Source organism: Pipistrellus kuhlii, unplaced genomic scaffold (genome assembly GCF_014108245.1).
Source record: "Pipistrellus kuhlii isolate mPipKuh1 unplaced genomic scaffold, mPipKuh1.p scaffold_m20_p_5, whole genome shotgun sequence".
Classification (NCBI taxonomy): Eukaryota; Metazoa; Chordata; class Mammalia; order Chiroptera; family Vespertilionidae; genus Pipistrellus; species Pipistrellus kuhlii.
The window spans coordinates 13,459,044-14,035,759 of record NW_023425551.1 but is presented as its reverse complement, the minus strand read 5'-3'; the positions used below and the strand labels follow the sequence as shown (position 1 = coordinate 14,035,759).

At 37.0% G+C, this 576,716-nt stretch overlaps 1 protein-coding gene, 1 long non-coding RNA gene, 1 other non-coding gene and 1 pseudogene across 9 annotated transcripts; 3 read left to right on the top strand and 1 right to left on the bottom strand.

The window, feature by feature from the left end:
• The first annotated feature begins 38,289 nt into the window (after positions 1 to 38,289).
• Positions 38,290 to 38,392, top strand: LOC118706200. Its single transcript, XR_004983935.1, has one exon. It is a non-coding gene; the product is annotated as a U6 spliceosomal RNA (small nuclear RNA).
• A 64,962-nt stretch (positions 38,393 to 103,354) lies between these two features.
• Positions 103,355 to 555,941, top strand: PTPRK (protein tyrosine phosphatase receptor type K). Of its 7 annotated transcripts, none has more exons than XM_045572992.1 (33): positions 103,365 to 103,729; positions 219,852 to 219,974; positions 278,976 to 279,247; positions 336,092 to 336,173; positions 336,896 to 337,011; positions 350,037 to 350,211; positions 383,151 to 383,444; positions 455,024 to 455,326; positions 461,635 to 461,744; positions 462,635 to 462,836; positions 466,954 to 467,059; positions 473,250 to 473,523; positions 477,276 to 477,312; positions 513,757 to 513,892; positions 521,913 to 522,073; positions 524,956 to 524,991; positions 526,778 to 526,789; positions 529,055 to 529,239; positions 530,995 to 531,082; positions 532,309 to 532,385; positions 532,583 to 532,600; positions 535,483 to 535,519; positions 536,688 to 536,785; positions 537,238 to 537,354; positions 540,989 to 541,143; positions 543,246 to 543,381; positions 543,634 to 543,783; positions 544,589 to 544,762; positions 547,678 to 547,809; positions 547,936 to 548,061; positions 550,731 to 550,894; positions 551,390 to 551,525; positions 554,438 to 555,941. In XM_045572992.1, exons 1-33 carry the CDS (start codon positions 103,627 to 103,629, stop codon positions 554,489 to 554,491), a joined length of 4,389 nt encoding a protein of 1,462 aa, XP_045428948.1. In that variant the 5' UTR covers positions 103,365 to 103,626; the 3' UTR covers positions 554,492 to 555,941. The 7 variants fall into 7 exon arrangements, with proteins under 7 accessions (XP_036270865.1, XP_045428948.1, XP_045428947.1 ...); XM_045572991.1 differs by having other exon boundaries at positions 103,366 to 103,729; positions 513,754 to 513,892; XM_045572993.1 differs by lacking the exon at positions 526,778 to 526,789 and having other exon boundaries at positions 103,366 to 103,729; positions 513,754 to 513,892.
• On the top strand, positions 280,230 to 281,000 carry LOC123651373. The gene is made up of 2 exons (XR_006740038.1): positions 280,230 to 280,582; positions 280,618 to 281,000. It is a non-coding gene; the product is annotated as an uncharacterized LOC123651373 (long non-coding RNA).
• Positions 364,705 to 365,639, bottom strand: LOC118705852 (annotated as a pseudogene).
• Positions 555,942 to 576,716: the final 20,775 nt, after the last annotated feature.

Genomic DNA, 576,716 nt, shown 5'->3' with positions numbered 1-576,716 from the left:
TATAGAACACACGGTGGCCAGCACTCCTGGACTATCTGAACTGATGTGCCCAATTTTGGTCCCTTGAAAGGAAGGTAGAGATCACCAAGAGAGATTCATACTCCTTAAATTGAAACCATGAGAGATTAAGCAGGGTTTAAGAATGAATAAAGAACCATAAATTGAAACCCTTTAAATGGCATTTTTGGTTTCTTCCTTTTTCTTTTATTTAAAGAGTAAATCATGGTCATTATGGAGCATGGAAAGAGTGGGGAGGAGAGGACAGGGCTGCCTCCACCGTAGCCCTTTTTTCCAAGCACTATTACAGGAGCTTCCTTGACCTGGACACGCCCATGGTAACCTCATTCAATGTTATATAGCTCTTTATGAAAAAGCCTTTTATATCAAGATTTAAAATTTACTATTGAAAAATACTCCAGAGGACATGTGGAGTTGACATGGGTGGCTTATTGTGGGGGTTGAAAGAAAACAGGTACTGTTGATATTCATATAGTTTTAGGTTTAATCCTCTCAGAGAAACTTCTTTCACATTTCTGGAGGATGGTGTGCCAAATATGTCAATAATTCATCTATGGTATTGGAAGTTAGGAAGGCAAGTGCCTTCAGAGAGAAGAGAGTAGACAATGACTGAACTGAGGATTCTGAGATGCTGGTCATGTTGTTTCTTGATTTGGGTGTTCATTATGCTGACATGTTCGCTTTGTGAGAATTCATCAAGTTTCCAACTTAAAATGTGCGCAATTTTCCAAGTTGTGTGCTATATATATATTTTTTTAAGTTTTCTAAAAATAATAAAATAAAATCTGCTGCCAACTTAAAAACCCAACACTTTCCCAACTGTCAAATGCCTTGGAGCCTTCTCAACTTGACATTTCATCTGCCAGTACAGAAATGGACTGTATAAGTCCTGAGAAGAAAGAAGCGATGTAAATTAATAAAGAAAATAAGACTCTTTTCTATCCTAGTATTACAAATGGTGCATGTCATCTAATATAATTAATATCTAGTGCTATGGGTCTTTAGCCACCGGAATAGCATTATAAAATTCCAGTATCTCATAATAACACTCTCCTCCAGGGCAAGAACTCAGCTGTTGATATTATAGGCCATTTCTGTGCTGTTTCTTTCTCTATCCCACTTCTTTGAAGGTTAGCAAGAACGGGTGATTAATGTCCGTGATCCTCTGCAACTCGAGCCTTGCTGGATAGGATGAAAAGGGTTTCAGGGCAACAATTTCAACATTAGGATTCTAGTTGGGCATCCTAAGGATCTCTCTGTAAAATATCAGCTTTTCACTGCTACGTGCTACAAAAGAAACTCTAGATGAAGATAAATCCATTTTGTTCCTAACAAAGGAAGGAAGTATTTATTATTTTGCTATCTACTTAAGAGATGTCACCCATGGCAGCCATTTATGTAATGTGCTTGGCTGGCTGGCCACTCACGCCTGCCTTCATGGTCCTCTCCTCAGATGATAAAACAAGACAGAAAGGAAGTGGGTTCCATGTAGCATTCTCAGCATGGGAAATATAGAAGCCCCAAACCCTTCTAGGGGTGTGGACACAAAATACATTTTATTACTAGGACTGTTCTAATATGAGTTACTAAAAAAATGTACCTCTTAGTTTGTAAAGAATAAAGGGGGGATAGGGTGATTTATATGCTCAAGAAGCTGAATATTTATATAGAAGGCACTAGATCTAGTGGCTCAAATTACATCAATAAGGATTTGGTGTATCTTCTCCCGAGTCTGCTTTTCTCTGTATGGGCTTCATTCAGACAGACTTATCACAGGGAGTAGCAAGATAGCGGAGACAGCTCTAGCCTGCATCTTCTACCATCAGCAATCATAGTGGAAAGAGCTCATCCTTTGAAATAGTTCAAACCTTAGGAGTGCTCTGAAAAGTATGATTCACCCCCAACCCAGGCCTCATCAACTCTACTCTATAATCAAAGAAATTGAATAAAGCCCATTGTCTAGTCATGTATCAGAGCCTTATCTGAATCCAGGTTGGTGGTCATCTATTTTAAAATAGAAGCCCTAAATGTGGGAGCAAGATAGTTTTCCAAAAGAGAGAGGATTATGTAAAAGAGGCTTTTATAGGCAAAGGTAGCAGAGTTCCAGCAACAGACATATTCAGATGAGTATTTTCAAACATAATGTTATCTTCCTAAGGATAGTGGAAAACACACACACACACACACACACACACACACACACACAGATATTTCAATTTGCAAATTCAGATAATCACAGCTATGTTCAAAGTCCTGTTCCAGTCTGAATGGATGTTCCAGAATGTTCTCTACAATGCCTCTCCAAGAAATCTCCTCTGAAGACAAGTCCCATCTTTCCTCTTGTTCAGCAACTGCCTGCTCAGGCCCTTCTACACTCAGCCCAAATCTCTCGTTCAGCTTGAATTTTACTACCTTTTTAAACATTCTTCATTATTTTCTTCTAATCTTCCCTAACAGGAAAGAGAGTGCTATGTATAATATAAAAAAAGATATAAATTTGCATGCTTGATAAAATTAAGAAATATAGGTATCATTTCTAAAAAATTAATAAACTCATTGTACTCCCCCCTAAGGGCTTATTGATTAAAGGACTAGCATGGCATGATAATAGCATGGGCTGTAGGCATGTGTGCTAGTACTGTATTAAGAAGATACTTGGAAAAAAGCATAATCTTTGCAAATGTATAGAAAAATAGCCTAATAATTAGATGCTTCCTACAGGGCTTATAAAGGGAAGGTTGTGGCCTCTCTTTCAAGAAAGATTTTGAGAACCAAAAGACTGATGTTTTTTAGGTTATATTTAATGCTATTGGGCCGAGAGTCAGGAAAATAGACTCCCTGTAAGCATTCCCGGCCTATGATTCAGGGACACACTACTCAACAATAGGATAATCTACAAACCAATTGTTATATGAGACACTCAGGAACAGGCTAAGCAAAAAACTTAAAGACAAATTACAGGGTAAAGTCCTGGACTGCTAGAAGCTGGAGTCTTTTATCCAATTTTACCTGTTTTACTTGCTATTTCACAAGTTGTTATATGGTAGATTCTCTTTTTTTGGGGGGGTGGGGGGGTAGGAATAATCTTCAGTATCCAACTATTGTGAAAACAAAATGCTCCATAAAATCTCTATGATGGAAACTACATATTCTTTTTTAAAAATATATATTTTATTGATTTTTTACAGAGAGGAAGGGAGAGAGATAGAGAGCCAGAAACATCAATGAGAGAAAAACATTGACCAGCTGCCTCCTGCACCGCCCCCCCACCGGGGATGTGCCCGCAACCAATGTACATGCCTTTGACTGGAATCGAACCTGGGACCCCTCAGTCCGTAGACTGACACTCTACCTCTGAGCCAAACCGGCTTCAGTGGAAACTATATATTCTTTAGGGATCTGAACATTCTAAGCTTTTAGGCTTTTCTGTGATTTTATAACATTAACTTTTCCCCTTTAAGGCTTTGTTTCATGAATATCTAGACTTCATTTTTCTGTTATAGGTTATAATTTTTATATTTGTCTTTCTGCCAAACTACTGTTGATTTCCACATTTCCAACATGACTTAGGAATGTAATAATTTTTAGCCTTTTTACTGTAAAAATGTGGAGTCTAATTTTTGAAGCTGGTAATGAAAGTGGTACTGTTACTATGCCAAATATTTATTGAACATTGACTCTACAATCAACTTTCTTAATATTCTCTTTCAGTCATCTCCGATTCTTCTTTCCTTTACCTCGAAAGTATCAATGGTCTGCCTAAAATACAGAAACTGTTGACTGAGGCAAATGTAGTCTTGAGGAACTGGTGGTTAGGCATCTTATTGTTTTGTTTCTATTCTTGCATTAGTTTCTCCTCCCATTAAAATTTTCACTCAGTGCTGGCTGCACATGGCACCATGCTTGCATTTAGGAGGCACTGAAAAAAAATTATATATATATATATATATAATTATATATATAAAACAATGCCTCTACTCCATTTATTATTTCTAACACAAAAGGTTGACATTAGGAATGCAGTAAAAGAGCCAAGATTTACCTCACTGAAAAGCAAAAGAATACATTGGAAAAAGGAGTAAATTCAACTGTTAGACCTATATACTTTACCAATCTGGACTTGGTGACCTGGGAATAACCTAATGTGAAGTACAATTAGGATCAGGAGTATTTTCTGCCATTGTAGGAGATATTTCTTAAATGTTGGTTGGGTGATATAGCCTTAAAGGTCCAGTTGATAAATGAGCTAGGGTACAAATGGGAATTTTCTTCATTGTTTTTTCTCACCTTGGAAAATGGAAGCTAAAAACATACTAAATTGCAGTGTTCACAGAGTAACTGTGCTTTGGTTCTAAGATAGGAAAATTCAAACATAACTTTGGTAAATAGAACTCAACAGAACGTTCTGATTTTTTAATCCTGTTTCCCAAAAAAAGATCAACCAGATAAACAAATAATAGTTAGAATAATGCCATCATAATACTCCTTTGACTACATTATGAGGAAATAAGCCAATAAGCATTATGCATGCCTTGCACATGCACACAAAATTAACCACAATGCCTCTCTACTCTTCTTTGATGTAATAGTTTATGGCAGAATGTCAGTCATTAGGAAAGGCCATATTGGGAAGCAATATTAGATAAAATTCCTTTTTTTAAATATAATTTTATTGATTTGTTAAAGAGAGAGGAAGGAAGAGAAAGAGATAGAAACATCAATGAGAGTTAAACATCCACTGGCTGCTTCCTGCATGGTCCCCCTACTGCGAATCAAGCCTGCAGCTTGGGCATGTGCCCTCATCTGAAATTGAGGCAGCAACCTCTCAGTGTATGGGTTGACACTCAACCATTGAGCCTCACCATCTAGGTGAGAAAATTCCTTTTAAAAGACCTGACCCCTGATCACATAACTGGACTATCACAAACGGTGGTGCATCCACCTTCTCTTCCAAGACAATTGAAAGCTTTGTCTTTATGCTCCCCAGTCAGAAAATATGGTGACCTCAAGGAATGATGTATGGTCCAGAAAAGCCCATAACACTGTATCTAGATAAGGCAACTTAAAAAAACAAACAAACAAAAAAACACATATCTTCATTGATTTCAGAGAGGATGGGAGAGGAAAAGAGAGATAAAAACATCAATGATGAAAGAAAAATCATTGATTGGCTGCCTCCTGCATGCCCCCTACTGGGGATCAAGCCCACAACCTAGGCATGACTGGAATCTAACCCAGGACCCTTCAGTTCACAGGCTGATGCTCTTATCCACTGAGCCAAACAAGCTAGGACCATAAAGTAACTTCTTAAGAGATATTGTTTGTCCCAACCAGAAAGATATTCCTGGGAAAGCATGAATGAGAAAGAGAAATTAGGCATTCAATAGAGACTCCTTTTCTTTTCTTTTCTTTTCTTTTCTTTTCTTTTCTTTTCTTTTTAGTAATTGTATAAGGAATGTTTAATTTAGTTGAAGCTTGGAGTTGCATTAGCGAAATTTTAATTTTTTACTATTTAGTTAATGGTTCAGGAAGTCATTCCCCAAGAAAAAGTCATTCTGTCAATTCTATTTCAGAAACCCACTCAACCCAACTCAGTTCCAATTTAACCAGGTCAAAGGAAAAAAACAACAACAAACCATCAAAGGTTATTTTCTGCACTTGAAATATGTGTAAGAACTTTTTTATGGGGAAAGAAAAGAAACAAGATCAATATAAAATACTCAATAACTAAGCTTCTTGCTTTAGACTCTTGAGTTCTTTTAAAATTCCAATATAATAAAGAAGTAATACACCCTAATACCCTCAAGATGGCTGCCTACAATGAGTTCGGCAGGGGGGTTAGTGAGACATAACCAAATGACTGAACAAGCAGGCTGCATGGGGCAACCAGCCAGCAGGGAGTTAATGAGAGTCAACCAAATGACTGAACAAGTAGGCTGCTTGGGGTGACCATGTTGGCAGGCGGGGGGGGGGGGGGGGGGGGGGACAGTAAGAGGCAACCAGGGTGGTGGGGGGTAATTAGGGAAGACCAGGCTGGCAGTGGGGGGCTGTTGAGGGTGGCCAGGTCTGCAGTGGGGACAGCTGGAAGTGACCAGGCTCACAGGAGGGGGTAAGGGGGTAATTGGAGGCTTCCAGGCCAGCAGGGGGGCAGTCATGAGCAATCAGGCAGGCAGGTAGGTGAGCAGTTAGGAACCAGAGGTCCTGGATTGAGGAAGGATGTCCTGGATTAGAGAGGATGCAGGCTGGCTGAGAGGACACCCCACCCCATGCATGAATTTCATGCACCAGGCCTCTAGTAACAAAATAATGTTTCAAATAATTAACTAATAAAAGTTAACTAGAACATTCTTATTTGTACAAACAGTAAAAAAGAAGGCATAAAGCTAAGACATAACAGGCAGCATAGTTATTTTCTCAAAAAATATACCTTTGTTTATTCCCTTGCTCTAATGTGTTCATTAGATGAATATTGTCCAAATGGTCTTCATGCAATATAGCCTGTTATGTAAACCTTTTCAGAAATGTGAAAAAATATTTCTTATATTTATAACTTAGCTATGTTTCTAAAAATACTACCTGAAAGTGGAATATAATATTCAAACTATAGAATATTACCTTTTTTATTTGACACAAAAGAATCCTCAATTTCAGTTTTAGTTCAATGCAATTATTCACAACCCTGAAACATGGATTATAATATAAAGAAACCTCGCTATAATTTCTAAATTTAAAATCATTTTTACAACACACAAGCTTTAAAAAATCCCATCTCTGCCATCAATCTCCTTAGTTTCTGCTCTACAAAGGGATATAGAGATTTAATCAGCATTGTAAACTTCAGTTAAAACTTTTTAAATAATTGGGGAAAAAATTAAAACACATGTGCTTTTGCTTATTTATTTCAATCAATTTTATTTATGGCTAGTCTCTTCTATTAAATTGACTATTTTTCACTTTAATCAGCTTTTGATGTAAATATGGATATTGGTTATTTCTATTATTTCCTAAATATGTACTACAAAGCACTTTATTAGTTTCTTTACTAGTAGAAAACCCATTAAGTAACTCTATGAGTTAATATTTCTCATCTTTATTTTACAGATGACATAAATGAGACTAATAAAAGTGTTAAATATTTTGCCCAGTATCTGTTTCCAAGTCTCTCAGATTTCAAAGTAATACTACTGTTTGAAATTCTAAAACAATAAAAATTTGATATTTTTTTATTTTAATATATTTTATTGATTTTTTTTGCCCCCCTCCCTCCCTCCCATACATACCCACCCTCCCCAGAGTTTTATGTCCATTGGTTGTGCTTATATGAATGTATACAAGTCCTTCGGTTGATCTATTATCTCCCCCAGATCTCTCTCCCCTCCCTACTGTAAATTGACAGTCTGCTTGTTGCTTTACTGTCTCTATATCTATCTTTTGGTTCATCAGTTTATACTCTTCTTTATTATCCATAAATGAGTGAGGTCATGTGGTGTTCCTCTTTCATTGATTGGCTTATTTCACTCAGCATAATGCTCTCCAATTCCATCCAGGTTGCTGCAAATGATGAGAATTCCTTCTTTTTTATGGCAGCATAGTATTTCATTGTGTAGATGTACCACAGTTTTTTGATCCAATCATCTGCTGATGGGCACCTAGCCTGTTTCCAAATTCTCGCTATTGTAGATTGTGCTGCTATGAACATAGGGGTGCATATATCCTTTCTGATTGGTGTTTCTAGTTTCTTGGGATATATTCCTAGGAGTGGGATTACTGGGTCAAATGGGAGTTCCATTTTCAGTTTTTTGAGGAAACTCCACACTGTCCTCCACAGTGGTTGCACCAGTCTGCATTCCCACCAGCAGTGCATGAGGGATCCTTTTTCTCCGCAACCTCGCCAACACTTGTTGTTTGTTGATTTGTTGATGTTGGCCATTCTGACAGGTGTGAGATGGTACCGCATTGTTGTTTTGATTTGCATCTCTCGGATAAAAAAACTTTGATATTTTTTTTAATGTGAGAGGCATTATTAATAATATTAAGTTTTTTTAAAAAAAAACTATTAAAATTTCATTTGTCTCACCCTAGCTGGTTTGGCTCAGTGAATAGAGAGTCAGACTGCAGACTGAAGGGTCCCAGGTTCGATTCCAGGCAAGGGCACATGCGTGGGTTGCTGGCTTGATCCCCAGTAGAGGGTGTGCAGGAGGCAGTCAATCAGTGAATTTTTCTCATCATTGATGTTTCTATCTCTCACTCTCCCTTCCTCTCTGAAATCAATAAATATGTTAAAAAAAATTAATTTTTCTTAAAAACTACCTTCTTTTAGATGTCATCTCAATGTGCTGTGTATTTCTTCCTTACCACTCCTTATCACTTTTCTCAGCTTTTAGTTCCTTGCTTTTCATAATTTATACTTGCCTTTACTCTCTGTAATGCTATCTATATTTTTAAAAATAATTTTTACCCATTTCAATCTGTCCTTTCTACTTGAACATCCTTCATCCCCAGGTGCCAAATTTCTTCCCAGGGTAATTTATATATATTATCACTTGATTAGACTTGACCCTTCTTGTGACAACTGCCTGTAAACACATTTTGTAAAAGAAGCCATGGATAATATTCATGATGTAGTGCTTTCTCACCAAGATAAAACAAGAACAGTTCAGAACTTCTTTAAGTCTGGTGTTTGCAGTTTGTGATTGTGCAGTACTGTGTACATTACACATAACTGAAAATCAATAGGAAGTTAATGAAAAGCAACTATCATAGGGAGAACCCGGACTACACACAGAGCAAAAGAGAAAAACATTTCAAGCAAATGGATAAAAGCAAGTTTGGAAAGCTGAAGAAGAAAAAATGGATGGTTTTATATGATGTTTACCTTTAGGGTATCTATCACTTAGCTTAAGGTTCAATATGCTTTTACTTTCTCAAACTATAAAAGATGTCTGTTTGGAACACCTTGAGGGAAACAGATTAAGAAGATTCACCAAGATGTGCTATGAAGTTCAGATAATCTTATTCTCAGAGGTATAAGAAGTAAATTCTCAAATGTTTGAGTGTCTCTCAACTGGTGTATGTAATGAATGGCTAAAATAGAAATAGTGAAGTTCAAACTTGCTCCAGCCACTATCCAGGGAAGCAGAATAATTTCAACCTCTGAATGTTCCTGTTTACCAAAATGCTGCTCTTTAAAATTAAAAACTGGATTCTAATAAAGAAATTCAATTTATAATTATACTATGAATTATTCATAAGAATGTTCTGAACACTTCATATGAGCTTAGTATGCACTCGACTTAGTGTCACATACCTCAATTGTTCATTCAATGACTGATAGTGAGGAGGTTGCATTGTACAATGGTTCGATCATAGGCTACAGAGTCAGACAGCTTGATACAAAATTTCCCTCTGTCTTCTGCTGTAAAATTCGACTCGTAAGGTTGTATGAGAACTTTAAAAAAGATTGTGAATTATTTAATCATTTGCTCTGTGCACAGTTATGTGGGCAATTCCTACCTGGCAATGTGTACAAAGTTATCTATTGTACTATAACAAACTATCACAAATTAAGTGCCTTAAAATCATACAAATTTATTGTCTGACAGTTCTGGATATTAGAACTTCAAAATGGGTCCCGCTAGGCTAAAATCAAGGTGTTAGCAGGGCTGCATTCCATCTGGAGGCTCCAGGGGAGAATCTGTCTTCTTGCCTTGGCCAGCACAGAGGCCTCCCGCATTTCTTGGCTCTGGCCTCCTTGCATAGCTGGCGATAGACTGGGAGTTTTCCACATCAACTGATTTCCCCCCTTTTCTATTCCACTTTCAAGAGGCTTTGTGATCACATTGTGCCCACCCTAAAATTCAGGATACTTTTCTTATTCTAAAGTCTGTTGTTTCTTTTAGTTTAAATAAATTGAAAAAAAAAATTTTAAATAACAAAGTCAATTAATTAGCAGCCTAATTCTATCTGAAAACTCTCTCCTCTTTGTCATGAAATCATGCCAAAATGATTTTTTTTTCACAGATTTGAGGATTAGCAGGTGGGTATAATTGGAAAGGGGGGATGTTATTATTCAGCTTACCATATACAGAAGTGGATAACCCGTATTATTTACTTTGCTAACTATAACATGTTTTAAGTTAGGCATAATAAAAAAGAAAGATTGATATTTACAAAACCCCATTTCAAAATAACCCAATGATACTAGTTAACAACAAAGTCAACTAACTACTAACTACATTACACACTAAATATTTTTATTGTTATTTTATAAGTAAAATATACTTTCTGTGACCAATAATCAAACCAATTATAAATTATAAAAATATGTGACATTAAATGAATTTTCAACAGAAATTCAATGTTTTCATAATTTTAATAATGAGTTATGTTGTCAATAAGAATTTTTAATTACTCTTTAAGATTAGACCCCTGTACTAGAAACTAAGTGGAGATGCAGAAGGCATAATAGAATTATATCCCTGGATCTTTCTATCTAATCTGTAAGAGAAGACATTTATTTCTCAAGCCAGTAAGTAGCATGTGAAGCAGTTTAGGTTTAAGTACATTACGTCTTTCAGAACTATTTCCTGATTGAGATCACTGTAGACTAGAATTTTCAAGTGACAAGGCAGGATTTTTGAGATCTACCTAATCAATTTGATTTACTATTTTCCTTTAAAACTGGTAAATATGATGAATTTATTTAACTTCCCTACCCCCACACCCGAAATACACATCGAATTATGGATGTCATTTGTAAGTTTCACCCCCTCCCCACCACTCTGAAACCTAGGAACAAATTCCAATGGTTCATCACCGCCTTGCTGAAAAAGTGCAGTTCTCTGGGAGAGTTAGATATGACTAGATTGTTGAGGAAAAGAATGGATTTCTAAGGATAAGGAAGCAGCCAAAAATGGTCGCGTACCACCTATACAACCTGGCACATAATTCATACTTAAAAGCTTATTAGTCCTCCTATCTTTTTTTCTCTTCCTAGTGTCTGAAAGTTTGGAGAAGAGTCTGAGCAATGTGAGCTGAGTAGCAAAAAGAAAACAAGTCTGATTGAAACAGGGTAAGAACATATGCACGTTTGTTTGATACTTCTTATGCAGGATAATTCTTTGCCTTCACTGCTTCTTTCTGGCAAAGCTAGACAATGTACATTATTCTATGCATGTTAAATCACAAGACTAACATTTATTTTAAGAATAAAATTAATGTCAAAGGCATAAAAAACAAACTAAAGAAGTTCCAACCCGTACACTTTTTACATTTCTGCCACTTTTTGGTTACAAGTAATTATGAAGTGTTCTTTTTTTCCAATTCTTTAAAAATGGAACAAGTCTGCCATTTTAACATTTGGCTTAGAAAATATACACAAAAATACCTTCTTTAGCTTCCCTAAAGAGTCATTCCTTAAAATTCAGAACTGGTGAAGTCCCTTCTCTTACTGGCTCACCTGAATAGTACTCATGACAAAAATAAAAGAGTGAATAAATGTGTAATTATTGGTTAATAAGATTATATAGATTTCAGGTGTACAATTCTGTGATACATCATCTGTATATTAACCAAGATTACATCTTATTCATTCAAGTGGCTTTCTTTATTTTAAATTTAAATTTTAGAGCCCCGATTTAAAGTCCCAGGAAAATAATGCTAACTAGATCATCTTGGTTCAGATGTCCACTGTGTTACAATAAATTATATCAAAGAAGAAGAATCACCTTGTTCCAACATGGCTGTCAGGGACCCACCCCCATGGTGCTATGGATCAGCAGATGAAAGGGGTAGGGAAAATCAGGAAGGCAGAGAAAATGTGCCATGGCACAGCACTCCAAAATGTCTGCAAATATAAAATAGTCAAAAACCTAGCAGAAAGTAGAAATTAATGATTCTCAGGTCTCCATATTAGAGATTAATTTATTTATGTGCATTGATGTGAGAGAAGGAATAATAAATATATAGACTAATGGCTTTCACTATATAAGAATTATAACTAAAATAAAAAGAGCAAGTGTAAATTAGAAAATATTAACAGGTAAATGATATGCCTTAAAATTTTTGATCATAAAAGAGCTCAGATAAATAAGATAAAGCGTAAACGTGCCAGTAAACATGTTTTTAAATTGGTCATATGTTCAAATAGTCTTAATTTATAATAACTGTATTCACAATTTTTACAACAGAATTTATCTCTGAAAGTAAAACTGGTGAAAATCAACACAAAAGCACGGAATTACTGATTGATGGGAATGACTCAAGTGACTATCAATAATGTGAACAAAGAGTTTTGGAAACCCCAAACCAGATGCCTAATTAGCAAGACTGCAATGTGACGAGGTCCAAGAGAGCTACAAAATTATCACTAAAGAAAAAGGGTTTATCAGGCAGAGAGATGTCAGCATGCAGCCCAGGAACAGGAGAGTAGGCGGGCCAGATTCACAGAGACGCTCCAGCATGGTCCAGGGAAGAGGGCCTCTTGTCAGCTAGCATGAACTCGGTTGCCTCATGAGAGGTATTTCTGAATTCTAAACTTGTCCTGGATAGCCACAACAGCACTGTACTTCCCCAGCAGTTAATGCCATCTCAGGGACAGTGTGCTCTAATCCTGACACACTGCTCTGGCCTCTTTGGAGAAGGCTACTTTATTTATTTGTTTTTTAAATATTTTTTTAAATTGATTTTTTACAGAGGAAGGGAAAGGGATAGAGTTAGAAACGTCAATGAGAGAGAAACATCGATCAGCTGCCTTCTGCACACCCTCTACTGGGAATGTGCCCTTGAACGGAATCGAACCTGGGACCTTTCAGTCCACAGGCCGACGCTCTATTAACTGAGCCAAACCGGTTAGGGCGAGAGGGCTACTTTAGCTGGTCAGAGAACAAGAGGAGAGAGTTGTGCACAGAAATATTCTGAAACCTTCAGAGGATCTCCCTTTCCTTGCATCTTTGGCTGAATCCTAACCTGTGCAAATCTGTGAGCAAACTCTTTGGAAGCAGAAGAGGAACTACCCAAAAGAATTGGAGGGGAAATTTTGCAAAGTTTTCACAGTGCCAAGAATAATTCTTTTGCTTACAAGTCAGAATGGAAAATAGGACATTGGGTGGAATATGCACAATGATTTTTCCTGAGTTAGAGTGGCAAAATTAGCTGTCTGAGCCACCAAAGATTAATCTTAAGACCTGAAAGAACCAATCTGTTTCCAAGTAACTTAGCTACGTCCCAGAACCAAGCTAAAAAACATTTATAGCAATACAAAAATATCCAACGTCTAACAAGGTAAAATTCACAAAATCTGTCCTCCACACATTAAAAAGGCGGTAAATGAAATAAAATCAGAAGAAAAATAAATCAATTGTAACTGACCCAAAATTATGAAGATAATAGAATTTATAAGTGAGGACATTAAAACAATTACAATGATATTCATGTGTTCAAGAAGCTAGAGGAAAAACTGAACATTTCCTCTAGTTTTATAGAGACATAGATGTCATGGAAAAGATCTAAATCAAAATAGAGATGAAAACTACAATATACAAATAAGCCTCAACCTTACCTTAAGTCACACAAAAAATTAACTTGAAATATGTCATAGCCCTAAGTGTAAATGTTAAAATTATAAAATTTTTAGAATAAAAGATATGAGAAAACCTTTGTAACTTTGATACTATTATTGTCTTGTATACTATTTTTAGGTAGTGCCTAAAAAGCATAAAATTAAACAAACAAACAAACAAAAAACACTTCTTTAACAAGATTAAAAATGACTGCCCTAGCCAGTTTGGCTCAGTGGATAGGGTGTCGGCCTGCAGACTGAAGGGTCCAGAATATGATTCCAGTCAAGGGCACATGCTCAAGATGCTGGCTCAAGTCCCAGTAGGGTTCATGCAGGAGGCAGCCGATCAATGATTCTCTCTCATCACTGATGTTTCTATTTCTCTCTCTCCCTCTCTCTTCCTCTATGAAATCAATAAAAAACGTAAAAAAAGATTTAAAATGACTGATTTTTATGAGACCTTTTCAAAGATAAAAAGGCAAGCCATAAACTAGAAGAAAACATTCAGAACACATGTATCTAATGAAGGACCTGCATCCAGAATATGTGAAGACATCTTACAACTTAATAATCTATAATAATAAAAGTGCAATATGCTAATTAGACCAGACAGCCAAACAACCTTCCAGACATCATTCCAGATGTTCTTTTGGACTAAGTCACCACAGCAGTGGCTGAGATAGAGGCAGTTAAGGGTGATCAAGCAGGCAGGCGGAGGGGTTGGGATGATCAGGAAGGCAAGTGAGTGGGGATCAGGCAGACAAGTGTTTAGGGATAATTAGGCAGGCAGGCAGGCTGATTAGTTAGAGGTGATCAGGCAGGCAGGTGAGCGGTTACAAGCCAGTGGTCCTAGATTTCGAGAAGGTGCAGGCTGGGCTGAGGGACACCCCCAACTCCATGCATGAATTTTGTGCACCAGGCCTCTAGTAAGAAAAATTTTAAATATTATAAATAGGCAAAAAGTTGAAATTAATATGTCACAAAAATATACATAAATTGCCAATAAGCATTTGAAAATTAATTAATCAACAGGAAAAAATGCAAAATAAAACCAGTAAATACCTACTAGAAATTGCCAAAATTAAATATTCGACAATACAAACTTACTAACAATAATGCAAATCAATGAGAACTCACATATATTGTTGGCAGAAATAGAAAATTTTACCACCATTTGGAAAACATTTAGAGAGTTCCTTATAAGGTAAAATATACACTTAACATTTGAATCATGTATCCCATTCCTAAGTATTTACCCATGAAAATTAATAACATATGTTTATAGAAAGACTTGTACATGAATAACAAAAATAGTGATGGGTAAACAATTTATAGTATATCCACACAATGAAACATTACTTAGTAGTGAAACAGAACCATATATCATACTGATTGATACATGAGCAACATGGATGGATTTCAGAAATATTATACTGTAAAATGAAGCCAGACAGTAAAGACTGAATGATTCTACTCATGTAAAATTTTAGAATGAATCTATAGTTATATAAATCAAATCAGTGTTTGTTTGGGAAGAGGAGTTAGTCAATGAATCAGGTATAAAGGTTATGAATGGATTTAAAAAGCAAACAAAAAAACATGGTCTTCCCTTCAACAATATATTCTGGCCCTAATTATTGCTAAATACCTAACATGCCATCAGCTGATGCTGATCCTCTCTTGGTGCACCATATCCAAGGAGATCAGCTAGCCAGGATGACCACTCCATCATGGAGAAAGAAGCAACCTGTTTCATAAGAATAAACACAACAGACAAGGATATACCTTCCCTGCCTGCACTGATTTGTAAGCCCCATTGCCCCATAGGCTAATGGAATTTCTGATTCTCTATCATGATACCCAACAAAACTTTGCTTCTGGTCAAAAAGGACATTTACCAGCAAAGAATAAGGAAAAGATTCCAGCCATGGAATTTATTGGTTTGATTAATAAAACCGAGTTGCCTTGCCTGATACAGCAGTGGGATACTTTATTAATCATCCAATTAGGGAACTGGGAGTAATAACATCTTCTTCAGCAATGTGATATCCTACAAGATTCTGTATCTGTTCTGAGTTAGCAACCAATATGATACTACTAGAGGTGCTGTGCACAACATTCATGCACTGAGGGGCAGTCCCTCAGCCCAGCCTGTGCCTTCTCCCAGTCTGGGACCCCTTGGGGGATGTCTGCCTGCTGGCTTAGGCCCGCTCCTTAGCACTGCCTCAGAAGTGGGAGAGCCTCCCACCAATGCACTCACCAGCCATGAACCCGGCTTCGGGCAGAGTGATGCTCCTCCTGTGGGAGTGCACTGACCACCAGCGGGCAGCTCCTGCATTGAGCATCTGCCCCCTGGTGGTCAGGGTGCTTCATAGCAACCAGTCGTTCAGCCATTCAGTTGATTTGCCTATTAAGGTTGTATTATTTAGAATTTTTCTGATTGCCAGAAGACATAACCAATTTAAAAACCAAGGGACCAAGACATAGGGATGCGAGTCATTTCTCTCCCTATTATGCTTAGAACAGAATTACAGAAGTCTTTTTTTCCCCATTTTCCATCTTTGGTGCTATAGGTTTAATGTGCTTAATTTCTTAAGAATGAATGCTTCCACTAGTAGACCTGATAATGATTCCAGTAAAGTTGAACTTAAAACTATCCCCTGTGGCCTTGAACTCTTTATTCCACTAAGCTGGCAGGTTAAAAAAAAAAAAAAGTTTGTTGTATTAACTAAAGTGATTGATCCTGAGTATCAAAGATAAATAGAGTTGCTACTACATAACGAAGGCAGAGAGGATTCAAGGAATTCTCTGGGTTGCCTCTTAGTACTCACATGTCCAGTAGAAAAAGTTAATAAAGTGGAACAAACCACTAAAAGCAGGGTCACTAAAAATTTCAGCCCTTCAAAAATAAAGCTTTGCATCACCTGATCAGGCAAAGTACCATGACCAGCTAAGGTGATTACTTAGGAAAACTGGAATGGGCAGTGAGAAAACAAAATTGTAAGTATCATCTGACCTCTTATTCACTTGCAGAAATGAGATGTGTAGAAGCTAAGCTTATTTCATTTTCTGCTTTATAATAGACATTTTGTATATATCAGCCAGTTTGTTTTCCAGCCTTTCTCTTGTTCTATAAAATATAAATGTATTAGAAGAAATTAACCTTATAGGTCAGTCTATAAGTTATAAGATATCAAAAAAGAATTGAAACCGAGTTGTTGTTGTTTTTTTAAAAAAAGAAAAATATATCATCTAGGCATAGATACAGTGATTCATGGAACTTTCTGTCTCCACACTTGCGGAAGGGGTGAGCCGCGTATGGTCATATGTGATATATAGCAATATAAGATATCATTACATCATATTATGTGGAAGCATAACTTTATAGTTGGGTAGTTGTTTTTAACGTTAAAATATGGGTAGAAGGGAGCATATAGATGCTGAGTTGACAAAGGGTGAAAGAGTACAGATGAGTGTTCAACTTCATAGTTATGTATCTCCCCAAAATGTATATGTTTAAGTCGTAATACTCAATGTGGCAGTATTTAGAGCTGGGGCCTTTGAGAAATAATTGGGATTAGATTGGGTTATGAGGGTTGAAACACTCATGAAAGGACTAATGTCCTAATAAAAAGCGTAAGAAGCGTGAGATCTCTCACTGCTGTGTGCAGACACGGTGTAATGATGGTCATCTCTAAACCAGGAAGTGTTCCTCACCAGACACCCTATCTGTCCGCACATTAATCTTGAATGCCCCAGCCTCCAAAAGTGTGAGATATAAACGTTTATTGTTTAAGTCATCAAGTGTACGGTATTTTTGTTACAGCATTCCCATCTGACTGAAACAGCATTTTATGTGTGTCTGCTTTGACAGAGAAGAACCTGAAACTCCATTCCCCAGACCCCCTTCAACTGGATGTTCCAGATTAGCCTGCAAAGGGAAAGCAAGCATTAAAACACAGGAAGTGGCAAAGAATAAAGAAGCTTTTTTTCTTTTCTTTCTGGCAGCAAGAAAGAAATACTCACAAGTAAACGAGATTCTGTGTCAGAAATCTTCCAAATCATCCACTTTGGGTGCCGTGGGCAATAGAAAGGTTAGTATGGAGATTCTTAGGATTCACAGCAGCTTCCGGTTGAACTCGTGAGAGCCTTCTCTATGTCTACTGGGTCACTGAGGGTGGCTTCCTGACCTTCAGTCCCCTAACCTAGCAATAGTTATTTTTGTAATTCCTGGGCCAAACCCTTTTCTGTTTGAATATCCAAAGTGGCTTATGATTTTCTGACTAAAACCTACCAATACAGGAAAATATCATAAGTTTGAAATGGCCAAAAAGTGATTGAAAAGTAATCCTTTTGAAAATTTAAAAATTAGAAAACAAACAACAAAGAATCACCCTCAATACCAGTTCCAGTTTTTGTTATGTAATCTTTTTACCTGAGGGCTACTTGCTTGGAAAAGAGAAAGGCTATTGTTGTCTTTACATACTATATAGGAAACTATTTGAAAATTTTTGGCTGGCTATACAATTTTTATAAAAAATGGAGGAAAAGTGGTTCACTACATGAGTGGAACTCAAAACCTTAGTCAAATAAATGAACCATCTTTGTGATTCTTACTATCAAAACAAGAAAACCCTCCATAGGCATATATCTCACCCAGATTTCAGTTATTTTCAGCAAATTCATTATCAGTGGGTATATATTACTACATGTAGTCCAACACACTTAATGTTATAACAATAGAATTGAAATGTGTATTTGTAATTTCTGTATTTCAGATCATTGAAAATAAATATGGCACTTTACGCCAGAGGGCAAATGATGAGTGACTTGGTGTGAGAGGAAAATAAACTACAGTTTCCTGCCCCCAAGAAACATTTCATGCCCGTGACTAAATTTAGGTTTTAATTTCACAATTAGTTATAAAACTAATTCTGATTTAGAAGAGATCTTTATGCATGCAACAGTTAAGGAAAACACCTCTTCACGCAATCTGAATAAAGGCTTACTTCCAAGTCTTAAAGGTTCAAAATGAAAGCTCTCCAAGTTTGTGATTTTTATGTTCAGCTTAAGAAAGATTACTCTCACTTAATAGAAAATGCTTGTGGTTGTCAAAGGGAACGTTATGGTCGATTAATGCTCCTGGCAAAAGCATTTGAATATTTCACTGTTACAGAGAACCCATCATTCAAATCACTGAATATTTATTCCCTTGTCATGTGTTAAAAACAAGGCTAAATTAAAGAAGTTATTCATTAAAGATCTATTTAGTCTATAAGAAGTAAATGAAGCTTTTCCAACTTAAAATAATCCTGGCCTCTCGCTACCTTTTTAGCATGCTAGCAAATGACATACTGATATGCCAAGAGCTAGACAGCTCTAGTGAACCAAATGTGCTTTTGGCACAAAATCAAACAATGTTCTATCAAGCAACACCACTGTCTGCTATATAATGTGACACCTAAAATCTATCAGTAATATCATATGCAGCTTTCCGATAAGTTTCACTGTTGACATGTCCCTTCTTAGCATCAGGTGACGAGAGAAAGTGTCCAGTAAAAAGTTCCGAACATCAGGCGCTCCAGAGGCATGACAACCTAATCTACGTTCAAGGAAGCCTTTTGGTCAACTGATAAAAATGTAACAAGTGACAACCGTTTGCAGGAGAAGTTGATTGTAAGGCAATTGCACAAGAAGGCAGAATACCTGAAATGGCTCCAGAACACGTCCTAATTCCATCTGAAACAACGCATGAGCAAGAAGTGCCCGAGAGTGATCAGGGCAGAGCAGCCATCACTGTCAGAGCTGGTGCTGAGGAGGAAATGTAAGTTTGAGACAGTCTGAATAAAGCCATTACCTGCAAATAATCTCCAATGAAACAGCATTTTCTAAAGGACAGAAATTGATACAGGAAGGCCAATAGTTTTAGGGAATACTGTTTAGTCCCTTACAAATGTAATGTTATTTATGAGGAAATAATGATACCCGCCACTTTGAAGCTTACTGAGTGCCAGGCTTGGCATCAGGCCCTGTATTTCTTTATCTTATATAAGCCCAGTGACAATACTTCAAGACAGTCCTTACAATTTTCATTTTATAAGTGAGGAAAGTAAGGTTCAGAAGCCAAGCAACTTGCCCCAAATCTATGTGCCAGCAAGAAGAGCCAACATTCAATCCCAAATGTATATGGCTGAAGTTCAAACTCCTTTCCTATTCAAAAAAAATGTGTGAACCCTGTGTTTATCAATGCTTTTATACATATATAAACATACATGTGTACAGAATATGAATACAAATATTCTTAGTGTATCAGTCACATGCATACCTTAGGGCACTGTGATAACTGTACCATGTTTTATGTGGAGAAAAAGCCTAGGGATATGTAAAATAATTTTAATCCATTTTTCTGGGATTTTCACACGACTGAAAACAATCTCGTTAGAAAAAATGTAAATATTCAATATGGTTTTTTATAAGATATAGACAAACACTTTTAGAGAAAAAAAGCATTAGCATTCAGTGAAATTTTACATATCTCAGAGAAAATTCAAAAAGTCTCATATTTACCACAAAATAAGCAGCTTTGAGAAGTTCTACAGAGGATAGATTAGGAGGATGTAGAAACTGGCCAACAGGATTTAGAATGGAGGTTCATTTCTCAGGGAAAGCGCTAAAAATATACCCCTACATTATAAAAAGTGTTGGAGATTGGTAAATATTGTTATCATATTTTTCCCCAAGTGTGAAAATAAGAATGGAGGCTTCCTCAATTTAATGCAATGATTAAATCATAGTCTACCTCTTCATATGATTAATTTAGGTAACTTAAGCTATATTCAGCAACTTTTAAAAATTTCCTTCTTTGAGTCACCTTGTAGGAGGTTTAGCGTATCTTAGATGTATGCCACTGGTAGCTCAAGAGAAATATCAGGTATAAAAATCAGGTAAAAATAAAAGCATCTGAATCTGTAGATAATATGAGCGCAAACCAAGATCTTTTCCTAGTTAGCTGCAGCAATGTCAACAACTGAATAGCTTTATTGGGCCTCTTGTCCTCCACTATAAAATATGTAAATAGGACTGGATAAAATGTACAAATATATTAGTTCTAACATTTGTAATTTTGTGCACCAACCTGCTAACTGTGACTGACTCCAAGGAATGAATATCCCTGGGTATGTCATCCTCCGTGTATGTACTTAACATTATCTCTCTCATTTGTTTTTTTGTTTTAAATAATGATATGCATCACTTTTACTTTAAAATATCCATTTTTAATCCATTATTTTGTGGTAATTGGCATAACAGAATTAGATTTCTTCTGGTGCAGAGCATGGCAGATATCTACTAAGTATTCTCTAGAAATCCTGTCCACACATCTTAAATACCTCCCTTCCTCATTTTACACTCAGAGGGGATTGATTTCATTGGTCCTTTTAGTAAATAAATACCCTGCTCTTTTCAATCTCTTCCTTTCTTTCCCAACTTTATTTCACATACTCTAACAAGTGACTTGCCTGAGCCCCTCACACTATCTGACCAAACTCAGTGTGACTTGAACCTCTGAAAAGAAAACTCTTGCATTTCCCTTTTGATCGTTTTAAGAGTATGTCAATCTCTGACTATCACTTTCTTGTTCCAGCAAGAATAAGTCTAGTCACCACCGCCAGTTTGTTATCAAATTTCTCCTGCTTTTGTGATAAGCGTTTGGGATTTCAACTAACTGAGGGAGGGCTCCCTGAGACCGTAGCTACAGCTGGATTCCCTGAACTATCTCCATCTGTCCCACATCTCCGTGCATCAGGGGAGCTGAAGCTTGACAGTGAGATTATAATGTTGCCTTTGTGTAACATGAAAACGTTCCCATTTGTCTGTCAAATGCAAATTTACCAGCTCTGGCATCTGCAAGGTAGTTTTGAGGAAAGAATGCTTTGGAGTGGATCTAGTTTGAGTTTTGAAGCAGCAGTTGTTTTTGTTTGTGTTTTGTTTTTAACCAGTAATTTAAACTTTTTATTAAAAATTTATAAAAGAACTATTCTTCAGGTCCAGGAAAATGAAGCAGGCAACTTTCCTTCCACTGTTTGTTTTTTTTTTTTTTTCCTGTTGTTAAACTATAGCATAGAAACTATAGCATAGATCCCAATTTTAAGGAATAACTCAGGATTTGGGTAAATAGCCCCACAAAGTATGTCCTCACCCCGTATTGTAACTAGAATGACTTCATCTCACCTAGATGGTTAAATTTAATTTCAACTAAAAGAGAGACTTGTGCTCAGGAAGAAGCTCTTGCCCTCTTACTATTCTCCACCCCTTCACTCTCTGATTCTCTGACAGTAGCTGAAGTTTTGTTGCCACTAGACTCCTAGATGCCTTCCACTACCGGCTCTTCAAAATTGATTTTCCCTTTCACTACATTATAAGCACAATATTTAGAATCACATTTTTCCCCAATCAATTGTAATGAGAGTGTTCTCCAATGCAAGTTATTTTATGCGTGTGTTTCCTAGGTCTGCAGAAACAACTTACCACAAGTGCAATAGCCTAAAACAACAGGATTTGGTTCACTCACTGTTTGAAGGCCAGGAGTCTGAAATCAAGTTGCCCTCAGAACTGCATTCCCTCCAAAAACTCTAGGGGGACACCCTTCCTTGCCTCTTCCACACCCTGGTGGCTCCAACCATTTTCTTGGATTGTGTGGGCATTGCTTCAGTCATTGCTTACATGATCACATGGTGTGCTCCTCTTCTGTACATCTTCTCTGTGCCTCTGTGTGGAGTCTCCATCTGCATATGTGTTATAAGGAACTTGTGATGGTACTTAGGGACCACTGGATAAGCCAAGGTAATCTCTGCACCTCAAAATCCTTAATTTAGTCACATGCAAACACCCATTTAAAAAAAAAGTAAATTTACAAGTTCTAGAGATTAGAATTTTATATCTTTGGTGGCCATAATTCAATCTACTACAGTCAGCCTTAGAATGTTTGGGCCATAAGTAATTTTACCTCCTTGGATACTTAAAAGAAACAATTCACAATTTCTTTTTTTTTTTTTTTTGAGAGATGATAATTTGATATCAAGTATCTTGATGTTCATTTATATGATATCATCCTCTCAATTTTCCTTACTAACCTTGAAGATTTGTTTCAAGATGGGACACTTGTTCCAAACCACATCACTGAGGGCCATCCTGGTTTAGATTTTCTGACAATAGGGGATAAGGCAGAAGGACCTGACATCCAGAAATGAACATATGGCATATATATTCAGCTCCTAATGAGAAGTGTTTTTTAAGTGCTTTGGTGTCCTGCAAGGAATACCTTGCTATTTTGTCCATTGAGAAATCTTTGAGGTTAATTTTTCATTTCATAAAGCACTCATTATATTGTCACTGTGAAAATTTGCTTCTCTCTACCCTATTTTGAAAGGCACTTTTGTTTTAATACATGGAGTATGTTGTAGTTGTCTTGCACTTGAACATAGGGATGATTTATACAGATTTCTAACAAGTGTATGCTGTTCCACTCAAAAGGAGACCTTTTATCACTCTTAAAATTGGGAAGGAATTAGCTCATTAAAAGACAATGTTATATCCCTTATTCAGCTGTCACGAAGTTCAACTTGAAATGCAATATATTTTAAGCCTAAGTATGTATTCTATCCAAGAATGAGTTTGAAATTGCACTTCATACTATTGCAATAGTAGTTCAATATGTTTTGTAGCATTCTATAAAATTTCACTCTAATGTTTCTTATAATAGCAAGGATCATCTGTACTGCAAGGAAAATCATGTGCTCTCACATTTTTTTGTTTTATCACTACCTACATGTATTTAAATCTCATTACCATTATCTAAGTGCCACCATTGCAAGTGAATTTTGTATAACAGCATAAGCAAGAACTCCATAGCGCAAGCTGTGTGTTCAGCATCAGTTCATATTTTAGTCTGTGAACAACTGAAACACTGCAAATGAGTATTCAAAATATATTAGGTAAAAACATATTAACTTATGATCTCAACACACATATTCTGAAAACTCTGTTTAAGCAAGAACTAAATCTTTCATCATTATAATAAGTGCTTATTATGGTGCACATGGTAGATATTGTTTTTGTAAAAGGAAGGAGGGGAAGGGAAGGAAAGGAAAGAGAGAAAGGAAGACTAGGAGAAATGAAAGAAGGAAGAGATAAATGCATTTAACTTAACTGAAACCCACTCATCTATTTCTAGTCAACCTATTCTTAAACTTTGGTATTAAGATTATATTTGCTGATTCATGACCATCATCATACTTGACCTTGATTTAGTCACTTGGCTTTGTTTTCTTTTATTGCTGATGTTGACTTTGTAATATAACCTTAGTCAGCTCTTCAGATGGCTTTCTTTCTTTGTTCCAGGATTCTCTCTATGCATTATTGGTTTGGTTTGAAATTTTCTAACCCAGACCTTGTTAAAGTTGCCATTTAAATGGGAAGAAATGAATCTCCTTTTACTGAATATTAACCTCACAAAAATTCTAGCTAGTTCAGCTATTCCAAGAGAATCTGTAGCAAGATTTGCCTAGAACTCTGAATTTAATTGCTCTGAAGGTAACTATCAATATTTTTAAGACTTTGCAGTAGCAGCTAATAGAAGTCAAAAAGTATCCTTATGTGAAGTTTTGGAAAGACTTAAATCTGCAAAAAGAATAATTACAGGAAGGACAACCAAACTCAAACTCAAGCTTTCTGGTATCCCTATCTCTATATCTCTCCCCAGCACCTTCCCCTGCCCCCCCCCCCACACACACACAGAAACACACCAAAACGCGTTTCTGAGTGTTCTTCTTTAGGCTTGGGTGGTCAATCTTTGACCATAGTGAAAATAGAATAACCTTATATTTAAAATCTGAGCTCTAATATTTACAATTGTGTGATATCAAGATTTTTCACAACAAAAGATCAAGAATAAAGTAATTTATAGCATAGAATTAATTTTATAATTTGCTTTAGAAATTATAAAAGTGGAATAATTTCACATTTTAAAAATGTATTTGTTTATACAAATAAAATTAATTAATGTTAAAGATATCATCATTTTAACCATGCATATTTAAGTTTTTTAACATATCTAATCTACAGTTTTATTTTAAAGGTTTTTTATTCATACTTTTTATTTCCAAAAAGCTATGATACAGATCATCTCAGACTATCCCAGGTTTTCCCACATCTTTATGAACATATAAAATCAGGGGATTAGAGAATCCAAATACTGCCTTTTTGACATTTTTTTCTCCTTTGATCTTAGAATTCCATGAAAATAAATTCTCATTTCTTTTAAATTTAAATTAATTGATTACTTTTTACTTGATGTGATTTTTTACTTGTGAATATTATAAATTCAATTTGTATTCAGAAAATAAAAACTCAAGTTTGAATGTTCTGGATTGCATTTGACCTCTTTGGGGACCATTACTAGAGCAGGGGATCCCTAAGATGTCTGACTTCAGGACTATTTGGCATAGCAACAACCATCGGACAAATATAAGGACAAAGACAGCAACATGAGCCATGTGATAATAATTGCATACATTTAGCTAACCCTTCAAAGGATGTTAAATTTATTTTCTTTTGTGTCATTTTCCTACCCATCTCTCCCCTTAATTCAATAAAAATGCCCAAATTAATCTCACAAGCTATGCCAGGGTTATGATTAACTGAGAGGTAGGACTATGAAGCCAAGAGGCACCTGGGACTTAAACCACACAGTACTGAAGGTTCTAAAATGGGGCCCAAAATGAAAAGTAAAATTATTCTCAGGAGTCAGAAATATACAAAGGACAAAGACCAAGGACAAACCAAAATAGTTGATTAAAGGTTCAGAGATAAGGTGACCTTAAAGTTGTAACAACTTTGGCCTCTACAAGTGAACTCCTAAACATTTCCTGCTCTGCCAGTTTGGGACGTGATCATTCTAGAATCCAGCAGTAGGAGGCAAGTGAGTCAAGATAAAAATACAATAAACAAGCTATTTTAACATGAAAAAACTATGAGGTGGAAAATAATAGCTAGTTCCCACATGGATGAGATAATGCTTCCAAATGTAGGCCATCAGTATACTGATGATGACGATCTTTTGACCAGTGTCCTCTCTATCTTAAAAAAAAAAAATTATGACTGCTGCTTTTTCCCTTTTCATTTTAATTAAAAATAAATTATTTGAACATCAACTATTCCTCCCCCCCACCTCTTTCATATCTGGCTAAAGATATAAAGAATACAAAGCTGATGAAGGAAGTCTGGGCCTTCAAATTTACAAAATAGTGTAGCAAATGAACAAAGTGAACAAATAAATGTCACAAAGTGAAGAGTGGAGCACTTGGTGAAATCATGGGAAAGAGAGCTTACATTCGGTGTAAAGATTCAGAAAAGGCTTCATAAAGATTTCAGAAAGAATCAGATAAGACTTTTGTCAAGTGGAGCTGGGGGAAAGGTGATTTGCTAGGAAATATTCAGTCACTGAGTGTTTTGAACAACAGTAGTGCCTGTCAGAAAGATGTTATCCTCTAGCCAGGGTTTGACAAGCAGGAGCTCATCATTTTTAGCAGCAATTTTAATTGTTCCAAACCGAAGAGTTTTTATTTTATTGCTCAGATTATATGACTATTTTTAAAAAATAATTAACTGAATTAATAAAGATGTGACTGCAGCAAATATAATGCCCCCCTCCATTTTTTAACCAAATAATGAAAGCCTCTTGTACCATTTAAAAAAAATTAAGTAACAAAAAGACTCTTACAGTATGACAGTGTTTTTTATTTGGTTTGGTTTGATCCTTCCAAGAGAAATCCTTTGCTTAACAAACATTCTTGAAAAGATGCCTGAATTTTCACAAGTGAGGCGATTTGGCCACTAATTTTAACTCTCAAATTGAATGGATGCTTGTAGGTCCTTATCTTACTTGACTTCTGAGTCGCTTTTGACACCATGACTCTTTCTTCTTCCTTGAAATTATTTCCCCCACCATCTCCCAAGATTCTGCTAAGTTTTATTCCTAAATTTCATCTTCTACCTCTTCTCTGTAAATATGGGTTTTTCCCAATTTCTTCATTTGCACTCTTCTGATTCCAGTTAACATTTTGTCCTGAAGCATCTTAGCCAAACTATAATTTCCACTACCATCTGTTCAGCAATGAATTTCAAATCTATATTTGCCTCTCAAATCTCTCATCTGAGCTACAAGGCACATGTATCCATATGCCTATTACACATCATTCATCTTTACATCAATAGATCCCCAAATGAACTCATTTTTTCTGCCTATGTTTATACTCAGCCCTTCAAAACACTCTTTTCAAAAATATATATTTTTTTATTAATTTCAGGTTGGAAGAGAGAGGGAGTGAGAGATAGAACTATCAATGATGAAAGAGAATCATTGATTGGCTGCCCCCTGCTTGTCTCCTATTGTGGATTGAGCCTGCAATCTGGGCATGTACCCTTCACCAGAATGGACCAGGATCTCTTGGCACCTAGGTCAACGCTCAACCACTGAGCAATACTGGCTGGGCAAAACACTCTTATGTAAGTCGCCATCTAACTACTTGATTGAGCCAGTAACTGAACAGTCAACTTCAACAGTTCTGTATTTTCTGTCTGCCATTTCCTCTCTCCTGCAGAACTTTTGATCTAACCTCCTTATCTCTTAAACCAACCATATCCCCTCAGCTTCTACCATGGCCACTTCAGGTCAGGCATTCATCGCTTCTTACCTATAATACTGAACAGCTTCCTAACATATCTCCCCAGTTTATTTTAAAATTTATCTACATTCCACACTGACCTAAGGCTATAATCCTTAGCTGAGTGACTAAAAAGGAAAATATATCATTCCATCTAAGTGTAGGGAAAGGAGTAGGATGAAAGAAGAAAGACTTCTTGAGTTAAAAATACTGCATTTATAATAGAGTGATTTGAAATCTTACTGGAAATCCTGATTTCTTTGTTTTTGATAATAATTTTTATTTTGAACCTCAAAATCTTTTAAAGGAGGCTCTATTGTTTTTATGTACATTGAAAGATAGCGATTTAAGAAAAAAAATTATACTGTTTAAAATTCTTCAGAGCTATTTGTTTAGAACATTTTATAAGGTTCTCAATGACCTGGCTCCTGTTTATCCCTCTAGATTTTCATCAATGATTACTGATAAAACACTGATACTATACAGGACTACAAGTGGTAAAGCACTATTTAATGCCTTAATGCCTTTGTATAATACATGCTGTTTTCTGTAATTTCAATTCCCAAACTATAGTCTCTCTCTCTCTCTCTCTCTCTCTCTCTCTCTCTCTCTCTCTCTCTCTCTCTCTCTCTCTCACACACACACACACACACACACACACACACACAAATACACATGTATTTCCTTCTGGCTGGTATCTTATCTTCTTTTCCTTTAAGAAACCCACAAGTGTAAAGGCCTTTAGAAAATCTTTGACAACACAACAAATTATTTCTAGAGTTAAAAAATAATCTTCTAAGTCTTTGCTCTCATCTTTAAATATTCTGTGAATTACATTACTCATCACACTGGAATGAAGTGCTTGTTTGTGTGTGTATGTGTGTGTGTTTAATCTATATTTCCTCCTAGAAAGTGGGCTTCTTGAGGACAAAGATTACATTTTTCATCTCTATAACCCCAATATTGAGACTGGTATTTGAATAAACATTTTTAAAGCATTGATACTTTTTAAAAAATGTTTTATTAAATCAGATGTTGTAAACAAATTCCTCAACACATAGAACTGTTTTGAACATTTCATGTTTGCTATTCTTTAGAGAAATGTCTAGCTTATACTGTAATAACTCTGTAATAATAAAAGAATAACCATTAAATGACTAACCTCATTCTATGATTACATAACAGGGGCACTGAAGTCTCAAGTTCTACAATGAAAATCATTGAAGACAAAATAAGATATAAAATTTCCTATTATTCATTCTATAAAAGCAAAAGCTGGTTAGTTAAGTAAATTAGGCTTAGTGCATTTGGTGATTTTTCTCTTTAATTGGCTCTAAAACTTCAAGTTATAAGGCAGTTAAGAAAAGCACACAAATTTTTTCTAGTAGACAGTACAAAAAAATTTGGTGAAGGCAAACTAGCCCAGATAAATGATATTGCAAATCGCTTTGGAAAAAAAGTTAGCCCAGTATGGAAGATAAACTTGCTATTATTAGCTAGGATTCTCATTTAATGTCCATGTGATTCATTATTATACAACCAACTAGTTAGACAGGTCAGCTTGGATTTGTTCCTATTGAACATACAATTAAGTGTAACCAGGAAATTTGAAGAATTACAATAATGATGTATTCATGACCACCCTGGAAATATGTTTAAGACATTTGACTGTCTGCCAAAATTGTTTATTATCTCGTATGCTATAGACTTGTACAGGGAGTTTAAGATATGAAAACAGCTTTTGTTTACTCCTCACCTGGCCTGTTACACAAGTACTATATACACAGTGTGTAATCAGAATCCAGGGTAAGATAACAGCGTCGCTGCCACCAATCCAATAAGAGAAAAGAGTCATCTCCAGGTCCCACAGTGCTTCTGGCTATGATCAGCACCTGGGCACTCTGGCCACTGGTATTGATACATAGCAGGCTATAAACTAGAGTATAGAATACAGAACTACTAGTCTATTATTCAAGGTCAACTCTGCTGATTCTGTGGTATCCTTGGACTTCCTTCACTGTTTGCACCTCTAAGATTCATTTATTCTTCCACTCATTCATTCATCCATTCACACACAAAAATGAATCTTGAACAGGCTCTGTGTATTATGCATAATACACAGAAGATTCAAGATGAGGAAAACCACCATTCTTCTTACCCTTATATGTAATGTTTAAACACTTAAGCCTGACTGGTTTTGCATACAGAACATAATCTATCTATCTATCTATCTATCTATCTATCTATCTATCTATACACAAACTTACCAAGTGTCATAAAGGAAAATATATGTATAGGCTAATGAAAATGTTTGATGGGGAAGTGACAGATTTCCTTTCTCATTTTATTATATTCTCTTTCTTAACTTCTCTAAGTCTTACTTATTTCCCTGCTCAGAAATTGTCTAGTAGCTATCCATTGGCCAAAGCCTTGTTTTTTAAACATCTTCAAGGCTCCAGGTATAGAGATTGGCTCTGTCAATTCAACTGCCATTAAGAACTGTTATGAGAATAATTGTTTTCCATAACATTTTCAACTGATATGTCCTTAGCCATGCCTTAATGTTATATATATATATATATATATACACACACACACACATATATATATGACTTTTAATTCTGCATATATTTTTAGCTTGAGCAATTTCTTGGAGTAATGATATCCTAAGTTATAGTCCATTTTTATAAATGTAGAGAAGAGATATTTTAGTCAGTGAATGGTCTTAAAGGACAATGTGGGGCTTGATCCAAATGCTGAAGCTTTGAGAGAGTTCTACAGAGGTCATGAAGAAAATGAAGACTTAGCTAAGACTTCATTCTAACTAATCTTAGGAAAGAAAGAATTTTGAAAGTCTCATGGTTATCTTGAAGGATAATAATAAAGTTATCTTGTGGAAGACACTTAATTACCATGCATGAAAAGTGGACCATACCACAATTCCATGACAAGGCAAGACCCAGTCATGGAGGGAGGGTGTTTAAAGCTTTGGGAGCTGTAAGCCCAGTGTCCATTGTTTAAACACTTGAGCCTGACTGGTTTTGCATACAGAACAATTTCTGTATAAATATTAATTTGACAACTGTCAGTTGCAAATATTCAGAGTCAGTGTTACATAAACTGTCAACCCACAGTCAGGCTGAAGAGACACAGGGGAACCTATCCTTTCAGTCTGCCCCACATTGTTTTTTAAATAAGGGAACTGACAGAGTCAAGGGCAAAGTAAGGAGAACTGCAGATTCTACCACTACTCTCACTATAGGATTTTACTGCTCAAGCACAGATACATCTTTGGCTTCAACATTCTCCCTGTTCTGAGCACAAACTCCTTTTTTCCTAGTACCACTGAGTGATTTTTACCACCAAGGGCCAAGATCAATATCAAGTTCTAATTCAGGACACAAAGACTTTACTTGGGGGGCTAAGGATATAATACTTTGAATCTACAAGGTTTTCCCAACATTTTGGACCTTTTAAACACAAGGATTCAACCTGGGGGAGCAGAAAAGGTCAAGAACAATGGAGCAGCCCTTAGCTAAAAGACCTTAAGAGGCCAGTTGTCCCCTCTGAATGCTACACATTCACGGAACTCTTGTTATGCCCGTCCTGCCCCGCCTGTCTGACCTACTTGACTTTGTGCCAGTTCAAGTCTTTCAGATCAAACCACCTGCTTAGTTCCTCCCCAGGACCTTGATCTAAGCCAACTGCAGCTTCTCAGTCCAGGCTACAGGCTGGCCAGTTCTTCAGATGGAACTGGAGCGCCTGCTGGCTGGTCCAATGCTCCCTCCTGACGCCTGCTGCTTCCCATCCACCTGAAGCTGTCAAAGCCGTGGGCACAGGAGCTGGGTCTTGCTTTGAAAACCATAAACACACACACACACACACACACACACACACACACACACACACACACACGGTCAATGCTCTCTGAAGAGCCTGGCCTTGGGCATGCAACACTACTTTATTCTCAGTTGGATTAGCTCAAATCTTTTCTTGAAAAGAGCTCCAAGTTTATATTTCGTGCCTCTTTTTCTTTCTGCTGAGGTTATTATTTAGCTGCACCTTATTACACTGCATTTTATTTTATTTTATTTTACTTATTTATTTGCAAATTCCTGGTATTATAATTTACTTTCTCAACTCCATAGAAGAGCTATTTATATACCCTAAAATTATTAATTACCCACATGCACCTGCCTAACAAAGTGGTGCTACAGAGCATTCTTTCTTTGCCCCAAAAGTTTTGAGACTTACCTTGATTAATCACCACTTGTCTGCTCATATTAATGTGGTTTGGACTTGGCAATAAAAAAAAAGTGTGGTATAGTGACCAGATATAGGTTACTAAACCACATACAAGATTGGAAATTGCTGTGCTATCCAGCCTCAAGTGCTCCTTCTTACACGAGTTGCTATTTGCAAAGCTGATTTACAGTATGGCAAATAGGAAAGTGGAATGATATACAGCGGTGGAGATGCTGCAAGAATTACTGTGCGGGCACTATTCTCAAGTATCACCTACCATAAATTCTCACAAGATAAAGTGTAGACCAGAGGAAACAATGGGCCATTTTCTTTATATTTCTTCCATTCTGCCAGAACTCTAAAATTAAAATAGGAAAGAGTATTAAAAAAGCCTGTACTTTGAAATCAGAGTGAATAGCACCAGAAAAGGAGGGGACCCGTGACAGGCTCCAAATCCATATGAGTTTATGTGACCTTGGGAAAGACTTAATCTCAATATTCCTAGCTGCTTTCTGTTGTTTGCTTGTTTTTAAACGGATGACAAATATCCCCTCTGTTAATGTGAGGATATCATAAGATAATACAAAATTGTGATGTGTCACTAAAAATGATATATACATGTATGATAAAACTATATAATATGATGGTTTGTATATGAAGAATACATATCATAACAGAAATATAGTGATTTGTATATATCTAGCCACTAGACATATAGTTTGCACAGGGCAAGTTTAACACAACTACAGTTTCTTATTATGTGCTCCCAATTCCTTGAGAATTCTAATAATTGTGAGCAGGTAAAAGAATTTACCTTCTCTATTTACTTTTTAAAAGGGAAATAAGCTTTAATTTATATTTTCAACTGGCAATATAAAAGGGGATTGAAAGCCAATGATTTTAAAATAGCTCTGAAGCCGGTAAAAGCATAAGCAATAGAAATGCATAGCGGCTTGATATTATTAAGTCGGTTGTCCCACAGATGTCCATGCTATATCCTTGAAATTATCTTGATAGAAGGAACAAACAAAGGATATTTTCCTAATCTAAACTGGTGGATCTGTGGCACACAGAAGCTCTTTGTACCAAAGGTGTTGATGAACTTTGATGCTTATTTACATTTTACATTTTTTATCATAAAGATAAAAGTAATCACACATACTGTATGGAAATTTTTTAAGCAATAAAATTCGTTTTCTCCGGAGTGGTAGTGTTGATAATTTTTTAAATTCCTAGGCAATAATAAGAAATCATCATTTTCATAGGAACATTTTAAACAAAAATGTTTCAGAATTTTTGCATCTAAAATAAAGTCAATAGAACAATATGGTAAAAAACAAACAAACAAAAAAACAGTGAAATTAAAAATTACTTCAGACTTTCTCCAAGCTCAGTGAAACATGGCGAGTAAAGATTATATTTTAGGAATACATTACTTGGGAAAGTCATACGCTGTAATCATTCAACAAATACTAAAGTCCTAACCTGTACCAGCAAAATGTTCAGAGTGGAGAATACGTTGGTTTAAAAGATAGCTAATACCAGCAGGAACAATACACATTAAAAAGATAATTACAAGAGTTGAATAAATAATTGCAAAGGTGCAAAGTTCTGCAAACAAAGTGGTGGTAATAGATATATGATCACTACACAGAAAATGAAGTCTTAATTGGATGAAGGGAGTTAATAATGGGGACTATGAGCCACTTGAGATTATTGACTCATGAAAATTACACCATTAGAAGAAAAATAAAATTTAGCATCAGTGAGTAAGTGAGACTGGCCAGTAGGTGCCGAGACCTTCAATTCAAGCAGCATTTCAGCATCTCTTTTCAGCGAGGCCTGTCAGAGACCCAGAGGCACAGTGAAAGAGTGTTGCTATTAATGTCCCCAGACTTGGGTTAGTATGAATTCCTCAAGTTCAATGATTACAAGGCAAAGCAGAGGGATTTTCTGGACATTGAAACATATGTAGAGTCAATTGCATGAGCATGTTTCTGAAACTGTTAAACTCAAGGTAATTATATCCTTTAAAGCAGAAGCATACGATTATTTTTTTCTACAATAATAGTAAGTTAAATACAACTTTTATATTTTAATTAACTTATGGAGGATGAAATTAAAATTCAAAAAGATTTTCAGATACAAGGAGAAACTTCAAAGAAACTACCTTCCCAAGTACATGTTTCAACACATAATTTGCAGCGGGGACATAACTTGACCCTTTTCTGGTTTTAGGGAAACTGTAACTGAAAGTTTTTGGGAAAGAAGTGTGCAGTTTAGAAAATTCCTAGCTTTGCAACTAAGTGGCTTTTTGGCCTTAAACGAGTTACTTGGACTTTTTGAATCTCTGTATCCTCATTTATAAAAAGGAGTTAACAATGCCTCCTTAGCAGACCTGTGAGATTCCAACTGTGCAAGGCCAACCCTTGCTAAACATAGAGTAGGAACTCAGTAAAAGTTCCTATTCTCTTTCTTCTCCAATCTCTACTCCACCCCCACCTTCCCACTTTGCTGAATCCAAACAAATGAAAAGACAAAAAAAGAAGAGGAGGGGGAGGAGGAGGAGGAGGAGCAAGATGGGAATGGAAAAGTTATCTCTCTTCCAAACAGAGCCAAAGCCAGCATCAGAGATGCAGAAGGCCAAGACACAGCAGAAATTGGTGAACAAATTTGCATTTTAGTTATCAAGTGATGATTAAGAGGAGCATCTCTGCCATGTAATTCAGTGACAATTACAAAGAAGGTGCTTAATTAATATTGAGCTAATTGAATGCAATGAAAAGAATGACTAAACTGAATGCCTGAGCTACCGAAGTAATAAATGAATGGAATGACATCTGTCTCAAAGATCTTTGTGCCTCTATGCAAAAATAAATAAATAAATAAATAAATAAATAAATAAATAAATAAATAAAAAAAAAAAATCCGGGGATGTGTTTCAGTAGTTTGCAACCCTAGATACATTAACAGAATCTCTGAGGCAACTTTTATATCCCTGTGCATAGATGCGTTGCATCAGAATTTAGGGGGAAGGGAACACCAGGTAATTGCAATGTATTGTGAAAGTTGACCACAGTTAGAGGCTCATCTTTACTATACTACTCTGTGTCCCTCCTCTTAAATAATTTACTACGACAAACATCACCGTTTCCTTTTAACTATCTCAGTGACTTGGAGGTAACAGTTACTAGTGAATTACTCTATTGGGTCCTAGTTCAGTAACAGATGAGGATTAAATGATGTAGCCCTTGCTGGACCTTGGTTCTTCTTGTAACAAAGCAGGATATGAAATGGTTTATATGAACAGAACTTTCAGATCACTTTGTAAGGGACTATAGCTGTACAATCCTAGTTGAGCAACCACTTTGGAAAAAAAGAAGAGACAGATAATGAAAGAATTGTATGCATCAAACTTCGCTTTTAAAGGCCAAGTGACTACTGTATTTATTATTCAATAAGCGTGCACTTTCTAACAATGACTGCAAATTTTATAATGGTCAGGCCATTTGTTTTTCTCCAGAAAGCTTGCCATAATGGAATTACCGTTCAAATTGCACACTGTTATCATTCAATAGCACTGAAACATTCATACTGTGAGCGTTAATTTGCACAAACTACCATGGCACTTGCCACTGATGAAAATACAATAACAAATCACATGTTTAAAACTACATTTGAATTTGCAAATATGTGCAGTATCACTTATCCTGAATAGATGAAATTGCCCATGGTAACTGGGGAAAAAATATGACTACTTATATCTCATAATGTTTTCCAGTCAGAGAATTCCATGTGGAGAAAAAAAAACCTCTAGTTACTTCTAATTGTAAAAGCTTTTTTATGTGAACCACCCTCCTCAAAATTTAGAATTTCTGTTTGTAAAACCACACCTATTTTGTGTCAGATTCTAGGAACATTGATAGAGGTTAAGTTTCCAGAGCAGGCATGGTTTAATGGAGTGGTAGACATATCTATAAATTATTACAAACTATTGAGTTATAATGGGCTACAAGATATGATGAGAGCTGTATTATTTAAGACTAAAGGCCCGGTACATAAAATTCATGCATGGAGGGTGTCATCTCAGTCCAGCCACACCTCTCCATTCTGGGACTCCTTAGGGGTTGTCCAACTGCCCATTTAGGCCTAATCCTGGGGATTGGGCCTAAACTGGCAATTGGACATCCTTCTCATAATCTGGGACTGCTGGCTCCTAACTGCTCACCTGCCTCTCTGCCTGATTGCCCCTAAATGTCCCCCTACTGGTCTGGTTTCCCCAACTGCCCCCCTTGCCAGCTTGGTCACCCCACCTAGCCCGCTGTTCAGTTGTTTGGTCATCCCTCATTAACCCCCCTGCCCACCTTGTCGCCCTACACAGCCTGCTGTTCAGTCATCAGTCCACTTTTATTTCAGTCCTGACGGCCCCTGGCTTTTTATATATTAGGATTATACTAGTGGCTACAATGGATAAAATCCAAAATTTGAGTCAAGATTTAGCATTTTGAAAGTTTGTTCTCACGCTTATCAAGGCCCCATGCTCGTCATGTGCTAGATGCCATGTCCTTTCAGTCAAGGACAATCCAATATACAATGGTGGTCCCATATGACTATAATGGAGCTGGAAATTTCATATTGCCCATGAAGTCATAGCTGTGTAATGTCATGTATACATCACTGCTTTCTGCCATCTCAGTCATCCATAGCAATGCTATCATCTGGAAATGCCTGGGGGCACTCTCCTCCACTGGCGCTTCCCCTTAGATACCACCCCTTCCTAAGCCAATGTTACTATTGGACTGACTGGTGTGGTTCTTACTATGATTGCAAGATGCCCTTCTGTGGGATAACCATTAGGAAACTTTGAAGAGAAAAAAAGCATTTCTTACTTACAGGCCCTGGATAGTGCAGGCTACAGCTACAGGCACATGAGAACAAGAGAGCAAGAGCGAGAGAGAATCCCATGACACAGACATGTGTGGACCTAAGGCTCTGGGTTTACTGAGGTTGAGAGTAGGGACAAAGGCTTTCATGGGCTCATTTTTTTTTTCTTTTTAAAAAAATATATTTTTATTGATTTCAAAGAGCAAGGAAGAGGGAGAGAGAGAAACATTAATGATGAGAGAGAATCATTGATCGGCTGCCAACTGCATGCCCCTTATTGGGATTAGAGACCACAACCCGGGCATGTGCCCTTGACCAAAATGGAATCCAGAACCCTTCAATCTGCAGGCCGATGCTCTATCCACTGAGCTAAATCTTCTAGACCATGGCTCACTCATTATTGGTGAATTTAAAATAAAAGAGTGGGAATTTAAAGCACAGGAAGAAAAACACACCAAGTAGTCCAAATTGTATCTAAATCAACCAAGATCTCTCTTAAAAAAAAAAAAAAAAAAAAAAAAAAAAAAAAAAAAAAAAAAAAAAAAGGAGCATCACGGAGGGAGGCAGCCTGGCCCTTTATCTAGTCATGGCTGGCAACACACATATTGGTGGTAGCTTTCCTGAAAGCAGATGCCTCTGCGAAATGGGTGCCAGCCTAGAAATGGATGCCTGGGCAATTGCAGCTCCAGTCAGGCACTCAACAACAAAAAGGAAAGCCAACTGTCACTACACTACACTTAGGTGTTTGTGGTGATGCCAGTGTAAACAAGTCTATTGCACTAGCCAGTTACAAAAGAGCATAGCACATACAGTGACAGTCGAAGGCTTGTGTAAGGGTCTCCATGATGTTCACACAACAACCAGTTCACCTAATGACACATTTCTCAGTACGTGTTCCCCAGGTTAAGAAACACATGGCTGCAGTGCCATCTTCAACACAGAGCTTGTGAGATCTCCTTTGAGGGGCTCTTTAAACAGCCATCTAAAAGTGAATAATAATATGAACAATGACAACTGGGAAGAATTTATGGTCAGACAGAAGAGTACATACAGTTTCCACTCACATTCTACAGCCATGACAGACAACAAGTGAGGCTGAGAACTGTTTCGTTGTGTACCAGAAGAGAAAAGAGGTTAGGTATTCTAAAGCAAGGTCTGCACACTGGTAGAGAAATAAGGGAACATTTTACAGGGGCATTAATTCTTCTCCTAACTTTTCCAAGTCATCTTCCACTTTCCAGGTGGATAATGCATTGTAAAGAGCATTCCGGGGCAAAGTAATAGCTGTGTAAATACAAAGAAACATGGAATTACCCAGATGACTGGAGTATAGGGTGAGGGGTAACATGGTGTGAAACTGGAAAATCAGGGACGGGATCATTCAGTTCAATTGCCACAAAATTTACTGAATATGTTGCATATACCTTTAGGAGTTGAAGTTAAGAAAATCATAAAGACCAAGCCTCACCCTGAAAGAGCTTCCAGTTCACTGGGGGAGGGTCACAAAAAAAGAAAAAAAGAAAAAAAGAGAAACTTGTGTAAGAAATAAGATAGACTCCAGACATACTTAAGGAAAGAATTCTTAGGGATTTGTATCTGATTGGATGGAAGGTAACAGGAAAGATCAGAGGAATAGAAGGTGGTTAAAAGAAGAAATATAAAATGATTTTGAGACTTCTCATTTAAAGACTGGATCACCAAGAGAGAGAATATCAGAATAGATATATGTTAGAGGAAGGATATAATCAATTAATAAAATTAATTTTAAAATTTTTGAGCTCTAAGAAATTACGGGCATTCATGTCAAGACTAGCAAGTCTTAAAATTCACATATATAAAATTGTGACTAAAACTGTGGTCTGTTTGCTTCATGAGCACATATGCTAAAATTGGAATGACACATAGAAGATTAGCATGGGCCTGGTGTAAAGATAGCATGCAAATTCATAAAGTGTTCCATATTTTAAAAAATAATGTGCTCTGTCTTGGCTGACTAGAATTGGGCTCCATCAGTTGTTTCTGCCTCTTTGCTCTATTTGCAGCATTTCTTACTTGAACTTCAGTTGTTCCATAAATATTTTTCTAATGTATAAAAAAAATGCAACCATCCCATAAAACCTCATGTAGCTTTCACTCCATTAAACAATAATTTAAAAAGAAAAAGAAAAGAAAGGACTTCCTTGCTTCTATTATAGATTTCTGCCTAATCACAAGAATGAAACTACTTTTGTTACTGTATGCCACAAATGATTTTTAAAATATATTTTATTGATTTTTTTATAGAGAAGAAGAGAGACAGAGAGCTAGAAACATCAATAAGAGAGAAACATCAATCAGCTGCTTCCTGCACAACCCCCAATGGGGATGTGCCCGCAACCAAAGAACATGCCCTTGACCGGAATCCAACCTGGGACCTTTCAGTCTACAGGCTGATGCTCTATCCACTGAGCCAAACCGGTTTTGGCATGAATGATTTTTTTAATTATCAAAATGAATAGATTGTTTTCACTCAGCCTAACAGGTGTTTTGGGGACTGTGACATCCTTTGACCATGCCCCTCTAGTTAACACGCTGCCATTTTGGGTGTGATGAAAATGCTCTCTTCTAGCTTTCTGACTAATCCTTCTCATTTTCCTTGAATGACTCCTCTTCCTCTTCCCACTTTCATAATTGGCCCCTAGTTTTCTACTTTTTCCAGAGAGCAACCTTACCTATATCTCTGTCCTTAACAATCACCTTCATCAAGATCTCACTTGAATACCTCCAGAGAGCAGCAAGGTGGCCCAAATGAATGGGAACTATTTTCATGTGTAAGTTCTAAGTGAAGAGTTGGATTTATGACCAAAAGCAGCAGCTACCTCTCAGTTCCCTTTGATATTTGCCATGTGAAAATGCGAAGACTAGGCCCAGATCACCTGATTTATTTTAAAAAGCTTAGTTTTATGTATGATAATAATTATAATAAATGGTAGTCCACTTATTATTCACACTCTGTGCAGGAGGGCAAAGAAAAATCCATTCTTCCAACTTGCTAATTTGTAGTCTGTGATATAAACAAATGATTCTTCAATTAATATCTACTGTCCTGGCCTCTGTCCTTAGGTACAGTATCAGAATTCTAGCTATAAACTGGATTCTTCATTTTGTTATCACACAGGTTTCTCAAATTCAATATATTTACCATTGAGATGTGTAGGATGTTGGCAAGTCCAGTTTCTATTCTCTTCCTGAAATATGACATATTTTAAATTTTTATATCATTTTATTTGGACATTAGTAGTTGCTAAAGATAATACTTAAGCAAAAATTCAAAGCTCAGAATAACTTACATGTTAAATTGGTCATCTGAATGTGTAGGACAATCTATGCATATCAAGAATAATAACAATAATAGTAGGTATAATAAGAACAATAGTAGGCAATTCTATAACTGTATTAGACCATATGTTAAGAATTTTACATGAATTAACTTAAAGAATCCTCAAAACAACTATAGGAGAACAGTACCTTTACTATCCTTATTTTATAAATGAAGAAACATAAATACCAATAACATCCCAAGATAATCTTAGGAGTAAATGGACAGATTTAGGATCCAACTCCAGACCTGAATGACCCAAGAAACTTGGAAACATTGTGCCCTGCTGTCGGTCCCACTTGTACCAAATTATAATGGTTGAAGCTGAAATTCAAAATGTTTTGAATAGCCCTAACTGGTTTGACTCAATGGACAGAGTGTCGGCCTGTGGACTGAAAGGTCTCAGGTTTGATTCTGGTCAAGGATATATACCTTGGCTGCGAGCACATCCCCAGTAGGAGATGTGAAGGAGGTGGATGATCAATGTTTCTCTCTCAATGATGTTTCTGACTCTCTGTCTCCCTCTCTTTCTGTCTGTAAAAATCAATAAAATATATATATATTTTAAAAATGTTTTGAACAACTTTGATGAGAAATCTATCATAAATAATAAATTCTCCTTTCAAAATGGTACTATGAAATCATGATCTTTGACCAAGGCAAATCGATTACTCTCCATCTGTGGCGAAATGAGCATATGGTGCACCAAGTATCACGCCCTCCTTCTTCAAGTTAAGAATTTCCTTTCTTACCAAAGACTTCCTTCCCCCACTCCTTCTGGAGCTTGTGGTTGGATGGAGCTTGTGAGTCAAAGAGTCACTCCTATCTCTCCATGCTGTAGGAGTAGGGATCTTAGTTTGCTAGGGCTATCATGACAAAGTACCAAAGACTAGGTGGCTTAAACAATAGAAATTTATTTTCTCAGTTCTGGAGAAAACTGAAATTTATTTTCTCAGTTCTGAAGAAAACTTTGATCCTAACGTTTAAGATCAAAGTGTTGGCAATGTTTGTTTCTTCTGAGGCCTCACTCTTTGATGTGTAGATGGCCATCTTCTCCCTGTGTCTTCACCTGTCCCCTCTGTACATGTCTGTGTCTACATTTCCAGCTCTCCTAAGGACATCAGTCATTTGGGATTAGGGCCTCTCTAATGACCTACCTCACTTTAACTTAATTACCTCTTTTTTAAATTTTATTTTACTTTATTGATTATGGTCTCACATAATTGTCCTTATTCCCCCATTCCCATCCCAAACCCCTCCCTAGATATGCCCCCCCCCAAAACCCCGTTTCCATGGCCACTGGCTAGGCCCATATGTAGAGCATGAGACTCTTAATTGCCTCTTTAAACGACATATCTCAAGATATACAGTCACGTTTTGATGTACCAGAAGTTAAAATTTCAATAAATAAAATTTGGAAGAACATAACTTGACCCATAAAGGGCTGAAGTCAAAGACAGCCAATTTCTGATTGCTATAATTTTGCTAATAGAGATGTTGGTCCCACTTGGGGATATTTTTCAAGCAAGATCAAATGGTGTCTTCTTGAGGATTCATAAGAATGTGGAAAATCGAAGGTCATACCCTGTTCTCTGAGATTCCTAGTTCCAAGGTTAATAATCGGCCTAGAGATTAGCTATAAACTGCAGAGGTTCTCTTCACAGGCATGTGGAGAAAGCCTTCCAAGGATCAACATGAAGAAAACAACATGAAAAAGAGAGAGGAAGAAAGAGTTTTCTGATATTATATGACTACATATAGCTAGCATGCTTAAACCTAAGAAGCCCCTGTCAATTTTATTTGAGGCCATATATTTTGTTTTATTAAACTGATTTGAATTGAAATTCTGTCTCTTCCAATCAAAAGAGACCTCATGAATGTACCTTGGGAAAACTGGTTTATTTGGTAGAATAAGTTGGCTAACTAACTGAAAAGATTCAATAACAGAGTTAAAAAAGAGAGAGAAAGAACCACCAAATGTCCATAAAATGGGAGCACTTTAACATAAGAGATTAAATTCACTATATGAGTTTAAGATTCCCATTCTTGCCAAGAAAAAAATATGTGATAGAGAAGTCCTGGTTTGTGTGGATAGGTGTTGTCCCATGAACTGAAAAATCACCAGTTTGATTCCCAGTCAGGGCACAGCCCAGGTTTCGGCTCAAACCCTATTTGGGGTGCATGAGGGAGGCAGCCAATCTATGTTTCTCTCTCTCTCTTTCCTTACCCCTTCCTCTCTCTCTAAAATCAATAAAAACTTTTTTAATTTAAAACATATATATTTTAATTGATTTCAGAGAGGAAGGGAGAGGAAGAGAGAGATAGACACATCAATGATGAGAGAGAATCATTGATTGGCTGCCTCCTGTACCCTGATTACTGGGGATTGAGCTCTAGGCATGTGCCCTGAACAGGAATCAACGATGACCTCCTGGTTCATAGGTTGCCACTCAACCACTGAGCACACAAGCCAGGCATATATATAAATTTATTTATTTTTAAATTGATAGGAAAAAGAGTACAAGAGAACTGGAAGCTTATGGGAATGAAAGAAGATGGGAGGGGAACTAAACATGGTTGATGGGAAGTGGGGATATGGAGACAAAGGCTAGCTTTTCTTTTCTTTGGAGGTAGAAGTTAGTTTTAGGGAAACCAAATACTCTTGTCCTAGAACCAGCTGGTGTACCCAAGTGGGGTCCATCAGCTGTCTACTTCCAGTGATAGAGATGGAAGGAGAGAGAAGAAAGGAGGAGTAGGAGTGGGTGCTCAGGGACAGATGGGAGGCAATGGGGGATTTAGTGGAAGAGAGGTGAGGAAATAAAAAGACCAATCAAAGGGAGGGGGTGTAGAGAGTGAGAGAGAGCAGAGGGGAAAGGGAAGATGGAGAGAGAGAGAAAAGAGAGGGGGAAACAGGAAGAGGGAGAATAAATAAATATGACTGCATATCTGGGGCAAATATTTGGCTTACTATTTAAGCAAATGAACTTCAGAGGATGACTGTCCCAATTTATGTCCCAACTCAGTCACCTATGTGCTGTTTGAACATGGGGAAATCACTAACCTGCTCCCTGCCTCCCATTCATAACCTGTCAATAAAGAATACTACCTACCACACAGGGTAATGTGTTCAATCAAATGAGGTCATGCATGCACAACGTGGCATATGTTTCAGCACGCACTGTATCATTATCCCTTTAAAGACTGCATCTGGGATCCAAAGGGTAAACAAGACATGAGGACCCACCTGCCTCAGAAGAGCCAGTGAACACGTACAGCTGGAGAAATAACCGTTCCCTTGTTCACTCCCATGCCTGCTTCTCCTGCTGGGCCTGGGTTTGTATAATTGCTGCCAGCTCCCAGCCAAACAAGCCTGGACAGATTACTCTGTGGAGCTGGTGCTGAGGTGGCGGGGAGGTACACTGTAGTTCTCAGGTGATTTTATTTAAGCCTGATCTCTCTCAGCATAGGCCTAATTTCTCACGGAGGAAATGCAGATATTCTGCCCTCCCATGATAAGGCTACGTGATTAATCTGCAGTCCTCCAATGTAATTTTTCTACATGGTTTATCTTGCTTGCTGTTTATACCGAAAGAGACTAAAAAAAAAAAAAAAAAAAAAAAAAATCCACCAAAGGCCATTTTATTCCCCTCCATCTCAGTGTGGTACAGGTTGATAGATCACACTAACCCCCGAGGAGGCTCCGTCCTGAAATGTGAGCGTGCAGGTGTTTTGCACTATTTTTTTGTTGTTGCCTGTGTGCATCTCCAGAGACCACAAGCCCACGTGATACCTGGGAGCCGAGAAAGCACAGGTAATGTTTATGCTGCGTGTTTATGAAAAGGTGTTAACAACTAGCTGCGTAGCATCACCCACTTAAAACGTATCTCCAATGGCCTTATTACCAAGAGTCTCAGGAACATTCTCTTGGCATAGATTTTTAATAGCTTCTAAACAGAAAACGGGCCAATGCGAGATGCCAAATATGTGGCTTCATCCAATGCAATTCGGATGGCAGACAGGATGTGGTTCAGCAGTGATGGGGGTTGCAGTGAGTCGGCTATGGAGACAAATGTTTCCATGGTGACCTTCCCCATTCATTCGGTGTGAGGCCTTCGTACACCCGTGAGGATTAATGACACGGCATTAACACCGATAATCATAATGAAGAGAGCTGTCTGAGAGTCGGGCAACTCTGCCTGACATTTGTGAGTAAATAGGATGGAGGAATTTAGCCGATATGTAGAGGAAGAAAATACTGAACCACAGGGAAAGAAAATCTTTTTTTTTTTTTTTATAGAATAGTTTTCTTGCCAGAATAAGCCCTGCTGCTGACAGACTTCTGTAGTCACCCCTCCGGGAATTCTCAGTATTACAACAAAATGGGGAGGGAAATAAATAACCCCAAGAAGTGATTCACTAAAGGTCAAAAAGAACCGGGATGAGAGAATATGGAAGAGGCACAGGCTTCCCGTCGATTTGGTTCGGTTATCATGGTTTGTTTGTTTGTTTGTTTACATGGTTTAAAATAGTCTTCAGGCCATCCTTTGAAGGAAAGCCTTTTTATGGAGAGACTTGCCTTTTTCTATAGCTTCGTGGCACCACTTTTGTTCCTTTCAGGGAAGAAAATTCTTTTCACAGTGTGCTAATAGCAGCACTTGATTTCGGTGTATGGAGAGGCGGGCATTGCACAGACTGATAAAGTGAAACATTAGGAGCCTCCACTGTAACTCCGAGGCCGGCCTGGGTGAAGCTACAGCCACAAAGAGAGATTGTGCTTTCCCAGAGCAGGATGTAGATCTTCACAGGCTCCCGGAGGACTGAGCTTGGTGATTGAGCTAGTGGTGTGCATGGTTATCTCCTTTATTAAGTTTCAAGATTCCACAGAGCAGACACGTCGCTTTATTCCTTTTGATCATTGCCAACTCCACTCTCAACACACACACACACACACACACACACACACACACACACACACATACACACCTTAACCTAGCCTCCGCTTTTCCTCACCACACACCACACTGCTACATACCTGTTAAGTGAGTGGATTTCAGCAATGTACAACCTCATAGGAGGCAATGAAGCATTCTGTATAGGAAGTTTTGGAAACCCACAGAGCCAAACAATAATGATTTGTAAAACTATGCAACACTGTTTTTGCTTTTTTAAATGTTTAGACAAGTCGATCTGACACAAATACAATAAATCCTGAGAGGCAGTAAATGAAAACCATGTGTGGAAAAAAAAAAAAAGCAAGAGGCTCTCACAGCAGCTGGACTGCTTAGATTGATTAAATGATGTCTGCAGAATGCTGATGGCCAGACCTCCCATGGCATTTATTAATCCATCAAATATTTATTGAGCACCTACATTCACAGCTATTTGCTCTGTGCCAAGCACTAAGTACTTTATGCAAATTAACTTATTTAATCTTCCATAAGAGATAAACACTCTTATTAAAATACCTATTTTTTTGGGTAAGTAAGCTGAAGTACAAAATTATATAATCTACACAGCTGTCTCCAGATGGCAAACTTTTAACTACTTGGTAACACAACTGAACCCTGGGTTGAGAACTAGGAATAAAGCGATAACCAGGAGGTACATATGGACATTTTCTTTGTTTTAGTAAGATTAGAGTTGGGAAGAGGCGGCGAGCTATAATTAAAACCAATTTCAACCACAAGTGGCAAAATGCTGTGGGAGCCATGGAAGAACCCTAGGGACAGAGCCCTGAATGTCATCCTAACCCAAGGGTTGTGATGCTCATTAAAATGAGGAAAAGATAGAGGTAATAAAAGAGGCGAATGCCATTTTCCTCTGGCCTTGTTTCCTGGCGGCTTTTGGTGAGGAGTTATGAACTACTCAGCCAGCGGTGTTGTCATATTCAGGAGGGAACCTTTCCAAGCGGTTCATCAGGTCAGCTGAAGCATTCTGAGAGACAGACTCTAGTGGGTGAGTGGTTGGAAAGATAGCATCTCATTAGACAGGGACTCTCACACCAGGTGGAGCCTGTTAGCAGAGTCAGTGGGGAATGCCAGGAGGGGAGATGCAGACAGTCTAGGGAGCCGTCACTAAAGGATACTGATCTGTTTTGCCAGGGTTCAAGAGAATGTTATAGAGCCAGGCGTCTGCTAAACAAAGTCTCTTTAAAATTTAATCTAAACCTTGACAATTCATTACATATTTTTAGTCATCACCATCATAGTTAATATATATTGACCAAACTCTACAATAAGACTAATGAAAACAGCATGATTATTGTTATCCTGATCAAAGTTATGACATCAGTTTAAAGGCACATTATGCATGCTCTGAATTATGCTTTTACATTTTACTACAATTATTTTACAACCTATCTATCAGTGTATTTTGCAGCAGAGCTGAGATGCTAAATATTGGAGAAAGATATTCGAACATTTTTTATAAAGTTTGGCCATAAATATATTTTTATTATCTAGGCATATTACTTAACTATATTATTCCTTTTTAGAAGGTATGTTCAACATAAGATTCTTTCACTCAAATAATGTACTTACCTCTTTAAGAAACTAAACCTTGCCCTAATTGGTTTGCCTCAGTGGATAAAGTGTCGGCCTGTGGACTGAAGGGTCCCAGATTTGATTATGGTTAAGGGCGTGTACCTTGGATGCCAGCACATCCCCAGTAGGAGGTGTGCAGGAGGCAGCTAATTGATGTTTCTAATTCTCTATCTCTCTACCTTCCTCTCCATAAAAAAAAAAAAAAAAAAATCAATAAAATATATACTTTAAAAGATAAAATAAAAATATATACCTGAATTTTAAGAAGAGCACTCAAAAACTAATCAACTCAGTAATATTGTAGGCCAGAAGATTACTTTGTTATTTTAACAACTAGAGGCCCAGTGCATGAATTTGTACATGGGTGGGGTCCCTTTGGGTGGCCTGCAGGGATTGGGTGAAACCTGCAGTCTGATGCCACCTGCAGCTCCTACCTGCCACTCCCGTTCATCCTGGCCACACTGTGCCTGCAGCGGGCTCCCACCCAATCAATCCCAATCAGAAGAGGCTCGTGTTGCCACAGCAGCACTCACCAACCATGAGCCCTAAGTCTGGCATCCTTCCAAGGGGAGTGGTCTGCATGATTGGGCTGAAACTGGCTCTCCGATATCCCCCGAGGGGTCCCGGATTGTGAGAGGGCACAGGCCAGGCTGAGGCACTCCTCTGGGGGTCAGTGCACGACACAGCAGGCAGTTGAGCAACTTTAGCATATCATTAGCATATTACACTTTGATTGGTTGTTCAATTGTTCTGCCATTCAGTCTATTTGCATATTACCCTTTTATTATATAGGCTAGGAAGTATTTATAGGACCTGTAGGACCTTGGGTGATACTTTGGGAGTTATACAAGTAAGAATTTCCTCTCCTGTTGGCAGACCTCTAACTACAGATCACCCTCGGTCTTGGTGCTTTTGGCTAGATTATTAAGGATTTAGTGTACTGTCTTTTGTCCTTTAGCTTCTGCCACTGTCTTCACTTTCCTGTCCTTTTCATGGTACCTACCAGGTTCTGGAATCTCTTTCTGGTTGCTTTTTGTTCTTTGTACAAAATGTTGTCTTGTCTTGCCAGCATTTCAAAAGGCCTCCCCAGTGACTTGAATGTGAAGAAAGCTGCTGCGTTGTAGCTCAATGGTAAGCTTAGAATGACAGTGAAATCCCTAAACAGGGACTACTCTTTCTGAATAGGAAACCTAAAAATAAAAGCTGTCTGCAACAGGGACTGCATGGTCAGACAACTATCACTGGAATGCAGAGGAAACAAACAAACAAAAAAAACAAATTTTAAAAATATCTTGCTAGAAAGGACTAAAAAGTTAATGTAGTGCCAGAGCAGAAACTCAGAAAAGACCAGCATCATAGTAGATGGTTTATCACCTACAGGTAGTTTGATGTGGTTAAAATTGGATTCATCCAAAAAATGTCATCCCCAAGTATGTAAGGGTTCAGCAAAGAGGCTCCAAGTCAGTCTAACTTCTCCAAAACAACTGGAGAGCTCCCTGTTCCTATGCAGTTCTCTGCTTTTCTTCTACACAGGAGCCCTGATTATTTATTGGTGGTCTTTTCTACACTTATTTTTATGGCAATTCTTTTGAATAATCTGTCCTAATTCCAAGGCTCCCCTCACCCACCCCATTCTTTCTTGGATTACAACACCACATCATCCCAGTTTGGGGCTCCTTTTATCCTATTTTAACTGTTATTTCAGTGCATTTTTACTTCCAGTTGTTCAACCCTTCCCTCTTAATCCGTTCTGTCATCCTTTCATAGTTTCACTTCATTTTCTCTTCAATTTAGACCATCCCCAGAGATAGCACTTGTGTGTACCATGGGAACAAATCCCAAATCTGATACCACTCAGCTTCTGATTACATTTGAGGGGGGGGGGGGAAGAATCAGACAAATGTGGAGCTACTGCTACTAAAAATCTGTATTCACTTCTCCAGCTGGACCTTCCATGCTGCTTGGCAACCCTGTGTGTGCCTCCTTCATCTCAACAATGAGCCACAAATATGACTTCAAATCTTCACCAAGCTTTGCAATTCTCTTTATTCTGTATGTCCTATTTTTTTTTTCTTAACATATGCTCTGTGTGAAGAAAACTGGTGCTCTCTAGAGCATCCAAGACTATTCCTATCTACATGGGATATCATGTATGTGGGGGCTAAAAAAAATAATACTTCTCCTCCCCCCTTCTAAATTGTTCTAGCTGGGCCAATCTCCCAATTAACAGAGACAGATTAACAAGAGAAAAATTCAAGTTGTAATATAGGCCCAACGGGAATCCACATAGGTATGAAAATTCCAAAGGCAGTGAGTCATAGTGGTCTAGAAGACATTTTGGACAAAGGAGAAAATGGGATGGGGTGGGAATGGGGTATTTGATTTCAGAAGAGAAAATGGGAGATTTGCAGGTAGTTGAGGAAGAGAGCAGCATTCATGGGAGAAAAATTATTGCAGCCAACTCAAAACCAATGGGACACAAACAGTACCTGCTACCAGGGCCCTGCTTATTTACCATGCTTAATTCAAATTAGTCTGAGGCAAACATCCTAAGATCTCCTTCCTGAAGCAGGTTTCTTCATCTGAATCTCTGGGGCAGGAAAGGGGGAGGGTCAAAGATTCTTTGGGAGTCTTGTTTCTCAATAAAAAGCTTAAAATCAATGCCATGAATAGGCAGCTTGAGGGTGGCACAACTGGCAAAACATTGGTTCCCTTCGTGTAGTTTCTACCAAGAGTGTTGAAAATGCACTCCTAGGGATGTTTATTTGAGCATCCACTCTTCTGGTTTGCCCTCACATGATAGCACCATGCTTTTTTCTCATAATTTAGCAGGGAAAATATATCTTTAAACGTGGGTTCCTCTCTCCTGCTTTTTCCTTCCTTTTATTGTTAAGAAGAATAGCCGTCACTTATGACACAGTGATTCCACTTCTGGGAATATATCCAAAAGACAAAACAAAACAAAACTCTAATTTGAAAGAATATATGCACCTTCATGTTCACTGCAGCCAAGATATGGAAGCAACATCAAAGCCAATCAACAGGTGAGAGGACAAAAAAAAAAAAAGAAGAAAAAAAAGTTGTGGTATATTTACACAATGTAATACTACTTAGCCATATAAAATAAAAATCTTGCCGAAACCAGTTTGGCTCAGTGGATAGAGAGTCTGCCTGCGGACTGAAAGGGGGCATGTGCCTTGATTGCAGGCATATCCCCAGTAGAGAGTGTGCAAGAGGCAGCTGATGGGTGATGTTTCTAACTATCTCTCTCCCTTCCTCTCTGGAAAAAAAAAATCAATAAAATATATTTTTAAAAAAAAGAATAAAATCTTACCTTTGCAACAGCATGGATAGACCTAGAGAGCATGATGCTAAGTGAAATAAGTCAGACAAAGACAAATGCCATATGATTTCACTTATATGTGGGATCTAAATGATGTAATAAACCAAAAAGAACATAGAAACAGACTCAGATACAGAGAACAGACTGACAACAGAGGGGAGGAGGGTTCTAGGGCTGGTTGAAAAAATAAAGGAATTAAGAAGAAAATTGGAAGTTACAGAATAGTCACAAAGATGTAAATTGCAGCGTAAAGAATATGTACAGGACCAGGTGGGTAGTTGAATTATAGGAGGGACTACTCTATAAAATACACAACTGTCTAACCACTACATCTGAAACTCATACAGAATAACATTAAATGTAAATTAATTGAAAAATTAATTGAAAAAGAATAAAACCTTAAAAAAACACTTTAAAACAAAAGAACAGCCTTCACTTGCTATCTTTATTTACTTCCTCATATTTTTATTTATTTTAAGTATAATTTCTTAACATCATTAGTAAAGTAATGCATTTACCTAATGGGGGATAAGGACACATATGTAATACCTTAATCAATAAATAATTGTTTTAAAAAATGAAGAATAATTTCCAGACATACCATTGCCTACCTCCCAATTTGGCTACTCTTAGGCCCCTCTTTTAACTCTTTAGGAGACCTGAGCGCTACCATTTTGGTATTTCTCTTCACCAAGAGGTGTCTTGTTTTTCTTCCCTCATTTTGATAGAATATATTCTCCAGTGTGTGATAGAGAAAATAAGCTTTGTGAGTTCTTAAAATGCTTGATTGCTAGGTGACCTGGATATTGAATTCTGTGTGTTTTTGTTTTACGTGCATGAGTGTGTGTGTGTGTGTGTGTGTGTGTGTGTGTGTGTTTTGTTGTTGTTTTTAAAAAATATATTTTATTGATTTTTTTTTTTTTAGAGAGAGGAAGGAAGAGAGATAGAGAGCTAAAAACATTGATGAGAGAGCAACATCAATCAGCTGCCTCCTGAACACCCCCTACTGGGATGTTCTTGTAACCAAGGTACATGCCCTTGACCAGAATCGAAACTGGCACCCTTCAGTCTGCAGGCCCATGCTCTATCCACTGAGCCAAACTGGTCAGGGCTGAATTCTGTGTTGAATAACAGTGCTGCTCAGAATTTTGAAGGTCACCTCCACTGTCTCTAGTATCTAATGTTACTTTCAAGAAGTTCAATATTATTCTATTTACTGATCATTTTTATGGACAATTTTATATTTACCCACATATTTACAAAGCATAGGTAAAAGGTTGTGCTTGGGTTACCATATCCCCAGAGTTCTATAGTTTACTCTTATCATCCCATGACGGAAAGCCCCCCTTTTCTCCCTCTTTTCCTTACTTCTGTTTTTATGCCATCTTGTTAGTGAGACTTTGTTAGTGAGAAGCAGAAGCTAGATTTTGAAATATTTTATTCCTATTTCTTCTAGTATCAGGTGTGTTCTCTCCAATACATTTAATATTATATTATTTGTCTTGCTTAACTTTGCTCATTCTTTCCCCGACCCATATTTTGCTGTTTGAAATCCATGCACTCCGTGTTGGTATGACCCATTAGTGATGCCTCACTCTTGTTTCTTATTTTGCTTTAGCCACCCTGAGCTTTTGTTGTTCCCTGAATTCATCCTGCAGTTTCCTGGCCTGTGCTTTTCCTTTAGTTCTCCTTTTGTAGGGAAATAAATTTCATTCATTAACCATCTGGAACAAACACCTTTGAATAGTCAGGTCAGTAATCACCCTCAAGCCTTCTTTTTCGCCCTCCTCCCACCCGCAGATGGTATGAACCATATCTTCCTTTGGGACCTCAGCATGCCCTGCACATTCTACCACCTTTGTTCTCTTGACATTTAAATATTCTTGTTTGTTTCCCTGGCCTGTATAATCACTTTTAAATTGTAGAACATGTCCTGACCAGTTAGGCTCCGTGAATAGAGCATCAGCCTGTGGACTGAAGGGTCCCAGGTTCTATTCCAGTAAAGGTCATATACCTTGGTTGCAGGCACATCCCAAGTGCGGGATGTGCAGGAGGCAGCTGATCGATGTTTCTAGCTCTCTATCCCTCTCTCTTCCACTCTGTAAAAAATCAATAAAATGTATTTTTAAAATAAATTGTAGAACATATCTCTTCCTTCTTATTCCATATTTCTAGCACTGGAAACTGTTGAATTATTGTTTTAAAAGGCTAATTGAACACATGAAGGAAAAAATATAAAAGTTTGCCTGTATTAAGTCATAATGGTTAATCTTAAGGTGGTACATATTTTAAAAAGAAGCAATATCTTAAGCTAAAGAAGTTAAATTGAGATGAAAATGTTAAAATTGTATGATGATAAACAGTTATGATTGAGAAAGCATCCTATCTGAGATTTCTAAATATAAATTAGATCCCTGTATACACTTTTTTCCATTTTTTCTTGGGAAATATAGATTGGCATATAATCTTCAGCTAATTGACACAGAATGCTCACAGACACCAAATAATAGTAGTCAACATGAGAGAGTTCAAGAAAGGAACCATAGCGAAAGGGAATGTCTGGACAGATGAAATGCAAAATACAAACATGCTTCATCATTTCAGGAAGTGGTAGAGGAATGGATTTGAAATTCCAAAAAAGTTAAGTCCGAGACAGAAAAAAAAATAGTTTTTTAAAATCAGTGTTTTAATGATGAACAATTTTAGCCAATTAAAATTTAGACTAAATGCTATGGTGATTTTGGAAAAGAATGAAGCTAATGAGTTTCTGAATGTCAACTGCAATTTTTGAGTACTTTTAATTTTCAATCTCTTTATTTTAATGGAGAAAGCATTAAAGACTCATTCTGAATGTATTCAAATGGCATTTTTGTTTCTACAGCTGTACTTCAGCATAGAGATTATATTTTACTAGTATATCCACTCAGTTTTTAGAATTCTCAAAGTCCCCTTTCGGAGTGTCAAATTGTATACTCTGTCAGATTCCAAAAATAACTTTGCAATATACTGGATAAGAATCTAGACTGATATACTAACTCTATGATCTAGAAGAAAACAGTTGACAGATTGCTTGACCTAGCAAATCATTCAGATAACTCTGCCAGGAGCAATAGCCCTGTCATTTGTTTTTATTTTTTTGTTTGTGTTTTATGCACAATTCTGAATGTATTATTTCACAGTATATTTTTTTAATTGATCTTTATTGTTGAAAGTATTACAGAAGTCCCCTTTGTCTGTTTCCCATTGACCCCCTTCTCGATATACATGCCCCTTTTGATTCATATCAGTTTTCACTGAGGGGACTTTTAGGAAAATGCCTGAGGATTTTTTAACTCACTATAATTTAAATGTTTATTTCAAGTAGATAGAAAGCTATCCTCTCTCTTTCCTACTTTTGCAGAGGCAAATGGGGAAAAATAACAAGAATGAGAACTTATCTTTTTCTTCCTGCTTTAAATGTTAATTACAATAAATGTAAAAACACAGCACATCCGCCTAGACATTTACCTGAAGATCAATAGCTAGAAATCCTAGCAAACTATGTGCATACATAAGTAATTGGTGCTTTTCCTCACTTTTTAGACGTTTGCTTTTCATTTGCTAGTATTGATGTCTATGGAGAAGGGAGTGAAATGACACTACAAAGTCTAATGCACCAATCACATGAGCCCAATCGTCCAGAGGAGAGAAGTAATGAGCTGATTTTTCTGCCTGCATTTCTTCCTCTTGATTTTTTAGCACCAAGGTAATATTTGATATCAGAAAAAAAGGCACCAAAATAAAAACATGAAAAGCCAAAAATAAATAAATAAATAAATAAATAAATAAACAAACAAACAAACAAACAGATAAAGGCATCAAACCAAGGATGACTTTCTGTGTCTGTATTTCAGATTCACGCTGCCAATTATTTCAGGCCCAAGAAATCTCAGGGATACAAAGATTATCAACTCCTGCAAATGCATTATTTTCCTCTTGTCAGGGTGCCAGACAACACAAAAAACAATCATGAAAAATAAATATTTGCAATGTTTTTCTATTCAGTTAATGGTTTACTAGTCCGACATTCAATAAATCGAACAACTGAGAAAAAATACCTGCCTTGTGGTTTCTCTCCCTCATCCCTTCCTCCTTCAAGCCACCACCCGCCTCTTTACCTTGCAATTAAATGCTCTAATGAGAAGCAACCACTAGTTTTGAGGCTTTTAGTTGACATACATTGGACTGACTTAAGAGCTTTGACCTTTTCAGACTAACTCAGGGGCACTGAGCTTTTAAATAAACTTTACTCGTGATAAACACACATACACAAATGAGGGGCTAAGTACAATTATTTGAACACTAGAGAGCATTAAAAAAAAATTAAAAGTAACATTATAGGTAATGGTCCTTGTCATCTACAGATCTATGATAATCAATTAAATCTAATTGTCTGTGCTTTTACAAGGGATATTGATCTATTTGAAATAAATAAACAAGTTTTTAGAGACACACTCCACCCCTCTAACACGGTACACTTACATGATACCACTGAGATTTTTTTTAGACTCTTGCAACATAGGAGCTCAATAGGCAATGTGCATGCAAAATATTTTTCTGTAAACACTTAAATACTTTTTTTAAGTGTACTATGGTATCTGAATGATTATTTAATAATATTTTTAAAATATAAGAATTCTAAAGATTTTACAAATCTCTTTGTTGGACATAAGAGAAACAAGGCTCTGAGAGAAGAAATGATCTGCCCAAGGTCAAACCTTGAGTTAGTGAACAAGTCAGAACTAGGAAAAAAGAAAAACCTGTCAAATATTTGATCTATTCATCAACACTAAACCATGTTGAAATCAGAAATATTTATTGTCTTTTAATTTTATTTTTCTCCCAGTTTATATTTATAAAACAGTCTTGAATGGGTTGTTTCCTCACTAATTCTCTAAAATATAAGTGTAAAAACAAAATGAAAGAAAAAGAAGTCCTGCTAGTGTGGTTCAGTGGTTGAGTGTCGATTTATGAACCGATAGACCACGGATTCCCAGTCAGGGCACATGCCTGGGTTGCCTGCCAATCCGCCAGTAGGAGGTGTGCAGGAGGAAGCTGATGGATGATCATCATCATTGATGTTTCTCTCTTCCTTCCATTCTCTGAAATCAATTTTTCAAAAGCATATTAAAAAATAAAATATAAGGTGTTTTTTAAGGGGGCTTAAGTTACTTTTCAAAATATGTGGTTTTTTTGTATGTTTTTTAAAATTTTTATTGGTTTTAAGAAGAAGGAGAGGGAGAGAGAAACAGCAATGAGAGAGAAACATTGATGATGGAGCACACAACACAGTTATGTGCCCTGACCAGGAATCCAACCAAATGTCCTATTACATGTGTCGACACTCACCCACTGAGGCACATAGGCCAGGCTAAATTTTTATTTTCAAACTTCATTGTGCTCTTGTTTTTATTTAAAAAAGTACTTTTTGTTAGAGCCTTAAAGGTTTTGTACATTATGAAAGAATAAAATTTGGAAATGGGTTTTAGAATTTCAGGAATGTTTGTCAGTGTATATGTCCCCTGAAGATCCATTTGACATTCAAGATGTTTATTCATCAAGGATTTAAGAGTACTTCATATTCCATGGCAAAAGTTTACATGCATGATTGACATTTATTTCTCTCTGTGTGTTTTTTTTTTCCTTCATTCTCTTAGGTTCAGTTGGTATTTATTAATAAGTAGAAGATTACAAATTTAGTGAAGAAAAAAAACTCTCAGAAATAAAGAAGTTAAGGACTATTCATATTTCTTTGGGGGCTTTTATAGACTGTTTAAAAAGCAGTCACAAATTAGTATTTCCAGAAACTGACTCTGAGCCATTGTGTGATTGTGCTCAACTTATTTTTTAATGTGAGCATCTTTGCAAATGCTGTTAGTTTAATTTTGGAAAAATGCATTTTGATGGTTATGTCTAATGATTTATCAGATGCTGAGCAAATATAAATGGAAGTTATTGGAGATCATTACCTGAGATCTTTTCACTGTACAAAGTATAAAATATGTTAACTTAAAACATATTTATACATTAAATGCCTCACCACTTACTGTGAGTCACTAGTGAAAATAGCAAAGGCTGCTGATTTATGAGATCAAACTACAGGAGATCAACAAAACCATCAAATACTCCCCAATGAACAAATGTATTCATTTATCTTCCTATAAACCCAATCTAATGGTATTCCCTTTTATATAGATTAAGAAGTTATTTAAACACACACACACACACACACACACACACACACTTGGCCTGGTGTTCTATATGGAGAGAAATACATACATGCTATTTAAACTGAAAATTGTTAGTCCCGCTCGTATCCAGAGTGCACCCAGCCGTTGCTCAGTGACAGGAGCTGCTCTCCATGGGATATGGCATAGTAGGTAGACCTCTAGTCTAACAGTTATAATGATGTGTGGTTTTCATCGTAATCACTAAGCATTTAATTGCACAGGGCAATTTAGAAAACAAAGTCTAGGTCAAGACAGATTGTGATCTAAAACAGATAACACTGATGTGGAAAACATAGAGAGTATGCAAACAACAAAATAATAAGCAGTGAGTAATTACAGAGATAAAACAGCATTTTCACCATATTTACGTTCAAGGTAAATGAGTTTTGGACAACTCAAGTTTAACTGCTAAATGCTTTAAAGGGCTATGAGGTGCTATTACTTCCTCACTGAGCTTTCATTACTCCAGAAATCAGGCTTTCCTAGCACTGTGTCACTGGGTAAGAGGCAAGGGGATGGGGGAAAACCATGAAAAATAAATAAGTCGAAAGTGTCATTTCTGTACAACATGTAAGCCAATTATTTTAAGAACACATAACATATACATAGCTAATTACCATAGTGTTTTCCTCCTTCATTCAATAAAAGATGACTATACTTGACAATAATTTTTTAATTCCTTAGAGAATTTATTTAAAATACACAGGAATAAAAATATTTTGTAAAGGGTAAATAAAACAAAAATACATATATTCAGGAAAATAATAATAGCAACCATTATAATAATAAATGTCCTTCACTATTAAATCTTTCTAATGCGATGCCAAACTCCTATTGTTCTCTTAGAGTATTTTACCATCTATTAATGATCTTTATTCCAAGAAGAGAAGGATAATTTGGATATTTCATGTATTTGTATGTTATAATGATAATTTGTTATCAAAAAGAGAAGAAACTAAGAAGAAGTTAAATTATTTTACTTTGAATATTTTTTACTATAGACTAACATATTTTGGTATCTAAAGCCTGCAAGATCATATTCAAGTAAAATGTATCAGTATGAAAACTGTGATGGTGAAAATTTTAAATTCAGTATTTTGTGCTTAGTAACAAGGAAGCAAAATAATCACAATTCTAAAACAAAAAAAATTGTTTGAAATAAGAATTACAACAATTTTAAGTTACTAGGCTTTGCTCAATTACTTTCAGTTCTAATTCAGTGCAACATGTGTGTTTCTAAAAATCTCTACACTGTGCAAACGAACACAATGAAAACCATAGAGAATGGGGCACTCAAATAATTTGTCAGTGGAGATTTTAAAAAGCAAAAATATAATCTAATAATAATGATAGTGAAGTTTTACACTTGATAATAAACACTACAGCATATGTGGCCCATGGGCTTGAAAACCATCTCTTTTTTTTTTTTTTTTTTTTTTTTTTTTTTTTTTTTTGCAGAAGAGTTGCAGCTTGAGTTATCGTGAAATGGTGGAAGGAAGTTTGCTTTGAATTGACAAGCAATTGTAACACCAGACCTGGGTGTGTGTGGGCATGATTGTCCTTGGGAGGAGTGTGTGTTTTTATCATACGTTTTGTATTCCTACGAGGCTCAGCTCAGCTGCGTGCAGTTTCCTGCATTCACCTAACGTTTCTAGCAGATGAAACACAGTCATGTTCCACATAACAAAGTTTGGGTTAATGATGGAGCACATATACAGCATTGGTCCCAAAAGGCTATAATGGAGCTGAAAAAGCCCCATCGCCTAGTGACATCAGGAGCAGTCCTAAGGTTGTAGCTGTTGTCCTAAGGTCTGAGTACAAAGCGTTGCTAATGTGTTTGTGGTGATGCTGATGTAACAAACCTGCTGCCCTTCCAGTCATATAAAAGTATAGCATATACAGTTATGTACAATACATAATACCTGGTAATAATAATAAATGACTATATTACTGGTTTGTGTGTTTACTATACTTTTATCATTAGGGTATATTCTTTCCACTTATAAAAAGTTTGCTGCAAAACTGTATGCCTTGCCTTGGCCAGGTAGCTCAGTTGGTTAGCACATCTTCCTGACATGCCAGGGTTTTGGGTTCAGTCTCCTGTCAGGTCACATACAAGAAGCAATTAGTGAACACATGAATGGGTGGAACAAGAAACCAATGTTTCTCTCTCTCTCTCTCTCTCTCTCTCATTCTCTCTCTCTCTCTCTCAAAAATCAATAAATAAAAAACCAAGCAGTATGCCATTTTTATTGTGTTGCTTGATTGCATCATTATCTTATGCTTTTTAATTTAATTCTGTGTTGTTTTGTACAGTAACATGCTGTGCAGTCTTGTAGTCTAGGAGCAATAAGCTATGCCATATAGCCAGGTGTGTACTAGGCTATACCAGCTAGATTTGTGTAAGTGCATTCTATGATGTTCTCATGAGGAGATGGCTTAATGACACATTTCTCAGAAAATATTCCCCTCATTAAGTGGCACAGGACTGTAACATAGAAGTAAATGCAAAATTTTTGTTTTATACTAAACTTGTTTTTTTATATATTGGTTCCATGGGAACAAATTCAATCATTGTAGCAGAATTGACTATACAAGTTTTGTGGAATTCAAAATTGTATTGGTATGGACCAGAGTATAACAAGAAAATCATTTGTCTGGGGCTCAGTTATCAAATAACAATTAAATGAAATTAAATGTCTATCAAGTACACATGGAAACCAAGTGGCAGTTGAAGTAATTGTTTTACTAATGGTTCTCAAACTTGAATGTGATCAGAATCAACTGCAGAATTTGTTAAAACTCAGATTTGCCCTAACCCCAGAATTTCTATTTCAATATTTGCATCTTCAAACTTCCCAGAAGATGCTAATGCCATTTAGGGTTAGAGTTATGATTCAGATTAGAGTTAGGATTAGGGTACCATATTTTGGGAACCACTTGGTTAGACCATATCACCTACTGCTGAAAGCAGTTGACAGCACTGTGTCTCAGTACTTACATAAAGGAGAGAAAATCTGTTTTCATCAGTTACCATTAAGAATGTGACTTTCTCATCACAAAGATCCTAATAGCTTTTCACTTTCTTTGTTCCAATCAAACAACAAAGGGAATAAAAATAAGTTTAATGTCAGATTCACACAGTATGTTAGGCATTTAGATTATCTCCTAACAAGTTGCCTTTCTCTTATTTATAGAAAGGATGCATTTTAGGTGCAATTTGACCTCTAGGGGTGAGCCTTAATTAGAATAAATCAGTTAGGGGCTTAATCACAAGGAACAACAACAGCTTATAATTATTGGAATCCAGAGTCTAGGACAGTGGTTGACAAACTCATTAGTCAACAGAGCGCAAACTGCAGCTTGTAAGCCACAGTTTGCAGACCACTGAGTTAGCTAAACTCACTCCCCCTGGGCATCTATGACTGGTTCACTCAGAGAAAAATTTCAGTGGTTTGAAAAGTAATAATTTCTTTTCTACAAATCTGAGTGGAGAAACAAGTCACTCCAGAAGGTACTGACAGCCGTCTTACAACCATAGGACAAGCCAGACTAGGGGCAAAGTTAAAAAGTACAGAAGATCAGATCCAAGAGAATAATGAAAAAATAGAGATGGACTCCTTGATGAGCAAACCCTGAAGCAACACTGCCATTGAAACTTTCAGTTACATTAGTGGATTAATCTCTTTCAATTTTTAAAACAGTTTGAGTTAGGTTTTTTATTATTTTAATCAAGACTAAAACTAGCAGATGAATAAGAAAAAAAGAGAAAGAAACTCTTGTCTAAATAGGTTGAGACAAAGGCAAGAAAGGACAGGAGCTAACAAATAAACAGCAAGAATATTGAAGGTATGCAAAGAATTTATAGAAATCTGATAAATATTCTAATTAAAGTGAACTTTGGCTAATTGTAGATGCAAGGACTAAGCTCTTGTTAGTAAGGATTCTGAAACAAAATATCAGCAATTCCAGATAGCAGAGGATCTATAAATCCCAAAAGCATCTAAAGACACAAAGCATGTAGAACAATAAAATGTACAAACTATTTTCATGGCCATCCTAGTTAGACCTAAGTTATTTATACAGAAAATGAAAGTAGTTGGTCATTCTTAATTCTCTTGGCCAACTTCATAAAGTCTTAAGTAAAAGAATCTTTCTAACCTATTGTCACATACAGATATCTTTACTGAGTAGACCCAATCTATAGACACAAAGAGTGGGCAAATCAGTTAGACATTCTTGTTCCCACCCAACTTACATACTTCACTTAAACCAATCTTACTTTTGCCTAGATATGGTCAAGTTGTTTACTAGTCTGTTCCTGGAGAGAGGCAATCTGAGTTCTCTTGACCTAGGGGACTCAAGAGCATTGCTGTATTGGAAAGGTTGTCAGTTTGAGAGTACTCCAAACAGTACTAGGCAAGGGGCTCTCTGCTGCGGTATCTATTTGTAAAGGAAACCATAACAGTAACCAGGACAACACTTAGGTATACACAAGAAGGATATCAATTAGTTCCATAGAAACCAGATTACATAGAAAGTGTTTGCTATTAACAACAACAAAAAAAGCAGAAGTTCTTTATGTCCCACCTGACAAGCAACTTTCACACTTGGCAGTGGAACATGAAATCTAAGAACTGAGTGTGTCCATGGAAAGTAAGTCATCAAACAATGAAGCGGTTGGCAAATTATGTGGCATTTTGAGACTCATTTATGAACACCATCTGTCTCTTGGAATACTTCTACAAAGTTGGTGAAATTGTAGTCCAATTTACTTCAATAACAATCTCAAAGAGTAATAATCTCAAACTGCTGAGTTTAAGGAGAAAAGGATACCTTAACAGCTTTTGCAAATATCATAACTGCTGTCTTTTCTGTAATAAAACCTGCATTATTAGAAATTTCATCCATCACAAATCATGTGCATTTTTAGCTCCGTATTTACAAGGTATACACTAGTGGATGGGTGGTTAGAATTTTGTCTTGTTTTTCTTGGTTGTTGCAAACCTTACTTTGGCACCTGCAGTTATGTTTTTTAAAAGCTTTGTCTGAATGATAGGTTTACCAAAGAAAATTGTAGAATATGCACTGAAAAGCAGAATGTGTCATGTAACAGTTTTGTGATTTTGCTGCCTGCTACTGTCACCTCATTATTCAAACTGTATACCTGGGTTATTCAGAATATATAATGTTAAAGGAAAATTTGATTTCATGGGATATTAATTCATAAAGCATTCAAAAGTTTCTATCATATTTATGATGAATTTTTACAATTCTGTTTGCCTAAAAGAATATAGAGAGTTAAAAAAAACATTGCTCTGGTGGTTAGCATGCAGAGATGATATTTCAATGAATATAGCTTCCTATCATTACCAAATACATAACCATGGACAGACAAGCGAACAATTCCACAATATCAGGTGCCAACATCAGAGAGAGATCAGTAAGTATCACATAGATCATTGTGAAGAACAAATTAAATATTAAATATACACATATTTTCTAAATTAAAAACTACTGAGGCAGTTCTGGAATATTTAAGTGTTCTAAATTCAAGCAGCTGACCTTGAAAAGTAATTTACTTTGTCTCAGCCCAAATTCACTGTTGGTACATTGCAAAAAACAGTAATTCCAACTATGTGTCTACCTACCTTACCTGTAAAATGCTAATGAAACTGTATTCTCTAAAAGAGTTATAAGTTGTAAAATACACTAACTTGAGTTCTTAAAACAGTGAGGGAGACACTTCACTTATACATTTTAGATTTTAAAGTTCATGAGGTCAGGAATTCTGACTGTTTTGTTCCTCAAAGTACCTTGAACTTCTAGAATAACTGCTGATACACAGGAGGTACTCAATAAATACCTGATATAATATCGAGAATGTATAGTTATGTTTGTATTTTAATAGTGACAGGTTGGTAAAAGAGATAATGGTCTGTGTACTACTGGGAAAATCAACTGGCAATGAGAATAAAAAAATTTCTGGAGGGTGAGGAAATCATTTAAAAGAAGACTGTGGATTTTTATTCTATGATTTACATTGGGGAAAAAAACAGTTCAATACATGGTTTTCTTCTGCATATGTGAGAGGAAAAAACAAATCAATGAAAATAAACTAGAAGCAAGCATTCAGTAATCGAGGGATCTTTCCAAGAAAGAAAATGTGATATACTTCTTCATATTCACACATTTATCCCTGCATCCTATATCTCTCTCTGCATGGATACCTAAATGCCAATTAAATAATCATTGGTCATAAAAGTGAGTCTAAACTCTTAAAGAAATTATGGAATAGTTATAGTCCTTATTAAGATTTGTAATGTCTTATAAATATATTCTGCAAAAAAAATAATTGTATTTTTAAGTTGTAATATTTACTTCTTTCCTCCAGTTTGACTAAGCATCTATTATGTGTCATGGAATGCAGAAAATTCAAATAAAAAATAAGAAATCTCCCAACTTTGTGCCAAGATGTGATCCTGCCCGGATGCCACGTCAGAGATCCCGAAGCCATGGGGTGGCGGGAAGGGGAGACTCTGAGTGACGTTTTTCTGTGCTTATTTGCTTATTTATTTATTCATTAACTTATCAACAAATATATCAAATTCTTCCTGTAAAAAATAAGAAATAAATGTTTCCCATACTGTACTGGAACTAATAATTCAACAAGAAATAAAGCAAGATTAAGCCTCTTTAAAAATGTTTAATCTAGTCTATATTTTCCTATACCACCAATGATTGTATATCAGTTTCATTTCCTATAAAACTAAAAAGAACTAAGTTATATTAATATGCAACAAGGTTGATAATCTGGATGGATTTCTTCCTGGGTAGTTTTGCTACTTACAATTAGTGTTTGCTTATTGTTAGTTTGTTTGTTTGTTTATTTAGTTGATTGGTAGGTTGGTTGGCTAGTGTATTTCTTGAATGTATAAATGTATAAATGTATAATCAGGGTACTCTAATGTTATCATGCGATATTTTCTAGCAGCTGCCAATGTATATTTCTATCAAAATATTCATCCACATTATATTGTAATTATTTCTAATTATCTTTCTAACCTATTGTCACATACAGATATCTTTGAGCTTCTTAGGGCATGGATTATTGTTTGACTTGGTTTCTCTCATATATAACAAGAGAATCTGGAATATTATAGATACCAAATAAGTGTGGAAGGAAAGATAGAAGAATGAAAAAAAGGAAAGGGGTCAAAATCCATATAAATATGTGTCACAGTCTAAACAAAATAATCACATGATCCAAAGACCTGGAGAACTTTTAATAGAACTAAATATATTGATGCCATATTATGCTGAAGATTTAAGAGCATACAAAAAGCATGAGAAACCACCAGGAATTAGATCATGTTTATCCACATGTCTAGTTAACCTCGTGATCTTTATGCCACATGTAGAGAAGTCACAACCTATAAAGCTAGACAGAGTCTCTTGCAATACAAGCCACCTCCAGTCACCAGAAGCTCAGGTTTCCATAGCCAGAAGAAAGCAGGATGGTGTGGCTGTTACCTCAATGGCACAAGCATAAGGTGACCCCTTAATCATCTTCCTTTTTACCCTTTTGCCTAACATGTGGAGCTCTGGCAGAGCTATAAAATAAACTGTGTCCTATCTTGACCTGAGGTACCAGTCTCTTCATTGCTACCCACCCCCACACTCCAAACAATAAAACAATAAGAAACTCGCTGAGAAAGATTCTGCCAAAATTACACATCTGCTGTTTCCAGACTTGAGAAACAGACACTCCAAAGTGATTTACAGGAAAACAAAAGCACAAATAAAAGGCTAGCCTGGTGCAGCCCCACAGAGCAGGTTTTACTGGTATCGCTGCAATCTCACCACTGCACTCAGTGCGCTGGGATCCTGTCCCCAGCGCATGGCCTAAGGGATCAGGGGTGGCTTGCCACCACCATCCTGTCCCCATAGGGCCTTTCTCACTGGTGTCTATTAGGACAGCTGTAAAGATATTATTTTGTCAAAATAAAATTTGTTTTTAATTAAAAGTTATGACCGAGCTTTCAATACAGCCCAGCGTGTAGTGTGTCAGCTTTGTTGTACATTACTTTCCTATTACTATTCTAGGAAAGATCTTTATCAGTGACTGCCTGCAGAGTAGGGGGGAAAATCTGAAATGGAGCTTTATAACTTAGAGGTTAGAAAAGGAAAAGAAAAAACATAAACAACAGCCTGGAATCCCATATCTTTTTTACCAATAAGAAAGGGAAAAATTGGCCTGAGATGATGAGTACCTTAGTTCACATGCACAATAATTATGTTTAAGCCTGTCGTTTGTCTCGAGAAAATGGGCAGGGGGAAGCAAGAACACAACTCCAACTCTTCTCTTTCTACTTTATCCTCTAACTGACCTGTTGGGCTGCATCTTCTTTCATGCTTAAGTCATCTACACACATGCACGCATCTGCAGGCACGCACACACACATGCACATAATTGCAAGGAGGGCAACAGAGAGGTGATATCCAAGGGCTCTCTCAAGGGTTCATTTTTCTATTCTGGTTCCTAAAGGTTGAAAATAGAAGATTCTAGCAGTTGGGCTAGTTTCATATCTTGGTCAAAATTAGCATCAAAATCAGTGTATTTTAGCAATCCCCACAAAAAATTAAATAATATAAATGCTTTGTACATAATGAAAAACAAAGGTAGGCTCTGGCTTCAGATGAACTTTTGAACACCTGAGGGTGTTCTCATGTCATTCAAGACTCTTAGTTATGTAGTTTCTTGTTATATGGAACTGCCTTGCACATTACAGGACATCAGTCATATCTGGCTCCTGCCATTCTTCCTAAATAATAATATATTGCGCCAAAATGTGAAGGGTCTTAAATTCTCTGATAAATTTGAACCTTATCCTAAAGATAACGGATATTTTATTTTTTTAAGGAAGGGAAATACAAGGTTCAATTGTACAATCGTGATCTAGGCTGCCAATTTCTTAATGAAGGCACCATCTTTGTTGTTTCACCATAATATCACCAGAGATTAGTTAGGAAGAAGGCAAACAGCAAACAATAAATGGGGGTTAAACATATGGTGGGATTGAAAGAAGAAAAAGACAGGGACATAAACAGAGAGAGGAAAACATAGGAGGTAGGAAGACCAGTAATGTGGCTAATATAATTAATTAATTATTAAATAAGGCCCAAACCAAAGTTATCATAGGGGAATAATGAGAACTGGACAAACGATACATATTTAGAAGAAATAATCAATAGGTCCTGTGAAATAGTATACGGTAGTAAAGTAACCAGAACATAGATTCTGTAGCCCAGGTAATCATAATTGAGGAAACAATAGCTTTTAGGCACAAAGAAAGCACAATAATACAAGAAACACAAACCTAAAGCTACTAAATTGTTTCTGCAAGGTCTGACTATTTTCTAAAGCATTGCTATATTTTTATATCTTTCATAAACACAGCAGTTTATGAAAGAATAAAATAGGAGCAAACTCAGGCATACAATAAACTTCAGTAAATGCCTACTGATTTTATATAAATAAACAAGGCTCTATCTCATTCTTGAATCAAGCTGCCCCAACAATGGGTCATTCTGACATTAGCTGTGATTGAATGAGCAGGATTTGTTGTACACTTGTAACCATTTCTTAATTGTTTTCTCAATGTTACATGGTTATGGTTGTAATTTTTGCTAATTGTCTTTGGATTAATCACATGTATTTTTAATTTAACTTATTTGTTGTTTAAAATATTACATGAGTCTCCTTTTTCCCCATTGACCTCTCCCCAGCCCCTCCCACCCCCTATCACATCCCCTCATCCCATACTGTCTGTGTCCATTGGTTTTGCTCACATGCATATATACACTTTCTTTGGTTGATCTCTTACCCTCTCATTCCCTGCCTTCCCTCATAGGTTGGGCAGTCTATTTGATGCTTCTATGTCTCTGGTTCTATTTTTGTTCATCAGTTTATGTTGTTCACTATATTCCACCAATGAGTGAGATCAACACACTCACATCATTAATTACCAAAACCAGTAATAGGCACTTTTGAAAGAATATTTAGGATGTGGCAATGTTTAAAGTGTCATAGGTATAAAGGACGTACCTTCCTAATGCAGAGGTAAATTGAACAAACACAGCAGTTTATGAAAGAATAAAATCATTTTGGAGAGTGGGAGATTAAATGCATTAGAAAAAAAATAAAAGGGCAAGAAAATGAAGGACAGGAAGCTCATATATATCAGTGCAGTATGGCAAGAAAAGCATAGCAGATTATAGGGAGCTTGAAAAAGAGACATAAACAAAGATGAACAAAGGTTCATTAATTGGGGTGACTTTGTACATCTTAATGAAGGATATAAATAATAGGTTTAATGAGGAAAAGAAAAATAACAAGCTCAGCATTATTCACAATAGCAAAGATATGGAAACAACATATATATTTGTCAATAGATGAATGGACAAAGAAGATGTGGTACAAATATATACAATGGAATATTATTCAGCCATGAGAAAGAAGGAAATCCTGCTATTTGAAACAACATGGATGAATCTGAGGCGGGGGGCAGGCATTATGGTAAGGGAGATATTTATCTTTCTTTGTCACACAGAGAAAGATAAATAATATATGGTGTCATTTATATGTGGAATCTAAAAAAAAACCACACACACACCAAAAAAACCTCTTAGAAAATGATGGTAGCCAGGGCTTGGAGATGAGGGAATTAATCAAAGGTAAACAAGCAAACATTGTAAGAAGAGAACAAACAAACAAGGCACATTAGTGGATTAAAGTCACTGTGTGACATTATTAAACACAATAACAGAATTTAGGGTCATGCTATGGAGATGATAAAATTCAGAAAGAGAAAAAACAAATCTTTAGAAAAGTGAAGTCAAACTATGATAAAACCTAATAGAAAGACACAAGTACTTATGACAACTTTTTCATATTATGTTTCCAACTAGCAATTTTTTTTAATGCAATTGAGCACAAGGCAAACAAATACAGGCTTTCCATGGTGTCAGAGGAAAGGGAGGTTATTGAACAAGAGAACCTTCCTGTGCTTTCAAATCTAAGGTACAGAAACTTTAAATTACAGTAACCGATGAGAATGAAATTTTAAATATTAAAGAAATTGTGGCAAAGGTTTGAACAATGGAGTCATAGTACGATACTTTTGGTTGGTAAGGCCATCAAAATGAAGAAGGCCTTTGTTCTTAGCTCCTCCCACTCCACCTTCCTTCCCTTTGACTTATTGAAATCTCCCAGGTTCTCCTACTTGGGGCCCTATCTCCTCTTCTAGAGCCTGCCATTGAAGAATCAGGATAATCTCCATTAAAATGTTAGTTAATAATAGATTAATGTGTTTAGCATTTAAACAGAAAGCACTTATCCAAAACCTTCAACACAACTAGACAAAGGCATTAGCAGTGGGCCTTCAAAGAAGTGACTGGGAGTAGTGAGAAAAGCCAGAAATGCTGATGTCCCCTAGGCCCTTGGATTCACACCTTTAAAGTATAGAGTGTGTGTGTATGTGTGTGTGTATGTTCTGAAAAGAAATATACATATGCCCTCCCCTCCCAAATAAATATTTTATATCTCCATAGTCTAAGGAAATATAGGAGATTTAAATTAAACCTTAAAATCATTATTCGTCCCCATCCTTTTCCTGAATGAATTATGAGTAGTGCAGAGAATTTTGATGTGATGGACAGTTTTCTAGGCAATAGAAAGGACACAAAATGACTGAAGGAGAGAGATGAGGTAGTGTAAATTAACGTGGGTGATGAGAATGTACATTTTCCAGGCTAATAACATTTGGCAAGCTGATTTTGAAGGCTAAGCTAACAGTCAAAACATAGAAAACAGAATGTAATTGGAACAAAGGGGGAAATAATATAGATAGTAGAAAAGCAAACAGAATGGAATGACCTTATAATAATAATGTTTGTGTGTTTTAATAACTTACTGACAGCAGATTTTGACAAATTATAAAATGTTTCTTCCACTCCATTCTCTTCGTACATTGCACCTCTTATCTGTTCACAGCAGCAGATGCGTTTGCTCTCATCATATGAGTAATTGAGTGTGAACATTATTGGAGCAGATAAGGTTTTCTGTAAAAAGGTGTTGTATTGTTTACTGGTGGATGCCGTCACACACACACACACACACACACACACACACACACACACAAGTGTACCGTGCATATGCAAAACTCTGATAATTTTTTATATCACATTTCGTGAAAATTATTTAAGTATTTTATAAAAACTATTTAAATATCCTAGAAGCTCTGTGAACAAAATCTAAAGGAAAAGAACACAGTAAATTTATATTTCTAAGACTGTAGACAGTGTATAGAACATTAACTTAAGAAGTGTGAGTTCTAAACCTATACTCTTCCTCTATAGTTCAGACAAATCTCCCATAAACCTTTCCAATATTTTATTTGATTAAAATAAATTGCATTTACATAATTACTTAATACATTTTTCAATCAAATTATTTCATATATTATTTATAGAATAATCTTATATATTATTCTAAAATATTGCTCTCGAATACAATTTAGATTATTATTTTTCTGCCTCTACTATTACTTCAATTTTCCCTGTTTTTCCAGGGCAATATCTTCTTCTGATTCTTCCTTTCTGCTGCTTCTTTTTCAATGTTTACTTCCCCTCCTTGATATAATGTGCCATCTTTTAATGATTTTGTGTCCACTCCATCTGTGAAAGTTCTGTTTCTGTTTTTTCTTCTATTCTCTTGATCTAATACATTCTCCTCTCTGGTTCATCTATGTTTTGCTTTCTCAGTATTACTGATTCCTATTATTTGCAAATAATATTGCAAGTCAGTGCTTGGTGATAATCAGTCAGAGCCAAAATACAGAAGAGCAAGGGCCCTGAAAAGCGGCCAGAATAATAAGTTAATAAAGTTGGTGCTAAGACTTCCAGCCCTAAAATTTCTTGAATCTTTTATTCATTAGTCTGTTTTATATTTGATCATTCTCCACTTTATAATTGTTCAAAATATTTTAAAAGGGAATATCAGTTGTGTCAACTAGTTGGTAAAGTGATGATGCACCTGCTACATACACATTCCCTCTTCAGAATCTCAGCATGTGAAGAGCATCAGATCCTGTTGTATTATTGTAGCATAGCTTATTGACTGTAACAGTTAGGTGTAGGTAATTGTCCTTGTGCAATTGTGTACAAAAGCTGTTTATGATATGTGTTCCTCTCCTACAAGTGTTCTCTAAGCACTGCCTGCAGTCCCAGCCTAAATGTGTAGTGTGTAGGAAGTTGAGGGCCTTACTGTATAACAGATTTTCTTGGTTAGGAGTAATCTTCCTTGGGCTGTGTTCATTTCCTAGGACTGTTGTAAGAAAGTGCCAAAGATAGTGTGGCTTAAAACAACAGAAATCTATTCTCTCATAGTTCTGAAGACTAAAAGTCTGAAAACAAATTTTGGCAAGATCATACTCTCTCTGAAGACTTGAAGAGAGGATCCTTCCTTTCCTCTTTTTAGATTCTGGTGATAGTTGGCAATCCTTGGCCATCCTCAGATTGTGGCCAAATACTCCAACTCCACCTGTTTTCACATTTCTTCTTTCTCTGTGTATGTGTGTATGTGTGTGTTATCTCTTTTTTAAAAATATATTTTTATTGATTTCAAAGAGGAAGGGAGAGGGAGAGATAAATACAAACATCAATGATGACAGGGAATCATTGACTGGCTGACTCTTGTATTAACTGTATTGGCAATCAAGCCTGCAAACCAAGCACGTGCCCTTGACTGGAATTGAACCCGGGACTCTTCAGTCTGCGGGCCAATGTTCGATCCACTGAGCTAAACCAGCAAGGGCTCTGTTTCCTCTTATAAGAACTCCCATTTAACAAGGTCCACGATAGTCCAGTATGACCTCATCTTAACTTGATTACATTTATAAAGATCCCATTTCTAAGTAAGGTCACACTCATAGGCACCAGGGTTAGGATTTCAGTATATATATTTTTGGTGATGCAATTCAATTCATAACAGATACCTTTCCATTTTCCCATTTGAAATTATAGTGATGAATTCTCAAATATGATTTTATATATATAATTTGTTATTTGATTATGTCTTATAATACTTTCCACTATTAATTATTTTTATGGTGATGATAATAAGAGAACTGTCAACAAGAAAAGATTTCTGTCCTGGCTGATGTGGCTTAATTGCTTGAGCATTGTCCCATGCACCAAGAGGCCACCAGTTTGATTCCCCATCAGGGCACAGCCTGGGTTTTAGACTGGATCCCTGGTGGGGGGCATGCCGGAAGCAGCCAATCAATGATTTCCTCTCATTGATGTTTCTATCTCTCTCCCTTCTTCTTTCTAAAAAATAAATAAAAAGATATTTAAGAGATCAACCAAAGGACTTGTATGCATGCATATTATCATAACCAATAGACATAAACACTGGGGCGGTGAGGGCTTGTCCTGGGGGAGCAGGAGTGGCCCAAGCGGAGTTTAATTAGAGAAAAGGAGATGATATCATACTTTAAACAAGAAAAAAAATAAAAGATTTCTGCTTTCTTCTATCAAACATGTGTTAAAATATAAATTTTAGTAATATGTTATTCAATATCTTAAGGTACCCAAATAATAGTTTTGCTTTTGTTTTTCATATATTTTTATTTTTAAATTTTATTTTTATTGTTGAAAGTATTACAGATATCCCAATTTTCCCTTAGGGACCCCTTCTAGCCATCCCTGGTCCCTACCCCATTAGAAACACAAAAATCCATATAAAAGTAGCACTGAGCTATGCTAAAATGTGTAGGACTAAGTTGAGATATCATCTTCATTTATACCAGTGGTCAGCAAACTCATTAGTCAAGAGAGCCAAATATTAACAGTAAAATGATTGAAATTTCTTTTGAGAGCCAAATTTTTTAAACTTAAACTTCTACTAATGCCACTTCTTCAAAGTAGATTTGCTCAAGCCATGGTATTTTGTGGAAGAAGCACACTCAAGGGGCCAAATAGCTGCATGTGGCTCATGATCTATACTAGGAGTGTCGAACTCAATCAGAGAAGGGGCCAAAATCTAAAATCCAGCCTAAATCGCGGGCCGAATGGTTTACTGAACAGTCATAAACTGTCATTGTGATGGAAACGCAGCAGAGTGCAGTGATGACAGCGCGGTGCGGGCCACATTGCAAGGCCTGGCGGGACGGATTTGGCCCGCGGGCCTTGTGTTTGACACATGAGATCTATACTAATAAAAGCCTAGGTGACCCTCATACAATGCCCTCACGTCATCACAAGATGGCCGCTCCCATGTTGTCACAAGATGGCTGCCACAAGATGTTCACCCCCGCATTATCACAAGATGGACAGCAGGGGAGGGCAGTTGGGGGCAACCAGGCTGGCAGGGGAGCAGTTAGGCATCAATCAGGCTAGCAGGGAGCAGTTAGGGGGCAATCAGGTAGGTAGGTAGGCAAATGGTTAGGAGCCAGCAGTCACGGATCATGTGAGGGATGTCCAACTGCTGGTTTAGGGATCAGGCCTAAACTGACAATTGGAATCCTCCTAAATTGGAAAGGGTACAGGCTGGGCTGAGGGACAGACACCTCTCCCCTCCCCCCCAATGCACAAATGTTGTGCACCAGCCTCATGAAATAAAATGAAGACTGCTTTGAAACAAAGTAATGCCACTCAGGCTTGGCTTGAATGGAGAGTAAATGTAAGATGTGAATATTCAATAAATACTAAGCAAAAAAAGTAAACCTCTGCTTTTTTGTTGTTTCAGTTAATTATACTAATTAAAATGGGGACATTCACCATTATAATTACCTGCAGCTTTATGGGTTTTGTCACAATCTGTTGAGTACACTGAAAATACTCAACAGAAAGCCCCAAGAACTGCTGGATCTATGCACCCCCTTAGTCTTATCACTATGGAAAGATTGCAGACAGCATAACCAAGTTATGTGGTCTTGTGAAAGAATAATAACCTGTTTAAAGAGTGTATTAACCCTGTTGTAAAATATTGATTGCACTCTATAGTAAAGAAAATAAACAAAGAAAAAAGTGTTTTTAATTCTTACCCTGTTTACATTATAATTTACATCTATATTGAAAAACACTAAAAATGTATCATTTAGTCTCAAAGGCAGTTTTATTTTTTTCTACACTCTTTTATAATGATGTGATGCTTTAAGGAACAGATGTGTAATCTAACTTAGTAAGTGATGAATAAGAAATATTGTCCAATCTCAAATAGCCATGAACTTCTATGTTTACAATTTATAAAGGAGGAGGAGGAGGAGGAGAGTGAGGAGGATGAAGGAAAGGGAAGAAAATACAGGGTGGGGTGGGATGGGATCAGAGAGTATTGTTATTTTGTTTTATAATTTTATTGTTACCTTCTGAAATTTTTACTTACTGGGTCATAACAGTAACAAATTATAAACCTGACTATAAACTCCTAAAGAATATAGCAATAAGCAAACAATATTTCTGAAATCCTGTTAAAATGAGAAAATTCTAATGTTACAATGATCCTTATTAAAGGGTGTTAATACAAATAATATGTTCCCAAAATAAGTATTCATCCCAATTAGCACCTCCTACTTATAAGCAGCAAGCTCTTTGGAAGATGGATGGTGTGAGAAGCAAGAGTAATGGAAATTATTTGGAGACATATTGTTTTCTTTTTTCAGTGAAAATAGGAAAGAGAATTCTTAAAACTTTTGTTTCAGACTATAGAGTTCATATCTACAACACTAATGCTAGTCCTTTGTTACATTATTTATATAAAAACAAAATATACATGAAAATAAGTAATGTTACATATCGATTGCCTCTATATTTATTGTGGTATAACAAGTCTTAAGATATAGCTCATGAGTATTGATGTATAAAAATAAATTGGATTCTGGATAAATAAAAGAAATATTCAAACATTTGAAAGATTTTCTTAAATGAAAAAATCATGAAAGGATGAAGCGCCACAGTTTTGCCTAGCACCATCATCAGCAAACTGAGGCTTGTGAGTCACATGCGGCTCTTTGGCCCCTTGAGTGTGGCTCTTCCACAAAATACCACAGCCTGGGAGAGTCTATTTTGAAGAAGTGGCGTTAGAAGTTTAAGTTTAAAAAATGTGGCTCTCAAAAGAGATTTTAATCATTGTACTGTTGATATTTGGCTCTGTTGACTAATGAGTTTGCTGACTACTGGCCTAGCAGTTGATGAACATTTCTTACATTTTTAGATAGAAAGCAATATTTAAAAATCAGGTAACATTATCTTTTAGTGATCATGAACATCCCTTGAAATCTCCTTGTGTAATGACCCAGTAAATATAATACCACTCACCTTTCTAAAATACCTCAAGAGCAGAGTTCCTGTAATTGTACTCTGATTCTCCTTTTTTTTCTTTCTTTCTTTCTTTCTTTCTTTCTTTCTTTCTTTCTTTCTTTCTTTCTTTCTTTCGAGTTGTATCTGTAAAGACATTTGGCACCTCATTAACAAAACAGCAGCTGAAAAAAGGCCTTCCTACATGTTCTGTCAAAGGAATTACAAGTTCAGGTGGAGTTTTAATAGATATCAAGGGCTTATTGACATAAAGTAGATTGCATGCTTTCATTCCATTTATTATTTGTACCTTTCTCTTTTAATGGAAATGAAAACAATTATAGAGCTGAAAAAAATACAACATCTCTTTGAAAGTACTGTATTATAAGCCTTTGAATAGGTATAAATTGACAAACATGTACTAGGTAGATATTTATACATTAGATGACACTGGTTAAACTTAATTTCTATTTTCAAATTTTGTAGGAAACATTTTGAAAGTCAACCCAAGCCAACAAATTAACAATATTCTACACAGGATAAGAAAGGGTCTTTATTATTATTATTATTATTATTATTATTATGCCATTTAATATTTTCTTGGAACCACTAGTGATTATGTGGCATTTTTTACATTTCTAATGCTGTTAATAAACTGTTTCTTTCACAAATTCACCACAATTGGGACTTAAAAAACAATTAGACAAATATTCCCTCAATCTAACCCTGGAGATTTCCTTCATAGTGTGCCAACAGTTCTTCACTTTGCAAAACTCCATACTGCATGCAGTTAGCAATCCTACATCAGATCAAAGGTTCAACAAATTAAGAATCAAATCTCAATCTACAAGTGGAAAGGGAATATTGTAATGCTGATCCTGGCCAGGCACCTCAGTTGGTTCGTGTTCTCCAATATATACTATGCTAAGGTTGCAGGTGCGATCCCTGGAAACATACAAAAATCAACCAATGAATGCATAAATGCATAAATAAATGGAACAACAAATCAACCAATCCCTCCCCCCTGCTCTCCTTCCCCCTAAAATAAATAAATACATTTTTTTTAAAAAAGAAAAGGAAGATAAATGGTAAAAATACACTTGACAGAGCTCTGGTGAATATATGAGATGTGAATATTATAAAACAGTCCACTTTCTGTGCATTTGATTCATGCTTATTTAAAGAATCATAGAGATGGAGGTGCTTCATCTGTCAATTCAACATTACTTATCTAAAGTACCTTTTTATTTTTTTAATTAAATCATATTTCTTATGGTGATTTTAGGAAACAGTTTTCATTTAAGCACCATAGATTGAACTCATACTTACTTCCACTCCCTTTAGAAATGGAAGCAATAGAAGGTAATGCTGATAAAAAGAATAAGCCTGCAAGAACAAAAAAAAGAATTAGAAGACAACAGTGTGTGAGAGATGTGAATATATTTTTAGAAAATGAAAAGCAGATGGAGAGTACTCAAATAAGCAGAGGAAAATGAAGATGAACTCACAGACCTGACAGTGAGAATATTAACAATTAGCTAGCCAATTCAGACCTCAAAATTCCAGAAAGGCTTGGGACACAGAGGCCCACAGTAATGGGAGAGGCAGAGGTCTGCCTTGGAACTCATTCTTGATTTGCAACCTCTGGAATTCCCCAGGTGAAATACTAATCTAGCCCCCTATTATCCCTCCACCCGCAACACACACACACACACACACACACACACACACACACACACACACACAGCAAGGAAAAACTGAAGAAAGGAGCAGGCCACTCCAGCTTGGCAGGTGGCAGTTTCAATAAGCAAGGGGACTGATGATAGATGAGTCTTTTGGGGGGGGGGGTGGCCAAAAGACCAGTAGATCCCCACACCTGCCCCCCAGAATCTTAAGACTTTAAATTGAGGCCTTCAATTAAAGGCCTCAAACATTCAATTCAGAGTTCAGATAGTCTCAACAAGACATTACTCTCTCAAGGTTGAAGTGGCTCCTAGAATGGGGACAGTGGGCAGAACAAGCATCCCAAGGACAAGGGAGGGTAGACAGAGCCTCCAATTGTCCCTGCCCAGTTCACAGGCCAACCAGTAGTCATGTCCCCTCAATGACCCCCTCCACCATGAGTGAATGTGTGTGTTCACACACACTATGTGCACACAAATGAAGTCATACATTTTGTGACCTCTGAGTTTGGCTTTTAAAATTCAGCATAATGCTTCTGAGATCCATCCATGTTGTCTCATATATCAATAGTTCATTCCTTTTTATTGCTGAGTAGCATTCTGTGGAATAGAAATACTTTTGAAAACCGTTCAACTATTGTTAGACATTTCAGTTGTTTCCAGTTTGAGGATATTACAAATAAAACTGCTATACACAATCAAGCACAAGTTTTTATACGCACATAAATTTTCATTTCTCTGGGATAAATGCCCAGGAGTGCCATTGCTGGATTGTATGTTAAATGTATGTGATTTTTTTAAAAAGAAGCTGACAAACTATTTTCCAGAATGGCCGTAACATTTTGCATTTCCAACAGCAAATATGAGAGGCTAAATTTCTCTACATTCTCAGGAACAGTAGGTATTATAACTATTTTAAATTTAACTGTTTTAATATATGTAAAGTAACATCATCATAATGCTAATTTGTATTTCCCTAAAGCCTAGGGATGTTAATAATAATTTCCATCCTAATTAATCTGTTATTTCCCTTCAGTCTTCTCTTTTGACCCATGGATTATTTAGAAGTGTGCGGTATACTTTCCAAGTGTTTGGAGTTTTCCCGGTTATCTTTCTTGTTTGATTTCTAATTTGATTCCATTATCATCAGAGATCTTACTCTGAATGATTTAAATCCTTTTTATTTTGTTGAGGTTTGTTTTATGACCCAGGATATGGTCCATCTTGGTATATGTCCTCTAAGCACTTGTAAGTAGTATTCTGTTGTTGGGTAGACTGCTCTATAAATCTTAATTAGACCTTACTGTTTGATGACACTGTTGAGTTCTTCTAAATCCTGCCTCATTTTTATATCAGCTTTTGATAAAGGGAGATTGAAGTCCAAATATAATTTGTATAATAGATATGTCTATTTATTCTTTTATTCATCAGTTTTTTATCCACACACTTTGGGGCTCATTGTACAGTGAATTCACATTTAAGGTTGTTAGGTCTTCTTTATGGATTAACCCTTTTTAGCATTATGCAACATCCTTCTCTATCTTGGTACTTCGTTCTGAAGCCTACTTGATTAGTTATTAAAACTGCTACTCTGTTTTCTTTCGATTAATATTTCTTTGGTACACCTTTTATTAACCTTTTTCTTTTAACCTTCCTATATCATTACACTTGATGTATATCTCTTGCAGATAACATATGGTTAGACAATGTATTTTTTTATTTTTTTAATATATTTTATTCATTTTTCTTTTTACAGAGAGGAAGAGAGAAGGATAGAGAGTTAGAAACATCCACGAGGGAGAAACATGGATCAGCTGCCTCCTGCACACCTCCTACTGGGGATGTGCCGGCAACCAACGTACATGCCCTTGACCAGAATGGAACCTGGGATCCTTTAGTCTGCAGGTCGATGCTCTATCCACTGAGACAAAACAGGGCAGACAATGTATTTTTGTCTATTTTGCCAATATCTGTATTTTTTTTGCATTTATACATTCATTTTTGTTTTAAAATCTTTATTATTAAAAGTTTTACACATGTTTTGCACCCATTAACCCCCTTTTGCACCCATTGACCGCCTCCAACCTGCCCTGACCCTACCTCAGGCCTTCACCACCCTATTGTCTGTGTCCATGTGTTATCCAAATATCCATACAAGTTCTTTAGCTCATCTCTTCCCATCCATCCACCCTGCCTTCCCTAATTGTGTATCTATTTAGTACATATAAAAATTTCCATTTAGTGCCTTTATTAATAACTTAAAATGTGCCATTTTATATTTTGTTTTATTTGTCCTCTCTCTTTTTTCATTTGTTTTCTTTTTCTCATTTTTCTGAAGGTTACTTGAAAATTTTTTAGAATTTCATTTGGACTTAGCTACAATATTTTTAAGTATAACTCTTTGAAAATCTTTTTTTAGTGACCATGCTAGTTATCTCATTATGTATACATACCTTGTCATAGTATACTGAGCTTAATATTTGACAAGATTAAGTGAAGTGAAGAACCTTAGCTCCCTTATAGTTCTTTCACCATTTATAATAAGTTGTCTCAAATATTTCCTCTCTGGATACTTAGAAGTGCATCTGACAGTATGATAATTTTTGCTTCAATTGTCAAACATAATTGAAAAACTCAAGAAGAGGAGAAAAATTATTGTGATTGAACATATTTTTACCTTTCCATTTTTCTTCCTTCCTACTGTTTCAGAATATACTCTATTATCATTTCTTTCCTGTTGAAAAATTTCATTTCACCGTTACTTGCAAATAAATCTACTGGCAACAAATTATCTGTTTTTCTTCATCTGATTTCTTGATTTCCACTTTATTCTTGAAGAATATTTTTTCTGGGTAAAGAATCCTGGATTGACAACTCTTTTCTTTAGTCGTTTGGAAAATGTTGTCCCATTTCTTTGTGGTCTACATGTTTTCTGTTGAGAAATCCACTGTCATTTGAAAAGTGGTTCCCCCCCCCCCCCCCGCCCCTTATAGGGAAAGTATTATTTCTTTCTCTGCTTTCCAAAGGTTTTGTCATTAGTTCTCAGATGTTTGATATTAATGTGCCTATGTATAATTTTTTTTTATTTTCCTCATTCAGATTTTATTCATTTTCTTGAATCACTATTTACCTTAACAATTGAATTCAAAGTTAAAAACTTTCCCACAAGACAAAGTCTCATCATAGATGAATTCATTGATGAATTACAGCATAATGAAAGAAATTATATTACTGGTTGTCTGAGAACAAGGTGGGGAAGAGGGCCAGGAGAAGTTGGGAGGAAGTAGTGACAAAGAATCTTGAAGAAACTTTTAAGGGCATGTTCATTATCTTGATTGTGTTGATGTTCTCACAGATATATGAATATGTCAAAACTTATCAAATTGCATACATGGGGGGGGGTTTGGGTAGGAATGGGGGGATGAGGACAATTATGTGATACCATAATTAATAAAAAATAAATAATTAATTTAAAAAAAACTTATCAAATTGTATTCTTTATTTTTATTTTTTATTTATCTTTATTCTTAAAAGTATTGCAGTCATTTCCTTTATCCTTCTATTTGCTCTCTACCTCACAAGTTTCCCCGACCAGGCCTTCCCTTGTTTGTGTCCATGGATTATGCATATATGTATAAAAGGCCTCTGGTTCTAAATTATATACTGTAAATATATGCAGTTTATTGTATAATATTTTTATCCTTCTGAGTTACTTTGAAAATTTTGCCAAGTTAGAGAATTTTACTTTCAAATTCTTATTTTTCTATCCAGACCAAAAGTCATTAACATATCATCTATGTTTACTTGATGTAATCATATTATCATTTGATCAAGTTCTGTGTAATAGCATTTTCATAATAAAGATAAGTGTTCATTATAATTCTTGTAATAAGGTGATATTTATGTGTTAAACCTCTATATGGGGGGGGGGGGAGCATTGTATTTCAAATGAAGGGCTCTACATGCATGCATCAAAGATCCTTAAAGATAACATTCATTTGAAGACTAAATGAGAAATAGGGAATTAAGGGAGAGGAGAAAGGAAGGAGGGAAGGTGAGGAGAAGGAAGGAAGGAAGAAAGGAAGGAAGGAAGGAAGGAAGGGAGGGAGGGAGGGAGGGAGAGAGGGAAGGAGGAAGGGAGGGAGAGGGGGAGGGAGGAAAGACTTAACATAGACAAAGGAAAAAATTGTATTTTGCATTATAACTTGACTTCTGAAATCTCATAGATGGCATAAAATGTTCAATTTTATCATTAGAGAAAAGGAATATACGTACTCTGGGTATGTATGAGATATGAAACTGAATGAGAGTTAAATGGACCAGCACAGTAAACAATTACATGATTCACAGAACAGGGTGGTAGAGCACTAAGGGCCATCTATCAAAAACTTTGAAAACAGCTGGATTATGGTAAGAAAAAAAATCCCAGGACTCTTAGCAGTTGATATACAGTGCCAGACATATGCTTTTTGAAATGTGTTGATAAAATCAAGCTGCAATATTCAAAGAAGATTACCTAGGATTTAGTATTCCCTTCCCCTCCATGATGAGGAATCATATCTTTTTGTTTGTTTTCTAATGCATACTCCTGTTTGACATCTAGCGTTCTATCCTGATCTCTAATAGAAATAATTTTAATTTCACTTTTAATAGCTCACAAAAGACGCTCTGCATATTAACCCTTGATCAATTTCTAAACACAGCTGACCTTTAATGTAATCCAAGTTATTGAATTTTTAAAAATAGAAATAAAGAGGAAAAGTTAAGGGTCATACAATAAGAGCAGTTCCAGAAAGTAATCCAGGTCTACAGTCCTTTCCTGAAATCTATGGGGCAAGATGTGTATCAAAGTGAAGAACTTTAAGATGTTAGAACCAGAATGTGGTATAGTGGGGTCTGTGGAAGCACTATAATCAAAGACTCAGCCATTATTGCAGGGAACTGTAAAACAGAGATCATAAATAACTTCACGTTCAGCTGGCTATCAGAGCAGTTTCAAAACACCTTTTGATATTCACATTATTTTGGATTTCAGATTCATAAGTAAGGCATTTATTGTGGCATAAAACAGAAGAAGATGAGTTTAAGTTTGAAAAAATATATATACACACATTTTAATGAATTCACATTAAGTTTGCAAGTGTTGAAAATATAGATGTATGGATGGTAGATTTCAACTATTGTGTTTCAATTTTGGTTTTTCAGATTTTTAATAGAATGGTCATGTAGTGTCTGAAAAGTATGACTATGACTCTCATGAACCCAATGATATTTTTAGAGAAAAAAAATCTCAAGAATTATAAATGGTGGTGTGGTATGCAAAACTGTAAAAATTATAACATATCATATTTAAGATAGTACATATTCAATATATATGTGCTTTATATGTTCTTGTATTTTATTTAAGGGAGTAAATTATGTTCCAATAACATTAGAACCTCGTTATGACACTATCATCAGAATCTATGTAGAACAACCTTATAAATAAGGTCTAAAATCTAGTACATTGAAACTGAGGGCCAACTGATTTCTGTTTTATCTGAAATTTTTAATGAATGAAAGGAAAGAAGGGAGAAAGAAAGGCAGGGAGGGAAGGAGGGGAGGACAGAGGGAGAAAGAAATTAATTCAAGTGTACTTAATTTGTTGAATAATATATTAGAGGCCATGGCCAGTGTTGCTCAGGGGTTATAGCATTGGCTCAGGTTCCATTCCGGGTCAAGAGCACATACCCAGATGGAAGATTAGACCCCATGCCCCAGTCAAGGTCATGTGTGAGGCAACTAATCCATGTATCTCTCTCATATGGATGTTCTCTCTTTCCCTCCCACCCTCCATACTCACCAACCTCCTGCTCCTTCTCTGTCTTTCACTCTCTCTAAAAAGCAACGGAAAAGCTCTAGTCGGCTTGGCTCAGTGGATAGAGCATCGGCCTGTGGACTGAAAAGTCCCAGGTTCGATTCCAGTCAAGGGCACATGCCTGGGTAGCAGCAAGATCCCCAGTAGGGGGCGGGCAGGAGGCAGCTGATCAATGATTCTCATCATTGATGTTTCTCCCTCTCCCTTCTTTTCTGAAATCAATAAAAATATATTTTTTATATAAGCAATGGAAAAAATATCCTCAGCAGAGGATTAAAAATAAACAATAATAATAATAATATAGTAGCCATCTATATATATAGTAAAAATTGTTACCTCAGCCTTCCTGCTTAAATTTTTTTGGCAGTTATTATGTTTTTTTATTAAATTATTATATGTGTACATACCTTACTATTGGCCCCACACACACTCCCATACATGCCCTCCCTCCCCAGAGTTTTGTGTCCATTGGTTATACTTATATGCCTGCATACAAGTCCTTTGGTTGATCTCTTATCTCCCCAGATCTCCCTCCCCTCTCTGCTGTAATTTGACAGTCTGTTTGTTGCTTTACTGTCTCTATATCTATCTTTTGGTTCATTAGTTTTTAATGTTCTTGATTATCCATAAATGAGTGAGGTCATGTGGTGTTTCTCTTTCACTGACTGGCTTATTTCACTCAACATGATGTTCTCCAATTTCATCCAGGTTGCTGCAAATGATAAGAATTCCTTCTTTTTTATGGCAGCATAGTATTCCATTGTGTAGATCAGCGTTTTTTCAACCGCTGTTGCCTAGTGTGCCGTAGGTGCAGACAAGACAAGAATTTTATAATTTTTCACTATTTTGTTTACTTAATATTTCATAATAAAGTAATTATAAAATACTTTCTTTGTGTTTATTTGATTCCTATTCAAGAGAATTACTTTATATATAGTCAATATAGGCACAGAGTTAAATTTTTTAACATTTTCTAATGGTGGTGTGCCTCGTGATTTTTTTCATGAAACAAGTGTGCCTTTGCCCAAAAAAGGTTCAAAAACACTGGTGTAGATGTACCACAGTTTTTTGATCCAATCATCTGCTGGCGGGCACCTAGGCTGTTTCCAAATCCTAGCTATTGTAAATTGTGCTGCCATGAACATAGGGGTCCATATATCCTTTCTGATTGGAGTTTCTAGTTTCTTAGGATATATTCTTAGGAGTGGGATTACTGGGTCAAATGGGAGTTCCATTTTCAGTTTTTTGAGGAAGCTCTATACTGTTCTCCAAAGTGGTTGCATTCCCACCAGCAGTGCATGAGGGTTCCTTTTTCTCCGCAACCTCGCCAACACTTATTTGTTGATTTGATGATGTTGGCCATTCTGAGAGGTGTGAGATGGTACTGCATTGTTGTTTTGATTTGCATCTCTCAGATAATTAGTGACCTTCAGCATGTTATCATTTGCCTCTTGGCCTTCCTTCTGTCTTCTTTTGAAAAGATTCTATTTAGGTCTGTTGCCCATTTTTTATTGGATCATTTATCTTCCTTTTATTAAGTTCTATAAACTGTCTGTAGATGTTGGAGATTAAACCTTTATCAGTGATAACATTTGCAAATATGTTCTCCCATACAGTGGGTTTTCTTGTTTTTTTGTTGATGGTTTCTTTTGCTGTAAAAAAGCTTTTTATTTTAATGTAGTCCCATTTGTTTATTTTCTCTTTAGCTTCCATTTCCCTAGGGGCAGTATCAGTGAAGAATTTCTTTTAGCATATGTCTGAAATTTTGCTGCCTGTGGATGCCTCTAGTATTTTTATGGTTTCCCGTCTTATGTTTAAGTCCTGTACCCATTTTGAGTTTATTTTTGTGTATGGTATAAGTTGGTGATCTAGTTTCATTCTTTATATATATATATATATATATATATATATATATATATATATGTATATATGTATATATATATATATATATATATATATATATATATATATTAATATGTTGTTATTGATTTCAAAGAGAGGAAGGGGGAGAAAGAGAAAGACACATGGATCACATGCGTGGGCATGTGCCCTGACCGGGAATTGAACCAGTGACTTCTTAGTGCAGTGGTCGGCAAACTGCGACTCACAAGCCACATGTGGCTCTTTGGCCCCTTGAGTGTGGCTCTTCCACAAAATACCATGGCCTGGGCGAGTCTATTTTGAAGAAGTGGCATTAGAAGTAGTTTAAGTTTAAAAAATTTGGCTCTCAAAAGAAATTTCAATGGGCGTACTGTTGATATTTGGCTCTGTTGACTAATGAGTTTGCTGACCACTGTCCTAGTGCATGAGATGATGCTCAACCAACTGAGCCACACTGACTAGACTTCCTGCTTAAATTTAAATATGCCCTTAACTTCAGCATGGTTTTCATATTTAATATTGTTTCTTATTTTTATTTTATTTTTTTACAAATTCAGATGAGGTTGGACTTCTTTGATAAATTGAAAAGAATTTCTGAGTATAAAAAAAAGATTGAATAGATTTCTAGTAAAACTCATGACCCCCTTCCCACTACTCAGCAGATATGAATTCTAATGTTATCCTGTGAATCATCTCATGAGTCTTTTATTCATTTCATTAAGACTTTCTTCCTCAAATAGCAAAATATTTACTCATATAAGGAAATAAAATGATTATGATTAATTTCAAAATAACAAAACCACTTCATTCTGGGCCCCACATGAAGTTTTTCCACATATGATACTATTATTTAACCTTCATCACAACCCCCTCGGATGTGTACTGTTATATATTTAACAGATAAGATGAAGAGGTTTACCCAGGCCACAGGTGGACACAATTTCTCTGTAATCAACAATTTAGTATATGAGACTGCTTCCATTTTTCTGATTATATAAAAGAGTAAGTCTGTAAAGCCAAATAGATATTTTCCTTAATGTCAAAAGCTTGATAGAATTTTCCACTAAATTCTCCCACCAAAACATCAAAATATATAGATTCTCTTCCAAAGTTTCTGGCAACAAGCCTGGTTACTCTCCAGAGATCCACAAAGCAGAAGATAGGAAGTTGAATAAGGAGCTCAAATGCTTAACCTGTGCTCTTATTCCCACACATCCAGCCTACTACGTGTTTTTAGCTTCACATATTCCCTAACCTGCAACCTAAGGCTCCTGATGACCGTCATCTTTGTGTCTCCCTATTAGACTAGGACATTTTAAAACTCAATGAAGTTAGAAAAGCTTCAATAGCAGCCTCTCTGAAATATTAGTATGCCCTATTGCAATCTACATTTCTGTCTCTTTTGCCAAAATGTTCAGGCAACTTCGGGTAGTGCCCAGATGTTTTGAGACATTTGATTAGCAGGAGTTATTCCTCTGAACGTGTGAGGGCTTTATTATGAGATGTGTGCTGTTACCCGGATGGTTACTATAAAACTGTGGATTCTTCTTTCTGTTTTGCCATAGAGGTACTTTATATTTTCAGTAGGATTCTCTCTGCATGAAATAATAATGTATTTACATGTAGATTTCCTACAGCAACCCACAAGTACTTCTCTGCGAAATCTTGTTTCAACCAATGTACTCAGATCACTTTTAAATGCATTTTTACTTACATTTGTATAATTCACCCTGGCTAGTAATTTTAGCCTTACCAAAGATATTTTTTTTGTCATATTCTCTAAATCTTAAAGTCCTGGAACTCTGAACCATATGACAAAAAGCTCTCTTTTTCTTGGACCTTCATTCTAATATGAAATGACAAGTCTTACATCATAAAATATTAAATAAAAATAAAATTTTCCCTCAATGCTAACATGATGAACTTGGATTAAAAAAATAAAACAGACTGGCTTTTGCTAACTCTCATTACAGCCCTGCCAAAGGTAGGGTAACATTCTTATTTGGGTAAAGCCTACATATATTTTTTCCCCTGGCCCCCTAACTGGTACTTTGGTTAAGCTTTTTAATCCTATTCCAATTTCAATAGACTTGATTGGCATGGAAGGAATGCAAGCATGGCTAAATTAAGTTTGTGACTTTAGGGCAGCAGGATTCACAGAGGAAGTGTGTGTGTGTGTGTGTGTGTGTGTGTGTGTGTGTTTCACCTTCATTTTCCATTAAGTAAGGGAAATGGAAGTGGATATTTTAGTCCTGGAAAGGCAGAGAAAAAATAGACTTAACAGTGGGACTACTTTCTGAAATGAGCCATGAGCAGGAAGTAAATATTGTCTTTAACGAAATAAAAGAAATACCAATTCAGTAGGTTATATCAAAATAAAATGTGTATTACGAAAATATATGTGTTTTGTAGGCCTAAAGTTTAACAAAATTTTGTGGACCCTTTTAAAGAAATGAAATAATTTATAATGTTAAAAGTAAACATTTAAATGATTTAAAATCACAATAAATTATTTTGAAAACTGACAAATAAACATCACAAAATTTCAAGACAACCATAATATTTTAATAATTAATTTTATCTATCTGTGTAATACTCTTTTCTCCAGCACCTCTTTATATGACAGCTCTATCTATATATTCTATAAATGGAATGGAAAGATAATGCAGTTTGTCTTATAGTACAGTAGTTCAGATGTGTTTCAAATGAATTATAGCTTAGAAAGCTTTATTTCAGCCTCACAATTTGTGGTGGGTAATGTCATGCCCCTATGTTGCAGTGCATAACATAGGTGACTTTAAAACAGACATATCTAGTATTTGCAGTATTGCTTTAGTTGTGTGCTCTATAGTCAGAGGTGCTCTAGAAACTCCATTATGCATAATTTTTGTCAAAAATTGATAAATTTAGGGAGCATTTATAACTGTGCATGTTAAATTATTGGGTATGCTCCTAAAAGAAGATGACTTCTGTTTGAATGGGCATCTTCCCCTTACTTTTATTTTACTTTTCCTTCATTGCCATGTATCCAAAAGTTATTTTTTTGAGTGTTTGATTTTTTAAACAATGATCCCAATATTGGTTCTGGCTCCATACATTATAAATCTGCTTACTTCGCCACCACCTATATAATTCTAATGTTAGTTGCTGTAGAACCCTTTCATATGCTGCTACAATCTCTGTCTTCTATATTCGTATCATGACCCTGGGTGAGTCAGCACAGAACTTTCACGGGAGAAGCCATTTCTATACTAGGACAAACAGGAATAACTGAACTACAGATGAAAGTGATTGCAAACCACAATATTTTATTCCACTGAACCAGGATTTCTCAACCTTGGCACTATTGACTTTTGGGGCCCACTAAATATTTGTTGGCAAGAGGGAGGGGCATTCTGTGAATTCCAGGTTGTTTGGCAGCATCTCTGGACTCTATCTGCCAATAACATTCCCACTCCCCACCCCAGTTGTGACATCCAAAAACTTCCATAGAAATTGCTAATTGTCTCCTGGGGGTCAGAATCACACCAGGTTGAGAATCACTGAATTAGGCAAATCTAACCGCATTCCTAACTCAAGTTAACTGAATGCTAATGTCACTGCTCAGTGCCACAAAACATGACACAGGACAAGCTGAAGAGGAAGGAAACAAAGAACCAACTGCAGGTTACATATCTTTTTTTTTTTCTTCTTCTTCCTCAAATCTTACAAAAAGCTTATGACTTTATGAACACATTGTTAGGGACCTTCCAGGGTTTTGGAAGGATCCATGCATGTGGCTTTTCATTAACTTCATTTTGAATCAGGTTGCTTATATGTGAGACTCTAAAGACTTCTGGTATTTTTATGTTTTATTATTCAACTCGAGGCCCAGTGTATGAAATTTGTGCCCGGGGGGAGTGTCCCCTCAGCCCAGCCTGCACCCTCTCCAATCCAGGACCCCTCAGGGGATGTCTGACTGCGGGTTTAGACCTGATCCTCAGTCAAACATCAGGCTCACAATCTGGGACAGCTGGCTCCTAAATGCTCACCTGCCTGCCTTCCTGATTGCCTCTAACTGCCCCCCTGCCAGCCTGATCACTCCTAACCTCCTATGCCTGCCAGCCTGATCGCCCCTAACTGCTTCCCCTGCCAGCCTGATCATCTCCAACTCTTCCCTCCCCCAACCCCCGCTGCCCTGGTCACCCCTCACTGCCCTCCCTGCCGCCCTGGTTGCCCCCAACTGTCCCTCTGCTGACCTGGTCCCCCTAAACTGCCACCCATTGGCTTGGTTGCCCCTCACTGCATCCCTGCTGGCCTGGTCGCCCCATGCAGCCTGCTGTTCAGTCATTTGATCGTCCCTCTCACTAACGTCCCTGCCAGCCTTGTTGCCCCACACAGCCTGCTGTTTGGTCATTCCTGTGAGGGTGTCCTGACCAATTTGCCTGTTACCCTTTTATTAGTATAGATGGTTCCCTGAACTTGAGTGAATTGTTCCTAGTGGGCAGTGATTGTTTAAATTGTACTGAATAGGAAAAAAGCTGGATCAGTGAATGACTCCTGGGTTTCCTCTTTCATTGTTTCTCCTTTGTCTTTGGGAACTATAACTATAGGTCTGTCAGGGAAAAACATATGTGTACTGCCCAAATAAGATTAGAGAGCTAAGCATTAAGTTAAATTTAATCTGTTTCTTTCTGCACTATGTTTTTCAAGCATGGTTGACAATGAAGCCTTCTTTCATGGGACACTCTCATTATCTCACTGGACACTAGTATTATTTGGAAAACAGTTTAGTGAATGCTGCTGCTGTGGTAAGAAGATGGCATTTGGCGCCAGGCACTTTGGGGTCCAAATCTTGGCTCAGCTCTTTGATAGCAATGTGGTTGTAATAATATCATTGAACCTTTCCAGGACGGTGAAATATTATCTGTAAACCTGAGATCAAAACACCTGCCATCAAGTATTCCTGTGAGGTTTAAAGATAACAGAGAAAATATCCTGTACAGTGCTTAATACATGGCACATATACCATAAGTCACAGCTTCTAGTAATATTTAAGTGTGTTTTTTTGAAAAGACGTTAAGGAAGCATTAATCTGAAATTGCTGAGAAAACATTTTATTGAGATTTTATTCTATTAGCTTCTACTTAATGTATGCTGATTGACTTATAGGTAGAATGAAATATTCCTGGATTTGCTAAACCCTATGAATGCTCAATAGTTATCAATATCTATGTAACTATCTCTTGGGTCTAGAAAAAGAATACAAGCAGCTTTTTCTATTAGGGAATAATTCACTATTAACTGAATATGGTCTTACATGAAGTAATAGTAATCTCAGTAAGGTTATATACTATAATAAATATTAGCTGTAGTTGTATCTGAATGGGTAGATGTTGTGGTGGGTTACAATTTTATTCTTTCCAATTTTTTTCATCATAAATATTCATTATTTTTGTAATGAGGATAATTTTTTTTTTTAATAATAAAACCCTGAGATTTTTTTTAGGCCAATGTTCTGGTAACATTTATGCTCCTAGTAGGAGGAGACTGTGTCTATTTAGATAGTGCAATACAATTCTTGCAAGACCTAAAAATAACCATAGCCTTTAGAGCTGAACAAGATCTTAAGGATCATCTTTTCCCGGGCTTTCCAGAGAAAATATGAAGAAACAGATCCCTAGGAGGGCAGGTTGCTGGCAAGCAGTTAACCACTGAACCAGGACACCTGTGTTTGTCATCATGTTTATGTGTAACAGACAACAAAGATCCCAGGTGACTGGGAGAAAGGTTGATTAAACGTAATGATGATTCCTGTGCTGTCGGTTCTGTTAATCATATTCTAATTCCATCCAAATTACCCCAAGTCCCAATGTTCTTATTTTTTTTGCCTCCTACAACAAGCCCTCTGTGGCAAAAATCTAAAATAGTCACAGGCTGTCTTGTAATCTTCCCCTGTTCCTTTTGGCATTTTCTCCCAAACTCTGAATCTTGACTCTCTTCTACCCACAATGTCTCATGGTATTTCTGGCTGCCTAAAATATCTGGCCTTCAATCAAACTCTCCCACTTCAAAATACTCATGATTCCAATGATTTACCCCTCTTTTCCTAGTGATGGCCTGCTCCAACTTAAACTTGAAGATTTACCTCAAATCTGTGGTCTTCTCCGTGAAGGCGGTATCCAACTCCCAAGACAGAGGCTGGTGCTTTCTCCATACAATTATTACTTATTAAACTATTGTGAGTGTGTGTTTTTCCCAACTGGCATATGGGTCAGATAAGTTGTACTCATTTTTGTAATAAGTTAACCTCAGAAGCTAAATAAATGAGAGAATTTGTGTCCTTAAGGTAGCCCATCTCTACTGGCTTTTTAGAGAAAACGTATAGGATAAAAGAACTCAAACTGAGGTACAAGTGATGGATATGCCGTTGGCTCTCCCCTCGCAGGAACGCTTCAGTGTTTGATAAGACACATAAAATAATGGCATACCACACTCTGGGAGATGTCAGGTCGTGCTGGTCCACAGACTGGTCTGTACTTGAAGTGTGTGGTGGCTGGAAGCCTCTGGCACAGGAACTAGTAAGGCAAATCACTGGGAAACCGGGGAAGGCACCAGGAAGTTGGAGACAGAGGGGGAAATGAGAAAACATGACTGCAGCAACTGTTATTGCAGGTCCTAAAGCAGGAACTCATTCCCGATAAAGATCTGGTCACCAAACAGCTCCATGACTATATCCATTAAGTTAAATACAGCCTCTCCTATGGTTGACATCAGAATACATTTCATTCTCCAATTTCACATTTTAGTAGCACAAACTGACAACCCAGATCCCAAATTGTCCCCATTAGAAGTGAGAGAAACAGATGGAAGGAGAATAGGCAGAGGGAAGATATTTGTCACCCATCCTCACTAGAAAATGACAGAAATTAATTGCTTCTTCATCTGTGTTTGCACAGCAGGTTATTTGCACCTCAGTAGTGCTGATCATGTTTGCCTTTCTTTCTTTTTTTTTTTCTCCCCATCCGTCATTCTCCTTGTACCCACACTCACTATTAGTGGTAACTTATTCTTTTGGAGTTACAGGACCCTTTGCTCTACCTCTGTACCCTTCAATGCCCAGCAGAGAGTATCCTATATAATAAAAGCCTAATATGCTAAGTGTCCAGTCATCTGGTCATCTGTTCAACCAATCAAAGCGTAATATGCTAAGGCCACTCAACTGCTCACTATGATATGCACTGACCACCAGGGGGCAGAAGTTCAACCAGTTGCTATGATATGCATTGACCACCAGGAGACAGACACTTCGACCAGTAGGTTAGCTTGTTGCTGGGGTCCAGCCAATTGGGACTGAGTGAGACAGGCCGAACAGGCCCTGGAGCACTCCTGTGATCCCTCCCTCGCTGGTCAAACTCCCACATCCCTTCCCAGCCCCAATCATGCACCAGTGGAGTTGGTCGGCCTGGCCTGCACCCTCTCACAATCCAGGACCCCTCAGGGAGTGTCAGAGAGGCAGTTTCGGCCTGATCCGCAGTCCAGGCCAAGGGATCTCACTGGTGCACAAATTCATGCTCTAGGCCTCTAATCTATATATATAAAAGCCCAGCAACTGGAACAGCAGAACAACCAGAATGACTGGTGACTATGACACACATTGCGGCAGCCAACCAGCCTGATCCAGGCCCTGATCACCCACTCAACCCCCTTCCGGCCCCACCCCTAATCAGCCCCCAAAATCCCGTTCAAGGGAGGGGTTGGCTGGCCAACCACCTGCAGCCCCTGCTCCTCTCTAGCCTGGCCTGATGGGCCCCCTTGGGGTAGGCCAGCCAAACCCCACCCATGCACGAATTCTAGTTAAGTATAAGAAGGGAGAGAAAAAGAGGGAGAGAGTTGCAGAGAGGAATTGCCCTAATAGGAAGGTATTGCTTAGTATGAAGTGGGCATATGAGGATGGGGGAGGGGTGGTAAGTGTGTGGGTTGGGGTTGGGGGGAATGGAGGTTGAGGGTTAAGAGGAATAAAAAGAAGCTGGAGATGACAGACCAATTGCAAAACCTAGTTTCAAATTCAATTGCATTCTCTGTGATTATTGCTGAGAGTTTTGCCAAGTGGTGTTTCAATTTGTACTGAAGTAGTTAGGACCAACTTCTCAATGTATTCCACTGCTAAATAATTAATCTGCCCTTGGGCTCTTTAGTAAACTGATCAGCAGTTGTATTACTACTGGACAAAATAGCTCTGTGAGGGATCATGTCACTTATCCAACCCAGGTGTCATTTTTCTTCATTGAGACATCAGACCTTTGGATCTGAATCGCATAATTTCTTCTTAATGCAAGAAGAGGCTGCAGTGATTTAAAGGCATTTCTAAGGTCTTACTCAGTCTCCTCAAACATGTCATTTTGTAAGGATTTATAGATGCTGTACTAAGATTTATTTTTCTTGACAGTTTTGTGAAGAACCTGGAGGACCTGGTGGGTCATCCTAATCTCTTTCTCTCACCACAGTCCAAGGATAGCTGGCAGAATGTCACAGAGGAGAGAGGAATTTCAAATTTCTGCGGCTTAGAGTGAATAACCTTAGATTACATTTTCACCAGTAGCCTTTTAATAGAATGTAGGAACCATTCCCATTCCCTATTTCACCCTGACCAGTGGTTAATTAGCACTTACTTGAGCGTGCTCTTGGGTAAGACACCCTCATGTTCTGTGACTTGGCATTTTTCACATAAAAAGATTTAAGAGGCAGAAAGGTTGAACCTCTTCAGTTATCTTATGAATCTGCAAAAATTTAGGTACTTGTTCTCCTAGGGTAGTTTTGTTCATTTTACTTATTTCTTGGTAGGATTAAACCATGGTTTAGAAAACAAAAGCCAATCTATATATAGAAAAGCCTAATATGCACTGTCCCCTCAGGAGTTCGACCAGAAGACCAAGAGTTCAGTCACTCGTTATGATGTGTGCTGACCACCAGAGGGCAGCACGGAATGAAGGAAGGCCCTGGCCAGCAGCCAGCATCCAGGGAAGGGAAGCCCCAACCAACAGCCAGAAGGAAGGCCCCAGCTGGCAGCTGGAAGGCCCTGATCAGCCTGGATCTCTGGCCAGGCCTAGGGACTCTACCCATACACGAATTTCATACACTGGGCCTCTAGTTAAAATATAAACAAGTGAAGAAAGCAAGATGAAAGGAAAACCAGGGTAGAACAGTAACATAAGACCACTAGAAATTTATTATAGTCAATGTAGACCAATAAGCCATGCATGGTTACTAAATGTGACTACAAACTTAGCTCTGACTTTCCCAACAAAGTAAAAATGGAAACCCTGATAGTAATGTATTCTTTTCATGAAATACAAATACAGATGGTTTTAAATTTTAAAAAATCTATTAATTATATATTCTTTTCTTATACTGAGTCAAAATTTTACTTTGGTAACATTACTATGTTGAACCTACCCCTAATTTCAAGTGTGAAATACAATGAAAGTCCCTCTTTTATGACATTTTTCAGATATTACAGTATTGATTGTAATGATGGCTGCTGTTCTTTCTAGGCCATCTATCTGTCTTACTTATCTGTTTATCGTCCTTCTCCCTCTGCCAGAATATCAACACAGGGCAGAGATTTTTGCCTACTTTGTGCCCTGCTGTGTAAGCAATGCCTAGAACATACCCAGTACACCGAGGCAAACAGTGAATATTAAGTAAAATCAGGTTGTGTGGGAAAGGCTGGCAGGAGGGGTATCTTAATCAAACCACCCTGAATTAAGGCTAGAAAGAGCCAGTAATTGGATCCTGGACTATCCACCTGATCATGATTTGTTTACTGAAGTAATTTACTGACAACATTCTGAATCAGCTTTCCCTTCTTGAAGCTATCTAATAAGGGGGCAGGGACCACACCCACAGATCTAAGATGACTTAAAGCGCCACAAACTATCAAATCTCACTTGATCCCAGATGCCTTGAATTTTGACTCACAGTTCTCATGGCTGCGATAGGAACTGAATCCTGAGTGTAACACAATGCATTGAGGATAAAAACCTTCAATATTTCTGGCTGTAAATAAGGGATGTTGACATATGTTTGTTATGCACAAAAGAGAATACTTCATCAACAGGAAGAACAAATATACACAAACAAACCTAATAAGTCTGCATTCTCAAACAACACTGTAGCTATAAACCAAAATAATTAGAAATGGAGTGAAGGAAAAAAATGGGCTTCAATATCTTGCATCAAAAAGATACTTTTGAATTTCAAATAACCACAGGAGTGAAGATTCCTTACTCTGTTGTAGTATTTGTAAACCCTCTGTCCAGGGGTTGTTCTGCCATTAGTTCAGAATCCTACACCTTTTTCTGGCAGATTAAAAAGCCACTTGACCTTGAGAAGTCTTTTCATTCATTTGTTCATTTGTGTATTCATTCCTCAAGTATCATTCAGTGAAACACTCTGCCAAGGAAACTATTCTGTGGGTGAAGATGCAATGATAAGCAGTATACAGTCCTTGACTTCCAGGATATTAAAGTGACAGCCTATGCACCAACCAATTACACCAAAGTTTGATTTCTGAGCAGTCAGTGATCCCCAGAATTATTGACCAACTGATTCGTACATAAAAGATTTAGGCAAGTGGATGGGAAGGAACATAATCTCAGCCCCTCCTATAGCTTATGATGTATAGAAGATGGCAAGATGATAGTTATGACAAAAAGTAAACCAATTGCAAATGATGATCATTTATAAGATGACTACTGATAAAGGCCTTCTTCTGGTTCTTGTGTTCCTCCAACTAAAAAAATACGTCAGACTAGACTGTTGATTGCTAGCATTTATAACAAAGGAATTGTAACAGAATGTTAAGAACTATATTCATTGCAAATACAAATATTGCAAAAAGAATTTTAAAATGTTTATACATTTTCTGTCACAAAGTGCAATTATGTGGAAATTAAATATACTGTTGCCATTCAACATTCGTGTTTGAAAACAGCATATTACACTGCAAACTCTGAAGTCAGAGCGCCTAGGTTTGCACGTTAGCTCCATCACCTGCGTAAGCAATTTGCTTAATCTATTATACTTGAGCATCGGTTTTCTCGTTTTTTAGTTGAGCGTATAAAATGGATCAAATTGATGCCCAAAGAATTAAAGGGCCAAAAATCCCAGATGGGAATGAGGCTCTTGAGACAGCTTCAGAAAATGAATTTTCTAAGACTCCGCAGGGCGGTGGAATGTGAAAGAAGGCTTTATTTGGGTCAAGTTACATTTCTTGGGCTCCAAAGTCCCCTCCCCTTCAGCCAGTCCTGGAAGAGGGGCCGCTGGAAGTTCAGCAAAGCCAGAAGCAGGGCCAATGTTCAGAGTTTCCCTTTCATGTTGCAATGGGGTGTGGTTCAGCATTCAGGCCAGATTAAAGTCCATTAGTCTCCGTGTGGAGCCCAACAAGGCCCCAGAGGGCTGGCAGGTGAGAGAGAACCAAGAGAGAGGAAGGGAAAACTTCCTTCGTTTGGAAGTTTATATATTTAAATTTTGCAGGCTTGCCATGGCCACGCCCATTTTGGCCAATGACCTGTTTCCAGGTGTGACTGACAGGCAATTAGCCTCCCGTGTTACTCAGACCTTACTGGGCATGTGCTTAAACTGCCTTTGTCCAGTGACCCACATGTGTCAAACACAAGGCCCGCGGGCCAAATCCGTCCCGCGGGCCAAATCCGTCCCGCCAGGCCTTGCAATGTGGTCCACACCGCACTCTCATCACTGCACTCCACTGCATTTCCATCACAATGACAGTTTATGACTGTTCAGTAAACCATTCGGCCCGCGATTTAGGCTGGATTTTAGAATTTGGCCCCTTCTCTGATTGAGTTCGACACCCCTAGCTCCAGTCCATCGCCCCATCAATCAGCGGGGAACAGACTTGGAGTGTTAAATGTAGCTTTTTGGCAAAGCTGTATTAATGGCATGTTTATAGTATTTGGTCTCCCCTTTCACTCCTTTTCTGTTAGATAATAACCAGGTTATTATAAGGTTATAAAAATGAAATAACCTATGTGTATTAGCTTCCAATTGCTGTTGTAAAAAAAATATTACAAACAGTGGCTTAAAGGTACACAAATCTATTATCTTCTGATACCGGAGGTCAGAAGTCTGAAATCAATTTCAAAGCTGGAAGTGTAGCATTTTTCTCTGCACTATCCATTCACCTTTTATCCATTCTCTATCGCCTTCCTCTTTATTCTAAACAAATGTACTTTTAAATTATAGTTAATATACAATATTATATTAGTTTCAGGACAACATAGTGATTTGATATTTATATACTTATGGAGTGGTCACCATAAGTCTAGTAACCATCTGTCATCATACATAGATCATAGATACTATGACATTATTTATTGTATCCCTATGCTGTATATTAAATTCTCATGACTTATTTTATAACTTTACTTGTGGCTCAATGCAGGGGTTGAGGGGGATTTCTCTTAGCCCAGCCTGAAACCTCTCCAATTGGACATCTCTCTCACAATCTGGGATGGCTGGCTCCTAAGTGCTCACCTGCCTGCCTGCCTGATCACCCTTAATTGCCCTCCCCTGCAGACCTGATCTTACCAACTGCCCTCCTCTCTAGATTTGTGTGTATTTCTAGGCTCTCTATTCCAGTCCATTGATCTATGATTGTTTTTGTGATAGTACTATACTGTTTTATTTACTTTAGTTTTGTAGTATAGTTTGAAATCAGGAAGTGTGATCCCTCTAACTTCAGTCTTCTTTCTCAAGATTGCTTTGGATATTCAGGGTCTTTCCTGATTTCAGATATATTTTAGGATTTTTTGTTCCAGTTCTGTGAAAAATGCTTTGGCATTTTGATAGGGATTGAATTGAGTCTATAGATTGCTTTGAGTGGTGTGAAATTTTAATGATATGAATTCTCCCAATCTGTGAGCACATTATATCCTTCCATTTATTTGTATCTTCAATTATTTGCATCAATAGCTTATAGATGTTTGGAGTATAGATGTTTTACATCCTTGGTTAAATTTATTTCTAGGTACTTTATTCTTTTTGATGCAATTGCTAATGGGATTGTTTTATTAATTTTTATTTATAGTTCATTATTAGTGTATAGAAATACAACAGATTTCTGAATAATGATTTTGTATTCTGTAATTTTACTGAATTCATTTAAAAATTCTCATAGATTTTTGGTGGACTGAGCTTTCTCTATATATATAACATCGTGTCATTTGCAAATAGTGACAATTTTACTCCTTTCTTTCCAGTTTGGAAAACTGCTTCTCTCTTATAAGGACCTTGTGGGTTACAATGAGCCTACAACAGACCCAGATATTCCTGGACAATACTGCTGCATCAGTTCCTTAACTTAAGCACATCTTCACATGAGTGTGTGTGTGGGGGTGTGGGGGGGGGGGGGGGGGTGCATAGTTAAGTTGTCATTATTCTGACTTCATCTCATATAAAGTGCTCTTTTTTAAATATATTAATATTTTTATTGATTTCAGAGGGAAGGAGAGAGGGAGGGAGGAGGGAGAGTTACAACCACTGTTTTCTTTAAGATCCAGCTCAGGCGGTGCCAGGGGCTGTCCTGGACCTGTCTCTTGCTTCCACAGTGTTTGGATGAAACATACCCAGGGACACCCCTCCTCGCAGCCTCCGGCCACTCTCCTGCATCTCATCCAGAACTACCTCTGGGACCAGCCAACACATCGTTCTGGGTTTTGTTTTGTTTTTTTCTACCTTAATGCCTTATTGCCGGACAACCACGAGCTCCCAAATTTGTCAGAATTATTCCACCGAGGGGGAGGCTGCCTCTATGGCCTCCCACACCTACTGCTGTCTGGGCTTCTATTTCCAGCAATGATGATGTGGCTCTCGAGGGCATGGGCTGCTTCTTCCACCAGTTGCAGAGACGAAGGGTGAGGGCGCTGAGCATCTTAAAGTTGCAAAACCAGCACGGAGGCCGGAGGCCGCATTCTCTTCCAGAATGTGCCAAAGCCTCCCCAAGAGGAGTGGGCAAAACTCAGGGCACCAGGGGAGCCGCCCTGGCCTTGGGGAGGACCCTGAATCAGGCCCTGGTGGAGCTGCAGCCCAGGGTTCTGCCGCGCTGACCCTCAGCTCTGGGACTTCCTGCAGAACCACTTCCGGGGTGAGGAGGTGAAACTCATCAAGAAGATGGGCGACACCTGACCCACCTCCGCAGGCTGCGGCCCCCAGGCTGGGCCGGGAGAGGATCTCTTCGAAAGCACTAGGGGCCTGTGGAGCCCAGAGGCCTTCGAGGGGCCCCTTGGCATCCTCCTTGTGTCTGAGCTTTACCTGAGCCTCTTCCTGAAAGACTAGCCATTTCTTTCACCACCCTGAAGCTCTCTTCCACACATCGGACCAAATGGAAACAATAAAGATTTTTGCAGGAAAAAAAAATCTAGCTCAAAACTGGTCAACAAACCTTTTCCTCCAATGTCACTTCACCATGACCTAATAGTTCTGCTTTCACATTTAGGATATCTCCCTCTCTCTCTCTCTCTCTCTCTCTCTCTCTCTCACACACACACACACACACACACACACACACACACACACACTCCCTCCCTCTCCCATCCCTTGGTTTTGTTAGCTCTTGGTTTCTTTTGTCTGTTAAATGTAAACTACTAATCCTCATGTCCCCCATAGGATAACTAGCACTGTGTTGCACACTTAATAAATGCTTGCAAATGACAAAATGAATTCTTTGCTTTGGTTAAAGAGGACTTGGGGACTGAAATGAGCCCCTATGTTTTTGTATAGGCTTTAATGGTTCATTTTCTTGTCAGACATCCCCTGGTTATGAACGCTGTGGCAGCCCCAACAGTGTAAAGGGAGGATTTTATTGGAGAACATTTGAAGGATTAGAAAAAAAATCTCCAGAGCTTGGGAAGCACCACATTTTGAATCCAACATTCTATTTCATTCTAGCTCAAGACTAGAACAAGCAGAAAAGAATGATGGCAAGATCCACAGGGTTCCACATGTGAAGCCAGTCCCCACCCCCCATCCAGGAGTGAGTGGGAGGAAAGAAGGAGCATGATCATTAGATAATTTGATTCTGCATTTCTCAGTCCGCTGTGTTAGTTCTCCTCAGGCTTCATCTTTGCATGTGAGCTCTTAACCCTACAAAATGTACTATTGAAAACATGATGTATTTAATTAGTCTTAGGAGTTATTCCCTTTCTTGTATTTTTTTCTTTACTAAAATAATAAACAAACAAATGGATAATCTGTCCATTCAGACCAAAAAAATTCAAACAGGATTCAATGGGATGCTGTGTACCTGGTGCTCTTATATCATTTTTTTTTTTCTATAGTGAACCAGGGACAGAGGTGAGGGGCAGCTTTTCTATTGACTTGGAAATTACTCACTAGCATAAAGGATGACTAAGGTGCCACATAGGGTCCCAGAGAAGTTAATTTATCAAACACTTACAAGGATACCATGAAGGCCAAACGTTTATTTTCCATTAGAGTTCAGTCTTTGATTAACATCATTAGAATAGGCTTTTTATTTTTATTTCATTTTCTAAAATATATTTTTATTGTTGATAGTATTATAGATATCTCTCATTTTTATTGATTTTAGAAAGAGAGAGAGGTAGAAACATCAAAGATGAGAGAGACTCATTGATCAGCTGCCTCCTGCCTGCCTCACACTGAGGATCAAGCCTACAACCTGGGCATATATGCCCTGACCAGGAATCAACCTTGACCACCTGATTCATAGGTTGACGCTCAACCAACTGACCCATGCTGGCCGTGCTAGAGTAGGCTTTTTGAAAATCAGGAGAGACTCTGAAATCAGAATATACCAGTTCTGGAAGTGGCTGTCACTGTCCCATCCCTCCACCTCAATCCAATTTACACTTTTATGATTGACTTCCTTTTTGACCCAGGCTTGTTAATTATATCCAGCTGTAGGCAAATTGCTCTTCCAAATTGGCAGCACTGTGCTTTCAAGCTGCTCGAATATTTTATATTTTTCTTCCTTGGATAAAACCTTCCGAGCATACACTTTCTTGACTAGTGTTTCTGAACTAATCCCCAGTTATGGGTATTTTAAAGGGTTCAGAGGATTTACAAAATAACTCTGGTTTTAAGTACAATGCAATTCTTAACATTTGATCCAAAATTACCTAGGAACTTAGAGGGAGGATAATTTTTCAGAGTCTTAGGCAGAGTGCCATCACGATCCCACTTGTTCCTAGATGCGCTGGTGTGGAGATCTAAGGAATAACTGGACAGGTCCTGGCACCAGTCCAGAGCAGTTGGACTTTGCCCTTCATTGGAAGATTCAAATACTCCAGAACAGTGGTCGGCAAACTGTGGCTCGAGAGCCATATGCAGCTCTTTGGCCCCCTGAGTTTTTAGCAAACACCAGCTTGGGAGCACCCTAATTAAGTTAATAACATTGTACCTACCTATATAGTTTAAGTTAAAAAATTTTGGCTCTCAAAAGAAATTTCAGTCGTTGTTCTGATGATATTTGGCTCTGTTGACTAAACAGTTTTCTGACCACTGCTCCAGAACAACAGCCTTTCAAAGGCATTAGAAGTTCTTTGTTGTTTTTGTTTTCTTTTCTGAAAGTACCTGTTCTGCCCAAGGGCTATGTTGTCAGAAATTCCCATCCTCCTCACTTCCCAGAGGACCCTACTGAAAGCATATATAACCACGCAATACGATTATTATAAGGAGTGCTTTTATTTTCATTCTTTTCACCTTTCAAAGAGAAAATAAAAGCTCGTTTCCACCCACCTACCCAAGAGGTTTTGTCTGATTGATTGACACTGAGGATTTTGACACTGAAATGAAATATTTTAAGAGACGAGAATCAGGTACATAGGTGTTGGGGGAATGGGGGAAAATGAGATTCAGAATCAGAATATTCAGGTCAGAGTGACATCTCTGCTATTGATCGGTGTTATAACCTTGGCCAAGTATTTTAATCTCACTAAGCTTTTGTTTTTTTCATCATTTAAGTGAAATTAATACCACCTGCCAAATGTAGATCTAAAAATCATGATTAGAGTTAGTATGTGATAAATCTGCAATCAGAATACAAGTCCTCTTAAAAAGATATATTATAGCCCTAGCCGGTTTGGCTCAGTGGATAAAGCATCATCCTTCAGACTGAAGGTTCCTGGGTTTGATTCAGGTCAAGGGCACATGCCCAGGTTGTAGGCTCTATTCCAAGTAGGGGGCATGCAGAAGGCAGCCAATCAATGATACTTTTTCATCATTGATGATTCTGTCCCTCTCTTCTTCTCCCTTCCTCTCTAAAATTAATAAAAATGTATTTAAAAAATATATACTATAACCACATACCCAAAACAGTAGGAAAGTAATTCTACATCTATTAATAACTATATCAATATTATGGCTGTGGGGGTTGCTTTTCAAGTCTTTTCTTAGTTCTGATCATGGTACATGTTGACTTTGACTTCTGATAATTTTTTTCTAGTAAAATATGTGTAACAAAAATTACCATTTTAATTATACAGTTCAATGCTGTAATACATTCTCATTGTTGTGCAACCATCACTACCATCCATCTCTAGATCTTCTCATCTTTCCAAACTGAAATTCTGTACTGTTTTCTGATTTGTAAAATTATTTATTTTGCTTTTTTTGTTGTTGAATTTATTGGTGTGACACTGGTTTAAAAAAATTAGATATTTTTATCCAACATTTTCTCATTTTCCCACATTGCAACTTACTGTTTTTTTTTTTTAACAAACTTCATTTCTAGTAGCTATGAGATATTCTATCCAGATAATGATCATGAATTTGCCTGTGGTTGGACATTTATATCATTTCTATTTTTCTCTTTTGTAAATGATAAATGTTGTTGTGTACATAGCACTTCCCAAATTGTAGATTATTTACCTGGAGTAGCTAGTAAATGAAGAAAAATGAACATGTTAGTGATTTTTATTTATTTATTTATATATTTACGTATTTTAAAAAATATTTTTATTGCTTTTTTACAGAGAGGAAGGGAGAGAGATAGAGAGTTAGACACAACCATGAGAGAGAAACAATGATAAGCTGCCTCCTGTACATACTGGGAATGTGCCTGCAACTAAGATACATGCCCTTGACTGGAATAGAACCTGGGACCCTTCAGTCTGTAGGCCTATGCTCTATCCTCTGATCCAAACCGGTTAGGGCCATTTTAGTGATTTTTAAATGTATGTTGATCATTTTTTTTCTGTTCTACCCAATTTCTACTGATTGATTGATCCATTCATTGTTTCAAATAAACAAAGACCTAGTCAGTTCTTAATATTTACCAAGTAATATGTGAAGAAAAAACATTTAGTCTCTGCTCAAATGATTTTAATCCACTCTGGCTGTCATTAGTGACAACCAAGGACAACAGGCTTGTTTTACTTGTTTAAAAGTTTTACTGCATTTCTTTGATTTTTAGTCAGAAGATACCCTTGCTAGTGTGCTGATTCCTTTTGAGAATTTCCTCTCCCTCTCTGTTTCCTCCCCCTTACTTCTGACCCATATAAATGCTGCGGGGCAAATTACTCAATCCGTAACTTTGCTTCCGCATTGTCCAATGGGAGTAATAGCAGTAAGAATGTCATGGGACTGTGGTCTGAACTCAAGACATTATATCTTAATGTTTCAATGATACATTATGAATCTTAAGTCAGTGCTTAGCACACTATAAGCACTCTTAGACTTTACCAGTTACTGTTTTTACTTGTAAGATAAAGTAAAATCAATCATCCATCAGTTGAATCACGAAATGGGCAAGGTAAGAACCGTGTGGGCTTTGCTGTACGTTGTATGCCAATTTTTAAACAAGCCTTTTGTGTGCTTAAGCAAACAAATCTACCTAGTCATGAACTTCCTTCACCTTCCTTTCAAGAATAGAAGAACAGATTAACTAGTATATAGATGGTGACTTTTTGTTTGTTTTTCCTGAAGCATGTTGTTGCTAAATTTTACAAAGTTCTGTTAAGTCCTTCAAAAGAAAAATATATATCCTTCAGTTTTCTGTCATCTGGGATTTAGGAATATTCCTTAATCAAAGAAATAAGAACAGTGATGTACTGACAGTTATAGTCTAATTAATTTTTTAAAAGTCTATGGGGTGTCCTAAGGAAAAATGAATTTAACTATGCTGAATCAAATTGACGAGTGTCTGGCTAGTTTGCTAATGAGTCAGTCATAAGACTCCAAATTCTGTTTAATCAAGCCTCTATTCTTACCAATTTTTTTAAAAAATAAATTTTCCTTCATGATTATATTTATCTATACACACATACATATACAGATACTAGTATATGTATATAAATTCTAGTCTCCCTCCCCTTTCTCTAATATATTTCAGCTTGCTTTATATGTAAACTAGAATATATGTATTGTATGTATTCCAGTTTAGTCACAATCCTGGTCATTAGAATATATTTAACTTTAGTAAGGAATATACGTCTTGGTAAATTATATATATTAAATTGAATATTACATTGTGTTGACTTACAAAGGCTAAAGATAAAATGTCTGTGTAACTGACAGATGTCAATTAATAGATTGTTTTAGGAACTGTATATAAGGTATCAATATTCTGAATACAAATTGTGTACTCAATTGTGATCACAGCTTGTTTAATATTTTACAAAAATGCATAAGTATGCACCATACAGCTTTTTTCAGAAGCAAATAAAGTGTGGCATATGGTGAAGCCACTTGGAGCTGCTGGAGAAATAGCCAACTGCAGAAACACTTTTACTGTCACAACTGGCAAACGGCATTATTCCTCGCTGTTTCCAAGTCCTTTTGTTAACAACTCATGTCTTCAATAGCTATTGGCTATTTCAACCAAAACAAACCCCCTTTCCCACTCCAGCAGCCCTACGTGGAAGGAAAGGCTTGTAAAGCCCCGACTCCGTTCTCAGGTTCTTCCTGGGGGAAGAAGTGCAAAGACGCCTAAAGGTTTCAGAGCCACAGCGAAGTCAGCGCAGCAGAGAGCAGCAAATCCAAACGCTCTGCCGATGACAAACACACCGGGAAGGAGACGTGCCAGCTGCTCCCGCTGGAAAGTTACCGCGCGCTTATTTTGGTTCAAGTTTTATTTTTATGGGACTCAGGAACAGTACGTGTTCTATGGGGGAAGGCGTCCTGCTCCTTAGCGTATGAATAAGCAGCAGGGAGGTATCCGTGCAGGTGGATGTGTCTTGGGGCGCTCTACACTGCCCCCCTTCCTAGGCGCAGCCGCTCCGCTGGGATCTCTCCACCTGGGGACCTGGGGACCCGGGGACCTGGGGACCCGGACCAGAGCGCGCGGCGATTGTCTGCGCGGGTCCTCGGGGTTCTGGCAACACTGCTTCCCAAACTCGTGTATCTCAAACTCTGCTTTCTGCAAGTGGACTGTGAACCCGGCCGGGTCCCCATCCACCGCCCGCGCTCCCTCGGATCGGCGGGGCCGGGCGGCGAACAAAGGCGGCGGGGCGCGGGGCGCGGGGCGCGCGGCCGGGCCAGCGCGCGTCCCTCCGGCAGGAGGCGGCGGCGCCGCGCCGGAGCCCGCATTCCTCCGAAGCGCCCGGAGCCCGCGGGGCGACGTCACCCCCCGGCTCCGCCCCCGTCCCTCCCCGAGCAAAGTAACTCCTGGCGAACGGGAGCCGCGGCCGCCGAGCCATGGAGAGCCGCCGCCGCCGCGGCCACCCGGCGACGCGAGCCGCCCCGGCGCCCCACACCTAGTTGGGCGACCCGCGGAGAAGCGGAAAGTGCGGGCGGGCGGCTGGGGGCTCCCCCTTCTCGCCCCGATCTCACCCCGCGAGGCCCGGCCGGCACCCCAGCCGTGGATTTCGCTGCGATCCTCCGGGCAGCTCTTTGCAAAGCTGCTTGAAAGAAACTTCTCCCAAAGTCGACATGGATACGGCGGCGGCGGCGGCGGCGCTGCCCGCCTGGGTGGCGATCCTGCTCCTGTCCCCGTGGCCTCTGCTGGGGGCGGCCCGCGGCCAGTTCTCCGCAGGTGAGTGATCACCATGACCTGCCCGGGCCCTGGAGGGGTGCAGACGCTCCTGGCCAGGGCCAGGGCCAGAGGATGGGACTTGGAGGGGCAGCTTTCTCGGCTCCGGGATCAGGGGACACGGGGCCGAGGGAGAGATGCCCCCAGAGTGTGTGCCCAGGTGGGCCCCGGGGCCCCGGGCTGGGCGCCTCTGGGCGCAGGTAACTTTTGTCTCCGCAACCCATTGTTCCCGGCTCCGGGCGCGGGCTGGCCGGGCTGTGCGGGAGGGAGCGAGGGAGGGAGGGCAGTGCTTTTCCCGGGGACACGCGGAGCCTCGGTGTGCAGCGCAGGCTGCACGGAGCTGGGGGAAGAGGAGGGAGAAAAAGTAGTTAGGACTCCGGGGACGGACGGCGACTCTGTTGCTCGGGTTATTGCCTGCCACCTGGGTGTCCAGCAACATTTCCCCGGGAAGCCATTGTCAGGAGCGTGCAGGCTCCGAGGACTGACCTCGGCGCGCTCTGCCAGGTGCTTTCTGTCCCGGGAATAACCTCCTCGGACTATTGTCTAACTACTTCCCGGTCCCTCCCCCGCCGGCTCCCTCCCCTCTCCTCCCCTCCCTCCCCCGGCGGCCGGCAGCTCCGGGCTTTGTCCTTTGCCTTAGGGCGCTGAGCGGAGCGGGTTCCGTGCGTTCAGGGCTTGTTTTGAAAGAGGAGCCTAAGGATCCACACCGATCGGTCCTGGGCAGCGGGGACCGGGAGCCGGGTCCGGGCAGCCTGAGCCCCGGGGTTGGAGCCCAGCCATTCCTGGGCGGGTCTGGGTAGATGGGGACCCGCCAATGATCGCCGCCCGCGAGGAGCACCCCAAAGCGCGGTCCCTAGGGTTACCTAGAACCCTTGGTAAAAGCCACTTAGGAGAGCCCAGGAAGACCGGTCTCTCTCCCGGTCCGCTCCTGTCTGTGTTCCCTTCCAGTTTTGTTATGCTTCCCGGCGGTTGCTTCTTTCTTTCTCTCCTCTGGGGGCTCTGGAGTTTCACCAGGTGGACGCTGGGGAGCGGGCTCCCGGGCGCCTGTCTGCTTCCCGCCGATCCTGGCAACTTTGTGGCCGATCCCCACCCCCCCAGCTCTCAGCCTTGGCCGGCGAGCGCGTCTGCTGCCTGTTTCTCGGCGCAGATGGAGACGCAGAGGTGGCCGAGGGGAAGCCGCAGCCGCGCTCCTGGCGGAGGCCGTTGGACGCGGAGAACCAACTTACTTTGCACACGTCTGTGTCCCTCCTGTGTTTTGGCTGCCCGCGGTTTCCAGGAAATAAACTCAAATGGTTGGGATCCGGAGCTCTGTTTATTCCTCTTCCTCCCCGTCTTCCCTCTTTACTATACAAGGAGTTAGCGGATTCAGGAGGTTGTGCACCGGGACAGATGGTGAAATGCATGCAGCGTGTGGAGGAGAAGCTGTGTGTATGGGTGATGCATGCAAAGGACAGCCAGCTCCAGGCGATGAATGAATGGCCCGATGGCTTAGGTTAATTCTCTCTGAAGTAGGCATTACTGCATGCACCCGTGACACGTAATGCCCATTAGTGTCGGAACCGGGAACCGTGCTCTATCTGAGAGTCATTGTGTGCAGGCAAGTTGGAGTGGGTATTGATTTCTTTCACCGTGCGTATCCTTGCACGGAGAGCCTAGGCTTGCAAAAGCATGCAGTATGTTCATTGAAAGTTTGAATTCTACCAGTTGCGTGATTAAACTTACATGTATTCTACAGTGGCCACAGTTGATGTCTCAGCAGCCGATGGCTGTGTTTTCAGCAGCCAGGAAACTTCTGCTTTCAAATGTTATTTACCCATTTTTAACGCGAGAGTAAATATTCAATTTCCTCCAGCAGAATGTTCATCAGATATCTCTAAAGAACTATTGTTTCCCTAGACATGCAGTTCAAGTCATTTGACTAAACATACCTGGCTTTACTGGAGAGACAAAGCAAGACATTTGACTTTATATTACACGTTAAGTAAAAGAATGAGCAGTCCTAATAATGCAGTATACCCTGAACTGTATCTCAAAATTCTGCCATTCAGGATTTACATATAGGTCCAGAAATCAATGCCTTTGATTAATGCCACAGTTTAAAGTCAGGTTGTGGATCTATCTGCCTTTCTCCAAAAATTAAAAGTTTATTTTGAAGAAAAAAAAAGTACATTTTCTGGCTATCATAAGTCATTTGGTGTCCTATTGTATTCAGCCTTTTGTCAGTCAGATTTGTTGCATTGAGATTGGCGGTGTGCTATTTCTTGCTGATTTTCTGATATTGTTCTTTAAATGATGAACTTTTATTTTGAGAGACATTTAAATAAAAGTGCTTTAAAGTCTAAAATGAATATGTATTAACAGAATTTTAAAATAACCTGTTTCATGTATTTTTCAAATCATACCCATTTAGGCCAATTTACCACTTTTAGATCATATCATGTGGTTTCTAATGCAGTAAGTTTCAAAAGCAATTTGTGAAAAACTGAGGGTTATTAGATCTTTGATGTAGGTACTCATCCAGTATACTTTGTTTAATCACAAATTTAAGAATGTTTTCATCATTGTGACTTTAGTCTTAGCTTTTAAAGTGTAAAATTATTGCTCGGTGAGCCTCCTTCAAACCAGAACTGCCTATAAATATCAACCTATATTTACAATCTTTCAACTTAATCTCTCACTTAAAATGACACCAGTGTCATATGTTACATCTGGGGAAACTGAGGCATAGAAGCACAAAGATGTATTGAAGTTTACTCACTGGGTTGTACATCTGTCATCTCTTGATATCATGATGTAAGAAAGTTTTCTGTACTAGGGCTCTGACAAACCCAGTCACAGGTGAGGTAACTTAGAAATTCAACTTGCCCATCTGTAAAATGGGGATAATAAAACGCATCCTGACCTTTCCACGTGGTTTTGATGAGGGTCATATAAAATAATTTATGTGAACTGGCACTGTAAATTACAAAGCATTATGCAGCTGTCTGGGCTGTAATCAAACATTAAAGTAGCTATGTGGCTTGGCTTCTGTCCTCAGGTACTCCTGCACTAGGGAGTATAGGCTGTTCATATTGTTTCTGTTTGTGTCCCACTCGGCCAGTCACTTTATTTTAATCATTATTAGACATCAACACCCCAGATTGGCCAGGCCATAATTTCACAGTGAGAAAAGTTATCTTTTAATTTTTATATTTTTACTTACCTCATGTAAATCTTTATTAGAGTTAAATCTGGGGAAGAGTCATTACGGACATCCCTACATATCCTAGCTAATATATTTTAAGTCCGTTTCCTTAGCTGTTTGTTTAGTAACTGCTAGTTGTTCAGCTTTTTCATTTCAGCGTGGAGGGAGAAAAAAAAAAAAGCAGCTTTTCAGATGCAGTCTTACCAGCCACCTAGAGAGGGACTATTGTCTCTCTGGTGTGACCGGAGCCTGGCGTGCAGCTCAGGATCCTGCCTGGAACCTGGTTCTGGCATGGCACACTGGAGGCAGGCACTCACTGGACTGCGTGGTCCCTGCCACTGAGCCGGGCCCCTTTCCTAGGATCTGACTCCTCCATGTCTTTGTGGGTGAGGTTAATTTCTCTTACACGTATTTCCCGCTTGACATTCTATCAGAGACAGCTTGTATGAAGGTTTGCCTTTTGGTCTTCTGGTTTGGTTTGGCCACAGACAGTCAGTCTCTCAATTCGTTAAAACTCCAAATTCTCACCCCAAGCAATAAAGTGTACCTTGTACCTGGTTCTTTCCCGGACTGATTTTTTTCTCCCTGGTCTTCTTATGTCCCACTCTGTTGATTTTCCTAGATTGCAAGATGTCATTTTGTGCCTGGCCTACCCAGACGGCACAGGCAGTTCTGCCTGGAATTGGGCTTTGGCATGTGTGCTGCTGACAGCTCTCCTCTTTGTATTCATAAATGTGAATTTCAAAGATAAATCAGGCCCCGTGCCACTGCTCCCCTCTCCCACACTCCTTCCCACTCTTCCCTGGCAGCAGCAAAGCCCACATGCACATACACAAAATCAGTCTTTTTGTTTTCACCTTTTAGTGCTGGGCGTTCTTAAAATATGACTCAACCGCTACCCAGAGCACACACCAATCCTCCTACCAAATCTTTGTTTTTTCTTTTTTCTTTTTTATAAATATACTTTTTTTGACTTCAGAGAGGAAGGAAGAGGGAGAGAGAGAGAGAAACATCAATGATGAGAGAGAATCGTTGATCAGCTGCCTCCTGCATACCTCTCACTGGGGATAGAGCCCAAAATCCAGTCATGTTCCCTGACTGGGAATCGAACCATGACTTCCTGGTTCATAGGTTGACCCTCAACCACCGAACCACACTAGCCGGGCACACTGGCCGGGCCTACCAAATCTCATATTTTTAGCAGTGGTGGTTTATTAACACATTATTCTGGCCTTAACATTTTTGATTCATGTAATAGGGTCCTATGTAGAGAAACTGTGTTGTTGCCTTCTAGGGCTTTTGAAGAAAGGGTTCCAGGTCTGCTCGGTGTGGTATTAAAGACAGTGTAAGTCGTGCTGAACATGCATCTGCTCCTCAGAGGCACAGAAGATGCTGATGTCATCTGTCCGGTGCTGTTCCCATTTCCCCTACTTGCTCTTACTCAGGGCCGGAAGTCAGGGATCCTGGAAGACTAAGAGCAGGAAACAGTGAGAAAGTTTACAGATGGTTCTTAAAGAGAAAAACAAAGGATGCTGGGGTGTGTAGGCACCTGCGTGAGTGTGTGTGTTTGATCTTTAATTTTCCAAAGAGGAAAAGAAAAAGATCTATTTTGATTTGTTTATTGGAATCATCCTTTGCCTTTGTCTAAACACTTTAATTTCTACAAATTTCCTTCTGTGTATTCCTCTCAGACTCTCCCCTTTGATCATGTATATTCTGCTCCTGTTCCTCCATCAAATGGTGTTTCTCTTTGTTTAAAAAACGGTTATAATTGCTTTTGACTTGTTTTCTCATCAAAATGCATGTTTGTCACAGTTACCGAATAAGGGTATTTTGTCATATCTTGACATGTTTCATACTGATATTTGATGACAAAGTAAGTGAGTAAGTACATCAGTCAGGCTAATTTTTATTTCAATTAGAGCCCAAAAGAAACTTGCACATCCATAAAATAATATTTTAATGTCACAAAAGATGTATTTGTTTGTGTGCTTATATAGCTCTGAATGGAAGAGAGTCTTTAAGTACCTTTTTGTAAATGGGGATAAAAAATTTGAGTGCCACATTGCAGGGTATTTTGAGATGCATGAGATAAGTTACATACAGGTTTGCTTTGGAAAACATTTTAAAAATTATGTTTGAACTTTTGCTATCAATGCAAACTCTGGAGGTAGTTTATAAACTTTAAACTCCATCTCAATGAAAATGTGTTTATGAAAAATTTTCTTAAAGAAACATAGCTCCCCATATAAGGCTTTATTGGTTCCATAAAGATTCTGTTGTGAGAGCTATGTTTGCTTTCCTGAGGCATTCTGGTGGGAATTCTTTTGGTTTGCAGCTAATATTCTAGTAATACAACTGAATTTGCATAATTTAAAAAAAACTGAGCTTTGTTGAGGGTTGTCAGATTGCTGAGGTTCTGGGGAAACAGCAGTTGGGGATGTGAGGGTCTCATTGATCAGGTTGTGGAACACTGCCATTTCCCCACTTAACTCAGTCCCAGTGTTTTGGCATTCTTCTCCGTGTGTTGGTAATCTATGAAAATTACAAGTGGTTTATTTTGTCACTTAACCATTGTTTTAGGAGCACATTAAGTAGTCCTTAATGAAATAATCCATGTCTCCACTTTATGAGGTTGTAGAGCTCTGTTAGTAAAATTGATGAACAGGGAAGTGCTGGTAGAACCTTCTACAAGTATCATTCTAGAAATTATGTTACTAAGAGGAACTTGGAAATAAAGCCAAATAAAATAAAACAGTGCCTCGTTGAGTTAGTTTGCATTTATTTGCTGGGAAAGGTGAAAGATGTAAATATGTATTTGCGCGCGCGCGAGCGCGCACACACACACACACACACACACACACCCCTTAACAGTGATAGAACTTCATTGTCCAAAAGTTCAGGTTACAAGGAAGCTAAGGACATCTAGAGGTGGGGTCAAGCCCCTATACTTACATTTTTGAAAAGAATCTTGGACTTAATTATTTTCTGTATTTCATAGATGGCAAAACTGAAGTGGAAGATAAGTGAACCATGTAGTACAGTATATACTATAGTGTACTATGCTCTACTTTTAGTGAAAATATAATAAATCTTCTTCCAGATGGAAATCTATTTATATAAGCCCTTCCCAATGCAGCCTGCTCCTTAACCAGCTGATTGTAGGCTGGCTCTCCAAACCCGGTCCAGGGCAGCAGCTGACCAGCTACAGAAATACCCCTAATCCTTTTGGCAGTGGGGTGACTTAGCAGCTGTAAGTGGCAGGCTGGTCACAGGTCCTTGACATGATTCCTCAGCAAATTCAAGAGTAGAGAGGAAGCCTTTCTAAGCGCCCTCACTGCCCACCCAGGGGGTGATAGCTGATAACTTCATGGTCATTGGACTCCCTCAATTGCAAAGGGCCCAAGATGTCTGCTACTTGAATTGTGTGGTTAGTGGACCGATAGTATTCAAATTTGTGATGGTCTTGTGATAGATGACCTATCAGAGCCCACCCAGAGTCTGCATTTTAATAAAATCTTCAGGTGATTTGCTTGAACATATAATTTTGAGAAACGCTAGGATGACAAAAAACAAAACAAAACCCAACAACAACACTTGCACATACAAAACCAACTCAGCTTGAAAATAATTGCCACATGCACTTTACTGTAGAATTGTAAGAGTATTGTGAAAGGATTAATTATAACATCAAACAAATTTCCCTGGAATTATATTTCTGATCATTATTTACTTAATTATAACTTAACACCCTAGACATATCAAAACAACAATACTATGCAGGTTTTTAAAGAGTACATGGACAGTTTTGAAAGAGGATTTTTATAAGAGAATAAAAATAAAGCTAAATAGTTTTGGCTATAACTTGTTGTGTAAGCATATTTGAAGTAAGCATATTATCCACGGAGCCAAACGTGATATATGTTAATTATTGATATGTGTATTGATATGGTGATACAGAAAATAATAGTATTCCCTCTGACATTACTAGTATCAGCAGTTTCTTGTTTTATATTTTTCTCCCCCCTTCGCCCCCTCCCCCACCAAGGATAATTTAAGTGTCTTTGCAATTAGGAGCTCATTGATAGGCCAAATACAGTGATTAGGAGTTAGAATACATTCACTATCATTGGTGTTCTTCTTGCTATGTTTTGTGTTCATATTTAAGAACAGAGATTCTTGTCAGTTTTCTCAAGAGAAAAATTATGATGTAATAGACAGTGCACACTACTCATGTCAAAACACAATTTTACTTGCATTTTATAGCTTGCTTTAGCATTCTTTTGGAAATGAATTCTCCCAGAAGACCTAATTGCCTTCTTATTAATGAGCCTGTAAGTGTGTTTTGTTACCATTTACTATTCTAAATGTGTCTACGTTTGCTGGTTGTTTCAACATTGAAGTCTGATTAAATCATGACCGCTGTATTTGTTTGTGCCATTTGCTAGCGATTCAGAAAAATACTGGCATAATGACACGGTCATGGCAGAGACTAATGGAAAACAAGCAGTGTAAATTAATGTCAACCCAGAGTAGTTGGTTGTATTGTGCTGTTATTGGGAGCTGGAGTTTAGGGTTTGATACTGTAAATGAAAACCTGCTTACATTGGATTGCTCAAAACATGAAAATAATAGTTCAGGTTAATGAATAAACTACAAGGCAAGACCTTTTTACACTGACTTATGTTAGATACTGGTGTTTAAAGGAAGAGGGTTTATTGTGGACAGATCAGTGTTAGAGAACTTGGTAATGGATAGAAGCTCTGAAAGGTACTTCCATACACATTCAAGGCTTTAGTGTCTGAAGGCTTTGACTGGTTACTTTTTCTAAATTTACTTCAAATTCTAGAAGTCGACTTTTGTATCAGTTCTCTGATTTTATTATTGTCAGCAATAATCCAGTTTACTTTTCCCCTTACATGTCGGAGAGCAGAGATTTCCTGAAAGCAATTGCAAAAACAATAGCAGCTGCCATGTATTGAGTGCCTACGACCTGCCAGGTCTTATGATCAATGTTTTACATAATTTCTAATTCTCATGATAACTCTTTGATATTGAAACCATCTTCATTTTGCAGACTGAGGCCACGAGAAGTTAAGTAATAACTTGCTTTATATGACAGCATGAAGAACTAGTAGAGCCATTCATTATTGAGTGTATTCACATGTGTAATCGTTAGACATGTTTGGGGTTGCATGTTGTCAGAAAGTGCAACCCAGACTGCTTGCAACAAATGGGGAATTTATCATGTCCTCCAGCTTGACAGTCAATATGGAGCCTGACTTAGGAGTTCACATAATTCCTTTGGGACATGCTCTCTCTCTGCTCAACTTAGTTCCCTGGGCGCTCCAGGAGCTTTGTTCTGAGGGCCCACATTTAGAGACCAGATAGGATCAACAGCTCCCAAGACACAAAATCCCAGGCTCTGGTCCGTTAGGAAAATATGAACTTAGGTGCTGGTTGCACCTGAAAAGGCCCTGAGGTTCACTCTGAACCAAGAGCATCTAGTGTCCAGCCCATGGCTGAGGGAAAGTCCGTGTGCTGATTAACTTAGTAGTTTACTAGGATTTTGGCTTCAGCTGTAGGTTTTCAGCCAGGTTGTATGGACTGATGTGGGGGGTGGGAGGGGGGTAGAAGGGCAAGGTAAAGGGGTGAGGGGGTGGTGGAGGAATTTGGATCAAACTATCAGTTGTCAACATAGAGGGGATTGGGTTATGGAAAAACAACCAACCTACAGTATGGTTGTTAAATAATGTGGGAGCAATAAAAGCAAAGAAAGAGGAAGTTGCCACCTGTGGGTATTTTTTTCTTTTTTAAACTGAGAGGGTTTGCACTTGGAGTGAGGGAGAGGCAGAGGACTGGGAAGAAGAGGCAGGTGCAACTGCAATTTTATTTTACTTTATTTTAAAAATATATATTTTTATTTTTATGTTATTTATTTATTTATTTATTTATTTATTTATTTATTTATTTATTTTACAGAGGGGAAGGGAGAGGGATAGAACTTTGCCCAGTCATACAGCTTGGAAGAATTTGAGTTCAAACTCAAGATTTCTATTTTTAGTCATTGTTGTTACACACACACCTTGTTTTTGCTTAATGGTAATTTACTTAGATCATTGTTATTCAAGGTCTTCTTGAATTACTTTGTTTTTACAATCTGAAGTTGTAAAACACTGTTTCTAAATGCAATCTGACTTAACGATTGGCTTTGTTTAGAACAGTAATCCAAATATGAGCTGATAATATTTAATATCTCAGAGAAGGACTGCTTGTTTGCATGTATACATGTATTTATTTATTTTAAAATATATTTTTTTATATTTTATTGATTTTTTTTACATAGAGGGATAGAGAGTTAGAAACATTGATGAGAGAGAATCATTGATCAGCTGCCTCTTGCACACCCCCTACTGAAGATGTGCCCACAACCAAGGTACATGCCCTTGACCGGAATCAAACCTGGGACCTTTCAGTCTGCAGGCCGACGCTCTACCCACTGAGCCAAACTGGTTTTGGCAACATGTATTTATTTTTAATAGAAGCCAGAGGGTATGCTAACCTGTGATAAATGATCCTAATTGAATAAAACCAAGTAACTCTTCACTTTGGAAACTGATTTCGAAAAACTCCAAAGGTGGAGGTAAACTTGTTTATGATTTTGACCTTCTCACCTCTCTCCTCTGCCTAACTTTGTAGTGATATCTGAGCAACATGGGATATTCGCCAGCGTGGCTATAAGGAGGAGGAGGCACTGAATAATGAATAAAATGTAGAGAAGTAGCAGCTGCTGGCCCAGCCCTCCGTTCCCCTCAATGAGGGATCTAGCTGGCCTGTAGTTAGACACGTCTGTGAAAGCTGGGTGTGACAGGACCCGGGCCCAGATGTGGCTGGGCCAGGCTGGAGCAGTGTAACCTCCCCAGGCACTTCCAGGCCTGCTAATGGCCCTTCTCTGGCCACAGTGGCTGGCCTGCCACCGAGGAGGAAGAGACTTTGCTCCAGGAGGAAGGTGTATTGGCATCAGCAGGTGTTTTTTTTTTTTTTTTCCCCCCTTCTATCCCTGGAGGTTTATTTTTGCACACCTTTGTCTACTACCCTAAAAAATCAATAAATGGTCATTGTTCTCCTGTGTCTTTGCCTTTTTTTTTTTTTTTTTTTTTCTTGGTGTGATAACGAGACTCCTGAATGATGACATTTGCAATCATTTGTCTAATATCCTCTCAGGTGGGAGCACAGTGCTATCCAGCTCTGACTCATTATTGCTGTTTTTACCTAAACCCACATTTAAATACTGAGAAAATATGCACAGTGAAGGGGTTGGCAGCCACCTGCTTCAGAGAGAGCAAAACGTTTGGGTAGAGATCTGTGTTCGAAACCATTATCACTCAGAGCACTGGGCTTGCTGGAAAACTGCTCTGGTCTTACTGGTAGCTGTCCTTTTCAGGTTCTGCCATTTGGAGGCAATTTCTTTCTGCCTCATCCTGAATGGCCTTCCCGCTAAAAGGGGAATATGACAATCAAGGTGATTTTAATCTCTTCTCCAGTTACTCAGTAGGACACCTTTAAAGGTAACATGAATAATGCACGTGAAAGTACTTTTTAAAACTAACCGTAAACGCCCATAGATATGTAAATATTTTTGTTGGGCAGATAAATATTAGTAATAAAGGAATTGTTATGGGAGGCACAAAGTATATATATGCTAAGGAAGGGAAATGAGAACAATAGAGGCTTTGTATACTTGTGTGCCTAAGTTATGCACTGCCTGTCTAAATTGTTTACATGTCTGAGTTTTGGGGGAAAGGTGGGGTGATAAAGAAGAGTCAGTAAGGTTCTTGCGAGCAATGAGTAATTCTGTTCTGTATTGTAAAACACAGGCCCCTCGAATTCACGTCAGTAAAGATTATGTGATTACATTGGAAAATGGTAAGCTGAAACCGGTTTGGCTCAGTGGATAGAGCGTCAGCCTACGGACTGAGAGGTCCCAGGTTCGATTCCGGTCAAGGGCATGTTCCTTGGTTGTGGGCACATCCCCAGTAGGGGGTGTGCAGGAGGCAGCTGATCTATGTTTCTTTCTCATGGATGTTTCTAACTTTCTCTCTCTTTTCTTCTCTGTAAAAAATCAATAAAATATATTTTAAAAAAAAGAAGAAAAGAAAAATGGTAACCATCTTGTAATGACTGTGATGCTATAGGGCAAGTGGTGTATATAGTTATTCTTTTATGAATATTTTTAGGAAGAGCTTAAAAAACACTCTTGCTGTTCCAGCTGGTTTGCCTAGTGACTGGGAGCATGATTCTGATAAGGTTTGTGTCCCTTTATTTGTTCTTCTGCCCCACATATTTGACCATCTACTATGGGCCTCTGCTGTGTCAGGCCCTGGGCATGCTGGCAGGGGAGCCAGGTATTGTCCTTAGCTTTGGGAGCATTCATGACCTTATGACTCGGCAGGGAGTGGCACCCTGTGAGCAGTTCCGGAGCTAATGATTAACAGGTGCACCCGGGGCTATTGTGTAACCGGCCACGCACCTGTGTCTTGGCCTGTCTCAAGGTGCAGCCTGTCTCTGGCAATTTGCTGGCCCACTTTGGCACTTGCCAGGATTAATACAGCGCACCAGCAGTCTTCCAGACCCTGGAGCCTACCCACAAAGTGCTGGAAGCCTACCAGAGAAGGACGCAACAATGTGCCACAGTGGTCGTAAAATTCCACCAAATGGAATTTCCCAAAAGTTGAGTAATCAGAGTAAACAAGATGGATGGAGGAGAGAGCGCATGTGTGCTTTCTGGAGGCTCCGGGTCACTTGCTCTCCCTCTGGAAACAGGATCAGGAAGGTTTCCAGGGTGGGGTGAGGGTGAGGTGTGGGGGATGGGGGAAGGCGCTCCACTTAGAGGACCTCTTGTGGAGGTGCATTCGCCCTGTCTACATTCATATGCAGAGGGCCCCTGGCTGTTTGGCTGCAGATCCCTGTTTGCTGGGGCCTTCAGAAGCTTATATGTGGCTGCTGCTGTCCCGATTCTTATCAGCCTTCTCCCTGTGGTCTCTGTAGGGTGGGCTGTCCAGAGCAGGGGCAGCTGTGAGAGAGGGAGGCCTGGCATCTGGGTGGCCAGGCTTTCGGGTGGACCTTGACCCTCTGCACCTGCACCTGCACCTGCAAGGAAGCTGGCAAATTGCATTCCTGGGGCTTTGGCCATTCATTTTCAAGGATGGGGGGGGGGGGGGGGGGGCAACACTATTGTCATTTAAACACACCCATTGCCCTACCAGGAAATGGAGATTTTGAACCTCTGGGTTCAGGGAGGCCCACGTGGCTTGCAGTGTGTGAGTTACTGAGAACAATTAATTGGGGAGATGTACAAATGGTTTTCTAAGCAAAACCAACTTTGCCAAGCTTCAGAAATAGAAATTTAGGAAACTGTTCTGTTTTAGTCGAGTCAGTCCCATTGTGTGCCCGTTTTATCTTTGAGCAGAGGACACTCAGAAAATAAAACTTTAAGGTCACAGATTTAGGAACCGGACTGCCTACTGAGGGTGACTTCTGGGCCTGGAGCTGAAATACAACTGAGACCTAGATGTTATTTTTAGGGGGGGAAAGAGTAAGGGTCTTAGCTGCCTCACTAGTGATAGGAAAGGGGAGAATAGGTTACCCTGGGGGGTGAGGTTCTTGCTTTCCCCGTTTTGTCCCATGCTGGGCATCCACATGATTCTTGTAGGCCCTGAGACAGGGTTTCAAAGTAGCTGATTCCTGTTATACCAGTCGAACCACTGGCCTTCAGCTTCCACATTCAAAAACGGAATAAATTCAAGTACTTAAAAACGGAATAAATTCAAGTACTTATCCTGGATGTTTGTTTTGAGGAATACAGAACGAAAGTGCTTAAAAGAGTGGCTGGCACGCTAATAGAATTCATTCAGCTTTAGGCAGTGTGGAGGAGGTGGGAAATGTGGGGCATTCATGAAACTGCTTACGGAATCTCAACTAAAGCATGACACTTCTCACTCTGGAGGAAGATTAAAAAGGGCCTTGAGCAGAGAGCTGAAGAGGGCGATCTGTACTGCTTCTAGAAGTGTCTTGTCCATTCCATCCCAGTGATACACCAGATGCCTCCTCCGCGGCTCCTAAAGAATGTTGTTCCCCCAGAAGGTTGGAGAATGAGGAAAGAAGATCTGAGCGGCTGTTTGCTTGTGACCTAGGCTAAGTCAACGCATCCTGACATTTCGAACACATTTACCTATGAATTCCAGCTAACGTTTTTTGCTTTCTTTTTAAAGTTCGCTGTTGAAATGTAACCTTTGTCAGCCCAGGTAGTTTCACATTCCTTTAATCCCAAGCCACTGTCCACAGGGTAGAGTCCTGTTAGATTAGAATCCTGTGCCCTGGAGCCCGGGGCTGTGCCTAACCTTTCAACCACTGGCGGCTCAAGGGCAGAGTGGGCTGCTTCTGGGAGAGCCAGTGAAGAGGATTTCATGTTTGATTCAAGCTTCAGGTTTTCTGTACCCTTTCACCTTCTGACGCCCTCTCTTCTGGCTGGAATGGGAACAATCTGGCCCTGTCCATGGGATCTAGTTAGGGAACTATTTGCTCTCCAGATAGAATGATCACTTTATCAGAGATGCTCTTGGCGCTGTAGGTCTGAATCTTACCAAAATAAATGTGTATAGCCTGATCCAATCATCGAACGGGTACCCCCTCCCCTGGGAAAGGAGCCTACATTCCCTTTCCCTGAGGCCACATTCCAGCTGCTGAGATCTTTATCTTTTACCTCTGGACCCACCCAGAGAGCTCTCCGCCCAGAGAAAACCCTCTTAGAGTCCTTTAAAACCCCCCACTCCCTATTCCTGACTCCCTCTCCCTGCGTGCTGGTGCATTTGGGGGCTCAGCCCATCTGGTTTTCCTGATGACCTAATAAATCATAATCCTTTGCCCCCTTTGACCTCATGCTTCCTCCTTTGGTGTCCCTAACAAAATGTTTTTATAATTTTCAACTTAACATAATTTTGTATTCATTCTGGATGTTCCTAATACAGGGGTGGACAAAAGTGGGTTGACAGTTGCATTGCAAGATTCTTTTGCATTAACAAGACTATTTTAAGAACCACTTGAGGCCCGATGCAAGAAATTTGTGCAAGAGTAGACCTTCCTTCCCCTGGCTGGCTGCCCATCCAGTCTAATTAGCATATTATGCTTTTATTATTATAGATAATAAATTCTAAACTGAGCAGGTCATGATGAGTAGTTGTGCCCCAGACCTATAACTTCTTTAGTGAATGGTTTTGAAGCCAGGCCTGTCCATTGTCCTGTGCATGTAGGTTAACACAGCTTGGAAATGATAGACAGAAGGGGTGACCATCCTAAGAAACCACATACTCTTATAATCCACTCCCCTCCTTGCTTTCTTCCACCTTCATGTAATCTTCCTTAGTTCCTTCCTTAATTTCAAATGCGCGCGCGCGCGCACACACACACACACACACACACACACACACACACACACTAAACAAAAAAACAAGACACCAACAACTGCAAAACTGTTATTCTTGGGAGGATTGAGATCTTGCTTCTTGGAAATTGTCAGTTTCAAACCTTTTAAATCTTTTTTTTTTTTTTTTTTTACGTCGAAAATTTAAATTTAATATGCACAGGAACTATACATCCTCACCGGGGTGGTTCAGCCTGTGGCTCCCAGCCTTTTCTCATGAAGGCGGTGGAGAGATCCGTGAACCAGCAAGTAAGGCGGCAGGTGTCTCCAGAAGACCCAGGTGCGGGGTCTGACTCCATCTCTGAGATTGAGCCGAGGAGCTTGAGTCTTTTCCTGGCCCGTTCTTTTCAGGAATGCAGATCCCAGGTGAGGCCTGGGAATTGCTTTGAGGCTTGTTTTCACGTCTTAGATACAGGACTCCATGGGCATTATTTTGAATTTCCCACAGGTACATATCATTCACTTGAGTACCCATTAAAGATCTTTTCTAGTCTCTCAGCACTTTAAGAGAGTCTGGATACTAGTAGATTGAGGCACTTTGTCCACCCCCATCACTCACTGATAATTATGTCATAAACTTCCCCAGTTGCCAACTTTGTAGAAGACCATGCAGTTTTATTAAGGGTATTTAGTAAAGGGAGGGGAGGGAGGAGGGGCAGAATGTCATGTCAGCATTTACCTGTCCAGGTGCCAATGCTTTACAAGCAGTGGAGACTTTTTTGTTATTGACACCCCCATTTGTTGTGGGATTACAGCTACATCATGTATTGTTTTTATGTGAGCAGTGACAAAAAGATATATCTGTTCAATACTCTGTTGCAATAGATTTAAACTTTAGCGATAGCATGTCGAATGTAATATATTTTTGAGCTTGTCAAAATTGGTGATACCGGTCTAAATTATTAGCACTTTCTTTTGGGCAATTCCTTGTTGGGGCAGGCAAAGTTGATCTGTGAATACGTATAATTGATTAGGATCCCTGTTCGGCTGTTAAGCTAGGGACCCCTTCATTCAATAAGATGTGAATGGATGGAAAAGAAGAAAAAAAAATAAAGATGTCTGTGACAGAGCTTGTCTCATTTCTTTCAAGTTGATTTGGTTAAGTTCAAGCACAGGCATCCTTTGCTACTCTGTGCTCCATGGATGTTGTGTTTTTACAAACTGAAGGCAGTACCCTCTTACCAGCAAACAAGATTATGACTTGCTTCATTGCCTTACTTTTTTTTATTGTGGTGATCTGGAACTGAACCAGCAGTGTCTCCGAAGTATGCCTATAATTCATGAATGTCCATTTTCTGCCAGGCAGTGTGTTTAGTACAGAAGGCAAAAAGTTGAAAATGGTAACTAAGTCCCTGCACTCCAGGACATCATAGACTAGTTGGGGGAGCTGAGAAATAAATGTTATAAGTCAGAGTGGCAGGTATAGTCAGGGCCTACCATCAGCACATTGGGGAAACTATAGTCACTCACTCCTAATGTGATTCCTTAGGCTTTTCTGCATCAAAGGATCATCAATCACAGAATTCCTAAGAATGGGTACACAGTGCTCTTGAAAAAAACAAAAAACCAAAAAACAAACAAACGAGGAAGTGATGGTCATGGTTGGAAATGTTTAACAATCAAAATCTTAAAAGCAACAACAACAAAACCACCCAAGTTCAGGGTTGAGCATTTGTCAGTTTTCACCATGTAAACATTCTCGTTATGCCTGATTTCACATGACCAATGTGACACCATTGAACAGAGTTGTAGAGAGAAGTGTAGGAACGAACCATTGTGCAGGATTTCTACCATACAGATAAGAGAGCAAAAAAACCCTCAAGGATCTAAATATAACATAGTAATAGTAAAAGATAGTAAAACTAGAGGCCTGGTGCACTAATTTGTGCACCAGGGGAGTCTTTTGGCCTGGCCTTGGGGATCAGGCCAAAATTGGCTCTCTGACCTCCCCCGAGGAGATTTGGTTTGTGAGAGGGCACAGGCCAGGCTAAGGGGCCTCACTGGTTTATGATCGGGGCTAGGGATGAATGAGGGAGGTTGGCCAGCTGGAAAGGGACCACAGGAGGATTCTAGGGCATGTCTGGCCCATCTTGCTCATTCCTGACCAGACCCCAGCAGCAGACTAACCTACTGGTTGGAGTGTCTGCCCCCCTAGTGATCATAGTGAGCAGCTGAGTGGCCTTAGCATATCATTAGCATATTAAGCTTTAATTGGTTGAATGGACCTCTAGGCACTTAGCATATCAGGCTTTTATTATATAGGATAATTAGGAAGTGATAACTTTTGAGTTATTACCCCTGTTTTAAGTATAATTTATTCAAATGTAAGTTTCTTTAATTTACTTTTAAAAAATGGTTGTGATTAACACCTGGCTTACAAAATTGCTGAAACTTTTAACACTTGATTGTCAGGAGCTGCTGTGGACTGGCTCCAGCACACCACTAGATGCATTATGATGAGTGAATTCTCTTTAATTATGGGCCCTTCTACAGTACTCTCCCAACAGAGCAGAGAAAGGCTAGTCCACATTGAAACCCATTAGGGAGGATTTATTTATTATCATTAAGCTTTAGCTATAGTTGGTTTGGCTCAGTGGATGGAATGTCGGCCTGCAGACTGAAGGTTACCAGGTTCGATTCCAGCCAAGGACTCATGCCTGGGTTGCAGGCTCAATCCCCAGTAAGAATGTGGAGCTCATTAATGATTCTCTCTCATCATTGATGTTTCTTTCCTTCCCTCTTCCTTATTCTCTGAATCAGTAAATATATTTTAAAAAATAAGCTTTAGATTCATTGATATAAAATGCAGATATTAGAAGGCTTTTGAAGCATTCATTACAGAACTGAGTCTTAGGAAATGTCCGAAGAACACTGTCTTTCTGCTTAACTCAAGTCTCTCACTGCACAGGAAGAATATCTTTGGTCCAAGGTGCTGGTGTGAGTAGTTGAACTCTCGTTAAGGACTGTTTACTTAGATCCCTGCTAAGTCTACTTAGAGAGTAAGCTTTTAAATGTCTTTGAATTATGTACCTTTTCATGCTAAGCACCATCTTTTACAGAATACTACACAGCAGGAAGTGGGTTTCCAGCCAATATAGCTTGAACATTATTATATAATCCTTGAAATAACACCCTAGTAGTGGTTCACAAGTGCACTCAGCATTTGAGTTATTCAGAAATATTGGAAGAATAAACATTGACAGTGAATGGACTTGAATCCCATTCTGCTATACATTGCTTCTTTTTTTTTTTTTTTAAATATATTTTTATTTGATTTTTTTAGAGAGGAAGAGAGAGGGATAGAGAGTTAGAAGCATCTATGAGAGAGAAACATCGATCAGCTGCCTTTTGCACACCCCCTACTGGGGGTGTACCCGAAACCAAGATACATGCATGCCCTTGACCAGAATTGAACTTGGGACCTTTCAATCCACAAGCCGTTGCTCTATCCACTGAGCCAAACCGGTTTCGGCTACATTGCTGCTTTGATGAATTTTTTGTGTATATGGAATGAACATTTCTAAAAATCTACTTTAAAAATAAACATATATATATATATATATATATATATATATATATATACAGTTTTATTTATTTAAAAATTATATTTTTATTATAAATTTATTTGCACTCTTGCTTGGATATTTTATTTTCCACGGAATTCTCAATTATCAACTGGAGTTACTTCTGAATATTTTATGTAAAATATTATAATTTAATCTACCAGTGTCACATGGGATGTTGTTTTTAACACTTGCACTTATAGCATTTATTTCTATAAGACAAAAATCTTTCATGTGCTAAAAAATGTCCTGGCTGAAACTGGTTTGGCTCAGTGGATACAGCGAGGGTCTGGGGACAGGACGGCGGGGGGGGGGGGGGGGGGGGGGGGGGGGGGGGGGTCTCAGGTTCCATTCCGGTCAAGGGCATGTACATTGGTTGCGAGCACATCCCTGGTAGGGAGTGTGCAGGAGGCAGCTAGTTGATGTTTCTCTCTCATCGATGTTTCTAACTGTCCCTCTCCCTTCCTCTCTGTAAAAAAATCAATAAAAAATATTTTTAAAAAATGTCCGGTGGGTTAATTCTGCAATGCTAAATCAAAACTCTTGTGCACTAAATGCCTTTGTTAGGCAAAGCCCACAAAGAAGTTATTCCCTAAAAGTAAGATATTCATATTTTAGACTATTTTTAAAACTGCTGATTGTTAATCTGTTGTATATGCATATATATTTTTTCCTTCTGGTAGGAACCTGTGTGTGTGTGTGTGTGTGTGTGTGTGTGTGTGTGTGTGTCTGTGTGTTGAGTTGAATAATATATGACAAATCCCCAAGTCACTTATTTTGGCAAAATGAATTACTCTATGATTTTTCTCTGCATATTTTACTTAAAATCTTTCATCTCATATCTGGGGGGAAATTATCTTCCCTTATATAAGAACAATTTCAAGAATTTGGAAGCATTCCAAACTTTACAATTTTGGAATTTTAAGCTAAATTCCATAACAAAATTTACCCAGTCTGTTCAAAACAAAATATAGATTTTAATTCTTCTGAATTACTGGTTTCTCTTGAAACAACATGGGAGAGGAGATAAGAGAAGTATTACTTAGTGTTAAAGGTGTAGTACTAACTTAACTGGACCTTTCGTTTTTTTCACACTTAAATATTATATGTTTCTAGGAAAGAGGCATATGTTAATATGAAACTCCCAGGGATGTATTTAACCTCAACTCCTACGGTATGATCTGGAATGAGTAGACTTGAGTTGATATTCTCTTTCTTTAATGCTTGTAATACTATAGAAATTTATTGATTTCAGAATGATAGCTGAATTAGCTAAGCATCATCAAAAATTTAATTATGCTCGGTACACTGTAATTCATGAGGGTGGAAAGCTTACCAATAGTGACCACAGTGACTGCAATGAAAGGACCCTTCCAAACCCCCAATTTGAAGATAAGCCCATGATTACATTACCCAGAATAACCCATTTTTTAGTATTTGTTTTTGACAGACTACTTCTACTTTGAATTATTTTATATGTCAACACTGTTTATTCAGCAGAGACTAATACAGATCTGTAATTCGTTTCTCCGTGTAATTAGTCACTTCTTTGAAGCCCGAAGACATGATGCAACGTTTACCTGCTCTGGGTGAGAAACGGAAGCCATTGGTATCTGTTTCTCTGGGCTGTTTACATGCCTTGTCTAGACTGTCATTTCATGGGCAAAACGTAAATCCCTTTTTAATGTTTCAGGCCCACATTTATTTTAAAAAATATTATTTTCTGTAGCTGTCGTTTTAATGTTTACTGGGTCTGGCTCTGAGCTAAATACTTTATGGGCATCAGCTCAGTATTTTCAAACAGCATGTAAAACCACCCATTTTGCGGGTACAGAATTCAAATCAGTGGAGAGCAATCCAGCTGTAAAATCATGAAATAGAAGAGAATGTAATAACAACAATAATCAAAATAAGCATGTATTTTGTAGCGGAAGTATTATTTCATGAAATGTTGCTTTTAATTAAATAGACTTATACATGTTTGTGTCCCCTTGCACTAAGTCACAATGGGAAATGAATTTCTTATTGCAGATTTGACCAAAGCAGCAAGAAAGCACCACACTTTTTCATGTAATGTTCACTACTGTCCCAAGGTCAGTAGTGATAGGCTCAAGGTCACATGGTTTATAAACTCCAGTATTATTCTTAGACTGTTACGTTCTGGCACTTCTGATGGATTATAAGAGTTGGCTTACTTTAGTAAATGGGTGATTTAATATACGTAGGCCTGTTTCCTTATTCTCAGAGGGTACAGTGCCATCACCACCCTATTTACAGCATTAAACAAGGTAATTTATGTGAGGAGTAAGCTTTACCAACCTTGAAGGAGCTGTGCAGATGTAACTCATTATGACAATGACTTGTTCATTGCTTCTTCAAGCACTAATTGACAACCATGTTTGACCAGGGATGGTTGGATTAAGTGCCTTGCATTTATCAAACTCAGAAGTCTACAGCTCAGCGTTTCATGAGTGGAGAGCACTCCTGTTGAGTACTGTTTATAGTATTTTGTTTCTTTTTTATGACTGGATGTTGTGGTAAATAAAGAAGCTATGGTTGCTATTTACATTTACTTTTCTTACTTTGGTGTTACTCTTGACAAAACAACAGAAGGCAAATGCATTTTGGGCATATCGGTACAAATCCATTCATATTTGACTTCAAATAAACTTTCATCTTGATTTAAAAAAACCACACACACTATGTAACTAAAATTTGATTTAAAAAAAAAATTGAAATATCTCTAATGATACTCAATAGAAGATCCAAAAAATTCCGAGTGAAAACCTAGCCAAGGCTTAAAAAAACAACAAAGGAATACAACACAAACACAAAACCTGAGTGGAAGTAATTCAATAAATAAAAGTATCCAGCAAAGTAGCTGTCTGCCTGTCTTCTATCTTTCAGTCATTTCCTCTCTCAGTACTTTGTATCTATGCGTCTCTATAGCCAAATTTTTTGTTAAGACACATCTCTATTCCACACTTATTCTGTGGCTTAATTCCAGGATGTAATGATAAAAATATAGGTATTTTGCATTTTTTATGTCAGGATGGCATAACCTCCTCATTCAAAATACTTCCCGAAAGCTATGAATACTATCACGCTTAAATCCATTTCTCTACCTTTAGAGGAACAATGTGGTTGTCTGGACAGAGGAGCATTGATGCCTCTTCGCCAGCAGCCCCTTAGTCTAGTCTTAGTAAAAGCAGAGGAGGATATTGGGATGCAAATTAGGTAGCGAAAGGCTCTGTGCCAAGTGCTGTTCATTGAACTGATGATCAACTGTCCCCTCAGTGGGTTGGAGGGAGCTCCTTACTTTGAGGAAGAGCCTGCCTTGTTCCTAAGGCTGAGGTTTCTCAAAGAAATATCCAAATGTAGCTCTCGCTGGTTTGGCTTAGTAGATAGGGCATCGACCTAAGAACTGAAGGGTCCCAGGTTCGATTCCGGTCAAAGCCACATGCCTGGGTTGCGGCTCCATCCCCAGTGGGGGTCATGCAGGAGGCAGCCAATCAATTATTCTCATCATTTGTGTTTCTCTCTCTCTCTCTCCCTTCCTCTCTGGGGGAAAAAAAAAAAAAAATATATATATATATATATATATATATATATATATATATATATATATATATGGATCCCCTGAGCCCCAGCTGGGAGAGGATGCCTGAAGATCACTCCTGCTCCTGCATCCCAGGTTGAAAAGATCACCTGTTTTGGAACTGGGAACAGTCTATTGTTTGGAAGTTAGGATCCTTGGAGTGGAAGCTGGGCTGTTATTTACCTTTTTAACTACTTGACAGAAAAGAGAGTGTTAAGGAAATATATGGCTAGTTTCAGGGGAATTATTTACAGTTCCTGAGAGAAGGAATTGTTTTAGGTTTTCACACTTCAGATATAAACAGTATGCTAATAGCAAAGCATCCATACCTGTTCATGAGAAAAATTCTCTAGAGGACTGATGTCAGTCAACATGTTAAAAAGCACTCTTTGTAAGAAAAATACTTCAAAGTATAAACAATCATAAGTATAAAAAAGTATAAAATACTTTTAAAGTGTTCTGCAAGTCAGCTATTAAAATTATTCACAAATCATCACACACCACCTCCAGTTAATGAGATTTCAGATGATAGCTACATCTAATAGAAAGGGGGAAAAACACAAACACATTCTGATAAGTGATAACCACTTAAACTTTGGATCCAAACTAAGAGAGCAAGGCTGCTAGCACTGGAAAAGAGTGGTGAAGAGTTACGGAATAAGAAATAAGGAGGGGAAATGGGAAGAGTTTAGTCAAAACAAGAAAGCCAAGGTATTTAAACATATGACTGCCATTTGATGTTGATTTAAGTGTGAAATTTTATATTTACTCATTTCAAAGCACAATAACAACTTCAAGTATTTATAGGAATGTCATTTCTGTCTTTTTAAAAAAATTATTTTTTCAGTATACAGCCAGGGATAATTAAATTAAAAGTATTTTAATAGAGCACTTACTTTGATAGAACACTTACTTTTTATGTTAGACACACATGAGCAGAGCCAAGGATATGGGCCAGGTCCAGAAACGCACCAGGGCAGAAAGCCCCAGATGCCCAGCAAGGGGCAACACTGGGCAAACAAGAATCTCACCACCAGGACAACCTGTCTTTCCCTAGCAAATCACTGCTCATATGGTGTTGACCCTCTGACCTTCTCCTCCCTAAAGAGAAGGTCTAGGCCTTTGTATTTCACCTCTAGGCCCAGAAAAGCAGCAAAACCAGACAAGTAACCCAGTGGCTGCCTCAGGATCAGCTGCATTGACTAAAGACCTCCTGCCCTAGCGTCTACCAATCAGTGAGACCAGGACCCTGAAAGAGCACACCTGGGAAGCGGATGAATAGTCTTTTAAGGCCCTCCCCCTGAGACCTGCCCTAAGATTTCCACCAGCCAGAGAGAGAGAAATACATCAGGACAAAGGATCCAGCGTGTCTCCCTCAGGGAAGCATGCCCCTGCCATTCCCTTTGCCCCTTCTTTTCTCCTCGGGACCCCATGAGACTTGCAGTGGGCAGCCGTGGCTCGCCCCGAGCTAACCCCCTAAACCACATGTGTCAAACACACGGCCCGCGGGCCAAATCCGTCCCGCCAGGCCTTGCAATGTGGCCCGCACCGCGCTGTCATCACTGCACTCCGCTGCGTTTCCATCACAATGACAGTTTATGACTGTTCAGTAAACCATTCGGCCCGCGATTTAGGCTGGATTTTAGATTTTGGCCCCTTCTCTGATTGAGTTCGACACCCAAACCCTAAACTGTCCCCAGTGCCTCCTTTCCTCTGACTTCTCAGGGAGCCAAAGACGCCCAGTCTGGGGTCTTCTGTTGGTTCTTCGATGCCCTTCCTTGTTTCACTGTTTTAAGTATATTTTTGCTGCCATCATGGACCCAACATCCCCTGGCTCAGTGCAGTCCTTCCCTTTGGGTATCCCCATCTCCCATCCCCTTTTCCTTAAATAAATCCATTTTTTCTTTATTCACTGTCTGAGATGGCCTTTTAGCCTGCCCTCGCACCACTGACTTGAACTTTTCAATTTGTTTACCTCATTCTCTGGCATCCTAAAACTAGTAATATTAAGGTGAGTGTTCTGCTATTGACTGCATTTCTACGTTTACTTTGTCTCTTAAGTGAAAAGTTACTTAACTGATGGTTGCATAGACTATAGTCATCTCCAATTTTGACAATCGGCATAAGGCAATTTTATGTGATAAAATCACATGCTGTGCATGGGAGGGTTGTGGCGTAGTTATTTTGTTGTCTTTTTTTGGATGGAACCCTTTTGGTTTATAAATAACCTAACTTTTGCTACCTCTGATGTTTTATTGAATTCGGAACCACCCGTGCCTTACTAGTGTACTTTAATGACAAGCACTATAAACATTTTTTTTGGAGTAAAGTTTCTGAGGGAAACTATAGCCTCTTTTGTTTATAAAGAATCCTATGTAATAAAGATGTAATATGCAAATGGTCATTATGCTATGAAGCGTAACTACCTACGAGCTGCGTAACGACTAGATCATAGATCAGCAAGGGAGTGGGGCAGCGAGCTAAAAGCAGGCAGTGGAGAGCTACAGAAAGGGCCAGGGCAGCAAGGGTGGGTGGAGGGAGAGGGGTGGGGGGAACTACAGGAGGGAAGGGCAGTAGGCGGTCGGAGAGCTATTGGAGGGCAGCAGCAAGCTACTGGTGAGCTGCTGGTACATGGATTCGTACACGGATTCGTACATATAAAATAATAACAGTTTCATAAGTCACACCTGAAAATGTCACATTGTGACATTTGTATTGTGACATCTAAATGCTCATATCCTTTTAGTTCATTACCATGACTGTGTAACTTTAAAAAAAAAAGTATTTATATTTATTTCATAGAGGAAGAGAAAGGGAGTGAGAGAAACATTCCCCCTCTCCTCATCCGTGGTTGATAATCATTGATTGGTTGCCTTCCGCATGCCCCACACTGGGGATTGAGCCGAGGCACATGCCCTGACCTGGAATTGAACCATGACCTCCTGGTTCATAGGTTGACGCTCAACCACTAACCCATGCTGGCTGGGCCTTATATAACTTTTATGCTTTCTATAAATCTAGAGGCAGTTAAGAGTTGGCTTATATAATATTTGTTTAGAAGATAAATTTCACAGGATGGTAATGATTTTAAAGGCTACATATATTGTTACTTGTGGTCAAGGTGAAGGAAGTTACATTATTTCAGACTGCTGTGTTTCTGAGGCTACAGAACAGTACTAAGTAAAACTTAAATTTGGACCTGTGCTCAGATACCAATGTCCTAAATTAAATATAAGTTACTTCATTTCAGCTTAATGTTTTATATTAAAAACAGCCATTAAATACTCATTGAATGTACAGTAGTTAGCTAAAGACTATCAGGATATGAAGTATATGATAAATTCCTTAACTAAGTATATACAATCATAGGTAGAATTTTATAATTAATATCTGTTTTCCACTTTGCTGGACAGGGTTTTTTTTTTTTTTTTTTAAATATATTTTATTGATTTTGTACAGAGAGGAAGGGAGAGAGATAGAGAGTTAGAAACATCGATGAGAGAGAGTCATCGATCAGCTGCCTCTTGCACACCCCCTACTGGTGATATGCCCGCAACCAAGGTACATGCCCTTGACCGGAATCGAACCCGGGACCCTTCAGGCCCCAAGCCGACGCTCTATCCATTGAGCCAAACCGGTCTCGGCCTGGACAGGGTTTTAGTACTAGCCCCCCTTTCCTCAAGATATAGGGAAATTTTTCCTATCACATTGCTGGGATCTAAGATGAGACTTCCTCCTTAGGCTTGTTTTCTCCTAAGATTTGGGAGGACACTGTCAATGCATCTCTAAATACACACTGAGCACCTTCATTGTGGCACCATTTAGGGCTGAGGACATGGTCCTTTTCATCAGGGAACTCTCATCTTAGGTCCTTAAAGTCTAGGCCCTAGACTCTTAAGGCAGTGGTTGGCAAACTCATTAGTTAACAGAGCCAAATATCAACATTACAATGATTGAAATTTCTTTTGAGAGCCAAAATTTGTAAACTTAAACTTCTCCTAACTTCTTCAAAATAGACTTGTCCAGGCCATGGTATTTAAAAAAAAAAAAAAATTAAAAAAAAAATATATATAAATATATATATATTAATTGATTTTTTACAGAGAGGAAGAAAGAGAGAGAGTTAGAAACATCCATGAGAGACAAACATCAATCAGCTGCCTCCTGCACATCTCCTACTGGGGATGTGCCTGCAACTAAGGTACATGCTCTTGACTGGAATCGAACCTGGGACCTTTCAGTCCGCAGGCCAACACTTTATCCACTGAGCCAAATGGTTTCGGCCAGGCCGTGGTATTTTGTGGAAGAGCCACACTCAAGGGGCCAAAGAGCCACATGTGGCTCATGAGCCATGGTTTGCTGACCACTGCTCTAGGGCATATGATGTTAAGCAGATAGCTATAATTTAGTATTCCTAAGTTTTTCAAGGACTATCAAGAAATATAGGAGGGTAGGAGAATGCTCCCAAGGAGATTGACCTGGCCTTGAAGTCATTGAGAACTAAAGAGTGGACAGGAGGAGAAGAAGCTGAGCAGGAGATTGTAGGCAAAGAGCCAGTCAGTGTGGAGGCATGGGGACCTGAGAGACTAGGATGTGTTGTAGCAACTCTCAGAAGCCCATCCTGGTCAGAGTGGAGACTGTGAGCAGGGACTCACATCAAGCAATTTTGAGGGTTTTTTTTTGTTTTTTTTTTTTAATGAGAAAAAAGTGGAATCAAAGAGGGAGAAAGGCATGATTAGGTTTTCATTTGATAAGGATCCCTGAGAGTAGAGTGCAAACCATGGTTTGCAGGGAGGCCGTGGATTTTGGTGAGACCAGTAAGGAGAGCATTCTTGCAACCTTAGTGAGGGATGACAGCAGTCGGAATGAGGATAGGATGGAAGAGAAGTGGACAGGTAGGAGAGGTGTTTGAAGGTAAGAATGACAGGGCTTGCTGAGAGATGTTTGGGGACTTAGAGGGAAGGATGAAAGGAAGAACATTTTTAAAAATGGTTTTGTTTAATGGGTTGTCTTAGCAAATGAACACATACCAGAAGGCTAAGAACTGAGAACCTTTGTGTGTGTGTGTGTGTGTGATAATTACAAAGATTTTGCCATTTGTCCGCTTGCTAACGTTGGAAAAAATAGGAATTTGGGTCTTACTGGTGTTTTCCCCAACCACTTCCAGGGTGTTCTGATGGTTTTAATGGGGCCTGTAAAGTGTAGGAGGTGTGCTCTCATTCCCTTTCATGCACATAAATCGAGTTTCAGGCTCTTGGGGAAATGCTCGCTGGCAGCACGGTTTAAAATGCTTTCGGATGGTGTGACAGCATGGTGCCACTTCAATGGAAGGCTTGTAATATTTTATTTTCTTTCGTAAAGAGGCAAGATAAATCCTGTAAACACTCTTCTGGTTTCTGTTGTTCCTGGGACATTGTGTGTGGCTCTCCCCTGCCCCTCCCACCCGCTGCCCCGAACACAAGTGCTTTCTTGCTCCGGGGTCCTGCCGAGCCCTCCAGCTGTGGGCAGCGGTTCCAAGTTGTTCCTCCCTCACACACTGTAATTAGGGCTAGTCAGACAGCTTCCTCCGGCTTGTCTGAAGTGCACTCATTTTAAGGGATGCATTTGGAAGGGAAAAATCTTTGTCAAAACCTACCAACATACAACTGATTTAATTTTTAACATAAAATCTAATGTAATTGTCTCCTTTTCAAAATGAGTTATGAGGTCCTTTAACATAAAAGCTAACCTACAAAACCTCAAGCAAATGCACCAAATAGCAGGTTTGAGTGACGACTCTGTATTCATTCAGCATTTTAAAGAACAACAGATGTGTTAAGCCACCAGGGTATGATGGGGGCCACGCTGGTTTCTGTTTAGACTGTGCCCTCCAGGAGCCTCAGTCTGGGGAGAGAAGGGTACATGTTGGCAAATGTTATAACTCTCTTAGGAATGAAGTGTTGAAAGAAGACAGATTGGGGAGGAACGGGCTCTGTCTGGAAAATGTGGGAGAAGCATCAGACATGAGGTGGCAGTTGAGTTAAGTCTTACCGTTGAAGCTTTCAAATGAAGAGCAAGACCCTGGCTGGTGTGCCTCAGTGGTTGATCAGCGACCCATGAACCAGGAGGTCATGGTTCGGTTCCAGCTGAGGGCACATGCCTGGATTGCAGGCTCCATCCCCATTTGGGGGGCAAGCGAGAGGCAGCCGATTAATGAATCTCTCTGATCACTGATATTTCTGTCTCTCCATCTCCCTTCCTCTCTCTGAAATCAATAAAAGATACATTTTTTTAAAGAAAGAGCAAGGGAGTGGCTTAAATATTTACAGGCTAACAGGACGATAAATTCGGTAAAAGGAAGAAGTGGGTGGATGTGATACCAGCTTGGAGATCTAAAGATGTGGAGGCACAGATGTGGAGGCATTAGAAGTGTGAGAAGGAGCCAATGAGGACTTCTAGGCAGAGAGAAAAAGAGAGGAGAGAGAGGGAGAGGGAGAGGGAGAGGGAGAGGGAGAGGGAGAGAGGCAGAGGGAGAGGGAGAGAGAGAGAGAGAGAGAGAGAGAGAGAGAGAGAGAGAGAGAGAGAGAGAGAGAGAGAGAGACCTGTGTGAAGGGCTCATAATGAAAGCAATTTGTTGAGGATAGATCCTGAAACTCTTGGGTCTCCTATCTGGAGCTTGGACCACCTGGGTGAGAACCTGCTAACACTGGAGGATTTTAGGCAGGGGAGTGATAGAATCAGACTTCCACAATTAGACGTTTGTTATATTTAATGAAAAAAATTGGGAACAGTGGTGAATCAGTTCCCAGGGAAAGCCCTGTCATCTAAAACTCTTGCTGCCTTCATTCTTGGGCTGTCATCTGGCAGGCAGAACTTTCAGCGTTCTGTGCTGGTGGGCATTTTGCCTACCCTGGTGTTGTTGCTCTTTACCATCTCATCAGCATCTGTCCTGTGTGTGGTACACAGAGCCCGGCCAGAATTATGAAGGGTGATTGAAAAAGTAATAAGAGAAAAAAGTATGTATTAATGTAAGCCTAATGCTTGTTTTGGTGCTCATGTGACTACGTGGGTCTGTCTAAATTAACCTCACCTTCTCATCAGTTTTTCCAGCTTGGGAATAGACAGAGCGCAGGTTAAATAATTAGAAATTATTGGTATAACCCAAACTGCCTTACAGCTGCCAAGGATGGCTACATGGGAGCCAGGCTGCTTTTGTTTGCTTCCTCGAAAACATTCTTTCTGCATTCTTTATCAGCACACAATCCCGAGATACAAAAAGCCTTTGCGTCCCACTGGGAATGTGAGAAAAATCAGACCGATATATTGGTTTTGCTCCTGGTTAGGAACCGCTAACATTTTTTTATGAACCATCCACCTTTCGAATTGAGATAAATATTTTCAGCAAGATGCGTCCTACATTCTCCCCAAAGATGTCACTATTCCAACACAAGAAATTTCAAACACAGACTAGAAATGCCTGTTTTTATCCACCTGATGCTATGATTTGTAGGTACTTGTTAGAAATGTAAATATGATGGAGTTTGGCATAACAGTAACCATTTCTATTGCACCTCCCATATGCCAGACACCTTATGTAAATGAACTCAGTAATCTTGTCCATAACCATCTGAAGTAGGTATTGTTGTAATGGACTCTTATAGAGTGCTCCCCCCCCCCCAATCCATATGTTCAAGCCCTAACTCCTAATGTGACTTTATTTGAAGATGAAAGTTGTTAATAAGGACATTAAGGTGAAATGAGGTCATAGGGCTGGGTCCCTAATCCAATAGACCAGTATCCCAAAGAGAGAGAGTGATTACCAGGGATGCAAAGGCCCAGAGAAAAGGCCATGGGAGGGGACAGTGAGAAGGCAGCACCTTGATCCTGGACTTCCAGCCTCTGGAATTTTGAGAAAGTGCATTTGTTGTTTAAGCCACCCAGTCTGTGGCATTTTGTTGTGGCAGCCCTAACAGAGCAACACATGCACATTCTGCACACAGAGAAATGGAGGTGCAGGGACATTAAGCAGCTGGCTCCGAGCTACACATCCAGAAAATGACAGGGTCCGGAGGGATCACACCGGGGAAGTGTGATTATGTCATCTGTGCAGTTCACCAGGATGCTATGCCGGTTCTCACGTCGATGGAGTTCCTATGTCTGGGCCTGGGTGGAGTGATTACATTCTGCCTCTGCATTTCCCCTCTCCTCCATGTCTCTGCCTGTCCCCCTGCTTTCTAGAGCACAGTGCCTGTGGACTGTTCACTTTGGACAGTACTGAATAGGCACGATTGCACCTGCAGAGTCCCTTCCTCTTATCAGGGTTAGTTACATCCTGTGGCTCAAGCAATACCATGGTTCAGAAAGAGCAAGGTCAGCAAACACTGTTGTATTTTTTCTCTCATCTGCCTTAACTTTTCAAATAGTAGCAATGCTCGCCTTCATTTACTCCAAGAGTAGCCTCATAGTACTGTTAAGTGCTGCCTTTGTAGTAGATTCCTGACTGTCATCTTCTGGAAAAGAATTCCTGGTAAAGGATGGGAAGAAGAGCAAAACAAGTTGTATGAATGAAAGTGACTATGTTAATGGCCAAGACTTGTCTAGCTGGTGAATTGAGTACTCTCTAAGTATTTAAAAACATGTTCTGTATGCCATGACTATGTTTTACGATAGTCTTAAAAATAGGGTAGTATTTTTGGTAGATACCTATGCCCCAGAAAACTACAAGAAATACTTTAGGTATGCTCAGTCCCCAAAGAAATAATGGCTTTTAGAGAGAAAATTAAATGTGTGGCATATCAGGGTTGGGTTTGGGAATAGGTACTTATGGGATCTTGTCACAGAGTTCAGAATAATGGGAAGAGCCTGGACATTGGAGCCTAAAGAAAATGGAACACATCCCTGACTGGTTTGGCTCAGTGGATAGAGTGTCAGCCTATGAACTGAACAGTCCAGGTTTGATTCCTGCCAAGGGCACGTGCCTGCGTTGTGGGCTTAATTCCCAGTGTGGGGCATGCAGGAGGCAGCCAATCAGTGATTCTCTTGCTCATTGATGTTTCTATCTCTCTTTCCCTTTCCCTTCCTTCTGAAATCAATAAAAGTATATTAAAAAAAAAGGAATACATATCCAAACTCTACCAGTGATTAAGTTACTCCAGTTAAACCATTGTTGAACTTCTTCTCCTCCTCCTCCTCCTCCTCCTCCTCCTCCCGCTCCTCCTCCTCCTCCTCCTCCTCCTCCTCCTCCTCCTCCTCCTCCTCCTTCTTCTTCTTCTTTTTCTTCTTCTTCTTCTTTTTTGTCCAGAATGTGGTTCATACTAATACTACCTGTTTTCTGGCTCTGTTAGAGAGATTGCATAGAAAACATGCCACCTGGAATTTTAAAAAGTATGTTCAACACTCAAAACCACTGTTTATTTCTCATTTCGCGAAGGCCTTTTCCATTGCAGCCTGCCCGGTTATTGCTCATTTGTTCGCCAATAACATGTTTCCAGTAGGAGCACCATTCACTTTCCTCCTGGACCCTGTCCACTTCCTCCGGTGCGTCCACATCCTTTCTGTCCAGTTTGTCCCCCTGGAGGACCCATTCTCAGTTGCTCCACAGGATCTCCCTTTGTTCACGCGCATCCCCACGTGACAGCAGTGGTAGCCCACATAGCCCTTTTCCTTCTCTTTTCTTTTCTATTTTTGTTGTAATTCATTTTGTTTATTGTAGCTGCACACATGAGCCATCTCTGTGTCTCTTCCAGGAAGAGAGCCATGTCTCTGTGATAGCAATGCTTGTCATATAGCATTATCTCTCTCTGTGTGTGTATGCCTTTTCCTCCCTTTGTTGACCCTTTTTAAAATAAAATTGTATATATTTACAGTGTGCAGCATGATGATTTCATACACATAGTGATTATTGCAGTCTAGCTAATTGACATATCATCTCATCGCCTCGCTAACGTTTTTGTGTGTGATGAGTACACCTGAAAGCTACTCAGCCTCTTCCCAGTAAGTATAGTCATCTGTCTGCGTTGTCCATGAATTTTTATGATACGGATCTTTATAAGTTTACATTTTTATTGGATGCCAGGCAGGTTTTCTTCCCACTCTTATTTTTCCTCCAATTAAAGGAATTGCTAGAAATGTGATTGCAGCACAACCAAATGAAGACTAAATAGCATGAGCACTGGTTACTTGCATAGAACCTAACAATAAATGTGTAATGTATGCTATTAATAAACTATTGTTCTGTATTTAGAATGTCATTGATTAAGTTATTTAAAAATGTCATGATGGGATGATTGCAACTAAGTCACAGGTGAACATTTTTATAGACTATTGGGTATTTCTGACAGTTTTCCTCATCGTATACCTGAATTGTAAGTATGTAGCTTGTATTTATTTGTAGGAAGCATTAAAACTTCACACAACTGACATTGTTATATGTAGCTCATTTTTCCTTTTTATTGTGGGTTCTGTGACTCCACTCTAATGCTTTTGATGCTATGAGCATCCTGTTGAGATAGTCTGCTTGTTAAAATGGAAATTTAATTTTTATGAGGCTTGTATGTGTTTTGAAGGAAGTTTAAATTACAGCAGTTAGGGTTGTGGATTTGATTTGTATTTTCTGAAAGGAAGGAAACTGTTGCGTTTAAGAATGTGATTTGCTTTGAACAAACTATGCTAATTAAATTTATTTTTGTGGCCACTATTAGTAGAAAAATTATAAATGAGGATAATTTTCCATTGCCCCTTTCTGCATTTTTCATGTAAATAGGTCATTAACAAAAAGTCATTTACAAGTGATTTATTTGCATTTTGAAAGTTTACTCTATAATGGATTACACAAAGAATATTTTCTTCCCTAGTTTAATTCTAACCATGGGAACAAATATGCGTTAGTATTATCATTTGGTAATTGGCTCAACAACAATGAAGTTAACATCTCAGATTCAGTCTTATTCATATTTGTAGAGCTAGTATTAGATTGCTTAACTTGTTAAAACTGGAAGGCAGATGTTTATTAAAGATTAACAATTCATTTGAAAATTTAACCAAGATTATAAACAGGATCGGAAATAATCTGTAGAATGCGGAACTTCCCCAAAATAATTAGATTACAGTTTTACTGTTAGGAGTTCAAAATGTTGCTAAGCATTTACTGTTAATGCTTCTCTACAAGGAATTAGAAAGAACAGTTAGTAGAACTGAAACCCATTACTCTTGGAAAAATATGCTTACTGTTCATTAAACCTGCTTTATGCGGTTGTGGAAATAATTTAAGACCTAGGGTGATGATAAGCCCATGGATATACCGCTTGGGAAATACCAGCTCTGGTTTTATTTTATTTCATAAACATGGCAAGTGCACCGTGCCTAGGATTCATCAGTTACTACAGTAGAAGGACACGTTGGTCCGTCATTAGGATATGTTTCTGAGGAATCCAGGGACACTGGGGATGCATAACAGAAACATGAAGGAGGGGAAATAAATTGAAAAGGAAATGACTGACCCTGGAAATTATCAGGACATCCTGCCCAGGATGTCATTACCAAATCTGTGTTCTGTTATTTTTATGAAAAGATAAAATCTATACATACCAGAAGACAATGGCAGGCGGTGACATAATTGGCTTGTGATGATAAAGGACACTTCGCACCACATTAGCTGAGTTACTTTTTAATCAGAGTTTCAGTTTAATTGCGGTATAATTCTCAACTAGCTGTAGGCGCTGACTGTCTGATGATAAAGTGCAGAGATTTTATTCAGGGCTGGACCTTCCTATCAAGGAGAGCTGTGATTTTGTGCAGAGTGACATTGAATGTAGAGCAGAGTTTCTGTGACATGAACATTAGGGAAAGGTGTGAGCTCCTTTAGTACATTGAATTCTCATTACTGATTTGTTTTCTGTTCCCTTGTTCCTCTTTACTTAGAAGAGCGTCAAGCTCAATATTACTATGCTTAAACTACACTTACTCATAGTCTTCAAGAAAAAGATGAGGAGGAAGAGGAGGTAAAAAAAAAATCAGAATTATATTACTTTTGAATTATACATGGTGTCCCAAAAAAATGTGTACAGACTTTGACAACTAATAACTCAATGTTGCAAATGAAATGTAGTGTAATAAACACTGCCTTTATTATTATTCAAAGTGTGTGTATACATTTTTTTTGGAACACCCTGTTTTTATGAAAGACGCATTGCCCTTTTCCTTTTAAACATTCAGAGTGGGGAAAAACAAGATGTAAATGCGTAAATAAGATAAAGGTAGAAAAAAAATACTGCTCTCATAGGCTTTGGTGTAATATATGTTGCTTAAGCATTTAAATACAGATAGAGACCTTGCTGGGCACAGTGCTACTATGAAGAGCTCATATCTAAATACTTAATAATTAGACTCTTGGATGAGTAAAGTTTTATTTTATCCAAAGTCATGTGTTTAAGGAAGTTAGCCCTAAGATGGCTCAGCTAAGATAAGGCACTTTGTCTCTGTACCAAGTGGTTTTATAAGCAGGATACCACCTGGCTCCTCCTTGCTCTGACTTCATTTGTTGTTGTCTGGATAATGAGAACTGTTCATTGGCTTAATGCCTTCACTGGTAAGAGACAGATGCTATCTGATCCCACCTGACAGAAGAATTCCCAGAATAAGCCATTCAACCAAGAACAATTGGTGTCTTGTTGAAGGCAAACAGTGGTGAATTCTCTCGCACCTTGCTTTCCCTGTCTCTGTGTGTCCATCAGTAGCAGGAACTGTTCACTGACTGACTAACTGAAGTGGCGCATTGGTGGCTGATGAGAAGATGCTTCTGGCCTGTGATTTGGCTCTTCCTTATTACTCTGATGTAACCACTCAGTATCGAAAAAAGTCCTCATTGCTAGGTCACTTGTAGCATTTCTGTTGAACCTATCTCTTTCAGAGTGTTTCTGTTCTACTCTTCTGTCACATACATTTTCTTTTAAATAGATTTCAGTGTCCAGCCCCTCTTTTCTTTCTCCTCCTCCTCCTCCTATTTCTCATGCTGTGACCACAAATCATTCACAATTAGGATCTTCTTTAGATCTGTTCCCACTTCAGAGTAGTAGGTGCCATACATTGGGGCTAAAGTAAATATAGTTCAGTTCAATATGAACTTTGAGAAAAGGTGGATAGAGTCAGGCCACAATACATTGAAATACATATTCATTTTATTGGGGCAACATGGATTAATAACCTCATAAATTTCAGGTGCACAGTTTTATAATCCATCATCTGCATGTGGCATTGTGTGCTTACCACCTGAAGTCTGGTCTGCTTCCGTCAACATATATTTGATCCTCTTTGCCCTTTTCAAGATCCATCCATGTTGTAGAAAATGGCAGTATTTCATCATATTTTTTATGGCTAAGTATTATATGCTAGCATAATATACATTTTATATATCTATATATATGTACTGCATCTTATATATCCTATCATTCATCAAAGACGGACACTTTGATTCCATGTCTAGGCTATTATAAATAATGCCATAACGATCCTAGGGATACATATATCTTTATGAATAAGTGTTTTCACATTTTTCAGACCCTAGTCGGTTTGGCTCAGTGGACAGAGTGTTGGCCTATGGACCGAAGGGCCCCAGGTTCAATTCTGGTCAAGGGCATGTACCTCAGTTACAAGCTCCTCCCCAGCCTGGGCCCTGGTCAGGGGGCATACAGAAGGCAACCAATCCATGTCTTTCTCATACATCAGTGTTTCTCTTGGTCTTTCCCTTTCTCTTCTACTCTCTCTAAAATCACTGAAAAAATATCCTTGGAAGAGGATTACACTTTTTTTCTCTTTTTTCTTTCTTTTTTTCTTTTCTTTTTTTCTGGTAGATACCCAGAAGAGGGGTTGCTGGGTGTTATGGCTGCTCTGGTCTTAATTTTTTGAGAAACCTCCACACTGTTTTTCATAGAGACTGCACCAATTTACATTCCCACCAGCAAGGTCTGAGGGTTCCCTTTACTCCACATTCTCACCAACACATGTTATTTAGTTTCTTATTGATATTGGCCATTCTAACAGGTTTGAAGTAGTAGTATCTCATTTTTTTTTTGGTTATTTATTTCCCTTATAGCTAGCTAATGATGTTGAGTGTCTTTTTATATACCTATTGGGCCATCTGTATGTCTAATTGGGGAAAGTATTGGTTCAGCTCCTGTACCCATTTTTTAATTGTTTTTTTTTGTTGTTGAGTAGTATGAATTCTTTATATAGTTTGGATATTAGCCCATTATTGGAAGTATCATTTACAGATATCTTCTCCCATTCGGTTGACTGCCTTTTTGTTTGTAGATGGTTTATTTTGCTGTGCAGAAGCTTTTTAGTTTGATTTAGCCCCATTCATTGATTTGCTTTTACTCCGTAAGGAATATATTTCAATTTCACTTATAGGCTGGGATGGATACTGTAATCCTGGGTATTTCATTTGGTCTCTTACCTCTTCATAGGGCTGGGGAATATTGTTCAACATCATCCAGAATGAGTCTTATTAGGGTTCTGGAGTCATTTATTTTTGTTTGAAGAAAGCAAAAATGTACTTCCGGCTACTAGGGGTGAGTGATAAAAACAAGCAAACAAAAAAGAAAGAAACAACACAAAAGAAATCCTGAAATTGCTAATTTGTGTTAATGCCTGGCATTCATGCAAGCTGGATTAATTTATTCATTCATTTATTTTTATATGTTTTATTTTTTGACAATGATTTAATTAGAATAAAATTAAATTCTGAGCAGAAAATGCACAGCAGCCAGATGGTCCATTTTGGGGCCGGTCCTGAGTTAGTTAGCAAGCCTTTATTTTGTGCTTCAATTCTGGAAAATAGTGTTCTGTTTAATACTGAGAAAGATTAAAAAAAAAAAAAAAAGACCCAAATTATTAACTATGTAAATCTTATTGGAGATGCTTGAAATGTATATTTATAAAAATTATTTGCGCAACTGAAGAGTAGCTTTGACTAAGTTAATAATTAATCTTACTATTTAAAACAAATGCACGGGTGGGTTTAATGTGATAAAAATACAGTATGTATCTCTAAAGAAACTGAGGAATGATTATTGAATCAGGTCAAGGTACAAGGAGGTGGATTTTGAACTGGAGGAGAAAAGAGTGGTATGACACGGTTTCTTAAAGGGGGCATTGATACCACAATCACTGCAATATAATATCGCATGGAGAAATCAGGAAAATAATGAATTAATTCTTTACAAGTAATCTCCATTCATCTTAGCTCACCATCTCAAAGTCTGGATTGGCTAGCTTCTTGGGGATTATTGTATGTTGTAGGTATTCTACACTACATAAAGAAATAAAAATACAAAGCATTTGATGTGCAAAATTATAAATTTTTAAAAAGATAAAGGATTTCAGGTTTTTAAATCTTGGTGAATGAGGTAAGTTAAGTGGCCAGTTAACAGTTGAACTTAGGTAATTGCCTATATATTGTTTTAATGGTAAAACAAATAATATTCAGGAGATGATGAAAATACATTTTCAAAATTATGTCAAAAGATAAGGATTAATTGGGGCTTTTAAACAAATTTTTTTTGCTCTCTGATACCAAAATTGGAAATGCTAGCCTATGTCCTCCCTATTTGTCTTAAAACTGTTGTCAGGATTTAATTATGTATCAAAGTAGAGGTGTCTGTATAACTGACCCAGCTGTGGGGTTCAAAATTATGTAGGCATGGTTGTGACAACTGGAGTGACTTAGGGAGAGGGATGAGGGGTAGAATGACAAATGAATTTAAAAAAGCAGGACAAGTATTTTTAAGGGCTTGAATGCGACAGGGCAAGATTTTATGCCTTGTGCAGTGTAGCGTGTGAAGACTCAGGGTGCACCTCGGCTCCAGTGGCTGGTGTGATACAGTGAATGGTGGAACAGTGGCCTGGAAGTCATTAGTCCTGTGTTTTGTAGCCTGGACCCCACCTCCAATTTAGGTGTATGAACCTCCTGGAGCCTTTGTTTTCATCTGGAAAATGAGAGTGTTAGACTGATATAAATGAGAGCGTTAGCCTTCTGTATTTTGTGCAAGGTATTTTGTCAAGTCATATAGAAGAAACCGAAGGTGGGTGGATGAGTTAGGGACTTACTGTTAGCTGGTGTGTGGGGAATAAGGGCTCGGGCTGGAAGGGCATTTAAGAACGTAGAGGAAAGCTTAGGTCAGCGAAATATGGTGGGGAAGGAAATGGCAGTTTGTAGACATGTTGGATGTTGAGGATGAAGAAGAGGGAGTTAAAAATAGCTTAAAATTTTTGAGCCTCAGGGATTTGAAGACAAAGTTAAAATTGACAGTTACAGGACATTTTGCGAACACTTGCTTATTGTTGGGAGAAGAGGATGAGCTCAGGTTTTCACATGTCAGATTTTAGCTGACATCTGAGTGAGATATCCTGCAGGCATTCGAGTGAAAAGGGAATGAGGGAGGCCAAGCCATGGCTCCTGGGTGTCAGCCACAGACTGTCTTTAGAATTGAAAGGCAGCCAGCTCACTGAGGAAGGAATGGGAAGAAGAAGAAAAAGCCTAAGGTTGAAGTGAGGATGGGGGGAAATTCTTCATGGGATTCATACTCAACAAGTGTGAAAGTAGGAGAACAAAAATAACTTAGAGAAATAAGAGAAGGCCAGGGGGCTGGAGAGGTTCAGCAAGCCAGTAAGTTTGGCTAGGAGATAGTAGATGGCCTCAGGTGGTTTCCTTGGACTAGTTCTAGAATGTTGAAATGTAAGGAAGAAGTAGAAATCACAAGAATAAGCTCCTTTTTTTTAGCCACAAGGCAGAACGTAGAAGTTGTAAGAAGAAGGAAATGCAAATAATGTTAGGCAAAATTCAAGACCATTCCAGAGCAGGCCAAGAGAAAGGAAAACTCCCTCCACCCCTAGTTCTATATATGAGCAATTAACAGTCCTTCCTAATTCTTCTTTCAAATCCTACCTACCTGCACCACCATCTACCCAACAGAGCACATCTCCTTCCCTTAGGCAGAGGAGAAAGCCTATGTGTGAAACCTCCTTTTTCATAACTACCGAGATTAAACACACAGCCCCTCCCAGTCTGTGGGCCAGCTTGGTCTGATTCCCTCCCTGTCCCCCAAGTAAACACTCTTATGCCTCAAGGTGGATGCTGTTACAGTGGAATTTAGGCAGTGGGCTGAGTCAATACAGAACTTTATGACTTTGTTTCGTTTGTAAATAAGAACTTGAAGCAGAATGTTATAGTGAGACATATGCACCCGAGGATGGCCAAGCTGAAAATGAGGAGTTTTACTTCTATTTTCAGTGCCAAGATCCTCTTAGTAGTGAAATGCAGACTTTTTTTTTTAGTCTATCCAAGACATCTCATCAGTTGCTGTGACTTAGCCCCACCACTGGACAGTTTTAGTACAGCTGGAGAGGTAAAGCACTAGGCAATGCCTGAATCAGACATGAACATTGTTCTGGACTTTCAAGAGTGTGGCTGGTGACTGAGCAGCAATTTGTCAACCAGAAAAATCCCAGGCCAGTCAGTATTCGCTGAGTCTCCACCCCCTTTACCCACTGGGAACATCTGGCTGTCTCTGTAGCTGTCTAAGAAGGAATGGGAACCAGACCCCTGTGTAAGGAGGATTAAGTCCGCAGAATGGCTAACTTGAGGCTGGGAGAGGAAGCTCTTAGGGAATGGCTGCTTAATTCTGTATCCTGGGAAATTTATTTTGACAAGGTATCAGCCTGCAACTGAAGACACTTCTTAGTTTGCTTGTACATTGGCAAGACTTTTAGAATACTGTTTTATATTTATGTATTTTTTAAGTTATAACACTGCTTTTCTTTGATATGGGCAGGTGAAAAGCAAAACAACTATGAAAATATTCTGCTAAGTAACAGACATTCCAAGGCAAGGTTATCATCTTCCCTTTTGCAAAAACAAAACAAAGCAAAACAAAACACACACACAAAAACAATCATACACAAAACAACAACAACAACAACAACAACAACCCCATGCTGGTTTTAGAGCATCTCTCTCCTTGAGTGGCAAAAGCAGCATCAAAATGCAAAATCGTTTGAACTGTCACTCGAATTTTGCACAGTTTGTTTGCCACTTTCCGGGAGGAGATAGATGACCAAAGGACTGTGAGAGCTGACCCAGCACCAGTATATGAAACAAAGGTACCCAGCAGTCCTTCAGGTACAGGGCACTTTCTCTGAGGAGTGAATCAACCACGACAAGTGTCTGCCTCTGGCCTATGGGCAGGTGAGTCTCATTGCAGCCACTGGTGCTCAGGCACAATGCTGGCTCTGGACTGGATCCAGGAGGAGGGGAAAAGTGAAGGTCTTCAGGATACGCTGGAATCACCATCAGAAAACAATGGTGGGGAGAAGAGATGTGGGTAAGGTGGGAAGGAGTCCATGAACCACAGACAAAACTGTGCCAGTTCTTAACTCTTTGATCTCTCACTCTCTCTCTTTCTCAATTGAACACTGATATCAAAACAGTGTCTCCAAACATTGCCAACATACATTACCTTCAATTAGGGGGGATGTCACACCCTTTTTTAGTTACTTTTAAATAACTAGAGGCCTGGTGCATAAAATTCTTGCAGAAGGGGAGGGGAGGTGTCCCTCAGTCCAGCCTGCACCCTCTCCAATCTGGGACCCCTCTCATAACCCAGGACTGCTGGCCCCCAACTACTTGCCTGCCTGCCTTCCTGATTGCCCCTAACAGCTTCTGCCTGCCAGCCTGATCACCTCCTAACCCCTCCCATGCCAGCCTGATTGATGTCTAACTGCTCCCCTGCCAGCCTGTTTGCCCCCAACTTCCCTCCTCTGCTGGCCTGGTCACTCCTAACTGCCCTCCCCTGCAGGATTGATCGCCTCCAACTGCCCTTCCTTTCAGGCCTGGTCCCCCTCAACTGCCCTCCCCTGTTGGCCATCTTGTGGTGGCCATCTTGTGTCCACATGGGGGCAGGATCTTTGACCACATAGCAGCAGCTATTGTGTGTTGGAGTAATGGTCAATCTGCATATTACTCTTATTAGATAGGATGCCAGTACATCTGCCCTTTACATGCAACTCCTTGTTCTTCTCGAGGCCCTTTCACTGGGGGCAGTGGCCATGGCATATGGAGGAGGGCAGCTGAGGAGCTGTAAATGCCTCTCCTCTCAGACCTATGAAATGAAGGTGATTTTAAATAGGAACTTCATCATCATCAACTTTGCTCTATTCTTAATGGGGAAAAATGTCAGTGTCTAACTTATATACTTGAGTATGTACTACCTATAGCAGCTTTCCGTCGAAAATATCAGCTGCTTTTTACCCAAAAGAGTGTTTCATTTCTGAGTGTTTAGGAAGAACTAGTTAAGTGCAGCTTCTTCTTTGGTAATTTTAAATAACATTATTTATGGCGGGTGGTTATGCTCTTAAAGTTATAGTGTTTAGACTTTATAGGTTATAGAAAAAAAAAAGATAGCAACTTTGTGATAAATTTTGAATGAAACCATGAAAATAATGTTAAACTACCACCCCCACTCCCTTCCCGGATATAATGCATCTGCTAGAGATTCCTTGGTGCAACTGTGTGTATTTTCTTTAATACAATGTGTTGACTTTCTGCAATAAAATTGGCTTGCTTTATTTGTCATAAATGTGTTACTCTTTCTAGAATTTAATTCAGGGTAATTTCACACCGAAACGGGTAAACATGTTGTCTTCCATGGCTTTCTTGATTGCTCTGACTTCTTCATATAATTGGAACCACATTTTAACTTTCTATTGCCTGTTTATTAAGGATTTGGGAAAATGAACACATGGAAACAGCTTTATTTTACATACTGGTAATAACTTGGTAACATTTGAAGTTTTTCAGTCTCAAGATTAATTTTTTTACAGTCAGTTTAGAAATAACTCATGCTTGTTGACATTGATCATCATCTAGAACTTACTATCACATAGTTTAAGTTCCTCAGTAATTACTTGCAGGTTTTCAGGACTTAAAGAGTAATAAACCATAAATTAAAAAAAAAAGTATTTAAATGAAACAGAAATGAACTTATTCTTTCTTAACCATGAATGAAACTAAATTATTTTAAAAAGCTACCAAATTATAGTAAAAACTGTGCTTCAATAAAACTAGATTTACATATTTTATACACTTATTAAACTGAATCAGTTTTATTAACATGGCTCTCCTGTGCATTATTTATACATATTTTAATCCAAAGATTCAGACCTCGCTGATAATACTGCTTACATATTTTGGATCAGTTGACCTCAAACAAAAAGATGTTCTCTGATGTACAGAACATGCTGAACATATTCATGACCAAGCTGCTGTGGGATGGTTTTAAGGATTTGTTTAATAAAAACTAGGTCACCTCTTGGTATGAGAGGAAGAGTTGCTGGCGAACAGGATTGCATGGGGAGGTTTAGTTCTTGGGCAGCAGAATTAGTTTTACTCTATGCCCGTCCTCTTTTGGGAATTACAGAATGAAATAATGAATGAAACATAACAGAAAACATGTTTTGGTAAAACATCGTTTCTAAATTTTTAAGAAAAAGGGCTTGGTCTGTCAACACCAGAGCTGATTTTGAAGAATTAATGCAATGTGAGTGGAATGACTTTAATGTAAGTATAAAATGTTGTACAAAAATACTTGACACTGAGCACTCTACTAGGAGGTGGCTGTAAACCCCCTCTTTTATTAGGAAGTGCCATCTGTTTCTTCTCTAAAATAAATTTAAAATATTTTTCTCGGTGAAATATGATCAACTCTCAATCAAAATGGTATCCGAGCTCAGTCCTGTCCTTATGTTTTTATTTAAGGCAATGACTCTCAGGGAAGAGCATGAGTGTATGTCAGTCTCAGTGTTTTTTGTTTTGTTTTGTTTTTTTAAAATATATTTTTATTGATTTTGTTCAGAGAGGAAGGGAGAGAGATAGAGAGCCAGAAACATCGATGAGAGAGAGAGTCATCGATCAGCTGCCTCTTGCACACCCCCCACCGGGAATATGCCCACAACCAAGGTACATGCCCTTGACCGGAATCGAACCCAGGACCTCTCAGTCCCCAAGCCCACACTCTATCCATTGAGCCAAACCGGTTTCGGCAGTCTCAGTGTTTTTTTAAAAGCTTTTTGTATTATTTGATCTTATGCATGTTCATATCAACCTATCAGAATTCCAGTTATTCAACTGATTACTCCTCTACCCTTTTTAACACCAAATTGTATACTATATCTTTAAAATGTCTCATACCTATACCTCCTGCCCATTCTAATACTGTTTCAGTAAAGACCCTCAGAATGTCTTTGCAGTTAGTCTTCTTATCTGGTCTCTTGCTTTGGCTGCACAAATGCCCTCTAATCCATCTTTCACTATGCTCTCACAGGGATTTATGTGAAACAAAAATCAGATCATGAGAGTGCCATCTTAAATATTCACTGCCTCCCTATTTCCAACAGAATATAGCTTTATCTCTTAAAGGTTCTGTGTATGAGGCATTCTTTATATTACCCTATATACTAAAGAGGCAATATGCAAATAGTCATTACGCTGTGATGTGTAATGACCAGTCAGCAGGAGGGCTGAGCAGTGAGCTATGAGTTGTGGAGAACTATGAGTGGCATTGGGTGGGGTGACTAGCCAAGGCAAGAGGCAGCAAGCTACTGGTGCACGGATTTATGCACAGGGCCACTAGTCTCGTGTAATCCTCACAGCAAGTGAATGAGGTACTTATTATCTTCATGTTACAAATGAGGAAACGGGCACAGAGATGTTAAGTACCTGGCCCACAGTCACATAACCGATCATCGCAGGGCCAGGATTTGGCCGGGAACCTGATGCCAGACTCTCTTCTTGTTATCACTGTGCTGTGATGCTTCTAGCATCTTAGCTTCTCATACAGGCAGGGTTTGAAGTCCAAAGGGAACAGGAGAGGGTGTTTATGTCAGCACATACCCAAGTATGTGGTCCTTGCCACTTTCTATAAAGGTGACTGTTTTAAAATTTACAGTAGAAAATTAATGTTGAAAGGCGGTGGTTCTTGGCCTGAGAGCTGGTATGTCACAAGTACTTAAACTATTAGGTATGTGGTATGGTTTCAGTTTTACTTGAGTCATTATGTATTTTTAAATGGAGAATTTGCAGCATTCTTTTGATTTTTTTTTTTTTTTTATTAGTGTCTTTTCCTGTCCTTGTGTTGTTGACAGTTTGGGGCATACATTTTGCTCCAGAGGAGAATATAATGACACTGAGTCTTGGGATGAAGATATTTCATTTATTGCTTCTGCCGGAGGCAGTCATGAGTTTTCAGTTGTTGCGGAATTTCAGAAAACTTAAAAAAATTTGATGGACAGAGCCATTGAGGGTTTGTAGTCTTAAAGTTAAGTTTGATTTGAGAAAAGAAATATATAAATGTACAGCCTCATTTTGCCAACTTCTTGCCAGTTTTTCAATACACAGTATATTCTTTTTTTTTTTTAAATACATTTTATTGATTTTTTACAGATAGAAAGGGGGAAGAATAGAGAGTTAGAAACATTGATGAGAGAGAAACATCCATCAGTTGCTTCCTGCATACTTCTTGCACACCTCCTACCGGGGATGTGCCCACAACCAAGGTACATACCCTTGACCGGAATCAAACCTGGGACCCTTCTGTCTAAAGGCCAAACTGATTGGGACCACAGCATATTCTAAGCATTTACTTTATTTTCTGAGGTCGTTGATTTCCTTTTTATTGTTAAATAAGTTAGGAAGATCTTTTTTTTTTTCCCATTGAAAAACATTTTCTGATCATTCAAACTTTTACAGATGACTAAAAAGAAGTTAATTTCTTTTTTTTTTTTTTTAAATATATTTTATTGATTTTGTACAGAGAGGAAGGGAGAGAGATAGAGAGCTAGAAACATCGATGAGAGAGAGTCATCGATCAGCTGCCTCTTGCACACCCCCTACTGGGGATATGCCCGCAACCAAGGCACATGCCCTTGACCGGAATCGAACCCGGGTCCCTTCAGTCCCCAAGCCGACGCTCTATCCATTGAGCCAAACCGGTCCGGCAAGAAGTTAATTTCTAATGCATCTTTCATTTGAGAACTTTTTGTTTGTTTGATGACAGTCATCAGATTCCTCCCACAACATAACTTTGCTCCACTTTGAATTAGAAGACCCAAGTATATAAGTAGGTATGATTCAACATCACCTAAAAAAATCAATGGCAGTAATCTTCAATACAATCTCATTATTGGTCCCTGTCATTGGTTGTGTTGTCCCAAAATTCACGTGGTGAAGCCCTAACCTCTAGTAGCTCAGAATGTGACTGTATTTGGAGATAAGGCCCTTAAAAAGGTACTTAAAGTGAAAGGAGGTTATATGGGTGGGTCCTGATTCAAAGTGACTGGTGTCCTCACAAAAAGAGATGAGAACACAAAACAACTGTAGAGAGTAGTCTGTGTGAGGAGATGGTGAGAAAGTGGCCACCTGCAAGCAAAGGAGGCCTCAGAAAATACCAAATCTGTGACACCCCAATCTTGGGTAGAAAGCCTCCAGAATTGTGAATGAATGTCTGTTGTTTCAGCTACTCTGTCTGTGGTATTTTGTTCTGACAGCCTTTGCAAACTTCTTGCCTCGATTCCTCAAACCCAGGACTGTGGTCACTGATCCATGACCTGTGACCCTGGTAGTTGAAGTGGAAGGGAATGATTTGTGGGCAGATGCAAAACTGAGATGATACAAAAATGTTAGGTTATCTTTTTTATGGAAGTTAAGCAAAAGGAGCTTTGGGGGGGAAAAAAAGAGCTTTGTAATATAAATTGTAGCTTCAAAGACAGGTCTGTATGCCGATGTGCAAGAGAGTCTGATTATTTGAGTCTTGAAAATGTTCGCCTGCATTGGTATTCTGCAGCTTGAGAAACTTCAGAGACCAAGAGTTTCAAAAGTTCAAAGTTCAAAGTTCTCTAAGGGATCCTTGACAAATAACTAGCAACAGATGGAACATTTAATATTTCTGAACATCTGATTTTTGCTTGTGAACCGGTTTGGTACTATCTTGCATTCTGTGATGTTGTAAGTGAATTAGGAAATTTACCATTTTTTATCCATAATTGTAAAAATTGACTTGGGAAAGAAATCAGCCCTGGATGTTAAATTTGGGGCAGAAAAAGTTTGATGGAGAACAAAATATTTACATGGTTTTAAAGGCTCTGCATATGGATTTTTATTAATTGCAAAGACAAGAAGTAGCAACTAAATAGTGGAGAAACAGAATATCAAAAATCAATGTTATTAAGGAGGTATGTACGTATATCACTTGCATCTTGGTATAATGCTGTAAGAAGAAAACAAAACCCCTTCTGTAGTGTTTTTACAACCAATGCGCTACCTGGATCTGATCATAGGGAAACACTGGATAAACACAAATAGAGGAATAGTCTAAAATCTACCTGCCTGTCTGCTACAACATGGCAATTTCATTCCAGATAAAGAAAGGCTGGGAACTGTTCTGGATTAAAGGAGACTCAGAGGTGTGACAATTAAATGCAATGCATGATTCTGGATTGAATCCTAGACTGGGGATGTAGTTATTAACAAGGACATTATTCAGACAATTGACAATGGAAGGTAGACTGTAAGTTAAATTGGCGGACCTTATTTTGTAAAGGACCACATAGTATGTATTTTTAAGTGTTGCAGGCCATAGTATGTATTTTTAAGTGTTGCAACAATGGCCCAGCTCTACCTTTTACATCGTTGCCATGGGCAATACAGAAAACAATGGGCCTGGCTGTGTTTCAGCAAAATTTCTGTACAGAATCAGTAGGGCAGGCCAGGTCTGGCCCACAGGTTTGCCAAACCCTGTTTTATATGATCACATTGTACCAATGTTGAAGTTTCTGACTTTCATAACTGTTGTGGTTATCTGAGGCAGTATTCCTATGGTTTGGAAATATATACCACTAAGTATTGAGAGGTAAAGGGAATATTGTGTGTAACCTCCTATCAAACTGTTTTGAAAACATAAGTGAATTGTATAGAAGTGTATGGAATAAATGTTAAGTGTACGGAAAGAGAAAACAAGTGTGTCAAAATGTGGAAAATTGGTGAAAATTTGGTTAGTAAAGGATTCATAGGAATTTTTTGTAATATTCTTATAATTTTTTGTAGGTTTGAAATTATTTCAAAATGAAAAAAAAAAAAGCAAATTAAGAGAGTTAACTATTCCAAAAGCAAGGAAGAAAGCAAAACCAAAACAAAACAAAACAAAACAAAAACCAAAAAAAACACACAACACAAAACAAAAACCAAAACAACAGCAAAAAAACCCAACACACACATGCAACCCACCCTCCCACACACACACACACACGCACACACACACACACACACTCATTGCATTTTGCTGTGTTGTACCATTTGTGATATACAGAACCATATTAATAAGCTACAAAACCAAGCTTTTGAGGGACTATTCAAATAAAAGGCAGCCTTCCTGAAGGGGGAAAAAAAGGAACAAAATTAGGAACAAAAGGCTCAGCAGAACCTCCATGCTCCTAGAGGCACAAACCTTGGGGAGAAGGCAAGGTGTGGATGGAGGTATTGCTGATTCTTGCTCCGCCTTTCTTATCCTCCTAGGGATCAATCAACTTCTTTAAGGTGCTCTTTCCCCCATTGATATAGTCCCCATCAAACCCCCTTTGCCCCACTTGCAACTCCTTTAAACTCTTCCTGACAGCTTTCTTTCTTTTTTTGCATCTAAAAGAATATAATTTTAGTTTTAGGTTTGTACAATGTGATGCTTTAATATACATATAGATTGTGAAATGATTATGACATTCAAGTTAATTAACATCCATCATCTCACGTGGTTACCATTTAAAAATTATATTTGTATTGACTTCAGAGAGGAAAAAAAGGGGGAGAGAGGTAGAAACATCAATGATGAGAACCATTAATAGGCTGCCTCCTGCACGTCCCCCACTGGGGATTGAGCCCACCACCCAGGCATGTGTTCTAACCAGAATCAAACCTTGACCTCTTGGTTCAAGGTCGATGTTCAACCACTGAGCTACATTGGCCCGGCATAGTTACCATTTTACCATTTATTTGTGTGTAGCAATAATACTTGAGATCTACTCTTTTTGCAAAGATCAAATGTACAAAGTTCAAGTGTTCCATGCTGTACATTAGATCCACATAAATCTTCATTTTATAATTCAAAGCTTGTACGCTTTGACCAACATCTCCCCATAGCCTCGATTCCTTCAGCCCTGGGAAATCGTGTGTGTGTGTGTGTGTGTGTGTGTGTTTGTGTGTGTGTGTGTATTATTTTTTTTAATTTCACATACTATATATGTAATACCATATAGTATTTTTCTTTCATTGTGTAGCTTCTTTTCATTTTGCTCATTTTCTATAATTCTCTGCTCATTTTATTTTTATTTTTTCTGTTCATTTCCACCCCAATTTTTGCTTTTAGATGTATTGAAAACCAAACATTTATTTTGTTCATTTACAGTTTCAAACAAAAAATGTCACTGTTATCAGAAAACTGGATATCCTACAAAATACCTTCACTATTTGGCATATTTATGACAGTAATTGGGAAAACGTTGCTTATACTGTGTATAATTGAACGTTTTCAACTCCTGGCCTTGACCTCAGGTACGCTCAGGCAAACCAAATTTACTGAAGGCCCAGAGAACATTGTGGCATAAAATTTACTTTTAAATTATGTCCCTCACTGGTATCTTTGAAGGCACTATCATGTATTCTCATGACTTTCCAACTTAAAGGAGACGTAATGTAATGTACCTTTAACTGTCCTTATCTATAATAGTTTGGATGGCATACTCTTTTTCTTAAGAAAAATTCACTACATGGTTAAGTGTAACAACACTGCTAATTTTTTTAACTATACATATTAAGCATTATGGGAAAGTTTCAATATTTAAAAAACAAAACATTTCTTCTCTAGATAATGCCCTATTGAAATTCTAACGATCACTATGTTAAGAATTATTGAAAAGCAAAACTCTGCACTGTATTGATTTTTTTTTTTTTTTTTTTTTTTTTTTTTTTTTTTTTTTTTTTTTTTTTTGCCTTGCTTCTTCTGAGATGACAAAAAGGCTGCCTGCAGTAACTAACCAAAGCATTTTTTTTTTTCACTTCAACTTGGTCTTTTTGAAAGATGAGAGAAGTGCCATTGTAGAGCAAAAAGTCTGTCAGGGACCTAACATAAAATGTAGTAGGTTATTGTGAGTAAGTTTTTGAATTTACATTGGATTCATTTGAACATGACCACTTTTGTTGAAAGCTCATTAGAAGTTAACAAAATGATTTATTGAAAAAGCCAAAGCTCAAGTAATACTTCATAATTAGTATTCATGAGACAAGGACACAAAGAACTTTAGAGCTCAAAGGAACCTTAGAACATTCCAGCCTACTTCATTATATTAAAAATAGGGGAACTGAAATCCAAGGAGAAGTAACTTAACCATATATATTAGTAAAATCTAAAGTAGACCTGAGTTGTTGTTGTTTTTTAACTGTAAGGTATATAAGATTAAAATAGCAAGTTTATTATTATGCTTAGAAATAACAGGATGTATCATTTTTTGTAAATTGTGAAGAATTTATTATATTAATTTTCTATGGCTGCTGCACCAGATTGCAACAAAGTGGCTTAAAACAAACCACTTTTTTAATTTTCATTGTTGAGACTAGAGGCCCAGTGCATGAAATTCATCATGGGTAGGGTCCCCTAGCTGATGCTAGCTGCCAGCTGCCGACTGAGGCCTCCCTTCCCTGGCTGCTGGCTGCCAGCCAGGGCCTTCCTTCATTCCATGCTGCCTCTGGTGGTCAGTGCACTTCATAGCAGTTGGTGTCACTGGGAGGAACTGACCTCCAGGCCAATTGGCTGTGAGGACCAACTGCGACTATGGTGGGAGAGCTGCTATTCACCCCTATGGAGATACCCCTATGGAGTAGGACTTGCTTTAGTGGGGCTTTGAGCTCACTGAGTCTGCCCCTTTAGTGTGTCACCTATGGATGTGAAGAGTTGTAATCTGGTATGGTCTCATACTGACCACTGGGTACACTGGCTCTTGGGTCTCCTGGGAGGTACAAAAATCAGCTACTGCTTGGGGCCAGCTGGGAGAGCTGGCCCAACTCTTAACAGGCCAGCACCACAAACTGAACTTACAAGCTCCTGCTTCCTCTGAGCTCCAGCACCAGGATAAAGGAAGAGGGACTTCTTTTCTCAGCTCTGGGACCCTGGGCTGGGCATCTGATGTGGGGCTGGGACCCCTTCCTCCTCCTCCTGGTACCTCTGCAGAGATGGTCTCCTTCCTGATTTAAAAAGGAGCACATGTTGCTGAAACCGGTTTGGTCTGCCTGAGGACTGAAAGGTCCTGGGTTCAATTCTGGTCAAGGGCATGTACCTTGGTTGAGGGCACATCCCCAGTAGGGGGTGTGCAGGAGGCAGCTGATTTATGTTTCTCTCTCATTGATGTTTCTATCCCTCTCTCCTTCTCTCTGTAAAAAAAAAAAAATCAATAAAATATATATATATTTTTTAAGAAGAGCACACGTGGGTGCCTGTCCAGGCTTTTCATACCTCCGCACCTCCTACCAGTCTCCGTGTGCTTTCTTCTTCTCTAGTTGTAGGACTTCCATTCAGCCGCTTTCTAGTAGTTCTGGATGATGGTTGTTTGTGTTTGAGTTGTAATTTTGATGTGGTTGTGGGAGGTGGTGAGTACAGGCATTTACCTATGCCGCCATCTTCAAATCCTCAAAAAAGCACATATTTAATAACACATTTCTGGAGGTCGGAGGTTAGATGGGTCTCACTGGGCTAAAATCATGGCAGGGCCGGGTTCGTACTGAAGTATTCATTTGCTGGTCTTTTGTTAGCTTCTAGAAGTTGCCTGACTTGCTTTGGTTCATGATTCCTTTTCTCCATCCTTCAAGCCAGGCAGGTCAGGCCCAGCCCTTCCACTCTGGGGTCTCCCAGGTTCTTTCTCTCTCTCTCTCTCTCTCTCTCTCTCTCTCTCTCTCTCTCTCTCTCTCTCTCTCTCTTTAAAAAAATATATTTTATTAATTTTGTACAGAGAGCAAGGGAGAGAGATAGAGAGTTAGAAACATCGATGAGAGAGAGTCATCGATCAGCTGCCTCTTGCACACCCCCTACTGGGGATATGCCCACAACCAAGGTACATGCCCTTGACTGGAATCGAACCTGGGACCTTTCAGTCCCAAAGCCGATGCTCTATCCATTGAGCCAAACCAGTTTCGGCTCCCAGGTTCTCTTTATCTTCCTTCCTTATTTCAGGAAACTAATGATTGCATTGAGTTTACCCAGGCAAACTAGGATAATCTCTCCATCTCAAAGTCAACTGATTAGCAATCTCAACCCCATCTGCAACCTTAATTTTTCTATCACCCAACCTAACATCATAATCTTCAGGGATTGGAATTCTTTTTTGGGGGGATGGGCACACATTATTCTGTGCATCACAGGTACTGATCTAAATAACTGTGTTAAAATAAAAATATAACTAGGAGCACCTAAATGTTTATTTTTTGGAGACAAAGATACTAATATATTTTATGGTTTAATGCTCTGTTTCTTCCCCTGTCCTTAACCCTTGTGTTAGAACATCTTTTATATATATATATATATATATATATATATATATATATATATTATATATAATATTATATATATAATATATATATATATTTTTAATTTTAATTTTTATTTTTATTGAGTTTTTACAGAGAGGAAGGGAGAGGGATAGAGAGTTAGAAACATCGATGAGAGAGAAACATCTACCAGCTGCCTCTTGCACTCCTCCTACTGGGGATGTGCCCGAAACCAAGGTACATGCCCTTGACCGGAATCAAACCCAGGATCTTTCAGTCTGCAGGCCGATGCTCTATCCACTGAGCCAAACCGGTTTGGCAGAGCATCTTCTTAAAGCTACTCTAGGGCATTAATAAGTAAGAGCCCTATAAAAAAATGGTCAGCATATTCTTCCATTGGATTTGAAGTGGCTTTCCTGATCAGAATATAAATTATTTTGGAGGCATTTTCCAGTTATTGGAAGTTGAGTAAACCTGTCAGGAGTAAATACTCCTGGTGTGTATTCTTACCTTATTTAGTATTTATAATATCAACTTCCCTTGGCATAGAGATCTACCGCTAAGTACAAAAGATAACCTTTTCTTTCTTGATAGAATAATAGATGCTTTCTAGCTAGATAACATAAGTAGAGGAAATCACGCATTTATAGTGGTCAGTACTTTGTTTTCAAGGTTAGATACTGGTCTGGTTTTGTTACTCTTGCCATGATACTGTGATCTTACTTTTCTACAACTGTGAGCAGTGCATTTATCATTGCTATCAACTAACTACCTTGTTTCAAAGTTGTGAGGTTTATTTATCAAAGGGAACTTCTGTGGGGAAAAAACAAAACAAAACAAAACTTATACACTGTGTTGATGAAATCAGATGCATCAAGACTTTATTTTTTTGGGTATTGAAAGGGTATGTTGAATCACCCCAGCCTGAGGCAGTGTTTATTTGGTCATCCATAGATTTTAGACATTTATTTCTGATTGAAATAGAAACATTTTAACTTTTTAAAGGGCTGGGTGGGGAAAAAAATCTCTGATTCAAGTAAAGTACTAAATAGCAGGTGAAAGATGAAATAAAATGGAACAGCTAGCCGTCTCTTTTGGGTGGGGCTGGCGGTGTTGACGTGTCTATAAATGAATGACCAGTGAAGAGGCTTGTATGCTGCTCACAGAAGTCATGGAATTCCTGGTGGGTTTGCTGGAGAATCCTTTCCTGTAAATAGATTCTGGAACACTTCTGTACTCATGAAATTTTGTGCAAAGACAGTAGGTTCAACAGTAATATAAACCTGAGCACTAGAAAAAAGAGACAAATTACACTGCTTGAAATACTTTCCATGATAAGAAACGATGAGTTGTGGTGCTGACAGGCAGTTAGTGAGGGTCCTCCTAAATTCCTGCTGAAGAGTCAAGTTAACTAAAAGCTTGAAATTCAAGGTTTGTAGGATGCTACCAGTCTGAAATTTTGCTCAAGATAGTGTGTGTGTTTTGCATATATGTTTAGTCAACATAGAAATATTATCCTGTTAATATTCCTAGAATCTGTGAATTCCAAATTATTTTATCCTGATGTCTCAAGCACAAATTAAAAAAAAAAAAAAAGTCTTGTCCAATGTCAAGATTCCAATGTTTGCTAATTGCCAGGAATTATGTTAACTGGTAGACAGACATAGGATACTGAACATGAGCAAATTTAGTTCCTGACTAAATTTGGTGAAGAACTATGAACTGGGAGAAGTGAAGAAATATGAACCGAAAGAAGGCAAAGCATTGCAGTTGGAGGGAACATCTCAGAGACTGTGGCTGAAGGGGCTGGAGTTCACAGAGTGCGGCTTGGGGGAATGTGTGGCCGGAGTGATGCCCAGGTTGAGCACAAACAATAGGAAGCCCTTAAAAACAGCTCTAGAGGTTTGAGTTCTGGAAGTGAGCACTGCCATGGTGGCCAAGCAGACAGAGCTAATTCTGGAACACTACCCCTTGAATGCGTACAAAGACTAGATGAAAACCTGCCTTTGTCTGCCTGGAGAAAGGTAGAAACACCACATTCCATTTGAATGGGAAAAGCTAGCTGCCCAGAATCCGTTCTGCCTGAGTTGACCTTTGCCTGGGCCGGTGAACTCTTGGGCATGTCACACTGTCCTGCTGTCTGCTGTGTTTCCTGCCCACAGCTGCCCAGACTGCTCTCTGGCCCACGGCTGTACTGAGTGCCCCACTTTTCTGAAAGCCAAGGCCTCTTGTACTCGGATGTTACAATCTTCCAGAGCAGAGGCTTTTGGAGAGGAGGTGTCCCTGGCCGTCCCACTCGCCAAAGTGGTGATTGCTGCAAAGCAGCAGTGTGTGCTGTGAGCCAGCCTCTCCGATGCCATAATCAAATCCATGGCTGCCGACTGGTAAGTGATAGAGACTTGGTCAGACCCGCGTGAGCTATTTCATAATCTCTGAGATGCTGGTATACTCCGAGGCTGGCATCTGGAGATGCAGATGTGGTAGGCAGCACTGCCCTGGGGCACCTGGAGCAGGAATCTCAGAGAGGACGCTGACAGAAGGCAGTGCTGGTCAGAGCTGTGTGGACCACCGCACCATCCACTCCAGAAATTAAGATGCATCCTTGATAATTCTTAGTTTGGCAGCCGGGAGCACCAGGCTATTTCCCAAGGTGCATATTTTATGGACTTTAACTGTCTCTGTGGGATCTAGGCCATTAGAGGTGAAATGTTTTCCTGAATGACTTTATCAATTTTTAACTTCAGGAATAATCCTGATTATAATAAAGCCCCTGCATTAAAAAAAAAAAAAAAAGTCAAAAGATTGAAATAAGAAAGGTGGTGGTGCTAACATTGCATTTCTGTTTCAAAAAGTTATTCTGCCTACAGTGTAGGAAGCAGAATGCAAGCGGAATGGCTCAGGGAGAGTGGGACCTGAGGTTACTGCTCCAGTGAGAGAAGTTGGTAACTAGTTAGTGTGGAGCATATAGAGAGAAAGGGATGGATGTGAGAAAAAGGAAGGTCAAACTCAAGATTTGGTGATGGATCAGATGGGGGATTAGAGAGAAGGTGGAGTCAGGAATGTATCTTGGGCCTGGCTGGTGTGGCTCAGCAGTTGAGTGCTGACCCAGGAATCAAGAGGTCACCTGTTCAATTCTCTTTCAGGCACATGCTTGGGTTGCAGGCTTGCTCTTAAGTGTAGGGGGCATGCAGGAAGCCCCGATCAATGATATTCCTCCCTCATCGGTGTTTCTACCTCTCCATCCCCCTTACATCTTCTCTCTAAAAATCAATCAAACATTTTTTTTATGAAAAAAAAAATGTATCCTGGGTGCTGAGCCTTTCTGGCTTTTATATCTGATTGAGAAGGAGGCATGCCTGAGAGATAGACCCCCAGAAGAGGTCCACATTTGAAAGTGAGAATGGGGATGTAGATCATAAGCTTGGATATTGATAGGTGTTTGTTGTCTTGTGACAGACAAGTTGAGAGATCAATGAGGTGGTTGGATATATAGGTCTAACGCGCAAAGGAAATGTTCCAATTAGAGGACTTAATGAGCCATCTTCATTAGCTTGTAATTGAAGCTATCGATACTGATGGGAAATTCCAGCCATCAGTAGTCAATGAGAAGACACTGAATCTGCGAAGGAAACGTGGGAGCGGCCAGAAAAGTTGGAAGAAACTAGTAGGTATACATTGTGGAGACCAAGAATGTGCAGAGGAGGGAGTGGTCATCACTGCTGAATTCAGCTGAAACATCAAGAAGAGTGAGGGCTGAACATGTGAATTGCCTGGGTGATGTGAAAGTCAGCAGTGACCTTAGGCCAGTGGTTCTCAACCTTTCTAATGCTGCGAATACAGTTCCTTATGTTGTGGTGAACTCCAACGATAAAATTATTTTTGTTGCTAATTTTGCTACTGTTAATGAGTTATAATGTAAATATCTGTGTTTTCTGATGGTCTTAGGCAACCTGTGGGTTGCGACAGTAGCAAAATTAGCAACAGAAATAATTTTATGTTTGGGGGTCACCACAACATGAGCAACTGTATTAAAGGGTCGAGGCATTAGAAAGGTTGAGAACCACTGCCTTAGGCAAAGTGTTTTTAAGAAAATGAACCTGCAACACTTCTTATGGTGGGATGTCACTCTTTGGGGAATGGGTACTTAAACTTACCTGAAGAGGTCATTTGTTATTTTATAGAATTCTCATCTATGTGCAGAGTTTACTTTCTTATCTTTTTTTCCCCTTCTCCTCCCAGTCCTTTCCCTGCCTAGTCCTTCTACCCCCATCTCCTTCTCCTTGTATCTTACCTTCTCCAAACCAAATAGGATTTGCCATTATTAACGATACATTATTTGCCTGATGTGAGCATCACTTTTCTTTGTTTTCTTTACCCAAAACGTAATTTGAAAGCTTCTTTCGTTATTTTAGTATTCTTTAGGAGTCTTACTTAGTTCATCCTCAACTTTAATCCCCCTGATATTTAATTTGTATAATTTTATTCTAAACTAGAGGCCCAATTGCACAAAATTTGTTCAAGAGTAGGCTTTCCTCCCCCCAGCTGCTGGCACCAGCTGCCCTCTGATACCTGAGACCTGGGTTTTCCTCTGGCCGCTGGCAGGCACCCGGGACCCAGGCTTCCCTCGCAGCCCTGGCTTCTTCCGGAAGGTCGTCCGGTCTAATTGGTATATTATGCTTTTATTATTATAGATTTTATTTAAATTTTATGTATGTTAAATACGGTAGCTCAAAGAAAGCACTGTGTGCATCGCTTTTAAGTGTACTGAACCTTTTCTAATGGATTCATTTTAATTGCATATTTAGTTGTTTGTTAGATGAACCATATTCCCTTCCCTCTGTACTCATAAAATCATTATTAGTTATCCCCACCCCCTATTAAAAATAATTTATTTTAAATGTCTATATATCTGATTATACTTATTATTCCCCTCCCTAGTTGTTACTAAGGAACCTAATTCCTATATTTCTAGTCACCTTGATTATCAAAGATTTTTTTAAAATTTTAATAATTTCTGACCATTTTATGCATTTCAAAGGCCTTGCATCTACTGCCAGTTGTTACTTTGGGGCCAATAGGATTCCCTTGTACATTGCATAGGAAGCCCTTCAATTTAATTATTATTTTTTTTTTTTTGTAGATTTAAAGAACCTATTTTTTTTGATACATCTTGGACATTTTTGTGAATACTATTCTCTTAAATTTCAAGAATAACTTGCATTGCAGTTAAATGGATTGTCTGACATGAATTAGTAGATAAGATATTGTATATCCAGTGTATTTTTCTTCTTGTTAAATTTCTCCTATTTGTAATTGTGACATTGACAAAGACTTGGGGGTAGATATTACAAAGACAGATTTAACCAAGTAAACTGGCAGTGCCTGATTAAAAAAGAAAATTCAGTAATTTTTTCCTATTAGTCTGAGTCACAATTGTCAGGGCTTGATTCATGGGCAGGCACACAGTGTAGTCAGTCACACAAGGCCCCAAATTCTGAAGACCTCACACACTTAGGGTTTAATGCCTTCTGATGCTGTCTTGAAATTGTATTAGTAATATCTTTGATTAAAACTATTTTTTCATTTGTAAATGAAGCCCAGTGGGACTACCAGAGAGATTGTATGTTAAACACTCACCTCCTATGTGGACCATCACCCATTGCCTCCCACCCTCTTTGGGTGGGTTCGTTATATATATTTATATTTCTTGTCCCTGCCCAATAGTGTGACTTTGCCCTCTGCCCTGGAGCTGGGGTTCTGGTGTGAGGAGGGGTGAATCCAGTGTGTACCTCCTACTTACTGAGTTTAAGTGCAAGGCCCCATGCACATGTGAGAGTCTGTAATTGCCCTACACAAGAGAGCTTGACATTAGTTACCAAGTAAGAATTATGGCAGGCTGAGACATTGCAGGAGGAAGGTAAAAAAAAGTTTTTCCTGATTCTTGAACAAGACTCCTGAATTTTTATTTTGCTTTCATCAAATTATGTTGTTGGCCCTGACAATTGTTAATATGAACGAGTGCCTGGAAACAAACAAACTTCACCTGGGCAACTTCATTGTATTTTTAGAGATAAGATAAAAAGAAGGTTGTGGAATGTTTACAGTTGTTTTGAAACATGGTATATGAATATTTTTGGTTGTGCTTGGAACCCAGATATTTTATAACAACAGCTGTCTTTTCACAGGTCATGCTGCTTTTAGTCTTTCAATTAATTTCTCATTAAAATGGGATTTTTTATACCCTCATAATAGTAACACACGGAATTTGAATTTAAAATCTGAACTTATGGAATTAATGCCAAATATCAGACAATTATTTTTTAGCTTTTATTGATAAATAAGCTGCCTTATATTAATAAAAATTCTGCTTCATAATCTTTTTTTTAATTGTAATTCCATGACTTTGTATTTGAAGACATTTTTAAAAGGCGAGCTTTTCTACCCCATCACTACCTCTCTGTGGTGTCCACTGGGCATGGCAGCCCTTCTTTCACTCTTTATTAACTGCTTTTGCTGGAAAATACAAATTGTGTTTGATTTCTTATTTGAAGGTTATATATGCTTTGCTTTGCACAAGGCCTTTTAATACATAACGCCCACTCATGACAAATTCCCAAGGCCTTTTTCAGCATAAAAATCAAACCCTAGAAAAAGTTTCCATCCATAACTTTTGTGACCTCTGTTATTCCCACTCCTGTAAACTGGCAATGTTTTGGTGGGTTGTTTTATCTTTTTTAAATAAGAAAAAAACACAAAACATAGTATACATAAGACTCAGTATTATTTGAGGATTCAGGCATCCACTAAGGATTTTTGAATGTATTGCTGCAGATGGGGGAAAGGGGTGATGCTACTGTACATCACAGATATGCAACATTAAAGAAAGCAGAGGTCTAATTCATAATCATTATCCCTGGGAATAGCATGCTAGCGGCTACCAGAGGAGTGCCGTGCTGAGGACAGGCATATGTTGTACAGTTCTTTATGTCCCCTCAATAGCCCAGTTATTCAGTTAACTCTGCCATGAGTGATAGGTACCACAGATTAGAGACACAAAAAAATATTTAATAGGTTAAAATCTGCCTCCTCCCCCCATATTCTTCCATTTTCTACTTGTTTTATTTCATGCTTCTTGTTCCTTATCCTTTCTAACCATTCCATTTTCTCTGATGACCGGCTTCTGTTGCTCACTCTAAATCTCTGCTGTCCAGATGACAGCAACTAATCACATGTGTCTTTTGAGCCCTTAAAATGTGTCTAGTCCAAACTGAAATCTGTGAAAAATGTAAGTTATATAGTGAATTTGATATGAAGAAAAAGAATGCAAAAAATCTAGATTTTATATTGATTGCATATGGAGATTGAGAATATTTTGGCTTAAATAAAACATTAAAATTAGTATCATCTACCTTTTAATTTTTAAAATATAGTTAACTGAAAAATATAGAATTACATATATGGATCTAATTCTATTTCTATTGGAGATTGCTGCTATAGATTTTTTTTTTATTCATCCTTTTAGGACACACATTCTTTTCTCACCCTCCGCCTCCACTTTATTTTTGCAGAGGCCAGACATTAGAAAAATGGCAAATCTCCTGAAACTGTCATTAAAAGTAAATGTTAGCTGGCATATTCATAATAATAGGCCATTGAATACTCATAAATGCCACTACATGGATGAGCCCAAAAACATTATGCTAAGTGAAAGTAACCAGTCATACTAGGACATATACTATACTGATCTCAGTTATAAGCAATGTGTAAAACAGATTAATCTATAGAGACAGAAAATAGATCAGTAGTTACCTGGAGTGTAGTGTGGAGATTGTGAGGAATGACTGCTGGTAGCTGATTGTTTCTCAGTTATGAATATACCAAAAACCACGGATTTGTACACTTTAAAACATGAATTTTATGATATACGAATTACATCTCAAGAAAGCTGAAACAGTAAGGATTAGCCTATTCTCACTTCAGAGTGTCATGGGTTGGTCTTGTTTTCTTCTCTCCTTCCCTTTTCCTGCTTCTTAAGGCAAATTTGACTTATCCTTTATTAGTCATTTAGTCTTCCCAGTATTAAGTTTATGCTCTTGATTGGGTTAGTAATGGTCAAGTGCTTTCATCTTAAAATTTGGAAAAAAGGTCAATATGTGTTAGAATTTTTGTAAGCAGTTGCATTCCCTTTTCAAAATTGGTGCATTTGCAAAGCATTTAATTTAATGCAGTTTCCCCCCTAAGGGGACTTGTTAGACAAGTGTATTTAAGTGCCATTTCAATGCATTTTTATAGCTTCTATTTATTACTTTATACCTCAATGGTGTCCCAACATCTGATGATTTTCATTAGGAGATCTGGATTTCCTATATGTAAAAAATAATGATAAAAGACAATGTTTTTTTTCTTCTTCAAGCTACTTACACATATTTTATTTATACTAAAAGTGCATAAATATGTTTGTTTTTTTCCCTAACAACTCTGGACAAAACACAGGTCTGTGTGCTGAAGAGAAACATTTTGATTAAATTGGTCCATTACAAGAAATGAAAAGAGATTAGTATGAAAGACTTTTTAGAAACAATTTCTCTGCAGTTGCATTTTTCCTTTAACCATTTTTTTTTTGTTAAAAGTGCCTGCAAATTGCAATATTTTAAGAAAGTATTTTTATATTTATGCTTCTAAGTGTTTGCTGTTTTATGCCTGACCTCATATTGAGGAGCTTACTTTTCTAACCTTCAAAATAAATATGTAGGTAAGCAGTTATAAGTTGATATAAACTTTGACAGATATTACCTGCCTCTTTGATTCATTTGACCTTAGAGAAGGAAAAAGTGCAGGAATTGAAGTTTGATGGTTCTATCATTCCTTGTAGAAGTTCAGCATCTTCAATGGCCAAGATTTTTCCACATCATTTTTATCAGCTGCAGTTGTGTCTCCATTAAATGAGGTGTATTGTTGTTTGTTTCTTTTAAGTGAATAATTTATAATCATTTGAATTCTGTGAGTGACTTAATGGGCTATATTCACCCTTCACAATTACTTATTTTCTAAGGAGAAAGACATTCTTCATGATTTTCAAGCCATGGTTAAGCCATGTAACACATACATAATCGGCAGGCAGGTGAGTGATTAGGAGCCAGCAGTCCAGGATTGTGAGAGGGTTGTCTGGTAGACAGGTAGTCGGACATACCCCAACGGGTCCTGGATTGGAGAGGGTGCAGGCTGAGGGCCCTGTCCCCCTGCACAAATTTTATGCGCCTGGCCTCTAGTCTTTTAATAAAAAGCTCTAGGTACAAAATTTTAAAGCCATCTTTTCAAAGTCTATACACAGAACTTGGATGGTGTGAAGGTGGCCTGTATGATTTTCCTCCAAGGTGGAACTTGGTGCAATGAGACATCTTTTCCAATTTGGGGTTTTGGTGGCAGGAAGGAAATTGGTCATTGTTATTATTGTCCATTTCACAGCTCACACCATCCAGGTGAATGGAGAAAAATGCCTAAATGCTGCAATCCCTGTGGAGACCACAGTGTTGGCTCAGTAGAGAAAGTGGAGAATACAAAATCAGGAGACTGGTTTCTTGCCTTGTCCACCACTTGTCCATTTGACAGCATGAGGTGTTTGAGGGCAGTACTTGTGAGGAGTTAACATTAATAGTACTGTGGCTAAACAGATGGTGCAATTAGCCCACACCGGGGAAGAACAGCTTTTTCATGTTTGGATAAAAAGAGCTCACAGTGGGTGGATGGAGTAAGAGGTTACAAATGAAAATACCTTGTGAAGATCAGGAGAGTGGCAGTCCTAGTCTTCATGGTGCAGTATATATGCCCATCCACATAATCTCCCAGCCTGTTTTGTTGAGAAAAACACCTGTAAGTGAATGCACAGATGATTATTAATTCAGCTTAGTCCAGGAGATATGGCTAAGTGCTGTGGAGGTTTCAGAAAGGAATTTTATTTTGTTCTCAAATAGCCAAATTTCTGGGACAAATTCCTAGGACAGTGGCAAACATAGGCCCTGACAAACATTTTTATAGCACAAGTATATTGTAAATCATTAGCCATATGAGTTATTTAGCCAAGTTCAGGTTCCCTCACAAGGAAATGTGTTCAATAAGGCGGTGGAAGAAAGATAAAGGACTGATCCTGTCTCTTCATTCATCTAACATTGTCACTGCTTGTCTGAGTGGAATAGAGTTTTGCAATTTGTCAAATCTGATTTATTCTAAACTTGGCTATATATATTTTTGTGCAGCATAAAGCGATTCAGCAAGCCCTTCTGTTTGTATAATTGAAAATGTTTTCCTCAATAAAACTTCAGAAGTTGAAATTAGTTGTATTTTGTGCTGTTCAAATTGATCTCACTCAAGTTTTAAAAATAATGTAAATTTAAAATAATACCTGATACTGGTTAATTATTAGAAAGATATTTGCAAAGATTTTCCCCCCCTTTGTCAGCCCATCTGTTCATATGGTACAGTCATCATGCAAAAACACTGACATCTCAATTATTTCCATGGCAACAAATTGATGTCAGGATCTTATATTTGACTTCACTGCAGGACCAAATAGAATTTGGATTGCAGGGGTGGGTTGGGAGTTCTTATTGAAGCACAGGTCTTTAAGAAAGAGAACTAGAAATATCTTGGGAAATTAATTTTAAGGTTTTCTTTAATATTAAGTTTACTTTTAGAAACAAAATGTAAAACTGTATATAAAGTATATGAATCGTCTTCTACCTTCCTATGTATACAAACAAAGACATAATGAAGAGCATTTATTTTTTCTGTGTCAGATGCAAGTAAGAATTTGAATCTGATTTAATGTTCATTCAAAAACAGAAAAGACTCAGTCAGTTGTCAGTAGTACAGAATAGTAAAAGTCCAGGACCTCTTTCTTTTAGTTATGTATATAAATTATCAATGCATGGTACCTCAGCTTTAAATTACATAATCTCCCTTTGGTTTAGGATATCATTATTACAGTTGGTCTTCCATAATGTATGGATGGCCTAACTTCAAAGATTTTTTGTGGTACTTGGGCTTCCGTCTTGTGTTATTTTGTGTTCCAATGAGAAGAGTATTTTGTATTCTGTTGCTTACTCCTGAGAAAAATCTACCCATTTTTTTTTTTTTATTGCTAACTCTCAGGGGATCCAGATTCTTACAAACATCTTATTTATTGAATCTGAAGTAATTTTTCTCTTCCATACCTCTTTGTATGAACTTGCCATAAGACTGTTCTCCTTATATTCAAGTTCATTTGGACTTCTGCCTCTGACTAGATGGTGAAGTCAGGGATGTTGTCTTTGTCCTCTCAGTCTCTGGCACATAGGAGGTATTTTAAGTTTGTTTGTTGGTAAATAGATGTGATCTGACGAATTGTCAGGGCCTTACAGAGTCTCAGATCATTGATGATTTCCTATTCCACTGCTGAGTCTTAAGTTTTATAGGTTTAACATTTTGATTTTAGCTGTTTAGCAGACTGATTCATCATTAGCAAACTGAACAGAAACTGACTTATGATGTTTAATTTGAAATAATGATCTGATTCTCTCTTTTCATTAACTTATTTCAATGACTAGGTCCATGCCAGGGATTATGTTATAGATTAGATGGCTCCTGGGTGAGCCATTCCGAGAGCGTGGGGAATTAGATGTTCAAAGGTATGTTGGTTGCTCTATAAATTGTCTCTGGACATTTCTGGCTAGGTACCTGATAACCATCTCTAGGATGAAAGAGTTCTCTCATTCTGTACTGTACTGGACAAACAACACAGGGATGGTTAATTTTATTCATCTGCTTGCCTGAGCTAAGGATATGCCCAGCAGCTGGTAAAGCATTTCTGGGTGTGTCTGTGAGGCTGTTTGCAGACAAGATTAGCATCTGCATTGGTATACTGCATAACGAAGACCACCCTCTCCAATGCTGGTGTGCATCATCCAATCCTTTTAGGTTCCCATGACACAAAAAAGTCTTTAAGGACACATTTGCCTTCTGCTTGAGCTGAGGCACCCATCTTCTCCTGCTCTCACACATGGTTCTTGAGCCTTCCTACTCAACAAGTTGGAAGTCCAGGACTTACTGGCACACCATTGACCCCCAATTCTCGAGCTTTAAAACTCAGACTGAAAGTTATCCCATTAGCTTCCCTAGGCCTTCACACTTGGACTGAAGTATTTCACTGGCTTTCCTGCTTCTCTAGCTTGCAGATGACAGATCAGGGACTTTTGGCTTCCATAATTGTATGAGCCAATTTTTGTAAGTTTGCCTATATATGTATTTCATATATATATTTTTCATATACATATGTATTTATCCTGTGTGTGTGTGTGTGTGTGTGTGTGTGTATGGTGTCCCAAAAAAGTATATACGCACCTTGAATAACTATAAAGGCAATGTTTATTAAACTTCATTTGATTTTCAAAATTGAGCTGTCAGTTGTTAAAGTGTGTATACATTTTTGGGATACCCTGTATATGTATATAATATGTATTATATGTCCCTGTTGGCTTTTTCTTTGGAGAACCCTAACCATACAACCACCAATAATTACTTTCTTTTCCCCTAAAAGGACTTGCATATCTTTGCCCTTCCTTTAGTCATTACTTTGGACAGATAGAGTGAGTAAGCTTGTAATAGTTTGCTATGCACTCATGTTCTAACCTTCCTGAGATGGACCCTGGTACCCCGGGACTCTGTGCTGATGACCACACATGTATGTCCAAGCTGACTCTGTGCCTGACATTGTGCTGAGTGCTTTGCCTCCATCATCACTTTCAAATTGTTTACTAGCCCCAGGAGATACCAGTAGTTACTCTTGCTCTCCCCTGTAACAGAGGGGAGGCTCAGAAATGTTCAGTAACTTGCCTCAAATCACATCCTGAAATCAGTGGAGCAGCTGGAATTTGATTCTGGAGTCAGGATACTTGTCCAGTGGTTTCATATACTGATGAATAGTTTTTGTTTGTTTTTTTATTATTTTTAACTAGTGGCCCAATGCATGAATAAAGATTCATGGAAGAATGGGCCCTTGTTTCCCTGGCTGCTGGCACCGCCTTGGCTCTGGTCAGAGCCACCTTTACACTCTGGCCCTGAGCTGCCTTTCTGCCTTCCCACCCTGCCCAGAAGCCTGGAGTGGCTGGGCTGTGCAGAATGCCTATGTCCTGCCCTGTCCCCAGCTGCTCAGCTACTGTGTATGCAAATTAGCCTGCCATCTTTGTTAGGTTAATTTCCATACTCCTGATTGACTGGTGGGTGTTAGGAAGGTACAGTCAATTAGCATGTTACTATTTTATTAGTTAGATATTGGAAGCTGAGCTGGTTTCCAAATTCTGAGAGCCAAAGTAGGAATGGCCATTTCCTACCTGCAGAACCCCTGCTTTCGAGGTCACAGAGCAGAGAATTGGCATGAGGCTGAGAAGAAAATTAGTATACTTAATGTTAAGAAATTATAGTGAAATTCCAAATGAGCAAATATATCCATTTAGGATTCATTTAATCCTTTTCCCATGCAGTTCAATAGCATTGCAGTAAAAACTTGCTAATGTAGATGAATTGTTGGCAACACCTGTCCAAATTAACAAAGGCTGAATCACAAAATTATTTTATACAAATTATGTTTTATTATTTTCCTGATAGATATAATTAGCCTGTCAATTAGGAACTGAGAAAACTAAGCTTGAGTTACTTACTAGAATAGTTTATTTTACACCAATACTCTGTCTGTCTTCAATCTTGTTTAGACTATTGACTTTTAAAATATTTTCTACTTTGAGATCAGTTCTTGTCCAAAGGCTTTCATGTCCAGGGCTACACTTAATCCTCACAGAGCCCCCTCCTTCCCGCCCCCAGACTCTAGTTCATCTGATATGTAAGGGGAACAGAAAAATGATTTCTTCAGGACCACATGGATGCTAATCAGAGCCTGGTCTAGAACCTATTTCATTTGAGACATTTTATTATCACTGCACAAGTCTATACTGTTTAGATAATCCTTTTCGATTTGTCCAAGTTTGTTAAACAGCATCTGAACTTGAATTTTCCCTGCCTTCCTCTTAAAAAAAAAAAAAAAAAAAAAAAATATATATATATATATATATATATATATTCACACACACACACATACATACACACACATATCATATATCTATATCTATATCTATATCTATATCTATATCTATATCTATATCTATATCTATATCTATATCTATATCTATATCTATATCTATATCATCTATCTATCTATCTATCTATCTATCTATCTATATTTGATTTTTTACAGAGAGGAAGGAAGAGAGATAGTTAGAAACATCGATGAGAGTCATCGATCAACCGCCTCTTGCACGCCCCCCACTGGGGATGTGCAGGCACCCAAAGCACATGCCCTTGACCTGAATCGAACCCGGGACCCTTCAGTCAGCAGGCCGATGCTCTATCCACTGAGCCAAACCGGTTTTGGCCCCTGCCTTACTCTTATTCTTCCTCCCTCCCCTTCCCTTTCCTTTCCCCCCCTCCCTTTCTCCCTCCTTTTTATTAATCCAGATTTATATTTCTGAACTTTCAGAGAATTTGTTTGTCTTAAGCAGATATTCTGCCTTTTTTATTTTTGGGGTGGTTATTTACTTTTTTTTTTTTTTTTTAATTAAGTTCTTGTCCAAACTTATATTCCTTAGAATGAATTGTTTCAGAATGTGATAAATCACTGATTGCATTCATTTTGGAAAGTGACAAAAGTCATTTAGAAGTTCTTACAATAATCAATCTGAAATATTTCCTTTGACTGTTGCAGTGCTTTAAGTTAGAAAATAAAATATATACCTCTTCTGTTATCTGAATTCTACTTGTAATTCAAAACTCGGAAGATTGTAAGTAATAGAACTGGCTTTGGCTATCTTGAACAAACATAATTTGTTATAAGGAAATGGGTGCCTCGTTACTAAAGGACAGGAACTTGATAAGTTTCAGGATCCATGACACTCGGGAATTGGACTCTAGTTTCTTTGCCTTTTGTGCTTCAATCATACTCTCTTTTCTCTCACCCTCACTTACTCTTCCCATCCTCTCCTTCCTGCTCTCCAGTATCCTCTTTCCTCTTCGGGCCTCTCTCTTACCTCTGTTTCCTCTCTTCCTCCCTCTCTCCCTGTCTTTCTCTTTTTCTTCTCTGCCCATCCCTAAGCCCCTCCTTCTTTCCTGTTCCCTTCTCCCATGTACTTTTATTCCATTGTATCTCAAGAAGGTATATAAGATTGACAGGTTGCTTTGGATAGTTAAAGCGTAATTGTTTTATTATAGGATTACTTATTAACTTTATGCCTAATGGCTTTGTCATTCATTGATGACCATTGCCTTATTCTAAGTTGCAAAATGAAGATTTCATAATTATATTGTTCCTTCTCTATATATTTTCCAGAGTTATTTTATATAGAACTGTTTTATCTGCTAGGGCTATTTGGTTACCTTGAAATACAGTTCATAGAGGGAAGGCGGGATAAAGCTCTTCCCTGCGGAGGAGTTTTCAGCGTGCTAGGTTGGATCCTCAGTATGCATTGTATTTTTAAAAATCTCTTCAGATGATTCTTATGCAGAGAAGCACCACACTAGAGCTTGAATAGATCCCAAATTGTAAAATTTTATTACTTATTATAAAAGGAAGTTTATAAGACCGTTATTGTTTTTGCACATGGTATATTCCTCTGCCCAGCTGTATCACAGTATATGGGTTTCATTCAAAGCAATTTATGTAGGAGCGTTTTGTGAGATGCTTGCCTGTTTTTGTTAAATTATAAATTGAAAGTAAATGAACCATAGAAAAAACACTCTAAAGGCAACCTGGAAATAATAGTACACTAGCTAACATTTATTCAGGGCTTATCCTTTGCTCAGATTTGCACTTAGGCCTATATAATAATTAGCTCAATTGACCTCATAACACCCATCAAAGTGGATAACCTGATTCTTCATGCATGAAGGACTGGAAGCTGAAATTTACCTACTTGTCTAAGGTTGGGAGATCAGCAAAGGATGGATGGGGCTGGAACTGAGAGTACAGGCAGTTGGTTGAGTCAGCCCCTCTGCAGTGAACCCCAACCTTGCACTCCTGTCAGAGCAGGATAGTTCATATGTTCAATCCTATCTTCGTGTGGAAGTAATTCTGACTTCCATTCAGAGGCAAAGAAATGGAAGGTCTTTTCTGTGGATTTTTTTTTTTTTAATGTCTGAGAAAATATGATTAAGGAAGTTAAGTGCTCAGCGTCACACTGAACTTTGAACCAAAGCCCCTGTGATTGCACAGTTTTTATTCTTAACCACATCATGCTGACTAGGTAGTGGAAGAGTTAATAGGAATTCGGTGTCGTTTGGGGAAGAGCAGCATGTAACCTTCTCCAGAATCCATTTAGGTTGTTTCTCAGCCAATACCGGAGACCTACATAGCAGTGAACAACAGGCATTACAGTGTGTGCTCCAATTAATTTTCTCAGTGACAGAAGTTGGTCATTTCTCTATAGTCTGTTTTCATTGTTTCTGTTACTCCCTAGTGTTAATCAGTGAAAGAATAAGGTTTTGACTAATCATGATCAGCTCTGAATTTTGCTGTGATTTATTTATTTTTAGTAGGTGTTGGAAATGGGCACTCAGTAAGAGATCTTGTGTCTGATTTTTGTGTGGATGGTTTCATGGTAGATGTAGAATTTGAACTAAAGAAAGTAAGCTTTGTAATATTTTCTCCAGATAAAATCTTAGTTTTTTAGATATATAATGTCATCTATTTGAAAGTTTTTAAAATCTTAAGCTCATAAAAAAAAAATACAGTGAATCCCTACAACACTCCTTGGTAGTAAAGACAGCATCAATAACAAGCAAGATATTAACTCAGGAAAAGAGAAAAGTGATCTGAGGTTATACCAAACGTATCCTTTAAGTGAAAAGAAGGGTGGATGGCCTTGTATATTTAAAAGGGGGGGTATTTATTTATTTATTTATTTATTTATTTTTAAATATATTTTATTGATTTTTTTTACAGAGAGGAAGGGAGAGATATAGAGAGCTAGAAATGTCGATGAGAGAAAAATATCGACCAGCTGCCTCTTGCACACCCCCTACTGGGGATGTGCCTGCAACTCAGGTACATGCCCTTGACCGGAATTGAACCTGGGACCTTTCCGGCCGCAGACTGACGCTCTACCACTGAGCCAAACCGTTTCAGCAAAAGGGGAGCCTTTTATATAAGAGTTGGGAAATCCAAAAAAAGTGAAGTGAGACCCAAACAAACAAAAGCCCACAGGAAATAAAGGCAGAGGTTGATGTTGGCACTTGAACTATTAATAGTAACAAGCATTCTGAACTGATAGAGCAGCATTGAAGACTTTGAGTGGCTCAAGCTGCCACATGCTCTCTCCACAATGGTCCTGGGATGATTAGGGCACCCCCTGTGAAACTATAAGCAACTTGTGGGCAAGAACTAAGCACTTTCATCTTGTATCATTTAATATGGAGCAATTAATATGGGCTTGGCATATTATAGACTTTCTTAAGTGCTCATAGATAAAACGTATTTTAATTTTATTAGGGATTTGGTAAAAATTATATTGAGAATCATGCTAGAAAGTAGATAATAAGCCTTTAGTTTAGGTCAATGGTTAGCAAACTCTTTAGTCAACTATTAATAATTGACTAGTTTTAACAGTATTATTAGTTATTAGTATTACTAACTAGTATTGTTAACGTATTATTAGTATTTAACAGAGCCAAATATTAACAGTACAATGATTGAAATTTATTTTGAGAGCCAAATTTTTTAAAGTTAAGCTTCTTCTAATGCCACTTCTTCAAAATAGACTCGCCCAGGCCATGGTATTTTGTGGAAGAGCCACACTCAAGGGGCCAAAGAGCCGCATGTGGCTCTCGAGCCACAGTTTGCTGACCCCAGGTTTAGGTAATTAGTTCTCAAACTTTGGGCTAAACTCATTTATGATTTTAACAATTATTGAGGATCCTGTAGAACTTTTGTGTATGTGGGTCATGTCTAGTGGTATTTACCATATAAGAAATTAAAGTGGAGAAGTTTAAAAAACAATTAAAAAATATATTAGATGTTAACATACTTTTGTAGGGGAAAACATACATTTCCCACCAAAAGTGAGAAAACTGACGTTTCTTTACATATTTTACAATTCTCTTTAATGTCTAATTTAATAGATGACAGCAAGATTTTTAATTTTTTTATTTTTTAATTAAAAAATGTATATATTTTAATGATTTTGTACAGAGAGGAATGGAGAGAGATAGAGAGTTAGAAACATCAATGAGAGAGAGTCATTCATCAGCTGCCTCTTGCACACTCGCTCCTGGGGATATGCCTGCAACCAAGATACAGGCCCTTGACCGGAATTGAACCTGGGACTCTTCAGTCCCCAAGGCGACTCTCTATCCATTGAGCCAAACTGGTCTTGGCCTTAATTTTATTCTTAAAATCTCCTTCTGCATCCAGTCTTGTGTGTTATGTCTTTCTGTGGAATATATAAAAGAAAAGGGAGATCTATTTAAATAGGCTCTCAAATAATTATGGCTAGTCTCCTTTGATAGACTAAAACATCACAGATTGCAATATCTTAAAAGTTTCAATGAGGAATCAAAAACTTTTCGATGAACATTTTGTATTTTGTTATATAAAGATACTTTGGTACTTTTGTATCTTGTGTAGATTTTTTTACCCATACCCAATTTAGCGACATTATGCATTGGTCAATTAGAAAACAACATAATCAGATCTCCAAATGTTAACACATTTCATTATATAATATTAAACACTCACATTTGTTAATGTCAGAAAAAGTTTTCAACAGTTGGATAGCTGTCAAGCTCAGGATGGTGGATAAAACTTTCAAGATACTAATTTTCACTTAAAAGTTCAATTTCTATCATTGGCAACAGATACTGTCAGTTATTTTCCATGAAGTGACAGGCTCACTCCCTCTTTTTCCCAAAATGTCAGTCAGACCTAATTCTGAATAGTTTGTCTTCAGTCATTCAGACAAGTAAAAAATAGTGTTTCATGAAGAGTGGCTAGTTCCTAAGTACTTTTCCTGGATACCATTATTCCATGACGTTTTGATATACAGCAGAAATGTTTTATGCACACTTTCCTTTATCACATAGAATACTAAAATGGAATGTATTCAAAGATAGTGATTTTAAAATTAACTAATCTTATGGTTCTACCAAAGACATTCTTAAGTGAAACTGCATTTTATTTACTGTGATTGGATGTCAGTGAAGAGTAAAGAGTAAAATCTGGTGCCCCTGCGAGTGGCATCCCCAGCTTGATTCATCATTGTTTTTGCACCGTCAGTGAAAAGATAATAGCTCATTTCTTTAGGAGTGGTTGTTATGCACATGTAAAGCAATTGTTCGTACATGTTAGAAGTATTATCCTGGCATGTGTTTCTAACAGCAAAGTTTCTGTCATGCATTAGAATAAATGGTTTTGTTTAATTGGTTCATTAACAGCTTGAAAAAATTAAAATCTTATTACAGAGAAGAGGATAATTTGTTTTTAATTTTCAAGTAAATTAAGTACAATAATGCCTCACGGTGACTTTCTTACTAGTGATCTCACTCATTATAACTGTGTATATATCCTTAGAAGCAAATATGGTTTGAGCAGGTGACGTGCTTCTCCACTGTCACAATATTCCACCATTTCTCTCTTTATAGAGTTTTGGTTTGATTTTTATGCTACTACAGTTCCGTCTCACACAGTGAATGTATAAGCAAAAATAACTTACAGGTGAATGTGTGTGACTCTTTGCTTATTAAATTTACAGAGTGTCTGTACACAAGTATTTATTCATAGTCTTGGTTAATGGTCAGAAAATCATGAGGTATAATGACTTTTTTTTAACCTGAAGAACTAAGATCAGATTATGAAGTCTTTCTAGTGTACTCGGGCTTATCTTTTTTCTTTCATGTCTTCTTCTTTGGGAGGTTCGGGGAGTGGGGGGAGCAACCCTTAAGTATTAGACAGAACCATGAGAGAACTGTCCTAACAATATTAATGCCTATGTGCTCTTTTTTCAGGTTCTACAGATGTGTTAAGACAGAGTTTTTAACAACTGTTAAAACAACTATTAAAACAGTTCTGTAAATATCAAACCCCAGGAATGACCAAAATAGTGAATTCGAATGAAATAAAGTATAGGTAATAGCCTCTTGTTTTAAATAATACAAAGTTATGTAGACAAAAAAGTGGATTTTAAAGGGTTTGAAAGCAGCCTGTTTTCAACTCTGTGCAGTATGAGATTTTGCAAAGCCTCCTTCCTGATTTATGGGCATGTTTATGTTTAAAAATTACTTGAATACAAAGATTGAAACCTGTTTTATAAACCTGGGATGGCATAAGAAACAAACACAAGACATTGATGTGATCTTTGCTACTTTGACAAGGCAAGATATTTTGGTAGGGGGCCACTTTTAAATATTTTCTCGGTTAATATGTTCTATGTTTTTTTTTTTTTTTTTTGCACTAGATTAATAATTAAAGTTCAAGTTGTAAATGATATTTGTAATTTCTTACTCTTACTGCACTCTAAACATATAAGATATTGGATTCTTATGGCATAAGAACATGCACACATACATAATTTGTTTCCAGTAATCATTTAGTGCCTCATATGCTTCATACTCTGTGCTAAATATAAAACAGGAATAAGATGAGGTCTTTAGAGATTACCAGAGGAGGGAGTGCGGAATATAAGTGGGGAAAGTGTTATGAGATCTATAATAGGATGTGTACAGGGGACACAGTAAGAGTATTAATTTGACAGAGAAGAGAGTATATGAGATGAAAAGACCAGAAAAGCATTTGCAGAACATGTGACTCTCTGGAATCACAGGAACTCAGATGACTTAGTAATTATGAGTAGCAGTCATTTATTGATGCTCTAGAAATCTAGAAACAAGGTACTAAAAATTAATGATTCTTCCTTCAGGCCACACACCTTTATGAAGCATCATAGCGTCTATAGTCTATAATGTGGCAGATCCTGTTGATGCAGGCATGAATAGCGTGGTTTTTACCATTGATTGGGCCACAGTCTAGTAGGAGAGTCACATAATTTCAATATGAATGTTGTAAGTGCCCTACAGGTGAAACACACAGGGGCTGGCCAAATCAATAAGACATTTGTGCTTGCCACAATGTGAAAAAGGAAAGTCTTTTGAGTCATAGAGTATTTTCTTATGTGCTTGGCACCAGTATTTCTAAACAGAAAGAGGCCTTTGGTTTTGCATTGTACACACTTCTTATGATTAAGAAGCATGCTCTAGATTTCTCACACTGGAAGATGGTTGCAGTCTTTAAGCAGCAAGGGTTCAGAAATCTGGAGAAGGGGCTAAGGCATAAATGGATACACTAGATAAGAAATATAAATTTGGAAGGCATGGGGGAAAGTCAGGTGGAGGCCTCACCCTTTAGTGAAGTGGGCTCACCCAGGCTTTTTATTTATACATTTTTGCCTTTTGCAAAGTAAACATACATATCAAAGGTAAGGTTTGGTAAACAGTAAAAGGATTATCAGGTTAGGGCAGTGGTCTGCAATTATGCAACCTTCTAAACTGTTATTTTATGAACTGTAAATGAGAGCAAAAAAATAGTAGCTAACTCCTAGGGTTTGGGTGACCTTTTAATGAAATCATCTATGTAAAATTCTTAGCATGGTGCTTGGCATATAGTAGTTGCTTGTTATATATTAGCTTTTATTATTTTGTCTTAAAGAGCATCAGTAAACCGCATAGCAGTTAGCCTTCAAAATTACTCCAAAATAGAAGTTTTTCTTATTTCACAGGTCAGGTGAAAATCTTGGCATTCTTGTACTACTCAAAGAAGCTTGCCTGTTCAAACCAGTATTGGTAATGATTTTGTTATCAGTGGGGTGGGCTTCTTGCAATATCACAAGAAAAGGAATTTTCTGAGATTTGCCCAAGAGAATGAGTGACATTTATTTGCATGGAATTAAACCCCTGAGTTTCTAAGGTCCCACCTCCCTCCCTCCCACCAAGGAAAAAGACTCATTCATCTTCAGCAGAACTAGGATCAAAGCCATCACCCAGAGTTTCTGCTCCACATTTGCACAGTCCAGCCCAGCATCTGGCGAGGTCAGTTTGTGTTCCGAGCTGGAGTCCATTGTGTGTGGGTCCTCATGGCCATGGGCCATGCAATTTCCAGGACCACGTGGCTATGGAGGGATCATGGGCAAGTGCAAGGAAGCAGGAGCAAAGCAGTAAGAGAGAATTGCTTTGTCTTGGGATTATATATTCCTAAATTTTCCTGAGTTTGCAGTGGCTCCACCCCTTCTCGATAATGATCTTTGTTCCCAGGTTAGACTGACAGGCAAGCACTTCCTATGCCACCCTGACTTCCTGCACATGCTGTGGCCATCTTCCCCTCTGTCCAGTCCCTTTCCCACCTGCAGAGAATGGACTCGTGGTTCTCTGGAGAGTGTGGAATTGCATGCTTCCCGTGAAGCATGCCCAATGACATGCCTTTATTGTCCGACCTCCCCTTTGATCTTTTCCTATTATTAATAATAATAACTTAGTTAATTACATCAGTAACAGTTTCATAGAGAGTCATGCTATCCAACGCTTGCTTACCTATTAAACTGGGATAATCAGTATTTTCTAAATGCTCACTGTGCACAAAGCCCTGTGTTAAGTATCTCAGAGATAAGAGACTTGAAATTATGCTTGTTGTTAAGAAGCTTACACTTGATCATGATAAGACATTTAGATAACTACGCGTGGAACATATAGCAAAAAAAAAAAAAAAAAAAAAAAAAAGGATCAAGTATTACTTAACTTTGTCTCATTTAAGCTTTAAATTTTCCGAGGGGTAACAAACTGTAAGATTGCAGTTCTTAGAAAAGGCCTTTGTTTAAAAAGATGTTTTGAGCATTCTCCTGTACTGTTTTCCTTAGTTTTATTTGCAAGCTGGAGCAGGTATTAAAGATGAAGCGTTCTGGTGGGAGCGGTAGCCGGGAGCACTTGAAGCATTGCTAATTTCAAACCTTGTAATTTAGTTAAATTGAAACATAACTGCATTTAGATGAATGGGCCGCTCATTTTCCTTCCCAAGCAAACACGCCAACCTTTCATTACTTCTCGTCTGTGCTGTGGCTTCTGTGCTATTCAGATCTGCTTGTTTACGCATAATCGACATGTTACGGTGGTGCAGATTTTTTTTATTTTGAAAAGAAGAATTTTTTAAGAAAAATTAGGGATGCTCTTCGAAGCAGACTGCATCCATCATTTTAGCGTTTGCAGTGGGGATGAGGGAGCGATTCCAGATCACCGCGGAAGGCGGTTTGCAACTTGGCGCATGCTTTTACAAACCTGGGAGTAGGTGACACAGTAGGTCTGATTACGAATACAGTTTATCTTCATTTGGAATCCGTGCCTTCTATTAAATTTAATTACTTCCCCTGTGGCTTCTATTAAATTTAATTAATTTCCCCTGCAGCTGGCATAGTGGAGGTGCAGTTGCTAAATGAAGGTGATTGCTAATTGAGGGAGTTTTCCAAAAGAGGTTTTACCCTTTCTCTTGTTTATGTAGAAACCGCTTATCCAGCTAGTCATCTTAACCTTAGTGAGAAATGGCAGGCTGCAGAGTCATAGTTGAGCTCATCACCATTGCGTATGAAATCCGCAGGCTCTTTGTTTGTTTGGTCTGGTCTTGCAGTTAGCGTGTCTTTTTGGTGAGCGGCCAGCCTGGATTCTAAGCGAAGAAAACTGGCCCGATCTTAACCTAGTCAGGACGGAACGTGTTAGGCTATCTACACATGGACGTTTTGGCAAGTGTACCAAGGTTAATTGCTGCTCAGCTTCAAAAACACAGAGGAAAGGAGGCAAAGAACTCAGCATTGTGAGCAGTGCGTTACCCACCCATGAAGCATTATTTTGGGGAATTCTCAAATTGGAACTAACAATCTTATTGTTAATATGGTTTCTCTTACTGAGGCTATTCAACTATAGTCAACATCAATATACATTCCTAAGGCAAAACTAAAATTTCAAGCAGTTTAAAAAAAATCAAGATATGTAAAGGAGATATACCTATTACCATTGCTATGTTTGTACAAGTGGGTGACATGTTAGAAAGAAAAAAAATGTGTATTATAAATCGATGTACATTCACTCAACGCATTTTTATTCTCATGAAACTCTCTTTTTTGAGCATTAGTATGTGTCAGAAATTATATACCCATGCACATTATGGAGTAATCTTTATACCTGAAGAGTTGAAGTTCAAACTCTTGCCTTTTCTGATAATAATTACCTGTCCATGTGGAAATTCTGGCTTTGGAGGAAAACTTTCTTGTTCTGAAAACAATACTCTTTTGGCAACAAGATCCTTTAAAAGCTACTTTCTGTTTTCTTTTTCTTTTTTCTTTTCTTTTTAAAAAAATATATTTTATTGATTTTTTACAGAGAGGAAGGGAGAGATATAAAGAGCTAGAAATGTCAATGGGAGAGCAACATCGACCAGCTGCCTCTTGCATACCCCCTATTAGGGATGTGCCCACAACCCAGGTACATGCCCTTGACCAGAATTGGACCTGGGACCTTTCAGTCCACAGACCTACGCTCTACCACTGAGCCAAACTGGTTTTGGCTACTTTCCGTTTTCATAATCTCATTTTCCCCCTACCTTTTTGGCCAATGCTGCTTAGTCGAAATGGAGAAGTCATTATCTCTTAAAGTTTAACTTTTAGTTTGTTGTCCTTGGTGCTTCATAAAGGCCTTCTCTTTATGCTACACTTCCCTTGTTAGTTTAATCTCTTAGTTGCTAGCACCATCCATAAGCCATTTATAATTCTATACTTATTACTTCAGTTGTGACCTCTATTCCTAACCTATTAAAGAAAACTAGACCTGGTCATTAAAGTGGTACAAAGGTTTTTATTCAGGAACTATTGTAATAGGGGAAAAGAGGACCTCAGTATAGAACTCAGCTCAATTTTGAATATAGTCTGGGTAGGTAGGGATTCACAGCCAAGGAGTAGGATTGGTGGAAATGGGTAGAAATTTCTAAGTGGGGAAACATCAGGGCCTTGAGAGATTCTGCTTGAACCTAGTTGCCCTAGCTGAAGGTAGGTATCACCAGGTGGGATGGTGGGAGATGAGGAATTTGATCATATATCCAGGTTGATCAGATTTCAGGGAGCAGGAATTCTCAATAAACTGACTTAGCTGGATTTTTGCTAAAAAATCAGGCCGTTTGTACATGTCTGGTAACTAGGGGCCTCGTCTCAGAAAAAGAAAAAGAAAAAAAAAAGGGCTTAGAAGAGCTCTTCTAAAAATTAATCAATGAAATAATCTTTGTTAAAGCCCAGGACATTTTTTTTAAACTCATATTAAATCCCCATTTGATTATTTCCTGGTAATAACAAATTGAAATAATCTAATTCCTGTGTCAGTCAATACTTTGTTCCCTTTGTTCCTTCAGACCTTCCTGCTAGCCTTGACTCAGTGGTTACTATCAGAAGCCTAGGAGTCTTTCTTCATTTGTCTCCCTTCCTATTGTCTCTCCTTCAAGTTAAGCCCTAGTTAGTCTCTAATCAGATCTTTCTACTTTATAACATTTACCCCAACCTCACCATTGTATTCTATGCTACGCAGACTACTAAATTTCTCCCTAATTTATTCTTGGTTCCCTCAAATGCATTGTTCATTGAGAGTATATCTTTGAATTATGATGACTTTGTTTTCTCCTTCCCTCCTCTTCTTCTCCTTTCCTTTTCTCCTTCTTTATTTCTCTACTGTACTCCTCCCTTACCCCTCCTTTTTTTTCTTGTTTTCCAGTTCTCTTCCTCCAGCTTCCCTCATCTCCTTCTCCGGGTACTCTAAAATTGGAGTGATGTAGACTAACATTTTAAAGTAAACTGTGGTACTTATTAATGATTTAGACTGAACTTATTTAAAGACAATGTAAAATTACCTGTGTGTTTTTTTGTTTTTTTTAATGACCAGGATGTTCTTTTCTGTCATCATTTAAATAAATTAATCTCTAGCTTAGCTGGTATGGCTCAATGTTTGAGTGTCAACCCATGCACCAAGAGGTCACTGGTTCAATTCCTGGTCAGGGAACATGCCTGGTTGCAGGCTCAACCCCCAGTGGGAGACATGCAGGAAGTTGTCAATCAATGTTTCCCTCTCTCTCTCTCTCTCTCTCTCTCTCTCTCTCTCTCTCTCTCTCTCTCTCTCTCTCTCCTTCACCTCCCTCTCTCTACTTCTCCCTCTACCCTTCTTTTTTTTCTCTCTAAATATCAATTAAAAAATTTAAAAACGACATTTAATTTCTTGTTTTTTGCATATTTTTCTTTTAGAAATGTGGCCTCTCTCAATATATTATCGTATTGTAATTTATTTGCCAGCTTTTTAAATGGCAACCAACTTCTAATGTTCTGATTTTTACAATTCGACTAAAAATATACATATGCGCTATTCACCAATGCCATCCAAATTTGATTTGCTTTTACAATAACCTTGATTTTTCTTCTCAATTAGTGATTAAGGCTCCTGATAGTTACTCAGTTGATACAGAACTAATGTACTGGCTACACTAATTAGAGCCATGAAAATGCAAGAGTAAATCAAGAATGAATTAGAGCTTTTTCTTTAATCCTTTCCTACAATAGTAAGTGCCTGTGACTGTCTTCAGTTGTTCTACTCAGGGCTTGGTGGGACTGCCTAGTGGAGACTGCCCTACCATTTTTGCACACGCTCAGTTTGAATATACTTTTGCCATGCATGAAGGCATGTTATTATCCTTTGGAATCTCACCACTGTGTGAGATGAATGATGTAGGTAATTGTTAGGGTACAGGTATCTGTGGTCAGAAACAAGTTGTATTTTATGGGCACTGGTGGCCCAGTTTTCTACAAAGAGAGGCTTATAGGTGGCCCGGAGGTGGTGGGTGGGAGGCCAAGTGGCTTGCTTTGAAACTCTGTTTGATAGCAAGCAAATGTTCATTTACTTGGAATGTGTTTGCTTGAGGTGCTTTTTGGGGTCTGAGAAAAGGATGTGGGTAGGATGTTAGACCTTATTTTCCTAGTATACTTGGTCATACTAATGTTGAATGAAAGGAAGAGAATATGGTCAGAGATGAAATAATGAAAGAGGGAGATACAAAGAAGATATAGTGGCAGGGCTAGAAGGATTTTATCTGTCAGAGTAGAGAGACTTCAGCAAAAGAAAGGCCGCATGCTTCATTTATTTATTGTTCTAGAACTATTGCATAACTAAACTTTTACAAATCTGCATCTCTATTCATGGTTGTAAATAGTGTTCTGAAGTATTTTGAGGACACTAGTATTCATCTTTTCCTGACTTTTGATATTTATTTAAACACTAGAGTCCCCGGTGCATGAAATTCATTCAAGGGGCTGGCCCTCACAGCCATGGCAGTTTGCCTCAGCTCATGCAGCCCCAGCTTTGTCCAGAAGGTTGTTCGGCTGTCTGGTCTAATTAGCATATTATGCTTTTATTATTATAGATAGATTCAGTACCTGTGACCTGAGTTTTGATGAGTCCTTGGTTAGTCTGAGTTTGGAGTCTGAGGACTCTGAAATGTTAGCTATGCTTGTTCTTCAGATATGGGACTCATTGTAGCTACCCAGAGTTAGCCGTGACTGTGATTTCTTCTTAACTATGTTTCTAGGCTTTCTCATCTGATGGTGTCTCTTTAGGTTGGTGGTATGGATTAGCTGTACTTTCCTAACCTTTTACTTATTACTACAGTAATAGTGAATAACACCAGCTGTCTAGCTTTCATATGTAACCACCCTGTACATGTTTGCTTAAAATGCTAATCTGTGGTTACCTCTTTGGAGGTCAATTTTGTGAATGTGTCTTGCTAATCCTTTCAGGAAATTGACTCTTTTATACCTTTACTACCTTGTTTTTCTTTATGGGAGATACTGCTAAGTTTACATAGACTAGCACTTTTCTAGGTTGTCTAGAGGAAAAACATAACGCTTTAATGTAAGTTGGTGAGGACTGGCCTTTGGGAGAGGAGCCGTGAGCATGAACTCTGTCCTCACTACCGTGTAAACAAATGCTCTTTGTCAAGTGGCTTAATTTTCTAATCTTTGTTGTTGATTTTTATTCTTAAAAGAGCAGAAAGGAACACCCAGGCCAGGCCACCCTAGCTCTTTGTGGATTTCTTCTGTTCAGTAATGTATGCTTCTTGCACTGCCCATGAAAATTAATTAACAGAAACCTCATTTAAAACTGAGTTGGGAGGCTAGAAGAGAGACTGTCTATACACTAACTCATCCCAACAAGATGAGAGGTAACCTGCATCTCTGACAGGAAGTGATCCTTCTTAACTACCTCAGCAGGAGGAAGGAAAGATTTCTCCTTATTTATCAACAGCTCAGCCAATGGGAGGCGGCCATAACTCAACCAATGAAAACTTGCTACACTTTGAACTTTCAGTTTCCTCCAATGGACTCTTTACAACATCTCCTTCCAAGTTCGTAAAAGAGCATCCTTTCTTTGTTCCTTCGGACTTGCATGTGGTTTGCTAACATGTTCCAAAGTCCAGTTTTTGTTGTTCCGGAATAAACAAACCCATTTTACTGAGGAAATATTTGGCTATTTGTTTAAGGTTAACAGCCTAAAGTTTTCATTTCATATTCTCATGTTTTCTGAAATAGCACCACCACTTATGGGCTAATTTGGATGACTGAGTCTTCTGAAAAAACATCAAATACCTTTCAGGGGTTTGCATGGCTACCCAAAGTTTATATTGTAGGGTGCAAACAAGCTATTTACAGAAAAGGAAATACAAACTTCTAAACAGATGGAAAGCCTGGTCAGTGTGGCTCAGCTGGTTGAGCATCATCCCATGGACCAGGAGGCCACTGGTTTGATTCTCAGGGCACATGCCCGGGTTGCAGGTTTGATTCCCAGTAGGGGGCGTGCAGGAGGCAGCCGATAGATGTTTCTCTCTCACTGATGTTTCTATCTCTCCCTCTCTCTCGCTTTCTCTCTCTGAAATTAGTAGAAATGTATTAAAAAATAAACAGACAAAAAGATGCTTAATTACCCTTATAGTAAAGAAATACAAATATAAATGACAGATAAATGCTATTTTTTTCACCTATAATATTGACAGATATGCAGAAACTTGATAATCTGTTAGCAAAGGTTTTAGAAGCAGGCATTCTCTGTTACAGCTGTTGTTCGGTATGAAAGTTGGAACTTATACTATAGAAGATAATTAGCAGTGACTCTTATATACAGATGGGTGTAGGCAAAAACACTTCCACTGGCAATTTATTCAAAATATTTATGTACCGGTAATACTTTGAATTAGCATGTAGTTGAGGTGTATTACAGGTGAAATCTATTTAATTATCGACTCTGGGAACCTTACTAATGTTTAGAAATCTGTCTATGATTGTAACAGTTTTCACTTTCAACAAACTAATTCTCAAACATTAGGAAGACTAATTAGGAACAGCATGTAATCATTTTTGGGGTCACAGACCCTGTCATTCAGCGTGGACTTTACTCCTTGTTGTTAGACCAGTTTTTTGATCCTTCGCTTTACCCTAAAGCATAGATTTTAGAATTCTGAAATCATAGCAGGACTCATGGAGATAATATGTTAAAGGAGATTCAATTATTGTGAACCTACTATAACTCTCTCAGGGTTAAATAAGCCCTATGAACTAAGGCTGGTTGATTCACATATTACTATGTGAATAGTTTACATTTTTTTTCTTAATTAATTAATTGTAGTTTTTGTTTTAATTGTTAAACAATATATTGATCACTAGCCAAGTACCAGAATTTATGGCTCTAGGAATTCACTTGTGAATAACAGTTTTACCTGCATTTTATTTGTAGTTTTATAGATAAAGATCTTATTTAGATCCAATTTACTTTGTTCATTTATTATCGACTCCCCACCCCAAGGCTTTTGATAATTCCATTGTGAAATATTGTGAAGAACAAGGAGTTGGAAAAGAAATTTCAAAACAGTTCTAAACTTTCTAAACAGTTCTCAGTGTGTCCCTTGTATTGGAAATACATCCTTGTGTAATGGAAAGAAGATAAATTTAGAGATCTGATTAGGAATACTGACCCATTCCTTAATAATTATATGATCATATTTAAGATATTTTCCCTTGATCTTCAGTTTCAGTGCTAAAGCACATGCTACCCCCCCCCCCAGAGTTGATAAGAGATTGGAGTCTCTATTGTGTGCCTGGCACACAATAGGAGCATTGTACATTCTAGCTACTACTGAGTGATTCATTCAGAAGTAGCTGATCAGTAAGAGCTTAAGAGGTGGTATTGGTATTTAGTAATATGTTCAAGTTTCAGTCATAGGGTCTTATCTTCTTTTTCTTTAGGCTTTTCTCAATCTAACATGGCATCTGTGTAGCTATAGTTCACTATTCACTCCTCTTTGTAAGTTGATAATGCATTGCATCTGAAGGAGGCAACCGTTCTTTGATTTGATCCCCAATCAAATTTGAAGGTAAGCTGAAGGCAAACGAAGAGAGCTAGAAGTTAGAAGTAGAGAGATGAATGCTGATTGGCTTTCTCTTCTCCATTCCCTGCCTGTGGCCAGCAGCCATCTAGTTCCTTAATTCAGACTTATCTGTGCCTGGCCATTGTACAGCACATTCTTCTTAGAGAAATCCCTATTGGCAATTGCCATGTGAAAAAAGAAGAAACTTAGAGTAGACCAATTATGATTCAGTGTTAATGTGTGTGTAAGAGTAGGTAGAGAGAACAGCCAGGGATTGGCATCCATCTAGAAGTGGCATGCCAATTCATCATTTATTCCCTCATGCATAAGCAGAAGTAGAAGTGTTAGTGGGGCTCACCGTCAGACAAGCATCTTTCTTGAATCTCTTGTGATGTGAAGTGGTTTAATAAATCCAGTCAGCCCTAAGATACACACTCCACTGAACCCTGTGCTCTAGGAATAGGGACACCTTTTGACCAATGATGGTAGCTGTCTTTTAAGTTCAACCCACTTTCCGAGGGGCCATAAGCTATATAACTGTGCCTCTCCCCACCTCAACCCTTCCATCAGAAACAGTACTGCCTTATTGTTACTTTTGGCATGTGCCTTCATTATCTCAACACTTGCCTTTCATGTTAATTTTATCTTTTGTCTCAATACATTTCTTTCTAGCAAGAACTCATCTCCATTCTTTTCTCTCTTTCAACTTTGGCCTGCTAAACATCAGACAAAACCTTGACAAAAGCAAAATAACGTAACAGGTAAAGCTGTGGAGTTGAACTACATGCATTTGCATCTTCTTCCTACCCAGTGATCTTGGGCAAGTTAGTTGGTACTCTGTGCCTTGGCTTCCTATAAATGAAGAAAATAATACCTACCTTACATACAGGGTTGCATTGAGGCTAAAATAAAATGAGTTCTCAACACATTTTATGTGAGTTACTCAGTGATTGGTAGCTTCTTTATTTAGCTACCAATCTCACCTTTCATTTATGTGCCATAAATAATCTCCATTGATGAAATTAATGTCAGTATATACTCAAAGCATGGAAAAGAAGGGTATTTTACAGAAAGTAGCTTTACATCAACTTCTAAAGTGAGCAAAAGTGTCAAAAGTAATCTTCAGACTTCATATTTCTTTAAATATTTCTTCATAAATTTTTAAATTTGCTTTTTTAAGCTCTAGTAGGTGATATATATTTGAAAAGAATTCCTTTAGTTGGATCATTTTACTGTTTAATTGCTAATATTACTATTTTATTATTTTTGGTCATTTTCCAATTTAAATACAAATTTGTAAAACTACCCCCTTAAAACCAGATTCAAATTCCCTACAAATATTTAGGAGCATATCCTGGGAAACAAATCATTGTTTTAAATCATGTTTTAGAAAAATGTTGGTTGAGACCCCAGGGAGAAATATATTGTACAAATTCTCTTTGTCGATACAGCCGAAGGGAATATCCTTTGCCACTTTCCCTGTGAGGCTCCAGATCCTGTAAGAAGTATAATTTTTGCCTTTTATATTATCCATTTTGAGGGGTGGGAGTGGGGGGCCAATTTAGTTGGATTCTGTTCTCACACTGCATTTAGTCTTCATGCCAAAATTTTTACTTCTAGTGTGGTTTATTTGTGAGCTCAATTTTTATTAGAACACTTAAAAAAATAGACCTCAGAGAGAGGAAGGGAGGAGATGAGGGTTGAGGAAAGAGAGAAACAGAAAGAAATATCTATTGCCTGCCTCTGGCATGCATCCCTGTCGGGAGGGAACTCACAACCTAGGCATGTACCCTGACCAAGAATCGAACCACCACCTTCTTGTGTACGGCATGATACTCTAGCCAACTGATCTACTAGCCAGGGCTAGAACACCTTTGATGACTACAAAGCACTCAACAGGTTGTTGTTTTCACTATGATTCCTGGGTGCTGGCTCTTCTGACAGTTTTTATCTAGCTTCACACACTGGCCAAGCTGTTCCAATACCAGAGGCCTTTGTTTCTCCGACTACTTCAGGGATTCACTTCTCCACAAACAGTTATGATTGCTCTCCTCCAATGTTACGACTTGTCCCTTGAGAGTAGTCCACTAATGATTGTGGGGGTCAGCATTTCTCTTTCAAGTAACAGGTATGGAGCGGCTGTAAAATTACCCACTAGCAAAATAAAAAACAACAACACAACAGCTATCATTTTCTTCTGCTTTCATCAGCTGATTCAGGCTGTTCTGTGAGAGCCTTGCCCAGCCTCTCTTAGGATGCTACAGTGAATTCAGATCTAAGCCATTGGCTAATTATGTTGTGATCACTCTACATAAAATAAAAAAGTGTGTTTGTTTTAATTTCTCACACTGTTAGTGGTAGATGTACAGTATACCCCCAGTCAAACCCTTTCATCAAAAGACCAACTAATTTAGGCAAATCTAATTATTGACATATTTGCAGGACTCAAAATATTAGGCCTTGTCAGGATGGCTATTGCATGCCAAGCTTTTGGAAGATTTTTAAGCTTGGAAATGGGTTTAAACAACTGTAGAACCTATTTGGAAGAAAGTTAACCATAGGTATTTTCATGATGAAGACAGTACATAGGCAAGGTTTACAGATGAGAAATGTCTAAATTTATTTCTGAAGTGAAATAATCCTATTTACCCAAGTTTACTTTGAAATGGGCCAGCATAAGAGAGACCTCAGTACTTCAGAGGTCACTTTTTAAAACTAGGAAACATTTATTGAGTTTTTAAGGGCCAACCATGCCTCACATGCACGATATCATTTAATATATAAAACCATATAAATTATTATATGTACATAATGCAGATCAAGTTGTTTGCCTGACTCAGATAGCAGGAAATAAGCTGGGACTTCAGGAGGTTCCACTTTGCTCAAGGTCACATAGCTATTGCACGATGGATCTGCCCTGCTATTCTTCACATCTTTACTCTGCTGCCCTCGGTATTGTGCTTCTCTTCCAAAAAGAGGTGAAAGAGGGGTCCAGAATTACAAAGAATTCTCTAGCATGACTTGTTTTGAAATGAAATAAAAAGCTTATTAAGGAAAGCCCCTATGCCTTCTTGTATGTCCAAGGCTGGCTTGCTGGGGGTGGGGGTGGGGTGGGGAGTGGGGGGACGCCCACAATCCTACAATTGCTCTCAGAGACTAGTTTGATACCTCCACTTGGCTCCTCACAGAGGTTGTGAATTGTCCCAGAGACAGGATATTATGGTTGCTTCTGTTTGTCTGGACTCTTTTCTAGGCTAGTTTGTCATTCTCCAGAGGGGCAGTTTTATTCATGTCATAGTTCTGAGACTGTGGTCTAAATGCATGAAAAATAGGTCTGTCAGCCATAACTGGCTAATGATGGTTAGGATCAAATATCTTTAGAATTCCCTGGGAGATCTTTGTCTTAGGACACAGTACCTCGCTTTTAGAAATAGTTTAAAAGAAAGATGTCTTTCTGTCTTCTCTGTTATGGTTTATGGACTGTGTTCCTGTGACTTTATCTCTTAAGCTCAAGTACCTTCCTCATATCCATTCAAAAAAAGGTAAAAGTTACTTAGAAATAAACAACAACAACAACAACAAAACTACTAGAAGATGCTGTGGAAATTAAATAATAAATGATAACGTATTAATATTTAAAATAATGTAGTCAGGGAAAAATAAAGTCACAAAATCAGAAGACAGTTAAATGAAAACTCTTGGATTAAGAAATAAATTAAGTAACAGATAAATACTAAATAAAAGTTCATAATAATCTAAAAATAAAATTGAATGAATTGCATTGAGGTGTGTGTGTGGTGTGTGTGTACAGGTAACATTGGTTTAGACCAGTGATTTTCAACTGTTGTGCCACAAGAATTTTTAAAACATGCTATACTTGACTGCTTAGTCAGGGGCACTGACATATTTTCCCTTAGATTTTCTTTTTTAAATATATATATTTATTGATTCAGAGAGGAAGTGAGAGGGAGAGATAGATAGAAACATCAATGATGAGAGAAAATAATTGATTACCTTCTGCATGCCCTACACTGGGATCAAGCCCCCAACCTGGGCACATAACTTGTCTAGGAATCGAACCATGACCACCTGGTTAAGGGTCTGTGGTCAACCACTGAGCAACACCAGCCAGCTTCCTTAGATTTCCAAATAAAAATGACAAAGCAAACACAGTAGCCATCTCATGTGAATGAATCAAAATACATTTTTTTTCAGGTTGGCAAAAATATACGATATATTTATTAGTGTGCTGCAGAATTTTAATGATTAGTTTCTGTGTGCCATGAGTTTGAAAATTGCTGGCTTAGACTAATATCATACTTCAGCTTTTGGTCAAATGACTTGACTGAACCCTTTGTGAGAATATCGATTAGAGCTTGAAAATCTTAATTGTTCACTCACCTGAAATAATTTCATTTTAGGATTAATGGGCACATAGGCATTTTTTTGTATGGTTCAGAAGAGAACGAATAATTTTAATGGTTTGTAATGGGTCTAATGGTTCTTCATTTTTATATAAAACATGGTAAATTGTCAAGGCCCATTGCTACATAACAGTACATAGACAGTTATATAATGATAATGTGCATTAGTTTAGACCTTTATCTCCAAGAACTGCTCTCAGTTATATTATTGCATTTGCAAATGCACCAAAGGTACAATTTGGTTTCATATATTACAATAGTAGTTCTTGAAAGGTTTAGTTTACATCAGGGTTAAGAAAATAAAAAATGAATTATGTTTAGAATATATCAGAGTGTTCATAATTTGCCTATGTCGTGAGAAATGGTACTTACTTTTCAGTAGAAATTTTGAATTTCTGTTTGAGCTATTAAAAACAAAATCCCTTGAAATAGTAGTATCAAGGTTGTGATCTGTGGTATATTGCATTGAATGAAAAGTAAGGGGATGTTTTCAGTAGCCTTCCTCCCTTCCAATATCAGAGGTAAGAAAATACATGTTTTTCTACTAGTTTTAAATGAGTTAGGGGTGTAAAACAGTACTTTTTTTAATTACCCAAGAAGGTTTTTCTTGTACCAAAACAATTTGCAGAAGGCATATAAACAAACAGTTGTAAAAAATGAAATGTCAGAGTATTTCCATTGTTTTTACAAGGAAATATTTTACTGTTAGATGTCTGTGATTTAAAGGGAAATCTCATGGCCCTGGGTAGCTCAATTGATTAAGTATTATGCTGATACTTGAATTTCTGTGCATGAAATTCAAGCAAGGGGAGGGGAATTGGGATGGGATCAGACCTAAACCAGCAGTCGGACATCCCTCTCACAATCCTGGACAGCTGGCTCCTAACTGCTCACCTGCCTGTGGGCCTGATCACCCCCAACTGCCCCCCACCCCACCTGCCTGGTTGTCCCTAACTGCCCCCTCCTGCTGGCCTGGTCGCCCCACACAGCCTGCTGCTCAGTTGTTTAGTTGTCCCTCACTACCCACCCCTGCCAGCCTGATCGCCCTATGCAGCCTGCTGTTCAGTCGTTTGGTCATCCCTTAGTAAACCCCCTTGACGTCCTAGTCGCCCCATGCAGCCTGTGTTCGGTTGTCTGTCCAGTTGTTTTGGTCATGATGGCTCCTGGCTTTTTATATATTAGGATGCTAAAGTTGGTGGTCAGGGCACATTCAAGAATAAATCACTGAATGCATAAATAAATGGAACAACAAATCAGCTCTCTCTCTCTTTCTCTCATAAATAAATAAATAAATAAGAAAAATCTCATGTTAATCTTTATTGTGTTCTGCACTTAAATGAGGTTTTATAAAGGACTGCTGCTTCATTAAAAATAAATAAATAAATAAATAAATAAATAAATAAATAAATAAATAAAAGCAACAAAAACAGGCAATTAGGGCCAGTAGAATTCTAGACAATTTGATGGTTTCACATGAATATGTCTTGAGCTTTTCCAGTTCATAATGAGGCCTGCCATAACTAGTGGTATTTCATTTTAGTTGATATGCATTGGACATTATTTGTAGCATTTGGAAACATTGAAAGCATATTTAAAAAATGATTTTATTCTAACATCATTAGCTATGACCACTGGTTGAGCTAGAAAGACTGTGTAGTCTGGTGTCTTAGTTATTTATTAAATAAAACATTTTTCAGATTGCTTAGGTACTTGCAAAGATAGTTTGTATTGTTTTTCAAGTATATTTTAGATATCATAGGCACTTGTGTTTTAAGACTGTACATTTATTTAACATTTATAAAGAGCTTCTCAGGAGAACATTCTCAACACAATACCAAATCTACACATTTGGATAATAATAAAGAATATTTTCAAGGTCACTGTGTTGATTAATATTTATTTTTATGTGAAAGTGTGGGCTAGGCATTGGGGAGGGAATATATAGCATGACATGTTCTTTCTGGGAGATACCATGTGTATTCACACCTCCAGACCTCTGCTGAACCACACTTGGTGCCAGTCCAGAGTCAGGCACACACTAGGATACTTAACCAATATTTACTGAATTAGTGTCTTCTTTTCCTGATGTGGCCTTTTTTGTCTTTTTACCATGATAACTTCTGGCTTATATTTCAAGCTCAAATCTAAAACTGACTTTTTTGTGGCTTTCCTTTTAATTTTTTCAGCAGAAATAACACTTTTATATGTGTTTTATTATACTTTCATGATAATACATACAACCCTGCATTAGTTACTGTGTCCTTCCTATCTTTGCAGTATCATTAAAGGCATGCAACATGTTTCAGTTAATCATTGTATTATCAGCACTTAATATACTCCCTGGTATATAAATGGGAATCAATAAATGTTTGTTAGGCTTCAAAAGAGGATGACTTGGAAAAAGAACTAATGTGCTTGATTTCCGAATATATGTTAAGTTTTTCATTAATTATTATCAAATTCAATGCCCATATAACCTATACATATAAAAGCCTAAGTAACTGGCCGATTGGCTGGTAGCTATGACATGTACTGACCATGAAGGGGCAGATGCTCAACGCAGGTGCTGCTAAACTGAGGTGGCTTGGCAGCTGTGGTTCTCGTGTAACACACCCAGAACCAGAGAGGAAGGAGCCCATTCCAGGCTATGTCACCTGAGAACTGCCCTCTCCCAATCCAGGACCCCTCAGGGGATGTTAGAGAGCCAGTTTTGGCCCAGTCCCCTCAGGCCAGCCTGAGAGACCCCAAAGGTGCAAAAGTTTGTGCATCAGACCTCTAGTATTTTAGATAATTTGGATGATGTACTATTTCTGTTTTACCTTAGATAAGGAAACATGAGGCTAACAAGGGCAGAACTAGGCTTTCTTCTTCTCATGTCTCTTATCAAAGCTGTATTGAGCTCTCTCCGAAGAGAGATTATTTTCCCCCCAGCTTTTTTTCCTTTTAAATCATTGCAAAGTTGATGGTAGAGGCTATAATTTTCAAATCTCAGCTTCTTCACTTAAATTGCTCATGTTATAAAACACACCCAATTTCTTCCTTCTTTATCAAGGTGATTTCATTATTCCTACAAGTAATCTTTTCATCGTTACAATCACATCTAAAATATTTTACAAACTACTGAGTTTTGAATTCTGATCTTTTATGACTAAAAGGTCATACCTACCCAGTAAATTAAAAAATGAAAATAACACCTGCAATTTAAAAAAACAACTTTATGTAAAATTGAAGATTATGCAAACATATCTCATCATGGCAGATGTTCTCAGTTATATTTGCTTTTTATTATCGTAAGCCTCTCAAGGCAGAAATCAATTAGAAATGCACACCTCATTGAGCAGAGAAAGTTTACATTGTGAATCACTAAGGCAAACTTCTAGAAGGGACTCTCCTTATTTTTAATTACAGTGATGCCTCTTTAAAACACGTCTTGCCTCGATGTCTCACCACTAGAATGCATTCTAACTGGATATACTTTACAGATGAATTGGATGAGGATATGTTATTAGTTGTAACACTCTTATTTGCTCTCACTTTGGAAGTGGCACTATTTTGTTTAATCAAAGTCTAGCTCTTGCTGTTAAAAAAAGATAGAATTTAGTGCCTTATTTTAAGAGTATTGTTATTTTTGAATCAATATGACAAGATGAGAACATATGAATTATTATTTTTATAAAGATCCCAAGGTGGTTTTGATATTGGTAATGAGCTCAATTTTTATACTTGAAATAATGTAGAAATCTATTTGAAGTCATAGGTTTATCACGTGGAGGACCAGCTGGTGGTTCTTGAAAGGTTTGTGCTTGATGTACTTGTGTCCCCCTGTCTAGAATGACTTTAACCACAGATCTTCACTTTGGCCCCTTTTCCCCAGTCATTTCAGCTCCTCCTGGGAGGCATCCCCTCCTCCATTCTGTATTACACTCTCAGACCCACATGCCACTGCTTGTGGAATGTGGACTCTGAACATTTTATTGTCATGTTGATCTTGGCATACTCCAAACAGTGCCTGGCTTTTAGTAAGTATTTACAGAACGAACTGAATGTTTTTCACAGAACAAAATGAACGGTAGCCTAAGATCTTTTTGGTAGTCTACTAATGAATGATGTATATTCTTAGGTTGCTAGAATTGCTTTCCTCAAGGCTAGGGGTACAATGCTCAGTGGCAAGACAGTCTTGGTTTTGAACTCCAAGCTGCCAATTCTTCAGTTGCACAACAGGCTCGTGAATTTATTGAGCAAGTGAATTTATTGAATCCTTAGGAAGAGGATTCACCAGTCCACACGGCCCACAGAGTCTTCCATCGTTTCTTATTTCACTGTATGTAGAAAGGGCGATGCTAAAAGTTTTGTTTTATATTCTCTCATTGTGGCTGTTGGTACAGGAAGTGAGGAAACTGGTGGAGAGAGAGGTTAAGGGGAAAGGTGTGGCTGTCATCCAGGAATTTACAAAGGTTTCCAATTTTATTTTGAGGAACACCAAGGTAACTAATAAATTAAATCTATTTAATTAATCTATAAACCTATTAGTCATATCACAAAATTTTTGTAAGTCACATTCATATTTTATACTGTCTCCTTTTCTAGAGAACATACTTCATTTACCTAAGATGGAACACAGACATTACTGCTTTCCAATATTTTGACACATCTTCAGACTGTCAGTAATGGCAGGAAGCGTGCTCGTTGAGCGGAGTGGCTCTCCAACCTTGGTGTAATTGCATAGAAGAATAAAAAGATGAATAAGGCCCAGATGGTGCTATCAAAGGGATTATAGGGATTGAATAAAATACTCGAAAAATAGCTTTAGTAGAAAGTAGGCAATGGTAGATACTGAAAGAAAAGTAGATGCAATGTTCTCTGTGAGCTGTTGATTGCATCTAGGGACCCCGGAGAGAGCTTAAAAAATGAATTGGGTGTTTGAACTGGGCCTTGACCTGATAAATACCCATAAATATCAGTGCACATGGAAGCCAGGAGGAGGAAATGCCTCATTGACAAAGGGTCTAGAAAGTGTGAGGATTGGAGACGGAAATCAAGAGGAATAATTATGAGGAGCTGTAAGTCATAGTTTGTTTTGCTAGGAATACCAGTCTCAGGAGGTAACAGGCTCGGAAAGGCTTATGTGGTGAAATTAGTTTGGGAAACTGGAGGCTCTCCACACTTCCTAGAAATGTTCATACGTTACAGATTGTGAGAAGTCTCCCATGTAAAATGTATTTCATGTTATTTAGAGTAGTGTAATCAATCATGACACCCTCTTCTGAAGAGAAATCCACAGAACTGCCATGAGACAATTTCTTGCAGTCTCTTCCGGCGATATGCTGGTCCATAAGAGTAGGTTGAGGTGACGTGAGTGTGTGTGTGTGTATGTGTGTTTGTGGGGGCGGTGGTGTCTGAACACCAAAGTGAAGCTTCCTCATGAGCTTGCTCACCCTTTAGCAGAGTTCATCTGGAGACTGTAGTAATGGGTTGGGTTGGATACAGCGACAGGATTTCTGGAGGGGCATCAGTAATAATCCTTTGGAGCAGACTGTGTGAGGTGACATCGGTCTGACCTGAGGTGGCTATGGCAGAGGTAGGAGAAATGGTTTGAAAGAAAAGAATCTTATAAAAGTAGAGCCAGCAGTTCTTTGATGTCAGTTGGTTGTGGCAATTTTGAGAGAGACTAGTGACTTTTTTTTTGCAGTGTCCTCTCCTCCCTCCCCCAATTCACCCCCCTCCACACACACATTTTAACATCTTTGAAATCAGTACATATTTTAGCATTTAGTCCTTGTTTAATTGCCAATGCCTTTCATTCTTAGTGGGACATAAAGTCAATGTGTTAAAATCCCATTGTTGTCAGGGAACCTTTTATATAAGACATAACATAGCCAAGGAGTAAGTAACTTGGGGCTTAGCAGTTTCTAACAGGCCGATGTTCTCTACTTTTTGGAAGAGAAGGGATACTAGAAGCATATCCTTCAGGCATTTGGGCCAAAGGAAATGTGGATTTGATTCAGAGGAAAAGAGTGACTGAGCATCGGAACCAGGATTTCCTCATGGCTCTGCCGTGGGCCTTTTTTTAGCTGTCCATAGAGAGGAGGAAGTCCTTCAACTTCCACACGCATCACTCATTTACTTGCTAAGTCCTATTTCGTCCAGCCTCAGAGAATGGTGTGGCTTCAGGTAAAACACTGTTTTGTTGAGATGTGGACCTTACCTTTGACCTTTAAGGTTTTAGCTGGACAAGGTAAGCAGGTGTAAACTGCCTGTCTCAAAAGGGTTTTTCAGTGGTTGCCATTCTTTCTCTTCAGTAGATCTTTACCCTTTACCTGAAAAAATGAAAAATAAAACATTTTATACCACATTTTATTTGCTACAGGGAGTAATTTAATCTGCTACTTCTTAAAGGTTCAAATTAAAACTTGAGTTCATATTATACAGTCTATTTGTATAGTCAAAAAAACCCAAGACATTTTTATTAAAGACAGAACACCCCATCCCCCCAAAACAGAAATAATGATCCAGCAAATTAGGAAAAAGCATAAAGTGTATTCAGTATATAATTTTTAAGTTGCTCTGGAGTATACATACTTTCATAGATTTTAGTCATGAAACTCATAATCATATATTTTTTTCTCTTATTTCCCTGCCCCTGCCACTTTGATGGGGGGAGAGGGGGGGAACCAAACTATAAAAAAGTCCCAGAACGTGCCTATCCTGGCTTGATAGAGTTTAGTCACTGTTTAAAAAAATGTTAAGCTTTTCTTTTTCCTTGTTTTATTTTTAGGTTGACAGTGTTCCTAGGTCATGGGAAGATATGAAAATAGTTTTTATTCCTTTCCAGTCACAGATGTTATTATTAACAATGGTCAGATCCAGATGCTGAGAGAGAGAGAGAGAGAGAGAGAGAGAGAGAGAGAGAGAGAGAGAGAGAGGAGAGAAGAGAAAATGAATAATGAATAATGTCCTCATTGTACATCAGAGAAGGTGGACTTCCCCAGGTGTTCCAGCCAGACTTTAAATTTGATCTTAAGTGCTCAGAAAAAATGATACCCAACTTTATTCATCGAAGGGTTGTTAATTGCCAGAAAGAGCTGAATCTGTTTTCGAGTGACTTTGATAATCTTGAGTTTGAACCACGAAGTAGAGTAATTTGGAAAGTGTTTATTTATTATAGTTCGTGTACCACTGAGTGTCCAGGTTATTACGCTAGTCATTTCAACCTCTTAACCTCTTTTTAAAAAAATATATTATTTTCAACATTTCTAAAGACCAGAAATGCTCAGTTTATTTATTTTTAAACTTCTGTGGCACTTTTTAGTTTGAGTTCTTTGGGAGAAAAAAGCATTCTTCCGTTCTATAACAAATGGGACCCCACTGCATTTCACTTAAGAATCTTTTGATTACAGGCAAAGGTCTGACTGTTTAAAGGGGAAAAGAATGCATCGGAAAGCTACCTGGGAGTCTCATAAACTCCAAGGATGAACTGGATAATAACAAACCATGGGAGGGCAGGCATGCAGTCTGACCTCTGAAACTAGGAGAATTGGGACACAAGGTGCTATCTGCATTTCGTATCTCCATTTCTCTTTGTGTGTTGGCTTCACTTTTCTTTCTTTGAGGTATACCTTTTCCTAGGTGATGAGTTTGCAAAGTCTGTATCCTGATTCCTGTCAGTGGAGTGAATCTTCACCAAATCCAAAATTTCAGGCAGGGACTTCTGGTGTGCTGAGTTTGCTCCCACCCTGGTACCAATTCACTATAGCTAGTGATCTGGGTCTGTGGATCTAACATTGTGGTTCCCTGAATAAGCATGTGGAATAAGCCAGGATGCAGTAGACCCACCTAGAGATGGGCCACTGCATGAAGAGCAGCTGGCATATATTATTTGATTTGAAAATTTCTGAATAAATTAAGAGTAATTGTATCTGGGTGAATGATTGTAGTGGCACTTGTTTGTTTTTCAGAGTAACTCTACCAGGCATTTTTGTGGTACTTCAAATCTTTCCCAGAAAAGAATTATGTGTGTTGGGAGAAAGTGGAGAGCAGTGGGTTTTTATTTTAGAGTGATTCTAAGGCATCAGAATCAATGTATTTATACATTTATAGACACAAGAATGGCAACATTAAATTCATATATGAAATAATATTAAAAATGTGTGCATGGGGGAAAAGAATGCAACACACACACACACACACACACCCCCACCCACCCCAAAGGGGCTGTAGGCAGGGGGAACTGTGAGTGGAAGTACAAAGCAGCTTGTTGGCTCCTGGTTGCTGGCCTGGGTTCTGAGGTGTGTGAGCCTTTGTGTGTTGCTTAGCAATGTGTGTGTGTGTTTTTTGTTTGAATGGATCGAGCCTCATGAATCATGAATTGTTGCTTTTACAAGAGTAAGGTGTTCTTACAAGCCTGCCAAATGGTAGCCAAACCCAGACCCTTTTGATACCACAAGGATTTTAAGAATAAAAATTTAGCTTTTTAGATTTATTATGGAGCTTTAAGAAATATTATTTGATAATTCTATCATTACAATCAATCAGTAACTCTCTGCTTTTTGTATCAGCATTTTAGTGATTCCAGGTAAAAAAGAACAATAGCACTAATTCAACTTCCTGGGAATTCATTTTGGGTTTATTGTGTGGGGTGGGAAACAGAGGTGCTTTCTTACATAGTTAGAGTCCTTTCTCCCTGAAATGGATTGTAATTCTGGCAGAATGAATACCTCCTAAGTCAGTCCTGGATGCTTTGTTAAAAGTCTTGTTCTTACTATTTATCAAGTTCTGAGTCTTTGTCAGAAAAGTATGTCTGTTAGATTTGAAGAAGGAAGAAGAGGAGGAGGAAGAGGGGAAGAGGAGGAGAAAGTCAACCACAACTCTCTTTTTATTTTCTCACTATTACCTTAGTCCCACGTTTTTTGGATAAAAGTCTGACTAATATTTTCTGCCACAAACTTCATTCCTCTTTTGAAATACCTATGGAACAGTTTCTGACTTCTGTCTGCCTCATCTGTTTGTATACCTCACTTTGCCCCCACTTTTCCCAGCTTATTAACTCAGAAGTTATATTTTCCAATCTTATTCCCTGTGGTGAGATTTTTCCCTCCAAAACTTTGTTGCTTTATCATTTTGAAGACAAAATGTTTTAATAGTTTTCCTTACCAGCACATGCACTAAAAAAACAAAAAAAAACAAAAACAAAACCCACCTTTATTTGTTTAAAAATGACAGTAGGAAAAATAAACCTGTCGGGTCTGATGCATAGTGATTTTGAAGAAACTCAAATTGAATGATTGTGTAGTAGGTAGACAAGAAACTAGAGACTAAAGTAGGAAAAGCAATGACGTCTGAGAGGAGCAGACAAGCCACTGAGGTAAGGAGTTAGGCATCTCACCTGGGACAGAAAGTCTCTTCCAAATACCACCATTGGATTCTGTCATTCTACCCAGAGTTGAAGATGATCATACTAAGAACAACTTTCTAATTTCTATATTTATCAGCCTCTATATTCTTGCTTTAAAAACAAGCCACACAGAGCACTGTTCCCCAAACATACCCTGCGGCATTCTGTCCTCTGCCTTCCCCCCAGTGTGAACGCTCTCTTTCAGCTCTGGCTGGCACAGGGTTCCTGGCTTAGTCACCGTGCGGCCAGGCCCAGGCAGCCTTCCTGACCATAAGTGGCAAAGGTGTAATTGTGCTCCTGCTTTCTGCTGAGCCCTTCCTTTTTTGCTTGTACTTTCTGTTGTAGTTACCACCGATTGCTCTGATTTTTGTTTTGTTTTGATTTTGTATCCATGCCCAGGCTTCTCCATGGAACTTGAAGCTCTCTGAGGGCAATCTCAAGGTCTGATTCTTCAAAGCATGATCCATATATCTAGTGTAGGGTCTTGGGTTTAGTAGGTGGTATTTGAACATATTCACTTCAAATGAACAGTTGACTCACAGAGCAAAGAGGGAAACTATACGTTTTTGCTTTTTTTTACTAGGAAGACCTGGAGGCAATATTATGCAACTGATTCAGTTGAGAGCCTTGGATTTATTTTAAATGATTACTTTCACTATGTGTAGGGGAAAAGACTATTCCCAGAATTTCAAACTCATTGAGACAGTTTTTTTTTTTTTTCCTCTCTCAATTTGTTGACTTATTGGAGATGACTGTTTTTCCCTGTGAACTGTACAGCTGATGACAGTGTTCCCTTTCTTTTAGGGAGAACAGTCAGCTATGTGTTAAGCAATGTGCAAGGTAGGACCTGATCACTATCACTACAGCAGGCCCTCCAGTAATGTTGTTCAGTTCAGTGTCATTTCATTATAACATTGAGGTAAGAACACGAAGATGCTCATCAAGGGCCACTCATTGTGGAGCTGGCACCTTCTCCCCATATCTGTGAGGATTTTTTCTGGGTGCTTAAGTTTGCTTCTATATCCAAAGACATGTGCATGCGATGAACTGGCATGTCTTCCGTGTGTGTGTGTGTGTGTGTGTGTGTGTGTGAAGGTGCCTGCAACAGAAGGGTGTTTTTTCCAGGATTGGTTTTCACTTTGTGCCCTGAGCTACAAGGATAGGCTCTGGCTACCTTAGACCCTAAGTGGGAATATAATTATCTACTTAAAAAAAAAATACACAGTAAGTTTTTAGTGATTCCTGAGAGGGATAGGGAGGCAGAGAGAAACATCCATTGGCTGCCTCCTGCATGCCCCCACTGGGAATTGAGTCTGAAACCCAGACATGTGCCCTGTTTGAGAATTGAACCATCAACCAACCTCCTGGTGCATAGTACGACTCTCAACCAACTGAGCCACATTGGCTGGACACCTTACTTGTTTTATTTATTTACTTTTAATTTTTCTTAAATGTATATATGATTCACATTTATTGAATATTTAATATTAGAAATGTTTGGGTCTTTATTATAAGTTTAGTGATGATTTTGTGTTCAGAAATATACCATAGGAACCTAAACTTTGACTATATCAGTCTAGGGCAGTGGTCAGCAAACTCATTAGCCAGCAGAGCAAAATATCAACAGTACAACTATTGACATTCCTTTCGAGAGCCAAAATTTTTAAACTTAAACTTCTTCTAATGCCACTTCTTCAAAATAGACCCGCCTAGGCTGTGGTATTTTGTGGAAGAGCCACATTCAAGGGGCCAAAGAGCCACATGTGGCTTGAGAGCCACAGTTTGCTGACCACCGGTCTACGGTAAATTGGTGTTGTTATATGCACTTTCCATTATAGTTGCAATTCCCAAGAACCCATCGGTGGCATTAAGTGAAGACTTACCGTATACATGAACTATAATTGTAAATGTAATGGCATCAACTCAAACAAAGTAGATTTTATACGTGTCGAGTGTTATGTGTGATTACTCAACTACTATGTAGTAAACAGGCTTCAGTACTAAACAGCTCTTCGGAAGGATTTCATACCTAACTAACCTTTGAATTGCCTTCCGCAAGGGGAAAGGCTTGATCTTGACAAGGCTGGAATCATAGTGTTTAGATCCCTTGGTACTTTCTTTTCTCGGAGGAAAACTTTAGAGGAATAGATGTTTTTCTCATCATTTTTTTGAATCAGCTCTTTGTTGGGAACACAAAGAGCGTGGGATCCTTTTCTTTTAAAAATATTATCTTTATTGTTGAAAGCATTCCATTTGTCCCCCTTTTTTCTCCATGGACCCCCTCCACCATGCGCCACCCCCGAGGCCTTCAGAGCGTGTGATCCTTTTCGACCCCAGAATCCTTCTTGCCCTGGTCCTGGGCTCTGGGAGTGAGGGCTCCCAGGACAACAAGCTTCTTGGAAGTTTTAACTCTTCCAGGTTCTCAGGTTGTTTTCCTGCTGAATTCCAGTTGCCTCTTTTTCCATTCCCCGTTATTTGCAAGGGGTAGAGAACTAAAAGTCACATCTACTCCTTTTAGCCTCAATTTTCTTCCTTCCTTTGTCTTTAATACATAAATGGAATAGACTCAGTCTTATTTTTTAAAATTATGGCTTTTTGCCCCAAAATGTGTTTGGCCCTCAAATGTTTTCTGAGCTTCATGTAGTAAGAGCAAACAAGAACGGTGGAGCTACTATTTGATCTTATGTGGGATGTTTGGATATTAGTTAATTGTAGACATTTGGACATTTCTTCCTTCGTAATATCCTGATAAGAATTTCAGAAGGGAAGGAGGAAAAGCCTTTATGTAATTGATACAGTGCATTGAGGGAGTGGTGTGGATTGTTGACATAAGAGGATGTTTTACAGAGCTAGAGAGAGTCATTAGATTAATGTTTTTGTGAGTGAGAGAGACATAAAAAACAGGGAGAGGCAAAGGAAATGGGGTAGGTAAGAGTAGTAATACCACCTGGGCACTATACAAGCTTTTGAATCAGAGATATATAGGTTTCAATTTATCAATTAATAGTTATGTGTCTTTAACCAAATCAACGAGCTGTTCTCTACCTCAGTTTTCCGATCTGTAAAATGAGACCATTTTAATGGATTCTCTTTATATCAAATGAAATTAAATGTTCATATTAAATGAAAAATAATGGAAATTAACCTTTGTAAAGATTAACATAGAATTAAATGAAATGTTTGTAAATATTAAATGAAAATATACTTATAGTGTCTGGCACATGAAATGTGATTTATAAGAAATACTTAGCTTATTTTCTTTTTAAAAATTTTAGGGTTTTTGCTTGTTTGTTTGTTTAGTTTCTCTCATTCTATACCATATTGAGAAAGGCTTTGAAATGGCTTTATTTCATTAGATCGACTGGACAGAGTAAGAGAAGAATCTCCTCTAGAAGATGAGGTTTTGAAATAAGTAGTGGCAAAGCAATCCAACTTCTTGTCTGATTCATTTTTTTAAAATTAGATGAATGGCAGACAATATTTGCTACCGTATCTTTTAAAAAAATCTACTCTGAGAAGTGTAATCTGTGTACACTAGCAAAATTTTTTTTAAAATGGCCGATGCACTGCAGAGGTTCAATAAAAATTGTGCAATAGATTGAAAAGAATTGCAAGTATTTTTTTTTTTTTCTCTCTCTTAGTTGTGACCATGAGACTAGTTCAGAGGGGCTCTGGGATAGTCTCTCTTATCATCTTATAGTCTGGGGAAGTCAGTTAACCTCAGAGGACCCCACTGTAAAAGGAGGCTATGATACCTTACCTTCCTGGAAATGGGAAGCTGATTCATGTAAAATCTTGATGCCCCTTTGAGTTCTGGTGTTTACCGCTAGGAAGTGAAGAAAATGTGGCCTTTTTCTATGAGCACTTATATTATTTAACATTATAAGTACATTTAGCATGAATAGCCTTAGAATTTTGGGGACACATCCCATAGAATTTCTTTCTCTATACAATCCCTCTTAAGCGCTAAATAAATACAGTATTTTTTCTCTCTCCAAGTTGTAACCCAGGAGATATCAGAACCCCAGTACTATAGTTTCTGCTTCTTTTAGTGACCTATTAACTTTTATTAGTCTTTAAAAACCAACATCAAGGTTTTTAAGGTCAATTAAATAGGATGGAAAGAGAACATTTAAGAAGTAGACATCAGTTTGGATAAAAAGTCAGCAGACATAAAGCTTTTGTTTTGAAAAGTTGGCTCAGCATAGAAGGGCGGTTCTCATAGTGATCATTATAGGCAAGTTTCACAATATATGTACCGATAGACCTCCTATTTAATAAACCTGGATTGTGGTCTAGCTTAACACAAAAAATCAAATGTGCTTAAATAATCCTTAGAGTCCTTTCCAATTCTGAATGCTGTATTACACTCAATAGGGTGCAGTCTTTAGGAAGATCAAAAGTCATTCCATCTGAACTGTCAAGTGACTTCAGAGCCACCGTGGAGAAATACCATTGATACCACACAGGTCGTGCCTTAAGAAGAAGAGCATGAAAATAGCCAAGCAGCTGCAGAGAGGCCATCTGTCCTGAGACTCTTGTAGACATTCCTGTACTGGGTGGAGAATGGTTCTTGATGGGCTTGAAGATCTTTTGCATCTCCTGACATTTTCAAATTCCTTCATCCTAAGTAAATGCATCTTTAGAACAAGGATAGTCCTGCATTCTCCCAGAAAATTAGGGTGAACTTCATCGAGATAAGGGCCAAAAGAATGTTCTTTTATGCACTAGTCTGAGCAGCATTCCATGCAGATAGATACTTGACAAGATACTCTTGGTCTTGTGCTTCTCTTTCTTTATGGAATTGCTTTGAACTTGGTCGGAACCAGGTTAGAATGTCACCGCCTTGTCCTGCTTTAGAGATCTGTAGGCGGGCTTAAATATAGTCAGCCTCCTCAAATAGCTAGTTCCAGTAAAATTAAATGCCCTCTACTACTGTGGAAAAGTATGGGTTGTAGATGCTGAAACAAACTGGGTTAAAAATGTTGATGGCACAAGAGATGCTAACTGAGAGAGGCACACATCCTTGCTCTCCCAGCAATTTCTCACTTGTAAATGGTATCTCTGAAGGGATGTCCAAATTCCTGGTGTAGGCATGTAGACAGCTGAGTCACAGCTGCTGAAATGGGACTGTGCCTCCTTCCCCTTCTCCAAGGAAGAAACAAGGAAAGAAGTGAAGGAGAACTAGTGCCAGTAGCTCACTTAAAATTCACTGGCTTGAGAAGTGTATGAAATTCTTGGGCCAAGAGGGAGTGTTTAGAACATGAAATCTGCTTTCCCAAGGGAACTCTTGTAGTTGGCCATACTTTGCACAAAAATGTATCTTCTTTCTCCAGGGATTTTTCCTGCGTTTGTAGGAAAACCTGTGGTATCTGGCTTATGGTTTTCTGTTTAGTCTACATTTTTGACTTGGTAATAGCTGGCTTTCCTGTTGGCTTTCTCCTCAAGTTTGATGCTACTCTTTCCTTTAGAAACACTGGCTTTGCTTGGATTTAGATCCTGGATTGGTACCTTTGCCAGCAAGGTGACTTGGAATAAATCTCTTAAGTTGAGGTAAAAAGCTTACCGTAGTTGCATCTGAAAAAATGGACATAATAATAGTACCCGTATGTTCACGTTGTGAAGATTAAATTAATTACTTCACATAATAATAGTACCCGTATGTTCACGCTGTGAAGATTAAATGAATTACCTCACATGTGATTTTAAAAATGAAAAATAAAAAACAATAATGTTTATTTAGTATATACTTGGCCATATGAATAGTTTTAAATATTTTTTTTTGTATCTTAAAAATAACTTGGATATGGCCAATTTGGCTCTGTGGTTGAGCCTCAACCCGTAAATCAGGAGGTCACGTTTCTATTCCCAGTCTGGGCACATTCCTGTGTTTTGGACTTGATCCCCCAGCAGTGGGGCGTGCAGGAGGCAGTCAGTCAATGATTCTCTCTCATCATGTCTCCCTCCCTCCAAACCTCCCTTCCTCCTCCTTCCACTCTGAAATCAATAAAAATATTTTAAAAAGAACTGTTGGCTTTACACTTTGTATTCTAATCAAATAGTTTCATTAATCTCCTTTGAGATCCACAAAGCCTTTCTAAGTATTGTTTGTGAATTCTAATGCATTTAAAGATTGTAATCGCAAAACTGCATACCAAATCTTGCATATTGTATTTTTTTGTTACTTGATGCTGTCAATGCGTAGAGAATAGGTTTGATTATAGGATTGAAATAAATTGCTCTTGATTCAGGGATGGAATTTTTTTTTTTTTTTTAAACCTCCTTTCTCTGTATGAAAATACATGTTTGTATATTCTGGTGTATAATGTATACAGTACTGTTGACTGGTTTAGATCTGACTTTTCTCCATGGTAACATCGAGATTTGAAAAAGTACTGTATGTCTGGCATTCTGGGTTCTTGGAAAGATTTACTTTGTATCTTAAATGTTTAAGAGGAGGAGTGTGTTCATTTGGCTTTCTTGGGAGGCTTTGGTTGTTATTGTGATTATAAATTTAAGTCTGGGAAAAAAAGTTTTACCACTGAAGTCTCAGCCAAGTTAGTGTTGGGCAGGAAGTCAACTCTCCTGCCTTCAATTACTTACACTGCATTTCTCTTCTCCAGTGATTCTACACCAGTGTTTTATACTACTATAAAATTTTATTCTTTGACTCAGAATATTCTCACTTCACCTTTGGAGATGTAATTAATGCCATTGAGTCAGATTCAATCACCTTTTGCTCAGTGAACATTGATGGTCTTTAAAGAAAGCATACATATTCCTTTTTAAGACTACGTTTTGTAGACATTGCTGCAAGCTGTTGCAGGGCCACATGGACTGGTCACTAACTTTTAATCACATTCAATGTTTTGGTAGAAATACTTTTTCTCAAAAACATCACCATATTATTGCTAATATTTCCACAGCAAAAGTAAGTCTTTGTCTGCTTTATAAGATGCTTTGAATACATGAAAAGCAAACCCTTAAATGAAACATAGTCAGTGCTGTTTGGAGGTTACTGAGGGGTGGTTGTGGGTAGACTACAGAATCTTAAAAAAAAGGATGCTTCTGATCTTGTAAGGATATTTGCTTATAGTTGTGATCACAGCAGGGAGAAGGCTCCTAACCTTACACATTTCCTTTTAGATGTGGGATTCCTTAACAGGATGGAGTTAAAAACCTATTGAACAAGAATCTAAGTGCCTCTTTTTTATCTAAAATCCTTCAGTGTATATACAGGCAGTTCTTCAAAGGAGACAAGTTTACACAATTCATGGTAACATGAGTGGTTTACCTGTTAAACCTGTATTATTCTGCTTAGTTTGAGTAGGTCACAAACTCTCAACTATCATGTCCATCTCAGTCTCACCTTAGAGGTTTCTATATCCCCTTTGGACTCTTCAACACCCCCCTCCCCCTTCTCTCCCTCATTATCTTCTGTCCATCTTCCAACAGAGGCTTTCATTCCTCTGGGTCTCTACCTCCTATGTTCCCTAACCCAATATCCTTTCTTCCTGACACTATCCACTCTGTAAAGCAGCGTTTTTCAACCGCTGTTCCGCGGCACACTAGATGTTGCCTGGTGTGCCGTAGGTGCAGACAAGACAAGAATTTTATAATTTTTCACTATTTTGTTTACTTAATATTTCATAATAAAGTAATTATAAAATACTTTCTTTGTGTTTATTTGATTCCTATTCAAGAGAATTACTTTATATATAGTCAATATAGGCACAGAGTTAATTTTTTTTAACATTTTCTAATGGTGGTGTGCCTCGTGATTTTTTTCATGAAACAAGTGTGCCTTTGCCCAAAAAAGGTTGAAAAACACTGCTGTAAAGTATCTTGTTCTGAAAGAATCTCAATCATATACAGCTGATTACTTGCTCTGTACCATAATTTTCATGTCTTCCTCTCTGTTTCCTCTATTCTGTTCATTATCTTGATTCTAAGTAAGCTCTTTGTGAACATCCAAATTATAGACTAAAATTAAACAAAATTGAGAGATAGGAAGGGACTTGAAGTTGGAAGATATTTTCCTATTTCCCCTAATAAGTTATCATGTGATTTCACCAGTTGATTGAATTGTAACCCGTCTATTGAAAATTCGATTTCTAGGAATAGATTTTTTCTCCACTAATATCAGTTCTTAGAAAAATGTGACATTAAATAATGTTATGAGTAGTTTCTCATAGTCGCATCATGACCATGGAAATATACTCAAGCATTTCATATGGAAATGTGTATATGTATACATTCTCTGACAAAGTTATAAATGCATTCTTTGCAGATGAAGTAGCATCAGAAACGTTTTTGACATGTTTGGTTTTCTAGTATGCCTTTGCATTCTGGTTGTACCTTCAGATGAGGCCTGAAGTTACTGAAGTGACAAGTGAAAGGGAGCTAAGCTATGCTATGAAAGGGAGCTAAGCTATTTTATGTCGGTACAGTACTAGGAAGTTATGCTCAAAGTCATTCTTTAGATAACTTTGTTTTTTGGCTAACTTACAATGCTACTGGTATAATTAATCTTATCTTGAATGGTTTATTAAAATGTTACTTCTCATAAGTAGCTTCCTTTGTTTATTTTCTCAATCTGCTGAAATACCCAGTTGAAGGAATTAGTGGCTGGGGAAGGATACTTATATGTCATTGATCTCCTGTGACACATTTCTACCTCCTTTTGTGCACTTGATTCAACATTTCTTCACCTTTATGATATCTGTGGACCCTTTTTATTTTCTCAACATTTGCCAAATAATTGCTAGACTCTACTTCATCTCTTAAAATATGTGTTGTTTTTATGTTCCCTAATTGATAATATTGAACATTTATGTTCTCCATGTGGATTAACTATTACAACCAGCAGTCATTAACCCAACATTTGTGATTGTTTTGCAAGCAATTTTGCTGTAAGTGCCATGCACACTTGAAAAGGTAGTTCTATTGTCTTTGGGTGTCATTGAAAAGGCCTACAATAATTTGTTTTTGTTTTATTGAAGGGTTGGTAGACCTAGCTTGTATTTGTAGGACTCAGGAATGCAAATAGGTTAACTATTATATAGGGTAGAATTCCAGAAGTGTAATCGCTGGGTGAAAAGGCAAGTGTATTAAAGCTTTGATAAATAAAACCAGATTGCTCTTCAAAAAAGAAAGTGACACTTGCTCTCATATTGTCACCTCACCTATGGTCAACACTGGATAATATTAATCCTTTTATATTTTGTAAGTGATAGAGACAAAACCCCTCACTTTTGTTGCAATTTGCTTTTACTTAAGTAGCAAGGATGACAGATTTTTCTTAAGATTATTGGGGCGTTAATTAGGACAATTTGTTTTTTTACTAATTATTTGCCAGGATGGCCTTGTCAGCTCCACATGGTAATGTCTTTTATTTTATCTATTTTTAGAGATTCGAAAGTTCCAAAATTGAAGCTATGCTTGAGGTGAGAAGGCTGGAAAGCTGTCTTACTGCACAGCAGATACCAGACTTCAAACGCTATCTCATACTGCTACTGCTTTTCATCTATTATTCAAACCTTATTTGTCAGCTTCTCACCTCTCATATGTGAAATTAAAAATTTCCAGGTTTGCCCTAGCAGGTTAGGTCCAATTGGTAGAGTATTAACTTGAGGACTGAAGGGTTCTGGGTTTGATTTTGGTCAAAGATATGACTGCAAGCTCAAACTCAGTCCCCAGTCAGGGCATGTGCTGGAGGCAAACAATTGATGTGTCTCTCTCACATACATGTTTTTCTCTCTCCTTCTCTTTGGCTCTCTAAAAAATCAATTAAAAGGTATCTTTGGGAGTGACTAAGAAAAAATTCAGGTTTTTATATTTCATTCTGAAGATATTTGTTTGCTTTTATTAGTAAACTATACAGCTTGATAGATTAAAGTTGGACATTATGCTTTAGAGCAAGAACTGGAGAGGATATTAAAATAAGACTGTTAAATACATGGCTTATAATGCTTTAGCCCAGTTATCGAAATTTGATGAGACAAAGATATTTCAAGACTTTATGTATTTTTATTCCTACTGTTCTTGGGAACCATGAGCCCCTGATCTTGCGAAGTTTGCAGCAAAGATATAGTAACTTCTGCCTCAATTAAGTTATTTTTCCAAGCCCAGAGTTCTTTTCTGTACTAAAACACATTTTATGTTTTTGAATTTTTTATGAAATTATCACGTAGGCAGAGTCACCATCTTTAAAATATTTTTATCATGTAGACATTAATTGGTTTATAGTGATACACCAATTAATGTCTACATGATAAAAATATTTTCATTTTAGGACTACTATGGGGCGGGGAGGTCAGTGGTATCATGAGTTTCTAACATATAACTGAATTTGTAATCATATGGCTATATCTTTTTACAAAGGCCTAGGTATGTTGGGGTATTGTTGTAAGCTTTTATTTTCCCTTTTTTAATTCTTCAAATTATTGGTTATATTACTTTAAAAATCTCATATAAATATAAAACAATAATAAGACTCTCACCCAGATGTTTTCTTAACTAAAATCCTAACTTAATGATGGCAAATATTCAGAGCACTTATCAATAGATTTAATACTATTGGATATTGTGGAGAGATTTTTCAAATTCATTGACACAGTATTCTTGTGTGGTAGGGAGAAGTAGAGATGGAAATGAAGCCAAGTTGTTGTGTTGTATTTTTTTTTTTTTCCTGTTGGGTTAGAGATGAGAAAATAAACATACAGTCAGACCTGCATCTTGGTGAGGCCCCATGTAAACCTTATTCACCAGTTCTCTCAATTAGGATTCTCCATTAGGTTAGAATGGCCATTGACTTACATGTCACTAAAATGTCATTGTATAGCAGTGATTTTTATTGCTTGAGAAATCTTTATTATATGTAGCAGTTCCACTAAACGGTAAACATATATGTACTCTCTAGGGGTGTCGAACTCAATCAGAGAAGGATCCAAAATCTAAAATCCAGCCTAAATGGCGGGCCGAATGGTTTACTGAACAGTCATAAACTGTCATTGTGATGGAAACGCAGCGGAGTGCAGTGATGACAGCGCGGTGCGGGCCACATTGCAAGGCCTGGCGGGACGGATTTGGCCCCCGGGCCTTGTGTTTGACACATGTGCTCTAGAGCAAGGAACTTTGAGAAGAGAAAGTTTTATTGTGGGTCAGGATTCAGCACTGACTTGCCTAGAAGTTGACACTTCAAAGGCCTCACTAAACCTGTGGTTCAAGCCTAGAATGCTTCCTTTATGAGAAAAAGGGCAAAGGTCCCTGACAACAAGGTTTCTGACATCACTCAATGCCAACGTAATGATTTTCTTGTGTTTGTGTGAGTAGTTTGTTAGCTGTGGACCTGGCCCAAACTGTTTCAATGGTGCGCGAAGTGAGAATTAATTAATGTGTTCATAGCAGTAGTTACGTATTGATGAAAATAATGATATCTAGTTTATTTTATAAATAAAGAAAATGGCAGAAAGAGCCACCATTCTTTACGTTTAAGAATATAATTTAGTTGATTATCATTTCCTTGAAGTGTATTTCAAAGTCTTACAAAAATTTTTGAATTGTTGACCTTCTTAAAATGTAGCCGAGTGCATTTAAGTTTCCTTTGCCACTGTGACATAAAACTTTGAAGTCAAAGCCTCAAGGCAGATCTTCGCCCTTCCTCTAGGAGGCTGGGTTGTGGAATTCCATTTTACATGGCTCAGCATTTAGCGGAACTCCCTTCATAAATGAAACATGATCTATTACCCATCATGCTTGAGTTGAAATTAGCCAGAATGTGTCTGATATGGGTGAAGTAGAGCCCATCAGGAATCCCTCCACCAGAAACAAAACAAAACAAAACAAAGAAATGTTTAAACGTGACCCTGGGTGGATTCCAATTTTACCAAAATGTAAATATGGTTTTAGTTGGGAATTTTATTTTTCAGTACATTTACTTTCAATTACTTTGTTCAATGGCTTTCTCTAGATTGTGTATCTAACACTAAGGGGGAAAAAAAATAAAAGAGATTTTACTGGAATAGATAAAAGGATAAAAACTAGGAAAAGACACTTGGGTAAATATAGTAATGATCTTTGGAGAAGCACTTAGTTTTTTATTCTAGGATTAATGTGAGGGCCTGCTGCAAAAATTGCCCTACCAAAATTGCTATAAATTTATTATGATGTTTTAAAGCTAGGGAAGGCACTTGTTAATACACATTTCGGGGGAGAATAGGTGAATTTTAAAGGTTGTCAAGCAAGAGGGACAGGACAGTGTTATGATCATACAAATTCCCAGCCTTGTCTATCTATTTAAATAAAATTATTTGCTGACATTACTAGTTAATCAGTGAGGCTTTTATTGCTCTCTCTGTTAAAGATCTTCTCCTGTCAGTGGCATCTGGCCTGAGAGACTGCCATGTGATGTGGTTCAAAGTTTAATACCGTTTATCCTCAGGGGATGAGGCACTACCATTTCAATACATGGGTCATGGTTAAGAGTCAAGAGTGCACTGTGCCTGCATTCAGATCCTGGCTCTGATACTTTCTTGTCCTGTGAACCTGGTGAGATGCTTTTCATGAATAGTCCCTTTTCTATTTTAATAAACCATTTTTCATCTGTGAAGTCATTTCTATGGCTGTTTGGCATGTAATCAGCCATCAACTGCATAAGAAGGTTAGATGAAGTCACATACATAGTGTCAGGGCTTACCAGGTCTCACAGGCTTATTTTGGGACTTCACCCTGTGCCAGAGAGCTGAAAGGTAGGCACAGAGACTTGGATTGCTCACATTTCTCTTTTTGGTCCCCTCCCATGATGGACATATGCTTACATGTATTTCAGACAAATAATTGCTAGCTTTTTCTTTCTTTCTTTTTTAATATTTACTTTGCTGATTCCCACAACTACTCTTCATTTTATTTTAGTTATAGAAAGAACTGTGAACTTGTGACCTCTAAAAGAAGAAAATAAATGAGTTGTTGGTTTGTAACTTTGGGAATGCCCTAGGTCAGTGGTCGGCAAACTCATTAGTCAACAGAGCCAAATATCAACAGTACAACGATTGAAATTTCTTTTGAGTTTTTTTTTTTTTTTTTTTAACTTAAACTTCTTCTAAAGGCACTTCTTCAAAATAGACTTGCCTGGGCCATCGTATTTTGTGGAAGAGCCATACTCAAAGGATCAAAGAGCTGCATGTGGTTCGCGAGCCACAGTTTGTCCACCACAGCCCTAGGTAAAATTCGAAACTGTACATGGAGGGTGAGGAGATCTGAGAAAGAGGAGGCAGACCACTCAGGATGGTAGGTGGCATTTAAAAAATATATATATATTATTGATTTTTTTTACAGAGAGGAAGGGAGAAGGATAGAGAGTTAGAAACATCAATGAGAGAAACATTGATTAGCTGCCTCCTGCACACCCCCTACTGGGGATGTGTCTGCAACCAAGGTACATGCCTTTGACCGGAATTGAACCTGGGACCCTTCAGTCCGCAGGCTGACACTCTATTCACTGAGCCAAACTGATTTCAGCGATAGGTAGCATTTTTAACAAGCAAGGGAACGTCCTTATGATGCTTGCCATAGGTGGTCATAAGATGGGTAGATCCTCACACCTGCCTGTTAGCACCCTAAAAGTTTATATAGAGTACTTAACAGGGTTCAGTCATGAATACCATTCAGATGGTTTCAATAATACATTTCTCTCTGAAGGCTGTTTCAGTGGCGGGACATCTATTCCAGGGACATGGGAGGGGGTCCAAGTCTTGGGTCAACCAGTGGTCACTTCCTCTCACTGACCTCCTCCAACATGAGTGCATAATGTATTCCTGTGTTCCTGCACACTATGTAGGTAAATATCTGCGTGCATGGATGCCATGTATATACAGGGACACAGTGTTAAAAATATTGCCCTTTGTGGTCTTAAAAGTGTGAAGCCCAGATGAGCGGACCTTAAAAGTGTCTTTAGCTCCCTCATATTCTCACTTTTTACTTATCCCTCTCTCCAGCTAGACAATCTGATTTTATTTCAGGCATATTATTGTCATTCAGAGGCTATTTCAGCTTCCTGGCTGTGGCTATTGCTTCTCATGTTGATATATAGGAAAGAAAATTGAGTAATATAGAGGTGCTGCAGAAATCGAAGATCCTTGGCTGTACGCTTTTTAACCAGACTGTGCACTACCCATAACTTTCAGAATATTTAATATCCCAGTGATCTAAGTCAGGGGTTGCTGAGCTATGGCCCACAGACCAACACCATCCTGCCACCTGTTTCAGTAAATAAAAGTTTTATTTGAATACAGCCCTACCCCATCGTTAAGTGTCGTCTATGGCTTTTTTCTTGCTACAATGACTGCTAGGTAGTTGCCACAGAAATGGTATGGCCAACAAAACCTAAAATATTATTAACTGGCTTTCTGCTGATAAAGTTTGCTGACTTCTGATCTAAAGGAAGGTGTTTTCCTAACTGAACAAATATCTGATGTGGGTGTTCGGGGAATCCTGGTTATGGTATTATGATAATATCGCCTTTATGGAAATTCTGTTTAATTTTTCTGTGTATGTTAAATGGAAGCCATCGGTTTCTTTCTCATTTAGGCTTTAGTGGTTTAGTGTGTGCATAGGGTTTCACTTGTATAGCATATACTAGCTATACAGAATCCATGGTAAAGAATGAGGCATGAAAAGAAGGCTGCTTTAAAATCAAACTTGTTGAGTGTTACGGTCTTTACAAGTATTATTACTAATCCTCATACCACTGGACTCTGTCTATTATTATCTTGATTTTCCTGAGAATAAAATAGAAGCTCAAAGCAGCAAAATAGCAAAGCTCTGTATGTACTTTAGTCATCACTCGGTGCTGCGTCCACAAACACTGTCTTCTGCCATCTAAGTAGTGATGTGTGCGAGTGCCTTAAAATTCCTTAGGTCTCATTAATGGAAATAATGGAAATTTAGGAGATTTTAATCTCGTTTCTCAGCAAAGATAAAGGGGAGTAAAATTGGACTTATTCCATTCTGGTTAATTCAGTCCCTTGAAAGGAAGACTGGTCTGTCAGTTGGAGTATAGTATAGCATTTGCTTTGATTCTTACACAATTTCAGTAGAAGTCTTACAAGTGAAATAATCTTGGATTATACATATTAAATATATATTCTTGTCTGGAAATGGAATTCTTTGGATGAACAGTTAGATAATTTGTGGGTGTGTCTGAAATGAGTTCTCTCATCATTAAGAGTCCTTTGTATCATTAAATGATAGGGTCAGATTTCCACAAATTTGTCTCGATTCTTTTCCTTTATGAAGAAACTAGGTTTACATAATATTTTCACATATTAATTAATTAAATACAAGCAGAGCAAAAAGCCTTTTTCTGGATTTGAAGTGATTATCTTTTAAGGAATTCTTATTCATAAATTTTCTTCACTTTGGTATTGAACCAGAGCAATGTATTATGACCAGTGACTCATACCATGCCCTCAAAGGTATTAATCCTTTGCATCTACAATACTTGGGATATTTCTTCCTTTTTGCGTTTTAATACTTAAATTGAGAAAAAGTGTTACCTATCCTTAGAGCAGATATAAACTATACAAACATTGATCACAATATGACAGTTTTTATTTTGTACTTAGTGTTCTCAGAAGTTTGGAGTTAAAAGGAAAAAGAAATTATATATACATACACACTAAGATATCCCAGAAGATTGCAGATGAAATAAGAATTTTACTTAAAAGCATCAATTTTTACACTTTTTCCAGCGGTCTATTTTTCTGGGCATAGACTATATGAACTCAGATTATAAATGGAATTACATTTAAGATATTCAGTAATACATTTCTTTTTGTTCTTTTGAACTGTAATAGTGTGTGTTTTTTTCTTTTGATTTTTTTTTGGTGTGTGAAATATGTTGGCTTCTTTGTAATGAGTTTTGGGGATTATACCAATAAACTTATATTATGATTTTGGATTAGCATAGATAAAGCTGACCTTTTCAAAGTCAGTTTAATTCAGTATGCATGTGGCCTGATGTGACATGTATTAATCTTTCTTTGTGTCCTTAAGAGAGAAAATATTTTCCCAAAGCTGATGATCACTAAGTGAGCAAATTTGTGAGTCCCATCTTAATTCACAGTTGCGAAATTTAATTTGACCATTTCTGAGGGTCATAAAGCACCTGTGCTGTTATTTTTGCCAACCTATTTTGTCCAAAGTCTTGCTTCTTACCTTTTAAAACTATATTCCAAGTAATTAAAATTATAAAAAGAAATACTATCTGTATCTTTAGTTGATCAAAGTGTGCTCTTTACAGATAGTATAGAACTGTGTGTGAAAGATAATTCTGTCTACTTCTTGCTGTTATGCTCAATCAGAAAGTTAAGACCGGTCAGATGAGAACGAGGAAGATCCTCCTATAATGGATTTAAAATAAATCTCCTTCATAAAATGTTCAGAGCTGTCCAGGGCCCTGTTGACTTTTTAATTTATTTTTCCAGTTTAACTTTGTTCTCAATCAATCTGACCCTGCATTTTATTGAGAAGCTTGACTTAAGAAAGGATTTGAGTTTTGCATCCATTTCTGCTGTGATTCTGCAGAAAGGGTCTCTATTTTCACACTCTCTCACAGAGCCACCACCAGCTGTTCAAATAAGCAGTCAAGAGTCTCTGGAAAGGCTAGATGTTTAGGCCATGTAATTTTTGCGTTAGGGATAGTTTATTTGGGAGGGAGTGAGGGAGGGGGGATATGCCTAGTATTTCAGCGAGTGTTTAGAAATGGAAAGAAATTCTGGCAAGTCCAAATTAGCTTGATTTTTATTTTTAGGTAAATAGCTTGCAAAGCCTTGTAAATGGCTTGTTCTAGTGGCAGCCAACAGAGGGATTAGCAAGCTGTGAAATGGCTATTCAGCAGTAATTACCCTCTAAGAGTCCAGGAACTTGTCACCATTTCCCTGCCACAATTTGCAGGTACTTTCTATGGTCTTATCACCATTAGCAAACATAACAACTGAGAATGGAAGATGTTTCCTTGCTCAGTTTTCATCCTCTCTGCCTAACTGAATTTCTTAGACATCATTTCAGTACTGTCTCCTTTTGTGCTTCCATTTAGCTCAGTGAAACTGTAAAATTCACGACTTATGTTCCTACTTGGATTAGAACGCTGCTAAGGTATTTCTCTTAAGTAGATTATAATACTACACATAAAGTTGTCTTGAACTCAGCTATATAAGATTATGTATTTATTATAAAAGATTTTATATCTAGGCTTTCTAGTGGGCCTTACATGGTGAACAGAGATTGTGTATAATGAAATCAGCTCAATATATAGTACGTCATATCTATTGTATGGTTGAATAAAATTCTCTACCTCCACATCCCTCCCCCAATTCCTCTTTAAACTCTCTATGACTGCTAGGATTATTATTATAATTATTTATAAAATATGGCTTGGATTATGTCATCTAGCAATGCATTAATACAATGTACAAATTAGTTATAAAATACAAAAATATTTTTTAAAAAAACCTTTTACTACAGATTTATTGAGATTCTCTATAAGGGGTGGACGGATATATGGTGCCTCCTAGATTATAATTTACTTTAAATTAAGAGTGTTCTTAACCCTGAAGTCAAGTGGACCAGGAGCTATTTCCAAGGCTCTTGACTGATAAGGCAGTGATGCACCTCAAACTGTGGGGGTTGACCCACTTTTTTTTTTTTTGCACAACTACTCCTAGGTATTGCTTTTCAGGACCTGGAATCTAAAATTAACAATGGCTGTGAAGGAAGGCAATTAAGGCCATTTGTCTTTCAAATGAGCCAATGTAGGTTCCACTGGTAGTTGAAAATTTACTTAGAGAGGGCACTTGCCATTATAAAGGGCAGCGGGGGGCCCTCGAGGCATGTGTTGCTAAGCGATAAGTCATCTTGGGGTTGATAGCAAATTATATTTTGAGGGAAAAAAAAAACAAAAAACCTTTCCTTGCTATGTAAAGATGCATTTCCTAGCAATTCTTTTCATTGATTGGTTTTAAATTAAAAATACATAATTTATTTATGAGAGCATTTTCTAGAAAGGCTATTTTAAGCATATTTAAAGGAGAGTATTAAGCTCTCAAGCTGCTGAAGTGTAGTTGTTTTAAAGGGTTGATGTAGTTACATATGAGTGAATCAAGGATACCCACATACATACAGGCAGGCCTCGGGTGACAGGGGAGATCCGTTCCTATGGTGATGTAACATGATTTTCTCTATAAGTCAGAACCCACCCACGTAAGCACCTATGTCACTCGCATGGAGCACATCCACAGCAGGAATGAAGTGACACAGTAACAAATATTTAAAACAAATAGAACAATTCCTGACTTTTACTGGTGGTAAATAACGGGAGATGGCGACTCGAGGATGGCCTGTATTCTGCTTTGAAAAAGGTCCTAAATGCTTTCTGGACTTCTCCCATCTTGCCTTTTTTGCTTGTGAAACTGGCTTGTTTCTCTCATTAGTAAGGGCCTTAACTTTTTTTACATGCAAATGACACACTTTTGATAGGGAAAACTAGTTCCTTGTTTCCTGAGAATTTATAGGACTGCAGTTTGCCACCCCTTTGCCTGCTGTTTGGTCACAGAATTCATTGAGTTTCTACATGAAGATTCCTCTTGGAAATTAAACAAATAAGCTACTTGAAAGGAGGCAGGTGATTGGTTTCCCTCATAAACCCTCTGCTGGAGTTTCATTAGTACTAATCCATTTTCTTTCATGATTAGACATATAGGCCATTTCTTATTTTCATGATTTGAATAAGCAAAATATGTTGAGTTGTATGTGCCTGTATATATGTGGGCTGGAAAGCAGATGTAATTAATCTCTCTGTCATAAAATGTTCCCTGAAAATAAATCCAGGAAAAGTGACTCATGTAAAGGGGAAAAAGCTACCTCCATTTAAAATAGCTGTTATTCAATGCAGCGGAAGTGATGGGTGTGCTTATTGGCTAATATGATGGGTTTCATGCTTCAGTCCCCCCCCCCCCCCCCCCCGTATTGTCATAATTGTGTATAAAAGTAATCTAAATAAAATATTGAAGCATTTGAAACTCTATAAAGCTTCAATTGTTTCATTTGCTATTATACATGATACCAAAAAATGTGGGTATGGTTGAGTCCAAGTTCTAGACTCGTGAAAAACGAAGAATGAAGTCATGGACAAAAACGATTAATGGGACCAAAGTTTATTGGGAGAGGCCAGTCCTGGAAAAGGTGCAGCTGGAGTTCCAGGAGCAGGCCAGTGTCCAGAGCTTCCTTTCCATGTTACAGTCGGGAGTAGTTTCGTGTTCAAGTGAATTAAAGTCTAATAATCCATGTGTGGAGGCCCTCATGGCCATAAGCAACATGGACACAGGGATGTGCTTTCCCTACATCCCACCCTGGAAACAATGAAAGTCAGGAACCCATAATGTGAAGGGAGGGAGGGAGGGAGGGAGGGAGGGAGGGAGGGAGGGAGGGAGGGAGAGGGGGAGAGAGGGAGAGAGAGAGAGAGAGAGAGAGAGAGAGAGAGAGAGAGAGAGAGAGAGAGATTGATTGATTATGTGCCTTTTAATTTAGGCTGTGGGTAGTCTTGCTAGCTCCTAATTTGTCTTTTCAAAGAATTTTGCCTTAGCAATATCCTTTTGATTGGTTTATACATCTTACTGCCTTGTGATTGGTTATCTGCACACTTCCTGTCTTAGTAATACCCATACATTTTAAAGTTCATGCCTCTGGCTTGCATCTCCTTCCTTTCCTCTCAGTGGGTGCCTTAATAACTTAGTCTAGTTGGGTTCTCCCAGCTTTACTTCCTTTCCCATGGTTTTACCCCTAATCCACCCAGCTTCCTTCTGCCTCCTCATAAGTAGATTTCAACTTATTCTTTCAAATCAAGGGACTTGCTAAGACTTAAGTACTGACTTCACCTTTTTGAACTTGCGTTATGGAGAAAGTTTTTATTCTTTTTCGTTTCCCCGTTATATCCACTAAAGTTGTTAAAAACCGTTTAGATTCTGTGTGGTTTATAAGTTTCAGGTAAGACTCCCTATACGTGTATCTAACACTCTACACGTATCTCATATTATTTTTAGTATTTTAAAACCTGTGCCTCAGCCTTCCTTTTGAGGTTCCAACTGGAGCTACTGATAGAAATTTTAACTTATGTGGAAATGTAGCAGGAGCAGTGATAAGCAGGAGAGTTCCATTTATTACTAAAACTATAGTACTGCATTGCGTATTTCAGTATGTTTCCTTCCCCAGCGTGCTCTTCATTTTTAGCATGCCTGCTTAGCATGTAGCGATCTAAGCATCCTTCTGTTCCCGTTTCAGGTGGCTGTACTTTTGATGATGGTCCTGGGGCCTGTGATTACCACCAGGATCTGTACGATGACTTCGAATGGGTGCATGTTAGTGCTCAAGAACCTCACTATCTGCCACCTGACATGCCTCAAGGTGAGAATCCTTCTGTTTTACCCAGTGCTGGGGGAATGGCATTGGAATATGTAGCATCTTCTAATTTTCAGTATAACACAATAGTTTAATTGTTACAACACACTGCTATGGTCAAGCTACTTGACCACATCTGAGAGCCTTGATATATTTTTTGTTTTTCCCTCAATGACTTTCTTTCCTACTGCTCTTCATGAGCTCACTTTGTCTTAGTTATCTCTGACTTTTGGGAAAATGCTGTTTTCTTCTTAGTCCTGTATTAAAAAAAAAAAAAAAAAAAAAAAAAAAAAAAAAAAAAAAAAATTCAAATGGAAATGAAACCAAGGGAAAAAAAAAGTAAAAGGAGGAAAAAACAAAGTTCTTTAATGAACAATCTAAAATGTGAGATCAGCTCACTTGGTACTTGTATAAGTCTGATCCGATTAGACTGAAGGAAGGAAGGACCTTTACTTCCTGATGAGGAGATTGACTTTCTCCTTGTCCCTGGACATAAGCATATGAGGGGCTCTGAGGAAAGGCATCCTGGAGACCAAATTGTCAAATAGAGAAGGTCTTTTCTGAGTGAAATGTAAAAAAGAGAGCTGAGCCTTGTTCATTCTTTACCCTGTTCTTGTTAAATCATTAGGTTATTGGTTTTGTGAAGTTAAATATTTCATTATTGCTTAAACCAGTTTGATATTTCATTATTGCTTAAACTTGTGTTTTCTCTTAACTAACTTAGGACATAAATATATATCGTCACTTTATACACCATCAGACTAATATTTGTGACTCCAATTCTACATATTAATTTGGAATTAATGCCAAACCCTGTGTATATATATGTTTAACAACTTTTATTGTAAAAATTGAAAATGAAAATGGGAATTTTAAAATACTGTACTAAAGAGAAAAAACTGTTTCCTTCCCATATTTGTAAGAAACAAATGTGATATAATGATACACTGTATACAATCATCCTAATATAATAAAAATCCCAGTGACCGAACGGTGGAAGGCCAGAATGGCCAGTTGACCAGTCTATATGACGCGCACTGACCACCAAGGGGCAAACACTCAACGCAGGGGCTGACCCCTGGTGGTTAGTGTGTTCCTTCTGCAGAGTGCCGCACAGCCAGAAGCTGGGCTCACGGCTGGCGAGTGTAGCAGCAGTGACGAGAGCCTCCCTCTCCTCCATGGCAGTGCTAAGCAGCAGTGAGCCGGGCGGTAGTAAGGAGCGAGGTGTCTCAAACTGCAAGAGGGATGTCCGACTGTTGGCTTAGGCCTGATCCCCTAAGCTGGCTGGTGAACATCCCCCAAGGGGTCCTGCACTGCGAGTGGGCCCAGGCCGGGCTGAGGGACCCGAGGCACAAATTTTGTGCACCAGGCCTCTAGTCCTATCAAATAAAAAGGTAATATGCAAATTAACCATCACTCCATCACAAAAGATGCCGGCGCCCATAGCCACAAGTTGGCAGTGCCCAGTCCTCTCAGCCCCACCAAAGTCTCCCAGTCCCAAGGGGCGGCCGCTGAGAGCGAGCGGCCTGGAGAGATGCTTGCTGTGTCACCATCGTGATGAGGCAATAGTTCTGTGCTGGGCTGCTGATGGGCCTCTGGGCCACTGAGAAACTCTAGGCCTTGCAGAGAGCTACTGGTGCATGGATTCGTGTGCAGGGCTACTAGCATGTATATAATACACTGCGGAGGAGGAACAAACTTTTCTCTACCCACAAGGTTTTTCTGGCTAGTTTAACCAGAGAAAATAACCAAATTTAATGTATAGATGTGTGAGGGGAACCCCACATACACGGGAGAGTCAGAGACCCCACCTGCAGGAGAGGTGCAGAAATAGAAAGGGAACATAAGACATCCTGAGTCAGGGATGAGGTAAGGTGCCTTGGGGGCCTTAAAGGGCCATTGTCTGAGAAGAAGAGCTGTTGCTTCGGAAATAGAAATCTGTCCTGCCCTACAGGAAGATGAAAAGAGGTTATCTCTGGCAATCTGTTATTAGGGTCAAGTTCTTCTAGGTAGTGAAGGGAGGGGCAGACTTTTCCCTGGAGCCTGCTGCTCAAGTTGCCTTTAGGTCAAAAGAGTCTGCACACCACAGAGGCACCTGTTGGGGTGACTCGTCCTGGACTCCCACAACTAAATATAATAATATTTAACAGTGTAACATAGTAGTATACGATATAACACATAACCATCAATTATGATACAGAATCATACATAATCGATGGGCTATTCCTAATTTCAGTTTTAAACTACTTTTGTAGTATTTTTACTGTGAATCCATTAAAGTACTTTAATCTTTATGAATTTTCTAAATTCAGAAAAGCCTTTCTAAACCGAGTGTGAATTTCAGACATGCCATTTTTAGACATAGCCGACGGAAATGTCATTTCTGGCGATTGAACTTGCTAAGTAATATGATGTGGAAAAATACAAAAATTGGAAGCACCACCAATAAACCATCATACACCACAAGTACACAAAGAAAATAAATCCGAACTTTACCTATATTTCCAAAGTAGGGTTTTTAATGAATATAGTAAATATATCCTTTGGAACGTTTTTTAACTGGTTCACCTGATGATGTTTCTTTGAGAGTTGGGTGAAGCAAATCTGCTTTCTGTCCCCAATTGTCACTTTCCTTGGCTGAGTAGGCAAATGGTTATTTGTGAAGCTTAACTGATCCATAATTTTCTTGCAAGAGGAATAAATTGGTATTAGCTGGCTGACACCCTTGGCTTCTTAGTTTGACCCTTATGTGTCAGGAGACTCATTTATTTTTGTGCATAGGTTTGTATTTTTTCTTCAAAGGCACATAACCTTATTTTCCTGGTACATGTTAATTAAAGAAACTCCTGTTATATGTCACCTGAATTTTCTCTGTGATATATTTAGACCAATTTTTAAAAAAAATCTAAGAAAGGGGTGGTTTGGGATACATACATTCTCACTATTTATCATCAGAGAACAATCAGAAATATGTTGATTTATGGAAATGCTACCATTGTTAATTACCACTGGAGATGGATAATGAATAGGTGAAGAGATACTGCTCAGATGACCTTGTGGGCTAACCTTGGATGAACAGCTTAATGGGTGGTTACAGTGCAGAATGATATGCGCAGAAAGGGAAAGTGTTTGAAATTCAGGCACATCTTCCAATTAGTAGGACATTAAGTCATTAATCATGCAGAGGAGGAAGAAAGGTCACGGCCACTTTATTTTTGCCAAATGTAACTTGTGTTTAGTCTTCAGAGAAGGTGAAAGAGAGCATCTATTCTTATACTCTTCATTTACTGGTCTCTTTTTACAATATATACCTTTTTTCCCCCTATTTCCCTTTAAAGTGCTCAATGAACATTATCTGTTCATAAGATGGAAAAAAGGAGACATTTAGATTTATCATTAAAATGTAATGAACAATCCATTTATTTTCAAATAAATTTCCAGGCATGTTTCCTTTTTACATTTACTAAAAACCAAAAACCAAAAAACAAAACAAAAAAAACCCCCAAAAAACAAACAAACCACACACAAAAAAAACCCACACATCTCAAATATTTGGCAATTCTGAAGTAAGAAGTCTGGATTCTGATGCAAACTGGTATTGAACTGTCTCCATAAAATACATGGGCATTTTTAATTGGCTTCATTTTATTGACCTTTTTGGACTGGGAAAATATAGAAGGGAAGAAAGGCAGTGTCAAGAAACAGATTAGAATTAAAGGTGATTGAAGATGGGTAGAAGAGTAGAGCAAAGAAGAAAATTTTGTTTTCCCTTGAAGACATAATGCCATCAATATTTGCTTACAATGATTTTTCAGCAGTTTCTTCCCCACACTACCTTTGTCTGGTGACTGAGAGGCCTGCTATAAATATTTCTAAAAATGTTCCTTTAGCCAAAGCCGGTTTGGCTCAGTGGTGGAGCGTCGGTTTGCGGACTGAAGGGTCCCGGGTTCGATTCCAGTCGGGGGCATATACATTGGTTGTGGGCACATTCCCGGTGGGGGGTGTGCAGGAGGCAGCTGGTCGATGTTTCTCTCTCATCGACGTTTCTAGCTCTCTATCTCTCTTCCTTCCTCTCTGTAAAAAAATCAATAAAATATATATTTTTTAAAAAATTAAAAAGAAATGTTCCTTTAGCCTGGCCAGCATGCTCACTGGTTGAGCATTGACCTATGAACTAGGAAGTCATGGCTCTATTCTCAGTCAGGGCATGTCCAGCTTGCCAACTTCATCCCCAGTGTGGGGCTTAAAGGAGACAGCCAATCAATAATTCTCTCTCATCTATATCTCCTTCTCTGAAATCAATAAGAAGATATATTAAAGTTTTTTTTTAGTTTTTTTTCTAAATTGATTTCAGAGAGGAAGGGAGAGGGAGTGAGAGATGGAAACATCAATGATGAGAGAGAATCATACAGGCTGTCTCCTGTATGTTTCATACTGAGGACTGAGCCTGCAACCCAAGCATGTGCTCTGACTGGAAACCGAACCATGGCCTCCTTGTTCATGGGTCAGCACTCAACCACTAAGCCACACCGGCAGGGTGAAATCTCAGAGGTTTTGAATGTTTAGTTATCTTTCCACTTATCCACCTATCAAACTCTTACCCATTCTTACCGTGTCTAGTCAGGTTTCATCTGCTTTGGGAACATTTTCCTGACTGGCTTCGATTTCATATATTTCTTCTGTCTTCATATCCAAATATGCTCCCAGTGTTCTTTGTACTTATTTCAATTGCAACTATTACAGTATCATTATTTACATTCTTCTCTCCACTAAGCTATAATGTTCTCATGAACGTAAACTATACTTTTCACCTTTGATTTCCCAAGACACTATTTCATTTTGTTCAGGCAAAAATGTCAACTTATATAATGTGATTTAAAATAATTTAGTCAGGTGGTAAACCAAACAGGCATTTCAATTGTTATAAAATTAAGAAAAAATTTTCCCATTTCCCAAGCATTATGTTCAGTTCAATATAAGTTTTATTAGAAGACTTTCTCATAATTATTAATATTTGGCTTTTGCCATGAAATTGTTTTACCTATTTATTTTGGATATAATTTTAAATGCTATTAATGCTACCAAGAAGTAGTTCCCTTTATAATCTCTTTGTCTCCTTGAAAGTCTGGCATATAAAAGAACAAAGCCACAAGGAATGAGATGTACGGAACTAGTTATTGTTTTTCATCTCGAATACATCTGTGTCCATGACTTTGTTTGTCAGACATTCTTTTATTTTGAAGTGACTTCATTTGACTATCTTGCTATATGTTCTGTCTTATATCTGAGAGTAGGGATCATGATTGACATCTCAGTGCATTTATCTTTCACTGTAATTATAACTGCTTTTTCTTTTTTAGCAGGTTTCTGTAAAATGAATAATTGAATTTTAGTTGAGAGTCTCTAGAGTACCTGTTTGACAGTATTTAAAGTTGTGGCTGTATTGTATCCCACTTTCATGCCCATGCATTTCACCAAAAATAATATAAGTCAACATACAGAATTCCTTCTGTAAAATGCACACACACAGTATATAATGTATGGTAAAATACAAAAGCCCTCTGTCATTAAATTAATCTGAAGATTAAAGTAAGGAATCATTTATCCTCTGACATAAAACAGTGAGGTGTGACTCAACAGTTTAAGGCCCTACTAGGTCCCAATTCTGCCCCTTGTCAAGTACCTAAACTAAAATGTAGAGAGGAAATGACATTACAAAGAGAAAAATGAGAAATGTACAATGCTGATAGGAAATGCATCTTTATATAGAAACTAGAGGCCTGGTTCATGGATTTGTGCACCAGTAGGGTCCCTCAGCCTGGCCTGCCCCCTCTCGTAACCCAGGACTCCTCGGGGGACATAGAACTGCTGGCTTCAGCTCAATCCAGGGAAGTGGCAGGCAGCCCAGGGAAGTGGCAGGCAGCCTGGGAGGAGCCTGAGCCTGGGCTGGGCCCCAGGGTACCTGCCTCCTCTCAGTAGCGCTGACACAGAGGCAGGAGAGGCTCTTGCTGCTGTGGTGATGCTCACCAGCCATTACTCTGGTGTCAGCTGAGTTGAGCATCTGCCCCCTGGTGGTCAGTGCTCGTCATAGTGACCAGTCAAGCAGCTGAGCAGCTGATCTGTTGCTTAGGGTTTTATATATATAGATGTTGCTTTTAGAACTGTGTATTTTATTTTTAATTTTTATCTCAGAATTATTAGCCAGGTTGTTAAAATAAGGCTTGCTTCTTCAGCTATGTATTTGGAAAGACTAAATATGTTTGTGTATTCAATGGGGAACATGCACATTTCACAGATTTTTGTGCCTGGCTTTCATCTCATAGTGTGATGTAACGAAAATCAAATAAAATGTTGGTGTTTACAATTTGATTCACTTGATAACATTTTTTAAGATAACAATTTCAGCTATGTGTTCTATATATTATTATAGAAAACATAGTGTCTTCACTTTATGAGAGAAGACTTAGTCTTCATGTAGTAAACAATATTACATGTGCAATGTGGCACATTTTAATACTTCTGAGGATTAATATCAAGGGAGCTTTTTTGATAACTTACTATTTTTTTATTTTATTTTTTACTTATAGTCAATCTCTCTGGGGATTTTAAACACTCATTACAATGAGTGGATTATTTTGTGTAATATTTTCACTCTATTACAGACAGTACAAGGCCTGTGTTTCTAAAAGGCCATAATTGCCAAAATCTTACATATTTGGACTGATAGAATTATTTGACAACCAATATACCAGAGGCACACATAGCAGAGGGTGTTGGAACACAGTTATGTGCATATCGTGTTGGTAACGAGATATTGATTTGCAATATTATGGCTACTTCTGTTTGCGTTTGAGGGTAGAACTAATCAGGCCACCATGTTGGTTTATTTTCTTTGTGTCATCTAGTTACTGTTGTCTGTTAAAATAGCCAAAGATGGTGGGTCTGTGCAGTTGTCCTAAGGAGAGGTGGGTGGCAATGGGGAGCAGGGAACGGAGACAAGCAGGAGAGAGGGGGACGAGTCCATTAACGCAGCAGGAAAACCTGGAAGTATTGGAGTCAGGTGTTAGACTAAGACACAGACAGAGCCAGGAAATCTCAGTTGAAAACTGGAAGACTACGCATCATTCAGCGATTTTCAGATTGTATTCTTTTAAACAACATAATGCATATTTTTTGGAAAGCAGAATTTCTCAGTAAAATCCTATACCTTAGAAAATTAGTGAAATTTTTGAGTTGAGTAGAATGAATCTGTCTAATAGCAAAATAACTCTTGCTCCAGAACCATCCTGTTTGATAATTACAGTTTGGCTGACAAATAATCCTTGACTTGGTCGACCTCGTGGTACAACGGTAGCGCGTCTGACTCCAAATAATTCTTGACTCGATCATGGACTTTTAAAGTCACTATACAGTCAGCTATGTATTATATTTATTTCACAGTGATCTTTATATTTTGTATAAAATGCCCCTTCTTTCCAAAATGTAAAAGCTTTAAACGACTGTTTCTTGAGTGTCACATGAATTGGACTCTCACACTTGTTGTTTGGAATTTCTGCTGCCCTTCTGGGTTTCTCCCAGGATATTTTCACCCCCTAGGGTGATGCTTTGTACTTCTTTTGATTTACCTGTCTGCTGTTTTTAGTTATTTGATGAGCACTTGCTGCATGTCTGTCTACGCAAACCTTTAGAAACACATCTATTATCTGGTGTCTCATTAAAGCATGCATGGTTAAATAAAAATTCATGGACCGAAGGTCTCAGACTAAAGATTAGGGTTTGAAAATAGTTTTAAGACTTTGTTTGCAATGGGGTATTTTAGGACTGGAATTATGGGCTTATTTGAATGTGCTCTTCCAAACCATGTTATCATGCGTCTGTTAGTGCTTTTGTCCTCCACACAGAGAAGATAGTTTACCACATTTGAGTTGCTTATTAAACGCAGTGGGAGCTGGAGGCAGTGTGGGGTCAGAGAGTGAAAGGTGAGCCGCTTCAGGAAGGCTGGGATTTAATGTAAGGGCTATTACCCTTGTTGGACATAAATGCAGCATGAAGAATGTCTAAATTACAATGGACAGAAATGGCCTGCTGAGACAGGAGCATTTTCCTGGTATTTCTGGTACATAATGTATCTCAGTAGATATGTCCTAAAAAAATCTTATGGGGAAAAGACAGCCTACTATTAAACAAAGAAAAAAATAGTATTGTGTCAGTGCTAGAGAACTTCTAGCTTGCTAAATGAATTAGGGATAAGCATGCAGACTTCATTTCAAAAGCCTGTGTAGTCACCTTTAACACGTCCCTTCAAATCAATACAAAGTATAAAGAAACAAAATTGCTTGTCCTTGGGCAGAGTGTGAGGGAAAGGACAGTTATGACCTTATACTTTTCCTCTCCAAAAATAAATTTGCCTCATGACGGCGAGGTAACTCTCTTAGACACTTGTATTTTAAAAGCTTATTATCTTTTAAATACAAAAGACTGCCAGGAAAAGTATATACAAAAAATCAGTGAAAGGCAAGTGATTGCAATTAGGGATTATTTAAAGAAATATGGGATGTAGCTCTAGCTTGGTGACTCAGTTGTTGGAGTATTGTTTCATACAACAAAAGGTTGCAGGTTCAATTCCTGGTTGCACAGGTTGACTTGTCAAATCACATCCTATATAATAAAAGCCTAATATGCAAATCGATCAAATAGCGAAAAGACCAGTGGAACGACTGGTTGCTGTGTTGTGCACTGACCACCAGGGGTAGACGCTCAATACAGGAGCTGCCCCCAGCTCACAGGCCCCAGGCCAGCCAGGGTTGGTGCTAGCTGGGGCCCCCCCATCATGATAACATTCATGCCCTCACCCGCTAGTGCATCTGTGTCCATTGGTTATGCTTAAATGAATGCATACAAGTCCTTTGGTTGATCTCGCCCTCCCCCCAACACCCCTGATGAATGCTTCTCTGACTCTGGATCTGTTTTTGTTCATCATTTTATGTTGTTCATTATATTCCACAAATGAGTGAAATCATGTGATATTTATCTTTCTCTGACTGGCTTATTTTGCTTACCATAATGCTCTCTGGGTGCATCCATGCTGTTGCAAATGATAGGAATTCCTTCTTTTTTATAGCAGGGTAGTTAGTATTCCATTGTGTAGATGTACCACGGTTTTCTAATCCACTCATCTGCTGATGGGCACTTAGGCTGTTTCCAAATCTTAGCTATGGTAAATTGTGCTGCTATGAACATAGGGGTGCATATGTCTTTTCTAATTGGTGTTTCTGGTTTCTTGGGATATATTCCCAGAAGTGGAATCACTGGGTCAAATGGGAGTTCTATTTTTAACTTTTTGAGGAAACTCCATGCTATTCTCCACAGTGGCTGCACCAGTCTGCATTCCCACCAGCAGTGAAGGAGGGTTCCTTTTTCTCTGCATCCTCACCAGAACTTTGTCCTTTGTTGATTTGTTGATGTTAGCCATTCTGACAGGTGTGAGCTGGTACCTCATTGTTGTTTTGATTTGTGTCTCTTGGATGATTAGTGACTTTGGGGATGTTTTCATATGTCTCGGCTTTTTCTGAAGAAAATTAATTTACAGAAGATTGAACTTTTCTGATCTACAAACTACAATGATGTTAAAATATGTGGAGCATACCAAATAAACTTAATTATTTTTGGTTTCTCTGGTCTCAAAAATACAAAAACAAATCTCTGTAGTTGTCCAAAGCCTTATAGAGAATTTTGCAGTTTACAAAAAGAGAGTTTTTGAAAATGTTATCTTTCTGCCTTTAGAGTTGTATCAGGCAGAATCAAAAAAGTTATTGCATGAGGTTGATCACTTGACTAAGACAGTGGCATAGATGCCTGATAATAAGACATAGCAGTATTTTAATATAATTAATATTCATGCTTATTATAATGGTAACATTATAATTGCAATTAATATTTAGTATTTTAAAATAAAATAGCAGAAGATAATACAATTATAAGAAAACTTAGTTCTTCCACAAGTAGTGAAGTTAGGTTTTTATTGAAACCATAATAAAATCAACTTAATGCATGAAAAATTGTTCTGCAGAGATACAGAATCACTGCTCAAATTAAACAGAAGGTTAGGAATGATTTTTATAACCTCCTGTTAAAAGGAGATTGAAATTACTGAGATCAACTTGTTATTTTAACAGAAAGAAAACATAATTCCAGTCTGGCATTGATGTAATATTTGGCAGCAAAAGATTTTAAAAACTTACAAGAATGACTATTAAAACTGAGCCAACTTGAACAAATTTTCACACAGTTCATTGCTTATTTTCAAGACTCATTACTTGCTGGTATTATACTCAGAGAGCAAATTTTCTCTGCTAATTTGTTACAATTTCTTATATCCATTGACATGTTGTCTTTGTCAAATTTATTTTACATTCTGAAATAATCATACTGCCCCTTCCTCCATTTAAGTCAAAATTATTCTCTTTTCCTTGGCACATAATAAGCATCATTTGGTTTCAAGGCATCTTTCACTTTCATTAACTGAAAAAGAAAAAAAAAATGTGTATGTGATAGATTGTTACACATAATGCCCAACTAGTTAAAATGTAAGTAAAACACATCATTCATATCTGTTTTCAAAGTAGGTGGTATAAATCATTAAAATGTTTTTCCTGGTACAAACAATTAACATTTATCTAAATAATTAACTAAGAGTTGCTTTGTATGTAATACATTGCTTTGTATTCATTATATATTACACACATACCATTTGTAATCACTTTGAGATTTTTAAAATATTTAAAAAATTCTGATGTTTTACTAACAGTTTGAATGCACCCTTAGCATCATTAAAATTAGTTTCCATTAATCTAAAAGAGACCTTAGAGATTATCTCTAACCTTCCAAATTGCAATTATAATAGGGTAGTGGTAGGTAAACCGTCATAGGAACCGCAGCAACCTGAATTCAAGTTCAGGTTCTATTACCTGCAATTTAGCCTTGACACTAACCTTCTTGAGCTTCCATTTTATCATCAGTATTCAGGAATAATACAATTTCTCTCTCAATTTTGTTATATCAGTGAAAGGATGTCATGTTTTTGCAGCACCTAGTAGTATACAGCATGTAGTTGCTGTTTAATATTATTTTCCTTCCCCCTGGCCCAAGATGACATGGCTGTTTATTAATCTCATTAATTTGTAAGAAATTGATTTGCATTTCTTTCATTTACTTTTTATTTTTTTTAACAAGGAATAAATTGCATTTCCTCATTACAATTTTTCTGCAGCTCCTTTGGAATATTTTTATGTCCAATTTAGAAAATTACCTTTCCTTCATAATTGTTCACTGAATGCAAGTGCTTTGCACTTTGACACATAATCATATCTGAAAATGATTTCCATAGGAAGTATTGTAGGTCAGCTGAACTTTTCTGATATTATTCTTGGCAAAGGTAGGATATTTAAGACATATAAATCATTGGGGAAACCCTTTAATACTGTTTTTATGTAATTATTATTCTATTTGGCTTACTCAATTGCTTTGTGATCATTCCTCTTTTAACATTAAAAAAAAAAAAAAGGAATGCATCATTTTCCTTTGGATTTTACTTAATGCTGAAAGAAGCTGCAGCCAATCCTGTATAATAAAAGCCTAATATGCAAATAGACTGAACAGTGGAACAACTGGCGGAATGACTGGTCCTTATGACATGCACTGACCACAATGTGGCAGATGCTCAATGCAGGAGCTGCCCCAGCCTGCAGACCCTGACTGGCGGTGGTGGTGGGGGGCAGGGCCAGTGAGCAGGTAGTGCCATGCCAACCAAGGTGGGTGCCAGCGGAAACCCCCAATTGCCCCGCAGGTTGCCCCACAGATTGGTCTTGATCTACGGCCATGCATAGGGACCCTACCCATACACAAATTTTGTGCACTGGGTTTCTAGTATAGTCATAAAGGCATAGGAAGAAGACACACACATTGAGATACTGGAAAAATTTTAAAGTGTCTCCCACTGCAGAAACTGAGTATCTGTTACTGCACAAATATCTGCAAGAAGCCCCTGTGAATATATACATGTGGAAAACTGATATCAGTCTGCCTGATCTGGCTTACTATCTTTTTAAATCTGAATTTTCTATCATGCAAACTGATCTTGGTTTTAAAGCTTAAAGTATCAATAGAATTTGTACAAATGAGTATTTGACATGTATGTACTAGTATTTGGGAAATTTTTTTTTTAACATTTAATCAGAGACTAGAGATAGGCCCAGGTTCTAGTAGGGAGGTTTTGTTCTAATGAGAAAATAGATTGTATTGGCTCTCCTTCTTATGCCTTCATTCCCTTCTTTGAAGAATTAGCAAAGGGTAAGTTCATTTCTCTGTTTCCATATACCTCATCTACAAATTGTATTAAAATGATTTTTTAAGAGTTTATGAACCTTTTAATTGTAACATTGCATATGCCTGTGTTTAAATATTTTTCTGTGAACAAAGTAAACACCTAGGGAGTTTGCTCCACTCTTTGAAACGAGTTCTCTGGAATTCCAAAGCTTTTTCCCATAATCTAGTCAACTAGTGTTAGAGAGGAACAGGTGGCTTACTTAGCATTTCCCAAGGGTCTGAGGAAATCTACAACCTGTAAAGTATTTGACATTTTTGGTATATATACCTTATGAAGATAAGGAAGCAGTTGAAGCATTTTTAAGTAAGGGCTTATTATTTTGGAAGACTCAGACTCTAGTCTAACACTTAATTAAGACTTAAACCTAAATTCACATGACTTGGAAAAATGGTCTTCTCTTTAAAGTTAAAATCAGGGCACTAATATTTGCCCTTTATTTCCCAGAAGATAGTTTTAAGGACCAAAATAATACATGGTGTGAACATACTTCGACAATAGTGCAAGTACACTTTAATAACCCCAACAAGCAACAAGTGTTTCCTGCTGTTAGTGTGAAAGGATTTGACCTTGTGTCTTCAGTTATTTCATGTCATTTTACTTGTGCATATTTCAAAGAGGAGAATGAATTATGAAATTTGCAGCAGTGCATTTGTTGTATATCATTTAATTGATCCATGTTATTTTATCCTATGACTGTAGGTAGCAATGAGAGAGAGAGCAGGAAGCAAGAAGCAGGTACACTGGAGTATGTGGAAAGAAAGTAGCAGAAATAGATGTTATCTATGTTCCAAAAAGAACAGGGTAGTGCTTTGAGTCAGAAGGTGAACAGACTAGTACTAGAATATCAGGGAGCTGAGGCAAGTGGCTAAGAATCAGGAACTATGTTTTACTCTCCCCCCCCACCCCCCCAAATAGTGCCTATAGTAGTACCCTACTGGATAATTATTCACCAATTAAAACAGTCTCTTAAAGTTTAGTCTCTAAGGTAATTTTAGCCATAACAAGTAAATTATTGTTTCTTTCTATTGTTTTCAATCTTCTTTGAACTTTACATAGTGTAGCAGTGATTTGGGGATGTGGTGTAAAGGTGGAAAGTAATTGTCATAGGTGAAAACAGCATTAAGGTGAAAAGTAATTGTTATAGGTAAAAACAGTAATAGGTAACACCATGAAATGACAGAATTCTGCTCTATAATTTCCACCAAAGTGAAAATATATATAAAATGTCCAGTTATATAGCATATTTCACCCGAAATTCTTTAGGCTTCTTAAAAAAAGAGAGATTCCACCTTTACAGTAATTATTTTGTAGTCTAGTCTTTGCTTTTGGATTTCTAAAATATAAGTTTTTCTCAAGACTTCTTTATTTGTACATTCGTGGTAATTTTTGTCACATTCATTTTCTTCTAATATTAAAACTGGTACATGCATGTGTACAAAAATTTAAATAAATCAGGAAAGCATAAAAATTGCACACATCTCATAACCAAGAGAAAACAATTTTTATGTGTTTATATTTTCCCTCAAATGAGATCTATATTTATGTGTATAGAGTGTTTATGTGTACATCTCTATACCTATAATATATGTGTATATTTATGAAACTATAACCATATAGCATGTAATGTTATTTCCACTTTTTATTACTTAATATATTATTGGCATTTTATCATCATCCAAGATAATTGGGTTGGGTAACACATAAAATTTTTTTATTATATAGAAGTGGAATACATTTTTAAATATTTCTGGAGTATTAGGCAAATATGATTTTCTTCTTTTTTTTCTGTCATTAATACTGTAGTAAATATCCAAACTTCTATAGTGTATGATTGTTATCTTTCAGAAGATTGGCTCAATAGGAACTGCTCGGTCTTGTCCAAATATTATGTCATTATATTTACTCTTCAGTACAGAAATGTAAAAATTTCTTAATATACAAGTGAAAAAAAACTTACAATTTGTATTTGTTGAAAAATAACTTTCACGTCAAAATGTGTAAATTTGATTTCTGTAGAGATTTGTGAAACGGCTGATCCTAAAATATCTTGTGTCCACAGATTACATTTAAAGCATAATTCTTAACTGTATTGGAGTTAAACAGAGTAAGAAACAAGTCCTTTCTTTCCCAGTAAGAAAAGGAGAATTAATGTGTGTAAAACGCAACCTAATTTATATGCTTATAATGGTCTGAAGTTGATTAAAGTCTGTAGAGTGAATGAAAATTGCATGTAGTTCTCATTTAGGTTGACCTTCCATGTTAATTAGGACATTTTTTCATTTATTTTGGAACTAAGTACATTTTCTTTGTCCAATAAACATTGATTCTATTTCTTTGGGCTTCTTCTTTCTTTAATAAAGTTGGTCAATTTCAAATTCCTTTTAGCTTCTCTCAGATTTTGAATACCTAGCCAAAGTACCGTGATGAGGATAACTTAGTCACTTCTACATGCATAGTACTCATTTATTCATTCACTTAAAACATATTGATTTAATACTCTGTACCATAAACTCTTCCAGACACTTGGAATAAATTAATGAGCAACACAGATAAAATTTGTTCCCAAGAAGCTTGTATTTTGATTGGAAGCAAGCTAATAAAAAGAAGTAAAAGTAAAGTATAGTGTTTCTGAGTCCCATGGAGAAAACCAAGGACTTAAAAAAGGGGGAGGAAGCTAGCAATGTAAGTATCTAGGAGAAATGCATTCCCGGTAGAGGGATCAGTAAGTGGGAAGCCCCCAAAGGAGGAATATACCTGGTGCTTGAGCAACAGTAACATTGTCAGTTTGGTGGAATGAGAGTGTTTGTGGAAATCTTTAGTATGAAATTCGGTTAAGGCAGTAACAGTGGTTTATAGGGCCATCAACAGGACTTTGCAGGGTTATTTATTGATTTTTTTATTTTTATATTTTGAGAGAAAGAGAGAAACATTGACCTGGGCATATACCATGAGTGGAAATTGAACCAGCAACCTCTTGGTGCATGGAATAACATTCAACCAACTGAGCCACATTGGCCAGAACAACTTTGCAGGGTTTTAAGTATAGTGACATGATTTGACATATTGACAGGTTCAAACTGACTGCAGTATGTAAAGAATAGACATTGAGATAGAGCAAGAGATGAAACAGGGGAGACCACTTAGAAGCCTGTCCTGGTATCCAAGTGACAAAAGGTTGTTACAAGGGACCAAGATATATTCGAAGGAGGTGGTTAAACATTAGGGTTAATGGTGTTGGGTGACAGATTTGATTCATGGTGTCAAGTATGATTAAAAAGTCTTGGCCTGAGCACCTGAAGGGATGGATAGACATGAACTGATACAGGACTGAATGACAGGAGGGTAGCTATTTGGAGAAGAACAAGAGTTACGTTTTAGAGATGTTAAATTTAAATACCTATTATATCCAACTCTGATACTCAGGTGAAAGGACTGAGTATTTGGAAGTTTTCAGTATATAAATAATAGTTGAAACCAAGAAACTAGATGAGGTCACAATGTTTGATATAAATAGAGAACTCAAGAGTTCCAAGGAGTAAACCAAGCATTACTCCAATGCTTAGAGATCAAAGATGAAGAGACATGTATAATAGAAACTAAGTAGTACTAGTAATGGATTGTGTCATCAGAGGCATATGTATTGATTAATGAAAATAGAAATAAATATTTAAAACGATGCAGGTAAACTTAGAGAAAAGTAGAACTATCAAAAATATCTCTACTTTCAATATCAGTAAAAGAGGAAAAGTAATATGAAAACAAGGTATGAAATCAATATTGAAATGTATGCTGGACAGCCCCTGGAAAACTTGGAAGATGGGGATGGCATTTGTTTCTTGGGTTGTTTTTGTTTGTTTGTTTTTTGTATAACAAGTTAAAAAAAAAAGGTAAATACAATCAATTGCAACATCTGATAAAGGATTACGTATATCATAGAAACAAAATTTTTTCATAAGAGAAAGATAGCTACTTCTAGTACTAGCACCAATGGGTACCCATAGGCAGGCCAAAAATTTGTCTCAGAAACATTTTTGGAGTGACCACACAGGACAGGCAGATGATGGAGAAGCCAACATACTAGGCTACTATACATGGATGTATATTTATTATATAATTGCCCTTAATAATTTATAACATTATATTGTCATAATGGAAAATTAGAACACTAGGTCTGGAAAGAAAGATAATTTCAAGTAACATTTAAGCAATATTTTAAGACAATTATGGAACTCTGGTTCTTAGACCTGGCAGTATTGTAGAATAACTGGGGATTCTTTATAACACTCCCCTTTTTTAAAATTGTTTTGAGTTAGGCAGGGCATTTATATTTAAAGTCTTGCAGGTGATTCTAATGTGCATGGATGAAGATTTAACCATTGGAGCAATGGAATGAAAATCAAAGGAAGTGTGTATATATGTATTTTGTGGAAGCCATTTCTACCACTTTGTGTTACAACAGGTCATCCTGTTTTGTTTTGTTTATAAATATATTGAATATACATCAGTGCTTGATCAATGTATATGTACTACACATCAAAATGTGAATTAGCACAGCTTTTCAAGGCATGAAGTCCAAGGCCTTGAAACTGTATTTAAGCATACCATTCTTTGGTGAAAAATCCTGCAAATAACACATGAACTATAGGAATAAACCAGTTGGTTAAATAGCAGCCTTAGTACAAAATCTTTGGTAGGAACTTATCATGATTTACTATGGACACCTTACTTTTACTTGGAAATAATAACTAAAATATATTGCAATGTTTCCAGTCTTTGGTCATGACTCCTGTTTTGAAGTTACTTCTCTTATTAGTTTCCAAAATCTACAGTGTATGGTACTATGTACTAATCCAGATTTATGCACACATACTGGTACACCAGAGTCATTTCTGTTCATTTTCCCATTTCATGTTTGTTCAAAATTTGGTAAGCGGGAATGTGAGAATTCAGGAAATTGGCATACCAAGAATGTCTTTTTAATGTACCAAGAAGTTGGGCATAATGTTTTGAGAGCAGGGTGGCGGTCTTATTCTAAATTCCATGAAGAGAATGTCCATGCATTCATGTTACTCATTCTTATGCCTCAGAGCTTCATGCATGAGCACTTAAAATGCAGCAACTAGCCAAAACCGGTTTGGCTCAATGGATAGAGCGTCGGCTTGGGGACTGAAGGGGCCCGGGTTCTATTCCGGTCAAGGGCATGTACCTTGGTTGCGGGCATATCCCCAGTAGGAGGTGTGCAAGAGGCAGCTGATCGATGACTCTTTCTCATCGATGTTTCTAACTCTGTATCTCTCTCCCTTCCTTTCTGTACAAAATTAATAAAATATATTTTTAAAATGCAGCAACTATTCAATAAAATGGGTCTGTTCTTATTATCTGTCCATAACAACTTAAAATCAAGTAGGAACATCCAACTATAGGTTCCCCTATTTTTTCTTAGGTTTCTGGCTTACTTTTCCATCTTTTGAAATTCTTTTCAATGATTAAATGAACATCGTATACATGTGCCTACTTGCTTTGGTTTTCCTGGATATGTTGAATGTTGGAATGGATTGAAGCCTAATATTTGGCTTAAATTTTGGAGATCTTAGAAGATCTTGTGGACAAACATGGTTTTAATCACCACATCCAAAGCATTAGAAAATCCTTTCCTTTCTAAAGCATTAGATTCTCCTTCATTTTCATTTATTACTCAAGTCCATTCCTTTTTTATGATAGAGGAACTGGTAGCAGAGCTGTTCCTAGAAAATCTTATTTGATAGTTTAGGTTTAAAGTCATATAGTTAGAACTTGGACATAGAATAAGGCATGCATTTAAGACTTGGGAAACCACCTAAATTTATGTGAGAGAAAGGGTGCTAACTGTATAGGTTTCAAATTACAGGATAAACCTGGGACAACTGAGCCAGTGTTCATTCCATGTAGCTGTGTGATTGAAGAGTTTCTAATCTCAGAGTAGCTTTCCTCATTGGACTAAATGCCCTTGAACTCATAGCTTATGCACAATCATTGAAAAGCTGAGATTTTGAAGGTAAAGAATGAAATTTGGAATAGCCTCTCTCTCTTGAGATTAAATGCTTATTTATTTGTTATTCAGGGAAGCAAAGGTTGCTAGTTAGCTGGGTGAGCCAGTGGTTAGAATGCTCCCAGTATTCCATTTAGACTTTTCTTTACTAAGATGGAAGCTGGTTAGCCAAGAAATGTGCCAGGGTTCAAATATGCTCTTGAGGTATGCAAAGGACAGCAGCAGATAGTAATGGATTTTGAAGTGTTACAAGTTGTCATGATATCTACCAGTTTAGAACTTTAAGAGTAATGATATTGTTACAACTGTAGTCAAAAGCTAAATAGATGGCATTAAACATTTTTATGAGAATATATAAAATTAACACACACTAACAAGCTCTTCAGTTGGGGTTAGAAATGCTTTGCAATAGGTGTTATGTGATTGATACTGAAGTAGCCATTTATTTTTACCACCTCCACCTTCTAGTACAGATAGAGGCCTAAACAAACAGATGTAATGAATGAAATGGATTGGCAGGATAATAATCCTGAAGGGGGAAATTTGAGGACAAAGGAAGTGTTCTGAGTTCTTTGCTGATGGGAGTGGTAGAGTGTGACAAAGCAAGGTATCATTCATAGGCAAATTCCAGCATTTCTTGTTATTCTGTTTCGATTCACTGCGTTGTTTGATTATAATGGACTTTTTCATATTGTGCTCTTGGAATGTTTTGACGCAAATGAAATCTTCTAAGAATTCAATTATACTGAAACAGTAGCCACAAGACATAAAGTTATTGACCATGATAACAAAGAGCAAAATGGGAAAACACGATTTGTGTGTTAGTAGTATTGGTGCTATTACTTGGATCCAAATATTTATACTGTTTCCAAGGCAAACAAACTTCAGTTTAAGAGGGTTTTTTTTGTGTTTTTTTTTTTAAATTAACTGAACAATCTTTCTATTCTTAAAGTAATAAATTAAAAGTTCTTTTTTAATGAGGTCAATTGATATTTTTTTAAAAATGTAATGAAATTGTAAAGTTGATTTACAAAGTAATGATTCTTTTTTTGCTGGGACTTTTGCATAGAAATTTGGAATGTTTGAGAGAAAATTTTGAATTTAAGATAAGAATTCTCTTAGAAAATTTTCATTAGAAGACTGTTCATTTAACTAAGTTTTAAAGTAGAAAAATGCAAATTTGATTTGATGAATTACCTTGATGTTAAAGACACAGGGTTTCATGAAAATTGCTTTGACAAACTACCGGAGATTCCCTAAAGATCTACAAAAGAGAAATATTTTATTTAGATAATGAAAACAAATTGGAACAATAGCTTTAGGAATTCTGAGTTCTCTTCCTTGTTTACTGTTAATTCCATAGCCTCGAGCAGTAATTTAACCTTTCAAAGCCTTTTCTTCATTAGGATAAAGAATGAGTAATACTTTCCAGATTCATCAATAACAGGGGTGTCCTGGTGATTAATGATGTTTATTTAGTACATTAAGTTCTGTAGGTGGCAGCACATGTACTATAATATGAGCACACGCTGCTATCATTGAGCTACTTGTTTTTTTTAATAAAGTTTTTTATTTGGTTATGTGCAAGGGACCAAATGATATGTCCTCCCCAGTAGAATCTAAGATTGTGAAATGCAGGGTCCACTTTTGCTCTTTATTGTATCCAGTCCTTTCAAGCCCTGCTTTCAAGCTTCTATGTGGAACTAATAAGCAAATGTTTATTTAGACCATACATATGAAAGATCTAGTCTTATAAGAATTAAGACACAATGTGTATATGTACAGGAGAGATAAACTGAATGAGGAGGGACTTTTATTTTGAGGTCTAAATGTTTTTTTATTTTTAAATACAATATATTGTTATTGATTTCATAGAGGAAGGGAGAGGTAGAAGCATCAGTGATGAGAGAGACTCATTGATCAGCTGCCTCCTGAGCATCCCCTACTGGAGACTGAGTCTACAACTCGGGCATGTGCCCTGACTGGGCATCTAAAGGTGACCTGCTGGTTCTTAATGGAATGCTCAACCACTGAGGCATGGGCAAGAGGTCTCACTTATTTGCCTTTTATATTAGTTCCTTCATGATTAAACTGCTTTCCCTTCAGATTTTTAGGCTCCGGTGTGCTTTTGCTTTATTTTTGAGGTTTTTCCCTTTCAGTTTTGAATGGCTTGTTCCTCTATACAGCTGTCAGATTGAAAGCAAAGGAACCCCTGGCCTCTGCTTTCCACTTCTCTCCTATTATCAGAATAAAGTGCTCAATCCCGACTAGGCATACACTAAAATGGGAGAGAAGACATATAACCTAAATAAACTTCTAAAGAATTTCTAAAAATTGTTTTTAAAATTTATTAAATTTTCATAATCTATTCAACATCTCAATCAATGAATTTGGAAGAAAACAGTAGGTTTATTAAGAGTTAATCTGGTGAATTTAATTCTTTGGGCATGGAATACAACTAAATTTCATTTAAATATCCTTGTCTATGTCCAGTATTTTCACTCATAATGTTTTATTTTATCTGGTGCTAAGTAAAATTAAATACAGAGTTGTCAGACTAAGGTCTGAAATATTTTGAATGTCTTATGTCTAGCTAACTAAATTGTGCTTATCTGCTTGAGATTTTACCTAGAATGCTCAGACTTTGAACCTTTTTTTTACATACAGAACCTTTGCATTTTCCCTTCAGAGCTGCTTGAAAGCTAACCTGTTCTTGGGAAAAGAGCCTCCTCTCTAAAGTCATTATTGCACTTCTGAAAACTGCCTCCCTTCTTCAGAAATATAAAAGTAGGAAATGATTCAGAGAAACCAGTTGACAGTGGTGGGGCAGTGAGGAGGCAAAATTATATAAATGTACTTTCAGGATAACTTTTCTTCTTTGGGTGAAAATGCCTACTGCATCTTAAGGACTTGACTTGTGAAGGTGTGGTGGTGGAATTTAAATTGCATGCAAAGCCTAGGCTCCTTAAAAGAAAGTGAATTCAGTTCACTGTATGGTTTAGCTCTTTGGTGATTCTTGTTCTTTTGGAAAGAAGTGAAGAGTTTTATTCTTACATATTCTCTGAATAATGGAGAGATTTTCTGGTACCTGAATTTTTTCAAACCATTACTGTAGCCTGCAATTTATAGTACTTTGGAACTGGGTAGTATTTTAAAAACCTAATCCAATTTCCTGACTTTACAGATATAAAAACTCAGTCTCAGTGCATTTTAAGTGCTTGCTTGGTGAAGAGCGCAGAGCTATTACTTAGAGTGAGGTTATAATCGAGGTGGCTGGTCCCTTACGCTGTCTGGTCCTCTGACTATAATGAGTTCAGGAAGATGACTCAGGCACGTCTCATTCTCATTCCATTTAGTAGCCATCTTGGATCAGTAGCACTTACTTTGTGTTATAAATAACTTGGGAGAACTTGAAAAGAATGGTAAGACTTCATTGGAGGAAAAAAATCAGGATTACTCAAAGGAAGCTGCAGCTAGGCAGAGGAAGTAACTCATACAGACAGGACTTTGTGCTCATTGACCTTGTCATAGATTTGCCTGCTTTTTTTTTCTTTTTAACAGAAGAGTTAAGTGTTAAGGCACCTCATCTTTTATTGGGATTGCTCTTGTATTAATTGATTTTGTTGTGTTTGTTTAGATAGAGTTAAGCGTGGATCATGTTCTTTCTTTTCATCTCAGATCCTTCTTTAATTTTTCTCTGCTCTCTGTCACCCTGAATTGAGTTATTTTCTTGTTCAGTCTCTGCTTCCTGTTTTCCCTGTCTACCTTCAACACTCTTCCTTTTTCACGTCTACACTTCAGTGAGATCAATTTTATAATTTCCTGACATCAGTCGTCGATTTAACCCCAATGATTTATAAAACAAGCTCAGATAGTCTGGAATGAGATGACATCTACGCATTATTTTTTTTATTGTGGAAGTGGGGAAGGTTATGTACGTACATCAGAGAGTCCAGTCTGAAAGATTAGGGGCTGGATTCACTTCATTTAATTGCTTTATAAAATTGAACGAACATGGTAACTCATTAAAGGGAGAATATTTTTTCCCGAAGGTTCTCTCAAGCTCTCAAGTAGGACATTACTTTGTAATTTTTTTAAATAGTAGTTAATGGTTTCCATTTTAGTACTGCTGTTATTTGCTAAGAGACCTGTGTTTGCTGAGAGACCTAGGATTAATGAGGCCCAAGTTAGGGGTTTGATTTATGGATGAAACACCTTAGAAGGAGAGACACTCTTTATTGCCATACTTAACTATTATTGTTTATTTTAACACGGGTTTTCAACACAACTCACAGATGCAGCAAAGGACAGTGGAGATCAAACCTGACCACGTAGACTCTGACGGGCTTAGAACAATACCTGTGCTGGTCTGACCAGAGACCAATTATATCGATAGTCCAATCTCTGGGGGTAGTACAGAATATTGGTATTTTTAAAAGTACTATAAGGTATGTCATGGCAGAGAATATTGGACGTTTGAGGAGAATCTCTGAATTCAGAAGGTTTATATTTGAGAAGTCTACTTTTTTGGGCCCAAGTGCATATTCTAGTGAGCAATTATCTGTACCTTTAAAATTCTAGAATTATGTGACATCGGTTATCTTTTAAAAATAAATGTTGTTAAACTGGACAGAATTAATGGTGGAGGTGCTGTGGGGATCCCTGGATAATCCAGTAGCAATTTTGCAATGTTGGAAAACCAGCAGGAAGAATACCACATCCAGTAGAATTGCATGTAATTTAACTATACATGGACACATATTTATTGAGGGCCAGCTATGTATCAGGCACAGGGGTTAGAAAAGTGGACAAAGTACTAAAATTTTCTGCCCCTATTGAGTTTAGATCCTCGAGGAAGATGCCACATTGCAGCCAAGGCACTCTCATAGAGTAGGTCCAGCACAGCTCCCATTTCCTCCAGTGTTAGAACAGGTGAGTTTCAGGTGAGTGCTTTGCTTGGAGTTAGAAGTCCTCTTCTTTTTTCTTTTTAAAGTCTTCACTTGAGGATATTTTTCCATTGATTTTTAGAGAGAGTGGAAGGGAACTGGAAGGGTGAAAGGGAGAGAGAAGAGAGAGAAGAGAGAGAGAGAGAGAGAGAGAGAGAGAGAGAGAGAGAGAGAGAGAGAGAGAGAGAGAGATCAATTGGTTGCCTCCAACATGTGCCCTGACCTGGGCCTGAGAATTGAGCCTTGACTGGGAATTGAACCCATGACTCTTCGGTCCATAGGCCAGTGTTCTAACCACTGAGCAAAATGGCTAGGGCAAGAGTCCACCTCTATGAAGACTCATATCTTCTGACACTGGAGTCATCTTCTGCATCTAAAGCAGCTGACAGTGTGAGAGGTAGGAAGGAGGTGACAGACAATATGAAGGGAATAGAAGGTAAGGTCCATGCTGTCTCACATGCATGTTTTTATAAAATCTCAAAGAAGGCAAATTACCACCATGATTCTAGCTCTCTTTTCTGCTCCTTGAACCCACACAGTTTATTTAATATCACTTAAATACAGATCTCTGATACCTTTACATCCTACTGTGTATTATTATTGCTGTAAAGGTGCAAAGCATTGTAGACACAAAAGCTCTGGGGCCAGAAAGAACTTGTTTGTTTCTCAACTCTGTCTTCTATAGTTGATAAATTACCTTAAGTTTCTTTAAGGCTTTATTTACACAGCCATAAAGTTGATAAGGTGACATTTTATAGAGATTTTATGCAGGTTAGCCCAGTACTTGATATATAGATGAGCTTAATAAACAGAAATGCTTGAGTTATTATGGAAAGGAATGGGCATTTTAATTTAAACTTAAAATTGAAAAATACAATATTATAAAAACTTTAATGTACCCTAATAGAAGAGGTAGGTGTTAGACATACTTTTTGCAAATCCTTTAGTTCAAGGTTTAATTGTTTTAACTAAACCTCTTGTGTAAATTAGAACTATGCCCTTTTTGTCTAAGTGATTTACGTTTCCTTCTTTAAGACTTTTTCCAGAAGAATGCTCTCACATCTATAGGTTAGCAGCTAAAAAGCTGGTCGGAGTGATAAACTACTTCTAGAAGCATCTAGGGTCTGTTTCATTACTGTGTTTACCCTGGGCTTCTCTGTTTGACTCTGTACTGACAAGTGTTTCTAATGGGAAGGGCTAGTCCATCAGGTGTACTCTATGGAAAGGCTTATCTGTCTGCTACTCAAATAACTAATTTACTCTGACTTATTTGAACACAGAGGAAATCTCCTGGCTCAGTTCACCCACAATGCTTGCAAAGAGATTCAGAAACTAAGAAAACACTCCTCTCCTTGGCTTGAGATATGGGTGACAGGTAACACAGTTATAGCACCACTGATAGTTTTTTGTTTGTTTGTTTGTTTTGTTTGTTTTTTGAGAGTACTCAAGAATGGCACAGTATTTGGATATCAAACCTGATTAGGTGTGAAACCAATCTTATCTGGTTTTCCTTGTTCTTGATTTAACTTACACTTTACAGAAACAGTTGGGAAAACACCCAACCCTAGAACAAGGAAAAGGACCTGCCCTCTCTGTTCTATAAGACTGATACCAACAAGTTACATAACAGACTGATAAACACAGTCCCAAAGTGCCAAAATGCTATCAGCACAATGGCTATTGGTTGTTCCATTGAAGTACTTGCGGCATGTAAGGGTGAAGGGTCATTGGCTAGAAAAGAATACCAGTTCTGCTTTCGGTCAGTTGTTAAATGCTTTAGACTAGAGAGCTTGAATTTTAGTATAGTTGGTATACAATATTCTAATAGTTATGTTAGTTTCAGGTGTATTAAGTTTGAATAGTGATATGGTTATTAGAATTAGTGGGGTGATCACATTTGTAAGATACATTTTTATTTATGTCTGTGTCTGCTTCGCGTAATATATTGTATTAGGCTCTGTAGAACATTTGAATCCCAGTGTTCACTAGAGATTTTTGAAATATATCTGCAGCAGACATACTAGTATACAGATACAGTATATTTATAATAATCTGTTATCAAATTTTCCACTAACAAGACAGAAATATTGCTCAACAAAATCATATCCTAACTAGGAAAAGATGAAGTCATTGATTCTACCACAACAGTCCTGTTTAAAATACATGCATTTGGATACAGGAGGTTGCAGGAAAAGGGTGTGTGGTTTTTTGTGTTTTTTTTTTAATTGATTCAAAATATTAAAGACTTTATGGGTTTGTAGGTCACCCTAATGGAAAACAAGCATGCCATATAATGATGTGGCTATTACTCTATTTAAAATAATATGTTCATATTTAATCTGTGTTTACAAAAGTGAAATGAACAGGGGAGATAGCTCATTATCTATATACTTTAAATAATACATTTAAGCATTATTGCTTGGGAAATATTTGTTTAATTTTTTAAAAGAAATCAATGATAATTATTGACTCTATTGAAAAACTTATTTACTAATGCCTTCACTTCCCTTTTCCAAGGTTGTCAATTGCTTATTAAGATGTGAGAGGTATTCATGACAAGACAATAAATTGAACCCGTTTTCACGCAGATGACAAATCAGTTATGTGTTTCAAATGATTTGTTTTTATAGTTATCCTGTATTAACTCACAATATGTGTAGAATTCAGTGAAAGTAATGCAAACTTCTATCATTATCTGGCAAGTTTATGTATGGATCATTTGCTCCCCATATTAGGACAAGAAATAAAATATAATTGAATGCCATTTGCTTCTAAGAAATATATTAAAAATGTGAAACTTAGCATTGAGAATGTTTAAGAAAAAGTAAACCTTGAATAAATTACCGTGACCCAGACTCACAATATGTTCGACTTTTATTGTATTACACATTATAAAATAAGTTTCCACATTTGAGTACTATAATTAGGTAACTGAGATGATAAAATTTGTGCTTGATCTTTCTGGAAAGGTCACCAGCTATCTAATTTGGATGTGACACTAACACCAAAAAGCCATGGCTTTTGCTCTGCTGGTTACTATCTCTGAGGGCTTTGGCTTTATCTATAGTCATGGGATGGGGATTGACTGAATAATCTCTTCCTTCTACACCTGAAATGCTGTAATTGATAAGATAAGTAACCAGCATGTGAGGTTGGAAACAGGATTTGGGAGGGTGTGGCTTATCAAAGCAGCCCGGGGGGGGGGGGGGGGGGGGAAAGAAAGATGGTATTACATAAATTCTGGGCCTGAAGGAAGCCCACCGAAAATTCTCTGGACTGAGTCCAGAAGGAAGGCCTTCCTCTTCAGTGGGCTCTTTGGGGCTGCTTGATTTGTTTGGTAAATATTTTTACTTCATTACAATTTTATCACACACTAGTGGTAAAAGGGACACATAGGTAACAAGTGGTGAGTAAACGGATTCCCAGATAAAGAAGAGGCAGTGTTGATGCCCATTTCTAGTGAGAGGGTACTGTATGAGCCAAAATATGGGGACATGAGGAAAGCTTCAAGATGTGCAGATGGGAATGGAAGCATACACTGTTTCACCAAGTGGTTTAGAACAGACTGCTGTTATGACCATCTCTTTGACTTTGAGCATAGAGTACACTGGGTTGTAGTTCCTATTTAACCATGACATTCAGGGACAACAGCAGACTTCTCACTTAAGGTGCATTTCTGTAGCAGGTCCCTGGTGCCTATCGTTACCCAGAGTGACCCATGCTGCCTGGAGATCTGCATTTTTGCAGTCGCACCATTTGGAACACAGAACAGTATCAGTGGTAAGAGAAGAAGTGACTAGAAAACCTTCATGGGTGTTCTGCTTCTTTATTCAGGAAGTGACACATGCAATGGCTCATTGGTCACAAAAAATCACATTACACCATCCACCACAAGTGGCTGGGAAATGTGGGCAGCAGAGGGAGTGCCTGGTGCATAGTGCTTACTGCCTGTAATAAGAAATGCTACCTAAGACGCTTTCCTACCTCTTGGTACATTTTTAAAGTTTAGAGAGTTGTATTAACTGAAGCAAGTTTGATTTTTATTGCTGTATCTGCAGTAATTACTTTCCTTTCTATTTTGATTTCTCTGTTTTAAGTACTGGCTCTCTTTGGTGTTTGTTGACCTATTTCATAACAGTCACATTAAACATATTTTTATTGATTTTAGAGAGGAAGGGAGAGGGAGGGAGAGAGGGAGAGAGGGAGAGAGAGAGAGAGAGAGAGAGAGAGAGAGAGAGAGAGAGAGAGAGAGAGAGAAACATCAACGATTAGAGAGAATCATTAATTGGCTGCCTCCTGCACTCCCCACACTGGGGATCCAGCCAGTAACCCGGGCATGTGCCCTGACCTGGAATCGAACCGTGATCTCCTGGTTCATAGGTAGATTCTCAACCACTGAGCTACACCTACTGAGCAACAGTTATATTTTTTTGTTCATATTGTGTCATTAGCACACTGACATCTCTTTTTGAGGGGAAAGTAATCATACATTTCAAACTTGCATTTAAATGTATTGTCTTAATTTACATTCAATGCTCTCTTTGTAGAAAAAAAAATTACTTATATATTTATATTTATACTCTGCAATTTTCCTCTTTGTAATTTTGGCATTGGAAGTGGTCTTTATTTATAAATGCCATTTTATTTGATACCAGCCATTTCAAAAATTTCATTCCACATTTAAAATTTATATCACTAAATTGAGATTCAGAGGTTCTTAATCTGCCTTTCTAAATGTAGAAACTAGAGTTTCTATTATGATTTAGCAAAAAGTTACTCAGACATTCTTTTAATTTTTTGACTTAATGAAGAATTAAAGGGAGTTTTCTTGATAAATCACTGTAAGAGTCTGATTTAGATCCTGATATATAAATCCTCTTCAGAATAGCACATACTTAAAATGACCTGATTATATATGTGGACTCATCATAGACTTGAAGACAAATTAAATATACAAAGGGTTTCCTTTTGTGTATTAAGACAAATGATTTATTTCATTAGGAATCTGGTTATATTATACCCTGATAAATGTAAATAGTGTATATGTGCATAGGAATAGACTGGAAACTCTGAAATGTGCTGTTTGCAAGGTATTTATTTGATTGACAAAACTGTCTTCTCTAGAGCAGTGGTTCTCAACCTTTCTAATGCCATGACCCTTTAATACAGTTCCTCATGTTGTGGTGACCCCAACCATAAAAATATTTTTGTTGCTACTTCATAACTGTAATTTTGCTACTGTTAATGAATTGTAATGTAAATATCTGTGTTTTCCAATGGTCTTAGGCTCTACAGCAGCAGTTCTCAACCTGTGGGTAGCGACCCACAGGTTGAGAACCACTAGCAGAGTCGCCTAAGACCATCGTAAAACACAGATATTTACATTATGATTCATTAACGGTAGCAAAATTACAGTTATGAAGTAGCAACAAAAATAATTTTATGGTTGGGGGGGGGTCACCACAACATGAGAAATTGTATTAAAGGGTCGTGGCATTAAAAAGGTTGAGAACCATTGATCTAGATGAATTAAACAATTTCCTTAATATTATTTAAATATATAAAATGTTCCATGTTCATTTGAAAATTATATTTTATAGGTTAGAGGATCATGCAGTGTGCTTAAGGGCCTGCATAGGCATACATGTACTATAGAAAAGTAAAACAAAATAACAAAAGGATCTGGATTCTGGTTTTCATTTTTTTGATGGAGAAATAGGGGCTTAGTCTCACATGAGAAAACAAGTAACCATCCATAGCCACAAAATGAGAAAGCAGATTTTCTTATAGGTAAATTATTTTCTTTTGGGTATAGTAATTTAATGTGTATTGTTTTGTCCAGGGATACCTAAATGTAGAGTTTATAAATTGAATTCCTATGTATTATTCTAATTACAAAACATTCTAAATAACTGAAAAGCTAGTCCTTATAGATTTAGATACTTTACACTTAAACATATTCATTTCAAGTAGTTAATGATTCTCATTTTACTTTCAACATGTGAGTGTAAGAAAGCAATAATTGAGGCAGTGGGTGTCCTATGTCCCATTTTCAGTATTCCTCAAACAAGCTAAAGGCTATTGTATATGTAGTATTATAATAAATATCTTGGGTCAAAATTCTCTTTTGTAAAGGGTCAAAATTCTCTTTCATTGAAATTATTTTATAATTGTGACATAAGTTATTCCTGTTACTCAGAAGCTCTGAATTGGCAGTCTTAATATATCTGCAACTAAATAAAAAACACCCCACATAAAACATTTTAGTGCCGCAATATTATGTTGAAAACAAGCTTAGACTAATTTTGATTGTAAGGAGTGTGGAATAACATTGCCATCCAATTCTACTTAGTTTCCTAGCTATTAGTTTCATCTAAAAGCATATTAAAAGCACATTACAATCTTATCACAGTGCAAATCAATGGGAAGAGAGTCACATGGGATTCTCTGTATTGTGTCCATTTTGGAGAATTAGTTTATGAATTCTGCCAAGGGAATTAGAAAACAGAATAATGAATATAGAGGTGAATTACTGGCTTCACACTCACCGTACATATTAGGTCAATACTCTCTGTAAGTTTCTCAAGTGCTAATTAAGGTCTTACCTTGACATATGTAATGGCAATTGTCATCACACACATCTCAATGTTCTGACATCTTTACTTCTAATTGATGAAATTTCAACAAGATGGTGTTGACCAGGGCAGAGTTTTAGAACCTTGTCAGTGCTACTTACTGGACTGTGACTTTAAGACCATGGCTTCATCATCAGAAATAGAGGATTAAATCAAATATAATATATGTCATGGTTTAGCACTCTGGCCTAATATATATTAGCAGGTCAATAATCGTTGCTTGTTTTTCTGATAGTCAAGTGAATAAGCCCTGAGAAATAAGAGAAGTTTAAGTTTCTTAAATTATATTAAAATGATAGAATGTTATGAGATGTTCTGTTAAGCTTTGTAATTTTCTAAAGATCGTGTATTATCCCAAACAGTTTTTGGAAACTTTTTTGTAAAAAGTTTGTAGCATCTAAACTGAAGTAACAATGAATGCAGCAAGCATGCTTATATTTGAAGAAAAGGCGAAATCTCTCTTTTATTTTGGAGAAATGTGTATTCATGATGAAAACCTTTTCCTAACTCGTATCACTCAGGAAGCAGTGAATTGGACTACAACAGTGGAAAATGCCTGTGAAAGAGAAAAGCTTTCCTTTGATTTTAGACTACAAGATAATGTCAGCTGAGCAATATCTGAAATATTGCTGTGTAGCCTATGGCTAATTCTTCACTTATCAATTGAGCTAGTAGGCAGACACTCACTTCCAGATGTGTTATCAACTTCTTGTTGAACTGCAAACACAAAAGAAAAATAATTTTCACTTTTGAATTGCTATTAAAGCTTACAGGAAAAATTGAATCATGCCATTATATAGGGAATAATATTAGATAGTACTCCAATATAGAATATGTCTTTTAAATTGAATAAAATGAAAATATTAGTGACCTTACAGAGTATGACTACTATCGCAAATTTAAAACAAGAATTTTTGCAGGCGATTGAAATGCATGATTCTTAGATCTTTAATCCTATCTATAAAATGCAATATAATACAGCAATTCATGAGGCACAAAATGCAAGCATAAAATAAATGAAATAATGCTATATAACTATCAAACTGGAAAGTGGAAAGCATTTGTAAAATTAATGTTCTTACTTGATAAAACTCTCTGCAATTCAGCAAGGTGGCAATTTTCTAGTGTTATACTAATGTAAGCCAACGTTCTTCCAGCTTCCTTTAGTTACCCATTACTTGCTGTCCCAGATGGAGAAGGCATAGAGGACTAGGAATCATGTCACTGTTTCTCAAAACGAGACTCAAGAACCCCATAATCTGAATTTCTTTGGGTGTTTATTTCAAAAGGGAGTCTCTTGGGCCTAAAAATCAGGAATGTGGTAATTGGAAATTGTACTTAAGCAAGCACTGGGATTTGTGGTTGCCCTCCAGTGGAATGCAGGACTTGAGGGCTTATTGTCCACATTGCACATCTTTTAAAAAAAATGTTCTTATTGATTTTGGAGAGAGAAAGGGAGGGAGGGAGGGAGAGAGAGAGAGAGAGAGAGAGAGAGAGAGAGAGAGAGAGAGCACAACATTGATGAGAAACATTCATTGGTTGCCTTCTGCATGCCCCCCCTAGCACCCTCTTTTAGTAAGGGAGTCTGCAACCAGCTGGACCAGGAATCAAATTGTGACCTCCTGATTCATGGGTTGGTACTTCACCACTGAGCCACACGGGCCAGGTGCACATTGCACATATTTTATAACCAGCTCATGTGATGAAAACCATGAGCATAACTATCACATAGGTAAAGACTTTTATCCATATGTCCACCAGGCTCCCCAAATCTGAGCAGTTTGTTATAATTTCAGGAACTACTCCCAACTGAAATAAATTGCTGCCTTTTGGTTGCTGCCTGCAGATAGTTAAGAATTGACAGAAACATCTCATTTTGTATTATCTTCCTACCCCCCTCACACGTGCTGAGATAACACACTGGATATTTTTGTCATTCAGCTGAACAAGAGTTCTATTTGCATGATTTATTAGGATGATTATTTGATTTCAAACAACAGATTTAGCAAGACATTTCGCTTCCTGGTAATGGGCTCCTGGTAATGAGGATGGCATGGAATCACTGCCCAGGAAGACTTTTGGTAAACTAAACCTTCTAGTTCTTGGAAAATGTCCCAGAGCTCTGCTTGAGATTCCCTCTTTCTTTTTCTCAACCTCTGCTGTGACTAAAACTTAGTCTAATGTGTCTCCAATGGTTGGAACAGTATTTTCACTCAGCCGCACACAGCTGGGTTCCTCTGAACGGGGAGCAGGTATAGAGCTCTTCAATTGTATGGCATTGAAGAGTTCCATTCCATGACCAGCTTCTACACACAGGTTTGAGGAACCACCACCAGTGCTGTCTGCGGATACTGTCTGGTTGGGATTGTAGGTTCTGGCCTGAACATACTCTCTCCTACAGGGCTGTGGACCTTTCTGGCAAATAGGGGTTATTGTGGATCAAGTGGAATTTGGTCTCTGATTTTTTACAACTGCTTAGAATATCTTTTGGCTGCTCCTACCACTTAGCTTTTGTAAAGGTAAACCTGTTTTGATATACTCGCATTTTAATGATTAGAAAAATACACTGAATTTAATTTAGAGATAGCTTTACAAGTCTGAAATAAAAATTGAATAGAGTAATGGGTATATAACATCACTACTAGTTATAGTTAAAACACATGTATTCATAAATGTGATGCTGTGTCTTAAATTTCTGGAAAAGTATACAGTGATATGAAAGAATTGTTTGCAGTCAAATTAGGCCAGCAGATATAAATAAATAATAGTTACAGTATAATAAGACAAGATATAATCAATAAGATCATTGTAGTAGAGTGCTTAAAAAGGAAATATTATATCATTTAAAAATACAAAGACAGTTGGTCTTGAATATTTATAATTTATAGCTATGAATAAGTATGAATATAATTATTTTAATAAGTATGAATATTTTTATTTATTTGGGTGGTGTTGCTCTCCTCTTCTAGCTGTTCTCTAGATGTAAATAGACTGAGGCTGGGAATGGTGTATACTGGGACAGTAGCCAGAAATGCTGAATTCTTAACACTCATTGTGGAACTAAGCATTGGAGTTCCCTACCTGGGCTCTGAAAGATCATTCTCCTCTTCCTCCTTCTTTTCTATTCTTGCCTTTCTTGCCCTCAAAGGGAAGTGACTATTTCCTAGGTCATTCTATACCACTTGCAAAAGGCAAGGAGTAATCAGGGGTTCATGATCCCTATCTTTGCCTCTTTCCTACTGCTTCATATTATGATACTATAATATATAAGACTGTTAAAATGTGAACTCTGATCCATATCTGATTAAATAGTTTCTAAGTTATTGCTACCGAGTGAGCATGCTTAAAGATCAGATTTAATAGCACAGTAGGAGCTACCTTGCATGCTTTTATCCTGTAATTGAAAATACAGCAAGAAGGAAATGTGGGGGATGAAAAGCTCTCTTATGTTTCTTGGTTTATGAAGGAGGGGTCCTTGAGCACTGGCTCATCTCCCCACACTCCAAGCTCCATTTTATTCTTACATTATGTCTAGAAAGTTTAAATCTTCCTTATTTTTAAGCTCAGGCTTCTCTTACTGCTTTTTGAAATTAGCATTTCCCACCATGGAAAATGAGAAGTTAGGCACCATGTTAGAAAAGGCATGGGGCTGAAGTGGAGTCAGGAGGCTTACCATTTCAACTCTGCTTCTCTGGGTGACGTAGAACAAATTATAAAGTATTTCCAGACCTCCGCTGTCCACATAATAGTTTGGAACATGATCTGAAGTAGAAATAATAGGCTTGTGCATCATCATAACAAATTGATGGCTAAAACCATGGGTGTGGACGACTGCTCATGAAACATTCCAATGTATGATGTGAAGAAAGAAGGACAAAACCCAGGTAAAAATATTTGAGAGATCAGCAGAGAAATTACTTTTAAGAACACTGAGGGTCATCAGAGAGATAGCAAGAAATCCAGCACTGGTTGTGTATGGAAGTGCACGAGGGTTACAGTTTCAAGAAGGCTGGAGAATAGTAAATAGTTCATGTTTCTATAGGAATACGTACGGAGATGAGAAATGAAAAATGCCTAAATGATTCATTGATTAAGGACTCACGGTGACTTTAGTGGGGACAAGAGCAAAACTGCAGTGAAATGAGCTCGCTGTGCAATTGAGAAACCCCATTCATTGGTATGCCTTCAATTAGCGTGGGTGGAAGAACGAAGACAGACAGAGAGGAATCTCGGCCTAAATAAAGGGCTATTTTTATTAAGATGGAGGAGAGAATATACTGCGGCCAGGTTAAGCAAGTGGGAGAGACTAAAAAAGAGAAAGGGGATAATGGATGGGGGAGAGGACCCCAAAGGGAATGAGTCTCTGCACTTAGAGAGAAGGCTTGGTCTTTGAACAGGATGGCTTAGACACATCTCTCTTTTACTAAGTTATCTGATATTGTGTGGACTGATTTTCCACTTACTTACTGTTCCCAAAGCTTTTTGCCTTTTAGTTGGCTCTCTGACTTTTAACAACTTCAGAGAAGACTAGTTTGAGAACGAGTAGGGAAAAACTAATTCATCAGCATTCTCTAATTATGAAATTTTAGTAAAAAAAAAAGTTTATGTAGGAAAATTGGGGACTTTGGAGAAAATAATTTTTAAAATTTACTTGAATCTTTCTCTTTTCTCTCCAGTGGCTAGAATTTTACAATATCTCTCTCTCACACACACACACACACACACACACACACTCTAGTATTACTGGTAAAGCAAGGTACTCTACACATTCTAGGCCCTGAAATGTGTTTGGACTGTACCTTGTTAGAGGCATTAAAAACCTTCTTTCCCTACATAAAAAAGGGAAGGGAAAGTATAAGACTGACAGTATCAGATCTTAAGTATTTTAAGTCTGCTATTTTAAATTTGAAATAATTTGGGCATTGTGTCTAGAAATGTACTTGGTAAAATGGTTTGTTAAACAGCTTCATCCTGTATTCCTTCACTTTTAGACAAGATGTACCTTACTGAAATCAGTTGTTCTGCATGTAGGTGAAGGAAAACTCATTATCATCACCTCATCACTACATATTTAGACTGTAAACTCTAATAAAGAGAGAATATTTAAGCGGTGTGCAGTAACAGAGTTAGGATACCTTTAAGAACTTGAGAGTCAGCTGTTACCCTAAGGAGAACACAGCTTTTTATTTCTGTAAAAATAATCCTGATACTCTAGTAAAGGGTTCAATTCATTAAAACATCTTTTATCCTATGTTTAGTTTACTTAACTTCCATTAAATGTTTGCCAGTGAAATAACTATATTTATTTTAAAACATGCTGTAATTTGGACCTGGTTAATTCAGACTGACCTTGTATGGGTAAGGGCTGACCATCAGAAACTGAACGCATGATTAAAGGACAGTTTAGATGAAATGGGCTGTACTGGAGTCTGCACGCCTCCCTATATTAGCTGTGTGATCTTAAGTGAGTTAGTTTAAGCTCTCTAAGCCTCACGTTCCATATAAAGCAGGAATAATAATACTGCCCTCACACTATCATAAGCATTGGATGAATTAATACTTATAAAACGCTTAGCATATTGCCTTACTCTTTCTAATTATATCAGCCATTCATATTGCTGTTTATATTGCTCCCTATGTTAGGTGGTAAAGGAAAATTGAATAAAGATGTAATGCATTCAGAATATATTATGTAAAGAAATGAGATTTATAAGAATGGATAGCCTAGGAATCTAATTTTGCTTGAGGGGAAAAATATTTCCATATGTAGAGAAAACAAATACGTTCAAATGTAAATGGTGGGTATCTCTGGGTGGTATGATTATGTTTGAGCTTTTAATTTTAGCATTGTTGCATTTTTTTCATATTTTTTGAGGGGTATGTATTACTTTTGTAAAATATATATGGAAAATGTTACAAAATAATACAGATCATTCCAAATATGAAGTATTTGGAAATTAAGTGCAAAGTTAACAAGAATACAAGATGAGTCTTCTTATATTTGGGATTCAATTCTCTTCTAAGAAATTGAAGCACTTTTTGAATTTATCGATGACCTTAGCAGCTTTTGAATCCTGGAATAAGATTCTTTTACCACACTGCAACACACTTTCTTGGTAGCTCATCCCAATGTCAGTGAGTCTCTGCTCAAAGAGTGGCTAAAGACAATCAAAACAAAACAAAGCTAAATAAAAAAATTGTCAACCCATGTATAAATTATTTCTGGGGGTTTTTTGTTTCTTAATGAGACTAGATCATCATGAGCTGATTTCAGGCTGCAGAATTTGTATAGTGTTCTTTCAATAGAATTCATCATTTTGCTCATTGATGCTTCCTATATGGCTGTGTATATGCTTTCTTTTCAGGCTTATATTTTTATAGTAGTCACAAGAGTTCACATTTATTTCGAACACTCATCAAAGCCACTTTAGAAATTTAATTAAGGAAATAAAGGACAGGATAAGGGATTTTTTGGTAAGAATGCCAGTATGCACTAGTATATTATCTCCTAGGAAAATATGATTATATACTACTGGCCAGCATATTGAACAAGTTCAAGCGGTCTTCACTTGTACTGTTTACCAGTCCCTAGCAACAAACACAGTTCAAACTTCAGTGACCACGGCCTATTAACTGTGAGTAATTGCATTAAGCACAAACTTTAGCGCCAGGTCTTCAGCCCACAAATCACTACATAAATAATAGATGTGCATCATGATCAATGACCTGTCATGTCACTTCTTTCAAAGACTGTTGGTGAGTGGTGGCTGCTCATCTGTCACCATTCAAGCAGACAGCAAGGGCTTACAGCTTATCTCCCAGTGGTAGGTACTTTGGTGGACAAAGATGAAAGTGCAGCAAACAAACAAAAAGTGATAACATTGGAAGTAAAATTGGAATCAACACAAATTGGAATTACAGAAGAAATTGCTGACCATGGAAATGTTGATCTTCCTCCTTTTCAATAGACTCTAGTCAAACTGTCATGGCTCAGTGGTTGAGCATCGACCTATGAGCCAGGAGGTCATGGTTCTATTCCCAGGCAGGGCACATGCCATGAGTTGTAGGCTCAATCTCCAGTAAGGGGCCTGCAGGAGGCAGCCAATCAATGATTCTCTGTCATCATTTAAAATTTCCCTTCTCTAAATTAGAATTTACCAACCTGGAAATGACATCTTCTGGAGATCATTTGATGTCCTTCCTGAAGAAGTTGGGGCCAGAGGAAGCCAGCCAGGTCCTGATCCCTGGGGGTAGCCTGGGGGAAGCCAGCCTGAGTCCCAGGTGCCAGCAGGAAGCCCATGCCAACAATGAGGGAAAAAAGGCCTATTCTTGCACGAATTTTCATGCATTGGGCCTCTAGTAAAACTTTTTTATTTTTATTTTATTTTATTTTATTTATTTATTTTTTTAAATAAAGAGATTCTAGATACATAGCCAGAAAACACTGATGGGCATAATTGAGAAACATGGTTGTGATAAATAGAATAATTAATCTCACTATTTTATTTTTTTCATAGTCTAGAACTATTCATAATGAACTTGTTTTTGTGTTTGTGCTTGTTTTGTTGTTTGTGTGTAGTAGATGATTTTTATTAGCAGAATGTTTCAAATGATTAACCTGATTAAAGTTGAGCTACTCTGCTTAAAATTGTGATGTATACTCCAAAGCATCTGCCTTATTCTAATCCATCTCTCCAAACCTGGAATACAGAATCCCGTGTAGTCCAGAGTGCATTGCAAGGAGACCATTTTAACAATGACTTTTTCGTTTTTACTTGTTTTGTGTAAGTTTTATTGCATTACTACAATTTTACAAATATTTTCAGTAAACAAAAGTTTGAAAGTCCATATTTCCATTAAGGTTTTAGGAATTCAGGTTGATAAATTCTAATTTACAGAAGGGAAATTTTAAAACCGGGGGGAATTTTATTTTTGGTCAGAACTAGGTGAGAAAATGAACTATCAGGAACTTGGATTTAATCAATTTGACTTGAAAATTATGTGAGAAGCTGATGATCTATCCTCAGAGATGCATTTTATTTTTGAAGCTTCGGTTTCCATGTTTTATTTTTAACAAATGTTCCTTCAAAAATTTAAGGAATCAATAGTGATGACATTCTTCTGTCCTACCTGTCTGAACATGTTGTATTTAATTCCATGCTTTATTACCCATCACATAAAACACACCAATTCCTGTGCCAATATAACAGAGGACTACTGTTGTTTTTAGATCAGTAGGTGTTTTTGTTTTATAGTTTCAAAACACTCATTTTGACACAATGATGCTACCTCATATTTCCTTGAGGTGCTGAGATTCCTCATTCTTCATTAAATTCTTTACTCTTGAGGCCTTCATACTTCACTGAGCAGGATGTGGTAGAAGTTACTATTCTAAAATTGAACGAGTCATTTTTCAGCCATAGACAACGATGCTCTCCCTTGTAGATCCCTGGCTAAATTCAGGATTTGCCTCATTGGTTTGCTTCCACACCTAGCAGAGCACCACCCTTGCTTGTATGGAGAGGGGCTTAGCACGGAAGAAGTAGCAGACCGGAAGCCATCTTTTCGGTAGCATTTTTTCTTTTTAAAGTTCTAGGTTAGAGAGTGTGGGGTAAAAGAGTACCGCGTTAAGCTGGAAAGAAAAGACTAGCTTTCTGACTCCGAAGGAGTTAATGTGGTTTGCAAGTTCAAAGATCCTGCTGTGCTAATAGGTCATAAAAGTGGGCTCAGTGATCATTTTTCCATTTAAAGTTTGAAAATTAAAGAGTATTCCAATCCCACAGCCATGCAGAAATATAGGCCCTGTGGTCCTATTACTTTCAGTAATTCTAGAGACTCTAGCAATATCAGTTATTTTTTGTATTAAAGTTCCCTTTAAAAAAAATATTTGCTTGAATGTTTATAAAACACTGTGCAGGCCAAACCAAATCTTTCTAATACATCAGTTAGAAAACTCTTGTCAAGTATACACATTGCTGGATTGTTTCAGTTAACGGTTGATATTTCTCTGTGTGCTCATTCTTACCCTCTATCCTTTCTTCTTTGAGCCTTTGATGCTGTGGATAAGTGCTCTTGTCCTTGAATTTAACAAAAGTTAGCTTCCTCTCCATCCTCTGTCTCTGTACTCCCAATGTGTACGGTATCTGCTGTCTTGCTTTACACAATAAACTGAAGACTTTGAAGTTTGAGAACATTTTTATATCTGACCCTGCTTGGTACCTTCAGTGCCTTCTATCTAGGTGCACTGTAACAATTTAGTGTCTTTGATCATCTAACTTCTCCTTGGGGCTTGTTATTCTGGCTGCTAGCCTGTTGCCTGGAGTTTTTACTTTTACTTTCTGCCATTCCCATCAAGTGGGTGCATGGCTAGGTCCATCCACAGGTTTTCTCTGGCACATGGTTTTCTCTCAGTACTGGCCACAGGGAACTCTCTGCTCACGTTCTGAAGCTGGGGGTAGATTGCCCACATGCTCTGATTTTCCTGGGACAGTCCTGGTGGATACCTGCTACCCTGGCACAGTTATTAAGAGTTCCCCATGTGGGATCTGATTTAGAGGAAAATGTATATGACCAGCCTATCTATGGGTCTTTTCTCCTACATTCAGCACTGAGCTTTCGTTTTGGAAACCTAGCCCAAACTACAAAGGGATTAGATTTCATATGCACACACATTTATTATTACTCAAGTAAAACAACACAGACAGAATAGGGTATCTACCTCTACTCGACAGCACTTACTTTCATCAAAAACTTTTATGTCTTTTCCAAATAAAGCCTTGATGCACACCATTGGATAGTATGAATAAAGTTGTATTATCTTTCTTTCCCTCCAGGCGGTATCGGCTTCTAAATATATGCTCATTTTATGTTAACTAAGTCAATAAAACAGCAGAAGCTTTTCATCTAAATTGTCCCAATGGACAGTTCATCTCACCATCTATTTATTTGTTTTTGATACAATGAAAATATAAAAAGCAGAGATCATGAAAGCATAAAGCTAGAATGAATTTAGCTATTTTTCCATTGATAAGATCTCTCATTTACTACTATCTGCAGTTGTACATTCAATTATAAAACACTATCTGAGGGATTTAAATCTTGGGGAAAAATATTTATAGGCAAATTTATTTCTGCATTTTGTTCCCTGTTTACATTTGGTTAAGCGAATGAGCCCAAGGGATGTGAGGAATAGTAGCATCACATGTTTTTAGATTTGCTATGGTACTTCCCATTGCCCTTGGTTGGCTGTGAGTTTTTGTGCCTTTTTTCTGGATCTTACACTTGAATTCTTTGGGATACTCATGAGATTATTTTTAAAATCCCTTATTCATACCTCTTTTCATTATTTCATATAACTTCATTTTTTTATTTACCTATAATTGCCTTCTTGTGTAGTGTAAGGGAGGTTGTGTGTGGTATACAAATCTCTGTTTGCAGAAGCCCACAGCAATTACTAGCATTCTTAGATAGGTGGGTTTTCATTTAGTTTCTTATTTTAATAAGGACATAGTCATTCCTCTGCTTTGGAGCCCACAAAGTTTAATTCATCAGTAGCCAAATTAGTTATTTTTCTTATCAGTGTTCAACAGTATGTTTGATTTGCTCTACCTCCATTTAGAAGTTAAATAAATTGGTGGTGAACTTTAATATTTTATAAATGGCTTATTAAAGACATGGTTAAAAATTCATAATAACTAACTGAATAGTAGTTTTCTTCAATTTGACTATTAGGATTATAGTTCCAGTAAATCTTCTCAGATAATGGAAGCAGGAAAAAAATAAAAGTTGATTGTATAGTTTGTTAAAATAAATTGAACTATTTCAATTTACGAGGGAGGTATTTGAATTATAATTCTCATAGAAAATTTTTCTATATTGCTATGAGTTTATATTCACTGTGAATAAAATATAATAAACATAGGTCTTAATTGCAATAATATTTTAAAGATTTTGGGGGAAGAACTTATTAATGTAATAAACATGGTATTTGCAAGGGGAAGGTACTTTTCCATTGACCTAAAGATGGTAAATTCTGAATTCAGAACTTTTTCTACAATAACTTACCATTTTTGGCACAGTTTTATAATTTGGAGCTTTTAAAATCAGATGCATTAGTTAATATTATATTGTTTTTCATATAATGAGTTGGTTGAAATTATATAAATAAGTACATATTTGGAAATAATATAGTTTCATGTGATGCTTCCATCCTAGTAATGTTAGTGACTTTTGAATATTATTATATTTCACAGCTGTTTGTCATAGCATCTGTGGTTTTCTGAAATTTACAATAGATGGTCTATAGTGAACCCATGGGTTATTTTTTGGTAACAATCTTTGGCTTATTGACATAATCTAGGTCTCATGGGTTCTGTACACCTGATAAAACAAGATTTCAAGAGTTTAGTATACTTTCTTGAGCAAAAAATGAAAACAGCTTATTCATGTTGCTAATCTATAGATACTATGTTTTGATTCTGGATTGCACTTTTAAATTACAATGTAGAGATGGAAGTATTATTAAATAAATAAATGAAATGTAGGTAACTTAGATTTCTTAAAGAGTTTATTTCCAGGTAATAAAATTCCCTAGCTGAATTTGTAACGTTTACATATTTGTATGCAAACATTTTTTACTGTATTTTGAATGATGCTAAGAACAGTGACTAAGCTAAAGAAACATTTGAGCTAATGGGATTGCTTTACTGTATATTCACCTGGTCTCCTCTCTCTCTCACATACAGACTCACATTCAGGCTTTTATAGATTAATTAAAAAAACTAAAAGGCTATGAAGTGTTGACTTTGTGCTTCTGAAAAGCATATAAGCAATCAAATGAATAATAATTTCAACATATTATGTGGATCTTTCTTCACTATAGGTTTATATCCAGTTTCTATAATTTTAGAGATACTTCAGAATAATAGATATTGGCTCTGTGATGAAGTTAGTCTGTCTTTTTAAAAAAATATATATTTTATTGATTTTTTACAGAGAAGAAGAGAGAGGGATAGAGAGTGAGAAACATCGATGAGAGAGAATCATTGATCAGCTGCCTCTTGCACACCCCCTACTGGGGAATGTGCCCGCAACCAAGGTACATACCCTTGACATGAATCGAACCCGGGACCCTTCAGTCCGCAGGCTGATGCTCTATCCACTGAGCCAAACTGGTTTTGGCTAGTCTGTCTTTCAGTTCCCTGAAGTAACAACATTTTTATGGCACCATTTTGAAAAGGAGAAGGTACAGATGATGATATCCTCCTTGTTTTGAAGGGGACAAAATCAGGCTTCCTGAGTATACAAGCCACCAGTATTTAAATGGTCCCTCTTCTCATCAATTCCCATTGCTCCCTCCCATGGTTCTTCCAAGTTTGCTGGGAGTGATGCAGGTCTCTTTCACAGTCTTAGGTCAAAGATTAAAATATTATTATAGTATGGTTTCTAGTGACACATTGTAATGGCCATTTGTTAAGAATCTTATTTACAGATTTTAGTGTGCTTAAGAGTCAGAGTGTTTTTGCATGTAATTAATAGTTTTCTCCATTCCTTTCCTATTGGTATAGGGATGGCAAGCATGGAACTATTGTATCATTTGTTATAGATTTACTTTGTAACATGTCTGATGCTGAGTGCTTTGCCAGTGCTTCTCAATATTTTCTTCATTCCAATCCTATAAGCCAGGCTTATTTGATAGGTGAAGGACCTAAGTTTAAGAAAGGAGAAGTAATGTGTTCAAGATTACACATTTTAATGTGTATTAAACTGAGTTGGTATGACCCCATCCAGTTGGGGGACAGTTATAACTTTATATGAGTTTCTGTCTTTCCCTAAAATCTGTTTATTGAGAGAAATGGAATGTGTACTGGATTAATTTGTCAGCTGAAAAGGAAAACAATTGTATTTTATATAATTCATGAAATATTTTAGTTTGGGACTTTACAGCAGACTTTTAATAAAATCATAACACTCTGGAAACTGATTAATCAAGGTTTTACTTTACTATAGGATGTATTGGAAAACTGGCTAAAATTTTTAACTTTTTAAATGACAGGATTATTCAGTGTCTACCCAAAACAAAAGACTGCTTCTCAGTTTTCATCTGTTTATTTCCCTTTGCTTTCTTGAAAATTTCAACTATTGACCACCTGTATATGTCACTTAAGTTTAGTGTCTTTCAGATTTTTAGTCTATGAAACATGTGGCAAAGGAAATGACCTCTAAGGTCCCTAAAACCCACAGAATGCTGTGAGATTGCCCCCACTCACTGCATAACAGGGAGACATCAGCAATATAATATCTTATATTTCTCTGTTCCTTCTTGCTTCTCATTGTTATTCATTGGGACATTTTTGAGACAGCAGGTCTATACTAAGGTGAAAGTGCATCCTTTTCTGCCTTCCACTAAGGAGAAAGTAGATTAAAAAAGAGACTTATTGCCTGAGATGTTTTGCTTTTTAAAATGTACTTTAAAAATGGATACAGCGGGTATTAAAAATATACCCACCCCTTTCCTTTGTAGTTAAAATGGAATGATTCTATTTTAAGGATTATATACATGTCTGTGTGTGTTTGTGTGTGTGTGCATAATCCTTATTTTCATTAGAATTATATATATGATTTGAATGCATTATCTCAGAGCATTTGTTATCACAGGCAACGTTGCATTAAACACCATCCTGTAAGAAGATGTATTGCGGAGAAGGGATGCAAATGCGAGAAGTGCGTACTTCCCTTGCATGGTGATTAGCATATATATTATCTCCCCAGTCGGAGTTCAGTCCTGAAGAGGAGTCCTAGGTAGTTTTGGAAGAGAAATAAATTGGAAAGCATTCTACATCGTAACATAATTATTTCTGTTTCAGATGCTGGGATTTTCTCAAATGTCAGTGTTTCAATTAGCTAATACTTTTCCCCCCTGATCCCTGTCTTTGGCACAGTGCTGGGTTCTGTCTGTGGCTTTAAGTAACATAGAGTACAGTGGTCAGCACGATGATTTGTCTTCTTGAGGAGATGACGGACACCCATGGAATAATTAATAGACCACCGGAGGAGAGCGGGTACCATTCACTCGGCACTTACTTCATGCCCAATTTAGACTCACCGTGCTTCATGTATGTAATGGGGACAGAAAGGCATCTTCTGGCCCATGCAGAAAGGCTCAGTTTGCCACTCAAGGAGAAGCATATGTTCAATGTCAGAAAGCTTGTAAAATAGCATGCCTTCATGCACTGAAGACTTCTGCAGATTTCTGTTTCATATATGCGTGTCAGTATATTTGTGGGTGTGTATGGGAAACTTGCTAAAAAAGGGAAACCTTTTTATTTTTTATTTTTTCATTTTATTTATTTATTTTTAAAAAGGGAAACCTTTTTAGATGATTCCTCAAAGTTCTACATCACATGCTGGTTGCTCTAATTTCGTGCATCTCTGCAACTAATCACTTGGCTTAAGATTTAGAGATCTACCTTCTCTTCTCTCTCCCCCATCACACCTGGTAATTTCTGCTCTTTGTTTAATACCCAAATTATAGTTTCTCCAGATTCGTTAAAAAATTTTCCCCTTTAGGAGCACAAACAGAAGTCTTCCATAGAAACGAGAGGTGATTGGGGAGCGGGAAGGAAAGACTGAGAAATCTTAGTTTGATGTTGTTGAATCTGGCTGCAGAGGTCTTACATTGAGATAGGTCACCATGTTCTCAGGGTTCTGGCAAACCAGATTGCTAAGTGTTAGCAAATTCAGGATAAGGACTCTGATGTAAATCGAGTTGGATTTTGAAAGATGAGTGTTATTTCTTTGGCTAAGAGGTAATGGGAGGGTTTTTAAGAGAGGGAGCAGAATCAGTTAAGCACAGAGGTTAACATAAACATACAATATATTCATCTAGGTATTGCTGGTCAGAATACAGTTACTGAGGTGTTTAAACAGGATCGCTGTGAGGGAATTGGGCTCCCTTGGGTGAGAAGAGAAAAAGTGTCTTTGACATAAGAAATCAAGTAACAGAAATTTGGTGGTGTTTTCTAGGCAATAATACCTTAAAGGCATAGATATATTTCATAGATGCCTCCCAAACTTCTGTAAGGCAGGTGTGTTATCTCTCTTTTGCAGATAAAGAGCCCAGTGGAAGGGGAAAGGAGTTGTGAAAGTCACTTAAGTTTAATGTGACAGAACCAGGATGAACCAGGACTTGAACTGAGTTTGATATGACTCCAGAGTTTATTCTCTTAACTGTATGCTTAGAAAAATAGACAAAATTGCAGATGTTTCTCAGTTTAAGAGCTGTCCTGTTTATTTCAACTGGACTTGGGAGAAACAAGAACTTTGCCCTGGTATATTTTTTCAAGCAACTAAAAATGCAAGCAAATCTGTTTCACATAATTTATGAAATGTTTTTGGATAAAGCATTTAACAGCTGAATTTTTATTTGAGTGTCTTTTTTTTATTATAGGGGAATTTGTTCATAGAAATTTCACTGTATCACAGAGTTAATCTATATAAATAACATTTATATTAATCAGGTCATCTTTTATTTATTTATTTTAAATTCTTTAAATGATAGAAAGTCTTTTATTTTTATTAATGACAACAAATTATCTATTGATTAAAAATTATATATCTTGATATTGTGTGTCTTACTACACTGTTCAGGATACTTAAAACTGTTCAGTAGAAAGAAACAAGGCATATTTTTTACATTTCTGAATTTTCATAAGTGAAATGAGTTGTGTAGATTTTGGTAGCTATAGTTTTTCAGAAGAACAAAGAATTCTAATCAAAAGAGTTCTTCTTTGCTAATTTGTTAGACTGAATTTGTTAAAATAAAAAGGCATTTAAAAGTCTCCTTTAAATTGATATTTTTCTGGTGGTTCTAGTGTTTTAATTTTGTTCAAACTTTGGATTTTCTGCTTTGTTCTGAAAGTGAGGATCAATCTATAACTTGTAATACATTTTTATACAATTTATAATACCCTATTCTTTGAAGGAAGATGAAGTGGTGTGGGATAGAGGTGTAATTACATGCTAAGCATTTTTTTCTTGACATGTTCACTTTTTTGTTTGTTTGTTTAGTCTCTTTCATCACCATATACCTGGTATCTGACTACTTTTACCTTTTTCTGCCTCCCCCACCCTCCATCTCCTCTGGTATCCACCACACTCTTGTGTGTGTCAATGAGTTCTTTTGTTTTGTGTGTACATTTGTTGTTTTCTCCTTTCTTTCCCGCATGTGAGTGAAATTATATGCTCCTTATCCTTTTCTGTCTTATTTCACTTAGTGTGACTCTTAAGATCCTTTGATGTTTTTGCAAATGGCAATATTTCATCTTTTCTTTTTTTAAAGTATATATATTTTTTTTATTTCAGGGAGGAAGGGAGAGGGAGAGAGAGAGAGAAACATCAATGATGAGAGAGAAGCATTGATTGGCTGCCTCCTGCACACTACACCCCCCACTAGGGATCAAGCCTGCAACTCAGGCATGTGCCCTGACCAGGAATCCAACCATGACCTCCTGGTTCATAGGTCAATGCTCAACCACCCGGCCATGCCAGTGGTTCTTATTTTAGGGGGTGAATCCCTTTTTTAAAAATATATTTTTTTCTTCAGAAAAAGGTAAATTTATTTTCTTCCAAGGAAATGAATTAAGGCTGTGTAGACATACTTTTGTTCCAGTGTCTTTTTTTGTGCCTATTTTCTTACTCTTCAGTTACTGTATTAAAAATGATGTATTTCTTTTAATGCTAAATTTATTGAGCTAGGGAAGTGCTTCTCAAATTTTAATCTTTAGGCATATACTCTTGGAGTTCTGTGAAAGCTTTAAAATTGTATGTTTTATTTTTGAATCTTAAGTTAATATTCATTTATATGTCTTATAATTAAGAAAGTATAAATGATTGAGAAATAATTCAGAGACATTATATTTGTGTTAATGTTGCATTTGCTAAGTCAAAGTATAAACTGCATCATAGTTTAGTGCACAAATGAAGGTTTAACAGTAATTCACATCGAGAAAAATGATGGGGAAGTTTAGTTACTCTGTGGCAGATATTACATGATGTAAGCATGAGAAACATATAAATTATGCTTTAATATTAGCCTATGTGATATTGTCTTTATAATATATTTTGTGCAGCTCTATAATTTGTACATATTAGCTTTAAAAAACTTCATCTTAAAATATGGTAAATAATCAGAAAATAGTTTTTAATAAGTGGATTTACATTTTGTTATTTTTCTATTTTTGGAATGCATTATTAAATTTATTGGTTCACCAAAAGCATAAATCAGTGGCTAAAATCTCTATCAAAGAAGTACAAATTATAATAACATTGACTCAAATGATGTTTAATTGTGATCAAAATCAAAAGAATCAAACCCAAGAGTAAAATGTAGTATATAAAACAAACGTATATATTTTTCGCTATTAACTGTAACATTTGCAATATTGATTCTGCCAAGCAATATTATGTTAAATAAGTGTGGATTTAATTTGATTGCTTTTTACATTTATTTACATGAATAGGACTTTCAGAATACTAAAATTTATCTGTGCATCACTTAGGTTAAAACTGAGGCCTGGGAGAAAATTTTCCTTTGTAAAGGTTTGTAATTTGCTCATATTTGAGAAACGTTGAATCAGGGGTTTATTTTTAAAATTGTTTCATGCCCATTGGGATTCAACAGAGCATGCTTTCTTGCCCACTGGGAAGTTTTTAAGATAAATGTAATAACGCTTACCCAGTTTCTGGGTCTGCTGGGATGATGGGAACTCCTAACTCCTTAAGAACATTGACTGATGCCGGAAACAAAGCTCATCAGCAGAGGAAACATCTCGAACCCTCTTTGCTTGCCATGTCCATGTCACGAGCCATGTGGTTCCACTCTGACAGTTCACACACACTGAACTCCAAGCTATTTTTACTTACATCATGGAGAACCATGAAAGAGTTTATACTTAGACAAAATGACTTATTTTAGGCGGACATTGTAGCCACTGGAGAAATCTTATTCTTCTTGTAGGACATCCAAACAAACCTTTTAAGTTTGTGTAAGATTTATGTTCCTCATGCCTCCACATTTTTCTTTTGCTTAGCGCCTTACCAGCTTCCAGCTGTGGCAATTTTGACCTTTAGATTTCATCCCAAATATGATCCTGGGCAACTAGAAAGGTGGTGAAAGCACTTTTTCCATTAATACCCTAATGAACTTGACAGTGAGGCCATTTCTATCTCTGAAGGATCAGTGATGTACTTTTGATCAAATGATGAAACCCAATTCAGTTATTCCATTTTCAAAGGAAGGATCAGAGACTCCGAGGTGTGCCAGTGCCCCTTGTGAGACCTTTTCCAAATGTGAGGACAGCTTTAGCCTCAAGTCCTCCCTGGAAGCACATTGTTGATGTCAGTATGAGTCTCTTCACGCACACCTAATTTATCCTCATGAACTGGTGTGATTCTCATTTATTTATTTCACTTTTCTGGTGTTGAAGGATATTTATATGTTTTTCTGTATTCCAAGAAGCAATTTAAGGCCAAAAATACTGTGGGGAAGATCATCACCATGGGAATTCAGTTACAACTTGTTCCAGTTTTTTTTCCCTCTCTAAACACATATGTGTGTTTTTGCATATTGTCAATTCTTTTCTCTCAGAACACTCTGCCTGCCGAAACCGATTTGGCTCAGTGGATAGACCGTCAGTCTGTGGACTGGAAGGTCCCAGGTTTGGTTTCAGTCAAGGGCATGCACATTGGTTGCTGGCACATTCTTGGTAGAGGGCATGCAGGAGGCAGCTGGTCGATGTTTTCTCTCATCGATGTTTCTAGCTCTCTATCCCTCTCCCTTCCTATCCGTAAAAAACCAATAAAAAAATAAAAAAAGAACACCTGCCTTTTAAATTGAATGCTGGTCAGTATAAACATAAAATGTACTTACAGTCAATTTTGGTTTTTTATTTGAAAAAACAAACAAACTAGGAATTGGTTGTTCTAATTCAAAGATGTGGGTAGTGAGGGTCAATAGATGAATATACTGAAGATAACCAAAGTAGGTATGTGTGCTTGTTAGTGCAAGGTTAAATGGCTTTATCCAGCTGCAGACAGGGTTTGATGTGGGGTCTTGGAAAAAACCTAAATTGTTAATCACTATTGAAATAATATTTTGGTACAAGATGGTAAGAATATTCTTAGTTACTAGAACTAGCTATATAAGTTAGAAATTGAGAATGAATGTCTCTCTAGTATTATTTTTGCCACTATTCTATATAATAAAAGGTTAATGTGCAAATTGACTGAACAGAATGACCTGTTGCTATGACACTCACTGACCACCAGAGGGCAGATGCTCAACTTAGGAGCTGCCCTCTGGTGCCTGGTGGTCAGTGTGATTCCACAGGGAGCACCTCTCAGCCAGAAGTTGGCCTCTCCTGCCTTTGTGGCAGCTCTAAGGATGTCTGACTGCTGTGCATCTGCCAAGAGCTCCCGGACTGCAAGAGGGTGCAAGACAGGCTGAGGGGGGACACCACACACACACACACACACACACACACACACATACACACACACCACCATCACCATCAGCCCCTCTCCCCCGTGTGCACGAACTTTGTGCACCAGGCCTCTAGTTAGTGATAAAGACTTTGAAACCAGATTGTTGCAGTCCTTGTTCCATAACAATACATATATCCTGTGACATTTATTTTATTTTACTTTATTTATTTTTATTTTTTAAAATACATTTTATTTATTCTTTACAGAGAGGAAGGGGGGTGGGGAGAGAGTTAGAAACATCAATGAGAGAGTTAGAAACATCAATGAGAGAGTTAGAAACATCAAACATCCATCAGCTGCCTCCTGCATGCCCCCTACTGGGGTTGTGCCCACAACCAAGGTATGCGCCCCTGACCAAGACTCAAACCTGAGACCTTTCAGTCCGCCAGCTGACGCTCTATCCATTGAGCCAAACCGGTTTTGGTGTGACATTTATTTTAAACTTACTGCCATATTTATAAAATATTTAAGATTTTGTTCAAAAGTTTACAAAAAGTACTATGGAATTTGCAAGTGTAATTATGTACAGATGTTTATAGCCAAGATCTTTCCTCCAAGATACAGAATCATGTATCTAATTGTCTACTTGACATCTTCTCTGGTATATTTCAACAAAACGAAGGCCCCTTTTTTTATTGGATGATATTTATTATTTTTTTGGCAGACTTTCCTATATTTGGTGAATTTCTTGCCGTATGAGTTCTCAAGACCTGAAAAAGAAGTCAAACACCTTTCAGCTGTCCTCATGGCTAGGATATTCACAGATGACCAAATCTCCATCATTCAGACAGGAGAAGGGACTTAGATTTAGGAAGCTATTAACCACAGAATGAGGATTTCCTTCTGATAAGAGTGGAAGAAACATAGATATCTAGGGGCAGCTGATGGATGTTTGATGTTTCTAAACCTTTCATTGATGTTTCTAACTCTCTCATTGATGGATAAGGCTCAGTCTGGGTGTTGAGAGCAGTTGCCTGTACACAGTAATGGGTCTGCACTAGAGGAATCCTGAGGTCTACTTAAATCATTGTTTGGGCTTTCTGACATCCTTCAGTAACTTCCTTTTTGCTGAAAACAAATGCAGTAACTTCTGTTGAAAAGGAAGAAGTGGAATTGATGTTTTCCCTCAAATTGATCTTTGTCCACTGTGCCAAGACTCAGGGAATGGCACCATGTCTGTGTGGGTGGGTATATGGGAGAGATACAGTTGTACATTTTGGACACCTGTCTCTTCACTTCTGTATCTTATACAACTCCAATTCTTATTGATTTTTACCTCCTATATAGGTTTTAGATTGTTGCTTCCCATCATCTCCATTATGCAATACCATAATTAAATAGAATTTTCCTCTACTAGAATTCTATAACTACTTTGTAATTGCTTTCCCTTATCCACTCCGCTCCTTATCTCATCACCCATCTATTCTGTACATTGTAGCCATCATGATTCTCCAAAATGTACACCTGATTTAGGACAGCAACCTCTGCCTTTCCCAACTTCAATCTGTTCTCTTTCTATAACATTTACGTTAAGGCTCTCTTGGTTTGTTTACTTCCTGCAACTCCATTCTCATCTCTTCTATTTCTTACCATCTGTCCAATCTTTCTTTCAGTCTCTCTTATGCAATTTAATTTCCTCAGTCCAGGTCCTTTGCACAAGTTTTTCTGCTGCCTTAAATGATCTTCCATCTTCTCTTCAACTCTGATGACCCATTCTTTAAATAACAGCTCCATCCTCACTTTCTCACAAAAAAAGAAGGGATCAGATCATATCTTCCCATTACATGGTCCCATAGTCAACCTGTTTAAAAAAGATATTACCACAGTTTTGTTTTCTTAAAATATTTTTTTTAATTGTAGTTGCTGTACAGCATTATATTAGTTTCAGGTGTACAAACCAAAGACTAGACATTTACATAATTTCTATTATTCTCCAGGTGAGCAACTGATCCTATTCTGTGTGCTGAAGGTGTTTCTATTTATCTTATTATTACTACTGAAATCCTGAAAATACATCTCAATAGTAAATTGAAAAATCTGAAAGGAAAACTTTTTAAGTTACTAAAAGTTTTCTTGTTTCTTCCATAAAAGAAAGCATTGCTTTTGGGGGAGGTGAATTATTTGGCCAACTTTACTTGCTTTGGCTAAAACTCTTTTCATTTTAACTTCCACAGCAAGCATGTCAAACTCAAAGGCTAACTAACATGGGCCAAGTAAACGAGGCATGTAGCCCGTGCTTGTTCTATAATATATCCCAGAAGAAAGCTTTAAAATGTTAGTGGGAACTGAAATTCTACAATTGTTCACTGTTTATGTTTTCCCATTGAGCCTTAAGTTAGCATTTATGAAAACATTAAAGCACAATTCTCAGTTGCTCTTGGCAACAAGAGCACTGTTGGAATGGAGGTCACTTGCGTTATGCAGGTTTTTGGGTTAAGTTCAAAAGGAATGTTTTGTTGGATGAATATCCTGGGGTGATTGTTTTTGCTAAGAAGTTGAATTAATAGTATGACAATAGTCAGAAAAGTATTTTTATGCTGCTTCTTTCCTCACCATTTTGCAATATTACTCATCACAATCGACCAAGTGTGTTTTGATGATTTTTTTAAATTAACAGCTGGATTAGCAGTGTTGGAGGTGGAATAACTTAACCTAGAGAACAGTGATATGATTCAGTATTAGATTTTGCTCTGTATTGGGAACACTAATTCCATGAGAGCTATCTTAAATTAATGTAGGCTTCGGAGACTTATAGAAATGTGTTATTTTAAAAAAATTTATATTAAACTAGAGTCCCGGTGCATAAGATTTGTGCATTGGGGATTGTAGGAGGTGGTCCCCTCAGCCTGGCCTGTGCCTTCTCACAGTCCAGGACCCCTAGCTCCTTACCACCCTCCTGCAGTGAGCCCAGCTTCTGGCTGAGTGGTGCTCCCTCCTACGCCTTATATGGGAATATGGAACCACCATCCACTCTTTTGCAACTGACTTTAATTACTTGCCTTCTGTTATTGACAGAGTTAAAGTATATCCAGACAACAGGCTGGAATTGTTAATGTGATATTTATTCGGTAGTTTCCAAAGGCTGCACACTGAACTACCTCCTCTTACCTTTCATTGTTCTTTCCTATCTTCCTTCCTTTGAAAAGGCAAGTGATGTAAAGTTTGCTATAGGACAGACTCTCTTGCCTTTGTAACATATCTCTGATTATTCTCTCTCAAGATGCTTTTTATTTTAGCAGCTGCTTCTCAAAACACACCAGTACCACAGAACAAGAAACACTACTCACTCAGGTTGGAGAGCCCTGGGGGAATGACACAATTTCAGAAATTGAGGAAATCTTAGAATAGGAGACCTTAAATTTACATCTATGTGTCCTTTGCTATTGTTTGTAAGACTGTGTGTGTATCCGTGTTGCCTGGGAGAATATTATATATTTATGACAGGTTTCAAAGAAAGGAAGCTTTCTGGAAAGGGGGGTTAAAAAGGAATAGGAAGCAAAGAGCTGGGAAGGAGGGTGTTGACACATTGGAATGAAAGGTGTTAGGGAGAGGTTCAAGTGCCACTGAATTGAGAATTCTTAAGTGTAGTAATTTTTAACATTGTCCTCTCATTTTTACATTTGAAAATGTTCTTGTCATTCATTTTCCACCATGATTCTCTTTACTAGTTGATAGAAAAAGAAGTGAGCATGTCTAAAAGAACAAATATTAAGAACTCCTAATCAGCAAGCTATAGCACATATATAGCATAGATAAACTTACTTAGTCTTGACAGAAGACTTAATGAAAATGTTGGTGATCAAAATGCAGACCAAGATGATTCATGCTCTTGCTTTCTAAGATGTTGTAGGGGAATATTAGCACAATGTTTGGCCCAGTTTCTAAATCTTTATTTTTTTTTTAATTAAGGTATTATATGTGTACATATCTTTCCATTGCCCTCCCCATGCTCATACATGTCCCCCCCCACCCCCCGAGTTTTTGTCCATTGGTTTTGCTTATATGCATGCATACAAGTCCTTCGTTTGATCTCTTATCTCCCCATATCTCCCTATCCTCCCCGCTGTAATTTGACAGTCTGTTCCAGTTTCTAAATCTTTACATGTAGCAATTAGGAAGGAGGAGAATATTGTGCTAATTTTAGCTGAAACCTTCTTTCCATCACACTTTCACTGTTGCATTTACCGTGTAGCTTCTCTCTTCTGATTGGACTCGGAATTAGGTGCTTTTCAAGAGAAGATTTTACTCTTCTGAGAGAGCTAAGTGGTCCCTAAATATGTTATTTAAAATTTGTTCAAAAGCAGTGCATCTTTAAGGGCCAGAACCAGAAAGGCAGAAGCTGTGCACCAAGGTAGGGAAAGCTGGGTACGGGCTGAGGAAGAACAGTGGATACAATTGGTGGGCCTGGGTTCAGATAGCGGGAGCCTCTCTTCCAAGAACATGGGCCCATCTGGAGAGGAAAACCAGCATGCTATGTGGAGAAAACAGCGAGGGTTCTGCCAGGTTGGAGAAGGGGCTTGTGAGGAGGAGTAGTGGGAGATAAAGTGGCAAAATTGCTGTGTGATCACGTCATGGAGGGGTGTCAGTACCAAGGCAGGGAAGTGGGCATTTCTCTGTTTGGTTTATAGGGCACATTTACTGGGTTTTGAATAAGAACTGACAATAAAATTATTATGTTGATGTACTATATACAAGGAGTTTTAGGATGAAGTATGGAAACTTATTTATTATTCATTATTTTCTCTGCAGTTAATCCTATTTCTTGTGTTATTATGTTATTCCTAGAAGTAGAGCTTAAAGATAAAAATTTCATTAAGGCATACAATTCATAAGGCATCATTTATTCATCTAGATATTAGACTGGTGTTTATGATGATGGGACTTGTTTTCTTCGGCTATTCTTTTAGTAACAAATGCTATTTAGTCTAAATATTCTCTACTTCTCCCTCTCTCTTTAACTGGATTGCAATAGAAGTTTTTTTTTATTGTTATTGTTTGCTTTTGTCGAAAGAAAGCCAAAATGCTGTTAATCTGTAGGATGCAAATAGGATTTAATTTTTAAAGGCAAAGTACCTGTTTTTATTTCCTAAGTATTTATCATTAATCACTTGATATTCCTCTTGTAAAGCAGTATTCATGTGTTTTCTCTCTTTTTAAAAGCACAAATCTATTACATGTTTATTGTGGAACATTCCGTGAATGTTTATAAACAAAAATATGAAAATAGAAGACAATTACAGCTTCCCCCCTTTGATAATACAACATTTTGCTATATATTCTTTGTATTTTTACAGTTATATGGCATGTTTATGGGTGTACATGTTATATTTATACATGAATGCACATACATTTACACAAAAGATACCATTCTTAAAAGACTACTTAATTATTCATCAAACTGATTTGTCATAATTTTACAAATTGTGTATTATCAGATATACAGTATAAAACACTTCTGTTTTTCTCTATTTTAAACAGTGTAATGATGAGATGAGCATCTTTTTGAAACTATCTCTTTGTACATATACAGGAATTTTTATCTAGTGGACATTCCTAGAGTTGGAATTGCCAAACAAAACAGTATATGTCTCTTTTACTTTTAAGGGTTTTGATTCTCATTGCCAAATTGCTCTCCAGGAAGATTGCACTTAAAAAGATATTATAAAGCTTTCTTTCCTTTTTCTCCAACTCTTAAATGATATATTTGAGAATTCCATTGTTCAAGAGCTTGTAGGAATATATGTAAAGACACATTCAAAGTCAGAACATTATATGTATGTGTACACAGAAGTTTCATTATTAAGTGTTGAGATAGCTGAATCACAATTAAATAGAATTGAATCCGTTAGACATCTGAGGAATTAGTTAGCTAGTAACAGAACAATAAGTAAACTGACACTCTAATCTAAAAAGTGAGGGAAATGCATTCTGTAGAATTTCTGACTCTGGGAGTTGGCAACTGTTTATCCTGGGAGACTGTGGAGGTAATTTGTATAAGTTGGTAAGAATAACATATTCTCTATAGCTGGGATGATGGAAGCAGTCAGACAGGCAGCTACCTTCAGGTGCCTAGTGGGCTCATTGCCTCTGTGTGAAGGCAGTTGGCAGAGGACTTAGAGGGCCTTTGGTGCTAGTGCCTGCTTCTTCCTCCCTGGAGCTGTGTAATACTAGTAAGTGCATATCACCCCACAGCACTCAGAAAATGTAGCAGAGCCAGGCGGACTGACGAGAAAGGCCCTTTACAGTAGGAAGCAGCTGGAAACAGGAGCCTGCAGCTTGCGTGTGCAGTGTCACTGGCGGAAGGAGCCTGAGGGTGGCTGTGGAAGTGCTGGCAGGGCATGGCCAGGAATAGCTCCTAGCCAGAAGAGCAAGAGCAGAGGGAGGAGCCCACACTCATTTTAGAGATATTGGGGAAGGGAATCCCACTATTTTTGTATTCCAGCTTGAAAAAGTATTCAAATATTTTCCAGTGAAATGTTCATGTTATTTTAAAAAGCCCATTTACAAGAAGTATCCTTATAGAATTGAAATATCAGCAGTTTTAAATTTTTATTTTTATTTAACCTGCATTGAATACCCTTGAAATGCTGAAATAGTTTGGACAGCTTTTTATTTTGTGGCTGTTGTCTTTCTAATAATGATGAAATTGATATTCTGACTAATTAATATACTTTGTTCATTTCCTTAGTACGAAAATTATTGTTGCTTAAAAGTGCAACTGGCTAAAAATCGCTAAATGGTCTGAATGGTAAATAACATGCTACTATACTGAATATCATAAAATGTGAGGTAAAGCATATTTTATTCCAAGTTTAATTTATCAGGGAGAACATAAACATTTGAGAATCCATAAGTCATTTAGGTCACTACTTTACAGTCAGAAGTCATAATACATACTTGTAAAAACAATTTAATTCCACTGCTGCTAAAATATGTCCCCGAAACAATAAAAATTGTTATAGCAGTGGAGGAATAGGTCACCGGTCTGTGAGGAGGTTGAGACCCAATAATACTCAGTATCTTATCCAAGATCTCAGCCTGGCCATAGTTAAAAGCAATAATTAGTCTGCTCTGCTGTGGTGAATTTGAAAAACATCTCCATGAAGCAACGATGGGCTTCTGAATGTGTATATAGCCCAAAATAGAAACATCCTGCTTCTATAAATTGGGTTGGGATCCAGGATATCCTGTTGGAAAAAACAAAACAAAAACATTTAACTTCTCCAAAAATATACATGGCCAATTTATTTGTTAGTGTGCAATCTATGAGAATCAGGAAGGGAGATGAAAAGGAATTCCAGGTTACAAGAGAAGATGAGAACTGGGAAAAATGAAGTATAATACAAGCAATATTAGTATCACTTTAGTAAGTTTATTCTGTACTTGGCCTCATAGTGTTGTCACTGGAGAATCCAATTCCTCCCTTGCTCCTGGGAGTGGGGTTTGGGTTCTTGGGGTACCACTGAAATAAGAATTTTCAGAAACCCCTGCAGGCAAACAAGATGTGGTAAAAGGCATTATTTGCATAAGTCTCATGCCTCTTAAGCCAGTCCTGAAAGAGCCTGGGTTCCAGTAGAACCCAAAGCAAGGCCAGTGTTCAGAGCTGCTGTGGCGTGTTGCAGCCAGGCTCAACTAATTAAAGTCCCTCAGTCCATCGAGTGGGGGCCCACATGGGCCCAGAGCCAGGTGGCACAGGGGAACACACCCCCTGTCACAGGAATCAGGAGGAGGAGCAGAAGGAGAAAGCTCAAGAAAGCTCATTTCTTTGTTTCAAAGTGGAAATATTCATGTTTCATGAGCTTGCAGTGACCATGCCTATTATGGCCACTGACTAGTCCTCAGGTGTGACTGAGAGACAGGCACATTCCCAGGTCACTCAGACCTTACTGGGTATGCTCCAAACTGCCTTTGTCCAGTACCCTCAGCGATCAGCAGGGAAGGGTCGTGGGGAGCGTTAAATTAGCAAAGCTGTATAAATGGCATGGCTGTATTATCCAGTCTTCCCTTTACTCCTCCCCTGTTAACAATAACCAGGTTATTCTAACAGCATCAGAGTTATGATATGAAATCTTGCCACAAGCTCTGAATCATAATACCACCAAATGGGAATTGGTCAGATTTAAGCTTTTGATTCCCTATATAGTGGAAGTCCTCTTATCTTCCATGATTTGCATACATTTTGGGGCATTAATTGAACAATTAGACTAACAGTCAATGAATGTTAGTATCATAGGTAAAAGTTACTGTGTTTTAGAGAGGAAACCCAAAGGGTTGATTAATTCTACAAATACAATCCTTGTGACACTAAGTTCTGTAACACCATGCCTAACACATTTAGGTTAATTTACATTCTAGGGGGAAGTATTGTATAATAAAGTTTATATTCAACCTTAAGTATAATCCACAAACATATTTCCATTTCTGTGATGTGTGTCCATGTGAGAATGAATAGTGACATGAGAAGCACTGATTGTTTTTCTGGAGATAACCTTGAACTAATACCATCAGCTGATGTGCAAGTCCCATTTTTGAGCTTTGTACTATTCCACCTTTGCGTACAGTGCAGGAACTGTATACTTGAGGGAGGGACTGTGAGGTTCCATGAGGGTAGGGCTCTTTATGTCTTGTGCCTTCCCATGATAGACAACCAGTGAATATTGATTAAGTCAATGGAAGTAGGGTAGATTTGTAATTTTCAAACCAGGTTTCTGGAAGCTATAGTAGAGCATAAGGACTACTGCAGAATTGGGACCAATGGTCATGGTGATTAGCTGAGAGCTTAGTGGGAGAGACTCTAGACAGATGAATCTACCCTATATCAGATTTTCAGTCTAGAAATTTTGACATTTTAAAATTTTAGTCCTCAGAATTACACTGCAAAGTATATATTTTTTTCTGCACTGAAGTTCAGAGTGGCTAGTACACTGCAAAAGGTTACACAGCTTTATAACTGATTATCTTGGGTTTGGACATATAAATGATATTAGTGTCTACACTTTTAGTCCATTTCTCTGCAATAGTATTATGCATACGGAAAAGGAGAGCTGCATGCTCTATGTAAATCAGGCCCATAAGGTCTTGCTTTGTTTATTTGACATTAAAAGACTTCTGCTTAATAATACTAAAGATTTTTTTAGAGGCAAATGTGGGTTTGAACCAGGCTCTACCTGTTTGACTATTCAAATAGTCAAAGAGATTACTAATTATCTCTCAATTTTCTAATTGGTGAAATAGGATTAGTAACAGGTTGTTGCAGAGAGCAGATGTATAATGCATGTTATGTGTTTTGAACAATATCTGTCACCTGTAAGAACTTCATTTGTTTACTTGTTTGGTATCTGTGGCTCTGTAATCCTGAGTTTTAGTTGTAACACTGGGAATAGATTGGCATTGTGTTTAGCATTCTTTCTATTATATATTCCTTTTTGCTTATCTATTTGTTTAAGTTTATTATATGTAATGTCATTTCAGGTTCCTATATGATAGTGGACTCTTCAGACCATGACCCTGGAGAAAAAGCCAGACTTCAGCTGCCTACGATGAAGGAGAACGACACTCACTGCATTGATTTCAGTTACCTGTTATATAGCCAGAAAGGGCTGAATCCTGGCACTCTGAACATCCTAGTGAGGGTGAACAAGGGGCCTCTTGCCAATCCAATTTGGAATGTGACTGGATTCACGGGGAGAGACTGGCTTCGGGCTGAGCTAGCCGTGAGCACCTTTTGGCCCAATGAGTATCAGGTAATCATCCTTTCCTTTCTGGTTAATGCTTTGATGTCGTTGGATCTCACCATGTATATAATGCTTCGATGTAGATATTAGCCCCATAGAAATGTAAGGTTGTCCGTCTAACCCTCCTTCGCCCCTTCCTTGAGCAAAGTTTTTAATACCTTGGAGCAAAATCTTGAAAAATGGAGAAAAATCATTCCACTTATAGGAAAAAAAATAGTTCAGGTACAAAATTTGTTGGTTGTTTGGCAAAAGGCTACTTATTGGCAGATATATTTCTGTGTGTCTGTGCAGGAAGAAATAGTATTTTTGATTTGAATGCAATATTCAGATGTGATTGGTTTACTCATTTCTTGAAAATAACAGCTGGAAAATAAACATGAAATAGAGTTTCATGAAGTCTGATATCTAAAAGGGAGGCAATTTGAATAATTTTGACAGTTACTTGAAGTATGAAAATAAGCAGACAGCTCTGGCTAGGTGGCTCAGTTGGTTGAAGCATGGTGCCATATATTACAAAGTTGAGGGTTCAATTCCTTGTCAGGGTTCATACCTAGGTTGTGGTTTGATCCCTGGACAGAGCACATATGGTATGCAACAGATTGATGTTTCTCTCTCACATAGAGGTTTCTCTCCCTCACTGGCGCTCGCTCTCTCTCTCTCTCTCTCTCTCTCTCTCATTAAAAATATATTCTCCAGTATGGATTAAAAATAAAAATCTTAAAAAAATGTAAGCAAATGAAAAAAGAAAAGCTATCCACACGTCTTTGGATCTTTCCCCACCAGAAGTTCATTCACAGGATAATAGAGTTGTTCAATAATCCTCACTAGGAGATTCAGTTCCTAGAAATAGAAAGCTACCTCTTTTGAAAGTTCTCCTTTGTGTTAGAACTTGCGATTTAAACTTTTAAATGGCTTTCTTATTTGTAGTTTATTAGAGAGCTTAATGAGAATGTGTTTATGTAATTGCATATTTTGCAATAGTATATTTTGCAATAGTATGTTTTGCAATAGTATTCAATGAGTACTTTATAAGCTAATAACAGTTTCATTTCTGTTATTTAAAAATTAACCATTTCTTCAGTTTAGGTCTGTCTTGATTCCCAAGAAAGGGGGACATTCAATGTATTGTTTTAATTGCTTTGCTTTGAGTTGGTTTTCTGTATATTAAAAGCCTCTTACTTCACAGGTGTTGTTCCACAGGTATGGTTCTTCATTCGGGGGTATGTGTCTTTTGAGATTTCAGTGGGGTTTCATTAGGTGGCTGATTCCATTATTCCAGAATAGAAAGATGTTTTTCTTCAGTCTGGGAGAGCGTCCTCTGGGGAGGTCAGAGCTTTGGCGGGGGTTTGGGTGGGGGGGTGAGGTTGCATAGGTGGTAGCTGGATTGGTGGACTAGTGCTCCAGTACTTGAAGGAAGGCCAGTGGGCTCATCTCTGACAACAGGGGGCTCCTGGCTGTCAATGCTGGGCACCCGCAACATACACTGACATATTGACTTCACATAGAATCTATGGTTGCAGTGTAACAAAATATTGAAAAAAAAAGAAAAGGCTCTGATTCAGCAAGATAATACTGTCAATGTATGCAGACTTCTTACAAGGCCTAAAGAACAAGTCTAGCATGCTTGTTAAAATGTTGGGTTCTGGAGTCATGCTGGGTCCTATAGTCAGCCCTGATTGCTCTTTGCTACCTGTGTAGATAGCTGGTGAAGGAATTGAATGGTTCATTGTACTTTAAAATACAATAGAGTTTGATGAGTCCAACAAATAATCTTTGTGATATCATACTTCTGTTCCTTTGTGACTAAGAAATGGCATGCATTGATTACTTTCCCCTTATTTTTTTTCTAACATCTCCCTTTGAGTCGTTTACATTAATAGCTTTTTATATGGCCCAGATTCTGCAATATTAACGTTGAGTTATAGTGCCTAGGACTGGATGAATGCTTCTTTGTTCAGTCTTATTTTGCATGACAAAGCTCTCTAGTTTACATGTACCTGCCATTTTAAGTCAGCAGTGTAAAAAGGCTCTGTAAAGGTTTCAACCTGGCCAGTGAGATCTTTTTGGGTATCTCTTGTCAGAGAAAAGACGATGAAATATGTAGAACCTATGGGCAAATGTCTGTTGCAGATTGAAATTTGAGCCACAGATCATTTTTTAAGTGATTACTTTGCTTCCACACATTTTCCCTTAACCTGCAAAACTTCACAATCAATGAGAGTGAATAGCAGAGTAGAACATTTTTCATGTGCTTAGTTAGTGCTCAATAAATTATTTGGTTGATGTTTTCATCGATTCTGTCCTTTAGATACGTATTTGTACCTGTACATCAGTTATTAGAAACAACCAGCTCAACACAAACTATATTTATGTTGCCTTTTCGCTATTAGTAAATAGCATGGAAAACTTTTGACTACTGCTTACTGCAGGATCTTTATGGATTTTTTAAAAATAAAGCTATTGCAATGGGTCATACTAGCTGCTTACTCATTTTCATTCTTAAAGGTACACTGCTAATTTTTTTTAATTCCCCCCCCCCCCCAGATTCTAGATTAAGTAAAGATATGCATAGAAATTATCTTTTTCCCCATAATTTAACTCAGTTTCTCTTTTCCAGAGAATTTACACTCTCCAAACTCTTTGAACCATTTTTTTTATACTCTAACTTTTGTAATTCCTTGTCTTTTGTTGTATTTCTAGAGGAGAATCCTGTATTTTCTTTGCTTGAGCCATTTTTTATCTGACCACTTCTCTAAGCAACCCCCTTCTCGCCCAATTTTAACAACAGTAAAAACTACCAAAAAGAAAACAGCCCCAGAGTGAAAATACCTTTAATTAATATAGGCTAATTTTTGTATAAAAATCATACTCCTGGAAGTGTGGGGGGTGGGGAGGGGATTCCCCCCATTTTGTGTGACAAAGCTCCATAGCTTACCTATACCTGTAGTGTTCCTCTCTTTTCCATTTTCCAGTTGAACTAAAAATCTGCTCTGATTTGTCCTTCCCAGTGATTCCATCTTACCAGATGCCTAAACTGGAGGTGAATGTGGTAATTAAATCATATTTGCTATGGATTATTAAAAAATGAAGAGATGGTGGTTTTTAATCCCATGAAATTTAAACTGTGATTTGAAAAAGGAAAAAATAATATACATGACACTGTGAAATGAAGGCAAAAATGATTCTCCAAATAATGAATTTCGGTTACCTGGCAGATCAGGATAATGCTCATGAACTTGGGAGTCAGCCTTTCTGGGTGAATCTTGACTTTAATTTTGCAGCTGTGCAGCATTGAGCATATTCTTTAATCTCTATGACTGTAGTTTCCTTCTCTGAAAAATGAGGACTACAATAGTACCTATCTCATTGGCTTATTTTATCACATGAGTCCATATATATATATATAGTGTTTAGAAAAGTGTCCTACACATAGTGTTTACCATAAAGTTTAGTTAATATTATGATGGGTAAACAAAAAAAATTAGACTCTACTGGATTTCATATGTGCTCAGAATGTTCTTGTTTTGAAATCATGCTATTTTTTAAAAAAGACTTTATTTATTTTTTTAGAGCAGTTTTAGGTTCACAGTGAAATGAAGAGGAAGGACAGTGATTCCCCATATATCCTCCACCACATGGGCATAGCCTCCCCTATACTCTATGTCAACAGTGGAGGAACCTACCTTGACATCAGAATTGCTCAGAGTCTATGGTTTATTTTAAGGGTCACTCTTGGTGGTCTACCTTCTAAGAGAATGACAAATGCATGGCATGTCTCCATCATTAGAAGAGCATACAGAGTCCTTTCACTGCTCTGAAAATCACCTGTGCTTCACCTAGACTTCCCTCCCCCTCCATGCTCTTCTTTTTAGGTTTTTCATTTATTCAAATGTCAACTTACTTGACACCTTATTTAGCATGAGGTCAAACCATGCTCACCGTTGGGGATACTGGGCACGTCCCTCTTCCTCTGAGCCTTATAGCCTTGCTTGGCAGTGCAGGAGATAATAATGTAAAACAGATGTGGAGTGTCGCCTTAAGGAGCCTAGGCCAGATAGGAAATGTGAAACATACCTAGATAAAATTTGAAATAATACAGCAATTGTTAAATGACTTAAGAGAGATAAATATGAAATGTAGCGGGGAAATGAAAACAAAAGATAGATTTGTTTCCAAAGTAACTTGAGGCCGAAGTGGGACTAGCTTTCTCCTATACCACATTGTTTTTCTTAAACCCCAATTATTGGGAGCCAGCACACTCTGTAGTGAAACAAAATACGGAAATGCAATTTTGTTTATGACATAAGCACTGCATTGATACACTAATATGTAAGGAACTGTTTCTCACCTGTGTCTTCAAGGCGATAGATGTCTTTGCTGCTCAGTATACTAATTATAGAAAATGTCGTATTATATTTGTTTATTTGCAATGGTCACGGGATACTAATTCTGCCTATTTTTATAGGCCTCAAGTAAGCATTGTAAATTTTTAAATTATTTACTAAGTAGAAGTAAAATGAAAAAAAAAAAAAAAAGCATGAGGCATGATCTCGGTGTTAAATTTCAATGGAAGATCAGCATGCCTCTAAAGTATAATTTTCTCCACTCTGGAAATCTGACCTGTCTAGTATGCGTCAACTAAGTTCTACTTTGGGGATTAAATCCATTAGTTTCTTACTGAACAGTGAGGTTGTTACCAAATGAGGCAGGCAGACATAACTTCCAAAACTATTAGTGGAAACCTAATCTGCTGTTTTCCATTAAGTGGGTGCACGTCATTAATCACAAAAATGATGCGTGATGAAAACTACAGGGGTTTGGCCAGAAATTGGAAAAGTGATAATATAGCAGAATGTGCCTTTAAACACACACACACACACACACACACACACACACACACACAAAACAACAACAACAACAACAAAAAACAAACAAACAAACAAAAAAAACAATCTCCAAATACACTGAGAAACAAACACTGAACTTTTGCAACTCATTTTCTTAACATTTTTCATTGGTTTGAAAAAATGTAAGAACTGGACGGCATGAGATTTTCTGTTTCTGTTTCCTTTCTGAAGGTTTATGTTAGCATGTATTGCGCTAATATTTTGGCCATGGGATGATTGTTATACTCCAGAGAGATTGCTGGCTTTGGACCTAGGAAGATTGGGACTTCAACCAAGGGATTATTTATTTAAAATAAAAGATCTCTAAAAGATTGGTCTTTGGGGACAAGGGCTGGAAGTAAGAGCCTGCTTATGAATCATCCATGTAAAATGTGAGGAAAAGTGGATATAATTTCAGTGCCATAGCTCTGGAAACTCTTCCAATTTCTACAGGTTGTCATTCAACCATGTAGAGCCACACTGAAGAAAGGACGGCAGGACTTTTCTTTCTTAGACGGGTTAGTCTGCTGGAGGCCCTAACAAAATACTACATACTGGGTGGCTTAGACAGCAGAAAGTCCAAAGATCATGGTGGAAGCTATATGGCTTCTGATGAGAGCTTTCTTCCTGCCTTGCAGTTGGCCACCTTCTCACCGTGTCCTCGCATGGTACAGAGACATAGCCCTGGTGTCCCTTGCTCTTCATATAAGGGCACCAGACATTAGGGTCCCATCCTTATGACTGCATTGAACTTGACCTCCCAAAGGCTCTATCTCTGGATAGTCACATTGGGCATTAGAATTTCAACATATGAATTCGGGAGAGGGCATACAGTTCTGTTTATAACTCTAGACAGAGCTTATAACTTCTTTGTTTATAAGCATTATAATTGACTCTGGCTTGTTATCTTGTATAACAGTGTTACAGATATTATTAATTTTCTATCCAATAGTCACTCTTCTCATTTTCTTCCACATTGGTAGGACTCCCACCTCGCTGTCACAACTTCCTTTCCAGGTAAGGGTGGCCCTGTGACACAGCTCTGTCCAGTGAGTTATGGGGACCTCTGAGAAACATGCTCCTCCCAGCTAAGAAGAGAGAGATATATTGTTACATGAGAACATGAGGCTTGGAGCTACTACAGTTGCCATGTAGCTGTGAGGTAGGAGGTAACAAACTGAGGAAAAGAAGAAAGTGTGGAAGGGGCTAGGCTCCTACTCTCAGGTGAAATAATAATAAAATTAAAACAAATTTTTAAACAACTTTTAGATGGGTCTTTTCCTATACAGCCAAAAGCATCCTAATGTACTATGCCCCATCTTTTTTGACCTTTCAAGCAATCAATCACATTTCTCGCCACATATTGTTTATGGATAAAACACATGAGACATAGGGGAGAATTAAAAGTGTGCATATCTATCTTCAAATGAAACAATTTATGCTTTCAGTTCAGTTGCAGAGAGAAGACACTTAAAAGAAAATAGGGCTATAAGACAATGAGTGATTGAAAGAAGAAAGGAAGGATACTTCATCTCTTCTGTGTCTACTATGTGTCAGACCCTGGGCTGGATACTTCCTTTATGTCACCTTTAGTCAGTTTTAATATTTAATCCAGTATGTGGATGAAAAAGGAGCTCTGTAACAAACCTAATATAAAATACCTCATAGGGTGATCTGATGATAAATCCTAATTGAGGAATCATGCTTCAGGTCTATAACTTCTTAGTAAAAGTTTATTTTAGCGGAAACCATTTTGGCTCGATGGATAGAGCGTGGCTCTGTGGACTGAAGGGTCCCAGGTTGGATTCCAGTCAAGGGCACGTACATTGGTTGCAGGCACATCCCATCGGGGGTATGCAGGAGGCAGCTGGTCGATGTTTCTCTCTCATCGATGTTTCTAGCTCTCTATCCCTCTCTCTTCCTCTCTGTAAAAAATCAATAAAAAATATATTTTCTTTAAAAAAAAGTTTATTTTTTGCCTAAGCCATCTCTGTCCATTGTTTCTTTGCATCTAGGTTAACACACCTTTGAAATGGCTCTTCTTCAGACCCCTTATAACATTATGTAATCTGGAGGCTAACCACCCTCCAGATTCCATAATGTTGCCAATTATACTGTAATCCAGTCATCACATTCTTTCTCCTACATTCCTGTAATCTTTGCCTTCCCTTCTTAATCCCACATAGTATATAAAAGAAGCTGCAGAACTGTCATTCTTCAGGAGCATTTGAGATCTTGCTTCCTGGCATTGTTGTTAGTTGGTTCAAATCAACTCATAGAAATTCTCTGCAGGTTTGGACATTTCTTACCTTCAGTGCTAACGGGGTGTTTCTCATCTTCATGCATAGATTGAGTTGCTGGCTCTTTAGTGGTCAAAATTACTCCCCTTTTTCCTCTTTAGTAACTTAATCTTACTATTAAATGTTTGCACATTAGCCTGTCAGTGACTTCTGAAGTTAGTCACAATTACATAGGCTTATTTTGGTTATGGCAGGCATAATTTCTTGACACAGGCTTTTGGGTTCATTTTTATGTTGGCAAATACATGTTATTAACGAAGCAGCTTTTTGCTGCTGATCTTTAGTCTTAATCATTCCCTATTTGTTTCACTTAAAGTACTCCAAATGGGTTTGGAGAAACTCCCACATTATTATAGTCACTGTTTATTTGAAACTTACAATCTTGTGAGGGTGACTTCTCCCTGACTCCTGACCGTGATTTGCTTTTATTATAAAACATCAGCTTTATTTTCCTGCTAGACTCTGTTTGTGTATTGACTCACTGATGAAATTTACAGTTTGTAAATAAAGGTAAACAAACGAAGGGAAGAGTCTTTCTAGTTAACATGATAATTATTGCAATTGTATGACAGCAGTGTCTCCTTTTTCTGTTAAATCATACCTGTTTTTATTCAGTGTAGCAGGAGCTGTCAAGGGCCCCTTCGCTAATTCTTTTGAGAAATACATCTGTGAAATAAATTCATGTATCTTTTAATAGCAGTGGAAAAATAATGAGCAGTAAGAAGAGTTAGATAGTGTTTGTTCAATGTATGACTTGTTTTCCTTAGGAGGTTGTTTTATCCAAGGGGCAGGGAAGGGAATGCCAGTCCTTTGCTCACGCACTTTGCTTCAGCCCAGTGTCTTGAATCTGAATCACCACACTTCCTACTCCCTGTTTTCTATACCTCTGTATATATTATTTACCAGACATTTACCAGGCTGATTTTCATGTCCCGAGATTAGAAAAAAGTATATTCTTCTAGGGCAGGATTCATAGCCAAATACACAAAACAATGAAGGAGCCATTTCCTTCTGATCAGTGTAATGATGTTTTTGACCATGTTCTGCCATTTGTTAATGCAATAGCATGTCATATCAGAAGAAAAAAAAAGATAACAAATGAAAATCAATTCCTTCAGTTAGTATGCCTGTTTTCTTTGAGAGTTAATTGGAACTGGTCTTTTTTAAAAAGGGTTTTTGAGTTTCTCTACATCTACAACTTGGATTTCTGTGTGACCTCTTTGTTCATTTCCATTTCAAAGACTGACCCCCCACCCCCTACCCCCTACCCCATTTTAGACTATGTCCAAAATGTGAGCAGAATACTAGCTCTTCATGGGAAAAAAACAAAAATGAGTAACACTATCTTTTTATCTAAAATTTAACTTTTATGCTGTGATGATTTCAGTTCCAATTTTTTGAACATAATGGAATAATAAAAGGATGTAAATATCTCATAGTTTATCAATTGAGAGATTGTATTTAAGCGGGAAATATAAGGGCAATTTCAGACATTTGTATAGTTTGTATCTATTTTACTAGTCCTTTAGATAATGTTATACATGTAATCTAATTCTGTGATTAGTGATACAAGTTGGAATATAAAGGGAAAAAAACCGTTGGACACTGAAAATAAAAACATCCATTTATGTAATCTGACAGACGATTTATGGTTAAATTTAGTTGTCAAAATTTTCAAAAAGTGTTTTTAAAATTGGTGTTATTAAACCAACCGCTACATGTAATTTCTGCATTTAGTTATATAAATAACCATTGTACATACCACTGGAGCTCCCTGATGAGATTTGGATTCTTAATATTCTTTGAATGATCTTTTAAAAGAAAATCATTCTTCTCAGCTTTCTGGAAGCAGTAAATCAATTCTCAATTTATGTTTACAAAATAAGGCCTATAGTCATAAGTGTATACCAAGTAACAATTCAATAAAATAATAAAAATGGAAAACTTTCAGCACCTAGAGATCAAAGTTTGCTTCAAACTTAAACATCTTTAGATCCAGTCACTTTGCAACAGCAGCACAAATATAATACTTTGAAACAGATATTAACCCATTTCTTGGGTTAATATTTATTAAAAGTCATTGCAGTTTGATTGTGAAATTTCATAATGTAAGTAAGGCTTACAAAGGGATGAAACCAGTTTAGCTCATAAATACTAGGGGGGTAAATCCCCCCCCACCCCTCCCCCACCCCCGGCAGGGGTGGAAGGTGGGGGTGGGGTGGGGTGTTGCTATTTGTTTTCTTTTTCTTTCATGTTTTCCTTCCTCTTTGTTTTTACCACCCCTTTACATTAGGTAATGTGACTGTCATGAGAGAAGTAGAAGATCTCTCTCTTTTTTTTTTATATTGATAGAAAATAACATTAAGACCATCTCATATATTGGGTTATGGTCTTAACTGGATTTCATTTGGCCTGTGTTCAGTCCCTGGTCCATTGGTCAGCTCTGCTCTTTGAGTGACTGTTTTTTGGGCCCTTTGAGTTTCAGTCCCTGCAATGCTAGATGATAGCTAGTCTATCATTCCATACGTGTTTTATGAAGTTTGAAGGAAGTAGTGAAAGCTGCAAAGTAGTCCATGTAAAGTTCTTATTTACAAGTGAAAGCCATTAAACTAGAGCTAGCAAAGTTGAAAAGAGACAGAATAGAGTCAGAGAAAGATAAATATCACATGATCTCACTCGATTGTGGAATATAATGATCAACATAAACTGATGAACAAAAGTAGATCCAGAGACAGAGAAGCATTGAACAGACCGTCAAATCTCAGAGGGAAGGCAGGGGAGGCTGGAAAGGGGGTATAAGAGTTCAACCAAAGGACATAGACACTGGGGTTGGGGGTGGAGTTAGAGCATGTGCTGGGGGTGGGAGTGGCAAGAAGAGGTCAATGGGGATTTTCTCACAGCATTTAAGGGAAGAGGATTATCCAAGACTGAAAAAGACATTCTAGGCTTGGAAAGAAAACAAACAAGTATGGAACAATTTCTTATTTTTCTTCAGGAAATATTAGTCCAATAAAGAGATTGCTACGTGCTGATAATTTTGATTGTAGGTGATGGTTATATAAGATTTTTTCGGCACAATTATCTCTAAATTTTATGTGTGAAAATGCTGTGATAAAAGAATTGGGGAAAACAAAAGTCATCTGAGGGAGATGACACATTAATATTGGCTGTCTTATATTGTTATTTAACTAAATGTCCAACGGAGTAGAGAAATCCATATTATTAAAAGAGCTCCAAGAAGGAAGCAAAACATAAGGTTGAGTGTTCAGACTAAAGCGGAGGGTTATCTAGATGTGTGAAGGCAGGAGGGAAAGGGGGTTGAGGTTTTATAGTTACCAGGCACATAGCACGCCCTCAGTTGGTCAGAAATGAGAATGATTCTGTGTGTGGGGACCTCCGCACAGGTCTGGTTGAAGTGGAGGGTTTCCAATGAGGAGGAATGATAAATTACGTTAAGTAGACTGGACACTAATATTAAGGAGTTTCCAAATCCAGGTCAAGAGACTTTTTAAAAAATTATTTTGATTCCTTAATGCTTTTGGACCACTCAGAAGAGTCTAATCAGCAAAGCAGAGTGATGACAGTGATGATTTTCAAACGTTGTTCTTTTAAGTCTTAGCTCAGCAGATCAAAGGTGGCCCTGAACTCAGCATTTACTGGCCCTCTCCGCTCTGCTGTTATCCAGGCCCCATCTGTTCAAACCCGGCTCTTAAAGTTGTGACGTTTCACATTTTGGATGATGACCTGTGGGGGGCAAGGCACATTTTTGTTTCCTCCAAGAGATTTTTGCTTAGAAGAGATTTACTTGTTATGAAAGGTAATCAGATTTTAGCAGACAAGATCACATTCAAAAGAAAAAAAGTCTATTCGTGGATTCTGCCTTTGTCAACGTAATTACTAGATTTTGTTCATTTAAGCTTATTCTTTGTGCTGGGGTCGCTGGGGAACCTTCCCTTATTATAAAGGATGAAGGATGTCCAAACGATGCTCTTCTCCTCCATCTGCCCCTTAAGTCTCTAATCTCTGTCACTTGGGTGCCTTTTAATCTTCTATTTGCTTTATGTACCAGTGGTTCCAAGTCAGACAAGTTCTTTGTCGCATATGCCAAGGAAGTTTCCTTGTGCCCTAAAAGGGCATGCTATGCCCCGAAATCTCCTGGAAAAAATAAAGTGGATTTGCCAGTTATAATGCACCCCAGCTAGTAAATGGCATTCACTCCCTGTACGACCAGGAGTGCCTTATTGATTGGCAGCGGGACACTCCTTGTTCCCCTTCAGAGCTCCTTCTGCAGGGTTTCTAGCCTCTGTAAATTGTCAGTGTGCGCCTTTGTGATGCAGCAAAAAGTCCCTTTTTTTTTTTTTTTTTTTTGCTTTTCTCGTGGCCATTTGCTTCTCAGTTTGGAGTCATTGAGTTATTTAGTTGAGTTATAAGGCACAGGAGTTTGAAATGCATTTGTTCGTGGGTCTTTCTTGGTCAGAGTGCTTTTTGGAAGAGAATCGAGGGAAGACTACAGGAGGCAAAGATGTCCACTGCTTCTTCGTTATGACTGACTTAAATTCGTTGGGCTACCTTGTGAAGAGGTTATGTCCTGAGTTGAATTTCAGCCTTGAGCCCCTTTGCATTTCATAGAGAGCTCCTGTTGCAGAAACAGCCCTCTCACTTCAGTCATGCAAATCTAACAAATCATCTAGCGAGATCATGCACATCGATCAGCTACTTTATAGTGTAATTGGGAATCAGTAGGAAAGGAACCATCCGCTTCCTCTGTACTTCAAGTAATAGCCTGTAAGGCCATCTGTCTAACCTACTTAGTAAAACATGGTGCTTGTTCGGCCACACAGCGTATAGCTCTGTTTGGAAGGTCCCTAAAACTAATGACTCATCCTAGACTCGGAATTCCCCACCTCTCTGTGCTTTGTGACTTTTTCCTGGAGGCCCCATTTACTCACCCAACTCCTGTCCCAAAGGGAACAAGGCCCCTCTGAGGGGAGAGTCTTGTCCTTGGACCAGCAGCCTGGAGAATGGGGACATGGGAGTGGTGATGCCACTACAAAAATCTGAGTGCTTGATTAGATTAGACTTTGTAGCATGTTAAAAGAAGTGAGAAAGGTTAGCTCTTTGAATGAAGAAGCTGTTCTATAGCTGACTTGTAAGTTATAGCCTTTCTTACTATTGAGTGAGACATTCAATCTAGGAAATAGCAACTTTTATCATTTTTAATGCCCAAGGCTATACTATTATTTATTTAAGTGTGACATATAACTCCTGTAATTATTTTTTCTCCTGAATTTTTGGTCTTTTTCTCCAGGGCCAGCCCCAAGTCTACCCCATGTGCCCACTGAGTCCTTCCTTTCTGCAAACATGTACTGGTTTCATCCAGCTGAAAAAAAAATTTGTGCTAGACTTTTATGCACATCTATTTCGTCAGAGGTGGTAACTAGTTACTCCCTCTAGTTTCTCTCAAATTGTTCTCTTATATCTTATAGCTTGTTTGTTATTCCTTTCATGAATCTGAAAATTACTCTCTCAAGATGATAAGATGTCTCTAACCTTTCCCAAGACCTATTCTTCTGACTTCTGAGTAACTTTGACATTATTGGACCTTCGTTTCTTTCTGTAAAAGCCTATATTATCCTCTATTTTCTCAGAATCTCTACGTTTTTTCTCTTTTGGTATTTTTTTTTCTTTCTTGTAAATGTAAACCATCCTGAGTTTTTAGCCAGTTTTTAATAAATATTAATTTTATGAAATAAATAAAATAGAAGCATAAGTTTATTGAAAATATTTGTATCAATAATAAGAAAATTTATGTAAAATGTGACATTTATAAGTATATGAGTGTATATAGGATATAAATAAAAGACAAACATACATATACTCAAAAACCAACTGAAATGATACCACCAGATTAAAATCTTCTTCCTATCCTAAGGAAAATAGTATTCTGAATTTGTGGTCATCATTTCCTTCCTTTTTCCTTAATTTACTATATTTTGTTGACTTTTTATAAGTTTTTGAATAGTAATATAAATGCTATTACGTTTTGTGTATTATTTAGCCACTTGACCTCCCCACCCCAACATTTCTGTTGTGTGTGTATATAATTCTTTTTCACTGTTGTATAGTATTCTTTTTTTGAGTATGCTAAAATTAATTATCCAGTCTTCTGCTTATAGGTATTTGGGTTATTTCTGTTTTTTCCAATTATTTTTTAATTATTTTTATTTTTATTTATTTAAAAAAATATGTTGTATTGACTTTTTACAGAGAGAGGAAGGGAGAGAGATAGTTAGAACCATCTATGAGAGAGAAATCAGCTGCCTCCTGCACACCCCCTATTGGAGATGTATCTGCAACCAAGGTACATGCACTTGACCAGAATTGAACCTGGGACCTTTCAGTCTGCAGGCTGATGCTCTATGCCACATGTGTCAAACACAAGGCCCGCGGGCCAAATCCGTCCCGCCAGGCCTTGCAATGTGGCCTGCACCGCGCTGTCATCACTGCACTCCGCTGCGTTTCCATCACAATGACAGTTTATGACTGTTCAGTAAACCATTCGGCCCGTGATTTAGGCTGGATTTTAGATTTTGGCCCCTTCTCTGATTGAGTTCGACACCCCTACTATGCACTGAGCAAACCAGTCATGGCTCTAATTATTCTATTAAAAACAACAACCATGTTGTATATGTGAATATATTCTTGTACATATATCTTTGAGTATATGTATTTGACTTGGAGACACAAAAGTTGTTCGTTAATACAGTCAAACAATTTGCATTTCAGCCAGAATTATGTAAGCATTTCTATTTTTACATGTTCTTATTAATTGTAACAATATTGGTAATGTTGGATTTTTGGATTGGTATTTTTAGATTTCCTTCAGTTCTTTTGTCTAGACCCCACTCTGCTTTACCCTATCATTCACTATAAAATCTCTCTTCTTCTAAATTAGTTTTTCTTTAAATTGTCTTGTACTTTTTAAAAAATTATCTTTTTTATTGAAAGATTACAGACATCTCCCTTTTTTTCTCCATTGATCCTGCTCCCGCCGCACATTGTTCCACTTCTTAGTAAATCTAAATGAAATCCTTTCTATTACTCTTTTGACATTCATGAGTCACTGAGTTATAATTTTCCTGAATGTTTTTGTTGAACTGAAGGAGCAATTCTTTTATATTGCCTGTATCACCAATCGTAATATTAGCACACAATAGCTAATACAACCCTAGCTGGTTTGGCTCCGTGGATAGAGCATAAGCCTACGGACCAAAGAGTCCCAGGTTCAATTCCAATCAAGGCCACATGCCCAGGGTTGCAGGCTCCATCCCTAGTGAGGGGTGTGCAGGAAGCAGCAGATCAATGATTCTCTCTCATCATTGATGTTTCTATCTCTACCTCTCCCTGCCTCTCTGAAATCAATAAAAAAATAATAAAAAAATAGCTAATACATATTGGTGAGTTGATTTATAGAGGCATATTAATTCCATGTAACACAATTGTATTTGAATTGTCCTAGGTAAACTTTAATTTTTCTAATTTGATTTACAGTGTTGGATTTTTAAAATTTCTATATGAAAAGTTTTACTTTGGATAATTGACAGTGTCTACATTTTTCTGAGAGATCCAATTTTTCTATCTCAATGGAGAATCTTTTCTAAGTTACATGTATTTTTTTAATGCTGGTTGTAAGTTGGTTATTTCCATTTTTTTTCTTGAATTATTTTTCCTGTAACTTTTTTTTTTTTTACTTTCTCATGTTTATAGAAGTAATACTAGTAGAATTATTTTCTTCCCTTTTGATTTTCTATCAATAGGCCAAGCAATAGTAAAAATGCCTAGATCAATTATTCCAAACAGAGAGTGGAAGAAAGAAACTTTAAATTCTTTAAGTTACTAATGAGGTGAATCCATTATTCTTTAGTGATTCATATACAGTAGAAGAAAAAGAAAAGAAAAGGGATACTCTGGTTTAAGCCTCCCCATTAGTCAACTTTATTTCAGTTGTTAAATAGTCTGCACCAAAATGACAGTGATAAATCAAGAAAATGGAGCTTTGAAAAGGGTTTTTTAAAAAAATCTACTAAAAGGTATATCAACCTTCCTTTTCTTTTTAAAACTTACTATTGATCTCCTTTATGGCAATCAAAAAGAGTACTCAGCAGATAAGTAGAATAAAGAGCTATTTTTATATTCAGAAACAGTTTTATTTATGAAAAAGAATACAGAAATAGCAAAGTAGGCATAGAGTTGTGCTGTTTGATACATTTCTTAAGCTGCTGTGGTGAGTTAGAACAACTTGTTTCTCATAGGTTTTGTTTTTGAAAACGTGCATTGCTTGCCCAACTGAGTTCTGTGGGAATTTAGTATTCTTTTCAATTTTCTTGAACAAATACATTTTAAAGTGCTTTCTAATTTTATTTATTTATTTATTTATTTATTTATTTATTTATTTATTTATTTTTATTGATTTTTTACAGAGAGGAAGGGAGAGGGATAGAAAGTTAGAAACATCAATCAGCTGCCTCCTGCACACACCCTACTGGGGATGTGCCTGCAACTAAGGTACATGCCCTTGTTTGGAACCGAACCTGGGACCTTTCAGTCCGCAGGCCGACGCTCTATCCACTGAGGCAAACCAGCCTGGGCCTCTTTTCAATTTTCTTGAACAAATACATTTTAAAGTGTTTTAATGCTATTATTATTATTATTATTATTATTATTTTATTTGTGTGTGTGTGTGTGTGTGTGTGTGTGTGTGTGTGTAAGCGTGCACAGTCAAATATCTAATCTGGTAGAGGTGGTCTTCAAGCCTATCAGTTAGTAGCATTAGACATGTTTCCATTGAAAGGCTTTCATGATTATTTTATCTAACCCTCTGATTTGGGAGGATCATGGAGGCCACATGATCTGTGCATGTCACACACTGAAAGGTGTCCGTCTAAGTGGGACAGCATTTCTTTTCCCTTCAAACTATATTCAAAACAACTCAGCTAATTTTTCCATTTCAACACCAAATAACGCTTTTCTCAGTAAAGTCAAACAAGGGGCTGCCTGTGTATTTTTTTTATTTGCATCTATTGCAATTACTTCCTCTATATAATATAACAAATCACAGGTAGTTAAATAAAATATACTTGGTATCATTCTGCCTCTGTGATGTTAAATGTTATCTTTAGTAGTGATATCTATTTAAGAAAACAATACTTTAGGGTTATCCTAAATCTTTTTTTTTTCCTCATAAAGAAGTGTGCTCTTCTTTCTTATATTATACTTTGGTATTAGCTTGGCAAGATAATGTGGAAAGAACACTTACATCACCTCTAGTTTAACCACTGAAAAGCAAAAGGTACTGGAACTACTTAGTCTTTTTAAGTAAGCCACAGGCAAAATATGAAACCACTTCATAGTAATTTTATTGCTCCAGAGTTGCATAAGTGATGGGCTATGATAGGATCTTCCAGGACTGTGTTTTATTCTGACTACAGTGTGGCTTTTGTTTTCTGACAGTAAGCTTCATTGTTATTTTAGCAGGTATCTAGAATTCAAATAATTATTAAAGGAGTATTGTAAATGAGATAATAGACTTTTGGAACTACAATAATAGTAGAAATATTATGCTCTCTGAATTCTATGTAAAAATATTCCAAGTGTTTTAAAAAACTTTCCATTTAAAAAGAGAAATTTGCTTGAACAATTTGTTTTAATTGAATAAAATTAAGTACTGAGTCTTCATGCTACTGCTTTAGGTTAAATTGTCTAGCTTAAGCAAATCACTTAGAGGAGAGAGTATGTTTACCTCTTTAGGTAGTCAAGAGTCACTTCTACAGAGTATTATGAGTGGACATTGAATGGTATCTGACCCATGATAAATCACATTGCTTCAAAGTAACTCAGGCAATGGCATGGAAGGGAATTGATGAGAAATATAGTTGGATGAATACATTAATGGATGTGATCCCCAGGTATTTATTCTCTGTCCCAGTCTTCAGCCATATGAACACCTTCACATATCCCTCTTCACCCATCGAGGTCATCTTCCTATGGACCAACAGAATCATCTGCTTCCCAAAGGAGCACCAGTAATAGGCATCCAGAGTCAACAGTTCCAACGCACTGAAAGCAGTGCTCATCTTTGGCAGATCTAGTTGGGAATGCTGAGCCAATAAGAAATACTAGAATTAGCCTGTGGATTCAAGGGACTCTTTTACTGGCAGTTCAGGTGACAGAGAATGGAGGGCCTAAAATACACCACTGATGGTGTGGATTTAAGTGAAATCAGGTGATTTTAGAAATGCTTTGGAGATGGAATTGATAGGATTAAAGTTTGATTTGGCACATGAGATCAGAGAAAGAAGGCACAAGTGATGCCCTGTTTTCTAATTGTGCAAATGGTAGAGTGTGATGCTATTCATTAAAATGTGAGTTATTTAAGAGAAGGCAGTGTGTGTGTGTGTGTGTGTGTGTGTGTGTGTGTGTGGTGTACTAATTGTGTGTGTGGTGTGTATTAGTTGTGGATAATACTGATTTTGGTGACTGTGAGCCATATATGTGGAATTAACTCATAGTTTGAATATCAGGGGAAAGATACACACACACACACAAACACACACACACAGATTTGGAATTCCTCAGCATCAGTATGAAGATGCTTATTGAAGTCAGAGGAAGCTACTATTGCCCAGGGAGAATAGTGAGAAGTTGGTCTTTTGGACACCAGCACTTAGGAATGTGTAGAGGAGTCCAGAAAGTCGAGCTTACAATAGAGACAGAGAGAGATACAAAGGATTAAGAGAAAAGCTTGAAATTAGTAAGTGAAATTTAAGGGAAAAGAATATTTCAAGAAGGGAAGTCAGAAGTTTAAAGAAAGAGAGTTTATTAAATTTAGCATGGACATGTTTAGCTTTATCTTATTTCAAATACATGTTTTGAGTAAATGGACTAAATAAAGTAGTTGCATTCTGAGAAACATAATGAAATATACTCCAACTACATCCGCATCCCTCCCCCGCAATCATCCCTTTGTCCAATGTATTCATCCTGCATGTGTTCCTTGCCCATTAGTCATGTAGTAGTTGCTATTGTGGTTATCAAATCCACTGTGGCAGATTTCAGGGCTTGTGTTAAAGTAACCCTGATTTTACTTAACAGAGGCCCCAAACTTGCAAGAATAGTGATGCTGCTCTTCAGATATGCCAAAGAGAAGCATAAAGTGTTTCCTTTAAGTGACAAGGTGAGCATAATACATTTTTGAGGAAGACCACATAAACATAACTTTTATTACAGTATGTTATTATAATATCCCCATTTTATTAATGATTGTTACTCTTACTGTTCCTAATTTACAAATTAAACTTTATCATGTGTGTGTGTATAAGAAAAACAAAGTACATATATGTTTGGTACTATGCGGAGTGTCTGGCAGTCATCCATGCAGGATTTTAGACTGTGTGCCTCTCAGACAAGGGGAAACTATTGTAGAGCAAGGGCAGGGTAAATAGTTCTGGGGCAGAGGTTATTCTATGTTTTTCCTCAATTCCTATAAAAATGATGATTTTATTGGTCTGTTTCTGTTTGCTTTTTGTTATTATCTGCTGTGCTTAGTAGACATTTTTGAATATGCTATAAAATAACCTACTTGTGACAGGCAGGAGGATGAATGTAAATTATTTTATTTAGCTTAGATAAATATAGAACATAAATCACTAATATAAGTATCCTTATTCTTAAACAAGAATAAAATAATATAGTTTTCCAGCAGTGGGATCAAGGCAATCTAGATATCAAAGAAAATATCCACAATAATGACTCTCTAACTCTAAAGTACAATAGAAAAATAGGCTTTATTAATACAAAATTACATTAACTATATTTATAATGAACGGGCATTTGTAGGATTGTGTTTTTTCTAAAAAGAAGAAACAAAGAATTTTTTTAAAATTTAAATAAATTAGTAGTTAAAAATGTACATACAATATGCTTGAAATCATAATGTACTTTTGTGTTTAACATTTGTTTTCACTTCTCTTGCTTTATATTTTAAAGCAAGTAACAAAACACTAAATTTACCTATACTTGAGTGTGATACATGCTTTTATTTAACATCTTTAACATATCAGTAGAGTGATAAAAAGTATGATTTTTGTTTCTGTACTTTAAGCATCAGGGCATTTGAGAAAATTGACATGAACATTTCTAATTTTAAAATCTGAAAAAGATAATGTGAATTAAAATATTGTTAACCTGGCCGGTGTGGCTCAGTGATTGAAGTTGACTCCTGCACTAAGAGGTTGCTGTCATTCATTCATTTATTTAAAATATATTTTTATTAATTTCAGAGATGAATGGAGAAGGAGAGAGATAGAAATGTCAATGATGAGAGAGAATCATTGATCGGCTGCCTACTGTACGCCCCGCATTGGGGATGTGCTCTGACGTGGAATTGAACTTTGATCTCCTGGTTCATAGTTGGACCCACAACCATTGAGCCATGCTGGCCATGCTAGATTGCTGATTTGATTCCCTGTCAGGACACATGCCTAGTGGGGGCTTTACAGAAAGCCACCCATTGATGTTTCTCTCTCATCTGTGTTTCTATCTTCCTCTCCCTCTTCCTTCCTCTCTCTCTAAAACCAACAGTAACAACAACAACAATAACAACAACAATAATAAAACACTGTTAGTTTGGTAAAGATGGATTTGTATTGAAAATGATACTGAGCATTTTTACAGTCCTACAATTACTATATTTTTATGCCTGTATTTAAAAATTAGTGATATTTACCTTTTATTAAGGCAAACACTAATTCATTTAATCAACAAATGTCTTCAAAGGGCCCTTTTCATGCCAGGCACTGTTCTAGTGAATAAAGAAGCAAATCACTACTCTGAAGAAGCTTTTAGCATATTGGGAGTTGTATCATAGGAGACAACAGCTAACACGATATTTAAGACTAGAAGGTAGTAAACTATGGAAAAGAAAATAGATCAGGATCATGGAGGGGGTGTTGAGAATTGAAGGGCAGGGTCAGGTTGTAGTTTTACATGGAATATTCTAGGTGGGTTTCACTGAATAGGCTCTTGGGTAAAGAATTAAAGAAGATGAGGGTATAATGTATGCACCTATCTGCCAGAAGAGCATTTCAGGTGAGGGAAGAGCCCAGGGCAAAGACCACATTTTGGAAACATGCCTATGGGTCCAGGAGTAGCCACTGGAAGGCAGTGAGCAGAGGGGAGGAAAGGAAGTGAGAAGGAGAAAGGACTTGGGTCAGTTACTTCAAAACTGTAGTGCTTTGGAAGGACTTGACTTTAACTCAGAGAGCATGAAGATTCATTGGAAGCTGCTGATGAAAGGAGAGACTTGGCGTTTGGTGAATTTAATTGCTTTTCATGTTTTTTAGCACATACTTCACAAGGATGTAATTTCAAACTTTAAAAAAAGTAATATTTATAACTATTGTGCTGTAAACAATTGCTACAGTCTAGTCTACTGGCCATGTATGAAATTAACTTCGTAGGATTCTGAAGTTTAAGGTATATTGGTTCTGTATATTGCCTCATTTACAGAGGTCTTAAAGTTTAATTTTAAGAGATTAAGATTTATTTTAAATAATCATCTTAGTTTGTAGGTGTGGAAACTGATTTGCCCAAGATTACTCAGTTGGATTTGCTAGAGCTAGTATGAGGATTATGGTTGAGAATCAGAAGCAAGAACTGAAAACTTTCTACTGTGATTATACAGGGGCTGTCAAAAGTAGATTTACAGCTATTCGTATGGGGCGGGGGGGGGAAGCATGCAGGTTATGATTATTACAACAGCTCCATTAACTCAAAAGAATGTCACTCATAAGACCTACTCTGTCCACCCCCGTGTTTGTGCTCAGTGCCTTACTTATTTTTTTTCTAATCCAAGCCATTTCCCACTTAAATTACATTCCTGCACCTTTCACACATCTCTTTGCCCAGGTGTGAATATATCATTGTTTTTACTAGTAGCTCTTTCCTGTTAATTACTATATAAAAATCAATCTTTGTTTTTTCCTTCTCAGGACCAATTTTGTAAGAATTCTTGCTTTAGATTCATCTTGATAGATATTTATAATCCATTTTTGCCTATGGATTGTCCATGCCCTGGAGTAGAGGCTAGCAATTTATGACCGGATTATGAATTATGGCTTGTGTTTTTTGTGTGTTTTTACATTGTGACAATATGGTTTCTGCTCTTTGAAATGGATGGGTTTAAAAAAAAGAAAGAAAAGAAGAATATTTCATGACACATGAAAACTCTGTAGTCAAATACCGGTGTCCATGCTCATTCCTTTACTTCTTGTGTGTGGTGCACCTGTGCTACAACGGCAAAGTTGAGTACCTATCACCTTCAGTAGTTTCTATCAAGCACTTAAAAAAAAAATGTTTGTTGACCTCTTCCTAGGACAGTGCCTCTAAAACTTGACTGTGCACAGAATTGCCTGCAGGGCTTGTTTAAACCCCTGTTTTTAGGCATTACCCCCAGAGGCCCAGATTCCATCAGTAGAGGATGGGCTGGAGACTGCATTCTGTGGCCAGGCTGCACAATGACTACACTCTAGAAGCATTGCCTGAAACTGGTCCTTTTTGAACTTATTGTTTATCTTAGACTATCTTTCATGTCATGTGTTCATTAACTGGTTTTGGACAAGGGGGTCGTGGAAGTGATTGTCTGTGAATGAAGCTCAAAGCAGCCTAGCTCAAGTAGGAGACCTAGTCCAAGTATATTGAGTCTTAAAAATTAATGCAGACTATTTATTGTACTCTAAACATATAATTGATTATTGCATTTTAATATGACAATTTCCATTCATTTTCTCCTCTATCCTTTCTACCTAAAATCTTCTGTATTCTCTCGTTCATACTGTGACTTCTGTGCTTTTGCAGAAATGTCCTAATTGCTTATTGTTAGATTGAATAATCATAATAATCACATTAATATTTTACATTTTATTTTTCTGAACTATCTCATTTTTCTTGGATTTTATCTTTTTAAACAATATGTATAACCAAGTAATATAAAATTATTTTAAATTTGGAGGACAATAGTTCAAAACTATTTATATGGTGACACACATAGTTTATTGTGGTCCTCTCAAATGTAAACTAATCATATGGTTAACTTGTGAAAGAAAATCCAATAACTTAAGGGTTTAATATAGTGTAATGAAATCACATAAGGAATTACCTATTTATGTAGGACATTATGTATGTGTGTGTTTATATATGTGTGTGTGTGTGTGTGTGTGTGTGTGTGTGTGTATATTCATATTTTAATTCTGCACAAACATATCTTTTAACAACTCTTACTTTGTTTAGAAGAATCTATGATTTTTTTTAGTTGGTCAGCCCAATGTCATTAATTAATATTTGCAAACTCATAATAATTTATGCAGGCATAGATTATTTACTAAAATTTAATTAAATTTAGAATAGAGCAGAGGCAGAATATATATATTATACAATATTATGTAAAACTCTACACAGGATTTCTTAAGCCATTCTAGTGGATGCAGAATATAAAGTATACAAATATTATGTAAACTCTACATAGGATGTCTTTAGCCATTATAGTGGGTAAGTAAAAATTGGGTACTTAGCCAATGTGATGCTTAGCTAAATGTTTAAATTTGTTGGTTAGTGCAGGTATATTTCAGGTTCTTTTCTTTTAAAAAAATAAAAATAAATAATTTGAGAGAGAGAGAGAGACATTGACGTGAGAGAGAAACATTGATCGGTTGCCTCCCTCAGGCATCCTAACTGGGGATCAAACTCATAACCTGGGTATGTGCCCTGACCTGGAATTGAATCCACTTTTGGTATACAGGATGACGCGCCACACCAGCCAGAGCTCATGTTATAAAAATAACCATAAGAAAATGGATTAACCAGGCCTTTTTTTCTAAATCACATAAAAGATTTGGGTGGTCCTGGAAAGTGTTAAATTTTAATGGAAATGCATAAACATTTTTTCCCCTTTATCTCAGAATGCAAATTTGTTCTCTAAAACATTGTTATTCGAAGTGAAGAAAATTATAACCATATAAAGTAGATATAAATAATCTGTGCCTTTCTACCCAAGGAAGAGTATCTGATCCAGATTTGTATATATATTTTGTTTTTCCTCCATCTTTTTTTTTTTTTTAAGTCAGGTTAGCAGGCTCTTTTTCAATTGTGAAAATAATGAAACTGAATGGTTCTCCCTCTGATTGTGCTACTGCTTCACAAATCAAGTGTCTTTTAATAATACTGTCTTGAGTTTCTAAACATAGCACTGTTATTTCACAACACGATGTTTATGTATGAAAAATAAACTGTTAAATTAATAATGTTGTTTGACACATCCTTGAAATTGTCCTTGAATTAAGTACTGTAAAATATCTAACAATTTGTGCTTTGTTTAAACTCAAATTTACTTTGATATAAAATCCTAGAATAAGTTTCCTCAACTTATTTCATCTCCATAAAGTATGCTAAGGTGGCATCGGTCAAATTTTCTGTATTTATGTATGTGGTAAGAGACTGATATTTTAAAGGGATGAAAAAGACCTCAGAGAATTCTCATTAAAACCTTAAAGTACTTTGTTTAAAAAAAAAAAAAAAAAAAGACAGCCATACAGAATCAATTGCTCTTTTAAAAAAAAAGAAAAGAGAAGAAAACATGATTTTTCAAGAAGTTTAGTGTCATTGCATTGATTAGACAATAATAGAGAATAAAGTGCACTGTTAAAGTACTTTGAACTTTTAGGTAATTTAAACTATTAAAGCTAGACAGTCTATCTCAGTCTTTTGAACTCAGAATGGACATGGATTTCATGAATTTGATTTGTAGCTCATTTCTTTGAAAGAGTATCACTTAAAATAGATATGAATTAATGTAGTGATTCATCGCCAACTCATTGTAATGTTAATGTTGACTAAAATATACGAGTGAAACAATATAAGTGCACATTTTCATACTTTGAAATAGACCCGGCTTCCAGAACTCTGATATTAAAGGGTATCTCTAGAATTTAGCGTTCACACCGATGGTTTGTAAACATCAGAGTGTCCAAGGATCACTTGGTTTGCATTCTTAAAAACACAGGTGCTGTTTTTGGCTCAGTGGTTATATAATAGCTTTGGCCTGCAGACCAAAGGTGTCTGGTTTGATTCCTGGCCAAGGTCATGTTATTTCAATTGCAGTTTCTCCAGCCCCAATAGGGCCATATACGGAAGGCAACCAATCGATATGTCTCTCTTACGTATGTCTCTCTTACTTATGTTTCTCTTTCTCTCTCTTTCCCCCACCTCCTTTCTTCCCTCCCTTCCAATCTCTCTAGAAATCAATGGAAAAATATCCTCAGGTGAGGATAAAAAAAAATACAGGTGCAAAAAAGGGGTCCTACCACTCAGATGATGACTCACTAAATATTCAGTAATACTTAGAAATGTATACTTAAAGCATATAGTTTGCATGGTTCTGATGCAAAAGAATCAGGAACCCCAGTTTGAGTACCACCTGACTAGGTTATAGTGTGATGGTCATACATTTGACAGGGGCAAGAATGAATCACTGAAGATGGGATTCAAATGGAAAATGGATGAAGGCCAACTTATTGATTAAAAGATAGAAGCCTCATCTAAAAAGCTTGCGTTGTGTGTGTGTGTGTGTGTGTGTGTGTGTGTGTGTGTGTGTGGAGAGAGAGAGAGAGAGAGAGCGAGCTAGAAATTTGCAGAAGAGTCTTTTCAAAATAGAATATGTATGGATGAAACTCTGCAAGAGGCAGGCTAAAGAACCACTGGAAAGCAGCAGGACAAATAATTTGTAGAATTCACTCTGAGCTGGAACTCATTTGCATTTCCACCAGCAAGGATGGAGAGCCTTCCTACAACACAGACCATTGAGTAGAGTCCTCAGGATGATTTTGCCTTATTAAATAGAGTAAATTGCCCTTATTTTAAAGGCTGCCCCGGGCCCACCAGAACAGCTTAAAACCAACCCTTCAGAGGATCATGTTGATTCACACATAATGGTGTCCTGAAAAATAAAAGCTCAGTAATACAAAATGATACGACAAAATCCAGCACCCAACAGTGTGAAGTCCACAATGTTTAGCATCCAATAAAAAACACACAGAAGAAGCAGGAAAATATGAACTATAACTAGTAATCAGAGGCAATAATCAATAGAAGCATATCCAGGAAAGGAAGATGATGAAATTTGCAAACAAAGATGTTAAACAGCTATTATATGCATATATGCCATCTGCTCAAGAGACAGAGGAAAATATGAGCATGATAAAAAAGAAATGGAAGATACAGAATGAAATAAACCAAATGGAACTGCTAGGGATATGCCTACTATCAAAAAGGAAACAAAGAGAAAAAATGTGAAAAAGATTAAGAGTTTCAGTGAGCTGTAAACAGTCAGTACCAGTAGTCCAATTTGAAGTTGAGGACCCAAAAGACAAGAAAAGGAGAGCAGACAAATATTTTGGAAAATAATGGCTAAATATCCCCCCCCCCCCAAATTTGATGATAATTGCAAACTCACAGATCCAAGAGGACAGTTAATTCAAGCAGAATGAATGTAAATTAAACCACACTAAGGTATATCATAATATACCAGTAAGAAAGAGAAAATTTAAAAGCAATCAGAGGAAAAAGGCATAACCCCCACTTCCTGCTGTGGTGGGGAATGGGGTATGCACAACAGAGGCTGCCCTAGAGCCCGGTCTTTACCCTGTGCTGGGTTGAGACAGCCAGCAGCGTCCAAAAGGTACAGGTGACTCTGGGTCCCACATTGGGAGGAATTTAACAGTAGCAGGATCTTCCCTGGGTGGAACAGGTGTGTGTGTGTGTGTGTGTGTGTGTGTGGTTTGTTGTTTTTTTTGTTTGGTGGGGTGGGGGACTCAACAACTTTGAGTAGAACAGTGCAGGATTGTTATGAATAGGCTCACTGTTCTTCACTCCGAGTTAAGACATTTTGATGTTAGAACTGACAGAGCTTCTCAGACAGTGACAAATGGACCCCTCAGGACAGTGATGTGATTGCCACAACATGTGCCCAGGGATGGCAAATGGATTTTTAGGTGTTCTTGTAAAATTTTGGTAGAGAGAAGAGAACTATCTTCTTAGTAGTGAGTATGAATAGAGAAGAGAGTATTGGTATGTAAACTCAGAATAAGGTACTACATTTGTCTTATTCAGCCCTATGTTCTTATTGAATAGCATAATAGCTGGCCCATAATGTGGGACTTAATGAAGATTTTTGATGTGCTTTCCATGCTCTTTTTAAATTGGTGGCAATGCTTTAATTCCAGGAACAAATTGAGATTAAGAAAAATCTATATAAAACAAACCCGCACTCTTATCAGCCAAGTGCAATAACAATAGCCTGATGTTCTGATAAATTCTTGCATGGTAGAGCCTTATAGAAACATTATTTTCAGTCTGCTTTTCTGAACTTGAAAGGGAAGGTGATGCTTCTGACCTACTTTGTACATATTATGAACAATAATTATAAAACATGGTGTGCTTTAAAAAATGTTCTGTGAATGCTTCTTCTCTATAAATATGCAGATTTCAGTAAGTAGGTCATTGTGTTTTTGTCCTTCCAAACCCTAGGAGAATAACCTTTAGAAGTTTTGTTGAGAAGTACGAGCAGTCATTATTGTAGTTGACATGGCATCATTCATGGATTGAACATTTTAAGCAGGGACCACAGAAAGCCCAGAATTATAGGAAACAAAGTTTTTGTGCTTTCAGATCAAATACACATGGATCAGTATTTATAGGCAAATCAGTTTCTGGCCATAGTTAGATTGGCTCAGTGGACAGAGTGTCTGCCTACAGACCTAAGGGTTCTGGGTTCTATTCAGGTCTAGGGCAGGTACCTCAGTAGTAGGCTCTTCTCTGGCCTGGGCCCTGGTCTGGGCTCCTGCAGGAGACAATCAATTGATCTGCTTCTCTCACATGGATATTTCTCTCTCTGTCTTTCCCTCTCTCTTCCACTCTCTCTAAAAGTCAATGGAAACATATCCTCAGGTGAGGATTTCAAAAATCAGTACATGAAAAATAATCATGTTATTAGTGCAGGATATGTGCTCTGAGTGTGAAGGGGGAGGGAGGCTGAGGTTGGAGGTGGGAATCAAATCAGCATGATGTAGAAAAGATTTTAAGGATGAGGAGGCATTTGAATTGTTAGAATTTACTCCTAGGAACAGGGAATAGCATTTGAAAAGGTGTTTGGGGAGTTAAGAGATAGGTATTTCAGTGAGTTGCAGAAATCCACACTAAATGGAATTTAAGTTTAGTTTTAGAATAGAAAGCCAGAACATAACAGGCTGAATGGGGCCAGATTGTGAAGAGCTATGAATGCCAAGGCTAACCATTCGTTTACTGTAGCCAGTAAAATAGAGAACCGCTCTGAAGGTGTACCTGTAATGAATATCTTCAGTGCCTTCCTTTAGGAAAATTTAAGTTTTTGCCAGATCTAAGCCACAGGCAACTCAGAGCGTCAGGTAAACTCAGTGGCTGTTGTAGTTGAGTAGGTATAATGTGCTAATGGCCTTAAAAAGTGCAATACAGTGTGTAAGAAAAGGTAAAGGTGGATGGATACCAGAGATAGTTTTAGAAATTGCTCATACTCTAGTAAAACAATGAGTGAATCTTTAGAGTTGTGGCTTTGCTGTTTTCTTCAATGCACGTGGCTTACATTTGTTGTGTGTATATGTGTGTATATGTGTGTGTGTGTGTGTGTGTGTGTGTGTGTGTGTTTAAATATGGCTATATTTTTTTATACGGAGATGATCATTTAGGAGTGATTAATTTATGGAGTGTGTGTGTGTGTGTGTGTGTGTGTGTGTGTGTGTGTGAACCTACAGGCAATGCTTTTTTAAAATCAATATATTTCTGTTGATTTCAGAGAGAAGGGGAGAGGGAGAGAGAGAGAGAGAGAGAGACAGAAACATCAATGATGAGAGAGAATCTTGATTGGCTGACTCCTGCATGTCCCCCACTGGGGATCGAGCCCGCAATCCAGGCATGTGCCCCGACCCAGAATCAAAATGTGACCTCCTGGTTCATGGGTCAACTCTCAACCACTGAGCTATGCCAGGCAGTGTTTTTTTAAAATGTGTCCCCCGCCCCCAATACAAAGATAATATTTGATAGGACAAGGAAGAACTATCTGATATGAGCTACATAACTGCGAAACCCTTCTCATAAATAAAAAATGAACTAATTGTCTTTATAGCTCTCCTCCATAACTTTTACTCCCCGGTTAATATATATTTCTGACTCTGTTTGTTGACTAGATTGGGCTTTGCTCTAGCACTTTCCCCTTTTGGTTCTCTGTCACCTTTGTCATTTTCTAAATGGATAGGGGCACTCCTGGAAAAAATGGTCTGTGAAGGGCATGACACATTCGGGTCTTCGTAGCCAGTGCAGATGGGGAGGGGAGCCTAGAGGTGAATTAAGTCAAGGGCAAGTTGGCTTCTGACAGTCCCTGCCTTCCAAGATGAATCAGAACAAGTCCATAGGGGGAATTCTGTCCTGTTTAAAAACCCTTGTGGTGGTCTGGTTTGTTAAATGCTTTTGTTATATATGTATGACTAATATATTATACCTATATTTCTTATATTTGGTATCCCCTGAAAATCTAATATTTTTATGTCAACTGTCATTTTTCAAATAGTCTCATTGCCTTATTATTGCTTATTTCCCCCGTTTCTGGTGTAATAAATACTCGGCATTTGTAAAAATTTTTGGAGAAAAACTCAGTGCTCTCTGGAGGTATCTACTAATTAATCTTTACAGAATCCCTGCGGGGTACAGGGCTGGAGAGGGTATTCAGCACACAGTTTGCTAGACCATGCTGGCTCTCTGTTGTGATAGAGGATTATTAATATGTTAAATTTTTATACACTGAGTACATAAATTTGTAGTGATTGATGTAAACTGATCCCTTGGCAAAAATATGAGCATTGCCTGTAGCATAAAATGGCATTTGTAAAGCATGCTTTATCAGCTTCTGCTATTTAAAGAGTTCTTCCAGATCCACACACTAAACCTCTCGTGGGTGGGTTAGTTCCTTTATCCTTCCTTTTTGGGAGCAATTAGGGGGAACTGGGAGTCCAGCAAGTAACAAACTCAGACTATTGGTAGCAATATTTAAAAATTGCAGCTGCCCTAGCCAGTTTGGCTCAGTGGATAGAGTGTCTGCCTATGGACTAAAGGGTCCCAGATTCGATTCCAGCCAAGGGCATATGCCTGGGTTGCAGGCTCGATCCCCTCAATAGGGGTCATGCAGGAGGCAGGCAGACAATGATTCTCATCATTGATGTTTGTGCCATGCCAGCACAGCCAAGAGTTTGGCGAGCCTAAGGGAGGGTGACAAAGGATGTAGAAAAGACAAAGAGAATTAGCTGGATCTATTAATAGGTGGGTCTCCTGTGCCTTGCTAAGGCCACAGAGAAAAGATCCACACAGCAAGCTACCCAGGAAGGATCTAAGGAGTATCATAAGGTTAAGCTTAATTATGCTAAGAGGGCTCTCTAAGCTGGGACTTGTTTGTGGCTTTGCCAGCAGGTCAGTCTAAGGCTTAACCCTATACCGCTCCCTACATCTCATTCTTTTCTTATTTTTAAGCTGTCATAATGCTAGTAAAATCTAAGCACCAAGAACAAAACTTTGGCGATGAAAACAATAACAAAACAATACCAATGTAAAACCCAAACTATAGACAAGTTAACATTTTAAAACTTAAACACCAAGAATAAACCTCTGGCTATTAACAAAACAATTCCAATGCAAAACCCAGACTTGTCTACTAATAAAACAATGCCAATGCAACACAACAATAATAGAGAAATCAAACTACAGTAACATTTTTCTACTACATGAAAGTTTTTTTTTTTTTGCTTTTTTACTCGAGTCCTTGTCTGCAAAGGACTTTATAGGAGACTGGAAGCTAACCAATGCTAGTATAGCCAGAAACATGATTGAAGGAATAACTTCCACTTCCTGCTTTTCTACCATCTGTTGGGCCTCAGTTGTTAACTTCTTCAGGTGACCCCATGTTGGCACCTCGGTCTCTTGTGTATCCTTTATCATCTTCCTGTTCCATTTTGCTGTCATCGGGGCAACGCTAACGATGGGGCAAGGAGCTTCTCTGGGTCCATTGTGATGATACATGTAATGTTCTGGCACTCAAATTGGCTGCATTGCTTCTTCTGGAAAGACACAAACACAACCTCTTTCCCACATCATTACTGGATCTGGCTCAAATCATTGTCCAGTTTGTGCATCCTTCCACAGGGCTAACCCAGCAGAGGCTATTGTATAGGATGCCTAATGCCTTTTGGCCACTGTACAACTCTGCATTGTAATTCAAAAAAAAATGTAACACATGACATCCTACCCTCCCTTTTTTTTTATAGTTGCTTTTTAAGAGTAGAATTGGCTCTTTCCACTATTGCCAGAATCCTGATCTATCACCCCAGGAAGAGCTTGACAATCCTGCGCTTCCCAGCGTGGCATGTTAAAGGTTTACTGAGCCCAGCCGGCTGGAAAGGCTGGAGTGGGGTCAAGGATAAGAACTCTACTGTCTGGTGGGACTGGGGCTGGCCCTGCTTGAAGTTTCCCTGCCTAGGGGGCATTGGATTATCATTAACATCAGTCTTGGAGCAGCATTCATTTACCCAATGCTTTCCTCTCATGCATCCTGAACATAGTCTAGGCTGCTGGTTTCCACTTGCTGTAGCACTTTGACTTTCATTTGCCACCCAAGCAGAGGCCCTGGTATCTGGAATTTATTTATCTTCTACAATTGAAACTTTGTAGCCTGGATCGGAGCCAAGCCCCCTGCTCATTCCAAGTGCCACTATTTCTGTTTGGTTTTATGTATCTTCTATAATTGAAACTTTGTAGTCTCGAGTGGAGGCCTAGGGCCACTAGGGCAGGTGGAAAGCTTGGCTTCCATTGCTGGGGAAACCCAAGCCTCTCAACTGCTTTCTGTGGCTGCAGCCATCTTGGTTGGCGTCAATTTACATAGCAGCTCTGATTGGCTGGTGGGCATGGCTTGAGCAGAGTAATGGTTAATTTGCATATTACTCTTTTATTAGATAGGATACTGGTAATACTTATTGAAACCCAGGTAGGTGTTTATGCTTTTACAGTTGATGTGCTTCATTGGGATTACCTCTTTTTCAAAACAAAACTAAATTTTTCCCCCCATAAGGTAGGGTGTTCTCCTGTATCCTAATTAAAAGTAAGGCATAGTTCTAAGGTCTATTAGTGTTTCCCCTACTGTGTCATACAGATTCACAGGGAAGATATTAAATAGGTGATGGGTAGAAGGGGAAGTCTGGAGAGGGAGGTCTTTTCTATCATTTCCTTTTACTTGATGGCTCAATTTCTGAGTGTTGCTTTACCCGCTCCCCTCCTCCCCCCCTCCCCCCATTCCTCCTCCCATTTCTTGTAGCTATTAAACAAGTAGGAACTATTGAACACGCTATTGAACTGTTTTTAGTTCCTGATTCCGTCTAAACACACAAAGATAGCAAAATAATCCTGGTAGAGAACCTTGGGTATTACCAAAGAAGCTTCATGACTGTAAGCATACTGAGTTTGTGTAGAAGTATATGGCTGCTGCTCTGTATCTCTCTCCTATAGGATTACAATAGTGAGGGATGTCTGGTGGACTTGCAGTTGGTTAGATAGAAAGTGCAGAGATAAAGAGTTTTAATTTGTAGGTAATGGGAGGTTTTCTCTTATCCCCGGGGTAACATGCTTCTTTCAAGGAAAGACGTATGAGAAATGGGGTTCCTATAGTATGTAAGTCCCTGATTCTGGACCACTCATGTGCCAGGCTTCAGGGAATTCCTGGAGAGTTTTAAGAGGGAGAGTGTAGTGATAAAAGTAAAATTAAGGGAAAACTAATTTATAGCCAATTTAGCCTCAGAGGGCCTTTCTGTTGGGCTCCTAAACTCCTTTTCATGTGCATTTGGTGGACCTATTTGGGGGGAGAGGTCATATTTTTAAATTAAATATACTTAAGATACAGACTGTTCTTTGAATAGATAAAGACTAAAGAGTGTTTTCCTTATCATTAGACCCTAAAGCTCTTCCTGGCCTCCTGCCATTACCTTATTTAGAGAAGGCCCAGGGGCCATGCCCTGCTCTCCCGGTAACCCCCTCAGCAGGCTGGCTTTGGATGGGACATTTGATCCCTGACCAGGTCAGCATGGTTCCGTAGAGCAGATCATGTTAGTGGGGTCAGCATGATGTCAAATTGTCTTTCTGTATTGATGTAGAGAAATAATTACTGCTTTCTGCTGCCATGTGGCCAAATGTTTGCAAATATAAATTTCTGTTACCTCCTCTTATCCTCTTAAGGGATCAAAATATGAAATCAGTATTACCTAGACTCTTCTCCAAAAGTTTGAAAAGAATTTTGCTACAAAAAGTATTTTAAATTAATTTAAGTCCGAAATATTTAATATAACTAAAATTAATATGCTAAAATTTATCTGAACTTTGCTAAGTATGCTTTTCACATAGTTGTAATTGTAGTGTAAGTACACATTATAGCCTATTTTTAAAAAAATTAAATGTCTGGATATAATAAAGTTTTCCAACTTAATTTTGACATTGTTTTTGTGATCATAATCTTCAGACTGGAAAATATATTTTGGGAAAATATTATTTTATTGATTCCATGTCTTTTCAGTTTTACATATACCAGTGTATTTTGTATTTTCTCGATTTGTATCTTTTCCTTAGATCTTAACTCCCCAATGATAGTATATGAACTCAGAAAGTATGGTTCATGAGTAATATTGTTACATTGCCTTCGAAAACATTGTGCCACCACAAGTTTATTTTTTAAACTTCTGCTTTATTAGGTAGTATTATTTTCTCCTTTGGTAAAGTTTCCTGATAGGTTATTCACAACAGGAGGACAGTGACGATTTTATGGCCCCTAAAGTCAGATAAAAACGGTGATTAAAAATGTTTGCACTGACATTGAGAAGCTATAGTGTACCTCCCCATCACTGCACTGAGTGCCAGGCCCCAGGGACTAGTCTGCAGAGCCCTGTCCCTAACCCTACACGCTCAGAGGAAATGCTGGCCGAAGAGGAGAATGCTTTAAGAGATGGAGACACCCCAAACAATATTTTCCATGGGTACATAATTTTAAAGGCTTTAGCTTTTATCCATAATTTTCCCCTTCACCCACAAACTAATATTTTGGAGGAAAACAGTAACACAAATTATTTGTAACTTTTTTTGTCCAAGTTACAATAAATGATATTTTAATAGTCATTTTGGACATGTGTTTTTGTTTGTCTGTTTTTTTCATTTATTTTGATGCCTAACTCTGAGATGTTTCAAAAGATAATTTGTGAGGACTTTTTTCCCAATGTTTTCTATTAAAAGAAAAAGGAGAAGAAAAAACAACATAAATAGCTCCTTGGCTTACTACTAGAGTACATATTGATTCCTATGGAAATGGCTGTTGCTGTAACAGATTTACCTGATAAGCAATTCTGCAGTCTGCTAAGGAAAGCCATTCATTGGGAAATGAGTCCATTTACTTTGTGTTTTTAATTAAAGCTGTCTAATGCTGGAGTGCTTGTTGCTTTCCCATTTTCTGAAACATCACAAATTAATTCTTTTTAATTTTTCTTAATCTAGGGTCCCATTTCTATTAATTTGTTACTGTTCATTAGAATTAGTGTGTAACATATTCAAAGAACGGACCCAACACTAAGCAATGTTTCCAGGCATCTTTTTTAAAAATCTGCCCTCGGTAGAAGTTTGGAAGAAATGCTCCACTGGGGATTGGTATGATTTCTAGCGCTGAACTCTGCTATGTTCAATTTATAATGGCTCATAGTGTGAGTTACTTCTTCTAGTCTAAATAAGTGCGTAAGCCTTATCTCAGGGTGGTTAATGAGTGCATGGGGAAGATAAATATAGAGCTTTGTGGGCTGAAGACCAGAGCAAACCTTCTGAATCTACTCCCTTCCCTGGCCTCTTGGCCCAGGTCCCCTTCCTGGATTCTTCTGTTTCAGTATTTGAAATCTCCAGTCTTCTTTTTGCCTGAGGGAGTTGGGATAAAACAAGAGCCTAAACCTGAGAAATCAGGAGGTTTGTATTAGAACCAAGGTTTGATTGCACCATGACCCTAATGCCTTTGTTAGTTGTATTATATTTCATTATCACAGCCTGTTAAGAATTTTATATCCTAATTTTCTCAACCAGTGCATTATGCTTTTTTTCCTCTTTTTTCAGTCTTGTGTGTTTGCTAAGTATTAGCCACTTATGTTCTCCTTCAAGTGTTCCATAATGATAATAAATAGACTAAAGCTACAGGCTAAGCCCTATGGCCTGATGCAGAATGGCTTCTTCCTACGGTAGTTGACAATAATGTATTAGTCAACTCTTTTTCTCAGTTAAAGAGCTTAGTACTCATCGGAAAGTGGTATATTATGTTTTTCCACCTCTTTTCTGCATTTTGCCCCAGAAGGGGAGTGTAGGGGATTTTGATAAATGCTTTATTGAAACATGGACAAAGTAAGAATTGCATCTTTTCTTTAAAAATACTCAGAAAATGTTCATTTAAAATAGTAATAGAATTTCATTGAGAATTTAGAAACCTTGCTTTTGTATGATTTTTTTAACAAAATGAATTCACTTTTTTTAATGAATTCACTTTTAAAAATAATAGGACTGTGTGTCCCTATGTTCACATATTATGTTTGTTTTTATTCTCAGTGTTAGCGAATTGCACTTTGGATCCTCAATCATTCATGCCACACATAGTTTTAAGTACTAGAAAGAGGATAAGGTACTTATCCATAACTTAGGGTATAATTTGTTTGGACTAAGAGTCTGGAATTAATTCAAGATAGCTGTTCATTTAAGCTGAAGCAGTTGGCTGAGGTCGTTTAATAAATCATGCTGCAGTGTTATTCTAACCACACAAAACGCATCTGTTCTTTTCCCAATCTTTGCTTCTTTGGTCAAGAGCCTTTTATGGGCGAGGCTGCCAAAGCTCCCCCCTTTTCCCGACCCCCATATTGATCTAATTTTAAGGTCTGTCTCTGTGTAACTATTTCTAGAGTCAGGGTCAGCCGAAATATTGTTTTGAGAGAGCAGGTCACCTATTTCATTAGGGTAATATATGATTGTATTATGACCTCTCTTCTCTTTAAATTGATTCTCAGTGTTTTGCATGCCTGCTCTCTGATAGAGGACAGTAAGATAACCATTTTCTTATGGAAAGTTTCATGGTTTTGTTATCTCAATATAAAAGTCGCATAAATTTGATAACTGCAGCTACCAAAATGTGTTATTTTATTTTGTCAGTGTACTCTATTTAAAAGAACCATCCAAGTTACCTTGGTTTATGTAGGTAGTAATTTTTAAGCTGAGCTCCAAGTTAAGTTTCACTGTATGTTGTTTTTTTAAAAATATATTTTTATCAATTTCAGAGAGGAAGGGAGAGGGAGAATGAGAGAAATAAACATCAATGCTGAGAGAGAATCATTGATTGGCTGCCTCCTGCTTGCCTCATACTGGAGACTGAGCCACAATCTGAGCATGTGCCCTGACTGGGAATCGAACCTTAACCTCTTGTTTCATAGGTCAACCCTCAACCACTGAACCACACTGGCTGGGCTTGCATTATCTTGCAGTTGGAGAAGTTTTAGAAAAAAACATTTTCTAAGGAAATCTCTGTTGCTATGATTTGTTGTTAGCAAAGGAAGAAATACCCTTTTGGACATGGTCAAGTCTTTTAAGTCTAGTTTCCTTAATTCTCCTAAGAGTATATGAATACCATACACATAATTTCTTAAAATTTAAAGTTTGTTAAAATGTGTGTCTGCATTCAAATGGCTTTGTTAAAATAGTTTTACACCATAGACCTTTCCAGGCAGAGAGCAATTTTGAACTCATTGGAGACTGTAGTTAAGAGAAACAGTAATTTTGGGAGGATTGCTTGAAAGATACACAATCCTGTCTTCCACTAGGTTTCCCATATTATCTAAAAATCTATTCCCAAATCAAACAGTATCTGTGGAGACTGGCACAGGGAAGCACATCAATTTGCCTCTAAATAGAATTGTTTTACTGAATCGGATAACGCCAGGAGCCTTTATTGCTGGGAAGCTTAGAACTAGGTTATGGCTCTCTAATATGAAATGTATACGTAAATGTTTATTGTAAACTTATTTGAGCTTTTATCTGGCTTTAACTGATGTCTTTATTCTCCGTTTTCTCCTTTCCCTCTGACTTTACATTTGTGCTGTTTTCTTGTGGGTAATGTATCCTTTCAGCTGACATTCGTCTTTTCTAGAAAGCAGGCAGGCTCTATGTAAACAAATACAGAATATCTGTAAACAGAAAAGAATAATAAGGAAAACATATCTTTTTGGAACTTTTGAACTTCTCTCCTGTGATTACAGACTATTTTTTGCTCTTTTAAGATGTCCTGGTCAATGGTATTAGTTGATATTGGTAAAGAAATTAGTATTTAAATTACTTACATATATCATGAGACTTTACATATATTGCCTTGAGCAGAATCTTTTGCTCTTGTTTGTGCAATAACTTAATATGTGGGCATTTGTAATTAAGAGATTCTAGCTGGTCCATGCCCTTGACTGGAATGGAACCTGGGACCCTTCAGTCCAGAGGCCAACACTCTATCCACTGAGCCAAACCGGCCAGAATCAGAGTTCAGTCTTGCAGAGACTATGAAGTCTTGGATTGTGCATTTGAAGGTGTTTGGTAGATTTAAGTTTATAATATTGGATCTGTGAACTACTAGGTGGTTTAATTTCAAACTTCTAGGCTTATAAACTCAATTTTATACACTCCATTAGAGTGGAGAATCTAGAGTTTTCATAAAATGAGTTCTGGAACTTCACAGAATATTAATACCAATGGCTTTCTGTAAATACTTGACATTTTCTTTAACTTATGTGTTCATGGCTTATTCATATGTGGATAAATCCATTATAATCAACATATGCAAAACATTAGAGTTGATAATCTGGGTTTTTGTTTTTGGTGATTAAATTGTCAGTCTGTTTAAGAGTGTTGTTAATATGATAATACTTGTTTTCCTAATAAACGTCACGTTAAATCTTTCATGTAGATATTAATTTTAAGTGTATTTGTTCCAGTTCTTCCAAATCAAGTGGAAAAAAACAAAACAAAACTAGTCAAATTTGCTGAGAACAGAAAGCGTTGGTCAGAGATTATTCGTCAGTAGTCTTGGAAGAGAACCAGGGATATTATAATCACAATTTGCCAAGTCTGAGTAATGATTTCTTCAAAATTTTGAACACCAGTTTGCTAGTGTTTTGTGAATGCTTAAACTTTAATTGAGGATGGGGGCATCTGCATTCAGTCCAGGGTGCCCATAGAGATTTGCACCTGATCGCACCTTTTCTTTTTTGAGTGGATAATAACTACTCCTGCCAGAAAGCCAGATCAAAGCATAGCAGGGGAGATTACTACATTGGTTTTATCAGCCATTTTCCAGCTCCAGCTCTTATAAAGCTGATAACAGGGTGGGGGCAAATAAAATCATCTGCTTCCAACCTCCCTCTGGCGCTTTCATCTCCATTTGTTTAGGAACCTGGGAGGACCATGTCTACATTGTGGACACCTGGCCGGTCCCCTCTCCATCCCTGTCAAAGTGTAAAGCATTTAACCAGTAATCACTGCTCTGACTCTGGGGCAGCAGGACACCATGTTTCCTTTGCTTTTAACTTGGCAACTGCTGTGTCTTCCTCTGTATCTGGTCTTCTGCGAGCTGTCTCTCTGAGTTACCTTGGATTGACTACAGAAGACTTCTTTTTTGAAGTTTGTGTTTCTCCCACTATTATTAAGTCAAAGTATCTCAGCTTCTATTCCCTCCCTCTGTTGACCATGGCACTCACGCAGTATTTGATCTGTCCTTTTTTATTCCTTCTGGGCTGCTCTTGATGTTAAAGACCTGAATATAGCGAGTCTTACTCACCAAAAGGTGAAGAAGTCAGACTCAAAGCTCTTTAAAATTATATATATATATATATATATATATATATATATATATATATATATATATCTCAAAAGAAAGAAGAAAAAATGCTAGCTACCCAGTTCTGTCATCTTATTTATACAGCATATATGCAGTTAAATACAAAGCAGGAGTTGGAATCTTGGTTCCTGATGCTTGACTGGCTCACTGAATCCTCCATGACAAGATTCTGCTACATGGGCTACATTTAAAGTCATTTTTTAAGATGGTTTTCTTTCTCTTTTTTTTTGGTGAAAAAATAAATTAAAATTTTCCTGAGTAGCATTTTGAAGATGTGTAGTGTCTGAATAATCTCCAAAAGCCCATCTTAAACTTAAGACTAATGGATGCTGCATATTATGGATTATTAGAGGCATGGTGCACGAAATTCATGCATGGGGCTCTGCACTCCCAGCCACAGTGGCTTGCCTCTGCCCTCGCAGCCCTGGCTTCATCCACAAGGTCATCCAGAAGGTTGTTCAGTTGTCTAGTCTAATGAGCATATCACACTTTATTATGCTAGATGGTAGAATTGCCATATTCATGTGGAATATGTTTGCTTTTAAGTACACTGGCCCTCCTCCTACAGCCAGTGCTAATGATTTATGGTCATTGTATGAGGCTTTGCAAAGTCGGGGAGTGACATATAATAGAATGTTAATCACCTTACCTTTGAACCAATAGAACTCAGCTAAAGTCCTGTGCCCATCTCTAATATAATAAAACCTCTTGGATTCCAATTCAAGTGATGTGTGTCTCTTTTCTTATCTAGGAAAATAGGATATTGTAATCTAGATCTTTTCTGAGGCTTCTCAGGTATCAGAGTTCTAGAAGATGACTTTGAACATAATTTTTCTCTTTAAAATGATTATGTTTGTGCATGAATATATAGTTGCATTATATTTCCATTTTAATAATATACAACTGACAACTTCATAATTCATTGATGTCAAAAACTCTACCCAAATTATAATGTCATTTCTATGGGGAAGCATAATCTCCTTTACAGTTACCTGTGAGATATTTCTAGGAAACTATCAAGGCTCAAAAGCAAGAACTTTCTGATTTGGGTTAAGGATAATCGACTAGCAAGTACAATCAGCAGAAGAGAAAGTTAATTTAATTGGTTTAAAGACTTTCTTGAAGACTCAGAGAATGTTAAATTGATTTTACCTTATTACATAGGAAAATTGTAGCACATTCATTATCCAGAAATTGCTTTTAGAGAAGGTACTCATTCCTATATACTATACCAATGATTTTAAGAAACTTGATAACTACTCTCCCAAATTAACATCTGTCAGTTCTTATGCCTAGGACTAATGAATGTAATGAAAGAAAGATTTTGTATAAGAATCCCTGGCTGTTTTATGTGCATAGCTCTTAAGACTTTGAGCATGTGAGCTATTTATATTTACTCTTTATACTCCAACTGTGTCCCAATTTCTATATTTTTGTGAGTCACATTCATTGTTCTCAGAATCTCTCTGGCTGAAAACTTAGAACTGATTCAACTTTCATCACAACCCAAACCATGCCTTATTTAAAAAACACACACACAAAAAAAAGTCAGTTCTGCCGAAATCGATTTGGCTCAGGGTGTCAGTCTGCAGACTGAAAGGTCCCGGGTTCGATTCTGGTCAAGGGCATGTACCTTGGTTGCAGGCACATACCCAGTAGGGGGTGTTGAAAAGGGAGCTGATCAATGTTTTTCTCTCGTGGATGTTTCTAGCTCTCTATTCCTCTCTCTTCCTCTCTGTAAAAAATAAAAATCAATAAAATATATTAAAAAACAACAACAGTCAGTTCATGAATTACATTATCTTGTAATGGGTCTCCTATCTGGGTAATGTTCTCTATTCCTGCCATCACCTATATGCCATTCTCCCGATTAACTGGCCTCCTGGGCATCAGTATCCACAGTTAGGGCATCCTGCGAATTGATTTGGGAGAATCAGAGTCCTTTGACTCTGCCTCTCTCATCAGACCTTTATTTGCTTTCATGTCAGATGGAATGGAACCTTCTTTTGAACTTTCTCCAGCTTCGCCTGACATTTCTTTGTGTTCCCCCCTGCCCCCTCCTCTGTGCTTCAGAAGATATGTGCAGCTCTCTCATAGCCCTTGTCTGATGCATTATAGATAGCTACTTTTCAAATAACTTCTTTGTTACTGAGGACAGTGTCCATGTATTCTCCTTTAACCCCTTTTCCGTGTTGGCTTGTGCAGTGCTAGGCACACAGTTAGGTGCTAAAATGAAGAATTGCCCCTTAAGCTTCTTATCCCAAATATTTTTTAAAAAAATATATATTTTATTGATTTTTTTACAGAGAGGAAGGGAGAGGGATAGAGAGTTAGAAACATTGATGAGAAAGAATCATCGACCAGCTACCTCCTGCACACCCCTTAGGGGATGTGCCCACAACCAAGGTACATGCCCTTGGCCAGAATCAAACCTGGGACCCTTGTGTCTACAGGCCAACGCTCTATCCACTGAGCCAAAACAGTTAGGGCCCAAATATTTTTAATGCATTTTTATTATTGATTTTAGAGAGGAAGGGAGAGGGAGTGAGAGATAAAAACATCAAAGATGAGAGAAAATTATTGATCTGCAGCCTCCTGCACGCCCTATACTGGAGATTGAGCCTGCAACTCTGGCATGTGCCCTGACTGGGAATCGAATCGAACTGTGACCTCCTGGTTCATAGGTTGATGCTCCACCACTGCACCATGCCAGCCAGGCATCCCCATTATTTGTCCTCTGTAATGGTTTTGGTTTCACAGTTATTTACATGTTCAGAACATTGTTAGTTTTATTACTTAAAATATAATAATACTTTTTTATACATGTAATTGTAGAAATGTAGTTTTTCTTTATGTATTTTAAATGACAGGTTCACAGAATTTACTTATAGTTGTCATCTTACAATAAAGTAGTTGCATTTTTGCAGGACAATTAAATTCCACTTTTTTTCTGATAAAATTGATAAACTCTTAAATTTTAGAAGGAATTTATTAAACTATCTTTGTTTTATCAAAGATAAGACATTTCTGCCCTATAGTACTTTTCTGAAACCAATTAACCCTTAACATGTGAGATATGAGACTCTTTATTATCACATTGTTCTCTCGACAAGGATATTACTGATTCATGTAATCTCTCTGTATGTGACATCAGATTGCTAGCATATTGCTTATGATTTCATCTGGATTGTTTCTTTTGATCAGGATCTTAGTACGGGAATTGACTGAAGAAGATTGCATAATAGATGAGTACTCAGAAGTCATTGTCATTAATAGTTTATATTTACACTAGAGGCTCGATGCACGAAGATTTGTGCAAAAAGGGGCCTTCCTTCCCCTGTCTGCTGGCACTGTCTTTGTTCTGGCCAGAGACACCTTTTTGCTCTGTCCCAGAGCTGCCTTCCCAGGCTACCCAGAGGCCTGGAGCAGCTGAGCTGGGGTGCTATGGAAGCCTGCATTGTGGACACAGTATAAGCATCCCACCCTGCCCCTGGTTGCTTGGCACCTGCTCATACAAATTAACCGCCATCTTTGTTGGGTTGATTTGCATACTCCTGATTGGCTGGTGGGCGTTGCCAAGGTATGGTCAATTTGCATCTTACTCTTTTATTATTGTAGATTTCATTTGTGGAAAGCAAGTAATCAGACTAATGATTATTCCTTTAAGGAATATTAAAAATATAGTTTTCACTTTTCTACCGAGGAAAGGCAAGGCACTTTGAATGTGTCTCTCAGGGCACTATCTTAAATCTTCTGCATTTGTTCTTAAACTCATGGATGAACATTCTATCTCATTTTGTCTTAAGAGAGTATATAACCAGCAAAAACCAAATAGTAAGAACAGGTTCAATATTTTGAAAATATTTTACTTTGGATGACTTTTACATTTAAAGGGAGCTTAATATTACAGATAAAGAATTGATTTAAAGTTAGAAGATCATATTTTTTATACAGTAATTTAACTAGAGCCATTGTGTTTTAGAGATTGTAAAACAAATGAATTGTTAAGATAATTTTACTGTTCACTGGGGCACAGTGATTACTGCAGAATAATATATATGTATATTTTTGGCCTTTTTTTGGTGCTTTGTTTTTCTGAATATGGACCCTGTTCCTCACAAAAAGCTTATAATAGTTAGCTGTCTTCTTTTATATAAACTTTAATGATATTTCTCTCACTTTCTTTGCATTTTATGATTGCTCTTATCTAGAAAATATGTTCTTTTGTTCTCAGTAATGGATGACCCTTGGAATTTAGTGGCAAATGTGGGTAAAGTCAAGTCATCATCATCAATTTAGCAAATTCTTCTGGTAATACATTTTTCACTTTAAGAAAAAATGTATTGTGAAGCAAAATCTGTTTTTCTGAGGAACAGCAATGATTATAAGATAATCATACACCTCTAGGGTATAAGCCTGGAAAGGTGTAGACAAATGTGTCTATTCCTCTGACATAATGATTATTTTATATGTGAGTGCTTCCATTCCACTCTTTCTTGCCACCACTACCCCACTTCCTCCCCCCTCCAGTGTTCTATTAGGATGAAAGAGGAATGATTTTTCTCATGTGCTAAAATATAATGCTGGTATTTTTATGATGGTTGAGTATATATCTCAGCTTTACTGTACATTTACCGTATTTTTCGGACCATAAGACGCTCCGGACCATAAGACACACCAGTTTTTAGAGAAGGGAAATGAAGAAAAAAAGATTCTGAAACAAATAGTGTCCTAAAATATTTTATGTGCATTAAAACCCAACATCACAGTCATAAACACATGTAATCAACCCTGTAAACAGAAGCATTTAGAACCATTTTAGAGCCGGGCAAGCACACAGAGACCACACAGAGCCGGGCAAGTAAAAAAACTTTTTTTTTAAAGTATATGTGTAGGCTATATTTGGACCATAAGACGCAGGGACGTTTTCCCCCCACTTCTGGGGGAAAAAAAGTGCGTCTTATGGTCCGAAAAATACAGTACTTAAAATCACTAGGCAATCATAGTGGTCCATTAGCCCACATAGTTGATATGATAGAGAAAATAGATTTTCTTAAGCTCTTTTGTTCATGCCCTTTCCAGTAAGAATTATCAGATCATTTCCCCCCTCAGAAATCTTTGATTTGAATGTGTATTCTATTGTTACTGATAATTTTGATATATATCTTCTGTGTGTAGATGGATACTATTCTTAGAATATGTAAGCTGGAAGTGATCATTGTAATCAATGTTTCAAGGATTGTACGTAGACACATTTCCCAGAACACAGACAAGGAGGTTTTATATGTAGTGAACCAGTCTTGTGGGTTGTTTGGTAAATTACTTACTATAAACTTTTCTCAGGAAGCTGTTTTGTGAATTATTGGTTGTAGTTAAATATTAAAAGAAGAGTTACACAGTTTTAAAGGTCAAATCCAGTTATAATCCCAGTGGAATCACTTGTTATCTCTTTCCTTGTTCAACTTATTTCTTGTGTCTGGGCTACAGGTTTGTTCCAAATTGCCTAAAGCACTGTCTGGCAGTTAAGTGCTCAGGGAACAGCAGTTATTTTGTTTCTTTTCCGTTTTGTTTGTCATCATCCTCATAAGTGTGGTTGGAGTAGGTGTGTTGGGTGGGTGGGTGAGTTGGAGTTGGTTGTTAGTCGCTTTTTATAAGAAACAGGAATCAGAGTTTGCAGGCATTGTTCTGTTCCTAGAGATAACATGAGTAACTCAGAGATTCCTGAATTAGGTCAGGATAACTCTTTTTTTTTTTTTTTAATCAGACTGGAGGACTTGGCTGAGAGCTATAGGATGTAGGAAGCCTCACTAGAGCCAGGCCCTGTCTTAGCAGGACTCTTGAAAGGGAGAAAAAAAAAAAAAGTGTTTTGAATGCCAACTCCATGTTACAACAGTTTACATGTTATCACATGACCTCTTCAAACCAAACCCATGTTTCAGAGAATGAAGAGTGGATGGGAGGCTTATGTAATATTCTCAGGGTCACAAGATAAGTGATGATCGGGATCCCAGCCCAAGTAATTGGGGATACTTTAGGGTTTAGCTTTTATAAAGATAACATAAGTAAATAAATACTCTAATTTCTTTCTTCTTGAGAAGTTAGTATTCTCTTTTTATTTGGGGAATTGAACACTCTTCAAAATAATTCACTCCTGCAATTAAGAATAAAGGCCAAATTTTAGGATGTTAAGCTACTGATACTGATCAATATTTGTATTTTAACATAAGGCTAAGACTCTCCATCTGATTCACTTATGAAAGAAATAGTTTACATTATATTTTCACTGTGTAAACTTAATTGGTTTCAATAATTTGACCTTCAATTTGTCTCACACTATTTGAATCTAAGGAGACAATGTGTTTGAAATGGGACATAGAATTGGTGCATTAACCAATTTTGCATTGTAGGGTAACTTTCACCATGCTGCTTAGTAGGTCACCCATAAAATTGGGATGAAATCCAAGCTTGGAAAGCAATATTTGACTGTAATAGAAAAGCACACAGCATCAAGTGGTCCAAATAAAGCACCTTTGATTGTTTATGCCATCTGCATGCACGGAAACTTTCTCATGCTGAATGACTCCTTGTATTGGATTTTAGATTTAGTTACATCACTTTTGCTTGTTGGTGCCATTAACTAATTAATCCACCATGTAAGGGTCCAACTCAAAGCACTTCCCTTTCTTCCCTCCTTCCCTCCTTCTTTTTCCCCCTCCCTCTTTTCTTCCATCCTTCTTTTCCTCTCTCCCTTCCTTTCTTCTTTCCTTCCTTCCTGTCTTCCTTTCTTTCTTCCCATCTAGATGTATAGAGATGTCCAGATGGGTTTATTATTGGCACAACATAGCCTATAGATTCGAGATTCGGGATTCGAGCTATGTACCACCTCATCCATTTACTTTAAGATGCCCTACAGATATTATAATTTTCTTGGTCTTTTTTTGTTGTTTATTTTTTTCACAATGGGAATATTTTTGGTGAATCATTTATCACCTCAAACACTTGCTTCCCAACAGTTCTCCAAGCTTCCCTCTTGTCCCTGGTAGACTATTCTACTCACTGCAGACTGATCTTTTAAAAACACATTTGGCTCAGTGTGTTTAAAAACTATTTGGCTCAGTGGATAGACCAAAGGCCCCATGTTCAGTTCCAGCTAAGGGCATGTACCTAGGTTGCAGGCTTCTCTGTGGCCCAGGCCCTGGTCAGGGTTCTTGCAGGAGGCAACCAACAAGTTGTTGTGTTTCTCTCACATCAGTTTTTCTCTCTGTCTTGCCCTCTCTCTTCCACTCTCACTGAAAATCAATGGAAAAAATATCCTTGGGTGAGGATAATAAATAAATAAATAAAATAACAACACATTTCAGATATTAAGGATTCTACCCAATTTTCTCATGGCTTCTCAACACACTTAGAATAAAAATCTAAATTTCTTACTGTGGATCTAACTCGTTTCTAAATTCACACAAAGTTGGCTACTGCTCTCTGCCTCCCTCACTTTGCCCCATGCTTCTGGAATGTTCTAAGACATTTTTCTGTCTAAAAGTCTTTGTGCTGTTCTTTCCTCTGTCTGCAATGATACTCCAGCCATCTTCACTTTCAGGTTTCTGCAGAGATTTTGCTGATCACTGACAGTTTCTTCATCCCTTTGTTCTCTAGCTCCTTACTGCCATAGTAGTTTGCCACCATACCATACATTTGCTCATTGTCTTTCTTCTATATTAGGATGTTTTTTTTTGTTTTTTTTTTATGAAGGCACTAACTTTTTCTGAGTTGTTCATCTCTTATGCATATTAGGTGTCAGGTGGTTATGTAATGAACAAATACATATATTATATTACAAGGGCCAGTAGATAATGAAACTATTATTTTTGTTCCAATTTATTTCATTTCTTCTTTTCCCATTGTCTTGAGATTTTTCTGAACAATTTTCTCTAGTAATAGCATGGTTACTTCAGGAAGAATTAACAGACAAATATAAAAATCAAGACCTAGTTAATCCATGAGTCAACTAAGACTTTCATGTTTAACTCTGTAGTATCATTGGATATGTAAAATATTTTGATATTTTTAACATAATGTATTGGAACTTTCAATTATTACCTCACTTGATTTAATATTATGTAGTGGTCTTCTTTCTTATTGAAATTCCAAGGATTTCCCGTAATCATTCAATCTCTCTCTCTCTCTCTCTCAATCTCTCTCTCTCTCTCTCTCTCTCTCTCTCTTTTTTACCAAAGAAAAGTTAGTGAGGGCCAAAGAGAGGGGAAGAGAGGGTCTGGGGGGAAAGTAGGTTAAGGTGTGGAAAATGGGGGACATCTCTAATTGTTAAACAAAAATACCTTTTTAATTAAAAATACAGACATGTCTATACGAACACTACAGACATAGCTAAATTAGTGCTATTTTTCTAATGACTAAAACTAGTAGGAATACAGAAACCAGTCACTCTAATTAATTTTGTATAAAATCTCTCTCTACCATAACACTAACCTTTCAACAGGGAAAGGTTACAGTACTTTTGAAATGACTTAGTTCTTAAACCAATATGATGAAAGTAAAGAGTTCTCTTTATATATGGCCTTAAAATAATTACTTATTAATATCTCCGCATTTGTGATGGAGGAGTTCAAATTCCGTTGAACTTTGCCTTGATATCTGGTTATGCTACCAGTTAATTACCTGGTTCACTTGCAGCTTGTTTTTCTCTATAATTAAAGTTCATACGATCCACAGATTTTACATGTTAGTAGGTATTTCATGTTATGGTAAATATAGGTTGCATTACTAATTTTAATTTTCTTAATTGAGCTGTATGATTATAAACTAATGCTCTTGAGAGTCACTAGCCTCTGCTAAGGAACAGGCTTACTGTGTTAGTTTGAAAGCATATTTTTTTCCAGAAATAGTTGTGCAAGTGGTCTACTTTTCTGTGTAAGATTGGACTGGCGGTGCTAAAATTTAAAAGGTTCTGCCTGGGGATTGCAGGAAGACAAATGGCACATCTCTAGAAGCGAGGAGAAATAGTCCTGTAATTCAGTGTCACGTTGATAGAAATAGCAACCTTAACCAGTCATCTTTTATTTTTGGCCCAGACAACTAACTATAAAATATAACACAGATGGTGGAGCTATGATAGTAAAGATCCAGAAATGACATTTTGCTGATGAATTTGCTAGCCTTTGCTTCTCCACTTTTAGTGCTACACCACATCTTTTATGGTGTAAGTTGCTTGCTTATGTAGCTAAGGGCAGACCCACAGGATGAAACATGTATTGAATGGCAGTTTTAGATCTTCTGTTATTTCAGTTAACTTTGTTTCATTTCCTTCTTCCAATTGCCTTTTTGACTTTTTCCTCTCTTTTGCTAAATTCCTACCCTAACATAAATTAGCCTGTGCCATGAATACTGGGCCCTATTTCAATTTATTTCTGAATACATGTTTAAAGGCACTTGGAATATGGTATTATGCTCTATCTGCCTACTTTGGAATTGGGGATGCCTCTAAAAGGCGTTGGGCACATTGTACTGTGGCCAGCTTCCCCTGTCTAGCTGTTGAAATGAAAATAGGAATCATGTAAGGGTACTTTAATGATGTGGGTGTCAGATCGTGCAAACTTTTCTCTGTTTTAGAAATAAGTAATGGGGAAAGTAGAGTGTGGTGCTGAGGAGCCAAAAGGTGTTTTTGGTGGCCTTCAGCATCAGAGCCATCTTATTATCGCTGCCTGTTATAACTGGCTGGGGTCTTAAGGCACTGCGTAGGATGATTCAGCCCCTGGAGAAGAACAGGAAAGGGAGGAAGAGGTTAACATTTATGGAGAACCACCTACATTGTATACAGTCCCTTTTAATCCTCACAGTGATCCCAGAACAGAGATTCGAGTTGTTCTGTGACTGTGCTGTGTGTGTGTATGTGTGAGTGTATATCCATTCTCATTAAAGGCTTATCTCAAAACCCTTTGGGAAAAGCAGTATATGCTTTCCCCCCATGTTCCCAAAGGGATCTCAAAGCTAGGGAGAACATACAAAGAATACAACTCCTCTCGCATTTATTTTGTGAATATTATTTATTTTTGGTCCAGGTTTTGAGTTTATTTGTTTTCAGAGATGAAAGGTTTATCTGGTTCTCACTTAACTACATTACAGAATCATATTAATCAACATCAACATCTATTCAAATTAAAAAAGCTATTGACAATGTTTTGCAAGTGTTTTCATTCATCTCAGGAATGAAACTTAATTTAAATAATTAATGGACTATTTTTATGAACTTAAATATTTTAGCATAGGCTCTAAAATAATTATTGTTAGTTCCTTTATTTAGGTCTACTGTTGGTGATTACATTAGAGACAGTCAACTCCCTGGGCTAATTTGAAGTGTAGGAACGTACTATGCTTGCATATTCATAAGGGTGCCAAGCCTTCTGAAAATCACCTTCTTTGGGCTTTTTTTTTTTTTTTTTTTTTTTTTTTTTTTAAATACAGTCTACTTTGATGTGAAATCTCTTTAGGTTTTATTTTCTTCTTTGGAACTGTGATCTTGCATTTTTATTGTTTTACTGGACACCGGTGTGTGCTTTGAGTGATATTCTGTTGTTTATCAGACAAACTGTATAACTGAAAAGGCTTGTGTTTGGGTGGATGTTGTAGTTGTTTTCATGCAACTACATGAAAACAATGTGGTCTTGATATAACTAGTATTGTCACCTGTGCTAGATGATGTAGAAGTTCTTATGGTCAGCAAACTGAGGCTCGCGAGCCACATGCGGCTCTTTGGCCCCTTGAGTGTGGCTCTTCCCCAAAATACCATGGCCTGGGCGAGTCTATTTTGAAGAAGTGGCATTAGAAGAAGTTTTGTTTAAAAAATTTGGCTCTCAAAAGAAATTTCAATTGTTATACTGTTGATATTTGGCTCTGTTGACTAATGAGTTTGCCGACCACCTATAGGTGATTGACAATGCTAAACCTCAGGGCATTCTCGTAACATTGTCATTTTATTCAAGAGTACTTGGCTATGCTCTACATAGACTTTGCATTCTAAAATCAACTTGTCACTAGTACATTATTATAATTGTGTGTGGATAAATTGTGTGTGTATGCACGTGTGTGTGTTGTGTATGTGAAAGCAAGCAAGCTGTTCAACAGCAGCTTCTGTTGAGTGCCAGACCTTGTCACCATGCTTTCAGAAAGCCTGTCTGTACTCAGGAAACCTAATTATTCTCTGCAGATTGCAAAGTGCTAAGGTTAAGTCTCAACAAGAAAGGTCCTAAGCAACTGGCCGTATTTAATTTTAGCATGTCTTAATCAAAAGAACTGCTTTTGAATTCTTATTGCACCTGTAAGTCATGGAGGTGCAGGGATAGCCCAAATCTGCAATATGAAAGGGTTTTAGATGAAGAATCATTTTGAGCTTTATTATAGATCTTAATTGCCTTCCATGTTTGGCATATAAGTAGAAGGCCCTAATTACTCTTGCGAGCAGCTTTAAAGCCAAAGAATGTACCAGTATTTCCCTTGCTTACATATTTTACGTATGTACCCTTTGCAGCCCAGGTATTTATCTCCTTCAGGAACTAAAGAAACAAATAAACAGCCAGCAAAGGCTGTTAATGCATTCATTCCAGGGCTTTAAGGAAGGCATTTTCATATGTCAGACTCTCAGATTCAACTATTGTATGAATCAGTAGACAAACCAGTCTAGCATGCAGGTCTGCCAGGGAGAAGCCCCCTCTCTCGCACTGTACTGAGGCTGCAGAATTCCAGATTGACTGCCTGGAGAGAGGAGCTGCATTGGGCACCAGCCACTACCTGCTCTACACGGGGCTTTTGCAATGCCTGCCAGTTATGTGTTTATTAATCTTTTTAAAAAAATATATTTTGTTGATTTCAGAGAGGAAAGGAGAGGGAGAAAGAGATAGAAACATCAACGATGAGAGATATTAATTGATTAGCTGCTTCCTGCACTCCCTCCACCAGAGGATCCATCCCACAACTCAAGCATGTGCACTGACCTGGAATCAAACTGTGACCTTCTGGTTCATAGGTTGATGCTCAACTACTGACCCACACCATCTGGGCTGTGTATATTAATATTTATGTATGAACAGAAATAGAATATTTTCACATTCAGAAAGAAACTAGGTTCCAGTTTTTGAAGTTTCCACATAGCAATTTGACTTATTCAATGAAAACTCTTCTGGGGGCCATAAGCAAAAAATGCATTCCTTATAGCATTAACTATTCAAGGGAAGTAATTATATTTTCACAATTTCTAAATTAGCTTGGGAAAATTATCTGGAACTTTCTCAAGGGAGAGTTATTTTATGTCAACAACATTTTCTGAGTTAGGTAAAGGTGAAGTAAATGAATACTTTATTCCACACTTTCCCTTAAGGCAGAAACCATTTACCACAATGCACGGATATTACAGACTTGTTTTCTTTAACATAATGGGACGCCTTCTAGCTCCAGCTTTCAACAGGAGCTGTGGTTCACCGATGCTGTGTTGAGTAAGACCAGTCACTGCCCTCAAAGACCTTATATTTCAGTGGAGGAGGATAGACTTTGAAAATGCATTTAAACAGTTAGCTGCCATTGTAATCAGGCTCTGTGTGTGTCTCCAGCCTGAGGACACATCTTACAAAACCGTCTCATTGTTATGGTTCAGCTAGCATCTGTTGAATGCCTGCTATGTGCCAGGCACTGTGAATAAGCTCTGAGGACTCAAAGTTGAGTTAACTACAGTTTCTGACTTTGAGGCCTCATGTACTGTAATGACGTTATAGACATAGGTGCTGTAGTAGCCCTTGATATGGATGGAATTATATTTTAATATTATCAAAGTTTGAATGTGAATATTTTTAAATAGGTTTTGATTTTTGTATATTTGTTCTTTGAAGGCAAATGTGTAATTTATGTAGAACTTTACATTAGCAAGGCTCAGTGTTTAAAAATTCAAATCACGAAAACACAAAGTCAAGGAGGTTTATGGGAATAAAATACCAGTTTCCTCAGTTGTTTTTGCCCCCCAAATTGTGTCCAAAAGGTTTTCATGAGAGAGAGGGAATGGTAAGACATGTGTCCTTTATGAATGTTTTCCCATGATGGCAGCGGTGCCCCTTAACATAGAACATTTACTGTGTGCCCAAAACCGTGTTGAGTGGTTCCTGTGTATTATCTCATTTAATCCTCCCTTAGACCCTGAGGTTGGTACTGAGATTTCAATTTTACATGAAGTCACATGAGCAATTTTCATAATTTTTTTTTTTATAAGTTAAAGTTACATGTACAGAATCTGACTTTGGAGGCAACACTAGTTTTAACATGACATTTTGAAAGAAAATGAAGTGCACATTTTTTCCAGCTATTTTAAATATCTTTAATATCTTATACTACGTGATATTTCATTTCACATATGCCATTCAGTCTTCACAAGAAGTCATGCTATGGACAAGACCAGGGATACCCAGGTGAGGCTACACAGACATGGGTGACTACATTACTTGGGTTACATATAACAGTGGACCAACAACTAAACCCCAGGCTTCCTGACTCCGGGTTCAGTTTTCCATTGTATCTGGTACTTCCTCTGCATTCATTCAGTTCACCAAAGGATAAAGTTGTCTTTGTTCTTTCGGGTTTGCCTTCTTCCCCACCCCCTTCTCCTTTAACTTAACTTTTACTTCACTTATTTAGCTAATAATCCAAGAATGTTGCTAGAGTAGCAAAAATTTGATTAGAATCATCACCTTCAGTATTTCAGGTAATGGAGTGGAGTGAAAGCAGCGTAAAAAGCAGAGCCCATTTATTCTGTTCCCAGGCTGGCCTCCTGGATGGGTTAAAGTTGACATCTGGTACGGCTTCCAGTGCTCTGTCTTCTGGGAAGCCCTGGTAGAATACTTGACACCGAGCATTAGACCTGACCGGAGCATTAGCCCAAGCAAGCTCTGTGTAATTAAGCTGTTCGGATTTGTTTCCCCTGACCGGACAGAAGAGCCTTACAAGGTGAGGGCTCTGTTGAAGTGATAAAGCTGATTAGATCCTTAGCAGTAAAGGAATCTGATCTTAGAAATTTCCTCCAGCTCTCGTTAATGAGGCAAACACAACACTTAGCAGGGAAAATGAGGTCACTAAAAAAGAGAAACATTTTTTTTTCTTTAGTAAAGAACCGCTTCTTTTAAACTAAGGCCTAAATTTATTGTCCAGAATAAAGCTCCATTTAAAAGAACAAATAAACCCTTTTCTCAATGGTGTAGTAATCATGTTTAAATATATCATTTATATGGAACGAAGGAAGTTTAAACAGTTCGCGAAGGTAAAACTAAGATAAGCCTAGAATTTAAAGTAGTTTAATTAATGCTGACTAAAATAAAACTGAAATAACTAGCAATGATTAATTATACAGATGTGTGGTCTATTTATAAGAATGTTTTGTTTTGCTTTCAAAAATGGGTTTCTCACTTTTTCTTTCAGTGTCTTCCCTTTTATTGAACTATTTATTCAAGCAAGTAAAATATTTTCCTGGGATACACCTATCTAAATCTTATATTTTTAACAAGGTTGATAATATTACCGTTTGGTTTATGTAGCACTTTTACATAGGGCACTTTTAATCCTCATAAAGTATTGCAATGAAAGCTGCAATTTATCTGTATTATGGGATTGGGACTTGGCTCTAAAAGGTTATGTGATTTGCTCAAGAATTTTTAAATGGGAAATTTGGGAATCAAGTATTAAGTTTTCTCATCCCAAAGAAAGTGGCTTAATAACCACAGTTTTTTCAAGTTATACATTGTTTAGAGTTTATTCCCTCCTCTATTTCTTGCCAAGGCTTTGTACCGCTATTTAAAAAGTATCAAGATAATTGTTTTCATGGCAAATACATTTATGTGAAGCATACATTATACATACAGACATATATATCTGCTCATGAGTTAGCGATCCTTTCATCATAAAGCATTTCTCTTCCCCCAAAGACTTTGTTCTCCTAACTTCTCACTTCAACTTATTCTAGTGAAATTAATAGGCAGAAAGAGCCAACTGAAGTAGAAAAGAGCCGACTTGACATAGGAGAAAGTTTATGCGGGGAGTGGATGGATGGGAGATACTGTGTGCATCCTATTGTCAATTGGATTTTGGGTGGATACAGAAATATGGCACCAAGATAGGAAGGATGTAATGCTGATAATACTGGTATTTAGTCACATAATACCTAATTAGCATGCTATTTAAAATGACATTAATTTTTTAGTTTAAATTTTAGACTTTAAAAGGAAATTGAAAGCCCATTTAAAGGAAATGTTCTCACCCTTTGCTTCTTTACCTTGAGAGGGCAGTGTAGTGAAGTTGATGGAAGAATACAGCATAGAGGTAGGTTAGCTAAGGTCCATTCCTGACTCCACCACTTGTTAGCTGTTAGACTTCAGTTACTTAACTTTTCTTTAAATTGAGGATAAAAATAATTCCTAATCCAAACGATTGTAGTGAGGATTAAAGGAGCATGGTGTGGTGGGGGGCAAACACCACCAGCTGCTCGCATGAATGTGCACGCTAGTTTAGGACAGTCTCTTGTTTATAGTAAGTGCAATAAATGTTAACTAGTTTCAGCCATCAATAAAGCTTCTGCCTCTCCACTATAGTAAAACTGTCTGTCAAAAAGTTACCCGAAAACTCTTAATGGCTAACTCCAGTTACTACTTTTTAATTATAGTTTTTCTTGACCTCTGTCCTGTATTTCATATACCATGGCCTACATCTTTTTTTAAAAAGCCAGACTTCCCAAATTTCCAGTTTGTTTTTCTATTTTCACCCGATGACAGTAAGCTTCACTGTTTTTACTTACCTCCATCAGTGACCCTAAATCTGTGCTGAGCTAGAATCACAGTCTAATCCCAGGATTGGCCAATATTCCCAAGGAAAAGGAGACATGGCTGGAGATGGATCATAGGATCAAAGTGCAGAGACTGCCCTCCTAAATCTGTGTTCATATAGATGCCATTGTTTATGAGTATATCTGATGTTCTTGTCATTTATCTGGACTTTTCTAATCCTTTTGGTGGGAGTGGTGGCCTGCCTGAAGCTTCCTGATAATTCTTTCTCTGCCTCCCCTGACCATTGTGTCTGAATCACACTTTGTTGGCTTTATTTCTGCTGACTGTCTTGCCTCCTTTTTAGTGGTTTTCTCCTTTTCCAGATATATCTGCCTAACTCTCTGCTAGTCATTTGCCCTGTATGTATCCTAAGCAAAGCAAATTTGAAATATCTGAATTGTACTTAGTTATCTTTTCCCTAAAATTTGTACTTTTGATTTATCACTAGTCCTGGCTAGGAATCTCCATTAGTATCATTCATCTAGTGTCGTGGTTGGTAAACTGTGGCTCGTGAGCTACATGCAGCTCTTTGGCCCCTTGAGTGTGGCTCTTCCATAAAAAACCACGGCCTGGGCAGGTCTATTTTGAAGAAGTGGTATTAGAAGAAGTTTTAGTTTAAAAAATCTGGCTCTCAAAAGAAATTTCAATTGTTGTACTGTTGGTATTTGGCTCTGTTGACTAATGAGTTTGCCGACCACTGATCTAGTGGACCAAATCAAGAATCACAATTGTCCCATCTCTTACTACAACTAATGAGTCAGTGAGTTCTAGTTGGTCTGTTTCCTTGGTATTCTTTGCCTTTTTTTCTTTTCATTTTTTCTATTTCCACTGCTTCTACCATATTACCAGACTGTTTCCAGTCATATCTTCTGTTAGGTCATCTTCACCCGATATCCAAATATATTTCTAATAGACTGATTTGATTATATAATTCTTACAGTAAACATAAACTCTCCTTACATTTCTTTAAATGTTTTTCAAAATTATTTGTGTATCTTCACAAATAAAGGAACCCATAGTCAAATAAAATGCTTAAATTTGGCATGCTAACTCTATTTTCTCTTGAAACCTCACAGCACACATTATTAAAAGAAAGGCTATATGAAGTCCTGCTATTGACTATAACAACAACGCTCTATAACATGAGATAATATTTGAACATGGACACTTTTGTTTGTCTGATATTTATTAATATAGAACAATTGACAGGATATACTCCTGACATCATTCTGACAGTGTTCAAGGTCTACCATGCCTTCTTTACTAATCTCATCTCTTCTTCTTTGAGCCTTTTAGACATATAGATTACATTTATTTAGTCTCCAAACACACAGCTCTATTTTATTCCATTTTATATTATCCCTTTTGCCTGGAATAGCACTAATCTTTTATTTATTTATTTATTTGTTTGTTTGTTTGTTTGTTTGTTTGTTTTTACATATTTTATTCATTGTTTTTGCCCCCCTCCCTCCCCAGAGTTTTGTGTCCATTGGTGTACTTATATGCATGTATACAAGTCCTTCAGTTGATCTATTATCTCCTCCAGATCTTCCTCCCCTCCCCACTGTTATTTGACAGTCTGCCTGTTGCTTTACTTTCTCTATATCTGTCTCTTGGTTCATCAGTTTATAATGATCTTTATCATCCACCAATGAGTGAGGTCATGTGGTGTTTCTCCTTCATTGATTGGCTTATTTCACTCAGCATGATGTTCTCCAATTCCATCCAGGTTGATGCAAATGATGAGAATTCCTTCTTTTTTATGGCAGCATAGTATTCCATTGTGTAGGTGTACCATAGTTTTTGGATCCAATCATCTGCTGACGGGCACCTAGGCTGTTTCCAAATTCTGGCTATTGTAGATTGTGCTGCTATGAACAAAGGGGTGCAAATATCCTTTCTTATTGGTGTTTCTAGTTTCTCAGGATATATTCCTAGAAGTAGGATTACTGGGTCAAATGGGAGTTCCATTTTCAGTTTTTTGAGGAAACTCCACACTGTTTTCCACAGTGGTTGTACCAGTCTGAATTCCCACCAGCAGTGCAGGAGGGTTCCTTTTTCTCCACAACCTCACCAACACTTGTCGTTTGTTGATTTGTTGATGTTAGCCATTCTGACAGGTGTGAGATGGTACCACATTGTTGTTTTGATTTGCACCTCTCGGACAATTAGTGACTTTGAGCATGTTTTCATGTGCCTTTTGGCCTGGAATGCCACTAATCTATCAGATGAACTCTATCTTTGAAAATTCAACTCTTTAAAAAGTTTTGATCATTTGATATTTTCACTGGTTAGCTTACTGATTGGGATATTGTAAGTGCTTAGGTTATGTTAAATAAATAACACAAGATAGAAAATAAACAAGATAAATTTAGGGATTTCTGATTTGCTGGATTTTCCTATTCATTTTGTATGTGTATTGCCCATTCAGGAAATCTAACAACACTTTATAGTAGTTTTTAAAAAATTTAGTGAGAGTTGCTTGACCTCAGTAATTTGATGGCTCTTCAAAAAGCTATTTTGTGTATTTGTGAAAGGTTTAGGAAATAACTTCACATTACAAGATACATTTTAAATTCTTATAGGATGAAAATCAAATTAAAATTTTAACATTTTATGGCTATTCTTTTTATGCTCTGAAATTTTCTTATAAAATGATTGTTTTAAATGTTTTATATTTGTTTTCCTGACAGGTAATATTTGAAGCTGAAGTCTCAGGAGGGAGAAGTGGTTATATTGCCATTGATGACATCCAAGTATTGAGCTATCCTTGTGGTAGGTTGTGATTAAGAATTGTATTTTTCTATGCTCTTTCACCACTTGTCTTACATTGGCAGTGACTGTTGATCACTCATCACTTGATCATTGCTATCTCCTTTGTTCAGTTTTAAGGGAGCACTGAAATATATCTGGAGGTTTTGAATCAAATGTTTTCCCAACCTGTAGATATAACAGTAGCTAAACTGATAATCTGTTTGAGAGAAATAGAAATATTCCCTTGTTCTTTGAAGTACTAGAGGGTTATATCATTGAAATAATAATAATAATAATAATAAAAAGATCCAATTGTTTAAAGTGTAGCTTAATAGTTCAACAGTCATGCATGTCAGTATTTTAGATTATTACATGCTTTCATTATATTTTTCCATTATGCACTGTTTTGTGCCTATTTGATCTCTTTACTTGCTTTGACTTGTAACTGTTTTATTAACACCCACATGAATAATCTTTGGCAATCCTCTGCCCTAATTGTTGAGTGTTCATTCGAGCAATGCTCTAACAATAATGGAGCGATAGGTGATAGAGCTATCGAGGTAAAGAACTGGGAGAATGAGAGAGGAAGTGGTATCTTCCAATGTAAAGAAAACTCAAATTTCTTCCATGTGTTATGAACCTTGGGCAAAGGTAATGGTATCAACAACATTCTTCTCCTGGAAAAGAGTAACATGGATTGCTTTCTCTGTGTTAAAACAATAATTTTTTCCCTGTCTTCACAGATAAATCTCCTCATTTCCTCCGTCTGGGGGACGTAGAGGTCAATGCAGGACAGAACGCTACGTTTCAGTGTATTGCTACAGGGCGAGATGCTGTGCGTAACAAGCTGTGGCTGCAGGTAAGCCCAAGTTGGCATCTGAGCTAAAGAGTACACTTGATTAAAAAAAAATCACAAATGTCCTGTTTGTGGTTTCATTATTTTCTGTGCATATGAGAGAGAGAGAAAGAGAGACAGAGACAGAGAGAGAGAGAGAGAGAGAGAGAGAGAGAGAGAGAGAGAGAGAGAGATAGTTTTGTTTTAACTGGCTGCAGATTCATTTAAGATATTTCTGTTTTTGGAATATGAATAAAAATATAACATGATATAGTTTAAAAAATACTTGAATAGTGTCTAAGAAAACCTAATGATTTACTAATGTTACATACAAATTGTAAAAATAATTTTTCTAGTTCCACTATATAGGACCATAATGAAAATTTCCTCATTTAATATTTTGAAAACTCAAGTAACAAGAACTTAAGTAGGAACTATCATATTCAAATGCATTTAAAAAAAGTATCTTATGACATTTTTGGGATTATTCCTCGAAATGTGAACTGGAAGAGGAATTAATTTTTTCCCATGATTCTTGTGCATAAAGGTTAATCACAGATCTGTTGTTAAGACTGTTGCCTTGCATATATTAAATATCAATAAGTATGTATTTAATGAATTGCAATTTAGCATACAAGTTGGGGAAACATAAATGGGACATTTAAAGATCTATAAAAGAATCAGAAGGAAAACAATAGACTAAGAAAAGTGCCACATCTTTGGGAAATTATTTGTCCATCCCCGGGCAGTGGGAGTAGTGAGGGGTGGGGAAGAAGCGAAGAGCAGTTCCAACAGCTGTTGAACAAAAAGTTTGAAGTTACAATATAAGTAATAATATTCTCTATGCACATTTATTATTATGTTGCTTCTATTTGCATCAGAATGGGGGAATAGATTTAATCAGTTTGTATTTTAAACTTCTGAGGATACAATAGAGACCAAAAAGGAAATTACTGTAAGATTAGCTTATTTTGTGGAACATTGACATCAGGATTTATTTTACTATATCTTTATAGAGGTGAAATTAGTGTTGAGGATAATCATTAGTTTGCAGGTGTTGGGTAATGATTACAATAAAAAGATTTTAAAAAATCATACTTAGTCTAATGCCTGATATTATACTAGATATTTTAAATCTGTTATTTCATCTAATTCCCACAATACAACTGGATAGCAGATGTATATCATATAAATCTAATTATTATTTCTTTGAAATTCATTTGATTTGCAGGTATCAGGATACCATACTGAATACGTGAAAAGGAAATGAACCCCCTTCTTTTTTTCTGATTGTGCTTATTTCCCTTCCAGATATTAATATAATATAAGAGAATTATTCCTGGAGAGCAAATTGTATAATATGCAACTTTTTTTTTTTTATCAGCTAAACATTAAGTCAGAGCCCCTCTTAGTTTCTCCTTCTCAGCTTAAATAAGAGAATTAAAAAAAATGTTAGACATACTTTGTGATCATTTTGCTAATTACTTTCATTTAGGTAGGAATATTAGTTGGCATTTAACTTTAGTTGTGATCCTCAGAGAAATAGAAGCTCACACTCTGCCCTGATTTTATGCCCCAGGATTTAATGTGACACTGAAATAAAAAGGGTTCTGTATACTCAGACACCAGCTGCCTTCTTGCACCAGTCATCCTGGCCCATCTGAGTGGGATGCAGTTGAAATATTGCTTATTGTTTGTTTGTTTCCAATTTTATATATCAACTCATTGCATGATAGTTTCTTACATTTATTCCTGCTATTTTTCAAAATAAAATGAATATCAAAATTTTCTGCTCAACTTCAATTCTGCTTTTCTTCTCTTCCTTTTCTTTACTTTTGCTTAGTTGTTTTTGTGTATTTCTCTTTTATTTTGACATTGAGACTGCCCCGATTTCTTAGCAATCTACATATTTACCGTATTCATTAAAAAGCTTTTCTACATTTCTCAATAATACTACTCATGTTACCTTAACTTACTCTCTTAAATATTATTTTCCATGTTTAAGAAGGATTGAAAACTGTCTAGTACTTAGTTTAGGGATCTTTTCAAGCGAATTAGACTAGTTATCATACCTATATAACATGAGTCAATCAGAAAGTGGCCAGTGACTTAGAAATGTATTCATCTTTTGTTAAAATAGTAGAAACACCATAAAGCAGACAGAATCTTGGTTCCATGATGAATCTACAAGCCAACCCATACAAATAGATGTCAAGTCATTTTTGCTTGACATGTAACAACTTCCTAGAAATCAGGAAGTCCATTTCTTAATTCTAACCTTAATTCCAACCATTTAATTCTGATAATCTACTTCATTGTGTGGGCTTAGAATTAGAGGATTTATTGAACTATTCTGAGTCTCATTTTCCTTATTTATAAAAGGAGTTGGATAGAGACTAAAATTGGTTCCAGCTAAAGATGCTAAACTCAGTCTTTATAGTACTTTTAAAAAATAGATCTTTGTTGATTTCAGAGTGGAAGGGAGAGGGAGAGAGAGAGGGAGAGAAACACCAATGATGAGAGAGAATCATTGACCAACTGCCTCCTGCATGTCCCTCACCTGGGATCAAGTTTGCGACCCCGAACATGTGCCCTTGACCAGAATCAAACCCAGGACCCTTCAGTCCACAGGCCAATGCTCTATCCACTGACCCAACCCAGTTAGGGTGATCTTACAGTAGTTTTGATGGCCTGAAATAGTGCTTTGATTACCTTTTCTTGTTTGTTGGAAGACTGTCTGATTTTTATGTTATTAGGTTTTAATGCAGAAAATGTCTCTTAAATTAAGTATCTTTGTGAGAACAGCTATTTAAAATATCTGCTGACAATACTGGGAATGAATGTACTTGAAGCAACTCAATGCAAGGTCACTGCATCCTATCAAAGAAATAATGGAATAAGGGATTAGCTATTACATCTGCTGTGGTCAGGTGTAATAAAATTTGTGATCAACTTTTTTATGTCCTCCAAATGACATATTATATAGCATTGCACTTCAATTGGTAAAATGTTATCTAAATATGGGATAAAAATAATAAAAACAAAAAGAGCAGCTAATTTTTATTTTACATGAAAAATAATACAATACAATGTTTATGAAATATTCTGATCATAATGCCAACTACTGTTTTATATTTAGAAAAATTTACATATCAAAATACATATAAAGGATAAATACCCCCCACTTATTAATTATCTTAACTTTACAATTCATATTTTAACCATTTTTATTATTTAAAATGGCATACAAGTTAGGTAAATTAAAAAATGGGGATACAGCCAAAACCGGTTTGGCTCAGTGGATAGAGCATCGGCCTGTGGTCTGAAAGGTCCTGGTTTCGATTCCGGTCAAGGGCATGTACCTTGGTTGCGGGCACATCCCCAGTAGGGTGTGTGCAGGAGGCAGCTGGTCGATGTTTCTCTCTCATAGATGTTTCTAACTCTCTATCCCTCTCTCTTCCTCTCTGTAAAAACTCAATAAAATATATATTTAAAAAAAATGGGGATACAAAAAGCAAAGAATGAGTTGTCTGAGCTAATGTAGGATAAAGCCTATCATAGTGGTGCTGGATATAACTTTAGAGTTTGCTTTTTTGTGAGATGTTGGATTATATGATTATAGAGTTTTAGGAATGGGTAGTTTATTCTGTATATTTAGTACACAATGACAAAACATAATCTGAGTGAACCTCCTTAAATGCATTCAGCATAAATATATACAAAAAACAACATGAATGAATGTTTTTAGAGGTGTGATGAGGGTCAACAAGCCAGAAATATGGTGAAATCATGATGCTTCCTGGAACATAGTTTTAAAAATTGTGTTCACTTAAGTTAGATAAGGACATAGAATACAGTCTTTAGTCTCTCTTAGAGAATTTCCAAATCCCTCTTTTGTAATAAAGCTCAATGAAGTAGTGTATATCTATTAATAGAAATAAACATAACAATTTTTTTCAAGTTACAATTTGTAATATTTTTCTACATGAATAGATTCTGTTCTCCCCCCGCCCCCCTCCATTCTTACAAGTTTAAGAAACAAGTCACTTTGTGTTGCTAAGGAACCTCCAATAGTAGATACTTTGTGGATCATAACTTAAGGCTGAGGGTAAAAGGCAGGTTTTAGGAAATAAGATCATGAATGCAATTTCAATTTATTATATACTGGCTATATTCCTGAGTAAAATAATAAAATCATAATATTATATTACTGAGATAGGTCAGTTAATTTTCTCACAGAAAAATTAGTTTAGACATTTTTATAGGTTAAAACTTTTAGTCATGCCCTTTTTATTTCAACTCTTACTAATATGAATAGTAGATAATGTGATAGCAAGAAATGGTGAATATATAAACTAACAACAAACATGGCACCAGCAATTCATCTTCTAAGTATCTACTGAAGAGAGATAAAGGCATGTATTCACAAAAAGACTAGAGCAAGAATGTTTGTAACAGTTTTCTTATAAAAATTGTAAAGATCTCAGATGTCCTTTAACTGGAGAATGGATAAGCAAGCTGTGGTTCATTCAAGTAATGGAATGTTATTACTCCGTAATAACAAAGAATGAACTACTGATATATCTGCCAATTTGGATGAATCTCAGCAACATCACATTTTCAGGACAGACGCACACAGAAAAAAACATTTTGTATGATTTCACTTAAATTAAGCTCTAGAAGAGATGCAACTAATCTAGGATGATAGAAATCAGAATAATATTTGTTTCTTGGGGGTGAGGATTGACTGGAAGTGGACAAGGAAAAATGTCAGGAATAATGCAAACATATCTTTATTGATGTGTTGGATTAATGGGTATATAAACATTTGTCAGAAGTTAAGATCTCTCCAATTTACTATATACATATATATTTAACTTAATAAATCATGAATGAGGGGAAAAGTGAGTATATGAAACATTTTATCAAATATCCAAATTAGTGGCAGTACTAATCAAACCAGAGATGAAAGTATCCTGCAAACATTACTCACATTTTTTGTTCACCTTGTCTGAGTGTCCCGTTTTCAGAACATGTTGTAACTTGGGAGGATGTGAAAGTGTTGAAGCAGAGGTTGACCTAAAAATTATACATCAGTATTCTTTCATGAAGGTCCGGTATAAGTGGACACCTACATGGCAAGTCAAATAGAGCCCATTGCTGGAACATCTGTCACACCATATGCTTTGGCTTCAGGTTCAGTGTAGAAACTAAAATGCTAATGACTCCATCCATCATTACAGCGCTCCGTGGGCATGTATCATTGGATTGGACAGAGAAATTCGACTGTGGAGCAATTGAAAGTAGGGAGTTGTGCGAGCAGATTTGGTGGCACCATTTGTTTTGGTGAATTGAAATGAGCCTGTTTAACGTGTGATTGGTAATCCTATGCAGAGTGCCATCCAAGCTGGGACCATTGGGGCAGTCTGTCTGTAATCGCCACAGGAGATGGCACTGTGCCACCTGGTGGGCCTGCCAACGCAGGAAAGTTTGCCAGTGCTTTGCCCTTGGTGAGCTTTATCTTGGCTAATGTAGTGTGATATGGCTGGTTTCTCAGCCGAAGGAAATGTCATTCCTTACGAAGCAATCGGTAATTTAAGCAATGGGTTGAGAGTAATGGTTGGAGAGTAAAATTAGTAAAATGAGATGCAAAAGGCTCTTCAAAACAACCAGAGAGAAGCTGATCTCTTGTAGTTCCAACCGGGGTGAGCTGGGGGTCAATGACAATGGTAGGTCTCAATCTTTTGGCTGCACCTTGTTTTACCTAGCCAGGCAAGTCATAGCCTTATTCCTATAATACGTGGGAATACTGTTATGTATTGGAAATCAGAAGCATGTTTTTTTTAAGTGAGTACAAAAATGTTAATAAGTGAAATAACTCACTATATTATTTCAATTTTTATCTAGTTAATTTCTCACAAAGCTCTTTCTGATACTCCCATGACTATTTAAACTGTCATATGAAGTGCAGGAGGTTTGTAGCTTATTTAATTTCCGTAAGAGATTTTGCTGATACTATTTCTTCTTGCAAACAAAATCTGATAACTTTGCATTTATTATAGTGAAGGGAAATTCTTGGAAGAAATTAATCTAAGCCTAGACATATGTAATTTATAGTGGATAATTCATTGACAATTAATTTGAGAAAAACATTTCAAAACCACATTAAACATGCAATATGGGATTAGCTCACATTGGGCATGATGATAAAAATAAAGGAATAAGATATAGCAAAAATTGTCTGATTGAGGCCTGGTGAAAAATCTTACATTTTCCAGGTCGTTGTCCTGATGGCTGAAATATTACAATAACAAAAGGTAGCATATAATCCCTGGGACAGTGACTAAAGTTGAAAAAAATGATATCAGAATGGCTAAAGGGTCATGGTATAAATAAATCTTGAGTTTTATGGGAGATTAGAGTCATTTCTTAAATCTTAGAATATTAGAAATATACAAGAGGGATTTAATTTGTTCTCTATAGAAACTAAAGTACAACAATGATTAACATCTGAAAGCTATATGGTGAGAAAAATAAGCTGATTATAAGGAGGAACTTTCTAATTGTAGGTCTGTTGAAACCTAGAATGAGCCGCCAGGAGAAAGTAAAATGACATTTAGTATCTGAGCAGAGTTTAGATAAGCCCTTGCTAAGGATGTTGCATAGGCTGAATGCCTGTTAAAGATCCTTTCAGCCTTGAGAGATGCTTCTATAACTGAGTAAGAAAAGACTCTATAGTATTTAAGCACTATACTAGGTACTATTTTGGAATTGACAGAGAGCAACAGTGACTGGGATGTATGGAAGACTTGATTGAGTTTTTGAAGGACATGTAGGCCTTGAATAAGCAAAGATTAAGTGGCTATCATCATCTCTGCACATTAATGTGTGTGTATGTGAGTAGAATGGGAACTTCAGGAGGAAGATATTATTGGAGTGGAAGGTTGAAATGGGAAGTAGAAGTAAAGATAGTTCATAGGTTGGGACTAGGCCATGATATGGACACAGGCTATAAAGAAGCTACTATTAGCAGTTCAGACATCTAGCAATGAGGGCCTTCTATTGGACAGTGTGGGTGGAGTTGGCAAATGTGAGCAGAAAAGGAGAGGGACAAATGAAAAAACACAATAGTTTTAGGTCTGGTTGGTGGTACTGGTTGACAGGATTTGGGTAGATGTGAAAGAGAAATAATAGTTTTCTTTTTAAATTTCCTCAAATTTTTATTTTTTTATAGCCAGCATTTGAGTTTGGTTTCTGATTTTCTGCCTTGGAATGAATTTGTCTGTGAGATTCATTTGTTTACTTTTTTATATCCTACTTTTATAACTGCACATAAGTGGGAGTGAAAAATGAGGAGACATTCCCATTTCTTTTGGTTCTCTTTAACCTTAATAAAAGTTTAACAAGTTAGTTTGAAGCTTGTGGCCAGATTAAGCCCCTGTGTGGTCCTGATATCATTCGTGAGAATCATCTGTGGGAAGGCTCTTGGTGTTTCAGCCTTGGCCTCTCTGTACCTGTGGTCCACGGAACAGGAGTAACATCAGATAGGAGTGCTGGCATGTCTGTTGTGCTTCCTGACATAAACTGTTCTAGACTTCAACTGGTAGATGAACATAGCCTGCTATTTAACTCTAATTGTCTGTGTTTATCCTTCTTTAAGAAGTAGTGATTTTTTTCTGTGAACATGCCCATTTACAATCAATTTTGCTCCACTTAAGAGACCACGTTCTATTTGGTAGCGAACTGCTGCCATTGTTGTCACCCAGGACATTGATTTAAGTTCATGGCGTTATATTCTTCCTTAATGGCTTCCTATAAATAATATGGCCGTTGGTCTTAAAGTAAAGTGCCTGACCAAGTATCATGGATTTTGGTGTTTTCTTTTAATTTTCAGCATTTGGAGTGTGTATGCATGTAACAATGAGCATTAGAAAGTTGAAACATTTAATTTATGGGCTTGCTGAGTGTTCTTGATGTCATTTTGGTTGACTTTATGTGGCTTTTTAATGTATAGAGTTCAATGCTTTAAACGCATAGTGCATTCTTTTCCTTTTTCAATAATTTATAAACTCCGAGTTTGTTGCATACAGATTACATAATTGATTATAAATGAATAATGTGGGAATATTCTTTATCTTTCTTATCTATCCCTGGAGCATACTGTAAAAGCCAGGCAAGTCATAGAAGCTCAAGGATTTCTTCTTACTGATATCCATAAGTTACATTTTACTGCTTTTTCTGTAAAAAGAATGCACTCTCCTCCAATTCCTAGAGCTGCCCTTTCGGTTTCAAGGTGCCAAGTCAAGCACTTCACAACTTCTCACTATGATCAGTTCTACCACATGGGGGCTCTGGCAGCGGGCTAGGCTGGGTTTCTTTATGAACAGGGGCTTAATGTAAATAACTCACCTTTATAAAATCATTTTATTATACAATAAAGCATAGATTTAGAAAATTACACAAAAATAAAACCCATGATTCAACAACCTTTTATGAGATGCACACTACGCAAATGAGGAAAGGGCCTCAGCCAGTCTGAGAGGCTTCTAAGTTCTGCATCCTAGTCACAACAGACTCATCTCCCTACCCCTATAGAGAACAGTTAGCGTGAACTTTAGCCTTTGTTTGTTATTTCATTGTTCTTTTCCACTTACATATACATCCATAGACGCTGTAGATTATTAGTCTTGTCTACTTTAAAAATATGTTAAAGTCTCCTTTAATCTGTGAGTTTGTCCTCCATCCATTTCTCTTCCTCACGATGTATCTGTCGGGGCCCTGCAGAGTCTGCATTGTATTGATTGTTTTCAGTTCACGTTCTTCTCAGTTTTCTGCAAAATTGGCAACAAGTTCCCAAGTCATGTCTAGTATAGTAGTCCCCCGTTAGCATTGCTGGAGGTGGCGCTTGGTGTGATTGCAGGGGGTGCAGAGGGCAGGCTGCAGTATCCAGGCACAGCCTAGAGTTGCTATTCACAGATTAAATTTCTCCTACTGCAGGGAAGCCACAGCTCTACTCTTCAGACTCTCAGCTGAAGGAATCAAGTCTACCCAGAATACTCATACTCTCCTTTAAGGATAATTACCTTTACTTAATATCAATTGGTTATGGACTTTAATCCCATCTTCAAAATACCTTCACAGAGACACTTAGGTTAGAGTTTGATTGACTAATGGGACTGTAGCCTAGCCAAGTTGATATATCAAAAGGCCACCACAGTTATCAGGTGCATTAATGATTTAGATATTTTAATTATTATCTTTAAAACATCATTATTACTAGGATTTGCTGTTAGGGCTTTTGCACAAATCACCAATGATTCTCAACATCTCTGTGAAATAAGCAGGTACAAATTGCTGTTCCCATTTTTAGAAGAAAAAATGGAAATATGAGAAGTAGAGTAGTCCTCCTTTATTCACAGATTCGCTTTCTATAATTTCAGTTACCCAAGGTTCACTTGAGGTTTGGAGATATAAAATGGATTTTTTTTTAATAAACAATTGATAAGTTTTAAATTGTATGACACTCTAAGCAGCATTATGAAATCTTGTCCAGCCTTCTCCATCCTGCCCAGGATGTGAACTATCCCTTTGTTCAGCATATCCACTCTGCCTATGCTACCCACCCATTAGGCCTTAATAACAGTCTCAGTTACCAGATTGACTTTAGTGGTATTGCAATTCTTGTGTTCAGTTAACCCTTATTTTATTTAATGGCCCCAAAGTGCAAGAATAGTGATGCTTCAGATATGCTAAAGGGATATATAAAGTTCTTGCTTTAAGTGAAAAGATGAACGTTTTGGATCTTACAAGGAAAGAAAAAAAATTACATGCTGAGGTTGCTAAGATTCATGCATGCTAAAACTCAATCTTCTGTCCATGAAATTGTGAAGAAGGGCAAAGAAATCCATGCTGCTTTTGCAGTCTCAACTTAAACTGCAAATGTTGTGGCCACACGGTGTGACAAGGACTTCGTTAAGATGGAAAAGGCATTAATCTTTAGTAACTACTTTGGTGAACTTACAATTATCAGTTTAGTCTAATGATTCCTAGAGGAATGCTATTTTCTTATTCAGTGCTTAATCTTTTGAAATAAATATAACTTCTAGCAGGTATAAATGAGTGTGTTTTTCCCCCCCCTAAATAATATAATCTTCTAAGCCTTTAAGTTTGCCATGACAACCTTACATGTATCTAAAAAGCTTCAATTTAATTGTTCAATAATGATGATGATGATCGCTGTGTTATCTCTGTGACAGAGAAAAAAATGCATGTGGCAGACAAGCCCTGGTAAGGAACCTCATGGCTGGATTGTTGTATGATTCACTTCAACCTCATGAAATTATAGTGTACAAATTCACTTTGCGATTCATTTTTGGGGGAGAAAATGACAAGTACTGACAAATCAGATGTCATCCTCATCAAGCTATAAAACATGATCCTTAATACCCATCATACAGAACAGTCTCTTTCTAATCTCTCCCACTCTAAGGGGACGTAGGAGTCACATATCATTATGTGCTTAGGAAAAGCACTGAAAAATAACTAACATGATAAATGTGATTTAATTTTTTCCCCTTCAAGTCAGTAGAGTGAAATAATCTCTGAAAGTGTCCTAAGTGCCACATTATTTAAGTTACAGTTAAATTGCACTTACTTCTCAAGCTTAGAAAAGAGAAGATGAAATAAACTGTACCAAATTCTAACTACCATATTAACTTTGAGAAGTTTAAGCTGAAAGTAATCGAAATTTAAATGCATATGTCACTTAACAGGAAGTCCAGAAAGAAGGACTTGCTGACAACATTTCAGATGCTTTATCAAGATCCTGCTTCTGTCTTTCATCTTGACCTGCCCTCCTTAGCATTTAGGCAGGGCGACACAACGAAAAGGAGAGCCACCATGACTTCCCTAGAAGCAAGAAAATCTGGAAATGATGGCCTATTTCTGACAAATCTCATTGGCCAGAATCAGGGCACATACCTATTTGTAGACCTGTCCCTGTTGATGGGAATAAGACTGCTGTGATTGTTTTCAATCAATATTCTAGGGCAGTGGTTCCCAACTTGTTTTTGGCCATGCCTCACCTAAGCATTTCTAAAATCCTGATGTCTCCTCGGTGACATACACTAGTAATTCTTATAATTCAAAAACTGAACTCCGATTCACATGAAGAGAACCTAAAACGTCATTAACTTGGTCTAAACAAGCTTCCAAAGAACATGGCATCCATGAAAGAGAAAAATAAAAGAACTAAAAAAAATAGTTGAAGTATCGAGGAATAAATCACTAAGAAACAGTTTTTAAAAATAATAATATGAAGTGATATAAAACAATAGCAAATAAAGTTTCATAACATATAACAGAGAACTGAAATGCATAACTATGTCACAATATATATTTACTAGGTGTACCAGATAATAATGTGGATTTTTTTCAATAGATGGAGTTACACATAGGTTGATATATATGCAATTTGATATGTATGCTATTTTGTTATATTTGCAGCATGCTTCAAATCTTCATATGTTAAACTTGCTGAAGGTGTTAACGTCATGTTTTTACTCTTAAAAATGGCAAATTTCACACCAAAAATGAGCATTTGCAGTAAGTTTTAATTCATTACTTTATTTTGAAGAAAAGTGCTGCTCAATACTTTGGGAAGCTTATGGTGAACATGTTCCATCTCAAGATACTTGTGAATACTGGTTTAAGCTGATTTAAATGCTTTAAAAGTGATTATTTCTATGTGAAAGCCAAAGAGCATCCAGGTCAATTAAAAAGTTTGAAGACCAACAATAACAAGCATTATTAGATGAAGATGAGTGTCACACTCAAAAACAACTTGCAGAAAGATTAAACGTTGCTCAGCAAACAATTTCTGATCGTTTACAAGCAATGGGAAAGATTTTAAAGGAAGGAAAATGGGTGCCACATCAATTGAATGAAAGACAAATGGAAAACCAAAAAATCATCAGTAAAATGTTGCTTCGACATATCTTGATGCATAACCTAGGGGTCTTGTTAAAATGCAGATTTTGATTTAGTAGGTTTAGGGTGACCTGTAGACTTTGCATTTGTAAAACTCTGACAGGGGATCCTAATGCTACTCGTCTATAAGTTGCAAGGGGTTTGATTAATAATCTGTTTATAATAGATGTTGGGAATTAACCAATATTACCACTAACCTACTGTATGCCAGAAACTGAACTAGTCAAATAAACACTGCATACATCCTTAATGATGAAGCTTAGTTGATTTAATGGAGAATTGATAACACTTAGGGATTTTAATGACTTGCCAGTCTATTGCAACCCATGCAATAGACAAAGTATATAAGAAAATGTGATAAAGATCTGGAGTAGGGGGAAAGAATAGAGAGATAAAAACAACAACAACAAAAAATGGAGTGCTAAGTTTTAAAACTTGGATCATATACTTTTTGTGATTTATTTCTCAGAGTTAGGGTTATTTGCAATGGAAAAATTATATCAAATATCAAATCAGGATAAAGAGCCTGGAACTGAAAAATAAAGGCAGAAAACTATATGCAAACATTACTGCATAGGAGAGATTTACCTCAGCTTTTTTTGCCCACTCAACTAAAATGATAGCTTGTAGGATGGCAAGGATCTCTTATTTTGGATTATAAAAGAAAAAGTCATGATTATTTTTGACTTCTGAAATGTACATGTCATTAATTGTTATATTTGACTGTAATGCATTACTGAAAGTTGAGTAAATAAAACAATGTCTAACAGAGTAGATTATATGTTCTCATTGGTACAATGCGTTATTAAGGTTCAACAGCAAACAGTTTTTTGGGGGTCTGGACACATAATACCAATAAAACAGCAGCTTTGGTTCAGTCTAGAAGAAATACTGCTGGATTTTGTGTCATCAAACCTGGTAAAATTCTGTGGGGCTACATAGATATTTTCCTACTAATTTAGGAACAAGAGTAATTTATCACTGATATTGGTTGCTAAGATGCTTTAGATTTATGGGAATGTTAAGAACTTGTTTTTTTAAAGATTGGTTTCTGTTTGCAGAGACGAAATGGAGAAGATATACCAGTAGCCCAGACTAAGAACATCAATCACAGACGATTTGCTGCTTCCTTTAGATTGCAAGAAGTGACGAAAACCGACCAGGATTTGTACCGCTGCGTAACTCAGTCTGAACTAGGTTCTGGTGTGTCCAACTTTGCTCAACTAATTGTGAGAGGTAAAGTAAACTTGTTTTCACTGCATGAACTTGCATCGTTTTATTAGACCAAGAGCAACATAGTAAATATTGGATTGATTTTTAAACCTACTTCTCTTCAAGTTCCTATAAAATTGTCTTGTTATGCAATTTCAGATAATTAAGACTGTAAGTTATACATTTTATCAGACAAGATTTCAGTAAGTGTTTTTCATGGGCTGGAATCTCCTTTGATATCACAGAGCCAGTCATATAAAACACTTGACTTCATGTCGCCATCACCTGGTTTGCATTTTAACTTCAGATTCATATTTCCTTTTTAAAACAGCTACGCGGATATTATAGTTGTTCTTCAAAACATTGTGGCAACAAGGCCAAACTCAAAGTTCCTGTCTCCATGTAAACCTGTGATTTTTACCCATGTCACAACTCAGTGGTGGATGCTCATTAATTCTGACCCCTGTAGAATCTTAGAGCTAGACTTGCTAAGAGGTCCTCATTAATATTCTTGAATACCAAGGTTACTAGAGGAATTGTGAGGGATTATGACAATTAGAACATATCTGAGGTGAATACTAGAAAAATAAGTTCAAGGACATAATGTGTTATCACATTTATTCTTAGTCCATTTTATTCCATATGCTGTTATAAGTTGTACAGATACAACTGTAAATAAAAAATGGAGCTTACCCATTGAGGTATTTTAGGCACACTATAGAGAAAGATACTGAAATTTTAGTATGGTGGCATGTGTGATGAGGAACAATAAACAGAAAATGACAGGGATTTCTATTTTGTTCGAGGTCTGGAAGGCCTCTTTGAGAGGTGACAACTGAGCTGAATCTTTAAAAAAAAAAAAATGATGATGTTTGTCACGTGAAACTTGAGGAAATGCAGCTTTGTTCAATAGGCTATCAAGCATCAATCAATAATGACCCAAGTGAAAATAATGATAAATTATGCAAGTCTTGTCAAGGAGAAGTCTGCCAGATCCTAACAAAAACATCTAAACTGGACTGAGGTTTATCAGAGGTGTCAGGGAAGGCCTTCGTACAATAAGGTTTCTTTGAAATAGGATCCGAATGTTGAGATGTTGAGAAAAGCTGCCCACGTAAGGAATGAGGATATGAGGGCAGGGGTAAGATAGAGAAGTGCCATCGGACAGGGAGCAAGGCCTGTGTCAGAGCCCCGAGGTGCAGGGGAGAACTACATCCGTCTTTAAGCGAATATGTTTTATCATGCTTGACATCTAATGTCTTCACATACATCATTTCATTTTAGATTTACTTGATTTTAATACTGTAACCTTTAATACTTTGAGAAGGAAAATCATGGATCTCAGACTATTTTATAATTGCCCAGAGCCATAATGATCTAATAATTGTCTGTCAGAATTTAATCCTATGTTTCTAGATTCCTGGTGCCGGGCACATTCTTTTCCACCACAGCTTTAGCTCATTAACATCATTAAGTAATGCTATTCACCTCTGATAATGCCGTGGCCTGGCAGATCCTATAGGTCATCAATACAAAGTTTATAGATTGATAGGACTCTATTTTCAGTGAAACTTCTCTCATGTCTCCAGAACCAGGTCACCTCACCTGCTTGAAGATTATGAAATCACAGCCCCAATTCATTGAATAATAAGGAAATATAATATTTGACTCCAGGTTCAGATAGAAAGACAGTTTATCTTCTGTTCATTCATTCTTGCGTATCATCTTTGTTGAGCTTCATTCCAGCATCCATCCCACCTAAGCTTACTTTCCCCCCCTTTTATATTTTGATTGTTAACACTATTACAGCTGTCCCAATCCCTCCTTTTCTCTGCCCACCTCGCCCTTCCCCCCCGTTTCCCTCTGGCCATCACCATGCTGTTGTCCCTGTGTATGGGTTATGCATATATGTTCTTTGGTTAATCCCTTCACTTTCTTTCATCAAATCCCCTCTGTCAACTGTCAGTCTGTTCTATGAATTCATGTTTCTAAACATTCTGTTGAAAGCCTGACGGCACACCTGGGCAATCTTCAGAGTGTTTCATATGCTGGGGATGTGGGGAGGTGGGCGTGCTCTTGTTTCATCTTCCTCACACTGTATCTGCATGGCGGTGAATGTTCATTCATTATGCAGCCACTGACGGAGATGCGGTCTTAATAGTGCAGCCAGAGTGCTTTTCAGTACCTCACGATTGTGTGTGTGTGTGTGTGTGTGTGTGTGTTTCTGAGGAAATAGCCCCGTGATGTATTAAACAGATTATAGCAGCAAAGTTGATGTGTTTTATCCAGGGGCATCCTTTATAGATATAATTTATTCTTTCATATATTGTTTATTTTAAGAGATTTATTTTGTCATTACTAGAAACTCCTTGTTTATCTGAATCAACAAGTAGATTTTATGAAAGCTTGTTTTTGTTTTAACCTGGTAAAGGCATTGTAGCTATTTTAGGAGTGTTACCTGAGCAATGAATACTTTTTTCAATAAAATGTCTAAGTGGAGAATTATGAATTTCTTAGAAAATGATGGTTTTCCCCCCTTTCCTCTATTTTTGTTTTTTGAAAGAGAGTCCTGCCATATAACATACATTTCACTTTTGATTTTGTATTTTACCTGTTATGTTAAAATATGATGGTGCTTTGAATGTGTTATTTCAGAGTCTGCTAACATTTTAGAAAGATATTTTGTTAGTTCTGGCAGTTTTAGGTTTTTTTTTTAACATACTTTTTTGTTATATATCTAGTATTTACAGGTGATACTTTCCTTGCTGTTGTATTTGAAATCCAATTTAGAGCAATTCATTTTCTTGTTTGTCCAGATAACCAAATAAATATTGATAATAAAAACAAAATAATAACATGTGCTTTGGGGGTCTGCTGTCTTGGTGTTGAAATAGTGCTGAGAATTAACTATGGTGACAGGTCCTGTCTCTAATCGGCACTTTCAAAACTGACATCCTGTTACATGGATACAAAAGATGGTAATTTTAAGGGAAATTTTGGGAGCAGTGATATGAATAGTCTTTAATAAGAACTGGCATAGTATTGCCTGTTGTCAAAGATGACCCAAGGGTAAGAGTTTATTAGTGCATTTTCTCCTAAACTAAAAGTGACAGGGCATGCTTAAGGCTTTTTTGTTGCTGTTTGTTATAAATGAAAATTTTACTGCAAAATTCTCAGGTTGAAGAGTATTGATCTGTGTTCCCGCAGCTAGAGGTAGGGGGAAAAAAAAAAAAAAAATATATATATATATATATATATATATATATATATATACCGAAATAGAATTTACTTTGTCATGACTTTAGCATTGCTCGAGATCATTTTGAGTAATGATAACATCTTCAGCTTGCGGAAGCCAATCTTTATTGACAAAGAAGGTTTTTACAGAGATGAGATGGAGAGCAGATGGCTTTGCTCCATGTTCCTAGAAAATGGAAGTGTAAATATGTGAAATTCAGGTTGAAATGGTGTTTACAAACTTTAAACCAAAAGCACCAACTTTACAGTCTGAGTTATGTTATAGATTCTCATCGTCTCTCTTATTTGCAATCTTCTTTCTCTCTTACCTGCATGTACTAAAGACCCACTTACATTTCTAACACAGAAAACTTCTATAAAAGTATCTGATTGCTATGACTGACAAATTCTATTCCCAGTTATTAGTTATGCTTTATATCTGTTATTCTTATCTGTAAAATTCCAATTACATTTTAAGTCATTTAATGTCAAAGGCATGTTTTTTGGCCTTAGTTGTTGGTTTGAGTTTTAATTTTTAATGTCAACTATTAGCCATATCAAAATGCTCTGAACGTTAAGTATTGTTAATATTTTTATGTATTTTTAATGAGTATCAGTGACCTTTAGCTGTAAAGTAAATGTCAATTTTTCCAGCTTTCCTCAGTGTAACTGGATCTGTAAAACAAATTTTGATGTTTAAAATGATGAAGAACTGAATTGTTGTTGACTCTCACCTTTGTAAGGCAATGCCATCTAGCTTAAAAATAAGGGTGTTTGCTGATTTTTATAACTGGGGAGGTCAGAGACAGGCCTCAGGGTTGATTCCTTTAGTCATAAAAGATCTTCCAGTTCACTCATCAGTCCATGGTTTTGGCTTCTTTCCTAAGCCAGGGTTATGATCATGGGTAGCAATATAAATAACTACTTCCTTGGTCACATCCATTTGGATTTAGAGATGTTACTACTTCCCACAAGTTTCAGAAAATTACATGTTTGCATGTAGAGAGACAACTAGAATGCCCGGTGGAGAACTTTTGCATAAATATTGTTAGAAGGCATTATTAACACTTGTCAAGGAAGATTGGCACTGAGGAAGTATTTCATAAGAAAGTACAACTTAACCTTGAAAGAATATACAGAGTTTGGAATGTGGGAGAAAGGTGCTATCATAATAAGTCAGGTAACAGTATGGAGTGGGATCATAGCTTATTTGATGAATGGTGAGGAGTTAATAGAACCAGTTGCCTAAGACCCGTCATTCACTACACATGTGTGTGAAATAGAAAAGGAGTTCAAACTCACACTAGGTTTGCAATTGAACCTTTTACATTGTGCTCTTATAATAATGCTTTATAGTTCATGTTCCATCAGAACCTGCCTAGTTCATGTTCCTTTGCTCCAATGCCTAGTACGACTTTATGTAAAGACATTTATACTTTTCTGCCCTAGATAGTTTGGCTCAGTGGATAGAGTGTCTGTCTGCAGACTAAAGGGTCCTGGGTTTGATTCCAGTCAAGGGTACATACCAGGGTTGCAGGCTTAATCTCCAGTGTGGGATTATCTCTCATCATTGATGTTTCTATTTCCCTATCCCTTCCTCTCTGAAATAAATAAAAATATATTAAAAATACATTTATACTTTTCTAAAATAAATATTAATAAGTAACTAATTTTTATTAATAAATAAAACTGTTTAGTTGAAGACAGAGCTATGGGGCTGACTCTAAAAGTCTTATGGAATGGATGATGACCCACACACCCTTAACCACAGACAGAGTGAAGATTGCTAGTATATAGGAAAGGAGGATGGGTAACTTTTTTTTTTGTACTCACTTTTCTTTTTAGTATAAACTAGAAAGGGTAACTTAAATTTAATATAAATTTTCCTACTGGAAAAACAATCTTTTTAAAAAATATACATTTTTAATGATTTCAGAGAAGAAGGGAGAGGGCAAGAGAGATAGAAACCTCAATGATGAGAGAGAATCATTGAGCTGCTTCTTCCTGCATGCCCCACACTTGGTAAGAGACCACAACCAGGGCATGTGCCCTGATCGGGAATTGAACCATGACCTCCTGGTTCATGGGTCCATGTTCAACCACTGAACCACACTGGATGGGCAAATAATCTTGACGTAATCAGTATGTTGTATTCTAATCTTTTTGTATATGAAAGCTAAAATTCTGGTCTGAATATTTTATGTTAATATTTTTATATTAGAAGTAAGGACATATAGGAAGTGGAAAATATGACATACTTTACTGATGCTTTTGTTAGTTGGTGGTTAAAGGGCACCAACTAACAAAATTTTCAAATTTCTCATTTGAATCCTTCAGCAATCTGCTTAATATCTCACACCATTGATTTTTAACTTGTTTTCGTAGCACAGCTGCCAGACTTATCATAAATTCATATAAAGGTCCTTTTTCTTAACAGTGACTGGAAGATAACTTTTTTTGGCTTCTGTTGTGAAAACTAGTCAACTTGACAGGAAATTTGGTGTTATCTGGAGGAATTCCATTTAAACCCCTATGTTTCATGAAGTCTGAACTATCACGGAAGTCTAGGAACACCTGGGTAAAACACATGATAGTTTTCTCCAACTTCCACTGCACAATTAGAAAAGCACATGCAGTCAGTAGAGGTCTCTAATTTGGAGGAGATGCCACACATTGCAAATCTAAAAATTTCACTTTGCTACCCTTGAATATGGTAAAAGAATCATTTGAAGTCTCCTCTCATTCATAGCAGCTGCTTGTCATTCAGGTGATTCAATGTATGAGATGTCTGGTACATTTTTAAATTCTAAATGAGCAAAAGGGTACCAGACGTCCTTATTTTAGATAGTGCATTATTAATAAAACTGTTCTGTCCACTGCTGGGCATCATCATTCCAAACACCTTTAACTGTTAATTTTCTCCACCTCTTAATTCCCTATGCTACTTCACAGACATGGCAGAATGCAGCACTTGTTTTGCCGCATAGTTATTTTCCTGTTATGTATTCTTTGTTTGCTTTAAAAACAAAAACAAAATGCAACAAGAGTTCTTTCCCAAAGGACATCTGATTGTATTTGCGTAGGTGATTCATGTGTAGAGCTCTACATGATGTTTAGCCGTTGAGGTGCTTGTCCCTGTTTTTGGAGTGAATCTTCAGGGAGTTTGCTTTTGTTGGAACTCTCTTTTTAAGAATTTGAGAAGGATCAAAGAGGAAGCAGTGTGATTTGCATGCCAGATATTCTTTCTGTTGAACTGTTGGGAATTTGATTTCAGAGCAATTAGCATAGGTTTTTCCTCTCCTTCTGCACCCCTTAATTCAGTTCTCTTGGAGTGTGAACAAATGAACTTTGGGTCCACTTCTTCCAAAGGGCTTATGTCAACTTCTCAGACTAACAGTGTTTATTTAATGTATATTTCCATCCTCACTCACTATCAGAAAATCATCTGCAGCCTTTATTGAATACTTAAAATGGCAAGTAATAGGCACTAGGAAATTACAAAGAAAGGGCAGACATAGTTGCACTTTCAAGCAATTTATAATTTAATTATTGCATAGAAAGTATAGAACTATTGAATTTGTGGCACAGAGTTTTGATTTTGATAGCATTTTTAATCTCTACCGAAGGATTTACTCTATTAAAGTCCTTTATTAAGCACTGATTTATCATATAAAAGTGTTGTATGGTGAAATCCCTATAGAATGTTACACAGAAGCTCTCTGACTGATCATAGTGTCTAGGGTACAATGAGTAAAGATGGTGGTATGAGTTGTGGTGGAATATTATTTCATCAGCTGCAGTTCTTGGGTTTCTCCCTCCATCTTCAAGAGTCAATAACAACATGCTTCCCTATTAGCGTATGACTAACAGATGAGTTTGTATTTTTGCAGGTAGCATACACTGTTTGCCACTTAGATGCTCACATCTTTTTAAAAACCTGCTAACCAACATTCTGTTCACTAGTAAACTATCTTCAGAAACTTGACTCACTAAGAGTACAAACTAGGGCATACACAAAAAATAGAAAAAGCTCATGAAATGTTAGCTATAAGTCAAATATGAGTGAAATCAGTCAAAATCAACTTGTTCAATACCGTTTATCATATTACCACTGAAAGAACTTTTCTCTCCTTTTGGCTTAATATAATTCATGTTATTTTTTTTCTAAGATACATTTAATCTAGTAGAAATAAAAACAATCATAAGGTCAGCACAAATAAATGCAGATAAACATATCTTGTTCGTCCTGAGCATGGATTGTGTTTAGTTTATAGATTTTTTTTTAATAAAAGTTATATCATTGTAGTGTTAAAATTGAGAATTTGAGGAGTATAAGTGAGGACTGGACAGAGTTTAAATTATTGTAGGAAAGTTTGGGCGGCTTTTATCAATTCGTAAGTTCATGACAAAAGTTAACTTTGTTTTTTTACTCTTTATTTTCTGCTTTCTGAGCCCTACACAGGCATCTATATACAGTATAGCTATCTTTATGCTGCATTGCATAGTTTAGAAGCATATTTTGTGATGTCACAGAGTCTGTCTTTGTGTTAAAACAAATAGATAATTACCTGCACCCTTTTGAGAAGAAGTTTTACCCACATGGTTATTTACATCTTACTTGCCATTGGCATTTTCTTTCATCTTTATATGCATATGGAGGAAAGCATTGCTACTGTCACGTTAACATGCTACCTCCTCCAACAGCTTCCCTTAACATTAAAAAAAAGCAAAGCTCTTTCCTGGTCCAAAGGGCCTCAAATGAAATTTCCTCTGGGTTCTACCTACAGTTTATTTTCTATCACTCACCTTCCTTCACCCACAGCAGGTGTACTGACTCTTCCAAGCATCCCCCTACCTCAGGGCCTTCACACTTGCTATTTACTGCACCCATACTTCTTTTTTCCCTCAATTATATGCATGCTTTCACATTCTTTCTTCATTTAGATTTTTCTCTCAATTTCCCCCAGAATACCTAAAGGCCAAATGATGGTTATTTTCTATTATAATGACAGCTTAATATGCTAATTAGATCAGAGAACCTTCTGGACAACCTCCAGACTAAGCGGTGTTGCTGTGGGGGCTGAGGCAGAGGCAGCCGGGGCAGTGGCAGGGGCCAGGCCCCTTGCACAAATTTTGTGTATCAGACCTTCTACTCTGTTATAAAAGAGAATTTATTGATTTTGGTTTACTATTGTTTGTCTCTAGTTATTTAGTTCTAAACTTTCAAAAGCTCTTTGTATAATGCCTACTCTTAGTATGTACTGAACAGTATTTGCACAAGACATAGGTCTCAAGTATTATTGTATTGTTTGGTGAGATACAACAAATAGAAATATGTGTTAACTGCATCCTTCATTTGTCCAAATGTCATTGCATTTCCTCAGAATGCCCAGCCCCCCCCCTTTTTTTTTAAACCTTTACTGCCATGACTTTTATCCATGTAATCATCTCCTTTGCCCTGTACTTCTGTAAAAAGCCTCCTCACTGGTTTATCCACATCAGTGCTTACATCCTGCATCTCGCTCTTCACACAGCAGCAGGCTGAGCGTATTACACAAAGTAAGGCTGGCCTTGCTCGGCTGGCTCTCCTGGCTTCCTGTCTATGCAATATAAATTCCGGATGTCTCACCAGGTTCCTAAGGACTATCTTCTTCCCTCTCGGCCCTCTACTCCAGTGGTGGGACTCTCCTTTGCTCACCTGGCTTTCTTTCACACTGACTTTCTGTCACTTGCTTTAAATGCATCATGCTCTTTTCTTCCTTAGGGATTCAGCCTTTTCTGTCTGCCCCGTGTTTCCTCACCAATCTTCAAAATAACACAGCATCAGCCTGCACCACTAGACTGACCAAGTCAATTGGCCATTTGCTTGTTCACTGGTATGTCCCTGTAGGCAGCACATGGCCAATATCCAGCAAATAAAATCAAGTCATTGTCGCTAAAGAAACAGAAGCATCATGGGTTGTAAAGTGCCATGTGAATGGCATGGACTTAATGTGTAGAGCAGCACAGGGTAGCCTCATCACTGCCTTGAGTGGTCAGGGAATGTATTGAGAAGGTAAAATGCTATCTTACCATTGAAGGGTGGGTAGGATTTAGAGCACATGTGTCAAACACAAGGCCCGCGGGCCAAATCCGTCCCGCCAGGCCTTGCAATGTGGCCCGCACCGCGCTGTCATCACTGCACCCCGCTGCGTTTCCATCACAATGACAGTTTATGACTGTTCAGTAAACCATTCGGCCCGCGATTTAGGCTGGATTTTAGATTTTGGCCCCTTCTCTGATTGAGTTCGACACCCCTAATTTAGATGCTTGAAGTTACATAAAGAACATCCCCAGTGCAGGGCATGGCATGTGCTGGCACATGTTCTTGTGGACTAGTATTAAATATCGACTGTAACACAGTGGTTTCTAGGCAAGAAGTCTGAGATGAGTCTGAAAGTGTACTCTGAGGCTGACTGTGGAGCAATTGGAATACCAGACTAAGGAATACAGGGTCCCCCTCCAATACCCGCTATCTGAAAGTACAGCATTCCTAAGAAAACTTTTCTAAGCTGTAACAGTATAAGCAGAAAAAGCAAGTACAATTAATTTACGTAGAAATTTTTTTTTTATCATTCTCAGAATGAAAATTCAGCACACATGCAAATGTCTTTATTTCCTTCTTCATGATTAAAATGTTGAGTTCCATCCACCTTTATGCTGATGGTAACAAACTTAAGAGATCTTCTGATATGTCTTTTAAAAAAAATCTTTATTGTTGTGTTACATATGTCCCCTTGTCCTCCCCCCCCTCCCCGTCCCCCAGTCCCCCCATTGACTTCCTTCATCCCTCCTGATACATCTTTCTAACGGATACACAATATAAACTGAGACGAACACAGATTCTCACCGACTATCGCAGCTCGGTGCGGAAATGCAGAGTGTGGTTCCAGGGATGGAGCTTTCAGGGCCACTCTGGCTGATGAGGTGCTACTGCCTGTAATAAAGGCTCACTGCAAACAAGCACTGAATCCTATTTTGGCTTTTTGCCTTGTTTCATAAAAGCAAAAATACTCTTGTGATTTCTTTCAGTTAGTGAAAACAGTGACTAATGTTGGTCTTTCTTAAAAGGGAAGTGGTGTCCTTAAGTTTACAAAGTGCGTCTATAATCTACACTAATAAAAGAGTAACATGCTAATTGACCATACCTTCGAGATGCCCACCAGCCAATCGGGAGTGAGTATGCAAATTAACCCAACAACGATGGGAGCCAGGGGAGGAGCAGGACACTTGCATCATCGCCATGGTGATGACTCAGTTGTTCTGCACCACCCCAGCCTCTCTGGGCAGCATGGGGAGGCTGAAAGGCGGCTCTGACTAGAGCAAAAGTGATGCCAGCAGCCAGGGGAAGAAGCCCATTCTTACACAAATCTTCGTGCCTTAGGCCTCTAGTATCTCAATAAAGCTGGAAAATATATTTTTTTTTAAAAGTGAAGTGGTGTAAGGTGAACTTTTGCAAAGCAGGGGATACCTGTGTACATTTATTAAGTCATTTGATGTGGGAGTTTCTGGGAGTTTTACGAAAGGGTATTCATGTCTTCATTTGTCTCAGAAAACCAGGATAGGAGATGGTTTGGAGAATGAACTTGCAGGGTGTAAGTTTGAGATAGTGATGAATCCTTGAGAGGGGTTGTGGTTGTAAGAGCATGTGAAGGCTGAGAGATTGTAGTGCACATCTTTTTAGGAACATTATGGAATGATAGGAGCAGTAACCTGGAATAGTAGGTGAAATATGGTATTAATGGACAGAAATTTGGAAGACCTAGAAGAACTTATTTGAGAGCATAGATGATCATTTTGGTTGTAAACTTTTGATTGGGGGTGCTAAAGACAGATTTAAAATATTTTGGTGTAAATGTAAAAAAAAGCATCAACTAATTGTAGAATATTAGAGATTCAACATAAGATAAATTAAACAATATGTACATAGTGCGTTGTATTTTCTGAGCTTTCATTTCATAGGCTTTAGCCAATATTAATAAAATTTGTTATGTTGTCATACGTAGAATAAAAGCACATGTATTCAATTAAATGGGATTTTTAAAAGGAGGCCTTGACATGGTTAAATGTCCTTCTCTATTTCTGAGATTATTCACATATAAAACCGCATCTAAAATTCATGATGTGTAAATATTTTCCCCCTGATGCTTTATGTACATTCCTGGTTGAAGGCCAGACTAACCATTGAGTGAAAATCTTTTTTCTATTCTTTGTAAAAACTTTTTACATCATAAAAATAAGACATTCCCTCTGAAGACTTATTCACTTTCTTTGCTCTTCAGAATTTGATTGCCCCTGGTATTAATGCCCCTAGACCTGTCTTTTTTGTACATCAATGTTGTAAATCATTGGAAGGAGGGGAATGTTTTTCTAAGACTTCTGGCCAACAGCATTTTTCAATCCTCAAAGAATGCCATTCACTGCAGCAGGTGGCTTAAACGTGTTTACTTAAGGGTACATAAAGAGTTCCCACCTGCCATACTTTTTCTATGTTAAAACCACACTAGGTTTGACATTTCTTTTTATCGAGTAAGATTATTAAAAAGTAGTTACTATAACTGGATTGGTTGATGCATGGCAATGATGAAAACAGGGTGTTTGGGAAGCCACATGGATGGTAGGTATGCAAGATGCCAGAAAAGCCATATATTAAAGAGAATTTGAATTACAATAGAAACTGAATCCCAATTGCCATGGGAACATTTTGATCATTTTGATTTATTAAAATTCTATAACAGCATTCAAATGGAATAGAGTTAAGACCCTTTAGTCTTGTATAGTTTATGATATACCAACCACTGTGTAATTAGTATCATTTTTTAAGTTCCTCATAGCAATAAGTGAAAAAGTAAAAAAAATGGATGGATAAGAGGTTTATCTTAAATGGCACTTTTCACAAATATTCTTACATCTAACTTTAAATTTCTCTTATGTTGGCACTGTGTCAAGGATAAACTCATGTTTTGTAATTTCAACATGCTATTAGTACCTTATGTTTTTATTTTTACTATCAGACATTTTTTTAAACTAATGGATTTCAGATGGAAATATTGCATTTACATACTGTCACAGGCTATCTTTTCTCTTTGTTGACTTACCTTTGCACTCAGAGGCCTCTATGGTGTCTTGTGCCTAAGTCTGTGTTTCTGAGTTTTAACAATAAATATTAAAATTGAAATTCTAATGCAATTCTGAAGCCTAAGTTACAAAACCAAAATAAACAAGAGAATGTATTTCTGTACAACTATTGAAATTTTATAACTTGGGTCTTTTAAAAATCATCTTTTAGCATCAGCAAGCATGAGTCGTCTTTTCAGAACAGTGGCTCTATAATAAAGAGAAATCATTTACCATTAGAAAGGCACTGGAGGTTAGAGGCATTACCGGTTCACACTTGGTTTTGCAGCCAAAGCGTGTACTTAGCTGTGAATCAGGAATGATGCAAAAGACAGATGAGGCAGAGTTCAAGGAGCAGTAATGTGAGGGTCCAAGACCATCATTCCAAGCTGTCTCCGCAGTAATGATGGATGGTTTGGTGGCAAGAAGTAATACTACCAGATGATGAAAGATGCATCTCAGCATCTTGAGCCAGAGCATACTGCCTACCTGTTGGAGTTCTAGGGCTTAATGATTTCTGATTTGCAACCAAGGGGGTTTGCAGCATTTAGTAACCCAGATTTCTGGCAGCTGTGAAGGAAGCAAGTAGCATATCAAACACTCCTGCACATTGTGAATTTAATTACCTCATGTTTATGCATAGTAGTTGTTGACAGGATCTTGTAAGCTATGCTAATATGGAAGGTAATTTGTTACCTCCAGAAATCACTTTCCATGTGTCTTCTGATCATTATCATGAAACATGATAAATGATCTAGCCCATGAGGTATAAATGAAAATGAAATGGATAATTGGATTCTATGTCTAAATTGTGGCTGAAATAGTTGCAGCAATTATAATTGAATCTATCTCATAAAAATGCATTTGGCAATATATTAGTGACCTTTATAGCCTTGAACCTGTGTTGTTATACGAAACTACTTTTAAGATGGTTATTAAACATTTATCACAGGTTTTTTTGTTTTGTTTTGTTTTTCTCCTAATTCTCTAACACCCTAATTGTCCCTTTTCTTGCTTTACTTGCCTGGTTTTAAATTTATCGACAATGGGTTTAAACAGTTTATACTGATAATCTTCTGATACTGAAAATAAAGTGTTTTGTTGTTGCACATGACTTGATTGAATGGTTTAGGAATGGTACAAGCTATAATTGAATTGTTTTTATGAATACCTTTTATCATGAGTAGCACACACTATTCTGCTGGGTGATGGAAGTATGGCCTCTTGTTGATGTGTGTGTTTCCTTTGATTCTTAAAAGAGAGGGTCTCTGAAATACCAAATTCAAACAGCATTTGTTTTAAATATCATCAGACTTTTCTCTCTCACTTTTCTTGCCTTTGACATAGTTTATTACAAACAAAAACATTCTTAATTTATTCATTGATTTGATTAACATTTTTTGAGTATTGTCTGGGGTGAATCATTGTTTTGTTGCTAATAAAAATGACTAAGAAGTTCTAGTAGATATAAACTTAATCAAACAGAACATATATGGTTAATGTAATCTGTAATAGAAATATCCATTTATAATGCATTTATAATGTGCCAACTGCTTTGATAGATGGTTCCTAGGTAGATAACATATGTAACATTTCTTCTCTAGTTTCATGACAACCATCTCTTATTATTCCCATTTTATCCACTGGGAAGGTGAGGCTATAGGTAGAATTGTTCGGATCACATGGTTCTAAGGGCCTGGCCCCGGATTGGAACCCAAGGCTGACTGCAGAACTCATGCTCTTTTCATCACCACAAAAAATGTGTGCTGTACACAAACTGAATAAGTTATATAGTGGCATTGGGTAAAAGCTACTTGAAGCAAGATTTAAGTGAATAACGATGAGAAATAGATTTGTGTTTTTTGTCCTAAATTTTAATTATTCTAACTACTATGCCTCTGTGAGCATTTTATTGATAATTTAGAAATAATGCTTTAACTTTAAATTGCTTGGCTACTGCTTTTAACTACATCCTGCTCTGACAAGTAACAATATAGCTGTAACCTTTTTATTGCAGTGGTTTTCAATAGAGGATCAGGAGATGCATGACCTTTAAATCAAATATAGGATATTTATTTTTAAATTGTTTTGTCTTTTTTAATTTTAATTTTAATTTTTTTTTAGCTTTAATATTTTTATTGCTATTATCTGGAGGGGATAACATCCAATTGACACGAATCCAGTAGAAAAAAGCAACATGATTATGATAGAGAAGAAGGGGAGGTAGCATGACATTTCCCTGGAGCCTCATGGAACTAAAGACCGGCAGGACTAAGGCAATTTCCATGTTCATAGAATGTTGTCCCCTAATATCTGTGCATCCTGATAAAGCTTCAAGCATTAAAAAAGGCACATTGGAAATAGGCTCAAGTCATATGTGTACTCTCAAGGAGAAGATACTAGGCACACATTTTACTTCTAGGTGTGTTGATGTCTATATTAAAGTTCAGCCCCTGGCAATGCTATTTCTTTTCATTTTCTCACTCATTTTCTTTGGAGGGTTCATTTTTTCTGATTCAACCTCACTTCATTATTCCTATTAAGCAAATCGAAAAGACTGTTGTATCCTGCAGTGTAGTAAACCTTTTCGTCGAAAACTTTTCCTTCTTCCCTCAAAACGCTTGCTATGTCAAAAGTTGTTCTTGATTCTTTTGGGCGCTAGAAAATCCATCGAAAGACCGCACGAGCACAGTCATAGCGGCTCTGTCTTCAATGAAGAAAGACATCGGACTCTGAGGGCCTGGGCGGATCGGGTTGCTTCTCGGAGGGGACGTACCGGGAAACGGTAATGGTAGACTTGCTGAAAGGCCCCGAGCCCGGCTCCACGTAGTGCTGTCATCTTCATTTTCATCTTTCTCGTTTTTGCCTTGAATGTAGCTGGTCAGCCTGGTGAAGCCAGTCTGGATGGCGGAATCCCAGTCCCTGGACTCCACGGAGGTGCAGTCCCACTTGGCTGGTCCGTAGTGTTGGATCTCGTAACTTTTGGGCTGGGCGCCTGAGTCCTCAGGGACCTGTCAGCCCGGCGTCTCCACCTCCGGGGCCTCCGCGCCCTCGGCCATGCCTGCGGAGTCTATTTTGTCTTTTTTTAAAGTTTTTTTTTTTCTTTATTTTTTATTGAATTTGTTAGGGTGGTTTATCTATCTATCTATCTATTTATCTATCTATCTATCTATCTATCTATCTATCTATCTATCTATCTATCTATCTATCTATCTATCTATCTATCTATCTCAAAGGCTAGTATGCAAAGCGTCCTGTCAGGAGTTTGAGTGGGAGACCAGGAGTTTGATCGCTTGCTATGATGTGTGCTGACCACCAGGGGCAGCATGGAATGAAGGAAGGCCCTGGTTGGCAGCTGGAAGTCCCCAATTGGCTCTGATCTCCCGCTAGGCCTAAGATTCATACCAGTGCATGAATTTTGTGCACTGGGCTTCTAATTGGTTAATAAAATTATATAGTGTCCAGGTATTCAGTTGTACAGTATATTGTGTTGTGTGTTTACAACTCCAAGTTAAGCCTCCTTCCATAGCTACTTATCCCCCCTTTACCTTCTTTTACCTCTCCCCACCTCCTTTCCCTCTGGTAATCACTGTACAGTTGTATGTGAGTCTTCCTTTTTTTCTTTCACCTTTCTCACTTTTTTTTTTTCTAACTCAGCCCCAACCCTCTCCCTTCTGAAAGCTGTTGTCTGTTCTCTGCATCCATGAGTCTGTCTCCACTTTATTAGTTTATTTGTTCATTACATTCCACATATGAATGAAATCATATAATATTTGTCTTTCACTGGTTTATTTCACTTAGCATAATACTCTCTAGGTCCGTTTAAAAACTATCGTCACCACACATTTTCCTTTACCGGATTCTGATCTGAAAACATAAACATGTGCATTCACCTGCATACATAAAAGCACACATACGTGCTCACTAAGCTCAGATTCCAGTGATCCTTTGATAGAATCTATGCAGAAAGTAGCACATCTGTGATTTTTCAAAAGCCAAGAAACAATTCTGCTATTCCATGTGCATTCTTATTTCCCTCTTTCCCGAACATTCTTCTTGGGTTTTGTACTAAGAATGATGAATTGCCTTCATTTCTCTATGAAAATTTTGAAATGTTTTATGTCTCCAATAATGTCATAAGGTTTTCTGGATTTCAAAGCTTCCCTGATTGTGAATAAGCTAAGTCATTCAGAATTCAATCGCCTAATTTCTTTCTGAAATCACATTCTTTGATAATCAATAAAAATCCATCTGTACTTATCCTTACTTTTATGAGTATGAAAAACTTCTGACATCCTGGGTCAGAATGGTCTGGTCATCTTTGATCAAATCTGGTGAAAATTCTAGGCTCTCTGGCCCTTCCTTCCTTCCTTCCTTTCTTCCTTCCTTCCCTGCCTCCCTCCTTCCTTTTCTCCCTCCTTCCCTCCCTCCCTCCTTCCTTTTCTCCCTCCTTCCTTCCTTCCTTCCTTCCCTCCCTTCCTTCCTCCCTCCTTATCCTCCCTCCCTCCTTTCTTCCTTCCTTCTTTTCTTCCTTTGTCTTTCCTACCTTTATCATATTATTATTTTTAGCTTGGTTAAATAGGGTAGAAAAATTTAATGTATGCTCTAGAGCAGTGTTTCCCAAACTCCGCTCATGATGAGAATCACCTGGTGGAGTTGTTGAAATACAGATTCCTGAATCCCAACTAAGAACTGCTAAACTAGAATTTTTGGGCACATATAGGTAAGTATACAATTTTACCTGTATGTTCCCAAAAATTCTAGTTTAGCACTTCTTAGTTGGGATTCAGGAATCTGTATTTCAACAACTCCACCAGGTGATTCTCATCATGAGAGTTGGGAAACACTGCTCTAGAGGAAGTTTCTCTTCTACATTCTCTATGTTTATATTTAAGGTAGGGATGTACTCTGAGTTAATTCTTCACAGTGACAGTTAAGACATGAGCCAAATGGCTTTTTTCTAATGACTCACTTGCAGAGTAGCCTGTATTTGCTAACTGAGTAAAAATCTGGAGAGAGGTTATGAGGTGGGTTCCCCGAGTTTATCTGTGAATTTCTCTGTGAAGTAATAGCAGCAATGCAAAGTTCAAATAATTTCAGACACTAATGACCAAAAATTGGCATAGTTCCAGAATAATGTTAAATTAAAGGAAATTATAATATTAATAGATGCTCTGGGAAATGTTTGAACTGTGTAAAGTAATATATGCATTTAAATACATAATTCTCAAGGACTTATAATTGAAAAGCAAAAAAAATTACTTTATGGCTTTATATGATGTAGTCATTTCACAATATATTTAATATATAAAGGTGACTGTGGAATTCAATTGCTCCTTCCAAGAGGAACTTGACCCATCTTAAATGAAGAAATAAATACTTTAATGCCCAAACTTTTGCAGATAGACATTCATCTTATTTGTTTGTTTTTTTTCTAATTGAGTCTCATGTGTTACAAATCATCTTATAATTCATAAGAATTGGTACAATAAAATATATAAGGAAAAACATATAAACAAGATTTTGTGAGTAGTTTAGGAATTTTCAAGAGAAATTTTGATGAAATTAGATTTTTGTTATAAATGCTGACTTTTAATATTAAATCTCAGGCCTGACTGGTATTGCTCATTGGTTGAGCAGCAACCTACAGACCAAGAGTTCACCAGCTTTATTTCTGGTCAAGGCATATGCCCAGGTTGCAGGCAGTATCCCAGTGGGGGAGGCAACCAAACAATTGATATCTCTCATCAATTTTCCTATCAGTCCCCCTCCCTCTCTCTCTAAAATCAATTTTTAAAAATCTCAGTAAGGATAGGATTCTAATTGTATTAATATTCCTTGAGTTGTGTGCAGGAGTGTTTCTGGGCGAAGGTTTGTCTCCAATTATATACAGTCATTTGTCTCTTTACTTATTTGCAATTTCTTATCAAGTATAATGTGGAAAATTATACATCAAGTACATACCTGTGTAAATGTATAGCTTGATTGATTGGAATTGCAGGGTGTTAAGACATGAGACTTCGCAGGTAGTACACAAGAGACAGATAATGTAAGAACAGTGTATTTTATGTTAAAAAGTTTGCATCTGTCATGTAAGATATGTAGTTCCAAAATAAAATACCTAAAATGTATGGGCATAAATCAATAATCATTTTCTAATGCACTTCTAAACTTCTGTGGGCTAGAAATTCAGAAAGGAACAACAAGTACGTGTGTTTTTTTGTCCCATGATGTTTCATTACTCAGCTGGGAATCCTCAAATGGAACAGCTGGAGGTGACTCAAATTCATGGAGGTGAGAGGCATTTGAGACCTTCTGCAAAAAAAGGAAGGAAGGAAGGAAGGAAGGAAGGAAGGAAGGAAGGAAGGAAGGAAGGAAGGAAGGAATGGAAAGGAAAGGAAAGGGAAAAGAAGAAAAGAAAGGAAAGGAAAGAAAGGAAGAAGGAAAGGAAAGGAAAGGAAAGAGAAGGAAGGAAGGAAGTAAGGACTGAAGGAAGGAAGGAAGGAGGAAGGAGAAAAAGGAAGGAAAGAAGGAGGAAAGGAAGGACAAGAAGAAGGAAGGAAAGAATGCCTGAAGAACACGGAAAACACGGCACGACTGAAGGTAAGAGAAAACAAGAAAGGAAGTCAGAAAGCCAATAAGACAAGAAACCCCCCAGCAGGAAAAGAAGAAAGCATAAACACACGCCAAACCCGCCAGCAACCACCATACTCAAGAAACAAACCCACGACCACGTAATGTACGGCCTCCTACAGTCATTCCTTAATCAATCACACCACCCTCCATACAACCACACACCCACCCAACAACCTCCCAAACACGCCATCACCCGTACCTTCCATGCCGTCCTATTCCCTGCCTTCCTTACCCTCGTCACTTCCCTACTTCCCATACTTCCTTACACAACTCCTCCTTCCCCTCATCCCATCATCACCTTCCTTCCTTGCCGTCCTTCCTCCCTTCCGATCCCCCCTTACCTCACACCTCCCTGCCCCATCCATCCCTCCCCATCTCTTTTTCTTTCTTTCCTCTCTTCCCATCTCTTTCTCTCCTCTCCCCCTCCGTTCTTCTCTCCTTCTTCCTTGGCTACCTCCTACATGCCCCCCACTGGGGATGGAGCTCACAACCTGGACATGTGCTCCAGACTGGAATTGAATCAGGCTATTCAGACTAGAAGCCAATAATACTCTATCCACTGAGTCAAACTGGTTAGGGCTGGGACTTCTTCATGTGCATGTCTGGCACCTGGGCTGAGCTAACTCTATCAGCTGATTGAATTTCTCACACGGTGGCTCTGGGTCCCAAAAGCAGGTGTTCTAGGTTCCAAGTAAACAGAGAGAAAGCCACATAGTGTTTTGTGACCTAACCTCAAAGTCTCTTTCCATTACTTCTTCTGTGCTCTGCAGGTCTAAGGCTGCCCAGATTCAAGAGGATAGAACATGGACCCAACCTCTTAATGAGAATGCTCTCAGAGAATTTGTCACTATGTTTTCAAACCTCTGCAGTGACTATAATATTTTTTATTTTGCATTTTCTTTGTGTTACCTATAATACTGTGACAGTCACAAAGGTTATCTACCCTCCCCCTCTTCAACCCTGCTATTCTGCCTATAATGTGACTATCACCCATGGAATATAGGGGGCACAGGCTTCACCATTGATACCTCTTCTTCATCACCTGATTGACATTTTATTTTACAAATAGGAAAATGTAAATTTATAATTAGTAAAGTATTCAACCTGGCTTGATTTATATTAAAATAAAATAGGCAGCAAGATGAAAAATATGCAGGCACAAATCAGTGCCTTTGCACTTCAAACAGATCATGATGCTTTGTAGGAGTTGTATACATCTGGTATACACATATAGTCAATTTCCAAGCTAACTTCCTTAACCTTGGCTGAATGTCAGACTCTTAATTTAACAATTGAACATAGGTTTAGATAAATATCTTTGAAAAATATGTGTATGGCTTTGGAACAAGAAATGGGGAGATCTCTCAACTATCAACTTATATCTTTGTCATTTTACAAAAATTCATGCCCAAGAAACATGATGTGTTTTCGTTTCCTCTTTATAATATCTAAAGCAGTAGCCTTTAGTACCCATTTTTATTCATCGAAGTCCACTGATGGGGGTACTCTACAAGATTCTTCAGTGCCCCTGGCAATATATTCCTATTTTACTTATGTTTTCTTTCCTTAGCAAATTTTCAGTTGATCTGGGTAAAGTTGCAGGAGAATAGAAAACTTAAAGTTCAAAGAATATATGGACAGTCTGGCTGTAGCATTCCACACACTTATTTATCATAGGCATGACATTTATCAGAGTAGATTGGTGAGATTTCTTGTCATATAGCAGTAGCTGTGAAAGAAGAGCCCAATCCCTTAGCTGTGGGATTGCATTGCTGTGGTCTTGACACCTTAATATTTATCTAGTCCCCACCACCACTACCTGGGTCACAATGAGGACTGCCTTCCAATATTTATGTTTTAGATGATAAATAGGGTCTGCTACCAGTTCCTGTTTGTGGGAGGAAAGTTGTTTCCCATACCAATAAGCATTTCTTGGGATACCAACTAGGTGTCCTACAATTCAACTCAATTTTGACATCACCTACCCCAGTGGTCAGCAAACCATGGGAGCTGAAGTTTGCTGCTCTGTTGACTAATGAGTTTGCTGACCACTGACCTACCATATATGATTGAAATCTTGTTCAGTTGTTTTTTTATGTCATCACCAATTTTTTCATAAAAATATTAAGTATGCCACTTGTATACATAGAGGAATTTGCTTGGTCAAAAAATGGCTACTCTGTACTTTCTTTCTTTTTTTCTTTTTTAACTTCTTTTAAAAAAATATATATTTAATTGATTTTTTTACAGAGAGGAAGGGAGAGGGATAGAGAGCCAGAAACATTGATGAGAAAGAAACATCAACCAGCTGCCTCTTGCACACCCCCTACTGGGAATGTGCCAACAACCAATGTACATGCCCTTGACCAAGATCGAACCTGGGACCTTTCAGTCCGCAGACCGACACTCTATCCACAGAGCCAAACCGGTTTCGGCTACTCTGTACTTTCTAAAGTCCTGTAAGAAATAACAGGTAAATAGTAGTTCTCCTGATTAACTCTGGGTAAATATAGTCTTGGATTTTTTGAGCCTGGTAACCAGGGAGGAAGCAGGTAGCATCTCCTGATTCCATTGCTGACTAAGTCATTTCACTGAAAATGGCCATCTGTTGCTGGTTACAATACATACAAACTTCATGCATCATTTCAAATGAGTGGGCATGATCACAAAGTGCATATTCATAGTGAGCATGTACTTATTATGTGTTATATTACAATGAGTCAGCAAAACCCAGGGATCAAGTTGGCAAACTTCAATTATGTTTGTTTACAATTAAACGTTGGAAAATTTTTCTAATTGTAGAGTTTAAAATTTCTTAAAATTTGAGATTTAGGCTCTCATGAGACTTTTTTTTTTTTAATATATTTTATTGATTTTGTACAGAGAGGAAGGGAGAGAGATAGAGAGTTAGAAACATCGAAGGGAGAGAGTCATCGATCAGCTGCCTCTTGCACACCCCCTACTGGGGATATGCCCGCAACCAAGGTACATGCCCTTGACGGAATCGAACCCTGGACCCTTCAGTCCCCAAGCCGGTGCTCTATCCATTGAGCCAAACCAGTTTCGGCTTATGAGACTTTTAATGTTCTATTTTAAATGTTGAAGACTCAGGGTATTTTATGAATTATACATTATACATGTGCATGTATGTATGTGTCTGTGTTCATATATGTATACAAACACACACACACACGATGTCCAAAAAATGTAAACACTACTAAAAGATGATAGTTCTATTAATGTTTCTTTCTTTTCAGATTTAACCCATTGGAATTAATAATTATTTAGGTGTATATGATTTTTAGGACTATATATATATATATATATATATATATATATATATATACACACACTAGAGGCCTGGTGGATGAAAATTCATTCACTGGAAAGAGGGATCACTCAGCCTGGCCTGCCCCCTCTCACGTCTGGGATCCCTTAGGAGCGGGAGGTGACACCCCATCACACTTCTTCTGCTGCCACTGCCAGCAGCACAAGCCTTGGATGGCTCTGGTTACCTGTGCCTCAGCCAGCCCTGGGCTGCTGGACAGCTGCCATCGATACTTGCCTGCACCTCAGGGTGGCTGGGGGGCTGGGGGCGGGGTTTGGACTCACAATATGCCTAATGCCCTCACCCCATCCTACACCCTCCCCTACCCTACCCTCCCCCCCCGCCCCCCGCCCCCCCCCCCCCCCCAGCTGAAAGGACTGTGGGACTCTGGCAGGGCTGAGGGGACTAGGAACCGCCATCTTGTGGCTATAGACGCCACCATCTTTGTCATGGTGTGATGGTAAATATATATATATATATATATATATATATATAGAGAGAGAGAGAGAGAGAGAGAGAGAGAGAGAGAGAGAATAATCTCATGTAGTAGTCTCAGATTTATAGTGGATTAATTTCTTTTGATTGTTATCTCTTATTTTATTTTACTGGAATCAGCCATTGTGTCTTAATATGTGTTAAATATAAAATATAAATCAGTGTTGTACTTCCAATCCTTTGATCTATAACCTAGACTGGAGTAATAGCCTATGCAACCTAGGCATGCCATTTACATATTTTTTATTCTTCCACCTTTTAAAGGTATCTGATGAGTTGGGGATGTAATGGCCTGTTTATAGGCCCCAACTTGAGGGAGCCAAACAAGGAATTGAAGGCTTTTCTGGTTTTACTACGCACCTGATTGCTATTCTTGGAATAAACTGGATGTTCTTTCCTGGAAATGCATGAACAGTTTGAGCTCTGACCAAGCTGAAATGAGGGATAAAATGGCCATCTGAACAATCTTCTGTATTAACAGATAACTCAATAAAAGGGATCTATAATTTTCATCATAACATATGTGGTTTTCTGCCATATGGATGCGGGCACTAACACAGGCCTTTGTAAAATTGTGGAATTATTGCAACAATTCATAATTCCGAGCCTGTGGGTTGCATTGATATTATTGAGGAAGATTGTAGTTTTTGGAGTAGATTACATGGGGTAAAAAAGCAAATAAACTTCACTTTTTAAAATCTTTTAAAAACATTCTTGATGTATATTTTCATATACCCGAATATGAACCTAAATTTGTTTTTAGTTCTTGCTGACAGATCTAAAAACAGTGTGCTGTTGGTGTGCTTTTTAATTTAAAGCAGGTAATAAAGTTATTGCAGCAGTGTTTTCAAATTCAGATGAATAAAACACATGGTAATACCTAAGATATACAATTTAGTATGCAAATTTTGTAGTTTTGTTGCTGCAGTGGATTTTTTTTTATTTCACCACTTTAGGCAGCAGCAAAGAACCATGTCATTGAGATTAAATACTAAAATTCCACATTAGATCTTGCAGTTAAAAAAAATACATATCATACAAAGATAGAAAGATGAAATAGATATTTAAGTGGCTTATTTATCCTAGAAATTTTCTCCTACCTTGAACTAAGTTCAAGAGTCTCAAGTTAATGTATATATTCTGGTGTACATGCAATTATATATTTTGATAACTTCTTGATATATATTATATATTCAAAATTTTATATATGTATACATATGTACCTTTTTTAGCACATGAAAATTTTTTTCTTGTAAAATTAATTGACCTGAATTAGGAATTTTTACATATATGTAGCTGTTCCTCTTTTTACAAGCTAGATACAATAAATCACTTGATGCCACTTGGTCACTAGAAAGTGTTCTTTTGTTACAGTCAACTAACTCCTTTAATTAAACAGGAATGTTTTGTAGATGCTGTGTATCAATGTCAGAGCAATTAGGTAGCTATTGTACAATGGTTCAACAGAAGAGTTGGTAAATCTTATATTTTGAGGACCTAGTTTTCAGAACTTGAAAATAAATTAGTAAATAAATACTGTTGTCATCTCAAGATGTTGGTTGTCACACTGAAGATGTAGTCTACTTTTTTTTTTTATCGCATAGACAGGTTTTATCTAGATAATTTTTCTTGCAGTGGCATGGGTACATATTTTTTATTTTTATTTTTAGGTGTTGTTGAGCCAGTCATTCATTCTAACACAATATTATTGAACTTTGTCAGGCACTGAGACAACTACTAAGAATGTAATGACAATTGTGAGCACTTTATAGAAGTCATTGGAAAACAGATATAAAAGAAAAAACCAAAACCATTCATTGTTCCCAGTTCTCCATTCACTGATGTTCACATTTTGCTATAGTTTCTCCTGGTGATGGTGGTTGTTGGTTGTTGGTTTTTGTTGGTTTTGTTTTCCCTAGGCATGCACTTTTTTTTTTTTTAAATGAAAGCTCTAATAATCTTAAATATCCCGTGACTTTTGTTATATAACTGATATTCACAAATTGAGATATGGAAGTTTGTGTAAAATTCTATTGAGTAGATATTATAATTTGTGTCACCACTTTCCTATTTTGGAATATTTCCATTCATTAATATTTTGCTCTTCTAAACAATATCTAAATCATTTTCATACAATATATTCCTAGAAGTGGGATTAGTTCGGTTTATAGACACACTGTTATATATATAGAAATTATATATATAGAAATTATATATATAGAAATTATATATATAGAAATTATATATACATAAATTATATATATAGAAATTATATATATAGAAATTATATATATAGAAATTATATATATAGAAATTATATATATAGAAATTATATATATAGAAATTATATATATAGAAATTATATATATATATATATATATATATATATATAATTTATATATATATATTTCTTTCCCAAAACATTATCAATTCACTTGCTTATGAGCAAGCTATATACGTAAATGCCATTTATGCCTCATTAGTCATGGTCAGCTTGTGTAAATAAGTTATCATTCTTTTCCTCAAAATTCTGTCCCAATGCTCTTTTGAGAAATGGAAATGTCAGTGATTTAATGTTAGGTAACCAGAAGCCTTGGGTTACTGAGGGGCAATTCTCTTTAATATCATGGTGCTGTTTCTCCAGTGGAACCTGTTGGTGGTTTAGAGGGGAGGATGTTTCATTGTGTGAGATAACCTGTGCATTCCATGGTCTCTAGTTATCCTGTCCCCAGCCCCTCAGATCATCAAAGCAACTGTCCCCAGTGGAGAATGCCTGGGAGTGAAGGATCTATTGTTTAGCTGAATATAATTCACAATGATAAACATACATAGTATAGACAACCATGTATAACATGAGGGGTTTGCTATTCAATTGCAATTATCTTTTACTTAAAGTTTTTCTACCCACTTACAGCTGTGAAATCATACATGTTCCTTGCATATTTCTCAGAGGTTTTGCATGTGTGTGAATAATTGTGAGTCTGAGCAGTGGAGTTCAGTATACTCTCATTCCACAGTCTACCGTAACTATTCTGACAGACATCTAACTTTTATGCATGTGATAATAGGTAACAATAGCTTTTTTTATTATGGATACTTGGTCTAGTTGCTGGCATAGGAGCCTCAGGTTGGACAGTATCCAGATTTCTTAATGTCTTAGCATTAACTTTATTTGACCAGTTCAAGCAAATGAGCCACCTGAATGACACGATTTAAAAGGCTATCTATCAACTGTATTGTTGGATTTAAATAAAGATGTTACTATGTTAAATTAAAAAATAGTATTTGACTTAAAATATCGAGTAATGTACAAGTGTGTAAACAATTAAAATTCTTATTGATCTAGAAGATAATTTATGAAATTTACAGACCACACTATTGATATGAGAAAAATTTATGAGATGGTAGCCAGAAGACTGAATGGAGAGGTGCTTGACTGCCTGGGGAATTTGATAGGACTACAAAACTGAAGTATCAGAAAAATAACTGCGTGAAAAATCATGAAAGAACTATTTACTCTTCTCAAAAGCATATCTGTGTTACAAAGTTCATAAAATGTGGGTGAAGGAGAAACCTTGTTAAATAAATTTAAAATTTTAAAGTATGTACTTAAGGCCCGCCATTGTGGCTCAGTTAAAGATGAGCATAGACCCATGAACCAGGACATCACCATTCAATCTGCAGTCAGGGCACATGCCCAGTTGGCGGGCTCTATCCCTAGTGTGGGGTGTGGAGGAGGCAGCCCATCAGCGAATCTTTCTCAACAGTGATGTTTCTATCTCTCTCCCCCTCACCTTCCTCTCCTAAGTCAATAAAAACATATTTAAAAAAATAAAAATAATATGTGTACTTAATGTTTTAGCAAAAGGAAAAATGTAACAAATCATGTTGTTTTATATATGATATTAAATGCCTACAGCAAGTGCTTGTAATGATCTATAACCTGCTTTCCATTTCTTATGGGAAGAAAGACCCTCTTTTTATTCCTCGATGTTATTATTCCCAATTTCTTGAAAGACTTGAGTACCATTAGCTTGTATCATTCTCCTTTTGAGGCATAATTTAAAATCATTTACAAATATCATAGGGAAGCTGATACATAAACACTTGAATTATTTGTTACACGGATGTCATTCTGTCTTCTCTCAGTCTCTAAGGGCAACTCCCCTTTACCTCAACATTTAAAAGGTAACAAGAAAATTAAACAACATGAAGCATGAACTAATAATTTTCTTTTTTTTACCTGGAACTGGATGAAAATTTTAATGAAGGGAATGATAAACAAATAGAATAACATTGATTTTGAAGTGACCCATTCATTTAAGTACACAGATGATAGAAAATAAGAAAATACATAGCTCTAAGACAAATATTCAAATATTGTTTTTGCTTGTTTTTTTAGTGTGTGTGTGTGTGTGTGTGTGTGTGTGTGCGCGCGCTCGCGCGCGCGCGCTAGGTAGGAATTTAGCTGTGGTAAGAGAACATTGACTCCTGTAGCCATTGTGATTAATAATTTTCATCATCTCTATTTTCACCTCCCTGCTCCCAAAGACAATGTTGAATAATACACTGATAGTCCTTTTATAATTTCTATTGCTCTGAACCTTAGTTTAGTGGGAAACCTTCCTAGGTAAGGTTTTTGTTTTTTGTGTGTATGTTTTTCTCACTCACAAGCTTACTGCTAACTGAAGAAAAGAGGGATGTGAGATGTTTTTCAGGGGGAGGATGATAGCCTAGACCTATCCCTATCTAAGATAGGCTGAAAAAATGGTCCCAATGATATCAGGTCCTAATCCCTGGAACCCATGACTATCACTTCATCTGAAAAAATGGTCTGAGAGGGGAGAGTATCTTGGATCATCTATATGTGCACATGCAATCACCAGTGTCATTATAAGTGAGAGGTAGAGGGAAATTTGAGAAGATGAGAAGACAGTGTGAGCAATGAGACATTAAAGTGATGTGGCAACCGAGTAAGAAAAACAGCAACCTGCAAACATTGGAAGATTCAAGAAGTTAATTCTCAAATCCTGGAGTCTTTGGAGAAAGTATGGCCTGCTGCCATCTTGACTTCAACCTAGTTTGAATTTTTGGAGCCCAGAATCTTGAGGGAATAATACATTGTTAGCCTTATAAATTCCTGTCATTTATAAGGAATCAGATTTGCAAATGTTAAAGCAGTCCTAAGAGACAAATACATTATTCCCTGCTCTATAGTGGGAGAGTTAATCTGGAGACAGTTTTTGTTAAATCCTCTTTGACCAGAAGATGAAACAATTTGGAAGGATATCAGATTGAGAGATATTTAGTTTATTTATTTGGTAAGATGATTGTAGAAGTGTCATTGTCCTTGAGATTTACTGTGTTAACTGATTTTTCTCTGGCTTTGTGGCTTCTGTTTGTTTCTTTGATTGTTCTTTGCATTTTAGTAATGAACTGCATTTTGATATGTGACACATATGTGTAAAATAGTATTTGTAATGGTAATAATTGGATAAGAATATACTTTCATGATTTGTGACTTCAATACACCTTTTAAAACCATGTGAAATAAAAAACAAATAACTAATTTAAATGTATAATTGCAATTTTATACTGTTTAGCTCTAGAATAATGAATAGAAGTCATTAATTGGAAGTTAATAAGTAACATCAGCATGGTTTACCTTGTATTTGAGGTACTGCCTGTTTCAGCTGATACCTAGTGTACATTTGGGATTTATTCGCACCACACCTCTGGGTTTGGTGGTGTATTAGTTATGAAGAATATTAATATTGCTGCAGAACAATTACATGTTCATTTGCTAACTGTTTAAAATTCATGCATAATTTATTGAAATGAATAGATATTTTATAAATAAGCCTTCTTGTTCTCAAGGGCCCCAAACCAAAATACATATGCTAATATAAGCTACTTTTTACCTTCAACATAAAAAATTTAATATGTAGTGATATATTAATTTCATTAATGCTAGGTTTCACTTCTTATAATCATGCTGTTAATCAAGGCATATACTTCAAAGGCTTTCTGAATGTTGCCATATTTCCAAATACGAAGTTACTGCTGTGATTACGGGGCTGCCCCTTGTGTTGGCTTGGCCATAACAAATGAGATGTAAAACTGATCAGAGTGAATTGTTGCCCTACTTCAGACCAAGAACTTCATTACGTAAAACTCATTTCTTCAGACACAAAAAAACCCCTCGTGTTGTATATTAACTTTTGGTTTTAATATTTATGCACTCTGGCAAAAGCAAAAACAAAAAAAAATTGCATTAAATATATGGTTTCTTGATGTATTTAGAAATAGAAAGCCTTTTAAAATTCTTAAAACAATGCATAGTTTACCAAGGAAGAAATTATAATGCCAAGAAGTTAAATAACATGTTTAGGTTTACCAGCTATGTGTATATGCATTTTTTGAAACTAGATCTCCTGACTTTAAGCTTTGGGTTCTTTTACATGTCATTCTTTTTGAAAGATAGATGTGCGAGAAGAAATATTACTCTTTCGTTTTTCTCTTCTTTGTAATGTTTTGTTGTAGCTTTTCCCCCTTTCTCCTCTCCCTGCCCTCTTCTGCTGGTCTCTTGTTTTTCATTTTCCATGACGATGCTGGGCAGAGATTTGATGGGTGAGATTTAACATTCAATATATAGTCATTAGGTCAGGTCAGAATACCCACAAAGTTATAGATGACCCTAGTTTTGTTAGTTATAATTAATGGGGCAAATCATTTCATCATGCTAAACGCCAGACCTCTTCATGTTGTTTGGCTGTAATGTGAGTGAGGCATTGCTGCTCTGAGGTAGAACTCCCCAGTAAGCTATGAATTTAGCATCTTTTCCTATTTAAGTTAGTTGGTGTCTGAGCAACATGGAATGAAAATGAGCATTGCACATATGAGGAAACTCAGTTTTCTTGTAAAATGCAGAGTGCTTACGCTATGTACAACATTTAGATAGCCTGAAAATACCTTTGCTTTTTTCCTTTTATGTGTATGTCTATTCGGCTTAAATTTAGTGTAAACTTTAGAAAATATGTCAACTTTTTCTGTCTACCAAAACTTTTGTATATTAAAAAAATTGAATGATGCTAGACTGGTTCATTGTATCAAATGTCTAGCTCCATGCTACTTTAGGTGATAAAAAAATAAAAATTTGAAGCATTTTTTTGTTTTATTTAATCCTTTTCTTTTGTAACTTCTCAAATGAAGTCAGTTGTGAAATTGGAAATCATTCACCCTTTGCACAATTTTGAATATTTTTTAAATTGATTTCAGAGAGGAAGGTTGAGGGAGACAGAGATAGAAACATCAATGGTGAGAGAGACTCATTGATCTTGATCAGCTGCCTCCTGTACACCTCACATGCGGATCAAGCCTTCAACCTGGGCATGTGTCCTAACCTGAAATTGAACCATGACTCCTGGTTCATAGGTCAAAACTCAACCACTGAGTCACACTGGCCAGGCCAAGTTTGTGTATATTGTTGAAAAATTTTCAAACAATAATGTACAGATTTTATAGTTAAATTTTATAAATCAGGTATTAATAACTACTTTTTCAAGAAAAATAATTCTAAACACAGTTTATATAGCACCTATGTTATTTGATAAAAGTTTTGTTTTCACTTTAAGCATGATCAATGTGAAGTACAAATTCATATGATACTATCAATAACTAGTTTGAAAGCATAGCCATAAAGGTCATAATTAATTATGGAAATATTGTAAATCAATATTCTTCAATGGATTTTGGATTTTTTAAAAAATACTGTTACTAAATACTCCCTCCCTCTAATCTGTTATCCTTTATGACAGCATCTGTTTGTTTTCTACATAACTCTTAATTTTTAATAATTAAGTTGAAAAAATAATAAAATAATGAATTTGTTGATTTATTGCTACTCTGTCTCCCTGTCCTTATTATGTGAATGCTCAATATGAAAAAACATCCAAGCAATTAGTAGTTACTGAATAAATACTTATCATATATTTTGGAGGAAAAATCTTGAAAAAGACTAGCCTGTGTAGAGATACAGTCTTATCCCTTATGTTAAGAATGTTTGTAACAGGTGTACATAAGGTGAAAACTATATTTTTATACAATTAAGATTTAAGGGCTATAACTGAAAATGCTTACTTCATCTCAAGCTGTATCAGAAAGTAAAACCTGCTTATAGGCTTTTTTTCTTTTGCATTGTATTTTATTCCAAACGTGCATTTTCATTAAAATAGAAAATCCAGTTTGAAAGACACTAGCTGTCCTTAACTTTCCTCTATATGTATCTTCTCCAATTTACCCCTATGGGGATCATATTATACAGTTCCATTCACTATCTCCTATATGATTTGCTTTTTCTTTTTTAACACTATTTTTAGCAGCTTTATTGAGAGAAATTTCACACCACAAAATTCATCCATTTACAATGACTTCTAGTATATTTAGATATTTGGTGGTTTCTAGTAATTTTAGAGTTGGCAGCCATCACCACAGTCAATTTTAGAACATGCTCATCACTCTAAAAAGAAACCCTGGACACATTGGCAGTCACTCCCCAGCCCCTCATTGCACAGCTCTGAGCAATGACAGCCACCATGAACTTTCTATATAGATTTGCAGGTCATGTCAGAATCTCTCTTGTTTTTATGACTGAGCCATGTTCCATTGTGTGGATGCCCTACCCTTTGTTTAATCCAATAGTTCTAAATATTGTGCATTTTTTAATGCAAAAAATACTGTGGGTATTCATTGATGTTACTGTGGATACAGTGCTCCTTTTTTCCTGGAGAGACACTGAAGATTGCAATCAGTGTGACATGACAGAACCCTTGGTTTCACTTAAAGGAGCTGTTTGCTTTTTACAGCAACTGCACCATTTCAGTCTCACCCATCTCTTCCATGTCCTCGCCAACACTTGTTATTGTCTGACTTTTTTTCTTTTACCCATCCTTGGGTCTAATGATGTTGAGCACCTTTTCTTGTCCTTATTGGTCATGCCCATCTTCTTTGGAGAAATATCTGTTCAGAAATGTTTTCAATTTTTCTCTTTAGCTGCTTGTCTTATATTGAGTCAAAATAGTTCCAGATGTATTATAGATTAGCTTTCAGGCTTAACAGAAAACCTTTAACACAATTTTAAGGCAGTTGCAACTTTATTTAGATGAACTCTTTTCTTTAAAGCTTTTTGGCTTTTGGAAGTGTTCTTGATCACAAAGTAGTAGTTCGAATGTCTTCATGACATAGCATGGACAGAGGTAGCTTTGTGAAGGCCCTCATAAAGTCCAGTATCAAATTTCAGCTACATTGTTGTTACATAAGGAAAAGGTGTTCTAATTCATCATTCACCTTTTTTATAAGTTCAGACATTGAACTAATGTTTCCTGGTGTTTCAGAAAAAATATCTAAGCTATCCAAAATTAAGTTGAGGTGTACCTTTGACATTTGAGTATAATATTTGATGCATTGCCTTAATCCATGCTACTCCCAAAGGCCAGTGATCTGTAATGATTTGTGATTTTGCCTTAGTGTAAATTTTAATTCATTACACTCTAAAGTGGGGATGTGGAAGTGAGTCAGCACATGGACTAGCTTCTGATTTCTGCTTTGCTGTGCCTTCCTCCTTATTTCATCTGAAGTAGAAACCAGAGCAAGAAAACACAGACCATGTAGCCATGTTTCATGAATGAAATAATGAGAGGAGTATTCATTAATTCGAAGATTTGTAATGGTCTTAGGACCTCAAAAAGGTCAAAGATCACTCTGTTAGTAGCAATCAGAGCTGGCCATTTCTAAATATTTTTTTCTTTATTTCACTTGTTTATTGTCCTTTTATAAGTTTATTGCCTGGAGAGGCATGATTTTAATAAGAGGAAACTTGTTGTTATGCGTCATATTCCATTTGTGAAAGTATTTGCTCTTTAAAATGACAGTTGCAGGACCACTCATGCACTAGGTGCTTTTTTTTTAAATGTGTGTATTTATAAACATTTACATTATTATGAATAAATACATAATTTATTAAGCCTTTAGGCTTTGAGAGCCATTCGTATATTTGTATGTATGACAGTCTTTTGGATTTTTACTAATTACATTACACATTCATCTCTCCTAGAACCGCCAAGACCCATTGCTCCTCCCCAGTTGCTTGGTGTTGGCCCTACCTATTTGCTGATCCAGTTAAACGCCAACTCCATCATTGGCGATGGCCCCATTATCCTGAAGGAAGTGGAGTACAGGATGACATCAGGTTCCTGGACCGAAACCCACGCAGTCAATGCCCCAACCTATAAGTTGTGGCATTTGGATCCAGACACCGAATATGAGATCCGTGTTCTACTTACCAGACCTGGGGAAGGTGGGACTGGGCTCCCTGGACCTCCACTGATCACCAGAACCAAATGTGCAGGTAAGACTGATAGCAGGCCACTCTGGCTAGTGGCAACATCTTGCATAAAACATACAATATACATACAATATTTAAAGTTCTAGTTATTTGGTACATGATATAATCACACTAATCGAAGCGTTTCAGTGAATTTGGTAAATTGCAGCCTTGGTTCTGTGATAATTTGACTGATTTAGCAGTGGGAGTCCTTCTCTACATTATTCAGTATTATTTTGGCACCATAATCTTTTCTTGTATGGTAATTTTGCTCAGTTTGCTTATATTCACCTCCAAATCTCCCCCAGACACAGGTGAAAGTACTGAGAGCAAACCTTGGCAATGCAAGCACCTGCGTAATACCCTCCTATGGTGTGGAAATTATTTTACTCAACCATTGCTGAGGAATATCTGATAATATGAGAAATGTTACTCTGAATCAAGTCTCAGTGGCCAGCCCTTCTATTCAGAAAATTCACTTGATGAGGATTAAGTGAACAGTGCAGAATACACTCCCTATGCCTGAAACAGTGGTGAAAATAATAACATATGGAGAAAACACAAAGAAAGAATAAAAAGCAATGCATAACATAAATCATAGTTCCTTATTCTACCATGCTGTTATAGTGGAAGAAATTGTTAGCTATTTATTAAGAGCCACTAAAAAATGTAATTATCTTAGTTATTAGATTATATTTTTTGCTGCACTCTTTATTTTATTATTGAACATAGTGTAGTTGAAAGACATTTTTTATTCTATCAAGCATTATGTCGAAACACCTGCAGAATTAGTGCATGAATCTATGAGTGTTGAAAAAGACTGTGATGATCTGTGAAAACGCAAATTTGTCCATTCAATGTCTTTTGTTTCTTGAACATCTGTTCAGCATTTACAATATTTTGGGGCTATCCTCCAAGAATACTGATATCTTGCTCTACAGAATATCTATACTGCTGTGTCCTTTTATTCTAGGAAATGTGACACATTGTCCTTATTGTAGTAGATGAACTTTCTATGGGAGAGACATGTTCACTCCACAACCTCAACTAGTCAGAGGAATAATTAAAGAGGAGACAGTTCTGAAGTTGAGAAGTAGCTCATTCTATCTTTTGAAGTTCAACATTCCATGCCAACACAAAAGAATGAACAATGGGGTTCATTTTACAAAGGAACCTACACATTTTCAAATAAAATTACATTTTTCCTACATTTAATTCTTACAGCTATATACAAATTAGAATCATAGTGGTAATTTTACTGTTTTAGGAGCCTGCCTCTTGACTTCCTATGCCCAAACTTCTCTCTTAAATATCACATTTGCATTCTTACGTTTTTTTTCATCAAAGTAGACAATTAACAATATCACACAACCTTTTTTGCTAATAATGTAATTTTTGTTTAATGTGGGAATCTATCTATCTATCTATCTATCTATCTATCTATCTATCTATAAAGCCAGGATCCATAATGACCAAGGCTTGACCTAGCACTTGAAATCAGTCCTGGCTCAGCGACCCACCACTGACTGCAGAGGGGGCTGTGGATCAAGCTCAGAGAGAGAGGCAAGGTCTGATCCCCAGCCTCTGTGGCAACTGCTGATCAGTCCTTGCCTCTCTCTTTCTCTCCTGGCTTTGCCAGCAGCTGCACCTCTGTTTCTCTCCGGGACTCCTTGGGGGCTGCTGATCAGCTTTGCCTTTTGATCAGGCCCAAAGATAGTAGGCCTGGAGAGGCTGACTGGCATAGAAACCGATTAATCAGAACCAAATCTGGGTGAAGTGCCAGGAACCAATGGATGCCTAGGAGGCGAAGCTTTTGATGCTGGCATAGAAAACGACCAATCAGAACCTAATCCGGGTGAAATGGGAAGTCAGAACCTAAGGTAGGGGCTGAGGGGTGGTTTTAAGGGCAACAGCTCTTTGGTATAAGGTGTAAGAAAGCTGTTCAATTTTTTCATGACCGGTTTGGTAGTATAGTGCATATGGCTGGCTATCAGTCCAGATATAGGGATTATGTGTTTTTGTCTGCCAAGAGCATCTCTTCCTGCTGAAAAAGGCTCCCCCTTCTCACGTTAGCAATCCTATCCTATATAATCTATCTATACTCTTAAAAGGGTAATATGCTAATTGGACCGGATTGACTGACCATCCTCCAAATGTCCGACTTCCTTCCAGACAGAGCCATGGTGGTGGGGGCTGAGGCAGAGGCAGTTAGGGTGATTAGGCCAGCAGGGGAGAGCAGTTGGGGGCAACCAGGCTGCCAGGGGAGGGCAGTTGGGGCAAGATCAGGCCAGCAGGCAGGGCAATAAGGGGCAATCAGGCAGGCAGGAAGAGGCAGTTAGGGGTGATCAGGCAGACAGGCAGGTGAGCAGTTAGAAGCCAGCAGTCCCAGATTGCAAGAGGGATGTGATCAGGCCTAAACCAGCGGTCAGACATCTCCCAAGAGGTCCCCAATTGGAGACGGTGCAGGCTGGGCTGAGGAAACCTCCACTCCCCATGCACGAATTTTGTGCACCATGCCCCTAACTATTTGATATTAGTTATTGGTGTAAGGGCCAATGGAGATTGTCAGTAAATGGGATTAGGTTTTAAAGCTAGGTCTTCTGTATCAAGTGGATGCCAGCATGTTAATGAGCACTGATATATCCTCATTGAATGCTGATGTTCAGAATCCATGTTGAACTGAAATTAAAATGCATATCGAAATGCAATAAAGATATTGACTAGAAAAGAGTTTTAAGGTACTTTTATTTTAAGATTAATCTTACCTGTGTGAGAGGGGATAGAGTGAAAATAACATGCACTCATAACTATTTTCAAATGTAAAAATGTCTTGACATTTTGGAACTATGTATTTTTTTCTAATTATTTATTTGAGGAATATTTAATTTGTGGGCTCTGTAGCATACAGTGGTATCAGGCTCACTCTTAGTTTTCATTTCAGCTGTAGAGAGTTCATTTGTTTTTAAAACTATCTTTCATATGTGGTCTTAGTCTCATGTCTATTAATTTATTAATGTCCTCATAAGTTCTGTTTGATACAGATTTTTATAGTAAAAAGGGCTTATAGATGAGATATTTACATACATTATAGATTTGGAAGAACTCGGGTTACTATTTTACAAGGATTGTCTACTAATCTTGCTCAATTGTTAGAAAATGAGGGAAAGCTTATGAAAGCATATATTGTATTAACTCTAAAACAGTTTTTGAAAAGCAGAAGTTAAATATAACTGATAAACATTAAATATCTAGACACAGAGTCAGTGTTACAATGTCCATCTATATACTTCCCTTCTTCAAGATCCATATTCTTTTCTCCAAATATAAGATCCGCCCAGACTTACCAGGACTGACCCTGGCCTCAGCCTGGTTTCCTATAACAAGGAAACAGAACACAACTTATAAACTAGCTATGCTATTATCTGATATTTAGGACAGATTCCAAAAGCTTAAAAATTCTTCCTACAATGGTTATATTTTCATGCATCCAAGCCCTTACCACAAAGGCTGCCACATAGGGAGTGTTAAGTAAAACGTAGCCATAAATATTGCTCTTATGATTATTATTAATGAAGATGTGTGCATGTTCTTTATCTCACTGTTTTGAAGTAAAGAAAATGCATTACTTCAAAATTAAAACATTCTTTTGAAAAGCAAAAATATGAAATTCTTCCTAATCTGGGGAAATGATTCCTCTGAAACCCCAAACATAGCCTTTGGGTCAGTTTCCATCTAATTGTACTAACTTGTGCAGGCTGAAGATGGTTCTGTAGCTCATTCATTTTAATCAATGCTGGGAGAATGCCAGAGTGTAGTTGCAGTGTTTTACCATTAATATCAGGTGATTGAATAAATGTTGACTATATTGGATACACCCTACATGTTAGACCACCAGGAAGCCTAATCTATAATAATATGTAATATGCAAATCGACTGAACAGCCTAACAGCGGAATGACAATTTGGACAACCTTCCGCGTGAAGCCAGGGCTGCTAAGGCCTACTCTTGCACGATTTCATGCATCAGGCCTCTAGCAATAAATATAAAATCTTTGCTGTGTTTGTTTCTGATGCCAATTTCACATGAATTTCTTGTAAATAACAAATATATGATGATTATTTTCTGCCTCTGAAAGATTCTTATTTTATTTTGGTATAGCACAGAGGGAGAATATTTTGCTATTAAGTACCAATCAAAAAGTACATTAATTATAATTTACTATGTTAAGTTTTCCATTTTAATGTATTTATGCCAATTAAATTTTATTTCTAGCAATAGTATATTTATTTCCTTGGCAGAAATCTGTCTATAAATAATTGTATAGCAAGTTAACTAAATGGTTTTATATATGCGTGTCAGTGAGGAAATTTTGTATTTCAACGCATTGATGTAGATTTTCATAGTTCAGTACTGATTAGTATTGCTTTATGATCAGCATATGAAGTTGATTTATCATGATATCTTATTTTCAGACCAATCCTGTGAATTGCATATATTATTATGCAATTTTGTAGCTCGTGAAAGGGAGACTCGGAAAAAAACTAAACAATATTTGTCTCCTATTAGACAACTCAGCATTGTCTCAAACCCATGTCCTGAAAAGGGGCTTTTCCTTGATGTGCCTGAATTTTTTTCCACTCCCCCTCTTATAGGTGGTTTCTTTTCTATTTCATGAATAAATGAAAATGCAACACACAAGTCTGGGAGAATTATACATTTTTACAAATCATACCTGCATGGTTAACTTATTCCCTGGAAAACATAGTTTGATATCCTTAACTTCACTTTTATTGCAAGCACAATTTATTAATGTGCTTAAAACTCACCATCTGGCCTAACCTGAGAGACCCTGAAGCAGGTCATTTCACTCACCAAATGATTTTCATGTGCTTTAGAAAACAAAACAAAACAAACAAAACAACAAAGAAAAGCATCAGCAACTAGGTAGGACGTTTTCAGATAAGGATACATTAAAATATTTTTTAACACTTCTTTGACTGTTTAAAATATTTAACTTGAGTTTTTAAGCATAATGCTTCTTCAGGCATTTTACAAATTTTAAAGAAGGTATAAATGTGAAGTTGTCTTAAATGGGAAATAATTCAAGAACTCCATTAAACAGCCAAAGAAAGTATGCTTGTGTGTGTGTGTGTGTGTGTGTCTGTTTCCCCAGGGTATACCATCTGGTATTGAAGCTAAGGAAATACAGTTTCTCTTTCTCTTATTAAATGGCAGTAAAATATGCCATCCTCTGAAATAGTCTGCATCACATGCTTTGGCAATTGCATGTTAAAATTGCTCTTTTAAATTGCCTTCTCCTCCTGGGTAACCATTGTGGTGCTGTGCTATGATTAACTGACATTTGAGCAGCATCTCCCTCACGGGGAAGGTCAAGAGTTCAGGTTGTCCAGGATGTGATATATTTATTACAGTTGGAAAAACTACTTTCTGCCCTTATATTGAGGTTTGATGCTCTTGGCAATTTTCAGTGAAACATGTAAATCTATGAAGCAGTCAAAGGGAGAGTGTCTTATTTTACACATAAACATTTACTAAAAAAATGCATTTTCTTTCTCTTCTAAGTTCAAAATGGAAGGGAAACGAAACAAAACTCAGTCATAGACCAGAAACCGCTAGGTAAGGAATTGAATTTTGGCCTTATGGCTACAACTTCATCAGCAAAATGGAACTATATATTGATTTTTGCTGAGGTCTAAGATAGTTATCAATCACAAAGACTAGGTATCATTGAAACTCAGCCATGAGGTAAAAACAAAATAAACAACTTTTGTAAGAATTGGTTTGGTTTCCAGTGTAAGGCTGACATTTCTGCGTTTTAAATGGAAAGCTTATTTCAATACTTATTTAAAAACTTGCTTAAGTGTATTAATTTCTTACATATGGTCTTCATGTGGCTTCTCTATTGGTTTTGAGCAAGAATTTAAAAAGGCAGTGCTATTATTTTAAAATTAAAAATAACCAATAAAAAGCTATAAGAAACAATGGAAAGCAATTCTTTAATTTTCATGAAATCTAAATGTAAAATTCATTTTTAGATTTTTCTTTTTGTGAGTAATAGCTCAATTTTGTTTCTCAGGCTCTATCAAGAATATTACAGTTTGAAAGACATTTATTTATTTAGTAAAAGCACTTATTGGTTTCTTCCTTTGATAACAGCACTGGGCTAAGCACTAGGTCTTCAAAGTTATACAAGCAATGCCTTGCACTTAGGCCGCTAATAATCACCAGGGCCTGACCTATCCACAAAGAGTAAAATGCAAAGTGACAGAAACCTAGAGGAAGAAGCTGTTCTTGAAGGGAGTGTTTAGATAAGCTGCATCTTTGAAAATGAGCAGGGAGGTTTTAAGGCAGAAAAGAATTCAAAATAAATTAAAATCAGAAGAATCCACATGGTTAGTCCAATAGTAAGCATGGCTGCTGACTTGGGGTTCTAAACCCAGAGGAAGCTATCTCTGAGCTTTAGTGGGACCACTTCATCAGGTCCTACTGTAATTGGACCGAGGCTGCAGGGGAGGTGGCCAGGTCTCCCAGGTCCAGGCTGTTCTCCTTTTGTTCTTAAGAAACAGATAAACATTACTAGACTCACCTACATAAAAGAACATCCCATTTCTGTGGAGGATGACTTTGAGCTAAGGAAAGACTAGGGGCAGAGAGATTATAAAAACATGCTTAGAAAAAATTTTACAGTATGCTGGCTGTCGTCTTCTCTACAGCTGTCTCACTCATTTTTCCATCAAAAACAGGTCATGTGGAATTCCTGACAAATCTTGTTATTCCTAATAATTAAGCAGGTTCCTCCCATTAAAGGATTTTAAAGTCATTTTTTTAGGTGCTCTAACTTAAAAAAAAAAAAAAAAAGATATTTTTCCTTTTGTTTTAAAAATACCTACATTTTTGCCCTAGCCAGTTTGGCTCTCTGGATAGAGTGTCAACCTGCAGACTGAAGGGTCCCAGGATCGATTCCGTTCAAGGGCACATCCCCAGTAGGCACATCCCCAGTAGGACGCAGCTGATAGATGATTCTCTCCCATCAATGTTTCTTACTCTCTATCCTTCTCCCTTCCTCTCTGTAAAAAATCAATAAAATATGTATTTTTTAAAAAATATCTACATTTTCCAATGTCAGTAACATTTATGCAAAACCCGTTGTACATTACATTATTTTAGAGGAAAAATTATGAAAGATTGCAGAGAAATTATTAAAGATTGCATAGTATTTGATGAGATGTATTTATTTTATAAACTTTGTTGAGTGTGAACGTTGTGGTCATTGCCACACTTAGGACAGCAGAAGATATAACATTAGTATGATAGGATTCCCACTCATGAGGAAGTGACATTCTAGTGTTGGAATCTTAATAACAAAAACTTAATAAATGATATAATAAAAATACAAAGTTCTTTGGAAATTCAGAGATGAGAAGGAAAATTTCTGACCAAAGTTTGTTTTATCAAGCAACATGTTTGAATGGAGTATTAACCTTGTTTTCTGAACAGAGCCAGGTTAATGCTTCTGTTGAATGAACCCACAGCCTTATCTCTGATTTCTTAACTATGAAGCAATGCAGTAAACAAAATTTAGCCAGTTGTCACCATTAGGATGATTTACCTTCTTTCTTCCTGCAAATACATAGTGAAACTATATGCCAGATGGTGGTATTAAATATAATTCATATTTTACTTTACATCATCAAAATAACTTGTTTGGTTTATTTGAATTCTCATGGGGTCTGTGGATTATAGAAATGTTTTTTAAATTTCTATGGAGTACATATTCTAAATTTCCATGGGGAAGGTGGAGGTATAATATAATCAATTTCTGTTAACTCTGCTAATGGTCTAGGAATTTCCAGCATAAGATTCATGAAGTTGAACAAATATGAAAATAATCTTTCCACCTACATTTTCTTCCATTTTTTTGTTTTGTTTTGTTTTGTTTTACCTCTGAAAAGGATGTCTAGTTAATCATAAATGCAGTTCATGAAACCTTTCCTTATAGGGAATATCTTTTAGTAGCTGTGTAATTAAGTTTACTAAATAGAGTTGGGTTGCTTTGAGCTTATAATTGTCTTATAATTTACTTGGTTGGTAGAAAGCATTTGTTAACCAGTAAAAATAAAACAATTTTATTTATCTGTGGTACTTTACCGCATGCTGAGTCTGTTAACGATATCATTAGGTACTCTTTTTATTGGCTTCATTTGTTTTTATTGAATTTTGCATACTACAATAAAGCTGACAAGTGGAAATGATTTGAATAATAGCAGAAATTCCATTAAATGTCCTAGATTTTTCCTCTGGTCCTAGGTCTTTTTTTTTTATATCATAAAGTAGAAATAAAAAATAATATCTTAAGTGATAATAACAGAAGAGTGTCTGAAGGAGAAAAAGACCTAGATAGAATAAAAATGCTATATATCTAGATATGGAACACTAAGGGATGAGTTGAATGTATAGAGGAGTTCAAGGGACTAAACCTGTGAGTTTGCAACTTTTCTGAGTGTGCCATTGTGCTTACACTGGTGCATAGACTTGTCCTTGATTTTCTTCTTCCTTTTTACCCAGAGAATCTACCTCTGTCTTCAGTTGTCACCCCCTGTTTTTCTCTCCTTAGTTAAGTTATAATTTATTTTCTTTGGGATAAGAAAGAAAACTCTTTAATTGTGTCTGTGCCTCTCCCAGTCCTCCCTTCCTCCTCCCCCCACAATGTAGTCACATTTTCTTGAGCAGGAGTACAGATTCATGATTATTCTTAAGCTCATTATCTAGACCCGTCTTAGTTATAATAGCATTTTTGGAAAATGTTGCTCACTCTACAATTTCTTAAATGGAAAAAAAGAATAGTGTATAAAGATGTACCTTATTTTCATCATTTAACTTGACTCTCAATGTGAAGACTGGATCATCATCTTAAGAGTTCTACTTTTTGGTCTTCACTGTCTTTCCACAAGTTACCACTTTATTATAACTAACAAGTGCTGGAGGGATGACTCCCCTGCTCTTTTTCTTCTTCACCAACCTGCATGTAAACTGCAGTGGTGGTGGTGGTGGTGGGGGGAACATATTCCAAGATAAAAGATTATGAATGAATCTTAATTTTGAGTGTCTAAGTTCTATTAAACTTTGTAAATCTTCTAAAAACTTTACAAGGGCAGAAATTCATGCCTTTTATATCACCCCAAGCAAGATCTGTGCAAATTTGACTGTAACTACATGTGACATGACCTAGAAATCATGAGTGATGTCCGTTTTAATTGTCTTCAGCCAAATCATATGGGTGAAGTTTGAGTTTAAGCCGCTCATCTTTATCTTTCACTCTCTGCCTTTGTTGTGATTTCCCACCTCTACATAGTCCTTCACAATAAAGGAATAATAAACAACAGAAAATTTTTTTATCTTTACTTGTCAGTTACTTCATTTTTAATCAGCTACTGTATTTTGTCATGTAATAACTACCCCTTAAAATAAACAAACATCATATTTCTATTCTAATGTTACACGTGAATCTGTAATACTTTATTGTTAAAATATATATAACTCTATTTTGACAGTAATTATAGAAGGTAAGAAAATAATTTCTGTTCTAATTATTAGGTATTTCTATAAATCAAGAATGTCTAAATTGCATGCTCATATTTCAGAGTGTAGTATAATGAAAATTATACTATATTGGTTTTGCTAGAAGTGTTTTCTTCTCTAAGATTCATACGCATGAATCAAGGAATAAATATCTAGCTTGGAAATATAAATGGCAGTAATCTTTCTTTACATACTGCATTAATTTTAACTTCTTTTTGCCACCCAATAAACTATTACACTATAGAAAATTTAAGAATATGTCTTAAAGGTGTAATTTCTTCAATACTTACCAAAATTACCTTAAACTTTTCTTCATTTTACCACCTTTATATAATGACATTTTAAAGCACAATGCTTTCAGGAAAAACCCAACATAACGTAAACAATTGGTATATTGATGAATTTGTGATTTTTAGATGAGTCTAGTAAAGTTCTAAAGAGGTCAATGTGTAATATATTCAACAATAAAGATGCAAAAAAAGAATTGCAAAATGAAAAGTAACAATAGCTGTTCACTCACCAGAAGATGTCCCTTTGGTCCTGTTTACCTTAATTATTCAGTCAATGAATTTTGAATTCTTACTGGTCAGTGATAGAGCTGGACATAAGGTGTTGGAGAGAAGACAACATTTTTCTCATTTATCTTTTTTAGATGTGTTTTTATTGATCTTAGAGAGTGAGGAAAGGGGAGAGGGAGAGACATATCAATGTGAAAGATCTCTGTCGCCTGCCTCCCACATGCACCCCGACTAGGGATTGAGCCCACAACCTGGACATGTGTCCTGACCAGGAATCCAACCCAAGACCTTTCAGTGACTGGATGATGCTTAACCAACTGAGCCACACAGACCAAGGCTCATTTATCTTGTTTTAAAAAGTGAAATTAACAAGTAACTTAAGTAACATGTAGATCCCCTTCTAACAAGTGACTGTAGAAACTGAATCATCATTGTATTTAATTTTATTTAAGTACCCCCTCCCCCACTTTATTTCCACCTCACATAATGTCAATCAATAAAATACAGAGTGCTGCCTCATTTGAAAGCAACAAGGAGAAAACTTTTCCTCCGAGTCCTCCTTCCAGCTGACTCAGATAATCCTTTAATGCCTGCCCCTACTTCACTCTGGCTTACTGTCTGTCCACAGAGGGAAAACCTTATTATTTTAAGGCCATGTTCCGTCAATGAACCCGTTACTATGGGAAAAGGTCAGCTCTTTGAATTCAATTAATATTTGATTTTTTTCAGCGTTATGAAACCAATTTGGGTTTTCTTTGAAAAGTTTGCAATCAATTTTAGCTATTTGGATATCACCTTAAAAATTATATTACGGGATACTGAGGAATACTAAAAAGCAGAATCTCTTTTTTTTGTTTTTTTTTTTTTTTTTGGACTCCCTTTCATGTTTCTCCATTCTCTCCTGGTGAATTCTGTGCCGTGTGCATTGTGTGCTCGAACAATAAGCTCTGCTCTGCTCAGGAGAAGGAAATATGTCAGGGGTGCACTAAGCCCCCCTAAACCGAAGGCCCCTTGCTTGTAGTCCCAGAATTTATGAAGAGCTCATTAGAACTCAAACACCCCAATCATTTTTATATAAATTATATTTAGCAGCATTATACCAAATTTTCACAGATGGGATTTTTTTTTTAAGCACTTATTACACTACAGTTATTCTTCCTCATGCCTGTGATTTTTGCTTTAAGTTGTGAATGTAAGATATGTGCAGTGTAATACTCTGCTTATCTTTCTTACCATCATGTCTCATTTCCTGTCTTTCTGCAGGACTTTCTAACAATAACCACCTTTAGTGATTACTTTATGTTCTACTGGACATATGTAGTACTATAATAGAACGTATTTAACCATTCTTCTATCACTAAAAGTTTGGACTGCCTCCAATGATTGGCTATTTTAAATGCTTCAGTGAGGACTACATGGTAGGCATATATCTTTTATGGTCATGGCTGCGAAGTTCTTGACACATACTGTTCCATTACTCTGTCTGAATGGCAACGGCAAGGGCATGCATGCAGTCATGCAGCTTTAGTGTAAGAAAATACTTCATCATTAAGTCCAGCTCCCCCTTTTATCACCATCTTGGGCAGTTGGTCTCTGAGTAGAATGATTTGGTCAGCACCAAACAGCTATTTGATGAGAAAACCGAGACTGCAAGTAATATTGCATTTTCATATTTCCTTTGCATGCTGCCTCAGTGCTGGGTATTCTAGGAGGAAGACTGCTTTACAGGCACTCAGCAATGTCTGTTGTCCCAGTGTCGATACGTGCCAGGCACTAGTGTCGATACGTGCCAGGCACTAGTGTAAACTCTTAGATTCAAATTCCGGCTTCCTCTGTGCATTTGTATACTAAGCTGCCTAGAGAGGCTAGAAGAGAGGCATGTAGGTAAATAATTAGACCAATAAGTGGTGTAAAGCTTGTGATTTTTGGCTCTGTGGGACCACAAAGGAATCGTGAAGTATGAGTAGAATGTCACCAAGTAGCAAAACATTAGTGTTGGCAGTGATGAATTAAGGTTCATGCATCAGTAAAATGGAGATTGAAAGCTGGCTCTCATACTACTGGGCAAGGAATGTAACATCTCTCTAATGTGTCATTTCCTCATCTGTAAAATAATGGTCAATAATTGAACCCGTCCAATTTGGGATGTGTGAGATATTTATGATGTGCTAAAGTGAAGAATCCTCAAGTATTCAGGAATTTTGCCACTGGTTGTTAAATGATTAAAAGTAATAATTAAAAATAATTAGACAAACAATATCACATATTTTATACAAATTACTCAAAACTTCCTTATATTATCAATAGTTTCATACATTGCACCATTATCCATGTTCTTGAGGCAATGTTTATTTTATCTGTATGTTGAAGATACTTTATAATAATATACTAATATTCCTCCCTTCTAATTCCATCTTGGAAATGTTACAGCGTGGAAATTGGCAAATGCTACAAATCAGGGCTTCTTTCCTCACCACCTTCTCATTTTTTTTGGAGAGCCAAAAGCATTGTAAAAGTGTTAAAAATTCCCTGCATACCACTAGAAATAATGCATGTAAACTGCTTACTTAGCATGTAGTTAGCCCACAGAAAATATTAGCCATAACTATAAGCCACTTTATTGAAAAATAACTTTTACTGATATTTTTAAAATTAGAAGCATGCAGAAATCTGAATGAGTGATGCTATGAGTGCCGTGAATCTACCACTGGAATTTACCTTTTGCTATATTTGCTTTATCACCTACCTATTCACCTAGCCATCCTTTTACTCACCCATCAGTCCTTGTTAATTTTTTATACTAATACATGAAGATATTTTGTTAAGGGAGTGAATTTTAAAAAAATAATTGGTTTGAGTTATTTTCATGAAAGTGTTTGGAATGATTTGTTTTTAGAAGTGATTCTCTAGTGGTAGTTTAGGAAAGAGATTGAAAGATTTCAGGGAGATTAGAAGGCTGCTACATCAGTCGAAGCAAAAATTGATCAGTGCTTGAACTGAAGCAGTGAAGATAAGAATTCCAATAAGGAGGCAGAGTTGAAAGGGATTTGGGAGGTACATTCAGTAGAATTTTGTGACACATTGCAAGTGAATTCTGGCTTGGAATATTAAGGAATAGTGTCAGGTTTTAAGTTGAAAGAATAAAACACTGGGGAAAGCACTAAAATGGAAGTAAGTAGCTATGGTTAGGTTAGAAATGAGATATTTGGTAGGCAGCTATATTCATGGGCCTACAGTTTGTGGAGAGGGTAGAGAACAGATTACACAGATCTGGGTCTAATCACCATGTTGTTCATGTTTTTGGAGTCATGGGTATGCTGTCTTGGAATTCGAAATTCAAGTAAATTCACTCAACCACACTTAAAATAGTATGCTCTTTTTTATCTTGTAGGGTTAAAATTATACTGTATATAGTAGTCACTTAGGGCATGAACTATTCACATTACTCAAACTTACTGTTTTCACATAGAAACAACTTTAATAATACCTAATGGCTGTTTTATAGTTACAAGTTCATTAAAAACATTCCGGATGTGCTTTATAAAACTGGTTTGTTTCTCAAATTGTGAGATTCCTTGGTACATTTTCAGTGTTCCCCTTGACGGGCAGGTCCCAGCATCGAGCCAAGGACATAGTCAAGATGTGGTTTCCTGCTGGTTTCCATCAGCTGGCCTTAGATGAACTAATCTAGGCTCAAGTCTTGATGACACTTCTGTCTTCCTTCTGGTGTTGTTCTCTGCCCTCCCATGATGCCTCAGTTCACAGGTTTGCAGTGCTCTTCTGCAGAGAGTGAGCCCTCCACGTATAGCCACAGCATCACTGGAGCCTGTGGCCGGGGTTAACAGCAGGGTTGGCGTGCTCATTCTTTGGGGTGCTAGTGTAACACAAAGAGTATTGCACCAATATCTTACAAAAACGTTGAAGTATTAAAACTTATTTTTTTCAAGTTTATATCCAGTTCTATACTTGAGCGCAAATAATTAGTTTGATTCCTTACACCATCAAATCAGAAGCCTTTGTAGAACAAACTTAAATATCTAGACTTCCTGGGATTTTCACCAATGCAGGGGATAAAAAGCTCCTATGTATTTAAGTGAAGAACAGACAGTAAGTGTTGTACTCTGTCAGATTTCAGTGGAATGTCCTTATGAAGTAAAAAAGCACATCGGCAAGACTGAGGTTGTATTAGACTATAGCAGTATAGATATCACCTTAAGGAAATGACTCTCCAAATGACTTATTAAGACAGAAACTGGGAGAATTTTTAGTAAGTAACTCCTTCAATTATTCCCGAGTCTTTATGTTTAGTGCAAATTATAAGGCCTAGGTTACTTGGATTTCTGCTTTCTTTAGCTGGTAACTATTATATTTCTCTCTGTTTCCATATTTCTAGGCTTGTAATTTTGTAAATAATCAGGAAGCTATTTAAAAAATAGATGTTTAGTGTAATTAGCGATTTAGTTGTTTACCATTTCAGTGCAAAGGTGATCAAAATGCATTTTAAAATCGGTTGATCGATTCCTTTATCTTTTAACAAAATGAGTTAGTATCATCTTATATTGGTCTGATGAAATTGGCTCTGAGAGATAGTGTCAGATTTGGAAGTCTGCTAAGCTCCTGGAAATATGTTTTGACACAAACATACTGTATATACATACCTTTGTAACAATAAAGTTGAAATTGGCCGATATTACTATTAGTTTAAATTTAAAATCAAGAACTGATTTGATGAAGAAATTCTGTTAGAGTTAGAAATATTCTTTAAAAAAAAAATGAGGGTGTAATGGCAGCACTTTAATGTGCCCATAATAAAAAATCTGAATAGTAGGGAGATAAATGTGTTCCTGCCTGAGGCAGATCAGTGGAATAGAGCTTGTATGTTACAAACAGTAACTAATATTTTAATTTTCACGGGACCATATAGCCTTCGGTATACTGTGGCTTATAGCAAGGAACGGCATAGGCCTTCCGTTAAAAATACATTCTCGGCTTGGACAGGTGATATTTAAGAAGTTTGGTGTGAGAAATCATTTGGCAGTATAACACAGCGTATTACAACTGCCCACCTGGCAAGGAAACAAAGAGATAGACATTTTCCATTACTACCTACTGTTAAGGTGCTCACTTTATCCCCAAACAACCCCGTGCTTGCGGCAATAATCATGCACTGCCATTTTTTTTTTTTTTTGTACGAATATGAAAGTACAATTCAATCTTTTTGACAAACACTGAATCACTTCTGGCGGGGCAAATTCCCGTCACTCAAGCCCCGTTGATCTATAAGGAGGTTGTGACACGCTGGATGAAATGGCTTTGGATCAAATGTGTTAAGGAAAGGAACATTTTACTTAAGGTGTTATTTTTCTTTCCATTTCCCTTTTCTTCTCTCCCCACCCTCACTCTCGCCCTGAGTTCAGATTCATCCAACTTCCTTGTTCCTTTATAAGCTATACCATTGTACCCAGGGAATGCTTTACAATGATTTGTAGAGAGAAAGGAAGGGAGCAGGAGAGGTAGCCTTCCTTGGCAGTGTATGGCTTACTTCTTTGCATTATTTTTTTTTTTTTTCAGTTACGTGTGTGCCTTTGTCCATGTACACTATTGCACAATCTAAGCCACATGTGTCAAACACAAGGCCCGCGGGCCAAATCCGTCCCGCCAGGCCTTGCAATGTGGCCCCCACCGCGCTGTCATCACTGCACTCCGCTGTGTTTCCATCACAATGACAGTTTATGACTGTTCAGTAAACCATTCGGCCCGCGATTTAGGCTGGATTTTAGATTTTGGCCCCTTCTCTGATTGAGTTCGACACCCCTAACTAAGCAACTGAAAAAAAGTTGACCCCATCCGGGTGGTTCAGTGGTTTAGAGCATTGTCTTGTACACCCAAAACTAGCAGGTTAGGTTCCCAGTCAGGGCACATAGCTAAGTTTCTGTTAGATTCCCAATTGGGTGTGTATGGGAGCAACTAATCTCTCTCTCTCTCTCTCTCTCTCTCTCTCTCTCTCTCTCTCTCACCAATAAAATATATTCTTGAATGAGGATTTCAAAAAATAGAGCTCTCCTATGGGGATTTTTTTTTCTAAAAAAGACTTGTACCTTTTTATAACCCTGTCTGTTGGTGTGAAATAAGAAGTTTGGCCTTTTTTATTTTATACTTTTGTAGTTACAGTTTTATTCTCCTAAATTGCCTTTTGCCAACATGTGCATTTTGGAAGTAGTTGTTTTAATTTTTTTTCCTTTGGTTGCTACATCTGTACCTCTCATGGAATTTAAATGAAAGTTTTATTACATTATTACTTTAAAAGATAACACATGAATCCTGAGTGCTAACTCCCACAGTGGCACTCCTAGGAAAGGTCATTTCTTTGGTAATTTAATATGCCAGGTAAGATCTGTTTGTACTTTAAATAAAGTTATTGAGTTAGGAAATGGTATCTTTAAAAATACAGACTGAAATCAATAGTTTTTCTTACTCCCTAAATTAGATTGTAAAGGAATTGCCCATTTCTTAAATCTCTAGATCATTCTCTCCCAGGAGACTAGGCTATGCTGAGTAAAAGCACAGAAATAGTTATATATTATGTTTTTCTTGATTTTTAGAGAGTGAGGAAGGGAGGAGGATAGCGAGATAGAAACATCAATGAGAGAGAAGCATCATCCATCAGCTGCTTCTGGCACACTCCCCACCGGGAATTGAGCCCACAACCCCATATGTGCCCTAACGTGGAAAGGAATTAAACCAGTGATCTCTTGGTTCATGGGTTCACACTGAACCACTGAGCCACACTGCAGGGCTGTAGACATTGATATGGATATGGCTGCATATAAATGAAATGTAGACATAGATATCTTCATTTTCTACAGTTCTCTTCCCACCCACTCACTTAGTTGTGGCCTGCAGGGGAGTTTTCCTCTCCCCAGACACATGGATGCCACTGCAGGCAGTTCTCCAGAGCAGCCTTGGTCCACTTTGTGCTAGTTGTGACATGAACTTTCTAATTATATTCAACTTTGTGTTTTAAAAAATTTAATTACATTTAAACTAATACTTCAAGAAATCTGTTTTGTCAGTTAAAATGTTTTGTCTTATTAAATAAATGTTGCATAATAAAGCAATAAAAACATAAGAAAACCTAATAAAACTTAAAAATATTCATTTACTAGGATTTCAGCATTTATGTTCTTATTCTAAATTTATTTCGTGTTTCAAATAAAATGTAATTTATTTTCTCTCATGTAGATTGTTCTAGAAAGTACATGCAATGATTATTAAAAAAGTTTATATTCATTATTTCAACTGTGATAGTATTAGAATAATGCACACACAAACAAGCCTATAACAAGGCATGTAGTTTTAGAAATTGGAAACTAAATGTTCAACATAAGGAGGTAACTTTGTAAATTACACGATATCTGTATTAAATATGTAGCCATTCAAATTATATATAAAGTTTTAGTTTGAATATAAGATATCATAAAGAAAATCAAGGTGTGATGAAATAAGAATAAAAATCAGTTAATAATTTTCTAAGTACTTTTCTTAGTTCATAATATTGTTTAAAGCTATTTATTTAAATCATATTATATGATATATATATTATATATATAATATGTTATATATAAGAAGAACATTATATATATATATATATATATATAATATTATATATGAAGAACATTTACCAAAAGCAAAGTAGAAAAAATAGATTGAAACAGTTCAGGATACACATACACACATTTTCCTGTAAATATGTATAATTGAGCAATACATAAAGTCATGTACCTTGAACCACACAATTAATTGAGACTTGACCTATTTTTATTTCCTAGCAAAATGCTTTTCTTTTTATTTTATTTATTTATTATTTAAAAAATATTTTTATTGATTTCAGAGAAGAAGAGAGAGGGACAGAGAGATAGAAACCATCAATGATGAAAGAGATCATTAATTGGCTGCCTCCTGCATGCCGCCTACTGAGGATCAAGCCTGTAACCCAGGTATCGAACCCAGGCATGTGCCCTTGACAGGTATAGAACCTGGGACCCTTCAGTTTGCAGCCCACTGAGTTAAACCAGATAGGGCAAAATCTTAGAATCTTTTTCTTTTTAGTCAAAGTTTATGAAAGAATGAAATTGAACTATTACAGCTTAGAAGATACCACAAGATTTACTCCTAAGACTATGCTTGTGTGAGAACACATTTCTGGCACTCAGAAATCATTCAGCAGTATTTTCATTCCAATAACTCAGTTTGGAAGGGATTCTAACTTCTAAGTGTTATTTTTGCTTTTCAGGTGTAAACATATCACTCTGCTTTGATTTTAGGATTTTGTTTAAATTTCAAAACAAAATTTGGCCCTGGATGAGAACTTAGTTAATGTTTCTTTAAGATTAGGTTATTAGTGACAATAACTGCATTGACAAATTTTTATTACTTAATTTAATAAAATGCTAGGTCAGGTGCATTGGGTAGAATGAAGTCCTAAACTGAGTTTGGGAGAAGGCATATATTAAAAAATACATTCATCAGTTTCAGATGGTAATGTTATTAATACTAGTAAGTGCAGCATGTCAGAAGAATCAAGTTTATGAAATGTCCATTTGTTCTTTTATATTTTGAGCCATTAGAACACTTAAACAGTAGAGAATCTTGCTACAGTTGGGCTACTTGCTAATTTAATGTTTCTAAAAATTATGTAGGCATAATTTCTATATAGGAAATTTTGTTAAAACCCATCTACCTATGGATAGTAACCATGTAATAGAAAATATAATTGAACTCTATTGGGGATGGGGGAATAATAAGGAATATAAAGTCAATATCAAATATCTCAGATGAAAAGACACTAAAATAACAAATAACAAGCTAATTTTATCTATTTTTTGTTCAATTTTGAAGTGAATTATCACCATCTTTTTTTTATGGCAAATACTAATGTAATAAATTTTTTAAAACTTACTGTTTAGTTTTTTAGTTTAAACTTATATGTTTAAGATTTATTGTATTTGTAGAGTGTTTGCTGGCAAAGAGTGTGTTAATGTATTATTTACTATTAAATTGAATTATTTTTTTTCCTTTCTGTGTACATATTTATATGCTATTTTGCTTTTCTCAAATAGCCAAGCTATAATAATTTTGTGTTGTGGTAAGTTTTTCATACATATTTATGTATAGGGCATAGTAAAGGCTGTATCTCAGCTAAAACACTGGACTGATTCCAAAGATTTTTGTTATCTTTGTAGATTAATTTCAGAGAAGTTTGAACATTTCCTCCTGAGTGATTATACTTTATTCCTCATTGTCATCCAATGATATTGATAACCCATCTGAACTTGAGAACCAGAAAGCATAATGTCCATAGGATATAAAACATTATTCAGAAAGCCCTATTTTATTATTTATATATTTACATAAAATATGTGTTATTTACCACCTTCTTAATTTCAATTATAATTTGAGATGGTTTACTAGGACAAACCAGATTGAATTGAATAGTATTAAGCTGAGATAAGTACCTTGGGGACAGGGAATAGGAGATTGGGAGTGAAAAATAGATACTTTGTGGGTTATAAGAGTAGACAAACATCTATAATGATAAAAGCATAATATGCTAATTAGACCAGACATCCTCCCGGATGACCTTCCGGCTTTGGATGATCTTCTGGACAAAGCCAGGGGGTCAGGGGCTGCAGCGCCAAGGCCACGCAGCCACGGGGCTGCCAGGGCCGAGCCCCTTGCACTAATTTCGCACATCAGGCCTCTAGTTATGTTACAAATTCTCATGTTATGAGAGGAGACCATACATTTGGTTTTGAATTTATTAGTAAGGAAAACAAAATCTGTATCAATTGATAACTATGACAGTTATTGTTTATGATATGAGCTAATGTTGATCAATCACTGTAGCACTCTGAGACCTGTGTTCAGTATTTGACATATGGTTATTTTATTTATCATTGCAACGATCCTGCAAAGTGATGATGTTGTCATATTTTCCTTATACAGAAAAGACATTTCAGAGAGTTTAGGTGTCTTTGTTTTGTCAAGGTCACCCAACTATTAACTGGTTGAGCTGGGATGAGAATCGGAACACTCCAAAATCAATGATCTTATCCACAGAAGTCACAGTTTTTATAAGATAAAATAAATCAGTTACTTCAGAAAAATATACCTTGTCTTAATTCTAAGAATAAGAAAAATTATTTTTCTGTGGAGCTCAGGCCTAATTCAAGGATAAAGTGGAGATGTCTAGATAAATGTCTATAATGCACAGCCTCCAGGCAATCCTTATGAATAAATCTTTGCCCTTTGTCTCTACCAAATTATTTTGTCTGGAGGCTATGAGCAAATTGATTTTTCTGAAAGCTGTGTGTCCTATGGACAGTTAATAGTAAAGCCAATAGGAAGATTTGCTAGTTAGAATTTTAGTAACTTTGTCTTTATCAAGATCTGGAAAAAATACTCTTATAACTTAGAGCTTCATCTAGAAGGGGTAGATAATTCCTGGTAATATATTAGTTATAAGATTTTAAATGTGGAACTTGGATTAAGAAAAATCGGGCTAGGTAGGCAGTCAAGGACAGGGACCATATGGAGGTAGGGGAAAGTGAAGTAAACCCTGGAGGCAAGCAATGGACCTGTGGGAGCCTGGCTGGGCAGGGAAAACTTGACCCTTGACCCAGTCAGGCGGGAACAGTGATGACACCTGGGACCTAAAGTGGACCACAGGTGGGAACTTGAACTTGAACTTCGATATAATTGAATATTGCCAGAATTCCTTGAAGGGACCAATCAGAAGGTAGCAAATTATATGAATTTTCCCTAGACCCATGGTAGACAAACTGCAGCTCTCGAGCCACATTCAGCTCTTTGGCCCTTTGAGTGTGGCTCTTCCACAAAATACCATGACCTGGACGAGTCTATTAATATTTTGAAGTGGTGTTAGAAGAAGTTTAAGTTTAAAAATTTGGCTCTCAAAAGAAATTTCAATCTGTGTACTGTTGATATTTGACTCTGTTGACTAATGAGTTTGCCAATCACTACCCTAGACCAAGAGCTTAAGTGGGTAACCCATTTTGGGTCCCCTTTCAAGCTTTGTGTGCCCCCGCCCCAATAAATTTTGTTTTCTTCTCACCTTTTTTTTCCAAGCTGTTAAATCATTTTGTTTTATTTTAACAAGATAATTGTACCAGATATAATGGGGCTGGGGGAGAAATATTGGTAGCTTTCTTATGTCTGTTCCACCCAAAGACATTCAGAACATCACAGTAAAGAAAAGGCAGAATGGAAACTGCATTTATAAAAATTTCTCATTAGAAAAGAATTACTTTCTTTGAGCAGAGATGGAATAGAAACCTCCTGAGTAGTTGTTGGTTTTATGTAGGTGGTTTGAAATCCTAAGATTAACTGATACGGTGATAAACTAATGATACCTCAAATTATGCAAATCTCCTAGGTTAGAAAACAGAAAAGCCTGTTCCTGTTGATGTCTATCTTAAATTTGTTTGTTTTTTTCCTTAGAACTTAATTACTGTCTCTGAGAAGGATACTGTGCAGATTTTGTCAATATTTGCAGCTTCCTGCAATTTGTTTTATTGCTTCGTTTTAAAAATTAATCCACCTCACCCAGATAGAGTTAATTGGAGTCCTCTCTTCCTTTTATTAATTGAACACATTGAAAGGTATTTGACTCATTCTTGAACTGAAATGCAGCCTTCACCCAGGATTTGACAGTTATTTATTTCTAAATATAATTGGTTCTGCTGCTTTTCCCTCGGGCTCTTTCAGTATGGGTGAGAGTATTATCTGTGTCCACACTTTGGCTTTCCACCACCAACAACCTTGGTGGAGCAGTCTTTCTTCTTTCTGTCACACCCACAGACACAGAGGAGAAAACAAGATAAAATGGATTAAAATTAGAAAAATGGCTAAGATTCACTTCATTGGTAGTTGTAGTATATATCATACATGTGCCATTTATGTTTTAAGTAATATAAAAAATTAGTTAATCTGCTGTCAGACATCAAAGTCTTATATCACTGCATAATAGATAAACATCAACACTAGCATCTCCATTAGGCAGTACAACAGAGCACTGGCACTTACTGTTACTTAAATGTCATCTCCATTTCTTGTTTGAGGTGCTGATGTGAACCTTGTGAGCTTTAAAATGTTTGGGAGTTAATGGTCTGTTATATGACTATAATAGTTCTTAGTGAAAGAATATTAGATTATATTATGCAGTTTGGAATGTAACTTGATCTCTATCTCATAATCATAAATAATGGCTCAGTCTCAGCTGAAATTAAGGACATTTTTTCCCCCTGCTGATGTTGTACTTAGTGTAAGAGAAGGATTTTTCTTTTTCCTTTTGATCTTGTTAAACATATTTATTTGTCCATCATCACACCCCCTGCTTAAGGAGGAAAAATGAGAACGAAATGAGCATACATTCTTAAAGGGTGGTGTTGTTTGTGGAAATTGGAATTTGGAGATTATTTTATTAAAGTTGGTAATTTCAGAAACATTGTATTCTGTCAGGACCCATAGATGCCCTTGTCAGGCTTTGGAGGGTTTTCTTTCTTTTTAATTTTATAAGCGTTAAATTTGTTTGGAAGCTAATATAACTGACACGAGGGAAATAGAAGCAATTGGCTTGCACTAAACAAGTTTGAATGGTTGTTAATGTGAGTGACTTTCAGGCAGTGAATGTCAGAGAACAGTAGATTACTTTCTTTACCTCAGGCATTTTAAGCCATCTCCTGTGGTAGACTGACATAATTTCTATCCCTTTCTCTTGAAACCGGGAAGCAAAAATAATTGGAGTTAGGTAATTTTGGCCTATGGCTGATGACGATAAATCATAATGAGCTGTGGAACACACAGCGACAATTTGCATAGGGCTACTGAACATGAACTCTCAGTAATGCATTAATCAAATATTGTTTCTTTCTGATTTATATTCAAGCAAGCCCTGGAACTGTTAATTATGAATTCCACCATCATTTGTTACTTTTGACAAAATTTCACAGGCCGAACAAATTGTTTCAAGATGTAAGCTATTGTGTCCTTTCGAACATGGGCTGGAATCTTATCTTTTCCATTATGTCCATTATATATTATTTGAAGCTAGCATATTTAACACAAACTATTTGAGGTCTGAAAATAATAGAGGTGGAAGAGAATGCAAGACCATCTGGCCTAGCCCCTTTCCTTAAGGCTCATGAATGTGTAAATCATCCTGAACAGATGGAGGTGTAGTCATCTAAAATTTTTCAGAAATAGAAGTTCTAAAGCTTCTTTCAATAACTCGTGTGTGTGTGTGTGTGTGTGTGTGTGTGTGTGTGTGTGTTTTAAATTCAATCACTCTGATTATTGAGGAACTCTTTTATATTTAAACTATTTTAATTTAAATCCATCTTCTAATGTCATTTTCTAGACTTTTGAAGACAATCACCTCAGTGTTGCACTTGGTCAATATAAATTTGTTAAACTGTTTTTATTTAACACCATATATTGATTATTTTTAGTGCATTAGACTCTACTGAGTATTCATTTACATTATTGCGTTCAGTTAGACAATCTGATAGGCTTCCATATCATCGCCATATAGATTTAAGAAAGTGAGGTTCATGCTGAAACCGGTTTGGCTCAGTGGATAGAGTGTCAGTCTGTGGACTGAAGGGTCCCTGGTTCAATTCCGGTCAAGGGCATGTACCTTGGTTGCGGGCACATCCCCAATAGGGGGTGTGCAAGAGGCAGCTGATCGATGATTCTCTCTCATCGATGTTTCTAACTATCCTTCTCTCTTCCTCTCTGTAAAAAATCAATAAAATATATTTTAAGAAAAAAAAGAAAGTGAGGTTCAGGAAGGATAAATAATGTGGACAAGTGGACAAAACATGTTTAACGAAAAGTTGAGCTGTAACTAACCTAAAAAATGTTCTGACTCAACTCTTTTCCAGAATCCAAATTTTTTCTTCCCTTTCTGAGTTCAACTTCCATGGTTTGGGGTTGCTCCATTTTGTATCATGTTATAACTTCTTTTCTTAGTGCAGTGGTTGTTCACTGTTCCTCAGCCATTTTTGAATTTTCATCCATTCCTCCCCCAAAGCCATTTTAGCATATTTTTAATCTCCTATAAAAGTTTAATTCCTTAAATATACTGTATTTCTGCATAGTTAAAATATAAGAGTACTGTAGAAAGTGTGTGAACTTTGCTTTTTACTCTGTGTTTTCTTTCAAAAACCCTACAGGAGTCTAAAGTTTTACAAAGAATTCAAATAATGGGTGTGGGTTATTTATTTATTTTTCGCTTTTATTTTTTTAGATATATATTTTATTGATTTCAGAGGCGAAGGAGGAGGGAGAGAGAGAAAGGAACATTGATGATGAGAGAGAATCATTCATTGACTGCCTCCTGCCCACCCCATACTGGGGATCAAACCTGCAATCCAGCATGTCCCCTTGATCAGAATCAAACTCAGGACCTTCAGTCCACAGGCCTAGACTCTATCCACTGTGAGGGCAAATATGGGTTTTTAACAAGTTTTATTTGTTAACTTAAGTACACAGTTAGCTTGCACCACTGCTTAAGAAACTATGAACTGAACATATCCAATTATTATGTTCTGCAAAAATACAGGAGTTACAAATAAGCCTCGTTGTTAGGTTCTTACACTGGAGAAATGAAGCAAACATGTCAGGTTGGCATTTCTCTATGTGGTCTGTGGAAATAAATATATGAAAATTTGAATCTGAAGACATTTTCTCACCTCTGTGGAGTTAGACTCAGTACTCAATTATTCATATAGATGAATCTGACAAACAGGCTTTTAGAATTTCTTGTTTCTGTAATAGTCTCCACTTATTTTCTTGTGAAAGTTACTCTTGTCTTATTCTGAATTTCACAACCCTCTATATGTTCAGAAATTTAAAAGGGTGTTATTAGTATAACAAGGGTCCACCAAATAATATTCATGTATGTTAGTCTTATCGAGTATTAAGGAACTTTAGAAATTATTACCTGTGAGGGGAGATTTTTGCCAACTATTACAATTTCCGGGCGCATATAGCAAAGAAAGACAGTATGTGTTTAACTGGATGAAATAGAAGAATTAATTAAGTTTCCAGTTCAAATGGAGATAAAGAAAAATGTCGTTAATAATGCGTGTTTAATAAAGGCTGATAAGAGAAAAGAGAATTCTGAAGTGGTCACTGTGTAGATAGGTTTTGAGTTACTTAAAGAGTCAAGTATTTGAGGAAGAGAAATAATAACAATTGGGAAAGAGAAACTGGGAAGTATGTATAGTCCTCTGTCATTTGATTCTTGGTGATGTATTTTAAATGTCTGTAAGGTGTGGATGAAGTGTTCAGCCTTTCTTTGCAGCCTGTCCCTCTGCTGTTAAATGTGTGCCTCGTTCATGTTCTGGGAAACACAGTGCAGTCAATAAGACCTGGATAGAAAGGTCATTTATTTTTAAAAGTTGTCACCTTTTTTGCCTGGCCAGTGTGGCTCGGTGGTTGAGCATCAACCTCTGAACCAGGAGGTCATGGTTTGATTCCAGGTCAGGGCAAATGCCCGGATTGAGGGCTTAATCCCCCAGTAGGGGTGTGTGCAGGAGACAGCCAATCAATGATTCTCTTTCATCATTCATGTTCCATGTCTCTCACTCTTCCTTCCTCTCTGAAATCAATAAAAATATGTTTTTAAAAATAACAGTTGTTAATTTTTTTTTATCCTGGATGCTTTAAAATTATTTTTTCCTTGAGTATTTATATTTAACACTTTTGAATGAGAGATAAAATTTGATATTCAAATGACTATTGAATGTTTCTGACACTTCACAAGCTACATAATAATCCAAAATAAATATTCAGATCACCAATATAAAAGGAATATCATTTTTGTAGTGCTATTTTTGTGGTAATCAAATGTAACATACTTCATATTTTTACATTACATATATACCAATGTGATTCAATATATAGCAACAAATGATAATAAATAAATTTAATATATATGTTTTAACAAATGAGATCAAAGCCTGACAAATCTTGAGGAAACTTTTCCATTTAAAAAGAAAAAGGGATGGAAGGTGTTGAAACGATGCAATACTAGTCAAGAGATTTACGAAGACTGAAAAATCAATATCTTATGCTTAGACATGAGAGCACAGTAATTCTCCAATGGGGACTAGAGCAATGTTTTGTGATCACACACATTAATACCGCTGCAGAAAAACCAAGGAGGATAATTAAAACTCTGAACTGCTCTATAGTTTAGAATTCAGATAAATTATTATAGGGCTGTATTTAATTTAAATTCTCACAATGACAGGTTGAGGCACTATTATCCTCATTTTAAAGGCACAGAAACTGAAATAAAGAGGCATTAGGTGACTTTTTTTGAATCCAAGGCCATGTGGCTCCACAATCCATATTTGTGGCATTGTCACTACACTGCCTCCTTGGCATATGAACATGCTTACTATATGTGTGCACCCGACAAAGCCACCCACATGTAAGCAAACAACTAATTATAGAAGTGGGTTCTGAAAATTCTGTAAATTTATATGATTATGTTAGATGAAGTCTAGAATACAATAGCTTATGTTCCATTTAATATTGTTGCTAATGGATATTAACTAATGGATTTTTTTCCTTCTTTATAGTAATAATTGTTTTGAAACTTGTATGTATTATATTTAGTTTGACTTTCTGGAAATTCCACACTTGGTATTTTTATATCACATACAGTTTGTCAAGTATTAGCTTATACTAGGAATCACAGCTTTGTGATAGATTATAGAAAAATACTTAGGTGACCAAACACAAAATACTCATAATAAATCATGAGGAAAAAACATAATCAAAATTGGACTATTAAAGACTTTATAATAATGGCTAAGTGGGTGTGGAACTTATAGTTCTTAAGCCTAGTGTTTGCATCAAGAGATATGTAGACTGACAACCAAATTATGCTTCCTGATGATGTCCATCTCAGAATATGGAATGTTTCAAAACATTTATAGGGTCTGTGGTAACATATTCTGTTATTAAACTTTTTAATTTATCCAAATTTTTTAGGACCTTTGGGGAAATGACTGATATGACATTTGGACAGGAAATATAAAGGTTGAGCCTAAAACTTCTTTTAATACCAGAAAATAAGGAAGATACCAAAGGTTGCTAGAGCTATGACACAATGACTGAAAACTGGGATACTTTTCCATTGGCTAAAATTGGGATATCTTTGAGTAAAAAAGAAAGAAAAAGGAGAAAAAAAAGAATAATAGAAGAAAAGAAAGAACTATTGTAAAACACATTGAATGATATAAAATATGTTAAAGTTTATAAATTCATAATAATACTTAAAAATTGACATCATTTATAATCTTTGAATGATGCCAGGAAACCAACATAATACTCTGAAAATTTGTAAATATTGGGAAAGCATCTCAAACACTTCATCTGTCTTTCTTGTAACTCAGGGTAACTAACTTAGATCTCTTATAGAATTATTCCAACTAATGAATAAAGAAGAAACAATTAAATTATAATATTTCCTTTTCATAAATTCAAAGATTGGATTTAGTTGGTGATCATTAATGGCTATTGATATCACAAAAAGAGAGATCTTTGAACATTATTTAGTTATGATACTTACACTACCTCCATGAAATATACCGTACATGACAAAAATGTCAAGCCTGATTCTGATTGTGCTTCTATAGCTAAACCAGCAGTTTACAGGAAATTCTGGCCATTGACAGATGTTTATCTAATACTAAGTGTATACAAGGAGAAAAATCTAGAATTTTGGAAACTTCATAGGATAAACAACCTTTCTTTAAGTATAAAAATGCAGCATAAGAGAGATGAAAACTTACAGATCAGCCGAAGCCTGTTTGGCTCAGTGGTAGAGCGTCGGTCTGTGGACTGAAAGGTCCCAGGTTCGATTCCGGTCAAGGGCATGTACATTGGTTGCGGGCATATCCCCAGTAGGGGGTGTGCAGGAGGCAGCTGGTCGATGTTTCTCTCTCATCGACGTTTCTAACTCCCTATCTCTCTCTCTTCCTCTCTGTGAAAAATCAATAGAATATATTAAAAAAGAAAAAAAAGAAAAAATTTGAAAAAAAAAAAAAACTTACAGATCAACAAGACATATCAAATACAATATGTAATCATTGTTTTGACTCAGATTTGAACGGATAAACTAATAATTATTGAAAAATAATTGTTGAATGCATGACAGTTTGTTAAATTGTTCATCTCTGTTTAGCATTTTCCATTATAAACATAAAAATGAACTATAATATCATGCATTTAATTGTATTTTCATCTTGTATCACAACCTAAGTAACACATTATGAGAATTTATAATAGCTGGTAGTTGGGTTATTATTCTCATTAGTATCTCTAATTGCATTTTTATTTCCACTTTGATGAAGTAATTCCTTAGGTGACATATATTTTTTTCTTCAAATTTTCAATTAGTTTTAATGTATTTAATGTAATACATTATAGTCAGAAAATGAGGTAGTATAATTTATGCCTTTTCAGAATTTAGTAAACTTTTTTTCATTAACCAAGTAAATGACCAGTGTTTTTGCATGGACATGTGAACTGTTTTATATATATAATTGATTTTTTTTACAGAGTGGAAGAAAGAGGGATAGGGAGTTAGAAACATCGATCAGCTGCCTCCTGCACACCCCTTACTGGGGATGTGCCTGCAACCAAGGGACATGGAACCTGGGGCCCTTCAGTCTGCAGGCTGATGATCTATTCACTGAGCCAAACCAGTCAGGGCAACATGTGAACTCTTAAACGTAGATGTTTTCTTTGAAAATGTGGTATTTTACCACTATTCAATCTTCCTTTTCATTATATTATTAAGGTCAGCTGTATCATTTTTGGTTACAGTGACCTTTTAGAGATGCTTATGATAGAGTCATCAATAAAAATGAATTTTGTTTAGCTTCTTATTTTACTAATACTTTTGCTGTTGATATTCTGATATCTTAGTCTTCAATACATAAATATTCCTGTGTTAACAATCATTTATGATTTTCTCTTTTGTCAATGTACAATATTTCAATTATTAATATTGATTATTAACAAATTCCTATGAGAAATGGGATAAGCAAATGAGATCGCTAAATTATATATAAAATTATGGCCCAACTGTTAAGTCTTAGCAACTAATCCAGCTCAACATTCCCTCTCCTTCTTATAGATTTTTTTTTTATCATACTCACAGCCTGACCCAGCCATAAATCAAATTTTAGCTAAAGAATACATACTTCCAAATTCCTAATCTTCCATCATCATTATTGATAATATTATGGAGTTTCACTTTTTTCTCAAAATAATGGAGAGTGAAGCTTATTTTGATAAATGGAGGCTCTAACTACACCTTTACACTGACTGTCATAAACCCTTTTTATCTATTGTAATATTTCAGATGAAAAGGCCATTTTTTCATGAGAATATTTATTGAATAAATACCATCAAATGAAATGATTAATAAGGCCTACCTGAATTTCATTTTTTATTTTATTTAGTAGGCATTGTATCTAAAATGTTGTCATTGTCTGTCAGAATATCAATGGTAATGCCTTTATCTAAATTCCTTCTAAAGTGGCTGATTCTTTTTTAAAAAGTTATTTTATTGTTTAAAGTATTACACATAGTAGTACATATATCTCATTTTTCCCCATTGACCTTCTCCCAGCCTCCTCTACCCTCTGTCTGTTGAATGTCCTCATCCCCCTCCCCACTGTCTTATATCCACTGGTTGTGCTTATGTGTATGCATACAAGTCCTTTGGTTGATCTCTTTCCCTCCCCCACCCCCCACCCCCCTTCCCCAACACTGCTCAGGCTTCCCGCTGTAATTTGACAGTCTGTTCAATGCTTTACTGCCTCTGTATAAAGTGGCTGTTTCTTAAAGGGAGGATAGTGTATTTACTTATAATCACTGTAACCTGGAAGATGCATTTTGATCCAGTGAACTCTGGTGAAAAATGGAATGTTAATTGTAATTGAAATGGCTTAGGCACCTTCCGATAACACAGGTTTACACTTAAGTAATTTAAATCAAATTCTAGAAAACACTTTTTTTCTTCTGATAGCAAATACACAGTAATAGAAAACCTGCCTACAAGAGAAAGATGAACCTAATTAAATAGACTTAATTATTTTTATATGTTATTAGCGTGTTCCAGTGGTTGCAACAACTTGTGTTACATACCTTACTGAGAAAATTCTATTTGTCATGTATTCTTCACTATCTTGCTATTTTTCATCTTTCCCATTTTAACTTACTGAAATTCTGGTTATCATGTCTAATCTTGTTTGGATTTTGATTCACATAAAATGATTTTTAAAAATATCTTTTTATTGATTTTTAGAGAGAGAGAGATGAAGGGAGAGAGACAGAGAGATAGAAACATCAATGATGAGAGAGAATCATCAATCAAATGTCTCTGCATGCGTCACATTGGGGATTGAGCCTGCAACCCAGATATGTGCCTTGACCAGGAATTGAACTGATTCATAGGTTGATGCTCAACCATTGAGCCATACAGGCCAACCAAACCTCATCTTTGAATGAACTCCAAGATCTCCCTCCATGATACATGATCAGAAGTCCTTCACTGTGAAGATTGGTTGTAGTACATGCCCAGTTCATTATCAGTAGTACTTTCATTCATCTTAATTTGGCTCCTTATTTATGAAAGCAGCGGATGATAACCCTTTCTCTCAAACATCTAACTGGTCTCTTACAAAATCTTACCTTTAACTTTACTGAGAAAAATCAAAGCCATCTGATGTCAGCTCCATGATTACTCTTTCCTCCCTTTCTTTCCTCAGTGAAACATGTTCATCCTACCTTCCTCCTCACCACCTGGCAAGTGTATCCTTCATCCTTTTCAAGTGCAGGACCACCTTCCCAAGTCCAGTTGATCTTAGCTGCTTATATCTCTTGAGACCTTTCTCCTTCAAAGAATTTCTCTGATGTATCTGTTCATTCTTTACACCAGTTCTCCTACAAATATTCATAATATTCTTCAATCTCTTTAGCAAAGAACAAAACGCTTTTATTTTTACCCCAATTGTCCCTCTCTGTGTTCTATCCTCTCTCCCTTGCCCCCTCCCTACACACACACATATAAAAGTCTCAAAAGAATTGCCTGTTTTATACTGGACTTTCTGTCTCTACAGTATTGACTCTCTCATTAATCTATTAAGCTGTTTCTTGATCACTCCATTTCAACTCCTCCTTTAGAAGTTTATAATAATTCTCCAAGAGTTAAACCAAAGTAATTCCTCTTAGATACTACCCTCACTACTGGAAAAATTTTTATGTAAAATCTAGTAAGCTTGAATTTATAGAATATGCATACCTCTTGCTTTTATTTATGGTACATCTGAATATACACATACAGTTTCTTGGAAGAATTATTTGATCTAAGATTTTTCTTTCATGAGGAATGTGTTTTTTCTACTGCTGTACTTGAAACTCATCTCATTAGATGTGTATTGCTCTCTGTCTGTGATATTTACCTTGTGATATCCAATATAACAAAATAACCTGGTAAATTGATGCCTAAAGCTATAGATTAGAATGAAGGACAGCCTTCCTTTAAGAATGACTTAATTTATTTTCTCTCTTCCCCCTCCTCCTTCTGCTCTGTTCTTTTCCCGCATCCTATCTGTTAAAAATGTATTGTTTTTCTTATGGCTTAGCTACAACTGTAACAAAATGAAATAGTATCATCTAGCATTTTCTTGTCTTGCTGTAGTTTAGAATACCTTACAAACGACCAGGAGTAAAGTCAAAACCCATAAAATGGAGTTAAAATAAAACTCTTCCTCCCTATTTTATTTTTTTTAAATTCGATGTATATCCTAACTCCCACTTCAGGTTTTTCAGAAGATCTGCAAAATCAAGTCACTTAGCAAACATTTAGTGAATTCCTAAAAATGGCAGGCCTCATTAACACTTCTGACATCTTATAACCAAAATTAGTGTGTGTGTTTTTATTTGTATTCCTTTAGTATTTTGTGTGTTGTTGTTTTTTTCTAACAAAACTTTGTCACATGATAGTCCATATTTGAATTATTTCAATAATCACCGTAATAAATAGCATTTGAAACATAATTCTCTTTGCCAAATACTGTGCTAATCACCTGACATAACTGATATCTAATCCTCAATACAAACCTGAAAGGTTGATGTTATTATTGCCCTGTAATGACAAGTAATCATAGGAAGTTGAACTGAATTCTCCCAGATCATATAGATACCATCAGAGTTTGACCTTGAATCTGTTTTAAAATCTTGCATTCCTCCGAAACTGGTTTGGCTCAGTGGTAGAGCATCGGTCTGCGGGCTGAAAGGTTCCAGGTTCGATTCAGGTCAAGACATGTACGTTGGTTGCTGGCACATCCCCGCTGGGGAATGTGCAGGAGCAGCTGGTCAATGTTTCTCTCTCATCGATATTTCTAGCTCTCTATCCCTCTCCCTTCCTCTCTGTAAAAAATTAATAAAATACATATTTTTAAAAATAATAATAAAAAATAAATAAAATCTTGCATTCCCTTCCTCCCATAGTTGCATATTTATTAATTTGTGGCTCCTTGAGAAAAGTGCGAGATCAGGGAAGGCAGGGTTAGATGACAAACAGATGTTTGTGCAGTGTGACAACAGGGCTCATTTTGGAAGCAGTGATAGCCATCAGCTGTTTGAATGCTGCAGCTCAGCAGGGAAGGCCGAGCAGGAGTAAAGGCTTAGCAGGAGTGGCTTTGGGATGCCTCTGGAAAGATGAGCAAGGCAGGCAGGGAGGGGGTGACATATCCCCAGAGAGGCAATGGTGAGTGTGGGGTACAGGCCCTTCTGAGCCCAGTGAGCCAAGAATATAGGATATATACCAATTCAACTGTTCTTGCCTCTTCCCCTTACAACCAATGGAGGAGCTATGTAGCTCCTTTCTCACATCCAGGTTGTTTTAAAAGAGGGTGGTGGGGCATGCGGTTTACTTGGCTATGGCCTTGCATTTATTATGTCAGTCCAAAAGAGTAAAATCAGGAATAATTTTATGTAATACTAAAAGCTTAAGAGAGTGGCGCTAAGCCCCATGCAGTAACTCCACCTCCCCTTGTGGTTTTATTTTTTGGCTTGCTGCTACCTTGGTTGTAGCAAAAATTCAGCAAAATCCATTGAATTTCTTGACACTCCCTACAGCTCTTGGAGATGTCTGAATGAATGCTAATGAATGTCTTCATACCACATCCTGCTTCTAGCCCAGGGCAAGCATTTCTGTCTCCTTCACCCAGTAGCACCAGAAGCCTGTCTTAGTAGGGTTATTGATGAACAGCCCATCATTCTTATGAACTCCTGGCATGCTATGACTCCCAGAACACCACTCACACAGTGAGCATCCACATTCAGCTGAACGTGATCTCAGTGTTAAAGGCATTCCCAATCATTAGAGGTGATTAGATGGTTTCTTCTCTCACCTATAATTTACTTGCACACAAACCCAAAGCTTATTTAATTTGGGGAGAAGCAAGTGTGAATGTGGGGAAGTGATGAGAGTAAATACAAATGGGTTTCAATGTCTCAAAATAGAAAATTACGATGCCAACCTTATTTAGTTTCCATTTATTGAGACTTTGCTCCCATTTATTGAGACTTTACCAAGTGCTGTGTCACTTCCATGTCTTATCAATTTTAACGCTCACAGCCACCTTATGATGTAGGTAGTATGACCCCCATTTAAAATAAATGAATGTACAGCCTTAATGAGATAAGGTAAATGTCACAATGAGGACTAGGTTGAGTTTGAACTCTCTATGCTCAACGGATTCCAAAACTGTCTACTGCCCGTGTGTAGCACTATATTGCTAGTTCAGAATAACTATTCAACATTTAAAATATTGTTCTTAAGCCCTGGCCAGCGTGGCTCAGTTGGCCGGGCATTGTCCTGTGCTCTGAAAGGTTGCAGCCTCGATCCTCCTCCGTAGGGGCATGCAGGAGGCAGCCAATCGATGTTCTGCTCTCACATAGTTGTTTCTCTCTCTCCCTCTTTCTTTCTCATTTTCTTAAAAATCAATAAAACTATTTAAAAGATACATCAAAGTAGTCTATAACACTATTATAGCCTATCCCATTTAGTATATTTATTCTATTATAGTGTTATGATTGTCATTGATGTTTTTCATTAGCTATTCTGTGTCATAAAGATTTTGTTTGATATTCAGTGACAGCCTACACCGTTATATCAAGCAGGCTGATTCAGTTCACGGTTCCTTTTGATTAAAAGGCATCATTTATATAAGATATGGTACATGAATTCCCCTTGAAATCATGCAAACAGGCTATTAAATTCTATCCTTTTCTCACACTTTGGCTTTGTTCTTTTTCTGGAAAGACATTATGTAATCTTAGAGTAAACCAGGTCTCAATCCCCCAAAGTTAATTAAGATGCAAATAAATTTTCTACATGGTAGTGATTGTTCTTACTAAGTCAATCATAGTGAAACATCACTTTAAACAGAAATTAAAAGACAATTTTGATAACTCTAAAATGTTTTAGAAAACATGCAAAGATAAAATACAGAGACTCATGCATTCTTTTTTGCATATATCTGCCAATTCTTGGCTTCTGCTTTGTTACATTGAAGAATGGCTAAGAAAACTTGTTACCTATTAAAAAGCATATCAAGACTCCTCAGGAAACGGATAATAAAATGTTAGTGGGCAGCATTAACCATTTAATTTGGAAGCATTTATAGAGGAACACTTATGTATTTTTCTACCAAGGAAGAAAAATTATTCCTACAGTAATCCAACACAGGAATTATTGGTACCTGTCAGATCATTGCTAGATTAGAAATTTTTTTACAGAAACTTTTTGTTATTGAAACATGCAGCAGAATGACATATTTCAGAGGGAAGAGGAAGCTGGGAAGACATTAACCAAGTAACTTATATGCATAAGCATAACCCATGGACACAGACAATAGTGAGGTGAGGGCCTGGGGAGGGGGCTGGAGCTGGGTAGAGGGAGTCATAGGGGGGTAATAAAGGGAGTATCTGTACTACTTTCAACAATAAAGATAAATTATTTTTTTTAACTTTCATTTTTAGACAACAACCAACTACCAAGTTAAATGTCTTTCCATCCAGCCTTTGGCACAAAATAGCAAAACCCTAATTCTTTCTCCAGGATTGTCCTGCAGACATTCATCATTCAAGCAAGTTCACGGGTGTCCCTCATAAACTGCGCCATGGAGAACCAAACTCCTCACGCACTGGTTTCCTCAGGAGTGGGCAGTGCATTGTCTCCTTCCCTCTGTGGTCGCTAAGATTGCGTGGCTATTTTTGGCCGCAGTTTCTTGGCTAGAGCGGAGCAGTCAGCTCGGATTCCTGGGTGTCTTATGTGTTGCTCTCTCCGTCATGCTATTATTATATAAATTGACCTTTTAACGTTCTCAGCAACAGGAAGGTTTTAGGAGCAGTGAGATGGAAAATTGGGCGGGCAGCAAAGCCTCTGCTGTGGTATGTGGAGGAAGGCGGGAAGATGGCAAGCTTACACTAATTGTTTTTGGTCTATGAGATATTTCTTAGAACATTTTTTCACTAGTCAGGTTTTATTTGTTTGTTTGTTTGTTTGTTTGTTTTAGTTATTGTATGGCGTGTTCCTATGAACTGTTGTTGAGCCAAACACATTTATTTGTGTGAGAGAATTTCAAAAACATAACTTGAGCATTCTTTGTTCAGCCTTCCCAGTCAATGAAGATTTGAAGTCAACGAGTATTGAAAACTACTGACATTTACTTATTGCATCCATTTGCTTTTTAAGATTTCACATTTACTCCTAATGATATTATATTTTGGTCAATTGCATGGTCATAGGACTCCACAGAATTCATAGCTGTTTGAAAATAGAGTCTCACCTGAAAGCCAGGCCCTGATGAGCTGGTTTGAATGATAAATATCTGAAGTGCCATCCTAGAAAAAGTGATAGGGCTTTTCCATTTATTGCCAAAAGGATAAATAGGTTATCTGCAATCATAAAATGCCCCTATGTTCTTATAAATTTAAATACAAAAACTATAGAAAAAAAGGTATAGCTATTTAGCCTTAAGCAGATTATTTTTTAGAATGTTTAAGCATTTCTAAATGTTGCCATCTTTAATCATAAATGTGTCCTATAACTTTTGCATAAACTTACTGTAAATTTTGTGTGCTCTGTACCATTCGTTTTCATATATGGTAAGGAACAGCATATTTACTACTCAAGCAAAGCATTAAAATGGAAGCAATATTCTTTTTATTCAAAAGCAATAGCTCAGAAGATAACAGGAGAGCAAACTGAGGTAGATGAATGAGCTAATTAGGTTGGAATGGGAGGAATGGCCCCAATTCAGTTCTCTAGTGCTTGAATTCATTTGTATCAAAATATGTTCCTAATTGAGGCAATTATATGATGTTTATAGATTGTGCAAGTGAGATATGAATCATTGACTCATTATACACTACTTCATAGAATAATATTAACATATTAATTTTAATGCCTTGTCATGGCCTCCTATATTATATTTGCAGATTAGAATGCAGAAAAATACCATTTTCCTAAGTTGGCATATATATATTAAAACAATATGTTAGACACAACTCCAGCAAATAAATTATGTAAAACATAATCTAAGAACTATTAGATTTTTTTTAAACACGGTTTAGGTAGGTATAATTTATTCAGAGTAAAATTTGTCCTTTTCCGGGCTTAGTCACATGAGTACTTACGCATCACTACCATAATCACGGCATAGAACACTTACATTACCCCAGAAAGTGCCCTCGTACCCCCTTGTAGGCAGACTTCAGTGTCCTCATACCCCCTTGTAGGCAGACTTCACTGTCTCCCAGCTTCATAGCCACCTCATAAAGGGATTAAATATTTATCCACAGGTCAACCGTCTCTGTGTTTGGTGAGGAATCAAATTGCTGGGAGAACTCAAAGAGGGAGTGAGGTGCTGAGCTGTTATATTCCTGTCTGCCATCGCTTAGCTCGGTGCCAAGCTCTTGCTGTTTCCTCTGACTCCACTGTGCCCGGGAGCTGGGGGGGAGGCATTTGTAGTGGAGGGATCTACATTATAGGAGTGAAGGGGGGATGTGATACATTCCAGGACCCATTAGCTTCAGGAGAATAGTACTGAATATTCTGACTCCATTAACATAGGTACATTTGAAAAGCATTTGAGAGGTACTTTATATCAGAGACATATATATATATATATATATATATATATATTCTGGAGAGTTATAATAATATAAAATTATATTAAAAGCCATGAATCAAGTTGTTTCTATTTGGCTGAGCCTTAAAATAGAGCCTATCCAAAATATCTTAGTGCTAAAGGTTTTCTGTGGGGAGAAAAAATTACAGTTATATGTATGATATCATGGTACTTAAAATAATGAAGTATTGTTTGAATAGAAGAGCATTCACACCTTATTAAATTTAGACTTCATTTTTGTTGAAAACAAAGACAATTTTTATTTACATGTTTTAATTTTCTTGAGTCTACTCTTCTAGGAAAAAAAACACACTTGAGAACTTTCCTTTGTGTTACCATCTATAAGAAATGTATTTGCACTTGGATGGCACACATGTGGGAAAGCAGTGTATATACTTTGTGGTATTTATATTCATAATTTCCAATGTAATGTTATATTCATAACGTTCAATGCACTCCCAGTGTTCGGCGTGCCTGGGCGAGAGTTGTGATGGATTTCTTCCCCGGAGATGATATTTATTCCTTTTACTTCATTACACATAATCCACCTGTGCAGGATCTCAAGGCCTGTGGTCGACGTTATACTCCACTGGACAGCTTATCAGCTTTCCTACAGGCTTCTCGATTTGAATTTTAAACTAAAAATGAATGAATTTATGTTTCTTATGGAGCCCATGTTCTGAGCCATGTCTGCTTTCTGGTACTGGGATGATAACTAAAGAATGGAAAGCAAGTTCATGGATTATCATTTACAATGACTGCACTATATCTTTGAATTTTTTTTACATATTACATATATGTACATATGCATGCATATAACAATATATCACTGGGCAAAGATATATCAATGTAATGATGCAGTTTTGGATATTTAAAAGCAAGGGATAAGTCCTGGTTATTGATTATCAAAAGGAATTTGATGCTTGGAAAGAAGGAAAATTTATCTTAATTTAGATGAAGTGATATATTATACCAACGGCTTTGAAAAACCAAACAGTTTTATAACACCAAAGGTAAAACTGGAAAATCATTTAAATGTTTTCCTTCTGGCTTCTACATGAAGTAAGGGTTTAAAAGATTGTTAAAACATGTTTACTACATATAAAAATGGACAAACTACAATATCAAGACAATGTAAGATGCAACTATTTTACAATGAAAGGCTCCATTTTCTAAAGTTCCATGGGATTTTAGTCAAGAAGTTTTGCTTTGCTTATGCTTTTATTTTTCTTTCTAAGGTATGTCTTAGTGACTAACAACAGTATTCTAAAATCATTTGCTTCTTTTAGAGGTGCTTATTATTTATTTATTTTCTTTAATTTCTATGCTGGTGTTTAACGATAGGATTTTTCCCATTTGATTTCTAGTATATATCTCTTAATAGTATATGTAGAAGGATATTATTTAATCTTTGGAGATACAACAATATTAGTCAATTTATACTGAAATTTTAAGTTTCTTGGTCAAGATAATTTCCTTGAACTCCAAAGAAACTTGCATTAATTTAACAAACAGACTAAAATTTTAGTTATACATTTACAAAGGTTCATGTATGGTACAATTATTTTATATGCTATTTAATAAAATACTGAGCAAAATAAAATAATCTAGACTTTAATTTGTAGTTTAATTATGTCAAGAATCATGCTTTTCTGTGCTTAAATTATTCTCACCAATCAAGAAATCAAATTGAAATAGTTAAGCAAAATGCAGTCAGTATAAAATCATAAATTAATAGGTTTACCAGAAGAAAAGAGGCAGACACAGAGACAGGCTTCAAAATAAAGAAATAATTCTTTATGTTACTTGTTTTGACTAGGATCTTCTGCTGTTTGGTAAAAGCAAAATGCCATGGTCCACTTTGGATAACCAATCTTTATATTTAAGGAATATATGTCATTTATGTCTATAATATTATTTTATTAAAATGAAAACCAAGCTTCTGTACGAATTTAAAAGAATTTTCAATTGCACCAGCCAAGGAAGAAATTAAACCTGAAAGTCCAACTGTATTTATCTGTATCTACCTTTTTGAGATCTTGTATTTTCTCCTGAAAACGTTTGCCTATAAAATGGGGACCCTAAATTCTTGCCATAATCATCTTGAGAGTATTCCGTAGCTCAAATAATCAATTCACTTATTTTTGAAAAAATCATTTTATCCACATGTGGTTGGAAAAATTACATGTATATGACTCAGCTGTCAATGAATTCAAATCAGTTTTGTTGCAAGAATCATGGAACCAAAGGACAACCTAGCAATAATTCTGGCTGGGGTGGGACTGGTAAAGTAGGGGTGTCCCAGGTAAGCTATTGGCGTTTATTTCGGGATATTTGACTGCTGTCAAGTATACTTTACGTTATTTATTTCAAAGGAAATGTTTTCATTTAAAGGAAAAAAACAAAAACAACGCTTATATATTTCTTAGTTTACTCATTTCAAAGTCCCCTTATACATAAATTGAATCTCACCCCTTTAAGCTTATAATACAGTTGCCTAATTATGTTCATCGGAGCCTCAGTGATGCCTTATGTTTAGGGTTATTCTTCAAAATAGTGTGAACAGAGTATTTAGCTGTCATAAATTTATATCTTGATTGACAGGCATGCAGTGACTCCTTTGTAATTCCATGTTAAAAAGCCAGGAAGCCACATGTGTATGTGGAAGAAAGGTGAGGGACTTGTGGAAACATCTCCCTCCGCTGTGGAGAAGGGAGCGAAGGGCTGACAGTGTCTGAGTGGTCCATGCGTGTTCACAGCATCTGTGGACATCCTGCTTTCTGCTCTCTAAATGTTATTTTTAAAACATCAATGCCCATTTATTTTGGTTGAAAAATAGTTGCTAGAAAAAATAATAGTAGAAGCAATCTGTCTCAAAGCATAGAATTAAAACCAGGCTATTGGTATCTGACAACAGTTGCATTGGGAGAACTAAAAACAGTCTACTCTCATTAACTATAGCAACTACAGTTAACCCACAGCTCCTGCCTGCTGATTCCCAAGTCCAGACTGCTCATCAGGAGTGTCAGCTGAGGACACCCTGGACTTAGATATGTTCATATACCAGAAAGGGAGGGAGGGAGGGGGGAAGGGAGGGAGGGAGGGGAAAGAGAACACAAGGGGAGGAGACTAGAGGCATTGATTGACTGCATTAACTTTATGAGAAAAGGGAAAACAGAAACTGAATCATTAAAAAGACCCTCCTCAAAGCTCCTATTTTTTTTTATTAGTTTTAAAATCCTGTTTTTATAACTATGATGGCCTCAGTAAGGGACCTTTGAAAGCAGAAAAAGAACATAGGAGCTCTGTAAAGTATAGTTGCATCTAATTCCCCACGTTATATGTTAGTCACGTGTCTTTCTTTTCGGCACATGGACCATGGCAGCTGCTTCAGAACAACCTATTTTTGTTTTCCAGGCTCCCCTAGAAAAAGTGGATTCTACTCACCAACAGATTTATCTTTTTCTCACACCGCCTTTAACATACTTGGTTCCTATGCTCAAACCTTACAGAGGCTTATCACTGTTTGCAGGAAGCTCAATTCTTTGTTTCAGATTCTCCATCATATGGCCCCTCTCTGTCTAATTGTATCTTTAACTGACCTCACACCAAAGCCTACACTCCTCACTGTCCTCTGACCATAGGCTTATCACACTGATTTCTCCAGCCTGCCGCACCTCACGTTACCCTTCCTTTCTCTGAGCCTCCAGATAGCTATCTCTGCATGTGTTACTTAGTTTGATTGAAGTCTCTTGGGGAGACGGGAGCCTTGCCATTTCTTTTGTATTTCCCAATACACCGCTGTGATGAGGAGTGCCGTCTGCAGAGAAAGCACTCAAGTGATTATGAAATACGTCCATTTAGTTCTCCCCAGTACAAGAGCCTTACTTTGTCTCTCATTATGTTGCCACTCTGGCAACTAAACAGGATCTGAAAGGCTCAGGATTGCGGATTCTTCAAAGACAGGATGTCTGGTTCCCTGGAGGTATAATGGGTGGGAAAATCACTGTTTCAGTAGAAAAGTTAGCAAATTCAATTATAATAGAGAAAAATGAGAATGTCTGAACTTCATTGAAGGAAGGAGAGGTAAGAATAATGATTTTTAAAATGTTTAAAAAAATAAATCAAGATGGAGAAAGCACCAAGGAGAAGTCAGGAAGTTTTGTCGTAAGTCGGTTGGACAGTAGTTTCTGAGCTGTAACAGAGCTGTGGAACGCTTTTGAGTGAGAAGTGTAGTTATGGAAATGTCATACAAATCAATGAGATTTCAAGATGTTTCCCATCCTTGTTGATTACCATTCAGGAATCGACACCCAGATTGCATATCTCTTCTTCCCTGTGGAAGCCAGAAGGGGAAAGAGGGAGACATGTAACTTACTTGTTTGGTTGTATAACTAACGACTTAGAGTCATCTAGGGGTAAGCCAAAAATAATATCTTCCAGGAGAGATAAAATTGTTCTGGCCAGTCTCTGGTTCTTAACTTATAGTAGATGTTCAACATCTCTTCTGTATTTCCTAATATCTGAACAAGAACATGTAGATAATTTCCTCTTTTTTAAAAAATTTATTGATTAAGGTATTGCCTTTGTGTCTTTATGCCCCAGATAATTTCCATTTTTAATCTGGGCACTGAGTGCATATTAGCACTTTTAAAAGTAATTGTCACAGATCCAGATATACACCTTGCTTTTAATAATAAGCATTTATTGTTATAAAGCTATATATTTTCAAAATGAAATATCTGTTGCTTAATGAATATGTGGCATGTGTTTATATTTCATATGGGCAAGAAAAAACCTAAAATGGGAGACACAAATTTTTTCGGGGGGAGATGATCCTCATTAGTTTTTTTCTTGATTAATACTGTGTCACTGTGTCTGATTTTGAAATAATTCATAAAAGATATATAATCTTTGCATTCATTGCTAGGGTAATTTCATATGATTTACTACATTTGCATTACATTTATTTTGTAGCTTATGGGACCATTTAGTATTGTTGCTCTGGCTGTTTTTCATTAAATTGTAAACCTCCTGTTGTTTCAAAAGAGTACCTTGGATGCTGTTTGGATTCAGTAAATAACTATTTGGTACTGCTAAGAGATACTGAGATTTCTATTTTCAAGAATACAGCAATTGAAGTACTTTTATAGCAAACATATGTGTATCCATCTACTTGCTTTGGCCACGTATGTAGCTCTGTTGGAAGTGGATTTTAAAATTCAATTGGACGGTAGCCTGTGGGAGGCTTCTGAAAATAGAGCTAACTAAGCCCACCTTGAAGCAAAAAGTAAAAAGCTCTATTGAACCTGGCTTAAAGTAAAAGGTTTTCTCAAATTGAAACACTGAGCAACTACTAATGTATACTACAGACATTTTGCTTTCCAAAGCAAACTCCATTTTTAAGTGCCTACCTACCTGTTTTTAAGTCTAGTTAAGAAAGCCACTGAAAGAGTAAATGAAAAATGCAGAGGAGAGACTATTTTCACCCTATAGTGTGTAATTCCCACAGGTGGGACACTACAAGCAAGCCATCGCCATCTCCAGAGACTAGAAAAGATTTCCGAAATGTAATTAATTAAAATTATAACACTCCCGGTGCAGGAATAGAGCGTTGCATTGGCAGTGTTGTATGAAAATGTTTCACTAGTGACACCTTGTTAGAATGTATCCGTTCTTCCTTGTGTGGCTAAGGTGGCAATGTGTGTGACTCTCGCTGTCTCAGCAGCTGCCTCTCTCTCTCTTGAAGAGCTATTCTCTTACCGGAGTGGCACACCAGGTGTTCAGAGATGGATGGCCAGAAAATCATGGCTGTTCTCTAGCTGATAGAGCACCAGTGCTTTACAAAATGACCTGAAGCATGGCTGTTGCTGTTTGCTACTTTATCCATTAGCATTGCACAGGGAGAACTCGGGCTGTGAGTGGTGGGAAGTAATTTGTAGAGGATAAAATGAGTATGATAGTCATATACGAAATGAAAATCAAGTGTGCCATACATTCTCACTTTTTTGTGTGCATAGGAGTGGGAGCATCTCCAAAGATCTATGATGAAGCCAGATCCCACTAATGTTCCCCAGAGCGGGCCTTAGTTGGGAAAAGAGGGACAGGAGGCAACTAGAATTGGTCGCACTGTTTTTTAGAAACTCACAGCCTGTAACCATTCCTCTACCGGGCCTCTATCTTACGCATTATTTTTAGTGTGCATTTTATTCCTTTGCCTTGAGTACAGGTTTAGAGTGTTTTGTAGTACAGTGGTTTATAATTGTTTTGTGAAAAATGTATTTGGCCTCTGAGGACATAATTTATGTACATCAATTGCAGTCTTGTCAATATTTTATATACCAATTATTAACCATTCTAATATTTTCCTCCAGGGCAGAGACCAGAGCTAAAATAAAAACTTTAATAACTCAATTACAATGTTAGCATTATCGCAACATCACTTGTCTCTAATTTGACATTATTAAGTAAATGTAGTTTAAAAAATAACCCTTGAATAGTTGATTACGCTTTCCTGATAAGCTGAGAGGTGATGGTTTGGGGATACCGCTTTTAAAACCTCACCTCATTAAGGGAAAAATAATAGCACTATGTTACAACTCCACTGACTTGAAGGAGGACATTCTATTCTACAGGTGTCCTAATTTCACTTCTGGCTGGAGGGGCTCTGGTAGATTTGCAGCCAAGACAACAGTCTACTCTAAACTAAGACTCTGAATGCTTGGGCGCAGAATAAGGTTAGTTTTACTGCTGAGCAGTAGTTAATAGGCTGCTGTGTCCAATACACACCCCTTACCCCCACCAGGAGATGCACAGGAGTTCATCTATCACCTGATGTGGTGGCTTATCACCTGACGTGGCTCCCTGGAGGCTTTTTATTACGTCATGTGTCTTCTGCTCAGCTCCCACCTGCTCACCCATGCTTAGCCGCCACATAAGAAGTTTTTCAAGCAACACACAGCTGAGATTTGGAAGCTTGCCCCAGTCACACCACTGCTGCTCTGTCTCCCAGTAACTTGGAGAGAAAGCCACAGCATGAGTTGAATGCTCTAAACTCTGACCCCGAACACTCTGTAGTATATTATTTCAGTTCTGGTTTTTACTGCTTCTTTGGGAATTGATTTTTTCTTTTCAGTGTACCACCCTCATCTAAATTCTCTTTCCTTAAAAAGGAAAAGAGAAAAAAACAGTGCACAAGGTGTTTGGGAAGAGGAGCAGAAAGTAGACACTTAACCCCGGGAGGATGTGAAATGGATGGAAATGATGAGACAGAAGACAATAATTGTTCTCTCATGCAACAGCAGCTTCTCTAATTCCACAGTGGTGGAGCTGACCTCGGAACCTGGTAGCTTTCAAACCATGTTCCTTAAAATATAATTCAATGATTCAGTTGCTTGAATGTGTTTCTTATCAAGCGTTTCCTTATTTGTTAATGTATCTGAGTCCTGGTTATTGAAGTTAGAGATGAGATGTCCATTTTCATATACTTCCCACACCATCTTTTGCTTGTAGAAAAAATAGCTTATTGTTTGTTCAGATAGTCCCTAATCTTTTAATCTTTTAATGTAATCACCAAATGAATGTTTTAAATTTAGTTTGGAGCAACACTATGACAATAACCATATAGAGTGCTCAATAAGTCATATGGTAAATAATCTTATTCAATTTATTTAACTCAGCACTTCCTAAATAAAACCTTTTTACCCCATAACACCTATTTTTTTTTTAATCTATCTTGGATTAACATGTAGATTAAAGAATTACACAGATTCAAAAGAAACAAAAGGGGAAATTGTATAGGATTTAGAAGACTAAGGAGGTAAGATGAACCAGACTCTTAGCTGTCCAGGAAACTCATGGTCCACGGTACCTATTCTCTGAGATGGGACACTGTTTATATATTACGGCATTCATAGGTGCCCTGGCAAGAGAGTGGGACCATTGTTCTTGCTCTGAGGAAAAGCAGGTCAATCTGTACATTGCAAGATCTATTATTCAGAGCACATTCTTAGGAGAAGAAAAAAAGTAATGTTTGTAGAACTAGATTGGTATGCTAGCTGTGTGAGAAAATGGAATTTAAAAATATGAGATAGAAAAATGATAGGGAGCATAATTAGAACAAATTATATTTCACATCAAGATACTTTCATCAATTCAGCAGTTATTTAATTTCTGCATTGTTGTCATCTGAAAATGTTCTTTGATTTAGATAAAATTCTGCATATTGTAACTCTTACTGTGTTAAATTTCCTTGTCTAGCAATAGGAGCAGAGCTGTACCTTCAGATTGTCTGAATGTGACAGTATCTGATAGCACTCAGAAAGCCTTTAAACATAAAACATATAGGAAAAATGCTTCATTGCTCTCCTAGGATGACTTTTTCTTTCTCTGAAACTAAGCAAGATGAATGTTCTCAACTGACATGATGGCATCCAGTCATGAAATGACAATATAGTACACAAAATGGGCAGAGACAAGCCTAAGAGAATGCCCCACTTTAATTTTTCCTAAATATTATTAGTTCCATATTTTTCAAAGGTAATGATGTTTAACTTGTAAATAGGTTGAATATTCCATTATGTTTTCATACTTTATGCATATACCCTATTTTATTAGCAGAGACAGATCGATTTGCTTTTGTCTTGATTCCTGTATATCGGAAAAATGATGGCATTTTTTTTATTCTCTGCAGTTCAATTCAGTAAAAGTTTACTGTTTAAAATATGGCGAAACTACCTTTTGTATGAATGTAATAAAAGAAGAGAAAAATGTGAGAGCATCAACTTAATTTAGGCAAATACTTAATTTCTGGTGACCATTGCTCATTGGTGATCAAATGGGAGGGTAGCAGTATTACATTGATGGAATAAATTCTAGTGCAATGCATATGGCAAGACCAAATTATTTTTTTCATACAAGCCAGTTTATTAGTTAAAAATTTGCACCACACATGAATAATACTGGGGAGTATTATACCTTGAGTAGTGATGAGGAGATGGTTTACTCTTAGAGGAATGAAAAATTATTTGAGGAGACATGGAGCTTACATGTGGAATAATCAGAATTATAATAAATCAATAGGTATAAGCAAAGTCACAAACTTAAACCGATAAAATGTGAATCACAGAGAAAGGCAAATTGTGCACTTTTCAAAGCAAAAGGAAGAGCCGTGCTAACCCAGGACCTGAGTTTCTATAAAACATGAGTCAGAAAAGCAGGGAAAATGTTTCCTGATCAAATCAGTTGTCCCACTGTAGCCTCACTTTCCAAAATGTGGCTAGTGACCAATAAACATCTTTGATAGAACACCTATTGCAATACATCGGAGTTTTGGTTCATGTCATTTCTGTGGCTTATTTAGCTCTCATTTATCATACATTTCATGAACATCTTTTTTGGTGCTTTGTATTGGTTTGTGAATGTATAAAAGTCACTTACCTGTCAGGCTTCCTCATCAAAGAACTCTAGTGGTAGGAAAGAAGGTCTAGGACCATTGGTAGAATTGTAGTGTGGCCTGATTTTTTCATCTCCAACGGAACAATTTCTGTAGAAGTTTTTGCTCTACGTTAAATATTCAAGTAAATTTTGCATTTTTGTTCTGTCATTTTTGTGTAACTTCTCCCCAAAATTGTAGGAGTCCAGGGGAGAGGCTTGTAGTTTCTTCTGTCTCCCTTGACACACATGTACCCTTGTTTGATAAATATAGTATGCCTATATTGGTCTTAAGGACTTCACCAGGAAGTTTTGAAATGATGTTTGCTTGGAATACTGTGGCCATCCTGAGTAGGGAGGTCATGGCTGGGCCTGTATCCACTTAGAAGGAGAATTTTCACTTGGGCTTTGAAGAATTTTCACTTGGGCTACTTTTGGTAGCCAGGGATGGGGGGAAGAGGGGAAGAGGAGGACTTTCAGTCTGAAAGAAGGTGCCTACACTTGCATAAGCAGTGTGGCTGGAGGATTTCATGAGAGTGACTAAAGATGAAGATGGCTTGCCATGCAAATTAAGGAATTTGGTCTTCATATAGTGTGTCAGTGATTCTTCATTTTAAAACGCCATTTTTTAAAATGAATTAAATGTGAAATCCTAACAGATATATCTACAAACATTTATTTCAGAAGTGTATAAACTCTCCTTATAAGTCAATTATTGAAACCAAGAGTATTTTGATGAAAGCAAAATTTGAACTTTGTTGGTTTTAGATGACAGCAGTCAACTTATTGACCTCAACATCCACTTGTTGTTGTTGTTGTTGTTGTTTTGTGTTTTGTTTTGGTTTCATTGTGTCAGCAAAATCTTGACTTCTGTAGATTGTTCATGTAATGGGGAGGGAGGGTAGTTCATTTTGCAAAACCAAGATATAATAGATATTTCTGCCATTAATGAGGTAGAGCATAACTTCCCTACTGCTTGAGATTGAAATATATATCGTAACTTCCTTCCAAAATTATAGTATGCAAAATAGAGGGGAAAGATAGGATTATAGTGGAGAATCTTGACAAACACTACTTGAGCATCAGTAATGATGTGACATGATGAGAGTGTCACTTTACTCTTGACAAAAATTCAACTAAACCTGAGAAAAACTTCAGACAAAGCCCAGTTGAAGGGCATTTTTCAAAATATTTGACCAATACTTCTTAAAACTGACCATGTCATCAAAAACAAGAAAAGTCAGAGAAACTATTGCAGACCCGAGGAGGCATGGTAACTTATGTGGTGTAACATCTTGGATGGGAACTTCAAACCTGAAAGGGACATTAGATTAAAGCCAAGTAAATCTAAGTCTGAATAAAGTAAGAAGTTTAGTTATTAATAATGTATCAGTATTAAATCACTAATTTTGACAAAGGTACCCTATCAGTGTAAGATATTATTTATAGGGGAAACGGGGTGGGTTATATGAGAACACGGTACTATATTTGCAACTTATCTGTAAGTATCTAACTATTCTGAAAAAAAAAGAAAAGAAAAGAGCCATGTGTATGCTTGGATACTGTTATTGAAGTAGATGGGCCGGGGAAAGAACAGTGCAAACAGTGTAGCTTTTCACCATGAGTATTGATATTCCAGGCTGCCTTCACAAATTACCACCTATTGGGTGGCTTGAAATGGCAGAAGTTAGTCCCTTTAGTTCTGGAGGCCAAAAGCTTAAATCAGTGTCAGCAGTGCCACACTCATCTCTAAATTCTTCTTTGCCTCTTCCAGAGTCTGGTGACTTCCTGGCTTTCCTTGCAGTTTTTGGCTTGTAGACACATCACTTCAATCTCTGTCTCTGTCTTTACCTAGCCTTCTCCTCCCCGTTTTCTTTTTTTTGTTTTTTTTTTTGTTTTTGTTTTTGTTTTTTTGTGTTTTTTTTTGTTTTTTTTTTCCCCCTCTTTGTCTCTTATAAGCACACTTGTCATTAAATATAGGGCCCAGTGTAATGCATGGTGATCTCAACTTGTGATTACCGTAATTACCTCTGCAAAGATCCTTATTCTAAGAAGGGCCGATTCTGAATGTCTAAGTACCATGTCATATACATTAGGTGTTCAGACACCTGCATAAACATGCAAAAAAGTCTGGACAAAAATCATCAGCAATGCACATGAACATGGTGGTGGTCTACCACATGTTATAAGTGTCATAAATGTTATTGTGATAATAAAAAGTAATTACTATTTACTTTTTGTTATATGCTAGGCACTGATGTGAGTGCTCTTATATTGGTTCACTCAAGCTTCATATTTCAGTTATTTTGGGTTTATAGATGATTATCTGAGGCCCTGAGAAGTGAAGACTTGCCGAAAGTCACGCAGCTGGTAAATTTCAGGCCTGTGTTAATAACATTTATTGCAGTTGAAATATTGTAAATAGCCTGGCTGGCATGGCTCAGTGGTTGAGCGTCGACCTATGAACCCGGAGGTCACAGTTTGATTCCCGGTCAGGGGCACATGCCCGGGTTGCAAGCCCAACCCCCAGTGTGGGGTGTGCAGGAGGCAGCTAATCAATGATTCTCTCTCATCATTGGTGTTTCTGACTCCCTCTCCCTTCCACTCTAAAATCAGTAAAAATATTTGCAAATAAAATGCCTATCAAACATTTGTGAAGTTCTAATTCCTCTGTGGAACCTGAGGATTCCACTTTAGTGTTTACAGCCCTAGAGGGCAGTGAGTGTTTTTCAGATGCTTGTGTGAAGATTTATCAATCCCTTATCCTGGGGTTCTTTGTGACAGAGATCAATGGTGTTTTTTCTTCCTTAATTTTATAGGTTCTCAGGTAACATTCCATCTCAGTTATCCAGCTATCTTCCAATCAATTCTTACCTTCTCTATTTAAACTTCTCTTTCCCCCTGAAAATGTTTTGCTTTCTTATTTGAGTTTCCCTCTCACTACAAAAATTTCCTCCCAGGAGCACACAGGTGCCTTTTTATCCATTTAATTTAATTTTTAAGACCTAAAGTCTTAAAAATTCTGTCTTAATGATATAAAGACACAAACTCTACTACAAGCTACTGTAGCATTTCTAAAGGCTGGTAAAAGATGTAGATGTCCAGTAATATATATGACAAAATAAGTGATTTAAATAGACCAATTAGCAGATGGCAGGAACAATTACATATTCATATCCCTGGCCAACGACATTTGGTAGATATAATTACCTTACAGGTGTTATCTGCCCTTCTATCATGAAATGAGACATCTCTGAACACTAGGGAGGCATAGTTAAATGACTGATGGCCTCAAGTTAGCAAAAATTCTATTGGCACATTTCATAGACATGAATCAGAAAGCTAAATTCAGTTCTTGGAGTCTGGTGCTAAGTTCAGAAAAAGTGGAACTTCAATAGTAGAACAGGTGTGGTATAATCTTAACGTTGATTGCTGGGGAGGGAGAAAAAAAGCCCTGAACATTAAAAAGACATTTAAAATCCACTCAACATTTGGAAGGCACACAGTCCCCCCAAAAGTCAATCATTTGGGGAAAAGAAAGCAGCTGTTAGGAAGTATTCCTTTGAGTTTTTTAATAATACCTGAGCTTCTAATGGAAATACTATTATAATACCATTTAAAAAAAAAAAGGTTTCACTGTGGGTAAGTTTGTATATCTATTTCATAGCCTTAACAGTATTAAAATAGATTGAGGATAAAATATTTTTAATGCTCTTATTTTTCATGTTTTAATCACTTTGACCCAAAATATTTGAAAACATAGACAAATTAGGCAGTCCAACTAGTGTTATTTTAATTTTACTTTTGTATTGTGAAGAATAAACATTTGTTACTTTTATTTGACATTTATATAATTTACAGCATCAGACCAAGAAAGTATGAAATAACTCTGAGTCCCCACTGGTTAAGATACCATCTGGTTAAAATTGGGAGATTTCCTCACTTCTTATCTACCTTCTAGTCAACTATGAGTCTCTGAAGTTGAGCTATATTCAACACCATAATTTAATGCTTATTCCTAATACCATCATGTATTTTTCAAGTTATGCTTTTAATTTTGTTTTTATTATTTTACATTGTTAAAATTAAAAGAAATGACATGTAAGGGTCTTACATATAGTTATGGTCCACTACATGCTGCCATTAATTAATTGTTAAACTTTTTTAAATTGTCCATTAGTTTAGTAGGGAAAGGGTAGCATAAATATATCAGATGCCTACAATGCCTATTCTCAAAAGCATTGTAGTTACTGGATTTCATTATGCTTTAGCCCATCATGGTGTTGTGAGATTAATATGAAATCAGGAAATAAACATGATTGAGAAACCTATGCAAAGCTGAAGTGTTTCTCTTTGGAGAAACTCAATCTGGTCTTTAGTAAATTTACTCTTCCAGTTATTATTATATTTGCTTATAGACAGCTTTAGCTTATTCCTGAAAATAACTGCAAAGTCAGCAGCACTGTTTGAAATAAATCCTTTGAAAAAAATTTTAATCCACTATTCTATAGTTCTAGATTTTTACATACACTTAAAGTAGTTTCTGAAATGCATTTTTAGCAAGAAGGTAAATATTTAAAACTTTCTATATTTTAAGACACTTTACATTCTTCATTTGGAGAATAAAATTGATAATTAACAATCCTTTTGAAATAGTGTCATTTTGGCCTTTTAATATTTAAAGGAATAATGATAAAAATTATGTTTTTGTTAATAGATTTATGGCTTGTATTTTTTTTTTGTTTGTTTACTTATGCTTTAATGCTAAATTTTAATGCTAAAATTTTTAAGTGTGTTTCCATTACTGGAGAAAATCAAGCCTATATAAATATGCTTTACTAGAATAGTAGATTTCATTTAATTAGTGGTTCATGCATTAGTCTTGCAGATGAGTGAAATTTAAATTTACTTGTGACACTCTTAATTTATTCGCCTGACATTTTTTAAGCAAGTAATTTGTATTGTTAGAATATTTAAATAATTTCTCTAGCTATTCTGTTCAAGACTGAATAGCTTTTTAAAAATATTTTTTAAAATATTTTTTTATTGATTTCAGAAAAGAAAGGAGAGAGAGAGAGGTAGAAACATCAAGGAGAGAGAATCATTGATTGGTTGACTCTTGCACGCCCCCTACTGGGGACAAGCCTGCAACTCGGGCAGGTGCCCTTGAGCGGAATCAAAACCTGGAGCCCTCAGTTTCACATGCGGACACTCTAACCATGGAGCAAAACTAGTTGGTACTAAATAGACCCTTTCTGAGAGAATTCAATAAATGAAGTGAATTGGCAAAAATTATGGGGAAGGAAAATGCTATTGTGGTTCAGAAATTCTAAGAAAGCTTTTATACGATAAAACTAATGAAAGCTAGTGTCCAAAGGTTCACAGGGAAATTTCCCTCTCATACAACTGTGGAAAAATAAAAGGCATGACCAGAAATAAATGGTTGATTTCTCAAATGGTAAGAGGTTAATATGGAATGTCCTCAGGTTCAATTTGAATACTGATGGTATTAAATCTAGAGTTTTGGAAGACAAGCTGGGGAAGCTTTGATAGTGCATCATCTAACTTATAGTAAAAACAGGCAAAATTTAACACACCTAAAAGAAAAAGTGCATTTAAAAAAATATCAATAGTAGTAACCTGGCTGTGTGGCTCAATGGTAGAGCTTTGAACTGTGAACCAGGGCACCTGCCAGGGTTGCAGGCTTGATCCCCGGGGGCCGGGGAGAGTGCCTGCAGTAGGCAGCCAATCAAGGATTCTCTCTCATTGTTGATGTTTCTACCTCTCTCTCTCTCCTTTCCCTTCTGAAATCAATAAAAATACATTTTAACAAAGAATAGAACTTTAAAAAAAAATACTCGTAGAATGTCGTTATGAACATAACAATCAAAAGAATCAATTCCTATACTTGCGGTTAAATGGCTCAGAGGAAATTGATGGGGGAAACTTTTCAAAGTTTATTGTGAACATCAGAAAATAAGTGATGTGTGAAATTTAGCTTGCTTTTTTCTCCCTTGCTTTTCTGACATCACTGTTCTATATTCATCAAAAGAAGTCTCCATAGTAAAGAAAAATATATTGGGAAAAAAATAACATGTATGCCAAGATACAGACCAGAACTGTTTGTTTTGCTTTGCTTCTCTTGCGGTTTCTACCAGAATTGGGACTGAATAGCTTACACTAGTACCATGGTATTGGTGCCAAAGAGACATGCTGCAGGGCAAGTGCATGGTGACCTTGATTTCGTGCCTTTAGATGCAGACCAAGTCATAAATCGCTTTGCTCGGAAGCCTGCTGAATAGAAGAATAAATGGCGTTATTTTAAATTGTGCGTCACTGTGACTCTTATTTATGAACATCATTGTTGAAAAACCTTTGGATGGTGTGTGATTCCTTTTGCTTTCCACACTGAGGCGACCTCTTGGTGGAGTTTGTGAATTTTCTGACTCTTGGATCTCGTTTACCTAATCACAGATAAAATGTAAGAGTCTTTATTACAGAATGAATGCTTATATTATAAAAGCCAGACAACATTTATTTAAAGTTGTGTAGCTCTTAATTGACAAAAATAAAGTAGGGTGGAGACATACATTCAGAAAGTTGCAGTATGTAAATATAGCTGATTATAACATGTCATCTTTTGGGAAATACTTATTTCTGTTTGCAATGCTAATTAATTTGAGATGCTTCTTTCTAAAGATTGAGAGTCTGTACAACTAAAATATTACAATCTTTTCAATAGTGTTACCTTAGCAATTACTTATAACTGCCTACCATTCTGTGTAGTTGTTTCTACAATAACAAATACATTTTTAAGTTTGTGGCTAGTATTCATTGAAGATGGAAGAGTAAAAGATTAGCACTGCATTACAAAGTTTATTATTTTTCATCTATAGTATCTTTAAAGTATGACTTGTTCAGCATAAGAGCATCTGAGTATTCAGATTTTTTTATTTTAAGCTCAAAACTATTATTTCTAGATATTACTATAAACACAATTATATGTCAACCTTGAGAGCTTACTATGAAACATAGATTAATGTTCCCATTTTATTGAGAAAAAATATATATTTTTCTCCTATCTCTGTGTAAATATGTGTATTGCACCTACGTGTAGTTAACAGGAACAACACCATAGATACATTTTGTGTCCATCTTCGTATAATTGCTATACTTAGAAGTGTTACCTGTGTAACTGTGAGCCAGGGGAAGGCAGGTAGAACTATGGAGGGAAGGAGATTAGCTAAGAGACTATTGTTGTGAGTCAGACTCCAGAGTAGTGAGAATTTGGGGCTTGATTGGCTTCAAGTGCAGGAAAGGGAGGGAAATCCTAACAGGGAGGGTGACTCGGATTTGAGTGAGTGGGGTGAGTGGCTGTAGAAGGAAAAGCCTGTTCAGAAAAAGAGATAGGGAAAGAACATGCTGAGTTCAGTGATTGACATGCTTTGAATTGCCTGTAAGAAATCACACTGCATTTACCCAGTGAGTTAGGCTGCTCTAATTCACCACTAAAGTGAAAGCGAAAAAGAGATGGTCTCTGAACTCTATGTGCTTACCCTGTATTTGGGTACTACGTCTCAAGAGGCCTCATCAATTATGAAGGGAGATTATGACTCCTCTTCCCCTGGAGGATGTTTTAAGTACACAGAAGCATTCATCTGCTGTGCTTTGAAAGTGATCTTGCCAAGGCTAGGGGATTGCCAGCCCAGCTAACCTGTGGAGAACTCTCCCGGAGCTTTCAAAACTGGGATAAACTTATTCTTACACTAGAGGCCTGTTGCATGAAGATTCGTGCAAGAATAGGCCTTCCTTCCCCCGGCTTCACTTCTAGCCACCAGGAGCCTGCAAGTCCTCACTGCTGGCTGCCCAGGAACCTGCAATCTTCTCTCCCAGCCAGAGCACTGCTCTTGTAGCTCCATCCGCCCCCCACCAACTCTGGTATCTACAGGTGACATAGGGAATTTAATGCAACTTGGAAAACACAGTAATAGCTGCATTTTTAAGTAATAGGAAAACTATATTTAAAATTAAAAGTAATATTTGTTTCATATCATAAAAGGACATTAATTTAATTTTCATTGTTTTTAGAAACAGTCTGCATTTGTACTAACTCAATCTCTAAAAAATGGTGGTGACTCTCAGTTCTGGATGTTGGGATCTAATATGGAACCAGAAATAATGAATAGATACATTATTGGAAAATACTTTTAGCAAATTGTCAGAGTCTGAGTTGATAAGCATATTCTACTTAGAAGTTAAGAGATTTCCTTAGGACAAATTGATTTTAATATGCTCTTTTATTGAATCAAGGACTAGAAATAGTTTCATGTTTTGATATAGCATTGGATATGTTTTTAAATCCATCTACATAAGAGCAGAAATATCGTTCTCTAAAACTAGAAAACCATTATATGATGAATTAGATTAAATTTGCAGTGACTATGTCATTTGTATTATTATTCAGTCATTTTAAGGAATATCTCTGATCCTCAGAGTTAAATATGGTGATACTTTTTAAGCCCTTCATGACAGATTTTAAACAACTTAATAAACTGAATATATTCCTGAAATTGAGTTAATTAGGAGTGCCACTTAAAATAATTCAAATGATCTTTAACAGCATGGTCAGTGTCAGGAAGAAGTGTGTTTATGACATCCTTTATTTTGGCTTTTGGAAATCCATGTGATCTTCCCACTCAGTAGTTAGCACACTTCAGTGTGGCCAAGCCATGTTATATCTGTCACCCCTTTCTTCACTTCAAACATGAGAAATACAAGGCGATTATATTGACAGTTTCATTATGTTTTTCAATCCTGAAGCAAGATAAGGTAGCAGTATACTTACCTGTTTGCTGTTCCCAGTGAATAAGATATCAGCATTGACATCTGCATTTTATTTAATTCTCTTTTCAAAGTGCCAGCTCTCTCCTCTGCATACATAGCTATGCCCCACCTTTGCTGAATCCAGTCTTGTTCCCACATCTTTACATTGTCCTGGAATTACTGGTTCCAACATTTAAGGAGAATTTTTCCCTTGAGTTTTTTCCACACCTCTATCAAGAGCATATCTGTGCACAGCAGTGACTTGTTCCTGGAATTAGTTCTAAGAAGCAGGCATTGTTCTCCTTCGTAAAGCTCCTCCAGGTTGACATCATGCAATGTCTAACAGTGTTCATTGTTGTAGACATTTTACCAATAGCTTTTACTGCTTCCTGAGAGTATAATGTTTATTATTAATTTTCTCAGTGGCATTACAAGCCTCTCAGAAAGAGTGTGAATTTACTTGATTTTGCCTCCAGGAGAATCAATTTGAAGCTGGCATTTGGTCCCTTCTCATCGTTGGTGACTAAAATTTGTCAGTTTCATTATAGAAAACATGTTGCTCTCATTCTGTGAAAGCTTGTTTGGTTTCTTACAGAGGTTACTGAGCTTGTTTTGAAAATGATGAGAATGTGTCAATAGATCTAAGCTACTATTTGACAATATTTTATTACACATAGTACACTGAGATCCAGAGATGAGTGGATCACCAACACAAGAAAATCCAAGTTTTAAGTACTCAAGTATTGCTTCATTTAAATATATATATTGGTCCCAGAACAAAAAGATTCACATTATGTTTTGGCTCTTTATGGATTTGATTGTTACTGTTTTTAGGCTTTGATGAATCAAATCTGAGTCATGTATATGTTTTTTAATTGCCATAGAGCAGGGGTAGGGAAGCTGTTTTCTGGCTAGGGTCATTTGGATATTTATAACATCATTCACGGGCCATACTAAATTATCAACTTAAATATTAGCCTGCTATATTTGGTCAAACATTTAATTAACATTAATTAAATGCCTAATGCCTTGGCAGGGCCGGACCAAATGTGTTCGTGGGCCTTATATGGTCCATGGGTCGGTCATTCCCCAACCCTGAGCTAGTGCTTCTGCTCACTCAAGAGACATCATTTAGAAAGGTGAGATGGTTGTCTTCAAATAAAGCAGATTGAATATGTTCAGTTACTGAAAATTACTGAAGTTATTCTTTCATTCAATAGGTTAATTTTAAGAGAGTATTTACTGTGGTACATTATGTTTAGCTCCATTATGGATGCAAAGAAAAAATGGCATAATTCTTGTCTTTACAAATGCACCATCTCCTTAGACAAGAGAAAACATTCTAAGAGTCTAACAAATATTCTGATTAGAGAATACATGACCTTTAATAGTTGCTTTAGTTAGAATTTAAATGTACAGTGTTTAAGATGTCAGGAAAGTATTGTTGAGTTTTTTTGGGGGGGCAGGCGGGGTTGAGGAAGGATTCACTAAATGGCTAGAATAATCAAACTGAAAGTTCTCAGGAAAATGTCTTAAAATTATATATTTCTGATATACTTCAATCCTTGATAAAACAGGAAAATGAATTAAACTTGACTTTAGAATACGCTTACAAAAATACAATCCCAAAGCATATAAATCAAGAAGCCAAAAAGGGAATACAGTGGAACTATCATACTTCATTTTAATGATTTAAAAAAAACAACATATTTTTATTGATTTCAGAGAGGAAGGGAGAGGGAGAGAGAGAAAGAGACATCAATGATGAGAGAGTCATTATTTGGCTGCTTCCTGAATGCCCCCCTGCTGGGGATCAAGCCCACAATCTAGGCGTGTGCCTTTGACTGGAATCAAACCTGGAACCTTTCAGTTTGCAGGGTGATGCTCTATCCACTGAGCCATACCAGCAAGGGCCATTTTGATGATTTTTTTTTCAGGTCCTCCACTTATGCTATAACATTTTTAAAAAACAAAAAAAAGTTCTACATGGCTGTGAAATACATAAGTAACCTTAGTTGTTGAAGTGTAGTTATTTGAGTTTTTTCAATTTGATTTGTTTGTGAAGATTTATTAGATATTTGGATATACTGTCCTATATTTAATATATAATTTTAAATAAATCCAAAAATGAGCTATTTGGGTACTTCATCTGAATTTTGAAGCATTCATAGTAAAATACCTTTTGTTAGGAGCTTAGGTCATCTGACTTGCCAAATTCTTTTTTACGTACATTTGCAAAAGACATGCCAGTATGAAAATATTCCAAGAAAGTATTAGATTACTGTTTATTAAAGTATTATAAATAATTACAGTTTGATTATGACCTTTGGTTTTTAGAAGTGCTCTTGAGCAATCATTCATATCAGAACATAGTTAAACTACAAAATCTTTTAAACAACTCTTCCTATAACTTTATATTCAAAACAAGAATTCTTGAAAATTTCACTGCCTGTGATAAATGACATATTGAAAAGTTTACTTGTAGAGAAAAAGAGTTTGCATTCATGTATGAAAATGAGTGGGTAGAATCAAGGGATTCATGTTAGCAGAAAAGCTTTATGCTCAGCAACATATTCTATTCTTTTTCTAAAGTTCTCTATCTTTCATTAGATTTTAGTCTTGTTTTTATTTGAAGTTAGGCATTTTCCCTAATAACTTACAAAAATAATCTTCATGGACCAGAAAATGGACAGAGTAATTCAGAAATCATGCATTTTCCCCCAAAATTTATTTAAGTTGACATTTTAAAATTTATTTTAAAATGTTTTAATTTCTACATGGGGCATAGAAAATAAATAAGTGGAGTTTTTTTTTGTTTCGTTTTTCCGGGGTATATCTTCCCATACTATTCCAGGATGTTGTTCTTATAAGTGATAATGTTATTAGACCACTAATAGATACTATAATTGGAATAAAGTTAACAGCCACATTTTAGTCAAAGCAAGTATTTTTTTTCAATCACTTTTCATACAGTATCTTATCTTATCCTTATTACAATTCTTTGAGGTAGATGTAACTTCTCTTCCCACCCCCCTTTCATGGATTTGGGAATGACACATATGGATGTTAGTATCTTGCACTTAAGGAACCAGAAGTCCCATTCCAAAGCCCATTAACCTACTTTGGATATATATATCTTTTCACAAATGGAGGTTTTTGCTCTCTTATTAGGGCTAGATTCATTAATTTAAGATGTATATCACATTATAGATACACTTAGAGGCTAGGAAATATTCTTGTGAAATGTGTTCTAGGCCACAATAACAAGCTTGCTGGTATAAATAAAAACAATGACCAAAGAGACTTGACCTCATGAATCAGAGAGTATGATTGATACTAAACTCATAGTAAACAGTACTAATGCAGGCTCTAATTAAAGAACTAATTCTTTAGATCTCATGTAAATGAGAAATAAGTTTAATGTGTGTTTAATGATACCATCTGTTCTACAGTGAAACCTAAAACAAAATCAGTTGTTCATGAATTCAACAATTTATACAGAATATCTAATTTTTAGGCTGGAATGTCAAAATAATCTAAAATACCCTAAATATATTCTTCTTATACTTTGAAAATAGCAACCATTGCAAGGATTTTTTTTTTCCTATCTTGATTAGGGTTACTATATTTTATAGTCAAATCCCTTTAGTATCATAACTCCTTTAGGGTAAAATTGATTAAAGTTAATATATTTATTACTTTTTTACTTTATGCTTAGCACTAAGAAGTACGTGAACTAGGAAGTAATGTTTTTGCCTTGGAAAAAATTGTTTCCTACTTGGACAATAAGAAAAATACTTGAAAGATCAAAAAACAACAGAAAAGACAGTTTAAACTGAATGTCATTAATCTAGTCCAATGTCTACAATTAATCAAAAAAATTTTAAATATTCTTAAATTTCTAACATTAAATATTTCCTTCTACCAATTAGTTTTCTACATCAGTATTTCAAAGTTTTACAATAACGTTTTTCCTTCCTCTTTGTTAATTTCTAGCAGTAATTTGAGTTTTTTTGCTGTAATCAAAATGGAAATTTTTATTTTGCTTCTTAAGCATTAAACATGTTATATGCTAAGGCTATTTCTAGATGTAGATACGGTCAGTAGTTTAGACTTTATTTTGTAACTAAATTCAGACAGAATTTTTTTTAAAATATATTTTATTGATTTTTGTACAGAGAGGAAGGGAGAGAGATAGAGAGTTAGAAACATCGATGAGAGAGAGTCATCGATCAGCTGCCTCCTGCACACCCCCTATTGGGGATATGCCCGCAACCAAGGTACATGCCCTTGACCAGAATCGAACCCAGGGCCCTTCAGTCCCCAAGCCGACCCTCTAACCATTGAGCTAAACCGGTTTTGGCCAGATAGAATTTTAATGGTGGCTTTTCTGGTAAAAATAACCTTCAGTCAACAAAGTTGTAGCTCATTTATTATGTGCCAGGAACTTCCAGACTGCAGAGGTACAAAGGTTTATTAATTCATATACTCATTCATTTATTCATTTGTCAACTGAAATATTTATTAAACAGTGATTAGGTACCAAGCATTTTATTATAAGACAGGAAATAAAAAGACAAGTAAAATTTATCTTGGATTCTACAATAGTTTAAGTGGTTTTGACTATATTTGATTCGACTAGGAAACCGTTAACAATGTTTAATTGAGCAGGTTATGTAAGTAGAACTGCATTTTGTAAGGTCTAGCTGAAGAAAGCACTGGAAAGTACTGTTAGTAGTGGAACTTCCAACAGTTCAGGTGAGAAAAAATTAGGTCCTGGATTACAGAAGGGGACAGAGAAATGCTGTAGATCTTATAAAATGATGGGGCTATGTGAGGTTCAGAGGAACTAATGATACATACTGCAAAGGTTTTAGTCTGGGAGCTAAAGACTTGAATAGAAGCAAGAAGCTTAAAATGAGGTGCTCATGAAAGGAAGATGATAAATTGTTTGGAACATGCTATATTTAAGCATCCAGGGGGGAATGTACAGGCAGTTTGAAATTCAGAACCAGAATATAACAGATGGGTTGGAACTGGTCATACAGATCTGGATATAGGAATAATGTGATTACTAAAGAAGCTTATATACAGAACAAACATAAAGTAACTAGAGACCCAATGCACAAAAAACAGGCATGGGTGGGGTTCCTAGGCCTGGCTGGTGATTAGGGCTGATCAGGTCCAGGCTGATTGGTGCCAGGCTGATTGATGACAGGCTGATTTGGTCCTGTGGCCAAGGGAAGGGCTGGGGCGGGAAGGGGGACCGTGGGAGGTTGGCTGCTGGTCCCAGGAGGGAGCTGGACCTCAGTGCCCCCAGGAAAAGGACCGCATCAGCCACCACCCACCCCCTGATTCCCAAGAGAGGAGGCGATGGTCACTGGGCCAGACACAGAAGGAACAGATGCCGCCTGCTGTTGGTACTCCACCATCAAGCAGTTCCCAGCCTCCCCCCATCCTTCTTCCCTTACCACCACCACCACTGAGGCCTGTTTGCTGGGCCAAGGGACCTTGGGAGGTTGGCTGCTGGCCCCGAGGAGGGAACTGACCCTCACCCACCCTGAGAAAGGGGCTGCATCTGCCGCCACCCACAACAGGTTCCCCATTCCAGCTTGGGGTGTGGCCCTGATCAGGTGATAGGGCCTGCCAGATGGGACCACAGGAGGCTGGCCAGCCAAGGGAGGTTGGCTGCAGGAGCACACTGACCACCAGGGGGCAGCTCTTGCATTGAGTGTCTGCCCCTGGTGGTCAGTGCACATCATAATAACTGGTTGTTCTGGTCACTCAACCGTAACAGTCACTTAGGCATATATGTATACATACATATGCCATATATATATATATATATATATATATATATATATATATATATATATATATATATATATATATATATATTTTAAGTGCTTTTATACTTTTACACACTTTTTCCTTCATTTACTCTTCTTCTAGGAATATGTAGAAATTAGGAACTTTTACATAACACCATCATGTAGCCTTACTAGTATTTACTTGTGAAAACAAAGAAAAGCCATCTTCTAGGTCATCATTCCCATGTGTTATCATGTTATGCTTTCCAGTGAAATGACTTGAAAGTATTAGTAGATTTTAATAGAACTATCCTAGTAAAATATATTTTATAAGGTACTTAATGATAGATATGTTACATTTTTATTTATCTAATAATTTAAGGGGATTTCATTTTCCTCGAAGGCCAATATAAAATGCACTAGAGCCCTACCCAGTTTGGCTGAATGGATAGAGTGTTGGCCTGTAGACCAAAGGGTCCCGGGTATGATTTGTATACATACCTTGGTTGCAAACTCCTCCCCGATCCTGGTCCTGATCAGGTCTTATGCAGGAGGCAACCAATTGATGTGTTTCTCTCACATCAATGTTTCTCTCTTATCTTTCCCTCTCACTTCCACTCTGTTTAAGTCAGTGGAAAAAATATCCTCTGGTGAGGATTAATAGCAACAACAAAAACCCACTTAAAACAAACATACAATAAAATGCACTAGACTGGCTCAAGGTAGTCCATGCTCTAAACCTATTTTTTGTTGTTGTTGTTTTTTTATTGGTTAAGATATTTGTCCTCATCCCCCCATTCCCATCCTAAACTCTACCCCATGCATGCCCCCATCGCCCTGTTGTCCATCACCACTGGTTTGGCTTATTTACATGCATACAAGTCCTTGGGTTGATCTCTCTCTCTCTTACGCTCAGCCTCCTCTACCTTCCCTCTGAGGTTTGACAGTCTGATCGATGCTTCCCTGTCCCTGGGTCTGTTTTTGTTCATCAGTTTATGTAGTAGTTCATTATTTCCCCTAGATGAGTGAGATCGTGTGATACAAGAAATACACTTATAAGAACTGAAAATGAGACAAGCAATAATGGTTATGCTGAGAGGCAAATGAATCAGTCTGTAGTGAGTTTCTTTCTGGGCCAACTGTTCTTTTGAGTCCCATTTCAATGTCAAACAGTTCCTTATGTATACCTGTAAGCAATGATATTTCAGTTCTGGATGGTGGACAAATGATGGTAACGCAGGTCCAACCCTCTCTGATTTGGTCCTGGGCAAGCTGCAGCAACACACAGTTGTTGATTGCTAATATGGCAAGGCATCTGTTTCTCTTCTGTCTTCATGGCTAGGGCAGTCCTGTCAATTTCTATCTGTTGCAAAAATCCACATGGTCTTGGAGTTGTTTGTTGAATACCTTTTTACAGCTAATGAAATGAACTCTTCAGAGTGTGTGTCAAGATGAATCACCTTTCATTTATTTCTGCCTTATGTGTTTGTATATATGCAGATCTTGGGGCATACTCAATTAGAAAAATGAAATACATTTCATGAAAGAACAAAGTTCAAATAAAGTTCAGAAAGCTGTAATAGAATATACACACACAAAAAAAAGAAAGAAAATTAAGATTCTAACCTTGAAATATATTAGCCCCGTTATGTTGGTTGACATATTTATTAATTTTACTCTGGACATCCTCAGACCTTAAAAGAGTGGACATAAAATATACAGCAGTGCTTGAAAACTTTCTAAGGTGGGAACACTCATAAATATATTTAATTAGGAATTTCTTAGTCAATAACTTTAAAATGGTCATATTTTTCTAGTAATTAAAAAAAAGTCCTCATGCCTTTATCTAAAAAGAGATCATGAATCTTCAGTTTAATATTGGCTCACATTTTCCAGGTAGAAGTCAAGGAGTTCATTATTCTTATCTCTGTCAATTTCCTAATTTACAAACGAGATGAAGCAATTAATCCTTTCAAGTCTCCTCTATTAATTATAGTCTTAGACAGGTTTCCTTGTGGTTTTGTAATTCTTTTTGTCACATTTTCACTGTGTTTACTATCTCAGCTTGATGCCTGTTGACATGCTGATTCATGTTTTAGTGTGTTAGATAGGTTTTATTCATCTAAAGGAATGAGTTTAAAGAGGTCACACCTTGTAATCACAATGGCATTTCTAGTGTGTGTAGGCCATATATCTCCTTTTAATTTAATCTCTGAAAAATGTGCAGGGATTTCTGCAGCTAAGCTGTACAAATCGATAAAATTTATAATCAAGGGTGTCTAATCTCTAAACCTAATATAAAACTTCACAACTATTGATTACATGTGAAGGATCAGAAAGTTGTTAATCATGCATGAAAACATAAGAGTAGGTGGTGGCTTTGGAAAAGGAAATGAACTAAAAATCGTCAACCAGATAGTCTTTATCTCCATTCCCCTGAAGCAAGCATGTTATCAGACACTTGCATTTTCTCAGATCAAATATGTGTCAAAGTATGTCAATAGCCATTATCACCTTTGAAGCTTGTATGTTATTGCTTTTTTATAATAATACTTAATTTTTTAAAAAATTTTTTCTTAAAAATATGATCAAAGTAAATTATTCTACTTAAGTTTCCAGAAGGAAGGAATAAAAGAAGGACCTATGTTGATGTTTTAAAATCATAATCTTTGCCCTAATTTGTTTGGCTTAGTAGACAGAGCATGGGCCTGCAGACTCAAGGGTCCCAAGTTTGATTCCAGTCAAGGGCATGTTACTTGGTTATGGGCACATTCCCAGAAGGGGGTGTGCAGGAGGCAGCTGATTGATGTTTCTCTCTCATCAATGTTTCTACTCTCTCTCCCTCTTCGTTCCTCTCTGTAAAAAAATCAATAAAATAAATAAAAAATAAATAATCTTAATAAAGAGCTAAATGAGCCATACAGACTAGGGATGTCATTATAATGTAATTGTCATATTTTTGTTGAGGGGAGAGGGTAGAAATTCATGTCATAAAATAGCCTCACTGAACATTTTAGTAACTAAATATACTTTATAATAATTTTCCTATGTTGAACAGACTGATTCATTTAAGGACAGCTATGACATTTTTTTCAAGGGAGTATGTAGTTGAGAAAAAGTTACTAAACAGTGTTATAGGGTTTTGGATAATGCAGGGGTTGGCAATTTACAGGTGCATTGTGACATTTTTACCGTAAGAAAGTCACAATGCACCTGTAAATTTCCAACCCCTGTATTATAACAACAAAAACATGATGATCATAACCTGCATGTCTTTTTTCATATGGACAACCATAAACCTATTTTTGACCATCCCTGTAAATGTATATATATATATATTTTGTCAGACCTATTACCTCAAAAGTAAAGAAATTCAGACTATATTGTAGATTCACTTTTATATGTGCCTAGAAAGTCATGTTAATATAAATAATTAAATTATGTTTTAAGTGTTTTACAATGATGGAGTAGGTGCTGAAAAACTGCTATTTCAATTATAGCTTTGGATAAAGTACTCACATGTCTTATCACTCGGAACTACTAACTCAACATTCAACAACTAGTATCATGGGAGCATACTGAAGAACTGAACCCGCCCTCAGAGAGCATATAGGAAATAAGACAAAACTAAAATCATTTAGTCATGTTTTTAAAGCATATTTTATTATACTATCACAGTATCAGCACATGTCAAACAAATCATACTAAACTAGTGGCCCAGTGCACAGATTCCTAGGCATTGACAGAAAATTAATAGAAGAAATAATTTAATATTGCTATTCACCCTTTCTGTATAACAGAAGTGTTAGAGATTAAAGAAAATTAGTAAAATGTATTGAACATAATATATAAATTGATTAATAAATAAACAATAACAACATGATATAACAACAAAGACATGATATAAAAACAACATTGATAAAAACAATGACTTATAAATTGATTAAACTTATTCTAATATCTCCCTGTATACCACATTAAGAGTAAAAACACTTTCAGAGTGCTTGACTAATTTCCCTTATGATGAAGTAATTTATAACTTTAATATCACACACTCTTTGAACTTGAGCAACATATAACTAACCATGTCAGAAAACAGGTTCAGGTAAGAATAGTTCTAGTCAGTCTAGAGTTTGTCCTTGTGATTTATTAATAATCATCATAAATGCTAGCCACACAGGAAACTCTCTTAGAATTAATGTAAATGGGAGGCTAGTGTCAGACGGGAACAAATCAATTTTTGGAGTCAGAACAACCTCTCCTTCCACTGATCCTGTTAATACTTCCGCTTCGATTATGTGAGGTCACAATCTTTTAATAATAATTTAGTATTAAGACCCCATTTACTATTAAGATTTCTCAGTAGCATGATGATTGTACCTACTTTTAATTTTAATTTATGAATGGCATTCTTGCAGGAGTAATTCTATTAAGAAATCTGAAAATTTTTCTTCTCAGCATCATCCATTATTTGGTGGAATCATAATTCAAATGGTACATCGTGCCAATAGGTGGTTTTCAGATGGATTCTGTCAATAATGCTGGCTTCTTTAGGCTTCAGAGGTACATTGTGCCACTAGTTGGTCTTCAGACATATTCTGTCAACCCGGCCGCTTTCTTTCAGTCTTAGAATGTCAACAAAAACAACTATGGTGGACAATGACAGTTCAAAACACACAGTTGTGATTGGCACCAGCAAAAGCTTTATATGTATTGCACATGTGCGAGTCAACACTTATTTTTTAATTGCCAGTGCGCCTCATATGTACTGGATGTTAGTTGGCCAATGATTGGACAGGCGTACGGTTATTCACTTTGCCTTTTATATATCTAGATAAGCATGTAATGGTTCTTCAAAACCTAATAATAGAGAAATAAAATTTGTAAAGTATTATTCTGTGGAAAGATCACTGATATAGTCTTCACACAAATAGTAAGGTAATTTAGAGATGAAGAGGTTGAGAATAGAGACTCAAAATGCTGAGCAGCCATTAGCCACAAATCTCAATGGTGCCATAAAGCAAGCATGTATATCTTACATTTTAGAATGGTTGGATAAGACCATCTAATCTTGGCTGGCTCATAGATCTGCTCATAGACTCTATTGGCTGATCTAGACTGGCCTTTTCTGTTAACAACTGGGACAACTCACTTGCCCCACATGTATGTTATACTCTAGAATGGATGGTGGAGGTGTATTGATAAGAGCAAGTAGGAGTGCATAGGACTTTGAGATACATGACAACTTGAGAACTAGTACACCACTTTTGCCTCATTCTGTTGACCAAAGCAATTCACAAGGCAAGGCCAAAATCAGTGAATGAGGAAATAGACCCCAATCTTTGATGTGAGGAATTGCAGTCACATGACAAACAGTGTAAATAGAAGGAGAGGTGAAAATTTGGAGCAGTCTTTATAACTACCACACAGAATTGGGTTCTTTAGGTCTCTTACATTAGCTCTTGAGGTTAAAACATTAAAATTATTTGCTTTATCTTTCAGAAAATAAACATTTCCAGAATTATACTATGGGCCAGTGACTGTGCTTGGTATCTAAAATTTTTAGAACAACCAAAGAATTAGGTAACTTACCTTATTTGGGGGGATAAAGAAAACATTGAAAATCCCCTCTTGATTTTTTTATTGCTATATATAATCCTCCAGGTTCATTTTTTTTATATATGGAAGTGCTAATTTTCATATTACATGTTTTAGCATTATGTACAAATCTCTCTACCTTCTTGCATCTGATTAGTACTGTTTATTTTTTTAATAAAAATATTTATTTATAGAGGAAAGGTAGATTTTTCTTATTTATTTTCATAAATTAAAAAAGTATCTTTTCTTTTTTCTATATTATATTTTAACCAAGTATTAGCAGTTATTTATAGAGAATATTTTATTTTTGTGTTTTCTTTAAATTATAAAACATAAGAGAGATATCCAATATCAAAGTGGGTTCATTGATGATAATAACATGTTTCTTATATGTAATTAAGTAAAAATGCATTAAAGGTTCCTTAAATTTTTAACCTCCATATTTTGAGAATTAGGTTTTATGATAAGACATTCAATAGGATTTAAATTTTGGAAAAAGAATTCTCTTCATCTTGTTTTCATGTCACTTTGGTATTACGGTGTTTTAAAACTCAATTCATTTTCTTGGCATTATTGTAGAGAGGATGGCACTGTTAAGTTTATTAGAATTATCTGATGAATTTCAGTAAGACTCTTGAGAGTGGAGATGACATGTTTTGATTGAATTTGATTATATGCTTCGTATTGTTCTGATGATGCTGGATAAATATTACTGTGGCTGCAAGAGAGCTGAGAGAGCCATGCTCCCTGTCGCTTGATAGCCCCTACGTCCAAGCATGTCATTTCAACAACACAGCCATAAAGCCCAAAGAGCTGACAGTTGGCTTGCGATTATCCCTAGACCTCAGGCTCCCTCATGTTAAGTATTAATCAACTCATCTCACCAACTTATCATTAACTCAATTTGACCCGTGGGAGCAGAGATGAAATCTTTTTGGCAAGACTAATGATTTTATGAGATTGAAAAGAGGTACAGTGTACAATGTTGATTAGTCTCAATTCTCACCATGGAAAAAAATGATACAAAAAACACAAAACATCAATGGGGAAAAGTAAAAGAATATTTTCCAAAGACCTTATTTTTTTTTTTTTTCATCTCTCAAGGGATGTCAATGCTTCCCTTCTTACTTTTTAAAAAATGTACCTTTGTTTGAAAATATTATCTCATTTTTTATTTCACATCAACAAATATTTTCTCTGGCAGTCAGGAATACAAGAATAGAATTCACTTTTCTTGTATTTGTTTTGATAAATGGGATGGAAATTGTGCTTTGCAGTCAGCTTCTAGGATTTCTGATGAGAAAGCAGCCGGGAGCATGAAGCTCCTGTCATGCTTCAATGTTTTTAGTCTGTGTACAGCCTTGACAAGATCTTTCTCTTTTTTTCTTGGATGAGCTTTGGGACATCTTCTATTTTCCTCTGACTGACAGCAGAAAAATAACTTTTATCATTAAAAACTGATTTTAAGGAAATCTGATCTCTGCCCTCCATTTTCTTGTAGCTGCTAAAGCTTTTGTTTTCACAGTTCTTTCATACTAACTAGAAATTATCATTACAAAAGGACATGGATATTGACCTGTCATGTCACGTGTTGTTTAGCAAGTACCAAAAAATTGAATTGCCTTTTATCTGCTATCTAAAACCACTTATTAAATCATCTTTTTGTTGAGAGGTGACTCAGAGTCAGGAGGTTTTGTCTGTACATGTTGCCTTTATTTGTCTTCACCTTCAGAAAGTTATTGAATAGTTCTTTAGTTTATCCTCTTGAGTTGAGTTAAATATTTGACACATAAATTATTACAGGCGTGGCCCCATGGCTTGATCTATTTAAAATTTAAGTATGGGTAATGATATGGTACTTTTTTATTTACCTACTAATTATATAATACTGATCATATATTTGATATGTAAATTTTTTGCCATTTTTTAAAATTGCACCCTGATTTCATATAGCCTTTTTCACTATAGCAACTAGGAAATAGGTGAGAAAAAAAAAGAAAAATAGGAAAAGTTAGTAAACCTGGCTGATCAACATTTGGCAAAGAAGCTAAAATCAGCTAATACTCACATTTCTCATTGCATACACTTTTTAAAAAGTAGATGTATTTCTAGGATTTATTAGAAATGAATGAATGAATAAGAATTTTGGTGCACATCTGTCCACAGGGCACTTAACAAGAGGAGTTAAAACTCATCATAAAGGGTAGAATGGGAAAGAAGGAAATTTTATGTATAGTTCCAGTTTTCCCCCAGGCTTGCTTATTTATATGTATACATAAATAAAATCAATATTTTTATTGATTTTAGAGAAGAAGGGAGAGGGAAAAGGAGATAAAAACGTCAATGATGAGCCCAGCTGCCATGGCTAGTGGTTGAGTGTCAACCTATGAACCAGGAGGTCACGGTTCAATTCAGTGGTCAGGCACATGCCCAGGTTGTGGGCTCAATTCCCAGTGAGGAGCCAATCAATGATTCTCTCTTATCGTTGATGTTTCTATCTCTCTCTTCCTTTCTGAAACCAATAAAAAGTCTATTTTAAAAAAAGCAACATCAAACCATGTCTATAGATTTTGCCTTATCCATTGAGACTTAAAGCAAATGCCTCCTTTATTTGATAGGTGGAGGTTCTTTCTTCTTGAATTGCTTAGATTCTCATGGAATATATATATAAGCAGAAGGATATTGCTTGGAACTCATTATGTTCTACATACGATAGGCAAACATGATTACTTGGAAAGAGAGACTATTAATGAAGGAGGGAATATCAGAATCAAAATGAGAAGTGTATGCAAACAAATACATTAATCCTAGTTTTAAAGAAAACTGAATAAAGGAATAAATATTTATTGGTGTTTTATCTCGTTGTATGGGAGATCTTTATTTGTATATGCCAGGTATTTTTCTGGAGAAATCTCACTTTCTAGATACTTTTAGAACAAAGTATGGTCTAATGTAAACATGGTCACTAAATTGTATTGTTGCCTAGCAGGCAGCAAAATCACAGTTTATCTGGGAATCTTAGCATGAACTTAGCTATAATTGCCCTGTCAGCTGGGAAGTGGTGCTGAAGATCATTTTCAGTCTAACTGTGGTAGAACAAAAGTGTCTCTTGTGCCTGGTAAGATAAATACTATCACGGACCTAGAAATATAAATATATTTTTTAAGTAATTAAAGAGTCACATCTTTATTCAAGCAGACTTTGGTGCTTAAGTTAAAACAAGCAACAAAAGTAATAAAATAGGTAGACTTGATACTGTCAGATAGCATTGAAAACCTAAGCATTTAGATTCAACCAATGCTTAATTTGCATTATAAATGTATGTATTTTGTAGATTTGAAGTTTTTAATTAAATGCCCACCACAGTGCATTTCGAACCATACATTAAATACATTGAACTGGAATTTCAATTTGGACTTGGCATCTGTGTACCATGCTGATAATTTTCACATAACTGAGATTTTAATCTCAATAATCAAAATTTATATTAAAAAAAACAAGTTGGGCTTGCTTTTTTTATTTTTATTTTTTATACTTATTTGTCTTCTTTTTCACCTACTGATTTTCGTTAGGCAAGAGCAGCGAGTTAAGGCGGGTGGCCCCAAAAGGCCTTGACCTTGGCCTTGACTTTAATCTTCTTTTCAAATCCATGCATTAAAGTGTGTTGTGTATTAGTTTGTTTACTGGGTAGACTTTGCCATGACCATGATTTTCATAGAGTAATTATTTTGATTAAGTTAGAAGATTAAAGTTAGTTTTGCATGAGGGAAGAATACACTTGGGAAGCAGTGATGGATGGACTCCAGTCTTCAGAGTGTTTAGTTCCGCCAGCATTTTCCAACTGAATGAACATTCACCTCCCAGTTTGGTTTGGGTGACAGTGAATGGATTGTGAGACCCTAGTGTTTCCTAGGAAAAGGTAGAGATCAAGAAGGATAGATGACACCGTGAATATCCACATGTGTTCTTGCAATTTTTATCGGATACTTTTCTGCTTTGATGAACAACATCGTTACTGAGGTAATAAATGTTAATTAATATCTATGTCATTTTTTGTAAGTGGTAGTTTAGTGTTACAATTAGACTAATTAGTACACAGCATAGCTTGGTAATATGACAAATCATAGAGCAGAACATGTTGACTCTTATCCATTATGATATATTAGCTAATCCACTTGCTCAATAATAACAAAATAAAAGATAAGAATTGGGCAGTAACAACAGCAACAACGATAAAGGCATCATGGCTACATTTTCAGGTTTTTATTTTGTACCATGTTCCTGAGTACTATGGATTGTTGACCTTTTACATTTCACTTTTTCCATTGGTGCGTATAGCCCTTAACCAAAATCTTCAAGGATAGAATCATGAGTAAATAAAGAAAATGAAAATAAAAGTTGAGTTCCAAGTTTTCCTGGTTCACACATGTCATGATTAGTGTTTTATTTTTTTTCAAGAGTATTCTTGTAAAGCTGACAGCTGCCTATGTCTCTGATTTATTCTTTAGAACCTATGCGGACCCCAAGGACTTTAAAGATTGCTGAGATCCAGGCAAGGCGCATCGCTGTGGACTGGGAATCCTTGGGTTACAACATAACCCGTTGCCACACTTTTAATGTCACTATCTGCTACCATTACTTCCGTGGTCACAACGAGAGCAAGGCGGACTGCTTGGACATGGACCCCAAAGCCCCTCAGCATGTTGTGAACCACCTGCCACCTTATACAAATGTCAGCCTCAAGATGATCCTCACCAACCCAGAAGGCAGGAAAGAGAGTGAAGAGACAATTATTCAAACTGATGAAGATGGTATGCTCATATTTTATTATTTTTTAAAGGGGGGGGTGTTATATAATAGAAATGATATAAAAGGTTGTAATATATCCTAGAGTCCCCACAATAGAATTGGATTCTGAAATCTGCTAAGTACTATTAAGGTTAACCTTGGAGAAAGAGTTCACTTTTAACAAAAAAGTTTAATACTCTTTAAAATAGCATCAAATACTAAATGAAATACACCTCTGCTGTGTTATGTGTTCATCCAGTGAATAAAAGTATGTGGGGCTGGGTGAGAGGGAGTGCTATAGAGTAAATTGAGACAAAGCGAAACTGGTAATCAAGAATCATGGGTTTTTCATTATGGCTCTGTAGCTTTAGCAAATTTTTTCAGCCTCCTAGCTTTCCATTTCTCATTTCTATGAGAAAAGTTTAAATTAGATGATCTCTAAGGTTCCATTCCTTGCTAAAATTCTCCTTGAGTAGCTTTTAAGTAGGGCTACGTTTTTATTTGGGTTTCAGAAAACAGGATGTAATTCATAGCCTAATGTTCCCAAGTTCCCTCAAGTTTTGAGATGTAAGCTTAGATTTTGATGCCTACCAAGTATGTGATTGCCATAATAGATAGATAGATAGATAGATAGATAGATAGATAGATAGATACCATAGTTTCTACAAATTTTCCCTATCACTTGGAAAAGGCTAAATGACCCTGGTTTATCCTGTTATTTTTGTTGTAATAAAGGGAAGTAAAAGCTCTTTAACCTATTTAGCTCAGACTTTAAAGGAAACAATATTGTCCTAAAATTATGCATGGTGTTATTCTTATATTTCTAAACATCAGAGGGAAAAAACCTAAAACTTAATGGTAAATGAACTTTTGCCATGTTTGAATTAATCAAACATGATTACATTTGCTATTATGTTTGAATTTGCACCTAATTGAACTATGTATATATATAAAACACTAAGTGACCGGCTGACCAGCCCATAGGTATGACGCACACTGACCTCCACAGGGTAGATGCTCAATGCAGGAGCTCCCGAGCTATGGTGATTGGCAGCGGCGGTTCTTGAGTGACACACCCCAGAATCATACAGGAGGGAGCCCGATTCCGGAGTGTGTCACCTGAGAACCGCCTCCTTGCAATCCTGGACCCATCAGAGGATGTTGGAGAGCCAGTTTTGACCTGATTCCCGCTGGCCAGCCCAAAGGACCCCACCAGCCATAAAGACTCTACTCACTCTACAGACTTCCTCTAAGCCACAGTGCCTCCCTGGGTGCAGCCAGCCAGGAGGAGCCACGGGAGGTTGGCCCCAGGGCGAATCCAGCCTGTTTCACCCAGTCTTGCCCCCTGGCCACCTTCTAATTGTATGAATCATACCTTTCAATGTGTATGAATCCTGCTATAATACATAAATATTTATTCATATCACTCATGCCTTACATACATACACATGCAGAAAACACACCTCAACACATGCTTATGCAAGAAAAAAATGGCTGGCAAGAAAAAAATAGGTGGGAAATGAGAAATCTAAACATAGATTCAAATGCCTTAACAAAATATTTATCTCATTTTATAAGGTGGGATAAATATTTAAAAATCTGTATTATACTACATATTCTGTAACTGAGGTTTTTAGTGATAAGAATATACTCATGTTTTATTGCCCGCACTTAAAATAAAATTTAAAAAACCCCACATGATTTCTTAATTGGTGATTTTAGACCAAATTATATGAGTTTTAGCCATTTACTGTCAATAGTATAATTCATTTTGATGGTAACCTTTGGCATGGTTTTTTAGCTTGCCTTTCTTTCCCATAAACCAAAGAATACATTCAGGCTTATATGATCTTTTTCATAGTGTATTAAATTTTTAAATGTATTTTGGTCTGTACATATGACTAGATTAATAATCAGCAAGTGAATTATTGTGAATTTATTTATTTTATATTTACTGTTAAATACTGTTAGAGTATTTTCTATTTTTAAATATATTTTTATTGCTTTCCGAGAGGAAAGAAGAGAGGGAGAGGGATAGAAATATCAATGATGAAAGAGAATCATTGATCTTGCACGCCCCACACTGGGGGTCAAGCCCCCAACCCTGGCGTGTGCCTGACCTCAAATCAAACCATGACCTCCTAGTTCATAGGTCAATTTTCAACCACTGAGCCACTCCAGCTGGGCAAGAGTATTTTAAATGATGTCCTGAGTTGATAATATTCATGACCGTGTATAATTTTTTTTTCCAGAAACATTTTCTAACGTAAAATGACCTTATTTATTATAATTTCAGTAATATTTTCTATGATGATTTTACTTTATTTTTTATTGATAAAAAAGAGAGAAGGAAAAAAGAGAGGGAGAGCAATTTGTTGTTCCTCTTATAACTTATGCATTCATTGGTCAATTCTTATATATGCCCTGACTCAGAATTGAACCTGCAACCTTGGAGTATCTAGATGATTTCCTAACTTACTGAGCTACCCGACCAGGGCCTATTCTAATTTTATTTTAACATATGCTTTGAAGCTTTTTAAATTGGCTTTAATGAAATTGAATTGCATATTAATATTTCAAAGTATGGTCAGGAACTAATTACTCTTACTGTGAGGTTGTTGGTTTGTTCCCCCCCCCCCCTTTTGCTCTTACTATAATACATGTAAGACTAAATGATTTAAGTACAAACTTCCTGTGACATAGTTGTAAGAAACTCAGTTTTCAAACTGTCCATGTGAGCTCCAGTTTCCACATAGACTGCTTGATGTGTCTCAGTGTTCCTGAGGGGGAACAGAATATCTAAATTGTAATCTAATGTTATAAAGATCGATGGATTATGATGATCTAATTAAGTCAGTCTTACTAAATTATTGCTGCCCTATACACATAGAAAAAAGAATAAATTATCAGCCATCTAATAAAAGAATATAATTTCATGAAAAGAATTCTGGGGATATCCATAAATCATGACAGCAAAGCTAGAATGATTTCCCTCCAGAACCCTAAGGTAGAATTTATATTTAATTTATTGCATACATTTTTCTAATGCATGGGTAGAAGTTTTTTTGTATGAGATTTTCTTTTCATTTTTTTATTCCAGCATTGATAAAAATCAATATTAAGAAGTTAGGTCAGCAGAAAAACCTGGTTTTGGGGACAGTTTTTTGCTAATACAAAGCTATTTTTAAATGTACATTTATTATAGTTTAAATGCTTATTTAATATAATCTTGATCCAAAACATTCATTATTTTTTCTCTTACTATTTTGAGAGTTATATTTTAAAGGAGTTTCTTATATGCAAAAAAATTTAGCTGAAACAGCTCTCAAGTAAATCAAGGCGACTAAAAGTCAGCATTCTGTCTCCATTAAAAGTTGTTGATGTGGAAATGTGAAATGACAGTCACTGCAATGTGAACACTGGTATGGTGATGGTCTTAGTAACTTTATGATACATTTATGCAAATTATAAGGACATAGAGATGTGTGCATATGGAAAGACATTGTCTTCCTTCAGTTGTAGAAAGTTATTGAATATAATTTGTTCCTATACCCTGTAGCCCCTTCTGTTTCTGTGTGTGGTTTGTAGTTCACCTAAGCACAATTCTTTTTGTCCACTATACATGCCCTGCTGCAAGATCATAGTGGGCACTCGCTTAGCCATAAATTTTCTGCAGACTTTTGCCCCTTAGAAATATGACCTTATGTACTTGAAGTAAATCCAGTTGACAAAGTAGAACATGTGTAAGAAGAGCAGAGAATTGCAGGCATTCTAATTCTAGGGAGACTATTCTCTAATTCTACACCCCCTCTCAATGCAGAATTGTGCAAACATTTAAAACTGTCTTTATTTGTGAACAATTTTAAAAACATCCATGCCATTTTACACTATTTATGGGCCAAATTGTGTTTGGTTAACACAGGTACTAATTATATGCCATCATATAAAAATTTACTCACTAGTTGGAGTTTTGTCTCCTTCCCCCAACAATCACCTTCTATATATGAGGTATGGAAAGGTGAAGACATACTTTTTCTTAATTACAATTGTAACTAAATCATTTGAGTAGAATGGAAACTACAGGTACTCTCCTGGGAAACAAACTAATGCCCATGACAGCCCCATAGACTATAAAATTGCAAATAGGGGCCTTGATCAATTACATAGCCTGGGTGGGGGTAGGGGCCGGGTGGACAACTGGATGCCTTTGGTTAACTTCCCTCAGAGCCTTCAGCTAACAGATGCATGAACAGATCATCTGAAGTTTAGTGTTGGCATCCTTTTTGTTTACTATGGGTTTCTTTCCTTTATGAATTTATTATTAATGTGCCCAATTATGTTGGCTGTCCCAGAGGTCACAGCATCATTCATCATCTCCTTGTAGACTGGAATAAATGTTACTCTTTTGACATTATCATTCAAAATTTCTTGATGCTGCTAGCCACGATGTAATGCATTTCCTTTGATCCAGTGATTTTTAAGTTATATCAAGTCCTCACAAAATTGCTTTAGACTCTGAAACTGCATTTCTAGATAATGTCATGTGTGAAATTCACTGAAATGCCATATTAAGGGAAAATATTAATCAAAAAGCAAACTTGCCCAATATTAGGTCAATATTTTCAAATAAAAACACATTTTAAGCAAAGTAGGATGGAGAGGATATAGTTTTAAACCTTAATGGAACAAAAAACTATGCGAATTTAAATAAAATATATAGAAAACTATGTACAGTAACAAAAGTTGCTTATATTTTGCTAACAGAAGCTGACATGTCATTCTTTGCTGCCATTGGGTATTGTTAGTTATATGACATTTACAAATAGGACTGGAATGAAGGTTCCTCAAATCTTGACATACCTGGGGACACTTCAAAACTAGTTATATGGATTGTTGAGTTCTAAACTAGTATGATGTTTTCAAGCAGTTAGAATCTTAGCTTTAAGATAGTGAATTTCATTTAAAAGGCTGAAATAAAGATATTTGAACCTGTTCAGCTTAACAGTTTTAAAAATATATAATCATGTGTCTTTTTTAATTATATAAATTTAATAAGTGTAGCTTTAAAAGTCAGATTGACTATTGAGGGGTATTTCTTTTCTTAAAAATAGAATATTTATTATCTTATATAATCCATAAATAGGGTAGGCCTTATAGTTGAGTAGCAACTCAGTGATTCAGAAATATCAAAGAAGCCAGGTAGTCTCCATATCTGTGGTAGGCAATCCATACCTTGTTTCAGCTTTGGACTAGTTCTTCTGGTCACAAGATAGCTGCCAATAGGAACTTGGAAAAGCAGTGCCCTTAATTTCATACAATAGAAGAAAGGGAGAGAGAGAAGAAGAGAGATGATTGGGGAGAAGAGAGAAATGTCTTCCTTGAGGAAGGATATCTTCCTTAAATATGAACTATAAATGTTTTCATTTACTTTGGTTGAGCCAGTTTAGATTATATGTCCATTTTATGATCATTTAGAGTCACCAGCAAAATGCTACCCATTGATTTGCTTTGACTAATCATAATCTATGCTCTGAGTTAGAAATGGATAAACTTCCTGAATCAAATGGGTTATATGAGAGATCAATGGATAGTTGAGCAGAATTGGGATTCTCTTTGGAAGGAGGAGTGATAAGTAGCTAATTGACAGGGTTCCCTACACAAACCCACATTATGCCATTTCTCGTTCCCTGTGATCTCCTTGGTAGTTCAGCAACTTTGGTAACAGCCTTACAATTTGGCAGCATAAAGAGTGTGGAGTCCTGTGGACCTGAGTTTTAGCCTTGGGTTTGCTGTCTTCTAGTTTCCTGATTTCAGACACATGAGGCCACTTCCTTGAGCTTCTATTCCCTTATTTGTTAAGTAGCTTAATGTTGTTGATGGTGGAGCATTTCAATTCGGTACTATATAATTTTACTCTCTAGTCTAAAGAGTGTTCATTATTCTGTTTCATTATTGCATGAACTTTGTTTATAGAGACTCTTTTGGGTCTTATAATCTTCAAAATATCTTTCAGGAAAACACCTGAAAGCCCTGTTCATGAAACAAATGACAAATGAGATTTTCAAGTTATTAGAGACCTATTAAAGGAGTAAATTAGTTAATTTATTCAGTTCTCTAGGTGATAGAATATATTTTTTGAATAAAAATAATTTTGCAGTTGTATATATTATCTGTATTAGAAGCTTAAAACTGATCATATAAGCTTATTTTCTTTTTAAAGACATTTTATTTATTTTCAACTTAGTTGTCTAGCTTCTATAATGTGCTTTTTTTTTTTTTTTTTTTTTTTTTTAATGTAAGAAGTCTTATAACTAAATATATGTATTTGTAGTGCCTGGTCCTGTACCTGCCAATTCTCTTCAAGGAACATCCTTTGAAAATAAGATTTTCTTGAACTGGAAAGAGCCGATAGATCCAAATGGAGTCATCACCCAATATGAGGTATTGGGAGGACAAGGAAGTTAATTGAAATGTGGATTACAGGGAGAGTAAAAGGAAAAGGAAATAAGGGAAAATGAGTGAGGATTAAGAGAGCTGGGAGTCCTCGCTTCAGTCTGGGGCATCACTCCAGTAGCTCCCTCCTTCCCCTCATAGCAGGTTTCACACCGCTCTGCAGGGGCAAATACAAATTAACCTCCATCTTTGTTGGGTTAATTTGCATACTCACTCTGATTGGCTGTGGGTGTAGTGGAGTGATGGTTAATTTGCATGTTTCTCTTTTATTAGGTAAGATATATATTATAAACCTGACTATATTTAAACTTTAAATATAAATTATCATCTTATTTTAAAGTATAATATTTTTAAAGAATAAAAGAATGGATTATTTTAATTATAATATAAGTGTGTAGTTCTGTTCCTGCATAGCCAGTGTTGATTAAAGCATAAAGTGCTTACATTTCTAGTGGCTACAGAGTGCATTATGGGGATGGGACTCACTAATGCAGTCTTATAATTTGTGAGTACATTAGCATACTTAAATACATTTACATAAAAATTATGTAAATTGGGCAAAGTATAGATTAAGTTAATTAAAACAAACATTTGTTGAACATATTCTGGATTTCATATGCATTAAAATATTCAACTATAAGATTATGTATTTATACTTAAGTACACTATTTTTTATAAAATAAAATAAATATGTATTGGTCTAATCATGGAGATAATAGATTCAGGATGTAACCATATCAGAATGAGAAGGAAAGGATGGAAATAAAAATGTAATTCACTCCACAAATACCCTTGAATGCTATCTTATTTAAGAGGATTTATGTAAAATTTATTATGATATACTGGATATGTAATAGGAAATATATTTCTTAAAACAGGTTAGCTACAGCAGCATAAGATCTTTTGATCCTGCAGTTCCAGTGGCTGGACCTCCACAAACTGTATCAAATTTATGGAACAGCACACACCATGTCTTTATGCATCTCCATCCTGGAACCACATACCAGTTCTTCATAAAAGCCAGCACTGTCAAAGGCTTTGGGCCAGCCACAGCCATCAATGTGACAACCAATATCTCAGGTATGTAAATGAGAAAAGGATTGGTTTGTAATTGTATGTCACAGAGACTCACATATACACTGAGTATAGTTTGTCTCACGTATTGAATCCTTAATATTATTCATGAGAGAAGGCACTTCAAATAATTATTTAAATACAGATTTTTCTTGGTTATATTTCCAAGCCCAAATGCATCTGAAATAGTCAGTTTTAATCAACAGTCGTCTTTTTTAAAAATTACCTCTTTATTAAATAGAAAGCTTTAGAAGTTCATTTTATATATATATATATATTAGGCCTATAATATATATATACACATATATGTATATTAGGCCTATTATATATATATATATATATATATATATATATATATATATATGTATGTATATTAGGCCTATAATAATTTTGAGGAGTTGTTAATATGGTATCAGATCTTTACTGAAAAATTGATTTTATTCAAGATGATCCTTGCTCTGCTATCTTAGTAACATACACCTTTGTCTCTCTGCTCCATTTTTACTGAGATTCTGATAATTTTAAACAAATAAGAGCTTTTCTTTCTCTTAGAATCTTACATAAATTTACCTAGATATTACAATGGCAGTGTGTTAGGTTGATAAACAAATACAATTACATTTTCAATATGTTATGCTCATAGTTTCATAGTTTACATTTGACTAGATTGTTTACAGATGTGACTTCTTCAGTCAAGTCATCAATTAAACCCTATTAAACTTTTTGTCAGAAATTAGCATTGTAAAATGCCCCAAATCCAGCTTATATAATTCTGAATATAATTTGTTTATGATTAGTAAAATAAGTATATATTATATATATAATGAGTTAACACTGAAAATATTAACAAACTTAATATATTAAAATACAAATTATGCATTTCTAAGGTTTTTTTTTTTTTAATTCTAGTTGTATATAAAAGTGGTATAATATATTATTAAAAATTTTCTACCATTGTTCTCAATTGGTAACATTTGCATCAGAAAAAAGCTACTTAAATTTTAAGTCCAAAATTTTATTTGGAAATATTTTAAAAAAATACAAAACATTAGAAATATATATCATGAAAAATTAACTGTTCCAGTATGAGCTATAATTTCTTTAAAATATTTTTGTCACTTTACTAGAAAATATATGAGTTTGTGATACCATGATATAGTGAGACATGCTGCCTGCATTCCAGAATTAGCATGAGTATTATAAATAACTAATATCTTTCAACAGAGATATCTACAGAATTTTCATAAATTTGTGAAATTGATAGCATTGAACAAATGGATCATAATGAAAGACTGAACACCCATTTAGCACTTTTTTAAATTATTTTATTGCACTTCCAGTTGAAGCAACCTGTATACATGGGTACTCGATTTGAATTTTAAAAACTTGATGCAATCACTATATCTTGGGAACACATAGTACTCAAACTCAGGCTGACAAAATTTATGATTGTGGTTCTAAGCATCACTTGAAAGGTTAAGAATTTATTGTTATTTATCCAATGAGTCCAGTGGTTCTATTCCTCAGTATTTTAAAAGTAGTTTAAATAAACATGAAATAGTTATTGGAGAAATGCTGCTTGGAGACATGATTTATATATTTGTGTGTGTATGTAATGTCTGTTGATTCTACTTCCTAAATAATTCTCAGATTATGTTCCTCTTTGCAATGTCACTGTATCTTCCTAATTAGACTATAAATTAAACAGACCATTGAAGTGTCTCTCTAAGCAGTATCCTTGCCTTTATACAACATATATTTCTTTTTTAACTCCCCTTCCCCAATCTATATATATATAAGTCTAAGCGACTGGTCGACCAGCTGACCATTTAACCTGTAGCTATGAAGTGCACTGACCACCAGGGGACATACACTCAATGCAGGAGCTGCTGAGCTGCGGTGACTTGGCAGCTGCATTTCCCGGGTGATGCACTCAGAACTGGACCTCTAGTCGTTAGGCTCCCCACTTTGGGTCTGGCTCCCCACCAGGTCTCTTGCCCATTGCAGAGGTTGAGGTTGTGGCTCTGGCCCTTGCAGAAACTTTCTGACTCAATTACCTAAATGATAAGATGTGCAGGACCTACTGGCTGTGGCTCCGATGTCTGGCACCCACGCTGGCCCAACCGCTTTATATCTATTTCCAGTGGAAGCAGCAATTTTTCCCGCTACCCTTCTCTGCTGGGACGGCTGCAGCTTCCCTTCTTCCAGACAGTAGGCAACCTCCAGGGAGGGAAGGAGGCAAAGGAGCAGCTCAGGTGGGAAGAAGGAGGTTCTCACTGCCACAGAGCCTGGACAGGAGCCTGACATTGAGCAGAGCCTCGGCAGACTATTATAGATTCCAGGCTAAGCAAATCCTATTTTGCAGTTAATGCCCACAAGTCATCAGTTACCGCCAAATTTAGGGTAAAGTGAGATGAAAGAAGCAAGACAGACATAGAGAGAGAAAGTGATATAATATTGAGAGAAAAGAGGAGGGAGCCCAATTCCGGGGTGTGTCACCCGAGAACCACCCTCTCTCAATCAGGGATTTCTCAAGGGATGTCTGAGAGTCACTTTGGGCCTGATCCCTACAGGCCAGGCTGAGGGACCCCACCAGTGCACAAACCCATGCACAGGGCCTCTAGTCTAACATATTGTATTTAGTGGGATAAAATCCAATCATTCATGCATGGTTAGCATTTGTGTCTCTTCATTGTATAGTTCCTCCCATTCACCACTCCTAACTGTGGACACAAAGTTCAGGTATATTAAACTGCTTATAGTCATTAGAACACATCTTGTCATTTTGTGTTAGGTGTCTTCAACCCTACTGTTTTCTCTCTCTGGAATTTGAGTATATGCCCTCTCTTTCTGGTGAGTTTTTACTCTTTTAACATTCAGCTTAAGCATCACCCAAACCCTGAAGCCTTTCCCGCTTCATCTTCCCTTTTTCCAACACTAGTTTAGGGTAGTGCTCTCCAGGTGTGGTTTCCAGGTCAACCCCATCAATGTCATGTGGAAAATCTCTAGAAAGACACATTGTCAGGCCCCTCCCCAGACCTACTGAATCAGAAACTCTGGAAGAAAGTGATGGCAATTTGTGTTTTAAGAAGCCATCTAGGTGCTTCAAATCCATCTAGTGTAGAGACCACTCTTTTAGCAAATTAACTGTCTTCCTCTTTTGGTCACCTAAAATTCTGCTATAAATTTTTATGACTCTCGTTTCTGATGAACTGTGATGCCCTCCTTTTAATTCTGCTAATATAAGAGGCCACACTTCACTTTCCTTTCTATTTAGAGCTCATTGTGTGTACTCAGTAAATGTTCGATGAATGAATGAACTACTTTAAAAATTGATCAGATGCCACTTGTTCTGTTATTCTAATAATGCACACATTTCACAGATTATAGACTCCTGCAAACATCCTTCTCAATGGAAATAATTAAAAGCCAATTGAGGCTACTTTTTCAACCAGTTGGAGAAGGAAGTTCCCCTCTCCCCAAACATTATCAAACATTTGGAAAATGTATCTTTCTTCTTTTCAGGAATCTAGCAACTATTGTGTTAGTTTGTGGTAAATAAAAATGAATGTTCCCATTCCCAGTCATCACACGTCCTTGATATCCTTGGTATGTTCCTTATTGTAACCACAATGGTGAAAATGGCCCAGACACCAATACGGGATCGTTGTACAACCACAAGCCCCTGAAGGACACCTCCTCTCCAGGCATCCTTTACAGCACTTCCACCATTCTTATCTCCACATCCCCATGTGTAGCTCCATTACCATGGCTCCTGAGAGTCTCCACTGTTTCCACCTTCATCCCATCCCATCATTGTTGAATTCAAGGACTCGGGGAAACTAAAACCTGAAACAGCTTCACAAAGTGTTTGGGGTGTGTCACACATTGCCAATTTATTATTTAAATTTTAATAATTCTTGACTCTATATCTTCTGCTGTCCTAGATTCCCCGGGTTAACATTCACTGGTATATGTTATTCTACAAAATAAGGTTCATTTCAGACAATTAAGTATTAAAGTGATGTTTTTCCTTGGTCAGGATCATTTATTCAACCTGAAATATGATATGTTACTGTTAATTGATTGAAACTTTTTTTTTTTCTCATTAATTCCTCATCAGCTCCAACTTTGCCTGACTATGAAGGAGTTGATGCCTCTCTCAATGAAACTGCCACCACAATAACTGTATTGTTGAGACCAGCACAGGCCAAAGGTGCCCCTATCAGGTAAGAGGGGGGGGAAATAGTTAAAGGGATAAAACAGCCAAAGTGAGCGATGTTTTCTCATAGTTACTGAGCAGCCAATATACTAGTAGTGAGTAGATCATTTCTCTGAGACAATCATTTGCCAATTACTATCAGGAGCTTTATTTCTGTTTTATTTTGTTTCATTTTTTCATTTGGAAAAAGCCTGAGATAGATAGACTTGTAGTTAAGAGAAGAATGCTAAGGGGATTTTTGAGATATTCATGAATTCAATCATTCACCTCTCTGTGCTGTTTGATTTAAGAGCATAGCTCTTTTATTTTTTTTTTTCCAGTCCCATTTCATTTCACTTCCTCTGTTGATATCTATGGTATATGAGTTTTGAAGGTCTTTGTCTGAAATAGAATGCGAAAATACCTCCTATCCAATGCATCAAATCCTTTATGCATAACTTCACAAGAATGATTGAAAAATAGGAAGCTTTGAGAAAATAAAAGTAGAATGAATGTAGCCTATGTGACCTTTTAATTCCTAAGTTGTTGCTTATCAGGAATTCCATAGGAAATATTAAAATTCAATTTCTGTTTCCTTTATCTTTCCAGTATTAAAATCTCTCATCCTCCATAAAATTATGACCTATGTTTTCAGGGATTGAGTCAAATTATGCTGATCATTTTAAGTAAATATTTAAAACTGATGCAAGTTTCTATTAAAATGTTGCAGATTTTTGTGGATACTTTTGTTTTCATACTTCTATTGAGAAATAAATCAAGGCACAAAAAACAGTGCAGATATTTCATATTTGACTTATCTCAAGTTGTTTACATGTTCATTAAAAAGTAAAATTAATCTTTATTTTATGTGTATAATGAATGCATTTGACCTTATAAGCATATACTAACCGTTTAGATAATCCTATGTCACTAGAAAGAAAGAAGTATAATGATAAAACAACCTTAGTTCATTAAGAAAACTCTCATGAGTCTGTCTGGCTAATATGCCTGGGACTACCACAGCAGAGAAGAAGAATGATGACTGAATACTCTTGTAGAATAAACACCTGGGAAACATTGGCTACTTGAAAAAGCAAAGTAAGAATGCAATGCTATTCATGAATCGATAAACTGTGAGTGAGTCTGATTGTTGATCCAAAAGAGAAAGAGAAAATGCTTTCATTCAACATCTTTTTCTATTGACAAGTAGTCGGAATCATTCACACATCCTATCTGTGATAAAATTTACTTTGTATGCGTTCCATTCTGCTACTGTTTTTTAGATGAGCTGCCAGGTATTTGCTTTTATCTTATAAAAGTTAAATATTTGAGTGAATTCAGTTTTATTTAATGTAAGTTGGAAACACAGTGTATTATTTATCTGTATAACATAGTATGCACTAACTCTCTAATCATTTAATCAATTTATTACACAAATATTGACTGACCAGGTATTAGGTGTCAGGCATAGTGCTAGGCAATAGAAACTTGCAAAGATTAAAATGATCACAACAAAACACAGAGCCTGTCTCCCTGTTTGTCATAGACAATGCGAACTGTCTTAGCCTTCCTTGTAAATCCTTTGCTCAAAGCTGGTATTCAGACAATTTGTTGAATTAAATCAAATATCCTTCTTCTATTTTTTTTATCTAACACAAATTATTAATTACCAAAAATCCACATAGTTTGAATTCATAGTTATGCGAATAATTCTTGTTCATCATATATTCTCTTTTTCTAACAGACATGCACCTCTTTGTACTTTTTGGAAAGACATTTGGCCTTTTCTGAAATTGAGCCCAATGTCTGAGAACTACCAATTTTACACTTTGAAGATAAGTGCTCAAATAAATTTAATACTGCGAGAAGAAATAATTAAATGAAATATAAAAAAATAAAAAGTATTTTAAACTGATAATCTAATCTTATCATTTCCATTTTTAAGTATTTTTTTAAGATATATATTTTTTTAATTTCTGTGAGGGAGATGAAGATGGAGATAGAAATAGAAATATCAATGATGAGAAGGAATCATTGCCTCTTGCACACCCCACACTGGGGATCGAGCCTGTAACCTGGCATGTATCAAACTATGACCTCCTGGTTCATAGGTTTAATGCTCATCCACTGAGCCACACTGGCCAACCTCCTTTAAAAAAAAAAAGATCTGTCCATGTATCTGTTTTCACCCATCGGTGGGGGGCCTAGTGGTAGAACCAGACTGGTCTAGTTGGCAATTTGGCTTCCAATGAATCCAGCCTCTTTGCTTTTTTTAAATCCTCTAATCATATCATCCTGTCTTCTTTCCTCTGACCACATTCCTATCTTCGGTATTGCTTGTAGTAATTAGAGCCTTATCTTGACACTTAACTTGTCCAGCTCTATAATTTCTTTGAAAATGAGGGCCCGACTTGATGACATAAAAAATTCCAAAGCACTATCTATATGGTCTGGTACTTCACATCTTTTATTGGATCCTTATTACTACCTTCAAGTTTTAAAACTCACTTTCTAGCCAGGTTCTTTCTGTCAGTCTGTCTGAATCTCTTCTTTGTCAATGCTTGTTGCCATTCCCAGTCTGTTTGTGGCTCAACTCCTCCCCTCCCAATAAAAGCCATACCTATTTAGCACCTAGCTCAGTCTCCTGAGAGCATCCATCAGTTACCTTTGTTTGCTATCATAAGCTCCAAATATTAGGATCTTTCTTTACTTACATTACAGAATGACTAGCCTCTGCCAGACTGCATTTCATCATCCATTTGTCCCGACTCCAGTGAAATATCTAATTATTTCTGCTTGGGCCTTGCTAATGTCAAACAAACTCCATTTCTAAGAGCCTCTGTCATAGCACCTGTGAAATCCTTGTTGGATAGAGTTTGCTCCTTAATGTTTTTATAAATTCATTCATTCAATAGCATTCAGTGTGTGCTAGGTGCTGAGCTGGATACTTGGAATATACCCCAGATAGTATATTACAAGGGAGATAAAACAGATCAACAATAGACTTTGTTAAAGTTAATGCCACGATTTTGAGCTTAATTACTCAGATATGAAGAGCAGGAAATACGATGGCAACCTAAATTAAAATTAAAACCTTTATTCTTGTTCATCAAAATGTTGGTGGTGGTGGCTTTAAGATCTTGGGAAGTCTGTTCATAAGAGAAATACTAAGACATTGGAACTGGAGAAAATCTCCTGAAGCTTTAAGGAGACATTTTAAATTAAAAAAAAAAAAAAAAAAAAAGAGGGAATATGAATTGTATAAACTTTGTTATCTGGTGTCACTAAGAATGTGTACAAACTGAAACTAGTCAGATTCATAGATAGTTTAGTTATTAGCAGTTGAAAAATCCATTGCAGGCTGTCATTGATAATTTTGGGTCTACCTCCAACATTTTTTAAGCATTGCATCAAGGAAACTATCTACCAGATGCATCATATACTCACTTTTTGAGTATATGTCAAATAAAGTCAAAATCCCTTTGTGTTTGTTTTTTTTTTAGTCTTATAAACTGAAGAGAAATTGTATGATGAAATGTCATTATTTGGCCTCCCGCAAAATTAAAAATGACTACATTCCAGTGTTTAATTACAATGGATTATAGCATAGTGAAATCATTTTTAGTTTTTTAATATAAGGAAATCATATTTTGAGTACTGAGTGAAGATTCATAATGCCAGTAAATTGATTTTAACTTAACTGTAGAAATATTTTTTAAATGTAATTAAAAGGAATGGGGAATACATGAAATATGGGTAGAGTGAGTAAGCTCTTCAAGTGACTTTGGAATATTTTAAATTGCTAGAGTACTAAGCTCAAATAATATTTAAATCTAGCTGGAATTAAGTACCATTAGGCAATTAGACAACCAGGAGGATGAGAAAGCACAGGCCCATTTCATGTAATCAGTCAAATCACTTTTAATTTGATTTCTCATTCCGTGTTTTCTGTCCTTTAATTAATTTGTATTGATAAATAAGAGAGTAGAGGGGGAAAGGAACTGTCCAAACTATAAGTAAAATAATATGGTTGGAGAAGAGCTAGCACAGACAAATTGAACAATGAAAGGAAAAGATATTATTTTTTTAATGAGTTAAGTCACTTTTAGTTTAGTCCATCTTAAGTTCAATGAGGTCCCTCCAAAAGAGCAGATTGTACTTTTTCTTCCTTCACCTCCCCTCCAATAGCAGCTGTTTGCTTTGTTCCTCGTCGATCTGGAGTGATGAGCTGTTTTGAATGAAATTTCTTATTTTTGTAATATATTACCTGTGTCAATTTAATAGAATTAGTTAAGACTGAATGTGTGCTTGTATCGGTTTACCTACATATATTAGTATGTAAGTATCCATTGAATATGAAAACATATGTAATACAAATATAGATTCTAAGTTGAAAATGAGCAGGAAAAAAAATAGTAGGTGTGCTTAATATGGCATATGCCAGCTATGATTTTTTTTTTCTTCTTTCTCTCTGTCTATGCTTAATATTTCTTAGCTGGATTTCATGGTTGGATTTAGACCAAGTTATCTTTGACCCTAAAATTGATGCTCTAGCCACCATATTAACAAGAGGCTCCTCCATGGACCCCTTGAGAGCATGTATGTTGTAAAGAGCATTTCTAGGAGCTTTCAGACCCAGCCTGGCAGAGATATAGAAAATGATGCAGTTCATATAATTTCAAATAACATAGACTTCTGCCTTAGTTGTTTGCCCAAATCTGAATTTCTGGCATTAATAAAATGTTCATACTATTTCTAAAGGAAAGAAGATAGATACCAACCTACCAATTTCTTAACACTATTTTAATGGGAAATTGAAACTTGAATAATTAAAGGGGGGATTAATTTATAAAGTTCTTTGTTAAATATATGAAGGTCTTCTGTTTGTAGGTATAACACAATTTATATTAAACTAGAATTTCATAGCAGATTCTAATCTAGTATAAAATTTGTCTTAATTGTCATACAGGCAGATTCAATCTCTCCCCCTACACCCTGCCCCGTGTATGTGTGTGTGTGTGTGTGTGTGTGTGTGTGTGTGTCTGTGTGTGGGTCTGTGTGTCTTTTTATCTCCTTACCTTTTTTTTTTCCTTTTTATGGAAGTTCATTAAAGAAAATAGTCTATTTCCTCTGGAAATCCATTTAACAGCACCTATTTTTCCTGTATTGATTGATCATATTTTCCTGGAGACTCAGAGTCAAGCATGCAGCTCTCCACACAGTTTTTTCATATTCAGTTCATGTATGGGACCACAAGTCACTTTCTAACAACTTTCTGGACTTCTGAAGCATAATTCTTTTATATTATTGAACAATATGTAAATATATTAATAACTTTCTTGGGGATGCATTTCCTAAAAATGTTTGCCTAAAGAATGTCCTCTGGAGAAAGGATAGTATTGATAGAGCAGTTTCAGAAATTTATAAAAAATATAAGTGGTCAGGCAGATCTTGATTTTAAAATTGCATTTTTTTTTTCTTTCCTCTGTAATATAACAGCTATTACAGAAAAGTTGAAGACATTTAAGGAAGACATTGAAGGGTTTAGGTTTTGAGATTTAATAGGCCAGATGCCATCTGCTTCTGCAATTGGTAACATTTTATTATTAACAACCGGAGACGGAAGAGGCAGTCTATTTTGGGGGCGAGGACAGATTTCTGTCCATCTGTGCCCGCGTGGCAGCACGTCACTGGTGCTGTGGATCCACAGGGCTGTGAGCCACAGCGAGTCGGGGGCAAGGTCACAGGTGGGAAGACCTCAGCACATTCTATCTCCTGATTCTGCAAACCAGAGCCTCGAGCTCCGCCCCGGGCAGCCATTCTGCTGGGCCTTGGAGCTTGGCCTTCCATGCCTTCATTTCAAAGGAAAATGTTAACTTGAACTATTTCACAATATCAGACAAGTGATTTATGGTGTGCCTCTGGTCAATGTCAGGTTCCTTATTAGGGTGACTCATTTCTTAACAGGTAAAAGTGTGTAGAGGTCTTTCCTGATCTTTTAAAACACTTTTCACTCCCTCCGTCATCACGGTGGGGTTGGCATCCATGTGCGATTCTGTCTGACTGCAAAATAGCTGAAAACAAGAGAGCAGGGTGTGAAGACTGACTTTCAAGATTTTGCGAAGTGTTGCCTGCTACTGCCCGATACTTCATTCTCCTTGTGAGAACACTTAGCATGTGGCATCTCTGAGTGCTTTTATTTTCTCTTTCCCGTGAAGTGCTTACCAGATTGTGGTGGAGGAGCTGCACCCGCACCGGACGAAGCGAGAGGCGGGAGCGATGGAGTGCTACCAGGTCCCCGTCACCTACCAGAACGCCGTGAGCGGGGGTGCGCCCTACTACTTTGCCGCAGAGCTGCCCCCTGGGAACCTGCCTGAGCCTGCCCCCTTCACCGTGGGGGACAACAGGACCTACCAGGGCTTTTGGAATCCCCCTCTGGCACCACGCAAGGGGTACAACATCTATTTCCAGGCAATGAGCAGTGTGGAGAAGGTAAGCCTCCTGCAAGATTTGCTTCTTCACTGCCCGGAGATACAGCTGCAGACAGATGTTATCAATGCTCAGTAGCATCATCTGTCAGTTAAAAAAAAACAAAAAACAGAGCTGGGTGGGCGAGGGAGGATACTTGATGTGTAGGGGGGCTGTTGCTTCTGCTCCCAGCAACGTGCATGGTTTTGAGCCGGGGGCTCCACGTGTTCCCTTGCACAGGATCCCTGTTTCCTAGTAACTGCTTCTATGAACCTGCTTCCAGCAAGCTCACAAGAGCAGTTGTGAGCAAAACACTTTGGGAAGGGGTGTGTGTGTGTGTGTGTGTGTGTGTGTGTGTGTGTGTGTGTAGGGAGGGGGGGACTTGCTGCTGGGACTGGAGCCCTGGTGAATATGGGCCATTGTTCTGTCCTCTTGGCTCAGGAGTGGCGCACTTCAGAAGATTACATCGACTGCAGGACCAACAGAATGCGTGTCCCGCGGCAGGCTAATAAACCCTTACAAACTTCTCAGGAGGGTACAAGCCGAGTAGTAAATAACAAGTAACAATCCCCCGATTACACACAGGACACCTGCGGTCCGGCTGACAGAACCTAAACAGAAGGCTGCCCGGCGAGGGCTGGATGCTGGGCCCGTGGAGGAGTCTGTTCTCCAGCTCCCTGGCCGCCCCTCCTTTTCCCATTTTGGACGCAGTGGTGTTGAGCACCGCCACTGATCCCCAATGAATATTGAAAAGGAAAACACAACAGGAAGTTAGAAGCTACCAGCGGCTCCATGCATGGGGAAATAACCTGGCCTTTCATGCCTCATGCTGGTCTCTGTGAAAGATTTTCTTCCCTAAAACTTATCTAATTTATCTTTTCCCGGAGAGAGATAGAAAAAAAAAACAACAACAAAAAAAAAACATTAAGAATAGAAAATGCCCACCATTTGGAATCCACTAGCACAATGACATTTTTTGTTTACGAGTAGCTTTATAGGAAATTGCTGGGTCTGGGTAATTGAGTCCCTGAGGTGGGTACGTGAGAGGTGTGGTGAAGTATGTGCTATCTAGTTGCAGCAGTTATATGTAGGAATAGCTTAACTGGAAAACATAACAATGCATTTATATTTCTGCAGGGACCATGAGAGAGTAGGGTATTGACTGGTTGCTTTTGAATGAAAACTTTACCTTCCTGCTTACCCTAAAGGGTTGGTTTAAAAGAATATGGCAGAGAAAAATGCCCCAGACCATTTTCTAAAATGCACCCCAGAGCCAGAGGGGTGAAAATGCTCTTCTCGTCTTCTAGTATATTTTTTCATGGGAGGGAATCTTTCCAGGCAAGTCAGCTGCCCACTTCCCACCTGCACATCATTCCCTACCTTTGGTAATACCAGGCTGTTCAAAAGACAAATGACTGTAGAAGTGAATATTCCATTCTAAATTTAGAGAAATGGGTTGAAAGCATATTTCTGTGTTTGGGTATTCATATAGAAGAGTTGATAGAGTACAATTTAACTTTTGTAATTTCGTGTGTGGTATGAGAGGAGAATTAATGAATGCATGTTATTTATAAAGGATTTTATGTGGCACTCTTTAAAAAGCTTTCCTGCCATAGCTGGTTTGGCTCAGTGAATAGAGCATCAGCCCACAGACTGAATGGTCCCAGGTTCGATTCCAGTCAAGGGCACTTGCCCAGGTTGCGGGCTCAATCCCCTGTAGAGAATGTGCATGAGACAGCCAATCAATGATTTTCTGTCATCATTGATATTTCCATCTGTCTTTCCTTCTCCCTTCCTCTTGAAAATAAAAAAATATATATTTTTCATAAACAAAAGCAAGCTTTCTTATGCACAGCCTCTTCTAAATGTTTATCTACACGTGTTATAATCAAAGTACAGAGTAACAACAATATATTTCAGTTCCCCTGGCAAAGAGTTTTTAAATTGGCATGGCTCCTACCAGCGATGATTGGTAATCCTGATAGAGTTAACATTTGCTTTTAGGAGATCAAAATCCTATCAGGGCTCTACAGGAAAGTGAACTAACCTCTGGCCATTCACTGTGAAGGCCTGAGGTCACAGTGAAGGAATAGAAGTGCATACTTTCATGTTTAATTACTGATTCCCCTTCAAGAATTTATTTTACTTAATTTAAAAATAAATGATTAAGAGAGAATTGTAAGCTCTTAGTTTATCAAGATATAGAACTACTCAAGATGCAGTTATAAATGCATCTAAAAAACAAATAGCCCCTGTCTTGTTTACTGGCTTTAACATCTTTTCCAACTTCTTGTATATTCAAACATGTGAGCTGACTGAGCTTAAGTCTGGGAATTGTAGGTCTAAAATGTGTTCCAACTCCCAGTGCCACCCCAGAGCATTAAAAAAAAAAAAAAAAAAAAAAAGGAAAAGATAATTTGTGTCCTTTCAATGTCTACTATTTCCTATCTGTCTAACAAGAGGAGGAAAATAATCACACCAAGTAAGATTTATTCCCTAACAACTAAATTAAAAAGAAAAAAGAACATAAATTATGTTCAGATAAATTATGTTGCAACTGTGATGTAATTTATTTTACTCCTCACACAAGGATATGTGGGAGTTTTTTTAATTGATTTTTAGACTGGGAGAAAAGGAGAGAGAGAGAGAGAGAGAGAGAGAGAGAGAGAGAGAGAGAGAGAGAGAGAGAGAGAGAGAGAGAGAGATCAGCTGCCTCCCATTCTCAACCTGACCAGGATTGAACCTGTAACTAAATATGTGCTCTGATTGGATATCGAACCCACAACATTTTAGTGTATGGGAGGATGCTCCAACCAACTGAGTCACCCTGCCAGGGTGTGAAGTAGTTTTTTTATGGTTTTAACTATCGATATTATTAAACTCTTTAGTCATGGAAGGCTCCAAGTGACAGTATGTACTGCCCAGCTTTGATCTGAGTGTGCAGCTATGAGGTGAAAGTGAAGTTTATATTCAGATCTGATTTGTATTAGCTTTTCAAACATGTTTTCTTTCGGATTATTCAAAAAGTACAAAATGCAAATAGAATGCCATTATACTTGTCCCAGACATGACAGCCTGTTTCATTACAATGTCAAAAAGAACACCTAAATGTTTAGAAAAATATTGGGGGGAAATCTTAAGTTATTTGTTGTTCGTTGTTATTGCTGTTAATCCTCACTTGAGGATACACTTTTCCATTGCTTTTAAGAGAGAATGGGAGGGATGGAGAGGGGAAGGGAGAGGGAGAGGGAGAGGGAGAGGGAGAGGGAGAGAGAGAGAGAGAGAGAGAGGGGAGCGCGAGAGGAGAGATAGAGAGAGAGAGCGCGAGAGTGAGAGAGAGAAGAGAGAGAGAGAGCAGAGAGAGGAGAGGAGAGGAGAGGAGAGGAGAGGAGAGGAGAGGAGAGGAGAGGAGAGGAGAGGAGAGGAGAGGAGAGAGAAACATTGATGTGTGAGAGACATTGATTGGTTGCCTTCCACACACACCCTAACTGGGGCCAGGATGAAATCTGCAACAGAGGCATGTACCCTTGACCTGGAATCGAACTCGTGATCCTCTGTGCTCTGGCCAACACTCTAATCACTGAGCGCACTGGTCAGGGCTTAAGTCTTTATCTTACATTTAAAAAATTATCTGAGAATACATACAAAATACATATAAATTGTATTCTTTATAAGCCTATTTTATAACCTCAGATTGATCTTTATAATGGTTATAGTTTTTGAAATAGGAAGCCTGTGTTTACACTGACTATTTTATTTCGTTTTTACTCCATCAGGAAACTAAAACCCAGTGTGTACGAATTGCTACAAAAGGTAAGAGGTTTGCTTTATTTTATTTTTCAAATTTCATTATCCTGCTTTCTAAAATGAAATAGCTTTGTTCCCTGCTTCAGGACTAATTACATGTGGCACTTCTATTAGAGTTTTGTAGTAGGGCTCAGTTAAACTGCCGGCCAAGTCCTCTGACTCACTTGGGTGTCTTTAACATGAAATGGTGCTACTTTTCGTCCTGTAGGAATTGACTGGAGGAATCTTGATATGAGAATAGGAGGGATTTAGAAACCCTTAGAAGGGCTTTTTTTCCTGCCATTTAGTGTCTGAAAGGTCTTGTGTTGCGAATCAACCAAGGTATTGGAAAAGCCCGGCAATATCAATTCAAACTCGCAAGGTGCTTGTTCAAAAACCATCGTCACTTTCTCTGGTAGATGATCAAAGGTAAAAAGAAGCAGGCTAGTCTGTGCATGTGGAAGCACATAGGGATGAAGACTGGTCCATAACTTCATCAATGGTGCAGGTTCATTGGAGATGCTTTCCTTTTTTTTAATCCAACTGATGCCAAGAAATTAGATCTATGATGGCTAATGGCCAGGGCAATTCCTACTGACAATTCATAGGATAGCTCTGTTGCCTAGTTTTGTTTTGTTTTTAGGAGAAAACATTTTCATCTTCGAATGAGTAGATTTCAGAGTGGGAGAAAATCCCCAGCATTCACTATGTTTTTAATCTTTCATTTAAAACTTATGGGAGAGAGAGAGGGGTCGGTGTATTTTAACAAGAGGAACAAGAAAAAAGCTGTCTGCATGCAGACATGGGCCTCCGCGGAGAGTTGGCGCTCCGGGTTGTTTGCCGCTGGAATTAGTATTAGACCCACGTTCGTGACTAGTCGTTGATTCCTGTGGGTAAAAATGAATGGCTATATTCTGTCTTTGCTGGCATCATTCCTTTCATCATTTTTTCTCATCTAATCATCAGTCTGCTCAATTAAGCATTTGTGTTATACCCTTGTTTGTAAAAGCAAGAGAGACGTTTTTCTTGACTCATGAGAAGTAATAAAAAAGCTTTACAGAAGAGAAAATAAGTACACTTTTCAATTCAAATACTATGATTCCTCATGATATTTAAAAAAAAACAATCCTTAATGAAGGGAGAGAAGAAATAGATACAGATACACATAATGTACAGAATTTACTTTATTTTAAAAACAGCTCATGGGTCAAGAAGTAGAGTTGAAAATTTTAAAGATAGTGGCAGAGAACATTTATGGGTAAACATATCAACTCTCTTTTTCCAAACTTAAAGCCAGAAATGTAACGTGGTCTTGCATCAGCTTCCAAAAAGATTTTTAGATATTTTTTAACTGAGAAAAGATGGGTATAAATGATTTAAATTTTTCCTTATTTGGTTATTTCATTATTTGCATTTACACAAACATTTGCCATTTTGTCCCTCTCTCAATACAAATAAAATTATAATGAAAAATATCATATGGGATTTAGACAGCAGGAGAGGTAAGCCAGACTTATCAGGTGGCACAGAATATCTTCCTGAAACTCAGAGGTAGTAAGAAAAAGTCCATTTGGGATCATTTCTTCTTTGTTTAATTTATCCTGCTGTGCTCTGGATCTCCAGATTGGCGGTGTGATTTAATGAGTAAGAGAAGAGGACCCTGGCTCTGGATTATCTGGGTTGATATTCTCCTGATTTTACCCTTTACTATTCTTTAACATTTGCAAATTATTTAACCCCTCCCTCCCTAAAGGTGCATAATAGTGTATTCAATCCTCACTATGATTGTGAGTGTTAAAATAGTTTATACCTATATATGAAACATTGAGGGCAGAGGGAACACATGCCAAGACCTTGAAGGGAATGTGTGCTTAGCTGCATGGAAAGTGGACTCAGACCCTGAGGATGAAACAGACTGTTCTTCATTAGTGATTTCAGACTTCAGCTTGAGTCAGAATCCTGTGGAGGCCTTATTAAAACAGGCTATTGGGCCTCAACTGCAGAGTTTCCAAGGCAGTAGGCCTAGGGGAGGGCCCAAGAATGTGTATTTCTAACAGGTTTATTGCCATTACTGCTGCTGTGGTAACCACACTACCTGAGTACCAGTGCTCTGAACAAATCACACGCACCAATGCCATGTCAACCAGAGCACTGTGATTATTAGAAGACCACTATAGTACTCATTTCTCTAATATAATTAAAGACTAGTCCTGAGTTATTTTTTGTAGCTAGAGTAGACTGATAGCATCAAACTGAGGATGCCAGTTGTTTATCAGAGATAATTTTATCATGTAGAGTTCATTCACATCATGTCAACAGTATTCTACAATAAATTATTGCTTTATTTCTAGAAATGCTGCCTTAGGAGACTAATGAGAATGATACAACTCCTCTGCTCATATAACATTTCATAGACATTAATGAGCAAGGGTCAGAAATAACATTATCTTGCAGAGTGAAGATGGCCGAACTCTTGGTGATAAGGTTCTTTCTCTTCTAAACCACTTTTTTTTAAAAACTGTCAATCAACACTGAGCCTAATTACATTTCTAGGGAATCATATTATATTAAATAGATAATGGTACCCTTAATAATGCTTCCCTCCCCTCCCCCAACCTCCACCAAACAGTCCAAGTTCTAATCTTCAAAATACTTTGCAGATATTTTAAGGATCTTGAGATAGAGTAATGATCCTGGATTATACAGGTGGACTCAGTAAGAGTTTCTATAAGTGGCATGTGGGAAGCTCACAGTCCCATATGATGACAGAAGCAAGAACTGGAGTGATGATGTGCTTTGCAGAAAGACAGAGGGGCCATGAGCCAAGGAATGCACGGTTTTCAGGAAGCTGGATAAGACAAATGATTTTCTCCCCTTGTGCCTCCAGAAGGAGCATAACCCAGTGAACTTCTTAATTTTAGTACCATAAGATTCCTTTAGGACTTCTGGCCTCTAGAACCATCAGGTAATAAATGTGTGTGGTTTTAACCCACTAATGTTTGGCAGTTTGTTACAGCATAAAAAGTAGCCAATATAGGTTTTGGTTTCTGGAACCTGGGTCCTACTGTAACAAATACCCAAAAATATGTAAGTGATTTTGGAATTGGGCAGTGGGTAGAGGCTTCAGAGAATTCTGGGAGCATGATACAAAATGCAGAGCTTGCCCTTTAACAGTAGAAATACCAATGTTAAAGTGTCTGCTAAAAGGGCCCAGAAGATAGGGGGAGCATGTTTCCAGAAACTGGAGGAAAGGGAATTTTTGCTACGTGGCAGAAATGTATTGATAGTTGAGTTATGCCCTACAGTTATGTGGGTAACAAAATATAAATGATGAACTTGGATATGTAGATGAAGAGGTTTCCAAGCAGTGTTGAAGATGCAGCCTTTTTAGAAACACACACACTCAAAAAAAAGCCATATTTGTTATTTGTACACATATTTGTTATTTGTTGATATCTTTATATACTGGAAGTATAAATTCCCTATTTTAATCCTTTGATTTTGGAAAAGGCAAATACTAAATTTAAAAACAACAAACAACTTAAAGAACTTTTGTTCTTAGCAATTGAAAACAGGTCTTTGGAGTGAATCCGCACATCAGAAGATTATATTAGTTTTATTGCAAATGAGCTCTGCCTCTCTTTTTTCTATATTTATCCTGTTGTGAGAATTAAAGATCAAAATCCAGTTTGGTCTCGTTGAAATACATTTGCAGAGTGTTATAGAGCATTGGTTTATGATTATTGCTCCACAATAGACAAAATATTATTTATCCCTATTTGTGTGGTGTCTGTCATTATGCATCCTATTCAGTTTTTTAATGAAATGTGAATTACTTTAAAGATTATCTCTCTGAATGAATAAATGGCATTAGAGTAGAAAGTTAATTGAATCTTTCTTGAATGATCACTATTGATAGAAGGAAAGACAGAAAATTACATGGTTTTGAACTTGTTTTGTGTTTAGATTAGTCAAGTATTTTTATTTTTATTTTTTTGTGGTCAGTTTTCTACTATTCCCTAATTATATTTATAAAAAATCTTAGAAAAATTCTAATTCATTTTTTTAAATTTCTCATATTTTGTGAAAATGAGATACAAAAAATGTCACATACTTGAGACATAGTTTAGTGTGCTTTTAGAGACAAACAGTGAATGCTATTACCCAAACAGCCAAATAGTTCTGGATTTTTCATGTCCTGTTTTTGATACAGATCACAACCTAGCTTCAAAAGTTGGAATCTTGTTCTTTTCTTACTTTTTTTTTTTTTTTTTTTTTACTCTTTTAAGAGCTCTTGCTGATTATCCAGATAAAGAAATTACTCCTTCTGCTTCATTGTTTAAGGAAATGCAGAAATTAATGTTGCTAAATAGTGGAGGTGATAAAGTAATTCTGGCCACACTTTATATATCCTGGTAAGAACAGAAAGGTCACAGTTTGAGGATCAGTGACCCTTAAGTAAATATTCAAATTGTCCTTTTAAATCATTGTTATTCTTCCTGAGAGATGTTTGTGTGTGCAGGTGTGTCTTCCATATTGTAAACTCAGAAAGCGGAGTTTTAATTGCTGGCTGCTTCTGTTACTTACAAATAACACCTGGCTTTGCATCTGTTCCTCTTAAAATGCCACTCTTTGCCTATGAGGAAACCAATTTTTGGTCTATTTGCTGCAGTTATTTCCCAGATGAACCTCCAACTGAGCTATGCTTTTGAGATAGGATTTCACTGTGTTAGTAAGACTTTCCTCTGCTTACCCTGATAACCATCGTCTCAGGTTTGACCTCTTAATAAAAAGCTGCTCTGTATTTGCCAGTGATTATTTTTCTGACAAGTTCAGCTCCTAGGGGAGATAATTGAAGTAAGTGTGATTTACTGTTGGTGGTCTAACAGTATACTCAAGACTACAGCAAGTATGAAAATTTTTGTAGAGAGACAAGGAAGAAAGAAAATTAAAGGTCTCATGAGAGTATGTAGCTAAATCACCTCATGTAATTTTGGGACTTATCTCAAGGCTTCCTATCACATCACTTCTCAGGAGTAATGATGGTAACAACTACATTTTTGGTATCTGATTATTTAAAATATAAATTTTATAGTATCATGGTGAACAACAGTCACCTCTTTTTTTAATATATATTTTTATTGATTTTTTACAGAGAGGAAGGGAGAGAGATAGAGAGTTAGAAACATTGATCAGCTGCCTCCTGCACACCCCCCACTGGGGATGTGCCCACAACCAAGGCACATCCCCTTGTCCAGAATTGAACCCTGGACCCTTCAGTCCACAGACTGACGCTCTATCCACTGAGCCAAACTGGTTTTGGCAACAGTCACCTCTTGAATATATCTTTGCTTAATTTCCCTTCATCTAACTATTCCACCAGCTGCTAAACATTGGGAGTTTGTCATCCATTCAGAATGTATTTATGGCTTGTTTACTCTCTGTCCGGCACTACGCCAGTTACTGAGCTCCAAGGAAGACGGCTGTAGAATGGAAGGCATGATGCCTATATGTAGTTACCATGCAGAGTATTTTTGGGGTAAAAATAGGCATTGGCCACATCTGTCTTAAATCATGAGATATTACCCTTCATCTGAAGATTTCTCAACTCTGCCAAGTTCTGTTCTTGGAAAGAGAATGTGTTTCTTTTTACTCTGGTAAAATATTTAAAGTGTATGTTATAGATTTACTATAATTTAGGATTTGGTAATAACCTACATTTAACAATTGCATTCTGTAAACTATATAGGCTTTAAATCTGATTTTATAAAACAATTCGTCAATGTTATGTGTTACAGATACATTTTTTTAAAATATATTTACTCAACCTGGTAAGGATCTCTTTCCAGACATTACAATTATGGAGACATATCTATATTTCTATAGATAGAAAAATATACAGTGTTGTGGTTTTTTTTAAACATTGTTGTCATCCCAAATTAGTGGCATGAAGCTTTAACTCAAAATTTTTGGCTTGGACCAGCCATGTGGTTCAGGTGTTGAGCATCATCTTATGACCCAGGAGGTCATGCTTTAATTCCCAGTCAGGGCACATGCTCTGGTTGCAGGCTTGATCCCCAGTAGCAGGTGTGCAGGAGATAGCCGAGCAATGATTCTCATCATTGTTGTTTCTGTCTCTCTCTCCCTTTCCCTTACGCTCTGAAATCAATAAAAATATATTCTAAAAATATTTTTGTCTTGGACATATTTTCAAGTTAGAAAATACACATATTACATGGTATATGAATATATGTTTAACCCTTCCTCCGTTGTTGGACATTTTGATTATTCATTTATCTTGCAATTATATGCAATGGAATAAACATCCTTGGCTAATATCTTAATTATCTGTTGTAGAATAAACTCTTAAAATCAGCCGAAACCGGTTTGGCTCAATGGATAGAGCATCAGCCTGCGGACTGAAAGGTCCCAGGTTCGATTCTGGTCAAGGGCATATACCATGGTTGCGGGCACGTCCCCAGTAGGGGGTGTGCAAGAGGCAGCTGGTCGATGATTCTCTCTCATCAATGTTTATAACTCTCTATCCCTCTCTCCTCCTCTCTGCAAAACATATATTAAAAAAACTCTTAAAATCAATATTTCTAAGACATGTGCTGTTTATCAATTTTAAAATAATTACAAATTTACATTAAAAAAGAATTCTACAACTTTATGTCTCAAACAATTTATTTTAATGCTTGTTTCTCCATACTCTTTTATCATTACTAATTGACACCAGTATTTTAAGATTTTGCTTATTGAATGTGCAAAAACGTGGTTAACGTTTTGTTTCATTGTTAAATGATTTATATAATGATACCATTGAATTTACTTTAAAACTATTCCATAAAGAATGAAGAGATAAGCACATGAACAGTTAACTGCTTAATTTATGGGGTGCATTTTGTTTTAAGTTGATGAATCAAATAAAATTTAACAAACATTCAAGCTCTTTTGTTGAAGGCTGCCTCTTAGGGAAAGCCTAGAAATACTTTAGTTTCTTTGGAATATCTTTAAGTGCACGGTGGTTCTTTTACACTTCCTGAGCTGCAAGCAATTCTAAATCATCTTGGTTTATGTTATGCTTTTATTAATCACCAACAGTCTCTGATTTCAGAATTCTTTAGACTTTCTCACATTGAGTAGGACAGCATTCCTAGAAGCTGTGAAAACTGTACTTTTTATTCTTTAAAAACAAAATGTGTCAAGAAAACAATCAAGGTATGAGAAAGCACGAGTAGCCACGAGGAAGTTGGGATTTATTAGGTAAGTCAGTTGGCAGAAGCAGATGTGAAGATGATTTTAAATTCACTGCTAAGAGAACCTTAAAAAAAAAATCCAGTTTAAAGAACCTATTTGAAAAGCTCATACAGTGCTCTGTAGAATGACAAGATGAATGTCATAACATAGAAAAATACATAAGGTAGACTACTATTTCAAATTTCTCCTGAAAAGAAAAACAAGTTACATCTCTTCTAAGATATATGACCAAGTGAAAAAAATTAGAAAAATATACACACCACCAGTTAAGTTCCGTTTGACTTCTGTTTACCAGATGTTCCAATAGAAGTATTTCTCAGTGTTCAGTATAATAATGTCTATGAAACAATGCTGTGAGAAGTCTAAACTACATCACCCGTTTATTGATAAAGAACATATGGGTTTGGGAATCAATGTTAAAACCACATAGAAATATTGTGTGAAGCAAAAATTTTAGTTTTCCTCTCAGTATAGAAATTGCTTAAAAAATCTGAAAGAGAAAAGTTAAATCTCCCCATGATATGTATGGTCATTTAAAGTAATGTTTAGCAGAGAAAATAAAAGACTATTTCATGTATATCAGTTTAAGATATACATTCTTAAGCCTTGATAGGCAGTGTCCCAGGAGGCTCGGAAAATTCTGGATCCCCAGTCTCTCTCAAAGGACTGGCTTACCCCACATTTACATCATGCTTTTATTTGGATCCATTTTCAGGAACAGTTGTCATCATGCAGGGTATCAGAAAATGACCTAAATTAACATTTCTGCAGGAAGTAGAGGCACCTCAGGATAGGAGAATCCAATTTCAAGTGTGCCCTGAGATGTAAACTATTTCAGCCTTTATCTGGAATGAGTTAAATGGCAGTGTATGATATTTCTATTTTCTCACAGAGGATCTATCAGTGCTAGAGACGTAGGTCTAGATATCAAATATATAGGACTGCTTACTGCTAAGAAGATCTGATTAGCACAAACTAAAAGGGTGGGGGAGGTGTGGCACTGTAAACAAGATTTATTTCCAAGCACAACTAGGAGAATGAGTTAGGAAGAAGATTGAAAGAAATCAGGTCATTTACTTTTTTAAAAATCAGGATGATTGGTAGTCCTTTTCAAGGATCCCTTGATATATCTGTTTGTTTGTTTGTTTTCGCATTTTGTTAATTGTTTATTTTCCATATTTATTTCAGTATCTTGTTTTAATAAGTACTTATTAAGTGTGAACAAACTCAGGACATGTAGTTACGGAACTGCATTTCGTTTTCCTAATTATTTTTTCATTGACAAAGGTTCTCTCTTTTGTTATGGGTAATAACGATCACTTCTTTTAAAGCTTTTTTTTTTCTCTATAATCATTGCTTACTCATACAATCAGTGTTCTGTATAGAATTATGTTGCTAGCAGCCGTCGTATAGCTTGGTTATCTGAAAGATTAAATGTTTGTCTCCAAAGATCTCCCAGATGCAGCTACTCCCAGAAATGTAATTGGCCACCAGAGAATATAGATTTGGTGGCTTTGTTGAGATCACTCTCCCATATCCCTTGGATTCCTTGGGCCTTGGTTATCTGAAGCTTTCTTTTTTTTATATACTGGGGCATGTTTATGGAACAGAGGGTCCCCAACCCTACTAGTCCCCCAATACAACAACTGTTTTGTAAGGCCTTCTTCACTTTCATGAAAAAAAAAAATACATTTATTGCCGAAACCGGTTTGGCTCAGTGGATAGAGCGTCGGTCTGCGCACTGAAAGGTCCCAGGTTCGATTCCAGTCAAGGGCATGTACGTTGGTTGCGGGCACATCCCCGGTAGGGGGTGTGTAAGAGGCAGCTGCTCGATGTTTCTCTCTCATCGACGTTTCTAGGTCTCTATCTCTCTCCCTTCCTCTCTGTAAAAAATCAATAAAATATATATATTTTAAAAAAAAACATTTATTGTACCAAACCTACATAATTTCAAAAGTAATCAATAAAGCTTTCGAACATTTTTATTCTAAAAAGCACTAAAGGAAATACTTCGAATAAGATGTCACTAATGACCTATATCAGTGGTCAGCAAACTGGAGCTCGTGAGCCACATGTGCCCCTTGAGTGTGGCTCTTCCTAAAATACCACGTGCTGGTGAGCAAGTACAATGCGATTGAAACTTAATGGCCCATGGGCAGAAGTCAGTTTTCCACTTTCAAAAGAGATTTCAGTCATTGTACTGTTGATATTTGGCTCTGTTGACTAATGAGTTTGCCGACCACTGCCCTAAATGATTGGGCCTCACCACATGGGGAGACCAAAGAGAATACTCTGGAGGACTGGTTTGCTTTCAAGAAGCTGGGCCTCAATGCAAAGGAGATTTTTATTTGGTTTTTTTTGCATATGAATGTGTGTGCTAACTTAGGGGTTCAAATCCTCATTGACATTCATAGGACCCCAATCAGACTTAGTATTGTGTGAAATTAAGCTTTAGTCATCAATTTTACCTTACCATAAAAAAATCCTTCATTAAATATAAAGCCACCATTTCATTTAACTTCTAAATCTGTGTCAGTAAAATAAAACAAGTTTACCTTGATGCAATAATAGCAGACATATGCTGTTCTAAAATCCTCAGAAACCTGGCAAGGTGTAAATTGTGAAATAGCTATGACCTCATAACTTTTCGAGAGAGGCCTAAATCCTTTGGAAATAGATCTGTCAGCAGGGCTTTCATACTCTAAATCTGACTTCCGAAATTGCTACCTTCTACCACAATTTGTCCATTATATCCTAGCCTCTCCAGACATTTCTCCACGAAGCTCACTTTCAACTTAAGAGCATAGTTCTGGCATCTGTGCGAGGCCCCAAGCGCTGCCCTCATGTGCCAAAATTAGCAGTGCTTTTCTGAGATATTCATCAGGAAATAGGAACAACCAACTCATTTCGTTTAGAAATCTAAAACTGTGTTGTTCATTCTTTTCCTACATTCTACACATCTACCTCCACTCCCACTCCCCTTCTCCAAAGTCCATAGTGTCTTCACCAACAGTCCTATCAGTTGTTTAAACATTTAAAACTCAGCTGCTTTCCCTCCTGGGAAGGTCGCAGCGCTTGGAACTGGTTCACAGTACACCTTAGTCCGTCTTCTAAAAATATCATCCAGGGAATAGAGGTCCAGTGACAGGTCCAGCCAGGTCCTGCGTGCGCTGTTGCTCTCCACATGGTGACCCTCACTGCTGTTATTCCTTCAGTAGTCAGACCGACACCTGTGACGGAGGCTAGCAACCCCTTTCTTCATGGGATTGATCTAAAATAGGAAAAAAAAAAAAAATGTAGAACTCACCCACAGTACCTTTCAGCCCTTGGAAGCTAAAATTATTGCATCTATTCATCCCCTGAAAGAGGTGAATGTTTTCGCCCTGATAGCTTAATTGACTGCTCATAGTTGACGGTTACTTGATTTTATTTCTCCTGTCTAGTTACATCCAGCTTATGGACAAGGAAGACATTATAAATAATGACTGACCTGTTTACTTGTAAATTTCTTGGGTTATAATTAGAGTTTAGAATTACTCTTCTAGAAGTTTGACCTGGTGAAGCTATTAGAGCCATGGCCTTTACAAAACAGTGACTCTTCTGTTAGGGATCTGGGTAGAAGGGACTGGCTAAGCTTGGGGGAACCAGCATGATCTGTCGCACGGCGCCAGAAGCCACAAGGAGGAAAACCACAGGAGGCTGAATAACACAGCGCAGAGCCCAGAAGCTGGGGGTAGGGTGGAGCAGGAACTGACCCCCCATGAACTTGGAAGGGAAGATGAAGTCTGGAGCCAGAGCTTAAATTTCACCAGGACATGAGAGGCAACACCCAAAGGGACCCCTGTAGTCTGCCCTGTGTAGAAGCTGGAAATTAGGAAAAGACCAGAGGTCAAAGTCAGACAGGATTATGAGACCGGAGCAGGTATAACAAACCAGAAACACGTGAACTGTTCAAATAACGGCTGTCTTCCCCAGGAAGCCCTGGTTATTGCAACTGCTGCTGGAGTGAGCGTGCCGAAAAGCTGGTGATGGGGGGCATGAAACTGAGTTTGTTGATTCAGAGAAGGTGCTTTTCTTGTATAAGGAAAGACTAAAGTATGGAGTGATACATCTCTTTGGCTTTGTCATTTTAAAATTTAGTGTTTAAGCTACCTTTTAACTCAAAATTTTCAGATTAAAAGATAAAGGAAAATATTTTTTAAATAAGAGAAAAGAAGGCCAAACTCAATTTGATTTCAGGAACATTTGGGTGGTAAGTTATTAGGGAGCAGAGATAATTATTTTTTTTTAAGTAGGGTTACTTGGCATTCTCTCATTAGTTGTCACACATAACCACCAACCCCCCCCCCACACACACACACAAAAAAGGTACTTGCCATAGTCTGTTCCTATATAAAAAATTCAGAAATATGACACAGACATTGAGATTACTTCATTAATTTCTCAAAATGATTCAGGCAGCTCAACTTCACATCTCACTCTCTTTAGAATTTTCAGCTTTTACTCTATAGCATTTATATATCATTAATGTTATACAGCCTGTATTATTTTGTACATTTATTTTCTTTCTGAACAAGGTGCAAAGTTTTAGAGGGCAGGAACTGTATCTTTAGCTGTGGTGTGAAAGAAAATGTACCAGTCTTAGAACCGGATGACCTGGGTTCTACAAACCAGTTGTGTGGCCTTAACTAAATCACTGACCATGGTCTAGATTGCCCAAACTGTAAATCCCACTAACTGAGTCCTTCTCAAGGATTTTGGCAAGGTAACATTAGAACATCCAAGGCTTAGGTTCCTTGTCTCTGCTTCAGCTACTGTGTCTGCACTTTCATTTGGTTTGCATAGGATTTTTAAATATTTTTAATATGTTTTTTATTGATTTTTAGAGAGGAAGGGAGAGGAGAGACAGAAACATGGATGAGAGAGAAATATCATTAGTTGGCTGTCTCCTGTACATCCTCTTCAGGGTTTCGAGCCTATGACCCGGTCACATACCCTTATTGGGAATCCAACTGCAAACTCTTGGTTCCTGGGTCAACACTCAACCACTGAGACACACTGGCCGGACTTCAATATTTTAAAAATGTCCCCTGCTATGAAAAGTTTGATTGATATCATGGTGTCTAATATCTCTTCCAAACTTGAAGCTTTATCTTATCTGCCCCTTCTTTGAGTGTATTTCTTTGAACCTAGCTAGTATCTAAATAAATATTTGTTGGAGAAGAAATGAATGCTGGACTCCATCATGCAATGTTCAGATGTTCACAGCAATTTCTATGTGAAAAGTTTAGTATAGCCTGTAGCAAGTGACATTTTTTTTACTTTTGAGGATAATTCTTTTTATGTCAGCCCTTGATTCTTCTTGAACATGATTTCTGACTCCAAGAAATAAAAAGCAAACCTGATGTGTACATGCTTCGTGCAGAGAATGAGCTGCTTTTAAGATATTAATTCAGCTGCTATCTGATCAGCCATGTCAGACTTATTCTGTGGAAATAAGAAAAAAACAACCTTCCTTTTCAGTTTGAGTCACACATAGGAAGGCTTTGATAAGATTAAAATAATCCAGGAAAGCAATTTCAAGATGCACAGCCAGAAACAGGAGCTAAGAAACACCCGTGTCTAACATGACACAGCCACCCAGTGGAAGAATCATGTTTTAAGGACCTTCCACTGATAATGTCAGGATATGCAGATGAATATGAACAGCTGCTGAGTGAGCTGGAGACACTGCTGGTTTAGTTAGAAATCTTATGATGTGTATCTTTCCAAATGTCTTACTGCATTATATTCTTTTTTTTGTTTTTTTCTTTAAGTTTCTTTTTCTTAAAGAGGCAATTATGCTGTCTCTTGGAGGGTGTGCTTTGGTGTAACTCCTGTCCGTTTTGGTGCTCTGACCCGATCCCTTTACCGGAGCTTGTGGACCTATTTTCTAGTTTCTGTGTTGTTGTTTTTTGTGTGTGTATTTTTGTTGTTTTTTAAAAAAATATATTTTACTGATTTTTTACAGAGAGGAAGGGAGAGAGAGAGATAGAGAGTTAGAAACATCGATGAGAAACATTGATCAGCTGACTCCTGCACCCCCCCTACTGAGGATGTGCCCACAACCAAATTGGCACATTGGGGAGCAGAGGAGTTATGATGTCAGAGAGGAATCCATTTTGACATGCCATTGACCGGAATCGAACCTGGGACCTTTCAGTCGGCAGGCTGAAGCTCTGTCCACTGAGCCAAACTGGTTTAGGCTAGTTTCTGTGTTTTGCTAATGGCTCACATCTTTCCTCTTCTCTCTAGAATCACTTTTAGCTGAAAAGCATTTTCTTTGCCCAGAGCCTTAAGCACCCACCTCCCAAGCCCACTACTAGCTTATAGCTAATGACAAACTGACATGAGGGCACAAAAAACTAGCCCCCGCATTTCAAGGTCAGGTCGCCTTTGGGACAATTTATGCTCCAGAGCTTCCCCAAAAGATCAGACTGAGGCTAGATATCTGCTGAGACCACTCTCTTATTTCACTCCTTTCCTCTTCCTATTCTGCTTCCTTTGCTCCTTTTCTTCTGAGAACCTGCCCTGAATAAGCATGTGCATCTGAATCCTAGTCTCAGCTCTGCTTCCAGGGAACCTACCCTAAGGCAGTAGTATATTTGAGAGCACAGATATTGTCATCTTTAAGCTTTCACTCTCATCTCCTACACATCTGGAACATGATGCTCACGAGTATTTTGAAGAGTGGACAAAGTAAGAAATTTGACCTCCATGTGACCAAGTCCTCACAGTGAAATATGGATAGCTGAAGGCATCAGCAGTCTAGCACAATGCTATGATCTTCGCAGTGGAGTTCAGGATCTGAAGGAAGAGGACAATGCACAAATGAAAATGCTATACAAGAAATATGAATTTAGAAGGCATTGGGGCCAGGGAGTGTCTCTTTCCTGAAGAAGAGCACACTGACCTCTGGCAGGTCAGCTTTTTATTTACTTGAATACACATTTTCCCTTTAGCATTACATTCAGGCATATCAAAGGTAAAGTTTGGTAAACAGTAAAAGGATTATCAGGTTAAGGAATTGCCTTGAGCCACCACTATCTCAACAGATGGTGCTTGGTGTAGGCCCAGCTAACAGCCAAGGTCCATTGGCCTTCTGCATTCCTTGGTGCACTGACAGTATTGGCAAGCAGTGGCTTATAATACAACTATTATAATTTTTGCTTTTTTATTTTTCTTATCAAATGCTTGCATAAATATTTGCCATACTTCCAGCAATTGTAGTTATTTGTAGTTATTACTATATATCATGAGTTTTTCCATATTATGTTTTCACTTTAAATGGCTAGATACTGTTATAAATAACATATTTACTTGAATTTACACTTTTCTTTGCCTTAAGTTTTGTGGGCCATTAAATAGAACAGTAGTTTGGTTTTAGTAAAACTACACATGCTAGCTGCAGATGGGTAGAGATGAGTGGAGTAAACTAATGAGTAGCCAGGAAATAATTTTCTGTTTATGAAATAAACACCCAATTTTGTCTAGTAGAAAGCATGCTTTTAAAGGAAATGATATATTCACTCTGGTAAGAAATGATGAATGAGTGAAAATACGTATCACATTGTGGTGGGTATTTTCTTCTCTTGCAAGTGAAAGTGTTTTAGCTGTATACATGAATGGGGCTAGACAAGTAATTATAAATCTCCAGGTAATTGGTGAAGTCCGTTAAGAACCCACTGTGAAATATATGTCAGGTCTGGAAAAAAAAGTGAACTGCCTTTTTCTTTTGTGGCACTAAACTTAATAATATATATTTTTTGTTTAATGTCTGTCTCCCCTTGTAGTCTTCAGGCTCCATAAGTGCAGAGCTGGGGTCAGACTTGAATCTCCCCTCAGCAGCTATCACAGCAGGGGCTCAAAAAGTATTTGTTAAATGAACTGACAAATACAGAATGAATGAACGGAATGGGGCATTGGTTAAGTGTTGGGTCAACCACAGTTTCAGTGTGAGGATGTGTCTATGTTGCAATTGAAAAGAAAATAACATAAAATAAATAAGAACCTCCTCTTCCATTCCTGAATCCTTGCCTATTTCATTTTTAAAACTATCAGAAAGGATTTTTATGAGACACTCTATACAAAAAGAATGCTTATAATATTTTTCAAAATTATGTAGTCCTGCCAAAGTATATAATGTGATGCATTCATTTTTTACTCCCTAATATTAAGTTAAAATTAATATTAACTGAATATTAAGTTCCTGCTATGTGCCAAACACTTTCAGGTTCTTTAAATATGTATTCTGTAATCTTCAAGACACACCTAGAAAGCAGGAATTATTTATCCCATTTTAGAGTTTAGAAAACTGGGCCCCCAAAAAGCAGAATAATTGCCCCAGATTACATAGCAATTTCCGGACTCAGATTTTTCCTGCTGCCTGTCTGATATGTAAAACAGTGTTTTTACAGATTACAAAATACCTCTGGCCCTTGGGCTGTTGTTGCAACATCCAAACAAACCTGCAAACTTACTCTGAGCTATTTAGAAGAGATATTTTATAAAAATCCAACCTGGACATATAAGATTTTCATCATAAGGGAAAATTACATATGTAGATGAAATTTTCATGGACCATAAACTTCTGGAGAGCTACAGATGTCATTACTTTATCAGCTTTGTCCCTCCAAAATGCCTCATGTCAATTTTTAGTTGCTTTTTTTTTTTCACCTTTAAACATATTTTTTATTGTTGCCAGTATTACAGATAGCTAGTTGGTATTTTTAAGTGGATTATAGGCTTTAGGTATATCATGCTTAGTAATTTATTCAATGCATTATTAAATTATATATCATGCATTGAATAAATTACATATATATATAATTTTTTCACTTAAAATGATATGTGTGTATATATATATATATATATATATATATATATATATATATATATATATATACTTTTTTTCGCTTAAAGAAGAACTTAAGTACACAAGTTCAAAATTTCCAAATAGACATGTTCTTGGACTTAAAAAATAGCCTTTTGAGTAAACACTTACCCTGTTTATCCAAACTTAGAATAGGACTAAACCATGAGTTTTGCTTTCCTTGGCTTCTTCCACGATAACTGACTATCATGACTCTTTCTTTCTTTCTTTCTTTCTTTCTTTCTTTCTTTCTTTCTTTCACACTTTCTTAGTGTGTTTTGCTAGCTGTTACTCCTCCTTTATTGCTTCTCAGGACTTGGATCTTCTTGTCTTATATTTGCTCTGTGATATTTCACCGTAGCTGCAACCATGTTCTGTACCAGGATGGCTTGCAGACCTGTTTCTCTTCTCTCAGATAGCTCTCCGGAGTTCTAGTCTATAACTGCCATACTGTTTCTTGTTCTCCCTGGCATGTCAGACTCTAGAACTTCGAAACCAACCTGATCTCCCCCATCTCCCACCCCCACCCCATTTTAGTGTCTTTGTCTCAGTGTATATTCTTGCCATTTACTGAATAGCTCTTCTCTCTTCCTACCATCCCCTGTCTGGCCAGTTGTGAGCTCTATTGATTCCACTGTCCAGACTTCTAACGCTCTCTGCTCTTCTCCATTTCTAAAGCCACATTTACCACTGCAGCTGGTCATCCCACCACTGCCTTTGCCATCTTCCTACTGATACTCCATAAAATAGCCAGAGGGAGCATTTAAAAATGCAAATCCGATTGTGCCACCTTTAAAATGCTGTTGTAATATCCAAAGGCTCTTAATGCACTTTAAAAATCTGTAGTTCAGTCTGCAAAGCCCTGCATTATCTGATTGTAACCTGACTTTCAAGTATGGCCTGGAGGCACTTCACACTCCCAAGCCACTAAAGGGTCTTTAATTAGTTGTTGCAAGTAGGCCTCTGAAACTGTCTGAAACCCTCACCTCCAAGGTTGCCTTCACTTTTAACTACCACTCAGGACTTGGACCTGGGCCCCCTTTCCTTACTTCGACTTTAGCTGTAAGATTTCACTATGGCTGGACTCACATTCTGTACTAGGATGGCTTGCAAACCCGTTTGTCTTATTTCAGACCTGTCTTCAGATTTACAGCCCAAAACTGTGATATGTTCTCATTCAGCATCTTTCTCAACAGCACACACCCTTTAGGCCTCAGCATAATTATACCTTCCTCACTCCCCAAAGTAGATTAGAGTTTTCTCTTATGTGTTCTCAGAATACCCTATTTTTTTATGTGAAAGGATTGATCAAAATTAGTTGTAAAATTTTGTTTACTATTTTTTTTCATCCCCTCTAAGCTGGGTATATCCCTCACATCTACCCAGTACCTGTCATAGTAAAAGCACTCATGATTTGTTCAACAAAGAAATCTATTCTTCTTGGCTTGGACAAAATAAACTTATCTCTGAACTATATTTTGACATATTATAATAAAATAAGACATCCTATTTGAATATATACTTTAAAATAGTTCGGTTTTCCAAAGAAATGCTATTATTTAAAAGACTAAAGCATATGCTATAAAGTATTATTTTCACAGTTATTTTTCCTCTCTAAAAGAAGAATTTTCACTCTAGGAAGCCATTTAAAATAGTAATTTCAGGAATAAAGCTTGTCACTCTTCAGGAGTTCAGACTCAAAAAAATAAATCTATATTGTGTCTTATAACTGTTTTTCAACCAGGAATTAGAAGAGGTAATCTCTCTCCTTTATAATTTGAAGGGAAACAAAGTCAAAGAGTCAGAAATACTTTGCCCAAAGTAAAGAAAAAGCTTAATTGCTTGAACAGTTATTGAAGCTCAGCTATATGGAAGTTGATGCAAGATGTTAATGGCTGGGGACCAGGGCAGAGAGCATCAATTCTGAGGAAGACAGCCTTTGCTTTTAAGGAGCTTACGGTGTAGTAAGGACAACCTACATATATTTAACTGAGTATAAAATAATGAATAATCAAGACTATTATTTTTAAAAGACCATGAGATTCTGACATATGAAGGGAAAATATATTCTCAGTGCAAGTGGTGAAAGCTTCATGGGAAAGATAGATTTGAGGTAGACATTGAAGGAAATAGGAGGTTAGACTTACAGAAGAGCAGTGGCGAGGGGGCAGGACAGCGGCCCCATTAAAGGTTGAAGATGCATATAAGCTTGGAACACATGAAGAAGGAAGAGGAACTGGGTGTCTGTAGTCATAGTAAGGGCTTTGTGAAAATAACATTGGATTACGGGAATGATTCTCATCCCTTTTGCAAATGTAGCCCTTCGGTTATTGAGAAGCAGTTATTATGACAGGCTTGTGTTGTCTTACTTGATTTAAAAGAAAGATCATGCTGGTAAAATGCAAAAAATAAAAGCAAATTGTTTAAGCAACTTGCAGAGCTTTCTTCAGCTACTATGTGCATGAGTTTGTAAAGGATGAGGAAAGAGTCTGTTAGCAATAAAAACAAGTGAAAGTGGGAATGAAGAGTAGATCTGGCTACAAGATCCGTCACATGTGTCACATGAGACTGTCTTCTATTGTCCTTGCCACTCAATATCCATCAGCAACTCTCTCTCTCTTGATTACCTAAAGCATGCACTTTGAAAAATGTTACTTAAGACATGTTGGAAGGCACATGGATTTTAGTAAGCTGAATGATGATCATCCAAACATATCAAATCCTAATCCTTGGAACCTGTACATGTTACTTCATAACAAAGAAGAATAAATGCAAACGTAAATAAGTCAAGAATCTTGATTTAGGGAGATTATCCTGGATTAACTAGGTGAGTCTTAAATCCAATCTTATGTATTTTATTAAATATATTTTTATTGATTTCGGAGAGGAAGGGAAAGGGGATAGAGATAGAAACATCAATGATGAGAGAGAATCATTGATCAGCTGCCTCCTGCATGCCCCACACCGGGGATCAAGCCTGCAACCCAAGCATGTGCCCTGACCGGGAATCTAACCACAACTTCCTGGTTCACAGGTCAGTGCCCAACCACTTAGCCACTCCAGCTGGGCAATCAATCACATGTGTTTTATAAGAAAGAGGCAGAGGAAAATTTGCCCTGCAAAGGACCAGAAGGCATTGTGACTACAGAGGCATTGTATGGCGCGAGATGACCCCAGTCAAGGCACGCTAACAGACACCAGTAGCAGAAAGATGCAAGGGCCCGATGCTCCCTTAGTACCTCTGGAGTGGTTCCTTGATTTTGACCCAGTGATACTGCTTTTGGACTTCTGGTTTCAGAACTGTCAGAGAGAAAAAAAAAATGCTTATTGTTTTAAGCCACCAAATTTGTTGCAGTGGCAATTGGAAATGAATATGTAAATGGAAAATTATTTTATGATCTTTTCTCTGAGGTGGAGCTGCTTGGTGAGCATTTTATCTTATTTGAGCAATGAGAGAAGCAGGATTTTCTAATCTACAAACCATTGATTTTCATCTAATTTGTTTACTTTTTCTCCTCTATAAGCCTATCTCCTTTGAGGTTCAGCTTAAATAACTTTGATATTACAAAAGTTGGAGAAAACAATCTTTTGGAATCAGGGACTTTGGAATATGAATTCATAGAAACTAATGAAGAAAAAGGAAACTTGGCCTCATGGAGAGAAGATGTCTTAATGCAAATTTTTGTTGTCAGCCAAGTTCATACATGCAGAATGCATAAGTCTGTTTCACTGTTAGGGATTTGGAAATAGCATGAGATAATCTAATTTAAAAGGATTGGCAAATTTCTTCAGCTTTGTAGAATTTATTCCACCCAAGTCAAAGATTTACTTATTATACTGCAAAATAAACTAACACTGTGGGTGACCTTAGTTGAAATGGAAATATTGCCATTTACATTTTTTTATATTCATTTCATTGATACATATTAATGAACTGCAGAAATATGGTGGTAATGCTGCAAAGTCTAATATATTCTGGAAATCCCCATGGATTGGTTAAGATGTAATTGTGAGTTTGTACACTTAAGAAAAAAATTAAATTATTACTTTTCGTACTGATACTTAATTTACATTTATTATAAATATGAACTTATAATAGGGGACTATTAAATTTTTTCTTAAATATTTACAGTGAACAGGAGGATTCATAATATCAGGGTTTGCTAATGCCATAGCAGCATAATCTTATATAGAGAACATCATCTGTTACAATTCAAGCAGTAGAAGTCATGTGCTCAGAATAGACTCTCAGTTGCTAAGTACATGGTGATGTGATAGGATGAGATTGGTCCAGAGGTTTACACAGCTCTTACAGGGAATTATTTTAGGTGTGTTCTTGTGGGTTGAAATGTTTTGTGCTTAAAGGATCTGTTTACTGTTATTGCTGTGCCTAGTGTTATTACTTGGAATATTTAAGCAACTTTGAACTTTAAAAGTATGCTAAATGCCTGTTTGGGGGAGAGGGGAGAATGGTGGACAGAGACTAAAATCTGTGAATTATGTAATTGTCTGAATGATGTGCTATACCATATTTGTAAAGATAAGAGATCAAATAGTTCAGTTTTAAAGTACTAGATGAGAGTTTGTTTCTTTGTTTTTATCACACTTTTTAAAATACTTCCCATCAGAGTTTTAATGGGAAACCATAGCAAAATATTGAATGTGCAAACATGGGGGGTGCAAATTCTTTTGTGAAGGTAATATGAAGAGAAGTATATTAGTCCGGGTCGTGCAGAAAAACAGAATCAGTCGGAGATATGGATACAATTTATTTATTTTTTTAAAGAGTTCACAAGATTGTGGAGGCTGAGAAATCCCACAACTATTGTCTGTAAACTGGGACCGGGAAGCCAGGCAAGTGGCTCCTGGTTGAGTCCACAGGCCTGAGAACCAGGAAAATTGATGGTATAAATTCAGTGTCTCAGCTCTCCAGTCAGGCAGAGAGAGGGACTCCTCCCTTCCTCAACCTTTTTGTTCTAGTGGTCCCTCCATGCATTTGGACGTGTCCCACAAAGTTTGAGAGGACCATCTGCTTTGCTCTGTCTAATGATTCAAATGCTAATCTCATCTGAAGACATCCTCACAGACACACCTAAAATAATGCTTGACCAAATATCCAGGCATCCATGCCCCAGTTAGAGTTGAGACATAAAATTAACTGCCACAGGTAGTAAGGGGCAGGTGGCCACGCCAGGTTTAAGGCCTAAGGAGAGCAGAGAAAGGTCAAGGGGCTAAAACCGTGAATCTAGCTCTCAGAGGTTTGATGGATCACATTTGACTTTCAGAAGATTTCATGAAGTCAAGGTCAGAAGTTAGTACACGGAGGGAAAGACTCTATACAGAACAGCTGAGTGGGTCTGAGGTCGACAGGTACCCTCTAAAGAGAGGTACTGGTTTCCACATCCACATTTAGGTTGCACAAATTCCTAAGAGTGTGGTGACCTCTGATTTCAGATAGAGGCTCTCCACCCTTCTCCCAGTTCTGAGTTGGAACACTGTGAGAGCTAGGCACCCTCTCTGTTCCTGTCAGAAGTGTCTCTCTTCTTAGCCATGCAGGACAATCAAAATGTTTATTCTTACTGTGAGGTGCTGCCTGCAGTTCCCTGTAAATTCTCTGGTAAATCCTAGTAGTTTTCAGAGATTGGTTAAAATGTAGTTCTAGTTTTATACAGTATGAAAATATCACTTCTAAAACTTGAGACCAAACTGGTGCCTTTCTTACATTGAAAGTATATAATAGGGAACTATTAATCTTATACTTTTTTCCTTAAAATGTTGTTGGGAAATAAGAGGAGAGGAGTTCGGTATTTTTCTAAATATATTTTTATTGTTTTCAGAGAGGAAGGAAGAGGGAGAGAGAGATAGAAACATCAGTGATGAGAGAAAATCACTGACCGGCTGCCTCATGCACAACCCACATTGGAGATCGAGCCAGCAACCCTGGGCATGTACCCTGACCACGAACCATGACCTCCTTCCTGGTTCATCCATCAACACTCAACCACTGAGCCATACCAACTGTGGCAAGTTCATTATTCTTAAAATAGAAAACTGTAGAGAGGATGGTATTTAATAATGTAAGTTTTTAATGTCTCTGTCAGAGCAGGGATATCAAGTAGCCAAGGTTGGGCATGTCCAGGACCTGAGCTACCAGCGATGTGTACACTCTGTAGGAGAGCACAGTTTTCCTTTAAAAAGGTTGCCTTTCTTTTTTCTTTCTTTCTTTTTTAATATATTTTATTGATTTTACACAGAGAGGAATTGAGAGGAACAGAGTGTTAGAAACCTCGATGAGAGAGAAACATCAACCAGCTGCCTCTTGCACACCCCCTACTGGGGATGTGCCTGCAACCAAGGTACATGCCCTTGACCGGAACCCAACCCAGGACCTTTCAGTCTGCAGGCCTACGCTCTATCCACTGAGCCAAACGGGTCTCTGCTAAAAAAGTTGTCTTTCTATGCTCTCCATATATGAAAACATATTAGGTTTGGGGAAATTGAAAACAAAAAATCTATTCTCATAAAATCAAAAGCTCAGTGGAGCCCATGAGAAAGCAAGTCCCTATGGATGTAAATGGAAGAGGAATTCATTAGCTCCGTCCAGCGTCCAGGAAATGTAGGTCTGGCAGCCGACCTCTGGGTTCTGGTGACGATGCCAGGAGATAGGGCCTCGGAGATCTTTCCAGAATACATGCAGGCTTTCTTCTCTTCTCCGGAAGCTCGGAGTGTGACAGCAGCAGCACTCATTTGCAGTGAGGTGCTCAGAAACAAGTTGTAAGGAATAACAAATAGTTAAGTGGAAGAAGTGTGTGAACATTGAATTCACTGAGCATGGAGGTAAGTGAAAAAACAAATATGCTTAAGGTCAAAGGAAAATGAAGGCACTTGTTTGAAGGCTTCTTTGAATTAGATCTTCAGAGAGAGAAAAAAGTAAGAGACCAAAAGTTGGGATGGCAAAAAGAGAAAACAACATAAAAAAGCAAAACCAAAAAAAAACCAAAAAAAAAAAAACCACACAAACAAAAAACAAAACAAAAATCCCACACAACAGTATGCTGTAAAAATTGATCCCAGCCCTGACTGGTTTGCCTCAGTGGATAGAGCATCGGCCTGAGGACTGAAAGGTCCCAGGTTCGATTCCAGTCAAGGGTATGTACCTTGATTGCGGGCACATTCCCAGTAGGGGGTGTGCAAGAGGCAGCTGATTGATGATTCTCATCCATGTTTCTAACTCTCTATCCCTCTCTTTTATTTACGTAAAAAAATCAATGAAATATATATATATATATATATATATATATATATATATATATATATAGAGAGAGAGAGAGAGAGAGAGAGAGAGAGAGAGAGAGAGAGAGAGAGAGAGAGAGAGAGAGAGAGAGAGAGACAGACAGAGAGACAGAGACGACTATTTCCTATTGAAAGGTTCCTGGTTAGACAAGGACGAGGGCTTTGAGTGTAACAAAAAGTTCATTATCTAGAAGTGGACAAAATGTAGTCAAAGTATCTTGGATATACATGTTTGCTGGATATTTTAAAAAGTAGAAACTGAAATATAGCCAGTTCTTAGGTAATTTTATACTATCAAGAACTGTTTTTAAAATGTGGTTCCTATTTCTTCTCTCAAAGCCAAGAGATATTTTAGGATTAAAAACCAATCTCAAACCTTAAAACATATATTAATCATTTAGACTTTATATTCAATCATTGTGGAAAAGATGGAACCCAAAATCATTTTTTAATCTGGTTCGTCTGAACAATATTAAGGCGGTCTCTAATTTAGTAAATAAAACGCCTGTGGAAATTGCAGTGCAACCTCTATTAATATGATTTAGACCATGTTGTGTGTTCTCCTGAGATATGCCAGATTAATAAATTACCTAAGCCTTGGTGGAAAATGACCTGCTGAAAATGAAAGTAGAATCATATCTAAAAGCAGCTAATCTTAACCCCTCATTTTACAAATAAGGAAAATTAAACTAGGTTAAAAAGTACTATTTTAGATAATATCACATTCTTATAACTTGAGCATGATTAAAGGTTTTGTTTGGTTTATATTTCTTTCTCTAGTATTTCAAGTTATACTACATTCAAGTGTGTGTGTGTGTGTGTCCATTTTTTTTTTATTAGAATAGCATCTTTGGATGACTTGCCCAGATCTGGCTAAGTTCTGTGCCAATAAAAATGTCAAGTGTACTTGCCTTTTAATTACATGCAGTGCCTGGATTTTAATATTCCAGATTTTTCCCTGAAGAAGAGAATTTCCTGATTCTGTAGTTTGTGAAAAAATATCACTGGCATCATTATGAAGTTTTTTTCCCCCTAATAGTTCCAGATATCCACATTTATCAGTTCATAAGCATTTCACACTAAGGTTCATATTTAGTTGTTTGTAGGCAACTTTGCTATAAATACTGGATATGGATATATGATCCAGTGTCGTTTAACTTACCCCTTTTATTTCTCAGTAATCTTCAGCTCAGTCTATTTTACTCTTAAATTAGGTCATTACAACTTGAATGTCCCATATAATAACCAGCATATAGAAGATGTGACATTCCTTATTATTTAGACTTTCCACTTTGGCATCAAAGCAGGCCAGCTCATTATTTCCCAGTATTATGGCATTATGTTATTTATCTTATTTTTTACTTTCCCATTTAATTTTTTAATTTTACTTGTTTTATTCTCTGATCTCCTTTATTACTTGAGGTTAAAAAAAATTTTTTTTTAATCACTAATACAGCTCCATTGTCTCTGAACTCTCCTTAATGCTAGGACATAGACAGACAATCAAAGCATTGTGTGATGGCTATGATGCACTCCCAGTCTTAATAAAAAGCCATACCATCCACTTCCATGTTTTCTTCTGAGAGGTCTACACTCACACTTGATCTAAAGAGGGTACCATTGTAATGAGTCGTTTTACAACGCAAAATGGAAACTGCCTGAAAGCAGAGATTTCTATGTCTTGTCCAGTAGTGATGCTTCAGAGACTATACTTGTGCTAGGCATGTGCCTGAGGCAACAAATAATGTATTGATTAATGAAAGGGGGAAGCCCCTGCCTTCTTTGTGGATTTAAGGTGGAGTATGGAATTTATATTTTCCTTTAAAAAAATAGTTTATAACATCCTCTAAGAAGCTACCAGATTTTATCCACCTATCTATACACCCACTTCTGCTTTTTTTCTAGAAAGGATTTGATGTGACTGAAAATTTACTTCTTTATGTTATGTAGTGATCAGGATTGACACCTATCTTCTGTCTCTCTCTCTCAATCTCTCTCTCTCTCTCTCTCTCTCTTCCCTTCTTCTCTCTCTTTCCCCCATGTCTCTTTCTGAGTAGACGGTGATAAAAATATTCCCAATCACATTTCTCTCAGGCAAAAGTGCCAGATGGGAGTCAGGAAGCATGAGCTATATTTTTAATTGTGTTAAAAACTAATACTGTGACATGATTAAGATATTTACCTCCTCTGAGTTTCTTCTTTATCTAAAAAATCACAGTTGGACTTTGATGTTGAATGATTTTTAAGTAATGTTGTAAGATGTTAACAAACCGGACACAATTTAGGAACCCTAGTTGTGCCATATTCTATTAATAAGTATAGTTATTTAAATACTTATCTTTGAAGGAAGAGCATTTGTTCATATTTCTGTTTTTTAGCCAATTACAGGCTTTTGTACTCCTGAAGTATACAACCTCAGGGGTACAAATATGTGATAAGTGATGAAGAGTAACATTAATATCTCTAATTAGACATTAGACTTCTCTCTATTTGATGCTGTTTATTTGAACTCATTGTCTGTGGTTTAGAAATCTAGATATGGAAAGAGAATTTTATCTGAACTTAATTCCATGTATACTAATATTTACTGGGGCCTTATTATATATCAGATATTGTCCTAAGCACTCTGTGTATTTTAATCTATTTAATCCTAACACCAACCTAGAAGGTAGAAGGTAGGCATCTTTATCATTTCTGCTTACCAATAAGAAAACTGAGGAGCATAATGGTTAACAATATAAGGTCACCAGAAGTGACAAAGCTGGAACTTAAATCCCAGGTCTATGGTTTTATTATAACAACGTATTTAATGCCAACGTATTTAATGATTATAGTAGTTTTCTACATGGGTTGACACTCTTTTCCCATTGTTGCTATTCTGTAGAACAAATTTTTTCTCAAAGCATAACTTTAGACTTCATAAATCAGTTAACTCTGGACTTCATATCTTTTGTTGCAAAAATGTTAAAGCTGTGAACAGTATGTTATAGTTAATATATGCTTTTATTTATGTAATATTGACAAATGATGAAGATTTTTTATTTGTCACTTAACTGTTAGACTAAACTGTTGGCCCCTATGTAAATCATTGGACATAAATAGATGAATGAGATTATAGCTCTGCCTTCAGTTAACTCCCCAACTGGTGTATGTTGCAGACTTATTGAAAAATATTTACAACACAATTTTACATGTTGTTTATGAAAAAGTAATTAACTGGTGCTTTAGAAGCGAGAGAGTATTTAAGGATGAGTTCCTGGGAAAAATATAAACATAAAATCCCATGATCTGACTTCTACTTTTGGAAGCCTGACAGATTAGGAGCTCTGAGAAACTCTGCAGAACAATCCTGCCTGGGTAGGACATGCCTTTCTATACATTACTGTGCCCAAAGCACTTAGGGGAAGTCTCTATTCTGTCTCTTCCACCCTCCACCCCCAAAAGGTGTAGTTGACTGGAGCTGAGGAATGGAATAGACAGAAGGAGGGATTGGCAGCTTCTGAAGGGAGATGCTGAAGATGCATCATCAGGCTAGTCATAAGGGGATCCTGTGCAGAGGTGGTACTCTTGAAGGTTGCAGAGGTAGGCTGGGTCCTATGGTACCTTGTGGTTATTGGCAGAAGCTGATGCAAGTTCTTTTTTAGATGAAAGCATGATCAATTTAGGCCTGCAGGATGCCCACAGTCTAGCATAAAGCAATTAACTCTCAAAGGTCACCAAGCGTTCATGCAAATAACTCCTTCGAGGACTACAGGTATTTAGATTGTCAGGCATAAAATATTCAGAGAAACAGCATACACATCATAAAGATTAAAAAGATGCTTTCAGTAGTAACTCAACAAAGTATTGTTGCAAAGAATCAAATGGAACTTTTAGGAAGAAACAACAGAATTGTTCAAATTTTAAAAGTAAAATTTGGGATGGATTGCATAGCAGCTTTGACAGAAGTAAAGAGACAATTCCTCTCTGGACTTTAATTTGAAGAAGTTACCCACAACAACATATAAAGGTGCACCAAGATGCGCCAGAAGGGGAGAGGCATTGGAACATGACTGTCATGTATTACAACATAGTACAGAGCTATAGTAACTAAAACCATTTTATATCAGCATAATACATACATTGCCTCATGGAAATAATGGATATACTGCAAACTGAATCCATGCTTTATGTAATTTGGATACAGGACATAAGTGGTTTTGAAGATCATGGATCAATTCAAATATTGTCCATAGATAATTGGATATTTATGTGGGAAGGGGGTACTGTAATATCTTCCTGTTGCATATAAGATTCAGAAAGAAATTCAAGATGGATCCAGGATTACATATGAAATGCACAGTTTTAAAACTTGTAGAGAAAAAGAATGTCATTGATATTGTGAATTAAAATAATTGATATATTTGACTTCATTAACGGGAAGATGTGCTCGTCATCAAGATACCTTAAATACCTGTAAGGAAAGCCACCCAGTAGAAGGTATTTACAGCACATATAACTGACAAAGGATTATTATCTTTATTATTATTATCCTTATTACTGTATATAAATAAACAGCAATATTGTTTAACTTAAATAAGTATCTCAAAAGATAATTTCAATAATCAAAAGCATTTTCTACCACTAAATTATTAAAAATGTCTAAGTGTGATAATACAAAGTGCTAAGATGTCATTTAAGTGGAGTTCACATACACTACTGGTTGGTATGTAAATTGGCAGCGATTTGGCATTATCTTATAAAGTTGACTGCAATGATATGATAGTTGCTGTCAAATCTACTGGATAGGACTTACGGAGCCACAGTTGGCCAAACTCTGAAATAGACCAAGGAGTATTTGAGTTTTTGGAAAATGGTTGAAGCTTGCAAATGATTAGGATATAAGATACCCTAAATAAATTGTTGAAAAGGTTGTTTAGAGCCTCGTTTCGAAAAGCCTTATATGTTATACCATGAACTTTTGCCTTTTCTCTTGAATGGGAAGCAGTTAAAGGAGCCACTGAATCACACTTACATTTTAGGAAACCCATTCTGGAGGCCTATAAGGGAAGCAGAATGTCTTAATGAAAAAGCAAGTTGACTGGGTCTTGATCTAGGGCAGCAAGAAGATGAAATGGAGAATTAGAAACAGATTTCAGACGTTACTTAGCAGACACACTCAATTGTGTTTAAGAAGCAGGAGAACACAGTAAGGCTCTCTTTTGCTCAGTTGGATAAATCTAACTAAATGAAAAGCTTAATACAAAGTTCATGTTAAATGCTAGTAGAATATTTGCCTTTCATTAAATTACTAGTTTTTTTTAACCTTTAAGTATATCCCTGAAATGTGATAGTTATTTTATTGTATTTGCTAAAAGTATTTTTATCATTTCTTCAGGATTTTAAAAATTTTATCTTTATTGTTGAAAGTATTACAGATATCCCCTTTTTCTCCCCATTGACTCACTTTGAGCGCCCTCCCCCTCACCTTCACAGCACTATTGTCTATGTCCATGGGTTATGCATTTCCTATATAATAAAAGACTAATATGGTGGAAAGACTGGTCACTATGATGCGCATTGACCACCATGGGGTAGACACTCAATGCAAGAGCTGCCCTCTGGTGGTCAGTGCTCTCCCACAGGGGGAGCTCTGTTCAGCCAGAAGCCAGGCTGATGGCTGGTGAGCGCAGTGGCAGTGGCGGGAGCTAAGGATCTCCCAAGGGTTCCCAGACTGCTAGAGGGTGCAGGTCAGGCTGAGAGACCACCCCACCACCACCACTGAGTACATGAATTTCATGCACCAGTTCTCTAGTATAGTGTTTTTCAACCTTTTTTGGGCAAAGGCACACTTGTTTCATGAAAAAAATCACGAGGCACACCACCATTAGAAAATGTTAAAAAATTTAACTCTGTGCCTATATTGACTATATATAAAGTAATTCTCTTGAATAGGAATCAAATAAACACAAAGAAAGTATTTTATAATTACTTTATTATGAAATATTAAGTAAACAAAATAGTGAAAAATTATAAAATTCTTGTCTTGTCTGCACCTACGGCACACCAGGCAACATCTCGCGGCACACTAGTGTGCCGCGGAACAGCGGTTGAAAAACGCTACTAAAGTATGCATATAAATTCTTCGGTTAATCTCTACCCCCTCCAGCCCCTACCTTTCTTTTGAGATTTGTTAGTTGGGATTTTATGTAAGTTTTGAACTGGGAGAGATAGAAACATCAATCATGAGAGAGAATCATAGATTGGCTGCCCTCTGCACACCCCTGCCAGGGAGATCAAACCCACTACACAGTCACATGCCTCAGCGAATCCAACCATGCGCTCCTGGTTCATAGCAGCTAATCCACTGAGCCACTGCAGCTGGGCTGAACTGTGGTTTTAAAACCAAAACAAATTGAAGGAATCTGAGACTACAAAAAGGTGCCTTGAACCGTATAAAATTAATTTTAAATATTGTAATATTAATCTGTAGTTGTTCAAAATATGTATACACTTCTGCACTACTGTTTTTCTACATCAGAAACTTGTAGGTAATATTTATATCTTTATTTTGAAAGAATAAACTTAAGTTCTAGTTACTGTTTAAACAATACACGTGACATATATCTGTTTTCATTTTCACCAATATAAAACTCTAATAGAACCTGTTTTTTATTGTCAACAATATAAGACTAGACAAATTTCATAAGATAGTTTGACGTGATAAAGCAAAATGTCTTCAAAGGACCATTGAGCTAAATAATACATGCTTCAACATGCCCGTAGGCTAGATGTCCAGTGTGACAGGCTATTTAATTAATAACATGTACTTTACAAAACTCATTATTATATATTTATAGAAAAGACTACTCAGAATTATTTTAAACTGTTCTCAGTAATGTCACTGCCCCTGTTCATTTTTTTTTTTTTTTTTTTTTTTAGATGATAGCTAACACCTCTGCCAGGGACTGCAGCATCTACTATTTCATTTATTTCCAGTGTTTTCCAGTTTATAAAAATGTTTCCCATCATTGTGTCACTTAACATTCCTAAAAGGTACATAATATAGGCACTGCTATTATTTTTATTTTACAGGTGAAATATTAACTAAGCAATGGAAACTTGCTCATTGTCACACAATGAAAAATAGAAGGAACTAAGGATTAAAACAGTGTCTTGCTGCTATTGAACCTCTTACACCAGTGTCAGGCAAACTCATTAATCAACAGAGCCAAATATCAACAGTACAATGATTGAAATTTCTTTTGAGAGCCAACTTTTTTAAACTTAAACTATATAGGTAGGTACATTGTTATTAACTTAATTAGGGTACTCCTAAACTAGCCTTTGCTAAACACTCAAGGGGCCAAAGAGCCGCATGTGGCTCGCTCATGAGCTGCAGTTTGTCAACCACTTTCCTATACTTTCCATGATGCTGGAATTTCCCTGCACTTTGGTTTGAGGGCATATGGTGGCAGAGGCTGGAAGCAGTTAGCCTTAGGAAAGAATGGCTATTACAGGTGCTTGAAAATTCTAGAGACAATTCAGAAATGTATGTATCACGCTCATCGGAGGCCAACATCCAAAATAAGCTATGCATCTCACTTTCTGTATGGCAGTACAGTGTACCAGAGGCAGCCTTAGTGTCATTCTTTCATTTATTCAAGCAATATTTTTTGCACTGTTGCTCCTTTCCAGGTCTACTGGAAATACAATGGCAAGCAAACCAAACATGGTCCCTGTTTTCCTGGGCTTTATTGGAACATCAAGGGGAAGCCATTAGAGGGCTCTAATCAGCCAAAGAGTGACATGATATGGCTGAAACCTTAGAAATTGTTTAAACAGGCAGAGAGAGCAGTCAGGGAGATAAGACAGGTAGGCGGCTGCTGTATAATCTGGGTGCGATGTTGAGTTAACGTAGTAGCAGTGGAGATGGGAAAAGTAGAGACAAGAGGTATTTAGGAAGTAGTAGTACTTTGTAACTAATTGTATGAGAAAGGAATCTGACCACATATCTCTATGTGCCCGAGACAATTCCAGTGTTTGCTCTTTGTCCTATCATAAATATTGAGTTTCCCCTTTCACTTTCAAAAGCATCCTATATAATTTGGATGACATATGTTAATCCTGGAGATAAGGAGAAAGAAGAGAATTCAAGAATGAGGACCAGATTTCTGGCTTGTACAACAGGAATAGTTGTGCCATTCTGTGGATAGTTGTGCCATTAACCGAAAGGGGATACTCTAGAGGAGGAGGAACTAGTGTGAGGATAACATTATGAGTTCAGATTTGGACATGGTGTATTTAAGGTGATTGTCTTGTACTGGAGTGAAGACATATCACAAGAGTGAGATGAATTCACGGGTCAAGAGTTGAGTTTAGAGCCCTGGTCATTGATTAGAGATATATTGATTTAAGAAGGATCAGCATGGATGACAACTGAAGTGATTAAAGTGGATGAAGTCACCAAACCAGAAAGAATGGAAAATGATGTCAAGAGGTCCAGGTCTCTAAGGAACTTAAGGCAGCACCTATTTTCAATGAGAGGCTCACTTATGAGATCTGGAAAGGAGAGGCCAGAGTCATAAGAAAATTGGGAGATGGTCAAGTAATGGGAGACCAGGAAAAGAGTATTGCAAGAAGGAAGAAGTGGATTGCCATGTCAAAAGTGATCAAGCGGTTGCATAAAACGAGGTGGAGAAAAGTGCACCTTGAACTCAGTAACTAGTACATTATTAGACACATTGGTGATGGTGGGTTGGTGGCGTTGGGGGGCATAATCCAATTATAGGATCTTAAGTAATGATTGGTAAGTAAGTGTTAACAGTTTTTCAGAATTAACTATAACTGGGAAGGAAGGAGCATTAGTGAGACACCTGGAAGATGTTCGGAATTGACAGCATGATGGTTCTCTAAAGCTGCTGTGAGAACACCTAGTATATTGTCTCTGATACCCAACCTAAAAGGGGAGGATGTTCTTGTACGATTGCAGCTGTTAAATAATTTTACTTCTTAAGGACATTTTGAGGTGTTTGTGTAGTTTTTGTTACCTAAATGTTTTGGGTAAATTCTTTTTAAGTAATGGGAAGAAAAACACAATTTATAAAGTTGCTTTAACTGCTTTCTCCCCCCTACCCCCAAAAAAAGCATCTTTATAAATTTACTCAATAAAAAACAAAATATCGCCTTAGTTTGTTGTTTTTTCCCCCTCACTGTCCAAAGAATTATGCTGCTCTTGGCTTCAGAACACTGGGGACTCTGAATATTCTTTGACAGATGAAAAGGTAAAGATTTATGGCAAAGGAAAGCATTTCTGAAAAAGGTGCTCCACATTGCCTTTGTGTATGTGCATAAATTATAAACAGGGCTCAAGCGTGCAGTCACTATAATAGCTTTTTGCTCTTTTTTTTTTTTTTTTTTTTAAAGAAAACAGAAAATGCTTACTTAGGGCCTACTGCTTGTGTTTCTATTAATGAATCTTCTAAGCTTGAATGATTTTAAATAGGATATTTATACTCCTTCATTCTATTAGGCCACGAATTTAGGAAAATATGTGTGATTAAAGTGTCTATAAGAATAAATTTATGCAGACATTAATTAAAATACTCTTAATAGTTGTAGCAGTAATAATATATTTCCTAACTAAAGATTTTGATGAGGATTCACAGTCAAGGGAAAACAGACACCAAATCATGTGTTTGTAAAACATTTCATTAGCCTTCATGTTCAAGTTTAATACTGATATTAAAGCATCTATGAGCAGCTCTTTGCACAAGAGTTGTGATCATGACACACAACTATATTTATTTTATTTTTTGTTAATTTTCACCTGAGGATATTTTCCCATTAGTTTTAATAGAGAGTGGAAGGGAGGGAGAGAGACAGAAAAAGAAACATCAGTGTGAGAGAGACACATCGATTAGTTGCCTCCTGCACATGACTCAACCAGGACCAGGGATCAAACCTGCAACCAAGGTATTTGCCCTTGACTGAAATTGAACCCAGCATCCTTCAGTTGATGCTCTATCCACTGAGCCAAACCAACTAGGACCAGACTATGACTTTAAAGTAATAACACTATTTTGCATAATAGATTAGGAAAGTCTTATACTCTGAATACAATGTCAAGGTTATCAGTATCATTTTACTTTTAGGTTTGCTTTTTTCATTCCTAGAAATATTTTTAGGTTAATTCATTAGCAAATCTACATTATTTAATAAGACTTTAAAAATATTTTTTCATCCTTTGAATTTGAAAGTGTTTACCCATCATCACCTTCATGTCAGTTTGGTTCCTTAATCACCAAACCAAGCTAATATTAAGGTTGGCTGTTCATACTTCATGATGATAGTTTATGTTTGCACTGTGAGTATTATGAAGGTTCGCTTCTGGTGAGGTTTACTAGTTCTGGAGATTCCTATAAAAACATGCTACTTACATAATACTGTGTTTCCCCAAAAATAAGACATCTTCCGAAAATAAGACCTAGCGCATGGAAAGATAAAACATTCCCTGAAAATAAGACCTAGTACAACTTTGGGAGAAAAAATTAATATAAGACACTGTCTTATTTTCAGGGAAACAGGGTAATATATTTAAAAATGTATCCCATTAGCACCATGTGTTGTTTTTTTGAACTATGATGACCTATTAAAAATGTATTTACCTCATTGAACAAGAACTGATCTTTTAAAGAGTGTCAGGAACATTTAATTCTGTGAGTATGCCAAAAAATTACAAAGGGAATATTATCATTACTCTCTGAAAGTCACATTTAACATAGGACCTGATGAGAATAAGCTTTAGTTAGTGAATAATGAGGATTTGTTGCCTACCCTGAAGTTTTTTCCAGAAATTTCTATATCAAACATTTGTCTTCCTTTCTATTTGAAGTGGTAACTGTATTGAACCAATCCATTTTGAGAATTACCAGCAATATTCTTTTCAGCTTCATATGCAACTTTAGAATATATTTCCTCTCTTCATTATGTGTGTGTGTTTTTATTTATTTTTATTGACTTTACTGGGGTAACATTGGTTAATAAAATTATATACGTTTCAGGTGTACAGTTCTATAATCCATAATTTCTGTATTTCTAAAGTTGCTCTTGGGAAAAGAGATCTCCAGTATATTTAATACATGTGTGGTGAATAGAACTGTAATGCGGAGCTTGAAATGTGGTAAACACTGAACTGCCTCTCTTCCTAACTAATGAGACTGGAAATCCTATGAAGCCCTCATGTGTGCAGAGTGTGAAGTTGGAAACTTGCTGACTAGAAGAAACTAGCAGAAGACTCACTTTTCCTATTTGAGAACAATAGTTACCCAATCCTGTGATGCTTTTTCTGATCCAGTTGAAATAAGATAAATTAAGACAGTGATACTGAATTGTTTTTTGGAAAGTTGACCATTCTCTCTAAACTTTTTTTTTCAAACCATGTTTCATTTTAAATTACCATTTTATGAAATTTAAATTACTATATGAAATATAGAAAATATAAGCATTCTATACATTAGTTCTTTTTTCCTACCTGAAAAAAAAAAAATAGAAAAGTTAGCAGACTTGCGTTAGTCTCCTTCTGAGTGAAACTGGCTGGTTGGAAAACTGGAGCAGATATTTAGATGGGCTGAACTTAGGGTAAAAGAGGAGGGGCGGTGGGTAAAAAGGCCAGGACAAAGGCGCTAAAGAAGAAAGGACAGCCTATACCTGGTTTGGCTCAGTGGATGGAGCGTGGGCCTGTGGACTGAAAGGTCTGGGGTTCAATTCCAGTCAAGGGCACGTGCCTGGGTTGGGGGCTCAATCCTCAGTGGGGGCCGTGCAGAAGGCAGCCTCATCAATGATTCTATCTCATTGATATTTCTAGCTCTCCCTCCCCCTTCCTCTCTGAAATCAATAGAAATATATTTATTTATTTATTTTTTTAAAAAAAAAAGAAGAAGAAAGGACAATGTTCTAGAAAAAGTAGATTTTTTAAAAAGAGGAATTGGGAAATTATTCATTGGAAAGCATTGAGGTTAGATTTATTTATTTGTTTGTTCATTGAGCCATTATCCTTGACACTGTGATAAGGGCTTTAAGGCTGAATTCTAAGGATCCCCTGTGCTCTTGTCACACACACACTGTTATCAGGAGAGTCGTGGGTGGAAACACTGAAGACTTGTTTGGATGATAGATGTTAGGTTTTTCTCAGTTCTTGAGCAATTGGTCATCTATCATCATCTCTCTAAACCTCAATTTTTATATGTAAAATGTACATAAAAATAAGTAAATAAGGTACAAGGAAATGTCTTCAGAGTTTTACTAGAGTTTGTAAATTAATTAAAGATTATAATTTTAATATGTGTGTATATAGGGGATGGTAGTGGATTCTAGAAAGTAAGAAAGTGAAGTTCTAAAAAAAAATTTTTTAAGATTTATCTTTTCAGATTTCTGTTTTCCAAGTTTATTATCTGGGTTTTATTTATTAGGAGAATGTGAACTATTTCTTGATGTACATTTTACTTTTCTTATTCTTTTTGGATCCCAAACCAACTATCCGTTTTCAAATTTTATACAACATATTATAAACTCACACCTTCAGCAGGTAAACTAAGCATTTATTTAATTTAACCATTTGTGTCCAGGACAAGTGCCACCGACTCTACCTTAAAGGACCAGCACAGCACCCTGCACTTGAGTGGAGAGGGTTTGCTAAATAACTCTGTTAAATCTGACCCTGTCTCACTTTTAAGGACATTTGGAGAAAAACCATTCTCCATTCTCTTTGATAATTACGTCTAGATTTTTATTTTATTTTTTGTGTTAACCCCTATTCAGAAAGCTTTCCTTTTAACTTGTCCGTAAATATCTCATGCTGTATAGTTTAGCACCCTTCAGTATTTTTATTTCCAGGTGTTTGTTTTCTTCTTTTTTTTTTATTTTCATTCAAGCAAATGAAACAAGTCACCTTTTTTAAAGAGTTGTGCAATTTCCATTCTGTGATAATTAGCTTTTTTAGTAACTTATTTTTTTGGTTCATTTAGCAGCAGCAACAGAAGAACCAGAAGTGATTCCAGACCCAGCAAAGCAAACAGACAGAGTGGTGAAAATAGCAGGAATTAGCGCTGGAATTTTGGTGTTCATCCTCCTCCTCCTAGTTGTCGTATTAATCGTAAAAAAGAGGTAAGGCCTCCTTTCATTCTGTCCTACTCACTTATTTATGTCACGAGATTTCAAATATTTTTTGTTTCCTTGACCTTTTTAAATTAGAGAACTGAATTTAGAAGAATTGCATTATAACCACGTCAGCATGAGTCTATTTCTCATACTTCTAAAATAAATTTGTATTGGCTCTTTGCAGTTTAATTTCAGATATAAATATCTACTTTTTGTCACACTAACATTGATATTAATGTATGAATTAAAATTTCTCAAATGCAAAGATACTTGAGATGTTAATTTATCTTGTACTTCTAGTGTTATTTATTAAGAATGATGAATATAAGGATTTATCTTAATGCTTGGATTATGGTCTATGAATTATTTTGTACTCTATTTTTCTACATATTGGCTATAAATAAGGTATGAGAAGAATATAAACATTATTTGTGAAGTTGTGTATTAAATATTCACTGACTATTTGAGCACTTTAATATGAAAAGTCAAGATTTAAAAATGGATCATTAGTCTTTTATATTTATCAACTAATATCTTCTGGAATTATATAAAGATGTTAGGACCCACTAGAATTTAAAATGAACTCTAGTCTGTAGATTAAAGCCTACTCCTGCTGAAAAACATTTCAAAGTGTATGGTTTTTATCACTTGAACTTTTTTCCATTTTATTATATGCCATTTGTCAGACTTCATCTCAGAAACTAATACAAATCCACAATTCTTCCAGTCATATGTTTTAGGTAATTCTACAATTGGGAAAAACTTTAGAAACATATTAACATGCAGAATATAGCCCTAAAATAGTGTTGTATATAAAAGCGTTTGTAATTTATAAATTATATTAAATAATATAATAAATGATGATAACGTAAGTCATATAATAGTCTATGATGATTAGTATTTTGTACTCAAAATAGATCATTACCAATATAGATATGATTCATACTACATGTTTAATAATTCCATCAGAGTTTATTTTAATGTATTGCCTCTTTACAATTATCCCCTGGAGATATATATGTTGGAGAAGACACATCTGCATTAGAAACATTAGGTATGCATTATAGTGTTTTGTGTTAAATTAGCTACATACGTGCTTTCCCCAAGAGTGCTTTCTCTTTTTGCTGTTGTCTACCTATGTGGTTGGAAAATACATCATATTTGAGTCAGAAAGATTTAAGTATTTTAGAAATACAAATTGGCCAGTTAAGATCAATACAATTTTTGAATATATAACCTCCAGATCATATGTCTCTAGGGTAAATTTATACTTGGAGGATTAACTACACTAAACAGTTTAGAGAGTTAATTCAACTTTGCTTCTCAATTAAAATTATTCCAGTCACTTCAAATTGGACATGGGAGCAAGAAAATAGCTTCTGATTATGTGCTCACTTAGTTAAAATCAGGTGAAATCAGTTTTACTTGTTATTAGGGTCTTTCTTATTCACGGCCTATTTTAGAAATAACAAAATCATTTGAAACATAAATCTTATAAAGTATGCCAAAACAGTCTCGAAGCATGATTGGGGAAGAGGGGTATATATGCTCTGACAACTCTCTAAAATTGCATAATTAGCAAATTCTTTGCTGGTTCATATTTTAAATGGTTAGATACATGGGCCTCAAGCAAAATGTTTAATGTTAGAGTTTTCACAGTTGTACTTTAATTGATTGCTTTTTGGTAGAGAATATGCTAGAGCTTCCTCATCACCTTCATGATTAGTAAATTTTATAATTTTATACACAAAGTTATATACTTAAATATGTTACCTTCCGATATGTAACATTATAACTAAATTTCTTGAATCTCTTACTTATCCAAACAACTTTGTGGTGACTTTTACTCATATTTTGTGTCACACATGTATCCTGTATGATTTAATTAAAACTATGTTTATTATAATAATACATACACAAAATCCTAGATATTATAACAGTATTGGATAGTATCAATTTTAGGGAAACAATTTTAATATATTACATAGGTACCCATATAATACACAAATTTATAGTAAAAATAATGAAAAGGCAAATCATTTTAGCCTTTAATGATCTTTATTTTTATAAGAAATGATTAGGTTTCTCAAGATTTTATCCCTCACTGGGAATAATAACATATATAGGTATACTTCTCATGTTGAAAACATTCTGTGTACTTTTGGTTGTGTGAAGAAATGGTTTGGAATTCAATTTAGTGAAATTCTATAGCTAAGGGTATACATGAAGTAAGTTTTTAGGCTAAGAAAAGGGATATTGCATCTTTCAAAACGCAATGCCATTTTTTAATTTAATTGCTGTTAATTATTTCCAAATGTATGCCATTATTTCATTGGTTATGTATTATATTTTAAATGCACAGCATGGATGCTTTAATAATTCCAAACATAAATGTGAAATTATGTTTCGATACAGTAAATGTTTGTGTATGATATCATCTTCACATACATCTACTGTAGACATATTTTTGTACATATTATAGTGTTTGGTGCATATGTATATTCACTTAATATATGTATGTACCTGTGTACCACTAAGATATAATGACTTATTTATAAAATTTTAGGTATCATTCTGCATATATCCTATATTAACCTAATAGATCTATATATTTTGTATCTAAAGAATAATAATCAATTCAGTGTACAAGTTCTATAACAGCTGTTCCATCTTTCATGACATTTAGATGGTAATGGAGGATGTGCTTAACTGCATGTTGAAGATACACAATCCATTTAATTTTTCAATTTTTTTTTGGCTATAAAAGAAATGTCAGCATGCTATTTTTCCCCCAAATTATGTATTTTACATTTTATTTTTCTATTGCATATCTGTCTAATTGCATGGCAAAAGATATCTAACCAGTGCATGAGCAAATTGAAATGCAAATAAAAAAAAAACATGAATTTTATTTTATTTCATTTTATTTTTAACGCACATTTTTCTGCTTTATTGAATGTGACAGAGTCACGCTTTTCATTCACCATTGCTTCTCTTTTTCCACTGTCTGTGATTTGCTTGCCAGGAGGAGCTACTATTCTTACTCCTACTACCTGTAAGTAGAAAATGGGTGATATACGACTTTACGTGTGTTAAAGATGCAGTATCCCTTTTTGAAAACAAAAACAAAAAAACAGGATGTTTGCAATTCTGGTGACACTTCAAAAAATGTTTTTCTGGACTCTAAAATTATAAAGCTTACCTATTAACTTATTTTGTTAATCTTTTTAAAAAGGGATATTGTATTTCTGTATGTCCAGCTACATTTAATTTAAATTTTCAGTTTTCCATAAGCAGCTTTAGTCTACAGCCTAAAACATCATTTATTTACTTAAGTCAAACCTGTACCTTGTCAATAAGAGCCCTCACTCATCTGGCAGTGATAGTGGTTGTAACTCACCAATCCCTATCTTTATGTAACACTGTTCTATTTGACAAAATGACCCAGGTGATGGATTCATAAAACAATCAAAAGTGGCTTACCAGGATGCAAATCATATCAGGACGGATAGTGAAAACATCTGTCTCCACATTTCCAGGAATCCATGATGGGTTATAACTTCCAAATGAACACCTTTGGTCTGGCCATCTAAGCTGTTCGTTTAGTCTTGCAAAAGCAAATGAGTAATTTCATAATGCTGTAGTGAGAAATAAATAAAAAACAATTCAGAAAAAAAATTATTGTTTATTTTTAAAATAAGTAAGATTATTTTTAAAAAACAAGACCATGGTGGGGGAAAGCCCCTTCCACCTACACAAATCTTCTTTTCTCTTCCAAAGTCTTAGTTCATCCTATAATTAGTTTGGATAAGGATGGAGAGTATTATATATATAATATATAGTGTCATAACTCAATCTTTCTAGTCATTCTCAGTTTGCTACCTTAGATGCCAGGATATACAGCCAATCCAAAGGAATGATACAACCAAGTGTTCACGGACATTGCTTGATCCCTATTTGGTCTGCCACTTTTAGGCTCAAGGACTGTGATTCTGCATGTCTGAGGGCATGTATCCCCCACTATTTATTTCATTAGATAAATTTAATCTAGCTTAGCAACAAAACTTGTTGAGTCTCAATGACTATAACAGAATTTCACCAACTTTTTAAAATATTATAAATGTTTGGCTTCTTAAAATCTGCTACACAAGCAGGTGTAAACTAATAATGCTCCTAGCTTATTCTGAGGGGTCATAATATCCTTGTTAAATCATGTTGGATGAAGCCAAAGATAATTAACTGTACCGCTTCATACAATGATGGAGCACTTTCCCTCTTTATAGCCCACCCATATTTCCACCTGCGGAAATGTATGCTGCTGGATGCTTTAATGATGAAAGTCATTTGCACATCTGTCAAACTCAAGCAGCTGCAGAACAGTTCAATGCCCTGAAGTGCACATTTTATATACTTGTTGCTCAGAGGAGACAAAGCATCAAGAGGACAGAAATCAATAAGTATTTAATTATGAGAATGCCAATAAAGCTTCCCCTTAACTATCTATATATTGATAGTGTTAGAATGGAATTGTCTTTTTAGTGGATTGATAATATCCCAGGATTCTACACTTGGTAGTAGATCATAATACTGATACTGTAATATGTGTGGCTTTTGGCATTATTAATCATAATTAGAAAGAATGTCACAGAGATATGCTTTTAAAAGCTGCTCAAATATAACTAGTGAAGCTAAACTTTAAATTTTTAAAGATTTTTAAAGATAAAAGTAGAAATAAATTGATTGTAATTTAAAAGTTAACCAGATGCAATCTTTGAGCTAACATTCATTGACATCATCATAGGAGAGCTCAGTTCTTGATTAAAACACCTTACTCTGATGTTTATATTTGCTTGTAATTACCTGAATTAAAGCCTACATCCCAGAGATGTTGTGCGAATTAAGATATTAGAACCAAACTGATAATGCTTGGCTGGCAGATACTAACAAAGGTTATAGTCCCCTGCAATTTGACAACTAGCAAAGGTTTGTGACTCTGAAAAATAAAGATCCTTCATAGCTATGAAAACTTTTACCTGCCATGAGTTTGACAAATTCATTGCTTCATATTTTTTCTTAATCATGACACATATAAATTATATATTTTAAAGTAAAAGCCTCAAAGTCCAAACATGCCTTTTATATTTGCTTTGAACTGCCCATACTCAAAACTTTAACTTTTTAACTCATATCCCACGTTATGTTACATTTATCCAATTCAATCTCTTAAATTTTTGGAGGAACAAATTTACTATTCTTGCCCGGCAAAGACTGGAAGTTGTTTTTTTAAACTATCTTTTTTTTGCTATTTCAAACGTTTTAAATGGCAAAACATTGTGCTGCATTCCCATTGTAACAATTAATGTTTCACTCCTAGAGTAAGAAGATGCTTTACATTATAGTACACTTGTAATATATCGTTTAATGATGTCAGCAACTGGAAATAAGAAACCAGGTTATTTTTTACTGCTTATTAGATAAACAACCTTGGGCAAGTTACTTAACTTGTCTGAGCCTCAACAAACTCATCTCTACAGTCAGAACTCTCATGCCTTTTTCAGTGGGTTGATCTGAGAACTAACTGAATTAGCAAGTGGAAAGTGTGAAGCATATCACAGGCCTATTAATCCATTCAACAAGTATTTTATTGGAGTGCCTGCTATGTGCCAGGAACTGCCCTAAGTGCTGGGAATATACAAATGGCTCTTCCCTGTATGGAACACACAGTAGGAAAAAGAATTAATAGGACATTTGCAATGATATGTGATGAGTGTTATCAGAGGCAGAAAACGTGGTGCTAGAAACTCACCCAGCAGGGAAAGTTAACCTGAAACAGGTGGTTGGAATTAGAGAAGCCTGCCTGTTGAGGTGAGACATAATGCAAGTTAACCAGAAATTAGAGGTACAAAAACCTTGTGGGTCAATGAACAAATATCCTACATCACATCAAAGAGGTAAGTTCGGAAAGAGAAGTCTGTAGACCAAAATATGATCTGCTAATGTTTAACTTGCTTCCTACACTCTTTCAAACAATAAAAGCTCTTGGAAAAAAATCAGGAAATTTAGTATGAATATTCAGATTCCTTATTTCTCCTTCAATGTCATTTAAAAGTCAGAAGCTTAACACTTTTGGGATCAGATGCCAGTAGTCACCTAGATAAATTGCCCCTAAGCTAAGGTGACCAGACGTCCCGCTTTTGACAGGACAGTCCCGATTTTTAACAATTTGTCCTGAGTCCCGCAGCGTTTTAAAAAAGTCCTTTTTAAAATGCCGCGGGACAAATTGTTAAAAAGCTGGACGTCTGGTCACCTTACCCTAAACTGCTCTCCATGTTCCCGCAATCCCCACACTTCAGGGCGTGTCGTCCCACTGCAGCAGCATTCATTCACAGTTCCTGTCTGAAACCTGTAAGGCTATTATGGGGATTTTTACTGCCTCGCCTAGAAATAAAGAGATAATGACTTTTCAATGAATAGAGCAAATATTACTAATAATGGTGGTGGTGTGGTGGTGGTGGTGGTGGTAGTGGTTGTGATGGTGTAGTTAGTGGTAGTAATGCTGTTGGTGATGGTGCTAGTTCTTATTATATTTTCATCATTGTTTTCTTACTACTAGTACTGCCATTATCGTCATTACTATTATTAATATTATTCTTTTAAAAAGTGCTACTTCATTCCCTAAAGCTTAGTTTCCGACTGTCTTATTTAGGTGTCAGATCTGCTGTGTTCATATGTTGGGTAAAAACTCCCTGAGGTTAAGTATTATAATTCTCTGTGTGGGAGGTGGAAGAGGTGGAATTCTATTCAGGAGTAGCTCTTGAATTGCTAGGTTGAATTTTGAAAGGAAACGCTTTGGGGCATAAATACAACTATTATATGAGCCTTTAAAGAAAGTGTTTGTAGATACTAATGAGAATCAGAAGAATATATCCTAGCTAATAATCTAGCTGAGAAGTGGTATTCTTAAAACAGCTAAAGAATATTTCAGAGACGACATAAACTGCTGCCATAAATTTAGAAACATAATCTGGCTACTACAGGCTTTGAGAGTGCCTTTCTTTATTTATATCATCTAAGTCGCCTTGTTAATGTGATGTAAACGTTTTATATACCCTTAATGTTTTTATTACATATTTCATGTGTAACAGTCACAAAGAATCATAAGGTATTTCACATCTTTGTTATTACAATAAAGATCTCAGTGTTTGAGTAGCTGAAAAGTCTAACTCTTCTATTTTCCAAGTCATTTGTCTCGCTGACTTTATAAGGCATTTCTATGGTGGATACTCTGCCATGTGATTCTAAAACAAGCTTTTAGGATTTGACTGTGTCTGTAATTCAAGATTATAATCATTTGTGTAATGCATCCACTTTTTCATATGGTATATAACTTTTTCATATTTTCCTTTGTATTTGCATTATATTTAGCTGTGGTTGATTTTACAAGCCTCCAGATTAGTTTTGAGTTAATGTTATAAATAAATTGATAAATATATTAATGCTACACATATTGCATTTTGCGGAATAATAAAACAGAGAATGAAGAATGGAATTGTTTTGTTTATTTTAATTGCATGAGTATAACAAAATAAACTTTAAAAAGTAGTCATGTTATTTCTCAGAAGAACTTCTAAAAGTTGACAAAAGAATTAATCACCCAAGAGGAAAGCCAAAAATTAGATTTAGCTTACATTTTTCTTAAATAGCTCTAATAAGGAAATATTCACATATGGTTGTTATAAAGTGTAGTTATATTTTATAATACTTCATTTTAATGATAAAATATAAGAAATAAGAGGTTTGGGTTGACAGCTTGAATGTTGAAACACTCACATGGCAAATATACTAGTTCCAGAGTAACCAAAATGCATTGTTTGAGTGTGGAACTTAATTCCCGAAATTATGGCCTAACTTATTTGTAAACCACATCTATATCCTTATCCTGGGGCTTTTCTGAACTACATACTGCTGGTGTCAACTCTCCTTTAGGCTTCACACTGAGGTTTCCCTCTTGTATTTGCCTTGATAGCAAGCTCGCTAAGAAGCGCAAGGATGCTATGGGGAACACCCGGCAGGAGATGACCCACATGGTGAATGCTATGGACCGAAGCTATGCAGATCAGAGCACTCTGCATGCGGAAGATCCTCTTTCCATCACCTTCATGGACCAACATAATTTTAGTCCAAGATGTAAGTTCTTTAAGTTTTTCATAAATGATTTTTAAAGCTGTTTTTTAGTGCACTCTTGCAGTCAGTATTAAAATTTTCATAAATGATTTTTGAGGCTGTCTAATGCACTCTGCAGTCAACACATTGTCTTTTGAATAGTGAGAGAAAATAAGGAAAAGAAATGGGAGAAACATCTGGGAAGAGAAAAAAAGCGATAGAGAATATTATGGAATTCATAAGAACTTATTTTCAGTCTTGATAGTAGATTCACTTTAATGTCAAACTGCATGAATTTTATTACTATATCATCATAAGATATATTCGTATATACCACTCAGACCAAATCATATGTCATTGCTTCAATATACTTGATTGCCTACGTAAAATGAGTTTATGTCAGATTTATAGTTATTTTTCCATTTGAGTCTTCCTTTGTGCAAGATAAAATTCTTTGTGAGATAAGAAAGAATATCTGCAGATTTTTGGCGTTGGTAAAATTATTCTATTAAAATATTCTATATACCCCTGGAGAATTTTAGTAATAAAAAGTTAACTGAGCCCAGCTGGCATGGCTCAGTGGTTGAGCATCAACCCATGAACCAGAAGGTCATGGTTTGATTCCCAGTCAGGGCACATGCCTGGGTTGTAGGCTTGATCCCTGGTGGAAGGATGTGCAGGAGGTAGTCGATTGATAATTCTCTCTCATCACTGATGTTTCTGTCTCTCTCTGCTTCTCCCTTCCTCTCTGAAATTAATAATATATATATATATATATATATGAAGTTAGCTGGGGGAAAGAGAAATATACATGCTCTTCAGTATCTGGTGTGAAGTTCAGAAGTTTACTTGGATAGGGGTTTGGCAGTGAATGGTGAAACCCATTCAGCCATTCATCTATCACCTTATCCACCCATCTGTGTTAAGAATTCCTAATGTTGATCTATGAAGGCTGGACTTTTAAGATATTTCCACTGAAGTGCTGTTTAATGACAAATGATTTGAAGAATTGCCTTGTAATTAATGAATATTAATCTTCAAATATTTATCTTCAAATTTCCAATATTTTTTCTATAGTGTTCTTTGTTACTGAAAACTAAGTTAAACTATTTAATTGTTTCTTTAAATCCTTAAGTAAATTGATGCTTGAGGAAGGAAAATCATGTTTGTCCTAAGTCTTGTATATGCAGGTGCATTCTTCCACAGATCCCAGGGGTTTGCTTACCTCAGTGGAAAAACATGTGTATAAGGGAAAAATAGACAATAAAACTACTATTTCTTATACATATTAATAAGCATATGTTGTGGTAAGATAGAGAAAATAAAGTGTTTGTAGGTTGTATGCATTTACGTTTTCCCAGAAAGGGATGGTTTTTTTTTTCTGTAATGTTCACCTTGGTGAAAATTTTCAGACATTATTAGCCCTAAATGCAACCCATCATGTCCCTTGATATGTATCTAACCAAACAAGTTAGAAATGCTATAGTCATTGGGAATTTAATTTTAATCAAGATAGGGCCTTTCTTATCTATTTTATCTTTATTTCACTATAAGATAAATGACAGAGAAGAATGTAAAATATTGTTGTAAGTAAATTTTTCTGAAAATGTAGATTTACCATCTAACTACTTGATTTAATAGTTAACCCTTTAAGAATTTGAAAGCATTTTTGTTCCCCAACTTTTCTATTTTTTGCCTATCTTATTAGGAAGCTTGAATTCAGGAGTGTAAATATATTATGAACTTGGAAGAATGATTAAATATATTCCCACAGTTAACTTAAAAAAAAAAATTCTTGAATGAACTTGAGATACTAGAGGCCTGGTGCATGAAATTCATGCATGGGGGGGGGGGAGTGTGTCCCTCAGCCCAGCCTGCACCTTCTCCAATCTAGGACCCCTCAAGGGATGTCTGACTGCCCAGTGGGATCAGGTCTACACGGGCAGTCGGACATCCCTCTCACAATCTAGGACTGCTGGCTCCCAACCAGACACCTGCCTGCCTGCCTGCCTGCCTGATTGCTCCTAACCACTTCTACCTGCCAGCCTGATCACCCCCTAACCACTCCCCTGCCAGCCTGATAGATGCCTAACTGCTGGCCCGATTGCCCCTAACTGCCCTCCCCTGCCAGCCTGGTCACACCTAACTGCCCTCCCCTGCAGGCCTAGTTTCCTCCAATTGCCCTCCCCTGCAGGCCTGGTTGCCCCTAACTGCTCTCCCATGCTGGCCTGTTTTCCCTCAATTGCCCTCCCCTGTAGGCTTGGGGCCCCCCCTAACTGCCCTCCCCTGAAGACCTGGTTACCCCCAACTGCCCTTCCCTACAGGCCTGGTTCCCAAAACTTCCTCCCCCCCTCCCCCCCATGCAGGCCTGGGTTCCCCCCAACTGTTCTCCCCTGCAGGCCTAGTCACCCCCAACTGCCCTCCCTCTGCTGGCCCAGTTACCCCTAACTGCCCTCCCCTGAGGCCTGATTGCCCACAACTTCCCTCCCCTGCTTGCCATCCTACAATAGCATCTTGTGTCCACATGGGGGCAGCCATCTTGTGTGTTGGAGTGATGGTCAATTTGCATATTACTCTTTCATTAGATAGGATTATTTCTTCAAGTACCCTGCACTTGCTAGATCTAAAATACATGGGATCCCCCCCGCCCCATTTTAGAAACTTTATAATGTCAAGTTGAATATTCCTTGCTTTTTAAATTAAACTGAGTACTGAACTATAATTATAGATGCACCTTTCTCTCTTGATGTTTTACAATAACCCAACTGAAAGAGAATTTTACTTTTTCGGGTTATAGTAACCAAAGAAAGTTTAATAATGATACTTCTTAAGAGAACATAACTCTATTTTAAAGGGAACAACTTTAGGGCAACATGTTCCTTCATGAGCTTTGTTTTCCTATACAGTGCCCAATGATCCACTTGTGCCGACCGCTGTGTTAGGTGAGGCCCTAATTCTTTATCATCATTTCTGCATGGATCACACCTCCTTGCATGGTTATAACTTTGTCAGCAGAGTAATTATTCCCAGTGCAGAAAGCAACTTGATTTAAAATATATAGCTATCACCTTATCAAAGAGAACAACTGTGATAAATCCTGTCAGATCTAGTGGATTTCAAATTAGTAAGGTGTGCTTTTCTAAAGCAATGTATTCATTAATTTTTGGTTCCATTAGATTTGCAGCAAAAGTACTGTGGTGCTTAATATAGGACTTATGTTTATTTATGCAGGTTAGTAGAATGAACCAAAATGCACAGGGACCAGTGCTACCAGAATAATTTTTTTATATGTAAAAATCTATCTGATGGGAAGCGATTTTCTAAATCCTCCTAATTTTATAATTATTATATAACATCTAAGACAATTGGTATTATGAGTGATAAATAAGTTCTTTTCAGATGTAAAATTACATTAATTTTTAATTTAATTACAGATTTAAGAATAGAATGAGTTTCAATTCAATTTGTATTCTATTCCTTGACTGATTTCACACGAATGATTCATGACCATCTTGCTTATGATGTTCACAAGTTATATATCATTTTTAACCCAGTGTTTCTGATATTTCAGATTTACCCAAAGAAATGTAGAAATTACCAGAAAAATGTGTCTTAAACATTAGCAGATTTCTTATTTTATATTTAAATTTCTTGTGAACATAAAACTTTAGCTTATATTTTATGCATGTTTTATTATGCATATATTCAGCATTCAGTTAGTTTTTCATAACATTTTCAAATAGTTCCGCTAATGCAGTTAAGTAAAATACACCTTTTTCACTAAAATATTTAAAGTTATAATTTTGTAATATAAAGAATATATATTGTACAGGAATCCTGAAGCCAGTGTTCTCTGTTGCTGATTGAACTCTCCCTTAAATGTCCACACCAAATAATGGCAGGGAAGTGAACTGGGGAATTTGTCCCACGGGGTAGCTTGACCATTGGGGGGAAGTCAGGAATCTTGATCATTGTGAAGGCACCAAAAGCCTTTGAAATGTCATCTTTTTTGAGCATTTTAGAAGGCTGTCAACATCAAATTAATAAGTAAAATTCAATTAAAATATTAACAACTCACTGGAAAAATATCAGCTGCCTAAATCTTAAAAAGTGATTACAGTAATATTTTAAGAACATTTAGATTTGGGTCCAAGTCTCAGTCCTCTTGTGGACTCAGAGACTCATGAAAATACTGTATCTTTCATATTTGCTTTCTCATCTGTAAAAGAGGTAATAATTCCTACAGTACCTTTCCACAGTTTTTTAAAAGAGAAAATGATGCAATATATGTGAGTTTTTACAAACTATAAAGTTTAAAAGGTTATCATAATAGCTTTCCCTGTGAAAAGGAATATTTATGTTAAAGGAAGGCTAGAATTAACACACTAGAGTCATCAAACCTGTTCATATAAATAGCCGTTATGCATTTTATTTCACTTTGAAAGTTGGGTTGTTTAATTTAAATATATATGTATTTGCTGTTGAAAAGCTAACTCCCATTAATCACATCAGATGTAAAAATGACTTGCATTTTTCATCACTCATGAAGTCATGATGTTTACAGTTGTTTTGCATCCAACTGATTTTGTGTTTAGGAAGCAATTTTGAAGTCATTTCAAACATTGCTTGATATTAACGTCTACTTGCTGATTTTAAAAGAGCTTAGAAACTTTTCGTATTAATTCGTATATTTGTTCTTTTGTGTTTTACTGCTTCTCTGGGTTAAAGTCCCTATAACTGGTAAGTGTATTGCAAAGAACTCTAGAAGAACCTTTCCATCAAAGAAATACTTGAAGCTATTATTCTTAAATGTGCAATAAGGATAATGATTAGTACATGTACTCCCCCTACTAGTCACATTATGAGGTGGTTTAATGAGGCAGTTTAATGAGGCAGAAATGTTTGGAGATTAATAATTCATATGTGATTATTTTAAAGAATGCTTCTCGTTGTACTACTGTGTTAAAGCTTAATGCAAAACAAAAGGCATTTCATACTGGAAGGTAGTTACGGGAGGTTTAGGATGTGGGTGAGTTCTGTGTTCTCACTGAGCCTTTTGCTATGGCAGAGTTCTGCTGCCCCCACAAGTCTGACGTGAGCGCCGGGGCTGCCCACAGAGCAGCTGAGGTGATTGCATTCCGCCTCACTGACATTATCTGTCCTGTCTCCTCTTGAGCTCAGTAGCGCCCAGATCAGTAGCTTTTGATTAACTGTACTGGAGAGATGTCTATATTCTCTCTGTCAGTCTATCCACTGTAATATTTTAGCAAAGATAGATCAATTGAGGAAGAAGAAAATCTCATGAGTTATGTTCGCTATAAAATGTTTGTGTCTAGAGGGGTGGGCACAACCTAACTTAAGGGCATTAATTCAGTTGGGTGGTTAGGTCTCAGCAGAATCCACCAGGGGTGTTTTTGATGCATTGTGGTATTTTAGAAGTAAATGAGAAAGAAAAAAAAAATTGCATTCAGCCTGATAAGCGAAAGTAACGTAAATGCAATCAAGCTAAATTATAGAAGCATACAAATCTGATTGTGGGGTTCTTTTGTTTTGTTTTTTCCTTCTCCAGGAAGAAAAAATGTTTATCATGGGGACAACAATTCATTTTTTGCCATATCCTATCTGTAGAGTTGGTGATAGAACAGGCAAACGTACCAGCATTTGAAATATGTTTCACTGTTAATTAAATATTGTTCTCTACAGTATGCGTTACCATTAAAAACAAAAGTTCCCCTAAGAGTGTACTTTCTCTTCTGTTAATGAGCATGGCAGTATAATGCTTTTCAAAGTAACGCCCCTTAAACCATTTTTTTAAAGTGGTAAGTTTAAATGTGATACCTCTACGCATGCTTTTTCTCATTGTAATGATTAGAACTATGGTCATTAAAATAATAATTATTCTTCATAGGTAAAATGTTCTTGTTTTTTTTTTTTTTTCTTCCTTGTTATGACAGAAAGATGCTTAAAGTTTCTTTTCATTTTAAGCTATTAGCACAATTGGGAGGGGGCCTGTGTTTAACTGTGGGTGGTAAGGGAACCAACTGGTTTTAACGAATTCAGTTATTGAAATGTTTATTGACTGCTTTGCACCAGGCACTAGGAATGAATTTTTAAAAAATGACTCTGTGTCTACCCTATCAGTGTTTAGAGTTTAATGAAGAAAAAAACAGTAAACAAATTATTAAAAGATAAAATACATGAATGTAGAAAAAGAGTCCATGAGAATGTAAAGCAGGCGCTGTGAAGCCCAGCCTGGGTGGTCCAGGGAAGAATTTCAGAGGAAGTGCCTACTACATATTTTGCCCAGAGACATAGGCTAGTTTCTTTCATACGGAGGCCAGAAGAGTCCAAATATATTAGCAATCGAAGCAACAACAATAATAATAAAACCAAGTGGGTAGAGATTGTGTATAAATATGCAAGGGACCTGGCTGGCAGACGTAAAGGGTTCAGAGATGATTCTGTAGAATGCCCTTGTTTTCCAGGCTGGGGTGCCATGGGGAGAAGTCCCAAGTGGTTGGGCATAGTAAGGCCACCAGGGCAAGAAGAACAGCCCTGAGGGTATGGGTTGCCTACGGGGAGTTTGGCTTGTGGCTGAGAAGGAGACTGTTTATTTTAATCAGCAATGAAAACACCTCCCCAGTTGACTTGATTTTCTGTTCCTACTCTATACTGCTGTGAGTGCAGACACAGAGAAGAGGGAGAAGCCAGCAGAATCTCCCACTATACTTTTTAAAAGTGGACTAGATGTCTCTCTACACCTCACAGCATAAATATATGTACTTGCCTTGTTGAAATAAACATGTGTACTCTGACCTCGTACCTTGAGCTGATGTGGAAGGCTTTATCTTTATGGGGATGCTGCCCTAGACCTCTACTCTATTTCTTTCCTTTCTTCCTGTTACCAGAAAGATCTTGAGATCTTAAAAATCTGTGCATTGATATATATATTAAACAAGATAACTTTGTCTTCTCTTTAATGTTCTTGAATCTGAAAAATGCCAGATGAGAACCACAGTGCTACAGCAGAGTCCAGTCGCCTTCTTGATGTACCTCGCTACCTGTGTGAGGGGACAGAATCCCCTTACCAGACGGGACAGCTGCACCCAGCCATCAGGGTGGCCGATTTACTGCAGCACATTAATCTCATGAAGACATCAGACAGCTATGGGTTCAAAGAGGAATATGAGGTGAAAGTTTCTGTATTATGTTAAATGTTATTTCTAACTATCATACTCAGGGAACTTTAACAAATCCCCTCCCCGTAACATAACTCTAGACACTAATCCTGTGTTTGCATGAAAAGTCAAGTGTGTAGCAAGATATCTTGGGTTTCATTATATCATTACATACAATGGTTCCCAGGTTCTGTCATTCAAATGACTTAGTCAGTAGGTACTTCTCTGCCTCTTTGTTGACCTTCTGTTGAGAAATGAGAGGAAGCTTTGTGTTCTGCATGTACTACTTGTCATTCTTAGTTTTGTTTTGAGCGTTATTGTGGAGTGTAACTGAGAGGAAAAAACAGAGCACTACAAATCCAAATGTTCAGAAGCCAAAAGAAGGATATGAGAGACTCTTCTTTCTTGTTTCCCTTTCCTGCTCAAACAAAAATACCAGGAAACTACAAGAGAAGCGATTTAAATTAATCATTACGATAGCAAAAAGGAAACAGTTCCTTTGCCACACTTACCTACTGAGAAATATCAGTATGATGTGGAGAAGGAAGCTCTTCCACTACCATACACACACCACCACATGGGCATTACCATCCATGCACCACAATACATACACCAGCACACATGTACCACCATACACACACCACCATGTATGCACCATACATGTGCCGCCATGCATGCACCCCATACATACACTATCATATGTGTACAACCATGCATACATCGCCATACATATACCACACATGTGCCACCATACATGTGCCACCACACGTGTACCACCGTATATGCACCACCATGCATTATTACCATGCATGTATCACCATACATGCATCTCCTTGATTGTACCACCAAAATGCACATTTAAGATGAAAGAATTCAAGCCCTAATTTTCTTTGCATTCAAAATGCATTCAACTCCACGAAGAATTCTCTAAATGCTACATCGTATTTCTAGATTATTGCTTGTATAACTTAGTTTGGGAGGGAATATAATTATCTTTGAATTTCAAAAGTTGGTTTTAGATGTATGCCGGAAACACTGTTCTGTGGTAACGAAATAGTGCAAGGAATTATAATATGCTGCCAGCACTGGTTCTTTTTGTTCATTTCCTTGTATTCCTGTGTACCTCACTTCAAAGACCGTTGACTCTTTGAAGACCCCATTTCCTGTGTTGAGCAAAGTTAAAGCTTTTCTGCAAAAAGGAAAGCTATACCCATATTTTAAATTGCTACATATGGCAATTAAACCAATCAACAAATTCATCTGTTCCAAAATTCTTGGAGATGGTGACTTTTTTTTAATTTTCATATGGTCTCTTGCACAGACTCCGTGCTTTTCATGATCTTCAAAGAAACTGAAATGTGGTGTATTGCACATGATTTAATGAATAATTGTGGGGAAAACAAGTGTGGCTTTGTACCTGTTATAAATGTTAAAGGAAACACACTTGAAAGATAACTCATTAAAAGTAGTTTTGAAGTTTTTGATGCTTTTCTCACAAAGTTATAGCAATCTTAAATTTGAAATAATTTTAAAGCCTCCCCCCCCCCCCTAAAATTGTTTCTTGTCCTTCATTTGAATTCAGTGCAATCCAAGATGAACAAGTAGGAATCCAACAAATAAGCTTTGTTCTGAAATGGAACTTGTTTACTACCATAGGACTTCCTCCCTGAAAAAGTGGCTATTACTGTTTTGGTCTTCACAACAGATAAACCTGATGCATGAAAAGGAATTAAATTCAGTCTGCTTGTTAATTTTTTTTTTTCCTAGAGCTTCTTTGAAGGACAGTCAGCATCTTGGGATGTAGCAAAAAAAGACCAAAATAGAGCAAAAAACCGATATGGAAACATTATAGCATGTAAGTCCTCATAGAATTCTTGGTGAACGTAAATATTGTGGGTAGAAGATAAATAGTACGTTGCAACCCCTCTTTATGTGGTTTTAAATTTTAAGAGAGACCCTGGGTCTGACACATCTGTTTATAAAGCAATCTACAATATTCAAACGGCATTGGCTATTGGCAGTGACTCTGAAATTATCATCATCCTCATTCATGAAATTGTTTCACACTCTTCACCCTGTGGATTTAGTTCTATGTGACTATATGTTTGCACACAAATGTATGGGATATTATGAAATAACTGAGAATATCAGACTATGAAAAGAAATGGACACAGACACAGGCTTGCCCGGGTTGAGAATGGTAGGGGAGTGGGGGTCAGTTGGGAAAAAAGGAGGCATGTAAAACTTTAGACAATAAAAAAAGACACTAATTTAAGAAAAGAAAAAAAGAAAAAAGAAAAGAAAGGTCTTTTCAGTGACAAATTACTGCTAAACCTCCAAAACTATTCAAGGTGGGAGTGGTCTTCTTTCTACAGACCTTTATTCCTTCCTTGGAGCCTGTGTGAATTCCAGTCGCTCCCTGTTATTTGTCCTTAGGGACTTCCTCCTCCTCAACTCTTCAATGTGTGTGCATGAGTAAATAAATTAATTACCATGTGAAACTTCAGCAGCAACGAGGAAAGTTAACATCATGTAGCATGTAACTAGCTCTTTATTTACTTTGAGCACTCTATTACCAATGTAAATTATTTTATGGATGCTTATGAATGTATCAGAATTTAATCTTGACTCTCAAAAAAGAGGAAGTTGAGAGCAGAGTTCAAAACTCACTCCTTATTTCTGTGGCTCATTTGGTGTAACCTACAGACTAGAAGGATCCCACCATATACAGTTATGCCTCGGAAGCAAAATTAGGAATCAAGGCAAATTGAGTTCCTTAGACAAGTCCATGACTCACATGACGATTCATTGTACATGAATTATCATGTCCCCTAAAAGCTTCCTAATTATGAAGATGTTAGTCACTAAAGCTTTATTAGCAGAAGGTTATAACCGTGATATGTAACAAGCTCATTAAAGTTATTGTATTTCTTCTAATGACTGGTGTTTAAGGAAATGTAGATACTTTATTATGGGTAAGCTCTTACCAACCGTTGAATTATTCCAAGTCTCTGCCAATGGCATTGCCTCAAAACAAGGGGAATATTTCATAGCTTTTATTTTATTATTCACAAATTTTAGACGACCACTCCAGAGTAATTTTGCAACCTGTCGAGGATGATCCTTCTTCAGATTACATTAATGCCAACTATATAGACGTAAGTATTTCTATAGCTCAGTATGCCCCATTGGTTAGCTTATCGATGTGAACCCTTTTGCTTGTTATTACCTACAAAGTGATTGCTAGCTTTTAAAAGTAAAGAACAAACTGTACACTTTTTTCCTTGTTCTGCGTCCTAGTACTTACTGACGTTGTTGTGCTTTCTTTCACACCTGACTTTGGTTTGGGCTGTAGATTTGGCTGTACAGGGATGTAAGTACCACTATATGTACATAACAGTATGCTATTATGAATACTTCATGCAACTACTCTTAATTACAGTTATTACTAATGCTTACTACTAGTTCTCTCTGCATGCTCCACTTAACTAGCTCATACAGTATATCTATGTTCATTTCCTTGTAATGCCTTTACACGTGTAAAGATCTGTTTTAGCTCCTTCCCTTTGCTGTGTTTAGAAAAACGGGACCATGTTGAGCTCTTGACAGTTTATTATGCACCTGAGTTTTATTTGTTGATGATTTCTGTTTCTGGCTTTTATTCTTATCCTTCCCCAAACATGTGAGAAGCTGGATAGTATGATGTGTTAGTGTTTCTGAAATTTTACTTTTTTACACTTGACTTCTGATGTGAATAATGGATAGGGAGACTATTGTGTGGTGTGTGGTGTTGGATTGTAAAGTGTTAAAATCACTTAGGCAAAGTAGTTACTAAATTGCATTTGTAAAAGTACACATATCACACATATGTATGGAATCATACAAATAAAAAAAATTTGTTGTGATCATACATTTCTGTTAAAATTTTAGTTAAAAACGTATCTACATGTAAATTCTTTCTTCAATGGAAAATAAAATTTCTAATAAAAGATAAAATATTGTTGAGGAGGCAATACATTATTCTACATGTAAGGAGAACAGCCTCTTCACTTATACTTCCTAGTTCAAAATCACACTGGAAATCATGGGAATACTATTTCATCTCTCAGCCTCAGTTTCCTCTTCACATGGAGGTATGATAGTACTAATCTTATTTGTTGTGAGAATTAAATGAAGCAATGCATATTGAGCACTTAGCACATAGGAAGTACTTATTAAAATAAACTTCAGCTATTTAAAAATAATAATTTACCTAGGTGTGCTGAAATTAGTCAGCTCAAAATATAGTTATTTTGTGAAGTATCATTATTTATGTTTAACTAATAAATTTTATAAATTATAGTCTCAATATATTTATTAAAATTTTTATTCTCTTTTATTCTCATTTGATATTTAAAATAATTAGACATCTTTACACGGAAAATTTTTGGTCTATTCATTAAAATTAACATTTCTCTGACAAATGTGTGCTTTTTTTTTTTAATAATATATTTTATTGATTTTGTACAGAGAGGAAGGGAGAGAGATAGAGAGTTCGAAACATTGATGAGAGAGAGTCATCGATCAGCTGCCTCTTGCACACCCACTACTGGGGATATGCCCGCAACCAAGGTACATGCCCTTGACCGGAATCGAACCCAGGACCTTTTAGTCCCCAAGCCGAAGCTCTATCCATTGAGCCATACAGGTTTCGGCTGTGTGCTTCTTGTTACCTATATAATTTAACCTTGATTTTCTACCAAGGCATATACACTGGAGCCTTAGCATAATGCTACTTTATGGTTCATATATAAAAAGTATGTCCTAAGACTATTTTTATCTCATATTTCTGTTAAGACCCCGGTGTATTTTGGCTAATCATTATACAATATCATAATTTTCCCTCTCCTATTAATTTGTTATGCTTAAAAGATGTCTCCTGCAACTGGTAAATTTTTCATAAAAAGCAGGAAATAAAATGCCTATAAAGCTTGAAACAAATTTTTCATAAAACGCTGTGGTATGTGGGTATATTAAGAAATAAAAACTTCCAATTTTGCAACAGTATACTGCTCAACCTATTAAGTTTTAGATAGGAGATCTTCATTTATATGCATGCCTATCTGTATTGAGTCATCCGCCACCAAAATGTGGATAAATTGTACCACAGGCTTTTTACTTAAGCACGCTGGTAAATACACAACAAATTCAAAACTTAGCCTATTATCCCATTAACATATTTGCTACTCGGGGTCTATGGCAATTTTTTTTTTTTTTTTACTAAATATATTTTATTGATTTTTTTTACAGAGAGGAAGGAAGAGAGATAGAGAGCTAGAAACATCGATGAGAGAGAAACATCGAGCAGCTGCCTCTTGCACACCCCCTACCGGGGATGTGTCCACAACCAATGTACATGCCCCTTGACCGGAATCGAACCTGGGACCTTTCAGTCCACAGACCGACGCTCTACCGCTGAGCCAAACCAGTTTTGGCTCTATTGCAATTTAAACTAATTAATAGTAACTACCAAAACTATTCCTTCTCAGGAATAATTTCTTTATTGAAACAATATTAGATCTTTAACCACACAGAGTTCTTGGCATATTAAAAAGGGAGGAAAAAAAATACTAAACTTTATTGGTCAAGATAAGAATACTTTAAAACTCTTCACTTCTCTGTACATGACTGTACCTATAATTATGTGTGAGTAAATTATTATCAGCACACATAAATGGTTTTGGCAGATTCATGAATATGTTATAGAGTAGGAACATTCTGTATGAAATCTCAGCAGGATTTTGATTTGATGCACACATGCATTGTCCAGCTCTAACATTGGAATGTTCTCTTATTTTTTTTTTATGGCTCTAATATGTCGTTGTCCATTTGTAATGCAGTGTGTTGTATCTTTGGATGATAAAGTGAGAACTGGTATTATTTAACACAGTTTTTCCAGGAATGAATGATTAAAGCTTAACATGAAGGCATAAACATTTTAGTGAAACCAAACAAAATCTATAAGGTTATTCCCTATGAAACAAATCTCAATTATGCAATATATATTCTAATCAGAGCCCTTAAAATATTTATTTTTTTAATCTTACCTTTCAGATAACCTAGGTTTGAGAAGTGAACGATGAGTTCACTACTCATTTCTGGACTTTTTACTATAACTTAATCTTAACAGGTGGTTGTCTTCATCTTTTTTATGCCTTCATTCTTTTTATTCTGATAGTGATGTAAAATGATGACTAATCTGTTCTCCTATTTTAGGGCTACCAGAGACCAAGCCACTACATTGCAACTCAAGGTAAAACTTTGCCTTTTTAAGTATTATACCAAAAACTTATTCATCCATATGGTACTTTTTGCAATTTTACCTACATTGGCTGGAGAAAAATAACACTGCTCTTTACTCATTTGCATAATGCAACTTGTTTTATCTCTATAAAACATATATAAACTTTGATTTATTTTTTTATTGCAAGTAAAAGAAAAGCTGCTGGTAGTTTTTGTGATTTGGTTCTTGGTATCCTGATGCCCCAGAGCTCTAGTCAGTAGTGCGGGGCAGAGGAATTTCTCACTTTTGATGAAAGCAAGGGAAGTCTCATCTCATTTAAGGTGCCCATTTCCTTGAAGCAGTCTGTCAGCCCGGAGTGTAATAGTCCCCAAGACCAATATTTTTATAATGAGATGTTCGACTATCTTTCAGCAGATTTGTTTTATTTTACAAGTTAAGACTGAGACAAAACAAAGGGAATTCTGTCAGGTTTATTCTTTGTTGGAAAATAAGAAAAAGGGTAGAGAAAACATGTTACAGTGGCACATTGGGGAGAAAAAGTATTCTAACATCAAAAACAAAAACAGCTTCAGTCTCTACCATTTGAGCACTGGTCATGAGGAGAGAAACTTGCACATCTATTTTATAAAAGAGAAAAGTGACATTGCTCTTGGACAGAAGGCATGTTTTTTTTCATTGTTTTCACATATATTGGAGTAATTGAGTTTAATTATATATAAACTTTTAAAGTTGGAAAACTTATTTATGGTGAATATTACTCTAGTTTTATGGTAATGAGTAAAGCCTAGGACGAGCTTTCAAGATTTGCAGATGATACTATATGTATGAAATTTCTTCCTTAACCATAAACATGGCTCTGTGTATAAATGGTGTGCATATATGTAATTGGTCATATGTACCGTTTGGTTGATAGTAGCATAGTCCTATTTTCACAGGTATTTGAAGATCCATTAAAGTAACTTGGATATAAATACCCTAGAAATGAGTGATAGCTTCTGCACTGGAAATTATAGAAAGCAAATCTAAAAACAAACTTGTATAGGTCTGTGTTTTTGCCCATAGCATGACTGTAGATGGGAACTGGATTTTAAATACTTTAAGTGACATTGTCTTCTAAATTTATTACTGATTACAAAATTTCTCTGATAACATAACATTCACATTAATTTTTTAATAGGCCCAGTTCATGAAACAGTGTATGATTTCTGGAGGATGATCTGGCAAGAACAGTCTGTCTGCATTGTGATGGTTACAAATCTAGTTGAGGTTGGCCGGGTAAGAAAAAAACATATATTTGTTTTGTAGTGTGTGTGTGTGTGTGTGTGTGTGTGTGTGTGTGTGTGTGTTTGTCATAAAACATGAGTATAACTTGAATAGCAAAACATACTAAACATATACTATCATTTGACTTCTTAAAAAAAATTACAGGCATAGCATATCAAATTAGTACTCCCCTAAGCGAACCTTTGATAGCTAAGAAATTACTGGATTTCTCAATTAGTAATAAAATAAGCTTTGATTATATACTAAAATCTAATTGCATTATAAGCTTGTATATTTTTATGAGATTGCATAAAGTCTATTTAATGTGAAACATTCTTATCTCATTTCTAGATTTTTTTTAAGCTGTTTTTTAACTGGGAGGTGAAGAGTAATCAGGGAAATTAAATATCTTGGTTCATGTATTAAGCATTCAGGTTCACCTATGTCGTCTTTTTGTCATTTAGGTTAAGTGCTATAAGTATTGGCCTGATGATACAGAAGTTTATGGTGACTTCAAAGTAACTTGTGTAGAAATGGAACCACTTGCTGAATATGTAGTTAGGACTTTCACCCTGGAAAGGGTAAGTGCTCTACAGTTCTATTTTTAAAAAATATTTATACTGAAACTTAAATTTTCTCTTAAAATTTCTGACAAGATAATGTTTTAATGATTCTATAAATCCATTCACTGTATTCTTTTATATCGCAAATATTTATTTGATAGCATACCATGTCGAGGCATGTTTATAAACCTGGGGACACATTAATTTCTGCTCTTGTGGGAGCTTATAATCTGTTAAGGGATATAAGCAATAAACAGTAATAAATAATCAAATACATCATAAATTACGAAAAGTACTACAGAGAAAAATAATGTTGGGAATGGAAGTAGAGAATATTGCTTATTCTATTGAAGTAGGAGAAGGATGGTGAGTAAAGGACTCATTGAGAAAATGACATATAACTAAAGGCCTGTATGAAATGAGGGAGGGAAGGATTTAAATACTCTATCTCAAGGTAACCCAAGGAAGAATATTTCTGGTAGAGGGAAGATTCATTTCATAGACCTGAGGCATGAGTTTCACTGTCACAATGAGAAATAGCCAGGAGTCAAGGATGTTCAGAGATGAGAAAGAAATGTGAGATGAAGTCATAGAAATCACAGAGCCAAGTAAGTGAACCCTTGTGAGCCATTAGGATTTTAGCTTGTATTAAAAGAAGGTTGGGTGCCATTGAAGGGTTATGAGCCCAGAGGTAACATGTTCTGACTTTTATTTTTAACTAGTGGCCCAGTGCACGAAATTCGTGCTTGAGAAGTGCGTGTGTGTTGGGGGGGGAGGGGGAATGTTGTCAACCTACTCTTCACCCTCTCCAATCTGGGATCCCTCTCACAATCCAGAACCACTGACTCCTAAGTGCTCACCTGCCTGCCTGCCTGATGCCCCAACTGCTCTCCTGCCTGCCTGATCCCCCTAACTGCTCTCCCCTCCTTGTCTGTTCCCCCTAACTGCCTATCTACTCTCCCCTCCTGACCTAAACTCCCTAACTGCCTATGTGCTCTCCCTTCTCCATTCCTTTAGAGTCCAGTGCAGGAGTGCTGCGGGGTCTCTAATGCCCCCCTCCAGGCTGGGCAGCCCTGCAAGCCTGTTCCTGCCTCTGCCAGGGGGGCCATCCCCTGCAGCATGTCCTGGTGGCACAAGTCCTCGCCCACCAGCTCCTGCCTGTTGCCCCGTTGTGACTAGGACACTGTTAGGACAAATTAACATATTATCTCTTTATATTTATAGATAGGATTAGAAAGACTAAAGCAGAGTGGCCAGTGTGCGGACAATGAAGTGGAATGTAGAAGCAATGAATTACATTGCTGCAGATACCATTGTTGCATATATGTCTTTTACAGAGCTTTAAAATATTGGTGTCATTTGACCAAGAATTTTCCTTTCGTGAATCTGTCATAAGGAGTGTATTCAAAATACAATAACTTTGTTTATAGTCTTGGAATATCATAAATGGCTATAAATGTCCAGCAATAGAAAGATAGTTACATTATTATGTACTTATGATCTATAAATAGCATTTGTTTGCAAATGATATTATATTTATAAGTATTTTACAAACTTTAAAAATAATTAGAGGAAGTATTAAATGAAAAGTAGCATTATATAGAACAACATATACACTAATATTCTAGCAAAAAGTAACTTCCTAAATTTGACCCAAAAAGAGTTTGAAATCTGAACAGATGATTGAAGAAAATAAGTAATTGTTAAAATTTACCACTAAAATTACACTATGATTTCATAGTTGAGGTTTCTTTCATTTTTGGAGAATTGCTAATGCCTATCTATATTAATCAAACGAATTAGGCTGTAGAAAAACTGTTATGAACAGCTATATTTTTAAAAGCTTCCATAACTGTGATAACAGAACCAGATGAAGAAGAGCATAGCATGATCCATCGTGATTTTTTCTAAGAATACAAAGATGTTACATCCGTGGTAGGATATTTCATTATGTCAGTGTTTTAAAGGAACAAAACCATGTGATTTTTATCAATAAACATTGTAGCGCACTTATTTTGATTTAGACATTTGTAATACCCTAATTATATTAGGAAAATAAGGAAAGTCCCTAATCATGATAAAGGTGATTCAACAACAACAAGCAGCATGGGTGTTAAGAAGTGAAAATTAAAGGAATTTCAGTTATAATCAGGAATGGGATGTGGATAATCATTCTCACTGGTATTCAACATCTATCAAATGATATAAGACAAAAGGAATAAACTGCATTACTATTAGAAGAAACAATTATTTTTAAATGAAATTATTTTGTAGCAAGGAAACTAGAGGTAATATTTTTAAATGAAATTAATAATCATTTATTTAGGTGACTAATTCAAGATAATTAGTACCCATAAATTCTAGCTTTTATGTTAATAATAAAAAGTGAATAGGCATTTTAAAAAGTTATTAAAATTTACTAAAAAGAGCAAGGTCCTTGTAGCAACTCCAGTGAGAGGATTAATGTAGAGAAGGTGAATCAATATCTAAAATCAAATCTTAGAACAATTTATGACCTTTCCCACTAGAGTTGACTTTGAAAGGCATAATGAAAGGGGCTTTTCCATTTGTATGCCTCCATGGTGATGTTTATTATTGTTGCTATTAAATTACTTGTTGAGCCCTGCTTTCTGCAGGGACTTGTACTAGGAATTGGAATTAATAAAAATATGACATGACCACTGGCTCCCAAGGTTTGAGTGATATTGGTGCACATTGGATAGAATCTAAAAATAAGCTTTCTTAATTTGTTTCATTTATTTCATGCAATTTTTTCTACCTATTCTGTCTGAACAAGTGAGATTGATATTTCACAGATAAGCTCACAATAGAGCTGGAATTGTATAGGTTATAGTGGGATTTTTAGTTTTGGATTTTTTGCTACAAATGTGGGTTCTGAAAAATAAATTTTGCAGCACTTCATCCTTGCTTTCTAACCAGTGCTCCCACAATCTGCAGGCTTCTTCTAACAAAAATAGAAGGGGAAGCTTTGAAATGTGCATTTACCGGCTTCTCTTAAATTAACCCAATAGGAGGCCCAACAATGGACACTTCGCCTCTTTCATTTTGTATTTTTGTTACTATAAATAATACTCTGTGTGCTGAATTATTTCACAGAGTTAAGAAAAATAGGCTGCACAAAGAATAGTTTAGCTGTCTGTATATTTTTTTATAAACCAATCTAGAGTAGCACTGTCCTGGAAAATCTTTACATGCTACGCTTCAACACCATTTTCAACATGGATAAGCAAGGCATTACAATCTCTCTGTGAGGTGTGAGACGCTAGAAAGTTGCTTTTATAAACTCCTTGAGTACTTGGTGCTTTGGGGTCAATAGGGCAGCATTTTCGCTTTTCCATCTCTTCCTTTTCCCCTAATTTTATGTGTTGTTGTTGCCAGGAAAGGAACAAACTGTCAGAGTAAATAAAATTTACCCAGACTTATAAAACTGGGCAAGACTTCTAATTTTCTTTCTTTGGCAGTTGGCTGACAATAAATATAAGCTCCTGGGCCCATGTCAGGCCAGCTTCCTTTTTCAGAAAAAGCATGATCCTGGTACATTTTTCATTGTCCGTCTGGTCTGGTACTCAGGGCTGTGTTTTATGACTTTATTTGGGGCCATCTGAAAACATTGCTTTCCATGTCTGCACAGAGGGGATACAATGAGATTCGGGAAGTTAAGCAGTTCCATTTCACCGGCTGGCCTGACCATGGAGTGCCCTACCACGCAACAGGGCTGCTTTCCTTTATCCGGCGAGTCAAGTTCTCCAACCCTCCCAGCGCTGGCCCCATCGTGGTGCATTGCAGGTGAGTGATGGTCCGTGTACAGCCAGCTTTTTTGAAAAGTCTCAAAATAAGGCTTGAAGCACAAAAACGAATACATTCTTACAAAGTTTCTGCTTGCATGTATTACCGATAAGGTAAAACAGCAAGGAAATAAAAGCCATAAGGAGGATATAAAATAGAAATTTAAGAAGTAAATACAGTCAGCCTAATGTGTAATAGTGCTGTCCACAATTATGAGTGTAGAAATTGCTTTTTAGTGGCAACATCTGTGTTTTGGGGTTCTTTGATTGCTTTTGCAAATCCCATATTGTATAGAATGGCAGGTTGAGAGAGAGATTTCTTGCCAACCTAGTAAATTCCCAATAGAATCCCAGCTTTTAAAACTAAATTTGAGACATACAAAGTTAGTAAATGGCCTAAAATGCAAGAATTTGTGCTATAACACAGCTATTTAAGAATTGGGGGGGTGGGGGTGGGGGAATCCATCAGAGGACCTTGAAAACTACATCAGTGAAATACAGGAAATATATGCTGGAAAACTGTGAACATTATATCCAGACTTTCTTCTGATTAGAAACTTCTCTTAAAACAAGCACTCTGAGGCACTAAAAGCAAATTACATGGCCTCATTTTGAGATGTGAACAGAAGAATACTGAATCTGAAAGGCTTTTTCTAAATGCTACACACCATTCTCACAAACTATCTCCTCCCAATAATTTGTACTTATGCTTTTTTTCCCCCCCTGAAAATCCAGTCTATTCAGAATTTAAATGGTCATGAATAAAAGGGGGAAAACCCCCACAGAGAATAAAATAAAACTCAGCCCCTATGTAACCTGGAAAATAAATAATCTTAATTCAATCCTCCTAAAGAAATCTGATGTATTCTTCAATTACTTTATTGTCTCAAACTCTGGGAACAGTGATTGAGAGATAGTACGTAAAAAGAAAAAAGAGAGAGATAAAGAAAAGAGAAAAATAAAGGAATAGAGATATTCACAGTATCTTTTACTTAAATTCCTTTTGAACAGTGAGTTTAAGAAAAGTGACTAAATCTGGACAACAAAGAAATAATGTTAATAGTCTATCCATGCATTTAAAAAATGAAATTAAAGGTTTTCAGTTTAAGGTTGTTTTGACTTATCATAGGGGTTTATTTTCCTGTGAATTACTTGCTTTAAAAGTGTTCCAAGATTCTTAGATACTCTCTTGAAACAGAAGTGTCATTTTTTTACTTAGACTTAGCTATCTCTGAGTTTATGGAAAAGAGGAAGCAGACTACAAGTGGCATTCCTCCCCCTTCAAAAAAATCCCAATATATCCTGTTTGCTCCATTGACTTCTATATATAAAATTGGAGAGGCAATCCTAAGGGGCAAAATTATCAACACTATATTATGATTTCAAGTATTGAATAAATGCCTTAAGGTAGTGACTATTTATAGTGATCTGATAAGAATTATACTATAACAATTCATTTATATTTCTCCTTCAGCTTTCCATTCAAAAGAGTCTTTCTACTATTGGTCTCTCCCCATTGATAAGCACCATTTTTCCCACCCTCCCCATTAGCATTTACCCTGCATTGTGGCTTCTCAGATTTCCCATTGAAAGGCTTTGGAATTAATGTTCCTTGACCTTGGAATGTACAAGAGTCTGACTTAAGACAGCCAGCAATCTTGCATTTTGCTAGAACACCTGCGTATTAAAGTCTTTACTTTGGGGTTAAATGTTAAAGTGTGAATCCTTCTGGATCAATCCTATGAATTTGAAATTATTTGTATTTGGTTTTCATAACATGAAGACTACATAAGAGAGTGATGGCATTTGAACAAAGCATGTACATTACTTTCAATATAATGATGTATAAAAATAATTTGATTCACAAAGTATGTCATCTGATTTTTAACTCTTATTTCAATCTTCAGTTTACACCAAACTATATATTCTACATGATGTTTTTTTTTTGTTGTTCATTAAAAAGTGTTTATGCAATAAGAACAAATTATGTCTTGTGCTTTATGAAGTTACTTCGATTCCATCTATCTGAATGCCAAAAGGATCTTTATTTAAGGTTGCATAGACGGGCTCTTGCAATTCTTTAGTTTGTTTAATTTTTTGCAGTGCTGGTGCTGGTCGAACTGGCTGTTACATTGTGATTGATATCATGCTGGACATGGCTGAAAGGGAGGGCGTGGTTGACATCTACAACTGTGTCAAAGCCTTAAGATCTCGTCGAATCAATATGGTCCAGACAGAGGTATGTTGATTGTTGGTTTACCTCTAGGGGATTTCTTTTTTTAGGCTTTTCCAATATTTTTCAAACAATGTGCCAGTGTTTTTTACATAGAATCAATAGTAGCTCATCAAGCTACAATTGATTGGTATTTTTATTAATATTGGTGTTTTTGTTTATATTTCCATGTAGAGAAAGTTCTCTGAATTCTCTCTTTGATGACAGATAAGCTTTATTAAAATGATATGAAGATTTTCATTTTCTTTCTTTTAATAGGAACAGTACATTTTTATTCATGATGCCATTTTAGAAGCCTGCTTATGTGGAGAAACTGCCATACCTGTCTGTGAATTTAAAGCTGCATATTTTGATATGATTAGGATAGATTCCCAGACTAATTCTTCACATCTCAAAGACGAATTCCAGGTATTTGCTTTTTCTAGGTCTTCTTTTATGAGCAACTTATTTCAACTTGTTCTGGATATTATTAATTCTTCTAAGGGAGGTCTTTCAAGTCAAATTTAAAACCTTTGACCCCATTTTAAGTATAATACCTTTCTCTTTCATTATGCATATTGTGCAGTCACTTTTGTATTAATGAGCTTGTATCTGCTGCATCATGAAAAGCAAATGAGTTCAGACTCAGGGAAGAGTATGGGAAAAGATATCAGAAAAATTGAATTTAGTGGTGATTTTTATATACTTCCAATCTTTATTTTTTTCCAGTCTAAATCATTTTGGCATTCCGTGTCACTCAAAACGTGGGATCAAACACATTAATAATAATAGCTAAAGTTTGTGCAAAATATTTGTTTCTAAAATACATAAATGCTTATACTGCCCTTAAAACATCCATGGAAGTGTGTGACTATGAAGTGCCCATAGAAACTTAATACTTGGATTCTTTACACAGTGCTCTTGCCAGCTTACCCGAGTCTATCTTTAAATGTGGCATGCCAGATTTTCTTAGAAATAATAATTTCCAACTTGGGTGATGGGTAATTATCATAGGACACCCTGATTGCATTATATTTGGTTAGGCAATGCATCATGCAGGTAGCTGTGTTGTTTAGCTTCCCTTTTCTTTTTAAGAAAAGGCACATTGTACAGTTCATATATACCTTGTACAAATCCTTCATTTTCTACTTGGACTTCTAAATACTTTATGAATCTGTATTGTGCTATTTAAATGGGTCGCTGTCTTTTAACCTAGGCTCCCTTTTCTTTTCAGACCTTGAATTCAGTCACCCCTCGACTACAAGCTGAAGACTGCAGCATAGCATGCCTGCCAAGGAACCATGACAAGAACCGTTTCATGGACATGCTGCCACCTGACAGATGTCTGCCTTTTCTAATTACAATCGATGGGGAGAGTAGTAACTACATCAATGCTGCTCTTATGGATGTAAGAGACTGCTCTCTTTGTTAGTGTAAAGAGTCATGAAAAGCTACAGAATGCATTGAACACTGGCTAGTTTTCTTTTCAGGAAAATTAAAATGGCCTATAAAGGAAAACTGGAAACTTTCATTGCAATACAAAACTTTTTGAGAATGATTTTGAATTTCCCCTACAGGGATTCTTAGGAATTGTAACTTTTAGGTGGTATTGTGAATTTGGATCTTGATTATCAATTACTATATGCTGGACAGGAAATATATTTAGGTGAGATTTTTTTAATCTTAATTATTTGCAGAAAAGATCATGCTTATCTATTTTTAAATACAGGTAGGAAGGAATTTAAAAGAAAAAAATCACAGAATGACCTGTCTTTCTGATGTTCTATTAAATTGGGAAAATTTTATCTTTGACATTTAATGGTCCAATAATTTAGAACTAACTTGTTTTATTGGCCATCAGTTAATACAGGCTATAAGTAACTAGGGAAGATATCAGGTTAATGCATTTATCATAATTAAAGAACTGACATGCCCCCCACCAATCTTCATACGCTGTAGATCAAAAAGCAGGTACTCAGCATGTTAGCATCCCATAGACAGAACAACATGGAAAGATAATTTTAAAAATGTCTTTATCCATCTTGCTTTTGCTACCTTAAAAAAAGCAAGAAAGATCTCAAGATTCAGAATCCTTTTCAACAGTTTTGTCACCTTCTTTTGTAAACATTTCTAGTTTTTGCCTTTTAGCCTTTAGAACCATAGCAACCAGAAATTAGAAGTCAAAGGTCATTTCTTTGTGACTAATAATGAAACTTCCTAAGGTGTTGCTCTATTGTGTTTTTCAAAATTATCTTCAAATAACGGACTTAGAAAAATCCACATTCTCCTTCCAAGACTAGTCTTTTAGCCAATTACTCTGTTCTCTTTTTAATGCTATAGAGCAGAACATTGTAAAGGCAAGCTCAGGTGGAAAATTCCCATTCTTGCTATGACCAGTGTTTTGCCTAGCCATTAATTATTTTCACTGAAATCACATTGTATTCTCATAGTACCAATTCTCCTTCCAATTGTCTGGAAAGGCAAATATACTAAGTACAGAGAGAAAACATTCAAGACCTTTCGCTTCTGAGGCTAGATTTGGAATGAAAAAATGATGTGTCAAAAAGGAAAGAAGGAAAGATATTGATATATTTCAATTTTGTCTTTGACCTCTCAATCAAATTTTTCTTGATTTCCAGGTTGTTTTTTAGTTCTTATGAGGACTGAACCTTGTACTCTATCTGTTCCTACTCTGCTTAATTCTCTATTATTGAACAAATATATTTCATAGTATCCCTGTGGATTTAGTAGTATAGTTGGGGCTTCAGAAAAGTAAAATTTGATTTGGCTTATAAGAAGAGGTTGGTCAACACTGCCTCCTTCCTTTCCCCCTCCATACTCATAATTAGCGTTATACACCCATTTGCCATTCCTGTGAAGGATTAGGAAATCAGACCAAGGTTTATGTGATTTAAAAACCTTGGATGTGCTCCTGTATTTAAAGAGAAAAGAAATAAGAAATTGTCAGTCTCCCATATCATCTCTTCCACACCCATCTCTCTTCTCCTGTGATTTAAAAGAAAAAATAGAGTAAATATTTATCAGCCTCCTTTTGCTTACTTTTCATGGAGGAAAGATTTCATTAGAAGGAAAGCTTGCTACTTTCTTCTCATCCTTTCTCGTGAGACTTCATCCTTTCTGAAAGGAGGCTACAGGTAGAACTTTGTGTGGTGTTGAGGTGATTTTGAAGCAGACAGGTGAATTTCTGTCTACTTACATTTATCCTGCAATCCTTCCTAGTGTGAAATACCATGGTTAGCAGCATTTCCCAAATGGCAGTAGGAGCAATAAAGTTCAAGGATCAGTTTCTACACTCATGTTAAGACATTGTAAGGACTTTAAAAAGTAGTATGATGTTAATGAGTTAGTAGATTAGACAGTTTTTATCAGCATTAAAATATATCAAGGTTGTTGGGTATTTTTTTTACAAGTCATTAGTTTAAATTATTCAGATAAATATATGTTTCTGTTTTAGTGTAGGACATCAATCTGCAGAACACGAGATTGCCCAGGCCAGATGTGCATTGCCTTAATACCCCCTCTTTCTGGAAAGAGATAATGTATTGTGTACCAATAAAGGGACACTTAGCAAATGAGGGCCCCTTCCCTCTTAGGTGGAGCAAAGAAGTTCATTGGTTTTGCTTTTTTATACTTGACATGATTTAGTACTTAAATATTTAAAACTATGTTTGTGCTTATTGATATGCATTAAAAAGACCCAGAAAACTAAGGGAAGTTGATCATCAATAAGATGTACAGAATGTGCTCATAATATCCCTATTACATAAGAGCACGTGAGTTTGAGGCATATGTGGTTTTTCTTATTTGGAGTGGAGGAGAACCAAACTGTTACATATTTGAGAGTTGATATAGATGATTGTTAAAGAGGTGTGTGTGTGTGTGTGTGTGTGTGTGTGCGCACGCTGTGCCTACTTTGACATCAGGCTCTCTGGCTGATTATCTTTGGAAACCTGAAACAGCCTGATATCGGTACTTCATGGAGGAACTTAATCCAAGTTCTTTAGTTTCTTCTTTTCTATTTGTCCTATATTTATCTTTCTCAATAAAGTAAAAATTAAAATTATTTGATTTGATTTGCTATTGAGGCATCAAAGTTTTACCATCAGATTGACTAGTTACTAGTTTCAGTACATTCCAGTGGTTCAAATCTGATATTCCATGACTTGTACTACAGTCTGGCTCCATTCCTTATAAAGCTATTTTATCTTACTGCTGCTATGTTGAAGTTTGTTGAATCTGCTTGTACAATTGATCATGCATTTTAAGTCCTTATGTTTCTCCATCTACCCTGTTTCTTCACAGAGCTACAGGCAACCAGCTGCTTTCATCGTCACACAATACCCTCTGCCAAATACTGTGAAGGACTTCTGGAGATTAGTATATGATTATGGCTGTACTTCCATTGTGATGTTAAATGAAGTCGACTTGTCCCAGGTCAATGGCTGTGAATTGCTTTTGTGTATTTTTAAGCAACTTAATAACATAGTAATGAAATGCTTTATATCACACTAGTTAGAAAAAAAAACATGCTCTTTTTCTTTCAAACTATTCATCATCTAGGGCTGCCCTCAGTACTGGCCAGAAGAAGGGATGCTGCGCTATGGCCCTATCCAAGTGGAATGTATGTCTTGTTCAATGGATTGTGATGTGATAAACCGGATTTTTAGGATATGCAATCTAACAAGAGTAAGTCATTGTTTAATCATTCTGACTGAGCTGATCCAGAGTAGGTAGAGCACAGCCATGATGGGGTACAATTCTACTCACACAATATGAGTAGAATGAATAAGCATTACATAATCAGTCCCAAGTCTAGTAATCATCTTATTCCTTAGTACTAGAGCAAAAGGCATTCTAAAATTAGAAAAGCAGAATTGCTGGAAGCCAAGTTTTCTGGTATACTCCTAGCTAACATATACACCTGAAAATCTAGATTCAGATGCACTGGCTTAACTGAGTCTTATTGTCTGCCTGGCTCCTCAGCACATGTGACTGTATTGCCTGGTTGACTGCATGTTTGATTAGGATTGACATCTAGCTCAGAAAAGCCATGCAGTTAAAAAAAATAATAATAATGACATAATAAAAATGAGGATGACAGAGCAGAATCTCTCCTCGGGAGGAAAGGCTATGTTGGATGAGCCATTAGAGAGGAGTTCCACATCACCATTCTAAGTCCTGTGTATAAGGGAGAAGCCAGCATGAAGAAAAGGGTAACTCACAGACGTCATTGATTCTCCTCCCACTTACAATTGCATCTTTCCAAACGTCCCAACATTTACTCTCCCAGATCTGTAGATAGAACCAGTGCTATCACTGTGACGTTTCTAGGAGCAAAGTAGCAACTGTGTCCCTGAAGAGTCCTCCTCATGTGCTTTATGCTAAAAAGCCAATTAAAAATAAGAAACATTAATAAAAAAAAAACCAAAAAACTGTTTAGATTATGTAACTAAATAAGCAGAATTTGAAAAGAAAACATTAGTAACTTCTATGAAATCACTGTGTTTTTAAAAATTACTCTTTAGCAGCAGCTCTCTGTATGTCTCTTATTTTAATTGTGTGATCAGGATTGTCATAACAAAGTGCTTTTTATGTCAAAATGGCTATATATCTTTCAGATTAGTAAGTCTACATGTATATAACTATAGACAGAAGATAAAACCAAACCCAATTCTATTGCTCATTTTAGTGGAGATAAAGATAACTTCAATCCCATCATAATATTCATGCATCTCTTAGATGTTAATTTCAATGAAGTCTCATTATGTCTGCACATCTGTTACATTATGGTTCTAGTAATATTTTAGCTGAGAAACCATAGCCGCTAAACTAAGAAAGTAAGACTTGTCTGTTAATTGAACTGTTTATATGAAAAATATTCTAGGAACAGGAATTGAAATGTGTTACTTTTTTTGTCAGCATATTTATTTGTTTACTTTCCTCTGTCTTGGGTGTTCTGGTCCTTTTTTGCAGGATTTTTTTTTCTGTTTTCTATCTCATTATTTACTGTCATTCACTTCATCAAATACTTAGTAAGCACCAGCAAGAAGTTAGGTGTTGTACTAGGTAGGTTCTCATCTTACCAAAAGATACTCAAGCCCTTGCCTGATGGAGCTCAGATCTGATGCCATATGCTATGGCTTACTCATATATTCCATATTCTTCCTTACAGTTTTCATTTGAGGTCTTGATTCAACAGTACTCTGTTTTTTAAGTTATTTTGCTAAGTTTGAGTGGTACAGAGTGTAAGGTAAAAAGAGAGAGAAATTTCCTTGTCTTTAAAGAATTAATATTTTATCAGAGAAGACAAACATTAAACAACTAATTAAGTAATCATTTATTTACAAATATGAGTCATTTTATAGAGTACAGAAATACAAAATGTTTGTGTTATTAGAGATTTCTTTGAGACTGACATTTAAGCCAAAATTTGAAGAATCAATAGGATCTATTCAGGGGTGGGATAACCAACTATCCAGGTTTAAACAGGATGGAGAGGTTTGAGGTACACATAAGTTTTAGAGCAAAGATCTGAAAAGTTCCTGGCAAACCCAAGACAACTTGATTACTATTTGAAATTGAGAAGGGCAAGCAAGAAGGAAATGTTCAGGACAAAAGCGAATGTATGTTTAAATCCCAATGGTAAGAAATTACTTGATAAATCAATTAAAAGAAGGGTACTATATGTAGCACTTGAATGGTGTGTTCAAGTGAAGAGAAGGTTGAGCAAGGTAGTGGAGCCAGGTTGCATAGGATTTATAAGCCATGATAGTAATTTAAATTATATGATAAGATCATTTGGGAGCTACTAAAGCAAAGAAATGATGAAATCAAATTGGCATTGCAAAATAATCGTGTTGCCTGCAGTAAGAATGATTTGGAAGGAGATCAAAGTTCATTCAGGGAGATCCAGGAGGAGGTAATTATCATAGTCTGTGATTGGTAGTGCACTGATGTCAGTGGTGATAAAGAAGAGATGACTTCGAAAGTTCTTTAAGAAGTATAAACATTGGAGTTGACTAGAGGCCCCATGCACGAAATTCATGCAAGAACCCCTCCCACTGGGGCTTTGTCTGGAAGGAAAGACATCTAGTCTAATCATCATATTACACTTTTATTATTATAGATTGTTGGATTAAAGGTGTGAGGGAGGAGCTCATATGAAGAATAATTCTCATGTTTCTTGCTTCTGTAACTTAGAATGTTTCTGCATGGGCATGTACGTATTTAGGACTTACGGACTCGATCCAGTATCAATGCCATTTATATCATGGTGTCAATTGGTATGAACCTGCTGCTTTTTAGTACAATTTCAAGTCCCTACTTACATAACAATATTTTTTTTCTCTCCACAGCCACAGGAAGGGTATCTGATGGTGCAGCAGTTTCAGTATCTAGGGTGGGCTTCGCATCGAGAAGTGCCAGGCTCCAAGCGATCGTTTTTGAAACTGATCCTGCAGGTGGAAAAATGGCAGGAGGAATGTGAGGAAGGGGAAGGTCGGACGATCATCCACTGCCTGTGAGTATGCAGCTGGCCTGGCCAGGGAGCTCAGTGCCCATTTCCCCATAGCCTGCGCATATTCCAGGCTGCAGTACCTGACTCACATCTTACGTAACTCTATAGATATGTCTGTTCCATATTCCATAATTAATTGCTGACTTTTTAAAAACTTGATTATAGTATAGTTTTTCAGTGATTTAAACTATTCTGAATACTCCTTTATGCCACTTTCCTGATTTATACAGTTTGAGGATCTATCAAAATCTCAGGGTATCTAGGTTGGCAGTTTATGCCTATAGCATATTTCTATGCATAAACTACTGGGCTAGCATCTTCCTCAAGGATTCTTTTTCTCTGTCCTGTACACATACGTACACATATGTGAAGCAAAATTAAGACCCAAATGAAAAAAATTTTTAAAGATAATATTTTCTTTTCCAAACATATAGCTTTGTGTCATCCATAGTCACCCAAAACCTCAGACTAAAATGTCTTTGCTTTCTTTGGTTTTAGGAATGGTGGCGGGCGAAGTGGCATGTTCTGTGCTATAGGCATTGTTGTTGAAATGGTGAAACGGCAGAACGTGGTCGATGTGTTCCATGCGGTGAAGACACTAAGGAACAGCAAGCCCAACATGGTGGAAGCCCCGGTGAGTCAGAGTCCTGGAGATAGAAGGGAGCATAGACAGTAGTCCGTTATTTACCTACTTGTGATTTGATTTCACGCTCACACAGGGAATCAGACGTGTAAATGAGTCAGTGGGGACTTTCCTGTCTAATTGATGAATTGCTGAGCATCTGTGTCTACCCCGATAACTTAATCACATATCTCATAAACTGCTAATGATGGAGAAAACTATCTTCACTAAATTTGAAAATGTATAGGATTTTTTTTTTCCTGTTATGGGCAATAAATATTTGCTACCATAAAGTTTGGTAAGTGATTCTATCATAAGAATAAACCTGCAATCTAGACTTTATTCTTATTACTTTATTTCTTAAAGCATATTGAGATAACTGTGATAAAATTAATCTGAGGGATATACTTGTAAGTTCCATTGGCAATTTAGTCACCCAATGTTTTTAAAGGACAACTGAAATTTATTTTAGTCATTATTTATATAATTCTTCATTCCTGATCAAATTATACATTTTTTCTAACTGTTATCATTGACAATTTTTGGCTTTTAACAGTTATAGAGTATAGTTCCTATGAACACTACCTGAATTGGCCAGAGTTCATAAAAGCAGAACTTAGTTTATAAAGTAGGAGCCGATAGGTGTGTGTATGTGGGAGTGTATATGGGTGAAGCTGTATGAAAATAAGAAAGTTGAACTTCTCTGGCACATGTCTCTTCTAAAGAGAGATGTCTGTGGGTTGCACATATGTGCATGGTGGAATAAAGTCAGGAGCAGCTGTGTAGTTGATGATCACAGAAAAGTACACCAGAAAAACCTAGGCATCACTGTTGCTTGCTCTGCATTTATCAAGATGATCAGATAACTAAAATGAGCAATTCAATAAACATTTAAGCATTTTCACCACTTCCTGCACATGGATTGTTCACACAAGAAGGGCATTGTTTCTGAGACATAATCTGAAGAGTTACATGCATACTCTTGCACTTTTAAGAATGGTAACAGACTGCTCCCTTCTAAAAGTCCTCCAACCCCATTCAGTCCACTTCGTCCCTAACATTATTGCAGTTGTCCAAACAAGGTGAAGTTGGCTTTGACTGGGGCGTTGGCATTGGGGGATGGAATTGAGGGAATGTTAAGGTAGAACTCTGAGGCCCTCTTACAAAGCAGATGAGTAGTAGTTATGTCTTTAATCTACTTGCAGTCTGAAGATTTCTTGATGTAAATTCGGCCTCTGTCTCCCAGATCAAGTCTTCTTAAAATCATTACTTCTGGCCTCAGAATTCAACTTTTACCTTTAAATTTCACTTTGATTTTTTCCACTGTTACCTTAAGAAAAAAACTCTACGGTTAAACACTGCCATTCTTAAACCTCCAAAGAGTTACTATTTACCTTTAATTTATATCCCATGAATCCTGACAGAACTCCCCACCCTCTGATTTGTGTTTCATCAGGGTTAATTATGAGTTCAATGTGCTATTGACTTGTACTGACACGTTCGGTAAGGACACTTAGAGTGTAAGACAAATTGTTAGAGACTGACTGAAAAGACACAACTGCTTCAAGCACTTTTTGGTTCTTCGGTAGGCTAATTTAAATCACCTCTGCTTGATAATTAGGCTAGGATTGATAAAGACCTCTTGGGGAAGCTTTTTATTACCCTAGTTTATTGCTGGAGACACCTGGAAGTTTGCTAGAAATAATATGTTTTACATTATTCTCCAATTCAGCCTGAATTCTACCTACTGGGATTGAATTGGAAAGTTTTTAATGAGTTACATATTGTAAGTCATAATTTGTAATACAGTCTTTGAATTTTTCAAATTATAAATAATGAAGCCTCATAGATGGACCTAGAGTAAAGGCAGTTTAAACTTCAAAAGTTTTATTGCTAACAAAATTATCTGACATATATAAAGGCAGTAGATATACATTTTCAGATATAAATAAGCTCAAAAAATTTTAAGAACTACTAACTTTTTTAAAATTTACATGAATACTCTGATGAACCAAAAACTGACAAAAAATAAGAACTTAGAATTGTAAAGTGACAGTTGGAAATTACTGGCTTTTTTTTCTGCTAGGGAAAAATATCTTAAGTGTGGAAAACAATATTTTCATATATTCACTGTAGCATTATTTATAATAAAAGAAATAAATAAATGCAATTTAATAAATACTCCACCTGTTAGATTTTTATGTAGTATTGACATGGGGAAAGTTAAAAAGGGCAGTACTATATAAAATTATGTCCTCGCCAAGCAAGCATGGCTCAGTGGTTGAACATTGACCTATGAACCAGGAGCTAATGATTCCATTCCCCGTGCGGGTACATGCCTAGGTTGCATGTTTGATACCCAGTGGGGGACATGCAGGCAGCCAATCGGTGATTCTCTCTCATTGATCTTTCTTTCACTATTTCCCTCACCCTTCCTCTCTGAAATCAATAACATATATGTATGTATATATTAATTATATCCTCAAATATATATATGCAACTATATTTATTCTAAAGTAATTATTATTTCAATCATGCATAAAAAAGACTAAAGCAAAACTAAGGCAGTGCTGTAACAATTTTATTTACTGGTGATGGAATTATAGAAAATATTTCTATGATTCTTTATATTTTTCTATATTAGAAAATTTTCTATCATGATCAGGTATTACTATCATAATCAGTTTTTTAAAAATTGGAAGTTTTTTTTTTAATTTAATAGAAAAATATATGGCAAAGACAACATATCTTTTACATTGTCTCTTTTTCTTAAACAGCAATAGACTCAAATGCAAAATATGTATTCCCAGATATTCAACTTGTCTATGGAGAAAATAATTTCTAGTTCTTGAATACTCTAAATTGTGTACTGAGTTTTGTGTGGTAATTATTCACTGCTAGTCTTTTTTCTTAACGTTTTTCAGGAGCAGTACCGTTTCTGCTATGATGTGGCTTTGGAGTACCTGGAATCTTCTTAGTTTGGTGAGACTTCCGCATCCAAACAGAAGCCTGTCCATCCGTTGAGCCAGCAGCTGCTGTACTGTCACACCTGCACAGAAAGATTTTAACGTGGGGGGTGGGAGACTTTTACATTGAAGAGGTGAAAGTATTTTTCTTATGAAGTCATGTATCTTAATAAAACGGACTCAATTAGTTTCTATTACTGTATGAAAGCTTCAGCATTTCGTGCCACATAAACTATATTTAATAAGAACCAAACGCAACTGAGAACGTATCGGTGTTTGTACAGTGAACATGCGCCTTCTCTCTCCTGGTCTGGGTAGAGCAGCCACCATGTGTTGCATGAATTAATACCGTCCACATGGTGTTTCCCTCCCTTTTTTAGATAAAAGATGTTAACTCTTTCAAGAAACAAGAAAGAAAAGCTGTGCAAATTCATAGTAAAATTCATTTTTATATGTTTCATGTGTAGCAGATCTCTATATAAATATATAAATATATATAACTGGCTTATTTTCTTTTAATGTGCAATGATGGCTGGATCATTTAAAGTTCTTTTTAGGAAAAAAAAAAACATAAGCCAAAGACTCAAGTGTAAATATGTCTATAACGGAGAAAGCACATTATATTTATTGGTTACTGACATTCCTTTTTTGATGGCTAAAATACTACCACCACACAATCATTTTTTTTTTCACCCTGAAGCTTTTTCTTTCACTGAAATCGATGGTAAACGATTTTTTGTAGATTATTTTTTGTATGGTTTAGCCTAAGTAGAGGATACACTTCTTATTTATCAACCAGGAAGCGATGTTCTTTATAGTGATTCTCTTGTGTACCTGCTTGTGAATTAAATTTATGTGAAACACCTTGGCCATTGGATCTTTCACTATAGGACCAGAAGAAAACGTTTTGCTGAAAATGTATAATTTTTCACAATTTCATGAGGTGAATAAGGAATGGTTTGGTGATCACATATGAGTGCGGAACACATTCAGAAGCCTTGCTGGTACCATGTGCGGTGTAGACTGTGTAAAAGCCTTTAAGCATCACTTACATTTTAAAGGAATTGATCTTTTCTGCCTGTGGCCAAGCACCGGTCAAGGAAAAAAAAAAATAGCAGCCTTTATGCTTTCAGCGTCATTTTAGCAAACTGTAAACTGTCAAGGTGATAAAATGTTTCTTTTGTTGTTTACATGCACAAGCTTTGGGCTCTGACCACAGAGAGTGTGAACAGATTGAGGCTGGGCTCCCCGTCCTATGCACTGTCACAGGATTCTCCAGGGAGCCTTTCGAACTGTGGTGTTGCTCACATGCTCCATGTGGCTGTAACGAATCGTCATCAGCGTGCGGTTCATTATTGAGTAAAAGCATTCCGGTATCTTCGTTCTAGATTTGCCAGTACGTGACTTGGTGCTTATAAAGATTTAATGAAAGGAAGAGTGAAATAAAGTTTTTATAATTACATCAGGTATTGTTTGCACATCATTTCCCCCTAATCTTCATGTCTGCACTTCCAATTAAATACCCTATTCTCAGAGATACAAGTAGACCGCCAAAATTCTATTAGAAGCAACACCATGTCTATGCACTAATTTCTTCCTTTTAGTTTTTCAAATTGAATTTCAAAAAGTCCATAGGAGTGGAGGAAAAAAAAAGGCCAGGGGATTGACATCAATTGTGTTTTTGAGTTTCTATATTTGTATGTCACTATCCTTTTATATTTTATATATATTCTAGAGGCCTGGTGCACAAAATTCATGCGGGCGGGGGTCAGCCTGCCCTGCACCCTCTCACAATCCTGGACCCCTCAGGGGTGTCTGACTGCTGGTGTAGGCCCAAGCCCACAGGTCAGACATCCCTCTTACAATCTGGAACTGCTGGCTCCTAACTGCTCACCTGCCTGCCTCATTGCCCCTAACCACTCTGCCTGTCTGCCTGATCACCCCTAACCACTTGCCTGCCTGATTGCCCCTAACTGCTCACCTGCCTGCCTGATCACCCCTAACCACTCTACTGGCCTTCCTGATCATGCCTAACCACTCACCTGCTTGCCTACCTGATCCCCCTAACTGCTCACCTTCCTGCCTGATCGTCCCTAACCACTCTGCTTTGGCCCCCACTGCCACAGCTCCGTCCTGAAGAACATTGGAAGGTCATTGGACTGTCCAGTTTAATTAGCATATTAGGCTTTTATTATATATATATATATATATATATATATATATATATATATATATATATATATATATATATTCTTATTTTTTTTCTTATGATAAACTTGACAAATAGTAATTATCACCCCTATTTTACTGATGAAATTGAAGCTGAGAATGTTAATGATTTTCAACTGATTCAACTCTGGGTCTGATTTAGCAAGTTCTCTTTTGCTAAACTCACTGCTTCTCTGTTGCACAATGAAAAGTTGGCACTTTATTCTTATTGTTCCTCATTAATTGATTTTCTCATAAAATATTAACCATTATGGGCATCTTTGTACTCCATTCACTGTATATATTATTATAACACTAGAGACCTGATGCATGAAATTTGTGCCAGGGGGGAGTCTCTCAGCTTGGCCTGCACCCTCTCCAATCTGGGACCCTCAGGGGTACGACTGCCAATTTAGGCCCCATCCCTGTGGGACATCCCTCTCGCAAAATGAGACTGCTCGCTCCTAATCCTTGCCTACCTACCGGCTTGATCGCCTAACCGCTTCCCTGCTGGCCTCATGGCCCCCAACTGCCCTCTCCTGCTGACCTAATCATCCAGAAGGAAGTCAGACGGTAGGAAGGTGTCTGGTCTCCTGGTCTAATTAGCATATTACCCTTTTATTAATATACATTTGTGACTTTTATTGGTGAGAATTTAGATACTTTGTCTTTTCCTAGGAATACTAAGTTCTATTTAAACATGGATGCATTTAACTAAAAATTTGTAAACTTATTCAAGGTCTTTTTTACCCAGTGATATTAATCCTATGGAGAATTCTGCATTGTTTTATGATCCAATTTTATTTCTACTTACATGATTGCATCCACACATCGCCAAAATCACCATAAATACTACAGATCACAAAGCTCACAGGTTCTGGTGGCTTTCAAAATTCAGGTAAAGAACCAAAGGTGTCCTCTTTATCTTTAACCAAAAATGAAAAAGTCATGCTTGCTCTGGGCATCACAGAGACCAGTTCATCAGGAGACAAGGGGAGGGGAAGGATGCTAAATCTGTTTTCTCAAAACTCATCCTTCAAAAGTTGTACTTTATACCTGTGAGGAGCTCCCTGCGTAGTCCCAGGTTTGGCCATCTCCCACTGGGCAGGGATTATTCTGTCATAACTTTTAAATGTGGCTATGCTTTTCACAGTTAAAGGCCTCCTGTCTCACTTATTCCTTAAATGTTTATCATAAAGTTGAATTTTACAGATCTCTTTTGTATATGTTATCACAACAGTAATGTTGGAATGGCATCAGCAGAAACACACAAACAACTTGGAATTTTGAGTTTTAACCAAATACACTTGAAAGTGTTAGGCTTCTAGTCTGAGCTGCCTACCCTTTCTAATATGTAGTCTTTGGAGACAATAAAGCCTTTTGCATGAATGTGTTGCTGTGTTACAGCCAAATGATCTCTGACATTGAAAGATAAACAAGATATTTTTGCTTGGACAAAGAGGGAGAAGAGACATGCTTACCTGTATATGTTGTGCGAATGTGCTCATTCAATGTTAACCTGATTGGGAATCTCGAGTTGCAGGTACTTATGTATCAAACTTGGAAGTCAGACATCAACAGCTTCTCAAATATCTGTTGCCTGAAAATGGTGTGGATATAGAGAGAGATTTCTGACAACTAAAAAACTTATTAGACACCAATAAATAAAATACAGGGGATAAATGACTGTCCTTACCTCAACGGGAAATATGAGATAGTCTGCTAGCTTTGGAAGATCGCCTTTGGGATTCACTTAAGTTTTATAGGAGAGTGACAATGGGACATTTATATTTAATTTTGATGCACTTTGGTGAGCATTCGTTTTTAATACCAAACTACCCAGAAATTATTCTATTCCATACCCCAGTGTAATATGTGGAATATTCATGCTACAAATTGTTTTCATAGGCAGTTATTCCATTACCTTTCTAGAGTCATTTCAGTATCTTAAGCATACATATTAAATATGGGCAATATGCTATTTTATTAAATACTATGTTAAGTGATAATAGAAGAAAGCTGTCTGTGCCTCCTGTAACAATTTCTACTTACATTATTATTTCACAAAGTCTCTCCACGTTATAGGGAGGCTTGGTGTGAGAGAGATGATGCAGGTGTGTTTACAACTCTAGTCTGTTCAGGCAGCCAGCAAAGTATTCAAATATTACCACTCTGAAACTAAAAGGAAAAGCTCTGTCTTGGGATCTACTTTAAGTAAGCTATAAGTGGTTTCTGGAATATAAATTGTCCAGAAATAGAAGGAAATATAATAGATATATAACATTTCTGAACTTCCAGCTTCCTCCAAAGAAAACTGCAGTGCTAACCTGGAATATAACACCGAAGAGACACTGTTATCAAGACCTGGGCATTCCTACCATTTTGCCTGGTCTGAGATGAAATTTAAAAAGTGGAGAAAACAAGATCATAATGGCCTTCACTGAGGTTGAAAAGAAAAGTAGGTACTGTGAGGAAGGACGGAGAACAGGTATATTTCAGAATGGTCATTCAGGTTGTATTACAATAGGCATCTTTAGCTTGTGCATTTTTAAATAGGAATACTTTTCATTGCTACAAAAATATAATATGTCTCCCATTCTTAATAAAACATTCCTTCTTGCATTTTTCTACTTGGGATTGGAAAATAGATACTAGATATTTTACCATCTTCAGCTCTACTCTAAGAAACAAAGCATGAGGCTGAGGACAAATGGCAACCATTGTTTGACAGGACAAGAAGGAGCATGTGGGAAAGCCAACTCCCACTTGGACTCGAAAGCATATGTGATGCCCAAAGAGAATGTCATGTGCCTCCCGGCGTGGAAATGTGGACCCAACAGAGACTTACTCTGAAGAGGGTCTAGAAATTTAAATTTTTATGTGAACCCTTAAAAGTTTTTAATGTTGGCAAACAAATTCAAAAATGAAAATAAACTTCTGGACCAATGCTATGCAAAGCAAAGGTTACCAGGGAGCTGCATCTGGGCATCTTAAGAGTTGAAGTTTGTGAACTTCACTAGAGAATAGCTATTTGACTGTTTGGGCCTTTTGAAAATGTTTTTTAATAAAACAGGAGTTTCCATTATCTTTAAATAGCTGCCATGACTATTTTTCATAGTTGTTCTTTATTTTCTCCACTAGTAGCCCTGTGCATGAATCAGTGTGCCAGTAGCTTGCCAGTAGCTTGCTGCCACCCTCCAGTAGCTCTTTGCCCCCTGCCCCACATTCTTGTAGCTCCATCCCTTATAGCTTGCTGCCCTGCTGCCTCCTGTAACTCTAGGTCACCACTGCTAGCTCACCACCCCACCCTCCTGCTGATCCATGATCTGGTCTTCATGGTGTTATGACCATTTTCATATTACATCTTTATTATATAGGATATTTATTTTTGTCTTAAAAATATGTGGGGTGTGCAAGAGGCAGTTGATCGATGATTATCTCTCATTGATGTTTTTAACTCTTCCACTCTGTAAAAAAAGCAATAAAATATATTTTAAAAAATATATGTGTACATGAATCTTGAATCCTCAAATGTCAAACAAACAGACAAAACAACATGATGTATCTCTCTGTGCCCTTCTACCTGGACTAAATTTAGAAGGGCATATTTTAGAAAGCAATTCACACATTTCACCTAGCAAGCACCCCAAAAATGATGACTAGAAAATAATTCTTCTGGAAGTAATAGCTTAGAATGCTCAAGGAGAACACTTGTTCTGTAAGCTACAGGATGAGCTGAGCTGTTGTCACAAGAGCAGGAACATAACTGTGGAAGCTCCAGCCTCCAGATTGTGATGGTACATGATGACTTCCATGGCAGGTGCAAAACAGTATGGGCTCTTGCCAGCCCACAGTAGGAACCTCAACTCCAGTTCTATAAACCTAATTACCTGAAGCACAGTCAGCAGTCTGAAATTGATTTCTTTTCACCTTCACATTATATTCTTGGCATGATAAAGTGAACAAGTATTTGTTAATTATTTACTTTCCAGTGTTGAGCACTGTATTGTCTAAGGTCAAATGAGGTCATTGAGGGAACAAATTTACCTTCAAAGTATAAATCATATAATTCCATTGAATGAAATTAGAAATATTAGAAGGATATTGATGATCATGTCCAATGCCCTTGTTATTAAGTTTAAGAAATTAAAACCTAGAGAAGTCATATGTCTTTCAGTAAAAAATCTGATAGTAAATATTTAAGCCACACAGGTTATTGATCTCTGTTACCTTTGTTGCTAGAACCATCCTTAAAGAATGACTAAAGAAAGTTCGTAAAAAAAAAAAAAAAAAAAAAGATGAAAGAATTTTTAAGCATCAGAAAGGAAGTAAGAGCATAATTATGGGTAAATACAAAGGAATATTATTTTCTTCATATACTTGTAATAATTATACAGGTATAATTAACATCTAATAAAGTAGACTTCTAAACAAAATTATTAGATAAAAGGAAATTACATAATGATAAATCCCCAGGGAAGAAATAAAGATGTTAAATATGTACACATCAAATCACAGAGCCTCGAAATGCAAGAGCAAAAACTGATAGTAATGAAAGAAGAAAGACAAATCCACAATTAAAGTTGTAAACTTTAAACCCTACTCCCCTCCTACCTGCCCACAGCAACTGATAAAACTAGCAGATAGAAAATCAGCAAAAAAGTAGATCTGAACAAAACAACCAACTGACAGGGTCTAATTTAGAATACACTACCCAATAACAGCAGAATACACTTTATTCAAGTACCCATGGAACAATCACCAAGATAGATCATACTCTGGGCAATAAAACAAAACCTCAACACATTTAAAAGAATCTATAGAGTATGGTGTTTGACCATAAAGGCATTAAACTGAAATAATTCAATAAGAGGCAACAGGAAAAGTAACTTAAGCCTACATTACTAAGTAATTCATATGACAAGGAGAAGTTTTCAAAGAAAAAAAAACAGATCTGAAAGAAAAGGAAGTACGATGTATAAAAATATGTGAGATGCTGCCAAAGCAGTGCTGAAAGGAAAATTTATAGCATTAAATGCTTACATTTGAAATGAGACAAGGTCTCAAATCAATTACCTAAGTTTTAACCTCAAGAAAATAGAAATGGAAGAACAAAGTAAACCAAAACAAGACAAGGAAGGAAATAAAGAACATAAATCAATGGCAATGAAAATAGGAGTAATAATAAAATAAGAATCTTGCTCTGCTAAATAAAATTGATAAACCTCTAGCAAAACTTCAGTTTTAAAAAGAGGATTCACGCTTCTCTGAACGATGAGTCCATAAACCCTCCTTTGGATAAAGTACCCTTTCCAGAATATTTCTTTTCTTACAGTTGCAGTGTTAGTAACTTCCAGAAGAAATGGAATACCAGACAGGATTTGAATCCAAATCTTGTGTTTGTTCAAAACTGTGCCCCAAAGAGTATAACTGGAGAGAAAAAAAAAAAAAAAAAAAAAAAAACACCAGAAAGGCAAATATAGAGAGCAAATACATGAGCAAGACAGATAGTGATGTACAGAGAATTGCAAATCATGATGTCACATAACCTGGATAGCTGCAGAGAATTAAGGGAGAGGATCCTTTCAATCCAATGTTCCAAAATGGGAAGAAGCTGAATGTGCAGAAGGAAGAGAACGACCAGGGAGGCTGGAGCACGCTGAGGAGAGTAGTACAATGTGAGGTCAGTGAGAGAGTCCACAGCATGTGGGTTTACTAAGCCAGAACCAAGGGTTTGGGAATATGATTCATCTTGGTCCTCCATTCTCTCCACCCTCACATTGTATCATCTAGAGTTAGTGCATTGCATTGCACATGGCAGATTTAAAAAAAAAATGTTTACTAGATATAATTTAAGCCAGACCTAGAATGCAGGCTTATTTTTTCTGTTTTTTCCCCCACAATATCGCAGAGTGCCTCTGCTTCTACAAAAGCACACAAATAAATGAAACCCTCAGGCATCTGCTCTTGGGATCTTTCCAGGACAATTTTTTGGTTACACTGAATAACTCATTCCCCTAAGCAGTTTGGCATTTCATTTATAGTATTCATGGATTCAATGAGCTATTTAGTATGTAATTTGACACTAGACCATGATAAACAAAAAATAAATCTGGGTCTAAGGGGACTACAGCAATTCATCCGATTCAATATCACTGATTGAATATAAGAAAACCGCCCCCCTCCAGTCCAGTCTAAACATGTAAGTGATAGTTGTATATAAACATATTTTATAAATACAGAGTCGACTATGAAAACTAGAAATGAAAATCTCATCTATCAGAATGGTGAGGTTTTCCTAAATAGCATATAGAAATCATAGCAGTAAGTGGGGAAGAAGGGGTGAAGCTGGGTAACCTGGGGGTGTCAGGGGAAACGGGCAAGACCACACCCAAACTGAACTCACATGGCTGACTAATAGTAAGAGATGTATACATGGGGCTCCTAGAATTATTCTAAGTTTAAAAAGCCAGTCCTTAAAAGGTAGCTGCTTTCCATCCCATTTCTGAAATGACAGAATTTTAGGTATGGATCAGCCTGTCCCTGCATGTTTGAGGCCTGACCATTCACAGCCAGGAGAACAGACAGCCCTTGACTGAAAGAGGAGTCACTCTCCTCTACTTAACGGAAATCGAGAGCAGAGAAGCATGTCCTTTACCCTAAGAGTCCTGAGGTTGTATTAGAATCTTAGGGTTGTTACAACAAATTACCGCAAACAGGGACTTACAACAGAAATGTGTGGTCTCAGTTCTCAAGGCCAGAAGTTCGAAATCAAAGGGTCATATGCTCTCTGACACCTCTAGGAAACCCTTCCTTGCTCCTGGTGGGTGGCCAGTGATCCTTGGCATTCCCCATCTTGCAGCTGCATTGCTTCAGTCCCTGCCTCCATCTTCACCTGGTTTTCCTCCCTTCTCTCTTTTCCTCTTGGGGTACCAGTCGTACCAGATCAAGGGCCTGTCCTTATTTTCACTTAACTAGTTTCATCTGCAGTGACACTATTTCCAAATAAGTTCACATTCTGAGGTCCTGGGGGTTAGGACTTCAACATATTTTCCACACAATAAATTGCCCTATCAGCAAAATTATTCAAGGGTGAGGGTAGAATGAAGAGATTTTCAGTCCTAGGCAGTTTGGCTCAGTGGATAGTGTCCGCCTAGAGACTGAAGAGTCCTCGGTTCAATTCCAATCAAGGGCACATGCCTGGGTTGTGGGCTCATTCCCCAGTAAGGGGACATGCAAGGGGGCAGCTGATCAATGATTCTCTCATCATTGATGTTTCTATCTCTCCCTTTCCCTTCCTCTCTGAAATCAATAAAAATATATTTTTTAAAAGAAATTTTCAAGCATTTACAACCTGTGACAGCAATGTATACAGAGCTGCATCCCCACTGGTTACTGCTAGAACATCTTTTTCCACACATTCATGCATTCTTAAGATACAGGTTTATTGAATTTTAAATGTTACATAAATGTTACAGTGCGGGAACCCTGCTACTCCTTTCTGTTTTTCACTGACTATGTTTTTTTAGTTTATTTATATTAGAAAGCTGATTCACTTTTATTGTTCTTTTAAAAATATGTTTTTATTGATTTTAGAGCGAGACGAAGGGCAAGGGATAGAGAGACAGAAACATCAATGAGAGAGGATCATTGATTGGCTGCCTCCTGTGGTATTTTATTGCAGAGATATAAGCTATCTTATAAAAATTTTATCTTGTGGATGAATATATGCCATTCTCTCTTTGCCTTTCAAGAGTGTATATGTTTCTCTATTGGCCTCTTAAGAGCTACTCAGCCTTTCTCTGTTGTCTGTGTGTCACGGGAGCCTCACACCGAGAGACTGATTTAGTCTTGCTCAGACCTAGAGTTGGGCTTCATCAAGGAGGTACACCAATGGGAGATGAGCTGGCAGCAGGGAAAGAAAGTGGTGCTCTTTGCTGGTGTGCATTTTTGGTACTGGCTGGATTTCTCTACCAACCTGACCTCATGACTTAGCGCTCCAGATTCCGATAACACTGCTTCGTCCTCTTATGCCTTCAGGTCTAGAGATGATAACGAATTTTAGCTCTTGATACTTCCTGGGTGCTTTGCTAACTTTTACAATCCCAAAACCTCCTAGTTTCATTGTAAATTATTTTTTTTAATTCTTCAATTTATCATTTGAATATGCTGTCAATTTTTTGCCATAATTTTAACTGATATAATAATTGATTCCAGAAGTGGCCCTAAAGACACAGTTGATCAAATTGGGTTATGGGATTGGGTCAGGCCTAGATTTGAAGAATGCCAGAATAAACTTTTTGCCAGAGGAAAATGAAACCCATGTAATCAGAGGCAAGTAATAACTGATACCTTTTCTAAAACAAACCTGCCTCTGGCATATGATATACATCTACTGCCCTAGCAAATGCTTTCCTTTTAGTTTCCATCAGTAACTATAACCCCCAACATCTCAACCTTGCCCAGCATTCTGCAGTGCACCGTTGCTATCTTTTATCAAAGTTATGTATGATTTCTGTCATGTTAAAGTCTAGACTGGAGCAGTGATCCTCCAAGTGTCATCTGTGAATCGGGTTTTGGTTCATGTTTCTTACTTGTCCCCCATGAATTAAGGATCTTGCACCAGAAGGTGAACTATGCCACTAAGTGCAATGTTTAAATGAGCTGATGATTTTTTTTTTTCTTAGCAGGACTTTTACGGAGAGAACAGTGTAGTGATTTACATTCTCTTACAAGCTTATTGTTGGAGACAGGTACCTTGAATAGCTGGTATTCTTGTCTAGAGGAAACTTGATCATCTCGATATACAACAGACTATCCTGTTGGGACATCATAATTTGACCCTGTCATCAAGAAGAAGCTCACAACCAGCTGCCTCAGGAAGACAAAATATGAGTGAACGGGAGAGGGGAGGAAATAACATGAAAGTCCAGTGACTGATGATATTATGAAGTTTCTAGTAGGACAATGGTGTGAAAATGTCGACATTTCCTCTTACACAAGGGACAAGTTCCCTCACTTTGCAGAGCCCATGGCAGAAAGAGCCCTCACACTTAGTGTATTGAAGGCCTTGGGTTTGGGTACACTGCTCTGGTCCACCTACAGGTGGCCTGAAAAGTGTACTGTTCCAAGAGGCACGTGGAGCAAGAGGGGGTCTGCAGCAGATCCAGGCTGCTCTACAAGCTGATCTGCCCCTAGGCCTATCACTGAGTGGTCCTTGGAAGAATCTGTGACAGAAAGGGATAAATATGTAGTCATAGTAATATCACAAGGCAGAATCCTGAGGTTTGTGAGGAAAGCTATGTCCTTTTCTACCAACTACAATATTTGTGCTTTGGGTTTGCTACGTGGCCCCAGCAGACAATGAACAGCCCAGCAAGATATGGAACACCAAGTGACTATGAAAATGGGCCCTAAGAATGGATACCATCAGAAATTGAGTGTTACCCGAACCAGGAAATTATTCAATTGGATGTGTGTGGTCAGGTTCCATTATAAGATGTGATCGATATGTATAAGACTGAGACTGAGCAGAAGAGGAAATCACAATTAGATCTCAGGTGTGGTGGCTCGGTCTCCCCTGACAGCGGTTCCCACCCTTCACTTCCTCTCCTCTCACTCACACCTACAGTCACATCGAGATGCCAAAACCATCTTGGTTTTTTGAGTTAGGCACCAGATTGTCTGTTGGCATGATAGCACTCTTTCCACTCCAACAACTGCCTGGGGGACACATCCAGCCCACCACCTGTTCATACTGCTCCTGAGTTCAGAAGGTGTTTTATACTTGTAAATAATTGGGGGTAAATACCAAAAGAAAAACAAGAGTTTGTAGCATATAAGCATTATCTGAGATTCAAAATTCAGTGTCTCTGGTGCCTACCATGCCACAGTGACAAGGCCTAAAACATCAACGATCTGGACCTTTATAGAAAAATGTTTTTGACTCTGATCTAGAAGCCCAGAATTGCTCCAAATTCCTAGTAGATTAACTTCCACTTTTGGCCATACTCACAGAAGATTTTGAAGGAAGCACATAAGCAGAGGGTAGTATTTCCTTTTGGCTGTAAAAAAATGTCATGGACTTTGGCAGGCAACTAACAGGGATTTTGACTAAACCTTTTGGGCAACCTATTGTCAATTAGCCACAAACACCAAAGATCATAGAGGATGCCTGCATTTTATGATTTCCTGAATTCTGCTCTTTAATCCCTTCTTCCTGGAAATACCTAACAGTGGGTATTTCTGACCTTCTACTCAAACTTTTCTTGAGTCAAAATGAAAAACACTAAATCAGCCCAGCCAACATGGTTTAGCGTCGACCTATGAATCAGGAGCTTACAGTTCCATTCCTGGTCAGGGCACATGCCCGGGTTGTGGGCTTGATCCCCAGTGTGGGGCATGCAGGAGGCAGGTGATCAATGATTCACTGTCATCATTGATGTTTCTGTCTCTCTCTCCCTCTCTCTTCCTCTCTGAAATCAATATATATTGAGGAAAATAGGGTAATTGGCACATAACTACAGCTACAACTGGAATTATGTGTTCTGTGAGAGTTTATAATAAAGGAATTCTAACTATTCTAGGGAATCAGGGAATGTTTCCCTGAGGAACTGAAAGCTGATCCTAGATCTGAAAGAAAAAAAAAATTAACCAGCCAAAAGCCTGAAATTTTCAGGCTAGAGAAAGTATTACTGGAATAAGGACTGATACACAAATAACCCTTTGTGAGGAAGAATATGGTGTTGTAAGGAGAAAAATGCCAGTCCAGAGGAGACTTAGCAAGGTGCAAGATACAGCTGGACAAAGAGAGTCATAGGATGCAGGTCCTTCTAGGCTGTAGTAAGGATTAAGGTTTTCCTCCCATGACCAATGAGAAACATTTTCATGACCTCTATTGGTCATGAGAACTTTATGAAGGAGATGGCAGGGAATATGGGGCTTGATAATGGTTGGGAGAATGGTAAGAAGATGGGCACTCCAAAAAAGTGACAAGATATATTAGTATATATTAGCCAGTGTAACTAGAGAAAAATATAGTGGAGATTAATTTAAATACAAAGTGGCAGAGATTTAGTATTATTTTGTTTTCAATGAAAAATTATCCAGGTAACCATAACTGCATTCTTCTGGAGATGTTTCTTGTGGTAAAAAATAAACTGAAATATCAAATTTGAATTTAGGTTGAGAAATACTGTTGGCTTTTGTTAATGATTGTGTTTTGTGGTTCTTGAAATGAGATAAGGAGGCTTAAAGTTACAGGAAATCCGTGGCTTTGGTAAAGGGTTTGAGTTTTTTATATTAAAAGAAGCTGTTACAGAGTTTTTCTTCATGCCAGAACTGTAGAAATAGAGGAAATGAATTATGGCACTTTTGAATATGAGGCTGCGGCTTAGTTACCGAGCTTTTGCAATCTTATCTTATGAAGAAGGCATGGAAAAGGACTCTAGTTGAAATGTGATACAGAGGCTTTCCATATACATGAAAAATTAATTTAAATCTATATTTAAAAGTACTATTCCTTGTCTTAGCAAGAGAACCATCAAGAAAATCACTTAGTATACATTTACAACAGCTGAGTAAGAAAAAAGACATGTCATTCTAATAGAGTTAGGAAATGTTGCAGGTCAGTTTCCCTAAAAAGAGACCCTGAAGTGGAGATCAGCATGCAAACAGTTATGGGGAAGTGATTTTGAGAACAATGAAAGCAGGATTGGGCAGCTGGAGAAGGTTAACCGCAGTGCAGTTACAACAGAAATGGGATGGTCTTTCAGAGTTGCAGGTTGCCCCAATTGAGGTAAAGAGGTCCAACCTTGTTTCCCTGCATCAACCAATCAATCATTGGCTGCAGGTTGCCCAGAGGGAAGGTGCACAACTTTGGATTGAGGAGGCTTTTATAAACCAAAGGTAATTCCTAGAGAAGGGCTCAGCTAAGAGCTGTCCGTAATCAACACTTAGATATGAGGGAGGATGTATGTGTTATAGGACAGCTTTCATTACCAATGTCTCCATGTGTCTCTTGAATCCATTTGTGGTCCTCCTTCCTGATAGGGATGGAAAGACATAACTTTCCAGATCAATGGCTACATACCACATTCCCAAGGCCATGTTAATTTGCTCTAGTAAAAATAGTATATATGATAATGTAACTATAACTGAAGTTACTACTGAATTGAGTTTTTGGTAACCACTGTTACCTACAGAATCCACCAGGTTTTTCTAGGTACCAGATTGGTGAAATCAATAGGGATGGGATAAGGACCACCACTGCTGATTCCATAGGTGCTTAAGAGTGGCACTAATGTTTGCTATTTCTCAAAATTGCAATATTTTTAGCAGTTTTTATTGAGAATAATTAACAAACTATATAATTTACTCATTTAAACTGCACAAGTTTTAGTATTCTCACAGACTTGGGCAACACTGTTTTTATAATTTACTTCTTGTGAGAAAGTTTCAGAGATATCCCCTTAGTTTTCTTTCAACAAAAGCTCTTACTTCACAGATCAAGGGACCAACATAGAGATTCTGCCAAATCACAGGATATCCATTTGAATTGGACATTTGGAATCTAGAGAAATAGATTTAGGGAACTCACAATGAGTTGGATTGGGACCAGGACTTTTTTGATCACCTGACCCTCATTTAGCCACCAATCTATTGGGTGTAAAAAATGAGGATGCTTCCAATAATCCTTTAAATGTTTGATATTCCTCTTTTTTTCACTATCTAGTAACAAATGTCATGGGGGAATTATTATCCTGTCATCACAATACAGGTTCCTTTCTGATAGTTGACTATGAACCAGCCTCTCTCAGATCTAAGAACTAGCTCAGGTCTGGAAATTGGGTAGTGAATCATGACTTGTTATTGGAGCTGCCTTCTGATAGTGAACCATTGATTTATTTTAGTTTCATAGATTGAATACCCATGCAGAATGCCCATTTATCTTGATCTGGTAACAATATATTTTGTTTTATTTTTAAATATTTTTTAGTTGATTTCAGAGAGGAAGGGAGAGGGAGAGAGAGAGAAATATCAATGATGAGAGAGAATCATTGATTGCCTGCCTCCTGACTGCCCACACTGGGGATTGAGCCTGCAACCCAAACAGGGCATGTGCCCTGACGGGGACCTGAACTGTGACTTCCTGGTTCATAGGTTGACACAACCAGTGGGGCAAACCATATTTTACTACCTTCCTTGTTCTCCGTGTGCCATTAGTTCCAACATATCCTACCATTAGTTCTAGTCTATAGAGGACAGCCTCTAGTAATATCTTAAAATGCCATTGCCCTACTCCCAATCACATTCTTTAGTAAGTAAGGTGTCCTCTGAGACCTCAATAGAATATGGTCATCTGGTGATTTTCTTAGATTTATGTACACTATCAATGCTAGTATGCCCATTTTTGAACCCTTTAATTCTTTTCTTTACTATTTGTCCTGACAGTCCTATATTTCACCTAATATGGGTCATCACTTGCCAATATATTAAGTCTTGGAGTGATGTACAGTGGCGCTGCACTGATAAAAATGTCCTCATCCAACTTTGCATCCCATCCCCTTGTTACAGCACTCTCAAGACCTAGTCTCATATGCACTCTCACAACTCCTCTATGTACATATTGCTTAAGGCCTTCAGTGCCTTTAGTATCTAGTGGCTTTCTTCTCTTAACAGGCCTAGCACTTTGCTGACCTGGTTATACTGTGACCCAATTCTAGCTGTTTTTCTCATAGCCAAGAGAGAAAGTGGGTCTGTATGTTAAACAAGGAATTTATTGTTCTTAAGTCAGAAACCTATGTTTTGTCTTCAAAGAAATGGAAAATAATAATCATTAAGAAGAATAAGATATTTCTGAAGCAAGCCCAGGGGCCCAGAGCATTCCAACATATTTAGGATATGTTTGTATCCCAGGTGTCCCCATTCAAGTCTCAGAGTCCTACTCCTTTTGAATTAGTGCCCTAATCTTGGCATATCAGACATGCCAGTGTTAAAAATTCAACCTGTTATAGAGCAGTTTCTCTTCTAAGTAAGTCCTTGGTCTAATCCTCAGGATTTCTGCTCTTTAGATGTAGGAAATAAGAGTATATGGTGTCAGGGAAAGTCACTGATATTCCTGCTCTACCTTATGTTGGTGACAAATCAACTCCAGCTTTTCACTGCTTTTTTTCAAAGTCTATTGTCCCAGCAAAAATCATTTGATAACATCATTCTTAAAATTACTATTTCCCCAGTATATTCCACTTCACCGGTATCTCATCCCAGTACACCACTGGTCAGAATTCTAAGAATTGCATCGAAAGTGATGGGGTCCTTGTTGCCACATGGCCAGTGGTAGATTTATCTCCAAAATCATACTTTTGAGTTTACTTCTTAGGTGAAGTCCCAGCATCAACATTCCAGTACCAATTTTCTTAAGTTGGATTCCCCAGGAAATAGATGCTATGATTCTGGGATTTGCGTGCAGGTTTATTGGAGTCTTCCTTTCCTGGAGAACAACACAAGTCAGGGATGAAACAGACAGAAGGAATTCCTTTGTGTATGGCTTTATTTTAATTAGTATGATGTTTGTAAGATTAAGCTGTGCTGTTACATGTAGAAGTAATGCATTCATTCTCATTATGATTGGTTGTTCATTGTGTAAATAGACCATCATTTATTTGCCCATTCTACTGTAATTAACATTTGAATTGTTTCCAGTTTTTCTCAATTAAGGACAGGACTGCTATGCACCAGTATACAAGTCTTTTCATGAGCATGAGTATTAATTTCTGCTAAGTGTGTATCTGAGAATATATCTAATAGTGGAATATACACGTATGGTACTGAGTGCCAAACAGATTTGCAAAATGGCTGTAACACCTCAAACTCTACTGAGTAAAATTTGAGTTTGAGACACTACACATTCTCACCAATTCTTGTTTTTATCAGTCTTTTTCAATTTATCCCTTTTTTGGGTAGGTGTGATGTGGAAAAAAAACCATTGATAAAATTTAAAACTTGCCCATTAATTATAAATATTGGCTGTTTGGCCATCTAGAACTCCAAGTTTTTTCTCTGTGGCATTTTGATATTTTCAGAAGTTCTCTGGCTCTTTTCTACTTCCCTTGACTAAATGCCATGTCTGGATTTTGGTCTCTCACAGTGCTCCAAAAATTATGGGGTATGTGTGTGTGTGTGTGTGTGTGTGTGTGTGTATTTTAAAACAACAATCATAGTTTAATTATCTTCTTACAGTGTCTGTAGGTAAAATTTTGAAAAGGTCTAGCTCAGGGTATTCCATGAAGTTGCAGTCAGAAGGTGATGTGCAGCCTGGCCTGTGTTGCTCAGTGGTTCGATTCCTGTTCAGAACATATGCCTGGGTTGCAGGATTAATCCCCAGTGTGAGTCGTGCAGGAGGCAGCGATCAATGATTCCCTCTCACCATTGATGTTTCAATCTCTCTCTCTCTCCCTGTTCCTTCCTCTCTGAAATCAATCAATATATGAATATATCAATAGAAGGTGATGTGGAACTGCAACAGTGGAAGCTGGAATAGCTGGGTCCTGGCTATTCATGTAATCTTGTGACCTTTCTCTTCCTGTAGTCTTGAGTCTCTTTATGAATTCTACAAGTCAACTAATTTGGCCTTTCTCCCAGCATGGTAGCCTAAAGTGATTTGAGATTGCTTACATAGTGGTTAAATAACAGGGATCCCCAAGTTCTGTGTGCTTTAGCCTTTCCTAAGGTCTTCAAAATTGTATATCTATGTATCCACACGTATCATAGAAGTTAAAAAAGTCCAACTTGACTTCTTTCTTGTTTGTTAGAGGGAAAAATTGTAAGGGCTTCTCAGAAGGAAAAAGGTTTTTACCATTTTATTTTCTTTGTTTTTTTCTTTTAGAAAGAAAATTCTAGCCAACATAATCTCCAAGATTATATATCTTCCGTAGGAGAATCAATATGGAATAAGCTATTCTGAGATTTGTAGATTTCCAATTCTGAATAAAGTATCATGAATCACGCTTATAGCTATCGGTATAAACCATTTCCAGAAGTGTTGAGGACAGCACTTAGAAACCACGGTATATATCACACACCCTGCATTGATCTACAGTTTAGTAGGAAGGCAGATGGATAAATGTGTTGGCATCATTTTGCCATCCACAAACATACCACTAATGTATTTCTGAAAGTGTTGAAAAGAGCAGTGCATACTATCATTTTGTGAATTGCAAGTACTGTATTTGCATTGAGAAGTGGTAGGAAAAAAAAGAAAATAAATAGCTATAAATGTGCTTTAACCAAGAAAATATATATGGGTTTTTTTAAAAAGCAAAAAGATTAAAAGAGTTAGTTGCGTTGGGGTCAAAATACTCAAAGAAATAGTGAGCTAGCAAAACAAAAATAAGAAGAATCATCAGGAGGAAGAATATGTTGAAAAATAGATACAGAATTAGTTTTTGTTGTTCTAATTGTGCATTTTTTTCAAATACATTCATTGGATTTGAAACAAAGACTACTCAAAGGATACAGAAATGTTCTATAATTTAAAAAAAATCAAATGTCACACACTGCTGTCATCAAAACTTTAAACCCAGCCACATCCAGGAGTTACTAACAATTTAAAACATTTTATACTGCATGAATGAATAAATTAAAATATTCTATTTTTAGTTTGTAGAACAGAAGAAAAAATGGATTGGGTGCTGAGAAAGGAGATACATGAATTGTGTCCTTTTTTTCCTTGATCAAAATGGAAAACATCAGAGGCATTCATACCATATTATTCTCTTCACTTTACCCCCAAGATGCACATCTCTTTCACCTTCACCCAAAGTACCTGTGCTCCTACAGGAAAAAAAAAAAAAAAAAAAAAAAAGATGCTACATCTGTAGCCTCTCATTATTTACAGTGTGGCTTTCCTCAGTTTTAATTACCCATGGTTAACCAGGTTTTAAAAATATTATTCTGGCCCTAGCCTGTTTGGCCTAGTGGATCATCCTGTGGACCAGAGTCCCAGGTTTAATTCCAGTCAAGGCCACATACCATGGTTGCAGGCTCCTCTCCAACCCACCGGGCCCTGGTCAGGGGATGTGTTTCTCTCACATAGATGTTGCTCTTTGTCTTTCCTTCTCGCTTCCACTCTCCCTAAAAATCAATGGAAAACTATCCTCAGGTGACCCATGAACCAGAATGTCAAGGTTCGTGGGTGGCAGGCTCGACTGTGTGTGTGTGTGTGTGGGGGGGGGGGGGGGGGGTGTTTCAGGAGGCAGCTGATCATTGATGTTTCTCTCTCTCTTTCTCTCCCTTCCTCTCTATATTTTAAAAATATTAAATGGGAAATTTCAGGAACAATCAACATATTTTAAAAATATCAAATGGGAAATTCCAGAAACAATGTATAAAGCTTTAAATTGCATGTCCTCGCGGAAACCACTTTGGTTCAGTGGATAGAGCGTCAGCCTGCGGACTAAAAGGTCCCAGGTTCGATTCCGGTCAAGGGCATGTACATTGGTTGCAGGCACATCCCCTGTAGGGGGTGTGCAGGAGGCACCTGGGCGATGTATCTCTCTCATCGATGTTTCTAGCTCTCCCTCTCTCTTCCTCTCTGTAAAAAAAAAATCAATAAAATATATTTAAAATTAAAATTAATTGCATGTCCTCGATAGGAGTAGTGGTGAAATCTCGCGAGACCACTCTGTTCTTACGAGGACACGGATCATTCCTCTGTGCGGCCCCGCCTCCCCTTGATCACATAGCGGCCTCATAGCGGCCTCCATCTGGGTTATCCAATCGCCTGGGGGCTCTTGCAATAATCATTATTTTACTTAATAATGGCCCCAAAGTGCCAGAGCAGTGAGGCTGGCAGTGCCGGGATGCCGAAGAGAGCCTGGAAAGGGCTTCCTGTAAGTACAAAGGTGAGTACAGTAAATAAGATATTTTGAGAGAGAAAACATTCATATAACTTCTGTTATTGTATATTGTTTTAACTGTCCTCTTTCACTAATAGTTAAATTTAAAAAAAACTTAATTTCTTATGTGCCCAGTTTATAAATTACACTTAACACTTAACCATAGGTATGATATATATAAAGAAAACTAAATACACCTAGTGGTCGGAAACTTCCCAGGTTTCAGGCATTCGCGTGGTTTTGAAATGTAACCTCCTAGAACAGTGGTCGGCAAACTGGGGCTCTTTGACCCCTGGAGTGTGGCTCTTCCACAAAATACCACGGCCTGGGCAAGTCTATTTTGAAGAAGTGGCGTTAGAAGAAGTTTAAAAAATTCAGCTCTCAAAAGAAATTCCAATCGTTGTACTGTTGATATTAGGCTCTGTTGACCAGTGAGTTTGCCGACCACTGTCCTAGAGCAGTGGGGGATTACTGTTATTTTCTTCTCTCTGCCTGTCTGCCTGGGTGAGGAGTCTCATAGTTTGAAGCAGTGGCCTAAAGGGTTAAGGTCAAGTAGATGTGTGCCCTCGCCAGGGACTCGCTCTGCCCCGCACACGTTAGGGAATCCCTGTGTGTTAGCGCGGGCCAGGTTTGCCAGACCTCAGAGCTAGTATTGGCCCCCAGTGCACACCCCGAGATTAGAGAACGAGCTGCACCCCCATATTATTATTATTATTATTATTATTATTATTATTATTATTATTATTATTGGAGGTGCTCTGGCACCCTACTGATTAGGCTTGAGAACTGGTGTCAGAATGATAGGGAAGGCTGAATGTGTTCTAATATTTAGAATAGATGGGGCTTCAAATTGGTGACTAGTCTTGCTCCCTCAGAATAGTGTCAGAGGAGTTCAAGGTCAAAACTACTTTGGGCTCCCAAGGCTATAGCTTCTTAATAAAGAATGGTCCCTGCAAAATATAGTTTCTACAGTGAAAAATAGGTAAGAGTAACAATGAGCTTTTATTGTATTATTGAAACGTAATTTGTGTAACAGACATGGCATAGGTTCTTAGCTCCATTTTACAGATCAGACAATAGAAGATCATTTAAGGCAGAATTGTTCGCAGTGAATAAGTATGATCATTTATGGCCAAATGCTCAGAGATGTGGTTGGATTATTCTGCCACTGTTGTAACTGACAGCTGCCAAGGGCAGATTTTTGGCGGGGGCAGGCCGAATAAGCCCCCCTCTCCACAGACTGTGTGACGAGCCCCCCACGCAAACGCTGGTGAGGGCTGTCAGAGCTCCAGTTCTTCGGATGCATTTACTTCCCCAGAGTGCTAGTCTGTTCTCTGTTAGATCTCCTTCCAGTTTTTCCAGCTCAAAGATCAAAAACATTGTTTTGTCCTTTTTCTCCATTCCAACCCACCGCTTTTGTCTCTTGTGGTTATTTTATTTCATGGATTCCATTGTCCTTCCCTGTGACTAAACCTTAGGCAGGGTTTCTCTCACTCTCTCCAAAAAGTTTCCTTAGTCTTATGGTTTTCTCAGGGAGTGGAATACTGAGGATGATGCAGTGTGCAAACAGGCATGACACGGTGATGATGATGATGATAATGAAGAAGATACTTTGCTGCTATAATGCAGCTTTGATTAGAACTTTGGTCCATAGTATTTAACTTTCCAGATAGGCTGGTATCATTTGATTTTTGTCTGTTCAGAGCTTCAACATGAATAACTGAGTAATCACAATATTTACCTAAGGTTTGGAGGAGTGGATTTGACGTCTTTTCTGGTTGTAGAAGAAGAAAAAAGTGTTGATTTCAAAGTTGCCAAACAGCTAAACAAAGTTTGTCCTGATTCATATTTGCTGCACATGTTATTTGCTGAATATTTTCGCACCACACAAATCTTCTCTCTAAAAGACTTCCAAGAACCTTTAATGGCTGTTTGCATTCTACAGACATTTTTTGAGCGCCCATATATGGCATATATAGTGTTGGGAGACACAAACAAGAGTGAAATGAAATTCCTTTTTCCAAGGAGCACTTTTGATCTGTTTGGGTGATAATCTGTGAGTCTAAGAGTAGGATATATCTAATACAAGAATATGTTTATCTAACAAATAAAGATATAGTGGCAAAAGGGAA

What these genes read in the sequence shown, in the direction of transcription:
- PTPRK (XM_045572991.1), top strand. Translation starts at nt 103,627, where the DNA reads ATGGATACGGCGGCGGCGGCGGCGGCGCTGCCCGCCTGGGTGGCGATC. An exon ending in CCGCGGCCAGTTCTCCGCAG is followed by an intron (nt 103,730 to 219,851) that starts GTGAGTGATCAC and finishes TTCCCGTTTCAG; the next exon opens with GTGGCTGTACTTTTGATGAT. An exon ending in TTTGGCCCAATGAGTATCAG is followed by an intron (nt 279,248 to 336,091) that starts GTAATCATCCTT and finishes TTTTCCTGACAG; the next exon opens with GTAATATTTGAAGCTGAAGT.